The sequence below is a fragment of the Sander lucioperca genome, chromosome 13 (genome assembly GCF_008315115.2).
Source record: "Sander lucioperca isolate FBNREF2018 chromosome 13, SLUC_FBN_1.2, whole genome shotgun sequence".
Classification (NCBI taxonomy): Eukaryota; Metazoa; Chordata; class Actinopteri; order Perciformes; family Percidae; genus Sander; species Sander lucioperca.
This window is the reverse complement of record NC_050185.1, coordinates 21,871,315-22,448,030: the sequence shown is the minus strand read 5'-3', so window position 1 is coordinate 22,448,030 and position 576,716 is coordinate 21,871,315. Positions and strand designations below refer to the sequence as shown.

The 576,716-nt window shown below is 40.1% G+C and overlaps 9 protein-coding genes and 1 long non-coding RNA gene across 23 annotated transcripts; 5 read left to right on the top strand and 5 right to left on the bottom strand.

The window, feature by feature from the left end:
- Positions 1 to 131,426: 131,426 nt before the first annotated feature.
- Positions 131,427 to 145,074, top strand: LOC116052767. The gene is made up of 3 exons (XR_004105642.1): positions 131,427 to 131,437; positions 133,611 to 133,614; positions 144,993 to 145,074. It is a non-coding gene; the product is annotated as an uncharacterized LOC116052767 (long non-coding RNA).
- A 21,950-nt stretch (positions 145,075 to 167,024) lies between these two features.
- On the top strand, positions 167,025 to 185,863 carry LOC116052749. Its single transcript, XM_035991015.1, has 7 exons — positions 167,025 to 167,066; positions 178,611 to 178,747; positions 179,022 to 179,092; positions 181,858 to 182,169; positions 182,608 to 182,698; positions 183,172 to 183,317; positions 185,344 to 185,863. Exons 1-7 carry the CDS (start codon positions 167,025 to 167,027, stop codon positions 185,508 to 185,510), a joined length of 966 nt encoding a protein of 321 aa, XP_035846908.1. The 3' UTR covers positions 185,511 to 185,863.
- A 1,252-nt stretch (positions 185,864 to 187,115) lies between these two features.
- On the top strand, positions 187,116 to 231,662 carry sh3pxd2b (SH3 and PX domains 2B). Of its 4 annotated transcripts, XM_031303560.2 has the most exons (15): positions 187,116 to 187,515; positions 191,193 to 191,273; positions 201,227 to 201,302; positions 207,466 to 207,542; positions 216,902 to 216,993; positions 221,733 to 221,758; positions 222,360 to 222,395; positions 224,216 to 224,347; positions 225,026 to 225,127; positions 226,177 to 226,260; positions 226,894 to 227,011; positions 227,238 to 227,446; positions 227,796 to 227,842; positions 227,974 to 228,099; positions 228,242 to 231,662. In XM_031303560.2, the coding sequence occupies exons 1-15, from the start codon at positions 187,444 to 187,446 to the stop codon at positions 229,784 to 229,786; spliced, it is 2,823 nt and encodes a 940-aa protein (XP_031159420.1). In that variant the 5' UTR covers positions 187,116 to 187,443; the 3' UTR covers positions 229,787 to 231,662. The 4 variants fall into 4 exon arrangements, with proteins under 4 accessions (XP_031159420.1, XP_031159421.1, XP_031159422.1 ...); XM_031303561.2 differs by lacking the exon at positions 222,360 to 222,395 and having other exon boundaries at positions 187,117 to 187,515; XM_031303562.2 differs by lacking the exon at positions 226,177 to 226,260 and having other exon boundaries at positions 187,119 to 187,515.
- Positions 231,663 to 242,339: 10,677 nt separating this feature from the next.
- stk10 (serine/threonine kinase 10) lies at positions 242,340 to 287,559 on the bottom strand. The gene is made up of 20 exons (XM_031303572.2): positions 287,401 to 287,559; positions 274,177 to 274,341; positions 266,084 to 266,132; positions 264,708 to 264,857; positions 261,953 to 262,025; positions 260,676 to 260,870; positions 259,888 to 259,969; positions 254,475 to 254,609; positions 251,521 to 251,868; positions 251,008 to 251,436; positions 248,456 to 248,580; positions 247,608 to 247,731; positions 246,735 to 246,914; positions 246,537 to 246,629; positions 246,131 to 246,260; positions 245,881 to 246,005; positions 245,437 to 245,625; positions 243,816 to 243,941; positions 243,551 to 243,664; positions 242,340 to 242,861 (listed from the first exon to the last, which is right to left on the bottom strand). Exons 1-20 carry the CDS (start codon positions 287,557 to 287,559, stop codon positions 242,721 to 242,723), a joined length of 3,132 nt encoding a protein of 1,043 aa, XP_031159432.1. The 3' UTR covers positions 242,340 to 242,720.
- A 2,702-nt stretch (positions 287,560 to 290,261) lies between these two features.
- Positions 290,262 to 293,328, bottom strand: zmp:0000001268 (CYTL1 domain-containing protein). Its single transcript, XM_031303589.2, has 4 exons — positions 293,085 to 293,328; positions 292,666 to 292,710; positions 292,257 to 292,403; positions 290,262 to 290,572 (listed from the first exon to the last, which is right to left on the bottom strand). The coding sequence occupies exons 1-4, from the start codon at positions 293,235 to 293,237 to the stop codon at positions 290,516 to 290,518; spliced, it is 402 nt and encodes a 133-aa protein (XP_031159449.1). The 5' UTR covers positions 293,238 to 293,328; the 3' UTR covers positions 290,262 to 290,515.
- Positions 293,329 to 296,503: 3,175 nt separating this feature from the next.
- Positions 296,504 to 366,146, top strand: stk32a (serine/threonine kinase 32A). Of its 2 annotated transcripts, none has more exons than XM_036008857.1 (14): positions 296,504 to 296,610; positions 296,697 to 296,916; positions 298,079 to 298,643; positions 303,895 to 303,950; positions 307,380 to 307,531; positions 321,282 to 321,455; positions 338,890 to 338,927; positions 344,958 to 345,047; positions 347,221 to 347,324; positions 349,565 to 349,681; positions 352,518 to 352,643; positions 355,515 to 355,643; positions 362,095 to 362,159; positions 363,193 to 366,146. In XM_036008857.1, exons 3-14 carry the CDS (start codon positions 298,592 to 298,594, stop codon positions 363,302 to 363,304), a joined length of 1,215 nt encoding a protein of 404 aa, XP_035864750.1. In that variant the 5' UTR covers positions 296,504 to 296,610; positions 296,697 to 296,916; positions 298,079 to 298,591; the 3' UTR covers positions 363,305 to 366,146. The 2 variants fall into 2 exon arrangements, 1 of the variants encoding a protein (XP_035864750.1); XR_004105639.2 differs by having other exon boundaries at positions 296,506 to 296,916; positions 363,193 to 363,471; positions 363,513 to 366,146.
- A 3,045-nt stretch (positions 366,147 to 369,191) lies between these two features.
- Positions 369,192 to 419,254, bottom strand: dpysl3 (dihydropyrimidinase like 3). Of its 3 annotated transcripts, none has more exons than XM_031303565.2 (14): positions 418,874 to 419,254; positions 393,465 to 393,553; positions 391,090 to 391,274; positions 387,993 to 388,157; positions 387,828 to 387,889; positions 386,918 to 386,998; positions 385,234 to 385,302; positions 383,931 to 384,051; positions 381,612 to 381,768; positions 379,957 to 380,098; positions 378,362 to 378,532; positions 374,769 to 374,948; positions 373,196 to 373,367; positions 369,192 to 371,063 (listed from the first exon to the last, which is right to left on the bottom strand). In XM_031303565.2, the coding sequence occupies exons 1-14, from the start codon at positions 419,237 to 419,239 to the stop codon at positions 370,969 to 370,971; spliced, it is 2,055 nt and encodes a 684-aa protein (XP_031159425.1). In that variant the 5' UTR covers positions 419,240 to 419,254; the 3' UTR covers positions 369,192 to 370,968. The 3 variants fall into 3 exon arrangements, with proteins under 3 accessions (XP_031159425.1, XP_031159426.1, XP_031159427.1); XM_031303566.2 differs by having other exon boundaries at positions 373,214 to 373,367; positions 418,874 to 419,247; XM_031303567.2 differs by lacking the exon at positions 418,874 to 419,254 and adding an exon at positions 407,580 to 407,836.
- A 5,097-nt stretch (positions 419,255 to 424,351) lies between these two features.
- Positions 424,352 to 454,816, bottom strand: jakmip2 (janus kinase and microtubule interacting protein 2). Of its 2 annotated transcripts, none has more exons than XM_036008852.1 (24): positions 454,661 to 454,816; positions 446,162 to 446,408; positions 444,329 to 444,583; positions 443,554 to 443,796; positions 442,838 to 443,047; positions 441,835 to 441,933; positions 441,035 to 441,181; positions 440,797 to 440,937; positions 440,076 to 440,132; positions 439,403 to 439,525; positions 439,144 to 439,272; positions 436,893 to 436,976; positions 436,448 to 436,510; positions 433,309 to 433,407; positions 432,560 to 432,661; positions 430,875 to 430,928; positions 430,723 to 430,788; positions 430,548 to 430,616; positions 430,121 to 430,198; positions 429,742 to 429,792; positions 428,804 to 428,956; positions 428,543 to 428,608; positions 428,073 to 428,149; positions 424,352 to 426,644 (listed from the first exon to the last, which is right to left on the bottom strand). In XM_036008852.1, the coding sequence occupies exons 2-23, from the start codon at positions 446,288 to 446,290 to the stop codon at positions 428,099 to 428,101; spliced, it is 2,469 nt and encodes an 822-aa protein (XP_035864745.1). In that variant the 5' UTR covers positions 446,291 to 446,408; positions 454,661 to 454,816; the 3' UTR covers positions 424,352 to 426,644; positions 428,073 to 428,098. The 2 variants fall into 2 exon arrangements, with proteins under 2 accessions (XP_035864745.1, XP_031159444.1); XM_031303584.2 differs by having other exon boundaries at positions 454,666 to 454,814.
- A 5,053-nt stretch (positions 454,817 to 459,869) lies between these two features.
- LOC116052757 (prolyl 4-hydroxylase subunit alpha-2) lies at positions 459,870 to 492,889 on the bottom strand. Of its 7 annotated transcripts, XM_031303580.2 has the most exons (17): positions 492,570 to 492,646; positions 489,690 to 489,761; positions 482,365 to 482,470; positions 480,451 to 480,547; positions 477,887 to 478,038; positions 475,709 to 475,846; positions 472,451 to 472,690; positions 470,521 to 470,717; positions 469,509 to 469,685; positions 468,907 to 468,977; positions 468,039 to 468,138; positions 467,192 to 467,245; positions 466,105 to 466,164; positions 465,968 to 466,033; positions 463,533 to 463,601; positions 462,468 to 462,564; positions 459,870 to 460,207 (listed from the first exon to the last, which is right to left on the bottom strand). In XM_031303580.2, the coding sequence occupies exons 3-17, from the start codon at positions 482,450 to 482,452 to the stop codon at positions 460,137 to 460,139; spliced, it is 1,677 nt and encodes a 558-aa protein (XP_031159440.1). In that variant the 5' UTR covers positions 482,453 to 482,470; positions 489,690 to 489,761; positions 492,570 to 492,646; the 3' UTR covers positions 459,870 to 460,136. The 7 variants fall into 7 exon arrangements, with proteins under 7 accessions (XP_031159440.1, XP_031159438.1, XP_031159434.1 ...); XM_031303578.2 differs by lacking the exons at positions 489,690 to 489,761; positions 492,570 to 492,646 and adding an exon at positions 492,736 to 492,889; XM_031303574.2 differs by lacking the exon at positions 489,690 to 489,761 and having other exon boundaries at positions 492,570 to 492,877.
- Positions 492,890 to 519,878: 26,989 nt separating this feature from the next.
- Positions 519,879 to 569,565, top strand: pdlim4 (PDZ and LIM domain 4). Its single transcript, XM_031303559.2, has 7 exons — positions 519,879 to 520,153; positions 536,971 to 537,122; positions 547,626 to 547,707; positions 557,283 to 557,644; positions 559,149 to 559,306; positions 566,277 to 566,415; positions 569,064 to 569,565. The coding sequence occupies exons 1-7, from the start codon at positions 520,061 to 520,063 to the stop codon at positions 569,266 to 569,268; spliced, it is 1,191 nt and encodes a 396-aa protein (XP_031159419.1). The 5' UTR covers positions 519,879 to 520,060; the 3' UTR covers positions 569,269 to 569,565.
- Positions 569,566 to 576,716: the final 7,151 nt, after the last annotated feature.

Here is a 576,716-nt window from a genome sequence, read left to right as displayed (position 1 = left end):
GGTCTTTTCAATTATATCAGTATACCACAGCCAAAGGTTGACTATATTGACTTCAAAGATAAGACGTTTTCAACTGTATTACTCATGCTTGGGCATCCTCCCTCCTAGTCATGTGGACATGATCAAAGATTCCCAGTATGACAAATGGGAATGCTGCATCACCATAAACTGACTGTTTTGGCCTGAAGAAGTGCCATGTCTGATCTGTACCCCTGGTGGTTTTATGGTGCTTCAAATCCTGCTACTGATATTGAGCTGTTAATAAGAGAATGTGGTTTCAGGAAGACAGCTGTCACTATGGATTAATGATATGAAGCAGCGCCACATTACTGCACAAATTAAAATATTTAACACAATTCTGCATCTAAAGAAATGGGAATGAATTAGATGCCACAAAACAAAAACTGCAGTGCCTTTGGGCAAAGCACTGAATCAGTCCAAAGTTCCTGTGGAAGCTGTTTGTTTGCTGATCTCCAGCTTATAATGTGCATGTTCAAAAAGCATGCGTAGCACAGTGTAAGCCAGCTTAATCAAAAGAATCTGCATCTCATGGCAACTAAGATCTATTTTCAAATTTGCGTTGCCTTTTTCATACAATGAATTTAAAACCGAGCCACGGTGGTGTAGAAATAGAGCTCTGGTGGCTCTGGATAGGACATGAGTCATGACTCAGAACTGTAGGCAGGCCTGACATTACAACAAAGACATTAGAGTTTAATGCAAAATACTCCTTTTCATCTTTCACCCACAACACCCTTTTTGGTCATCCCCCACAGTGTGTGTGTGTCATTTTTCTAAATCATCCGGTGTTTCAGATTAAACTAACAAAGGAAAGCAGTGTTTGTTCAGCCAAGATATCATACCAGCTTTACTGTGAAGGGTGACTCACCTATGAGGGATACTTGTAATATAAAAGCATGACATTGTGAGAAATTGCATCTGATTACAATTTAAGAAGCTGAGACACTGGAAGTGTGCTCAAGTGTGTGTGAATGTGCTTGCCCATATATAAGCCGGCTTTCCACTTTTGTAAATGACTTGTGTGAATCATGTTTGACGCATGCAAGTCTTGCTCTAACAACACTGACCAATCAGTGAGTACGTTTACATGCACACCAATATTCCACGATTACTCCAAATATGACAATATTCTGAATTTGATACAGGTCATGTAAGCAGCAAATTCCAGTTGGATATTCCGAATAAGGTCTTTGTCCGAATATAGCATTTTCCAATTAAGACGTGGGATATTCCGGTATTATTCGGGTTTTAGAAGCATTCTTTGGACATATACAATGCATTTGGAATATGCGTCTCAATCAAGGTTTTTACCGCAGTTTACGCCCAGTTAACGGCCTCTTGCCCGTTCACGGCTTATGGTCTACTCTGTGCGTTGCTATGGTTGCTGTACACAAACCACCTAGCCAACAGTTTGCAAGGCTGCAGACCCGATAAGAAGGAGAAACACAGCTACGTTTAAACATTATCAAAGACTTGGATATCAACAGGTTTTTAGATATGCGCCCACATCGCTTTGCAACTTTTTCAAGAAGCTGGTTGAAGGAATGAAAGAGGGAGGCTGTGTTCGCACGGTCCAACAAGTCCGCCACCGCTGGTAAACTTTGAAAATATCGTATTTTGCACGGGAACATCAGTGGAATTTCCACTTTCTTTAGCCATGTAAACAGCTTAGTCGGAATATCTTCTTTTTCAGAACAAGGGCAAAAACCAGAATATTATGTGCATGTAAACATAGTCACTGTCTTTAATTGCAGATAAACATTAAGAGTCAAAAAGTTTCCTATAGCCACAAAATGTAGTTTGAAGCCCATTTCTCTGGGAAAAATGGGCTTCTTGTCTTCTCTTAGAAGACTGCTCCACCAGTTTCTTAGTTTCTTTACTACCTGTAATCAATATATATATATATAATCAAATTGTCTTATGAAAATGACTCATTGACAGTTTCGTATCTAACCATTTAATCTCAGTTGATAAAAATAGACCTGGTTTACTTCAAAGACTTGTCAATCAGTTTGACGTGATGCCAGGTTCCAATCCAAAGTTCTACATTTTCACGACCGGGCAATACTTTTGTTTACATTGGATCATAAACTGTGCCTTTACATTCCCACATGGATAATTGAGCCCACAACAAACGTGTTTATGTCCAATAAATCTATACTGTATTTATCATTCATTTTGTGACATTAATGGTTGTATGGATTTATTATTTTCATCTTTTTGTTCAAACTTCAGGTGAAGTTGAGCAGGACCCTTGCTATTGCTTGTGCAAAAGTCAAACTTCTTCTCATTGTGTTTAGCGAGCAATACATTTTTGCATGCCTTGACACCTACATCTGTTAGACACAAGCATAAAAGCACTGATAATTGGATATTGTTTTACAGCACAAAAGAGACAAACAATGCTTTTCTTCAACCGCAAATATAGCTTCTCTTGATTTCACATTGATAATCAAAGAAAGAAAATCACTGAAAAGTCATTGTTTGACAGACAACAATCCAGGCCAGAGAACAAAGCACTGTAACACTAATGGCACCATTGGGTCAGAGGCATGGTATTGGTCGGTTTTCATTCCATCTTTTGTCCAGTGAAAATATGCAGACACAGAAAATAGGTAACATGGCTGATTTGTCAAGGCCAGAAACATTACTCCGTAAAGAGTGCTATAATGATAAAACTTAATTTCTGTTGGCTTTGGTTGGCAAGGTCTTTGTCCACCGAAGCTATTAAGCTGAGATAAGCTATTTTTCTGTCAGCAAAGCAGTACGAGGGTGACAGTTTAAAGCTTTACTTTTGTTATTCTGCTTTGTTCATTTATTTTCTCATCTTACAAGACTTCAAGAAACATCTTTAATTTCTCTGTCTCAGCCCCTCTCCCTCTGTATGTGTGTGTTCCTAGTTAATTAGGAGGAATATATGTTAATGGGACGCTGCTAGCAGACTAATTAGGATTCTGATTAGAGCGAAGATACTGTCAGCCAGTCCCAATGTGTGATTGTGTGCGCTTATGTGTGTGTCTTGCTGCTGGCTCACTTGTCGAAGAAATCACCCCAGCTCTAACATGCACGGGATACAAGAAATTACACAATGTACTGTATCTGTTTCTTCTCTGGTTGAAACAGATTCTTAGATCATTGACCATTTTATTACAGTAAAAAAACAACAACAAAAAAACAACATAGAGCTTGATTAACTTACTCAGCCAGATAATGTATAGTTGGATTTGTTGAGTAGGAGATAGAGTGCAAACCCTTGATTTGGGCTTGCAGAAGACCACAGGCTTTAAGTCAGGAACACAATTATCTGTAAAAAATGGTTTATTTATGTGTGTGTGTGTGTGTGTGTGTGTGTGTGTGTGCGTGTGTGTGCATCTCTCTCTCTCTCTCTTTTGCCACTTTGTTGTGTTGCATGGTGTCACTTTGTACCAATGTGGAGGCGGGCTATGTTTCTTCCTGCTAGAAGAAAATCCAAGATCCCTCATGTTCTACATCCACCATAGCAACAGAGTATTGACAAGAGCCAAAAAAAGAGTCATATTAACAATTCCTTTTGTCTGTCTCCGTCTTGCCTTCTCTCTCTCACTTTCCTTTTATGTGAGTCACTTTCTCTTTCTTTCTCTGTTTCTTCCCCTCTATTTATTTATCTTTAATGCTTAATCTCCCTCTTCCAGCTTCCTGTTTCTTTTATCACATTTCTTTTCTATTTTCCCCAGTGATCTATCTACAGCATTGCTCACATGCTGTGCCATGTGCATTCCAAAGATGAAGCGAGAATCCAGCATCTGTAGGTTGTAAAAAGAGTGACATTCTTCTGGTGCAGGGAGCTCCTCTGCATAGAAAAAGAAGTCACTATGTGCCTTCACAAATGACTTACTCATGAAGTGTGCACACCATGACTGATGTGAGCATGAAGAATGAACTGCAAAGATTAGATTAATTTATGACAAAGAGAGATATTTTGCCTCTATGATTGCACATACTGGCTTAACCATTGAAGAAGGTATAAGACATCCATATAGGATATAGCAGTGTGAGATTGCACTGATGTGTTGTGTGACATGACATAAATCATTGTTTGAAGTGAGATTTAATGTTTGTCAAACATCTAAATGCTTTGCTGTGACATTTTGGATGGTTATAAGTTGCATCGTTTTAGGGTTGTTTAAAAAGGTTAGAGGCAAATTATAAGAAATTACAGTAGAATGTTATACACCCACAACCTCAGTCTGAGGATTAATAAAAACTGTAAGGTGCAAAATAGGCACCATGAAGGCCATAACACTTTTAGCATGAAATACGAATTAATGTTTTGACAAGCAGTTATTGTGGCTTTAACACATTAATTAAACCAGAATTAAACCAGGATTTTGTGATGAAGCCTTGTGATGCTGTTGAGCTCAGCAGCAACAAGCGTGAAATGTTTGCTAAATTAGTCATTTGTACCCTACAAAACGAGATTCAATGTGTTTTACAGAAAAGTAAGGGACATGCATACACAAATGCATACATAATATACTAAAAAACACGAAACAAAAAAAGGCAATTTAAAACTCAACAAAACAAAATTAACCAGATAAAGAAGACATAAATATATATTTGTTACTAAACTGGGCCCTAAAAATTACTTAATTTGTTTATAAAAATGTATTTTTTACAAAGTTATTGTAGCAGTGGGAAGTGAAGCTACATAAAATAGTTAGTTCACCTACAAAAAAAAAAAAAAAAAATATATATATATATATATATATATTTATATATATGTATACATAAAATATATATATATAACTTTACCCCTGATTCCATGGTAATATACCTAATTGTTTAGTTGGCTAGTATGACTCAAAGTAAAACACTTATACATAGTAAAGTGAATTATTGCAATTATTCCACTGACAAATGATGAAATGCTGCAAAGCTTCATATGTGAATGTACATTTTAATATACATTCATACATCTGACATTTCAAAAAATGTGCTGTATTAAAAGAAATACAGTACGTTATCAGAAGTTGAGGTGGGGGATGGCATTAGTCATGAGCCATCAGAGCATTCTTACCTTTCTTACTTTTCAAAAAAGTGAAACCAAAGTGCTCTGACAGTTTGGTGGATGAAAGACAACAATTTAGTGCAGACCTGCCATAACTGCTGATGCCCTTGTGTAGGAGGTACAGAATAACAATGAGTGAAAATAAAAAAAAGTTTAGTATGGGAGGAGAAAACACATTTGCTAAATGTATCACTCTGGTCCCAGAATAAGCAGCCCATTCTAAAGAAACAGTTCAGTAATTCTGGGCCAAATAATCCAAAAGCCAAATAAACATTGTTAGTAGCATAGGTTTCCCTGTGAATGTAAAGTATTACTTCCTGGGAATATATAGTATCACTGGACTCCTTACCATTAATCAGTTCTGATTTTAAAAACAGAGCTGCAGATAAATGATCAATGTTTGCTCTAACTTTCTGACTTTCTGTAATTTTTCACATTAGTTAGAAAATGTATGTATGTAATGTATTAATAAAAGGTGTGTCTTTTTCATGAGTTTTCCCCATTTTTTAATTTTCATAATATCAGTTAGAATCATTGCAAATAAAACCTATGGACAATATACATTTGCCACGAGCAGATATACAGTTAAGCTTCCTAGAGCAGTTGTCTAAAAGCCTCTTTGGTGCTGACAGGTGTTGATGTTCTATCTTACAAACAGTTGGACTGTGACATTATCAGCCTTATTGATGCTAGTGAATAATCTGCTGCCACACCTGGCCTTAGTCTTTCCTTACAACTCCACCTGCTCCTGATGATCGTTTTGAAGTAAAACAATGCCTTTGTTTTTGAGTAACTCTTCTTATATTTTCAGTTTTTGTGCTACATGTAAATAATAATGAATAGAGAAACACAACAAACGCAGATGCTTCTATACAGGACACAAAGGCTCAGGTCAGACAACGAGCCTGGTCCTGAAGAAACAATTTTTTATCTCAGGTGTATTTTTTATTTTTGAAATGACAGTCATACTTAAACCTGAACCTACACCTGTGAAACTTGAAATTGAAGGTGGTGTGTTCATGCCACAAAACAACACAGAGCAAATGTGCCTCGCACAAGGCATCATTAACCCGAGTACATGGGCAGATTAAGAGCAAATCTCAGTAATCTTTGACATCAAAATTTCAAAGTTCAATGCACTGCTTGATGGTTACTGACACAATCCCTATTGCACCTCACAGCAAGTGACCGAAATAGAAAAGGGGTGGGGGTGAGAAAAAACAAGGGTTTACGCAAACAGAGCCATCTTACACACTGAGTCAAGCCTTCAAGGGAACATTTTCGATAGCGAAACTAGAAACCTCCCACCGCCTATTCTCTCGTCATCATTATACACCCTCTTCCGACAACACATGCTCACATCACACTGGCAGACGCATCCGGTTCTTTCTAGTTATCCAATAATGGGTTCCTTCCACTCGGGAAAAAGGGTTGAAGCCATGCTGTCTGTCACCAGGTGGCCATCACAGCCATTTGAAATCCTCCGCTCATAGCCATGCCACTCATCTCCTCCTCTCGCCACTTCTCATTTCAGACTGGCAGAAGTATCCTCAATAGAAGATGAAAAAAAGTCTTCTTATGGACTTTAATACCAATGTGAATTTCAAAAAGGGTAAGCTGGTCTGTTCTAAAGATTCAGACTTCAGTAAAAGCCAGGCCATTTTTCTACATGATAAATGTACACATTTGGTATATTCTCTAATGAGTAGATACCAGTTATTAACGCCAAATGCCTATTTGTCAACCAAGAACCAGAAGGATGAGAGGGCAAAGCACAAAAACGGACATATGCACCTGAATACAGACCCACGAGATGGTCTTTCCAGTTCACCGTTTCCACTGTTTCTGCGAAGCGTGTGACCCCCTTTGTTGTCTTTATCATGCATATTAATCACAAGCCCTTTGATGTTTATAGTTTATATATGTGCTGTCAACCATGGAAGATGCTCAGAGTTTATTTAAATAGGTCACCCCTGATGAAGCAAAGAGACGACGAGAGGTGCATATAGAGAAAAAGAGTATAAGGTTTTCTCATGAATGTATCCACAGATGCGATGGTAATGGCAGTATGAAATGTGCAGTACTACAGACACATCAGTCAGGTTCAATATGTCCAGATTTTAGGTTTTGTTCAGTTTTTGATTATTTGCAAAACTATATATTTTTTAGTCTTCGAAGATGTCAAAAAATGAGATCAAAATGTGGATTTATCATCTTTTCTTCTATATGGCCTGGACTAATTATTCTTGAGGCTAAACAGGATCAAGGAACCCAGTAAGGCTAATTACAGGAAAGGTTCGGGTAATAAAGGTCACAGTCTCAATCGTCTTGAATTTTGAAGAGCAAGGAATGGAAATCATTATTATTATCATTTTCTTGCACCAGTTGCTTCAAACAATTAAACTGTAATTTGTAAAATAATTCCAAGAGCAAGGACAATATATATAATCATTTATTGCATGTTCCTTCATTACAATAAATCATTAACATACAATAAGTGATCTCCCTAAGATGGTCAACCAATACAATCAATAATCTTTGAAGGATGTGCACACATCAAAACACACACAACCTGATCAAAACACAAAAATAATCTGCAAATCTTCATGCAATGATGTTGCCTCTATGCAGAACTAATACACTCTTAATTTGAAAATGATAGTCATGGCTTGATAAAGCACTGTTGTCATGTTCCGTCGAATCCACCTTATTTACAAATCTCATTTTTCTTTTCCCATAATGTACATAATGGATTCGTATTAGTTGAATATGTGTTGCCCCACACTTCACACAGTAACCACAATACGGTCAAATAAGTGAAAAAGTAACATTTGGGGAGCTTTATGATCCAACATACTTTGCTTGCTTTGTTAAGAATTGCAATATTGTTGTTTTTATATGAGCTATGTGAGGTTTCCAAGCAAGCTTATGGTCTATGAATACACCTAAAATCTCTAATTATCTGTATAACTGAAGATTTTGAACTGAACATTAAAACATGAACACACAGGACACGAAATATCCATGTGCACACACACACACACACACACACACACACACACACACACACAGAGAAGATAAGGCTGTCCAGATTGTTTCTCCCATCATCTCACCATCTGCTGAATTCACCCACACAAACACACAGGATCAGTGCACCCACATTTTCTCTGGCGTATGCCAGCAAAAGCCATTGGCAAGTTGAAGGTCTATGAGGCATGAGTAAGGCATGTTGGTGTGTTTTATACACCAAGGACTAAAGCATGTCAAACATTTAAACAAACCACTGTGTACATGGAAACTGAGGATAGTAATACTGTTAGGGCCCTCATTCCTACACAATATAAGTTGACATTTTGTTTACAGTATGGTAATATTATGTTAACAATACAATGTGGGTGTTGCAATAAGGTATACATTAATTTGGAGTGGTTAAGAGACAGAATATGATTTTCTTGTATTGCTAAGGTTCTAGGTTAAATTGTTGAAAAATGTCTGCTTTAATTATGTTATTAAGAGATTTATAAAAAAAAAGAGCATTTTACCAAGCAGGACATTTCACTTTGAATTGGTTGATCAAAATACATGTGTACAGTGTGATCATGTATTTATTTATGCAGAAAAGGATTTACTTCTGTTAGTACATGTGTCCTTTTTTCAGCTTATCAGAACATAATTGAAATATGCTTTTATCTGAAGAGTGAACTGTATTTTGGCTTGGGAGTAAAAACCAGACATCTAACCATTGGTGTCAATTATCTGCTCTTTCATTATGAAACCAGAAAAAAAAATACACATTACATCTTTATTGATTTGTTGCTATTTTGGGAGGTGAATGAACAAACAGCCATGTTTATAATGTGTAATAATAGAATTATTTGATAAAGAATAAACACCTTTATGATACCTACAGTAGCTACATTTTAGTTTTTCTATAGACTTTCTGATCTGTATTTTGTATGTTTACATTTTGCATATTACTGTGTAACTCTATGTTGTCTTACATGTTTATGCTTTGTCTTGGCCAGGTCGTCATTGCAAATGAGAATTTGTTCTCAATCGGCTTACTTGGTTAAATAAAGGTTAAATAAAATTAGCTTTGTAGCAACTCATTTGGTAATGGCTTTAATGTAACGGACGTTCATTAATATAAAAAAGTTACGCACTAAAAAACAGAAAAGGCAGGTTAGAAAATATGCATCTACAGTAGACATCTTATTGCTTGCTGCATTATAGCTTCATTATTGGAACTGAAACATAAAATGTATATTCTGTTCACATCCAGGCTGCCACAAACTCCAAAAACTTATCTAGCAACACCTAATATGTGAGTATTATATATATTATATATATATATGTATATATATATATATGTATATATATATATATATATATATATATATATATATATATATATATATATATATATATATATATATATATATATATATATATATTATTTATTTATTTATTTTTTTTATATTTTTTAGAATTAGGTCATGGCACAAACTACAATATAAGCCAGTATATTGTATGACCCATTAAAACTGGATACTGTTTACCACTCTCTGTGACTTATTGAAGGATAATATGTTTGGTTATCCCTAAAGTGGGACCACAACAACAGAGGTCAACCTGTCTTTCACCAGTACGGATTTGAAGGAATGAGATTTTGATTAGTCGACAGTCTTCATAATAATGTCAAGCTTGTCAACTGTAATTGATGGATAGGTTGCACATCTGTTTAATGTATTCAATCAATCATCAATCAATGAATCTTTATTTATAGAGCACCTAAAAAAAACTAAGTTGACCAAAGTGCTGAACAGAAGAATAAATAAGACGTAAAGTACAAACAGAATACAAAAAAAAACAAGTTAAGAGACATAAAACAAGAATAGAGAGACATACAGTTAAACAGAATTCAGAAATAAGTTGCCATCAAAAAGCCTTTCACTACACATGCAGTGTAGTAATGTATGTTTATTCAGCTCCACTGTGGAGAAATAATGGATTGGGGTTACTTCAACAAAGATGCAAAAAAAACTGGGGTATTTGATGCTTATCATCTCTGTATCTATACTCTGGTTATTCCTGTCGAGACATTTATGGGGCATTTTAGAACAGAGTAATATAGTGAACACAAATGCTCAGATGATGGTGTACCGCACCAAGAGCTGCACCACAGACTCTGATGGGATTCAGTAAATGCTCTTGGCCAAAATAACAAAAAAAGACAAAAAAAAAAAAAGAAAGAATGGAAAATTCCCCTCTGCTTTCTAAAACAGGCGTCAATGATGTTATCATCACTTGTGTACAGTATACAGAATAAAAGCCCATGGAGTATGGAGAGGATAAGGTCATCATTCAACACGACTTCCACTTCCTGTGAGTAGCATGTGTAGAGGAAGAGAGGTGCTGTGAAACCCACACCGTGGGCTGCGTATGCCAGGTGGATCCCATAGGGTGCCCTAGCTGTGCACACATGTTGTATAATTACGTGTTAATCTGCCTGTGACGATAGAAAAGACAAGTAAAGGAAGAAGCTAAACCTAACCTGTCTGTCTGTCAAGGCCAAGAAAACTGCACATTAGCCACATTAGCCCTAAATTGTATGGCTTGAGGTGTCCGAAATAGCTCCACTTCCACTTAACAGCATGTGTGCCAGGAAGCCTCATTTAAACAACATTAAAAGCATAGAAGGGGACATTAGTACCCACATTTTGTGGCTTAAGGGCTACACCTATAAATACATCTTTAGAATAGAGTGTTAGTGTGTATGTCAATCTATGCTAGCTCGGAATAAAAATGTTTTTTATTTCTTAGTTTATTCATTTTAGGTTTAGTGAACAAATTAGCTTGAATAGGATCATCGACAAATATAGACATCACACACACACAGGCATTCTTGTTTGTCCCTAATCTTCCGAACCGTTTGATGCCAAGTATTGAACACACCAGCAAGTCTATAATTATGAAATCCTTTTACTCTGCCAGAAATATATTTCAATAAGTCATTCTGTGCCTCTGATTGATTCAATTTTGGAGGGATCCAGGAGAACAAAAAAACTGTACAAATTAGGAACAGTTGTGTGGGAGAACAGATCCACAATCTCTCCGCATTAGCAGGGATTTTAGAATCTGAAGGCATTAAACAAAAAGCACAGTGCAGACAATTATGATTATTTGCAGTTACATTTTGCGGTAATGAAATATAAAATATTGCTGAGCTGCATTGACTTTCTTCTACGAACAAACAAAATTTAAATACGTTAACAAAAATGTAACAGGATATGGCATACAAGTTTGTCAACAGGTGGTGGCAGAACATTTTTTCAGTTTGTGACAAAGCCCTCTAATGCCCATAGTAATTAGGAGGAAGTCAGACGAAAGTATTATAGAGCGACAAGGACCACATAGGGAGGAGCTTAGTGTGTATTGTTGTAACCATGCAGATGATGCTTCCCTTACCTTATAACCCAAACCACAATGTTTCCCAAAACCCAAGTAATTTTTTCTACAATAGATATGTTAACAACCATTTTTTCCTACCTGAATCCAATACCTGAACTTACGTATATAGAATTCCCAACTCGTCCCACACTGGGCGGTCTATTTCCTTCCTCCAGGCTCGGGTTCTCTTCCAGAGGCCTGGGAGCCTGAGGGTTCTGCACAGTATCTTAGCTGTTCCTAGGACTATGCTCTTCTGGACAGACATCTCAGATGTTTGGCCTGGAATTTGCTGGAGCCACTGTCCCAGTTTGGGGGTTATCTCCTCTCCGGGAACCATCACCTTATCGTGGTGGAGAGGTTTGTGTGTCCCTATGAACCTGAGGGCTGTGTTGTCTGGAGCTTTGTGCTCCTGATAGGGTCTCCCAAGGCAAAGTGGTCTCAGGTGAGGGGCCAGACAAAGAATGGTTCAAAAACCCTATGAGTGACCGAGGAAGAGATAGAGTGATCCTGCCCGGAGGAAGCCCGGGGCCCCCGTCTGGAGCCAGGCCCAGATGGAGGGCTCGTCAGCGGGCGTCTGGTGGCCGGGTTTGCCACGGAGCCCGGCCGGGCACAGCCCGAAAAAGCTACGTGGCATCTATCTCTCCATCGCATGGGCCCACCACCTGTGGGAGGAACCGCTGGGGTTGGGTGCGATGCCACACAGGTGGCAGTGAAGGTCAGGGGCCTCGACGGACCAGACCCGGGCAGCAGACGCTGGCTCTGGGGACGTGGAATGTCACCTCTCTGTGGGGGAAGGAGCCGGAACTGGTGCGGGAGGTGGAGCGCTACCGGTTAGATCTGGTGGGGCTTACCTCTACGCACAGTCTCGGTTCTGGAACTATACTCCTGGATAGGGGTTGGACTCTTTTCTTCTCCGGAGTTGCCCAGGGTGTGAGGCGCCGGGCAGGTGTGGGGATACTCACAAGCCTCTGGCTGAGCACCGCTACGTTGCAGTTTACCCCAGTGGACGAGAGGGTCACCTCCCTACGCCTGCGGGTTGTGGGGGGGGAAACTCTGACTGTTGTTTGTGCATATGCACCAAACAAGAGTTCGGAGTATTCGGCCTTCTTGGAGACCTTGAGTGGAGTCCTGCATGGGGCTCCAGTGGGGGACTCCATAGTTCTGCTGGGGGACTTCAACGCGGACGTGGGCAATGATGGAGACACATGGAGAGGCGTGATTGGGAGGAACGGCCTCCCTGATCTAAACCAGAGTGGTTGTTTGTTGTTGGACTTCTGTGCTAGTCATGGCTTGTCTATAACGAACACCATGTTCGAACATAGGGATGCTCATAAGTGTACTTGGTACCAGAGCACCCTAGGCCAAAGGTAAATGATCGATTTTATAATCGTTTCATCTGATCTGAGGCCGTATGTTTTGGACACTCGGATGAAGAGAGGGGCGGAGTTGTCAACCGATCACCATCTGGTGATGAGTTGGGTCAGGGGAAGACTCTGGACAGACCTGGTAAGCCCAAACGGATAGTGTGGGTAAATTGGGAATGTCTGGAGGAGGCCCCTGTCCGACAGACTTTCAACTCACACCTCCGGCAGAGCTTTTCGTGCATCCATGTGGAGGCTGGGGGCATTGAACCCGAGTGGACAATGTTCAAAGTTTCCATTGCTGAAGCTGTGGCGAGGAACTGTGGTCTTAGGGTCTTAGGTGCCTCAAGGGGCAGTAACCCACGAACACCGTGGTGGACACCGGTGGTCAGGGAAGCCGTCCGTCCGGGATATGTTATCCCAGAGGACTCTGGAGGCAGTTGCAGGGTACTGAAGGGCCCGAAGGGCTGCAGCCTCTGCCGTGAAAGAGGCAAAGCAGAGGGTGTGGGAGAAGTTTGGAGAAGACATGGAGAAGGACTTTCAGTCGGCACCAAGGTGCTTCTGGAAAACCGTTCGCCACCTCAGGAGAGGGAAGCGGGGAACCATCCAAGCTGTGTACAGTAAGGATGGGACGCTGTTGACCTCAACTGAGGAGGTAATAGGGCAGTGGAAGGAGCACTTTGAGGAACTCCTGACTCCGACTAATATGCCTTCTATGTTAGAGGCAGAGCTGGAGGATGATGGGGGATTGTTGTCAATTTCCCAGGCGGAAGTCACTGATGTAGTCAAACAACTCCATAGTGGCAAAGCCCCTGGGATTGATGAGATCCGTCCAGAAATGCTCAAGGCTCTGGGTGTGGAGGGGCTGTCTTGGTTGAGACGCCTCTTCAACATTGCGTGGCAGTCTGAGACAGTGCCAAAGGAGTGGCAGACCGGTGTGGTGGTTCCCCTTTTCAAAAAGGGGGACCAGAGGGTGTGTGCCAATTACAGGGGTATCACACTTGTCAGCCTCCCTGGTAAAGTGTACTCCAAGGTGCTGGAAAGGAGGGTTCGGCCGATAGTCGAACCTCAGATTGAAGAGGAACAATGTGGATTCCGTCCTGGTCGTGGAACAATGGACCAGATCTTCACTCCTGGGGAGCCTGGGAGTATGCCCATCCGGTCTATGTGTGTTTCGTGGATTTGGAGAAGGCGTATGACCAGGTCCCCCGGGAGATACTGTGGGAGGTGCTGCGGGAGTATGGGGTGAGGGGGTCTTTTCTCAGGGCCATCCAATCTCTGTACGACTAAAGTGAGAGCTGTGTCCGGGTTCTCGGCAGTAAGTCGGACTCGTTTCAGGTGAGGGTTGGCCTCCACCAGGGCTGCGCTTTGTCACCAATCCTGTTTGTAATATTTATGGACAGGATATCAAGGCGTAGTCGGGGTGGGGAGGGGTTGCAGTTCGGTGGGCTGGGGATCTCATCGCTGCTCTTTGCAGATGATGTGGTCCTGATGGCATCATCGCAGCCGAGTGTGAAGCGGCTGGGATGAGGATCAGCACCTCTAAATCTGAGGCCATGGTTCTCAGCAGGAAACTGATGGAGTGCCTACTCCAGGTAGGGAATGAGTCCTTACCCCAAGTGAAGGAGTTCAAATACTAGTGAGGGGACAATGGAGCGGGAGATTGGTCGGAGAATCGGCACAGTGGGTGCGGTATTACATTCAATTTATCGCACCGTTGTGACGAAAAGAGAGCTGAGCCAGAATGCAAAGCTCTCGATCTACCGGTCAGTTTTCGTTCCTACCCTCACCTATGGTCATGAAGGCTGGGTCATGACCGAAAGAACGAGATCCAGGGTACAAGCGGCCGAAATGGGTTTCCTCAGGAGTGTGGCTGGCGTCTCCCTTAGAGATAGGGTGAGAAGCTCAGTCATCCATGAGGAGCTCGGAGTAGAGCCGCTGCTCCTTCACGTCGAAAGGAGCAAGTTGAGGTGGTTCGGGCATCTGGTAAGGATGCCCCCTGGGCGCCTCCCTGGGGAGTTGTTCCAGGCACGTCCAGCTGGGAGGAGGCCTCGGGGAAGACCCAGGACTAGGTGGATTATATCTCCAACCTGGCCTGGGAACGCCTCGGGATCCCCCAGTCGGAGCTGGTTAGTGTGGCTCGGGAAAGGGAAGTTTGGGGTCCCCTGCTTGGAGCTGCTCCCCCTGCGACCCGACACCGGATAAGCGGACGAAGATGGATGGATGGATGGATGGATATATATACATATATATATATATATATATATATATATATATATATATATATATATATATATATATATATATATAGTATATAGTATATATATATGTATATATAACAGTTGTATACTACTAACCCTGTACAGTATGCACTCTAACAGACTCAATGGTTATTGTGTAAAGCTGGACCAGGACACAGGAAGTAAATCCTCTGCTGAGCCTTTTTTATGATGAAGTCATGGTCGTCAGGTCCTGGGAGATTGTAACTCCCAGAAAGCTGTAGGTTTCCACAGGAGATACAATGCTGTTGAATATGGTAAGGGGTGGCACCTCTGAGCAAAGGATCAAGCTACAAACTTCTAGGATCAACCTGTTAAACCTACAGGGGGTATTTGATCCTCAAAAGATAGATTTTTATTGGGAAAATATTTGAATAAACAAGGTGGGTGGGGTCCTTTCTTTTTGCATGAACAGTAAAATGGGCAATACAGAGGGGAATTTTGTGGCACAGCATGTTGCCTCAGTTTACGTCAACAATGTTCTATCTACAGTATATGCTTTGAAAAATTAAAGAAATATATAAAAACACAAAGTGCTTTAATCAAGAGTAATTAATGTAACAGTTTGTCATGTTGTATTGCATGAGGGTTATATTTTAACAATGTATAGATGAAGGCATCTAAAATTTCCGCTCCCTCTGTGCTGGGTCTACGGCAGGTCCCCCCGCGATGACGTAGTGAGCACGGGGCCGACTGATGGTGCTCCTAAGCGCTGTGTGTGAAAACCAGTTGCAATGGTTTATCTATCCACCAGGGGAAGCAGTGATATGGACACTAAAGCCATTTACTGGCCTGAGAAATCAGCTGTTGTGTTGTGTGTGCTGAATGTGTAATGTTTAAAAACCCTTCACTTCCCCATAGTAAACTAATTTTGGTGAAAGTAGAGTTTAGATTCTCGGCCCAAGCCGTTATTTTCCGCCACAGCCTCGGGCCGGGCCGGGCCCGGGCCGGACCCTTGATCAAGCAATTATTTTTTTTTTTTATCCATTACCTTATTATCCTATTTGGATTATCCTATTAGAATTAACTTTGAGCAAGTGTGGAGGAAAGTCGGAGGTATGGAAGCAGTTTAAACAAGTTGTGGGCAGTGACAACAATATGTTGTTCATCATTGTTTCTTTTTTTTTTACGTTTCTTCATTCGGATCCACTTGCGATCCGTTCCATTCTAAACAAACAGCGCAGTTTACAGGCTTCGTCCTTGTTGTATTATTCTAAACAGATTTCTGCAGTTCAAACAACTCGGAATTGTAGTTGAGAACGTCAGTTATAACGGCCCACGTATTAAAAAATTGTCGGGTTTAAATCGGGTTCGGGCTCATAATTACAGTTAATGTGTCGGGCCGGGGCGGTCTCGGACGCAACGTGCTCGGGCTCGGGCAGGTTCGGGCTTGATTTTTTGGGCCGATCTAAGCTCTAGGTGAAAGTAAAGGATGTTTTTTGTTTTGCTTTCATTCCGTCACTGTGAGACATTTTAAACATGCTGTGTTGATTCTGCATAAAACAGGTATCTCAGTGCTTAAAAAAATAGGCCACATTCCAGATGCCAGTTACAGTGGTATGTTTCTTTAAAACTGCAGCACAGCCACTCCATTATTAAAATACATGCATTGATGTGAACACTTTTGCTTTCATTTCATTTACCTTTTCATGTGGAGTTTTTGCATAATGCATGGCAACAATCAGAACTTGATTGGAATACAATTCAAAGTAAAGCATTTGATTGATATTATACAGTGGATTGGACATTCATCATTTGCAAAATAACAGTTGATATGGCAGCAGTATGGCAGTTTCTTTCAGTCTGCCTGCATTTGCGTTATGAACATTGCTTCTCGCTTTATGTAATATTATTTTTAATCATTACTTTCCAAACGCCCTTACGTACTGCAGCAATTTCTAAATGCAGACAGCACACTTTGACATTATGTTATTGGTTTGGACATGCAATGAAAAGTATAAAGGAGCACTATGAAACAGATTGTTTTCTCCATTGAGAATTCATTCATTATTTTTGATTTCATTGCAATTGTCTCCCTCTGGCTATATTTTGACATCCATGATGATATAGGACGGATCGTGTTTTTCTTCTCTTACACCAAGGTTCTGATAATTCCAACAAACATGACAGATAACAGATGTAACATGCCAACATTTCATCAAATAGACACAGCCACGTGTTCCACCTCTTCCATCCAAGATGAATTAGCAATGCAGTGGGGAAACAAATAGGGTGATCAAACGTATTAAAATGCTGACATCTCATGAGATGTAGAGATTCATGCCCTCTGTAAGCAGTCCTGAATGAAAAGCAAAAAACAAAACACCAATCACTGTTCATTTTATTGTAGATAGTTTGTAAGAATAACAATCATGGAAAAAAGAATGCTGAGTAAAAAAAACAATTAATTTTATTTTTTTTCCCCTTCCTTTTCTTTTCGAGTACAGTGCTCCAGTGTAAGAAATCAATTATCACAAATAAACATCCCTAGTTGCATGTAGATGATTAAAAGTCAGTCAGTGGCTTTTCCTGCAACATTTGTTGTAAATAATTATAATAATATTAATCCTGCTGCTGACATTTTCCTGTAACAGAGTCTTTAACTGCAGGTTGTCGATATGCAGCGAAGACAGTAATGAGATATCTACGATCTTAGCGGTAGTGTGCTAATGCCAGGAATGAAACTGAGATGTTTCATGAAATGAAAAATAACAAAGCCATCTACCCTGTATGCAAAATACAGGAATGTTAAAAAAGGCATTTTCATAATAATACTTTTATTATACTGCTATAACACTTTAAAACTCTAAAAAATATGTTTGATGACTTATCCTGCATGCAATACAATGTGAATTGATCATAGCGTCAGAGGTCATCAAGCCAACCCCTCACATCATATAAAAAGACTGAACTTTATATTTCACAGTTACAGCTTTCCGTCAGATCATTTATAGATTTCAACGTTTCTGACAGCACTTGAAAGCAGCATTCTTTCACAGGAGAGACAGAAAGAAAAAGACAAGCGAGACATAGCGAGTGCTTTGTTGTTGCAGGAAACATTCAACTATTACACAAACTCAGTTTAGTGCTTGTGTTTCGTTTTTACCCTCATAGTGTTTTAAAACTTTCGATAGAGGCTGTGATGTTTCCTGTTTACTGTACGGGACTCTCACACCGCCTCAAAACACACTGACAAGTCTGATCTCCGGTTACATGATTGGCCACTGCAGCGTGACGTGGGGTTGCTTTCTCCAAAAGGTGAGTCGGTCTCAACTTTTTTCCGCAGGCCCGCTGTGTTTTTTTGAGTCGTTATTTCTATAGTCTACTTTTAGTGTCAGAATCTTTACTAATTCAAAAATAGTAAAAATAATTGTGTTTTGTATGTTATTGATACAAAATGATCATTTTAGGTGGCAAAAGTAATTCTCAATAACTAAATGTGAAGCCTGCAACTTGAATGTTTTTCACAATGACCTTTGGTAATGAGCAGAGTAGAGTTACAAGATTCAAAAACTGATTTGTTTGTGGTAAATCGTAGCAAGTCTGAGTATTTTGCCAACCCTGGAGTCACTTGCACCTGTGCACCCACATTATTTGTAAAACTATGTTGGCAATGCTTGCACTGTGGAGTTCTTATACAGTTGCCTAATTAGTTTTTTTCACAATAACTAGCATGTAAATATTTCCCCTACGCTCTGAAATTTCAGTAACTGTCCACTGCCACCCAGTGCATGCTGACTGTCTTACTGAATGTGATGAGTGCAGTCTATCATGGTTATGTGACAAATGATGTGATGTGAGCGTGCTTTGCATCCCCCCACAGCATCTAGCCTCATGTTTGTGTGCTCTTTGATTAAACCATGTGGCTGTGCAGAATGAGTCATTCACTCGGTCAGTTAGCCAGCCCCTCTTAGCTCCTCCTGAAGGCCATTTGGTTACTGGATGCCTGGTCATTTAACTGTCCAATGCTGCAATGGCGCCACAGCACAGATGGTTGCTGCTGAGTGCCTCCTCTTAGCTCATCAGTGGTAGCAGGCTCAGATCAGCCATCGCTGTACTCACTCTCAGCACTCCTGCCTCCAGCAGGCAGAGATTGCATTATGCTGGGTTTCGATTATTGGTTATTGCCTATTTATATAGCGTTTCGGGACTCATTCTGCAGTAAATAAGTCCATCTGGAGAACATAGACATCATCCTCTGGCAGGGACACTAGAATCCTCCTCATACTTGCATAGACTAAAATTGGCTCTATTGCGGTTTATTTATCTCATTCAAATTATTTGTATTATGTTGGAAGAGCTTCTTATGATGCCAAAGAAAAACGATTGTTATTATATATAGGATTGGGTACCGAAACCCGGTTCCACTATACCAAATTTCGGTTCCGAAACAACTCTTTTTTTTCTTTCTCCCTTTTCCGCCGAGTGGTGCACGTGTCCGCTCGCGGTGTGAAGCACGTCTCTGCGCTATTCTCCGACATGCACTCTACAATCACTGGTGATAGATGGCTTTTTGTACACGCTCCGAAACGGACGTAAACATATCATGCTATTGTAAATGTAGGCTACTTTTAAAATGGCATATTTTCCCACGGGGCTCACCGAAATGGACGTAAAAGCATATTAACCATTCACTGCACGTGATTGCTAGTAAACATATTACACTTGGGGGAAGCGGGACAGCCTCCCCAAATTGTCTGCCCTTTCAAACTCCTACCTGTGTGTACAGGCCTCTTGGACACCATCTGAGAGAGTTTTCTCCTGTGCAGGACATGCCATAAGTCAGGAGAGTTGTCTTATATGGTCATTTTTCTGCAAAAGAACTGCTAAAGTTTGAAGCTGGTTGGCATACCAACTCAACATTTATTTTGTTGTTACTTGTTAATAGTGTAACTGTTATTTGTTAAATTATTGTAGTTATGTGTTAGGTGACTTAGGTTTACTAATTATATATTTAAGTACTTTAAAACGTTAATATATTGTTAAATTTAAATAATTTTCAATTTTCCATAAAAGAGCCTTTCTTTGATGTCATTTTTCAGTTTTTCAAGAATCGGTTTAGGAATCGGAATCGTTTCAAAAGTACCGGTTCGGCATCGGAATCGTAAAAATCCAAACGATACCCAACCCTAATTATATATTATTTTTGAAAATAGTATTTTACTAAAATTTGCCTAAAACTGAAAAGGTGTATGTGCATCTAAAATAAGTGAAAATAAAAATGCAATATCAGTGCAGTGTCATCATGTCACACTCAAGAAGCTAATACCACACAACCAGTGGTGGAATGTAACTAAGTACATTTACTCAAGTGCTGCACTTAAATTTGAGGTACTTTTACTTTACTTAAGTATTTTTCTTTTCATGCCAATTTCTACTTCTACTCAACTACATTTCAGAAATAAATATTGTACTTTTTACTCCACTACATTAATCTGACAGTTTTAGTTAGTAGTTACTTTACAAATTAAGATTTTTGCACACAAAACACATAGTTCATAAAATGTGAAGTTTTATTATGAAGTAAACTACCCAACTAAATATAGGCCTACAAGTACAGCTGAAATGATTAGCCGATTAAACACTTAGTTAATTGACAGAACTGTTTGGATCGTTTCCAGTTTCTAAAATCTGAGGATTTTTGGAGGATTTCTGAGGAGTACTTTTACTTTTAATACTTTAAGTACATTTTTCTGATGATACTTACTTTTACATAAGTAACAATTTCAATGCAGGACTTTTACTTGTAACAGAGTATTTTTACAGTGTGGTATTAGTACTTTTACTTAAGTAAAGGATCTGAATACTTCTTCCACCACTGCACAAAACCAAATGGCATGCATGGTTTAAAGTCTAACAAGTAAGCTAGTGAAGTGATTAACCTGCTTCTAGATTATCCAGCTATACTGGAGCATCACAACAGTATCAGCTTCCCATCACTGTCCGATGGCAATGGTGGCTGATGATCTAGACATTGGACCTTCATATGGATCTGTGTGTTGGAAAATGTCAAAGCACCAGGATTGATCACAATAGATTATAGGGGAAACAATTAGGGCTTTAAAGGACAGAGACAATGAGTGCATGATACTGCATGGCTTACTGTAAGACAGATTTTAACAATATGGTGAGGTTTTTGTTCTGACTGTGACTACACTCTGAAGAGACCTTGAAGTTAGATTTTCTTCGTGTATTTGAGATCATTGTTGTAAAAAAATAATAAAAATCTCTATTTTTTTAAGCTAATTTCGGCTATTTTAGGCAGTCTTCCATTCAATTGAGCTCTGAATTTTACTCTGAAATGATTTTGTTGGAGTTTAAGCTATAGTTTCAGTGACATATTTGAAAAATGATTTCCAGAGACATAGAGTAAAATGATACATAGGCATTTTTCACAAGTGTAAATAATAAAAATAATGATTGCTGAAATCTTATTAAGCTGCCTTAGTTTCAGGCAGGCTACTGGTATTATTGTGTATGCTGCTCATAGTCACACTGTCATGACTGGGACATCACTATTGTTATTAGTAACACCTGTGCTTTTCCTGCTGTGACTGTAAAAATGTTTGCTGTCAAAAAGGCCTTTATTGTAAATCCTTTAAGGGTCCACATGCAGGGTGCAGAGGCAAAAGAAGGTTGGATAAAAATGCAGTTTACTTGGTCTTTTTTGAGAAACAAGGTCAACAACAAACAAGTAGTCAGTAAAAATAAACAGCAGCAGTCAGAACAAGGGCTGGAAATAAAAGTGCAGTCGGACCTGATTTCACCAGACAAAACTTGTGTGGTGTGGCAAAAAGCTGGCGGGACAGGAGATAGGGTAATATAGTATGTAAGAGCAGTTCACAAAGCTGTTAATTATACAGTATCTTATTAGACACTTCATTGTCATTACACTTTGGCACTGTCATTGCACTAAGTGCTGCTAAGCAGAAACTTTTCTTCTCTGCTGCTTGTTTATGACAATTCCAGGTCAATTCCATCCCCTTTCTCAAAGTAGCTGCACATCAGAGAACCTCACAATGTCATGTGTCAAAATTCAATTAGACTGAACTCAGATTGAAGTCAAGAGTCAATGTCGATTTGCAACTGGAAGCAAATACACTTAACACTGCTCTTCACAGAAATAAATGGGCTGATTAAGAGGAATAAGGGGCAGGTGTGCAGGCAGGTGCTAATTAGGAATGGCAAGAAAAGCTGAGGACAGGGAGTAAAAGGCAGTGTGTGAAATGACAGAACTTTCAGGCATGGAGAGAAAAGAATACTATATATATATATATATATCAGAATCAGGCAATTTAACCCTTTAAAATGTCCTTATGATCCAAAAGAAATACACCCAGAGTTTTTAACACTCAAGTTTGTGGTACCTCAACGTTGGCACGCTTGTTGGAGCTCATATGAAATCCTCAAGGAGAATATTATCTGTACTTACTGTTCCTCTGTAACTCAGAAAGCTGTTAGTAGCAGGCTTTTCAAACCCGCTGTCCAGCTGGAAGCTCTCTGGAGTCTCTGTTCGTGTGCAAAACTCAGGCTCTTCTGCCATGCAGCAGCAAATCCTGAGCACCTCTACTGCAGCATCACGTGTGGCAGCATCCAATGTACACTATCCAGAAATTCACAAACACTAATGAGCCTACTAAGCTTACCTATAAATGTCCATATCATTGCCATTATCAATGTACATACTCACTCAGAAACTTGGTGGCAAAGTAGGTTTCGGCACACACACAGTCTGTTCTCCCAGCTCATTAGGGTGAAAGTTAACTAGCTAGCTTATTAGCAACTGTCCACACATGGCTATGGCGTTAGCTCCACTTCATTAGCATTACCGTTACCGATTGAAACAGCTACAAAACCTAGTTTACTCTCCCGTTTTAGCAGGGTTACACACTGACATGAATCCCACCGGTCTTAACTTTAATGAACAGTAATTTAACCGATGTACTGAACTTACAACCAACTCGTTTCTCTGACCTTTTCCCGCTTCTCTCCCTCTTAATGTGTCTCTCGTTCCATTAACTCCCACCCCCTCAAAAAACCCAGTAGGTTACAAGACTCCTCTCTGATTGGCACTGATAGGCTAGTAACAAAATTGAAACCTGGCAGCACCCAATACAGAAGAAAAGCACATGAGAGGTTCAAGGGCTACTTACGGCAGAGGACATTTCAGTATATTACCAAACTGTGTTTTAGATATTTATGCAAACGTTATTATATACCAGGGATAATTGAACCAGCCTCTATATTTCTGTTAACAGAAATACATATAGAACAATATATAAACAAATTTAGCAGTTGCTACACCAAGATAGGTATAGAAAACAATTATTGTCTGCTTATACTATTGTATAGTATAGGATATTAACAATAGACTGATTAACAATAAAGGCAATTGCAATCACTGTGACAATAAAAAAATATATGGAGGAGTTAGGACTTGGTGACAGTTTGCATATCAATAATCCAACACTATATCAATATTGATCATTTTCACCGCTACATTATCCGCATTGACTTGGAGTTTTTCCTTATCCGAATCGACGATACAAAGACTGAGGGGGTTGTATAATAAAGCCCATTGAGGCAAACTAGTGATCTGTGATACTGGGCTTTATAAATAAAATTTACTTGCATTTTCCCTCAATAGTAGTAACTCAGTTATACAGAACTGTAATTGCCATACAGTTGATTCAAATGCTGATAACCCTCCAGCACACACTTACACTATAGTTCAAGGGCGTAAATCCCAGGGGGGTCAGGACCCCCCCCCCCATCTGAGGGTTGTCCCCCCCCTAGAAAACCATGCTGTGTATTGTAAATAACTTAAAGATGTATACTTAAAATATCTGTGTAAGTAGTAAAACATTCCAAACCCCAAAAAATGCTTTTTAAGTTTAGGAACATTTTGAGTTCCCCCTCTCTTGCCTCACAGTGGTTTGGTCCACTGCCTGCTGTACGTTAGGAATCGGATCTGCACTCGACTCACAGTCACATCGGTAGTGACAGGAATGTAGCTAGTAAGTAGGCGGTTCAAGGCTATTTTATTCACATTAAACATCAGATGAAGTTGTTCTTTTCTCAAATAGAAATGATGCTGAGTAATTAATTAATTAGTCATGACAAAAAGTTCGCTATGTTAGTAATGTAACGTTACCTAGCTTGTTTAATAGCTTCTTGGATAGAAATGCAACCACTACAACTAACGTTACCACGGCGATAAGCCTAACGTTGTGTGTGAACTGATATTAGGGTTATTATTATAGACTGTATATTGAAGATCTACAGTTGTGTTTTGTTCAATATGATGTTAAGTGGCTGATCAATAGGTTTGCTGCAGACAGTGAGGCTCATGTGGCTGTCAGGGTTAGCAGATGAGCTTTACCAGTGGCTCGCTAATTTACATTATAATCAGCTAATTTAACAAGCGTACAAAAGTATTGTATTTCTTTTATATGGGGACACTTTTTCAAAATAAGTCATTATGTTTTAAGGTATTTTTGTGGCTTGATTGTAAACAACTTAAAATAAATAGGCTACATGGTTTTAAAGAAGAATATTTTGGTCAATTTAGTCAGCTTTTTCATTGAATCAAGAGAACCACTAAAAAGAAGGATAATGGTACAGTCTCCGTGCTACACTAATGATAGTATTAAGGCTTTCCTCTGTGTACACGTCCTCTACGAGTATAATTGTGGCTGTATTATTTGTGTCCCCTTCAGAAATTGCTCTTCAGAAATGTTACGTTTATTGTCCCCCCCTACTGTTAGATCAGATTTACGCCCATGCTATAGTTACCACTTTAAAATATTTTTTTTCCTCATGCACATTGCACATACATTGGCAACAGATACATGATGACTGTTGGCAGTACAGTTTCCCAATGCACAAGGGGACAAGGAAAGGATGCCTACTCTCTCCTTCTGTCTTTGCAATATTCATCAAACCCCTTGCTGCAGAGGTCTGCCAGAGCGACACATCATTAAATATATACAATTTATCAACGCAAACCACAGAATAAATCTATATGCAGATTATATCTTACTTGATTTACAGAACCCAAAGTGTCATTACAAGAAAACATTAACCTTGTCAATAGATTCTCTAAAATCACAAACTACTCCATCAACTGCTCCAAATCAACAGTGTTACCATATTCCAAAAAGAGTTGGAATCGGTCAGTCCTACCATCCACTATTGCTCTTTCTCCTTCTTTTTAGATCCAGTTCCGGCACCATACGAGCGGCAGCCAGCAACAGTTGCTCTTTCAGCAATTTCCTTCAGTATAAATAGTTACTCATCTTACTAAACCCAAAAAGGCTCTTGAGTTTATTGAGGCACCAAATTTCCTTAACTATTTCCCTGCTATCCAATTACAAATTGTTCATAAATGTATATATAATGTACTAATATATACCCACTCTTCTATGTCCTGTGTTGTTCACATCTTTTGTCATATTACAGTAATAGAAGAAGAAACAAAATAAACAGCTTTATGAAAGAATAATTCCTAAATGTTACTTATTGCCTTCTTTTATTCTCAATCAAGGCCCAGAACACGAATATCTATCACAGAAATGCTATTATCAGCCTTGATCACAGTGACAGCATAATATTTTCTATTGAACTCTGAGACACCATGCATAGCAGATGTAGATACAATACATAACACTGAATTACATTAAACTCTTTTATGTTCCACAAAACATGAGGAATATGAGGAAACAGTCTCTTGCCTCGACTCATCTTACAGTTTTAGTATCTATCTTGAAATGTAAAACTATGTTGGCATTATTGTGTTCTTTGGGTTGTCATGGGAGTTTGAAATGAGAAGTTGGATGAAAAGCTTTCAAAAAGACATCTTAACCAGAGTAAATCCCTCACGTGGGTTGTCAGAAAATTGAATCAGAGCCCACATTTATGGGTTTGCACTATTGAAATATTTCTAAAGCATTGTACATTTCTAGCAGCATTTAAAATGCAAAGGGGCCATAGTTGCAGTTCTCTGAGGGTTGAGGTGGAGAACTACTTAAGGGATCTATGGGTTTTAATGGGATCTGTCACATCCATCCCTGGTTGTTTATGTAACCAGTAACAGAACGACCTTATACACAATGACAGCATAACACTTTCTTCATGGAACAGCAGATGTGTAGTACCTCCTTGCTTATACACAAGAGAACCAAAATAGAGATTTTTTTTATTAATCAAATAGAGAAAAATACTCAAATGTTGTGTTAACTCAAGCAGAGTGAACGTTTGTCTTTTACCAAAAAGGTGGACAGAGAATGTATATTAATCATTACTGAGTAAAAAAGACAACTTAAAAATGTAACAGGTAGGGTTAATTAAAAGAATGTGTACATTTAGTATATACACTGCTGTTCCACTTTGATCCACTGAGCATTGAACCTCTGAAAGCTTCTACAGGAAACAAGGCCTTACTGGCTTTGTCACCGCATTGGCTTTACTGAAGGCAAATATTATCTTCTGCTAGCAGTCATGTTAAAAGCCATGCACCAAGCCAAAAGAAGACGTAAAGTCTCTATAAAATAAAAGGCTTTAGATTGTGGTCTGTAGGTGGTCAAATCTCAGTCAAACATCCCAGCCGTTAAGGTATTTTTAATGAACTCATTAGCAAATTGTGTTAATAAAAATGGCTATGTACCAACTCAATGTACTTGGTTAAGGTCAGGGAAAGATTTGAATTCTGTATTGAAAAAATCAACAGTGACAAGAGACAAAATGTGTTTAGAACTATAATTAGTTCCTAATTTAAACCACGATCCCTCCCGTATCATATCCAAAGTGTTTTAATAGCATAAACCTAATCACTCTCCTTCATCACATCCTCCACCCAGAGCACCTCCCTACAACTTCTGTGTGGCACAAAAACACAGCACTTATTGGACTGGATAAAAGTTTCTAGTCAACATAACCTCTGCAGCATTAAACCCATGTTTCATCCAGACATATTAAGCAAAACAATTTTGTAGTATACAAACGTAATTTCTAGGAGAAAATGAATTGGACAAACCCCAATGGTCTACAAACTAGTACAGTTATTTTCAAAGCAAACCAGGCTGTCTTGTTAATTTTGTTGGCTTATTATACCTTAACTATATTACACATTCTATCTATTCTTCTGTCACAAACCGGCTCAATGCATGCGACAAAGAGGGGAGACCAAACAGGTTAAAAATGCCAATAAAGTGTTTATTGTAAAGTAAACAAACTATTATTAACAAAAGAATCAGAACAGGTGTGGAATCAATGTTATCAGTAGTGCATGCAGTGTATGTGTGAGTGAAAGATGTGTGGACAAATGACAACTGCAACAAAGGAGATAAACCAAACCCAAACCAGGAGATGTGGAGCCTAGGAGAAGGAGAATGCAGAGAGAGAACAATCAGACATGCCTTTTATAAATAGCCTTGGTTGAGGCCTACCCAGGTGTCCACCAATTAACTAACGACCCCTACCATACTGCCAGCTCAGCCAGGAGAGCCAGAGAAGCCAACAGCAGGCAGAAATGGGAGGGGTCGTAACAGTTGTCTTTATTGTTTTTTTCCTCTGACAAGTTAATTTAATGCTGGATCTGTACAGTGTGTGCTTCATCTCTTAAACTTCTTTTGAACAGAGTTATATCCTGTCATTTTTGTTTCTCGTAAGTGCTGACTTTAAAAGCAAGACACACAATATCAGTAGAATTGTGAAATCAAAGAATGATCTGTTCTTCCACGCTTTTGAAAACCTTTGACTGAGCAGATCCACTTTGTGTTGTTTTTCTGCTTAAGGAACAAATTAAGCTGATGAATTACAGCAAAATGTTATAATTGATGTTAATGATGAATGATTGATAATGTGAACAAACCCCCTAATTGAGTGAATTTGCATTTCATTGTATGAAGTGGCACTTTTTGAGATTCTTTCTGACCAGCCCTAATGTAAAGAAAATGACTTCAGAACAGATCAGGGCCTGTTCTAATTTCCTATTGTCACAAGGCTTCATGAAACATAAACTGACCTTTAGCTTCCTACACTCTCATCTCTGATTGTATTCCTAATTTCTCTTATAACCAGTTGGTTTGATGACCGCTAAACACAGACTCCTGTGACCCGGCTTACTCCTTTGGGTCTTATAAAACTAAATTGGTAGTCTGGGCAATAAAAGATACCTACCTTCCATCTCTGCACAGTCACAGAGGTCATCAGCACAATTTGCTCTGCTTGAAACAAATTAAAAAGTCATTGCTGGTGTGCACCCTCAAAAGAAACACACCTCAAAAGGATCAATTAAACTTGCACTTCAGTGTTATCTCTCTGAGTTCTTTGTCATATTTTGCTATCTTACAGTTGGAATATTCCATTATTTTTTTCCTTAGAATTCTGCTTCATCACTGATGCGTTTCCATAGACATATTTTGACAGGAAACAAAGTACATTCAGGGACCATCACTCACAGTGCCTTAGCAAACTCTTGTTTTAACCCCACACGGTCGGCAGTGTTGCAGATGACAGAAAAACATGGCATCCACACACCTCATATATCTCCAGATCAATACAGTGTAGAGGCTTACATTTTTTTTGTTTAGAAGCAGAGAAAAGCGCCGTTTCATTAAGGTCCTCTGACAATTGTAGCCCATCCAGAAGCTTTTTTAATCCATCATAGAATGACAGTGTCTTTGTAACATAATGTAGGGACCCTGCAGGACTAATATGGGAGAGACTCTTGGGGTGTTCATTGGGGGAAGATGTTGCCCTAGTTCAGCTGATTGGTCAGGTTCAGAAAGGGGGAGGGAAAAGAGAGGAAAGGGAGGGAGATATAATAATAATAATAATAAATTGAATTTGTATAGCGATTTTCAAGGACTCAACGTCGCTTTACAGGGCAAGGTAGAAAACAAAACAAAACAAGATTCAGGCACAGATGAAAAGGGAGGGGGGCGTGGGACTATAGAGGGGGAGGGAGTTCCAGAGCCTGGGAGCTGCCCTGGAGAAGGCTCTGTCCCCAAAACTGTGGAGGTTGGACTTGTGGATGGAGAGGAGATCGGCTGAGGTGGATCTGAGGGACCATGAGAGAGAAATTGCAAGGGAGAGGAGGTCAGTGAGGTATGAGGGGGCCAGATGGTGGAGGGCTTTGTAGGTGAGGACCAGGATTTTGTAGGTGATCAGGTGGGAGAGCCAGTGGAGTTGTTTTAGGACTGGAGTGATGTGGTGCCAGGATTTGGTGCAGGTGATGAGTCGGGCGGCTGTGTTCTGGACCAGTTGGAGTCGGTTGATGTAGGTAGAGCTGATGCCAAGGAGAAGTGAGTTGCAGTAGTCCAGTCAGGAGGAGATTTAGGTGTGAGTCTTTCAGCAGCGGGGGGTGTGAGAGAGGGTCTGATTTTGGTGATGTTGCGGAGGTGAAAGAAGGAGGTTTTAATGACATGGTGGATGTGGGGCTCAAGCGAAAGGGTGGAATCAAAGATCACACCAAGGTTGTGGGCCTGGGGAGATGGGAGACAATGGTGCCGTCGATGTTGAGAGTGAGGTTATTGATTTTGCTGAGTGTGGATTTGGAGCCTATGAGGAGGACTTCTGCTTTATCGCTGTTGAGTTTGAGGAAGTTGTCTTGCATCCAGGTTTTAATAGCTGACAGACAGGAGTTGATGTGGGAGAGGGGAGAATTGTGGGGGGATTTGGTGCTGAGGTAGATCTGGGTGTCATCGGCGTAACAGTGGAAGTCCATGTTGAAGTGGCGGAATAACTGACCAAGGGGAAGGATGTAGATAATGAAGAGGAGGGGGCCGAGTACGGAGCCCTGAGAGGATAAGTGGGAAGGTAGAGAGAGATGCTTACGTTACGAGAGGAAGCAGTGATTGATGCGCCAGCCGTGCGGTGGAGCCACAAGCGCTACACTGGTGTCAGAACGGGAATCAACCATGTTTCCATTCCCCGCACGATAGCTAGCTACCACTGCTAGCCACCACCAAGGAAACAAGATGACTGAACGTAACGGAAAGTCGGACCGCTATGCCTATACACTCCCCCTGAAACACCAAGGAGGAAGCCGACAGAGGACGACCAAGTTGTATGGAGAAAGGTGGGAAAAATAACTCACTCACCGCTAGCTACATTGCTGACGGACATCCCCGAAGCTATGAGGAAAAGTCCATTTAAAGTTGCCACACCGGCCAGACCATGCCCTGGAGGATTACATTTAATCAATCCGGACGCACGTAGACCTTGCATCAGCCGACCAGTCATCGATGATGTCACTACTCTGGCAGATCCCAAAGGTAAAATGGATGGCCAACCAAGTTCTACCACAGAGTTAGAGAAAGACATTACAGCTAGAATAGAGGATGGCTTTTTGCAGACAATGAGCCTTGCAATGGAGCGTGCTTTTGGACTTTTCCTGAAAAGCTCTGTGACTAAACATCATGAGTCAGAGGCTTATGCTAACGCTTATCAGGCTAACGCTAATAAGGAAAATGTGGGCACCAACAATGCCAGTGCAAAAACGGCCACATCCAAAAATAAGCATGCTGCAGTTGCTGATGTCCATGATGCTAATGTTGTATTCATAACCCACCCACCATTCAGATGAGGGTGCCAGTTCAGATTCTCACCCTGTGGAGAGACTTGAAAAGTGTTGCTCCCTTACTGCCGCCCCAGCTAGTTCACCTGCGGCCGCTAACCTGCTTTGACTGCCGCACTAACCACGGCCCTAATGAGGGTGCAACAACCAGCCCCCAGAGATGGTCGCTTAAAGGTTGGGCGCTATGATGGACTCACTTCTTGGGAAACATACTGGGCCCAGTTTGGTCTTCCAGCAACCGCAAATGGCTGGCCCCAGCCGATAGAGCTGGCCATTTGATCTCAGCACTGGAAGGTGAAGCTAGGAAAGTACTGCTAGATGTGACTGCCTTGTGAACCGCTGACAACCCCACAGCCCCAGTCCCATTGGACAACCAGCCAGTAGAGCCAGCAGCCAGTGCAACTGTCAAGGACTATAGTCGGACTCATCTATCCGCGGCAGTGGATGAGTCTTTCACTGTTTTGTCGTTTAAGGGTCGGAAGTCAACACAAAACCTCCACTTCCCATCCTTCTTAGGAGCCATAACGACAATGACACCCATGGACTTTTGGAAGGCTCAATAATGCCAGAATCTTTCATTTCTTGTAGCATCTGGTTTGCAGCAGCTTGGCGGGCATAGGGGAGACGCCTAGGCTGCTGGCGGATTGGCTGTGCATCCCCAGTACTGATGGAGTGCTGAAGCAAGGACCGGAGCAAGTGTAGGATCACCGCGCCGCAGAAGAGGCCCACCAATGCGGCAGCCGGATGCTCTTCAAGGAGAGATGGTGACACCGCTTGGAGCTGCAGTGCCAAGAAATGCCTCTACCACTCCTAGAACTCTTCTGGAGGATCAGGGAGTTAGGAGGTCGCAGAGGGAACGGAGATTGCCAGGTTGCTTTCAAGACTTTTATCTTCCTCACTGACGAGGAATTAGGGGACTAATATGGGAGAGACTCTTGGGGTGTTCATTGGGGGAAGATGTTGCCCTAGATCAGCTGATTGGTCAGGTTCAGAATGGGGGAGGGAAAAGAAAGGAAAGGGATGAAGGATAAGCGGGAAGGTAGAAAGAGGTGCTTACATTACTAGAGGAAGCTAACTAGCTAGTTACGGCCACCAGCCTTTTTGTTGTTTTGGGCACTCTTCCAACCCTGTTATTAGCCTGTGTTTTAGGGTAATAAAACCCAGTCTATCTAACTTCAGCCACCGTCTACTCGTAATTCAGCTAGCTAGCCAGCCGTGCGGTGGAGCTGTGAGTGCTACAATAAATCCAAAAATCAACTTGCACTTATGTTTCGTTTGCTTCGCGACCTTTGAATCGATCGTCTCGTCATAGTGCTAGCTGAATAGCCGAGAGCCAGCCCTTTCCACATACCTCTGTGTCTTCATAGCCCTTCCAGAAGCTTAGAAATCCAGCCGTGAAGATGGGGCTTTTCGGAGCCTCTGCAGAGACTATGCACGCAATTCAAGAGCGATTAATCCACGATTGAACGGCTGTTTTCTGTGTTTTGTACCAAACAGCGATCTATGTTTTCATTTGCTGGCAGCCATTTTGATTTGGTCATTTAGACTGACAGTCTTTGTTAACCAATCACATGAAGTAATGTGCCCAAAGAGTTTGCTCAGCGAATAGAGAGCCATTAGAGGAGGGCCTTATTCCCTAGGTCTCTGTGTGTGTATTAGGAGAATAAAGAGACCAGGGGGCCCGTTTCAGGAAGGAGGTTTAACAAACTCTGGGTCAACCTCTGAACTCTGAGTTGATTTACCCTGAGATGGGAAACTCTGAGTTTTCGGTTCCAGAACTGCTGATTTGAGTTGGTTCAATCAACTCAGAGTAGGTTGACTCAGAGTAGGTTGACTCAGAGTTAAGCGCGTGCACCACCACAATAAAAAGGCAGCATTAATGGAGCCATGATACTACGATTCACCATGGCAACAACCACAAACAAATTGGTCGGCATACTTTAACCTCTGGAACTGGAACTACTCATGCGCACATACAGCAAGTTTGAATATATATTTTGTTAAAAAAGCAACATGGCTATTGCTGAAAAATAGTGGGAATTGGTGTGGGAGGAAATTGCTGCTCTAGTCAATGTGTAAGCTCTAATATAGTGTATTTATTTCATATTTAATCACAGGTAACCTATAATATTACTGTTGAAAACTGGAATGGTATTACACCTATAATTTCATTTAGGTGCAATCCTGCAGGCAAAAAAGTAAGCTACTACTAATCCCATTCTGAGGTTGCAGCACCATGTCATTAACAGAACTATAATTTATAATCATTTTATTAGTTTTAATGGTTTTCACTGGTTTGTGTTTTTGTAGGGAACACTACAAAAACGTTTAAAAAACATTTCAGAACGAAGCACACTTTTCTGACGGCTCTGCATACAGTGGCTTTACTAGTATGCTCCGCATCACCAATGTTGTAAAGAAAACTGCCGTTTGCAAAAAACATAATGCAACACAAAGAATCTGCTCGGATGTAAGAGCATGTCCACGATGGTTGACGTTAGTGATATGAGGACGGATAAGGTATCTACATATCTGATCGACTGTGAAGAAAAACTATACCTCTCAAATAGGTAGTTATCTGGAAATGAAAATACATCTAGTCAGGCGTCAGTATCATCTCCCGACGTATGTTTAACTCTCTGTGAAGTAATACAGCTTTTTCATTAACGGGATCGTCGACAAAAGGACATGCCATGTTCGAGAAAAAAACGTTTTATAATCTGCCTAACATAAACCAACACATTTTTTTATTCGTGCAGATGACAACACTGCACTAAAATACACCTGATACAGGCTGAATGAATGAATGAGGAAATGAAAGAGCACTGGGTCAGAGGGAGGAGACTGAGAGAAACTCGAGGTTTATTGAAGAAAACCTGCTCCTGACCAGGTTAGGTTCACAGACTCTGTTACCATAGTAACTGACTCTGAGGTTAAGTTACCTCTATTTTTGTTAGATACAGAGTTTATTTCTTTTTCCCCTGATTACCAACACATAGAAGAACAATTTTCAAAGGTGACTTCAATACATTTCTGTGAGTTTTCATTTCCGTTTACTCTTTTCTTTTGTCTTTATAGTCATTTATCAATTTATACATTCATGTGACATCCCTGCAGCTTGCATATCCTGATAGCCCAGGTTCTCCTGAAAGAAATGATTGTACAGGGGTTGAGGTAATACAAGCATTATTACACAAGGAGACCAGGCGAACAAAAGATAAAAAGGGCTTAGACCTCTGAGACTTGGTCTCCAACAAGGTGAAAACATGATGAGTAAAGCTATGAATGATATGTTGACGTGTAGACGCATCAGAAAAATTGTTGTTGTTGTATTCATATTTTCAGTCATACAAATAGTTGTGGTGTAGGAAGACAAACCATCACCATACTTAACTTGTTTAAGTATACATATATTTCAAACAAAGGCGAGCACAAAAACATGGATTAGCAAGGCTTGAATTTATCCTCAGGGGACAATTTGGCCAACATTTAAAAAATAATCTAGAAGCTAATTATAACATGTAATCCATGCACTCCTGTATGACGAGCGGTGGGGGAAGATTCAAGAGATAATGCAACCTTAAAGAAAAAATGTCCTACAGACGGTTTAATTAAGGACATGTGATGGGAAATTCATCAATCTCTTCAAAAAGCATCTAACTTTGATTAATTAGTGAGCTCTTTTCTTTTGCAGTAATTGGATTGTTATAGCCAATGGGGAAATCTTTGCTACATCACAAAGAGAGTAAAACACACAGTAACAGGGATTTTTAAAAAAAATATATATTCAGCATCATAGATCAAGCTACAACCTTGACCAGTCTAAAAATCCTGAAATTCTGCCTCAAAATCTCATGGATTATTGTCAGAATGAGGTAGTGAGGAAAGTGAAACCAAGCAGTCCCTTTCTGTTTCATTTATTTATGAATACCAATTAAATACTAGCATCAGTATAATTAGCTAAGCTGGAACACAGCCAAGGATGCTGTAGTCTATTCCCCACCATCCAGCAACGCTTTGAAATCTCATCGACATGCAAGTGCACACGACTGCACAAACATGTGAGTGCAATGTGTTATATTGGTATATATGTATGTAGCCTATATGTAACTGTTATATATTTTGATACAACAATTTGCATTATTACTGTAGGAAAACTCAAAGCATTCATCATATATACTCATAACTGCTACGGTACCTTAATTGTATTAAAACTGGTCCCTAAATAGCAGCTTGACATTAAAACATGATCAACATTTCTCAAATCTGTGTTAAAGCTATAAGCATCAATTTGACTGGACCATATCTGGGACCAAAGGGATGAACATTTTCACACAAAGTGGAATTACTAAATACCTTTGCACTGCAGTCCTTGTCCTACCTATTTCTGTGACACTGCTTTTCACAAGGCAGGCTGTTCTCATTAACCATTCGTACATACTGTATAGCTACGACAAGTAATGCACTGTAATTCGAATGTATTCCACTTATTTACTACTGTATGCACTGTATACTGTATGTACTGTGCTACCTCATATTAGATCACGAAGATCTGCGTAGAGAGGGATGGGTCATAAAACACAGGGCTTTCAAGCAGGGGAGCGGAGCTCATGTCCCGGAAGACGTTAAGGAAAAAACACTTTCACCCAGGAAACGGATGTTAATGTCCCAGGAGTAATACGTAAGGGGACCGGTGTTTAAACCGAAACCACAAACTTGTTTCTAATCTTAACTAGTCGATTTGGTGCCTAAATTTAACTGTCATCGCCACATGACAGTAAACTTTTGTTGGTTAACCTTAACTATAACGGCAGCTGTCACAACTGTCCCCTCACGGTGCCCTGTGCCAGGCTCACAGTCACCTTTTCTTACGGAAACCTAACTGTAACAACCTCTAAACTTAATTGTCATCTGATCAGTTGGCTGAACTTCACGTTTTCACAAATCTTCGTGCGATATGATACAAACCCTTTCACGAAAATGCATTGCACAAGGAGGGCATAAACTCCCCACAATTTACACTCCACAACCAAACAAATTCCAACCAACCACTCTTAAAATGTTTGATAATGAACTTGGCTACATCCTGTACAGTTTACGGAGTTAATATGAAGCTAATTGCAGTCGAGTCTGAAAGTCACAATCCATTTTCTTTATGCACCACGATCCCCTTTAAGACATGATGTAATCTGCATACCCCAATATAAAAAGTCATTGTAAAAGTTCAGTTGGCCAATATAACTAAAATAGTGTCTGAAAATTCTGGCAAGTGTATGAATAGAGGGGCTTTAAAATTAGATCAATTTAGGTCATTTTCAAAGTATGGCATGAAATTGAGCATGCCAAATTAATCCTGTTAAGTTGGTTTCATGTGGACACAGTTACAAAAATCGGAACATTCTACTACATCTCCTCCCTGCCTTATGGACTGCAAATCCCTCAAGCAATTTGATTTCAATTAGATATGAATATTGACAGTGCTTTGGGCAGCAGCGTGGTGTAGCAAGTTGAAACCCCGCCCATCATCTAGAGGCTGGGCCTTTCTCATCACCAAGTTAGTGTCCTTGAACAAGACACTGAATGTCTGCCAGCCCAAAAAACAAACATTTCTTTGGCTGTTGCCCCGCATTCCAAACTTGTCTAAGAGAGTAACATTGGAAGATTTAATATTTCTCAGGACACAGAGCCCTGTTGGTTTTTATTCTTCAATTAAGGACAATATTACACCTGACACAGCAGATAAATGCAATTAACAGCAAACAACCTTCTCATGGGTAGTTCCTTGTTAATATAATTTCTGGTATACTGTAAAAAGAAGCAGCCACTTGAGAAGAATTCCCCACATGACAAACTACAACCTCAGAAATAGAATCAACAGCTCTAATAAAAGAACAAAGTGTAAATATAACCAGAGCTTGGAGGTCTATTTGTGCTCATTTAAGATGTGCCTTTGCCTGTGAAAACTGAACTCTTCCATTCAGTCTCAGAGGAGGACACAAAGTGTCACCTGACATCCCGTTCTGTTGAATATAACAGGTGAATGTAGATTACAGTACATGTTTACATACAAGATATTTGACATATGTCAGGTTTTAGTAAATGCTTTATGCCAGCGTACAGTAGCGTATGTTGATTTTGTTAAGTTTATAAGATAAGATATAATGTGTTACACATTTTGTGTTGTATGACACTTCAATGAAACATATTCATTCATAAACTCATTTACATTATGGGTCCCAACCGGCAGCGCCAGATTGCCGCCCACCAAGAGGCAGGTTCTGTCCTTGCCACTGTCGGACCAATGCTTGCTCTTGGGGAGAATTGTTGCATCTCTGTAAATTATAGAGTGTGGTCTAGACCTACTCTACCTGTAAAGTGTCCCGAGATAATTTCTGTTATGATTTGACATAATAAATAAAACTTAATTGAATTATTCAATTCTAATGTGTCCCTGCACATCCATAAGGTATTAGCCTGTCCTGAGTTCAGTTGTAATTTTTTTCAGTTGTAAAAGTTTGTGTATAAATGACTGGATGTGGACCAGTCCAATGTGTCATGGACTAAAGGCTAGACAATGTATTCCTATTGCTTACCCTCATTTGATTTGACATTACTGAAATGCAGCAGTATACAACTGATTCAAACCAGGTATGGAAAAAGTAGGCCACTTAAATGTGAAGTAGATGAAGCATTTCCTTTAAGCATGTGTAGCAATTCATGTTTCTTGTTTAAGAGCTATATGACACAAAACGGTAATGTACAGGCTTTTGGCAAAGCGTTGCACAGCCATTTCAGACTCAGCTTTAATTACCTGCCATTATTTATTTTGTTCATAACAAGCAAATACGAGAATCCTGGGGGCAAAACTCTGTGGTACACACATTACAAACACACATATGTTATTATATTAAGACTAATGGATTGAAAGGATTTAGAACATGTTATGTCTTTCACACATTAGCTAATTTGATTTACATAACTCTTAAAAAGTCAATAGTTGGGCCTGAAACCCAATTATCCAACAAACTGCTGTTACCTGATTTCCAATTCAAAAGAAAATTCTTGTCCTGTTGATAGATGAATGTGCAGAAGTTTGGTCCAACTCCCTACCTAGTCTGAATAATGCTGATGCAAAATTAAGAAGAACATTAAGAAGTGAACATTTAATTTTTCCAAGGATAGCTTGGCTTTCCTCTTAGCATTTCTTGTTTAAGGCTACATCTACACTAATACGTTTTCACGTTCAAACGCCCTTTTTATAAAAATAACGATCTCCATCCACACAGGCGTTTAGGCTCCATATTACGTCTGACAACGCATATCACTTGACCATTCGCATACACCAAGCATGTACGTGCCAGTGTAAACAGGAAGCGGAAATAGAATATATACCGTTACTCACGGTTGAAAATCATGGACGTGAGAAAAGGCTGATAAAGTTGCCAAATGTGTTTTAAATGAAGTCTGTTACTAAGGGCAATATATAAAGTGCTGTACATGTGTGTTTCTATAGTGGACCAATGCACCTTAAATTATTTTTGTTGATTCATTTTTTTTTGTATTCTTTAACGACTATAATTGTTGACAATTTTAAGAACATATCCTACTTGTACAATCCTCCCAAAGTATAGTCTTAGTTCACTGAACCAATAAATATATAGTGTAGACTACTGTAGATTCATCTAACAACAGGGAGAGGACACACCTCAATGGTTTTTGACCTTATGTTTAGCTTGTGGGAAATAACTGATGAATATACTATATGTTACATTCATGTTTACAGTGTGCATATTTACGCATCATATTCTAGCATTGTAGAATTTATTTATTTTTTTATTGAAAAGTTTTTTATTGAGCAAATATATATTATACAGTTTTCAATCAACAATATAAAAGAGGCTCAAGTATTTTTGTATAAATGTACATATAAACCAAAACAAAGCAGAGAAAAAGAAACAAAAACAAACGGGTGCGGGAGTAGAATACAATTTTGTAGCAAGAAGTAAAATAAGAGTTTATACAAATAGAATGAAAGAAAGTAAGAATTTATACAGATACTGATTGTAAGAAGTCTATGAAGGGTTGCCAAATATAAAAATCTGAGAGATTATCCTTCAACAAATATCAAATTTTTTCCAAATGTAAGGTATTGGACAGATCCCGGAGCCGCGTTGTAGAAAATTGATCTTCATAGTAAATTTCCTGAGTAACATTATCTTCTGCTTACTTTTAAGGCAAAGAGTACAACTGTTAATTTGTGCAAATGATTTGTAGCCTAATCATTGAATGGTATGATTATGACGGTTTCAATTCAGAGCAGTGGTCAGTTAATCACGTTATCATACTTCCACAAGAAGCTGCTGCTCACTCTGTAAAAAGTATGAACAATGCATATTCTCCATTTTAGCATCCGTAACTTAAAAAGTTACTTCAGCCTGGCTTGACCTAGGCACCCTTCTCAGCCTGGCTTGGCCTTCGTGAAACGCACCAAGCCAGGCTGCACAGATTAGACTAGGTCAAGCCTCGCTTTATCAGTTATCCTGGATTTATAAATTCTGCTTTTGTGAAACAGCCCCTGGGATTGCTTGGACTGACAATGAGGTGGAACTGTTAATGAAAGAAGGTATGTAAGCCTAGCTAACTGACATGCATCATCGTTTCCAATGGCCTCTGTTTCTTCCCGTCCACACTACAATGCAACTCTGGAGCTGTTTAAAAAAAAAAAACATAGTAGTGTGGATAAGGCAATTTCTGCAGCAGTTTTTTTCCCTCCCAATGTGTGTGTGTGTGTGTGTGTGTGTGCGTATGTATGTGTGTGTGCATCCATGTTTGCTCATGCAAGTTGGCTGCTTTTGTGTAAAGCCCTTTCCCAGAATGTAATGGTAACCTCCCACAGGGGGCCACAGTGCCTATTTCCAAACATCCGTGTTGCTCCACTCTGCTTTAACACCAGCAGACGGCTGCTCCCGCGTCCTCCGACACAGCCATCCATTGGCGTGTTTGCCTTATTTATGCACTGCTATTTTTGCCTAATTTGGAGTGAGCGTGGGTAGGTGTGGTGTGTCCAGGGCCTCCATATGCCTTTAGTATATGAGGTAAAGAGAGAGCGACTGTTTTGACATTCCAAGTTTTGAAGCAGTAAGCATGGCACAAATTGTGCTTTGAAAGAGGGTGAAATAACAGTTGACCAGCCAAAGGAATAAGTGAATGAATGGTTCTGAAATACTGTAAATCAAATTAAACGTGATTCCGGAAGTAAATATATTAGGGACTTATTGGCAATTTCCAGACGTTTGTGAAGGACATTTGTTTTTGTGAGTATTGCTTTTTATTATTTAAGAATAGAATTGGTTTTAGTAAAGCGCATGCACCTTTGTTTTTCATTTAATTTTCAAGTCCCATGGTGCCAGTCATTGGAGGTAGAGCTGAATCAATAAACACTGCACTGTGTCAAGTTACATCAGCAGGGTTGCATATCATTTCCAAAGTCACGAATTCTGTTAAAAGTAAGCGAATTGATTACTTCATCATCATTCCTTTCCTTTCTTAATGAGGGTGGTGGAGAGGAAGCAGAAATGGGTTTGGGGAAGACCTCCCTGCAGGAATCAATAAAGTAAAAAATATCTATTGTTGAGACCAGTGAACACTAAATACTAACCAGGTTTGTGTTGTGTCCAGTCACTTGCTGTGCTTGCTGTGATTAGTTCTCTATTGAACAAAGCCATTTGTCATCTTGTCGTCTCTCATGATGTTTGAGATCTTGGCATTGTGAGGTTTGGTGTCTGACTGTCGCACAGGCTACATTTTGTCTGATGTAATTAAATCCTTCTGTTACTCACTGTCAAGGACAAAAGACAAGTGAACTTGTACAGGTCAGTAGGATCCAGCCGGAAGACACATACCTCAGCTCAGTGTATAAATGCCACATTTGCTTATTCACACAAATGTGTAGGTGCAAAGAGGCATGTATCCCCACATACATGCAGTAACACATAGATACCAAGTATAGAAGTAGCAGTACAGAAAAAAAGGAGTTCTGGTTGAGCAGTTTTTATTTCACACCTGACCTGTGTTTGGACAGATGGCCAGCAGGCTGTCAGCAGAGGAACTGCTTCACTTGTTTGAATTCCACTCTTGTAGTCTTGAATTCCTCTCCTATGACTGCAAATGTCAGTTAGAGGGATGGCGAGGACAATGGGGAAAAGGAAGGTGAAGAAGCAGCGGGGGAAGCATGAAGAGCTGAGGGAGAGGGAGATGACACAATGACTACGTTTACATGCACATAATATTCCGGTTTTTGCCATTATTCCGAAAAAGACGATATTCCAAATAAGCTGTTTACATGGCTAATGAAAGTGAATATTCAATTAATATTCCCGTTTACATGTAGCCGTGCAAAATGCGATTCCAGCGTTGGCGGACTTGTTGGACCGTGCGAACACAGCCTCCCTCTTTCATTCCTTCAACCAGCTTCTTGAAAAGGTCGTCGTAGCGATGTGTGCGCATATCCAAAAACCTGTTGATATCCGAGTCTTTGATAATGTTTAAAAGTAGCTGTGTTTCTCCTTCTTATCGGCTCTGCAGCCCTGCAAACTGTTGGCTGGTTGGTTTGTCTATAGCAACCATAGCAATGGACAGAGCAGACCATAAGCCGTAAATAGGCAAGAGGCCGTAAACTGCAGTAAAAAAAACGATTGAGACTCATATTCCAAATGTGCTGTATACATGTCCAAAGAATGCTTATATATCCCACGTCTTAATCGGAAAATGCTAAATTCTGAATAAGGTCTTATTCTGAATATCCAACCGGAATATGCTGTTTACATGACCTGTATCAAATTCGGAATATTGTCATATTCAGAATAATAGTGGAATATTGGTGTGCATGTTAACGTAGTCAATGACGATGCAAGGGCCGATTTTGTGATTTGGAGTCCCTAGGCAAAACCACTCATGCGATCCTCTCTTGTGCCTGATTCTTACACACACACAGAAGCTTAAAGAGCTTTGTGACTGATTAATGCTAGCATGTTACTGGCTTGCTAGCGTGTTAGAGGTTAGATATCCAGCTGAATTAGCTTGCCCCCTTGCCCTGTAAGCTTATCTCTGCTTCAGTGTTTGATGCTGCGTAGAAGACGACATTACCTCTCAAAAACCAGTGATTCAGCGTCCTTAGAGTTGAGAAGCTTCATTGTGAAGAAGAAAGCAATGAAGATGAAACATGTGCAGGAAAGTGAAGGATCCAGGGATTTTTGAAGAGCTTAGAGATGAGAGAAAAAGTTTTTTTTAGGAATGTGATAGGAAGAGGGAAGTGCTGAAGATGCATGCTGAGAGTATTTGTTTGTGGCATGAGCGGGTGTTTTTGGAGCACCAGCTGGAGGAAGAGAGGGGACTTGGTTCTCTCCAGCAGTGCCAGCTGGTGCACCTGTTCCAACTCAGAACTGGTTGAAGTTTGCCCACTTACTGACACATTTATTTATGTCGAGTGAATTTGTGTTTTGCACAAATGGCAAATGCACATACACTTGGAATAGTATGCTTCAAGTCAAGATAGTCAAAACAAATGTGTGCCTGAATAAATGTCACCAAGTAAGAGAATAAATAAATAAAAAATCATCAACACCAAGACAACTCAACAAAGCCAGCAATTTGTTGAAAATGAATCATTAGCCTCGGCTTCCTATACTTTTCACAAAAACAGAACCATGGGGAAAGTGATTTTAATGATTTGACGGTTATAATTATATGCCATGCTTGTCTCCAGTAATAACAGGTTGTCTCGAATATTGTGTTGCCGTATTGGCTTTCGTTGTGTATAATGTTGATTATGAAAGATTACAGAGTTATTGACAACAAAGATGTCAATCAAGGTTAACTCTCATTGTTTGTGTTTTTTGAATCTTTAACTGGCCTATCTAGTTTAGCTTAGTACTATTTTCTGCCTCTCCTTATCACAAGCATGAATTAGTTAACCAATGTAGGAGTGTGTTCCTGTGTAGGAGTGTGCTTATGTGTGTGTGTGTGTGTAGGGGTTTAATATGTTGGAGACAATTATATATATATATATATATAGAAGAGAAGGGTGCCTAGGTCAAGCCTCTTACATACTGTGGGCATACCTCTGGGCTAGAAGAATGATACGCCTACAGTGGAGCATTTGTTTTAAAGCATACATTTGTCCTACAAGTCATTGATTATATTCTTAACTTACAGCATAACCTATTTTAGGCAGGACTACATTTACCATGGTGACCCAATGTGCTGATTTTTCTGTCAGTTCTTTGTTCTCTGCAAACATGCCATGTCTGTAATCTGTAAAGTATGAATCAGCATCTTGCTAGAATATCTTGTTTTCTCTGCACTTTTTTCCTCTTCAAGAGCTGTTGAGGCTGCAGTGGAAATAATGAGTGCTTGGGTGGCTTTTTCGGTGCAAATTCAGTGAGTCAGTCAACACTGAGAAGGAGCATGCTTAAATTTAAAGCATATTCTTGAAAGATAGAGAGAAGAGATGGATGAGATGGACGAGGAAACAATTGAAGTTCAAGTTTCCTTATTTATCATATGCATAACAATTATAGATAAGCAGTCATTGGCAATACAAAGTCTCAACAACGCTAATTAAATTAAAAAAACAAACAAGTATATCTCTGGGCTACTACTGTGTTATGTTTCATTGGATTCATGGATCTTCCATTTCTAAATGTTCAACTTCCTTTATCAGCAACTTATTTGCTGAATATTTGATCGTTTAAATTGCAGAAATATACACCTACTGTACTTTTTCAAAAAATTGAAATTATAGATTATATCAATTTTCAATTAATCATTAAAGGGCAAAGGGACAGAGTTTTCTCCTGTATTTCCAAGAAAATATTGATAACTTAATTTGGAATTAATAACCATGTTCCACATTTGGACTACAAATTGAACATTTAAGAAAAAATATTTACTAAGCATCATTGAGCGTACATGTTTGTGGAACTGAGAATGGTCTCTACAGTGTTTGACAGATGCATGACAGTCCTTGAAAACACATTAATGCTAACCAGGGTGGTCAAAGAAACTCAATCTATACCACTACAGCAGGGACGTCCCCCTAGCTTTGACGCTAATAAGAAATCTATGGAAGTAATTTTGGGGTGGATCCCATGAGAGAGGCAAAAGTCATTTTGACCTGTTTACAGCTTCAGGGATCACGTTCAGCATCAAAGCTGTGGAGTGTTCTCGCGGAGTAATTATTCAACAGCCTCTAAGAAGGGGAACATGACAAGCCAAAACGTGTTTTGCGAGCCAGACCTGGGATTCAGTCATAGGCGGTGCTAGGCTATTTTTGCTGAAGCACCCCTAAAAAATAATTTAAAAATCATCTCAGCACCCCTGATCCCCTTATCATTGTGATTTTGTGAAATCGTTTAGTGCTCAAACCTTTTACTTTTGCAAACCTGATTACGCGATGGAATAGGATAAATGACAACAGGCTCAGCTTTTACTTTAGGGTAATTGAACCCTAAAGTCAACAGGCTATCTGTGATTCCCTGAACGAGGGCGCCTCAGCCTACTGTTCAGTCTGCGCAGATAACTTTGGGGAACGGTCGTCAGAGTATCAGAGTCAGAGTATGGCTACTTTCAACCACTGAAAAGGTAGGCTATGACTAAAGGAGGACATGATTAAAATTCTATTATTTTGCATTTCAGAACAGTTTTTAAGTACATATTAAGAATCGAAAGCAGTTCTTACCAGTGTATCTTGATTTGGAATCAAATGAATGCAAAGAAAGTTACTTTATGAACTTGGTTTTAAGATTTGTAATTATTTATTTACTGTAAACAAAAGAAAAATGTGTGAATCTGTCATTATTTGTACAATTCCTCCAAGTACCCAACTAAAAAACAAAAAATCCCTATCCTTACCAGAATCAATATAGTGTTTAGTAATAAATAATTTTAATTTTTTGATTACTCACTGACGTCCAGTGATCACCGGTTAATGAGACAGCATTTGCAGCACCTTGCAGCTGTTCCAGTGTGGCTGCTTTCTCTGTGTCATACAGGCTGTGCGTGGGGCTGCTGTCCCCCTCGACGGCAATGACACGGGTCAGAACATGCCAACCGTAGTACGTCTTTAAGACCCGAGTCATCTATGATGCTGACAGGTCTGCAGTTAGTTGCCACCCATTTCACAAGAGCTGTAGTAATTTTTTGGGATTTGGTTTCATCCACAGTTCGGCAAGTAGCACTCTCCAAAATAGTGCTTTGCTTGAGTGGGTAGCATGCTAGCGGCTAGCATCAACGTTAACTGTACTACTATGCTTAGCTCGTAGGTGGTAGCTCAAGCTTGACGTGCTTCGGTGATATTTTAATTCGGCTTTACACCATGTGCATATGGCTTTCGACTTGTCTACGAGCCGTCCGGGAGTTTTGGAAAATAAAAAGCGCCATTCAGAGTTGTGTTGCTGCTGTCTTTCTCCATCATGCCTGCAGCTTGCAGCAGGAGGAAGTTTGGCAGCTTGAGTATAAGTAAAGGTGCTGCAAAGGGTCAAAATAGTAGCCTGTTAGGTACGACGCAAAGCCAAGTGAAGTGTAAAATAAATTAATAATAGCCGGCATGTGATCAATGCGATTAATAAAAATGTATGCGTTATGCGTTAATCGCATCGCGATTAACGCGTTAATGTTGACAGCCCTAATATATATATATATATATATGTATTGTATGAGCAAAAACACTTCAAATATTCCATTCACATTATAATTACATTTGCATTTCACGGAGGACTAGTTTCTTCCCTCTAAGTGTTTTTTTGCTAGGCTATATGATACATATTATTCATTGGCCTCTGATTTATTTCCTGTATTGCATAATATTGTTTTGTGGCTCTTCATTAAAGTTGGTCTTCTCAGATTTATTGATGTCTTACTTATCATATAATGCAGTTGTTGTATTATAGTAAATGGTTTTATTATCAGGCCCAGGCTCTTAAGAAAAAGCGATGTTGGATTTTCCCCATCTGGTTCAGAGGCATTATTATATTAGATTATTCATCATTTAGCTGTATAACCATATCAGTTTCTATCAATGATGTAAATGAAAAAGTTTAAAATTAACAGCAGAAAAAAATATGAATAATCCTGTTTAAAAATATGTTAAGGCTTATTTTACCAGTTCAAGGTATGTGCAGGGGCGTAGCATAAAATTCTGGGCCCTGTAGAAAGGCATTCTCTATGGGCCCCTCCCCGTATCCACGCCTATTCATTCTAGCATCTTTTTGGGCCCTCCTCACATGAGGGCCCTGGGTACTCAGTCCCCTTTCCCCCCCCAGTCCGACGCCCCTGGGTATGTGCTGCAATAATCATGCTTTGTAGTTGCCATCTTTTTTCACAGCAGATGCCTTGAATCTGTTGATAGTTTGTCATAATTGCATGTCTCAATCTGTCTAGTTCTTTCTCCAAAACTCAGAAGTCATGATTTAAGGGTTTAAAAAAAAAAAAAATCTTACTGCCCCGGACCCCCCTAGCTTAACTGCTATCAACTGCTCATTAGGGGCTGACCCCCCCCCAAAGGTCAGATCCTTGAATCGCCCCTGGATTTAGTCATCGTACAACCTTGTGTTTTTGTTGTTGGTTAAAAAGTTTCTTGTTCTTGTTTCCCCCATACAATAATTTTCTCCTATCTTTTCTTTTCTATTTATTGTCCTGACTTCCTTGTCATTATTCTTTTATTTTCCTTCTCTCCTCCCCCTCTAACTATGTGAGAGTACAGCGCAATGCAAGTATTTAATATGTAGGGTCTTTTGTTGCCCTGCATGGCATAAACACACACACTTTCATACTGCATTTACTATTCCATAATCAATCGCCTTGTGCCAGAGAGGAAAGCTAAGGCCTTAGCTTAGAGATGAATTGTATTCAGCAGTGTGAGTACGACAGGCATTTGGATCACATAGCCCTTCAGGGCAAACCTTCAAATTGCACATTTCAGGTTGGATTATATGGTGTGCATAAATGTCCAGCTACTGTAGCACATACGTAGCTGCTTTGGCATTTATTTATTTTTGGTGCCCAAGGCAGTGCATAAGCCTAGGGGAGTTGACACTAATTCAGAAGTGTTTTCTATGCAAATTAAAGACCACCGACACAGCTTTCATGTTAAAACTGTGGCATGCAGCACGATAAGTGATTAGTGTTTTAGTGTAATGTGGAGCTAAAACAGGTGCTTCTCAGCACAAGGAATGGGGCACACTGATTTTCAGGCTATAATAGTGCAAACACACCAATATAATAAACTAGACAATATTGATGACTCTGATGAAACAAGTCACAACCATTGTGTCAAATGGTCAGTGTTTTCGTTGTACTACCTTTAGGTCCAGACACAGAACAGACATCAAAGAACTAGCGACGACGAAGGCTGAAAAGGCTGCAGCTGAACACACCACAAAGACTACAGCCAACGGCCAACAAGCATGACATTTTGCACCTGCGTGAGAGGAAAAAGCTCTCCATGCCAGCAGGGTGCGGTAGTCTGTATTCATCTTTCAAAAAGAGAAACCGGAAGACCGACAGGATGCATTTACTATGCTAGTTAGCCAGCAAGTACATTAACAACGCAACCAGATGTTAAAGGAACATTATATTTACCATGTGCTAGCAAACAATAACACACTACAATAGCTCAATTGTTAAAAAGAAAATCTCACCTGATAAAACAAGTTTTTCTTCAATCTCACAACCTTTAGTTAGTTGCTTGCTTTCCTCACTTCTGTTTCTCTTCTAGTGCAATGATTTGCTTAAGCTAAACAGCAAATCAGAGTGGTTTCTTACCGACGTGCTCCGCCACTAAGCCAACATGCTCAGAAGGCAAAAAAGCCACAAACAAGGGCCGACTAGTGCCAACAGTGTGGCACACAGGGACGTCGTTAGGCCTAATTTAGGGGGGCTGAACCTACCCCAAAATGTTCCTAAGCCCCCCAAAATAATAATAATTTTTTTTTTTTTTTTTTTGCAGTGCACTCTGTATCACTCACTACGTGGAATCAATCTTCCTTTACCATTCATCTGTTGGTGGCGTCGTGCACTGCAGTCTGTTTTATTTTTATTTCACGAACTGTCAACTTGTTGAAATGGCAGTGTTTTGGAGAGAGGCTTACGAGCGGCCGCTTGCACGGTAACGGTATGTGGACGAGCGAGGTAGAGAGTTACTGAAGAGAGAGAGCGCCAGGCAGCATTAAAACAAAGCAGTAAATCAGAGAAATAAAATGTTGTTTTCGCCGATTTATCACTCAAAATGCAACTGTAGCAAGTATCTCACTATCATTAACGTTATCCATATTCTATATTAGAAACAACAAATAATATATCCTGCTACAAAAAAGCTGGAAAGTCAAAAGTTAGACAGAAGTACAAAGAGTCAATGGCTATGAAGATGATACACCGTCTTGTCTCTTCTCATTGGTTTAAACTGGCAGCTTTCAGAATGCTGCAGACCGGTGTGTTGCAAGAAGCTGAGAGAGAGAGGCATCAAGGCATAGCCTAAACTAAGGGCGTTTTCACACATGAAAGTCCGAACCAAGGTCCGGACCAAGGTTCATGTTTCTGTTACATTGTATACATTTGATCTGTCCTGCCGTCATCACATACATGAGCTGCGTCTCCAGATACTTATAATTGATTGGTTTGTAGACGGGCTTCCCCGTCCTCTCGTATCTTCTCTCTGTGTCGGAGTTTTTTCAGCTGACTGCTGCTCTCCCATACAGCCGCGGCTCTTTTTGTTTTGTTGTGATGTTGAGAAGCAAGACACTGGAACTTTCTGGAGAATTTATTCAGAGACAAATGGAAACCTACACTGTACATTTACTACCACTTAAATAAAATGCTGATGTATTCTCTGCTCTGATAGCCGACAGCTGTCTGCTCTGAGCGCATTCACCGTCACTTTCACTCTCTCATCTAGCCTACACACTAAGCACCGAGCTATTCCTTAAAGGAGCTATTCCCCGGTCTTGTAACACAACGAGCTTCTTCTATTTGGTCCGAAAGTCCGAACCATCCAAAAAATGCTTTCAGACTGTAAACGAACCGGACCATGGTTCAGTTTGGTCCGGACCGAGACCACCTCTTTTGGTCGGACCAAAATTTGGTCTTTTGATCCGGACCGTGGTCCGGGGGAGGTTTCACACCTGTAATTTTGGTTCGGATCAAACTGAAAAGTCCGAAAGTCCGGACCAAATGAGGTATGTGTGAAAACGCCCTAAATTATTTCATGATATTTATTATATATGCTTGATTCTGACCAACTTAACTTTCTGCATTCCTTTGCTGTAATAAATTAAACAAGTATGTAGATGTTGCCTAAATGTAGATGAGCTAGTTCAGCGTATCATGCCTGACTGGAGTAGTGTGTTTTTCTTTAGGAGTGGGAAGGGCAGACAGCATGTTGCCTGTTTCGTCATTTGGGCTGCCTTGTTGAGTGCAGCGGCACTGAGAACATTATATTTCATATAATTTAAGCTCTTTTTAAAAAATGAAATAGGATTAGTCCAACGAATAGTTCGGTTTGTAATGCGCACCTAACCGAAAGCCTCGTACCGAACGGTTCAATATGAATACGTGTATCGTTACACCCCTAGTAATTAAATCTAAAAACCTAGTCTTATTTTGACCTGCAACTTATCTAATAGAGAGAGGAATTAGGTATGGTATTACTTTACCACACATTTACACAAGCAGATAGATAGCAGTTAAGTCTTAGCCTAAAGAAGATCTCAGCAGGAGCCCAGTCTGGCCTAAGTAAATCCCCCCATGCAGCTTTGATCTATCTAAAAGCTAACTAAGATTTTGCAAGAGAAAGTTTTGCATAGCCTCGGGGCTAAGCCCCCCCTGTCTTTCAATCCTAGTGACATCCCTGGTGGCACACGCCTCAAAATCTAATAAAATATTTTTTTGATGGAAGAGATCGCCCTGCTTCCCAGCATTGGACGCTTGATGGGCTTGTCACTAGCAGTTATCTATTTCTCTTCAATGATCACTGACAAGCAAAAAACAAACTACACCCACCTACAACCACGATGGCTGCACCTGATTGGACGAACGCTTCACTCGTGGGCTGCTCCAGAATTTCAAAACAGACCAACATGGTGGCTCATTTGGAAAACGAAATGTGTTTCTGATGCAGTTGGCGAATCTGTCTTCATTTTAGATTGACAACGGTCACTTTAAAAGATTTGTGTATTTTCAATAGGCTGAGTATATAAAAATGAAGTAGCCTGGATGCAACTAAATGCAATATATATATATATATATATAGATTATCCAAAATATGCTAATACACTATACAGCATTTTCTAGGAACCATCAAAGACCACCTTTATCTAAAGTGAGAAAAACTGACACAGCTTTGGTCAAATAACAATGTAATTTTAGCAGTTTCTGTACGTGCTGAAATGTCAGGCTACTTTGAAAGACGAAGATACAGTAGAAGCATGACTGTACAAACAGAATTGTCATTAAAAATGCAAGGCATGGGCACGAAGAGATAAATGGAGAATACTGCTGCCACTTTAATAAATGGCCCCGGACTGTGCTGGCAGATATTTCACAAGAAGCTGCTGCCCTGACACTGGCTCTAACAATAAACCATCTACAAATGCAGTGTGGTGTTGTTTCTAGATGAATTTACAGCATATTTACTGTACTTAACCATTCAATTCAATCGACCAATTGTTTTACTGATTAACTGATTGAGTGATTGATTTATGGAAGGGTCAGTCAACAACAGCAGAAAATATACAATACAGTTTTACTGCAATTCACACAAACTCTGCATTATAGCAAATTGGGAAGCCCCACTTTAATTCTGCACAGCGCACATACTCGTAACCTATTGGCACCATTCATTAATTTTGGTTTGATCCTGATGAACATTGATTACATACAATAATTTAATCTATAGATATGTTGGCTGAACACTCCATATAGAAGCTAAGAGGAAAGTTGTGGGGATAGACCCACAAATATACTCAAAAATGTATCAAAGGCCGAAGTACCAGAACTGATGATTGGATGATGGACTACACACTGTAAGTTAGCAGATGGATGCAAATTATTTTTAAGGCAAACTCAACATGTCATTTTGTTTTTCTTCTCTCTTCCATTTTTAAGGTACCACATACTAGCAGCTCAGTGGGTTCATATGTGTGACTTAAGATTTACTTTGATCACTGTATCTTGAATGCTGTGTGTCAACATTCTCATGCTGTGCAATCACAGGACACAATTGGACTTAGTGGACTGCAAGAGCATCTTGGTCATCCCATTAATTAATGTGGGCTTGGGAAAGAGTTGCTTGCATGCTGCTAGCTTAAAAGGGAGCAGGATCACAGTTCAGGAAGAGTAAATGTTGGAGCGTTTAAGAATAAGCCCTGTAAGAAGAGCATGAACTGGTTGAAGAACAAATCGATGTACGGTCTTGCTGTCCCTGTATGAGCTTCCCATTAAAAAACGTTTTTGCATTTGTCCGGGGTTTTGTCTTTGACATTTGTGAATGGTGGATGTGTCTGTGCATAATGGTAGTGCTTTTAAATATTTAAATAAAGGGATTCTAAAATCCAACACTGCCTTGTGTCAGGGAGTATTACCTATTTTCAATCTTGAATAAGTCGAGAAATCTTCCAATCACAATCACATTATGTTTCTACCTAACGTTTGGGCTTGACTTCCAGCCACATTTCAGTACATTTAACAATAATCTCACACAAAACACACTCTACAGACAGGTACACCAAAACAGGAAAGATTGATCGCCTTGTGTAAAAACACTGTATTGACCAGTATATTGTAGACCACTTCACGTGTCAAAATGACTTAATAAGTCACATTAATCTTGGCGAATTTCTAAATGGATAGAAGGAGAAGGTGATATCAATCTAATGATGGTGGAACTGTCCCCTGTCAATTAATTTTATCATTCTTAACAATCCATGATGTGAAAATCTATGCAAATTCTCATAGGGAGCCAAAACTCACCTCTCTTACACACACACACACACACACACACACACACACACACACAGACATACACAGCCAAGATAACCTGATCAAACACTATCAGACTTTTTATCCAATAAAGGGCTACGACAGCAACTTTATCTCAGTCTGCTGTGTTTCCTTGCTGATGATCATGGAAGTTTTGTTTTTTCTTGACAGCTGTAATGAGATTAGAAGGAACCCAGAACCAGGGGAGACATGTAACGCCTTTGAATGAGATGGAATGAAACTCTGCTAAACTATTCAACACAGTCTATATGTGTTAAGTGCAAGCATGTGAACAGGCACACACACACACACACACACACACACACACACACACACACACACACACATACACACACACACACACAGAAAGTGCCCTGTTCTTCCCTACCTCCCTTGACTCAGCACGACAGCCTTCCAAATTAAGGAAGTCGTGTCTGAGTGTTGTATGAGTTACCGGAAAACTAGATTGAGCGCTACAGTACTCTGACTTTCCAAGATGAGTGATGCCCGGAGGTGGTTTATCCTACTGGGAAGACAGAAGCTGTAATCTATGCACATGTCTCAGCTTCTGTTGCTTCTTCTTTGCATTACATTATAGTATGTGTTCATCAAACAAGGCTCTATTAAAAATGGCATAAAATATTGCTTTGCTGAATGATGTTGGGTAAGAATCAAGCTTTTCACTGCCTGAATTATCCCCTTTTCCGGCAACAATAGTTGATGGTTGTCCAGCATGTATAAAAGGGATTTTAGAATTTATTTATAATCTATAATGTTTTTAAGGTTCTTGTGGACAAGCTAGCCAAACACAAATGATTTGGTTTTATGCTTCCCAGAAGGTGAAGCATCTGCATGAGCTGATGCTGCCCAGAGTGCGTATGATTTTTATAAGGTCATACTCGACTGTGGTACGAAGAGTGGCATGTACTAACACTTTTAATGGCAGGGAGAAAAGAAAACGGAGGACTACAATTGTTTTGGATTGGCAGGGCACTAGGGAGAGGGAAGGCCAGACAGAGATCATGGTAGATTGGTAGGTTGTTGATCTAACAGCTGACTATAGCTGTTCCTGCTTGGACTATTCCTCCCTGCAGATCAGGCACTGACTCTAAACCAGCATTTAAAATGTCTGATTCCTTCTTGAGGGTTTTTCCCCAGCTGAGGAACATTGGTAAATGGCCTACGGTTAACAAGGGCAGATCTGTGGACACCTACAAATCAGCTCACCAGCTGCCATTTAGACTTGCATTTGTTTTGTTTATTTTTATGTTTCTATTTCATGTCTTACTTTTATAATTTATTCTGAAGCACTTATTTAAGTATATCTTAAAGACACCCTTATCTAGAAAGACAGATGCTTCATATGTACAATTTCTGTACACTTTTTTTTCAATGTTACAATTTGTACATGTAACTGAAAATAACCCACAGTAGTAGCAGCAAGCACTGGCATTCTCCACTTGTGGGCAACTGTGAGTAAGAAGCTAATGACTGAAAGGGTCAATAAGACTGAGAAAGGGACAGATGGAGTGACTGAGTGAGAGAATGGATGATGGCAGATGGAATGACTGAGTGGGACAATGATGGCGATCAAGGCAGGGATTTAGACAGGCAATAGAACGATTGCTGTGGAACCCTCTGTGTGTGTGTGTGTGTGTGTGTGTGTGTGTGTGGAGGTGGGGTGGGTTGTCCTACCTATGTCTAATTGTCTTTGTGTTAAATTGCAATTACGTTGGTCTGCCAGTGGCCCCATTAGGATGACCTTCAGTTGCTAATGGAAGGGGAATGGGAGAAATGTTGCCCATGATGGAGGCATGCAGGAGCTAAAGGGTGCGTGTGTGTGTGTGTGTGTGTGTGTGTGTGTGTGTGTGAGAGAGAGAGAGAGAGAGAGAGAGAGAGAGAGAGAGAGAGAGAGGGAGGAGAAAAGATGAAGAAAGAAGGGTAAATAAAAAGGTTGATGGATTGAAATGGAAAGCCAAGAAAAAAGAGAAAAATAGTTTGAAACTAGTGGTGGGTAACTGAGGAAAGGGGAATGGCTTTTCAATGATGTGAGTGATGGAGGAAGAGGAGAAGGAGTGAGAAGGGCCTGAGGTCATAGGATGACAATCATGGCTTGAGGAAAACACTTCCTAAAGTAGCTCCTAACCATATCCTTGACTATCATAACCTCCTTAAGGAGTTTGAATGTGAAGACTACATTTTTTGTCTATTTTTTTGTCTGTAATCCAGGCAACAGGCTAGCTCACCAGGTAGAGCGCGCACCCAAATGCAGAGGCTCAGGCCTCGACGCAGCGGCCGCGGGTTCAGTACATGTCATTCCACCTCTCTCTCCCCTTTCAAGTCTAAGCTGTCCTGTCTACAATAAAGATGCAAAACATAACCTTTAAAAAATCTGTAATCCAATAAAATATAACCACAGAAACATTGCACACTGTGTCTACTACAACTTCTTTAGTTTTTTTTTTTCATTTGCACTGTCCTGCTGTTGTGAATGCCCACTTGTGCACCAAATCCTTGGCTGAAAATAGTCCCCATCATATATATTTTACAACAGTACCCAGCTGTTTTGGGAATTTTATTTGCTGTTTTTTTATGTAAGTATTTGTGGCTCATTTTTAAAGATCTTCACAAGGGACTAGTGGGCTTAGGGCAAGGGCCATAGACATGGTAAAGAAGTTGGAAAGCATTGAGCCGACTAATACATTGTTTTTCTTTTCAACTTACAATCAAGTGCTATCCCTCAAACAGCCCTTTGAAGAAGTGAGGATCTCACTTTACAAAATGTCCTCACTTACATGGTGTAAAACTCTAATTCCCTCACACAGATGGAAGGATACACAAGCACACACACTCACACAACCAACTTATCCATCCCCCAACCAAATGCACTCATGCAAATGATGAAAGCTGTACATAGGACACATGCACTCATACAATGTTACACACATATATGCATTATACATATATAGCCCACACACACACACCTAATATGTCTCTGCATCCCTTTTAATGAAACACAAATGCATTTTAGTCTCCTGTGGCTTGTCTGCCACTGTAAAGTGTCCTGTTTCTGGAGGGCATTTAAAATCAGCTCACTTTCTGCCTTCAATCGGGTATTTGTGTTGCCCTCATCAGCCATGATGCATTGGTATGGAATGTCTAACAACACTGAGTACCTGAGCAAACCAGGACAAAATTAAACTGACGCATAGGCAAAAGCATGCGCGCGCACACACACGCACACACACACACACACACACACACACACACACACACACACACACACACATCTCAGAGATGCATTATTATTTTTGGAGTCAGTGGGATGTCGTTGTCGATGTATCAATCACGTTAGGAGACAATTGGTGGCCGAGGAAAACACCCACTTTTCTTTTTGTGACTCTCTCCCTCCTTCTCCCCATGCTCCTCTGTCACTGCCTTTCTATCCATGGAATATTTCGTGGAAAAAAACACACTGAAAGTCATACTACAAAGTCAAAGATCTTTACAGAGAACAGTGTCACCTACTGGCTTACCCTGATTTTCGTTAAAACAGTGGACTGATGCAATGATGATGAGTTTCCAAAATACTAACTTAACATTTACAGACAGAATTTAGGGAGTAAAGGTTCACCTGTTGGTTCTCACAGGCATTTAAAAAAAACTTGAGGCATTTTTATCTCTTTGATTGTGCTGTGTTCCCCAACCAATATTTCCTAACAAATGTGGGATTAAATAAAACCTAAAGGTCTGGCAATGTTATATTTTTTAGGTGAATGTACAGTATTTTCATTTGGTGTAGCAGTAATTTCCAATCATCAGATCACATGATTCCACTGCACTAAATAAAGACCTAACAAGTCTGTATTCATTGTGATAGGTGCAATCTGAGTTGGACAAAGGGAAAATGAAAATATAACTCATGAACACATCAGAAAGTACTCTTCACCACTGCTGAGAAAGTGAAACACATTTGAATGATGACTTTTGTTAAGTTATCCCGATATTCAAGTTCTGGCAAAAAAAAAAGGCCTATGGGCTCTCTTTCTACTTCCATCTGTGAGTTGGAAAATTAAATCCCTTATTTTTCCAGTCTCATCTTATTGTTGCCATGGTCTTTGTTTTCTGGAGAAGACCACCATATTGGTTTTGATATTTCTGTCACGTTCCTGTGTTTTTAGCTACCCACCTCTTCCTTATCACACACTTTTCCAGGAGCACGTGCAGTCTGAACACCCACAGCTGGCTGCATGACGAGTCAGATAAGGGAAGATACTGTTCAGAGTTGCAGAGCATGATATTAAATTGCCCATTTCAGTGGTTTGCTTTTTTTGCCAATAACTCTGTGTGATATATGTCTAAATGTGTGTGTGTGTGTGTGTGTGTGTGTGTGTGTGTGTGTGTGTGTGTATGTGTGTGTGTGTGTGTGAGAAAGAGAGTATCTCTTAATGATTTTTGTATTTGTGTCCACCATGTACCCACTAAGTACATGCACACAATTTTGTCTGACACAGCTACACAATGTGTGTCAGTTTTTCCACTATTTCTTCTTAGTGTGCATCACAAACACAAACACACACACGCACGTGCGCACACACACACACACACACACATGCACACACACACACGCACGCACGCACGCACGCACGCACACACACACACACACACACACACACACACACACACACACACACACACACATAAATCTATGCATGTGGTATAACGGTTTTATCAAGTACCAAGTGCCTTGCATTATTGGGCACTGGGGGCAGGCAGCTTGTCCCCTGTGCAGCAGACTGGAAGGCCGAGATCCCAAAGGTCAGCTGCGCTCCGCATAAACAGACATGAACCACTGGCCCGGATGTTTTCAGCAGCACGAGAGGTAGCTCACGGCCAGATAAGCACAAATCAGAAACAGTGCCAGTCAGAACCTTTAAGCCTTAGAGCACCATCTAGTTATGGGCCTATCCAAGAGGAGCAAATCCCACCAGGTTTGGAGGGACAGGACGATAGCCGAGAAGAGAAGGGAAGATGAAGGAGCACAAAGAGTAGCTGGATGGAGAAAAAAGAGAGATACAGAAATATACAAACACATGTGTACATGTGAGCATTTTGCCCACGCCTCAACCACATCTCTAATCATTGACCAGCCTTTATTTTCCAAGCCAACCCACTCAGTGCCATTTGTCTCCACATTCTCGAGGACAGACAGAGCGTGCAACACGGTGATCAAAAATTGAAAACAAAAAGACTCAACTCACCATGGCTTCCGAAACTCTACTTGACTTCCATAATTCGGACGATGACCTGTACGAAGATCTTTTGAAACTGGTTCCCCTCCTGCCACGACACAGCACTCAGACTGCAGTCCAACAGCTTCACAGCAGAGCCGTTTGCACTCCATGGTTAGCGTAACACAGCAAAGTCATCTCCATTAGGATCACTTAGAGCTCTGGGATCCTCTCCGCTGTCGGCGAGGGTTCAACACCAACCCAGGCAAGGAAGCTGCCGGCACCGGTGCTCTACTAGGTACACTCATCATACCATCTCCAGTTATACACCACGGCACACTGCGTCCTCCATTTCCTTTCGGACGTGTCTGCGTTCACAGACGGAGCTGGACATCAGAGAATGGATCGTTGCCCGCCTCCGACGGGTTCTCATAGGGAAAGGCATTCCCTTCCACCGCAATGATAACAAAATAACTTAGTTCCACCTTTATTCCGCCTCCATTACCACTCCACTGCCTCCACTGCCATGGGCCGCATCAGCGTCCCCCCTGGCGGGGGCCAAGTTGTATTACTCCCTGTGCCTGCTCTCTCCGTATCATTTTTATCCCTGTGTCAGCAGGCTACACAAAATTCCTAAGCACATGCATCCTTTCATCCCTTCTTCTACCCTTCCTTCAACCACCTTCAGCAATACCGCTTCTGCTCCTCCCTCTTCTTGACAGCCAGCATATCCGCACAAGGCCCCTCTTCTGAAAACCAAGGGGCTCTGCTACTCCTCTTTCAATTACACCTGATCTATCCTATTCCCCCTCCCTCTCCTCCCTAAACCCGCCCTTATCCACCACCCAAATGTTTTTTCTCCGCATGTCAATAACTATACTTTATCCACAGCAACACATCTCAGAAGGGGGCAAAGGTGACAATCACATCTCCTACGCTTCCGGGTTCCTCGACAGGGTCGAACAGTGGCGTCACAGGGCCTCCGCTGCCTCCTATGCCACATGTCACAGCAGTGCCTCCCCCTGGCGGGGGCTTTGTCATATTACCCCCTGGGGCTGCTCACTCCGTGTCTGACCTATCACAGGTCACCTCTGTGTCCGACCTATCACAGGTCATCTCTGTGTCCGACCTATCACAGGTCATTGACCAACTTTAAACAGGTGGAGGAGCAACTACGCTACATTAATAAGTGGCATTTGAATACCCCAATATGGCACAATGCACACTTAATGTCTGGTAACAAACCCTTTGCTTGTAAGCAGTGGAGTGACAGAGGTATTTATACTTTAGACAAGCTATTCAATGAGAAAGGTATGTTGAGTTTTGAAGACCTGAGAGCTAGTTTTGAGGTCCCCAGGACATCCTTCTACTTTTATCTGCGCTTAAGATTAGCCCTACAATGTTAAGGAGTGCTATGAGGAAACAGTCTTGAGGCGCACCCAGTCAGGTTTCTTGATTTTCCTGTGAGAGTTAGTGTCCAAGATTTATGCTAAACTGATGCAAGTATCCATAGGAGAACTCCCAATAGTAATGCATTGGGAATGAGAGCTGAGCCCTGACGGGAACGCAATTAATTGGGACAACATTCTCCACTGTTCCAAGAACCCAAATCACCAGTATATCCACTTCAACATATGTCATAGGGCATATTGGACTCCTCAGAAAAGATACGTCTCTAAAGTCATTCCCACTCCCTATTGTACTTTCTGTCAACCTGAACAAACTGGAACTTTCCTGCATATGGTCTGGGAGTGTGAACAAGTGCATGAGTTTTTAAATAAAACAACATCAATAATAATCTGATGTGATAGGATGTTGAATTCCTACTGACCCGATTGTTTTGTTACTTAATGACGACTCTAAATTACACCTGCTTGGGAGACAGAAGAAAATTTGGCTAGCCGGCTCAATCGCAACCAAGAAAATCATAGCTCAGCGCTGGCTCCCCCCTGACTCGCTTTGTATAAAACAGCGGTTGGCGTATTTTCTGCACATAGTTATGCTTGAGCTCTCTACAGCAAGGATTACCAAAGCCAAATCATCAACTATCAGCCTATGGGAAAGCACAGCAGCACAAATATCAGACTTAATGACCGCAGCCCCACAAGAACTAGAGGAGAGTGATTAGGCAAGGTGTGGTTTCTGTTTGTTTGTTTGTTTGTTTTGTTTTCCTTGACACCGCAGAGGGTGGGGGGTGGGAGAGGGTCTTTTTTCTTGTTCAATTTGTGTTTCTTTGTTCTGTGCGCCATCTGACATTACCTGTCACCCATTGTAGCATTTGTTTTGTATGTCTGAAGGTACTAATAAAAAATTGATTACAAAAAAAAAAAGAAAATGACATATTGTTGTGGCGTGGTCCTTGCTAGTGAAGTGCTTGAAGATAATTTATTGTATCTACCTAGCAGAGTTCCACATTGATAGAAGGACTTCAATTAGGGACAATAATTCTGGTGAACCTGTCCACAACAGCTTCATATCAAATCCCTCATGAAACAGCTGCATTATTGACAGTTTTTGCTGTTATTTCCTTGAATCTGCCGTCTTTCCACTGCTGCACCATACACACACACACACACACCCACACACACACACACAGTTGCCTGGCATCCCTCAGTCTGCTCTAATGATGTCCACAGAGCTACAGGAGGAGCACGGGGAGAAATGAAGGACTTTGGAAAAACTCACTAATGCTCACTGTGTTCTGAGGATTACCCAATTATCCACTGCAGCCATATTCAGAAACAACACAGCATAACATTTTAAAGGCTTTTATATTTTCAAGTCAGTATTATGAGAAGTCCTCCTGTGTTGTGTCAAAGTTTCACCTGACTCAGTACAGCATATTTGTAAGTTGTTGTAAGTTGTGTATAGAGATACCACAACTTAAGTTTATATTACAGTATTAATCAATCCTAGTCCAAGTGGAGAGTTGTTAAATAATTGTATCATATGTCAGATATATTATTACATTATATTCTTCTAACTTTTCTAGATTCAAAACTCACCCAACACCGTCTGCTTCCGCTTTCATTGTTACAAACTTGGGATACATTGAATTTCTTCAAAATCACCACCCCTCTTCTCCTCATCTTTGGCTCAACAGTGATCCTTGTGACTCTGAGGAGTTTGTTCCATTCCCCTCGTCACAGTGGTAGTAACAGTGATCTATCGTACATTATTTTTTGTTGACATTTTGTGTCCTGGCCAGTAATCTCAACTAGTCCCCAAGAACCTATTATGCCATTATAATTACCTTTGCAAAGACGTAGGGAACTGTTTGTGCCCATGCTAGGTATTCATCATGCCTTCCTATGCCTGTGGGCTGCACGACTCTACCGCTTGATAAATTGTACACTTGAAATAGTGGGATTTTACCTCTGAATAAAGATAAGACAATCTTCTTCTTTATATCAAGTGCAGTCAGACACACCTGTTTGCTCATCCAGGCTACCCTTGACTTGTACAAAATCATATTTCTCACACTGCATTAATATCCTTTAGAACCTCTTCAAGCGATGAAAAGTCATTGGTACTATTTACACCTCCATCTTTGGTCTTAACGTTCTAACTTTATATCACATTGAGGAAGATGATATGTTGTCACACTGATGTGAATGGAATTGGGGAAAATAAGTAAAACAAAAAACAAAAGATTCCCTGTTCTCTGATTGCTTAACTGGCAAAGTATGGGATGGCTTTTATTTTGAAGCAGCCACAATACATGCAATGTATTTGTCACGAGGTTAGCGGCACATTGTTAGCAGTGTAATTTTTCACTAAAATAGCTCAACACAGCAAGATGTGGACAGTTATGGAGAGAACAAAAACAACAGCCACAGTGAGCTGTTAAGGTTAAAAGCTGCAGGCAACAGGCTATTATTGTTTGTGCAAAACAGCACACTTCCAACTCTTCATCAAGATAAACCCCATGCTGTCCCTGTATGAAAAACCACTTGATCTGTGCGTGCAGCATGAGAACTGATCGCGGGTGTTCATGGCATGGCTCAACATGGGTAGATTAGATTGGATTAGATTTGCTTTAATGGCAGATATCTCTGAAATTGTCCTATCGCAAGGCAAACACTGGTTTGCATACATAACAGCACAAAACATACATGACAAAACAAAGTCAAAGTTTTCAATCAAAAGTTTTCATTTGCAGAGCATGACACAATAAATCCTCTTTTTCAATAGTTTGGCTGTGCTGTAAACAGGTGCACGAGTTGTTCTTCTTGCATGGAAGTAAATACAAGAAGAAGGTCCTCCTGTGTTATAATAGTCAATAGTGCATTTTTCTCACATCTCACATCTTAAAATAATTTTCTAGACATTGTTTCGTGATCAACATTCCTACGTTAACTCTGCTCACCGGGACTTTGTTCTGCTCTGCATGCGTCTGTCTCCAACTTTTGCTGCGGCTGGTTTGACCACGGAGATGCACGTAGCTGTGAGTTTGACCGCAGTATATTTCTGTGACAGAAACATTTCAAGTTGTTACAATTTGCATGCTCTGCCGCATCGAAGATTGCATAGCACACCTGACTGCAGGAGCCGTTTAGCTCAAACTTGCGACATACACCTGGTAGTTGGGTCAGATCGAGGTCGGATTACATTCTCACCACAAACGAAGCATACCGAAGTGTACCAGAGCTCAATTGTAACCAGTGGTGGAGGAAGTACTGAATCTCAGGGGCTGTATGGGCAGTATGGGCTGTGGCATTTTAATTAAGTTAGTTTTAGGTTAATGTAATTGTGCTTACCATATGTGGCCCAGTTTACATTCTGACTTACAATTCTGGTTATCTATCAGGGTGATCTGCATGAAGCTCGACTTTGCATTATTTCCCACGGGACAGTGAATGCTGCACACATTTATCTAGTGAGAACACACGGGCTTCTGACAACAAGTACGCGGCTTCACAGCTGAGGAGGACCGGGAGTGTTTTTAAGCTAAATATATGGGTTGAATATTAACCCTATGTGAACGGATGCTTCACATATGACCAAGTAGAGTATCGGGAGCAGCAGCGGTAGTACCGGGAGTACGCACCTGGCCAATAAATGCTATTGAAGGGTGGATCTTGGCATGTATGGAGCTAAATAAGGGCCAAATGTTTTGTTAATTTGAAAAAAATATATATAGTTGAAAAACTAAAGCTTGAAATTTAAAATTTAAGTTTTGGTCTAAAACTTGAAAAATAAAACCATGTATTCAAACTAAAAATAAATGTACCAATTTTTCTTTCAGTTTGAATACAAATTAGATTAAAATTTCATGTTTTCAGATTCAAAACTTATTTTTTTACGGCTTCAAATCTTTTTTTTCAGTTTCAGATCTGTTTTTCCGTTTCCGATCAGTTTTTTTCAGTTTCAGACTTTTGGCCCCGATTTTGCGTAGGGGGCGTGGCTTCAACTCAGAGGGGCGTGGAATTATGAGTGACAGCCTAACAAAGAGGGCAGAAGACTCTCCTCAGTCATGTTGCCTTCAGGAAATTGTGTTACTGCGAGAACTATGACTGAATGCTTTCTATCCACCATATACAAGTGCTTTTTACTAAACAAACTGATGCCAGTGACAAAGTTCCATTTAAAAAACTGTTTTGGACAACACGTGGTACCAATTACACTATAAGAGCAATAAACTGTGCCAGATTGTGCAGTTCAGCAGGAACAATGACTTCTCCCACTTCCACGTACGACTTTGAATGTATGCACCACAGTATTCACTCGGCAGTCAGCATGGCATCCGCACCGCCAAGGCAACCCTGGCACTAGCGCACAGCTAAGACATGTGAAAGATATTAGCATTTTTGAATAGATACTTTGGGACATTATCCCCGCAGTGGCATTTTTTTGTCATTAACACGTAAAGGGAAAATAAGTGGACAGCTGGACAAAGCTGGAAATGAAGCATGAAATGTGGAACTGAAAACAAATATAAAAGTGAAAAATGAAAATTAATAATTTATTCAAAATAATTCCAGAATTTAATCTAAATTTTATTCAAACTGAAAGAAAAATTGGTACACTTATTTTTAGTTTGAATACATGGTTTTATTTTTCAAGTTTTAGACCAAAAAACCTTTAGTTTTTCAACTATATCTATTTTTTTCAAATTAACAAAACATTTGGCCCTGATTTAGCTCCATAGGCGTGGCCATAGTGGGATTTGTAATATCGCGAGTGACACCGGGAGCTGGACAGCCGCTACTGAAGGCTTCCCTGCGGACTGCACGTGTGACGGTCAGGAAGACGTTTTGGCAGGGGAAAAAACTGATCAGAAAATGTAACGAAAATGTAACAGAACGTTGTAGAAACATAGTGGAATAGAAAGTATAGATAATTGCTGCAAAATGTAACAAAGTAAAAGTCAAAAGTATGCACTATTGATTGTACTTAAGTAAAGTACAGATACGTGAAAAATGTACTTAAGTACAGTAACGAAGTATTTGTACTTCGTTACATTCCACCACTGATTGTAACTGTGAGGAGGTGGTCTTGGTTCGGTTGTTTTGGTCCGCACCTGTGTGCGATTGCTGTGTTCACACCTGCCCAAACAAACCACACCAAAGGGGTACAAGCTCCAGGGTTCGATTCAACCAAACTAAACAAGGCAGGTGTGAAAACGCCCTCAAACATGTCCTTTTTTTCCTAATAGAAAAGGAATATAAATCAACAACTATCAACAGCTTTTGGGTGTCTAAGGCTCCAAAAATATTTTTGGGACATAGATAAGCATTAAGAATGTAGTCTTTACAAAGGTCTGCACAACTCTGGTAATGCAGATGTGTGTGTGTGTGTGTGTGTGTATGTGTGTATGTGTGTGTGTGTGTGTGTGTGTGTGTGTGTGTGTGTGTGTGTGTGTGTGTGCACATGTGTCAGGGACAGTAAAAGTAAAAGAAAGACTTTCTGCATTGTATGCTTGGTATATTTGGTTGATGAATGTATGTGCATATATGGATGTGGTAATTTCTGTAAAATGTTGTGTGACTATGCATCACAGACAGATAAAACTAGAGAGAGTTTTAGCATTCAGTAGCATGGCCTTGGTTCACACACTCAAATATTTGCACGAGCAGGCCTGTGTCTGCCTGCAATTGTCTCAGTGTGTGTTTATCAAACGATGTGTGCTCACCCACTTGTAGCGATCTGCACCACCAGTCAACAAGCAGCCGTTCTTGCTGCACCTTCCATTTGACTACTGAGGTCAGCTGTCCTCGTGGCCTGCCGCCGCTGCCCATGAGGCAAATGGAATCTGACGTCAGTAAGTAGTCCTCCCCACAAACCGTGCAGGTGGCGTTGCAATCAGCTGTCCTGGCCTTTAAATGGGACTGACTGTTCCAGCAATTTAAAACAAACAGGGGAACAGAATTCCAATAGCTTTTTATACCGAGATATATTTAGGGATAACTACCCTGTTTTCTTTGATTATCATCCTGTTTTTTTTTTATTTCTCCTTTCAATCTCTGCAGATACAGTTGAAAGGTTATTAATATGAATGACTTTACAAATCCTTCACTCTAGAAATTAGAAACACTTTTTCATCTTTGGGAGGCTAGCAAGAGGAGCAGACGTACAAATCTTATTTTCGGAACCGCCAGGGTTTAAGTTAAAGCAACTCATTGTGTCAGACAGGAAGCCGTGATACTTTGAGCTACTCGCCACCAACTTCAGAGAAAGCTCACTGTATAGCCTACTCTGCACCACAGCAAGGCTAAAACTAGATTGATTGTGGCACAGTCAATGTCATACCCAGTTTCTTTTTCCAGACGCAGCAGTTTTTACTCTGTTGCCAAGTCAGAACCATTTCTGTATACCTGATCAAAATGCCAACACATTTTTGGTTGTTTAAATGGTTGTTGTTGAACTGTATGAGTGGTGAGACTATATCATGTAACATCAAAACAACACCACAAAATGGACCAAAAACTAAACATGTCATATATAGTTCACAACATGTCATATATAGTTCACAGTATAGTCTCTCTCTTATGCTCTGTTCTGTTATTGCCCATAAAATCCGAACTTAAAGCGCTCATGGAGGTGCCCTATGTGCCAAAAAACAGTAAGGAAATCAGCTGGCATGAGGGAACTTGGGTGTGCGAGAGAATAAAAAAGTCAAATTATGAATTAAAATGGGATATGTGGGATGAGATGAGACAAATAAGATGGATTTGCAGGGGGCTGCTTTTGTGTGAAACAACTTTGAATATTTGCTTTAATTAAGGAGATATTTTTTCTCACACAGTAAGAATAATTATGTTGAAAACACTTCACATTTACACTGTAGCTGCCTTATTATCACATCATACTGCCGATCACCTACTCACCTAGAAAGGTAATTGCTTGGGTTTTTCCCAAATGGTCCAGCTCCAACTAACAATGCTTAGCCATGCGCTGATTTTCTTGGGTTTCTGTGAAAGAAAGCCAAGGGTGGAGTAGAAAAGCTTTAAGAGGTACGAAGTTGAAATACAAATACCCCCTTGCTGAAATGCTCAAAATTAACAATGGTATCCTGAAGTGAAGTGGGTGTCTGAGATATGGCAGATGTTGAAAAAGTAATTCTGTAAGTTTCAAGGCATTTGAATAAAATGTTTATTCTTCACTTTTAAAGCACATATAAATTCATTAGGAAGGGGGTTGGGGGCAATATAATTTTACCCTTTTATATAATCTCAGATGAAAAAAGTGCTTTTTGATTATGGGGTGCCGTATGTAATATTTGTCAACTTAGAGATATTTTAAATAGTTAAATCCAAATATTAAATGTTACACCTAAATGTTAAATTTAAATCTAAATCTAAATATTAAATCTAAATCTAAATGCTAAATCTAAATCTAATTGTTAAATCTAAATGCTAAATCTAAATCTAATTGTTAAATCTAAATGTTAAATCTCAATCTAAATTTAAATGTTAAATCTAAATCTAAATTTAAATGTTAAATCTAAATGTTAAATCTAAATCTAAATCTAAATGTTGAATCTAAATGTTAAATGTTAAATCTAAATGTTTCGAGATGCATTTTGAATGTGCATATTAGTTAAATATTTAGTTTCACCCGAAACATTTAGATTTAACATTTAACATTTAGATTCAACATTTAGATTTAGATTTGGGTTGGATTTGGATTTAATTATTTAAAATATCTCTAAGTTGACAAATATTGTTTTAAATGTGCAAAAAAGTAACCCTCAAAAATTAGTTTTTTAAACATTGTTTGAAGCTAAATGTGACAAAATGTTGCTGTTATTTTCAGCGTGAGCCACTTTACAAATGGCACCCCATATTTGAGGCATTGTTTTTCAGTTCAGTATTTAGGTATAAAAATATGGTCAATTTGAAGGATGAACATCTGTGTGGTCTTCTAATGAAATGTTCTGATGTGCCTTCTACTGACCAAAACTGGCCATGGCAAATTAATGGTGCAGAAAAAATAGCACATTTCTTCACTTTAAATTGTCCAACTAAATAATAGGCTACATGGAAAATAGGGACAAAGCGTATAGTAGTGAGAGTGAGGCTGCATGTTATCTGTACATCCCAAGGAGCATTTGTGAAGAATTTACTGTTTTTTCAGGCAGCCTGGCAGCTTTTCTCTTGTAAATACATGTTTCCATTTATTTTGTTATTATATCCACGCAAGTTTCAGATTTAACTACAGAAGTACTACATCTGTCAGTTGTTACATTAACATGTAACATTAATACACACATGCATCTTAGCTCTTGCTCATAAGCACTTATCCTAAGCATCCCCCCTCCCCCTTACTCAAAATATGTGAAATATGTACGCATGTATGAATTTGTTTCTCCTCTAAATACCACACCATGACTGATATCTTTTTAAAAACCCGCAGTTCATCATGTTTGGATGACAACAGTCTAATAAAATGAAAGGAACTAAGGGCACAATAGGAAGTGCTTAGATACAATTACAGGAAATGGAGCTGAATGTGTCTATGTACATAACAATAATAATAATAATAACTTTATTCAGGACACAAATGGTCCATAGTACATTAAAAATGAAGAAAGTGTCCATGTACTTTTGTTCACAAGTCCTGGTCCACATCGGGCAGTGTGACCTACATACAAATAAATACAGATGTGTACCAAAGACTATAATATGGGATGGGATAATATTAGACCCATCTCATCAATGAAATTTGAAAAAAACTAAAAATAAGGAATAGAGGTCTCGTGAATGCTGGACTAAACGGGGCTACAACACCAATGATTATTGGGACAAAGCAGGCAAATGTGTTATGTGAGTCTAAAACGCTTTCAAATTAGAAAACTGACTAATGAAGTATCCTAGATTTTGTGTACATTATTATTTAGAGAGTTTAGACTTCATATTTATGATCATAATTCTGATGGCCTAATCTGAGCTCCATATCTAATCATTCTCTGTGTGAGAGCTGATATAACTCAGAAAGCTGCTCGATCGGGCCAATAATCAGCTTTGGCAACATAGAGGTTGTGATTTTCAATTCAGGCTGAGTCATTTAGTATATAATATCTGCAACTTCATTTTATAAATTACAAATTTACTCTTTAATGTAAGAATAATGAACACTAGTTTTGAGGTAGGTCTTGTTTGCTGGCAACAATGTAATATGCTGTTCAACTAACTTAACGGTAACAAGTCAGTAAAGTAACGTTAAATAAATAATTTTGCTGGGTTAAAACTTTGTCCAATGTTAACATCCGTCATTATCACAACTTAGAAGCAGGGGTTACGGTGGGCCAACACCGATCCAGAACAGTGTTCTGGTACCTTTGATTAATAAGTAAATTAATCTAATTGGCAGTTTCATACATCAGTGTTTCCCGTACGTTTAAAATAAGGCAAAATATCCATTCCAGACTCTTCCCTATTCACTCTCAACAGCGCACAGCTGAACAAGGCTACTGTCTGTGGTGAGTTCACGTGCCTGTAGTCTCGCATTGCCAGACCTATCTCCACAGCACTGCGGAGGAGGGTCTGGCTAGTCCACACAGCATTCTGGGATGGGAAAAAAACATGCTCTGGTTTATTTGCATTTCTTTAAACCAATCACAATCGTCTTAGGTGGCGCTATAAGGGAAAGGACCTTGTTTTGGTAGAACATGTGCATTAGTGTTCATTTCGTCAGACGAGACTAAATATGTTCGTCAACGACCGTTTTTTCCATGACTAAGACGAGACGATGACGAGACTGCGCCAATGTCCAAAAACGCTGACAAAGACTAAATTTACATGCATTATTGTTGACGAAAAAAGACGAGACTAAATGTTTTGCATAAAATAAAAACTAAGATAAAATCTCTCTTCATTTTCGTCTACAATCGTCTACTACTTTTTCATCATGAGATAGAATATTCAGCTGTTACAAGGGTTGGGTACCGAGACCCGGTGCTAATACAGCACCGACCAGTGCCTTAACGACCGTTATCTACCGGACCGAATAGCAACGCGGATTTCGGTGCCACTTATTAAATGCCTGCACTTCTCTCTGATGCTCCTAAACGGACGTTAGAGGCAACCGCCCGCTGCACGGGACGCTAGTTAACACTACACTTGGCAGCAGGTAACATTAGCCTACCGTTAGCTAGCAGCTGGATTAAACACGGTTAAAATGCTGACAGCTAAATGGTGTAAAAGTTTGTCTGTATTTCACTGTGTAGGATTCCAACACCGAGACATACGACAATCTGTAGCTGCCGTTGTCTGAAAAACAACACATATGTTGCGTTCACTTGAAACTCGCCTCGCCAGCCTCGTGCTGCATTCAAAGTTATTGTAAAATACTCTTTTCCCATCCAGTGGTTGTTTTTGTCGTTTAACAGGAATTTACTGGTGAAATAAGGAAGAGGCTCGATATTTATATAACTTTATATAATTTATTTTTACATAACTATTTGACTGAAATGGTTATCAGAAATAATTTGTTATTTAAAAAAAGACTAAAATGTTTTGACTAAAACTTGACTAAGATGTATGAGTTTTTTTTTGACTAAAACTAGATTAAAATGACGAGACTTTTAGTCGACTGAAACTTGACTAAGATACCTTGAGTTCTCTTTTGACTAAAACTAGACTAAAATGACGAGACTTTTAGTCAACTAAAACTTGACTAACAAAAAAAGATATGTGAATGACTAAATATGACTAAAACTAACAAGGACATTTGGCACAAGACTAAGACTAAATTAAAAAATAGGTGACAAAATTAACACTAATGTGCATGTAGGGAGGCGAGCTCTGGAATTAAAATGGCTGTCGAGTGTGTGATGGGAATTTTACTAAAAAAAAAATAAATATAATTTGATTGTCGGTTCTAGCTCTAGGATGTTTCCCGAATCGACCCGAGTTTAGAATCCCAACACAAAGAAAGAGGAAGGTGAGGGACATCCAGCCGAAAATGAGGGACATCCGGTGGAACCTCTAGCAGCACCGGAACAATCCCGTAAATGAAACTTTGTTGATATAGGCTTACATGCCGGTAATAATAGCAGGACAGTCGCGTACTATCTGGTAAAGCGGGTTGAACGGGTGAAGATCACGTCGTCGTGTTACAAACAGGCTCGCTAGTGATCGACATGGTAACGTGCTGCAGATCCGGTGTTTTCAGCTGAGCAAGACAGAGAATGTTCAGTTAAAAGAGATCGGTGATGCTGTTCTGCCCTCATTGTTCACTGTGAAGTTAGCTGTAAGTGAATGTAGCACCAGTGTGTTTTATGTAGAGTGACTTTGTCAGACTCCCTTTAAAAAATAGCGTTTTAAATGCTTGTCAGCAGTCATACGATAACTTAGGAGGCAACCTTGTGTGCTGATTAATTTGGCATTCAGTTAACATACAATTTTGTTTTATTGAAAACTCCTGGCATTTGCTCCTGCTGTTCACCACTGTTTTGGAAGAAGGAAATAATGAGAGTGGTGAACTAGCTTTAAAGGTAAGATGTATTTAAGTGCTGTGTAGTTCATAGAGATTACTTTACTAGTAAGTAGTAAGAAACTTTAAAATGTTAAATTTGAGAGTAGAATTTGGTGTGGTGTTAGCACTCCCCAGATGTTAGGTGCCTGTACCTTCATTTCAGCGGGTTGCTAATGCAGAGGTGTGTATAGATTAGAAGCTTGCAGTTTTCTACGTCACCAAGTTAAAGGTCCAATATGTAATATATTTACTGTAATACATCCAAAAATGACCCCAAATGCATCATCAGATATTAAGGAAACATGCTAAGATGAAATACTATCTTTTCTGACAACAATGCTAATGCCAGTATTTTCTCCTTTTGAAATTTCCATTTTATTTTTTCACGGCTACAAGGGACGGGCATTTTATGTAATTTCAACATTTGTGTACTCACATTGAATTATATAGCTAGAGTACCCGAGTTGGTTACTCGCAAAAACAATTGAGACACAGCCAGTAAAGGGATCCCAACTGGTGCTGGCTAACACCGCCATGCTAACCCTGCTAACTGCTAGCTAACGTTACCGGAGGACCAGGCAAGCGGGCCACCGCTGTTTACAACGTGTAGGCTGTTCAGCGGCTGTAGCCGACAACGGTGAGTTTTTTAAGCCAAGAGAGGGGGGCGGTAAATCGGGAAGAGAGGACAGTGAGTTTGCAATGTGTTTAGCGATTGTGGCAGTAATTCTAAGACAATAAAGTGTGTTCAGTCGGGTGGAAAGGACGGCAAGGTAATGTTATTTTTAGCGGTTCTCACCGTAATTCTAAGCCAAGGAAGTGTGTCTGTCCGTCGAGTGGAGAGGACGGCGAGGTTGTTGTGTTTTTAGCGGTTCCTACCCTAATTCTAAGCTTAGGAAGTGTGTCTGTCCGTCGCGTGGAGAGGACTGCAAGGTTGTTGTGTTCTTAGCAGTTCCTACCGTAATTCTAAGCCAAAAAAGTGTGCCTGTGAGTTGGGTACAGAGCTGAGCGTGAGCATGGGCTTTTATGACATATATATATATTTATGTCAATATAGCCAGCATCTAACGTTAGCTACTCCGCTGTGCTGTTAAGTAATGTCTGGCTATGTGAGACAAGCGTCTAGCAACATTGTTGTGGATGCTGCGGTCTCAGCCTAGTAACCTCCGTGAACTTCGAGTCTGGGGAGGAGGTGGGGAAGACTCTCTCCAGTATTTTGAATTTGTACTGCAGTAACTATTTTAAACACTAGCTGTCAGTATTACATATTGCACCTTTAAATCACAGCTTTTATTTTACTGTTGATAGGATACCTAATTAAACATTTTATTAAAAATAATTAAACTGGATTAAATGCATATTAATTATAAACACAAGATAGGCTAACAGCTTTACAGAAACAATGGAAGTTAATTATATTAAACCATAAAGTCACAGGATTTTACCAATGCAAATTGAATCACTTTGTCTAGGCTATGATTCTCGCTACTCTTGCTGAACATTCGCTAATGTTAACCCTTGCACCTGTGATGGTGAAGCTGGCCTAGGCTCTAGCTGTGGAAAAGTAGCACTGAGTGTAGGAATAAAACTGTCCCACACATCAATTTTCTTCTCAGCGTACACCAGAATGATACATTTAAAAGCTGGTATTTCAAAACATTTGTCACCTTTTTCCCCTCTTTCCCCTCTTATGAGTTTGCAGGATCCCATAATTTCAGGTTCTAGTAGTAGTAAACAAATAGCATGGGACCCCGAGTGCAGACTCCCAACCAACCCACAGCTGTATTCCTGGAGTTGGGTTGTTTTCAAAGAACTGGCAGTAGCATGTTCTGCAGCTCATTTTCCCTCACAATAAATCATTATCAGCTGTGACAGTAAAGGGACACAGTAAGGCAGAGGTGCAAAGCCATAGCAATGATGACAAAATGATAAAATGAAGACATTTGAAACATTTGTGTATAAAAATACACGCCCATATGTGATGCGTGACAAATCCTGTTCCAGGGGCTTTTTCATTTCCATTTTCCATCTGTAAGAATTGCTGATGTGAGGAATTACAAGCCTACAGCCACTGATGTAGCTGTTGTGAGCAGCTGGTCTCTGCCAAGAAAGCAGACACATGGATACACATACAAGCACACAAAAACATGTGCACGTATAGGCATAAATACACGCACACTCACACTATGACAATGGGCCCCACACTCTCATATCTATTACATAATTTCCTGCTCAAGGGCTCTCACTGCCTTTCATCTCACAGCTGCACGACAGAACTTTTCAACTCAGGCAGCACAGTCCAAGGACATGACTAATACTCACTCACTCATTCTGGAGCTCTGGCCAAGAGTAACAATCACTTTACACAGTGATGTGCATAGCTCACATACACTATGCTGGATCAGAGTGTACACAGTGCACTTGGGACAGGTCTAAACAAGGCTAACACATATAGACAGACACAAATATTTACACCTACATGCAATGTGGAGTCTCCAATTTACCCAACCTTGGATTGTGGGAAGAAACTGGAATACCAGAGAAAACCCACACAGACACAGCAAGGAATTTAATGCAATCATGATCTTAAAATGTATTGTAGGCCTACAGTATAAAAAAACGTAAAGGATTTTTAATTAAGAGTCATTCTCAGATGTGGTACAAGGTTCCAGTCCAATCAGAAATCAAAATATACCCAAGGGGACCAATTAAGTGTTTCACCTTTTACTTCAGTGCTCTGTGACAAAGCTATTTTAAAAATGAAGATCACTAAATAGTAAATATTATACCTCTGAGATATAATACTTCATTCAGTATACATCTACTTATACAATGGAATCTATGACGTAGGTGTTTGATAGCAGTTGTAAATGATTGAGTCAGTGGTAAACTGTAAACTGTAAACTGCTGTAAAGACAGCAAAGGTGAAGCTTAGCTAAAGAGCTTTGAGCTAGGCTTATTTGGTGTAACCACCACCAACAACAACACATAAAAAAGACAAATCGCTGCTCAGTTAGATCCATACAAATTACATTTTAAATGTGTTTGATATTATACGTATTGCTTTGAGACCCACAGCAACAAAACAGACCCAAAACTAATTTTACATTGCCAGACCTATCTCTACTGCACTGTGGAGTAAGGTCTGTATACACTACAGATACTGTACATTTTAGGATAGAGAAAAAAAATGTTCTCGGTTGTTTGCATTTCTTTAAACCAATCCCAATTGTCTTGGGCAACGTTAAGCTCTGGACGCAGCGACGGTAGCTGTGCAATATGGTCTCGGGAATTAACTTGTTTTGGAGGAACATTTTCACTCCACAAAAGAAAAGCCACATACAATATTAAATGAAGTTAACTGTTTACACAATACAGTAGCAGGAGCTATTTAAATTAGCTAGATACATGGTTAAACGTAATTTGCTTTCACCAGTGTATTGCCGTGTGTACCTCATCCACAGCAATCCCCACCAATCCCTACCAATCGGTCCCAAAATGTCCCAGATAGATAGTAAATTCCGTAAACATATTCTTCGTAAATCTTTACAATCATTCAACTACTTTTCTATCAAGCAAACACACTCAAACCCACACTAATACTCTGTTCATACCTTTCTACCTCTAAGGGTAATTCAATCCTAAACCATGCACATCACTGAACTGAGCTTTTATTGCAACAGACAGGACACTGCTGGAATTAATTGTTCCAGTCAGTCATGTTGCAAGTACCCAGTAGCCAGAGGGGAGAAAAGAAAAGACTGGGACATTTCTCTTTAGGATTCACAAACAACAACTTGCAACCTCAGGATGAGACACAATCCACAAAAATAAAAATGAAAACCAAAGTCAAAGATTTAAATTCATATTAATCCTAAAACACATTTGAGCATTACAGTTACTCTAGCCTTAGGAATAACAACATTTATTAGTAGGGCTATAAGTATTTCTAATTTTTATTATTGATGAATGAATATAATTTCATTATCGCAAACCCCATTGTTGGCTTTGTTTGGTCCAAGCCCATAGATGCACCAATATTTGATAGGGCTGAACAATAATTGTTAGAAAAAATTATTTCTTTTTTATCAATATCCCAATGTGGCCTACTGCAATTTTCAAATTACAGCAGGCACCATATTGGTCGAATGTGTGTCAAAATACCATTTTAAATTAAATATTGTTCTGCTGCATATATGTCCTGGCCTTTACATCATCCTACAGACTTAAGAAACCACCTTTGTTTGGTACATATCCCCGCAAAAATCACGCCATAATCATTGTTATGTGTTTCAATGAAAAATGAGAATAATGATGTAAAATGTAACACTCCTAATATCGCAAATCATATCGCAATATCAGTCAAAATAATCCCAATTATGTTTTCATAATCGTTCAGCCCTAATATTTCATGTGAGTATGGCTGAGTCTGTTCTAGCTTAGATTAATATTTGATTTTTCAATATCTTCTGACATTTTTCCAATCTCTAAAAGTGTGTTCTGACAGTGAAAGACCAAAGCATCAGCACTCTTTATGGGAGGGAAGAATATAGTTCAAAATGGCGGAGGTTGGGTACATTTTTTGTCATGTAGTAATAATTGTATATTGTCCATGACAGTAAACTTGACAAGCAATTTGTCAAAGAATCTTAAAGCCCTTAAGAAGGACAGGTAGATTTTGACCATGTATGCAGCAGGTAACACCATGAGAAAGGAGACTATGCATCTATATATGTTACTTATCAACTTTATAAAGCTTTAGTCTCTATCTTTCTACAGTATATTTTAGCAACCAAGTTATACTAAAAGGGATGCATCATTTTTGATCGTAGAATATGTCAAGCTGTGTCCCTCAATGGACCGCTTGGCCACCTGACAGAATAATTTACTCTAGCCAGTACTACAGTAGCAATTTGAAAATGGAAGACTTCTACATGTGCTGTACTGCAAACCCTGACCTGGGTCTTTATTTACCAATCTGAGGAACTGAGCGTTACAGCTCACAGTAAATCACACTTAAACGTGGTGAACAGTACTAGCTCTACATTAATAAGCTGCTAGTGTATTAAAGCCAATCGTTTCATTAGTTGACCATCTTAGAGAGGTATTACGCATCAAACCCCTCTAAGGTATGTTTAGTATTTTAGAAATTAAACAGTGTATTTCAGTTATGATGCACTAAACACAGGTAATCACATTGAAAGCTTGTTCCACCTCCGAGTCGTAACCCAATGTCATTTTATGGCTCCATACTAGTGGCCGTAATTGTAATCGTGTCTTCTTTTAAATTGGTTTGCAATGAACAGCATTCTTTTTAATTTGCTGCCATGTACATCACATGCAATTTTCCTTCACTTCCATACATGCCTGCAGGTTCATCTTTTATGCACTTTGCTTGCTAATGAAAATAAATATCTCTGTTTGACTAGCAGTCTTTATCCTAGACATTAAGGCATAGCACACTGATAAGGGCCATGTGTGCATACATATCTGTATATTAAGCTTTTCTCTCTGATTAAGGAGAATGAAAGTGTTTTTTGAATATAGAAAGCCTAATTAACATTTCTACTCGAATGAAACAAAGTCAAATAGATACGAATATATGTTACCACAACGCTTTCTAAAGATTTATCAGACACTGCCTATTCAGCAGTTTGATACCCCATTTCTTTGTGCTTGTTTTGATTGTGTAATCTTATTGCTAAAATCCCACTTTTTATAATATAATGAACACCCAAACACCCTGTAATAATCTAATGACAATAATGAGAACAATACAGCCAAAGGCAGGGTCTCTGTAGACATCGACAGTCTAGTATTGAGTTGGATAATTGTAGAACACATTTAGGTTTTTGTTTATTCTTTGCCTTCAGGATTCCTTTGCTTTCCAAAGTACATTTAAATGTAATTACAATTACAAAATCACATCATATACAAAATAACATCAATTCAGCAGCGTTTTATTCTTTCTTTTTTGGCTATTTGCAGTTTCCATTTCCATATAATATCACATAATTATTCAGAGGTCTGCCTGTATGCCCCATGTGCTCTTGCGGAGTTGAGTGATTCAGAGAATGTGTGATGGTATCAAATCACTTTGCAACAAGTAATACATTTAAATCAATCCTCACCTATTGGCAGGCCTGTACATTATTCATAGCAGCTACCATTTGCAGTCAGAGATGTTTTCTTATTAGATGTGCAATGGCTTTGACATTTGTATGCATGTGTTTGTGTGGATGTGTGTCTATTGAGTGTGTTTAGATGAATGTTCTTGTTTGAGCAGTTCCGCAAAAACCTCACGCCATGGAGAAAAACATTGTGTTCCATTATAAATGCAACAATACTGCATGGTATCCATTTGGAATCAAAATTACTTAGGGAGCTATGTATTGCAGCAGTGCCTCTGAACACTGCATAAGGAAATGAATATTGTGTTCTAGTTATTGGCACACTTCTGAAAAGCAAACTGCCAAGACTAATTTATTGATGTGCTTGGTTTTATTAGGAGATAACTAGGTTAGTCTCGTCTTTAAAAAAGTGTTGCAATGTCTCTGTGACAACAAGAATCTACAGGCTTCATATGTAACAAAGCAGAGACTGGGCAAGATTACCAGAATGAACCCAAGGTAGTTACAGAGGATCACTTGGTTCAAGCTGCAGTTAATTTCCCCGTCATAATGAGGACATCAGTGTACCCCTGCTGCTGGCTAACTTATTTCTTTGGACAAATGTCAATTGCTTGAAATGGCATGTACTGTATATAAGTAATTATCTTCATAAGTCTTCATGTGGACAGCATATAATATCAGTTTTGATAGCTCAAGAAACACCAGACAGACAACAGGTCTGTAAGTAGCTCACGTAAAGTGAGCGACTACAGCTGATTAAAGTAGAGTGTCCTTTGTGTCATGCTAAAAGCAGCATTGATATGACAGTCCAATAAATCAGAATGTATATATGTACAAGGCTTTTAAAATATATACTGTAACAGAATAAAACCATGGAAACTGACTAGAAGTGCTAAGTGCATCTTGGTTGTGGGTGAAATAACTGCTTTCTTCCCATTTTATCTCTCCAATTCTCCAGCTATCTTTTACACCCCTTACAAATTGAATGGCAGAACAAGAAGTTCTGAGGTAGAAAAGTTTCCATCAGGGCCAAAGAAGATTTATTTAAAGTTATTATCCTTAAGAACTTCATCAAACCTTGTGATGAAGATGTGAGTCCTTGTGAATTCACAGTGAATTCATTTTTGTCTTAGAGAAAGTAAAAGAAAAAACATTCAAGATTGTCATGACCAGTAAACTAATAATGTAGTTTTCAAAAAGGTCATTAAAAATTCACTATAAATACCATCATATAAATTGAGAATCTTACTCATGAAGTACACAATGTGTTGTGACCTTTTCCCCCATTTTCCCCCATTTTTATGGAATGTAAATGTCTATACTATCCAGAGACGTCCAGGTGCAGCAAATATCACTCTTGGGTATAAAGTGACATTGCATAGGCAGTTCTGTCCCACTTCTTATTAGTAAGGGTAAGTTGGTATGTTGTTTGTGAGAAACAATCCATGTTATATTTCAGCTAGATGACGACGACAACGATGACGATGACGATGACGATGACGATGATGAGGATTTTTTGATTTATTTATTGGTCGATGAAGCAATCCATAATGTAATAGGAAGTCATTTAGCTAGCCAAAAGTGTCATCTCTGACTGGCATAAATGACTAAGCTACAGGACATCCCCTGTACAGCAGTATCATGCTGGTGCAAAGTGCATAATAAATAAATAAAGCTGCTTTCTTAATAAATAAGCTTTATTATAAGTTAGTTTCCACCACTACTGAACATCCCTCATCCTACATTTGAGAGGCGGATGCTGAACCATTTTAGATTTTAAACTCCCGCTGAGTCTCACCAGAACCCCTGTAATTCTCCAACTGGGTTTGCACTGGAATGGATGATGCAACCTTCCAAGTGCACTACAGAGCCTTTTCAAACTGGATCTGGCTAACAACAAGTCTCTAAGTGCCTTTTGCAACATCCAACAAGCAACAAGCTCAGTAAGATCAGTAAGATAAAAGAGATCAGCCCGAGGAGCCTTTATTCCCACCTCTACCAAGGGAATTGGCATGGAGCTGATGCAGTCATCCTTCAAGAGTTCGGTAATCCACATGGACTGCAATCTGAAATACCTCACTAAGACAGGTGAGGTATTGACAGACAGATATTATTAGCTATTAGAGATGAGCAAGAGCATTCAATATATATATATATATATATATATATATCACACTATTGTGAACAAGTGAGAAAGGAATGCCACTGTGCCTTAAAATACAATATGTACAGGGCAAACAGAAGCAGTTTTTCCAAGGATCAGAGAAAAGGTTACATGGCTGGTACTGGTAACTATAGGCTGTAGATGTCATGACATACCTCAACATATATCACCTAACCTCAGCATATAACCTAAAAGCTGATTTTTTACCAGCCAATTATCTGTACTTTTTTCTGCCTGAAAGACTTACTGAGGCTCCAAGGGAACACCAAGCTCCGTGCCAAGTCAAGTTCCTTATTTGTCATATGCACAACAAATACAGTGGGGTAGTCGTTGGTAGTGGAATTCTTGTTCTCAGGCTCCCCATTAACAATGCTACTACAAACTTTATAAAAAGACAATCATGCAAGTAAAAATGAGAAATCAAGACACAGGACCACGCCCGCCGACGGGGACAAACGGGTCTGTTGTCCCAGGCCCAGGGTAGGGGGGGCCCCAGAACTGGGCCCTCATTAAATTATGGAATAATTAAAAAAAGAAAATTAAAATAGGACTATGGAAAAAATATGTAATATTTGAGTTACATAAAAGCTTTTTATTTGTTTTCTTCCTAATTGTCCTTGAAATAGTGGTCAAGAACCCCCCCCCCACCCATAACACAAAAATGGGTTGGCCACTGATGAAAATTTGATGTTGTCATTTGATTTGAAGTTCAATACGCTGGGCACCCGGATAGCTCAGTTGGTAGAGGGGGCACCCATATATAGAAGTTTACTCCTCGACGCAGCGGGCCAGGGTTCGACTCTGACCTGCGGCCCTTTGCTACATGTCATTCCCCCTCTCTCTCCCATTTCATGTCTTCAGCTGTCCTGTTGAATAAAGGCCTAAAAATGCCCAAGAAATTATCGTAAAAAAGAAGTTCAGTACGCTCAAAATGTCCAGTCACCCCAAGTCCGGTGCTCAGAAAAGAGAAGAAGAAAATAGAGGCCTTAGAGATTTCCTAAACAAATATTTAAAAAAAGGTGTTGACGGTGAAGCTGGAACTAGTAAAGTCAACGTAGAGCAAGGTAAGAAACAGCGCAGCCAACGTTTACGAGCCTTGTAACGTAACCTAACAGGCCAACTCTAATGTTAACGTCCATTAGCTTGTATAAAAGCCTGACACAACACGGTATCTTTGACAGAAACAGTTGAGTTTGGTAGCTCCGTCAGAGAGGATGAGACAGAGAGGAGAGAGATCTAGCTGCAGTCAGGTGACAGAGAGAGTGATGCGGGAGGGGCCCGCTGCCCCGCAATGGAGGGACAGAGTCAGGCTACCGGTGAGAGAGAAGAGAGAGAGAGAGAGTCACAGTGATGCGGGATGGGCCCGCTGCCCCGTCGGAGAGTCTGAGCAGGATGGATCAGAGACTGATCACACACTTAATTAGAGAGGAACAGGAGAAGAAGAGCAGAGGAAAACGAGAGATCTGGGCGCGGGGGGGCCCAATTAAGATTATCTCGTCCCGGGACCAGGCAAGACTTTCAGCTGGCCTGCACAGGACATAAAGCATGTCAGCTAACCGGCATTATGGACCCCTGTCTGAGGTGAAGAAGATTGCTTTCAAATCACACAGCCATCCTGCTGCCACCCTTCACTGCATGCTACCGATACTGTACATATATCACATGTTAATGGAGCATTCCAAGGTCTTATTATGAAAAGATATACTTCTCACCTCTGTATGCCATAGCATTCCTTACCTCAGTTATTATCCAATCAAGTGTTATTATGTACTTCCTCTATAGGAATCTATGTCCACATCTGAAAAGTTGGTCAGTTATTGATCACTCTCTTGCTCTCCCACCATTGTATTTTATTTTTGTCATGACTAAAGAAGCAGACATATGAAAATGGTAATCTATTAATTTCATTATTTCCATGGTTATCATTGTTATACAGTATTCCACATGGGTCACATTTCCATGTCTCTCTCAAGAGTCCATGAAGTTCCCAAGAACTAGAAGGGCCATTTTGTTCTCTGGAAATGTGTCGATGGGCTGTCAGTTACAATATGACAGTGTCATGCTTGATGCTGCTGCCTCAGCTTTGTCACTATGATGGATCTTAGGTCCCTGGAGATAGAAAACAAAATGCCAGAAAAAAATGATGTGGATAGTAGTCCCCATCCACCCTACGCTGAGTTGCACCATGACAATGAAGTGTACAGCTCATATACCCACAGTGAGCCAAAACATGTCTCTGCCACAGTATTATGTAGTTTAAGCTTCAACCAGCTCTCCCTCTGTGGACTAGGCCTGGTAAACTCAATTCCTTTTAAGGATTCAGGTTATTCTGAGTCACTCACTAAACTGATCCGGGTTGTGCGAGTCACTTGAGTCACTTAAGTCAGTATTGCTAGCTTGCAATGTTTCGGACTGTCTGCTCAACCTAATTGCATTTAAACATACTACATTTATACACCAAAACCTACAGTAGGCCTAGCTAGGCTACGTGCAGAACATTGTATGTTATTTCAGAAGTGAAAGAATGGCTTTTGTTGTGGATTTGCTTTACCCTGAGCTCGACGAGAGACCTCGCTCGTCTGCTACAGATCCAGTCATAGCCGGCTGATTTGCGCGATTGACTGACTCACGCGAGAACTCATGAGTCATCGACAACTCATGAGTTCCTGAGTTAGTCCCATGGTCTGCGAGCTTGCAATGTTTCCGGCTCTGAGTCTGCGGGTCGGGAAGTTCCTATAACCTGTCTCGGACTGTCTCTCTGCTCACTCAGTCGCTTGAGTTGACTTGTGGAGTTGTTGTTGCCTACGAAATTGTAAGTTATAAAGCTTTTGGCAGCTAAGATGGCTAGGACTAGTAGTAGCTAATGTTGCAAGAGGTTTGTGTGTGGCGCTGTTATCATTTTAGATTGAATTGTAGTAGGACTCAACTGATCGAAGTTAATGATACTAGAGACTCGCGATTCATGAGTCAATATAAAGACTCGGGTGAAAGATCCGAGTGAATCACGACTCAGACAGGTTTACTGTGGACTATACGGTATTGCAACTGCAACAACAACAATTGTAAGTCAAGTGCCATTTTTCCAGGTTTTGACAAATTAAGTCTATCTTTATTCTAAGTCATATACAGTGTGTTTATAATGCCAGTATTTTCATGAGCCACTATCAAACAATGTCATATTTGTAACAATGTCATAATGTGCAACACTGTTTATAATGCTGTTCATCTCTTTCTTGATTTATGCAATTTATAAGGCAGGAGAGCAAAGAGTTGCTAAGGTGCTAAAAGGAGATTAAGTGTGGGGGTGTACATATCAGTACATACAGTATGTGTCTACATTTAGTGTATACAGTATTACACAGTTTATTTATCTATCTATCTATCTATCTATCTATCTATCTATCTGCAGTCCCTTGTCTTTCAGTTCATTCTTCTTTTCAACTCATCTTCCTCCTCCATATCTTTATTCAACAATATATATTCCCAACCATCTTCACCTTCTCCTCCTCTGACTCAACTAGCTGCACTCTTCCTCCACTACTACTATCTGCTTCCATCAACACATCCACCCCCTTTCCTCTCATCTATAGACCTTTATGTTCTCCTCTTCCTTCATCTCTGACTCTACAGGTGAGCTGCTTTCCAACTCCAGCTTCCACTCTTCTTTTGTGTATCCTTCTTGATCCTTCCCTCCAAACCTCATTTTCTTCCTTCAATACTCTTCACCTCTTTGACCTCCGATAGTATAGTAGTCGAGAATGAGATTGCCAAGTTTGCCTTCAAGGTTCAGATGGAGATGATGGTGAAGCGAGGCATCGTGGAGTAGTAGTAAGCCCTGTCTTTGTTTGACTAGCCTTGTTTAACATAGCTCAGTAGTGGAAGAAGTACTCGTTGCAGATCCTTCACTTAAGTACAGTAGCCTACTTGAGAAAATGTACTTAGTTAATTTCCACCACTTCACCTGCCTCACCGGGCTTCCGTAGATGTGGTTCTTTGAAGGAGAGTTGTTTTTATATTAATTTATTTTTATTGTTATCTACCAGTCAAATCACATCAATTATAAGAAAACAACTGTGTTGCCAGCCAAAGTGCAGTGGTTTGTTATGGTGTGTTGTGTTGTTCTGTTTCCCTCTGTTGCTTTTATCACTCCAGGTGCAATCAACTTCCTAACTGTGAGCTCAAGGTCTAGCCCTCATTGAACAATTTGAAGCTGAGTGGTCTAATCCCAAGCAGGAATGGTCAATATAAGGGGAGTCTTGAAGCAAAAGGAGACCATGGCCTCCATCTAATAAGTAAATGGGTGTTAAAAGGGTGCGCTGAGAACCTCTCGCGCTATTAATAACTGTAGTGTATTATTAGACAAGCATTGCAAGTATTTAATATATAACATGTTCATGAAAAATGCATTTATTTTGACATTAAATGTTTAGATTCAAATGAACTTTTTTTCCCCAAGTCCTACATTTGTTTTGTTTTCTAGATGAGAAAAGAGACAGATTATGTAAGTAGCCAAGCTGGTGTGTTGGATAAGGTGCGTTTGCTTTTCTGATTCAATTGCTGATTCAATGTAATAGTCTTTTATGGTTGGAATCCAATGCACTAGGCTGAATGTCTAGTGTGTAAGCAGAAGCTCTCAGTGCCACCCAAGTAAATAATCAGCATTTTGTTAGAATCAGTAATTTTGTATCTTTCTGAAGGATCTGGTAGGCTAAGGGTCGGAGAAGCCTACGTATCATAGTACCATAAACCCTGTGGTACACTTACATATGATCACTTATTTACAGTGTTCCTTGCATGCAGCAACACAAATTCCTCTCCCTGACATTATATTTGACAAAAAACTGATTGAGATTCTGAATGGATATTGCACATTGCAGTTCCACAGGACAGCCTGTTCTCATGAACCATACATTCGAAAAGCTACGAAAAGATAAACACTGCAATTCGTACAATTTCCACGTTTTATTTTTGCTTTGCACACCACATTGACTGCTGCTGTATAATCAAGGTGGTCGGGGTGATGGGTGGGCACACGGGACTTTCAGTTTTAGGGAGCGGAGTTCGCTTCCCGGGGAAAACAAAAGACTTTCACCGAGGAAATGTGTGTTCCTTGGGATTGTTTTAATACAAACCACAACCTTTTTCCTAAACTTAACTAGTCGTTTCAGTGCCTTAACTTAACTTTCGTCGCCCCATAACACTCACTTTTTCTTGCCTAATCTTAACCGTAATCTCTGCCGAAATGACCGGCAGCTCACGGTGCTCTGTACATGGTGCACAATCACCTATTCTCGGGTAACTGAACCACCAACTACCACTGAGCTGACGGAGCACCATGCGGAGCACCATGCGGAGCACCATGCGGAGCACCATGCGGAGCACCGTTGCCAACTTCGCAGAGCTCTGTAGCAACTAAACACATCTACTAACTGCCGCTGATACAACAAGCTGTGACCGAGGTCTGTAGCCGCGTCATGAAGCTCTGTAGCTGCTTAAACAGCTAGCAACTGTCGCTCTGTACCACGGAGCTCTGTAGCCGATGTCACGTGACCAGCTAGCGGTCTCCTAGTATTCGTATGATATCATACGTTTTAATGTGCATAACTTTTCGTACGACATCATACAAATCTGTTCATGAGAATGCGTTGCACAGGAACATGTTGGCACCTCCTCTTTGATTTAGTGTGGTTTGATGGTCACAGTTTAAAATAGTAAACTGTACTGTGGGTGGTGGGACTGGCTAAGACATATAAAACATTAAGTTCAAGGGTTACACTGTATCATATGGTTGTAAGGAGTCTTTCTCAAAATTAGCTGTAGAACAAATATATGATTTTGTGTGTGTGTGTGTGTGTGTGTGTGTGTGTGTGTGTGTGTGTGTGTGTGTGTGTGTGTGTGTGTGTGTGTGTGTGTGTGTTTTCTGTCACATTTGGCAGAGATCACCACTCCCCTCTGCTGGCTGCTCTGCATATCTGCTGGAATTAAACTTACATTTGAAGCCTCACAAACCCTATACAAACAGAAAGAAAGCTGTATGCAGAAAAACACCAAAAAGTCAAACATTGCAACAAAATATACTAAAACATTCGTTGTTGTAAATATCTATCTATCTATCTATCTATCTATCTATCTATCTATCTATATATATATATATATATATATATATATATATATATATATATATATATATATTAGATTCTATATTAGATTTATTTATTTTACATAATGGTTTCCCATTATGTTCCAGTATTTTCCTGTTGAAATACATCCTGCTGGCTATGTGCAGGCCTCTGTAGTAGATAGAGAGAGTAAGGCTTCATTATTAGAGCAATTACACAGTTTTATATGACTATTACAAAGTGTAGTGCCATGGTAATAATCATAAAGCAAATGCATTAAGGATTTCAATGGCATGCTGTCCTCTACTGAAGACTTATGGAGGGAGAGAAAGACACAGAGAGAGTCTCTTAGTATTCCACTTGAGACACTGTGCCTCCATATTGCAATTTCCTGTTTGAGTCTTATCTAGAGCAACCTGGAACTGCTCTCCAGCGGAGCCTCACGCAGCTCCCTCTGTTCACCTGCCTCTATTCCATCTCTGTTTCTCTCTCTCTCTCTCTCTCTCTCTCTCTCTCTCTCTCTCTCTCTCTCTCTCTCTCTCTCTCTCTCTCTCTCTCTCTCTCTCTCGCTTTCTCTCTCTCTCTCTCCATTCTTACTTTTACCCTACATGCCTGCCTGTGCAATGTCATGATTAGTATGCTAAGAACCAGTAAAGCTTTACTTGGACATCAGTCACTCAGGCAACCAGTCAACTGTCTCACTGTCAGTTTGTCGGTCCATCAGTCTCCCTGCTCACACTCTTGTTGAATTACTCATTCAATTGCTCGATTTATCGCTCAGCCACTTAATCACTCAGTCAGTGTTCTTTTGTTCTTTAATGTGTATTTTTCACTCTCATTTGCCTCTCTATGTTGTACAACATACATGCAAGAGGCATGTGGAAATAGACATAATTAGAGGGAACGGGGCCAAGTTACTCTTCTTTTATTCCTCTCCCAGCACTCACACTGAAAAGCCACAGGTGCTTGTTTGAGCAACTGCAGAATGCTCTCTCGGACAGAAACAACCTCAAGTGATGGTAATATTTCAGCAAATAGACAAGGTGGAAGGCGTTTTCTTCTCCTGATAGTAATATTCCTGCCTAGCTACAAGTGTTTTTTTTTTGTTTTTTTTGTTTCTCTATTGAGCACATCAAAACAATTTCTACACAGTAACCAATCCATCATATAAAAACATGTGCAAGGAAGACTTAGGTTAATACTGTGCAGTGTTGTCTACAAATTTGCATTCACTATAATAAGGCTGACTTGAAGTTATTCTTCTGCCACGTGTGAACAGATCTTTGATTTGATTTAGAGCTAAAAAGATTCAACATCCTCAGCAACAATGGTAGTGTTCTGCCTTTAGAGGAAAATAACATTCTGGCTCTTAAACTCTCCGACATATACCTAGTTTAATGAGCCCTTTAAGGTGGCTTCAGTAATATCAAACATCAGATACATTTATTTAATTGTTGCAGCGAGAGTTAGGAATAGAGAGATACGGGTGGCGGTAGAGCAGAAGACTGATCCCCTGTTCCTCAGATGATTAAATTCTGTTCAGGCAGGCAGGGAGAAGCAGGCAGATCAAGCTTCGGCCACAGAATATGAATTTTATATCTGCAATGCAGCCAAGAGGTACCTTCATGTAACAGCCAACCTGCCTTGCCACAGCTGATTTTTATAGCTCCTCGGTTTGATATTAAATGTCACTGTTGTCATACGGTTTAAATTTGTACTGCTGATCCCACTTCACTGCACTTGAATTAGATCATATTTCTTGGAGACCTTTGTCAATTTGTCATTCTGTAGTCTAAATCATGCTTGGATATTGACTATGATCACTATCATTCTTAAATCAAAGGCTAAGAATTTGTGTGAATCCCAAACAAATGCCTAAATATGTATTCAAGGTCAAAGCAATGGCATGTAAAACAAAGAAAAAAAAGAGAGAAGGCACATGTGTTGGGCTGTACAGTAAATGGCCAAGTTGTAGCTTGTAGTTATGAAATATTCATGGAGTTGTGGACGTTTCAGTCATGGTGGGAAAGAAAGGTTGTTAAAGTCGGCAGTGTGATGGATGAGTGGATAAACGCTGACAGGTGCTTTCTTTTGCCTAATCATCAGTAAGGGTTTCACAAAGTCATATAATGGAGGGACCTGCCTGGTTAATTCATTTAAGTGGTAGATCCTTCATTTAAATAAAGTTTATTATACCAGGCAGGACGAGGAAGAGATTGTGCATGCACATTATGCATTATTTCAAAATCAACTTAAGCCAAAGGCTATTTGCGTCACCTGCACACTTCTTGTCAAATTGAAACAAAAATCACATAGTTCATGAATAGTGATTTTTTTCTGGGGATAACTACAACTAAACTGAAAATACAAATTAGATGGTAATGGTAGGTGCCAACTGATGGGATAAAAACAGTACAGTAGCAACAACAACCTATCAAACTTCAAATGGTTAAAATCAGCCCTAAGGCCAAAACAAGCCTTATACTAATTTATTTTTTTCTGCCTAGACCTGGCTGAAGAGTAAAGTGCTCTCTCTATATAATTATTCAATTCACCACAACCCCAAGGCATGTAAACATCCCATTACATTATACCTGCTTTCTTTTGATTGCAGTGCAGTGTTGTTTCGCTGTTTATTCTCAGTGCTTTCGTGTTTTCCACTACAGCCGGCTCAGGTGGTCTACAGTTTGTCACAACTATGTTTCAGCATTATGTGGTCTGTTTTCTGTAGAGGTTTATAACAGGGGGAAAAAATCACATTTATCATCAATCATATTATGCAAGAATCCTCATACCTAAACATTATAGGTCGATTTCCAAAGACTCTCAAAACGACACATATGACCGCACGCATGCACGATCACATAAGGCTTGTATCATGTTGACGCAGCAACAGTTTTGTTGTCATGACTTAGAATTCCTCATGGGGGCGACAGAAACTACGCACTATAGCTTTAACGTAATGTGCACTGTTTTAAACCCATAGTAAACGTTAAGTTTAGACAACAAAATACTTACCTGTAGTTATGGTTAGTAAAACATCAGGATTGGCTTAAAATGAGTCACGTAAAACTGATAAAATGAGGATCTAACGTGACATCACAGACGTCATTGTGTCACGGACAAAGGTCTGTAAAACTGGGCTTATTTTGATCCGTCCACCATCCCTACTTTCCTCCTAATCTGGAATTTGGCCCTCTTATACTTTGTCACTTCACTTACTCGTTTGCTCTCACAATATTTATTACAGCCACGAGAGGTTGCCGCTAACTAGAAACGTAATTGTGGGTGGTAATGAGCTGCTTGCGTAATCAACCCATATCGTCATTTTCTGGGTGAGCACGGGCTGTTAATACAAGCAATACAATACAGCACCAGTCCAGTGTGCGTGAGTGAGTGAGTGAGTGAGTGAGTGAGTGAGTGAGTGAGTGTGGCTAAAGTGTCCTTAAAGGGTCAGTTAACCCGAATTACAAACCTATATTTTCTTTCTTAACCCTTTGTGTTTTCTAAGCACAGTGTGCATGTGTCCACTTTCTCTGGAAAATCCATAGACGTCATTGTGAACCATTCTCATTGGAACCACTTTCTACTGAAGAAAAGGTCCTTCTCCTGAGCAGTGGTTTTCAACCTGGGGGTCTAAGTATTTGCAAGTGATTATCAGGGTAGAAGGTAAGAAAAATGTGTAACAAATTGTAATTTTTTATTTTTTTGTCGGGCTCTAATCTTTCTTTTTATTTTGTAATACTAGATAGTTATGAGGCAAAATCACTCTTGATTCAACTGCTTACAACTTTTGGACATTAAGGGGTCACAAGACAAAAAAGAAATGCTATGGTCACCACAAAAAAAAATTCTATTCACCTCCATTGTACTGGTGGAGGCACAAATGTCTTCTTCTGACATGAGCATTCTCCATGGAGCATAGGGTGCAGATACACGCACTGATATGTGAGGCACTTTTTTATTTTGGCATACTGTCTCTACATGGAGCTGTATTGACACCCAGACTTGTATAGAATTGGAACTATTGATTAGGATAATTGCTAACCTCGTCCACAATGACAACATATGGTTGTGATCCAATCCCAGAGGCCTGAATGCAACTTTGGTCTTTGAAAAAATGCCTCTCGCCTATAATTTCAAATTGATTTGTATCTATCCTGTCCCATTGGATTGAAAACTGAAAGAAATGGGAATTAAGCTCACCTTTCCCAACCTCCCCTGGACAACATGGCATCAAAGAGATAAAAAAAAATAAGAAATTGCACAATGCCAATATGATATTTTGTTGCTTGAGGCAACACGCCATTGAACAACAGCTTGAAGATAAAGTGTGTGGGGAAAAACCTGGCAAATCCAGACAGCTCAAGGTCATACAATACTAACAAACACACACGAGAAATACACCCATGCACACTGTGATACCAGGAAATACACAGAAATACTGTATCAATGCATAAACCTTTACGCTAATAAACGCACACATACACACTTGTGGCAACCCATCGCTGTTAAGCTTGTTGACACATTTGCCCTTCTTGATGCAAAATCAGATTTCATTGTTACGCAAATCAAATCAAGTTGGTTTTGACTGTGTAAAGTCAATTGCACTTTGCTGATAGGCCTTGAGAGAATGTAAACTGGGGCCGCTTCACAATACAGCACATTATCATCAGGGGGGAAAAAAGGTTCATTATATTGTGTTTGCATAACGTTATCTCTGAAAATGCTCACCCATGCGTGTTCAACATGAGCAGCAACTAGCAAAAACATTGATAATGATCCAGAGGCTAATATCCAAACGTTTTCCATAAATGCTACTCTTGCTTCCCATCTGGCAAGTCCCAAGGAATGAAAACAGGGGGCCTGGGCCTGCATGTACACACTCAGGCTTTCCACCTCAGGTAATTTCTGTAATCTGCATAACAATGTAATTATAATCTGCCTGATTCTCTTCTCTGTTGTTTCCCACTTGAGTAACAATTGAAGCAACACAAAATCTGCCTTTGATAGTTTTGGCAAAGCACTGGCTATTTATTCAGGTAAAGAGATGACTGGGTTGAAGAACAACCCCCCCTTAAAGCATTTATCACAAGATAATTGGATTGAAAATTAGGAAGACGTCTTTGTATTCCATTAGCTTGGAGTGGATTTTTCAAACCTCTCTCTGGCAGTGAGTGATTCTTTCTTCTTTTACATACTTTTCTCTTACACCCCCTGAGGCTCTTAACAGAATATAGAAAAGGTGGAGAGAGAAGAGACAGATAAGGAAAAATAGAGTGCTAGATGGAGAGGAAGACAGGGAGCGCGGGAGAGGGAAGAGAGTAAAAATGAGGAGTTTGGCAAATTTGATTCACTTAATTTTGTATAAAGGGGGCTAGTGTCCTCAAAGAATAAATTGATCTAGACATTGTGATGAAAAGGCTCAATAAATCCTGCCATCGTGGGACAGGGGTGAATATATGTGTTAGGAGACAGCCCCTTGTTGGCTAATTTCTCAGACATCATCTTACATCTCTTCAAGTGAAGAAGTCACTTATTGTCACTTTCTCTTTACCCTGTCTTTGTCCCCTTCACTTTTTTCTAAATCGTCCATACTTCTAAAACAAATATGGACACCATTGATTTGTGTAAGCTCACTCTTTGATTACATGATTTCATTATAAAAGATCCACGGCTAGGGTTAAAATGGGAAAACAAGATTCATACACTGGATCTCTCTATCGGCCGAATCATGGCAAACAATATAACAAAATATGCAGAGCTATAAAATCATATTTTTTCAGTGACTTATGTTACATATATATGACTTAATGAATACTTTGTTCCTTACATCATCTTGAAGTTTCTTTAGCAGGGTCAAGAAATAAACAATGCATAAACAAGAAATAATGCATGTGCCATCTTCCATTCACAACTTAGTATAAAACAGAAAAAGTACGCCTGACTAAACACTCTCAACTCAAAGTCCAGTTATTAACCTTTTCTGAAGCTTTTAACACAAGTCCCGCCAGGCTCTTTAGGGGTACTGTTTCCTCTAAATCCAACGCACAAGAGCGTCTGTATCCTTTTGTCCGCGCTGATGGGCCACTAACCATGTTTACCAGTCTTCATCAGCAGATGGAGTTTGCTCAATTCTCATTAGAGGGCTCTGTCCACATATCAGCTCACTAGCTTATAATTTTATCCATAGTACTTTGAGGACTTCTTGACTGTGTTGGCCTGAAATTGCGTGTTGTAGCATGGTTAGTATGAGTTGAGTTTTTCCTGTAGCCACATGTCAAAAATGTCTTCCATTAAAACAGCCTTTCTATCTATGACCCAGTCTCGAGGCAGTTTGTTAAATAGTCAAGAAATTACAATCTATTGATTCCTCTTCATGTGCACGAATTGTCCTTTTTATAGCACAAATTTAATTTAATTTGTTTCAATTGGAAGAATAGGCCCTGCACAGCCATGATAAATTTCAATTACTGTGGCTGATTAGACCTCTTCTAAGGACTGACAGACTGCACTTGACTGACATCTCCCAGACTGTGTTCTCTATCACACCTGGTAGGGTGGGAGAAATTACACCTTTATCATTCTAATCAGTACAAGAAGTCCACTGACCATCTTCAACCTGAGGTCTAATCATACAGAATAATTGAAAACACCTGTATCCATATGTGCAAGGCCTTTAGGAAGAGCTCTAATCAGGCAGAATAAGTGATAACACCTGTGTGGATGAACAATGAGCGTGTCGGGCATTTGATCTCAACACCTTGTAGTTTTCAGCAGCATTCTAAACATATTTATAAGTTAGGGACCGTTCAGTATTTATGGAATGGACCACCAGAGGAAAATAGGGGAGGGTCATGTGTTTTTATTAGGGCTGTCAAAATAACGCGTTAATTTCGATTAATTAATCTGAGAAAAAATAACGCAGATTAATCCATTCCATATTAACGTTTGACCCGGAGCCGTTCTAGCCACCATTGGACTGTAAAATGAAGGAGGGAGACGAGAATGTTCTGCCTGGATCATTAACTGGAATATTTACTTGTAAAAATCTTCTTCCTGCCAACCCTGGCTACCGAAATCTGGTGCCACTGATATGTCTGCACTTCTCTCTGATGCTCTGAAGACGATACAGGCAACACAAACACCGCTGCATGTGACACTAGTTAACACTATACTCGACAGCAGCTAACGTTAGCCTACCGCTAGCTAGTTAGCACTATACTCGACAGCAGCTAACGTTAGCCTACCGCTAGCTAGTAGCTGGATTAAACACGGTTACAATGCTGACAGCTAACGCTGAACGGTGTAAAGTTTGACTGTGTTTTACTGCAGAAGACTGTGTCTCAACAGCGGGATGTAACAATCTGCAGCTGCCGAGCTGCCGTCGGAAAAACAACACAGACGGTGCGTTCGTGGTGCATTTGAAGTTATTGTAAATGTCCTTGGTGGTTGTTTTTGTCGTTCAACAGCAATTTACTAGTGAAATAAGTTATTGTTATTGTTATACATTATTATTAAATCATTTAATTTTGACCATATGGCCTTAGCAATAAACAAGCCGTTCTTTAATGTCACCAACTGTTGTTTAGTACCCTTTGTTTTCTTTTCTTTTTTTACTTTCTTAAAAAGTATCGGTTCAGGCACCGTTAATTATGTATGCGATTAATTTCGATTAATTAATCACAGAGTCTGTAATTAATTAGATTAATTTTTTTAATCGATTGACAGCCCTAGTTTTTATTCTTTGTTGATGGGAGGCTCATCCAATTGTTTTTAGGCTAGGGGGGAGGGTCACCCAACTTTTTTATTCATGAGACTGACATGAGACAACATCAACATTTCAAAGTGGCTTGTTTGGTGCATATTTATCCATGTAGCTCCATGTAGCTCGCTCAGTCTCGGCCCCTATCGCTTGCAGATGGGTCCCTCCATGTTTAGTCAGCCAGACAATTTTGAGCTGTAGCTTTAGAGACCGTGGGATTTCCCAAACTGAATAAATCCCGCTCGCACATATAAACACAAAACCGCTTTGCTAGCTCCATCGTCTTTTTATTATTTAGCATGATTGCCGTACTGTTTAGTTCAAAAACATCCAAAACACCTATGAAAACATAGCGGACCAGACGCAAGCCGCAGACAGCACCAGCCGGGATGGCATGGAACGGGAGTTCTGCAGGCTGCAGCCATACCCGACTCAAATATCCTTTCGGTCCCAGTATATATATATATATGAAGGAGTGGTAGCATGCAAGCTCCCAAATTGACGCTCGTCTGAGAAATGGAGTTTTGGATAATGTTCAGCTTTGGCAGCTTTACCTATGCTAAAATATACAATGACTGTGGAAGCCTAGTGACGAGTCCATAGCAACCAGTGTTGAATGTCTTATTACCCAGTGTGCTTTGTTGAATGGTCTCAATGTTTTATTGTTTTATTTCATGTGAATTGTTTTCATGTTTACTAGATGAGTAACTTAGTATTTGAAGTAATGCAGTAATGCAGGAAGTGTGCATTTAGTTTCCATGCTTATTGTGTTTCCACAACTATGTTAGTGAGTAAATCTACTGAAATGGCCACCACATCATAACAGAGGAGTGTGATGCGTAAGATGAAAATGCAGAGGTTTAGTCACATATACCATGGCTGTAAAAAAACAATGGGCATCTGTACATCTTTGCCAAGCGCAAACCAGTACAGAAGGCATCAATACATTTTTGGGGAGGGTCATCCTTTTTTTCCCAATCATTTTGGAGGGTCATCCAAAATATATTGCAGGTGAACGGAGGGTCAGGTCTGTTTTGACTAAAGATCCCAAAACTCCTCCAATGGCCTCTGAAATAAATAACGAACAGTCCCTTAATGCCCTATTTGAGCAAGCATGATTTGCCATGAGTAGAAGGGGGCACATGTTATTTATTTGAAGAAATGCAGTTATGTGTATGTAAAATTACTGTGCATCATACATTTCTAAATGTTCATGTGAACATTTCACAGCACTCATGCAGCATTTCCATCTCCCCCAGTTGAACCATATGTTCAGTAAGTTCCAAACAATCATCACTTTATCAAAATATTGCTAACAAATTACTAAATACGCTCACTACGGCAGAGTTGTGAAGCTATATGATTGTGGGACTCGGAAGTTACATATTTAGCTGTGTTGTAGAGAAACTGAGTTGTGGGAGTTGCCATGACGCTTGTGCATGTACAGTACATATATGCAAAATTCCACAGGGACTGAGATGTATGACAATTAACATTTAGAGATTCATAAATTGGCACAGATTCAAAAATGCACAAAAAATGCACAAAAAGCAGAACTATGCATAGTTCTGCTTTTGTGCATTTTTGAATCTGCAATATGGAAAGTGTTATGCATTTGGTCCCAGGAGTCCAGCCAAGGCTTTGAATACTGTGAGCACTTAATAAATTGCACAAAAGTAATTTACACTGGACTAATATGATATTCTGCACATCTCCCCATTCTAAGAAACCCCTTTATATCTCTATTCTCATGTTTCTCATTTTACTCAAGCTTCAGTGTATTACTTTTTCATCACTTTAAATTGGATATCCCAGAATAATAGTGGCCCTGTCTATTATTAATACACCGAATCCATCATGGCAGGAGGAATCAGGGTTTGGAAACCCCATGAAAGATTTTGAGTGCTTAGGACACTTACAATTTCTCTGCACGCACACTTTCCACCTACCTGTGTGAATGTGTCTGATAAGGATTTGAATGTGGAGCATTATACAAGACCACACCGGCAGATCTCTTTTCAGTGACTGCTAATAGGCGTAATCTACCTCACAAGTGGGAAGACAGGCCTAATGTGTCTTCAGTCATCTATTCGATTTTACTTGTTTCATATTTTCTGAGGGATTAGGTCTTGAAAACATATTATTGAACAGAGGTGAGAAAAGTAAATTCATCAAATTGATTTAACATAGTCCTTTTTTATATATTGGCAACTTCATACTGTATTTGCCTTATAGGTTAAAACTATGTTTTTCATGTTAAACCCTATTCATGTATGTAAGGTCTGGAATTTTTATGTGTATGTGTATTCTTACATATTTATTATTATTATTACTGTGTTTAATGCATACATTGAAGGAACTGACAGGAACACATTTTACTGAAATTGAATTTTATGATTTCATGTGACATATAAATTGATTGATTGATAAAAAATACTTAAAGTATTCAAAATAGTTATTTTTGTAAATGCGGTACTTGAGTACATCCATGTCCATTTCAGATATTTATTTACTGTAAGATCTTTTCATGACAACGCCAAGGAAACAAAATATAAAATGTGCATCAATCAAAAACCCCACACTACAACCATTAAACACACACATGAACATCCCACTTAAGTATATATGTTTTTCATAACCTGTAAAAATTTGGGGCTGAAGAATGCTTCAATGTCGAGTTTGACCTTTTAACAAGTTTGGGGCAGCTCTCACAGCTTGACCTTTCATTTCTTTCAGCCGATGGTTGCCTCCCCCTATTACAGAGAAGAGCCTCATTACTAGCTAATTCATGGCTGACAGAGTCTCACCTGTCTGACTCACACTGTGTGTGTGTGTGTGTGTGTGTGTGTGTGTGTGTGTGTGTGTGTGTGTGTGTGTGTGTGTGTGTATACCAAGTATGAGAATGTATACTTACTGATACAATCTTGCAAAGCTGATCAGACAAAGACAAGCACATATGCACAAAGAATCATGCACACACAGTATTCACAATCACATTAAGCACACATACATGAACACTTACACATAAATAGGGTAGAAATGCAAGCGTTCCATTTCAAAGTGATTCAGTCTAAAGTTATAGATACAGTTTTTGAGAAAAATTGACTTTACTACAGTGCTTTATAAAACTTACAAAACATGAAGCATCATACAAGTCATCAATATGCAATATGTGAGTATGCAAAGATGGATTGTTTTTTTTATTTATTTTCACATTATATAAATACACAGGATGTATAGGTTAAGTGTGTATAATCACTCATATATAATCATTCATATTTAAAGAAACTAATTTAAAAATGACAAACTCATTGTTAACAGAGTGAAATATTCCCTACCCATAACTATTGTAGGCATGTGTAACAATACATTAGCATACTGTAAATGTTGGTCATCGTAAGATCGTGTGAGAGACTCTGGACATTTAGAAGCCCAATCCTCCATCCCAAGACTTTTTGCAGTGGTGTAATAATTTCACACAACGTCCTCCTTTGCAATTAAGAGAGGACTGTCATTATTCGTGGGATGTAATGGGTTGCTTGTCAGGAAAATACAAGTTGTTTTAAGTTTAAACAAATGACCAGTGTCTTCAAGTGAGCATGTGTGCTTGTGATCTGCTGGATGTGTGTCGTGTCTATGCATAATGTTCTGTTCATGTGTAGTTTGTTAATATGTGCAAGCATGTTTAGGTACTTCTCAAGGGTTTCCTTAGTTTTGGCTCAAGAGTAGTTCTGTTTTGGAGGTTGATGTTGTTTGTCTTCATTAGCTTTACTTTGTTGCTTCTTCGTGCCAGGCATCAAATTGGATGCCTTGTTAACATTTAATGAAAAAAATAGCCTGAGTTTGTAGCAATGTTCCCAGGAAAAAGTCAGAGCTGCAGTTGCATGCTTGATGTGTATACCTATTTGGCAAACGGCAACCTGTAAGCCGGACAATGCAGAAGGGACCACTTGGGGACTTTGAGGCTCACCAGATTTGTTCATATAGTAGTCAGACAGTAGACTCAGTGCTGTTATCCTGAGGATATTATTCCTGCTGCCTGTGGACTTTGGCGAGACTTGCTGCTGCAGTTTGGTTGCTAATTAAAAGTACTTTAAGTGCCTGTTAGTGTTAATCGTGTTGCATTTAGATTGAACTACTTGAACTACCATCTCCAGATAATTTATTATTTACAATTTGCATACTACAACACATATGAGTTTGTACATTTTTGTTTCATTTACAGACAGAACATGGATGGATGGATGGATGGATGGATGGATGGATGGATGGGTGGGTGGGTGGGTGGGAGGATGGATGGATGGGTGGATGGATGGGTGGATGGGTGGGTGGGAGGATGGATGGATGGATGGATGGATGGATGGATGGATGGATTGAAGTAAATACATTTAACCGATTCCAGGGTCACAAAATATGTAATGTATTTGGAAACCCTGATCCCAACTCTCTGACTGCTAACTCATTGTGCCATACACTAAAATGATAAGCATTACATATTAGTTTATAGAACGTTTCTTTGAACATTATCTACTTGTTTGACAGTTTGATTATCTGGTACGAGCATAGTATGGAAGCAGCTCTGGTGCCTCAAACATTTATTTTGTGTTTATCTAAAGAAGCTATCTTTAACACACTTGGGAGAGACATAATTACAGTGTTCCTGAAAATATTAACAAGGTCTGTAGACAAGATGCAGTGTGAAACATTGTACTGTATTGCTTGCAATAAACCCAACCCTATATCCAGGATTTGGAGAAAGAATAAAGCCTCTCTTTGCAGTAAGAATGTGGAACATTCTGTTTGTCGTGCATGTGTGTCTTCTGCACCATTTGTTGCATTGTGTTTTCATGTTCTCTCACTATTTACACAAGGCCCAGTGGGGACCTGATGACCTAGAAACTCAAATTCTGTCAATTGGCTTCAAAGCAATTTCAGCTGGGTTTTAGTGATCTCAGTCTACTCTCTGTTACATTACAGTCCAGGTGCAAGTGTAACACATTGTCACTGTGTGTGTGAGTGGACTAATGGCATTACTGACATCAGTACAGAGAGCCCCATTATGAGGATCGGTCCACACAAAGTTAAGCATTTATTTTAGGATTAAAGTCTTTTTTTTTTGTTCAAGATAGAAATAAGCGTAGCTTAAGGGGAGAGTTTTATGTTTTGGATTTAGAAATGTGAGAAATGTGAGTTTAGGCCTTCCAGGAAATCAAAGTAGGTCCATTTAAAGTGCCCATATTATGAAAAAATCACTTTTTCTGGGATTTAGGGTGTTATGTTAAAGTGCCCATATTATGAAAAAATCACTTTTTCTGGGATTTGGGGTGTTATGTTGTGTCTCTGGTGCTTCCACACACATACAAACTTTGAAAAAAATCCATCCATGCTGTTTAGAGTGAGATACGGTTTCTGAATGTGTCCTGCCTTCAGTCTCTAGGTGAGCTGTTCAAAATCGGCATGGCTTGTGACGTCACAAGCCGAAACGAGCAGGCTAACCGCAACCATTAGCTCGTAGCGTTAGCATGCTAACGCTAATGCTAACGCTAGCATGCTACCTCGTTCTCAGTAGCAAAGCACTGCTACAACACACACAAGTTCACCATAATCTACAAAAGAACTACTTACATGTGTGCCCTCATTTAGAAGTCTCCCAACTAATCCTGCCTTGTAACTGACCGAAGTCAGCCTTTCTTTTACTGTCTATGGAGCTAGCTAGCTGACATGATCTACATCTGAGCTACTGGGCATGTGCAGTGCAATCAAAGATAGTACAGAAGAAGAAGAAGAAAAGAGGTCTCACTCTGTAGCTAAAACAGAGACCAGCTGAAAAGAGGATCTGCAGCAGTGAGAGAGAGCGGTGCAGTACAACAAAAAGATGGTGTTTTTTGAAAATTAAACCATGTAAACCTATTCTGGTACAACCTTAAAATACAATTATGAACCTGAAAATGAGCATAATATGGCTGCTTTAATGTTCCCACAAAAAAACAGTTTGTGTTAATATAAATGTGAAGGTACTAATTTATATAAACTGCAAACAAAACCAACACCTGCAATATAAAATACTTATATTGGTCACTTCTTACAGTTCCATGTAAATTCAAAGAGATTTGTTTGTGTCTGTTAGCTAAAACTATTACGTGTCATCTCTAGCAGGATACAAGTTGTGCGGTAACTTCTCAATGTTGTAACTATACTTTTTTAACCCTCTCCCAAACATACTTTGTTTTCCACTATTAAAATGTCATATGGCAGAATGTGCTTTTAAATGAAACAGCTCTTGGTTGGTTGGCTTCCCTGTGTGAATCCAAAGGGAGGACCCTCAAGGGAACCGTATGTGCTGGCAAACCCCTAAGAGGACACAGTATGCAAATGCTCATGAGAATTAAAGATGACAGGCTTTCCAGTTCCACAGCCTTGAAAAGAGGGACTCCATAGACACAGTTCCTGAAGAAGATGAACCTCTGTGTATTACTGTACGGTGAATATAACACCCTGGGATCCTTCTTCTGTTACAGTAGAAGCATAATGTGAATAGAATACAGCCTGCTTTCTGGAGAGCCTGGGTTTTGCTTTTCTAAAATATATATTTTAATAATATATAATGTCATTATATACTTACTATATTATATGAACAATATCTAATATGATTATGATATACACTATTAAGTATTTCCATTTAAAACTGGAAAATGATAAACAGTGTTTAATATTTTGTAAATAAAAAAGTTATAATAATGTAAGACTATAGGTTTCAGTTAGCAGTCAGTAAACAGTTTCCCCACGACATTGTTTTGTGGTACCAACTGAGATTATTAACAATGTTAACAACAAAAAACATCACAACAATGTTTTTACCACTAGCTGAAATCCAATAACTTAAAATAAAATAACTTTATATAATACTTAAAATAATAATATTAAGACTTGATATAATACTTATATAATAATACTTTTTATAACATTTGCAATTATTAGATTTCACCCAGTGTCCAAAAATGTGGAAAATATAGTTTGGATGCCCAATATAACGAAAGACTAGAAAGATTAAGAAATATAAATGTTGTTTAGGTTTAGGTGTTTGTACTCTGTTTAGCAAAATGCACAAGCATGTTTTTATATACAATATGATACACAGGACCCTGTGTTTTTCATTAGTAAATGCCTTAGAAGAGGGACAACGCAAGATGGAAATCAGTAATGCAATAACAAAATAAATCGAAAAGCACGTTGATCCCCCAGTATAGCATGTTGACATGTATGGATGATTGAGCATACACCATAACACTAACTGGTGTTTTATGCTCTGGCAATACGGTGCATACGTGTCATAGTTTGGAGCTGTGCACACAAATAAATGCTTTTTTATGATATTTCTCCAGCATTCAAATGAGTCAGCCTGTAATCTCAACTACTCTTCACTGCTATAACATCATCAAAGATCTAAAACATCATAGCTGCTACCGGTTCTCTCTCACACTACATTTGTCTTTCATCAACAGATCTCAATCTACGAATCCAGTTAATGTTTCCAGGAGATGACCATATCCCAGTGGGTTTCACAAGAAGAGCATGCTATGTCCCTTCTTCTGTGCCTCATTAGAGATAATTGCATACACTTAATGCAAATTATAGAAATGTGTTGTTCTCTGGAGGTTTGATATATCTCCTCCTCACCAACAAATGTGTCCTTTCTGTGTAGCTTAATGGTTGAATCATCTCACTCAGACAAGTATAATCATTTTAAAAACTGCGATCTAAACATCACATGGCATAAAAGCTCCTCCACAAGGCTTCTATCCAAAAGAGATGAAGGGAGGCATATTCACAGCCATCAGCTTTAGAAACAAAGCAACATGAGTGCACGCTAATAAAGCCATACACACACACATACGCACACGCACACACACACACACACACACACACACACACACACACACACACACACACACACACACACACACACACACACACACTTGTAACTAGCAGTTGGGCATGTAGGTTAAGAACTGTTTGAAAGCTTTGCTGTTCCGGTCAGTCCATCTACTGTGTGTGTGTGTGTGTGTGTGTGTGTGAGAGAGGGTGGGGGGGGCTTCTATGACACATTGTATATACAACTTTTATTGCTTGCACATAAAAGGAGAATTACAGAATTATACTCAAATTACATTGTTACAGTCTGCATCTATGTAAACAGCTAATCACATGATCCGTGATGTATTTGGCTCATTCTGTGTCTGTGATTAAGATTGATTTGATGAGGTGCAAATTAATAAAACATTTACCATATCCATGTATGTGTGAGTCACAGTAATCATGTAACAAACTAAACCAGAGCTGGATGGGTACGAAACAGACTTTGCTGCCTTCGGCGTGCCTTTCAAATGTGTCTATGTTTGTTCTATATATGGCAGCTGCACTAAGGCCTGTGGCAAAACTGTGCTCCCATGTGTCATATGTCCTGACAAGCCTTCAAACATCTTTCGCTTGAAATGACAACCATTCTTATACACCACCAACCCCACAATGTCATTCCTTCCCGGTGTGACACACGTCATATCTGGCTGTTTCATATATGCCACATATGAACCTTTTTTTTTATGTATTTTTCTTTAAAAATTAGATGAACATGCTGGTCCATGTGTTAATAAGTGTAAAAAATATCACTCTTAATGCCTGCAATCCAAATGCATGTCTAAATTTAAAGCAGCCATATTATGCTCATTTTCAGGTTCATAATTGTATTTTAAGGTTGTACCAGAATAGGTTTACATGATTTAATTTTCAAAAAACACCATCTTTTTGTTGTACTGCACCGCTCTCTCTCACTGCTGCAGATCCTCTTTTCACCTGGTCTCTGTTTTAGCTACAGAGTGAGACCTCTTTTCTTCTTCTGTACTATCTTTGATTGCACTTGCACATGCGCAGTAGCTCAGATGTAGCTCATGTCAGCTAGCTAGCTCCATAGACAGTAAAAGAAAGGCTGTTTCTACAACTTTGGTCAGTTACAAGGCAGGATTAGCTGGGAGACTTCTAAATGAGGGCGCACATGTAAGTAGTTCTTTTGTAGATTATGGTGAACTTGTGTGTGTTGTAGCAGTGCTTTGCTATTGAGAACGAGGTAGCATGCTAGCGTTAGCATTAGCATGCTAACGCTACGAGCTAATGGTTGCGGTTAGCCTGCTCGTTTCGGCTTGTGACGTCACAAGCCGTGCTGATTTTGAACAGCTCACCCAGAGACTGAAGGCAGGACACATTCAGAAACTGTATCTCACTCTAAACAGCATGGATGGATTTTTTTCAAAGTTTGTATGTGTGTGGAAGCACCAGAGACACAACATAACACCCCAAATCCCAGAAAAAGTGATTTTTTCATAATATGGGCACTTTAAAGGGGGGTTGACTACACTGATACACAGCTGTGATAAGGTTGTGTGTAAAGCTCCTTTTGTATGAAAACATGCAACCGATTAGGACAGAGACATAAAAAATATAAAAAATAAAAAAAAAAAATAGCTTCTTATTGCGTAAGTGGTGCAGGGGGGGGAGAAGATCAATTGAAAGTTGTTTGGAGCATGTGCTCGCGTGTCACTCCAGCAGTCTGCAGCTGGCCCCAGGTGACAAGAAGCAGAGCGCACAGTGCAAAAGTCTGCTGTCCTGCTGCGCGCTCTCGACTTCTTTTACAATCCTCTTGTCAAAAAATGTTTCTGCCACAAACACAACCGTTTGCCTGGGCTTAACCCAGCATATAACGCAGCGGCATGCTGGTCTAGTGTGCAGGATTTGGTGACTGTCGGGGCGGACGGATCATGCCGGGGGCTGCACACTGGATCACAGCTGTGCTTCCGTTTTTGGCGGTGGCACACAACTTACATTTAACTTTGGATAATCTTTTACTATTTTAAAGTGCACCTACGCTTTAGATTATCTTTTCCCAGACATGTTCAGTTAAATATTTAAATGCCTGCAGCCAAGATGATGGAAAGTCAAACTTAAATCTGTCATGGGGCGGTTGGATTTATTCACACACTTTAGAAAGATTTATTAAAAGCTTCTTTCTTTTCACATTTTTATTTACAGCATTATTTTTTAATAGTTAAATCATAATAGGCTGTAAGTCAAAATGGCATGATACTCGTTTTATAACGCTTCTACGAAGATTCGACTGTGAGATTGGCAGTTGAATCAGGCTCCTTCTATCGAAGCATCTAATATTCGACTACTTGGGGTCACCCCTACTGCATTCATTTATCTTTTTTTGGTCACCTGGGGGCAGAAGAACTCCAAAGCGAGCTGCCTTATAATGTTGTTATGGCCCACATGTTAGCAAACAATTGCCTGCTTAGACACCCAGCAAACACGGAGCAACCGTAGCATTCATTTGGACTGTCCTGTGTACATGTAGCTCTGTTTTGGTCTCCACTAACTGGGTCTTTAGTTTGCTAGATTTTGTGACTTTTTCTGCTACTGTTTGGTGTTCCGTAGAGCTGCAAACCCATTAGAGTACACCTTTACACCAATTATTATTACACAGTAATTATAATTTTTGGGTGATATTCTATATATTTCTTAATGTCAACAAATCCCATTAAAGACCAAATCCAAAGCCTGATATATCTTAGTCCTCTGTTAAAGCTATTAAAAACTTACCAATAAGCCACACTGTTGCTCTGGGTAAAATGTTCCTTTATTACCATGAACATAGCCACTATAGTTTATTTTGAGCTGAACAATTACAACTGTTACCTAATGTCTGCATATTAATCCGGATCAGACATTAGACAGCATGGGATCATATTTAGGACTTTTGGTTATGTGTATTCTCACATAGTATTGCACCTCTTTGCTAATTCCCAACTATAGCTGTGCTCTATGGTGGGATGTTTACACTTGTCATGCTGAAATAATACTGCATGTATTCCACCAGGAGCAATAACAGTCGCAAACAAAAGCTCACACACATATCTGAGCACAAATACAGATATAGATCAAAACAACAATGTCTTTTTCCTCTTTGCTCATACAAAGCATGTTTTATACAAGACGCACGGAAAGGTTTTTTTTTTCTTAAAGGGTAACTACCATTTTTTCAACATAATGGAAAGGATTTCTAAGGACGTCAACCTTTCTGTTAAAGGGTAAGATCCTTTTTTTAAACATAAAAACATCTGCGAAATCGCGTTTGCTAAACCCACCAGAGTCAGTGTAAATAAACAGTAATTTTAGCATCGTAAAATACACTTACACTCAAAGTCGACAGAAACAAAATAAAACTATGAAAAGCTGTTTTGGGTAGTCTGTCCACTTTTCCAATCATCACAACTCTCGTTTTGGTTAAAATAAACACATAGTTTACTCATTTACATGTGAAAATACGTTAGCTCTATCGCTAAAAGTAATGCTTTTTTAAATGGAGCCTGGTTGGTTTAGCGCTAGCTACTTCAGAGCTGTTACTGGTTAAACAAAAAAGGTCTCAAAGAGGTTTTAAAGGTCTATCTCTGAAGGGATCCTTTCCATAATGTTGTCAGACACTTAGAATATCAATCTGAGCCTGTCAGTGGCAAAATGAGCACTTTTGTGAAGGTAACTACAAGCTGACAATTGCCCTATTAACTAATATTGTAGCCTGTTTCACTGCTGCCGACTGCAACTTTCTTTCTTAATACTAGACCAATGTCAAAGATTGTTGTTACCATCAGTCACTTAGACACAAAAACATAGGAAAATAGGGTCCAGGTTGAAAAAAACAGTAGTTACCCTTTAAGTTGTGATTTTTCCAGGAGTCTCTTTCATCCGCAGACATGCTGATTTAAGAATTTCACAATTTTTGCTTGAGGCAGACGCTCAGGGGATTTCTAGATTGGATTTATTTGAGTTGTTTTTTTTCATGGTTAAGGATGGGACAAAAACATTTGTCAAAAGCAATTATAAGACTTGCTAGACAGACCGTTGGTTTATTCACAGCTCACTAGGGTGCAGAAGTGTTGAATATTATATTGTGGTTACCATTTGGAAATGTCGAGGGAGGTTGTGTTTTCTGTAAGTACTGCTCAAAAGCAGCAGGACACCTTTCAAAGTTTCCCTTCAGGACTCCAACTCCTCTTAGGACATGCTTTCCAGTTATACTGTCAGCCAAATGTTAGAGCTCTAGAGGTTATCAGCATGATTATTACTATTAATAGGGACTGTTTTACAGTAGCAGCTTTGATGAATGCTTTCTGTAATTTTAACACATTCCCCTTTAAATAGAATGATAGTGTTTTATCAGACAAGGGCTTTAGGAACAAAACTATAAAATGAAGATCTATTTGTTATGTCCTATTTACGGTCTGTGCTATTCTAGATTTATTGTAGGTGTTAAGAAAAAGAGAATTTTCGTAGAACAATTTTACATGTTATTGAATGTCAAAAGGCGACTATCAGGCCCTAAGCCAAATATTTCATATTTCGCGTCCATATACAGAGGTCAAGCCCAAGCACATGTGAGTGTGGAGCTATAAGGCTGCTCTGCTCTGTGTGGCCATCTTATCTACACACACAAGACTGTACCTACCTCGTTGCATTTCATAGAATGGACGATGTTGCTCCGACTGTGTTTTATATTGTTGTCCTTTGGATAAACCAAGCTTTGTCTCAGTTTGTTGCCAGGTTTGAAAACAGGGGGATATTGTGTTGACAATATTAGGTGTGATAAAATGGCTCTCTGGTGGAACAAGTCCCAGACCACATGCCATGGCTTGTGACAGTTACTCATTTTCCCCACATAGATTTTTTTCCATGCTGAACTAGGATTCACATCCTTGACACTCCTGTCACACACTCTCCAACACTCCAATGTAGTCTTAGAAACATGTTGAGCTGAGTACATGCATTGTAAGAAAATTGGAAATGAAACCATAGAATGAAACTGCTTTTTACTGAAAATAAAAAAGAGCATGTTTTGGGGTAAAGCCATCAGTAAAATGGGTACATAATTAATGCTGTAAAATAGATTTTGGAACAGCAGTGGGGTTTACAGTGAGATAGATGATTACCTCTTTTCAGTGCTGCATGTGAGAGGTCACAACACAACATGCTTCATAGCACAGCAATCAGTATGGGGACAATGGTGCCGACTCTGCAATGATGGTCAGTAATGTTATGTAAATATGAAGGCAAACCATTATGCTCACAGATGGGAGGGAAGTCAGTCGATTTCAGCTGTCTAATGAGTGCGAGTGTACGCATGCGAAGCGGGTGTTAGCCACTGAAGCTGATGTAGGATGGCAGTTGAAATTAAACATGAGGCAGTCATTGACATTTGTTTTTCTATCCAGTCACAGCTGGCAGTTTCCTATTATTTTATGATCTTAATATTGACAGCATTACATTGTGGTTATGTGCTGCCAGAAACCACTTTCCTCTTGTGAATATCATTTATAATGCAAAATGCACTGATTTAACTTTTGGGAGGGAAATACAGTCACATTTTATCTGACTGCAAAGGACACATCCATATTAATAAGTGTAAGTTACATTGAGATACACCTGATCTGTGCAGTATCGGGACTGCATTTGTGTATTAATGATAGGTGTTACAGTAGGGTCTGTTAGAGACAGTGCTCTTCATTGCATCTGCACTTTTTGATTGGAAATGATTGGTAATTTATTTCATTAAACACTTTCTTTTTTGGCTGTAGAGATAATTTCAAGTGAATTAAAGAGGAGTGGACATGTGTCAATGTAAAGAGAACAGCAAGTACTTCATGCTTATCTTCATTCCTACAAATTACAATGGTAAGTGATTGCTCTAGAGTTGGAGAGTCACTCCACGATGGTTCAGTGCATGGCAGAGAACATTTTACCAGGTTGGTGCAGGGAGAAAGGTTGGTGACACCGCCAGAACAGAAAGCTCGCCTTTAGACCAAGTCCAGTAAATTACTTTTGAATGTAGGGTTACACTTTACTTGAAGGTATCTACATAAGAGTGACATGACACTGTCATGAACGTGTCATAAACATTATAAACAAGTCATAAACGTTTATGACATAATGCTTCTTTTAGTAAGTGTCATTCGATTTTTGTCATGACAAGTTAGGGTTAGGGTTAGAGTTAGAGTTAGGGTTAGGGTTAGGGTTCATGTGTCATGACTGTGTCATGACAGTGTCATGTGTTCATGACAGTGTGGGCATTCCGGTTGACATAAATGTGATTGGAGGAAGTCTTTCAGGTGGCCAGGAAACAGATTCAGTGGTTCTGAAAGGAGATGCTTACTGAATATTAACAAGATGAGAATGTTTTCTGTATTTAGTCAGTATCATTCAAGAATACTGTATGCCATTCTGCTGTAACATTCTTCATTTTATAGCTGAAATGAATAGGAGCACATGTCTTGTGTTTTGTCATTCAAAGGGACAGCCTGATAATTGAACTTGTGGAGAGAGTGGGTACAATGTAGAGAAAGGACAGGGTAAGAGAGAGTGAAGCAGGATGAGGGAGAGAGCCAGTCTATAGGCTACTTTATATTTTGGTTCATTTTCTATTAATGAAGATGGATCATCACTAGGTCAAACCTCAATTTGTTAAATGGCAATAGTGAGCCCCAATCAATCCACTAAAATGTTGTGAGTGGTTTCATTTTAGAAACAATGGATCTTGGGAGGAGGAGAAGGATAGTGAGAGTGCAGTGATGGAGATTAATGTTAAAGTGGACTAAAGGACTGTCTGTCTAAGCACACACCATGGACAAACTCTGTAATCAGCACATGGAAGCGGCTCGGGTTTGCAGGGAGGCAGCACGCTGCAATGGGGTTGCACATAGAATTTATTAAAGTGTGTCTTGGCAAAATGCCTCATTTCCCAAAGCCTCACAGTCCTGTGATCTGCATTTTAATTGTTACTGCATTCACATACTGATCTGAAAAAGCACAGCTCTCTGATTGAAACATTATGACCTTGATGATGGCCCTGTTTTTTTCTTTCCCTTCATCCTTTGTCACTGCTCTCCACCACATTGCTCATTCTATTCACTGCTTACCGTCTCGTTCTCTGTTTTCACACTTCTTCTGCTTTCAGTTTACTCAGCCGTACGTCACTTCCCATTCCATCAGTGTTTGGGCCTGATGAAAACACAGGTATGAAACTGTGTGATTGACATAGGGAAACGTCATGTATAGTGTAAGCAAGAGGTCAGCCTAGACGTTAACACACTTTCAAGCCAGGGAGCGGAGTTTGCATCCCAGGGAAAACAAATTATTTTCACCCAGGAAATGCGTGTTCCTTGTGTTTTAATACAAACCACGATCTTTTTCCTAAACTTAACTAGTCGTTTCGGTGCCCACACTTAACTTTTACTGCCGCATAACGCTCACTTTTTCTTGCCTAAACGTAACCGTAATCTCCGCCGAAATGACCGGCACCAACTATCGCTGACCTGACGGAGCACCATGCGGAGCACCATGCGGAGAACCATGCGGAGCACCATAGCCGGTGTCGCAGAGCTCTGTAGCGGCTAAACACATATACTAACTGCCACTGATAAGACGAGCTGTGACGCAGGTCTGTAGCCTCGTCATGAAGCTCTGTAGCGGCTTAAACAGCTAGCACGGAGCTCTGTAGCCGATGTCATGTGACCAGTCGGCTGTCTCCTAGTTTTCATGTGATACCATACTTTGAGTGTGCATAACGTTTCGTACGATATCCTACGAACCCGTTCATGGAAATGCATTGAAGAGGTACAAAACACAAAAACTAGGGCTGATATTTCAAGTTTACTGTACGTGAGTCTGTGCAATTCTACTTTACTACATTTATTACATATCCAACCTGTAACTTTATGTAATTGCTGAGTTTAATTTTTTACTTTCTTTTGTAAAAATTTGCCGATTTGTAGCGGAGAATAAGCCCCACTATGTAGGAATGATGTATGATTAGTAAATTTCTGCTCTGGACGACTGGAAGAGTACAAGATCTGGGTCTGTACGTCACAGCACAATTGGCCCCAGTACCTAATTCAGTAAGTATATTGTCACCTATCTGGCTGATCTCCCTGATCAACGTAGGGCAATGAAGGTATGGTAGAATAGGCTTCAGGACTCATATCTCTAACACAGTGACTACCTGAAGTGTGATGTGCACCTAAACCGAACTGAAGGTCTGCACATGCAGGTGGGACGCCCCTACTCCAGAGCAATATAAACTCAATATAATTTGCAATAACTTTGAGTAAATATTTTAACAAATGATTTATTAATTGACCCTTTAAAATGTTGTAAGTCAAACCTAGTATAGTGAAACTTGACCAGTTTCAACTGTACTATTACAGGAATTAGTCCCAAAAAAAATAAATAAAATACTGTTCAATGTGACAGAACAAAGTATACTTCAAAAAATTGTCTCATTGTAGACAATCCCTAAACATTTTTAAACATATATTCCACAGAGAAAAACAAACACAAGCTTGCAGTCAACAAAAACCAAAGCAAAGTAGGTAGACCCCTTTCAATTCACATTCAGGTAACACCTCGACCCACTCCCACTTTCAGTAAATTCTTGACAGTATAACAGAGAGCAAATTATCCTTAAATGTCCAGCAATCAATATGTTCAACCAGAATCACATTTGTTTACACTCACTGTCCCTCCAAAGGTACAACTTCGAGTCTGCTGAAAATTGTTCCCAGAGTCTATCCTGACAGCGGAAGTCTATTGTCCATTATCGTGAACAGTATTACAGTCTTAGCTGCTGACGCTTCCAGTCCACGTTCGAAATAGGGAAAAATAAACCATACCTCAGTCTCTGGTGTGAAGTAATGAACAAAAATCCGTGACGACAGAATATTCAGAACGGTGTGCAGCAGGTTAAACCAGGGAGAATCGCTGAGATGGCAGGGAATCCTAACTTTAATATTCACTCTCAGGATAATGTTCTATAAAGGTGTGGACACACACGTTGGACAGTCTGGCGAGGTCAGTGACTCAAGTCTGTTCGGTGTGTTCCGTGCCGTCGTCCGTCCGAGGGGCCGTCGGCCTTCATTGTGGCTTATTTGACATGTATAATCGGCGGGGCGGGCACTGCCGGCAGTCAGACTCAAATGACCCATCTGATTGGTGGAGTGCTAACCCAGAAACGGAGAATGAGCGTGACTAGAGTCTCTCAAAATCTGACGAAAATCTTTTAAACTGACCTTTGTTGATCTGAAATGAAGACAGATTCAGTGAACTATTTTAGTACAATATGAGATCGTATTCTGAACAAGCCGCCAGTCTGTCTTTGAATTTCCGGAGAAGTCAGACCCATGTGACGCGTTCGTCCAATCAGCTGCCGGTTTTCATTTTTGGGCGACAATACAGATTAGCGCCGCCTGCTGTTATGGAGACGTATTACGTCTTGTCGCTTTGGTGTGTTCCGAGGCACTTTTTTGACCAATTTGGGGAGACTGATCAGCCCAACTGCCTTTTCTGCCGACGTTTGGCCGTCGGCTCTGTGTGTCCACAATTTTAGTTGCAGGTGCGGGTCTGTGTTAAGGCGAGGTTACTCTCCAACTCCTGCCAGTCGCGACAAATCTCTTTTAGAGCTTAACTGGCCACTGAGTAGGATTAGACAACGCTCCTTTCCCGACTCTAACCTTTTACCATCACAGCCACACGGATGGCGGCTAACATCAAGACTCATCGCTATTGCTAATAGCTTCACCGACCTTCGTTCAGCTGAGGAAATGTGTCCTAGTCCACGCGAACAGACTCGGCCCTTACTTAAAGCTTGTAACCGACTTGTTTTCCGTCCCTCACACAATAGTTTGGTTCCTTTTTTATTCCTTTCAAGTGAGAGTGGGGTTCCAGTAACTTCGGCGTACCTTCTTTTCCGCCCCCCCTACTGCACACTCTTTTTTCACCCCACCTCCCTCACACCGGATAGGTTATCTTGACCTTAAATCTTTACTCCTGATAGGGTGATACACCTATCACAAATGATATGGGGCCCAGACATCATATTAACTATCTGCACCAAATGGTTTCAACTTCATTTGACTGAGAAATAGACATTTGAATGCACCACATATATTTTATGTAAAATGGCACTGATACTACTGCTTTGTAGCTAATGTTTCTCATTCTTCAGGAAAACATAACTGGAAGTTGAAAGTGGTATTCTTTCATTTTTAAATGTATGATAAGCTGCTTTTGAAACATAAAAAAAATGCAAATTGCCGAATTAAGTTCCTGTCTTTTAGCCTTTTTCTTTCTACTTTTTCATTATGCTCTCATCATGTGCTTACATATTTAAAGCAATGAACTTCAATCAGTACCCTGCATATCTTAGTTAAATATGTTTTACACATCCTAGACACCCTGCAGTTGAAGTACTTATACAATAACATTTACACAACAAAGAGGACAGCTGTGTAATACATACTGTATCATTCATGTAAAGGCAAACATGCCTGATGGCATGTGAATTACATGACTTCAGCACTGCAGACATGAAAAGCATTATTAAAATTACAGTATCTCAGAACAAAGAAAGTTTTGATTGAATTATTGTTTTATTAAAGTTTTAAATATCAAAAGTATGTCAACATGGCCCACCATTCAAAAACTGGCAGTATTTAATTCAGAAAAGATATTTGGGAGAAGACTTTTCTGATGAAAACAGAGATTTTACAGAGGAAGAAGGGCATTCCATGTCACATTATCTCACATTCATCTGGTCTAATCTCTCTGTATGTCATGTTGCCATGGGGATCATAGCTGAGCTCTGTGGGTCTCCTGTCAGGTAATGGAAACATCTCTGGCACAAACACGATGTGAGCGTGTTCTGAATGCAAAACAACCCATCTCAGTGTCCAGCTGTCAAACCGAGGGAGGCTTCGAAACAGTAGCTGGCAAGCATCCACAAACTAACAAAGCAAATCCGAGCAGACCTCCTGACATCCCAGAGACGCCATGAAAGTGACATTTTGATTTGGTTGATCGCAGAGTCAAACTGCTGTGGATGTGAGCACGTGGTCACACAACTATTGAGAAACCTCAAATGACATCACTTTAGGATGAGCGCCAGCGATGTTTGCCACAGAATTAGAAGGGTCTCAGTAAACACATCAATACAATTTGGGAATGTGTATGACAACATAGCTTCTTTCTGTCCACATTTTAATTCCACACTTTAACAAACTATACTAAAAAATAAATGGAAGGCAACTTGAATAAATTACAACTATACATACCTATAATATATCAAATCAAACTTGTAGGTTACTAGTCCCTGGGCATATTTTCTTGTTTTTGCATTATTGTTTTGGATTTTTTATATGATTCTGGCTGTGATTACTCCTCCCATCTGCAGATGCATGCTGTGTTTATTGGTGGCAAGATCCAACATTTTACCCGTTTACAAATAGGAAAAATACGTTTTCTCTATCATATAAGCTCTCATGTTGGAGCCATTTAGGCAGGATTTGTACACAGCACAAGAAGTGCAATGGGTATGTCAGTGAAATATAACATTTTTTAAGAGAAAACCATGGTGACAGAGCTTGTGACAAATTTTCAATAACACCACAAATGGTAATTATGGTAATGGCAGTAGAAGAAAATGTCTGACACACTTATCAAGGGCTTGTAGTTTGAAGCATTGATCATGACAGGATGCATCTCAAGCTATATATTCACCTACTGAGTCGGTGTGCAATACTAGACATTCAAATATCAATTTTATTTTTGCCAAGACAAATGAGCCAATAGTTTACCTTGAGCTGATGTTGATAGTTGTTTGACTTTATTGAGAGTGACCCAAGGAGGTATATCCCTTGGTTAGGGATATGGCGTAATAATCGATAGTAAACAATACTGTTTTAATTGGAAGGCTCATGAAAGTCAGAAGAAAAATCATTCAAGTGTAACCAGGTTATTGTCTAAAAAATATGAATCTAAAGGTATTTGTAAAATATATGTGACTAAAAACCAACACTAGGAATTGTTATAAATATGGTTAAGAAGTTCTTTCAAATAAGAGTTAAAAAGTACAGTGTAATAAATAAGTTTAAAAGACACAGATATATGGTTATATTCATAGATATAGAACATGTTCTATATCTATGGTTATATTTATCTTGTCATACATTGTCAACATATCTTGTTTTATTTTGAAGAGTTCATGGTTGTCAGAGGTAGTGGATAAGACTAATACTCGTTGCCCATTGGTTAAGGTAGGTGGGATCACAGGTTAACAGGAAGTGAAAGTGGAGCACGTGTGTTCACAGTTCTTTTAATACATCCATGGTTAACAGTAATGGCTTGGCTGACAGTTGGAACGCGAGTCGGAACGCGAGAAATGTAAAAGTTTGTACAAAAAAGCATGTAGTTGTTGTCTTAGACTATTTAATCGACAATCTTCACTTGGATATTCAGTCTAAATATTTTCTGTGAGCAGCTAGATATATTTATACTCAGTGAATGGAATAGAGAGACCACACTAGCTTTGGACACCTGCTTGCCATTCCGTTCTTCACCTCTCACGCTCTCCGTCTCTGCAAGATTGGGAATGATTGAGATTTCTCGTGGCACAGCTACCAGAAGACTTACAACTTTCAGACAGCTTGCTCACGTCATATTTATGTCGTCTCTCAGTTGGAGGCTGCGCAGTAATGCTCAGCGCTCACCGGAAAAGTGCTTCTAATATCCTTCACTGGTCTCCGTCCAGAGCAACGGGATTACATTACATTACATGTCATTTAGCTGACGCTTTTATCCAAAGCGACTTACAATTGCTATATATGTCAGAGTTTGCACACCTCTGGAGCAACTATGGGTTAAGTGTCTTGCTCAGGGGCACATTGGTTGATGGATCACAATGGGAATTGAACCCGGATCTCCCACACCAAAGGTATGTGTCATATCCACTGCGCCATCACCACCCATCTGTTGGTCCAGTTTACATACTGTCTATGGAAAGTACATAAGCTAGCTGTTGTTTGTTTTCCTCATTAACTTTTCATTCCTAGATATTAAGCTTCAAGCTGTTTAGTTATTTTGTACAGTAATGTAATGCAAACATAAAATATGTTACAGCAGTAACAGTGTTTTAGCTAACACCAATTGCTTGGTTAAAGTGCCCATATTATGAAAAAATCCCTTTTTCTGGGATGTGAGCAGTCTGTGATGATTGCCTTAGCTCTGCTGAGGCAGCGGGATGAATGGATGTCCTTCAGGGAGGGGAGGGGGCAGCCGATGATCCTCTGTGCGGTGTTGACCACTCTCTGGAGCTTCTTCCGTTCTGCCTCAGTGCAGTGGGAGAACCACACCGTGATGCAGTACATCAGGATGCTCTCGGCGGTGGAGCGGTAGAAGGTCACTAGCAGCTCCTTGCCAATGTTGTTCTTCCTGAGCACTCTCAGGAAGTGCAGGCGTTGCAGTGCCTTTTTAATGACAGCTGTGGTGTTTGTCGTCCAGGAGAGGTCAGCAGAGATCATGGTGCCCAGGAAGGTGAAGGTGTGGACCCTCTCTACGCAGTCTCTGTTGATGTAGAGGGGGCGCAGATCTGCCCTGTGCTTTCTGAAGTCCAGAATGATCTCCTTGGTCTTAGCTGTGTTCAGAGCCGGGTTGTTAGCCAAGCACCACTTGGACAATTTCAGGACCTCGTCTCTGTAAGCTGACTCGTCTCCCTCAGAGATCAGCCCCACCACCGTCGTCAGCAAACTTCAGTATGCTGTTGCTGGTGTGGACGGGTCTGCAGTCGGCGGTGTAGAGGGTGTAGAGCAGTGGGCTCAGCACACACCCTTGTAGGGAGCCCGTGCTCAAAGATCGGGTGGAGGAGAGGTTAGGTCCGAGTTTTACTGTCTGGGGTCTGTTAGAGAGAAAGTCCTTGATCCAGGAGCAGGTGAGTGGGTGGAGTCCTAGATCAGACAGTTTGCTGACCAGGATGTCGGGGATGATTGTCTTGAAGGCTGAGCTGTAGTCGATGAAGAGTATCCTGACATAGCTCTCTCTGTGCTCCAGGTGGCTCAGCGCGGTGTGTAGGGTGATGGCTATGGTGTCCTCAGTCGATCTATTTACTCTGTAAGCGAATTGGTGGGGGTCGAAGGAGGGAGGAAGGCATTGATGTGACCCAAGACCAGCCGTTCCAGGCACTTGGTGATGATGGGTGTTAGTGCGGAGGAGGGGTATGTCTCTTCATCAGGACTGAGTTATCATTTATCCCATGCCCGGAAATAGAGATAGAGACATTGGAAGCTGCCTGGGTCGAAATTCGACTGCCTAAAACAAAGGCTATTGTTGTAGGCGTGTGTTACAGACCCCCCAAACAAAATGACTTTTATGAATTATTAGAATCAGTATGTATTGACAGTAATGTGTTGATAGAGAGAGAATGCATTGTTTTAGGTGATTTTAATACGAATTTGCTGATGACCACTAAAAATGGGCTGTTAAAAAAGTTTTTACATTACTGCAAAGTGCTTGGTTTGGAGCAACTCATAATGGAGCCAACCAGAGTAGATATGTACTCTAAATCTATTCTGGATCTGGTGTTGGTTACTGACAGAAACAATATCAGCTGCTCTGGGGTCTTGGATATTGGTCTCAGTGATCATAAAGTTATTTTCTGTACTCGCAAAATTTCAAAAATTAAAATAGGATCAGGGTCTCATCATTCCTTAAAAATAAGATGTACAAGACAATATTCTAAGGAGCTATTGGCTGAACAGGATTGGAGTACAGTTACTGACAGTAATGATGCATTGGGAATTGTTTAAGGGGAAGTTTTTAACAGTACTGGATATGGTTGCACCAATGAGAGAAATTAGAGTGAAACAGAAGAGAGCCAAATGGATGACAACTGAAATTATTGATTTAATTAGACAGAGAGACCACTATTTCAGGAAATACAAGAAGTCAAATATGCAACCTAATTTTGATAAATATGTGTATAACCGAAACCAAGCAAGATATCATATACAGAAGGCTAAGGCTGACTACTATGCTGAAGCAGTGACAGAGAATATTCACCAACCAAAGACATTATGGAAAATCCTTAAAAATTTAGGTGCAGGGAAAATAAATAGTAACAGCTGTAACACTGGGATTGGCATTGATAATGCTATTTGCTTTGACAAAAAGGTGATATCAAATCATTTCAATATGTTTTTTACTACTGTTGCTGCCAACTTGGCTTCACATTTACCAACAGGAGCTGGAAAGTTTGGGGTATCCTTCCTGAACTCCTTTTATCAAGACGTGTCACCAGATACATTCGATCTGAGTCCAGTATCTAAGGAGAGGATTATAGAAATGTTAGCTTCTTTATCTACTAACAAAGCTACTGGCATGAATCACATTCCAGCCAGATTCCTAAAGGATAGTGCTAATGTTATTGGTGAGGTTATTGCACATATTATAAATTTGTCCATACAACTAGGTAAGGTTCCAATTGAGATGAAAAGGGCCAGATTACTCCCCCTGTTTAAGAAGAACAGTAGGACAGATATGAAAAACTATAGACCAGTGTCAATACTACCAAGTGTATCCAAAATACTGGAGAGAGTGGTTTTTGATCAAGTGGAGAGGTATTTGATCCAGAATAATTTGTTATATGACCTCCAATCTGGATTCAGATCTGCTTACTCCACTGACACATGCCTCACTTATCTTTGAGATTACATCAGACAAGAAAGTGAAAAAGGTAACTATACTGGCATGGTGTTACTGGACTTACAAAAAGCATTTGACACAGTGGACCACTCTATTCTTTTATCCAAATTGAAATGCATGGGTTTGGGGAAGGCTTCTTTAAAATGGTTTAAATCATACTTATCAGAAAGAAATCAAACTTGTGATTTTGATGGAGTCCTGTCTGAACCCATGAAAATAACTTGTGGTGTACCCCAAGGCTCGATGTTAGGCCCTTTGTTATTCCTTATATATGTAAACGACATGCCAGCTGCAGTCAAATGTAAGTTGTTATTATATGCCGATGACTCCTCACTACTAGTGTCTGGAAAAGACATTCACCGAATTGAAGACACTCTTAGTGAAGAGCTGAAAAATGTAAGAGAGTGGCTGATTGACAACAGACTGTCATTGCACCTAGGGAAATCTGAGTGCATCCTATTTGGCACCAAACGTAAGCTACAAAAGGCACCTGCACTAAAAGTCACATGTAACGACAATGAAATTGAAGCAAATAATTCTGTTACATATCTAGGTATTACACTGGATCAGACACTGTCAGGATATTCCATTGTAGAGAAATTACTGAACAAGAGTGCCTGCAAATTGAAATTCTTATACCGTAATACAAGGCAGTTTGACTCCAAAATAAAAAAATTTCTCGTCTCAGCACTCATTCAATGTCATTTTGACTATGCATGCTCAGCATGGTACAGTGGTCTGACGATGAAAATGAAAAACAAGATGCAGATTATGCAAAATAATATGATCCGCTTCATACTGTGTAAACCTTCTAGGTATCATGTGGGAAGAAATGAGTTTAAGAGGGTTGAGTTCTTGCCTGTCAAGCTTAGGGTTGAACAACTTAAACTCAATCATATGTACAGTATTATTAATGGTATAGCCCCAAAGTTTTTGGGTTTTCAGATTTTGATGGTGCACACTCAACATGCCCATGAGACTAGGGCCAGTGTCCGTTCATGTAAGGTGCCATGTGTGAATAGTGAAGCAAGAAAATCCTTTTTTTATACAGGAATTATTTTATGGAATAGTCTTCCACTTCATATCAAAATGGCAACAATAAAAAGGGATTTTAGATATAAAGTTAGGGTCTACTTGTGGAATAAAATAGACGATTAAGGGAAAATAAAATTTAGACTGGGGACAGGGTAATTTATTGCTTTGTAGTTCATGGTGTTTTATCTGGTATTTTGATGTGTAGTTTTTATTTTTTAATTGTTTTAACCTCAGAAGGACTGTATGTGTTTGCATGTGTTGTATGTCCTGTTTCTCTTACATCAGGGACCATGTTGGAAAAAAGTGTTTCTCGCTTTTACATGTTATCCCTTGGATACCCCCCCCCCCCTTGTTGTCTTTCTATATCCATAAATAAAACCAAACCAAACCAAACCAGTGCCACTGGGCGGTAGTCATTAAGGCTGTCCGTATTGGATTGTTTGGGTACAGGGATGATGGTGGCCGACTTCAGACAGGCTGGGATGGTAGCCTGTGTTAGCGAGATGTTGAAAATGTTGGTGAAGACCTGTGAAAGCTGGTCAGCACAGGCCTGAGTACTTTCCCAAGAACACCGTCGGGTCCTGCTGCTTTCTTGGGATTCACCCTGCTGAGCATCACTTTTACATCCTGTGCCTGCACAATCAGTGGTTGGGATTTGGGGGCTGGTTGGGGCTTAGGTGGTGTGACTGCAGACTGTTGGAGTGGGGTCTCAAAGCGTGCAAAGAAGGTGTTCAGCTCTTCCACCAGTGTGATGGATGAGCTGGATGCCCTGCCATACCTGCCGAGGGTTGTTATTGGAGAGGTGGCTTTCTATTTTTCTTCTGTAGTCGGCCTTGTCTTTCCTGATTCCTCTCTTCATGTCAGCTCTGGCAGCGCTGTATAGTACTTTGTTTCCTGACCTGCAGGCGGTATTGCTATTTTTGAGTAGTGACTTGACTTGGCTGGTCATCCAGGGCTTCTGATTGGGGAATACCCGGATATGCACCGTGACATTCCCTGTGCAGTACTTGATGTACGATAGTACAGCCTCTGTGTATACCACCAGGTCCTGATGTTCAAAAACACTCCAATTGGTGTGTCTGAAACATTCTTTTAGCTGAGGAAGTGCATCCTCTGGCCAGGTGGTGATCGTCTTTGTAAGTGGGGTTGTGCTTCTTATGAGAGGTATGTATGCGGGGGTGAGGAGCAGAGAGAGGTGGTCTGAGTGGCCTAAGTGTGGAAGCTGTTTGGCTTTGTATGCATGTTTAATGTTTGTGTAAACATGGTCTAAAGTGTTTTCCTCTCTGGTCGGACACTTTACATGCTGGTAAAATTTAGGCAGGATAGACTTTAAGTTTGCCTGATTAAAATCACCCGCAATAATGTGTATGCCTTCGGGGTGAGACTTCTGGAGTTTGTTAATACTGTTTGACAACAGCGAGAGAGCTGTGCTAACGTTAGCATCGGGCGGTATGTACACAGCCGTGATTAGCACAACTGTTAGCTCTCTGGGCAAGAAATATGGGCGGCATTTAACAGAAATGGACTCGAGGTCCGGTGAATAGTGTTCATGTATGGGTAAGTTATCTCTGGACCATTTGTCGTGCACATAAATACACAGACCACCACCTCTGTTCTTACCGGAGTCTTTGTTTCGGTCATAGCGGTACACAGTGAGCCCAGCTAGCTGCATGGCTGCGTCATGAATCCGCGGGTGAAGCCAGGTCTCTGATATTATTGAAACGCAGCAGTCACGGATGTAGCGATTTCCTTCGATGAGTAGATTCAACTCGTCCATTTTGTTGGCCAGGGATCTTGCGTTGGGGAGGAACATACTCGGAAGAGGAGGCTTGTGGGGATCTTTCCTCAGCCTCGCTAGGAGGCCGGACCGGCATCCCAGCTTTTGCTTCCTCTCCTTCCGCCGTCTTCGCCGCCTGCCAGCACCGACAACAAACCATGGAGCACCCACTGGTCTCGCTATCTCAGTTAGAATGTTGTAGGAGCAGCGAGACTCGACTGTAATTTCTAGCTGTAAGTTAAAACCAATGTCCAGTAGCTCCCGTCGACTGTAGCAGTGTGCGGAAGAGCACAGAAAACATAGAAAACACAGAAATAACACTAGGATCGAAGAGCTGCGAGCCGCCGCGTCCGAACGCGCCACCATCTTATTATTATGAGGTGCTGCAGCAATGTGCAGTACAACAAAATATGGTGTTTTTTGAAAATTAAACCATGTAAATTATTACTATTCTAGTACAACCTCAAAATACATTATAAACCTGAAAATGAGCATAATATGAGTACTTTAAGTGAAATGCTGAACTGTTGTTGACACATAGCATTGCGTTGTAAATATATTATGTTTACTGCTTTATTATTTATTTGTATTGTTTCAGTAAACATCCAGAACTGAGAGACCTGCTTCCTGGGTGTTTATTGGAGGTACCTGTTAGCTAGCTGTCAAGTTAATAGTCATACACCAAACTAGCAAGGGCAGAATAACATCAAAATATATTTTTAATCAATGCAACAGCAGAGAATTTCTTGCATTTCCCTTCTCAATTTGTCTTTGTTAACGTCACACTACCAAACCAATATATCACACGAAAGTCCACACAAGTTCTTTATGTCCTCCTTTCACATCTATTGGAGCTAGAGATGAGATTGACTGTGCCAATGGATTCAAAGTGGAAAGTGTGCAATGCCCTCCTTTAGGTGGTGCTAATTCACACTTCTTTGGCCATCATCAAGTTGTCAGAGATGGCATGCATGAGCACGCACACATACACACATTGTCCATCAGTGACCACTTTCTAGCACCCCTGGCCTTGCAGCTGTCTGTGGCCTGGTCTTAATCACTCTCTCCTGGGGTGGAGACATGTCACTTTATTCTCAGTGGTAAGTCACACTGACCTTTCATATCTCTGATGCAGACCTGTACATGACCTTTTATGAGCAGTGCAGGATGTGTCTCTCACTTGGCAGCCACTTCTGGCAAGTATAAGCAAAGGCAGGTCACACCAACAAGATGGCTTTCAAACCTTTAAACATTGCAGAATGGCCAATTTTCCTATTGTACCGTAGTGTAATTATCTCACCCAAAGGTATTCCATTGACAATGATGTACAGGTCAGAAAAACAGCAAATTCCCACATTTAAGAAACTGATATGAAGATTAACTGGTTGTCAAAATTGCTGTGCACACTGACTTTGCATTGTAGTTTGTCACTTCAAACAGCAGTGCAATAAGGACTGTCCTAAATTAATAGAATTTTTTTTTAACTGGCCCACTCCACTTTGACAAGCTCAGTGCACTATTTAATAAAGATTACAAACCTTGCCTACCTCAACCGGTACAAATTTTAAATGATTTAAATTTTCACACATATAACTGCTGGGCATACACACCGAATCACAGAAGACTCAGGTGTGTCATACCTTATTACCTTGAACAAGGCATGCATATGGATGCTGAGAAACGTAATACAAAACTGAAAGGAGCCCTGCAAAGACTGAGACGTGGGAATCTGACAATGACGCACAGCTAGTAATGGGCAAGAGAAGCTTTAGAAAAATGATCTCTGCAAATCTCCTTGTTCCTGTGACAACTCTTCTCATTCATGACCAATGATGGCGTTTACCTTCACTCCATTGAGATGAACAATAACAGCATTTTTGGGATGTTGTCGTTGATTGACTCTGACAAGGAGCTGTTATAGTAGCGAGCAATGATAGGGAGACAAACACAGCAGGAGAAGATAGAGAAAAGGAAGATTACGTCTGCCACTCCCTGCATACATAACTCATTGCAATTTTCCTTAAATGTAATTGGGTTGTGTATTTGCAGGCCACAAACACATGAACACAAAAGTGTTGAGATAGATTAATTTAAACCTAGAGAAAGAAAATATTCAAGATGAAAACAGCTATGATATATGGCTGGAGGAGTTCTATGCCTTTTACTTTTTACAACCCATGCACATAGACTGACAAACACATGGATGGTCAGAGTGTTAGAGAAAGAGCTACACTACTTACAGGGTGCCAAATGAAAATCATCTGCCAGCAGGCCTCATGTCTGCCTGTCTCTTTTACTCAGAGGTATTATTTATGAATGCCAGAGTTGTTTATGCACTGCAAAATAACACTGAGTGGGTCCAAATGAAACCGGTGCAGGAGACTGTGATGGTTACCGTATTACTGTCATTACATCTGCTGAAGCCTGAGCTGTAGCTGGCAAAGAAAGCGAGACAAACCCTGTCAGCGATTCACATTAAACTGTAACTTTGTCTCTCTGGTCATAGTAATTATACGACTGCAGAACTGTGGCTATATAGTTTTGAGTTCTCACATAAATGGCAATAAAATTATATTACTTCTTTGATTTCTGGGAAACCATTCTCCCCTGGTTTTCTCGCCTTTCCGGGCAAACCAGGCCTGGGCCAGCTGCTGACTCATCTTGTTTTAGCCACACCTCTATATTAAATGATCCATGTCTGCAGAAATTACTTTCAGAAAACATGCAATAAAGAGATACTGCCAAGCCAAAGGCAGAATACTGACAGGCTGTGAGTTTGAAATATAGGATTCTTTCAATCGCCCCTGGAAATGGCAGTTATGTTTGGTTATTTTCCCAGACAAATACGCTCCTACAATACAAAGAAATACACGCTAGCGCCAATGCTTGTATTTGCACTTTCATGAATAATGGCTTGAATCCTCTCCATCTCACTGACAATCCAATTCCATTTTATTTAAAATGCTGTGACATTTGACACTTGTCTTTGCAATCCATTGCTTTAAATGATAATTCTGACTTTTTTTCTGCTGGCTTGGACTGAACTATTTGGACTCATGTTTCTATTTATTCTGAGCTCTGACAAGGCCCATTTTATGGCGGTCACGTTGAATTATGTTGTTTCTGTCATTGTAAGGGGTACAGGTGTCTGGATTTTGTCAGGGTTTTCTCAGCCGTCTCTTGCTTGTAGACATACAGCCCTAACACAAATACACACACACACACACACACACACACACACACACACACACACACACACACACACAGATAAACACACATACACAATATAAAATATAAAAGTAGACATGCTCTGAAAGCATTTGCACAGAGCTACTTCCAAACACCATAGTACACATCTTAATGCAGTTTAACACCCACTGTAGACAGATGTGGTAAACATTTCTCATGAAATTACTAAAAACAAAGCTACTAATATGTTTTTCACAGTCTTGGAGTTCATGTTTTGTGCAATTTCTACAAATATGTAATACATGTAATTACAACACAGAAACAACCAGATATCTAATCTTAACTAAAGGTGTGAGGTCCAAATGGTGCCCCAATCAGGGGATGGCAATTCTATTTATTCAGCCACACACATATTTGCACACACACAGATGAGCATCTTATTCAGAATAGCCTATTTCCCAGTGCAGCAAAGCTTCCATTACTGCCGGAGCGGGCGTCTTGATTATTCAGTCTGTCACAGCAGCACAGCGTGGTACCTCCCGCCAATGCTCCTAATGGGCTACTTATTATCATGCAGTATTCTAACACCAGTTTAACTGGCCTGCGAAAAATAATTTCTGTGCTGTTGTTTTTCTTTTTGATAAATGGGCAGTTATGAAACAGGACAATTTTCAATCAATTTCAGTCAATTTTCAGTCACATTATGAGATTAATTCATCAGAATGTATTTAACCAGTAACTATTTTCACTCATGTCCATGCATCTGCTTGTGATGCAATGCTTTCTGCAATGTCAGATGTCAGAGCTGCTTGAGCCGGTGGCAGATCTTGCACTGCGTGGGTCTGTCGCACAAATAAATGTCACAATGTACGCATTGTAATTACTGACATATTTCTTTGCAGAGAGGGCTGGCCTGGTTAAAAGCGTTACTTTAGTTTTTCCAAACTGTAAAATGCAGCATTTACTGGATATACACAAAAATCTTGGTTTGAGCTCAGTAGACAATTTGGATTTTGTAAAGCCCGATGACCTTGATGGTGTCCTGAAGAAGGTTGACTGAAGGAAGCTTCTTGCTAATTTCAGAATCAAGTTAAGCAGCCAGGGTTTGTCGGATGGAGAATAGATTTGAAAATCTCCTCCCCCCACACCTTTCTGGCATCAGATTATGGGGTGCTATCTATGTTCTGACTATTTTGTAACTTTCTGAAACAGACAATCGGACATTCACAACTACTTCCCGCCGACTACTTCACTCTAACTCTTGTTTCAGAGATAAGTCATATATAATATTGTTTGAGCTCAATGGGATTTTTTTGGATCGTGCCATAACTTTCATCCTCTCTATAGCATCACTGTTACATCTTGATGAGGTGAGATTACAGTCCTGCAACAGAATTCAAAGTCAAGTTATCAATTCTTGTTAACATGCCACAATGCCAAGGGAGTCCAGAGTTCCTTTCAAAAAACACACATTATTCATCTCCATATGGTGTGGCAGTTTGGCCCAAGCAGATGACCACAGGACCAGGGTTCTGTGGCTCAGCCCCCCTCAGTCTACACATATGGCCTCGTTGGCTCCACTGGACTCAGATGATACGCTAGCCGCTGCTGCCATCCTACTCACTGCCAGGTAACACCCACCCACAGACGCACTATCACTGGGGTTTGTGAGAGCATGGAAACTGTGGTTGTTTTTGAGCAGTTTTGGCTCACACAGGTTCTGTCATGTTTTCGTTTATTTGCCTCAGGCGTCAGCCCCGCAGCAGGTTGTGCAATTGGTGTGAAACAGTGTATGACGGAGACACACTGTATGAAGCACTTGACAGCAACAGACACATTTGTGTTCTTTTTAGGTCAAGTCATTCTGCCTTTGAGTTAAATAAATCAATGTTTTTTCAACAAACGGCAAACAATTTTATCACATTATTGCAAAATATATATATAATAATATATAACAAAATTCCTCTACTGGCTTTGAAATCAGTCTCACACATGAATTATACTGTCCCTGACTTAAATAGGCTGATTGTGTAACTCCATTAGTCAGTCAAGTACTAAAAATAGTAATTTTCCATCAACAAAGGGAAAAATGAAATGTTCTGATGTTTAGCATTCAAACAGAGATTTATGTGGCATAGAGCATCTGTTAAAATAGCATAACCATACAAAAACAAAATACTAGATGTGTTTTTGATGCATGAATGTATAATGACGTTGATGTTACCCCTATTCTGAAGGGGATCTGCAAGATTCTCATGCTAATTTGAATATTGACACAGCACAGTGAGAGGAAAGGCGGAAAGGGTCAATACAGCGTGCTGCAGTATGCCCAAGTTTAAACAAACATTGTATATTCAGAGAAGAAAGCTAAGGTAAAAGCATCACATCAGCTATCTATGAAATCAGCGCATGCTGTGAGATGAAGTCCCAAGCTGTTCTCCTTGTGTCAGTCATTGTTTCTAATTAGTGCACATTTACAGAATGTCCTGAAATACCTTGGCTGAGCCCCCACTGTGCCTTTTGATTCCAAACAGCCAGTGTTGATAGTGATGATAAAAAGAGACTTGACCCATAAGTGCTATTTTCGCGACCGAGCTCGCTCACACCTTGCCAGACTTTCTGTGGCTGTTAGTGGAGGTAATGAGGAGGCATCACCAGAGGCAATTAGTGAGACTAAAATAACAAGCACTGTCTCTGCCACTGCTAAGGCTTCTATTGCTTCTAATTCAGTTAATTGGTGTAAACTTGAATGAGTAATACCCAATTAACTCCTGAGCAGGATCAATAGAGCCAATGAGTTTTCAATATAATTAGCTCTTAACCTTTCAGTTTAGAGGTTGGGAATGGCTTAGGGAAGGATCAATGAGAGCACACGTGTGAGGTTTGGGTTTTTAGAAAGTAATACATGAAATGCAGCAGTTTATTTCAGTTTATTTTGAAAGACTAACAAGTGCCCAAATGTCTTTTTGAGTTTGGCAACAACCGCAGTGTTGAGCAGCTGTACTTAGGCGATTTTAACTCAATGTATGCAATCACCCAAACAGCACCTTTGCACCTTTGTTTTTTTATCTTTTTCTGCTGTTGCCATAAAACACATCACTTCCTAAACCACAAAGAAATAAAACTTCAATATTACTTAAAGAAAATGAATTTATATATATATATATATATATATATATATATATATATATAACAATACAATACAGTATACATATTATAAAATGTATTGTGTTGGGTTTTAGAATCAAACATTGTATCGTTGTTTCCTTGGCTTAGGGTGGCACCTAAATCATGGTTGCAGCTGTCCCGGTGCTCCTGCTCCACGCTCTGCTATGCCCTGTTACACCCTGCTACGCTCAGGACACTGCCTACCAAGAGCCTGGGTCTGTCTGAGGTTTCTCCCTAAAAGAAGTTTTTCTCATCACCAAGGTTTCTTCCTAAAAGGGAGTTTTTCCTCGCCACTGTCGCACTAGATGCTTGCTCTTGGGGGAATTACTGAAATTGTTGGGTCTTTGTAAATTATAGAGTGTGGTCTAGACCTACTCTATCTGTAAAGTGTCTTGAGATAACTCTTGTTATGATTTGATACTATAAATAAAATTGAATTGAATTGAATTGAATCGTTATGTAGCAGTGCCGGAGTGGGACTCATTTTCAGCCCTTGAGTTTCATGCATTAGACCGGCCCACTTTACTTCATGACTGACTATATTAAAATAATGTAATTAAAACCTTAATATATAAGTCTGCAATAGTGCACTGTTCTCTACAGCCTTGCAGTTTTATAAAACAATTTCCAATTCAGTGCAATACAGTAGCCTGAATTGTTGCTTCACAATGTAGATTTAGAAAGTGGTTATATTGTAACTAATCTGATCATGTTTGCCTGTGGTGCAACAGCTTACCTGTGCCTTCCACACTACTAGCACACTGGTCAGCTTCTGACACTAAATCCAATTTTTAAAATTGTCATACTTCTCAGCACAAATCACCCTTTTTTACAAAGCTTTCTGATCAAGTTAAGTCAGTTTCATTAATGTAATTATGTCAGGGCATTTTTCATATAGAGCAGGTCTACACCATACTCTTCATTAATATTTATCCTAGTTCTTATAATATTCACTCAATGAGCTATCCTACCTGCCCACTCAGCAAACTGGACCAGTGGCTATTGCTGAGGAGCTATAAGATAAAGTTTGATTCATAAACATGAACGCTGGTTCAGGCAACGTTGTATTACGTTTTGCACGCCCGGTAGCATCCTGCACTGCTCGTAACTAGTTTACCCTTCTCATCGTCTTCATTAAGCGTTTCACTCTCAAAATGCGAGCTGGTTTTAATGAAAAAAGTTGCTCAGTTCAGCACATCTCACCGCATCACTTTCTAGACCTTTTCAGCGCCGTTTTTGCACTTAATATTATCTATTTTTTAGGGCTGTCAAACGATTATTTTTTTCTTAATCGCGATTAATTGCTGAATTTCAATAGTTCTTCACAATTAATTGAATGTTTTATCACATGATTAAAATGTAATTATTTTTCATTTCATAACTGTTTTTAAGTCTGTATTATCTATGTAAACCAATTATTACCAGTCAATTGAATGCAAAGAAAGTTACTTTATGAACTTGACCTTTAGATTTATTTGATTATTTCAAATCAAAAGATTGAGAACAAGACTGAGGTAACACAATCAATGTCTTCAGAAATATAGCTTGCCTTAAGCTTGCTTTTTAAAAATGTAAAATTAAATTATACAGCAAAAGTGCATGCACAAGATGTCAAGATGGTCTGCAGTTAGTTGCCACCCATTTCACAAGTGCTTCAGTTAATTTTTTTGAATTGGTTTCATATACAGGTCTGTGGCAACTTGCACTTTCCAAATTAGTGCTTTGCCTGAGTCCGCTAGCATCAAGCTGATTAGCTGTACTAGCTGCATGCTCAGCTCGTAGATGGTAGCTTAAACTTGAAGTGCTTCTGTTATATTTTAGTTCCATTTCACACGTGGTGCATATTGCTTTTGACTTGTCGACGGAGCCGTCTGGGAGTTTTTTAAAGTAAAACGCACCATTTAGAACTGTGGTGTTCATCTCCATGGCTGCAGCAGTAGGGAGGAAGTGTCTGTGGCAGCTTGACAACAAGTAAAGGTGCCTCAAAGGGTCAAACTATTAGCAGCCAAAGATTCTAGAGCAGAGCGATTCTTCGTAGCAAAGATTATTTGGTAACAGCACCAGTGACGGTGTAAAATACAGAATCTTTTGTGCACGCGATTAACTTGATGAACACAATTATAACGGGTTATGCTCTGTCTTTAATCTCATCGCGATTAACTTGTTAATGCTGACAGCCCTACTGTTTTTATTGCATTCACATAATTACGTCATAATAACCAGACTGCACTCTGCGAGTGGGTTGCATGAATGTAAAGAACGATGGACTGCAAGAAAAAATAAATATGTAATAAAATACTGTAAATTAAAAGAGTGGGCTGCGAGTGCAGGCAGCCTAGAGACAGCATCCATGAAATATTTTGGCTATGATTTCAACCGGTTCTCCTGATACCCAATCCGGGCCTGTTAAGTAGTAACCTAATTGTTTGGAGGGCCGATAGAATGCACTTCTAAAAATACAAAACTACAAATCCTTGTTTTGAGAAAGAGCAAAGAGAAATAGTCTATTTGCTGGATACTAATTTTGGTCTCCATTTTGACTTAATTTTAGAGGTATAGTCTCTGTGAGAGTGAAAAACACACACCATTGCTCTCCAACAACTTCATGACAGAGTTGAAACATCTGGAACAATTCTCTGGAGGTAGATGAGTATGTATCTTGCATGAGTCATTCAAGTAATGATTAAATCATCTAAAGGGGATTATTTAGTCTGTACATGTTACTGATGTTTGTCATCAACTCGTAGAAGATGACTGCCACTGTGATGAATGTCCTATGTAAAAGATAATTCTCTGAATTCCTCTCCTCTCTTTCAATTCAGGGCTATCAAGAGAGAGACCAAATAATCTAAAAATCCAACTCAATTAATTAAATGAGAGCATCACTGTTTGTTTATTTCTTTCTCCATCTAATCATATGGATTCATTGAAAGGAAGTACCCAAACTACTGTGTGCACATATGCACACACAGAAACCAATGTATTGATTTCTCCATCTGTAGCTATCTTCAGTCAGTCTGTAAATATGCACTATGTCCACTTTCAGACAAGGCAAATACTCATGTATATACAGATTTACAGAGTTATTATTTGCGCTGACTAAATTAAAATATAATTTTGATAGGAATAGAGAACATTGAGGTTCAGCATGATGGGAACTGCATAGTACTGTAGCATTATTGTTCAATAGCATACGTTTTATCTTGATGTGGGAAGGGCAAAGTAATTTCATGTCAAAATGCAAGTGAGGTCACAAGTCACTGGACTTAAACTGATTATTTAGGTATTTTGGAGCCAGAGATGACCATATTTGGACAAGAGGGTGGGGAGGATAACTTTGCTGAGCCGGTGTTGTGAATGGTTTAAATGGCTGATGCGAGTCATCCAACAGAGTTTTGAGCAAGATATTTTTAGGTGAATAAAATGTTACAATTAACTTTCATGACGTGAAAACACACAGTGAGAGGGTCAAAGTTTTAAGGCAAAAACATGGACAGCCCAAAAAGAAGTTCACATTGTTAATGTACACAGTGCCAAGGTTAGCATTACTAAGACTCTGTCCTGATTGAAAGGTTGGCATGTAGCATCCCCTGCTTTATCTTAAAATAAATGGGGCCATAATTTACAAAATGAATATCATGCTGTATTGAAGAAGACTTGGAACTAGCGAATGAAACCATAAACTTGTTAGAAAAATGTTTACTGAGGTAATAAATCAAGTGAGAAGCAGGGTCATTTTCTTATAGACTTCTATACAATCAGACTTCTTTTTGGAGCCAGTGGAGTCGCCCCCTGCTGGACATTAGATAAAATGCAGGTTTAAGGCACTTCAGCATTGGCTTTACTTTTCAGCCCCGCTGAAGTTGCCGCTTGGTTGCAACTTATCAGATTTGTGACTCGAGTCTGACTGGTGTCAATATCACATGACCCCAATCCACACCTCTGGATACAAACACACACAGATGTGTGTGTAGAATTTGGCAGAGATGGAGTCTGGTCACGTCCTGCAGTGGCTGCAGTTCAAAGAGATGGAACTGGCTTTGCTTGCTGTGCATGTCTCACTTCATGCTCCACCTGTTCCTTTGCCCTAACACCACATTACGTTGGCACAGGATCCACAAATACAAACACACACAAACATGCACTTACAAGCGTGCACACACACACACACACACACACACACACACACACACACACACACACACACACACACACACACACACACACACACATGCATGCCTCCATATGCTAACATAGACCATACAGATGAACAGTATACACACACAAGCACACTCCCAGTCACACACACACAAAGCTCCCCTTCCCAACCTCCAACAGCTGCGACAACAGGAGGTTAGAGAAGTGAAATAAATTAACAACATCTGCAGACTGCAGATTAATGGGATAAATCATCTGTAAATTAGGCATGGAGCTTATTCATCTGCTCATCCATGCATTGGAGAGAGAGAGAGAGAGAGAGAGAGAGAGAGAGAGAGAGAGAGAGAGAGAGAGAGATGCAAAGTCACAACATGTAACAAGGCAGCCAGCTCATCTTCTGGAATATTTTGAGTGTGTTAATTTTGCAGAAGCATTTTTAATGGTTTTAATGTGTTATAAATTCTGATTTGTTTTCCCATTAAGTGTTATACGTCTGTGGATAAATGTTATTTGTCAATGTGCAAGAAAGGATGATTTTTTGTCTCATTCAAAAGTGTGATCTGATTTACTTGAGGATATGCTAAAATGGATAGCAAGATATCGATATTTAACTTTGATCCAACATTACCTACCCTGAGGATGTACATTCATTACCACAACTTCATTAAGCTTTAAATATCAATAACCGCAAACAGACACAATTTTGTATATATTTTTTTAAACTTTTACTTAGTAGCTTATCAATGACACATGTTCATGACATTGGTTATGCTCTATATATCTAGTTCTGTGAATATACTCAGGGCACAGTGCTTGGGCTCTTTAGGCTCGACTGCTCATTCTTCATTCATCTGCACACAGAATCATTTGCCAACAATCATCTCAGACCTAAACAACAAATCAGTTATTTATCAGTTCCTTTCAAAACAACCAATATTAGTGTTGCTGTTCTGCCACCGCTGTGGTCAAGGTCTGATAAATGTTTGGCAACTAAAGCTATCTCATGGCTAAAAGAAGCTACAGTAGCATTGAAAATAGATGCACACACTTTGTTGACCTGTTTCCTCACGTACTTACGTACAGTAACGGCTTACTTATAGTTGAAGTTGAGGTACTTTACTTATTTCCATTTTATGTTATTTTATACTCATACTCCACTACATTTCAGATTATAATATTGTAGGCTATCTTTTATAGACACAAAACATCTGATCAACTTCTAAGTTATTAGTATGCTGCATTTAGACTGAACTGCTCCACAGTACATCTTCTAGTTATAAACATCTCCAACTCAACCAGCTAAAACATTAAAATACTGCTTACAGTGTGGCCTCTAGTTCACCTGGTAGAGCGTGCTCGACCAACCAGCAGCCCTTTGCTGCGTGTCATCCCCTCTCTCTATCCCCCTTTCCTGTCTATGTGTACTATTTAATAAAAAGGCACAAAACCTCCAAACCAAATCTTAAAAGAAAATAATGCTCACACAGTAATAATAATCCAATAATGTAATATAACAGATTTGCAGAGGGGCATTCTGAAACTGCTAATAGTCTTTTACTTAAGTAAAATTATGAATGCAGGACTTGTAATGGTCTATTTTTATAGTGCGGAATTGCTACTTCTTGTGTTGGCTGGTATATCCAGCTCTATCCACAAAGCCTTCTGCAACTAGTGTGTAACTTCCATTACACACTGTATTGTTGCACTTAGACTTTATTTCTCTCAGACGTTACTCTTTTTATGCTTTAGAGCAGAGATCTTCAACAGGGGGGGTCCTCAGAGTTACTGCAGGGGGGGCCGCCAAATTATTGTTTGATATATATTATTTGAAAGTTTTTTTTTTTATTATTAAAAACTGCCTGAAAATATACATGACCATGAATCCAACATATTATAAGCAAAACGGCCTATTCGTACAAAAAAAACACATTTAATTTTCACAACATTGATGATACGCTTGGCTAAAGTAGCCATTATGGTAAGGCCACAACCTTAAAGCTTTGCTTACCTTAAAGCATAAGGACTTCCTTTGCCTTCCACATGTATGTTTAACATTAAAACATAATGTTTAAATAATACAATATCCATACATTCATTTTCATCCATATATGTAGTAGGGGGTCCCTGCATGGTCTCTCTTTCAGCTAAGGGGTCCTTGGCCTAAAAAAGACCCCTGCTTTAGAGGAACACCCCTGCCATTACATAGACACAACAACTGAGACTAATATAACTGGAGCAAGCTGTCACTCAGGAAAGGAACCGGAATAAAATTCTTCAGATGGTCCCCAAAAGTGATCTATCACACTGAGAAATGCACCTTAAGTAGATAAAGTATTTGAAATACATTTATCCTAAAATCAATGCCTACAATGCTCTATTTCTTCCTGCTGTGTGATAACAAGCCACGCTTTTTGGCGGTGTGGCTGGTCCCTGTCACCTTTCTAGCCCTCCGGCAGTAGATAGCATCCTCCGAATGCATTGTGTAAGAAAAATACAATCAATCAATTAAACTTGACAGGTGACTGACAAACTACAGTAAAAAAATAAATGACCAATAATAAGACAGTACAAATATAGAAGACTGTGGGAGACTAATGCAGACAAAAGAAATACAGTATAGATGTTAGACTAAAATGTGAATAAAAATGTTTAAAAGTGAAATCAAATAAATAAAATAGATAAAGACAACTAACTAGAAAAAAATCTAATAATGGCCATAAAATATTATAAGCAGAAGCCAGGTATCACAACCAGGCTCAAGGCTGGACAAAGGAGGGATGACCACACATGAGTTGTAATTAAAGATATGTTTATTTTACATAACTAAAAGAGAAAAGAACTAGAGAAGACAAACTCAGCTGAACAAAACCAAATGGGGTGAAAGCAGGCTTCTCTCAACAGGCCTGGACCAGGTCCTAATCTGGGCTATAAACCCACATCAGAAAAAAGCTGTGTGAAAAACATGTATGATTCTCAGACTGGTTCTGTTCAGAGAACACACATTTGTTTACAATTGCCATGTTTTAATATTCACTGCAAAAACATTACAGCTGATTATTCAAATATGGTTTCAGTGTGACAAACAGTCATGTTTCATTACAGGGCAGTAATCAGAGGGAGGGAAAGAATGGTATACTGTTGCTATTTCACCTTGAACTGAAAAGGAACTTCTGTCAACAAGATCCATTAGATGTCTGTCACAGTTTTAACCCAGAGGCTTAAAATAACAGGAGCCTGTATCTCAACCCACAGACATACACACAAACCTTTCCAGGGACAGAAACCAGTTTTTCACTTCAGTGTTTTTTTTTAAATTTCAGAGCAACATATTATTAATTGAAATATGGACCAACTATTAATTCATACATATTGTCAAATGAAAAATGTGTATTGAGGTTTATTTGGATGAATGTGAACTAAAGTTCACAGAGAAAGTTGTAACAGGAAACAAAAAAAGAACATAGCTGTGTTGTTTCTCTTTTGATTAAAAGTTGCTGGGCAAAGAAGCAAAGGGGATCGTCATCCATGAGGAAACAATAATTGTTTCAATATTGGAGGTCAAAAGAACTGACCCGAATAGTGGAAAATAAAATAAGTTACTTATAGGACAGGGAAAAGATTGGAATCTGTTTGAGTCTAACTTAACGTACTGTCATGCCACTTCCAGTTTGTTTAGATAGGTTCACCAAAAAATAACCTCTTCCTGCCATCATGCCTTTGTTTTAATTATTATCTGAAAAACCAGAATGTCTATGGATACTTTTTCAAGGAGACAACTGGATGAAATCATACATTTGCACATTTTACTGTTTATCTATCCAGCGTAATTCCCTTTGGAGTTAGACTACAATGTGAATGTGACACTAATGAGCATTAATTAAAATTTCACACAAGGAGATTGTACGTGACAAAAGAAAATAACGATGCAGAAAGCAGTTTTGAAATTGTACTAACAGGGGAAGAAATCATTCCCCTTCTTTGGTTTTGCTCTCCAACTTGTCAAAAGAAAAAACATACTTATTTAGAGTCATCACTGCAGATCTTTAAGTTGAGCATATTATTTGGTCTTAATTCACACTATATTAAATCAGTGAAGTATTTGTGTTTATGATATAGCAAACACCTGGACATCAATGTCCTGTAAGGTAAATTATCCAATTATGTGTGTACAAGATACAATATTGATTATTGTAATTGAATCTAATACTGGGGAGGGAAACTCAAGAGCTTGTTGGGTGGCTGAGTGCACATTTGTATGAATAGGACAACGGGATACCTTACACACAGGAAATGATTGCCGTAAAGTGAAGGACATTGTGGACTAGCCAGTCATCTACAGGAAATTGTTAAGTAATGTGAATAAGGCACTGCTGTGTTCTGAATCCAGGATCTCCTGTTGCTAGACAGGCGCTTTAACCAACTAACCCACAGAACTACTGATGCTCACGATATTTCAGAAGAGTTGTTTTTTTGTGTTTAAAAAATGAAAAAAACAATGCCTCATTACCTTTCTCTGTTTTGACAAAATGTTATTTTGTTTTTTGTGTTAATTATTTGTGGAGAAAAGTAGTTCTGAACATCGGCTATGATTGTGTGTGCTAACTTCATGGTGTATTGGTCTCTCATTAAAATACTGCACAATTGTTCCCCAGCTATCTTGCTACCCAGTTTAACAACCATGTCCAGTTTCTTTTTGTTTTGTACAGACAATGGCCAATGTTCATGTTTTTTTTTTTATGTTTTGTGTTTTTATGTTATACAATGTGCTGTCCTGTAAGTATGCTTTTTGTGCAAAGCAAATTCCCCTAGGGGCAATAAAGGTTGAAACTAGAATAGTGCAGTGACTCAGCCTCTATATTAAACTTTCACATGAAAGAATTGAAATCTGCTGAGCAAATCTGACATATTAGCAAAGACCCTTGAACAACACAATTGTTAGGCTTATATTAGGAAATTCCCCATCATATGTCTGCAAATCCATCAGTACGTTTGGAAAACTTGATTGAGGTTGCAATCAGTGCAACCTCAATGTGTCAGTGTAATGCATATCCAAATGCAGCCAGTTGTCCAGTTTTATTGATTCTGCTGCGGCACCTAGAGTCTTTATTAGTTGGCATATGATTTCCCCCCTGGCTTGGCCTGTGAAAATGAGTTACAAGCTTAGCAATGGCCTGTGGCCAGCCACCACCTTCATGAGGAATAGGCAAGTAGCAAGGGGCCAAGCCATTACCATAGCACAAATTGACTTTGCTTGACAAAACAAACACCTTTTAATGGCAATATTGTATTTATAACATGCATCCTCATCAGCGGGCCATGCAGGGTCAATTATATCTACGTGACAGGTGGTCAACACCATCATTGTATTGTATTGTAACTTGTTCATCTACCCAAACCATATTAGTCAATGTCCATTTTGAGGGTTTCAAAGCATGCCATCACAGGCCATAATTACTGCTGTAGGCTTCCTGAATAAAAAAGGTAACGGCCAACCTAATTATATGGAGCCTGAGCATATTGATCCAGTGGGACAAGCTTTCTAATCATTGCCCTCATGCTGATAAAGTGTACATGGCGGTTGAAGTCAATCTGTCAATTTCATTTCAGTCAATATGTTGTACTTGCACTGATGACTTCTCCTTTGGTTTGCTCCTGCAGCATTTTAAAGGACATGTTCTGTGTATGCTTTGCACAAACTTGAGCTGGACCATGTTCTGAAAAATGTCATCTTGATTTAAATCTGTTCTTTTTCAATGTAATGAAGAATGGTTTTCAACTCCCCCTTGTTCCAATGGCTAATGAGAATAGATGGGCGAAGTAACAGAAAACTTTTGTCCTTCAAGGAAGCTGAAAAGATTCATATTAATTCATATGAAAATGCATTTAAGGAATGTTCCGGCTTCTAACTCTGTCTTGCTGACCTTTATTAAATTCTGTCTGCTATTGCTTTCTCTCTCTCTTGCTTTGTCAGTGCTGTTCGTTATTTGTCTTGCCTTGCTTTACCCTCGTTTTTCACTGCTGTGCACTTTCGAATCAAGTTCATTAGAATGAATTGTTTGATGCTAATAAGCCAACATAAGATTTAAATGAAAAAGAGGAACCTGAGAAACTTTGTAATCCCACTGAGCTCAGAACTAATTGCCTTTTAATTGACAACTTTCAGCTTGAATGCAACTTGTTTCATAGTCTCTTTTGTGTTTGTGTTATTCTGAAACACCCTGGCTTGGTGGGTTTTGGTATTTCATGGCATTTCTGCTATTGACAGTGGATACATTTGGGTGAAATGGTACAACTTGGTTCATGTTTCATGCTTTAGTTTTCATTTCCCATTATCATCCATTTCAAAAATATACTGGTACAGTGTTGTCAAGTTAGAGTTCACGCTTTCAACCTGTAATATTTTATCATCTGGCTGTTGACAGTAAGTGGTTCAAGATTTTTTATTTTGCTATTTTAGGTACATCTTACATTACATCTTTTCATATACGTAATTTTATCCATCCTTAAACATCTGAGAGTTAAACAGCAGTCAGAATGTGTTGGTCCATGACAGTTACATCAAAGCTTGCAAAGCCAACATTAGCTAAGTACAACTAAAGCAACAAAGATTACTGTTGTATCTAAATCTGTATAGAAGAGAGACTCTGAAGAGACCACTACGACTTGCAAGACAAGGGTCTGGCCAATGGAGGTAGCTGAGCTAGCGCTTCTGCTAGCATCCTGAAGGCTGGTCACCATTGATATTTACATCAATCATCAGTGACTGTGGGTACTGTTTATTCAATGAAAAAAGTATTGGGTAAGGAAAGGAATAATTATTAAAAATGATGTTTGCTTAATGACACTTAAACTTTTGGACAGGAGGAGCCAGGGATCAAAGCACCAACCCTGTGATTAATGGAAAACTAGCAGTTATGGTTCTCTATTTTATGTCAGAAAGTAAAGGATTTTAGTAACTTTCAAAGATACTTTGTGTTTACTACTTACTAGAAAAGTAGTCTCGCTTTGCCAGACCTTCCTCCACAGCGCTGCAAAGGAGGGTCTGGCTAGTTCACACAGCATTCCGGGAAAAACGTGCTCAGATTTATTGTCATTTCTTTAAACCAATCCCAATCATCTTGGGCGGCGCTAAGCACCGGACAGAGCCCGGTGCTGCTGAATAATTGCCTCGGGAAGGAACTTATTTTGGTGGAACACATGTACGTTCAAAAGTTGTTTTAGTCGTGCAACAGAAAACTCTGATTGGACAGTTAGCTAGCTGTCTCGATTCACTCTGCAGACATCTGAAGAGCAGAAAACCATAGTCCTCATCAATCCACCGGTGTTTAAAATTCCAACACAAAGAAAGCGGAAGGTAACGGACATCCGGCCAAAAAGAATGACATCCGGCGGAATTTCCGTCGGCAACGGAGCAATCCCGGAAGTGGAAGGTTGTGAATATAGACTATTGTAAAAGTAACCAAGCAGCCTAGCAAATGAAACCCTACCAATGCTTTCTGCATATGCCTCCATGGGTGACTCTTGCCTTTCACATGGCAGTCCCTCATCATTCATATGAAGTGTGAGTAAATTATGAGAGTAAATTTTGCACGGGTAATACAATTTAAAATTTCTGTCTGCTTCATTTTTTGTTTGTTTGTGTTTTTAATAGGGCTGTCAAAATAACGCGTTAATTTCGATTAATTAATCTGAGAAAAAATAAATAAAATAACGCCGATTAATCCATTCCATATTGACCATTCCGTTTGACCCGGAGCCATTCTAGCCACCATTGGACTGTAAAATGAAGGAGGGAGACAACAATGTGCTGCCTGGATCATTGATTGGAACATTTACTTATACAAATCTTCTTCCTGAATAGGGTTGGCTACTGAAATCTGGTGCCACTGATATGTCTGCACTTCTCTCTGATGCTCTGAAACAGAGATACAGGCAAAACAAACACCGCTGCAAGTGACGCTAGTTAACACTATACTCAACAGCAGCTAACGTTAGCCTACCGCTAGCTAGTTAACACTATACTCAACAGCAGCTAACTTTAGCCTACCGCTAGCTAGTAGCTGGATTAAAAACGGTTAAAATGCTGACAGCTAACGCTAAACGGTGTAAAGTTTGTCTGTATTTCACTGTAGAGGATTCAACACCGGGGTGTAACAATCTGCAGCTGCCGACGTCGGAAAAACACAGACGGTGCGTTCAATGAAACTGGTAATTTACAGCCTCGTGGTGCATTCGAAGTTGTTGTTAAATGTCCTTTTCCCATCTGGTGGTTGTTTTTGTCGTTCAACAGCAATTTACTAGTGAAATAAGTTATTGTTATAGTTTTTACATTATTATTAAATCATTTAATTTTGACCATATGGCCTTAGCAATAAACAAGTTCTTTAATGTCGCCAACTGTTGTTTAGTACCTTTCTTTTTTTTCTTTTTTTTAACTTTATTAAAAAGTATCGGTTCAGGCACCATTAATTATGTATGCGATTAATTTAGATTAATTAATTACAGAGTATGTAATTAATTCGATTACATTTTTTAATCGATTGACAGCCCTAGTTTTTAACAATAAAGACAACTGTTGCAAGTTCCTTGTTGTTTCTACAGTGATAAAGAAGTGAGCATGTGCTATGCTGCGCCCTCTTTATTTAAATTATGACAACATCCTCTAATGTCGCTATCCTGCTTTCTGTTGGTGTGGCGATATGGCTACACTGACTTAGCACGGAGCAAACTTTTTCTGAATGAATAAACAACTTTACATCATTGTCACTAAACATCAATGAGAGCCTAGTGTCATGCAAACATGGCATGCATAGCATTCTGTACAATTGTGCAATTAGACAATCAGACAATTAGCTTTTCTTCTCTTGCTTTAATCTCACAATTGTATTCAATCTGTCTATGCATGCTGCTCATACTGCTCATACTTGCATTAGTAATGCATCCTTCCCTTTCCTGTGTGCCTGTATCTGTCTATGGTTGTTACCTGTTTGACATACACGATTAGGCATGTCTTAGCATGCTGTAGTGTGTGCCATGTGGGAGCTTGTTGGAAATAATATGCATATGTGCGTGTCTAGGAGGCCCCTGCCCTTTGCCTCAGCAGGCTGCTGGTACACTGGCTCCAGTATCTGGTGGCAGCTGTCTCTCTGTGTGTCCCTGTTTCAGGTGATAGGGTAGTGCCTCATGTTATATCATTGTTCTGCCTCAGCACTCAGAAACAAGTCTGCTGGCTCAGCTGCTCACCGTTAGACCGGGAAGCTCTCCCCAAAGAACAAAGGTGCTCCAGAGATAAAAGCAAGAATGCAGATTCACACAGCAAGCCCAGGATATGTTCTATGTGTGTGTTTGTTGATGTGCATGTGCGCGAATTTGCATGCCTGAGTGTGTGTGCTCTCTCCTGTATCCCACCAGTATTTTTTGCAAAAGCTGTCTCCAAAGCGCCCAGCTCACAGTGGGATGAGCCAGAACAAAGAGGCATTCACTTCTATTTCTATATTATCGTACCCAAGGGCATGCTGATATAATGAATACATCATTCTGTTATCTGGAGTGAGCAGTACACTTGCTGATACTTTTTGCCAAGTGGAATTAAATGATATCCGGTAAGTTTCACATTCAAAAACATGTGCAGTCCTCACTTTGTACATTTAAGTAGTTTATCTGTGGCCCTCTGAATTTCTTCTGAGGAGTAAAACTATGTCAAGGTGATCTCAGTTGATATCCTTCTCAGAATGTAAGTTTGTGTGTGTGTGTCTGTGTGTCTGTGTGTGTGTGTGTGTGTGTGTGTGTGTGTGTGTGTGTGTGTGTGTGTGTGTGTGTGAGATGAGACCAAGAAAAAAAGTGAGAGACTTTCAAAATCTTTAGAATACAAAGTCTTATCAATGCCCATTCACAGATTAAAATGAGGCTTATTTCCATGCACAGGCAAAGTTTTGAATTGGGTCGTCTCCATCAAATTCCTATTAAAGTGGATTTGGAGAGGAGGGCACTGGAGATTAAAAAGGGCACTGCATTTGCATCTGCAGGTGATGTCCTTGACACACATTAAAGTTTACACAGCCCTCTAGAAAGAAAAATATCCATGATCCCTCCCCACACCCGACCCTGCTTTTCAGTTTATATTCAGTTACCACACTTAAATTGCTCAATGGCCCACACAGTCTCTTCTTTACACGGTCACTTTACTTTTAAAATTATTTATATTTCCGCCTTTCCTAACTTTTCTACAAAATGCAGACTTTATCTTGGGACACAGAATGTCTATTTCCATACAAATTAAAGTTTGACAAAGGCATTTCAAAACAAAATAGTGGTATGCTTGGGGGAGGCGGTTGGGGAGGGGGCTAAGCCTGTGAGAAACTGGCCCTCTGGGAGGGAGAGGACTAGAGACTGGGACACCAGGCAATTCATCAGCGACTGAGAACGCTGTGATCCATAACAGCCACCAGCATGCTAATGTTCTTCTCCTGACTGGATATGTCACTCTTCTTCTTGATGTCAGTGCATTAGGGTGCCAGTTTAATCTCACATGACAGATGTTTAGAGGAAGACAATCAAATTTAACTTTCCTTGTGGCGTCGATGAACAATCCGTTCTGACAGTTTTATTCCACATCAGTAAAAGCAGTCGCATATTTGTACTCTTGATGCAGAAAGCACATAAATGTAGAGGCCAATGTTTCGACAGGGCTCTCTGAAGAAGACTCTGTTGGTTCTCATTCTCAAGGTCTTGGGGTTTTGCTTTAGTCTGTATTTTTGTAACATCACTTTCCTCATATGTCATGTCTTGTTTTACTTCCAGTCTTTGTGTTTTCACGCCTGTTTACCACCACACCTGTGTTCATGTACTATCTCCACATTCCCTTCACCTGAGTTTCTCCACCCATATCTGCACTTTATCCCCTTGTTAGATTAGTTTTGTATTTAAGTCATGGTTTTCAGTTTAGTCTCTGTTGGACCCTTGGTTTTGTTAGGAGAGACCAGTTTTGTTTTGCCTGCACAAAACCTGTAATAAAGAGATGTCTTCAAGTTCCTGTTGTCTGCAGTCTTCTGTGTTTGGGTTCACCTGCTCTACTCAACCGTAACACTTATTGATCAATCACAACCTCTGTCTGGACTTTTTCGCACTTGCAGTCTCACATGCTTAACAGGCGTCTGTCTACCTGTGAAGTCTGGAGTGCCTATTGAGTATTGACTTTGACATCAAAGTCTCAAACAGCTGCAACACTGCCTGACAGGCATACTGTAAAATACAGTAATGCCATTTAGTTTCCTGTTTTATGTTCATTCATTCCCTGTGCTAATGTTTCCCTTTTTTGCTCTTGGTTATGTTTTACCCATGTTATTTCAGTGTTCTCTGTGTGGTTTTCCTAGTTTCCTTGTGTATGTTTCATGCTTCAGTTTCCTGTTTAATTTTGTAGTCTCTCTGTTTCTCCTGTGTCATGTCTTGTTTTACTTCCTGCCTTGTGTGTTTTCCCGCCTTTGTGATTGTCTGCCCTGCCCTGATGTGTTTCACCTGTTCCTCAGCCCTCATGCCACCTGTCCCTCGTTACTACCCTCATTACCTTGTGTATTTACTCTGTTTGCTTTCTGTTGCAGTTGTGGCTTGTCGTCCTTCGTTGTCAGTCCATTGTTGAGAAATCACTGCCTTTGCTAGCTGGATTTCTGTGTTCCTGGACTTCTCTGTGCTTCCGGGCTTCTCCTATGTTTGCATTGTTCCTTAATTTACGTGGATTGTTAATTCTCTTTGTGTTTCATTGAATTATTCATACAAACTGCTGCTCCCTCCTCGCCTTTCTGCATTTGGATCCAAGCCTGAACCAAGTTGTGACAGTTCCAGTGTAAGAAATGAATAATTATCTGATTTGAGAGGTTCTAGGGACAGGTTTGGGGAAGGAGAGGGAGGGGTTTTATTTTGTGTGGAGTGTTAAATGTTCTATATAAATAACAAAATGTTGTAAGTAAATAGGATAAATAGGTTTGGAATTATTTTTACAACTGAAATTAATATTTTGTTATTATTAAAGGTACCAGAAAGGTGAATGGTACCCAACCCTAGTAGTAGTAGTAGTAGTAGTAGTAGTTCAACTTGTGCCTCACATGACTATAGAGACAGTAGCAAACCTCCACACATGGCAGCATCAACGTAATAAACACCATATTTTGAGAATAATAAACACTTTCTCTACTTGACATCCACCCCCCTCCTATTGTGTCACGGCCTTGTCTCCCAGATTAGTGAAAAAAGTAATCAAAACTTGCAATACACATTTACAAAACACCTATCAACCCCCTAGAGCTCCTTGTCAGCACGCGTCATGATTGGATGTAGAAAACAAACAGTCAGAATGTTATTTTACGCTTTGAATTGTTGGTGCTTTATTGTTTCTCCATGTCTCCTCATCCAGTTCCACTGATGGTACTTGAAGTTTTTTTTTTCCTTTTGATCAAAAGGCCTTTCTTCCCCCTCATTCATCTCTCAGGATCTTCTGCCAGGCAGATGCAGTTCAAATCTCCAAGGTAAAAGTTTTGTGCATTTCCATGTCAAACGAAGAGTTAAGCGCAGACGTTTTTCCTCTCAAGACTATCTTCAACCAAAGCTGTTAACTAGATCATTGATTCAGATTGCACTATAGTGCATACATATATATTGCACATTACAATAATCCATCTGCAGATTGATTTTTGAGCCCTAAGATCCAGTGTTTTTATTCTTAGGTGATTGATTGGGACTGGAAATGCTTTTATGTAGGGTTTCACCGAAGCTCTTTCATCACTGCATTTTCCACATTGGTATTCTGTCTAGTCTAGGTGAGGTATTCAGGATGCAGAGAGCATCAAGACACAAGACAGGATTTATGAGAATTTACCACATTTTGCATCACTTGTTTACTCAACTGCTCTCCAATTATGCAACATGTAGGAGCTTTAGAACACAGTGTCAGTGTTTTGGCATAGAGTAACAAATCAGAGAAAAGAAGTGCCGGTCATTGACATTCTGCAGATGATTGCTGTTAGCATGTTTTGCTTCATACTGATCACGGTAAAGAGAACAACACAGAACACAGCATGCAGACAAATGTTTGCAGAAAAAAGATGCGTCACTAACTAAAAAAATATTGGCAGACAGGATAACTGATAATAGAGACATTTTACTAAAAACAGTAAATGTGAACCTAATGGTGGCATTAGAAGTAATGTCAGGGGATGACCAAAATCATTGGGGTTCATCCCCTGAGAACCATGAACATCTGTACAAAATGTTGTACCAGTCAATGTCGTAGATGTTGAGATATGTCTCTTGATAAGTAAAAACTTGACTTTGACATTACATATTTTCTGTTCTTATTAGGTTAAGACTTTTTTTTTAAATCGATCATTCTTAAAAGCAGCATTTGTTGCCTGTGGTGTCTGCCTCTAGCTCTCTGGCTTGTTTGTGTTTTTGTTTTCTGGCATTTGTGTTTTTTGTACATAGTTAATGCATTTATGTACTGCTTTTGTCTCTTCTATTTGTAATGGCTGCTGTAAGCCAAATTTCCTTTGAAGGAACAATAAAGAAAAGTTGTGACATGTAGTCTTTTGCTCAAAGACAAATACAGATTTTAAGACTCAATGCGAGATTAAATCACATCAGAAGATGTATAGCATTGTGGTGTATATCTGATGCTTAAATGAGCTATGATCATGTGTTATTCCTGCCCACACTTGCGCTAACCGAGATTTTCACTTTGTTCAGTTCTGGGGTAAATGAGGAGGGGGAGTAATCAAATGGTTCAAGCTTTCCTATTAAATGATAAGAGGGCCTTCTGCTGACAGGTCTGCATGTTAAGAGGCTTGCCACTGACAAATACAAGACACATTTCTCTCTTCTGCATTGTTCTTCATTAAAGGCAGCCCAAGGGTGAAGGTTATATGGGAGAACATCTAATGATGTGTGGACCAAATCAATCTATTTCCCTTCCTCAGTGGCTTTTCTCAACACAATAAATGAAGGGGGCTGCCTTTGCCCCATCTGTACTCCACGTGTTGTCTTAATGTGTCAAGCAAGGTTTGAAATCGAATACATATCAGAACAGAATTTGCATCACGTTTAAAATGCATACAGCCACATGTATAGAACAATATAATTGACATACAACTCAACAGTTATTTTTAAAGAATGAATTATGAGTCAGTATAAAAAACAGAAAGTGAGACTTGCATCTTGTTTAAACGCTGGTACTCACGCTTTATGCTCATAACTGTACAAAGAACCTTACAGCAAAATGAATACATTTTAACATGAGTGATTTGATGAGTAGGGAAACTGCATTTGTATTGATATGTCTACTTTTTTCACTATGCATGCCTATCATGTGGCCTTTAATCAATCAATCGTAGGTGCAGTTAATATGTTCTCAGCATATAGACAGCAATTTATTTGTGTGATATGAACAGCTGCTTATGGAGATTATATCACTAAGCGTAAAGTAAACATGCCTAAATAGCAGAGATGGGGACTCGAGTCTGAGACTCGGACTCGAGTTGCACTTAAGTCGCACAAACAGCTGACTTCAGACTTGACTTGCAACTCGACCCAAAAGACTTCAGACTTGACTCGGACTCGAGCTTCGAGACTCATCAACAACCTGTTTTCATGCAATTATTGCTTTTTAAATCTAAATTCATTCATATATTTCTATTTTCTTTTATTAGCGCATATACGTTGGGGAAACGTATGACGAACTGCATGACACCTGCCCTTTGCCATAATGTGGAACGTAACGCATGCGCTATGCCTATGTGTGCGCACTCATAAATGCATTGACGATGGCGACACCAAGTCCTCCCGGAGTTGTGCCTTTTGTCATTAGTTTTGCTTTCAATAACTTGGTAAACAGTGGCAGTAAGCGAACAGCTACATGCGAGGTGTGTGGCACCAAGATAAATGATGCCAGATCAACAACGTCAAACTTCATCAGGCATCTCAAAACGCACCCAGATAGGTCAGTCACTTGCTAAGGTGAAAGAGACGTTACATTTAGCATATATCGTCACAGGTAACAAGCTAACCATCGCAAAGTCTGTGCTAATGCTGGGAACAGGCAAATTGTATCTTTATAGTTGTATACAACTGATTTTGATACTGTACTGTATGGATGGTAGCTACGGGACATGTTTTAAATTTATAAGATTTAACAATACAGTGTTAGGGACAGATCAGATGACCAGAGACTTGAGACTTGAAGTTGCCCCTCAGAGACTTGAGATTTGACTTGGACTCGAGTTCAAAGACTTGAGACTCGACTTGGACTTCCAAAAAATGACTTGTGAACATCTCTGGTAAAAAGCCAACAACTACTTTGGTATGTTTAGCAATATTTATGTTGCTTTATATATATATATATATATATATATATATATATATATATATATATATATATATATATATATATATATCCAAGGCATCCCATGAAAAGACTAAAACCAACAATGAGTACGTTTACATGCACACTTACAGTATATTCCACTATTATTCCGAATATGACAATATTCCGAATTTGAAACAGGTCATGTAAACAGCATATTCCAGTTGGATATTCAGAATAAGGCCTTTTTCCGAATATAGCATTTTCCAATAAAGACATGGGATATTCCGGTATTATTCAGGTTTTAGAGGCATCTTTGGACATGTATACAGCGCATTCGGAATATGCGTCTCAATAGGGGTTTTAACCGCAGGTTTACAGTCAGCTCTGTGCGTTTCTATGGTTAATGTACACAAACCAACCAGCCAACAGTTTGCAAGGCTGCAGACCCGATAAGAAGGAGAAACACAGCTACTTTTAAACATTATCAAAGATTATCAACAGGTTTTTGGATATGCGCAAACATCACATATCACACATTTAACAAGTGATGTCTCTGTAAGCAAAGCCTGATATAGTTTATTCTCCTGTGCCATAGAGCTCCAATGTTGTCCAAAAACTATTAGAAGCACATTAATGAGCCACAGTGTTACACAAGGTGACATGTTCTTTCATTACCATGAAAAATGGGCAGTTTAGCATGTGTAGTCCCACCGAAAATACCCTCTAGAGCACCAACTGTATTAATCAGCCAGTGAAAATAGTCTTCAACAAATGCACTATTTACTTCTTTTGAGTAATGTTTGCTGAAAGCTGTTTTAGGGGAATTACTTAGCCTTTCTTTAATGTAAGCTCTTAGTGAGCTTTTGTATGAACGGCACAAGGTTACTTTCCTTTTTTTTCCAGTACTAGCTTGTGGCTCATTGAAAATCGTATGTATATAAATTCCGCAATATATATCTAGATGTTTGTTGGGCTATAGTACAGGTTCAGAGGTTTAGGTGACCAGCCCTGAGAATCTTTTAAAAGTGCATTTTCAAAAAGGACTAATGTATTTAACACCTCTGGCACATGAGTTTCTGGCTCTGCAGGCAGCAGATGTGGCTTGGCTCTGGGACAGATCCTTGGTTTTAAGGTCAGCAGCACTGTTTGTCTGTCGTCCTTAATCACCTTTCAAATTAGTATGTTGGCACTGCTGGGGATCGATTGCCTGCCCCCAAAATCTCTGTGTTCTGGCCTTTGTTCAATCACACTTCGAACCAACTATAATTTATTTATTTTACAAGTGAAGGAGATGCATACCAACCCAACTTAATCAGTTTTGGAAAGGAGATGGTTGGTAATGGATCGATCCCTTATTCTCCCATTACAGGCTTGCCTACGTGGGAGGCACTACACCATCCAGAGATACAAATATAACAACTATGCTTTATTTGTTATTCCCCTAATTGCAATTTCCAACAAAATAATAACTTATGGCAGACTTTCTAATATTGCGGTGCTTGTTTAAAATCCAACCATATTGTCTATGGAGAGGATTTTTGTTCTGATGGATGAACAGGTCATTTGTCATAAAGTAAATGACATCTTTGCACAGAAGAAGTACATTTTTTTTTCTGTAGACTCAAGTGTGACTTTGTGTAATAGTATTCAACAAGGGCACCCAACAGATTGTAATTAGTATTTGTGCAATCCTATTGAGACACTTTAAGGTCCTGGTATTTTAAAAACATGGAACTTATTTTGAGAGTTCCTTGAGAATTAATTTACAAAGTACTCTTTTATACCTCCACATATTCCTTGGCTTTAATTTTGACAGTCTCTGTATCTTTGAGTCCCTATATGGATGTCTCACCATCTGCTGTCTCAGCTCTGTAACTCAGCCTACAGATGTCCACCTGAAACCTGCACAGTGTTTTGAAAAGCTGCCCAATATATTCTTAAATGGCTTTAGTCATAGAAAATTGCTTTGAAGTTACTACAGAGAAATGGGTCACACAGTTGAAGGAGTTATGTTAAATGTTTTTATATGCATGTTGTGTGAGAACCTATTATGGGTGTGTGAATGTACCAAAGAGATTCTCCACACAGCATTCCCTTTCCTCCTGAATTTACATATCTATGTATGGTGCATGTTACCACGTTTTTATCTTCATGTTTTTATCTGAACGCTTTACATAATTATGTGTCCTTGTGTAGTGTTTTGCTTTGCACGTCATGTCTCTGACAAGGAATTAGAGAGCCACAAAGCTTCCAGCAGAATTTATTGTTTCCCACAAAATGATCAATTTACATTTCTCATTTCCTTAATTTCTTTGTGTACACGTGTACTGTTGCAGGGCTCTAGATTAACATTTTTCATCTGTGCCGCCAAAGGTACAGCTCTACACAAGCACCATAAAAATAAGTTCTTACAGCACTTTTACCATCTAGATGCTTCACATGCAAATTAATCAGAATATTGTGCAACTAAGGATTTTTTTCAACACTTCATATTTTGTGAGTAATTGGCTGAGTAGCCAATCAAGAGCCGACACAAGTTTAGGCAGTACTTGTTTGTATTTCTCTCACTATCAATAATTACAGCTTAGTATAGCAGCAGCAGCAATGTGCAAGAGTGAATGTACATTTAACATTTATGTTGAATTTAAATTTTTAAATTTAAATACATTTTTAAGTTACGTTTGTTTTTTGTCGTTTTCTATGAGATCCTTTTGCTTAGTGAGAAATGAGACAGTTGGATCAAGCAGCCAAGCTGCTTTCCAAAATGTTATCACAGAGGATGCTGTCATGGCAGAAAGAGAGCGGATCCCTTGAGCAGGCACAGCAGAGACATCATTTGAATGTAAACTAGTCCAGTTAAATATCAGATTCACTGAAAATGCGACACTGAAACCTAACTGGCCAATACAAATGTTCATTGGGACTGAATATGGAAACAAAATAGGGTCAAACACATTTTAGTATGTATCACCAAATCTGAATGTGTAAAAACATTTTGTATGAATCCATTTAAATGTGTGAAAACGTTTGCAACCAAGCTTGGAAAATAGCAATATGGGACACTGAGTTTGATGAATTTACTGTTTGTCAGACCACAAACAAGACAAGAATTAGCTAGCTAGTGCACCCTGCGGTCCCTCACTCCCTGCCGCTAGGAGACTACTTCACGGGAAAGAGAGCGGACAGCAGTGCAGGGGTCTGATCCCAGACCGCCCCGTCTCCCCGCCAGGTCAGCCATTTGTTTCCATGACTGAGCTGCATTTTACTATGAATGCATACCGCATGTATACATTTAAATTAGTTTGATTTTAGTGAGCATATTAGTGTGTGTGTGTGTGTGTGTGTGTGTGTGTGTGTGTGTGTGTGTTTGTGTGTGTAATTAAGATTAACTGACATGCTTGGATGTAACAAGTGAGTGCAATATGGGAAGCATGAAAGCAGCAATGTTCCCTGTAGAGAACCAATTAGATGGAAGCCTTGGGAACACTCAGAGCCATACGTTAGCTTGCCAGCATGTAACAAGCCAAACATTGGGAGGGAGCCTTACTTTCCACACACATACACATACAGAGCAAATAGACATACACACACTCTCGTCTCTTTATATTTAGATGTTTGAGGGGTGCTTAAAATGTCAAAAGCGCTCAAGAATACAAAGTGTTCACTACTCCAAAGTTGTGTTAGAAGAAGTGGATCTAAAAGAAGTGAAACGTTATTTCCTCTTGTAGAAAGACAAGTCTGTGCTATATAATTGTTTTGTGTGCACTAAGTGTTAAGTAATATGTATCCATGCATGGCTGTGCGTACTACAAGTAGACATCCATCTAGCATTTGCTTTTACAGATTGATCTGGAGATCACTTCTATTTTACACTGTTTGATTGAATATGTTCCCGGCTATCAATGCTGGTTTCATGTCCACTAATCCACAGAAACTCCCACCATTCTGTGCTTCAGGCGATCTATTCAAATGATCAATATCGCAGAGGTGCTCTGTTTTAGCAAGCATCTGCCATGCTGTGTATAGGATTTTCGGTAACACTTTACTTGAAGGTATCTAAATAAGACTGACATGACACAGTCATGACACATGAACCCTAATCCTAACTCTAACCCTAACCATAACTTGTCATGACAAAAACAAGTCATAAACATTTATGACTTGTTTATAATGTTTATGACACGTTCATGTCACTCTTATGTAGATACCTTCAAGTAAAGTGTAACCGGATTTTCTCTTAAATCCCTCATCCCACATCACTTGAAAAAGTTCTGTAGATGTACACACACATACATATTCAAGATAAAAAAAAAAAAATCAGTTAACTAATTGTACATGTGACATTTCATAGAAAGCAACCCTCTCCCCTCTCTGTCTTTCATGCATGCACAGTTGATTTGTAGTGGGCTGGTAATTAGTCAAGCAGGTGGGAAGTCATTAAGGAACAGACGCTATGTTCTAAGCAGAGGAGAAACCTGAGCAACAGAGAAAGAATTACTGTTGTGTGGAAGATGTGTATAGATTGTAGTCATAATGTGTAGTATCCATTTGTTTTATGGACTGTGTTTATTATGCAGAATCATAAAAAAAACTCTAGCAAGTGCTATCTGTAATCCAAAAATAAACATAGCTGTTTGAGCCAAAACGAATTTGGAGAGAATCAGCTCATGCAATAGAATTCAGTTAGCACTGGGGCCACTCTTGCTTTTTAATAGTTTTACTTTACTAGGAATGGGCTTTTAATGGAATGTATGATACAATTATGCTTTCCAAATATAATGCATCTTATTCTCTGCTTTTAATTCAGTATTAATAGATTATTTGGCCATTTGATGAACAAGCTGTCATGGGCGTAAATCTGATCTAACAGTAGGGGGGGACAATAAACATAAAATTTCTGAAGGGCAATTTTTGAAGGGGACACACGGCTTATCGCCGTGGTAACGTTAGTTGTAGTGATTGCATTTCTATCCAACAAGCTATTAAACAAGCTAGCTAACATTACATTATATTACACTAACATAGTGAACTTTTTGTCATAACTAATTCATTAATTACTTAGCATCATTTCTATTTGAGAAAAGAACAACTTCATCTGATGTTTAATGTGAATAAAATAGCCTTGAACCGCCTACTTACTAGCTACATTCCTGTCACTACCGATGTGACTGTGAGTCGAGTGCAGATCCGATTCCTAACATATAGCATGCAGTGGACCAAACCACTGTGAGGCAAGGGAGGGGGGACTCAAAATGTTTCTAAACTTAAAAAGCATTTTTTGGGATTGGTATTGTTTTACTACTTACACAGATATTTTAAGTATACATCATTATGTTATTTACAATACACAGCATTGCTTTAATGATATTTCTAGGGGGGGGACAACCTTTAGAAGGGGGGGGGGGGGGGTCCTGACCCCCCCGACCCCCCTGGGATTTACGCCCTTGCAAGCTGTAAACACAACACCTTTTAAAATTGTTATGTTGGACATGGTTGTAACAATTAATTTGTATTACATTAGGTGAACAAGAGCAATGTTGTCATTCATTCAGAGTTAAATTTAAGCCCAATATTCACTCTCCTTTAACCTCTGGTTTGATCTCCACCAGTTCCTGAGAAAACATATCTGGCTCTTCAGCTGCTTAATGCTCCAATATGTTCACCAGTTTAGTGGTCTGTCTGCTGTTTGGTGCTGGACAGGCTGTGTGCAGTGGGTGAATCACAACTTTTTCCTGCTGAAAACTGCTGCATGCTGCTGCTGGAAACAAGGTTGATGAGAGTCATACTTGAACATACCTGCCAACTGCTATACACCCAGCAGCAAAATGCCCCAGTGTGTGCTGTTGTTCACAATTCAGGCCTGCAATTATGCATCCTAAATTATGCATTCAAGACATAAGTGCTTCCTGAATGCCTCTCAGTGGAGGTATTGCAGGAGCGCCCAATGACCATAGGATAGACCCACAGCACTAGTGAGGGATTACATATTCTGCCTGGTCTGGGAATACCTCAGGATCCAGGAAGAGAAGGACATCTGAATTACCTTGCTAAGCCTTAGACCGATAACATATTAACATAACCGAACACCATTTATATGTTGATTACGCTTATTAAGCCAAGCAGAAGAAGTTTCATACCAAAAAAAATACTTTTAACTATTTCTATTTTTATTTTTTAACTTTAAAATGGGTCAGTTTGACCCGCAACATAACAGGAGGGTTAAAGGAGAGTCAAGTATATATCATAAATTAATTCTTTATGGAGGCTAACCCATTCATGCCATACTTTTACAACTGATAAACAACTGGAATGTTTGGTGGTCATATATAGCACCTGGCAGCTCAAGGTCAGTATGTGTTCCAGGCAAGATTTTGAATACTACTTTGAGGAGTTTAAGAATGGTAGCACAGTACCTGTTGATAATGACTTCATACAGATACTCCTTTCTGGACCACACTCTTGTTTTCACTCATGACTGTGATTGGTTGAACCTCCGCAGCATCAACACTGAATTCTTCTAAGAGCAGGATGTACTGTGGAGTCTCCAGCACACAGCCATGATCCAACACTGAATGTGAATCAGTTTACCTCACTGACATTTTCTCCCTGTGTAACATGCTGCAGGCAGTAAGGGAGATAACACTAACTCACATTGATCCTCCATTTCAGCTCTTTTGTTAGCTGATTACTGGGGAGGCTTGTGACCATGGGGTGTTACATTGCAGAGACCTCAATGTCAGTTCTAACTTAAGGCAAGGCAACCAAACTGTATTATGTAGAGTGGTTCTGATATGCCCCTGAGTGCAGTTAATCTCTGATGTTGCGCTGGATTTGAAGGACGCGGAAGGTAAATTGCCTTTGAGGTGATATGAATCAACATTTTACACAGAAAATTGCATCAGTATTGTCAGATGCCATCTGATCTCTTGGAATTTTACAAATGTGGCCAACAGGATCTTACAGTGGAACGCAACAGAATGAAAAGCACACAAAACCATGCACAAAGCTTACACATGGCATATTCATACTTTAGTAAAGAAAAACTGCTATATTTGGCTTGGAACATAACAGCATCCATAGTGACACAAACAGTAACCTGCAATTTCCACCAACTGCGGAACGGCTGCGGATCCGCTCCGGAACGACGGCGGAGTCAATAGGTTTCCATTAAAGTCAATGTGTTTATTTCCACTGACTGCGGAACGGCTGCATTCCGACTCCGTCCCAGCTCCAGCGATCCGCAGCCCTCCGGAGCAGATACGTAGAGCTTCTATTTTTGCCGGATGCCGGAGAGCTCCGTAGCAATTCAGCACAGGGCAGATTGTGCGGGACAGGAAGTCGAGCACAGAAACAAAATAAAACATCCGGTTAATTTTCAAAATGAAATACACCGTGCTCACGGCAGATCATATTTCAGCAGGTCAGCATAGAGTTGTTTCCCCTCTATTCCTCTGGATGGAAACAAACTGTTGTTGGTTTTGTGGTTCTGTTTATAGAAACTACATCCTGTTATATCGTGCAATCATACATGAATTTGCGTGATCTCGTGGGTCCTCGTGACTTCAGCTGTCAGTCATGGCCGCAGCCATTCCACAACAAATCCGGACCTGGTGGGTATTGAAGGACGGCGGAGCATGGAGCCGACCGCGGCCATTCAGCAGTTGGTGGAAATTGCGGGTAAGCGCAAGCCTGTTTGTGCAGATGGTACAACATTCTCTATTGCTGCTAAAAGAAATATTTTACTCCTTGCAAAACCATCTCTTGATGTTGTCAGACACTTAGAATATTAATCAGAGCCTGTCGGTGGCAAAACGAGCACTTTTGTGAAGGTAAATACAAGCTGGACAATTGCCCTATTAACTTACATTGTAGCTTGTTTCCCCCCTGCCGATTGCAGCGATCTTGCTTAATACTGGACAAATGTCAAAGATTGTTCTTCTCATCAGTCACTTAGACACAAAAACCAGGTTGAAAAAATACGGTGATTTTGTGTTTACAGCTTGTTGTGCTGCCCCTAAATAGCCAAAAAATCTGTAGAGTTGTTTGCCGCATCCCAAAAAAATGCTAATTTTTGGGAGGTGATTCAAAAAGGGGTAAAAAAACAAACAACTTCATTGTGAATTCAGTCATAAATATCTTATTTGCCCCTGCAATCAAATGGGACACAAGTAGATTTAGCTAGAGGGGAATTTAATCTTCCAAGTAATGCTCTGTAACTATCGCTTAACTCGCTTTAATGGTCAGATGAGAGGATAGAACCTGTGAATGAAATTCATTCATAATTTGTTTTTCCAGGCAGGACAGTTGAATGTCATTGTGCTCGGAGAAGTGTTTCCACTTCATCTCCAGGGCTTTTAGGAAAACACTTTGCTGACAAAGCAGTTGAAACTCTCTGATACCTCAAAGCAAATCTGACAGTTTTCCATTACACTGAATAGAATTCATGAATGAAAGTTTGTCAAACTGTTTTTGTAAGGTTTTTCTTTAGTCTATGTCCTTCACACACAGACACAGTATAATGGTAATCACTGTAGCATTTATTGAACGGTAGATTTCTGTTGTTAAGTAATGTGTGAATGAGTCGAATGGGCCACCGTAGTGCATTTAAGTGTATCCGGCTGTGTGATTAACGATTATTTCCAAATGTTTCCAAAACGAGATGTTTCCAAATCTGGTTTTTATTTTGGCTTCGTTCTTTTTAACATCTGATCTTTCATGGGCTGGCAAAAACCTATAATGTGGATGTTTGTTATGAAGACTTTCCTTCCACTTGTATGGAGATATTATTGATGACTGCTTGCTTTTTTGAGATTGTACATCAATCGTATCCATACCAACAAAGGAGTAAAAACTACCTATCCTGTTTGGCCCTTTTATGTAAGCCTCACACCCCTGTGCCCTTTTAAATTCACATTGTCATGCTGAGCAGTCAACTTCAGAACATTCAAAAACACAACCCCCCCCTCTCCCCCACACTGCACACATACGTGCACACATCACATTTCTTGGTTCCAATGCTAGTCAGTTACAGTGGCTCACGAGACTCTCCTTGGGCCTTTGTTAAACCCACTTACCATGTCAGAAGCGGCGCTCATCGCAATCTGTCTCTCAAGATGCATCATGACAGCTTCTTCTGTCTGCTCTGGACAATGTTCCCTGTGATATGAGACTGAAGGAGGTGAAGAGGTGCCAGGGTAAAGGAGCAGAGAGAGAGAGAGAGAGAGATGATGTGAGACAACAGATACAGAGAGACAGAGATGGAGTTTGTGTGCGAGCTCTCAGTTCTCTATCTGTTAAAAACAAATGTGAATGTAAAGAAATGTTGAACATCACAAGGCTATATGTCACACCAGCAATACACGTCGAGGCACAAAGAAGTGTTGGGCAAAAGGACATTTTTCTTTCACTTGGGGAGAAGAAGTTTATGGTCTCTGTTTGAGTGCAGTTTCATTTGAGGAAATTGGTGATATATTGGACTCTCCATCATATAATCAATCTTAATTGGTACTGCTGGTTAAAGCTTCCAGAGAGATGTGACAAAAATACACAAACACACATGCACCCTTAAGACTATTGTGACAATGCACTGTCCTTTTGACTGAGATTATCAGCATAAGTGATGTGACAGAGAATGAAAAAGGATTATTGTGGTTTATTACAACTTTGGTCTTATTTTAGCCCTGATTTCCTTGAAGTTCCACATAGCACAAAAAAATCTAATAAAGAAGAAAAGAACATTCCACAGTGTATTTTGAATAGGCTTAAATTGAATTCAAAGGGCCAATGCACAACAAATTATTCGTATTCCTCCTAATTCCAAATTCAGACTGCACAATAATGCCAGACCTCACAGACATGAGGTGTCTAGAATAAAAATAAATGTTAGGCTCATTTTATCCTGTGCAGTGTGTCATAGTGGAAGACAATCCAGGCAGCATCTGGGACGCCTCTCCTCTGATGTTAAACCACAGGAGCACAGAGTGCTCTTACACAGCTGTAAACGTGGCAAAGCACATTGATGCATAGTTTTACTGTTAGATAATTCATATTTTATGAACATTAGACTTTTTCTTTCTTCCTAATGTACCACACTGCCATTTATTACATTAAGTCGTATCTCTTTACTGGTATTTGGTTACATCTCTTTTCAAAAGTAGTAACTCAGTGCAAACTCAGAAAACGGTCAAAGCCGAGTACCGTGACAGACTGTGGATGATAAATACAGGATTACAGCATACGTAAGATTAAATGGGAACATATTTGTAAATGAGGGATTATAGGGTGAAGAGGAAAGAAAGGGAGAAAGAAGTCGAGCAGATAACAGAAATGAAAAAACAAAAAATCAAAATGAAAAACTAAAGATAGTAAAGGCACATGACTGAGCATTAGGAGCAGAGAAAGGAAAGGAATGGACAAGGTAATTTCAGATGAATTGACTAAAGAAATGGGTAAACTAAGAGACTAGGCAAGGGAGCCAAATCCCTTTGCTTGCCGTCCTCAGCAAGTGATGAAAGTCATTTCAATTTTACAGCCATGATGACATGTCCCCAACGTCCACTGTCAAATCGATCAATGTGTGCGTGGTTGCACAAGTGTGTGTGGTTATGTGTGAACATAACCCATTTACATTCTGTGACCGCCCTTGGATTGAAATATATCCAGTAAATATTTGTGAATATAAGTCTGATCCTTGAGTGTGAACCTGCATGTGTGATTGCTCTTATTGTCATACGTATTTCTACACATACAAGAAAGAGGTGTCCTTGTGAGAAAAAAAAAAAAAAAAGTCATCCAATGTTAGAAAACTTGCCACTTTACACATTGCCAACTGTAGCCCTGAGTATTCCTCATCCCCAGTGGAAGTTATATGTCCTGGTGTTAGGGGTTGGAGTATGAAAGCAGTCAATACAATGAAATTTACTTCTGTGAACAATCTTGGCATACTTGTCTTTGTGTGTATATATATCTGCTTGTCTACCAGTGTATCCCTGTGTGTGTGTGTGTGTGTGTGTGTGTGTGTGTGTGTGTGTGTGTGTGTGTGTGTGTGTGTGTGTGTGTGTGTGTGTGTGTGTGTGTGTGTGTGTGTAAATGTGTATGTGTATGTGTGTGTACCATTCTCTCTTTTTATTCCTTCTAGGACGTGTGAATGGATTTGTCATGCTCCAGGTAGCCTCTAGTGAGCAAGCCAAGGCAGACTTGTCTCTTTGTTTTTTTGCCTTTGATCCGCCCCACTGTCTGGCAAAAGGGGTGACGTGAGCTGTCACACTCTTTCCAATGCTGCACTCCACTCCTCACAGACACCTCAAGGATCACAGAGTCACACAAACGGCCATACACACAACACAGAGATGCGCATTTGTATCTGCAGACATTCACATGTGACGCAATGCAAGGAGACACACTGACATGGGGTACGTGTTAGTGGTGTGTGCAGACATCAGTGTTGCATCAACACACAGATACATGCACATACAAACAGGGCATGGGACAAAATTAGAAGGTATGTTGAAGGTAGACAGTAAGATCTCTGACTAACAGGCTGCCTAATTGACAGCTTGCACCATTCAAGACATTTTTGGCTGGTGAGCATCTGTGGCATATTCACTCACTTGGTTTATGATGAATGTGAAGCAGGGCGTAGTGGGAAAGAGTGAGAGAGCTCAGCTGACTTTTCCTGGGTAAAAGTGACGATCATCCAACCAAGCATCCATTTTCTTGTAAAACCCACATTCTCAGGTATATAATCTTTAGAAAAATAATGTACATGTGTTGCATGTCCAGAAATGATATCTTTCAACCTCCAGTATGTCCTATGACGTACCCTTGCAATCTGACTTGCCCAGGCCACATCTAAAGGGAGGAATCATGCATGAAACTTTAATTCCGTTCGACCGGTCTGATCCAACGCTGAGTCCATCTTGCCTCGACAGTAATGAGTTCAGCGAGGCTCACATGACGTCTGATGACCCAACCTAATATTTATTAGCATTGCGCCGTTTTGTATTATAACCATTGAAAACAATACATCATGTTTATTAAAGTATGTGTTCAATAAAACCAAATCAAAACTTTGTCTCTGAGCTGGCCATTTAATTACACTCTGTGATTCACATTATAATATTTTTTGTGTGTGGAGGGACATTTGGTGTCACAAACTTAGGTTACACTCATAGTCATGAATTACTGTCCAATGCTTTACTCAGGCAGTAGGGACACAGCATAACACAATGGAACACTCAACAATCAACATTTGCATGTGTGCTATGTATATGACAGCATCACACTAAATTATTCCTCAAAGGGAATTGAACTCACTATTTGTCTTTAGTGCCTTGCACCAGATTTGACCCCTTTTATTTGGTGACAAGGATTTCACGGTCAAATAATTTCCATCTAGCATCTCTGAATGTTGAGGTCAGAAAATAAAAAGACTCATAAAGTGCTTTCTGCTATAGTGAGTGTTCTAAGTAAAAAAGGACAATTTGAATATCTAACCTTTGGTGTAGCAACTCCCGGGAGAGACTGTAGCAAGTGAATGGCCTATTACAACACTTTAACTGTCCTCTCCTTTTCACCTCTTCCATCATTCCTCTGCTGTTTCCAGGAATAAATACAGGTATGAGGTGTTCACCTGTCAAGGCTGCCTGTGTTTGCAACAGGGTGCTAAGTTTACTACAAAGGTATCAAACTTTACAACTTTAAAGAGAACAGGCTCTTTTCTCGGCCTCTGATTTTCTAAAAGTATGTATGCACGATGAGGGAAAATACAAATAATAAATATATAAAGGAAAATTTTTCTAAGAATAAACACTGAACATATGCTGTCCTGATTTTATGAATTTGAACTACATAGTGTACCAGCAGCTTATATTGTCTGATAATGTGTGTGTTTTTGTGCTGAGAAGATTTTGTTCCATGCAGGCTGACAGACCTGAGGGAGACTGAGCTCAGAAGGTCTCCACAGAGCCAGATAGGTATCAAAGCTAGATATAGATGCAGCATATAGTTTCACCTCTTGGGACAAAACCTACAAGTTACAGGCCCTATTTCTGACTCATGAAAAAAGCTGATTTATCTAAAAAAGCTCACCTTGTGGCACATGACACAGTCATATGCGGCTCCAGTTTTGCCAGTTAATCACAGTATCTGAACCATTACCCACAGTTATCTTAAAATTAATTATGTCCACATATGTAGACATTGTCAAGTAATATAGGCTCAGAGTCAACTGCTGCATAGATAGTTTACAGCAAACATGAGAGATACCGATTCCATCTATTTTGCCACTGTTAGAATGCAAAGCTGGATCGCTAACCGGGCAACTCCTTCATTACAGTACCTAAAGTTAAAAGTTAAAGCTCTGTTTGATGAGGATCTCTGTGTCAAAATCTAGTTTTATTCCTAAATTATTTCTGTATTCTGTTCACCTTTTGCATTGTATGCCAGCATGGAAAAACTGTACACATTGCCCAGAGAAGGGAGAGGCCCAGTGTTGCTCTTAGCAGGTTAATTCGGCCATGGCAGAATGTATGAAGTCCTTTTCATAAGACAGTGGCAGGTATGTGGTTTACACCTGCAATTTCTAATTTTGCAGGTGCACTGCAAGTAAAATATGTTTCTACACGTACCTGTATTTTATTAACAGTTTTTTTTATCATGCACTTTTTTGCTACCGACCAATCAGGTATCAGACAAGGTGCACAGAACCTGGCACAGAACATCTGCCCTAGTTGTCCCACACTGTCCTAAATGCACTAAAGGTTCTATTTCGTATAGGCTTCGCCCTCTAAGGGCTGTCGCTATTGGGTTAATCCCTTCGTGCATGCGCAGTCGTGAAGATTTCTTTCGTGCTCTATGCCCCGCACGGGCCTCTCTTACGTTCGCAGATACTGTATATTACAGTGGCGCCTCCAGAGATCTGCTCCATTTTTTCTTCAGCGACAAGCAGTTTGAAGACTTTGAAGAACAGCTGTGTCCGCCGTGTACCGACCACCGACCGGCTACATCCTCTCGCCGGCCCTCCACTCGAGCCGCAAGGTGTGCCCACAACCCCGTTCACCGGGCTGGCACCCCGCTGGCAGTTCTGCGGTCATTTACATTTTTTCGAGGAACTGAAGCAGCAGACGATGGCAGCCGAGCGGACAGTCGACTAAGGTAAGGATACCACCAGCGGCAACACCCACACAGCCGGCAAGTGGACGTCTTTGGCGGGCACGAGTCGACATAATCCCCCGAAGACGGTTCCCTTGCCAGCTCTCTCTCCTCCCGGCTGGGAGGACTGGAGCTCATAACGGTGAAAGACTACGGAGCCCCGCTACGGCGACTGTCTCCGTTCCAGGAGAGGAGCACCACACCAGCGGTTTTCTCCTCTTTTTTCTTGTCCGCAGCAGGCAGGCTCCCTGTCCACCGCTAAGGTTCTTGTTCTCGATGTGTGTGAATGCAGAGTATTCAGAGATTCAGAGATGGTCCGGTTGTATGTGAGAGATGGTTCTCTCTCTTTCTCTGGAGACAGATGGTGGAGACTTCATCATGACGAGTCAGATTTCAGATTAAATACAGCTTTATTCAATATTGCACACACACAACATTGAACGAGGTAACGCTGTGTACACACAAAATGCATGTACTCAGAGTGTCTCTCAGATCATACGATTGACATACATTTTATACTTTCTGGGGCCGCCCACCAGGAAACCCCATCTGGAAACCCTTACATGATCTCATCATAACAACTGTGCTATTCACATATTCTGCAAAACACAAATTTCATGTAGGCCTCACCAAAGGGCATAGGTTAACTGTGCCTAAACTTGTTATTCACTATAGAATGAGAGAAAACATAACATATCTTGACAGCTGTTCGATCAGGGCCTCTTCTGTATGTTATTCTCTTATATGTCAACATCTGGAACGGATCCAGCTTCTCACAAAGCTCACGAAGAGCCTCATTTTCATTCTGGCCTTTTACCTAGATCTCAATATACATTACCGAATATGAAATAGGAAATTACATTTGGTTTGATTATATCAATTCAATTCAATTCAATTTTATTTATAGTATCAAATCATAACAAGAGTTATCTCGAGACACTTTACAGATAGAGTAGGTCTAGACCAAACTCTGTAGTTTACGAAGCCCCAACTATTACAGTGGTTGCCTCAAGAGCAAGCATTAGCAGTAGCTATTGCGACAGTGGCAAGGAAAAACTCCCTTTTTTGTTAGGAAGAAACCTCGGACAGACCCAGACTCTTGGTAGGCGGTGTCTGACGGCACCAGTTGGGGGAGTGGTGAATGGTGGCAATAATAGTCATAATAAAGATAGTGAAACAGTGATCACAATGGTAGTCGTAGTAGTTCATGTCATAGTAGGGCACAGCAGGGCGTTACGGGGTGTAGTGTGGCACAGCAGCCTGGGTGGACGCGGTTGGACGCGGCAGGACGCAGTCAGACACTGCGGGGAATCGCAGAGCGTAGCAGGGTGTAGTAAGTCCATAGTGTCAGCTGCACCCAGGACCCCGGTGTAGGTGCCACCCAATTCCAAGGCGATGTTCTGGGTGAAGAAGAAGCAAAGGGACTCCGGGGAGAAAACTCCCCAGAGCTAGGTTAGTAACAGGCATTTCTGGGATTAAGATGCACACAAAAGGAGACAAGTGACAGAGAGAAGAGGGAGCGGCTCATTGTGTCCTTGGAAGGAGCTTCCCACAGCAGTCTAGAGTTATAATAGCATAACTAAGAGAAGCAGGCTAAAGAGAGGGGCCCTGGACTGGGCTCGTACTCTCCCCTGCCGGAACGGGCTTGTACTTCCTGCCTCCCTCTACTCTACTCTACTATGCTGCAACTCCTCACTCCCTAACTATAAGCTTTATCAAAGATGATGGTTTTCAGTTTATTCTTAAATGTGGCGATGGTGTCAGCCCCCCGAACCCAAGTTGGGAGCTGGTTCCACAGGAGAGGAGCCTGATAGCTGAAGGCTCTGGCTCCCATTCTACTTTTAGAGACTCTAGGAACCACAAGTAGCTCTGAGTTCTGGGAACGCAGTGCTCTAGTGGGACAATAAGGTACTAAGAGCTCTTCTATGTATGATGGTGCTTGACCATTTAGTGCTTTGTAGGTCAGGAGAAGGATTTTAAATTCAATCCTGGATTTTACAGGAAGCCAATGCAGAGTAGCTAATACAGGAGAAATGTGATCTCTTTTGTTAGTTCTTGTCAGAACACGTGCTGCAGCATTCTGGATCAGCTGGAGGGTCTTGAGGGACTTATTTGAGCATCCTGACAGTAAAGAATTACAGTAGTCCAGCCGGGAAGTAACGAATGCATGGACTAGTTTTTCTGCATCGTTTTGCGAGAGGATGTTCCTGATTTTGGCAATGTTACGAAGATGGAAAAAGGCTGTTCTTGAGGTTTGTTTTAAGTGGGCGTTAAAGGATAGATCCTGGTCAAAAATGACTCCTAGATTTCTGACAGTAGTGCTGGAGGCCAGGGCAATACCATCTAGGGTAGCTATATCTTTAGATAATGAAGTTCGGTGGTGCTTGGGTCCCAGCACAATAACTTCCGTTTTGTTTGAATTTAACATCAGAAAATTGTGGGTCATCCAGGATTTTATATCTTTAATGCACGCTTGAAGTTTAGCTAACTGACCGCTTTCGTCGGGCTTAATTGACAGATATAATTGGGTGTCGTCTGCGTAACAGTGAAAGTTAATTGAGTGTTTCCTAATAATATTGCCTAGAGGAAGCATATATAAAGAGAATAGAATTGGTCCAAGCACTGAGCCTTGAGGAACGCCATGGCTAACTTTGGCGTATTTGGATGGTTTATCGTTAATATTAACAAATTGGGATCGCTCAGTAAAATAGGACTTAAACCAGCTTAGTGCGATTCCTTTAATGCCAACTAAATGTTCCAGTCTCTGTAAGAGGATGGTATGGTCGATAGTGTCGAATGCAGCACTAAGATCTAATAAGACAAGTATGGAGACAAGTCCTTTGTCAGCAGCAGTTAGAAGGTCGTTAGTGATTTTCACCAGTGCCGTCTCTGTGCTATGATGCATTCTAAATCCTGACTGAAAGTCTTCAAATAGACTATTTCTATGCAGAAAGTCACACAATTGATTAGCGACTACCTTCTCAAGGATTTTGGAGAGAAAGGGAAGGTTAGATATAGGTCTATAGTTGGCTAAGACCTCAGGGTCGAGGGTGGGTTTTTTCAGAATAGGTTTTATCACAGCTACTTTAAAAGACTGCGGTACGTGACCCGTTAATAAGGACATATTGATCGTATCTAGTAATGTGGTATTGACCACGGGTAGTGCTTCTTTAAGTAGCCTCGTTGGGATGGGGTCTAAGAGACAGGTAGTTGGCTTAGCTGAAGAGACCCTTAACATTAATTGTTAGAGGTCTAAAGGATAAAAGCCGTCTAAATAAGTATCAGGTCTTATCATTCTCTCTAGCCCTCCTGCGCCCAATGGTGGGCCGTTAGAAGCTGTGGGCAGAAGGTGATGAATTTTTTCTCTAATTGTTATAATTTTATCATTAAAAAAGGTCATGAAGTCATCACTGCTCAGAGCTATAGGAATAGATGGCTCAACAGAGCTATGACTCTTTGTCAGCCTGGCTACAGTGCTGAAAAGAAACCTTGGGTTGTTCTTATTTTCTTCTATTAGTGTTGAGTAATAGTCTGATCTGGCATTTCTGAGGGCCCTCCTATAATTTTTTAGACTATCTTGCCAATCCACACGAGATTCTTCCAGTTTGGTGAAACGCCATTTACTTTCAAGTTTTCGTGAGATTTGTTTTAATTTGCGAGTTTGGGAGTTATACCAAGGTGCTAGTTTCCTTTCCTTCATCATCTTCTTTTTGAGAGGAGCAACAGAGTCTAAAGTAGTCCGTAGGCAGGCCGTAGCAGCGTCTACAAAGTTATCAAGTTGGGAGGGACTAAAGTTAACATAACGGTCCTCTGTTATATTAAGGCATGACATTGAGTTAAGTGCTGTTGGAATATCTTCCTTAAATTTAGCTATAGCACTGTCAGATAAGCATCTAGTGTAGAAACTTTTATTTAATTTCGTATAGTCTGGTAGTAGGAATTCGAAAGTTATTAAAGAATGGTCTGATAATAAAGGATTCTGCGGAAATACTATTAAATCGTCAATTTTGATGCCATATTCTAGCACAAGGTCGAGGGTGTGGTTAAAACAGTGCGTGGCCTTATGCACCCTCTGACTGAAACCAATAGAATCTAGCAGTGAATTGAAAGCAGTACTAAGGCTATTGCTGTCAACGTCCACATGGATATTAAAATCACCTACAATAAGTACTTTGTCTGATTGAAGGACTACGCATGATAAAAACTCTGAGAATTCAGATAAAAACTCAGAATATGGACCTGGTGCTCGGTAAACAACAACAAATATAATTGGCTGTACTGTTTTCCATGTTGGGTGTTGAAGATTAAGAACAAGGCTTTCAAACGAATTATAATTTAGTTTAGGTTTAGGATTAATTAACAGGCTCGAGTCAAATATGGCTGCAACTCCCCCTCCTCGGCCTGAGCCTCGTGGAATTTGGGTATTATTATGACTGGGAGGAGTGGCTTCATTTAAACTAACATATTCGTCATGGCCCAGCCAGGTTTCGGTGAGGCAGAATAAGTCAATGTGGTTATCTGATATCAATTCGTTTACCAATAATGCTTTTGATGACAGAGATCTAATATTTAATAGTCCACATTTGATTTTCCTGTTCTGTTCTATCGTTGCAGTGGTTGTTTTAATTCCAATTAGGTTGTTTAGTATAGCACCTCTTTTGTTAGTGTTTTGTTTAAACGGTCTCAGTCGGGGGACAGACACGGTGGTTATGGGATTATGAATGGGTGATTGCTCTGAAGGGAGCACAGAGGGGCGTGTAGCGCTGTATCTCTGATTATTGACTTTGGGAGAGTGTGTCTGGTCAGTGTGCTTGTGGGAGTGTTTACGGGATGTAAACAGTCAATCAGAGGTCTGGGTATGCAGGGCGTGGTGCAAATTTCCACGTAGCATCTGGCTTCCGCGTGTATTGGGATGAATCCCATCCCTGCTGAACAGGGAGCCACGTTCCCAAAACAGGTTGAAGTTGTCAATAAAACCTATCCTGTGAATGCTGCATGTGAGCTGGAGCCAGGTGTTAAGGGAGAGTAGTCTACTAAAGAGGCATGATCCGCGACCTAGAGATGGAAGTGGGCCCGAAATAAAAACCGACTTCCCAGTGCTTTTTAAAGCCTCAATGAGAGTGGTAAAGTCTCGCCTTGTGCGCTCACACTCCTGAATCCGAGTGGACATGTCGTTATGTCCACAATGGACCACGATGCGTTTGATAGAGGTCGGAAATGAGGGTATCAGGTCCATAACTTTAGCCAGGATGTCTGCAACTTTGGCTCCGGGAAAACAGTGTGTGACAGCATTATGAAACCGTAGGTCTCTAGTGATGGAGTCCCCAATAATTACTGTGGTTAGGGGGAAGAGCGGACGAGGAGTGGGGGGGTGTGGATAGCCGGTGACGGGAGCAAAACAGTCAGTGTCGGTTTCAGATGGGCAGGGAAAAGAAGAGGAAGATTGCTTACCGTTCGGTTGTGGGGATTGTTTTTGAGGAACGTTGTCATTTGGCCGATCCAGGCAGTGTAGGCCACCGGACCGTCTGACTACCGCATCCCTCAGAAGCTTTCGCCGTGCGGTAGCAATCGTCTTCCGTGACGACGGCTGGTCAGTCTGCTTTGAAGCGGGGCGAGCCCGGTGAGCCGCATTGGCCACCACCGACTCCGACTCCGACAAGGCATTGAAGCGGTTGGAGAGGCTGAGGGCAGGAGGCGATGGAGCCCTACCCGAGGCTCTCTTTCGGCCGCAAACCACCTCAGTCCAGGGTGGCTTGATAACCGGTGTCGAGCAGGACGATGGGCGTGGGCAGGCAGCTGGGTCCCATGGCGCGGTATCCTGGAAGGCCGCCGAGAGAGATGAGATCCGGAGCGACTGATTATGAGCCACGTCCAAGCAGGCGGTTAACAAAGCATCTTTGGTTTTTAAGTCCTCGGAAAGCCGACGAACATCTTCCCTGAGGTCAGCAATTTCTTTGTTTGTATTATTAAACAACGAGGAAATCCTGAGGGGGAGTGGGGACTCGCCAGGTGTAGAGGTTGCCATGAAGCTAGCGTTAGTTTAGCCGGTAGGCCTAGTCTTGATAAATTAGCGTGAGGCTAATACTTACTTACACGTAAAAATGTATCTTTGGTTTTAAAAACACTTTATTAGTATAATAAAAACTAGGCGATAGAGCCGACTGTTAGGTAGGAGGTTGAAGGCAGCTGCCGGCTGCCTCGTCCTGGCCAACTGCTGTCGCTTGTGGATGACGTGAACGTAATGTCCTTCTGCAATGCCTAGAGGCTACATTCGTTAACAAGACAATAGCCCCATGATGAGATGCTGCCACAGTTAGCAACTATTTCGCCTATCAGTATGCACCTAGACCCGATACAGCACAAGCGGCGTATGCTGACCATCCCTCGCTACAGTCGGACTTGGCATATTGGGGAAACCCCCGGACCCTGTCATCCGGTTTTCCCCTGGGGAGAGTGATGTCACACACATTACGGTGTACACAGACGCGTTTCTCACCGGCTGGGGAGGCATGTGCGAATCGCAGGTGGTAGGGGGGAAATGGCCAGTTTCCCCTGTCCCCCACATAAACTGCCTGGAGCTGTCCACGGTGCTGAAAGTGTTGCAACATTTTGCCCAAGTGGTGGCAGAGAGGCATGTAATCGTCAGAACGGACAACATGACTGCGGCGACGTACATAAACCGTCAGAGTGGCGTGCGCTTGGCTCGGCTGTTGGAGACAGCCGGGAGCCTTCTACTGTGGGCAAAGAGTCACCTGCTGTCACTCAGAGTGGTGTACATCCTGGGGGTTTTGAACCGCACAGCAGACCTAATGTCGAGGGGGGGGTCCCTCTCACAGCGAATGGAAATTGAATCCACTCTCATGCAGAGGCTATGGAGCAGGTTCAGGAGAGCGAAGGGGGATCTGTTCGCCTCATGAGAAAATACACAGTGCACACTGTGTTTTTTCTATGAACACACAAGACAACCCACCTCTCGGGGTCGACGTCTTTTCTCACGGACCATGGCAAGGGGACGCACTGTCGCAGCTGATCGGTGTGATATTCCACCCCCTGGTGATAGGCCAGCAGCTATGGGCCTGGCCGCTGAGCAAGAGCGCTTGGAGAGGCTAGGCTTGCCCCCTGCCTTTTTGCGCACTATCCAGGGCGCAAGACCCCCCCAACCCACTATGGCGTGTTACGCAAGGCGGTGGGTCAACTTTCCAGCGCTGGTGTTAACTACCTCCAAACATTGGTGGATAATGATTTGGCTTCGTCTACAGTTAAAGCCTACGTAGTGGCCTTTTCGTCCTGCCACGAGGGCTATGGAGAGAGGTCAGTTGTTGCGCACCCCCTGGTAAAACGTTTTTTTGAAGAGGGTCAGACGACGGAAACCTGCTGTGCACGCTCTCACACCTCAATGGGTTTTAGCCCTGGTGCTCCGAGCTCTGGGGAATCCTCCTTTCGAGCCTCTGGCACAAGCCCCTCTCAGGACGCTGTCACTGACAACAGCGCTCCTCCTCGGCTTTGACGTTGGCTAAGAGGGGGAGTGATTTATGCGCACTGGCGGTTTCATCGTCCTGCCTCTCCATTAGCGGGGACGGGAGCGGGGCCACTTTACCGTCAAATCCATCATTACACTGAAGGTTTTAACGCACATTTTCACAATCCACATGACATGGGCCTCACGATCAGTAGGCCTACTTATGATGATGACAGGGTTTTCTCATCAAAATAATATGTGTTTTGATTCATTAAACCTTGTTCAGTGGGAATAGGAAGACAATTAGTCTATGTTCTGCTTGTGGACCTTGTGTCGCAGTTGGCATTGACTACATCAGCTTCGTCCTAACCCAATAGCAACAGCCCTTAGAGGGCGAAGCCTATACAAAATCGAACAATAGTTACGTATTGTAACTCCAGATTCTATGAGTATAGGCGTAGCCCTCTAAGGTTCAGGCCACCTGCCCCACTAACATTGGCTGAAGAAAAATGTTGATGTTGGGAGAAGATCTCTGGTCGCGCCACTGTAACATACAGTATCTGCGGACTTAAGAGAGGCCCGTGCGGGGCACAGGGCGCGAAAGAAATCTTCACGACTGCGCATGCGCAAGGGATTAATCCAATAGCGACAGCCCTTAGAGGGCTACGCCTATACTTATAGAATCTTGAGTTACAATGCGTAACTATCGGACCTCATTGTTACAAATACTTAATAATGTCCTACCCTGGACAGTCCCTCTGCAATCACAGGTAAGAGGCAGGCCCAGTAGCGCAGAGGATCTTTATAGCCCCAGATCAAGGCAGGACATTAGCAAAACTCCAACAACAAAAAATACAGCAGATAGAGAAGTTGTAGATGGAGTAGTTGTTCCTCATTTGACATAGGGAAAAAGAGGGGGGAAAGAGGAGCAGGAGAAGAAGGAATGTTGCATTTCTGCTATCATGAAGTAGGTCACGTACACAGTGCTGCGTTTGTCAAGTGGCAGCTCTATTAATCATGGAAGGGGCTGTGTCAATGCCCAGTGGCTTTGCTCTGCAGGTGGGTTGTCCCTCTGGATGCCAGGGCTCCAACCTTGGTGTTCTTACCGTGTTCCTTTTCCTCTTATCCCTCAGTGCTTTGTGGCTCTGAAATGGCTCTCTTTTTATGTCCTCTCTGTGCACATCCGACTCTCTCCTCTTTCTTTTTCACACTCCAATCCCCTCTTTCCCTGCCCTTGGAACTTGTCTCTAAATTTTCAACCACTCTCCATCTTTAGAGTCTTCTTACAACATATTTCACTTCCTCCTTTCCCCAGACGATGGCTCTGGTTTTTAAGATACTCAGCAAGATCTGCATCAGCCAGTTAGCACTCCAAGCACTGACATGTTTGGGTTCCCAGGTGTCTTTACCAACCTTGTTCCATTCACACACCTCTCTCTTTATTCCATCTACTCTGTGTAGAGAGTTGTTAGTACAGGCCTTAAGAGAGAAGGGTGTTAAATGGAGATGCCTGTGTAACTGTCTGTTTGATTGTCTGACAGGTTGTCTGTGTGTGAACGAATGCAGGAACATGGGATATGTTAAGATATGACTACAGGAAGAGTGTTGGCACTTCTGAAGTTACTTCATCCTTCACACCCTATAACTGATATGCAGCATATTTGCAATTTAGAATGATTATGAAAAGACTATGTTCTAGGAAAACAGCATATATTGATACACACATTAACACAATATCACATAAATCACAAGGGATAGCAATCTAGAAAGTACTTTTTAGCTAATTTAAATGGCACCTGTATATTGTATTTCATAAATGTTAAATAGACATTGTGTGATCTATTATCTTATTTTGCAAACATTAAAAGTTTTTACATAGATTATCAGCAAAGATGTACTTTTTCCTTAATGCCAAGATATGCTCGCATAAGAATCACTAACGGCCCTAATTCAGTAATTTTATTACAGTCACTAATCACAGTAATGCTACTTCGACACATTAGTGTTACTTCAACTTTTTTTGCAGGGTTGCTTGTTTGCTGTCTTATGGAATTTGATGGATGATTACTATCAGTTTGGTCTCTCTCTGTTTAGTAGAGAGACTAATTTGGTATATGTTACCTCACAGGGACTGGGGGGATGCCTCTACCAAAGAGGAGAAATGTGAGTTCTGGTACTCTAAAGTTATTGCACTTACTGTATAATATATGTTGTTTGCTCTTAGCTGGCTTGCCAAGGTTACACACCGATAAGCCTACAATCAGGAATAATCTTCTTCAGAGTTAGAGGGTGTGTGAGCCCTGCAGCTTCACTGTGAGGTCAGGACTTCTGTGTGAGTGCTGCTTGTGTTACAGTAACCAACTGGGCATAACATTAAGCTAGCTGATGATGATTGGGGAATACTAACTGAAGGCTGGCTGCTTTTTTGACCATTATACATGTCTTGTTAGCTATTTCTTCTTAAACGTGGGGACCGAAGCGGGAAAAGTTCTCTAGTGTTGCTTTAAAGGCCCCTTTGACGGAACTGTGCTAAGTAACAAAAGTAAATGCGTGTGTGTGTGCGTGTGCGTGCGTGTGTGTGTGTGTGTGTGTGTGTGTGTGTGTGTGTGTGTGTGTGTGTTGAGGATGGTTGTGTCCATCACCGCTTCTGATAGTGTTACATATTTCAGTCAGATTCCATGGTCATATATCTGGGTGCATTTGAGACCCGAGATAAGGAGGGATTTATGAAGACAGCCCTCTGCTAAGTCAAGGTGAACACCAGAGATATAATGCTTCTGTGTGCATGTGTAGGAGTGTGCGCACAATTCAATGTTTTTGAAAGGGAGCGCAAACGTCTGATAGAATTGTACTGCATACCCCATAGCCATGCATGTCTGAAAGAGTGTGTGTTTCTGTGTGTGCTCACCACTGATGTAGTAATCTCACCTTAACTATTCCTATTGTGGAATGTCTGTAAAGGATTTTATGTTTTATGGTGCTTGTAATCCATCCATCCTCAATATCTCAATATCATTTTATTCCTTCATTCATTCTATTCTTCCCCCAGCAACTTAATCCTTTTCATGGCCACATGGCCTGAAGCCTTTTTCCAGAATGTCTCCCTGCTTTCCACCCATTGTAGTGTATGTGTAAGCTACTGTTTGCTTAATTTTCCTTTCACCTGATGTTGTCAATAATTTTCTTAGTTTTGGATATTTTCACATGACTGGAAAAAAGATCGATCTAAAGGATCGTTATTCTCCAAACTGTCATTGCATTGAAAGACATTGCTCCTATCACTTAAAATGTGAACTGATTTCTTAATCCTGTGGTCAAAGCTCAAGTGCCAGCTCATGTTTGTGCAGCAGGAATGCCAATACAATTACAACTATTTTTGGGAATGGAAAAGGCATCACATGTTCAGTTGTGGAACACAACTGAAGCAAGCTGTGTGTCACTGGAAAGCCCTTTTTAATTGTTAGTACTTTCTATTTGATGCTTGCTGAGGTAAGATTAATGAAGCATTGCTTTTACATCTGTCATTTCTTATTAGTAGGTGGAGGATCATTAGACAGTGCATTCATTCTAACTTTTTTCTATTTATATGGGTCAGTTGCCAACATTAATTTATTTGCCTTCAAACAAGCTCCACCTTCTCTCACTATGCTCTCCAACAATCATCGATCTGGTTATCTTAACCATGGGAATTGGGCACAAATTCATTAGGGCTCTTACGTACAGACAACTTACTTTGATGGTTTTGGTTGATAATATTAACCACATTCTACATAGTTTGCTCTAATTATATTACATACAGCAGTGAAATATGCTCTACCTGAACCACATGCTTTCATTTGCCTTCTGTAAGTCATCACTCCACTCCAACTCTTCTCATCTCAACCTTTCTTTTCTTAAAGTTTATGCTTTGCTGATCCACTAGGAGTGTGATTTTTCATATTGAAATTGTGGTTAACACTTGACATAAATGTTTTACTTTTACACATTTACCAACTTTGTAAGGTGATAATATGTCTATGTTGTGTTTACAGCTTGTTGCACTACTCCAAGCAGCCAAGTATATCAATTAATGCAGGTTAAGGACAAGGGCCCCATTGCCTCTGCCAATGCAGTCTTATGTGCATCCAGCAGTCCAAAGTTATATATGTTAGAGCATGTCAGCTCCACAGCTCAAAGCTGCTGCAGGCCGCTCCACTCAATATCGCTCCACGCTCAACTCAATCACTTACCACTATCTCAAAAACGTTTAAAAAAAAATGCTGCGTTGTTTTTATCAGGCACCCACTCTCCCTTCATGCCCGGAGCTCTGCCACCAAAAAGTACACCAGATGACAGGCATCGGTGGCACTTCATCTGCATGTACTGTGCTGCATAACACAGAGACGGGCTCAGGCATGCTTCGAACTCACAAAATTGGTACTTGATGGAGCAGGAGATAAGGTGACGCTGCAACATGTTAAAAATCTGCTCTGCGCGCCATCCAAATTCCTCCTTCTCGCACTCCCCGCTCGTTCATGCTCCGCTTCACTCACATGCTCTTTGGTTTCATAGTTTGTCTAAGTGAGGATGGGCGATATTTAACAGGACTTGGAGACTCTAGGTTCGATGTACTGTTGAGTTATGATGCATATTATTGTGCTATGTAGTTTTGGAGAGCTTTTCAATCAATGCTAAAGGAAACCATAGTCTTCAGATTTTGTGAAAGTTACTTTTTTAGGAAAGTTGGATAGGTGATAGCAGAAAAGTAAGTTTTAGAGAATAGGATTGAGACATTTCTGCAGACAAGAGCGGTGTTGGGTGATGTGTGTCACTCCCTATTGGGTGTCTCTCTTACCCCTCCAACCCATCCACTGGCATACTCCTAACTGATGAGGATCGAACTGCACAGCACACAGCGACTCCTGCCCCCTCGCATTTTGTTATTTCTTTGAGGAGTCTTTCTCTTTTTTGACTTTTCTTTCAGGTCTCCCAGATCGCCTTGTCTTCCCTGTCACATAACTTTCTTCTCTGTCTCTTTAAACTTTGTACCCCCTCAAAAAGAACTCTAAAGCCCTTATCTGCTTTATTGAACACTCAATCTTCATCACAAGGCATTCTATGCAGAGAACTGGGACAGAGAAAGACAATAGAAGAGCTCAGACTCAAGGCCATGTGATAATGTGAGCGCTGGACAGACAGAATCTTTATCTTTTATCTGTCACTGTACTTTGTGATTATGTTCAATTATGCATAGTGTCAGTCATGAGAAAAAGTCATAAATGCATCAAAAATCTACAGAGTCTGGAGCATATTAGACAAGGCTTGGGGCTAGCTGCTAATACTAAAACTAAACTGAAAAGCAAAGCATTATTTGTTTACACGTATTAGTCAGAGCATTCACAAAAAAATCACTCAAAATCAGCCGGGGAAGGCGTGTGGATACCAGTTTGCAGCTCTCTTTCTCTTGTTGTCGAGGGGGGTTGGGGGGTGGGTCGCGAACACCAACCTCATTATTCTGGGGGGGTCGCGACTCGAAAAGGTTGAGAACCACTGGACTACAGCAGTTCATGAGAACAATATTGCCCTTCCTGTGTCACACTGCGTGAATTCTAACATCAAGGCGGTGTGTACAGTATATTTGCGTATGACATAATCATACTGTAGTGTCCTAGAAAATATTCAAATCACTGGTGATTCCAGTGACAAAAGACCATTTTCATACATTGGGATAAGGTAAGAACATTGCCACCATGGGAGTACAGCATAATTGGGATACACTCTCGCACACACTGTGCTTCTTTACCAAGTTGGTCAATGCTTTCTGTGCTAAATGGGAAAAAAGGTACCCATGTGCATTCTTTATAGTATCTGTGTCCGACTGTGGTGACACTAATGACTCCTTATGACTGTTAACAATGTCCATGCTTCCCGCCCATATTGACTGTACAGGGTAGGTCCATTAGAACACACTGTAGCACTCTCTTTTCCTAGTTTATTTCCAGTAACGTTGTTCTTTCTTTCTATATATGTATATATGAACACATATTATGCTGTTTGGCTTTTTCCCTTTCCTTTATTGTGTTATATATCTTTTTTGTGCACGTTATAGGTTTACAAAGTGAAAAACTCAAAGTCCACCCCAAAGGGAGTTACCATGTCCAACAGAAAACACTGTTCACAAACTGCTCCAAACAGCTCTATTGTAGTCCAGCCTTTACTTCCGTGACGAACGTGTGTTACAAAGTGACGCACGTTCGTCACGGAAGTAATCTATATATATATATATATATATATATATATATATATATATATAATACTCGCCTAGCTGCTAGCGTGGCACGCCCTCATACTCTGCTTCTGACTGGGTAGTAGAACTTACCTAGGTACTGTGCATGTGCGACTCCCAACAAAGATGGAACAGAAGTGAGATGTCTCACTCTGTAGCTAAAACACAGAGCTCAACACACAGGGTGAAAAGAGGAGCTGCAGCAATGTGCAGTACAAGAAAAATATGGTGTTTTATGAAAATTAAACCATGTAAACCTATTCTGATATAACCTCTAAATACAATTATGAACCTGAAAATGAGCATAATATGAGCACTTTAACACTGTTACGACACTTTGAGATGATGTGTGTAGATTATTAGCAAGCAAACACTGTGACACAATCATTAGCAAGCAAAACAAACAATTTCTCTTTTTTCTCTACTTGCCTCCACTCTCACACACATTTTCTTTTTATCTCTCTCTCCTGATCTCTCTCTGTGCTTCTATCCAGTTAGATACTGTTTGAATGATCACATTCCCTGGCATGAGAGTGCTACGTAATTAACCTATGAGATTCCTGCTGTTGCAACGTGCCACCTGCCTGCCTCAGTGGCCTCCACTGGTGGATTATTACTGCCATCTTCTGGCCAAACTAAAATCTGAGTATCCCCACAGTGAGAGAAAGATGTGACAGACAAAGCAGTTGACATTTTCAATCCCCAAGTATTGCTGAAATAACGGATTACTGCCCAGTCAAGTCATTGACAGGTGACCATGCAAAATGATCTATGTCCCTCTGTTTCTCTCTGTCATCTCTTCAGAGGTGATAAGGGTCTAAAGAGGACCATCTGACGAGGCCCTTCTGAACAAAACAAAAAGGGGAAAAGCCCAGGGTTGTATAAATTACATAAAATGAACACAGCTGTGGGTTTTGTTTAAATAGTTCCGAATAAATCAAATGAATGACTATGTTTAATAATTTATTTATTTTAGCTGCAAAAGAGAAAAAAACATCAATGCAATGAATTCTTGAAATCAGTTATGTGAGTATTCTTTCATTTAAAAAAACAAATAGATCAATAGGTTTGACAGCACAAGCTGGTTTCCCAAGCCTATTGTTCAATTTATTTATGCTGCATGGCTAAAGATATGGCCGGAGAAACTCTGTATTACCCTGAGTAAGCAAAGCCGCTTATATGTGCCATTTTTGTCTAAAATCATTTATTTCCTTATGTAAATGGTCGCTAAAATACATTCTTATCTAGCTAAGTTAGCTTACTTTTTTGCTGTTATTATATTGTAAGAGCAAGCTACCACCCAGTGCTAAATGTCTCATAGTAAAAGAAGAAAAAAACCTGCAAACATTTCATCTTTAGGTTGCTTAGTTGCTGCTCCACCTGCAGCACTATGCTGTTTCTGTTTCCTGCAGTTCTTCCACTTTTTTCTCTTTGTTTTTGTGGCTGCTGGAAGGACAACTTCTCATTTTGCATGTCAGGATTAGAGCTTCCGCTTCAAAACAAACTGAAAGTCACAGTAGGCAGGTGTACCAGAGTGAAACAGGGCCATTTTAGGGAGATTTGCAGGTTTATGCCAATGCAGCAGTAGTTTTAGGGAGGCTATTTTGCTGTGGCTGTCAATACTGTGGAGTCAAATCAGTCATTCCTTGGAAGCCCCCCTCAATTCGTTGGGGTCCCAAGCAGTTTTCTGCCTTGATTGTTCATAAAATGCACATTTTACATACTCCTTTCTTTGGCTATTCTTATTTCACTGATACATAACATGGACACTCTCTTTTTCTGTTTAGCAGAGTATTATCCCAGCAGGGGATCAACTTGTAGTATTCAGTTAGATAATAATCATCCCTGTGAAAAGGTTTATTTTGTGTCTTTGTAGTTGGTACTTTCTTCTTTGCCTGGTAGACAGGTGTATTAGTATCAATTTCTTTCTCATTATGTGTATAGTAGGTGCTTACGAAGGCTAATTATATATTGAAGCTGCATTGAAGGAGTTTTATCTTGGAAGTGTGATGTAAAAACACTATAATTATAGATAATCTGGGTGTAATTAGGTACTTCTTAATGAACAGACTTTAAATGAGATGTTGCCTGGATGAGAGTAAGAGCTAGATAGGACTGAGAGACTTTTTGAACTTACTTCTAATGTATTGTCCTGACTTACAGAGGTCTGTTTCTCCTATATGAGCTTGCAACAACAATCTTTGATGTGATAACGGGGGACATCTGTGTTGTTCACTCATCAATGCAACCTCACCTTGCAGGCTAATCGATCCAGCGGCTGCAGTATGTCTGGGCCTTGCCACATCTAACAACTTGGATGAGCTTCTGCAGATAAATCCTTAACATCAACAACATTATTCTGCACTTGTGTAGCTGAAATGTGTGAGGCTTTTGTGGTACACGTTCCTGCATGGCTATCCAGGCTAAGAAACTAAAGTGGGAATCTTCAGCTTATAAAGTCTCCATTAAAAGGAAAGAACCTGAACTGTTTTTAAACCAGCAGTTTAAAAGGAGATGCCCTCCTATCTTTTGTTTTTGCTCCCCAGCTGGTTTGAGATGCTAGGGAGCTAGGGAATGTAACACAGTTGACTACCATGTTCTTCAGCAGTGACTTTGCTCTCTCTTAATTCATGTATTCCCCTGCTCCACCTCATCTTCCTCTGGGTACCTCTGCCTTCTTCCTCATCAAAGTGAGGGGATGTGATTTAGCCACCCTCCCCGCTGTGTTTGATATTCTCACTCTGCGCTGATCCATCAGTCATGAAACCGCACTTTGATCCATACACGATTGTCCGTGACATGCTTGACATTCATTGTCTTGGCTTATCACATTCACCACTGTCGGTGTGTCCACTCTTGCACAGTTCAAAGGCTTCAATCCTTGAAGCTCTCCCTCGCTCTCGCCCTCGTTCTCTCCAACGATCTAGTATTACTCTTACATATTTTCTCTCCTTCACCCCGGTCTTTGTTGTGTCAGGGGCTCCATTAATTCTCTCAGAACGACGGCTGTGAAGCAACATGAAGAAAAGGTTGAAGTGTCAAAGATACACAGCAGTTACCTTTTTTGCAAAAACTGTTCCAAATGCCAACTTCATTTTCATTCAATTACAGAAAACAACATTATTATAGGATAATAAATGAAGAAAAAATAATGTACGAGTATTCATGTCATATGACTTCTCCCTCTGTACTCAAGCTGTGTAAAATCATTTGGAGAATATCAGATGAAATGCTCTGGAATAGCATTGCAACTGGTCTCTTTCATTTGATGCTCGCCCATGCCTTTGAGGCTGATGGGCCTTAGGATTCCACTCATATTCTGCTTTGTTGTCTCTCTGCTAGTTGCTCAGGTCGGCTTTTAACTTGTACTGTCGTTCAATTCACGAGAGGGATGAAAGACATGGACGAATTTGTATATTTTAAAGGATATGCTCTGACTAAATGTTGTTGTTTTGCTCCCTGCAGACTTGGAGAAAGACAGAGACGTGTGACCAGACTTCAGTCCATCTACTAACGTCCTCTGAAAGCCCTCCCTTGGCAGACATGGAAATGCTTTTAGTAGAATGCATTATTTAGACTTTGGTGCCCCCTGTCTGCTGCCCCCAGCGTTGCAGAGTTCATACCCTGCCCTATGGCACTGTGTTTGGCTGCTTAGGCTAGCTAAACACCTGCTCCCCAAACCCCACCAATATGTTTACAAATCGACAGAGCCAAGTATGTGTGACTGGGCTGAGAAAGTTGGTTCAGACCCACTGAGCAGTTCCAATCCATCAAAAGACCACAGAGCTTTTTCACAAGCCTGTTTTTGTGAGATGCTCCTTTCACCTGAGCCGCAGAAAGACTTGCAGTAATAATGGAATGAAAGAGTAAAATTCAGGCTCATCCCCAGTAACCGCTCAGTTTGTAAAAGGGTGAAATATCGCTGCGTTCTTTCCATATTCTGTCTGCCAATAGTTCTCAGTTACAGTGCCTTCAACCTTCACAGGGGAAAGCCTCGCTGTGTGCTTTTTCTTTCACAGATGACAGGGGCCTGAATGTCATTTGATGCAGGCCTGGCAGTTTGCTGAAGGGAACAGGAGGGAGAGCAAGGGAGAGTCAGGAAAATTAGAATGTATTTCAGGTCTGAGGCAAGTGGTGCATTGCTGCAACTCGTATCTCAGGGAAGGAGGGAGTTTAAAGGATGGGGAGGAGGATTGGGGGGCGGGGGGTTTTGCAGCAAACTGTTGCTAGGAAACACTTGTGGCATCTCTACTCCCTCTTGTTGAATTGCCAGAACTAACTGACAGAGAAGCCGGAGTGAAATGTCAGTCCTATCCTCCTAGGAGTTTGAAGAATGTGCCTTGTGTTTCTATTTAAGTAGCCATGTTTATCAAAGGGTTCTCAAAGAGTCAACACAAGCCTTTCCTCTGCCGGAGCAGAGAGTGTTTAGGATGCAGGCAGGCTGGCTGGAGCTTCTACTGCTTTTTTCTCGTCTTCGGCTGGCTGTCCTTTTTTTATCTTTGTTTTTTTTATCCCCTCTCGTTCTTTTTTTTAAAAGTTTTTTTCTGCCTATTTTTTCACTACCTCATTTCCACTGCCCCTCTTTTTCACTCACTCACTCACTCACTCACTCACTCACTCACTCACTCACAGTTGAGCACTATTACTCCATCTCTCATTATTCTCCCCATATTCTTTGTCTTTTATTGGTCTCCCTCGCCCCCTAATTCCCTCCCTCCTTTTCAAATTCCAAGCCATATGGTTCATCAGTTTAATCCTCCCTGGCCAGATATTTGATTATTAAAGCTGTCTGGCTGCAAAAAAGCTCAACTCTCCACTGGCCACTATTGAGCCCATTCCCCTACACTCAGTACATTCTAATTCAGAGAGAGTAACCAGTGCCAAATCAGAATAAAAGCATTTTAATTCTCCAGTGACCTCATCTGCACCGCAATTCATCAGTAGAGAAAGATACACTTGGACATACAGATGAAGATCAATTTGAATAAGCAACCAAATACAAATAACCATTCATTTCTGAGCTTTATTTCCATGTAGGTGTGGTAATAGAGCAACACTTTTATTCCTGATATTAATAAAAAAAGAAACAAAAGTAGGGTTGTTTGAGTTGCACACCATCTCTAACTTCTACTATGCATGAATCATCTTTATGCTCATGCCAGATAAGACTAGTTTGTTCAGAGGGATTACCTTCACATTGTTTCCTCTTAACATTTGAACTGGATTACCATACACATAACCTTGAAGAAATCAGATTTTCTGTATTTAGCTTTCACCACATATAGGTCAACTGCACCTACGTGCTTTACTGCAGGTGTCCATGTATATCTACTGTACACTCAAAATTCATACCATTGATTGACTTACATCGCATTGTGTGAGGCCTGAAAGCTAATTATCTCTTAATAGATGCCAGGCTCATGCATGGAGAATAATGATTTCTTTTGTCTTGTTAAGGGGGAGAAGCCAGGATCTGACAGCGTGAGGCCACACAGCGGTAAAGCTTGACACAACAGTCTTATGCCTGCTCACTGCACTGCAAATACTAATTGGTTTATATAAAAGGGTGTCATAAAAGCAGTCACAATCTTTATTGCATGTTTACTGTACAGTTGCTGCAGTGAAAATATAACATTTGTAAAAACTCATACTGCCTTTTTGGACTGGCACAAAGAATGGTTACATAATTCCGGATTGCAGCTTTGCAGCAGTTGACATTGTACCAACTGTCTGATATGTCTGTGAACATAATCCAGGCAGTAATTACATTTGCCACCACAATGTAATTGGGGAAACAAATAGGTACTATTTATACGTAATTTCTAGGCGACAGGGTTGCAATATAATAACTTGAGAAACTGTAATAAGATGTCCATCTAATATTATAAATATCATAATTTTGCATTACCTGGTGATTCTTCTACATAATTTACACTGAACTAAAAGTATATAAATCATCCAATAAACTAAATAAGAGTCAGTACAGTTTCTGCATTATAATTTACTGTCTTACAAAGACATGATTAAAAAAGTGTGATTGAGACTTTTCTGAAGCAAAGCAAATCAATAATATGACATATGAGGCTGTGATAGCGCATAATAATTTATTTTTGTGCTGTGAAAAACTTTACAAAGTAAAGAAAAAAGATTAAAATGAAATTCGTCAATGCCTTTGCTCAGTTGGTAATAACTCATTTTAGATGGATATTTGTTCAAGCCTCACTTCCAGGTGCTTTTTCTCAGAGGCCAATAACTAGCCCTGTGTAACTTTCAGTATAGCGACAAAAAGTCAATAAAATGAGCCTTTTCCAGCAAGTAAATGGGTGTGTTTTCCAAAGGCCAATATCAATATTGACAGTGGGGGAACGTCCAGTGGACCCAGGGACTACAGCTTCCACAGCGGGCTGGTTTTCCAACAGTCCCTGCTTTGTGTGCCTACCTACTGTGCCGGCGGCGGCCACACTACAACTTCTCCGTAAGTCTTGTACTTATAGTTACATTTTCTCTCTCTAGAAAGTCTGAGCAGTATTCAGTCAGATATGGGTATTCGATCTGCTTTGATTGACACTTAAGATTTGAGACAGATTTACTACTGTATAAACTGAGTCAGTGTGCAAGAATCCATATTTCAATTTTAGGGTGAAATTTGCATGTATAAATAACCCTAATCTGCATATTAGCCTGCTGCTTTATATGAGAATGACGCAATTACCTGCCTAAGTCTTCTGGTTTTTATCATCATTCTTCAGATTTTTGAATTCTGACCTGATTATGAGACTGCTGGTGAGGGTCTGTCTTATTGCAACTCTGCTAGTATGCTGTAAGTAGCCTGCTGTATGCAAAATGTACAAGTTTTAACATGCATCATAACATGTACAGTATGCTCGGAGTATTTATGTAAAATTACTTAATTACCTGTAAATTGACCGCACACACATAGAGACACATGCACAGGCACAAACATGCATTTGTGGGCACACATACAAACACACACAGCAATTTGCTATTCCAGTGTTCACTAATAAGATTCCTGTTACAGAAACAATGAATGGTGTATAAATATCTGCCTGCCCCTGGAGATTACCATGAACCGAACCCTATTAGGAGACTGTAAACTCCTGTAAATAAAAACCTTGGGGGGTTTTCGGGCCTGTTGCTGGAGTGAATGTGTGTTGGCGCAAGTGGATGAGACATTTAAAGCATGATTGAATGTTTAATGCAACATTACATAATTGCATCTAGCTGCAAAGCTTCAGGCACACTCTAAATCAGAGGGACTGTTGAGCAACATGAAAATGAGACAACCATCTTGTTGCATAGATACTTTTCATGCCACACAGTGGACACAACTCTCACACTGCAGTTCTATTAGAGGTACCCAGAAATCTGTAGCCTATGTGGCATTAATGGACACATGCCAGCCAATCAGAACTGAGAATTATATCTGTCTCTGTTTGCTTTAATCCATTCAGATATACTGTTGATACTCTTTGACTAGATATCCCTTGTTTTGTAACTTTAAAGGTTAACTGTACTGTCTTAAATGATGTGCATGTTTTTTGCTGTACAAGTTTTGGTGGCACAGAAACATGTGTGAAGGAGTTTCTGGTCAAATCAAGATGGAACAATAATAAATATACATATTTTGGCTGTGTTGTGCCATATTGAGCACACTCATTAAGTACGAGGCATAGTTGTGTGTTGCCTGGCAAGCACACTAACTATACACACAATATCATAAGAATATATCACATGTGGTCTTGGTGACAGAGGAAGGAGTTGGGCTTAAAGGTTTCAGCACCTTGGTTCGAGAAGAGTGAGACTGGTTTGAATTTAGTGGGTGTGCCTCAAAATGCCCTAATAACCACGCCAAACACCATAGCAACCATTTAACCAAAACTTGCAGACACTAAGAACATCAAATTCGCCACATTGCAGCAACATGACGACACCCTAACAACCTACCTAAACAGTGATAAAGTAGCACCCTAGCAGCCCCATAATATAGTAATCACCTAGTTATGCACTAACAACCATTTAGCAAAACACCATAAAAGTCTTACTCCAAGGTAATGTTACTCAGGCAACAGGCACACTTACATTTTTGTCACAACATTTTTGCCATTTCTAATTTTAGTTCACATGCTGAGGAAAATTACTTTTCTATGCCACAGCCAGCTATCCGGCCCGACTGTCTCTCAGTCATTAAGGCCTTCTGATAAGCAGCTTCTTTCAATCACTGAGCCCAGCATGTGTTCCTGTGCCAGGGCAGCGTGATTGAAATACTTTCTGTGCCTCTGAGGTTAATAGAGTTAATGAAGATCAAAGACTCATGTCTGGGCAGGGTTATTAGTATTCTATCAGAATGAAAACACACTATGAATAACTGAACTATGACTCTGTCTGTCTATATTGACAAGAAACACAGTTCTTAACAAGTGTGTCCAGGCAGTGAGCTAAGACCAAAAGACTGTGAAAAAATGTTTAAGAATAACCTCTACAAAAGTATTTCATGGAGATGATCAAAAGCCAGTTCCAGGAACTCATGTCATTGAAGTCTGTCTGTTGTTGAAGTCTAGAGGGTGTGCTTTTAGCTTTCTTTATCATATCACAGGGTTTTAATGGCATTTTCAAAGCAATCAGCATTGTCGTATGACTTAGAAATGTATCAAATCTGCTTCAGCATCAGGACGTTTTGGGGACTAGTAATTCAGTTTTTGTTGTGGTTCGGTTTTTAAGTCCTAAAGTGAATCAACTTAACTATATAACCCACCTCAACACTCACTATTTAAAATGACTTATGATTACTAATAATAAATAGGTAAGTAGGTAGATAGATGTGTGTAAATTAGATACATACACTAAGTTGCCACCTAGCTAAAACTAACTGCAGTTTCATATGGCTCTTTGCAGTTTGGCTTATTTGAAGCTAATGTACTTGCACTTACTACTTGTTGTCCGGAGTTTGTACCTTCAAGGTTGAAAGAAGTCACTTTGGATAAAAGCGTCAGCTAAATGACATGTAATATAAAAAATGTAATGTAATACGACAGTCCTCCAATAAATCCTATTTTCGTGAACGTTATAAAGTTTAGAGAGGTTTGATTCAACTGTACAATCATTCTGGCTGCAGTTTGTGGTGCTGCAGGTGTTTCTATTATATTGTCCACCCCATTTATATCAACAATGGAAGGCTAACTAAATAACAGAAATTAACAGAAACACCTCTCTGTATGATGCAACACAGTTCAACAGCACCACAATTTAAACTACTTGGTGTAGATTGGTCATTTTAATACAGACAGTAAAATCATCTTAGTACATTTTAGGTCTTAACTCAGATTCTCTGTAATAGTTATTTACCATACACTATTTTGAGCGATGACTCCCATAGAAATCATTGCTTTCATCGCATTCTCTCATGAGTGAACATTAAAATACTGAGCATACAAAATACAAAATTGAAGATAATCCTAAAAACAATCTCACAAAATAGTTTGATGTAATCGTTAAGAAAGTTGTCATATTCTCATTTTTAATCCTTCCTCCTTAACTTGCTGAGTATACCTTTTATCTCTCCTTAAGATGTCCTGTTAAGTTGTGCTTTAGAACATGAAAAGAGGAAGAGCGAAGAATTCCAAAGCCATGATAAGAACGCTGAGAGTAACATCAAGGTGATGAGAAATTACACAACGGCAAATGACGGGAGACATAAGGCAGCGGCTCCAAAGAAAAAGGTCAAGAAGACAGGAAGTAAGAGAGTTTCCATGGGACCAAAAAGTGACATTACCTGCACCAGAATGGGAGGCATCTGCCAGTCTGGCCGATACATCTGCCAAGGCAGATACCTAAAGGACAAGTGTTCAGGGGCCCAGACGCGGCAGTGTTGTATGCCAGGTATAGTTACACGTGACTGCAAACACATACCACATATGCATAGATCACAAACGCTAACACTAGGTTAGAATTGGCTACTTCAGACACTTCTTTCACAGACAGTGACAAAAACACACTGCTATTTGTTTGCCAAGTAGGGATTAAAAAGGTTGTGTACTGTTTTTTCCTGTCTGAGTCATGAACATGTGTCATAGTGGGTGTGAGGCTGTATCAATGTCTGACACACCAGTGATATAAAGGACATGAATAAATGGCATTGAATAGTGACTTTCTGCTGTAATTGGCCTTATTTCCACATGAATAGAACATGAGGTGTCTCAGATGTTTAAATATATTTTTATGCTTGGCCTTTTGGAATGAAATGCAGCAACCTTTAAATATGGTGTATTTGGAGAAGAACAGTATTGGACTTTTTTTTTTTTTTACCTTTCTCTGTAGTTGCAGCCTGGAGTGTCCTTTGTGCTGGTCACCACAACAACAGAGTGAGGGCGTGCGATGCGCATGGCTGTGGAGCTTTCAACTCCAACAGGTCCTGATCTAATTTTTAATCCTCAAAAGATTGCTAATGCTGCAACATGAGAGCTTCCAAGTGCAGATGAGTTGGTAATGCAGCACTTCTGGTGTTGCATATTCTCTCAAACTGTTCACTATGTGGCTTCTGACATTTCCTTCTGTGTGGTCAACCTGTCTATGATGTCAACCTATCTAGACATGACAACAGCTCCACATCAAAGAGAGAAAATAGATTATTTCATTTTAGTAATCATTCAATGGTTGATGTCATTTCAGGGCACAACTCACTCACAACCAAATGTCTATATTAACATGACAAGAGAGACCAAAGTTTTATAGGTGATTAGTCCAGCTTTCTCTGGCATGTAGACATGTAGGCTACTGCACCCATAGAGAGACAAGAAGTTCCTTCCTTGAAATATGACTAATTGAAACAGGCCTTTTACGATATCTGTGTAATTCCAATCTTTCCTGTCGCTCCTCTTACAGAGGTAATTACCTACATAAAGCAGTGGACCTGGTGTGTGATGACTATGGCATTGTCAGCGCTCCATTCTCAGGCTCTTTGGCGGGTCCAGTGAGTCGGAAAGAACCCACTGGGAATCAGTTTGATGGGGTCAAACTTGTCAATGATGGTAAGAAGGACAAGATGTCAATACAGTACTTGAAAGTGAGTGCAGCAAGGGAGATACATTTCTGGAGATTATTAATAACCATTTAAAATTATAAGATCAAGTCTTTAAAACTGTTCAAATATATTTCAGATATAATATCAACCAACATGTTAAAGTCAAGACTTTTGAGTGCATCTGTCTACTAAGTAAAAGAAAAGTAAACAGCTTATTCTACAAACTTAATGATGACTGTATAATAAATCAACAAGACTAAGGAGTGTACAGCCACATTAGCTCTGTTTGGCTATAATGCTCATAGTAAAGAAAACCAAACTGTTAGAAAACCCATGATGCTACTTGATGAAAAGTCAGGATCGCCAACTGAAAGTGGTGGACCAACCAAATGGGTGACCGTCAGTGCCTACTAGCGTGGCTAACAATGGATGTTGCTGGGCACATCCGCCCTGTTTTCTGGAAATTACTTTTAGAAGTCATCCTGATATTTGCTATAATAGCAAATAATGAAAAAAAATAGGTTTTATTAAGCCACTGTAATCCCGTTACTGTTACCTCTGCAAGTAAATTCCTATAATCTATAGTGTATGGGACCATGGCTAGGGCAAAGGCGATGTTAGTTTATTATGGTGGAGGCGTTAGGTGGGGATGAAAATAAGGAGTGATTTAGAGGGATTAGTCAAGGTGTTGGAGAGAAGGGGCTGAGACTCCATTGAACTCTTGGTTGCCATTAACACCAGGACCCAGCTGCATGTCAAACCCCATCAAAGGCTGTTCATGAGTAATGACCCCCGCTATAACCCATCATTACAGAACAAAGCAGTGCATCAGTGTTTGTGTGTTTGTGTCGATGGAGCCTGGCAGAAGAGTGCACACATGCCATTGCAATGTAAAGTATATTTGTGCCTGTGTATATGTGAGCGTGTGTGTATTTTGAGAGCATCCTGAGCTGATAAGGTGCTGGAGTGATGAGTAAACATCATTAGTCCTCATTCTGCCTCTACCTCTAATTGAACTGTATTATCAGAAGAACACCGTCAGCTCCTTTCATCTCAGGGTAAAGCACAGACATGATTAGACATCACAGAGACACATTACCTCGCTATGATACCCACATTAATGCTGAAACACTGATCATTAGGAGCTTGTAGGTTTTAATGATGATGTTGCGCTGCAGACTAGCCTACTTTTAGGTTGCTTGTTTCTGAGTTGGCAGCCGGCTTGTTTTTGACTGCAGACTGATGAAAGGGAGCTGGTCAGACCTGAGTCTGCGTTAATCCATTTGAATTTATAAATGAGCAATTATGAGCCAGCTATCTCCACATTTCAAATTTGTTGGGTGGCCTAAGAATATGTTTATCGACACATGTACAGTATGTTATACATTTGTACAAACAGTATACAGTGCATGGGAGATTTATAGCAAGGATTTATAGCTATTAAGAAGCAGTTGTCCAAGGTAAGGAGATGCCACATTTTAAGGGGAAAGTCCTTTACTTTTCTCTTATTATTATAATTTTTAATTATTGATCAGCCATTGATTCCTATGCCTATTTTAGACATGGAGTTGAAAAGCTTTTTATGTAGACGTTCTTTTAACTCATTTCACACAAATGTACCCCATAAAGGTAAAGTAAGAGAAACATCAACCTGTTTTCACTGGTACACACACACACACACACACACACACACACACACACACACACACACATATATACATTATATATATATATATATATATATATATATATATAAGAATATATATAAGAATATATATATATATATATATATATATATATATATATATATATATATATATATATATATATATATATATATTCTTAATTGTGTCAGTAAGCTGAATTAAGTCACTTTTGGCTTTAGCACCATCTCTTTCTATTACATTGGAAATGTCATTTATATACTAAAATTGTTGAAGTAAAAGTGTATGCACAAAAAAAACAACTTTTCAACACGTCCAAGCTGGAGATAACAAGGCAATGATATCCACAAAACTATATTTTTTATCCAGTGCACTGTGTGAAGATCTTCAACATCCGTCCTTACCGTTACATGGGCCCAGTGGTTCAGGGAGAAGCCTTGGGCTATCTGTTGCCACTGCAGGATCGCTTCTCCGGCATCACATCACACCTGGAGCTGCAAATGTGTGACGGCACTGACCCTTCACCTTTCATATGACCTATATCCTCTCATCTTTTATATGGCGTCTGAGTCTTTACCTTTGTGACATTTCATAATGCCCTATACTCATTCAAATGACTTTGAATTTTTTTATTCAACACTTATCACACTTTTATATCACATTTAAAATATGGCCTATGATGCAATGTATGATTTTTGGGGGATATTTTGGTACGAGCATTTTTCCACTAAATATCATGTTTAATTTTATAAAGTTCAGAAGAAAAAAAAAAAATTCCATTCCTCAACATGGACTCATATAACCCCTTTGACGTAACTTCTTTATATTTGAATGATGCAGTACATCCTTACTTTCATTTCTGCTTTTGATTAAAATGGTTTGGGGAATCACATGATGTCATGACTTGTCATAAAATAATAAATTGTTCAATTTTCTCAATAATTATAACTTGCTATGATAATTTTGACTCCTGACATTTTCTTCGTAATGCAGCCATCATTTTATATCAATCTGCTGTCATTATATAGCGAGGGCTGTGCTTTTACAGATAGAGGAGAACTGCCACATATACAGTATTAATGTAATGAGTACAACACACCAAAAGATGGAGCTGTTTTGCTGTCTTTTAAAACCTATATATATTGAAAATATCGACTTAGCATTTCTTTTAGTTACTTACAAAATAATTACAGTTAAATCTTAAACAACAATTACCAGCATAAAACTGGGATATTAATAGGTAGGAAACAATGCCAACTTTATATTTACAAAGCACTTTTCTGGAACCTAATTAGCACATTTCCAGTTTAACCCATCCCAGCTTTAATCATCTCATAACTGAGAGACATTAACCGCATACACACATAATGATATCATGGGTTGCAGTCTCAGTGAGTCATTTAGGTTGAAAAGCAGATCATGTTGCTGTCCATATGCACAAGCAATAGTGCAACTACAAGTGCACATGTGAGCAAATTTCAAAATTAGCCATAATTCCCATAACTACCTATAATACATGTTTATCCAGTTATCATGAAACTGGGAACATAGCTTAGCTGTATGTTGTTTCCTTTCAGACATTTTCAAATCGACAAATAGTTGATGAAATTATTCTATTTTATATTACTATTTCTTTGAAAAATTCATGATGTTTTCTCAATAACTTTCATGTAATGTGTCCAAGCGACTCAAAGGATCAAAATGTAGGCTATCACTACACTGGACACCTGGCAAAACAAGTGATGTGCTCCTTAAGAATGCAATAGATGTCATAGCTACAGAGTAGACCGAAATAACTATGGGAAAATTAGGCTGCAGTATAGAGATAGAATGAGAATATAAGGTAAGAAGACTGCAACACATATGCTTTGCTTAAGTGCCCTTGAGCATGATGCTGCGTTTGAGTGCTGCCTCAAAGCTTTGTAATAATAATGTTCTATTCAGTCTAAAATAGCCTACTTCACTCTCCACTCCCATTTTTAAATCTGTGGATTATTGACATTAAGAGTGTTTGCTATATGTGGATCATAATGTTCACACCCAGTAACGTTGATACAGCTTTAAGTGCATGGATTGAACCTGTGGCTGAGTGATCCTGCAGCCTGTGGTCTGCTCTGACGCTTGAGCACAGTTGATCAAATGGGAGTGGGCGAGCTGGGATAGGCTGGGAGTTTGGTTGGAGCCGTCAGCGGGACGGTACAAGGCACAAGAAGGAGGTGGGGTGGGGGGGCGAAGAACCGACCGACTTTAACTTCTGGCTTCCGAGCGGCTGATTGTTGGACAGGAAATTTGACGTAGACAGCTTTACGGAAAATAGCATTTGTTGCATTCAGAGGTCACGGATCTGAGCGGCGCGGATGACAAAGAAGCGCCGCCGTGCAAACTTTCTCAACCGGGTTTGATCGCTCGTAAAAACCCAACCGGGAATTCTGTTTTTCTTTGTAACGGAGGCGTAAAGAAGAAGACATCATGCCACGGCGCACCGTGCAAGAAGTGACAGTGCAAGATGTCCAGAAACGAAGAAATCCGAACAAACACTACGTAAGCCTAATTTAATTATCACAACAACACCGCCTTTGCTACTTAAAATGAGCAACAGATCGAGGCTATTTTGCAGTGCTTCACCCTTTCCTGTCGAGTAAAGTAAAAACAAAGAGAGTATCAGATTACAGTTTACCAAGCCAGCCGATAAGGGACTGTTCAGACTCTTAGACCAATCAGGTATTTATAATGAAGACTGTGCACCACAATCAGTTGAAAAACCAATGTATTAGATCCCAACAGCCTATACACTGAAATTAAGACAACATACAGTGACGTTTGGCAGCCTTAAATAGTAACAAAGTCTGGTTTAAGTTGTTCCTGAGTGTTTTTCAGGTTGACATTATCTTACTATTCAATCAGAGTGGAGGGAATAATGTTGGGTTTATTAGTTCTTTGTTTGGGTCTGAGATTTAAACAGCAACTCGTGTCCTTAACGCAAAGGAATTTCAGTCAGTATTGTTGTTTTGCGCATTTTAAATGGATCTGGCTCATGTGACCTATGACCCTCTCTGGGTCTTCATACATTCAACTATCAGCTATTCAGTATGTGAATATAGGCATTGTACTAATTCTACCAGAGTCTGCAGTCTAACGATCATTTCTAGTGCTTCTCATATGCCTGCTGGTGCCACGTGTATGCCATCAGAAAACATTTTAATAGGCAATTCAATCCAGTCTACAAAACATATAGACTAATCCCCAACATTTCAAATTGAACATCCCAGTTTTGTCATGCCTCAGGTTCTCCAATTTACTCAGAAAAAAAACGCATACCTACAGGCACTGGTAACCAGGAAGTATGACTAACAGAGTTTCTAAAGTTATCCCAGTGAACAGCAGGCAATGTTTGAACAAAGGAACGGCCTAAACAGTACAGACCATATGTCATGTGGCATTTGTCGTTTTGTTTTTTTCAGTTTTTTATTATAATGTGTTTGTTTTAAAAGTCGCCAAAAATCGGGAATTACACGGCCAAATGCAGGGCACAGAGTACATTGTGCTATGTTTTCATTTATGCCTCTGTTAGGGCTTTACTTTAATTGGACAGGTCTTTTAGGTAGGGTTGGGTATCATTTAAAAATGTTCGGTACCGATACCAATACCGTGACTTTGAAACCGGTTCCTAAACGATACTTTTTTTGATACCAGTTTTATAAAACAAAAAGAAACATTACACGTTCTGACACAAAACTTTTTCTTTATTTTTCAGCTCCTACTACGTGAGCCCCATCTCTGTGCATTACGTAAATTTTTTCTTTACTGTCTCAACAACATGTAACGTTAGACAGCCAGTCACCAACATTATTAGATCTTGGTAGAAGCATGCTGCATCACTGACGCTGATGAGATTTACTCCTCTAGGTATTGAAATTTGGTATTGAATGACGAGGCATTTTTCTATACTCGATACTTTTAGAGGCAATTCGGTCGGTGCCTAAAAAAGTATTGAATTCGGTACCCAGCCCTACTTTTAGCCACATTTACTGATAATTAGACACAGGAGAGCTCTAGTTCTACAGTGTTAAGTTGATGGAGACCTTAAAAGTGATAATATTGCATTTCATTCATTTAGCTGATGCTTTTATTCAAAGCAAATTACAATAAGGGCATTCAACGATGAAGGTACTACCCAAAAATTGCTAGGATCATGCGAGTACATGCAATTCATCAAATAAGCAAAGCTGCTACGAGTGCTAAATATGTCCTGATGTCCAGTGATAATGCTAGGATTATCTCATTAACAGTGTCTCTCTATTGGCATGTACTATCTGGGCCAGTTCAGGGAATCTGTTCCACTCCCATTACTCTATGTGGGGGCAGGAGAAGAAGAATCAATGTGTGGATATTTTTTACTGTTTCAACAATCATTCCCCACTGGTACTGCAATGTTGCGTGGGAGACAAAAATGTCAAAAAGGACAAAGACCCATTGCTCATTTTTCTGCAATTTTTAAACAATGGAACTTTCATCATTCTGGGGCGTACATGTGGGCAAATTTGTCTGCACAAGTGCACAGAATCAATGCAACACATATGACATCATATTATCTAGAGGGCCAACAGTGAGAGCTACTGCCAAGGCCTTAGCAGGTGTCCGTGTTAGTTCCGTGTACATGGTGTGTGCCTGTGTGTGCGCTCGTCTGCATATTGGTTTGCATCCAATCATGTGTAATAAATGATGCCTGGGTTGAAGGACCAACAGACCTTATACCGCTGTGAGTGTTAGTGGTCAAGGACATAGAGTTCTCAAGGTCCCGTGTCCTCTCCATCTGTCTGTTTGCTCTCTGGTGCAGCCCATGTTGTTTTGTGCCTCTGGTACTCACTCTGTATGCTGGCTGGATACTGCAAATCTTCCAGAACCCTGGGGGTGTGGTTAAGTGTACAAAAGCAGCTTATAGCTCTTCTGCTCATCAGAGTTGAACCTCTCCTAAAGACAGAAAAAACACCTGAAAAACCACATTCCTAAGAGACTTACAGATATGACAGCATTTTATTGCCAGGATTAGTGTTTAATTGCAGCTTTTTATAGCTAAAGTTATAGCCTTTCTTTTTTTCCTCAGAGCTATGGCTTCAGCCTCATTTGCCATTGTAGGTATTGTACTTAGACTATAGACTAGCAAGGAAAAGACCTTTTGACTACAACGGTTATTCCTCTTAATTGTTGAGAGTTTAGCACATACTCGTTGGCCACAGACAATACCCTGAAAATAGTCACTATGCTCATGTTATTGTATAGATGACCTTCCATTGATAACTGTTTTTATTTAATGAAGACAGCCTTCCTGCTGATATACATTGCTCCTGTAGTTGGTCCATCCATAGCCATATCTGACTGTAGTACCCTGAAAGAGAGCGCGAGGCCAGAGAAGGTCTGGGAGTTGGGCCAACAGCATTCAGCCTAACACCGCGAGCCACCAGGGAGTTTCCAATCACCTCCCTGCCTCTTCTTCTTTAGAGAACAAAATAAAGAATTGTGTATGTTGTCTGTAGACTGCAATTATTAGGCTAGATGGTTTTGGTTAGATGCTATGTGCTGTTTCACTGTTGTTAATATGAGGCTAATGGAATTTGCAGTTGTACATGTACAATAGGTCATTTTCTTTTATTTAGTGCCACAAAGGCAACAACAAGTTATTGTGTTCTTTGTATACATTTTAAGTATGATATTGAAGGCTTCACATCAAACTCATGAACTGATGTTTGTGTTTATTTCACACACATAAATACAAATCACAGTGAAGAAATATAAAATACATGTGAGTGAGAGAGTGTGGTAGAAACAAATTTTTCCATTTGGCTGGTTTTGCTGCTCAGGTCATTATGACAGTAGCTGCCACAACAATGTTTCTCAAAGAGCTGCAATATTTAAAAGACAGCATTGTCAAGGCTGCTGCATCTACTGTATATACAGGATAATGACTTCCTCTTCAATAGGAAGTGATGCAAATGGACTGGGAAATGAAATAACCGGATATTCCTTATTGTGTTCATGTGAATGGATGATGACAGTGTCTGCTGCCCAATGTTGCATGACAAGCGTGCGTCTGCCTTTCCTCTCACTGGCACCATGAGTCAGGAGTGATGCCCCAGGCCGTTGAGATTATGAAGTAGTTGACACTAATGTTTGTTTGTCAGTTTAAACGTTCCACTTAGTTTTGCCTTTTGTTTTTCCAGGTTTACATCATCAAAGTGTCCTGGAGCGATGGCAGTACAGAAATCATTTACAGACGCTACAGCAAGTTCTTTGACCTCCAGGTGAGTAAGTGGGTTAGTGTGTATGTATGTCACTGTGCCTTGGTATGTGATTGTCTTTTTATACTGAAGTTGTGTGTGCATTTGCAAGTTTCAGGGTGCAGGGTGTGTGACAAGTTCTAACTTTTCCACCAGCGAAGGCTAGCATAAGTCAGGAAGTGAATGGAAGTACTCTCTCCATACAACCCTGTCCCCCTAGTGCCTGTAGAAAAGCTCTCCCTGCTCCACCCATTTGACACTGGTAATTATATTGTGCGAGAGGAGTCGGAAAATGTCCCAATGAATTTAATGGAGGACAGTGATGAATGCGACGACCACACTGATGACCACAGAAATGTCTGAATCATTCTCGAACGTCACGTTGGCAGTGTGCGTTGCACAAGGAGGGAATCTCATTAGTATCCTAGTTTCCCTTCCTCTTTCGAATGTAATGGATCTTGCGCCCTGCACACATCTGAGCTTAAAGAGCACGGACTCCAGGAAACCCAGAAAGGCAACTGCTTTTAATGAGCATATAGTCAATTTAGGCGAAGCATACTCTCAACTCATATTTGATTACATTCCTTTTAATTGATTAGGATGGTCAAAGCATGAGCAATGAATTAGAATGTTCCACCAAGGTTTTTCTGAGGCTGTAAGTGTCATGTTAACCAGAAGAATATAAAGTATTCCATTACTAATATCATTAGTTTGACCTAAGGCTTCAAAAGCTGCCAACAGTCTTACTTATAAATCAGCTCATATCACATTCATGATTGTTTTTTAATCATAGAACCTTTCTGTTGTTGAGGACATGCCAAAGTAAAAGTCCATGCGTAGCTATGAACAGTAATCTTTGTAGTGTAATGAACACAGATTTGCTAAAACATTAAGGGTTGTTATCTGCTCTTTATTGATAACATTTAATGGAGCATTAAATCATGCCCACTGTTGAACTATTGTCAATCAATAAGACCTGCAACAACAGGTAAAGAACTTGACTCCTCTTACACAAGCGCAGACCCCATCCCTCATTTTCATTAGTGTTTGTGCCAATGTAGACCCTCGTAATCAAAGTTGCATTTTCATCATCCAGCCTTAGCACTGCTTTGTTTTTTTAAAGTTTTTTGCTCAAGATGAAGGCTTTTTAGACTTTGTGAGTGGCGTGACAAAGTGAGAGCAGATAGGTAAAACTTCAAATATCAATAAGAATGGAGTTTTCTCTCCAGAAAGGGCTGGATAGTGAGTTTTGAAAGCCAGAAATAGTAGCAGTGCCAGTGGATGAGGAATTGCTGTATGTGTATTGCTGTATTTGAATTGCTATAATGAATCAATGACCGTACATTACTTTACTTCATCCATACTTCAGCATATTACTCCACACATTACTAGTTACATTTCTAAAGCCCTACAGTGTTGGATCAATGGCACTGAACCAGATAAGCATATGTGAGATATTTTCCGCAGGGGCATTCCCCGCTGGTGTTCGCCATGCCATGCAGCTGCTTCCTGCTGTGTTGACAGCCTGTGGGTGGGCTCTCAACGGTGAGGGAGATGTAGATACCCATCCGGAAAGCTCACAAGCCAATCTCTTATCTCCTGTTAGATTTGGCATTGACATATTATAAGCCATCTTGAGGCTATGGTATTTCTTACAGAAAAGTGGCGAGTTGGAATGTTTAAAATCTCACCAGCTTCACTATGATAAAGGGATTATACATTTTTTATGTGCCAGCATTGTTTGTGGAATTTATTTGAAGTTTTTTTTTAAATCTTTTTACCATGTTATTTTATCATTGTTGACCTGTTACATTGTGGACTGTGAATAAGGCAGTGGTTTGACATCATAATGCGTCATCCCAGCTGCCTGGCCAGGATAGTGACGTAGAGCTAAGTCATTCAGCACCACCCGTTACCATTTCTTAATTTCCTGCCATCCTTCTTTGCTTTTTTTCCCATCTTATCCTGCCTTTTCCCATCAGCTCTGGTCATCTTTCATTCTGTAGCTTGATGCAATTGTTTTGCCTTCCGATTCAGGAGTTTATACGAACAGAGAAAAGATGATACTGTTAAAAAAAATGACACATGCTAGACAGGAAGTGTTATTCACCACATCTCATCAACACAGCTGCCCCAGCCTTTAGTTCTTTTTCATGATCACTGACCACAGACTGTGTTTATTCACTCAGTCTGACTTTACTATGATTTCTACATTTCTTATGGGGGTTTGTATTCTTCCAGATCTGTTTTGGATGACACATAATCACAATACCAAGCTCGGTTGAGCAGACAGTGTTCCTAATGATGAGAGGGAAAAAACACCAAGGGTGTCATTAGATAATTATATACTTCATACTAATTTGCATTTCTTTTTAAAATATAGTCTTACAGCTTTCACTTCCTGAGAATACTTGAAGTGAGTCAGATGCTTTTCTCACCGAAGATATTTATGCCACTTCTCACCCACCTTTTTCATGCAGCACCCACACCAGAGTCTCTATGTAGCTGCTACCCCTAAATAGCATCAGGTAGTTTTGTATCAATTTCTGTATACTGGTAAATTACTCCATAGTGTGACAGAATTATTGCCCACACTTATGCATAAATGTACGCATTGCAAAGTATGTGTATGTCTTGCAATCTGTTGAATACTGAGAGAACAAATTGAGCAATTAGCATCTTAACATAAAACCTGTGGGGTTTTTCCTCTATTTTTCAGTGTTTAACTGTGAATTAAAATAGACTGGGCTGTTGCTTCAGAGAGATGGAAAGTGCAGCGATTTTGGCCATGGGGTCATCCATTTTATTTCCATGTCACTAAGAACAGTTTCCATGCTGCACACGTGTTCACTTAACTTCACAAGCTTAGTCTTCCAGCATTCCCAGTCGCTTTGGATACAGGGTAGACTTTTACTCTAAAGCTGTAGGAAAAATATCCAATATATCGCTATTTGCTTCAGAGCTGCACAGCTGTTACATATTTTCCATCTGCAGTAATCAAGTAACGAAACATTTTTAAAAAGGGGCAGGTTATTTAGCTTAGAGCAATGTGGCTGCCTGTTGTGCTCATTCCACCAAGGAGCAGCAATGTGCTCATTTCCGTCTTGTACACAGTAATATTCAGCCATTTTCAGAATAAAATGTACCGTATGTATCCTTAAACAGTGCACTTTGTTCCTGGAACACTAACCCACAGCATGTGTTTTTACTGAGGGTACACGTTACTGAAGTTCTGTTAACATTATTGGTGATCTAGATGGTTTGGACTGAATATTGTGAAAGAAAACGACGACAATCTAAATGAATCAGTCGGCAAATATTAAGTGTGCTTTAAAAAACTATTAAATGCACTGAAATTGTCTTTTATAGATTAAGATTAAATACGTGGCTGTAGTCTCGCATTGCCAGACCTACTGTATCTCTGCAGCGCTGTGTCAGTGCTGGAGTAATGTCTGGCTACACCACACATACATCCTGGGATAGGAGATAACACTCTGGCATGTTTGCATTTCTTTAAACCAATCACAATCATCTTTGGTGATGCTAAGCTCCGGATGGAGTGATGGTGCCTCTGAAAAATAGTCTTGGAAGGAACTTGTTTTGGTGGAACATTTGCACGTTGGGAGGCAAGCTCTGGAATTCCCCATGAAAGAGAACACCACATAACATTCTATCAATATATGTCATGCTGAAATATACAATTACATATACCACGATAGAAGATTTTATTCATATTGCCCACCCCTATTAAGTGATCAGGGAAGAAAATCCTTAAATTGAATATCCAGGTTCAAGCTACTTTATTTACTGAAATGTACTTTGAGCCACAACCAGACCCTTGGGTGCTGTTGTTAAGATGACCTTCTGCTGTGACCTCTTTTGAAGTGGATCTGTAAAAAGAGAATGACCCAACAGGGACTTATATATTTTTGATAAATTTTGTTCATATCTACACTTAACATACTAGGCCATTATCATCCATGAGTCACCAGAAATTGGCCTTGGTGTTTACTATATGCTAACATCAGCATATAGTATTAACCAAAGTAAGAACCTGTGTGTTAGTATTAAAACAGGGACACTGACTCCATCCATCCATTATCTATACCTGCTTATGGATGACTTCTTTCTTTTCACTACTTTATAAGTGGACTAACAGCTCAGCCTTCCACACATGTGGGGTGTTGCGGTAACAGTATGGTTGTCTGTAAAGGGTTAAAATGACCTCAAGCATGAATGTACAATGGTCTGAGTGAAAGAACTGCAGAGATAGGCATGTTGTAAAGAGAGCAGCTATTGTTCTCTGGCCTTTTTATACCCTCATTCAAGAGAGTTCTTGTGCGTCTCAGATCTTCTTTATTATGCCTTTATTTCAAGGCTTATGATGTGGTTACAGCGGATATGGACTAGACAAATTATACATTACATACATACATTTGTCTAAATCAGCAAGAAGTTTGGTAAATTAAATAATGGTGTTTAACAGTTTACAGCATTACTGGGCATGTTAAGACTAGTAATGTGATATGTTGACAATGGAAAGGTTTTTTTTTTTTTTCTTGCTTACATCCCTGCACCTCATCTGTTGGTCTAACTGTAGTCAATCAATTGGTACAATGTGTCAAACTATTTAACATTACAGTTTAGGTTTTGAATTTAACTTTTGACAGAGTTTTGAATATTCTGACAGCATTGGCATAACTACAGATATACTGTATAGTACATATACAGAGCTGATGAGTTCATAGACTGAAATTATCATTTTTGTGGGCTATTGTCATCAGCGCGTGATGTTCACAAATAACTATAGCACCAATGTGGCGCGCATATCCTTTTGAAATGAACTCGGCAGGATATAATTTACAATAACATACTTCAGAACAGCCTTGAAAAGTCATGTGGAGCTTGACAGTGCTCCACCTTGGACTGTCATCCTACTGCCTGTAGAGCATGAATATTTGATGTTGGGTGCATGATGTAACTGGTATTTTGAAGAGGCATCTTTACTCTCTCCAGATGCCTTTTCTTGTTTGAGTGGCTCTGATTACAGAGTAGATACAAGGTTTAGAGTAGACACAGAGACTGGGTGTGCCTGCAGTCAGACACATGGGAACAATTACAGTGTGTGGGGTATTGGATCTTCTGTGTTCGTCTCTCTCTCTCTCTCTCTCTCTTGGTCTGCCTGTCTTTTTGCTTATGCTGTCTCTCTTAAGGTGTACTGTGTCAATGATGAAGCATCTGACTCATAAGCCAAGCAGATTGTTACTTTGAGAGTTGCCTGCTGTTTTTTGGTCCTTCTCCTTGTTTCCTTCTGCTGTATCTTAAGAAACAACAAGACAAAAAAACTAAGTAGACTGACCTCTTTATTTGTCTTGATTTTGTAGACAAAGAGGGTGCATGGGTCACTTTTCTGCCCTCTTTCTTTTCATTGTTTTTGTCTAAAAGGGGAAATTATGGCTTTAACTTTATAGCTCTGCGCTTTAACAGTCATAGCCAAAGAGTAGTACTTCAAGTGCAACCGTATATGGCTTGATATTCAAGCCTGAAGGCTGGTTGCTGCCTTCCACTCTCCATGTGTTGCTTTCTCAAACTCTGTTCGCTACGGGAAACAACAAACTTTGAGCTAACAAGCTAAACTCTGAAAATGGCAAGTTTTGAAGAAAATTTGAATCGTGCAACAAGGCAGGCCTGCTTGGTTATTTCGGGGAATGATTGTAAGGCTTTACAAAGAATATGTTTACGGCATTTACTATCTTATCTGGGACGTTTTGGGACAGATTGGTGGGTAATGCTGTGAAAGAAGTAGCGTTACACATGGCGATACACTGGTAAGAGCAAATTATGTTTTACCATTAATTTATTAATTTAAATAGCTCACGTTAGTGTATTGTGTGAACAGTTAGCTTCATTTAATATTGTATGTGGCGTTTTCTTTTGAGGGGTGCAAATGTTCCACCATGACAAGCCAGAGCCACAGTCACTGCATCCAGAGCTTGGCGCCATCCAAGAAGATTGTGATTGGTTTAAAGAAATGCAAACAACGCAGAGCATTTTTTTTCTCTGATCCCAGAATTTTTTTTTATTTAAAGTGCCCATATTATGAAAAAAACACTTTTTCTGGGATTTGGGGTGTTATGTTGTGTCTCTGGTGCTTCCACACACATACAAACTTTGAAAAAAATCCACCCATGCTCTTTAGAGTGAGATACAGTTTCTGAATGTGTCCTGCCTTCAGTCTCTGGGTGAGCTGTTCAAAATCGGCACGGCTTGTGACGTCACAAGCCGAAACGAGCAGGCTAACCGCAACCATTAGCTCGTAGCGTTAGCTGCTAGCTAACGCATGCTAACGCTAGCATGCTACCTTGTTCTCAATAGCAAAGTACTGCTACAACACACACAAGTTCACCATAATCTACAAAAGAACTACTTACATGTGCGCCCTCATTTAGAAGTCTCCCAGCTAATCCTGCCTTGTAACTGACCGAAGTTGTAGAAAGAGCCTTTCTTTTACTGTCTATGGAGCTAGCTAGCTGACATGATCTACATCTGAGCTACTGAGCATGTGCAGTGCAATCAGAGATAGTACAGAAGAAGAAGAAGAACAGAGGTCTCACTCTGTAGCTAAAACAGAGACCAGCTGAAAAGAGGCTCTGCAGCAGTGAGAGAGAGTGGTGCAGTACAACAAAAAGATGGTGTTTTTTGAAAATTAAACCATGTAAACCTATTCTGGTACAACCTTAAAATACAATTATGAACCTGAAAATGAGCATAATATGGCTGCTTTAACATTTATTTTACCAGGGAAAAAATCACATTGAGATTAAAATCTCTTTTACAAGTGAGCCCTGGCCAAGAAGGCAGCACATAAAAATACACTTTAACATACAATAAATAACAGACAGACAGGGATGGACAGCAATAATAAATAAGAAAATAAAAACAGAAAATCACAATCAGAATAGAATCTATGTGTGGAGTGGCCAGACCTTACTCCACTATGAGCACTGTGGAGATCTGGCAATGCGAGACTACTGTGATACATGGGGGACATCTAATGAAGTTTTGCATTCACCCTTTAATCTATTCTTCTGGCTGTCTATTCCATCTGACCTCAAAATAGAACAGTATAAAACCCTATCTACTTAAGTAATGTGAGGCTGTTTTTTGTTTATGCCACTCATTGTTATATGGCAGCAACACCTCTTTGGCACCTGACCAGACAATGACAGTCCATAAAAAGTAATGGAAAATACTATTTGGCACAGCTTTTTGCCTTTCCCAAAACCTCTCCATCACCTCACCCTTATATTCCACCTCCCCCTGTCTCTGAGTTAGTTTTGGCATAATGCAACTTATTGATTCTTTCCAATTCACCAGAAGACATTTAGTGACCGCTTTAGTCATTTATATTGCTAGAAAACTTCTTGTATAAACCACATGATTACACTGGAAAAAAAGCAGCAATATCAAATTAGTATCAGGGCAATATTGTATTACAGAAGTCCCAACGATGAATTTGAATGAATAACCAAAGCCCATATCAAAAATAATGTCAGGTGAGTAGATAAAATGCAGCACCCTACAACTTGCATCCTTTACCCAGTGATGCACACGGTTTAGGTTACACCCACATGTGTAAAATTAGATTCATCTTGATAGCAAGCTGGGTGCTTCTTATTGTCAAATATGGGATGAGTGGGATCACCAAACCAAATACAAAATCTGCCATACATAACACATCAAAAGTCTATATTTTTGTTGAAAACAACTTAGCCCAGAAAAGACAAATTGTGGATACATAGACATATACACTCACTGTGGGATCTGAAATTCAGCCATTGAGGGTAAACGTACCAAAGCACCAACTCTAGAACATTCCTGTTGGGTATTGCCAGTGCTGCATATTCTATAAATGAGTCTCATACTAGTCAAGGTACAGGGATAGATAACGGTGGAGGGGAATGAAAAGCATCCCTGGTTTAGATATCCGGAAAGCTAAATTGTTTTGACCCTTAAATGCCTCTATGGAGCACAGCCTTGATAGATAACATTTTATCAGGTTGACATTGAACAGACCAGTCAGACATGGTATAAATCTCATTATGTGATTAGCCTTGTCATAGTAGCCTACACGTGGGCCAGCTCTTAACTACATCTGCAGACATTCTTAAACCTTAACAATGTTGTTTTTCTTAGTTTAGAGTAGAAGATCATACATTGTGGTATCGACCTGATTTCAGTTAAGGCTTTGACCGACCTCAACTGAGGAAGTCTACATATACATTTGCCCATATGTCACTCATTCACTAACAATGGCAAAATTGACAATAAAGTCTTCTGTGTGTTCACAGTAAGTAATTTGACCCAGTACTCCATGCTAATATTTTAGTTCAGAAGCATTAGCTCAAAAGTAAGAAAATGAGAACTTGTTGCGCCTCCATTGGTGAATAGTCAGTATTTTTAAAGCGTGTGAGACCTGTCTGCCAGTTTTGTGTCAAATCAAAACCTGGTACCAAAACCAAACACTGGATTGAAGTAACTGTATGACCTGTTTTGATAAGGATGTGGTTTGATGATAGGAAACTATACAGCAATAAAAATCACTACAGGGTGGCCTGATTAGTTTTGAGAATGCCCTGGTGGTGTCCTTTGTTTGAACAAAAACAGCTTATTGAAAACAGTGATCAAATAAACTGGCCAATAATTAAAGAAATTGTCCCTTTATATAATTCAGACAAACTTTGGCTGCGTCTGTAGAGCCATGAAACACTTACTTGAAACCCCTTAACAATGGTTTTCTGTAGTCAAATAAAATTTACCTTGGAATATGAGAGTCTGGGTGCAATATCCAAGAAATGTCCAAACATTTCTCTCTCAAACATTCAATTTAGTCAAGTATTTTTTTTCTCACCCTAAAAAAGAAAGAGAGAGTGTACTTTGAGTTCATTGGTCAGTATGTCCAGGTGTCATTTTATTGGCTTTAGCTGCATGGAGGACGGATGACGTGCAGAGACACGCACTCATGAACAAACACACATATTATACACATATATATATATATATATATATATATATATATATATATATATATATATATATATATATATATATATATATATATATATATGTATGTGTGTATATATATGTATGTGTGTATATATATATATGTGTGTATATATATATATATATATGTATATATGTGTATATATATATATATATATATATGTGTATATATATATATATATATGTATATATATATATATATATATGTATATATATATATATGTATGTGTATATATATGTATGTGTATATATATGTATATATATGTATATATATGTGTATATATATGTATATATGTATATATATGTATAATTGTTTTTTTTTTTGTTTTTTTTTTTTTTTTTTAGGCAACCATATACGTGGAAGCACACAGATTTCATTAAGAGTCATAAACAAAGGAGTCATTAGTGGCCAAAGTGATGGACCATAACCTATAGTTGTGACTATGTGACAGAGGGAGAAAGGCACAAACTATTAGTAGAAGTAGAAACAAAAGATTGACGCTTAAAGACAGAGTGAGTGAGTTTTAAAGAGAGAGAGAGAGAAGGATGATAAAGAGAAGTGGTGATCATCGAATCTAAGGAACAACTGCTCTCTGGCCTTTGAAAATTATGGAAACAGAAATGTTCCACTATGTCAGCTGTGCCTTGCTGCTAACAGCCCCATTGCTGCAACAACATATGAAGTAGAGGGGAAAAACCATACCATCTGCTCAGGACATTCCTAATCATTGGCAGACCTTCCTTTATTGGCCGAATTCCTTGTAGGAACTGCTGATTTGTAAAAATGTGAACCCTTTCTCTCTAACCTCTGCTATCCTGTTGTGTATAATGTAAAGGGCATGTTTATGTATATAGTATGTGTGAGTGTAAATGCTTTGTGTGCTAATAAGTCCTAATTAATTGTGGTGTTTCAGATGGAATTGCTGGACAAATTCCCGGTGGAAGGAGGCCAGAAAGACCCTAAGCGCAGGATCATTCCATTTCTACCAGGTAAGAGTGAAACACAGTTTCCCCCAAGGCCCTTTCACACACATATACATAGCATGCACACAACTGTGGCTTGTTTGGAGTAAACAGTGGAAGAGCTATTTTGATATTAAATCAAGAAAAATGCCAAACATTCCAGCTTTTAAAATTTGAGGATTTGCTGCTTTCTCCTATTCATATCAGTACTTTTTGGGTTTTGGAGTGTTGGTTGGACAAAGATTAAGTGATTCATAACTAATCTAGATAACGTATAATGGAAATAATTGTTTGTGGCAGCAGTACTTATGATAACATGTTGCCAAAATAAGCACATGACAATACTCAAAGAACAGTCTACTCCTGGATTATCACTGAAATCACTCTTTATTTCCCAATCGCTGTATTGTTGAGCCTTTGCCTCATTCTTGGTCCCTTTTAACTTGTCTATCGCACACACTTGCACGCATTGGCTTAAATGTGTTTCATGTGTGAAATACAATGACTCACTGATAGGCTGTGAATGAACCCGAGAGAAGCAGAATATTTTGCACACAAAAGAACCAACCAGAACAATCTGCTGCAACCATAATTGGTCATAACCTCACTGTTTTGCGAATTAAGAACTCCTTATACATTCAGCTGACTCAGCTGATCTCTAACCACATAGCCCATAGACATACTAGACAATTGAATAGAGTAGTGTTGGAGCCTTTGGGTGAAACATTAAATATCTGCCATTTTCACATAAGAACACTATACCTCTTATCATAAAACTAAATGGTTACAATGCATAACCTTCATTATGAGCTGTTTTCTTAGCTTAGCTGCACCGTTGTCCTGGCTGAATCCTCATCTTGTGTAAAACCTGACTGGCCAAAATAATGGTTTCTTCTGTTTAGTTTCCATCACTCTATTACAGGTACAAGTGGCAATTACGTTTTTTTTTTGTTTTTTTTTAAATAAGGGCTTTTGGTGTGCACAAGCAACTTTTGAAATAGTTTGAGATTTAGATCCTGCTGAAAGTAATCCTTTATGAGATTTTGGAAGAAAGCCTCACCCAAAGACCCCACCCACATCTCCCCTACCAGGCAAGTGGAGGATTTTTTTTTTTTTGTGGCCATGCAGGTCTGGAACTCATTGAAAGAATATACACACATACACACACACTCAGACTGTTCAGTGAACTCTAAGTAGGAGGAGGGGAAGAGGAAATAGAGATAGAAAAACACTGCTTTTCATAACATCCCCTGCTATCCCCTTATATAGTCAGGTAAAGCACACTGATGGATACTATTATAAGTTATTATCTACATTAAACTCTGTCTACTTCTGTCCTGCTTTTACCTTTTTTAGACTGTGAAATTCTAGATTTTCTCCAAAGTTTCTGTCTACTTCCATTGAAGCTCTGAGTTGTTGGTAGAGGCTTTCACTTCTCCTGTTTTTTGTGGAAGAAAATGACCATTGAAGTGCCTCCCAAAAAGGCACCAAATCCCCAACTGCTCTTTTGGAGCTGCTCAGACATCAAAAGTTAAAAACTTTACATGGCACCCTCTAGGAATGCCACTGTGAGCTCTTTGCTTTTGTTGAAAAATATACTGACAAACATTATTTATGTCCAGTGGCACATGAATTAAGTTTAAGAACTAAATCCTAGATCAAGTCATACAGCTCTCTTGAGATGGATCTCAAGCTAACATTTGCCTGATTTGCAAAATAGTTTTCCGGACAGCCAAGAAAATCCTTTACTTACTTAGAAGGGACGGAAGTGGTTATTCCCTTCTCGGTTTGGTTTGTTCAAAGCCCTGAGCTGTTTTTACTCCTTTGGTATCTCCACATCAGCAAAGTGGCTTGTCTGCATGTGTGGATAGTGCAGAATTTCTGCTGCGTTTAGTGCCAGGTGTACACACCAAAAACTAGGGTGCGCCATTTTCATCTTTTCCTGTAGAAACTACACTGAAAAAAAACAAAAAAAAAAAAATATCAAGATAACTTTTAATAGCAGTATCAGGGCATTATATCATTTACCTCTAAGGGGAAGTAAGAAAAAAAAGTAAACTTGGCCATTTAAACACATAATTTATTATTGTTTTCATACAGAAGGTCGACTCTTTAGTTATCTCAAGATTGCATGATATGTCCAGAGTATCTTATCAGAGGCCATTTGTAATCGGAATACCTCTCAGGGTGCTAAACTCCTTTTGATAGGTTCATATATGACATTTAGATAAAAGTGATACATTTGATTCATTTACCCAAGAGCCCTGAGCGATGCTCTTTAAGTGTCAGCAGGTCAGCCTTTGAAAAAGAGCTGATACCAATTATCTAAAGTTGGGGTTGTTAAACTATGAGTCAAAACCCAAGATGGAATGTGGGTCTGTTTTTGTAGGGCCCCTGTATGATACAAGAGGTTATATTCTTTCATGAACTCTGATCCCTACAAGTATACCCCCCTTTTCCTCTTAATTACCGATCTATGGTACATACTTTTTTCAACTGCTCTTTGGCTTGGGATCTCTCTGCCTGCCACAGTAGGAGGCCCAGTATGTTGGTCAGGTCAGATATGTTTCTGTGGATCTGAATAACACACACAATCAGTCGGTCCTCGATGGAAGGCAGAAAATAACCGAAAAGTTACAATGACCCGATTGCTTATGCCTCATCCATATCCCATTTATCTCTTGTCTGCAGGGGAAAGCAATCGCTGCTCTTGTCTACTCGAATGTGGTGTACCAGTAGCAGACTTTTCTTTTACAGCAGCTTATGGAGTTGTGTCTGCCCTTAGTCAGCAACTTGCCTAAGAACACAGTAATTACAACACACACACACACACACACACACACACACACGGTTCATTCTTGGAAACTCCACACACGCCTTGTTCCAGTGTTATGCAGAGCCTTTTGGGGCAAGCCCAAGTTATTTTGTATAACAAGTTTTGACTCAGATTCAAATGCTATACTAGCAAATTAGTCAAATGTAAAGTTTTGTAACAGCAAGTCTCAAGTCGTGTCTCAGGTCTTGTCTCAAATTACGTGAGAGTTGATTTGAGACTTGCTGGTACAAAGCTTGGCATTGACTCCAAGTCAAATCCTCAAGTTTTGTAATAGCAGGTTTCAAGTTGTCTCATCTTATTCAAGACAACTCCTATGTTTATAATGTGACCTTACAAGGTCTTCTTGTCATTGTTTGATTTTTTTTTTTTATTTTCTTTAAAAAAAAGTCTCAAGTGAAGTATTTAGGGAATCAAGTATCAGAGCAGCAAAGACAATAGGTCCTCAGTTCTGATCTGTAGTCGTGACTTATGTCTGACTACAGATCATGTTTTAAGTCCACAGCTTTGGTGTTATGTAAAGGTTTTAGCTGCTTAAAATTCCTCTGAATAGCCAATATTGGGTGAATAAACAGGAGGAATTCATGTGTGGTGAATCCACTGATTAAGAAGTGAGTGCTGAGAACAGCTTTTTTGTATGTAAGGTGTGTAACAAAGACCCTCTCTGTGTTCCCATCTCTGTCTGTCTCTTCTCTCCATCTAACTCCCTCACTCTCCCCAGGAAACAAAAAAGTTGGTTCCCTTGGTCACTGCTTGCTCTGAGATTTTCCATAAAATCTACCCGGCCTCAGCCATGGCTCCAAGGCAGCAGCTTTCCTTTTCCCTCCCTCATCCCTCCCCAAACAAGCCCTTTTCTCTGCTGCACCCATGAGCTGCCCTGCATACAGAGTGGGCAGTGTTGAGTCAATGCTTCCCTCCTGACCCCTGAGAGTTTTGGAAAACTGTCAAGAAAGCTTTCTGTCTGAGGAGTGAGGGGAGGAGAAGAAGAAAGAGACTAGAGTGAGAGACGAGAAGTATTGTAGGCGTTGAGGGGTTGACTTTCAAATCTCCTTTAGTTTTCGTGAGCTGTCCAGACTTTGTGTCCTTTCGCTGCTCTGGCAAGATGTTACAGTACCAACACCGTAGTTATCTGGAATGTCTTTTCTAATTATTTATCTAGTTAATCGATTTTTTTAAAGTCTCCCTTGTGTAGTACTAAACCGTTCTCCTCTGTACAAATGCAGTGAGAAATTAGGCTAGACCATGCAGACCATGTTGTCAAGAACATAATAGTCTACAGCCATGCTAGCGGCTCCGTGGAGGCTGTAATGCTTGTCATATACCACATTGTAAAGTGGATAAATGTTGAGGTCCCTGTTTGTTTTGGATCCTTAGTGTGAGTGTTATAGTGTAGAAATTGGCCCGTGGGTAGTGGCAGAGTAAAGGTTGTGAGCGGTCCATCCGATAATTGTTGACATTTCTCAAATGCACACAAAAATTTCAACCTGCTAATGGTGCTAAATGAAGGGGCAGGGAATCACTCAAGTCATTATGACACATTGTGTAGGAACCATACATGTCTGTACCAAATGACATGCCAATCCAAGTAGATGTCAGGATATTTCACTGTATAAGTGGAAACTTTGACCTAACTGATAAACAAAGTCATTAGGATCCATAGTATGGGGACATTGAATACCTGTACCAAGTTTCATGACAATCCATATAATAGTTGTCCACTCAAATTAAAAATGGTCAACCTCATGGTGGCGCGAATGGAAAAGTTAGGGGTTCACATACTGTAAGTTGGTAGGATTCATCCTCAGGGGACCATGATGGTTAGTGCTAAATCCATCCAATAGCTGTACAGATATTTACTGTGGAAAAATAGAAGTTCCTAAATAATAGCCACAAGAACAGGAGGAACACCCAATATTTTAAAGATCTGACTTTCCTCACAAAATTGACCCACCTATTCATAGCAGCCAGCAGTAATCCCAAAACCAATAAGGTTATTTAACTCACTGACAGCATTAACAGTCTGGTTCTTTGATAGCGTAGTAAGCTGCCCTCAACAAATATTAGGTATGTAAATAAGTGTATGAATATGATTTCCTGGCTTTTGCCTTTGTTTTTTGTCACACACCTGAGCCAACTAGTAGGTTGCAGTCAGAGATGGGTGGTTGGAGAAAGTAAAGAGGTGGGGTTTTTGAAAGTTTGGTGTTTTGGTTTTTTTGTAAAAGTACTTTTGAGGAAGTCCCCACACATCCATCCACTCAGCAGTCTAAACTCATTACACATTCTCTCTTCTTTTCTTTATTTAGTCTTTCCCTTCATGTGTCTCTATTTTCTTTAGTCTTGATTTAAAAGCAGTAAATCAAGGCTACAAATATTCATAATCAGACACTAGGATGATCCCAGTCTCTGTGTTCCCATTTTTCCTCAATATGCCATTCACTTACTCACACACACAAACAAAACAAGCATGGTTTTGAAGTGGGTCAAGGAAGCACAAAGGCTTTTTTAGTAACATGGGTTAAACAGTGAAGCTGAATGCCGGTTTACTGCTCAGCGGCTATCTTTTGTGAGATAGATTCATGTTTCAGCAAGTCTGCTTTAAGTATTCTCAAAACGAATACCATAACCCCTTGATGATGGTGATACAGTAACTTCTCAAAACATTTCCCTTTTTGTGTTCAGGGTCTTGTTACAGCCTTGACTTCCTGCCAAGTTTATATGCTTGCATTAGAGCTGTCTCAGTGAATTTATTGGAGAAACTTCAGCAGCTCAAACAGGGAGAAAATAGATGCTGGCTCTGAAATTTCCTGCATAACGTTAAGCTAGAAGAGTGTTTTTAAAAGACCTATTTGTAGCCATTTCTTGTTTCTTACGACGACCCCACTCGTCTGTGCCTGCGGTTATTTGGCCTGGAGATAAGAGCAGGGGAATAGCATTTAAGCTGTCATACTCACATGATTTGCTTTCCCAAAATCATTTATTCATGACTTGGAAGGGCCAGCTATTCACCTAGCTCCTTACCCACCTCATTGTGCTGTCAGTGTTATTGATGACACGACTGTATTGTGTCTGCATGCTAATTCACTAACCATGTTTTGTGAAAGCCACTGTTTCGTTATTGTCCCTTAGTGGATTCCTAACTTTTTAAAGTTGCTCTTGACAAGAGCATCATGCAAAATCCAAAATATAATTTGGTAATATTATTTGTATTTATGTTACAGACAAATACTGTACATGCTAATTGTAAAGAATAATGATTAGTTGTATAATTTTGCTGTGGAATACTGGTAGCAACACTGATATTGGATTATAAATGTGGCTTTTCTAAATCCTAAATCTGTTTGTTTTGCTTTGTTACAGGAAAGATCCTGTTTAGGAGGAGCCATATAAGAGATGTGGCCATGAAAAGGCTAAGGCCCATCAACGAGTACTGCAGGGTGAGTATATTAACCAATTGTTGACTTTAACCTAGAAATCTGGGATGGTCATATTTTGTTGTAGGTCATGAAAGCTTTACTGACCAGTGAGCATTTCATTATCAGCACAAAGTACTAAAATCAAGGTAGAAAGTACAGTAGTCAGGGGGAAAAAAATAACAAGTATCCAACACATAATGTCATCTTAGTCATGATTATATTTGTGAATATATGAGAAACACCAGTCACAGTTTATTTCAGCACATTCAGGATTACACTGAGTAACCTGAACATCTGATTTCAGTAGAGCTTTTCTATGGTTTAATACATGGATGGATTACAATTTTTGAGATTTTGAAATCACAAAATCACAAACCCTTTGTCTGTCAGATATTCCAATTCAAATCCATGGTTATATTCATTAAAGTTAAGCTCATAGCCACACTGCAAGATTTGCATAACAACCAGATTTATAGGATTTAGGGCTGTCAATCAATTAAAATTGTGATTAATCACATCAGTATCCTAGTTAACTCACAATTAATTGAAAATGAATCACACATTTTTTTTATCTGGTCTAAATGTACTTTAAAATGGATAATAACTTTTTAATGCTCAAGTGGTATTTGAGATGTACTTCTCCATTGGTTACTCAATTCACATTGACAGTACTGTACATGCAAATAACTTTAGTCTTGTAGAGAAACCACCTGGAAGGGCTTTGAAATTCAACTTGTCATTCAAAATGTCCACAACGTTACAGCTGCAGCTTCCTGATTTCCCAAACTATGGAGCGAAATCCCAGAACATGCGTACATTAATCGTGCATTTAAAAAATAGTCAACAATGAATGTCGTGCTTGAGCTATGTTACTGGTTACTGGTTGCACAGCATTCGTCGTTCGACTGATAGTGACTGTTTTCCCAAGATGGCGCCTGCCTGTATACTGAACGGTGCAGTCTTTATAAACTATCTTTTTAATAAGCTGTCTGTACACTTACAAAGTTCTCAATGCTTCGGTTTACATGTAGTAACCCTCATTATGCTACCTTGGAAGTGTAGTGCTATTTTGAGCCTTGTTAGTGGTATAGAAATTGCGATTTCTTTTTACTTCTGCGTGCCCCGACGACTAGCGTTATAAGCTAATTAGCGGTTTGCTCTAAAACTGGTCACATTCGATTAGTATGAAAACATATCCCAGAGAACGGTCATCCACACTGCTGAGGTGTCCTAAAAGCTCCACAGGTGCTCTGTAGCTGACTCTGACCTCCCTGCTAAAGGAGATGAACTAAAGGAGAATTTCTCCCAAGGGATCGATTGTGTATGGGCAAAAATCTGTTACTGTGTAGCAAAATGTGAATAAGATGTCCTTGTACCTTCCGAATGTACAGTAAACCCTCATGATCCCTCTGGACAATATATTTATACATGTACTTTATATGTTTATGCTGTTAGGTTGCTGTCAGGGATAAGGGAAAGACATGATGAACTCCACTTTTATAGCGTATAGAAGTGTATTGTAATGTGTTAGGGGTTTTACCATTTAAAATACTTCAACTCTTTTCAACAGTTAAAACAGAGATCATGTAAAACATGTGCATTTTCCAGCCCATAACATGGCTTTTTACCAAAGAGATTAATCACTTGGCCTCACGAGAAACAACATGCAACTGTACATTCTCCAGCTCCACTGTAGCAGAACTACAACCATAAAACTGCCAATAGCTTGCAACTAATTGCTACAATTTGACAGAAATGTAACCACAGCAACCTAAATGAATACACTAGGATTGATGTTCAGCTTCTTAGCAACAAGACAAAGTTTTGTGCCCTTGAAATAAATTCAAAGCAATCGTTTTAAAATTTCCATTTTTTTAAATTAGGTTGCCAACTGTTTGTCTGCAGTAACTAAGGAGTGAGTATGCTTTGCCACCCGGGGTCATTACTTTTTTATGATCAGACATCTCCAAATGGATATCTTGGCCACAAAGTCACATGATTGAGGTGTGAAACAGTTGCTCTGGTATTCAGGGAGGATGGGCTGTTGTATGCCATGTTGTTGTGGTAACTATCAGCAGAGAGTTGTGCCAAAGGCAAAGAGCTTGTGATGCTGAGCTTGCTCCAGTCAGCACATCCACAACCCATAGGTTGTGTTTTTGTTAGATTTTACAGGCTTGCCTTAGGGCCTCCAAACCATACACACCTCTGTCTGTCTGAGAGAGAAAATTTGAGGATGTTTTTACAAGTTGGTTCTGACTTAGCACTTACTCATGCCTTCTTGTATTTTCAACTGTATTCTCTTCTCCATAAAGAGCCTCATTAACTGTATGTGTTTGCATGTGTTGTATGTCCTGTTTCTCTTACATCAGGGATCATGTTGGAAAAAAGTGTTTCTCGCTTTTACATGTTATCCCTTGAATACCCCCCCCCCCTGTTGTCTTTCTATATCCATAAATAAAACCAAACCAAATAAGTTGTACAGTGAATCATCAGTTTTTGATTAGAAAATAACAATTCACAAGACCTTAGAGTGAAGAGAAAAGTTGTATATATGATAAAAAATGTTGAGGACTGGAGGGGCTGGTGAAAATACAGCTCTACTCCACCAAGTGTCGTCTGGGGTTAAAGGAATGTACAGCTGGTGTAGGCAACATCTTTAAACACTTCTGTGAAAAATAAGAGTTTGGGGGAGGAATGGGTGAAGTTGCTTGTTCGTGTCTATGGGTGTGGATGTTTATGGAAATAGCTGAGAAACTTTTACACCAGTGGTGTTGCTGTAGTCAAAGTTGTAATTGTGGAAAAAAGTCTAAAAAAAGTTATAAAGATTCTATTTTGAAGATTGTTATTTTACTTTTGGAGTTGAACGATCTTGATTTGACATCCACATTTTGTCTAAATTATTTAGGGTTTAGGGCTGAGATTTTACTGAATAGTAAAAAATAATTTTAAAAAATCCATCAAGATGTATGAATCGGATTCATGAATCTTGAATCATGAATCCACCGAGTAAAACATTGTGACCAACAGTGTGCAGGATTACTTATCAATTTTTGTACAGAAGCACTTGTCTTTTAAAGGTTCTGACACACCAACCCGATGGCTGACCGTCGGCAGAAAAGGCAGTCGGACTGATCAGTCGGCTCCCGTCTCTCAAAAAAGTGCCTCGGAACACATCGAAGCGACGCTGACTTGAGCGTACGTTCTGCGCGTGCACAAGACGTAATACATCTCCATAACAGCAGACGGCGCTAATCTGTATTGTCGCCCAAAAAAATGAAAACCGTAAATGACGGAACATCTCTCTAGACCTAGTAAACACAGAGCACGCTGTCGTCAGTAGAGGTCGACCGATTAATCGGCCGGCCGATTAATCGGCCGTTTGTTGGCATTTTTTTTACATAATCGGCATCGGCCAATATCCCAGTATATCAAGTCTATTAATAGGCAGCGCATCTGCAGGCAGCCTAGTGTTAAAAACATGAATAGGCGACATTTTTTACAGCGCACCCAGACCAGCTGCCTCCAGCCCCTCCCCTCGTGAATTCTTGCGGCGTGTGTCTCGCACAGTCACTTCAGGCTCAGACGCTACCGTTAGTAGTAGCATATTGCTGGTGTTCTTGCCTTGGGATTAACTGTACTAATAAAACCGTACAAAACACCGCGGCCACACCGCTGTGGAAGCTCCCCGAATGTCATTTATCAGAGTCTGGTTGTTACCCCTGTCCGTGGCAGTCTCAACCACTCCTATAACGGAGCTAACTGGAGCTAACCGCTAACGGAGCAAACCGCTAACGGAGCTAATCGTTGCTAACAGAGCCTTCAGTTCTCCGTGCCTGTATCCATTAACTGCATCTATGGACTCGAGCACGAATAAAACCCTTAATTTTATTAAATTGGCTGGACGAGTTTTAAATTACAACTAAGAGTTGTTTGAATGACAGAAATCTGCTCAGATAAGATCCTAATGAGGTCAACAGGACATGTAACAGTAGGGTCCCCAAAACACAGATAAAACACTTCAACAAATGAACAATGATCTAACAAAAAAGGTGAACAAGAATTGACTTTAGATAGCCCTAGTCTTATGTGATTCAACAGGAGTTAGGAGGAAATAGTGTTGAGGTTAATAATAACATGTCACTTTCTGTGAAGCTTGCAGATTTGTATTCTCAGAAGTTTAATAAATGCTGCTAAGTGCACTAAACTTTATTTTTTCATTGAAAGGTTTATTTGACAAAGTTTATTTTCTTCTTACCTGTTTCGTTTATTTAATATATTTTTCATACATTATTTATACAATATACAGTATGTTTTTACATTATACATTTTTAATTGAAGTATACAAGTGTAGATTGGTGAAGTGTTCAATAAATGTTTTTGTTGAGAAATTCTGTGTATATTAGTGTTACATTTTATCTTTCAAATAGAGGTTTAAAAACACGCACATATCGGCCAAATATCGGCCAAAATAAATTGGCAGCATTTATCGGCCATCAGCTGACCCTGATTTCTATAGATCGGCAGCAGCATCGGCCAGAGAAAACCCATATCGTTCGACCTCTATGTGTCAGTCGTTGTTTTCATCAGTGTTGATACTAGTAGTCAAGAAGGATCATTGTTGTCATTACTCGCTGAACTGAAGAAAATACGATGGCTTGTAATAAAAAGATACTGCCGTTGTCAGCTCTCGGGCTTCTTCTTGTGGAAGAAGCACTGATTCGCTAGTCAAGGGCTAGCACTCAACCAATCAGATTGGTCATTGAGTCCGACTGCCCACTGGCCGATTCAACAAGTGAAATCGGCCAACATGATCGCTGACGGCCCCTACGACTGACAACGGCACGGAACACACCGACAAGACTCGAGTCACCGACCTCGCCAGACTGTCCGCTGGCCGATAATTGGGTTGGTGTGTCAGATCCTTAAGATGTTATGGTGTGCAAGAACGTTGAGGTATTCTGTCCTCAAATATTACTTTCACAGAGTATGTGAGAGCATTATTTCAGGTGGAAAATGAATACTAGAACTGCAAGCAGTTATGACGGGGTCCAAGCCTCCCGGCGCCGGTCGCCCCTGACGCGAGTCGCCCTGGACAACCTGGGTGAGCGTGCCAAAGCGGGACCCAAAGCGGGACCCAAAGCGGGACCCAAAGCGGGACGGTGGCGAGGCAAACGTCGGGAAATATCGAGTATATGAGCATCACAAGTTCTGTGTTATTAGCAATTACTACGGCAGAGAAATTACAATCAAAGTGTCCCATTTAAATGCATTGAGTTATTTGCCAAAACGCGTCTACGTTCATTATAGCGCCCCCTAATGGCTGATCCTTACCAAATTTGGTTCAGAGGCTCGGAGTGGGATGTCGAACAATATTACCACCTACTCTAATGTGGGATGTGAAATGTGGGAGTTATAGGCAAAAGCACGTTTTATGTCATTATAGCGCCACCTAGTGGTCCATATGTGTAATTTTTGGTATGTGAGGTCCATGAGCCATTGTACATCTACGCTGTAAATTTTAAGTTGCTCACATTAGTGTAAGTTGTGAATCCAAACCTGGGTCCCGTAGGCCACACCCACTTTGACCAATCAGTACCCCACTGTAGGTTTGGCCTCAGGAGTGGTACCTTCAAAATTTCGTAAAAATCGGATGAGCCGTTCATGAGATATAAACTTTTTGCACTTGTAGCGCCACCTAGTGGCCAATTTTCGTAAAATTGGTTGGGGATCCTGGAGGGTCATGGCAAACAACGATCGAAAGTTTTGCGATGATAGCATTTATTTTGGCTGAGATATGGCAAAGTTTGTGATTTGTTTGTGCGTAATTTGCGCAATTTTCATCCGATAAAAATTCTTTTGATAACTTTTTCAGGTCAGTCTGGAGATGCTAGGTACCAAGTTTCGTGCAGATCGGTCGCACGGTCTAGAAAGTAGGTTTACGATAAATTACGTAAAGAGAGTGGAGGTTTTCAATTTGCAAGACTTCTGAAAATCTGGGTCATTGAAGTGAGAGACTATCCCTGCGTCCAACTCCCTTACCTAATACTATACAACTATACTGCACTGAAAACTTTAATATAACATAACATAATGTACCGCTGGTTCTTCCAGACTTGGACCCCTAATAATCCTGTCACCCTGATTTTAAATCCAGCAGTGGGAAGTCACAACTCGCCAGCCTTTGAGCCAAATGCTATCTCACACATCTAACCCATCTCACAACAGTGTCTGTCACAGGTGATAATGGTTTAAAAAAAAAACAATCAGCCCTATGATAGCGTCATGGCAGGTCGGTTCTCATAATGCAGCACATTCTGGGTATTCCAGTAACTTTTGAATATGAACTTGACTGTAAGCACAGAACTGGCATTTTCATCCACCCCCACATGCACCCAGGATGACAAGGTGAAGCTTCATGTTTTTCTTAGGGAAGAGCCGAGTCAGCGCTTCTGGTGTACAGCTGAAGCTTTACCCTGACTCATATGCAATTTCCCCAGTTGTAAAGTCTTATGTTTTTTTATTCAAGTCGGGAAACGCTGTCGGAGAAAAGAAAGAAGGAATAAAAAAAAAAAAAATGGAATCAGGGATTGTTTGCATAAACCAAGAGTAAGACTGCTGAGCTAGGATTACTAGCAAGGTCAAAAAGGTTGATAAAATGCATCACGTCAAAGTCTTTAAAGTAATAAAGCAATTTCCACTCAACCTTCATTTGTCAGTTTTCAAAATATTTGAAAAAAAGAATGTGTTTTGTAAGTAAAAGAAACATGATGTTTGCTTAAATAATACCTCAAAATTTCCTTTTCTCATTTTTATGGGTTTAAATAAAAATGTAACATTGTAAACCTCCGTTGTTGGTGTGTGTCAAGATTGAGGATAGCCATATGCTGTATTTGCCTACATATGAAAAGTTATTGTGCACAGATACAGTCACAATGTACTGTACCTTATGGACGTACACAAGTAGATCTCTCATTTCCATTACCCATTTTTCCTTGGAGAAAACAGACATGCGCACACACCCACATGCAGGCACACACAATTACCTTAATGCTGCCTGCTGTAAAGAACACCCATAAAGTCCATTTTCTGTAATGTACCCTAAGCCTCCCTCCCGTCTCCTCTCTGGGGAGAATTGTAATGAGTAGACAGGCCACAGGCTGACACGAGGAGAGGAATAAATCTAAGGAGAGTATAGCCTGTTCAGAATGAACTCTGACCTCAGGCACAGTGCAGCTTTCTGGGCTGGGGGGGGGGGGGGGGGCTTGAGGTCACCAGTAAAGAAACTCTTAAATTGGCTACTTAGCTTCAGAGTCTCAACATATGGATTAAGCTACTGTAAAAAAGGAGATTTTGAGGTCATGTTGGTGCATAATAATCTAGTAATATTGTATGAACCATGAATCAACAAACGTGAGCACACTTTTTATGACTTTGCGGCTAATGGAAAACACTAGTTATGCTTTGTCCATGGCAGTAGTCCCACTCCTTTCCTTCAACACAAACTGTTGGCATGGATTTATGGTCATAAGTATGACAAGGCAAATGTGGCACATGGGACAAGGGCACCTTGGGTGGGTCTTTGGCTTTGTCAGCCCTGACGTTATATTAGTGTGTCAGAGAGTGCAAGAGGTAGACAGAGACTGCTCCCTTTTAAAGGACAGAACTGAAACACTTAGGAGTATTAAAATCAGAGGTATAGGCCGGCAGAGGAAGGTTGATGGATAGCATTGAGCTTTGCCTGCCAGCAAAGAGAAGTATAAGCATAGCTCCCTAAGGTATTGAAGCTGTTGGGGTGATTATCTGTTTCACTGCTGCCCGATGTGAGTCGAGTGCAGATGCGCATGCATCGCTTTGCGACTTTGTGACAATTGCTGTTAGCCACAGAATAACCTGCTAACGAGAGACAATAAAAATGGACCTACATAACGAAGTTTGTTCACAGCTGGCTACAAGTTAGCAATCAAACACAACAAAGGCTGTTACTTGAATGCCGTTTTGAGCTAACGTTAGTTATCAAACAATCATAGATAGCTAAAACGTTTTTGAAATTATTTCCATCTTCTGTTATTGTTTGTTTGAAAGTTTATTATTTTAAGGATTTCACAAATTTCAGTATGACACAGACGCTTGAATGGCTTTTTGAGTTAACGTTAGCAATCAAACAATCAGATAGCTAACACATTTTTGAAATGACTGCTGGCTACATGTTAGCAATCAAACACAAAACAGGCTGTCACTTGAATGGCGTTTTGAGCTAATGTTAGCAATCAAACAATCATAGATAGCTAAAACTTTTTTGAAATGATTTCCATCTATTGTTATTGTTTGTAATGAGAAAAGGTGTTATGCTGTAAACCGTTTAAATCTGAGCATGCGCAACTCACATCTGCACTCGACTCACATCGGGTAGTGACAGAGTGAAAGAGTAGGAGAAGCAGATAAAACACAGACTAAGGAGAGAACAAAAAAGAAAAGGCTAGAAACAGAGACCAGAGACTATGCAATAACATGACCAGACGTGTGCAAGAGAGAGATCACACCAATAAAGAGAAAACTGAATGTGGCTGTTTGTCCTTCATCTCTAGCCTCGTTGTCAGGGCCCATCTCTCTACCGCTACTGATCCTCCACAGAGGCATACGATGAGAGAGGAAGGCAGGCGAGACAGATCAATGAACTGAAACCAGAGAAGAACCAGCTGGTGTGGCAACTGAAAATTACTAGTTTTACTTATTATTGGTGCACTTTTATTCTGAAATTGTTATATAGGCCACACCTACAAAATGTGCAATTAAAAAAACAGTGGAAAAAAGGTTTAGGTCATCCAAATATGTCATGTATCAAATATGGAGAGGATTGGATTAAATGCACAGTGTTGAAACAAGAATATTTGTTGAGGCAGAAATGTCCGAGGCCTATACTGAAGTTTTGCCTTTTGCTCTGTATTTTTAAAATTACTTTAATGCATCACTGTTTTATGAGATAAGAGCATGAAAGCAAAATGTTTATTAAAAGGTTACATTAACTGTCAATAAACATAATCTTCCTGTAAAGAGAAGACCATTTTTAAATGTATAACTTCCATTTCTGTGAAAGAAAATTGTACAGAGGTACTTGTGGGGACAGACCGGTATATTTGTTTGAAAGACTTATGACAAATGAACAGTAGATAAAACAAGTTGCTCCATGTCTTTTGTACACTCTAACATGTGTCCCTCGTCTACAAATCCCCTTAAATACTGTTTGTAGTAATCGCTTGCTCTGTGAATTTATGGAGGCCAGACACCAAATTAACACTATATTTAACCTCTGGTTGATTTCTGGTTGGGGTACTGAAGAGTATATGATTATCTAAGTCTCTTGCTATCTTTTGTGCCTGCAGGCCCTCATTCAGCTGCCAGTCTACATCTCCCAGTGCGAGGAGGTCAGAGTGTTTTTTGAGACCAGACCTGAAGACCTCAACCCACCCAAGGAGTAAGTCTCTTTCAGTAGTAATTTGTTTCTTTGTCCTCCTCTTTATCCAGCGCTCGGTTGCGCGTTTGTCTTGTGTTTTTGGCCATTTGAGACTGTTGTTTAACAATGTATCTTCCCCAAGTGATGAATTAGATGTAACCCTGGTTTGTTTGCTGTATTTTCGTTTGAGATACTCGGTAAATCAAAAGTTTGTCAAAAGTTTATCAGAGACATGTGTCTACGTCTAGCATCTGGCGGCCATCTTCAGTAAGTACCACACGTGGGCACACACATAAACAAACACATCTCCTCAACTATTAGAAACCCTCAGGCTCACATACAATGGAAAACACCCGTCATTTCCCTGACTGATGTCATGTCACGTCATGCCAGCATTTATTTTCAGCCTGCCAGTAATTGGCAATTATTACACCCTCTAATGGATGCGATTTCATACTGTTGCACTACTTCCTGTTTGATTTTTTTTTTTTCAAGCACAAACAAACTAAATGGGTCCTTTTTTAAAATGCTGAGTTAGCATTTAAGCATGTAGCTGCAGCTCAGTTGAGCCACCCGGCTCGAGACAGCTGAGGCTGCATGGTTACTGTGAAGGCGTGCAGACCTGCTCTGTTGTCTCTTGTAAATCTCACTCAACACATTAGCGTCATATCCAGCTCTGACAGTTACTATGTGGCAAAACTAAAACATCAGTGGGCAATGAATGCCAGTGTCCAACACACACAAGCCATGTTAACATGCACATAACTTCACACACGGGCCTCAGTTACAAATGTGTTAGTAAGGTTACCAGCACCGGGCAGTGGGGTTACGGGGGGTTAGGGTTACCTAACCCGTTAATGTCAAGTTCACATTTTGACCCTGGAGATGGTTTTTACACCAACAGCTGTCTGCTCAGTTATTAGTTTTAACGTCTCTGTCATCACATACTCATGTGTGGCACCGGGCATTGAGAAGTTGCCTCAGCCGGCAGGAAATTGAGTTAATAAGTCCTGTGATATACGCTGGGATTGAATGTGGGACCAGCAGTAGCTGGCACGTAAAGAGAGTGGGGGTTTTCAATTTGCAAGACTTCTGAAAATCTGGGTCATTGAAGTGAGAGACTATCCCTGCATCCGACTCCCTTATCTAATACTATACAACTGTACCGCACTGAAAACTTTAATATAACATAACATACGGTAACTGTGCACTATTTTCGGTTACCATAGAGAAATTAATTAACTTAATAATTTTGTACTACTACTAGGAAAATGTCTAAAAGTATCTATTTCTTAATTTTCTGTTTTCAGAGATGTCCCTTGAGCTGTCCCATCAGTATTATGTTGTTTGCATTATGGCTGTCCTTTACTAAAGAAATTCTTACTTGACTAACACTCGATGATTTTGTCGACTAATCGATTAGTTGATTTAATCGGCAGATCTGTGCGCTTTGACTGGTCGTGAAGACTAGAAAAGCGCAGTATAATTGCAGTCCATTTACCATCTGTAAAACTCAGTTTCTCTTACAAAGAATCATGCAAAAGCACCACTTTAAATGTTTTGTTTACCATAAATGTGCTCATAAGTTTCTTGGAAATAAATCATTCAGCATGAGTCTGAGTCATCTTAGTCGACTAAGACCAAAACGACCAAATAGTCGACTAATCGACTTAGAAGGGGCAGCCCTAGTGTGCATTGTGGGAAAATAGTGTCCATTAAAACCACATTCAAAAAATCTAGTGACTTCAGTATACTACAGTAATATAATAATATACCAGTTGTCCCCTACAGTCACCTTGACATTTAAACTCAGTAAAACTGCTGTGCCAGTGAAATTGCAAAATGTTGCTCCACTTTTGGATTTATTTTTAATACTGTAGCTCCTGGTGCATTTGACACAAAAGTGTGTAGAATTTCTGTGATTATAGCATCTTTCAAATTTTCTGAATGCCACAGTATGCTTTTGATACTACACAGCGCAAATTTAGCAATTGTATACATTGTGGCTTCACATTTTATTTAGATAGCGAATGGCATTATGTAATGTAATTATTAATACATCTTGTGGAAGGCGGCACGATATTTCCATTCATATTGTTAGTAATTAGGTAATGTCTATCAGGAGTGACATACACTGAGCAAGCAGCTGGGGGTTCTTGCTCAAGGACAATTAAACAGGACACATTGCTGTTATGGGGATCCGATATGAGATTGGTGCTTGCACCAGCCTGCCATATTTTCATCTATAATGTGAATGGATGTAATGTCACTTTGAAGTGTGCTGTCTGTTGCAGACAGGTGGGTAACTGAGTTTGGTGTATTGCTCAGACCTTTATGTCTAATTGAGTTGTTTTACATTATGGGGTTTGTGCTACTTCATTAAATAATCTGAATTCCTCTTCCACCACTGGTATTATAAAACATCGCAAAGACAATTTTATTTCCATGTCTTCCAGTCAGTGCACAGCAAAAAAGACATATCTCTTTTTATGAAGGAAACTTTTCACTCTCTAGTATCTGTCTACCAGTTGTATGATTCCAATCAGAGGTGGTTGCCAAGGACACTTAGCTTCTTACTCCTACAAAACCCCAAGCATGTTTTGGAAGTGGCAGGAAGAGAGGAGACATTTGCTTGAGGCGAATGAATATAGGAAAGACCTTGGTTTGTCTGCATTGATTTGGATTACTGATTTCTGCTGGTGTAGCCTGTTGTTTGGCTAGCTGACAACAGGGCTGGTGTACAGACACAGCAGCCACTGTGGGAGAAGATTTATCATGACCTATAAATCTGCTGCACTGATAGGGAGATCTTAGACTTTCTCCTTAAGAGCAGCAAAGGAAGACGAGAGGAGAAGCTGGAGAGGAATTTGGAGTCCTCAAATGTAAAGAGGAAGTAGAGGGTCAGAGAAATTGATACAATGGGTGAGAAGGCAAAGAGTCTAGAAAAAAAGGAAGTGTTGTAACAAGGAAAGGGAAGTAGGGACGATCATAGGGGGAGACAATAGAACTAGATGGTGGATCTAAATGGAATAAGAGCATGAATGAAGAGGAGGTCATATACAACAAGGACAGCAGGAGAAGAAGGGACTGGTTGAGATGAAGCAAGGAAGGATAGGGATGAAGGGAGAGGGACTATGAGAGGAGGCGTTTCATTCACCATTTAAATCAATATTGTATGAGTGCCACCAATTTACTGTATTAAGGTTTGGCTCCAGGTGTAGAACTGTATAGCTTTTATTTTAATTTGTCTGCAAGAATTAGAGTCAATACGTCACATTGCCTCTTTTCTGTAACAGCAATCCTGGAAAGTGTGTTGTCACGATTCCTCTGTAGTTATAATTTGGTTTCCCATTCTTCATGTGGCCGCCATGACTCAATCATGGCTGCCTGATGTGAATGTTCACATGAAAGTTGAAATTGAAATTGGGCCCATGTTTTTGTTTTTTCTATAACTAGCTTCAGAGTAACATGAACACATATGAGTGGGAGATTTGATTTGAGACTCTAAACTAGTTACTGTCATAATACAGTCATAAAATAATCATATTAGGCCAAGGATCCAGGTTATTGGCTACGTCCGGTGCATTATGTGACCCTGGTTTCACCTCGGTTCAAAACAAGCAAACAAAGCTCACACATACTGTACAAACACATTCTTGCTTCATTATAATCCAGATCATTGCTACTGATTTGGTTGGCCCGAACGGGGTTTTTCTTTTTATAGTGCATTAATGGACACGCTTATGGGTATAGATTTATTAAGACTTAAGCCTCCGCAATTAACAGCTCTGCTGATCGAACAATGCTTCATGTGGCTGAGAGCATTCATGTTGACGCAGGGAAATGAAGAGGCAGTAGTTGCCAAGGAAAATGATCAAGGGAGATGAAGGAGGGAGTTAAGTAGACATGGAAGATGTGAGATGGAAAAAAGAAGGCGATGGAAGGCCATTAAGTAAGAGAGTTATATTGAGAGAGAGACAGAGAGAGAGACAGAGACAGAGAGAGAGACTAAGCCTTAGCCACCATTGACTTTCAGGGCATCTGGACATTGAATCCTGACTGCTGCTGTGGAGTGATGGTCTATTTATCCGGCTAATGTCTAAAGCAGACACAGCAGATGCTGCATTGAATTTAAAATAAGATGAAATTTCAGAGATCAGCTATCGAGAGGCTCTTTATTCACAAAGGCCTGCATTGGAGAAAGAGACAAGGTAACAATAATGTTAGCAATTATTGTTTAAGCTTTGCTGGAGTAATCAGTGTAAGTGTTGTGCTTTGGCACCATGACAAATTAAAAAATCAAATGAAACAATTCAAAATCTGATTAAATTAGATTATTAAAATTGCCTAATGAGTGCCAGTTTGGCATGCAAAATTGATAACCGAAAACATCAATAGCAACAGAGATGGTACTGGTAGCAATAGCAGTAGTATAATGTAGTAAATGCATAAATACAATAACCAAACATCTTGGAACACAAGACTAAACCTTTTCTTTCTTTAAAAGGGCCATTCATGCTGCAATGTAATGTTAAAAGATACAGAATCACTGAAAGTAATGAGTCTGATTCGATAATTAGGGCTGCTGTCTTATCTTTTTTCAAGTTGTTAGACGTGACATCCATGAGATGATGTGAATTTTTATGCATATTGATAATAGTTAATAGATAATAGAGTTTTAAGTCAGGAATATCTCTTCAGCTCAGAAAACTGATTTGATATTTCCTGGTAGTAATGTGATGATTTCCTCTTTTTAACAGGGAACCCATTGGAAAGAAGAAATCGGGTAAGACAAGGCATTATTTGTGTATTTGAAATGAAAATGGGGTTAAGCGGGCTCGAAAGTTGGTGTTCTTTGTCGTTGGAAAAAAAGGGGGGGGGGTTAGAATCAGTTTTAATGCTTTTAATAATAATAATAATATTAATAATAATAACTTTATTTATATAGCACCTTTAAAACAGGGTTTACAAAGTGTTTTTACTGACAAAGCAAGGCAAAAGCAGGATATCCAGAGGTCAATAAAACAACAGAGAGCTAAACAGTGGGGCCACACAATAGCAAGACAAAAGACGCAAGTCTTCTGCAATTCATCTGTACTATATAATATGACATTATCGCCATCTAGGGGCCACAGAGTTTTACACAGGTAAAAAAACATTTTTTTTTCCACCAGCCTAAATAGTTTTGTTTCATGAACAAAGACACATTCTGTCTATACTCAGCTGTTTTCCTGGAGTTGACTGTTAAAGAAACCACCTTTGCCATTGTTTGACTGTTTCTTTTTATATTCTCTCTCTTCTCTCCATTCATCTAATATTCTTAAGTTGCATCCATGTCATCCATTTTTTTTTCAGTTTTCTTTTCCATTCATTTTCCTCTCCAATAGGGATTGTGGAGAGAGCGACTACTTTCCTAAAGCGAGGTAGTAAACTCTTGGTCGTGATGCTGTGTGTGTGACCCAGCAGGTTGCTAGTGGTCTGTCCCCCCCCTCTCCTCCCCTGGGCAGGTGGGATGTGGCTCTGTTGAAGGCATGGGGCTTGAATTGTTTCGTAAAGGAAGCATATTATATACAGTAGTTTGAGATCTTCAGACCCTGTGTGGCTCATTTATTGGTTGTATTTAGGTATGTTGCATCGGGACACAGTAGCAAAGACTGAAGATAATGGCCTTTTAACTGTGCGCCTACATGAGAGGGATTTACCGTGTATCGTTGCAATTCAGCATCAGGCAAAATCGGGGAGATTGAGGTCATGTGAAATAGTCTTCAGTGCAAAGCCCTATAGGCAAAAGTGTTGTCACAGAGTTAGATGTAAATAGTTGAAACTAAAGAGCCCTTTTGTGTATTAGGAAAGTTAACCAGTTATTCAAAAGTTAACCTGAGTAACTTGGGTTAGTTTGTTAGTCCAGCCAATCTTCCAAGTTCAAACTCACCTCAGTAAACTGGCGCATCCATCTGCTTTTGGCAAGAATTATTTTCATGACATAAGTTTCATCCCATTTGTCAATTAGTATTAATATTTGAGCTAACTGTGGTTATTTGTTTAAAATGAAACTCAACCTGAAATTGCAATACTAATCTTAAAATTTCTCAACTTAAGAAATTGTTGCAGGTGAATAAAAAAATAAATATGGCTGTTTAATTAAACCCATTTGCCTAGCTTGCAGCTGCTCACTGAAGGATGTGCATGGAAAGACGAGCTGTGTTTTTTATGCCGTTTTTAAGAACCATACAATTAGAATTTGACCACATCTGTACTTGTTCAGATATTCTGTCTGCCTGTGTGATACAAAGATGTTTGTTTAATATGTGTCCAATCAGCACCTTCAGTGATTTGCATGCTGAGGCAGATTTTAATGTCCCTTAACCATTCCTGCACTTGCAAAGGTCGTTAAAGTTGCTTATCTTACACTATGTATCAACCAAAAGGTAATTTGTTTTCATTTCATTTTTACATGTAAAGTAAATTGCATCTCATGGTTGGTTGTGGACATGTTTTTAAAGAACGTAAACCAAGAGAAATGAGCCATAGTGATATCAATTTGTGCTACTAGTTGTATTGTGAGCCATCACGTGGGGTAAAGTAGATTTTCTCAGGCTTCCTTGGTGCTAACATTGGTGGCAGGCAAAGTGGTGCTGGTTTGTTTCTGTGTGAAAGTCACAGCCATGTTGATGATTGACTTAACCATCTACACTAAACCCCTACCTTTCACTCCCATTCTTTAAATCTCCCATTATTCATCTGTCAGTTTCCCTAATGCCATCTCTCCAATCACATCCGCTACCTCCTCTGCTTCATGTCTGGGTGAATCTCCATACTCTAAATAAGCCTCCTCTCACTTAAACCTTTTAACTCAAAAGCTTTGCACACATTTGGACCTTTGAATTATTCATGGCATTTCATCAAACATGAGTAGTTCACTTATTATATGCGTTTTGGCTCTTTTGTAAAGACACTGCTTTTATTGGCTTTTTTCAATAAAGTTCCTTCAAGTGTGTATAAAATCTGACATTTTAAAGGTCAATTTCTCAAATCCACACAGATGCAATCTTACGATTTCAAGTGCATGGACATTTATTTAATATCACATTAACACATATTAACAAATGTCACTGAAAAGCAGAGGTTAATGAGTGGAGGCTTATTTTTTTACATTATTGAGATTTCATCCTAAGCCTGCTTAACAATGAGCAGAAAGGAAAAAAAGAGCTAAATGAGCCTTTTGATTCGTTCCTCTTAATAGGAGATTCCACCTCAGCAGACCCTCTCCTCCTCGACCAGTATGTGGCAGTAACAGACTATGAGAAGCAGGAGAGCTCTGAGGTCAGCTTGCATGTGGGTCAGGTGGTGGAAGTCATTGAGAAAAATGAGTCTGGTAAGTTCTTTATATCCAGTTTACTTTTTCATTATTTTCCAAGTCTTTCAGATTGTGCAAAGATTGCTCGAAAAAGATCGAAAAACAGCTTGGGATATTTTGCACGGTGGTGACATCAGTAGCTTCAGTTGACAACTGTGCCTTTGACTAAAATGCTAAACTCGATGATGTCGACCGATAAGGAGATTGTAACGTTCCTCAAATTAATACATGAAATGAATTCCTTCATGTTTTCCACACAGTCCTCCGTTGTGTGAGGTTTGACTGGCACTCTTTAAATTATGCCATCTTGTTGTGCCCTCTTCTTCTGCAATGGTTTAATTGCACCAGACTGGAGAATTAGCACCACCATCTGTTTCTCTATGTGCCCAACATCTAATATTTGCACAACATTAGTGGATGGAAAGCTGATTTGGTAACCATTTTCTTTTGCTGGAAAGTTGTTTAAAAATTTGAGCTACAGTTTGATGAAAATTTGACTTGTGTGTAACAAGTATGTGGGTACTATTTCATTGTTCAGCTTCCCTCTTAAATGGAATTGAAATAATACACAGTCTCTATTCATATCAACCATGGATTCTCAATTAACAATGGCATACTTAAATTTAATAGAACTCTCTCTAGATATCAATGCGTTATGTGTCAATATGTCAATGCGTTTATATTCTTCTCGTTTAGGGTGGTGGTTTGTTAGCTCAGAAGATGCCCAGGGCTGGGTCCCTGCCACCTGCCTGGAAGCACAGGATGACCCTGATGACTTTAGTCTTCCAGGGGAAGAAGGTACATAAAGCTTTCTATCTTGAGTGTTGTTTCAGATTTCCCTAAAGGAAAATGTAAGATGCAAAGAGGCAATTTAGCATTTACTCTCAAACCCAACTCTATGTAAGTTATTTTGAACCCTTTGAGTAATGAATTCTAATTTGTATGCAATTTTGACAAAATTGTTTTGTACTGTTGTCTTCCTGTTGCGGTTGAGATTCCATAAAAAAGCCCAATGTAGATGTTAAAAGAATGATACTGTAATGTACTGTAATGATACAGTGCAACATATGGTAGGAGCCCTACGAAGTAAAGAAGGGTACCCAGTCTATATGCAAATTACAGACCATATTTCAAGTCTTGGCAAGCCTAAGAAGTATATGGTTTAACAGTGGACATTGAGCTGGCTGCCCTGTCTTTGTTGGGCAGGTCACCCCTCTGAGCCGTGGAAGTAGAGATTCATTGACATTATCGCAGACCTATAGAAATATAATACAAAAACAGAAGCAAATAAATGACCAATTAAACGTGTATGTGCATCATAAAGCATGGTCAACTTGTCCCTATGCTAGTCAGCATTAGGTCTGCAGGTCTTCCAGTTATGAGAAAGATTTAATTACATAGTCCCAAGACAATGCTCAGAGCCAACATCACCCCACAGATCATAATTAACCGTGAACTATAGTGTCTATAACCCTACTATTAAAAGAACGAGTTATAAAGTAAGCTACCCTCTGTGGCAGTAGCATGGTACAGTAGTATCACCAACATCCTGGTAAGGTCAGCACATGGGGTTTAAGACTGGAATGGGGATCCAAATGGAAATAAATATACCATCTAGCATGGATTGAATCTGTTACACTATGATTAAAAAAAAAAAAAAGAAGCATAAAATGTGCACAGACGTAGAGGGATTATTTGTCAGTAAATAGGTAAAACAGTATCAGACCTACCAGGAGTAGAGCTTTTATTTGTGCTAGGCCTACCAATACTGAAAATGCTTTCATTTAGGATCGGCACATGTAATATTCTCTTCCTATTTTGCCCCACTTACTGTGCTGGGATGTCAGTGCCTCGGAGATTCTGGTCACTGCCAAGGCACGTGAGTCGTCGCAGAACTTTAGGGGATCTATTCAGCACAGGTTTTGGGCAAGGTGGAGCGCACGCCTTTCTTCTCCCCCTATTCTATTTGTGTGTGTGCACATGCATACACAACTGTGTGCATGTGTGTTTGTCCATGCGTATGCATGACATGTTTGTTGCATGAGAGATCCAAGCATGTGAATTAAGTCCTTGCATGAGAAGTGGATTGTGTATATTTTTTTTTTTTTATCTGATATAAATAAAAAACAATAAGAATAGTAGAAATGGCTGCCTTTCTAGTACAGTAACAAGTTTGTCCTGTTTGTGGTCAACATTTGTGTTTTGTGTGTTGCACATGTGTGTATCTCACATCTTCTCACTCCACAAGATGCTGCTCAAGCCTTGCTCCATTCAAATCAGTTAGCTAATGTGTAAAACCAGTGCACTTATGTACCGATAACAGTATATCATCCTGAATTACATAGGGAGAGTTTTGTGAAAGGATTTTGAACCTTTTCATTAAAAGGTTGCAGATATTTTCACTGCACAGCAATAAACAAGTTTAAGCGATTTCATAAATGCAAACCCTACGCTACACACAGTTAGTTTATTTGTGTTCCCCTATTTGTGAACCAGTAAACAGTAAACTTCAAAACGGACAATATGTTCTTATATTTAACAATATTGTCTTTTTATGACGCCAGAGGAGAAGTATTCAGTGATTTACCCGTACTCGGCCAGGGACCAGGATGAGATCGACCTGGAGAGAGGCATGATTGTTGAGGTGATTCAGAAGAACCTGGAGGGCTGGTGGAAGATCAGGTAATAATATCAATGACATTAACTCTGGAAAAGTAAATACCATGAGCAAAAAAAAAAAATCTGTATTTACTAAAGAGACAAGTAAATGTGTTCAAAAACATGAATTGACATCAGATTCTATATAATAATGAGAGGGGGGTGGAACCCAACTCATGTCATTGTACGGACTCTGTTTTTTCAGTGTTCTCACCTTAAGCCACTGATTGTACATTTCTTCTCCACTCAGGTACCAGGGCCGTGAGGGCTGGGCCCCAGCCTCCTACCTGAAGAAGACTGACATCCAAGGCCAGAAGCAGTCAACGGGCGCTGCTGCTCATGCCAGCACCAATGACCTAGATGGGTTTTCTAAACAGAACCAGCAAAACAATGCAGCCAAAGAGAACCGAGACAACGGCCAAAAAGAAAACAGACTCTCATTTTTTTCTGACAAAAGTAGTAAGTGAATTCTAAAGTCTTTTAACCGTCAGGCAAAATAAATGTACATACTGTAATGCCAATCTACTCAACACACTCTAAAAGTAAACAAAAATGTCCTCGTGGATGTAGTGATAAAGCCTCTTATCATTTGATAATGTAGTGATTTGTGTTAGGCTACAGTCTAATTGCCCAGCCATAGTCAGCTGAACCAGTATTCTACACCAAATCCAAATGAAAACCTGCGTGAAATGAATAAACAAAGATAATTAAATGAAATTAAAAAAAAATGTCTAAGATGTTATAACTGCTTTGCAAATGTACACCTCAGCAAAAATGATTGATTTCTTAATGTCTTTCCCCTCCACAGAAGTGGGAGCAAGACACAGACCTCCTCCACGCAGAGATCTGACCCTTGTAAGAGATCCAGTTCAAATCTATGTTTGACACAGTGGGGATTCCTATTGTAATGGAGAATAGCTTAGTTTTTCTTAACAAAAGGTTTTTAATTGAGTTAACCTTTTATGTGTCTCTCTCACATTCCACAGCCACGTGGTACAAACCTACCCAAGCCACCCATTCCTCCTCAGGTTGAGGAAGAGTTCTACACCATAGCAGACTTCCAGACCATCATCCCTGATGGTATTAGCTTCCAAGCCGGAGTCAAAGTTGAGGTGGGTCAGGCACTTCCTAAAGTTGTATTAAGATAGGTAATAATATAGTGAAACATTTGGTAAATTTTGTCTTTTCATTTATTTCCGTCATAAATTTTAAAGTGATATAGTAAAATAAAATGACTCATTTTTTACCTACCAGGTGATTGAGAAGAATAATGGTGGTTGGTGGTACATCCAGATAGATGACAAAGAGGGCTGGGCCCCTGCCACCTATATTGACAAGTACAAGAAGACCAGTAATGCAGTGCGACCTAATTTCCTTGCACCTCTGCCCAATGAGATGGAGAAGCTGAGACTGGAAGATGGTGGTTCTTCAAATGTTTCAGGCGCAGATGACAGCTGGTCCAAGCCTTTACCAGATGAGCCAACCACAGCCCCTGACTCCATTGCTCGGCCCAAGCTGAGAGATTGGAAGTCCAGTGCCAGCAAGGGGGCCCTTCCCTTCAGTGGACCTTTACCTCCGGCCCCAGCCACCCCTCCAGTCGAGGAAAAACCAGCTCTGCCACCTCGAAGGGAGTCCATTAATAAGAGCTTTGAATTGGAAATATCAGAAAAACCAAGGGCTGATCATTCCAAACCTTTGCCTCCAAAACCCCCGGCTCCTGGGGTCATCATGCCGCTGGTTCCACCCAAAGCAGCCCCCTTCAAACAGGACAAACCACCAGAGCCCAAGAAGGAAGATAAGAGCAAAGCTCTTCACCTTAGGAATGAGATGGGTCTTGAATGTGGCCACAAGATCTCTGCCAAAGAGGTGAAGAAGTTTAATCTGAAACCTGTACCCAAACAGCCACCAAAACCCAAATCAGAAGCGCAGGAGGAGAAACCAGAGGCAGCTGGCCCAGCTGTGTTTATGAAGCCTAAGCCAGTGCTCCGACCTAAACCTGTTCCTGCTGCCAAGCCAGATCCTCCGGCAGAGAACAAACTAGACATCACCAACCTGCGAAGCAAGCTGAGGCCGTCAAAACCTGCGGATCCCGGCTCTGCATCAGCTGAGGTGAACCATCAGAATGACACCTCAGCAGCAGTAAATAGTTCCTGTCCCAGTCTACCTCCTAGCTCTCCCCCCATCCATATCCCTACTCTCAACAATGGTAAGCACTGCGATGAGCCAAAACTCCCCCCAAAACACATTAATGGTCATAGCCAGGAGAGCTCATCACCCCCTGCAAAACCAGCAGTGCCTCCCCACAAGGAACCCCCACAGAGACCCCCCACCATGGCTCCAAGGAGACCTCCTCCTCCAAAGAAGACCGACCCATCCAGCCCGGTTGAGCTCAAACCTCCACCTGCTCTCAGAGAAATCCAGGACATTTCCAAGAGCCCCCCAACCCAACTTAGCAGACCCCCTCCCCCTAAACCCAAAGGTTTTGTTCAGGCACCTCCAAACAAAGAGAAAGAAGAGCCCAAAGTTAATAAAGTCCCGGTTCCTCCCAAGCCCCAGTTGAAGAGTGAGAAGCCCGGCCCGCCCAAGGACAAGCTTCCACCTTTACTCATGGAGCCCAGTAAAGATGAGCTGTATCTAGCTGTGGCAGACTTTGAAGGGGATGACCAAACATCCAGCTTTAAGGTGGGCACGGTGTTTGAGGTGATGGAAAAAAACAGCAGCGGCTGGTGGTTCTGTAAGAAAGCAGGACAAGAAGTTGAGAGCTGGATCCCCTCGAATTACCTGAGCAAGAAACCTTAGTGTGAATGTGCTCTCACTACCATCGCCATATGAATAAAGAAACAAAGTAATGATTTAAATGAACAAAACATATGTACTTTGTAGCTAATTAGCATTTTTTTTTTTTATTTATAGGTACCTTTTTTTTTTATTTTTTATTTTTTTTTTATTTTAAAGTGACACATTTTTGTTATGTTGCATTTCTACCTAAACTGAACCAGCAATAACACATGACCTTGTTGGGTCTTGTGATGTTTACGTTTTTTTCTTTTTATCTTAATTTTACATGAAAGTAGTTCTTTGCTTTCATTGCCATATGTTACAGTAGTCGCAGCCTGTGTCAGTTCTGCCATTACTTGGGGTAGACGCTAGAACAGTAGTAAATGTATCTCCACCCATGCCTTCTATGATATGGTGCCTCTATATTATATGCAAAGTGTTTCAGTGATTAATGTACTGTGCAACTGTAGACATAGTACTTGTTGGAATCTTAAAAAAACGTTGACTAAAAATCAAAACTCGACATTAAAGGAGAAAACACTTGATGTTCAAATCCAACAGTAGACAAAGTCTGCAAATGAACTCACCAGGGGAGTTCAATGTCTACATCTGGGCTTTCAAGTGCTATTAGAAATTACTAAAAGAGAGTTCTTTGCCAAAAAGAAGTGCTGTTTGTTATACAGGAAACATGCACATTCGTCTTTGTGCTCTTGTAATGCTTTTCTTCGTCGACTGCATAATTATTGTTGCAGTGACTTGTAACAAATGTGCACTTTTTCAGTTATTTTATATTAAATCAATGTAAGGTTTGCGCACGCTGAAGAAAGTGAAAGAATGCCACAGTGCTTTTAATTTCTTAGTGTCATTAGCTATATTTTTTTTTATACTCACTGTAACAACTATCCACCAATGTAAAGATGAGGCTAGAACATCGAAACTGACAAGTTGAAAAGAAGCTCTCTGTCAAAGTATTTTTAACATAATCTTATCTCACACCCTAAAATAAGAAGTGTGAAATTTGACTTGCAGAGCACATCTGCATATCTGTACCAGATGTCTGACCTAAGAAATTAGTAATCTACAGTAAATTGTGCAATGATTTACAGTATTGTAAGTGTACAGTCTGTCCTTAACCAAGGTTTGGTGCTCAAATAACAGCAAAGTATGACCATTGTATAAACATAATCTTTGACATTAATGCTTGACTGGTTTCAAGCATGGTCAGTATAGCTAATTATTTTTTATTGTACAGAAATGAGAGGCATATCTTAGCTGTTGTCACTTTTTCTTTGATGGTCCATCTGTCCGGTATTTTACTCTGTGCTGATAATAGGGATTAGAGGAACTAAGGTTAGTTGATTTATGGGATTATCTAATTAGAGAAAATATAGAGGGTTGCCATTTTTTGTTTTGTTTTGCTGTCAAAAGATAACAAAAAAGTCACTTAAAACAATTTAAAGTATTTAAAACAAGTGGCTGCTAATTTCACACCAAGCGGTCCACAAATGATTGTCTACTATACATTTGTCATTGAAGTGTTAGGTTTACTTAATAAATAAGCAAAGTTAGAATAAAAAATGTACGTTTGTGGTTCTCTAAACAATCAGACAAGGCTACAAGTTAACACTGCTTCTAGTCGCTACAATGGTATTCCACCTTCCACCCATGTTTTATAGAAAAAAGACAGTATGTTACCAACTAGAAAGAAGAAATTGTATTGTTGGGGTTTATTTTATGACAAAAGGCAGGAAGGTACAGTACAGTGTAAGGCAAATGTATGGGTTCATGGTGTCATCATTTCAGTATTGTAATCTTATTTACTTTTTTGCTATGTATTTTTCATTACATTGAATCTCCTTTTACTTAAGTCAATAAAAGTTTCAGATTTTTCAGTTCAGCCGTCATACTGTGTTTGAATTGGTATTTCAAAGATCCCTGGACAAATGTTCATTGCTGTAATGTTTTGTGGTTATTTATCTATTACTGTTTTTGAAGAAGTGAAAAGCTGGTTAAATATTGTTTATTGTTGCATTAATCAATATTTTTATATTAAAAGGTACCTTGTAGAGTTTTTGACCACTAGTAGCACTATAGAGCTACTTACCTGGCCAGTGCCTTTGAGGTGTGAATCTTATTTTAACTATACTACAAGTTTTTATGACATTTTTATGGCATACTATACTATTGCTTTTTTTATGGCAAACTATTATCTACTATGCATTTTTCATTACAAATATACTACTATACTTTTTTATGACATTTGTTAAGCAAACTATAGTTTGACTTTTTTATGGCATTTTTGACTTGACTTTTTGGACATTTTTCATGACATACTATCATACTATATGACTTTTTATAACATATTATACTTTGACTTGTTATGACTTTTATTGGCATACTATACTATGTCATTTTTTATGACATTTGTATGACATACTATACTATGACTTTTTTACAGCATACTATAATATGGTCTATTTATGGCAAACTATAGTATGACTTTTTATAACATTTCGTATGACATTTTTTAAGTATACTATAGTTTGACTTTTTACGGCATACTATAGTATGGCTTATTTGTGACAAAATATACTATGACTTTTTTATAGAATTTCTCAACATTTTTAAGCAGTTTTGACTTTTTATGACGTACTATACGTTTACTTTTAATGACTTTTTATGACACACTATACTTTGACTTTTTGTTTTTTGGCATACTATGCCTTTTTGACATTTTTCATGACCTACTATACTATGACATTTTATGGCCTATTTGTGGCAAACTACTATGACTTTTTTATAACCTTTCTTATGACATTTTTGAGCATACTATAGTTTTACTTTTTATGGCATACTATACTATGATTTTTATGACTATTTTTGACATACTATGACTTTTTTGATATACTACACACCATGACTTTTTTATGATGGTTTTCGACATACTACACTAGGCCTTTTTTCATTTTTTTCAAACATACCATGGCTTTTTAATGGCTCTTTCAACATACCATGCTAGAACTGTTTTCAACATATATTCTTTGGTGGCACAGTGGCTTGGTGGTTAGCACTGCTCCAACAGACAAGTACTGCAGACTCTGACCCACGTTAGATTCCCAGTCCGGGTTGGCCCTTTTCATGATGTTTTTTTTATAGTATACAATATATACATATACTATGACTATTTTGACATACTATGCTATGACTTTTTCATTATACTATATACTATGACTTTTTTATCATTTTTTTCGACATACTATGTTAGTTAGTTAGTTAGTTCTATTTTATTTCTGTCATGCCAAACATTTTGGCCCATCCCACATGGGATTACAAGACACCACAAACTTACTTATTTAACAAACGTCTTCCTGTCGCATATACAAATCATTCGGAGAAATACGTGAATACAAATATATATATATATATATATATATATATACACACACACATTATATACAAACAACAAATCCTCATCTACAGTTCATCTCAATAAAGAGCTTTTTTCCTCTTCTCCCAAGCTTTCTCAAGATAACTGGCTAATTTATATATTTCATATGTGAACAGCCATCTCAGTCTTTGAGCATCATCCATATTTACCAAATCAATCTCTGCTTTTATCTTACGAAACAAGGACAGTAAAAAACTAAATGGAACTCATTTTCTATATCATTCAAACACATGCTATGCTTTGACTGTTTGGTAGACCGTTTGGTAGCATGTATGCCCGTACGTTGAGTTTCGTTCCTTGAAGCAGAGGTCCAGGATTCAACTCTGATCAGCAGTGATTCTCTGCTTTCTTTGACATACTATACCAAGACTTTTTTTTATCACTTTTTTCAACATACTATGCTATGACTTTTTTGATATACTACATTTTATGACTTTTTTCGACATACTGTACCATGACTTTTTTTTCGACATGCTATACCATGACTTTTGAATTACTTTTTTTAACATACTATACCCTGACTTTTTTTTTTAATCTCCCTTTGACATACCATATTATGGTTTATTCGACACAAAATGCTATGTTTGTTTGGTAGCTCAGTTGGTGTGCTACCATGCATGCCAAATCTGATCTGCAGTCTGACTATTTTCAATATACTACATAGTATGACTTTTTCGACACATGAAATCATGACTTTTTTATCACTTTTTTTTTGACATACTATACTATTACTTTCTCATCACTTTTTTTGAAATGCTATACTATGACTTTTTTCGACATACTATGCCATGACTTTATTCAACATACTATACTATTACTATTTTCGATATACTACATACTATGACTTTTTTATCACTTTTTTCTACATATTATACTATGACTTTTTTATCACTTTCTTTCAACATATTACACAATTACTTTTTTTGACATACTATACAATTACTTTTTCAATATACTACATACTATGACTTTTTATGACTTTTTAGACATACTATACCATTACTTTTTTTCACTTTTTCGACATACTATACTATGACCTTTTTTGACATACTATATTATGACTATTATTGACGTACTATACTATGACTTTTTCAATAAACTACATACTATAACTTTTTATGACTTTTTTAGACATACGATACCATGACTTTTTTATCACTTTTTTCAACATACTATACTACGACAATGCTGTAATTGTTTGGTAGCTCAGTTGGTAGAGTGCATGCCAAGGTTATGATGTTCTTTATGTGGCGCAGAGGTTGAAGGTTCAACTCCAATGACTTATTTATGACTTTTTTCGACACATGAAATCATGACTTTTTTAGCACTTTTCAGACATTCTATACTATGACTTTTTCTTCACTTTTTTTCGACGTACTATAATATGACTATTTTTGACGTACTATACTTGACTTTTTCGATAAACTACATACTATGACTTTTTTATCACTTTTTTCGACATATACAATGACTTTTTTTTAAATCACTTTTTTCAACCTACCATACTATGGCTTTTTTCGACATTCTGTACACTGCCTGTTTGGTAGCTTAGTTGATAGTGTGCATGCCCATATGTTAAGGTTCATTCCTTGTTACAGAAGTCTAGGGTTCAACTCTGACCTGCACCAATTTACTGCTTTTTTCAACATACTATGTTATGACTTTTTTGATATACTACATACTATGACTTTTTATGACTTTTTTCCGACATACTATACCATGACTTTTATATTACTTGTTTTGACATACTATACCCTGACTTTTTTTAAATTCGACATACTATATTATGACTTTTTTTTTAATCTCCCTTTGACATACCATATTATGGTTTATTCCACACAAAATGCTATGATTGTTTGGTAGCTCAGTTGGTAGAGTGCATGCCAAAAGGATGAGGTTCATTATGTGTTGCAGAGGTCGAAGGTTCAACTCCAATTTCCTGCATGTCTTCCCCCTCTCTCTCTCTCTCCTTTCATGTCTAAGCTGTATTAAAGGCAGAAATGTCCAAAAAATAAATAAAAGTCATTGTAGACTCTGACTCAGGTTCAATTCCCAGTCTAGGTTGGACACTTTTTTATGACTTATTTATGACTTTTATTATATATATATATATATATATATGACATACTATACTATTACTTTTTTATCACTTTTTTCGACATACTATACTATGACTATTTTCGACATGCTATACTATGACTATTTCCGATATACTACGTAGTATGAGTTATTTATGACTTTTTTCGACACATGAAATCATGACTTTTTTTATCACTTTTTTTTGACATACTATACTATTACTTTTTCATCACTTTTTTTGAAATGCTATATTATGTCTTTTTTCAACATACTATACTATGGTTTATTCGACATGCTATGCTTTGACTGTTTGGTAGACCATTTGGTAGAGGTTATGCCCGTGCGTTGAGTTTCGTTCCTTGAAGCAGAGGTCCAGGCTTCAACTCTGATCAGCAGTGATTCGCTGCTTTTTTTGACATACTATACCATGACTTTTTTATCACTTTTTTCAACATACTATGCTATGACTTTTTCAATATACTACATACTATGACTTTTTATGACTTTTTTTGACATACTATACCATGACTTTTTTTTCTCACTTTTTTCGACATACTATACTATGACTTTTATATTACTTTTTTTGACATACTATACCCTGACTTTTTTTTTTCTTTTATTCGACATACTATATTATGACTTTTTTTTTCTGCATGTCTTCCCTCTCTCTCTCTCTCTCTCTCTCTCTCTCTCTCTCTCTCTCTCTCTCTCTCTCTCTCTCTCTCTCTCTCTTTCCTCTTTCATGTCTAAGCTGTATTAAAGGCAGAAATGCCCAAAAAATAAATAAAAGTCACTGTAGACCCTGACCCAGATTCAATTCCCAGTCCAGGTTGGACGTTTTTTTCGACATACTATACTATGACTATTTTCAATATACTACATAGTATGACTTATTTATGACTTTTTTCGACACATGAAATCATGACTTTTTTTATCACTTTTTTTTGACATACTATACTATGAATTTTTTATCACTTTTTTCGACATACTACATAATTACTTTTTTGACATACTATACTATTACTTTTTCATCACTTTTTTTGAAATGCTATACTATGACTTTTTTCGACATACTATACCATGACTTTATTCAATATACTATACAATTACTATTTTCGATATACTACATACTATGAATTTTTTATCACTTTTTTCTACATATTATACTATGACTTTTTTATCACTTTCTTTCAACATATTACACAATTACTTTTTTTGACATACTATACAATTACTTTTTCAATATACTACATACTATGACTTTTTATGACTTTTTAGGCATACTATACCATTACTTTTTTTCACTTTTTCGACATACTATACTATGACCTTTTTCGACATACTATATTATGACTATTATTGACATACTATACTATGACTTTTTCAATAAAGTACATACTATAACTTTTTATGACTTTTTTAGACATACTATACCATGACTTTTTTTATCACTTTTTTCAACATACTATATTGACAATGCTGTAATTGTTTGGTAGCTCAGTTGGTAGAGTGCATGCCAAGGTGATGATGTTCTTTATGTGGCGCAGAGGTCGAAGGTTCAACTCCGATCTGCAGCAATTCCCCCCCCCTCTCTCTCTCTCTCTCTCTCTCTCCTTTCATGTTTAAGCTGTATTAAAGGCAAAAATACCCAAAAAATAAATAAAAGTCACTGTAGACTCTGACCCAGGTTCAATTCCCAGTCCAGGTTGGACTTTTTTTTCGACATACTATACTATTACTTTTTTATCACTTTTTTCATATGCTATACGATGATTTTTTTATGACTTTTTTCAACATACTATACTATTACTTTTTCATCACTTTTTTTGAAATGCTATATTATGTCTTTTTTCAACATACTATACCATGACTTTATTCGACATACTATACTATGACTATTTTCGATATACTACATACTATGACTTTTTATCACTTTTTTCTACATATTATACTATGACTTTTTCAACAAACTACATACTATAACTTTTTATCACTTTTTTCAACATACTATACTATGAAAATGCTATGATTGTTTGGTAGTTCAGTCGGTAGAGTGCATGCCAAGGTGATGAGGTTCATTGTATTGTGCAGAGGTTGAAGGTTCAACTCCGATCTGCAGCAATTTTCTGCATGTCTTCCATCTCTCTCTCTCTCTCTCTCTCTCTCTCTCTCTCTCTCTCTCTCTCTCTCCCCTTTCATGTCTAAGCTGTATTAAAGGCGGAAATGCCCAAAAAATAATCTTAAAAAAATAAATAAAAGTCACTGTAGACTCTGACCCAGGTTCAATTCCCAGTCCAAGTTAGACGTTTTTTTATGACATATTTATGACTTTTTTCGACACATTATACCATGACTTTTTTATCACTTTTTTTTGACATACCATACTATGACTTTTTTTTGACATACTATACTATGACTTTTTCAATAAACTACATACTATAACTTTTTATCACTTTTTTCAACATACTATACCATGACTTTTTTCACTTTTTTCGACATACTATACTATGGTTTATTCGACATGCTATGCTTTGACTGTTTGGTAGACCATTTGGTAGAGGTTATGCCCGTACATTGAGTTTCGTTCCTTGAAGCAGAGGTCCAGGCTTCAACTCTGATCAGCAGTGATTCGCTGCTTTTTTTTGACATACTATACCATGACTTTTTTATCACTTTTTTCAACATACTATGCTATGACTTTTTCAATATACTACATACTATGACTTTTATATTACTTTTTTTGACATACTATACCCTGACTTTTTTTTTTCTTTTATTCGACATACTATATTATGACTTCCCCCTCTCTCTCTCTCTCTCTCTCTCTCTCTCTCTCTCTCTCTCTCTCTCTCTCTCTCTCTCTCTCTCTCTCTCTCTCTCTCCCTCCTCTTTCATGTCTAAGCTGTATTAAAAGCAGAAATGCCCAAAAAATAAATAAAAGTCACTGTAGACTCTGACCCAGGTTCAATTCCCAGTCCAGGTTGGACGTTTTTTTCAACATACTATACTATTACTTTTATATCACTTTTTTGATATGCTATACTATGACTTTTTATGACTTTATTCAACATACTATACCATGACCTTTTTATCACTTTTTTCAACATACTATACTATGACTTTTTTCGACATACTATACTATGACTATTTTCGATATACTACATACTATGACTTATTTATGACTTTTTTCGACACATGAAACCATGACTTTTTTATCACTTTTTTTCGACATACTATACTATGATTTTTTTATCACTATTTTCGACATACTACACAATTACTTTTTTCGACATACTATACTATGACTTTTTTATCACTTTTTTCTATATATTACACTATGACTTTTTCATCACTTTTTTTGAAATGCTATACCATGACTTTTTTATCACTTTTTTCTATATATTACACTATGACTTTTTCATCACTTTTTTTGAAATGCTATACTATGACTTTTTTCGACATACTATACCATGACTTTTTTATCACTTTTTTTGACATACTATACTATGACTTTATTCGACATACTATACTATGACTATTTTCGATATACTACATGCTATGACTTTTTTAATCACTTTTTTCTACATATTATACTATGACTTTTTTATCACTTTCTTTCAACATAATACACAATTACTTTTTCAATATACTATATACTATGACTTTTTATGACGTTTTTAGACATACTATACCATTACTTTTTTTTCACTTTTTCGACATACTATACTATGACCTTTTTCGACATATTATATTATGACTATTATTGACATACTATACTATGACTTTTTCAATAAACTACATACTATAACTTTGTATGACTTTTTTAGACATACTATACCATGACATTTCTATCACTTTTTTCAACATACTATACTATGACAATGCTATGATTGTTTGGTAGTTCAGTTGGTAGAGTGCATGCCAAAATAATCTTAAAAAAATAAATAAAAGTCACTGTAGACTCTGACCCAGGTTCAATTCCCAGTCCAGTTTGGACATTTTTTTTGACATACTATACTATTACTTTTTTTAATGACTTATTTATGACTTTTTTCGACACATTATACCATGACTTTTTTTATCACTTTTATTCAACATACTATACTATGACTATTTTCGATATACTACATACTATGACTTATTTATGACTTTTTTCGACACATTATTCCATGACTTTTTTATCACTTTTTTTCGACATACTATACTATGACTTTTTTTAATCACTTTTTTCGAAATATATACTATTACTTTTTCATCAAATTTTTTGACATACTATACTATGACTCTTTTGGTAGAGCACACGCCCATATGTTGAGGTTCATTCCTCGTCGCAGATGTCCTGGTTTCAATTCCGACCTACAGCAATTTTCTGCATGTGTTCCCCCTCTCTCTCCCCTTTCATGTCTAAGCTGTATTAAAGGCGGAAATGCCCAAAAAATAACCTTTAAAAAAACGACGTACAATACTATGATTTTGTTATCACTTTTTCGACATGCCATACTATGGCTTTTTTCGACATATTATGCTATGACTGTTTGATAACATAGTTGGTAGAGTGCACACTCTTATGTTGATGTCCATTCCTTGCCGCAGAGGTCCAGGGTTCTGACCTGCATCAATTTTCTGCGTGTCTTCTCCGTCTCCTCCTTTCATGTCTAAACTGTATTAAAGGCGGAAATGCCCCCCCAAAAAATCTTTCACTGTCACTGTAGACTCTGATCCAGTCCGGGTTGGCCCTTTTTTATGACTTTTTTTCGACATACTATACTATGACTTTATCACTTTTTTCGACATACTATACTAGGTCTATTTTTGACATACTATACTATGACTTTTTCATCACTTTTTTATGACTTTCATGACATACCAATACTTTGACTTTTTATGACTTTTATGACATACCATACTTTGACTTTTTTTTTACTTTTTTCATGGCATACTCTACTATGACTTTTTTGACTTTTTTTATGACAAACTATACTATGACTTTTTTTATGGTATACTACACTATGGCATTTTTTTCATGACCTTTTTATGACATACTATACTATGAATTTTGTATGGCATTTTATAGTATAATTTCTTTGGCATTTTGATGACACACTATACTTTAACTTTTTATGGCCTATTTTATGGCATACTATACTGACTTTTTGACATGTTTCATGATATACTATGACCTTTTTTGACATACTGTACTATGGCATTTTTATGACATGACATACTATGACTTTTTTATGGCGTGCTATAGTATGACTTTTCATGACTTACTAGATTAGGATTTTTCGACATACTATACTATTTCTTTTTTGGGATATACCGTACTATTACTTAATGGCCTTTCATTACAGTGGTCCAATAAATTATCACAAACTAAGACCGTTGAGTTGGGTTAGTATAGTTTAACTTACACTTACTATACATTGATTAGAAGATAAAGTGTATCGGTGACGTAACCAGTTCAAACTCAAAGTGCCAATAAGGTCTTGGAAAGTGTCTTGAAAAAGATTATACATTTATCTTTAGGATTCCTGCATATACCCTGACAGATGATCCTCCTTCTGCCTTTTGTTCAATGTCCTGCTCTTCTCTCTGTGTAGTCCTTCACTTTCAGAAGGACCATGTTGATGGTGTTACAGCCACTGCTATAAGAAAGAGCCTACACCAAAATCCACTAATTAGAAAATCTGCCTTTATTAAGAGTTATTTACAACAGTGGTTCCTTCTAATAGTTTCATTCACACTCACAAACCCTCCATACAAACAATATCATGTAAACTGAGGCAGAGAGGAAGGAAAGACACAGAGCCAATAAACACGACAGAAAAGATCAGTTTTACAACAAATGTAAATACTTTTGAGAGATTGAGTGAGAGGGAGAGAGCCGTACCTGATTGCTGGCCTAGTTCAATGTAAATCTGTTGGCCAAACTGCTCTAAAAACACTTTCTCACTCAACGAGGCAACAGTTCCTCAGCTGCAAACCTTAGGTTCCAGGTTTTAAGATTAAACATCTAGAGGCATCTAACAGCATGCTGAATTGTTGCACTCCCTTAAAAATAACATTAAGAGTTATGTTCCAAAAATCAGCATTTGAAAATTTTTATTATTGCTTCCCAAGTACTTAAAATGATGACGATGGAATAATTTTTAAGCAATGCGGTTTCTTTCAAAAGGGTGTTATATCTATTTTTGGAGTTAAACTCTATATATTATTTCCCCTCTCAGTGCAAAGGAAGGCAAATATTAAGAAAAATAAAACCTCTTTAAGCTTAGCAAAAACATACATGTAATATTGCACTTTGGTTAGCAGGCAGTGCATTTACTGCACACGGTATAACAATTATACATTGATACATTTTCTTAAATCCCCTATCTAACGTCCTTCAAAGAACAGTATTTTGCTTTGGCTTCGTTAGTTTCCATCCAGTGACTGAATTTACAGTAAAAATACAACAGAAAAAACAAACAAAGGTCATAGTAGCAATGCTATGTGAATAACAAAGAGCCTTGCCTTGTCTGTTAAAATCTCATTCCTAAGTAATCATTAAAAAAAAACATAACATTCTGATCTGGATTTAGCATCATCCCTCATTTCAAACAAGACACAAAATAATAAGCACATCATTCATACCAGGGGTGTTAAAAAAGAGAAAATATATAAATTAGCATTTACAGTGATGATTCTGGATAAGGTCATTTTTTTGTCAGTAAAAATAAATAACAGCAGACTTTACTGCTATATGACATGCATCTGATTTATGGACAAAACAGGTCAATGAGCCAAGGCATACAGAAATGGAAAAAATCAGAAAAAGGTAAGTCAATTATTACATTTTGTGTGTGCTTTTTGGGCATGATATTTGGAAGATGGCACTGATAATTTAACAAAAGTGCTTATGTGCTGGCTCACCAGCTTTCATAGAAACACATTCTTCCTCCTCATGCAAAATTAAATTCCTCTCAGCCAAATAGTATTCTTTATTCAATACTTTTTTACTCATTAGTGGGAACGCTGTTCAACAGTTCAACAGTTTGGTACTGCATGTTCTGCTTACAGCCACGTATCATATTACCCTCATGTATTATCAGTGAGCAATACGAAGCAGACTTGAAAAGAAAAAGGTTAAAACACTGTATAGAAGCAGATGCTATGTAATCGAGTCATGTGAAGCACATGGTGAGTTTTACATCCATCAAATACTACAGCATTTTTGTTTTTTAAAGAAAAATCTTAGAACCTTAGTTAAAACATAAATATTCACTAAAACATTAAAGGAACCTAAAGGAGGGATAAGTATGCTGCCATCACAGGCAAAGCAAATTAAAACTGAGGCAGCAGGCTATTGTAACGCCTGTGGGTGTACGGGTGAGTGTGTGTTGGTGCTAACAGTTGGCAGAAGATATTCCAACGTCACAACGGCTGTTTTTATGTGGTTGAAGAGTCTTGGTAAGGCACAAACTTGGAGAGTTTGTTCGGGGAACTTGGGTTTGGGCAATCAGAACTCTCACTCATCCTGAAGAAAGCCTCCTGCTCCCTTTTCTTCAGGTTTAGCTCCTCTTCAAGGGCCTAGGAGGGTTGGAAACCAAAATATGCATAAAACTACCTAACCAAGCTTACATAGAGTGACATATTTAAATACACTTGTATTATGCTGTACGTGTGAAATATTCCCATATCAAGATAAGAAATCTCTTTTTTTTATCTATATAAAAATATAGTGTGTTCTGCAGCCTTTATTAAATTTGGTAACTAGGTAGACTATTTATACTCAGGGTATGAGTTGTTTTATGGAAAACATAATGCATGCAGTTCAAAAATGTTTTGTTTCGATCCTTTGTGCTCAAGTCCTTTTCCAAATTAAAGGAATAGTTTGACATTTTTGAAAATATGCTTTATTATCTTTCTTGACAAAAGGATGAGGTGATTGATACCACTCACAGGTATCACTGGTATCGATCTTCTCAACCCAGTTTCAGCTATAGAACACGTGAGCATGTTCTATAGCTGCTCAAAATGTTAAATTACTTGTCTAACTCCTTAGCCATTTTGTTTCAAGATCAGCTGTGTTTTTAGATATACATGTGTATATAAAACATCCTACCATGTTCTCACCTGTCATAAGCATTTTAATAATTCCAGTACATGTATGATGTATATTTATATGGTATGTGAACCATAAACCTAATGAGTGTAGTTGTTATGTCTGAGAAGCATGCATTGAATTCATTTTGATAAAATTATGACAGGAAACATACCTTTTTTCTGGGCTTTAGCTGATCCCTCCAGTCCTTCAGCAGCTGGTTGTGTTGTTCATCCAACTGCTTGAGCCTCTGAGTCTCATTCTCAACCAACAGGTGACATTTTTCATTCTGAGGCAGAAAACATGCTCTTGTTAACAATTGGAGGCCATTTATTGCGCTCATCTAGAGCAGCACATCATTTAGACTGGACAAAAACTCAACTAGAGTGGCATAGAAAAGTGATAGTGTAAAAGATTAGAAAGTGTTGCCCCTCATTCACCTGTAGCTGCTGCAGCTCTCTGATATTGCTGTCACACTGGCCAATCATCTCCCTCATCTGGTTCTCGTGTTTCTGCTGCTGATGCAGCCTCTCTGCCTTCTGCCGCTTATCCTCCTGCTGAGAAAACTACAGAGAGACAAAGGGGAGTGAGGTACTAAATAATCAACTTAATGCTTAACACTAGAACCACATTTCATCATTTTTACCTGCCTGGCATTTTTAAATGCATGCAACTATTATAAAACCTCTTTATCTCTCAGTTCATGATTTTCTAAAATGGGTTTATTAATCATCTAGTAAGTTATGGGGGTGTGATATAAACAGAAAACAAATATGATCGTTTATACCTCATAACGCCAAGGGGTCCATTTTATGCCCCTCATCTACCAACCCTTATAGAGCTGGCTCAGGTTTGCCTTGCACCAGCTCTTAATTATGCTGTTATAGTTTTAGACTGCCAGGGGACTTCCTTTAACACACTGAGCTCCTCTCTCTTTCCATCTGTAAGCATCCATGTCCCAGAAATGCTTGTTACTAACTTTCCCCAGAGTCCTTATTTTTTTTCGCCCAGCAGTTTTCCTTGGATTAGCGTGGCACCTAAATCATGGTTGCAGCTGTCGCCGTGGTCCTGCTCTGCTATGCTCTGCTACACCCTGCTACGCTCTGCAGTGCCCTGCTACGTCCTGCTACGCCCTGCTACGTGCTGCTATGCCCTGTAATGCCCTGCAGTGCCCTGCTATGCCATGAACTACTACAACTACTATTTCTAGTCATAGTTCCATTATCTTTTTTGTGACTATTATTGCCACTGTTCATCACACCCCCAACCGGCACCATCAGACACCGCCTACTAAGAGCCTGGATCTGTCCGAGGTTTCTCCCTAAAAGGAAGTTTTTCCTCGCCACTGTCACACTAAATGCTTGCTCTTGGGGGAATTACTGGAATTGTTGGGTCTTTGCAAATTATAGAGTGTGGTCTAGACCTACTCTATCTGTAAAGTGTCTTGAGGTATGTTATGATTTGATACTATAAATAAAATTGAATTAAAATGACATGAGTGAGGGAGAATCGGATGGGAGAGAGATCAATGACCCGTCATTTTCATCGGATGAGGAATCTTTGAGGACGAGGAGCAACCACCTCGCCCGTATCACCGCAGCACAGCTGGCCTCAGATGCTGTGACAGGTGCCTACAGTTAGTCAAGCGATACACCCCCTTCAAGATAGTCCTAACTCATGTAGCAGTTTCTAGCTTAACTGCACTGGCAAAACTATTTATAAATATTTATATTCTTTAATGTTGCCTCAACCATTACAGGACGGAACTGTCTACAACCTGGAGCATGCACTAGGTCACAAAACATATTGTGTATGTGTGTGTGTGTGTGTGTGTGTGTGTGAGAGAGAGAGTACTAACCAACATTTGTTTTCTTCTAAAATGTAATTATTTATATGCGTTAGTTATTATGTTGTTGTTTGTTGCAACTGCTTCAAGAAATTTGCGAGTGCTGACGCTGTTGCGACAGGAGCTAAAAATAACCCGTTTGGCGGTTCTAGGGGGAAATGGAATGTAGAGTTAGAGTTAAACATGGGATTGAGAAAACCCTTGCTAGCCCCTACCTGTTTGATTTTCTCTCTGTCCTCTGAGGAGCTGCCCGTTGAGTTGATACGGAGGCTCTTCTTGAACATGGCCATGCGGGTCTTGGCCTCGCTACGCTGGATCTTAGGCAGCCGGTTCTTCTCCTGCTGCTGCCGACCTTTCAGAATCTCAATCATCCGCTGATTGTAGCATTGCATCTGTTCCTGCTCCTGTAGTGACACAGGAAATAGACACATTGTCACATTCATTTCATGTGTATGTGCTGAAGGCCACGTGAAAAAGCACAACTGAAACAAATGGAAGCTCTGAATAACATTCAGCTTGATTGCTAAACATAAAACGTAAAGTTAATTCCTGATTCAAGACTTGATTTTGACATGTACTTGCTACCCAAATTTAAGTGGGTGTAGAATGGTGGGTGTAAACATATTGTGGTGAGAGGAGTTGTAAATCCACTGATTTACCTTCTCGTGTTTTTTGAGAAGCTGATGCCTCTGCAGGAAGTACTGGTCTTTCAGCTGCTGCTTCAGTAACTGGTGCCTCTCATAAAGATTCTTCTCCTCGATGTCCCATATCGTAGCTTCACGCTCTAATCAAAGCAAGGAGGGGACACACAAAATTACCAAGAGTTATTGGAATGTCAATACTGTAACATCCTACTATACCAGGAGTGGCTAAATAACAGTAAGACCCTATGCCTAACAGAAATTGTACCTCGGACTAGTTGGTGTTTCTTGTTAAGGCATTCCCTCTCCATCTCTGCAATCTCTCTTTTGTTGTTGGAGATGATTCTTTTCAGCGTTGTGTCCAGGTGGTTTTTCTGAGCGGCCAAGAATTTCTCCTCCTAAAACACAGAAAAGACAAAGACATGGACGGAGGGAAGGAAATAAATTGCTAAAAAGGCTCTAAGACTGTGGTAGTCAAATACTTACTCAACAAGAGAACTTTTTTTTGTTTTGATTGGACTAAGAGGTTGATTTATTATGTGCGTTTATTGTGTCTTTTTCAGCAACGTTTCATGTTTTTTTTTTTTTTAGTATTTAACATTTTTCAAAACCAGTCCAGTTAAGTATGCATGACAATACAGTGAGCCCAAATGACTGTTGACCAAACAACTTACCTCTCTTATCTTAGTTTCTTGGAAGGAATTTATCATCTGCTTCAAGGATTCTTTACGCTGACTTCTGGGCAGTTTATCGGCAGATTGTTTTACCTAAATATATATAAAGAAGGCACATTTCAGCAACGTGTTTCAAAAATAAAAAGCTTTCTTTGACCGGTTTTCATTTCCTTCTCCACATCCTTATCTTCAATGTACCTCCTTTTTCTTGTGTTTTATCTGATCCTGGAACCTGCTGTAGTCACGTTCCTGCTCTGCTTTGATGCGTTTGGTCTCTTCTTTGAGTTTAACATGGTGGTCTCCCTCCATCTTCTCAATAGTCTGCTTCTGGTGCTTCTCTAGGTTCTCCAGCTCCACATCGTAGTGCTTCTTCTTGGCCTGGGTAACAAGGTAAACAAGCACACTACTGTATCAGCCCTACAACGTTGTGTATCACACCACTAAAGTTTAGCAATCAGATTACATGGTGTCCGCCAGGTCTTGCTTAGCTTCTCGCCAGGTCTTAGTAAGTATTAAATGTTGAAAGTTTGCACTGTGTAGACGTGTTATGTGATTTTGTGTACTTAATATGTATAATTTATTTATAGTACTAGATTTTACATCATCTGAAAGGAAACCTTTAAACCAATCACAGTCGTCTGGGGCAGAGCTACGTGCTGAACAGAGCCACGGTGCCGCTGCAAAATAGCCTCAGGAAGTAACTTGTTTTGGTGGAACGTGTACGTTCAAAGGTTGTTTTAGTCGTGCAACAGAAAACTGATTGGACAGATAGTCTAGCTAGCTGTCTCGATTCACCCTGCAGAGATCTGAGGAGCAGTTAACCATAGTCCTCATAAATCGACCAGAGTTTAAAATTACAACACAAAGAAAGCGGAAGGTAACGAACATCCGGCCGAAAAAGAGGGACATCCGTGCAATCCCGGAAGTGGAATGTCATGGATATAGATTACTGACTGACTGACCTCCACGTGTATTCAAAAAATCCCCCCAAAAAATGATCACAAGTCTGCCCTGCTTCTGCCAATCTTCCTGTGAACAAAAAAATATATAATAAGATAAACTGTGACTCACATTCAGCTCCTGGTCAAAACGTCTCTGCATTTGTTCTTTCTGTGTTTCCAGTTTGGCGTTTAGGCCAGCCTGAGCGCGGTGCTCTTCCTTCTGCATCAAACGGAGCTCACGCAGCTCTTGACGTCTAAACGCACACAAACACACACAATCATTTATTTACAACATGTATACTACTTTAGTTTATGAGTTTAATATTGTCGCAGACACGCATATATAATATTTAAGTGAATGGAGTTACTCTATTAATTATTTTAAAAGCAGTAAATGGGGTAATATCAGAAATATTCCTTTTGCTCTCAGCCTCTGAAGGGGCATGTCTGTGTTGTGTTCTTGTAAAAATATGACCAAAGTTTGTTGGTATTACTGTAGTCACACATGCAATGTCATATTCCTACCACTAGATGGTAGCAGAGGGCCATGCAAAGTGTTTAAGACTGTAACTGTACAAATTGTTCATTTAAAAAAAAAAACATCAAGTAATGTATGTAATTGGACAACAAATATAAAACTGTATCAATCATTCTATCTTAACATTTAGACTACCAACACCCTTATCTAAAAGTAACTTTTTTTTTTTTATTTTAAACTATAGACCGTATAGACAGGTCTTTTTCCATAACAGTTTGAGTATTTGTAAACTCAAATCGCAAGGGGCTAAAGACCCAGAGCGCAGGATGCCTGAAATAGTATGTGTAGTAAAAGCAACATCCAACAGGCCACTTATCACTGTACAGACTTCACTGTGAGCTGAGGAATAAACAGGCAGCTGAGTTCATGGCTCTCATCATCAGAGAATGAAAACAGAAACAGAATGTGTGTTGTGTTGAAAGATCAAGTCATTCACATACCTCAGGAATCTCATCTCCTCATCTTTCTTCTCATCATCCCTGATGATCTTGGAGGTGGTCACGCTCACCTCCACCCCGTCAATAATAAACTTCCTGGTTCGCTTCAGAGTCTTACTCGAGAAGTCCTGAGAGGCAGACAGGGAGGAACAAAGGTCAAACACAAAAAGTAGAACATTGGATTAAATCAGAACTTAAGTACAAGACAAATATTCCCTTGCACTTGAGTAACATGTGGCAATGCACTTGAGTGCATTGCCACTCTGCCAGGTTGGTTATTGCGGTAGTATAGTTGTTAGTTTAGTAGTTTATAGACAGAATGGGGGGCAAAGAGTATTGCTGTGGAACTACTTTCTAACTCCAGAGTTTTTTTAATTTTTAAACTTCAGCCCCAACCGATGTTGACTTAAGTGACATCACCTGAGGCAATTTATCAAATTTCAAGCAGCTCCCTCTAGAGCCACAAAAAGCATTTATACACCTTTTTCATAGTAGTACTCCTGTAGACCTGTAAAGAGACTTTGATGTGTAAAATCTGTAGTTTCCCTTTAAATATGCGTGTTTGTGACTCCCAATGTTTTCATCTGGCGAAAAGAGAGGCTGGCGTGTGTGTACGTGTGTTGACAAAGGCATTGATATTCCTGTTAATCTGGTTCTACGGTTACAAGCAGCATGGTGCTCCATCTGTTATTGTAATGGAGTGCGTCATGCAGGAAGTAACCTCGTTTGCATAGTTAATATGACACAATGTGACTTGGCTTCTTTAACTCTTTATATACAGTAATTTGGTTTGGTCACTGTTTAAAACAAACACAAACAGTCTATTTCTGTCATGGGCCTACCAAGAACTGGCCTGTGACCTTTTTTCTTTGCTCCCAAAGTTGAACAAACTCTGTTGGCTTGACCTGCGCTGTCTCGCTCATACCTCTTAAATTAGACAATGTCCAGGGAAGTCATGATACATTAAATGTTTAATAGGAGTCAGAGCGTGACCTCACCTTATAACTGAACGGAAACAATTGTTATTGCTATCAAAGCACGTGTCCTAACTAAATCAGCCTCCACGGATAATATTTATTTACAAGACTGATAGGGGAGGGTTTACCTTGCAAACACTGGGTAGATCAAACCCTGGATGTCGTCATTTCCTGGTTTATAAATAGTTTGTATAAGAGGAGAGGAGAGGAGTAAACTGAACCAAAAAGTGGGAATTCATTTGGTTTGTGCAAACTGCTGTCCACTCTGACAAAGCTTCCTTATTAACCCTCTACAGCTGCGCAAACAGACTACATATGAGGCTATTGCCATTGCTGACAGCTACTAGATGTCTAATACTGTTGATTCCCTTTCTACATAACTGACACATTTACAATAGCAATAAATCTATGTGATTGTGTGTTTGAGTGTGTTATTAAGAACACACTGGCACTAAAATCAGAGGACATGTGGGTCATGCTGTAGCTCAGCTTCATTGTTTGTGTTTGAAGTTCTAACTTCCCATGACTCGTCATTCACAAAAACACACGCGGCTCTACTGTGCAAACAAATTAATTCATGAGCACATGCACACACTGATGCTCACAATCATACACACTCCGTACAGAAACACACACTCGCACAAATCCTAGTGTCCTCCTGTCCAAAAAAACAAAGATAACCCATTCACTCTCACTGCAGGCTTCTGCTGCTGAATAATCTGTTCTGGAAAAACTTAACATGCCACAAACAGACACGACTCCACGCGCAGTCAATAGGATTTCAATCATGGTCGGTCCATAAGCCTCCAGAAGCAGCAGAGTAACAATGAGCTGCATAGAAACTTCCAATTGACACTGGTGAATACTGAACTGTTCCCACACAAAGGGCACTATTTGTCCCAATGAATGGGAAATGTTGCATATTTTGCTTCAGAAAGACTTGGTGATAAATGATAAAATGGTCTCTCTCTTCTCTCCCTTCAGCTTCCTAACTACCCTCCCTTACTGGGACTGTCAATCTAAAACACAAATCTGATGATTGTAAAGTCCTCTATGGATTACGGGAATTCTCCTTTTGTGTTGGATGATGTTTAAAAAACTGCATTGTAATGATATTAGAAAGTTTGTTTATATTTACAATGCCAGAGGTATTTTAATATACTAATAGTATGTCCATATTCACCATGAATCACAACCAATTTAAAAGACAAATGTAAGCTTTAAGAGCATTAACTAGTATCATTCGCCATATCTTCCCTAAATGCAATGTGTAGTGCAAGCCTAATGGAAGACAGGCTATTCTCTGTTTCAGACGGTTAACACCCACACCCCAAAACACAACACAATGCGGTTTCAGTTCCTCTGTGGGTGCCGAGAAATCGTTTTTTCCAATGAGTTTTTCTTCCTACATTTCACCTCAAAGACATGCTCTCTGCTGAAACACTGTAGTGAATAAAGGATATACATATATCCCGGTTTCATTCATCTTTGCATTTAAATAAGGAGACTGAAGGATTACTCATACATGGCAGATCAGGCTGCTTCAAGTAGAGACAGTTTTGCTTCATGCTGACTCACCCTTGCAGACATTGAGATGGTCTCCTTGTGGATCGACATGTCCATGCTCTCTGATGCCATGCTGGATGAATAAGAGTACCGTTTGTTGATAATCCCTCCATTGATATAAGGTGAGACAGCATCTGCGTTTCCTCCTGTCGATGTCTGCTCTGGGGTACCCTTGGGTAGGCTACCATTCAGCTCAGTACGGGGGGAAGGTACTGGGGTAGGAGCAGAAGAGGGAGCGGGAGTGGGTGTAGGAGTGACAGGGGGACTTTGGCTCGGAGTTTGAAGGCCTCCATTAGCCGCAACGTTGCTCTTCTTCTCGGTCACCTGGACCTTGGGCACCTCTGGGTCTGTTGAGTCTATGATGATGTTAACAGGTTGCTCAGATACCTCGGGCTGAGTGGGAGATGGTGGCTGTTCCATCTCTGGGGTCTCCACAGCAACCTTAAAATTAAATTTTGTTATTATTACTAAACACATCACAGTCAATACTATTTCATTTTCTCAATCTAAAACTTCAAAGAGCACCTTTTCCTCCGATGTGGGGGTACTCTTCCCATCCTCAATGCCCGAATCTGAGCTGGAGGTCCTAGTTGAGGCTTCACTTTCAGACTTCTCAGACTCAAGAACGACTTCATCGGCCAGTTTGTCATCCAACCCCTCTGGACCCTTTGGAGGGAGATTCTGCCGTGGTAGAGGAACAGGGACCACCATGACGGCGCCTGGCTGCTCCTCTGTTGGTGTACCTGGCTCGACCTCCTTCGTGGGTGGAGGTATACATGTGGTTGGGGAGGGTGTGGTGGGGCTCGGGGTGTCCGGAGACTGGTCTGCTTCCAAACTGGTCTGACTGGTCTGGCATGGCTCCTTTCCTGGAGACTTAAGGAATAATGGGGAGGGAGAAGAGAATTGTTGTTATGCGGTGATGAGACAAAACATTTGATGTGTCAACACTTTAGTCATTAGTGGTCTCCCAAATGTTGAAGTACAACAGAAATCACATTTTGTCATCCTTTTCTGTATTCTAAAAAATAATGTCAACATGTTTTTGAATGTATTGTTAATAGTTTTTATTCAAAAGGAAGAAAAGGGTATTTGGGGAAATATAAGAAATGCTCCTTTCCTTAGCAGGAAAGTGGGTTGTTGGCCCTTGTGTTGGGTAGCAGGCTGCGGGCAGTGTGACCGACTACTTAACTGAATGCAAAACCGTGGGGCGCCATCATGAAACAAAAACATTTAAAATACAAATTTCCCAATTTTGGTTTCTGATTTTTTTATCAAAAGGGAAACAAAAGACAAGTGATTTTCAGAGCAGATATGTATGCTGTAGCAGACAATTTCATTTCAGTTGGATTGAATACTAATGTTTCTGAGGCCGACTGCTAAAGTCCTTTAAACGTCCCACCTTCAGTGAAGTAACCTTTACCTTTGCTTCAGTAGGAATGCAGTCATTCCTGCTTAGCCTGCTACTTCTCACTGTGGCTGAGATGGCTATCTAATCTGTAATAAGTACAATAATAATTACATAGGCTTATCATGGCTGACAACCATGAGTTATATGTGATTCTTGACGATCACACAGCTAAATAAAGCAGTGGGTAGTCCTCTTGTAAATTGTAAAATCCTGAAGAAAAATGCCAATAAAAATCAAATAAAAGACACAGCCTAAATAAAACTTAAAAGCACTCTAAAACCATCAATAAAAATATAAATAATCTTAAAATATATTAAAAAAAAATAATTAATAACAATCACTAAATGATTGACTAATGTGCCCGAAAACATCAGTAACCAGAAGGAAAAGTATAGAGTTTCTGCAGCAATTATATAAATTCTCAGAAAGACACAATTTTCACAATTTAAAATCTAATTACAGAAGGTTACAGACGCGCGTTAGACATGGGAATCCTATGGTCTATAATTTTAAAAGACCACTGAAAATGTATTTTCAGAATTATGTGCACAGCCATCTGTCAAACGGAGCAATTTGGCTTCTTGAAATACCTCTCCACTGTCTGCCACTAGTGGTAAACAATGCCATCGGACATCTTTATGATCTGCTTCAGCCTTTCTAATGTCTCAGCAAACATCTCTGTCTGGCTGTGTGTGATATAAAGGAAGAGATAAACGGTCAGATAACTGCTTGGTTGGCTTTTCAGGGCCTAGTAACGGTATGTTAATGTCAAAATGTGTCAAAGAGTGTCCTTGCTGGAAGAGATAAGGAAACAACTAGAATTATATCATAGTTAACTAAACACAGGGATGATAAATAGGTTTGGTCTCAGTTATGTACTGTAGAACATGTTTTGACATTAACATTCTTTTTAATATTTTCCTATTAATAAATCCAGACTGAAATAGCTCAGCAATTAACACAATTTGTGATAAATCTAATATTTTGTGTTTAAAACCCTCCTGATCTATCAGGGGGAAACTCTTAACACACACACTAAATGATGAGTTTCAAGTCTTCTTTTCAGTAAACAGAGCAGGACCAAGCAGAACGGGATACATAAAGAAAATAGCACCACCTATAGAAACTCAAACTTAATCACGAATACGAATCAAACACCTATACTGTTTGATTTGTAAGATGTCTGGAAAGAGGAGTCATTTTCTAATGTCACTACAATTGTGCCAAGTTATTCCCCTAAATCAATTTGAATGTCATCACACTAACTGTTCACGTTAGGGGAGGAAGAGATACGTGGCAAACATTCATTTTCGTAGAGAGAAAAACATCCACGTTCAACACATTGGTCTGGTCACAGCTTCCTGTTGGCAAGGGTATTTTTAGTGTCTTCTTCTATCCCTATGAGTCCCTGGTGTTCAGTAAACCGACTGCCTTTAGTTAAGGTTCACAGTATAGCAACAGAACAATGTGCTACCTTAAATAATTTACTCCATCAGGGGTTGTGAGGTGACAGCATTTCTATACAGGAGCGAGGATGAAGGCAGCACCTATATTTAACCATGTGTGGGTGAATGCCAGTATTCCGGTTTCTGTTCCTTTGTTTGTGCTGAGGGCAGGAGGTAAACTGCACTCTCATACTGTATGTCACTTTCTAATCTTATGCCTACTGTGGATGTATTTGGCCTCTGCAGAATGGACCTTCAGTCCTTTGGCAGGAAGGCCATGTTTACAAAAACTGCAGTTCAAAGGGGTCAACAAGCAGAGACTTCAAAAGCAGGGGAAGTGTACAGTTAAGGCAGAACAAGTGTGCTTTTCGGGGTAGAGGTGCATGTGCAAGTAAGTGCACGACTTTGTGTGATAATGTGCATGAGCTGCGGTGACACTAAAACGAAGGCTCTTTTCTAATTCTAACTTGTCTCGACAGTTACTGTCCCATTACTGACCTTGCAAATCCGAATCACGTGTACTTAGAACCCAACCCATGGACTGCCCAGTCTCCTTTTGGAAACAAACAATGACAGAGAAGAAAAAGAAGGGATAGAAAAGAAAAGAAAAAAAAAAGGTTTGGTACCACAGTTAGCTCCATAACGTCGTCCTCCTCTCCTTCCTCTCTATTGTCCTCTATTTCCTCCATGACTTCAGCCTTGGCCTCGGCCACCAGCTCCCGCAGCGGGCGGTTAGATGTTACTGATCTCACAAAAGGGTGCTGTGGACAGATGGGGCAGAGGAGAGATGGTTAATTAATTATCAGTTAAAATACACAGAGTGACTGATGCTTAAATAGCAAGACAATGGTCTTACAACTTGTAAGTCTAGTTTTTTTTGCCCTTGGATTTCATTTTAGGCATCATATTCTAAGCATAAATGAGCTTATAAACACCACAAAGAGGGAGAGAAGCTAAAAGGCTTGACTCGACCACAGGATAAACACCCTTACAACCATAAAACAATATTTCCTGGAGGGCAACAGAAGACATTATGCATGGATCTGAGTATCATTTGACCATGAGACTATTGCTAAAGGGGTTGCTGCAAGTACTAGACTGACAATGAAAAGATAGGAATTAGACAAGGAATAGATGAAGGTAATGAATAAAATCAAATAGAATTCTGCTGAAAATAAATTGCATTTAAATACATTAACTTGCCCATGGGCTGCAAGAAACAACTTGACATAAGAGGTAAGGCTACAGGAGACTTTCACTGCAGGGGGAACTCTATCTGCCACCTGCCAGTTCCTGAACAGCTACAACAAAAGTGGCTCTACAATACAACTCTACCTTTAATGGCACACTGATGTAGCGATATTTAATCCAACATCATGTCCCTGAAATTGCAAGCCCATCTTTAGTTCTACAGCTGCTAAAAAGTAAAATGTGTTTCGCCATAGTGCAAACAGGGCAGTAAAATTGTTGCGTGCAAGGCGAATAAAAAGCTAAATTAAAAGTTGAGTGCATCTGAGTGCATCTATTATTCAGATGCTTTGCACTACCTTGTAATTTAATTGGAACAGCTGACAAAGGGAAAAGGCTACAAGAGGTGCTGGACCATTAAGTGTGTGTGCACATTTGTTGATCACAGTTGTTTGTGTGCAAGAGGCTTGTCCTCGAGGACTGCATTAGGCTTCAGCTTTTAACGTCTCGAAATGACTAACAACAGTCAGCTCTTGTCTGATGAGTTAGGTAGTGTAAAGTGCCATCTAACTTTTTATTATACCACAGTGGATATAAGAATGCATGCATAAGAGTATGAAAAATTTAATTTTTTTTAAACATATACACACACACCAATTGAAATTCAAGATCCAAAGGGTCTTAGTACTGTTAATGTGTCTGTCTACATTGGGGCATCTTGTATTTGTCCTCACCAAAAACAGCATGGAATTGGAATTTAAAGATAGATATATATATATAAAAAAAATTAAATAAATAAGCTCCACTCAGCCAAACTTATTTGATACAGCAGAGTAACGTTATGATAGAGTATTTCAACACAAGCTTAGCAACTGACGTAAAGGAGAGCGACACATTTCATTCAAGACACACAATTCAACAGATTCTGACTTCAACAACCACACTACCACTTCCTGTGTGCGCACCAACATCCTGAGAGATCAGTGATCCGACTGTTAAAGCCATACAAACCTGCGGTGGTATGGAGTGAGACGAACAAATGCTCGGATTTCAACATGTGCAGCTACACTGAATGCTCCAATAATACTTTACAAGCTTGAGATGCTTGGAAGACGGTGAGAAAGTTTAGCTAGTGTTGCTGTAGGTACATGCATCTAAGGGCAAAGTAAATTAAAAATGTGTAGGCAGTCTACTCTTCAACCATACCAACAGTAAAATTGTGTCTTTAAGGACTTTAAGGCTTGAATTTTAGACAGATTTTCTCCAAAGTTTAACAAAAATCAAGCAGAACTATTAGATGAGAACAAGATCTATTGAATGAGTGATGCAGTTAAAAAATAAAATGAGGTAGTCTACCATACCTCATTTTAGAAAAGTAACATCATTATACAGCAGACGTCAGAATCAAAGTTAGTGATGCTGGTCACTACACACTGATGCAAGAGCTACTAATACTACTAATCGATTCATCGTTGCAACTTTAGTTCTATCCTTTATTCAATATAAAAGCCTAGAATAGTAATATATCCCCCAGATTATGAAATATTTTTTTTGTCCAGTTGTCACTACTGATCTAAGCCTACACTGCTTAGTAAAATTACTGAAACAAAATATTATCTTTGCTTCTCTTTTCCTTTCCCCTCAGTCCCCATTAGCAACCCTACAGTAGTAACATCTGAGATTTCAGCTTCCAACTGCTTGTTGTAACAACTCAGACCTCCCATGCTCAAGCTAAACCCAGTTTCCTTGAGGCACATCAAAGGAGAGAAAAGGCAAATAGTGTAGTATTGTTGCTCTGTTAAATCTGGCTATGTTTCTTTGTACTGCCATTATGGCTCAAGATGTGGATCAGTGCCGCTTATGTCCTAGGTTTCACATTGCTTTAGACCCAAAGAGACTAGTGATTTTGGGTCTTATGTGCATGGCTGGGCGTGAAAAGGTTAAATGTGAACAACATGGCCCATTAGGGGACTAGAGGAGGGAGGTGCATCGTATGAGGGCAGAGTTACTTCTGTAGCAGTGACAGTGGAGTGTGTGTATTTGTACTTCTTTCTTTGTGAGGGTTACATTTGAGTTTTAGACCTTGAGTAAGCACATTTTTTGGGAAAGTGTGCTTGTGAAAGGCATTATGGTCAGTCCTCACTTCTTCAATGGGTGGTTGGAGGTTAAGGTTACATTTGGGGTAATGGTTGGTGTTAGGCAAGTAGTAGTTTTGGTCTACATGAATACAATTGACTTGACTTTTATGTGTCCAAACTTTGAAATATCAGTCTGAGACAAATCCCTTACTCAGTATAAAGTAGTTCCTGTGAGGTCTGTGAATATATACAGACAAATAGTTCCTGTGAAAACTGTTGATAGCTTCTTTTGAGGTTCATCTAGAGAAACGGGGACATATTTTCAACAAAATATAATTTCCCTCCATGACATTTGGGTGGTGGCAGAAATGGTAGGGATAAATATCTCAGAAGCTGGACAAATTAAACCACAACAGGGGTCTTAAAGTGTGACAAAAACCAAGCCTGTGCCATTAAAAGCATGCCAAATTAGCCATTAGCAGTTCCTGTTTGCAATGTAACCATGAATTTCCAGAAAACTATCACAGGACTGCTTTGATACTGTAGAAAACCTAAAAATGTGGTGTTTCTCAGGCAAGTTCTGGAGTTACAATAGTCTTTTTTCTAAGCAGAGTAAAATATGTATATGATGTCTTTTCCGTTTCGATTTGACCAACTTATGACTTCAAGAAGAAGTACAAATTTAAACTGCCGAAATCTTAAGTACCTTAACTGCCTCCATGAGCTGTGTATCACAGCCGCTTCTGCGACTGTTGACTGAGCGGGCCAAATTACAATAACTAACTTCCTGTTTTTTTTAAAGGAAACACCGTTATTCACAGGTCTCTCTGCCTCAGACCTTCCATGACCCCCTACAACTCTCCTGCACCCTACTGGGGAAGCTTGCCTCCTAGCCTCTGAACTAGAACAATCGGCGAGAAAAAAAAATATCTTGGAATTAAGGGTGAACTGACTCTTTAATATTAGAATTAGGTTTTGAGTAAAGTCAGGGTAATAGTTCGGCTTAGGCCTATAGTTGATAGTGTTATGGTTCAGGGCTAAGGAATGCATGATGTCAATGAGGGCTCTCACAAGTAAAGAAGTATAAATACTGCATGTGTGTGTTTGTGTCTGCACATGTCAGTGATGAGAACCACTACAAAGCCCTGGCTCAGAGATAAAATAGCCAAATACTCCCATGGTAAAATTACCTGACCAGATGATCAGAAACAGAAAAACTAACACTATGATACATGAATGGAAGCTACACCCAAAACACTGTAGAAAATCCTGACCATGAGAAACTATGTGGGAGGAGAACTATATTCAGTGTAATGAGTACAAGTCATCCAGATGGTCTCCCGCCAGCCACACAGCCACAATGACTGATACTGTGTCATGTTGTTTTGTATACATTCTTCACAAGCACACATGTGGCACAAACACAGGGCAAGAGGTTCAAATCTGTCTAAAACTAATGCCATGTTAGAATTGCATGATGACAAAGACTATGATTTGTCCTTTTATTTCCTCTTTTGAAATAGTCACACAGACACATCATACAGTTTAGCACCTACACCCCAGACACTCTTATCTATGATTCATTATAATCTTCATGTTCACTTCCTGTGCTACATCTGTTTTCCAAATCCATACACCCCAATGAATAACTGCAAGGCTGACCTAGAACTTACACTGATGGTAACTTTCTCACTTCATTCAACATCCACTGCACAGCAGAATGTAATGCCATCATTGCACAACTATCTACAGTAAATACTATCTGACAGCCGTATAGGAGCAGCAGGCATGATAAACATCTAAAACCTCCAGCACGGCACCAAAAACCGGACCACGCCCGTCTCTTTCCCCCCCCACTGGGGAGCACATGCAGAAATCCCAGCAGGCCCGGGTCTAGGATTTTCCTCCCTCCCTCTCTCTCTCTCTCTAATTGGACAGAGGTGGCGAGCTCAGGGTAATCCAGATATACCATTGGCTTAGGGTGGGAATGTAAATAGCTGGAATTCCCTCAGCTGTGGGATACAGACAGGAAACTGTGGCTCTGAATTTTAATAGACGCTGCGCTTGTGCTTTAATCCACACCCTGTTACTTTTTCTCTCTTTTTTTTTGCTCGGGACTTTGAGAAACAGCTTTAAGTTCATCCTCAGATATTAAGGTTTTACTGCTAGACTGTCATCAGCCTCTTTAAGAATATTTCAGCTGTGCCAAAGTGGCCTTACATGTAAATACTTGTCCTTTCCTATAATTGTCACTTGTCTGGATTTATATGCATTTACTGTTGTTGGAAAACAAAGGGGATTTGTGATACCTATTTGTGATCATTCTAAAGTATTTGGCACAAAAACTTCCATTGTCCTTGAGATTTAAATGTTTTAAAAGCCCCCAGAGGGTGCTTCAAAAGTGAACAATTCTGAAATTCCTAAATGTTTACTCGCCTTTCTTCACCTTTATTTTTTAGCATTGTTCTTTCACTTAACTTTTTCACTTTTGATGCTGTCCTACTCCTTCTCTGCCTGCTCCATTTCTTGCCCTCTTTTGTACACATTCTAGACCTCTCCCACTGACATGCTAGTGTTGTAGTACCTTCTACAGGGGCACGGCTCACTTTCCTGGCATTGATCACTCCATTCAGGTCTTAAAATAGAAGAAGAAATGGCAAATGGCCCTGTACTTTTTATGTGTGTTGGTGCAAGATAAGGACAGAGCGAGGATAATGTTCCATCATGTATCAAAGTGCAGCATTGTGTAACATCTGCAAGGGTCAGGGCCTACCTCGGTGAGTTGGGCTACAGTCGGACGAGTCTCTGGATTTTTGTCCAAAGCTTTCTTCAGGAAATCTTTAAACTCTTGTGACCTTGAGTGAACACAAGAAAACAACATTAATCAAAAACAAGAGGTATCAAGATAGGAGGGAGCGAGGGAAAGGTTAAAGGAATAGTTAACCAACATAAAAAAAACATTTGAACACAACATTTCCAGATGTGTGTGATGTTGGCACACGTGGGTCATCTTTGTGCACAGCTGTGCTTTGTAAAATAAAGCTTTCAACAGGAATGATGAGTGGGCTCCCCATCCCAAATGCCCTTTCAGCACCTGATAACTTCCCTTTTGCAGAACTAGATGTGCTGCTATGGAACATTCAGACTCATAAAATTGATAGGGAAAAAGTTATAGTTTGGCACTCGCTAAAGTCCTTAGTTGTTGCTATAGTTTATTGATAAGGGTTAAATGGGCTGCAGGCAGAGAGGGGGAGGACAATGTGATACATTGAGAGTCTACAGTAAATTCCAGGACACTGAGTGTGCAAAAATCTGGTAATAGAATGAAATTAGATGACCCAGTGAAATCTAGACAGGAAGATATAAGCCCCTGTCCTCCTATCATATTCTATGTCCAAACTAATGAATCATGGACTGTGCAAAATAGTTGTAAATACTAGGGTTTAATTGTAATTTTCTGGCTAACATATCCCTGCTTTCTCTTCACAACTTGCAGATGCACATATTATATGATACAATTACTGACCAGTGAATTTAGAGTAATCTCTAATGCATTCTCACCATTTGTGCGGCTGCTCCAGGGTGGGAGGCTCTGACTTGGCGATCTTCAACAGCACCCTCATGGGGTTGAGCTCATGGTGCGGGGGTTCAATCTGGGCGAGCTCAATCAGAGTGATTCCCAGAGACCAGACATCAGCCTTGTAGTCGTACGGAGCATCTTTCATTGTCTCACACATTACCACTTCTGGGGCCATCCTGAGACAGAGTAAACAAAAGGTTGAATAGTCATTACCATGACATATGGCACACATATTTGTTTTAAGTAAAAAAAGAAATTGTGCCAATATCACTATCACATGACCATGTGGGAATACTGAACTTTAGAGGCAGTTCACAGGTCTTACATATATAGAGTAGTTGCCAAGCGTCAAGTGACAGAGCTAATAAGTAACTAAATTTGTAAAGATGGTAACCATCATGTTGTAAAAATCTGATTCTGATCAGTCCCAGCATGATTTAATAGTTTCAGATATCATAAAAATACACCTGCAGTATTTACAACACTGTTGTCTGAGCAACGCAGCAATGACTAACTGATGATTACTGTAGATAACAGTAAGAGTGTTTCTCCTCTCGCTTACTCACAATTTTGCAGATGTCAACATCAAGCACACTCGCGTTGTCTCATGACTTTTCGGATTGTTGACTTTGCTAACCAGTGCATTTAAAGCTATAGTGCATAGTTTCTGTCGCCCCCATGAGGAATTCTAAGTAATGACAACAAAACTGTCTGCGTGTCCACATGATACAGCCTTCCGTGATCGCGCACACCGCCCACCCCTCCTCCACGCAGTTGCAAATAGCCAAGGAGGACATGGAGGATTAAAAAAAAAAAATGGTGGACTCTTCAGAAGAGGTAATTATCTTTACTTGAGTTTCTGCGTGCGAAAGTCGCCGGACGACACAATCTTCTGAACATAGCCATACTGAGAAATACAGAGAGAGCTGTGTGGAGCTGATAGTCTTAATTAGAATTGTAGCAACTCATTTGGCAATGGCTTGAATGTAATGGACGTTCATTAATAATCCAAATCAGTGAACAGGATTGTTTTGTATTGGATTTAAATAATGTTGCATCAGTGTGATGAAATATATTGATTTGCCAGGCATTTCATTCACTGTATTAAGCAAAAGAGACAGCATTTCTAGTCTTTGAATGGTTTCTCAATTGAATTTCTTTTATTTCTAGAAAAGAAAAAAAAGCTTTTATCTATCGTAAGCTCATGGATAGCTCTTTTCCTTAATAGTGCTCCAATGTAGAGTAATATCTTACTCACCAGTATGGCGTTCCAATGAAAGAATCTCTTCTTTGTAAGGTTTTGGTGTTTTTTGCAGACACACCAAAATCAGCTACAAGAATGAAGAGACAAAAACAACAAAACGTGACGTGAGATAGTTAAAAGACGTTCCTCAGAAGCATTTAAGAGAGAGTTATGCCAGTTTAAAAACTTCATGTAGTAGACAAATAGTTTGTAGGTTGTAAAACTGTCATGACACTGAGCACAAAGCCAGAATCAGTGAATTTATAGCAGTTCAGTTTCCCAAACAAGCTGCCCCCATTTCCTGAAATGACCCTCAGATTACAGGGGTGTTGTTTTCACTTTGAACAGGTTTTTTTCTCTGCAAGTAAGAATATTACGTGTGGCATGACCAGGGTTGAGCACTTGGCAGAAGCCATTTACTCACAAGGCAGTAGGCTGGCTGTTTCAATTACAAACGGGCATGTTCTATTACGGGGACTTAAATGAATGTCTTGGTTTTGTAGACTACAATTCAAATATGTATATTTGATCTTCCAGTGAAATATATAATTTTAGACTCTTGCAGTCTAAACTTTTGCAGAAAGAATGTTTACCTCATACAAAGACAATAAATAGTACTTCTGCTTTTATTGTACATGGAATAAGAGTTTACACATTAACATGGTAACATTATTAACCTTATAAACCTAGAAGCCAAATACACTTCAGTACATTCTGGCAAAGCTTTTGTAGAATGTGCTGCATCACTGGGTTTAACCTACAATATGTTCTCTTAAATAATCACCAAGGGTGTGTCTCTCAAGAAGCATTATGATGATTATACGCAAATATTTCTACCCTACACACCTAAAGGTTAGGGTTAGAGTGCACAGTCATAGGTGTTTCAGCGGGGAATCCCAACAAACTCCAAAAATAGAATAGTTAGATTTAACCCTTGTGTTGTCTTCCTGTCCACCATGAACTTGTTGTCCTTCCGGATCAAAATTGAAAATGAACTATTTCTTGCGCTTTTTCTGACATTTTATTCGCTTTTTTTTAAATTTTTTTTATTCACAGTCAATAAACCTAATTTAACCTAATTATTTAGTTAAAAAAAGCAGAAATTATGAATTATTTTGACTAATCGTTAAGATCAGAAGATGTTGAGTGAATCACAGACTGGTATATTTCAAAGATTGATCAGGATACTGTTTTTAAACCATTTTTTTTTCAACACCCAAAATTCAATGAAAGTAATCATGAATTTTACCTGCGAAGACATACATTCATGCATCCATGTTATTTTTGGTCAATTTGGTTAAAAGAATATCCCATATTTCTAAAAAACTAATTTGACCCGAGGACAACACAAGGGTTAATTTAGATTTAGTGATTTGATCTTAAGAATTTTAAGTGAAAAACTTCAGATAACGTATTAAATTGTTAGTATAAATAACAATATTGTGTTGTTACATAATGTTACATACATAATGTTTAATCCCACGTGTCATAGGTGGATATAATGCATTTGCATGACCTCAGAGACAGATAATTGCTGCCTTGTTTGAATTAACACGTGGTTAAACAAGTTTGGAGACTGTAAATGAGTCAGTGTCATGACTTAATGAGTTTAAAGAGGCAACTCCCAGTGATTATATCTAACTGTGGTGTCTTAGGGACGAATGTAAGGCAATGGAAAATGACTTAAAAAAGAAGTACAAGTCCAGCCCAGTGAACAATGTGTCATTTGAAATTGCAAAAAGAGAGAGAGCAAAATAAATTGTAATGATACCATGGACCAATAAACCGTTTGGAATCAAATTCAAGTTAGAAAAAAGTGCAGTAAGTTGCGCGAAGAATCAGCACCAGACTTTGAAGCCCTATGCAGCTTATAGTTACTCTCTGAGTGTTTTGGTTTGTTGGTCTGAGTGCAAAACAACAAAGAGTTAGTCAAAGAGTACCGAAAGTAAAACATCATGCATGCAAAACACACCCAGATATTTTTGTTCAAAGTTTAGAAATTCAGCCATTTAGAAAGAAAATCTGCACTTCCTTAACTTGCACTTACTGTACATAAAGCACATAGATCATTTTTTTCTACTACACTTTAATCCAAAACATGCTGGCGAATGGGTTGGATCCACAGCTTCAGCTGTGCAATGTGAAGAATGTGGAGAACTCCTCAAAAAGCCAGTAAATGAAAATATGCAAAACTTCTGAGAATGCAGTTTTCCCACACAATGCTCACTTATGATCCTCCTAAAGCACCACAGGAGGGGTACAGGGCCCCTAACTGTGTGTGTATTTGTGACAGCATATATGTGGCCACGTGTGTGTTCAGCCCATACGACAGCATATGTAAGACTAAGAAACAACGGACCATAGTTCCAGAGATAACCTGTAATATGCAATTGTAACACGGGGTCAATCTGAGAATTAGTACCACTTGCAGCATTTTGCTAGTGACATGGTTTTCTCGGTGAATGATGGGGCGTAAAGAGAGACAGATTACTACTGGCCTTATCAATTTGAACAAAATCCAACTCACAAATTTCAAATATGTTTTTAAACACTTCATATTGTTACTCTCTGAACATACCATATTGCATTTTTCAGACTTTGTACACCTACTTGTGTGAGCTTGAACAAAATGGACACCATGATGCCTAATCAATGACTAATGGTAAATGCAATAAACCTTGCTTTCTAGGAATGCTAGAGTTAAATGTCAACGTTGTACAAGCACCTACAACTAGCAATATTCTAAAGTATAAATATATAAACCCCTCACCCAGTTTGATGTCCCCATCCAGCATGAGGAGGATGTTACCGGCCTTCAGGTCTCTGTGGATGATCTTCATGCTGTGGAGGTAGCTCAGAGCTTCCAGCATCTGGCGACAAACCACCTTAATCTGCGGCTCCGTCAGCCCCCGATCCAACTCTGATAAAGGCAAGAGAGGTGGACACAGGACACAAGAGATGGAGGGTTAACCGTCACAGTAGGGGAGAGGGTTGAGAACAAGAGCCGAATCGAAGTGAAAGTTGAGACAACTAGCTGAGAGGGTTCAAAAGCCATTATGCACACCTCGCAGATTCCATATTCAGTGTACATACAATCATGGCAAAACAAAGTTTGAAGACTGATGTAGTGTGTGAACGCCGCGAGAGAAAAGAGAAAAAGGTAAACCTGTGATGATATCAATGGAAGTCTCTCAGATAGAGTTGCTGGATAAGTAATCCCAGATCAGAAAAGCTTTCACACATCCAAGCTAGTCCTGCCCTGCAGACTTTATTCTACTGTGTCTGTTTGGTTAGCTGCAGTGGGGGTACAGACAGATATGAGGATGTGGATTACCCAGCAAAAACAGACCAGGGGATTTTCCCACACAGGAGGATTCCACCATGTCTGACTGCTTTCTAAAGCATTCAAGGCCCTACTGGCAAAGCTGCAGTACATGATCAGCAAAAGTTCGGAGCAAATCAACCGTATTGTGATAAACGCTGGTGTTCTAGACTTCTCCTATAGAAAATAAACATGCCGTGATTCTTCAGTAGTATAGACTGGAGCTTTAAGACAATAGCGTGGATTGAAAGCACATATCTGACCTTTTATCATGTTTCTACACTTCCTCAAACAGGGTTTCTGCAGGTTTCAACAAGTCAAATTTAGGTCTTTTTAAGACCTTTAAGAATAAAATTTAAGAACTTTATCACGACAAAAGTACAACAAAATGCAGAGTCACAAAAGTACTTGCAAATTAAATCAAATTATTAAAATTGAATTAAAGTGACAGGGTAATAAAAATCTGTACATATACAGCAAATTATATTTGGACTAGCAAAAGAAAGAACCACAACACCACGAAAAAAAAGAAGGAAAAAAAAAACATTTCAATGAGCATTAGAGGTGGCATTGCATGGACGTAGGGAAATTTAAGACTTGTTTAAAATTATTTAAGACCTAGAACACAATACTTTTACGAATTTAAGACTTTTTAAGGCCTAAAATTTTGACTTTTTATGACCCCGCGGAAACCCTGTTAAAAGTCGGTGCTGAAGGGACAGGTGTAGTCACAGCACTGCTGCAGGTTTGGAACTCGACTCTTGTGACGAGGAGGAAGGTGGAGTGCTTATATAACACACAGAGTGCCAAGAGGAGAAGCCTACCTAGCATTGTGGCATCCACGGCACCTCCGGGGCAGAACTCGATCATGATCTGGGGAATGAAGGGGAGGGGAGAATGGGTGAGGTTAAACTTGACAGAGCTTTATACAGAATAAACATACAATTGACAGCTGTTCCTTTTTCAGGGATTTATATGTAAGCGACAGGAAGTACAGATTACTTTTCATCAGAAGCACATGCACAACTAGTATTTTTACAACGATCACATGGGTATCTTGTAAATTGTTTCTTGTAATATTCTAATACATCTCAACTCATCACTTTCACTAGCATGTAAACTAGTGCATTTTTTGAAATACTGGGTGATGAATTGTTTTTGGTTCTCTGGCTGAGAAACATTCAGCACTGACGGTCCATAAAGGTTTGGCTCTTCAACTTGAGAGTAATTTAGTAAAACCGGAAATTAAGTGTGGCAGTAAAATGAGCTAAGATAATTAATAACATAGGCATAACAGTCCACCAATGACAAATTGGGAGTGCAACATTCTCAGCCATTCTTATTCACATTACTTTGTCATCGGCCAAAAGAAGGGTGAAAAATACATATTTGTTGTGTTATTTTTTGGTAAGGCAAACCAAAGCAAAGTGTGGAAAGGAAAGAAGACGAGATGTTAATGTTATGTCATCGCTACCTGGAGAGCTCCCCCTGCTCTACATCAGTCACAACACTCTTTGACATCTGTGGGGAAAGTACTAGAATACACACACTTTGCAAAGTTGACAGTTGGATTCAGACTGAAGTGTGTGATGAAGTGTCGGGCCAACTGTACACTTCCCGGGACACACACTTCCTGGGACACACTGCCAAAACGTATAATACCAGTTCAGAGGGGAAGTAAAAACACACAGAGAGAGAGGGAGAGAGGGAGAGAGGGACGGGGAGAAAAAAAGATTCTGAGTGCACATTCCCTAAATGGTGCCTTGTTGGCCAACAGCAACTTCCAACAATTTAATTTCCTCTCCTTACATAGTCAGTCTCTCTCTTACACACACAGCACACACGCCTGTCAGAAAACCTCTAAATGTTTTGTTCAAGTAAAGTGGGACCAAAAAAATAAAAACACCACAAGACGTCATAATAATCCTATGCAGAGCAGTTGATCTTGATCTATTGATTCAAAATGGTTAAAGATCAACCCCAGGTGGTGTGCAGCATGCGTATTTATGAATCCTACTATGGGCATGCCAAGACCCGCCCTTCAATAGCATTCACACACACCATTATTGGCCAGGCGTCCATGCTTACGCAAGGCAACGTAACCCGATTTGTACAGGTCTATCCCCTGACCAATCGGCTATCCTAACCTTAACCACTTGAGGTCAATGCCTAACCCCAACCAATCGAGCTGCTTCGTATGGCGTGGCCATAGTAGGATTCGTAAAAAAGCGTGCAGCATACCTTGTGCTGTGTGATGTCACTTATTTAATCGAGTCCTGCTTGCTCTGACAACACTGTCAAAGCATCAACCTGGTATTTGACAGGGAGTGGAGTTTCAGTCCAGAGAACAGAGAATCAAGTACAAAAGGAGCAAACACCCCAGGTACAGATGAATGCAGGAAACAATGCATACCTCTGTGCACACGCAGTTGCATGAAGACACACACGCTTTAAGGAAAACTCAAAGATGAGGAATGTCAAGCCTCGTTTGGATTGACAAACCCCATTAGTTTGGGTTTTATCACGCGTTATCAGGATCTTTCACTTCGTCGGTCTCTTTAAATGACAGACGCAAAGAGACAGTCTGCGTGTTACATGCTCTGCTGCTTCCATCTTTTATATCTCTAAATAATCACAGAAAATATCACAAAGAATTGACCTCTGTTTGACTCAAGTTCTATTAAAGCACTCACAACTTGGTTTAAAACTGTAACATTTTATATATATTTTTTTCCTGAATCAGAAACAATTGAAGTTATAGATATAAAACTAGAACTGCAAGCAGTTATGATGGGGTCCAAGCCTCCCCGGCACAAGTCGCCCCTGATGACTGGGCGGAGCCCACGAAAGCGGAACCCACGACAGCGGAGCCCGCGAAAGGAGAACCCAAAGCACGATGGCGGCGAGGCACAAGTCAGAAAATTTCACTAAGTGCGAGCTCCAAAGTCTGTAGTGACATGCAATAGCAAATTTCCCATTTGTTGAGTAAAAGGCCAAAACGCTTCTACCTCAATTATAGCGCCTCCTAAAGGCAGCTCATCACCAAATCTGGGATAGAGCTGCAGAGTGGCATGTAGAACAAATAATCTCAAGTTTTGATCTGATACCTATTAATTTGGCCAAGATATGCTAAAGTTTGTGTTTTGTGGCTAGCTACGAAAATTGGTTTGGTTGTAAATTGCACATACTTTAACATAGCAACATTCTTTTGATAGCTTTTTATCAGGTCCATCTGGAGATGTTATGTACCAGGTTTCGTGGAGATTGATCACACGGCCTAGGAGGAGTTCGAAAAAGTTGGTTTGCACATTGCGCAATATTGCAAAAAAACTTCTTAGCAGGAATGGGCGTGGCCTATATCCTGTGATTCAGCTTGATTCAAGGAACACGTGGATGTAAGGTTTTCTAATGTGTAATGTGGGAGTTGTAGGCAAAAACACGTTCGACATTATAGTGCCACCTAGTGGTCCATGTGTGTAATATTTGGTTGGAGATGCTACAGATCGGTCGCACGTCTAAGCAGACTTAGAAAAAATAGGTTTACGATAAATCGTGATTTTTCGTGCATAAAAGTCTAGGCATAAATGGGCGTGGCCTATATCAGGAGATTCAGCTGAATTCAGGAACGCGTGTATTTTTACAATTTTTTTTGTCTGAGGACCTTGCAGGGATCTGGACCTGTCCTGAAAACGCCTTGCAAACGCGGTTCCCTGCCCCCTCGGGCTTGGACCCCTAATAAATACATTGTAATTTGCAAATTAATCAACGTTTAACACTCAAAACTCTGCTGATCTGCTTTATCTGGTTATTGTTTGTGTTTGGTTCAAGATTCTGCTTTCTTATGTTGTTAAGTTTTGATTGGTCTAGAAATCCGGAAGGTGACATCACCTTTTTCCAGTATAGCCACGCCCACCTCAAACCAGCACAGAAAAAAAACACAAATCAAAGTTGTTCAAGATTGCAGGTACACGTAAACAAATAAGATAATTATTTGTTTATGTTTTAAAAAAAATACTATTGGCTGATAAATCGTCATATTTTTCGAACAAATAATATCATTATCGACCTCAAAATCCATTATTGGTAGGGCTTTACTTCATATGGTACCCCATCACTTACAGTAAGAAGAACATTTCAGAGGCATTTTAAAATGAACATTTCCGGGTCCAATTTACTTTGTACTTTGGATTTGGATAGATTGTTAAAATGTGTTTTTAACTATATGTCCATGCAGTGTTGAGTAAATGCTGATAAAATAATCTAGTTTTAAAGCGCTCCCCAGAGGGATGTTCATTACACATTTCAGTACGAACCATTTCCCTATTCCTGCTCACCGCAAAGCAAAACACACATTATTTCTATTTCTCCTCTGTTTAAAAACCAACCCCCTGAATTAAATGAGCTGCCCTTCAGTAGTAACACATTGTACTGCCCAACCTAAACAGCTGTAGATTACACTACTGTGTCACAAGCAACTGGTTTGTGTTTGCGTCAGGGTCTCTGCAACCACATTTGCTCTCCCTGCCTGAAATAATTCTGGATGACTTGTTGTGTTGCGGTGAAGAATGTGCTCCGACTGGTCAAGCTACTGTACGTGCAACGCATACCTACTAAGGGCTGAACACACGCAGACACAAGCTTTACCTATCCCTCTCACTTACAAACACACACGGGAACACCCAAAAGTCAATCACTTTTTTTCTTTTGAGTCACAGCTCTAAGATTTCCCACCTCATTTTGTCCCAAGTCTAAAAGATGTAAAAGGCTATTTGCCAACAATGATCTGCTTAGAAACTGCAATGCCGAATAAAGAAAGAAATATGAGCATAAAAAACCTCAATCACAGACACACTGTTATACTTTGTCACACTGTGAACATGACTAATGCTTCAGTGATGTGTGTATATGAGGTGGTGCCAAAAAATACAGCAAACGGACTCCTACCGATTTGCTTTCCAGTGTCATCACAAATCTCCTAGCAACCACAGCAGGTAACATTATGTAGACCTCACTGTATGCAAATATGGCAAACATATAATATTTAAAAAAAAAAATGTCCTTGTCTCAGTGCGTCTAAAAACACCAAGCAAAATTATTTTACAGCGAGAGCCCAATCGTCTCTGCCTTCTTTGTCAAACTGAAGGCACTTGAAAATAACTGACTCTGGGACCACAAACACACACAGAAGTGGAAAAACTCAAACACGTTAAACACTTTCGAACATGTTCACAGTGCATTAAATGGGTTAAACCCATAGGTTAAACCACGAGATATTGAATCTAGAAACTGTCATGTCTATATTCTCACGTTTGGTGTAGAAAAGCTGCTCCTATCATACTATATTTATGGTAGGTTCAGATGAATAGATATTGGGCTTTCACAACTCTGATTTGAAACTTGGCTAAAAGCACCTATTATGATACTTTACCTCCTTCATTAGACATTTTCTGCTGGATTTCTACACTGATTCCCCAAAATGACAAAAAAAACATTTTGTCACTTACCTCTACTGCCCTACAAAGGCAAAAGACCTTAACTCGCCAGAGTGTGGAACTGAGAAAAATGACTTTAAAGTTTTTTAGTTGTGCAGCCAAATGAATTATAGGTAGGACACTGGAAATCTGGCAATTAAATCCAATGTATCTACATAAAAAAATCTTGAGCTCAAACTTGACTTTTGACCTCTATTTTGAAGTTACTGTACTCTGCCTTTGTATTGTCTGCAAAAAGTGAAAGGTCACGCCAAGGCTAAAGGCAGTAACTTCCAAATTATCAATATTTTGTTGCTGATCACCATATACAAAATCATTATAGTAACACATCTATAAAAATGTAGTGATCATGGCCTATATGTCTGATGATTTACAATTACTTATAGCCATTTACTGTACTTATTGCTATCCTGTACCGTAACTCAAATTGAGCATTCCAAAACAAAGTCAAAGAGCAGTTACTGGTGTTATGGTGTTCTGCCTTGGTTTTCTCCTGGGCTTTTATAAGTTACTGTTACGACAACCCATTATTTTCTCGAAAAAACAACGAAACTGACTCAAGATACTTATCCACATTATAAAGGATGTCTTGAATGTTCCAAAAATATCAGTAACTTTCGACCAAAAACAAAGTTACTGCCTTTTGCAGGGCAGTTTAGTGGTATCTAACCATTGAGACATGCGGGTTTTGCCCAGATGATGAGATACAAGTCTCTCAGATTTCTGCTTTCACCCAATACAATATAGGCAGGAATGGAATGTGGCATGGAATTTTGTTTATGGTGTTTATGGGGCTCCAAGCACCAAAAAGTCGAGAAGCAAAATTGTCTCTTTAGAAACAGTGTCCCCATTACTCTGGATAATGCAGCAAGAGTTTTTATTTTAGAAGAAATAGTCCCTATGGATTCCATTAGTATTTGGGTGGCAGCGTAAATCTCAGGGAGGTATATCTCAAAATAAAACAGAGGTAAGCAAGGCAATGTGTTTTTTTTGTCGTGTGGGTGAACAAACCATTTAATCAGGAACACTTAACTATGCTTCTAAATGATGCGTGCAAGTTATTTTGTGCGTTTATCGTCTCTCTTTGTCATCTGTTTAACCTCCCTTCTCTCCCTCGTTGTTCGTTCTTCTCAGTGTGCTGATGTCAGCAGTCCCTTCCCCATGTTAAAGGCCCTCTTTTTCTCACGCCGTGGGCCTGGCTGCCCCTCCAGCCTCAAGACCAGATTGTTCCTGAACGGGAACAAACAGCCCTTTTCTCACCGTCTCTCTCTCTCTCTCTTCCTCTATTCCTCTCTAACTCAGTAGAAAGCAGAACGGGTGGGTCATCTCACCCCTGCCCAGTCCACCCAGCTAGAGGTTACTGAGGCCTGACCGCCAACCACTGGTCAAATTGTTGAGATCCTGAGGCTAGCTTGTTCACTTTGTCATGTTGTATATAATTATTCTACTGCCGGTCAGATGCTCGTATGTGCATTTTGGTGGTGAGTTTGTACACTAACCCAGAAAAGTCGGTTGCTCTTAAAACACAAGCTGAATAAGAGATTGTCAAGAGATTAGAGAATATCTAAAAGAATAGAAAACTATCTGAGCACAGCTTGGAAGTGAGACAGTAAAGCAAAATGTGACACTGAAGCAACAAACACAGACAGGAAGCATGTGGTCTGAATGCTGCAGGAAGGGATCTTTGTACATGTGAATTATCAGCACAAACTAACCCAGTCTCACAGTCCAGCTTTGACTGATGGAGGACGTTCACCTTTCACACTCAGGAATTCCAGCTGAGGACAAAACAACCATGACTAGCTCTGCTCTGGGGCTATGTAGAGGCAGAGACCGGTCATATCTAGATGGTTAGTCAGGTTTGAGGTGTGTAATATTTGCGTTGTACTCAAAACTTTTAATCAATCCTGGGGTTTGTCAGTGTCGGTCATTTTTTGCTAGACTTAAAGTTATATAATCCTTAAGATTTTCATGAAATCAAACCCCATTGTTGATACTATTTATGGTCAACATTTTTCTCTACAATAGCCAATGTGTGATGTATTTACATCCAGTAAATATCTCTCTATATAGTAGTTCTCTTTGGTAGTGTCGGAGTGAACAAACTGAACATCATACTGCCGCCACTTCACATTAAAAGCGCTCAACTGGTGAATATGGCGGTTGCTTTTATTTTGAAGCAGCCACAGGAAACTATTGATTGTTCATAAAAAAATTGAGTCTACAAAACAAGAAAATGGTCATTTTGGGCATTTTCCATCAGCGGATCACTTTTCATTTTTGAAAGGGAGTAATGGAAGAAGAAATAGCCTCCACAGAAAGCCATTAGATACCTCCACTGCCCTGCTTCTCAGTTCTACTTGCTGTAGTAGCAAACCACACTTGCTGTTACCACAGTAACCACGGGTGTTGCCCAATCCAAAAGGACTAAAATCTGGTACTTAACAATTACTATTGTTTTAATAACTTAAGAAGGGAGCTTAAGGAAAGAACAGTTACATCTAAATTCTAAATCTTACATTCATAATAATACCACAAGTAGAGGGGTAAAAAAAATAGTTATAAATAAATAAATAAATAAATAACTATCTTTAGTCTTACGACTGCCTTGTAATTCCTCAGATATTCAAGGTTGTGCCCCAGCATGAGGTCACTATTATTTTCTTGGCCAGATACACTGGGAGATTACAGGGGGAGTTGAACACTTGACCCAGTGAGCGAATGTGGAGAGGGAAAATAACTTGAGAGCAGAAAACACTGAACTGAAATCCATCTTCATTCTTGCTTTAACATCAGGGTGAGGATTGGGTCATTTCTGATGCATTATGTCACCCTTGGGGGGGGTCTTCTGTCATCCCCATTTAGGCAATCCACTTTTCTTATCTTTATTATTCAGCAGAGCTTTCATATATAGAAGAAATATACTCTGGATGAGATAGTGTTGCAATAAAACAACAAGGCAGTCACAGATTGAAATGAAACATCCCATGAGCCTGCCAACATACAAGGTTAAAAATGTCTGTTTTTCCACTTCCCTGTTGATCGTTCAAGTTTCTGTGTTGTGGCTCTGTTTGGAAAGGCAACAGAAACTCCTCAAAAAGAATACATCTTGTGAAGAGGGTAACAGTGTAGACAGAAGATAAGGTCCCTTTGGTACATTATGCACCAGTTTAATACAACAGCAGCCTTGACCACAGTGTTCTCACACAGCAGCACAACACAGCCTGTTCAAGTACAATTTTTTCAAAAATCAGTCCATTTTTTCTTTGTTCAGTTTAAGTGCTTAAATGTGCAAACACAATAATATGGGCGATTCATATTTTTACTAGGAGCATGTGTGAGTGTTCAGTGAAGGAAAGGTAAAACAAAAAAAGAGAGGGGTTACGTCAAGCTGGATGTCTCAACCAGATTCCTCTGTTACCTACCCAGAGTTTGTTGTCATGGTAAAATGCGTCAAGCAGCTTGACAATGTAGCGGTGATCACATTTAGCCAGGATGTCAATCTCAACGATGTAGTCCTCCAGCTCCTCCTCACATTTAGTCTCGATCACTTTGGCTGCAGCCAGAACTCCTGTCTCCTTGTTCCTGGCCTGAAGAGACAGAGAAACAGCACATTGAATTCAACATGCTTGAGTAATGGCAGGCCTGTTTCATGGGTTCTTGCATTTTACTTCCTCTCTTTTAGGGCTAAAACTCTTTATACAGAAAATGTGAATACAAGTGTCATGTTTTTAAGTGTAAATAATCCTATGATCACTTCTCCAGAGAGAGCATTTTTTAAAATCACAAACTTCCCCAGAAAATATTAATAGTGGTGGAAATACAGGGTGTGGCTGTGTGATATATAGGGGGTGTGAAGAAAATGGATCACACTGTTGCTAAACATTTCTGCCTGCATTTTTTTTTTTTTAAGTAATACTACTATACTAATAAAAAAATACAGACATCCAGCTTCTTGCATGTGCCTATCACTCTGCGAAACACAAAAGCCGTCAAGTGTCAGTGTGGCTTAAGTAAGATGCACACACAGACATTGAATTCCAAGTAATTCTGAGTAATAAAGTGGTACACGAACGTAAACATGAGTAGATTGTTCACCTTTCTGGAAAGCATCAAAACACTCAAATCAGAGGGTGACTCAGAGTGAGGCACAAGGCACCAAACACATGATGTACATCCAGATTGTCGTGAATGCTGACTGATGGGATTTTGTGGCTAAACGTGACATTAATGTTTGACTGCAGACAGAACCACATGTTCAGTGTCGTGATTGCAAAAGCACGACCGGGGACAATTCAAAACTGAAAATAAGAGTCAAAAACAGAGGTGGTGATCCATGATGCACCATTGTTAGGAACCTCCAACACTGTCAAATTATATGCGATTGAAGACAATTCCACAAAAGATCTATACTGTAATTTTTAGACAATTACACACTTGAACCTCTCTAGCTAGAAACACCTGAAGGATAAAACAGCAGGCTGTGAGTGCTCAAGAGGAACACTACTGACTATGGGAGTGTAAAAGTTGGTGCATGAATGACAAAATATGTCTTGACAGTGATATATCATGGTGAGAAATGGAGGATGCATGTACATGTGCACGTGTCCACCCAGTGACCTGTAGAAACATGACAGACTAAACAGCCTGTGGGGCTCTGATGCATCCACGCTTTTACAGGAGCTGTGGGAAAACATCTGAAAAAACAGAACAGGCTTGCAGCAACACACACTCGCTGTGACTGTGTGTGTGTGTGTGTGTGTGTGTGTGTGTGTGTGTGTGTGTATGTGTGTGTGTGTGTGTGTGTGTGTGTGTTTGTCAAATAGAGTTCCGGAGAAGCCAGACTGGCCCCACACCAGGGCAACCCACAGTGCGAGTCACCAGGACGTCTCCTCCTGCCATTAAACCATCAGTCAGTTAACAAGTAAACACGGAGACACCAGACACTTTCACTCCTCCGCTAACATCTCAGCTCTCTGCTATTTGCTCCCCTCCTGCACCAACACTGTCAGCCTTGACAAACTTACTGCCTGGGGTCTGATTTCCAGTAGAAGTGGCTCCAGACATACTGGTACTGTATATGCGCCTAGGGTACGTTTGTTGGTGTTCCGCCACCACTCTGTAAAAGAAAAAGCTCTACATACTTTAAATGCATCTTTAGAAGACATTTAATATAATATTGCCATGTTTAAGTCACGGTTTCAGAAATGCACACAATGTAAACTACAACATTTATTGTAACAAGAGAGGCTATATTTAAGCTGCTATGTTTTATGTCATGTTATCTGTCCTAGAACTATATCTACTGCCTGTCCACGAAACAAATGCCATCCTCATTCTTTCCTCCTCTTTTATTTCTCATTGTGTGTCAGATTCACAGACCAATATAATGATAGCTGACTTACTGTACTGTATATCTGAACAAGTAGGAGTATTGTAATGTGTCCACACACACACACACACACACGCACGCAGAGGAATGTGCCTCTGGCCTTCAGATGGTTGGGGAAGTGGACAAAGAGGGTAGACTGAGAAAAATGAGCATTACGTATTTATGTGGTGGCTCTCTGCATGGCACAGGGAATGTGTTAAGTCAAGGGTCCTCAAGTATAATATGCAAACATGTGTGTATGTTTATGTGTGCACCTTACCAAGTATATACACTGCGCAGAGAGGAAATTACACTGAAACGCCTCATTGTATCTCACAAGGGACCTCCTCACTTCCTACAAGTTAGCGTGACATCAAAGCACAAGTGTATGTTTGTGCGTCTTTTGATGTACACAAGAGAAAAATAATTGCAGGAGGAGCCATCATCCTTCTTAACTCCATTTAAATCTGAACAACCTTGACAATTACCAGCAGCAGATTCTCCCAACAAACACAAAATCTCGTCTATGAGGAACGCGTCAGATCACTCTAATGTAAGGTTAATTTTGTCAAAATGTACACATTCTGTTTGTTTAAAGTCTGCTGACCATACTTCACATCCTGACATAGTATCTTCACCTTTCAGGAGCTTATTGCATCTTGTATGATTCATTTCTGAAAAAAAAAGAAAAAAAAAAAAAAAAAGCCAATGATCCAAAGAACACTGGATACACAAATGCATAATTAAAACCAAATATATAAGCATTCTTGCCTGACTTTCAAACCTGTACTGATGATGATGCATCTTTACACCGCCTTTGAGCGATCACAGGAGTAGTAAAATAAAGTTTTAAATTAAACATGATATATCATACAACCGTCAGATTTTAGCAACATGTGGGAGAAATAATACGTTTTTTGTGCTTTTAATACTAGGATGCAAAAGCAAAATTTCACACTTTTAACAACTATTATTGGCACACAAGTGGTCTGAGTAAAGCTAACATTATGCTTTTCCGAAGATACATGTAATCGTGTCTGCAAACCTACACATAGAAGGGTGTTATGGGTAACCGTAGAGGGGCTGATGTGTAGTCACACCTTCAAAATGTCAACGCCATGTTGATTGGTTCAACTCCAGTGGGGGGTTCAAAATGAAAACAAAACACAAGTCAAAGTCATACAAGTTGTACAAAACAAAAGGTCTCAGAGCGGCACAATCGCCTACATGCCACCCTTAATTTTTTCAGCTTTATAGGGATGACACAAGTTGTTACCAGTTGGCACAGAAGGCTAGACTGGGTAAACCCAGCCCGATCTGCCGGCGTTTTGATTTCGCCCTGCAGCTCAGGCTGAAAACCTGTATGTTTATCTATTCTGCTTCCGTTTTACTACAATTTTGGGGGACCAATCACAAACTGGCTTATCCACCTGGCACACTATTGGCGGGTTTAACACGATGACGATAGAGAAGCGACCAAGCAGCTTCTTGTTTACATTCAACATAACGGCCACCAAAGCACAGCAACCCGTTGATGCCGCTGTCGCTGCTACGTCACCTGGATCGTTGGTCTGATTGGTTGAAGGACTATCCAATTGCGTAGAGTCATTTGAACTATGCCCGTTGATCACGCCTCTTGTGCAGTAGAAAATATAGAGCAGACTCCCCAGACTAATGTTCAATCTTAAAAGATTGAGCTTGGTCTAGTGATCGCAAGACTAACAGAAGGCACCTATTCTCAGTTTATCTACATGTGACAAAATAAAGTGTCAAGAAAACAAAAGAACGCAGAAATGGCAGATGTCAGCAAGTTATACAGAAAAACACTGAATTATTACCTAATAACCATTCACAACTAGCCTGACAAGCCAGACCCACATCAAGATAATGACCCTGGCTGCAAATTACATTTGCTGCTGCTAGGGTGCGTCGAGATTTCTAGGCTAGTTCACAACCACAGCACTGAAGAAGTAGGAATACAGTCCACTACACACTGTAGCTGCTGTAGCCATCCCAAGAGAAAACAACGCTTCACTGCTTCTAACCCACTGACTCTTCTCTCTCTAACTCTCCTCCAGAGGACAACAACAGTCTTCAGCTTTGTTTGGGGTCTGGTTTCCATGGAGATGAGGAGGACTTGTTTCTGCTCCGTCATGCAGTTTGTCTCACTCGCTCTCTGCCTGGCCATTTTCCTGTTCATTAGTGACTTGGCTTTCATGTAGGTTAAGTGCAAAAGGATTACTTAGAGGACCCAACCTGGCAGAAGAACAGGCACACTCTTCAACACATTGCCTAAAAAGACGAAAATGTAGTGCCATTGTACGTTTCAAGCATCTGCAAGTCCTCTTCTAATTTAGTAAATGACTCCACATAGTATTATTTTACCACATATAAGCTGTGGCACAGACCACCGGGAACTAAATAAAAGACCTAGAGACTAACACAGCAAAATGCTAGAGACTGTAAAAACAGAAAAGTACAAGTACGTATCAACTGACTAACACCTAAATACAATAATATTTTATATTGCGGTGTGAAAAGGACATATGTAACTATCTAAATAAATACAACGGAAAGACAAATGAAGATTATAGCTCAAGTGGTCATCGACGCTTACCAAATCCCATTATAAAAACACACATAATTTTCATTTCATTGCAATTTCGATAGAAAAGGACAAAACCTACGTTTGGGCATCCGTTTTCTCTAGTTTCCTTATGTTTTTCTATCAGTCATCCATCAGTTGATCTGCATGCATTTTATCCATCTCCCAGAGTATGATCTAACTTTTTTAACACCTTACATAGTTTTTTTCTGTTTTTAATCCTCTTATTGCGGCATATGTACAGCACACCTCTCTCCCATCCTGCCTCATCATTCATCGTCTGCTACACTGCACATCTTTTGTCTCCCTCACTAAATTTGTCTGTCATCTCTGCCTGTATATCTCTTCCCCCCCCCATCTGTCATGTATATTTATCCATCTGTTTTCAGTAACAGTCTGTCTGAAGGCCACAATCCATGACCGATAAGCACACCGGCTGCTGCTCAACAAGAGCTTTAGAAAAAGCAGATGTTACTGACCCTTGTGTTGGCATACAAACATACTGTATGTACTGGCAGACTAAGCAAACACACGCACATAAAACCACACGCTTCCAGTCTTTTGTGTGTGTGTGTGTGTGTGTGTGTGTGTGTGTGTGTGTGTGTGTGTGTCATTTGGTATTCAGAAACAGTCTTTTCAAAATGAATCAAGTTGTGAATAATAATGTTTAATACTGTATCTGTGTTGACTGATGGTGAGGCATTAATGATTATTGTAGGTATGTTGACCTAAAAGCACTGCTTTGGATCACACTCAAAATGGAAATGAAGCCTGTGACAAGTTATGACTTTAAAACCTAAAAATAACCAGAAATATAAAAAAATATAAAAAAATTACCATCAGCTTCTCATTTCATTTTTTTTTATTTTTTATTTTTTATAACCGGGACAATGTTCATTAATCAACAGCAAAGCCACTGTAAATGACCCAGATTTAGCTCAGCCAGTTTGAAAATGGTGACCTAAAAAATTTAAAAATAAAAAAATATATTCTCAACATCTATTTTTAATGAGTCCTTACCTATTTAGACTGTAGCCTGAAAAGAATGATGTATAGTTAACCATAAGACTGAATGGGCCAGATGACCTCCTGTAACCAATAACGCAGAACTTACTCTGGGGTCAGTCACCTCCAGGTTGAATAAGCATACCACATGCTGACATGTATTTTTGGCTTGTATACAGCGTTATAGTTTCTCCCAACACACACTCACAAGCCCCTTCTGGGGAATGTGTGTATATGTTAGACCTTTGCCCCGTCATAAACCTGGAAACCGCCCCTCCTCTGTAGGCGTGTGTCTGCTAACAGGAATGAGGTTCTCAGCTCCTCATAATGACAGCAGCTAATAAAACCTCACCTCTGACAGCAGACGCCTGTGGAAGTGATGATCTCTCATTCAGATCAACAAGGTGCACAAGTCCAGTACGCTAAACAGCAACATGTAGGCCACTGATTTGTTGGACAAAGTAGGCTATCTAAACAGCTTTTTTTGTCTTGTTCTATTACATTGTCTCAGAGAAGTGACATGCTGTGAACACTTGAGAAAATAGGAGTAAATATTTGTCAAGTTTCTATAGTAATAACCACAAGAGTAATTTCCACTGTGGATGGGGGGGAAATGTCTCCATCACTTTTACAGTTTCAGTTTGATTCATTCACTAAATCGACTTCTTGGTGGAGATTGTTGGGGATGTATGCAGCTTGCGAGGGACATCTGTAGACAAACATTTGTGAATTAAATTAGTTTAATAATTCTCCTAAAAAGACCCTAGAACTGATAATCAATCAAAACATAATGCAGTAAAAGACAGTGTTCTTTGTAGTAAAGACATTATGAGTTTAAAAGTCGATATGAATATTTTTTAAATAACATAGTAAGTAGGGCTGCAACTAATGATTATTTTCATAGTCGATTAATCTGTTGAATATTAAATATTAGTTGTTTGGTCTATAAAATGTCAGAAAATGGTGAAAACTGTGGATCAGTGTTTCCCAAAAGCCCAAGATGACATCCTCAAAATGTCTTGTTTTGTCCACAACTCAAAGATATTCAGTTTACTGTCACAGAGGAGAGTAGAAACTCGAAATTATTCACATTTAAGAAGCTGGAATCAAAGAATTTTTTACTTTTGTCTTAAAAAATGACTCAAACCGACTAATCGATTATCAAAATAGTTGGCGATTAATTTAAAAGTTGACAACTAATCGATTAATCTTTGCAGCTCTAATAATATGAATAATTATCAAAAGATATCAAGTCTATCAAGGAAATTAGAAGTGATTATTCGGATAGTGTATTATAATGCAATTTATGTGACTCTTGGAACATGATTATGGAAAGCATGATAACCTGTTTAATCATAGTTTATTATGTGCTAGATTATATAAATTTGTATAAGAAAACAACATTTATACTAGATTACTTTGAAACAAAACCTTCGCCTTGCTAATACCGAAACAACAACTTGTTAATTAGAAGACGATAAGATAGGCCCATTTACCTCTATGTGTTCAAGCCCAAAAATTGTTTTACAAGACATGCCACTTCTTTTTGATTTTTTTTCTAAAATACAAACGTTACAGTGTAAAATGTATCATGAAAAAGTATTATACCAGCAGCAAAAAGTAAAAATGTCAACATGGGGTTCTGGGGAGGGAGTGACAAAACCAAAAAAGCAACCAGAATACCATGTTGGGTCTGTTGTGAGAAGAAAAAGGTACCCTAAAGTAGATTTAAACTTGACTGAGCAGTCATGCATAGGCCTAATCAGTGGTCTGTTTTTGAGGGTAAGGGTTGAATTTGTCGGTGCTACTAACTACAACTAAAAGAGTTAAGTTATTCATCTTGGTTTACTTACAACCTACTGTGCAATAAAGTGACTAAAACTAAATACTACATAGAGATTTGCATAGAAATGTGAACTTCACACCTGATCTTATGGCTAATAGTAACCCCAACCTTAAAAAGAGAGAGTGACAGAGTGTTCGCCCCATGTAGGCTGAGTCCTGCAGCGGCGCAGGGTTCGAATCCGACCTGCTGCCCTTTGCTGTGCGTCATCCCCCATCTCTCTCCCCCTTTCCTGTCTATCCACTGTCTCTGTACAATAAAAAAGGGAAAAGCCCCAAAAAACTAATCTTAAAAAAAAAAATAAAAAAAAAAAAGAGACAAAGAAAGCATTGCATCCGTCTGTGGCTTCTGTGACTCATTGCTCTATCCCCAAGATAGAGCAATGAGTCTTTTCAGGATGTGAAAGTTTTGATTAGCACTGCAAAATGTCCCATATTCAAAAACTTGAAGTGAAGGTCCCAAGTACAGAGCAGGTCAGTGAGGTAGGAAATCATGATATGCCACAAAGAGCCTTGAAAGAAAATAACCCCCGTTTACACTACTTTCTTTAATCACTCATGCAAGACCTTGTACAATATTTCAAAAGCATGAATCTCAAGATAGATGAGATCCATATCCTGACTACAGTTTACAGTATACAAAACAAGTAACAACAGATTGGAGGGTTTGCACGCTCCTGGTTTGAGTGTGCTGCTAAAACCAAGCTCAGACAGGTATTGCAAGATGCAAGATTATTCAGTGCAACTGTCTAGAAGTGATCCACAGGCCCATGACTACGAGCCAATAATAAGTCATCACAAGGACTCCCAGCATGTTGAGCCCACGCCCGCTCAACAGGGCTGCTATCAGTTGCTGTGGGCCCAGCTGGTCCCTGAGATTAGACCCAGTCTGACGGTGATCACACTAAAGGCACTTCAACATACGTCTTCTTCGTGGCACTGCCGTATTCTAAAGTAAGTCTGTGGCATTTCACATAAACATTGTGGCTTTCCTTTGCAAAGAGGATGTTACAACCTGTGCCCCTCCCCCTCACTGATGACACCCAAGTGTGTTTCTCTTTCACTTGTCTGAAGAGGGTAATCATGTTAGTCCTGTAGCCTTTCCCTCATTCCCCATCTGTCATTGCAAGTCAACTAATTATTAAGCAATCCAGGTTGACAACAACATCTGGCCTGGTAGTAAATATCTTTAGAGGCCCGAGAAACTGAACCGGTTCTGAAATGACCCATTATTCAAACCGAATGTGCATGAATTATTTTTCAAAAAACTAACTTGGGTTTCAAAATAGACCTATGGATTACATCCTGTCTATAACGGACCAAGGGATGAATCTGATTGTATACACAATTGTTGTTCATCTTGATCAAGAGTAATGCAATACTTTTACAGTATGTGGCTTATTACACAAACAAGTCCTCTGCTGCAGTTTAAGTCCACTGTCTTTTACATCACAGTCCAACAGAGATAAGATGCACCGTGGTTTAATCCCTCAATGGTAATTTGACAGAGCATAAATTTACAACCTGCTTGTATCTGGAAACCTTAGCCTTAACCATCGGCAGCAGGGCAATGTGCTAAGCGGCACGTGGCCCATTAATTAGTGAGGGGAACAATGCAACTCCTCTGTTTACATGCTTCAGTTGCAGCCAAACGCCACACACATTCACACTTTCCAACAAGTGCAAGCATGCACAGACAGATGCGTAGAAAACAAAGAAAACATCCTTTGACACAGTGGGTGAACAGGAAGTTAGACATTCTCTTGTTATGACTTTAAGTACGAGAGAGACTCAAGTAGTTATGATGGCAATGAAGACCCTACAGGGAGAATGGTTCACCACAGTATTGTGTGTGGAGTCTGCACAACGTGGCATTTCGAGCAGTATGTCAAGGAAACTTGACTGCATTTCTCAAATGTACGTAGGTCCTGGGCTGAAGCAATCATAGAATATCAGCTTGTAGTCAAAACTGCAAACAATGTACAGTTAACAACACTGCATTCATGTTTTTTCTGTACTGTATGTAACCACCACACTAATGGTCGACAGTGATACTGTAACCCGGTGACAGCTTGTTTACATGCTTTTTCTTCTGCGAGGCTCTAACACCATGTAGCGGCATTTAAAAATGAATATGAATATAAATTTGGTTGGTTTATTTTGTCGAATTATGTCCTACGGCACTTAGGGAAAATCATTTGTACCAAGGTTGTTTTTTTTATTAAGTGAACATATATTAAAGTGACTATATGTAACTTTTAAATGTCTCTGAAACTGTGTTCCATCTGATGATCATAAATGACCTGTAACAGCAAACAAGACTAACAGTGAAAAGAACGCTAGTTATATATATATATATATATATATATATATAAAACACCGGACAAGCCTGTGTAATTGTATCCAGCCAGGTAAAGGGTAGCAGGAGATTTCTTTATATAGTCCTAATTGTATTTTAATTGTATTTAGAAGTTACATATATGTTAAACGAAGAACAACTAAAAGCTAAAAGGGAAAAGTGAAAGACAATGGGCAAAACCCAGAGTCACACTTGGTCGGTCTTTCAAGAGATGGAGACAATTATGGGATTGCAGATGATTCAAAAATGTCCCCGAAGTGGCCCTCAGGTATGTAATATGTGTATTTCATTCATAAAATAACTTTAGTCTGTGCGATGTGGTTGTACGTCAATAGCCGAAATGAAATTACATTTCCCTTCCCCATTTTAGTAAAATATGAGATCGTATTCCTGAACGAGCCGCCATTATGTTCTGGCTTTAAAATTCGGGAGAAGCCAGACCCACGTGACGCGTTCGTCCAATCAGCTGCCGGTTTTCTTTTTTTGGGCAACAATACAGATTAGCGCCGCCTGATGTTATGGAGACATATTACATCTCGCACATGCACAGAACGTACGCTCAAGTCGGCGTCGCTTCGGTGTGTTCCGAGACACTTTTTTGACCAACTTGGGGAGGCAGTCGGCCTTTTCTGCTGAAGGTCGGCCGTCGGGTTGGTGTGTCAGAGCCTTTAGTCCGTGTTTGTGTTGGCCTACTATTTTCTTTTCCATTGTCCCCCTGTATTTGTATAAAGTGTCCTTGGGTTTAATTAAATGCGCTATATAAATCAAAGTTACCATTACGTTGGTTGCTACAACAAACTCTTAATGCTTTGGCTCGTGACACAGTGACGTTATCTGGTTTAGCTCACGATACATCCAAAGTAGGCTAAGTTACAGTATGCAACACTTGAAATGCAACGATGCATTTGTAACGTATTCTCTTATTGTAAATGAATGATTTTCTGGTTGAGCAAAAAATTAATCACGACTATATGACCTCCCAGTAATGCTAACTTAGTAATATACAGTGGGCAATAAAGCACCGTAAAGAAAGACCTTTGCGACAGCAGGTGTGGTAAAAACACTACCGCTTTTGTCCAAAGCGGCCGCTAAAATCAACACAAACTGAAAGTTACATATAGACACTTTAAGTTTTCATTTGAAATTCTTAGTGAATAATGCTCCAAAAACTATTTAAATCAAAAGCATGCACAATAAAAATCATTTTCATTTGTTGTCACTCCTTCATACAAATAAAGACTCAGAAGTCTTTGAGTTTCAGGATGTGAACTAGTCACGCAGTAAACCAGCGGTTCTTCAGCTTTCTGGCATGTGACCATTTAAAAATCAAAACAATGTCCAGCAGTTTAAGAGCAATTTTACATTGTGTCTATCTTTTAGAAGTCTGAGGAGATAAAAGGGCAAAGTTCCCCCTGTCACAGTGTTACTGTGATATAAACACGCACACGGCTTGATTTGTCCTTAACACTCCCCTTACGCAACAAAGTGAGTTGTTGTTCTCCCAATGGTGACATTAACCTTTAGAGAGTCAATTTGACAGGAGTACTCTGTGCTCTCAACCAACACTGTACAATTAAAGAGGCCTGTGCCCCCCCTCCCTCTCTCAGGCCTGCTCTATCAAAGACTTTAACAACGGAAAACATATGTGATACACCACTTGAAGCTCTCCCTCCCACAGACGAACTGATTTTGGAGGTTCGGGAGCTGTTAGAGGAAGTCGTCCCCTGATGCCGTCCCACAATTTCCTCTCTTGGCCATTATCTGCTCCCACTCTGCCTCCCTTCCCTCCATCTGACAGATGCAGGTGTGGAGCTGTCCTCCTCCAACCCACTCAAGGAGAGGACATTTGTATAAGAAAGGGAAAAACATAGTGGGGGCACATAACATGTCAGAAAGCTTGCCAATTATTCAAGTGGAACGATATTCAACACGACAATAAGCCGCAAATCATCTGTGCCTTTTAGTTTGTCCTTGGTTTGAACAGTGTATGCCTCTGCACAGTAAAATTCAAGGAATCTGTGTATTTACAAACTAACTTCTAAAGGCTTCTTCAAACTTAAAGCACTTCATGTTCAGTCAGCCCCTCAGCTTGTTAGAAGCAAACTGAAAGCATTGTTTGTGTTCATGGTATATACTGACTGCTTCACTTTGTGTTTTTGTGTTATTTTCTCTGTGTAGTCAAAAGGCTAGCCACATGACTCCTCACATGCTCGCTCTGCTCAAAAGATACATTATAGGACAAATTACATAAGGTTTAATTCACCTGTGGCTACATAAGCAAGATTGAACAAGTTTATTTTCATTTCAGTGCTTTCAACTGAGACTCATCTTCCAATGTCTGTGGTCTTCTTTCATTCCCCAATCTCCCCCCCTTGCATGTAGGCCTATACTGTCCAGTAAAAACAAAATACCTATATAAGGTGGAGTCCTTTTAAAAAAAAAAAAAAAAAACAGACTACATTTTCTGTTCCACGCAGACCTCTGGTAAGGCATCACTTCTTCCACTGAGGCCCCTGCTGTGTCAAAGACTTTCACTGTGCTCCGCTGGGCAGTGCACACACAGAGCGCCTGTCCCATGCTTCACAGAGGGGACTGACCAGCCAACAGATCCTGATTAAATAACGCCTTTGAGCCAAAAGTGCTACTGCTGCTGCTAAAGTTGGAGAGGAGTGGACAGAACTAATGAAGAGTGCTTTCACTGTCACTGTGACTGCTTCACACTGGATTCACAGCGAGGAGTGGGGGAGTCGGGTGGGTGTTTGAAGATTTTTCTATAAAACCTTCTGTACAGCAGAGGTAATTTGCAGGAAATCACAAGATAAGTCAGTGGTCTCTTTTACGAAAACTATGAAGATTTTAAGAGAGAAAACAAGTAACTTCAACAAGGCACTCACAAAAGGAATACAACTGAAGATGAAATGGATCTCAGGAGGAGAATGTGAATCATCAGTATAATGAATTATTATTTGTCTAAACAGGTCAAACCTTTCACCCACAAAACACGTTTGCCTGATACCCAAAGCTACAGTATGGTGACTGTCTGAGTGGACCAACCACATAGTTGACATATTAGTCATAATCTCAGCAATGCTGGGAAGGTGAAGCATCCGCCATAGATCGGAAGATGTTCACACCTATAGCCTGTAGGCATAGGCTATATTCTAAGAATGTGGGCTACGTGATATATAGTGTTGTTTCTATCGTGATGCACAAAACTTAAAAAAGGAAAGTGATGTATGAACTGCAGTATATAATTTACAATATTTCACACACAAACTGATAACCTTTCTGAAGGAACACGAAAGTGACTTTGGGAAGACATGGCAGAGCACTTTAACTATTCAATAAGCTTTTCTAACACAACAGAGTGTAACTGAAGTTGGCGACAGGTGGGCAACTTATGAATAAAGTTTAAGAACTACAAACAGGGTGTATCACAGGTGCCTCGTGTCTTTAAAAGCACTCACCTTGTAGACCTTTCCAAACGCACCGTCGCCCAGCTCGCCAATAATTTCCCATAAGTCATTAGGATTGATGTCCCGATGAACGTGCTCGTACTGCTTCACTTTCTTTTTGATCTCAATCGTGGGCAGACGGAGTATTCTGCTGAATCTAGCGAAAGCCATTATTTATAATGCAACAACATTCAGCTTGAAAAAAAAAAATCAGAAGGCTCTATGCACGCGGAGACGCGCAGCTCGCCCGTCAAAAACACAATACCAAATTGTCAATCTTTACTTTCCGCGTTCAAGAGAAAATAAAAAGAGAGCTGAGCAAGTTCAAAAAGTTACTGTACTCCGTCCATCACAACCAGGTGCTCTGAAGGCTCTGCGTTTATAATCCCATTCACAAAGTGCGCTTAGGCTATATATGCTGGACGCGCGGTGACCACCTGCCGCTTGAAACACGATGGAGTAAACGCCTGCCTGACAGCCTGCCGCCTGGGCAACTTGTTGCGAAAACGCCCCACCTTGTTTCTCAACAACCCTCCCACTGCCCTCATGGAAATGTAGTTTCTTTCAAAGAACAAGTCGTCGTCACTTTCGCACTGATGAGGTATAAGGACTTCATGTCCTGGTCGGTGCTGGGCGTGTCCTCTGGCAATTTAAACAGCTGTGCCATTAACTAAACTTCTAGTAGAGCTCTGTGGAATTATTAACGTATTGGGATCCCAGTTTACTGTGCTTTTACATCATACTGCGTAGGGTCTAATAATATTGGTTATGGGTTTGCTTTTTATTAAACCGCAAACAAGAGACTCAGACTTTGGGTGATACTTTATTAAGTTTATAAGTTTAGTTTTCTGAAAATCTTAAATTCCTTAATCAGCAGTATCAAAATCATACTTTTCCTACACTGTTATTCTCTTTTCATTTAAACTACATGCTGGTTCAACTAACCTGCTCTTCACCTGTACAGGCAGTGTTATATCGCCCTCTGGTGGCACATTCTGCTCAATAAACTGGTACCTGTTGAGAACATGCAGAAAACCACATGAGTGAGACAAGGCAGTCAGACGATGAATATATTATTTGTGCTGAAATGATTGACAGGAAATGAGTTGACAGACATAACGGAGTAATCGTTTAAGTGATTAGTCAAGCAAAAATGCCAAACATTCTTCGTTCTTAACTTCTTAGAAGTGATGTTTTGCTGCTTCCATGGTTGATATCATTTCAAATGAAATATGATTGGGTATTATACTGTTTGTCAGAAGAAGAAAAAACAAGCAATTTGAAGACATCACCTTGGGCTGTGGGGAAATAGAAACATTTTTAGAATCAACAATGAATTAATGAAAAAGCATATTAATCAATTTTGAAAATAATAACTTGCGGCCCTATGTGAGAGGGAATTGACAGGGGATTGACCTAGAATTGAACTAAATTGAATTCACCTAGAATTGTGTTTGTTGGTCTAATGCTTTTAAACTATGCGTAGCATGACCTGTTTGAATAAAGGATTAACAAGCGCAGATAACTAGGCTAAATATGATCATGGGGTGTATGATTTATCCACTTTCATTTAGTGTATTAGGTATTACAAGTTGTGCTCTGTGCTGCTGTGACCTTTAACAGTTTATTTTATGTCTGATGTTTTTATAACCTTTTGGCCATTAGGCTGACCATCTGAGAAACTTCAACTACAACTACAACTCGGCAACGGCATCTGAACAAGTCTAAATAATCAGTGTGAGGGATTCTGCACTTTCTGAAGAGTGACTGATCCATTGTACTCGGTATAAATGATTGTTGCCATTAAAATTAAACTCAAATCAATACTGAAATTTAAGGAGGATGTCATATTTGTCAATAAACTTCAGATAACATTTTCCTTCAGAGTGCATAAAGCACTCTAGAATGAAACTCACTGACCTTCATTCACCTACTAATTTGCACGAGTAATTTTCTCTCAGAGTTCTATAGATAGATTAGCCAAACAATGAACTGCCAAATTACCAATTATTGAGAGGCCCATTGGTGACTGTGAGCTATTTAAATGAGTTGGAAAACACAGCGGCTTTATTACTGTTTCAGGATATTTTTCACTTTAATTAGAGGTGATTTAATTTCATATGTATCAATTTTAGGCAAATATGTCATGTTATCTAAGTTCCAACTTATTGGAAAACCAACCACTTTGTTAAACGTTCTGTTATGTTACTTTGAATTTTTGACACAAAGTGAAAGAGAGACTTCATCACAACTCCTGTAAATCCCTAAAGAACCTACAGTGAAGAGACAAGCTCATGCAAGTCCATACAAGCCCACAGAGGTTCCTACTAATCCCCTCACACTAATGATTTGTCACCACTGTACTGTATATGTGTGTACTTTGTACAGTTCTTATGACTACAAAACTGTCCCACTTAATTAAGCTCCAGCATGTCAACTTAATGCACTTTCTCTCCCTCTGAGATCGCCGAAGTGCCTGTTGACTTAAGTCATTTTGATCCATTCGCACAACAATAAATGATGGATGATGACGATTAAGAAGTACCCAGAATTTCACAACAAAATATTGTTTGTCACTGAAAACCTTTTGACATTTCACAGGAGGAAAATCCCAGGTGGAAATAATACATTTATATATATATAATATTTAAGTAATAAAATCAAGTAAATTAAATATCTTGTTAGAAGAAGAAAGGTAGACATTGTGTGTATTTGCGTTTATAATTTTTTGGATGCTATGAATTACATTGTTGTGTTTTGTAGAGCCCTACTTGTGCCCAAAATATTGTTTATCATGGGTAGTTAATGAGCAAAGATCTTGAAGTACACTTGTATGTGTACATCCTATTAAATGAGAATAACAAAAGGCGTTTTAATAAAGTTTATTACATGAAATGTTTACTCAGTCAGATTCCATAAGATGTGATAATTAGTGGCAATAAACCTCATTATAGTCAGAAAACAGATGATTAAAGTACAGTTTTAGTAACACAAGCCATAGTTACCATAGATTTAAACTTTACGTCACTCTTGTTTCTTTCAGTCATTGCACATGTTTGAAGAATGCACATAGAAGGACTGTATTGCCATCAGACAGTTATATATATATATATATATATATATCATCTCAGAATCCAGGATAGCGCTCCAGTGCAGCACAGTCATAGATCGTGAACACCAAGTCCTATAAAAAAAATGAAGATAATATGGACATTTTTAGGTAAAGCATGTGTGATTGAATGAGACCTTTTTTTCAGGATTGATATTTCCCATGTTGTTAGCAGCTCAGTTCCGTGTGCATTCATATTAAATGCATTGTTATCTGAATTGAAACTGCAGGTACAAATAAAAATCCTCAAAAGAAAATCATCACATGACATGTGTATTCTTACACTTACACTGTACTTCCAGTATAATTGACCTTAATTAGAGGTCAAAAATGATTCTGTTATTTAAGCTTACAGAAATGACCGTAATTAAAATGATTTAACCCTAACCCTTTGTCGAGACATTGTGGCCTGGTCTGCACAGACAGGTCATGTCGGTCTGTTATGGAAAACCAAGCGCAGACCAACACAGTTCTGACTTACAGTAACATTTCAGGAGAGAAGGCTCAAGCATCCACAGTGAACTGAATGTTGTTTTATAATCTGCATCATAAACCCTGTTTAATCCTGTGGAACTGATCCATTAACCGACAGTCACTTTGAACGCATCTCATCAGCTTTCCCTTTTCTGTTTCATGTGGATATACAGTAGATATAGATAGCTGATCAGTAAAACATGACTTAAAAATATGCATTAATGGACAGTTCTTTGATTTATCTGAAATACCAATAAAATAAATACCGGTTACTGGTACTTAAATAAAACAAGATGGGGAACAAAGGAATAACAACTGGGCATTTTAGAGGAACTCATACAACTTTTACTTTCTCTATTCACAGAAACACCACATTTTGTACTCCATTATAGGTTTATATAATGTACAAAAAAATAATTTCTGTGCAAACTGATTTAATGTACAGTGTGTTTTAACATAAATTAATCTTTAACATATTCATTTTGAGACATTAGCATACTTTCCAATGCACAAATGAGGCAATGCCTATAAGGGCCTTTAAAGGTCCCATGGCATGAAAAATTCACTTTATGAGGTTTTTCAACATTAATATGAGTTCCCCCAGCCTGCCTATGGTCCCCAAGTGGCTAGAAATGGTGATAGGTGTAAACCGAGCCCTGGGTATCCTGCTCCACCTTTGAGAAAAAGTAAGCTCAGATGGGCCAATCTGGAATCTCCTCCTTAAGACGTCATAAGGAGGAAGGTTACCTCCCCTTTCTCTGCTTTGCCCGCCCAGAGAATTTGGCTCACCCATGAGAAAGAGAGAGACATCATGGCTTGAAAACAAGCGAAGCATGGCAGTTGGTCAAGGCCACACCCCAACCCTCCACCTTGCCCCCCCTCTCTCCTCCTCAATAGCATTTAAAGCTACAAACACAGAAATGGCACATCCTAAGTAAAGCTCATTGTGGGACTGGCTCTAGTGGCTGTAATTCTGCACCAAGGCTGAATTTCGGGAAAGAGACTTCAGATACAGTATTAGGGGACCACTAAGGCCTATATAAAAACATCCAAAAAGCACCATGTCATAGGACCTTTAACGTCTGCAGCCACTGCAAGAATGGTACAGTCCCAATGACAAAAGACAAATCCCTGTATTTTCCACCAGATGTTTCACTGGGCTTTACTTTGTGTCCTACCAGATTTAATTTGACTTAATTGCTTTATGGCACAAATAGATACAACTCTGTGACACTATTTGAGTCTCACTGTGTTACATTTATCTAGACCTTTGGTCTCGTCTTACCCCGTGACATTTCTCTGACATGATGATGAAGAGCTGTCTAAGAGTGACACCCAGCTTTCTCACTTCTCTGGTGTAAGCGCAGCGGCGATCTCGCAGGCCTTCCACCAGGGAGATGTAGGTCCTCATTTTGTACATCACACAGGCATTCTGCATTCGGCATGAGTAGCAATTAGTGTGCCTTTGCTTGATTTACAGCTGAGGTTTTCAGTCAAAATTCCACAGATGTTAGTGTAGAAAATAGAGTGTGAAAGATAAACATTGAAGAAAAGTTTCTGGAATTTAAACCCTGGTTACTTTTCAAATATGTAAATTTCCATATGCCAATTATGTACAATAATAACAAATCCAATCTAGTGTAAATTAAGTAGCTTTTTTGTTACAATCGTGGGGAATTTGAAGTCATACTTACATGGACATCAAGGTAGAGATCCGGCATGTGTGCCATGCAGTAACTCTGGATGAAAAGAACAAAATGAAGTTTTAAAAATGCAACATTGGCAGGACAATCTAATGTTTTAACACCAATCCCTACTCTGAGAAATCCCAGGTGTCTCACATTACTAAATTAAACCTTACTAAAATGTGTTTACATTTAACCCACAATGTTTTGATTTGATGGGATTAAACTAAATTGCTGCATATCTGGAATAAAATAACTATTATCTCCAATGTGGACCTTAGTACAATATATAAAAACACACTAGATAAACAACAAACAAGTACACATACTATATGGCAACAAGACCATTTAAGAATATATGCAAAATACAACTTTAGTGTTAAAGCAAAAAAAAATCTATAATAGTCGCAACACAGCAGCTAACTTACAGTTTCAGGGTCCCTCTTCAAATCTGCAGCCCACTGGGTGAGCTCTCGTGCCATGCTCAGCACCTTGGTGTAGCATGTTGGTGGGTAGAAAGAGTAGCTTAGTGCCAGCGGCACCAAAGATGAAACAAGCAACAAGTGGTTAAAGATGAACATGACTCACTTACACCTACTGCACTAACTGAACCTTTGTTTGTCTGTGTCACCGATGCACACATGCAGCCACGTATGCATGTGGACAGATTTTAACACACCCTCTGTTTACTCCAAAATAATTATGCAACTCCAGAAGAATGACAGGCGACAACCCACTGTGTCAGATAAGATAGCACTGATCTTTATGGAGGAATCAAAGCAGGCTCGAGAAGATTGGCGATTTTAGACCCTTTTTAGGGGGGCTCAAGCCCCACTAAATTTCATCTCAGCCCCCCTAAACATTATAATAATAAAATTATTATTATTATTTTGATTGTATTTCTTTTTTTTAATTAACTAAAGTTAGAGTTTGCAAACATGTCTTTTAGTGACAGAGGACAAACAATTACAGGTTCAAAGGGCTTGAAACAGGTTTAATATCCTGTGTCGTAGTCACCAAAGCTATGCACCTGTTACCCACACAAGGAACAGAAACTTAGTTTTGGCTAATCGGAGGTGGCTGTGACAGACTCTTGCCTTTGGCTGAGTCTCTATCTAATCTGTCAGAGGGAGAGCAGGACTGCGGTTGTGAAGTTTAACGTTGGTAGTCCCCAGAGAAGAAATTGGTAATTTCATGGCGCAGATTAGAACCCAAATTAAAACGTAAGAAACTAAAATTGCTGAATGTTAGAACATTCAAATTGGTCATTATCACTGTGACTTATGAAGTGTCTGGTTTAGTTCCATCATAGTGTTAATAGTGTCAAAAAATGTTAGCTGATGTCTTTGTTCAGTAGCTGGCTCAGAGATTATCGGCTAATGAAATTACTGATTTAGCAGGGGGGGGTTAACACTTTTGCAAGGCACCGTGTCACCTGCTCGAAAAGATAGTGAGCTGTGATTTTTGTCCAAAAATTCAAATACTGGGAAGACATAAATTAGTAATTTGCATGAGAAAATGAGGAATATTCAGCATGGTATTTCTTAAATCAGTTTTGCAGTGATGGTGGTCAGAACGTTTACATAGGTGAAAGTAGAAATACCACAATGTAGAAATACTCTGCTACAAGTGTACCATATATTTTATATTCTTCTGTACATGTTATTTGCTGCTGTGTGCATTCTAATTTAAAGCACATTCAGTTTTTGCTTGTAATGAAATGTGCTGAAAACTGCCTTGCCTGTGGCCGGGTTAGCTCAGTTGGTAGAGTAGGCGCACATATATAGAGGTTCACTCCTCGACGCAGTGGCCCTTTGCTGCATGTCATTCCCCCTCTCTCTCCCCTTTCATGTCTTCATCTGTCCTGTGGTAATAAAGGCCTCAAAAAATAATCTTAAAAAACAAACAAAAAAACTGCCTTGCCTGGAAGAATCCATGGAAATCCCTAGGACCGAAAAGGGACCAGCTCATAAATAGCAAAGCTTTAATAGCCTGTACCCTGATACGTGTTTCCATAATGAAGAATTTCTGCATTAGGGAGGAGGGTGGTGTTGATTGAACTTGACTGTATTGATCATGAAAGTGATATATGTTGTAAATTATATCTCCATAACACCCCAGCTGTATTAACATCAGCCACTGTCATATGTCTTTCTTATCCACTAGATGTGGCTAATTTCACACATTTATACTCCTTACATCTTCCTGAGCAGTCTTAAAGTCCAGCATCCTTATGCATCATGTTGAAGTATAGCAAATCATTTTCATTCATTAATTAAAATCTGAATCAAATATAACCAGGACTTATCTATGACTGATTCTCTTTACAAGCAAATAAATAAATATCCTCACTGACAAATCTAGGACTAACATTGGCACATGCTGAGGCCTCCTGCGTGTTCAGTAGCTGCACTCCGTTTCTGTCCAGGTGTGATATGACAATGTCATCACTCATCTTATCACAAAAAAAAAAGAAAAAGTAGACCTCCTGATGCTGCCAAACGCCCGATAAGGGAATGGCCTGCTTTAGAGTTATGCTTGCCACCTGTCATACCCTGTGTTGAGAGCTGGAGGTCTGTCCCCTATACCTCCGTATGAAGACGGATGGCCCACACTGAGTGTGTGTCTTGGCATGACGGAGAGGCATAAAGAAAAAGTGCAGTGTTCGCTGTATAAGCTATATCTCTGTTCCCACAGTCCCATCACTCAGCCATTCTCCTCTCGACCTTGGCCTGCTCAATCAACAGTAGCCACTGGTGATAGTCCTTAAAATGGACGGATGTGTTTTACAGTTTGTAGTTAATGACCAAAGAAGTTAATGCATGATGAGAAATTGGACTACAGAAATCTGCCAAAAAGACAGCAAATTCCAATGCGGCAATCACATATTCTGGTTTTAAAGCCCTGGATATTCATTGCATATGAATCATAGAGCTGGCACACAATGTGAATAATGTGAAGGCCACTGTAAAAACAACTTTATAGAAGTGAAGGTCATAATGATATACTCCAGACCTTTATGACAAGATAAGTGAAGTAACAGTCACTATATATCATGCTCACTGGCCTACACAGAGTATACAGAACATTACATTGAAGCCAAAGGAGATTAAAAAAAAGAAAGAAATACCATAACGCACAATAAGGTCAGTACAGACTCCCAATCGAACACCAGAGAGACATTAGTGTCCATTGTTCCCCTTGTATAATTACTATTTCCATATAAGTTTAAAGGCTATTATGAGACAGCAATCTCAGCTCCTCTATAAAGAGACTGCCTCTCGCCTGGGGGGCACCAGGTTGAAACAGCATTGTCGACAATCTGCCTTGCTGAAGTGCCAAGCAGAGCAGTATCAGCTCTGGGGGGCGCTGTGTTAAAGCTGATCATGGCCTCTGGCTCCATGGTGGCAACATGAGAGACAATAATTCCCTACATATGTAAATAAAGTACAGTGTTATGAGGTAATGCGAAATTTAACGTGATACTGATATTTGTAATAGCCTACTAGACACGCGCATACATTCCATGGGAATAGGAAACTAATTTGATTGGCTGTTGATATTCTGATATCACCTCCTAATTTTAGGATACAACCCAGAAGAAAATCACTAAAGGGGCTATGGTGACTCTGCGATGAATAACTGATTGTAGGCTTGTAGGCTACTGTCAATTTATAGTCTGTAAATGTAGTTTGTAACTATGACAGGCACAATGGTTTCTTTGTAATATTTTTGAAAATATAATTGTAATCTATTTAGTATCTTTCAAAGAAATGCATCAGTGTATACAACTTTTTTTTTTATTAAGAGAGAGAGATTAATGAGTGAATGCTAACGATAGGGAAACCTCAGTCCCGCAGCTACAGCAGATCAGCCTGACCAGCCTACGAAACGTGCCTCTCCAGACGCACGGTGGTGGCCAGGCCAGCGCATTACACAGGCGGCTATGTGGAGGTCAGTCTCTCATCAGTGCAACGCACCGAGCAGTTTCCCCCCCCTAAACCCCATCTCTGCTGCCTTTGTCCTCTTCTGTCCTGCAGAATCAAGGGATTTCGCATTGCACTCGGTCGGCGCATTCCCGCAAGTCACTTCTCGCTGTGTGATTCCATTCTTTGGGTGGCAGGTGTCCCGGTGCGTCGACGTCCTAACACCAGACAAGTGATGCTCTGAGCTGTACTATTGCTCTCCTGTCGCCTCACATCTCTGCAGCAAACCGGGCTGGAAATGGTCCCATGCTCAACTAACCGGCGGCGTTCAGAGGTAGGTGCCCACAGCTGGATGCAGGGGGTGCTTTCTATTCAGCGCATGTTTGGCCCATTTGATCAGATAAGGAGCTCCGAGCACAATGTCCTCTGCGGGGAGTTTAGCACTGCAGCTCTCCGCACTAGTTTTTTAATATTTCGTTTAACCCAAAAGGGATACTCAGCTATGCTGTGGTGGCACTATCATAGTGTGGGAATGACATTCATGAAAGGGTTTCCCCTAGCGGATTGAATGTTGCCACGATGACTTGAAGTTTGTCTATTTAACCCTAAAATGCATCTCAGTTACTCAGTTCAGTTATTCATTTTCCTTTGATATAATGTAATGGGACAAGCTGTCAAAATAATACCATAGCAAACCACATAATGCAGCTGTGATATGAATATTGTAGCCTATTAATATCACAGGAGATTCTAAAGCTATTAAATTTAAAATAAACTTACTTAATGGCAGTCCAACTCCTTAAAGGATGATGATACAGGAATAGAACATTGTAAGATGCACACATGATTTATTTATTCTGTGATGTGAATTTATTTCATGAGTTGATTTCTCGGCTTAACCTACATGTTTCATGAGGCAGCAGAGCTTCGTTTTTTTTTTTTCTACTTCTGGAACAAAACGTAGTAACTCATAAAATCTCCTGTCCTGAAGAGGGCAGCCTGAGCGATTCCATTTACAGCTCACAACACCAGCAAACTATAAATCAAAAGCCTCCAATTTTGTGCTCTTAATGGGAAAAACGATCATACCATTCATCACGCATGCACTGCAGACGGTGCTCCACTGGGATGAGTATGATTAAAATATAAAAATGAAATAATTGATAAATGACGGATGAAGGAAAGAAGGATGAAAGGAACTAGGAAGGAGACCCGCAAATATTTAAAGTCATTTTCCCTCCTGTCCAATCAAGTCCTTAACATTGTTACTGCTGACCTGCTATGATAGGACATATTTAACTTTGTCAGCAAGGTTGTTTTTTTTCCTTTTTGTATCTTAAGATCTAAGAAAATTCAGTGTCAGTCTTTCCATTCATCATTAGATGCTGTGTCGAGCCGTTCATGTCTCAGAGGCTCTACCTTTACTTTTTTCCTCCCTCCCTCCCTCCCTTCCTCATTATGCTGGTGGTGTCATGTTTTTCTGCCTCCCCTCACAGGTTAGACTCTCAGTCAACAGAGGGTCACAGCTACAAACACATCACCCACCCTCTTCCTCCTGCCTGGCGAAAGTCGTACGTCTGCTGCCTGCATTCATCTAAACAGCAGTGAAGACAGACAGGAAACTTACACTGTAGTAGTACAGTACTGCCTGGAGTGTGTGTGTGTGTGTGTGTGTGTGTGTGTGTGTGTGTGTGTGTGCTTAAGTGGCTTTACTGTTCCCCAAGCCCTCCACTCTGTGTGTGCAATGATGTGTGGTTGTGTCAAGGTGGAGAGTTAAGAGGAAAACAGGACCCGTTCAAGTCAGCAAAACCAAGCCAGCTGCTGCGTATGTGTGTGTGTCAGGGTTGAGCAGTCCAGCACGTGAGACAGTGTGTGTGTGTGTGTGTGTGTGTGTGTTTGTGTGAGGGGCTAGGGTTGACCAGGCTATGAGTGCGTCTCAGAGGGAGAGGCCGTTCGATGCTGAGTCGAGCTAAGGGAGCAGAACAGGAGAATCTGAAAGAGGAGCAGCCATGGGGCTCGGACAGTCCAGCAAGGCTCCAGTCACCGAGGACACAGACGAGGGTGAGTAATAAATTATATGACTTTTCCCCTTTTAGTTTCTATACTTTTGAGGGCTCAAATGGAGTGATGATAAACAGGGAAAGTGGGTAAAACAAAATGACAAAAGTTGTGAGTAGGATTCACTGTGTGACTGCCTTATCCCAGGCTGTCCATCTTTTCTGCAGCCTTATCACTGTGTTAAGCTATTCCTGTTAGCTAACTAAATTAAGAGCACTTACAGTAAATGTTGTGACTGATGTACTGCTGATTAGGTCTGCCACACTAGTCTTCCTCAGCAAACAGAAAAGAGTGATTACCCCTTGTTGCTGTAGTTTGATTTTCCTTTGATATGGCCACAGCATTGTATATTTATGCAAATATACATATAGATCGCATAGAATAGAATACAAAGTTGTTAAAGATATCCATGAAACTCTTGGACATTTTTCTCTAATGTTGCCTTTGGTTTGGATGTCTTCATATTCATGATTATTCAAAATTGCTTGAGTCTGGCCAGGTTATTATCTTATATTTCTTTGCCATCAAAAAGGAGTTATAACTTGGATTGGCAAAGTTCTTGGTTTTCAAATTTATTTCCTTTTTCTTTGTGACCTGAGTAGGTAATACAATGTGAATTTATCGGTTCAAGGCAGTCTCTGAAATGAATTCCATTCTGGCTTCACCCCAAGGACTTCAATTAAGTCAGTGTTACATGAGTCAGTGATTTAGTCAGAAGTGAGGTGGCTTCCCCAGGTGTTTCCTTACTGTAGATTTTTTTTTTCTGTGTATATCGTATCCTAGATGAAAATGATGATACATGGTTTTTCTTTTATAAAGTTGTAAACCATAATATCTGTTTTCAGTTTAACCCATTTGACGGGTTCATATTTCCATTTATTTGTCTGCTGAAATACGTATTTCATTATTGTGTGACAAACCAAATTTTTTCACCCTAAGTCTGTCAAATGACTGCATCACACCCTAATGAAATCTGTGGCTTTCTCTTTTTCACTGGAGGCAACCTCTATCAAAGAGGAAATCATTATTCACAGTTAACCTTGCTGCTTAGTCATCTAGCGTGCTGTTCTGGAAATGTCACTCATAACAGAGAGTCTCTGAACTCTCTGAGAAGTCTCTGAGTTAATGCAACAGTGCACCGTCCTGACTTCTCTCTTGCAAACAGCGTGGGCGATTTCACCGAGGGCAGGAGAATAATAAACAGAGAAACACATCGTTTGGAATTAGAAAAAGACCCGCTCACTGGAAACAAAGTAATCCCCCTCACTGATGAGACTCCCGTCAGACACAGACAGGGTTCTCCTGTTGAGGTCAGAGGAACCAGGCGGGTCACTGCGTGTTGAGTATACATCATGCGCTCTCCGTCGGAGTAGCAATAAAGATGCAAATTGAGTTTTCACTTTACACTTCAGAAACGTTAAAGGTTGCTTCAAGGTGATATTGGCCACAGAGGTGGAATTTATGTTTGTTTGTTAATTCAACAGTAAACATTAATAAATGCTGACAATGAAAAAATATATTGTTAGTGAACGTTAATGCTCTGAGGTTAGCTAATGGTGATTTTTATCTATAGTTCCTGTGCAGCTGAAAAACTGTGAATAAAGTTATGAAGAACATGTTATTTTTTTCCCTTTATTTGAAAGTGGATAGACAGGAAAGGGGGAGAGAGATGGGGGATGTCACGCAGCAAAGGGCAGCAGGTCGGATTCAAACCCTACGCCGTTGCAGGACTCAGCCAACATGGGGCGAACGCTCTTACTGGGGGAGCTAGAGGCCGCCCCAAGAACATGTTATTTAAATAAATGGTTGAGCCCTTTTCGGTTTAGATCGTTGTTGCACAGAGTAGCACCACCATCAGGCCACGTTTGCAAAAATGTGTCTCTCTCCCATATTGTACACACAAAATATTAATATTACAACATATTTAGACACAAATGAATGTAAGATTGGGGATGCCCCTAAATATTTAATGCCACTCTTGTGGCATATTGTAATTTGCTGTGTCAAAGACTACTTTTGTACAGTTATAGCTACATTTTAGTTTACATTTTTAAACCTCATTGTTTATTTTTGTAGTCTTTATTGTAAATGCATGTTAAAAAAAGGCAAATTAACCCAACAGCCTAGACATAAATATTTCACATCAAAATACTCAACTCAACCCATATTAGTTGATTTACAGAAAGGCGTGTGCATGAAGGTGGACTCTGTCAAGACATGTTTTTCTCCTCTGAGAATGATGTGCGCACCACATGTGCTCCCTTATGTGTCACATGTGTTTTCCACCTTGTGTAGCCAGGAGACTCTGGTTAATGGACAGACCCTGTTTACTGCTGATCATGCTTTATTCATATCAGTGGCACATGGACCCATGGGTTCTGTTTCAGTTGTCAGAGCAACAGCCTGAGCTCTGATGTTCCCACCTTGGTGGGTCCTTACGTGATTTACAGGCTTCTGTGAGAGGCAGAGAGAGAGAGGGGGAGACAGAGTGAGACAGTGCGTCCACAAAGAGACGGCTAATTTTGAAAACGTCAAAAGGTTTTCCCACACAGAAACAAATCTGTTTTTCTTTTTTTCTATATAACAAAACTGTGCATGAAAACACCAGAATCTGGTAAGGAGATGGTTAAACTCTGCTTAAATACCGTCTGCTTACTGTAATCACCTTTTTATACAACCAAACTTGTGATTTATTTGCCCATTCATTTACATTATTGTTCTGTTCATGTACAACTGAATGATAAACATGTAATTAGAGGGTCATAAATGCTACCTGTTGAGCAGGTGAACACATTGCTGCATCGAGTGAGACGTCAATCAAATAACTATTTTATGATTGTGAGAGAAAAAACACACCAATGAGCCACAGTATTGCACTGTCTGACACATTCCTTCATTATGATGAAGATAAACACTGTAGTATATATAAATTCAATCCCACATACACCATCCCGCTGCTGTAAAAAACTCCCAAGAGCACCAAATGTGTGTTAATCCACCACGGAAAATAGTCCCCCAACAAAAGTACAATTTACTCCTGTTTGAGATTTACTAAAAACTAAAGTGCCGCTGTTTTAGGAAATTACTGACCTTTTAAAAAATATATGTCATTTGTATAGGAGTATATTATTGTTATGCTATACACCCTGCATGTTTTTTAAGATGTATGCCCTACTGTAGGTATGAATGTGCTTGGGGCTGAGTGCAACAGTGTAGGGAAGTTGGAAAGTGTTGAGAGATGGACTAACACATTGTTGTTGTTTTTCATGGGGTTTGTTGACAATAAGAAAAATAAAGAATGACACCAGCCTCATACTTCTGTCAGAGCTGACAGAAAGTTGTCTTCTTAACTTTACTGCCACACAAACCTAAACCTGGCTCATACCATAATTTACCAAAAGAACAGCTTTCCTTGTCCACATGAAAACTTTTTTTGGTTTTCTGGTTCATCCACTCTGCAGACCATTTCCGGGTTTCACAAACACCGGCTTAAGCTCAAATTAGAGTAGACGTCAATTTTGCACACAAGGGCCAGTGTGGATGTCTCTGCAGAGATTTACATGCACCCCAAAATGAGCAGTACGGGTATAAAGAAAACCACCTATGTGGCCGTTTTGGAGAGCCTTTAGTGTGGACGGAGGGCCAAAACGGACAGCATTTATTAAATGTTGTTGGCTTAGTGTGGATATTCAGAGACTGGTGACAGACAGAGAAAGAAAGGTATAGACATACTGTACAGCGCAGTAATACAGAGGGCGCGAGAGACTGTGTTAGACTCAAACTGAACAAGCGTGATTACTTCAATCCAAACTGATTAGCATGTGTCAGTCAAATATAAATTGACTAGCAGATGAGTTCCTCAGTCAGATGGCTTCCTCAGTTAGCTTAGGCCTTGGAAAGGCTGTAAATGTGTCAATTCCACTCATGTGCAGATTTCAATCATTACACGCTGTGTTACTCATGTGTCCATCATCTATACTGCACATTAAACCATTCAGAGTTCTGCTTGTAAAATATGACAGTCTCCATATCACTCTCTCACTCTCTCTCTCTCTCTCTCTGATCACTGCCCTCTCATCCACGACCACAGCTCTCTCTCTCTCCATCAGAGCCGAATCTCCAAGTAGCTCAGCAGGAAAATGACCATGTTTATCTGGAGTGTGTGTCTGTGTGTATGTGTGTGTGTGTTTGGTATACATCACATGTAAGTCTATGCATGTTTGTGTGTGCATTATAAAGCGGGCCTCATATGGTCCATTGCAGAGTTGCTTGTGTAAACACTCCAACACAGATAGTGTGAGAGGAGGAGGTGCCAATGATACGTGACTAACAGAGCATAACATTAACTGTCACATCCAATAGATTGAGTGACTGCAGACAGAATGAGAGTGTGTGTGTGTGTGAGCCGTTAATGTTTATGTCCAATATAAGTGTGTATTTTTGGGAATGATTGTGAACACAAGTGTGTGCTGTGTGTGTGATCAGATGAGTGCAGAGAGTGGGCAGCAGCTGTTTCATCCTCGGGGAAATGGCATGGATGGAAAACCTTCAGTCCTGGTTGTCATAGAAGCATGAAACAAACAGCCCCATCCGGTTTCAATTGGCGATAAATGATGCCTATAGATGGAGGACAGTGAGAGGGAGTTAAGCTCTGGTTTAGGTTGTGTGTGTCTGTGTGTGTGAGTGAGTGATATAATGTTTAATAAGTGTGCAGAGGAGAGAATAATACAAAGACTGAGAGGATATCGAGCTACTCAAAAAGAGAGCTAAAAACCGGTCTTTTGTTCAGTCGGTAAACAACAACAAGCAACGATCATAAAGGCGTCTTTGTGCAGAAGCTATTTTAATTCTCAGCTATAATGTCAGTGACCTGTGGTTGCCCTGGAGACTTCCATCTGCTTCAGTTTGACTTCTCTGCATTGTTCAAATGAGCTCAAAGCAAACCTTACAGTGAACCTACTGGTAACATTCATCTATTTCCATTTATAGTGATCAAATGACCTAGTTTTCATTTTAATGAGATTGAAGTGTAATTTCAGCTAGCATATACAGTTTATGTATTTAAAGCTGAAATCCAAAAGTCAAAAGTTTAAACTACAGCAAATATGTGTAGAGTTGATCTTGCAAAGTTTTATCAACTTATTGTAAAAGTGGAGGAGAAATAAAACTGTAATTTAAAGATTTAAAGAAATTTAAATTCATGTTTTGTATTTAATATAAATTTACAGAGATGTTCCACTCTTCTTTTTCACAGTGAATTTCGACCACTTCCAGATCCTGAGGGCAATAGGAAAAGGAAGCTTCGGAAAAGTAAGTACATGTTTGCCAAAGTGTACCCATGTTACTCAGAAATGTGTTTAGTTGGAATCAGCTTAATGATACATATATTTATTAATATCAAAATGGGAATATAGCTTAGTATCCTATGGTAAACAATTTAGAAAAGTACAAACAAACAAGCCAAAGGATATATGAAAGACAGCACTGACACTAAGAAACTAACCCACATTCCAGGAGCACATTAGTGTTGCTCAGGAGCCTGCCTATCCAATAAATTAAAACACAAAACACTATATGCACAACTAATCCAATAACAAAAGGAACATTACAAGAGATGCACTTAAAAACAAGACTAATGCAAATATGCAATACATATGAAACAATACCTTAAAATATATATATCAAATATATATCACATAAGGGATGAGGCGCAACGTTACCAACAATATATAATGACCCTCTCTGTCAGTACAATATTATCATTGTCTCGTAAAGCCTTACGGTTCAATTTGCTCAACACCAACCAACAGCTTTACGGACATAAATCTGAGGTGATAGCAGCCATGTTTCCTGTTGTTGTTAGTCTTAATAGTGTAGAGTAATTCACATCGGCACTTAGAGTACGTGCAAGCACATATAGCGACGCACATGCACACTCACATGTGCATGTAAACTGAACACAGACTCGCAAAGCATCTATCTAGCACTCTGTCCAACAACAGATAAGCAGTCTAATCACAGTAGATGGCAAGCTGTTCAATGGGAGGAGTGATGTGATCAGGGTTTGGCTGATTAACTGTGCCAGCTGGTCCACAGATCACTCTCTTAGATAGCAGTAATCACTGGCTTATTGATGCTTCGACACAGACAAGGACCACTACAAATACATACGGGGTATTTTCTCCTCTGCATATTCAAAATAGTGTCAATTCTCAGACACATTGTCAAAAGGGTGTATTACGTAGGCTACATTTTGATATATACATGCAATGACAGCTACCCAGATTGCACCAGGTGTTATATTCTGATTTTTGTTGCATCACATCCGAGGCATGCTATTTATTTCCACCGATACATAAATGCTGTTAGAAAGCATTTGTATGCAATTTTGAAAGAAATATCTAGTTTCCTAGCTGACACGCACCCAGCAATTCTAATGAATGGCAACGTTAACTTTCCCATCTCTGAAATGCAAAACATACTGGTGTGAAAAGTTTAACGTCTTAAGTGAGGATTAAATGCATGATCACAGAGATTATAGAGAAATCCTGAAGTTTCCATTCAGCCTTGTTGGATAGACAACATTTCTGGTTATTGCACTATATAACACTTCATGTGTCACAAGCAATAAAGCTTTAGATAAATATGGGGGAATGATGGAAAACACACTTTTGTATTGCAACATCCTTCAAAAGTACATAGAGTTTTCCAATGTGCTAAACAAAATTTCATCATTTTATAATGTTTATTTTATTAAAGGGATACTTCACCGATTTAGCATTAAGCTTTGTATCAGTAGAAACCCGGTAGTATTTTTGAATGACCGTGCTTCCCTCCCTCATGTCCCCTGAGAGGAGAGATCTCTGTATTGAGGGTCTGGAAAAAAGCCTCAGATGACGCAAAATGACGATTTTTGCGTCATCTGAGGCTTTTTTGCCCAGAGGCTATGGACTACAGCCAGTAATAGGACCTACTTCCGCATGTTGTCAACCCGCCCATAGGGGGTTGGACTGCCGACATTCTACGAAATTTCACGAAACAAAACAAGTGTCAGCCATCTTGAATCCTCGCGTAGCGTGGCTTCTCAGCATCAACACTTTAGATAGATAGATAGATTTATTCATCCCAAAGGAAATTTTAGAACAACAATTATGTGAATTCAAACTACCGCACACGTGTACCACCGGGATAAATTGGTACAGATCGGAGAATATGCTGGAAACTTTATTACAGACGGAATACTCGACACAGCTTCGCCCGCTGGCTATGGAGACCAGCGGTGTTGCTCGAAGCCTCTGGCCGGTAAAGGGACATCATCAGCGGGGGACGTTGAACGAGTTTGCGGGTGGCAAAATCGTTTGTTGTCCGCTCATTAGACAACAAACTGGACTACATCCAACCAACGAAACTCACACTTACAAACGTACAGCCTACCAAGTGGCATGACAAAATTCAAATTGTAGCTAAATATACTCAAATTACGCCGAAAATTAAGCTAACTAGCCGCTACCTGTACACATAAGATTGGAGGGACAGTCGCAGCTAACGAAACCCCTAATGTTCACAAAAATTCATTAAATTGAAATTGGACACCATAGTTAGCTTTATAAGACCTTGGGGTATATGTTATGTAAGTGGCGTGACGAAATTCAAACTGTAAATATACGAAAGTTATGCCGAAAATGAAGCTACCTAGTTGCTAACTGTACACATAGGATTGGAGGGGCAGTCGCAGCTAACGAAACCCCTAATGCTCACAAAAATTCATTAAATTGAAATCGGACACCATTGTTAGCTTTATAAGACCTAGGGGTATATGTTACGTAAGTGGCGTGACGAAATTCAAACTGTAAATATACAAAAGTTATGCCGAAAGTGTAGCAACTATCTTTTCCCATAGGATTAAACGGACACATAGCCTAGCTTGCAGCTCCGGAGTTCCGCGGAGCCACGAGACCTGGTAGTCCAGTAGCCGAGAAACGGTGCCTTTCACTGGGTATGTGTTTCGTATGTCGTTTTTATATATTTGAAATGTGTAACAACACTTGAGCCACGGTGAAACGTTGTTTCGTGTATATGGTTGAAATGAAAATAAACACAGTTGAATTGAGTTGACCGTCTCACTGTCTGTCTGTAAACGGTAGGCGTGGCTTGGGAGTGTACTCAGAGAAGCGAAGCAAGTGCATTCTGGGATTTGGTGTCTTTCATCCAAATGAGCCAAAAACACATTTCCTGGCTTTTCTCGGCCTAGAAGGCACCAATTTCAATTTTTTTTTCACATTTATACTACATAAGTGACCCAATTTAAAGATATATTCAGCTTTCCAGCGGTGAACTATCCCTTTAAATCTGGTGAAATTATACATCTCACAAATCTGTTGAGGCATTTTAAAGGGATGCTGAATAGCAAACAGTTTTCTACTATAACTAACCACTGATCATATACTGATAAAACAAAGCTTTACTTTGTGGCTACATTTTTTAAATTATATAATTTTGCCCAAGAGAAATGGCAATGTTTAACATGTTATCATATTGGCAGTGAGGACTGTGTTATCATTTTCTATGAATATGTTAGCTGTTTACAGTTTGCAGAAAGCAATATACGAGTCACTTTTAACAGCCTTGAAAGTACTGAAGCAAAAGACAGAGATGCACAAGCAGAACACCAATGAAGTATTCAGAACATTTTTGTCCACTTTTGCGAAAGAATCAACCTTTATGTGATCTTATCACCAGGTCTGCATTGTACAGAAGAAGGACACTAAGAAGATGTACGCCATGAAGTACATGAACAAGCTGAAATGCGTGGAGCGGAACGAAGTGAGGAATGTCCTGAAAGAGCTGCAGATAATGCAGAACCTTGAACATCCTTTCCTGGTCAACTTCTGGTAAGCAAATGTGCTACACATTTGAATGTGTGTACAGTCATTAGTACAGTACAGTCATTGTCTGTGTATCAATTAGGCCTACATCCTGTGAATGGCAAATAACCCTGGATCACTTCTTACAGAGTGTTTATGTAATTGCTTTAGCTACTTTTTGGATTCAAACTGACTTCTGACTGCCATGAATTTAGCATTGACTGACTTTGACAGAATATACTCCTCCATCCTTTAAATATGCACAGAGAATGCTGCTGTTAAAACTTTAAGCACACTATGAATTATTTCCACTTCAGCAGATTGTCTCCACAAAGGCTTGTGTTTCACACTGGTTATTACCATCAGCCATAGCAGTCATTTGAATGATTTTGTAGTGCACTCTTTGTCACCCATTTGATTTGTATGGTGATTGTATCCTCATTATTAAATCAGTGAATGCAGACACACAAAGGGACCATGAGCCATTAAAGATTGGTCTGAATTGAGTCTGTAGATGCATTCAGAAAGGGAGTTGCCTACTGAAGAACACTCTCAAGCCTCCATCTGCATCATCTCACCCTTTGAAATTGCTAAAAGGAAAATGTAGTTTGCTCACTGATCCGAGTTCAACTTTTATGGGCACAACTCTCGTTTCTTGGCAGCTTCTCGTTTGCCTCACCACATTTGGGGGTCGAGGAAGTGTTTGCCTTAACACTGTACAAGCTCACTCAAACTGCGAAAGCTAATCTAAGATGACTCATCAGGTACTTTCAGCAACTTATTCATCACAATTTGAAAGGCCCGTGCTCATTGAGCACCAGGAATCGTACTTTTGCGATGCCTGATAAGTATGGCTTGTTAAGTTTCTGTTTGAAAGGCGTCATTAATTCTTGATAAGCACTCACACTCTGCAACGTTTTGAGAGAAAGCCACACTGGTTTTCTTTCTGTCAAGTAGCAAGGCAGAGGGGAGGGAATGTACGTGTAAGGATGATGAATATCTTCCGCAGTCATGCAGTCCAGTTTTAAAAAAAAAAAAATATTTATTTATTTGTAGTATTATTTATCTTTCCTCCTTTTGATTTATAGGTCCGCTAGTTGCCCTTTTGGGGGGTAGGCAGCTGCCTATAAAAATAAACTCTGGAAATGTTAACGATTAAATGATGAAAATACTAAGAGACTTGTGGCACCAATGCTCTCCAAGTAGCTTCCCCCCCTCCCCCCGTCTACCCTTTGTCCTCTGTCCCACTTTTCTATCCTCTCTTCACCTACTTGCCTTTTCTCCCATGTTAATTCCATATATTTTTTTAAAGCTACTCGGACAGAATTAATAGCTATCTTTTAATTATTAATTTGATGGAAACAAAACTAAACCCTCCCGTGGTAGGAATGAACGAGACAAGACTATAAAATCACAGTAAAAAGAGGAGGAAAGACAGCAGGAAAAGGGAGACTAGCCACAGAGCAGAGAGAGGAGGTAGAGAGGGAAAACAACAGAGGAGGTGAACAAAGGATAGAGATATGTGGTGTACAGACTCATCAGACAAACACTGCCAGGGCTTGCTTTCTTGCTTGATTGCATGCTGCGTTGGACAAAAAAACCGTTGGAAGTTAATGCTTTTGGCAGCGTAAACCCCCCTGGGTGGAGGTGATTTCCTCCAGAGATGTGCTTGGGTCAGCGCTGTGCCCACTCTCTCTCCCTCTCTTCCTGTCTCTCTCACTGTGTTGAGTTGGCGTACGTTATGATTGGCCTGAGGTAAGCGCTCAAGGTCAGAGACGGGGAGAGATTACCTGCAGGCAGCGTATGAGCCACACTGAGCCAGACACATGCAAAAAAACATTATTTCTCATCTGTTCTCTGGCCTGTCCTCTCATCCTTCTCCTCTGTCCTTATTTCTTTCTCCTCTTCCTCTCTTCACTCACCTTCCTCCTTTTCTTCCTCCTCCTCGCCTATTTTCCTCCTTCACCATCTGCTTCTCTTCCTTTTCTTTCCTCTTGCTGTCACTGCACTTGCGACTGGGCATGACCTCGGGTGTCTGTGTGTGTAGCCAAGCAACAGTGTACTTCAAAGACACAGGACGAAAAAACACAAACCTATGAACTTCCAAATAAGTTATTTTTCCCTCCATGCAAACTATTAAGTACAGTGTTTCCTTTAGGCTTTTGTTTAGCAGTGGGGACAGGTCTGTCCGAACAGCAAACTAAGATAAACAGTTAAGATTACAAACCGACAGCTTTTGTTTTAGCTTGTTTGTCAAAATTCGCTATTTAGAGTAGAGTAGAGCTGTGTCTGTGTAAACAGCGCGGTGGACGAGAGTGGACTGCCCTTTTTCTAGTCTCCCGTTTCACTCTCCACAATGCTGTCTTCGGGCAAAAAGTCACGTCGTGAGATCGATAACAGTTAGCTAGCTAGCCTGTTTATGTTTCTTGTAATGTTAGCCGGTGGGTGCATTATGTCGGCAGGATCATTTAAAAGGCAACCGCGACTACATTGTGCCTCTGCCCTATTTCTGATAGCGTGGCGGAAGAAATTTTGCCATGGCGCACCACCACAATAAAATCAACATAGAGGAAACACTGAAGTATGATATGGAATACTGATTTTGAAGAATCTTATCCTCTGGCATAGGAATAGACCGATTATCAGCCCTGGCCGTATATCTGTCCGTTTTTTGGCAGTTTGCAGATTATCTGTATGGCCATTTTATTTGCCTGATAACCGATAAAGTGAATTAATTAAAAAGTGCGCTACTTTGGCTCGGCTACAGCTCTGTGTCTGTCCCTCTGCTTCGGTTTCCCTCACCACTGAGTCTGACTTAATGTCCCGCCCACAACACTATCTGACTCTCTTTTAATGTGTTATGTTGAAAGTTTCTAATGTATTACATAATTGCTTAAATCATTTAAACAAAGTTTTGTGTTGGAGTTTGTAAAACTCCAAAATCTTAATTTTGACCTAAAGATTTTAATTTTCACTGTAAATGCATATCGGTTCCAAACATCAGTTATCGGTTTCATTAACTACTGATAATCGGTATCAGCCTTGAAAAACCAGTATCGGTCGATCCCTATACTAGCATTAAGTGTGTGATACGGTCAGTGTATTGATGTGCCAGCAGTGGTGGGGCAGCCCTTTGTGCCTGTGCTGCACTAAGTCCCACTGTGTAAGGGGAGCGTTTATGGGCACTGCCAGAGATACACTCACACTATATCAGAGATGGACACAGAGAGTGAGATATGGCAACCAGCATCAGATGCTGCTGTATTCAGCTTCCAGTCTTGCTGCCTCTTTAACTGCGGATTTTGCAGTTCATTTTTTTTTGTTGATGGAGGAAATGTCACGGAGGAGGAACTTCTTGAAACTACCTGCTTGCTGTTTGTTGTGATGGATGTGTTGAGCGCAGGCTGTGTAATGTGTTCTATCGAGTAGCACATTTGTTTTCAAGGAGAAGGAAAAGCGTAGTGCAGTAATATTTAACAGCATTGCAAAAAAATTGAATTGAATTGAATTATTTTTATATTCCAGAAATGCCATCTGGTAAAACTGTTGAATATTGAGAGCAACTAGAATTTTATACATTGTCATACTGTTAACAAATAAAGAACTTTTACTGTTACTTTTTCCATGAATCTGCCCATTGAGCTAGGAGTTGAGATGGGATTTATCCAAACCTGTAGAGATTTAAAACAGTGAATGTTCAAAAGGGCAGCTTGATAGAATAGAGTTAGAATAATTTCATGCTAACATAATAAAAACCAAAAACCCAGCTGTCCTCAATTTAGGTCATTGTGTCGTCTCATCTCCTTTTTTTCCTGCATCCACTGTGTGTGTTGTTTGTGTGTGTGTCTGTGTGTGTGTGTGTGTGTGTGTGTGTGTGTTTTTTTTTGTGTGTGTGCAAGCGTCAGTTGCGGGGGGAACTGAGCTGCAGCCCCACCCGCTGCAGATAGCGGACAGGATTAAAACGGCAGCGACTTTAGAGTGAAAAATCGTTACAGCGTACATTGATGTTAAAATGTATACAGGTTGGCAGGACGGTCTGAAATGGTTTGCACGGTCTTTCGCTGTACGTTTTGTTGGTAAATGTGAGATGTTCGAGTCACATACGTCTCGTCTTCATATCACAAACAAGGAAATGATCAACCCGTTCTCACTTCCACTTGGTCATTGGCTCTCAGAGTGCACGTGGGACTGCTGTGGGAAACTTCAGGTTATTGGTCAAATTTGCGGAAAAGTGGTGATTGGTCAAAAAAAGTCGCACCAAATTCGCGGTGATTGGTTGAATTTGCATGAATTGGCGCGATCGCGAAATCCTGGAGGGACCTATAATATTATCTGCCAACTTTTGTCAATATATTGCTAAGAATTCACAACCTGCTTTTAACAAAGTCTACACTTCATTCCATGACATCTTCCACGTCTAACCCTCTGTGACAAATACTGCTATGATGCAACATGCTATTGTAAAGAAAAAAGTCATTGCGTAACTGTCAAAGGGAAAAAAAGAAGTACATTAACAAAAGTCTGAAACCTTGTGGAGTAAAAGCTTATCTTGCTTCAGGGAGTCCCTCATTTGTTATTATGCAATTGCACTAATGATGTTCATTTCTATGCAGAGCAAGACATAATTCAGTTATTCCCCATTCGTGTGCATTTTTTCCTCAGAAAACCAAACAGAAATGACATAATGTCTAACAAAAGCAACTAATAAAAGAATTCCTCCAAGCATCCTGACATAAAAGGTCTAGTACACCAGATATGTTGTATGGTACAGGCCCTAGTATAGGGTACATTTTGAATGAATGGTGTGAACTAGGATAAGCTTAATTTCAAATTCCAATATTACAAGCAATAGTAAGATGTGCTTGTACCTAAGGTACAAACTGTATCCTTGTGTATCTGCAAAATGTGCACGTCACAGCTTATTTTACATTAAACGCTGCAGGCATTACCGAACACTAGAAAGCAGCATGTCAAGTATTTGGCGTGATGTCAAGGTGACCTGCTGCTGGTGAAATGGAAGATAGAATAGAATCAGTGGTGGTATAAATAATAAGAAAACATCCTGATTAAGTACTGTTACTAAGCCTAAATGTTACCTTGATTAAAGTAAAAACATAGCAAAAAGTAGCCTCACTTGTTAACTATAGGCAGAGTTTTCATGTACAGTATATTTCACATGCAAAATCATTAATTTCCCGATTTGTCTGTAAGGGATGTGTGTATGTATTTTTGGATGAGCGTGTGTGTTGTCATGGAGCTTTAGACACGGACTGATGGGAGCTGTCAGTCAAGCGAGTTGTTGGAAGATGGGGTGGGAGGAAGGTCGGAAGGCTGTCGGCATTGATCCAACATGTCACAGTCTGAGCGCTTGGCAGGCTGTGTCCGTTTCAGCAAGGGGCTTTGGTCGGAGTGTGTGTGTGTGTGTGTGTGTGTGTGTGTGTGTGTGGAAACGCGTGCGTGCACGTATGGATAGTATGCATGTCTTATCACTGTAATTGCAATACCTTGTGATGAACAACAAAGTCTTGATTAGCCGTTTTATTACTAAGATTTACTGATGTGGAGTTTCTGCTCAATAGATCAATGGCAATTAACAATGGCAATTAACAAAAAAAACCTACAGCTTATACTGAGGTTTGGTTCATTTACCTTATATAGGTATTTAGGTTTAATGAATGGGGGCAAGTGATAGTCCAATAGTGCTATTACTTTTAAAGAAGGGAAACATTTCTTTATTCAGATACTTAATGAAAAATCTGCTTATGGTATGAAGACATGTCTTTCCTGATTTAAGGACAAAATAGAATCATTTGTGTATCTGAAAAAGAGCAAATCCTTATATTTTATTAAATTCTTAGAATTTGAAATTGCAGCAATCTATTTGAATTAACTGTGGCCTTACTGTACATGTCACAATTTTACCTTTGAAAGAGAGAACGTTTTTCTGTAAGGGCATGTTTTCTGAGCCCCTGTAGTTTCTGGTGACTACTGAGATTACTGAAGTGGCCTGGGGTGCCTTTGCCTCTAAAAGCACACAGGATGCTCTCCCATCAGACTGACCAAGAGGGCACATTGAAATGCATGTGTGGCGCAGCAGATGCACACACTGAAGGAACGACAGAACGAGACAGAGCGAGAGAGGGGACAAAAAGAGGAACAACTAAAGGACGAGAGAGGCAGAGAAAGAGGACAAGAGAGAACAAGTCGGCTAAAGAGAAACCAGATGCCAGCAAGGCTAATAAAAAGTCTGCACCATTTCAACATAATGTACAGGTGCTAATCTGCAGTCTGACTGCTGCTCTCTACTCTCTACCCAAAATGCTCGTTGAGGCATCAGCTGTTAATGATGCTTGAGCACTTTTTCTGTCACTGTCTGTCTTTTTCAACCCATTGCAGCTGCAAAATACAAATGAAGACAGTCACCATATAACATAACACATAACACCATCATCTACAGAAGAGGTGTAGCCTGAGCAGCAGCAGCAGCTTCAGTGCTCTGTCTGTGTCTACACAGGTTGCATTAAGGCACAGTATTGAGTGTAGGTGTAATGCACAGCTGATGACATGAAACAGGCTCTTTCAAATCACATTAGCCATACATGTAGTCATATTAATGGTAACTTGGGTACTGTAACTTATGTGATTTCTAAATCAATTTGACAGCAGTGGCAGCAGGCCAATGGCGACTTCATTCATATTCAAACACCTTCTAAATACTGTCGCCATGTCAGAAAGAAAGAGAGGGAGAGATAGAGAGCACACTTGTTTTGAGAAGAAATGGAGCTTTTATTGTCATGGGAGACCAATTTACACTCTAAGTAAAGTGGTGATATTGCTGAAATAGCATAGAATAGAAAGCTGAATTAGCACCAGGTCAGTAGGTCCCAGAAGGATGATGTTGATTTGCAGCTATAATATCTAAAATACAGTATGTATGGCACGATAAATGATTAATAAGTGCAATAATGTGCATATATGCAGATAGTCAAGTGCTGAAGTAGTAACAAAAAACACTTAAGAGTTGTTGATTTGTGTAGGTATCTACCGGGTACAAATTCCAACTATGTACTGTGTGTGTGTGTGTGTGTGTGTGTGTATGTGTGTGTGTGTGTGTATATGTGTGTGTGTGTGTGTGTGTGTGTGTGTGTGTGTGTGTGTGTGTGTGTGTGTGTGTGTGTGTGTGTGTGCGGGCGTGTGTGCTTGCGTGCTCTACTTGTGTAGATGTCTGCTTGCATGTGCGAAGGCCTAGGGACTTTTTAAGACTTCTAAAACAAAGTTTCATTGGCTCTTAAGTAAAAGGTAGCTGGCTTAAAACAACAGGTAGTTGGATGGCAGAACAGTAAGTATGTCTGGGTACACATGCTTGCGTTCCTATGTGTGTGCACATAACATTAATCAGAGTATACTGTACATGCCTCACCATGCCAGGCTGTTGACCCTCTGTATGGCAGCTCTGCTCCTGAGCAACCGTGTGAGAGATTGCAGTGAGTCAGTCAGTCTTGTTTGCTCAGTAGACAGAACAACTTCACCCGACAATGAAGCCCTTTCAGTTTTTACCACCTTGGCTTCCCGATGTAATGTCTTGTGGGACAGAAAACACAGAAACCTCAGCCAAGCATGAGAGCTGGTTTTCTACTTGATTAAACTGGTTTCACAGAGGACTCAAGTGTGCTATCGATTGACTTGATGGACTTGCAGTCCCTCCGATAACACTGACCCAACCAATTACCCAGTAGGATGTATGATAAAGTAATAATACATTGCATTTTTAGATTAATATCTATTTTGGCTTTTTCTGTAAGTGAATATCACACTAAGCATTTGATAAAAAGCTGTTACATTACATTTAGAAATGATTATTCATCAGTGCAGAACAACAATGAGCATCTGGCACATATTACAAAAATGATCAAAAAGAAGTTTGTTTGAAGAAGAAGAAGAAAGTTTGGTAGACAGAAAGATTACAGTTTTCAACACAAATAGAAATAAATTAAAAGGTATAGATTAGGGATGCCCTCATCCAGTTTTTTATTTGGCCCTGATCTGGAGTATTGTAGCAGATATATACTGTATATATATATATATATATATATATATATATATATATATATATATATATATATATAGGTAATACTAATGATTAACAACATATTTCACTAATCAAAAATAAGTAAGTAATGATTAGGAAGATTAGGTTGAACATGATCAAATTAAAGATCACTGAACTCACTACACTAGCATAAATTGTCTCATTGTATCCCATATTACATACTGTAGTAATTGAATAAATAAACAGCAGTTTTCCTGGAAGAAGCCAGTGTTTAACTACCAAGAAAAAGAGCAATTAAAGTCCAGTTTGTGTCCACTAAATGCTTGTGACAGCAGCTTCTTCAATTCCTTACCACCTTAACTACTTTTGCTGGGTTAGAGGTATTTACACTGTGTGTGTGTGTGTGTGTGTGTGTGTGTGTGTGTGTGTGTGTGTGTGTGTGTGTGTGTGTGTCAGAGAGAAGAGGGAGAATGAACCAGAGCAGGGGCACTGTGGATAATCAGGGGGGAATGTTTTGACTAGGGTTGAACAATTAATCGCATTTGCAATAATATCGCGATATGTTAAAACGCAAAGGCTGCGATTTGGTCACATGACTTGCGAGAGCAAATCAGTCTGCACTCCGCAGAGAAAGCATCAACTTAGCACGCTAACGCTACACTGTACCTTGAGCTGATTTCTGTAATTCAAACAACTCTGAGTGGTAATTTAAAACTTTTACATTCATTTAAATAAAATGAAGGGTTTTATTCGGGCTCGATTCCATACATGCAGTTAATGGATACAGGCACGCAGAACTGAAGGCTCAGTTGGCAATGATTAGCGCTGATTAGCGGTTAGCTCCGGTTAGCGGTTAGCTCCGTTATAAAGATATGGAGTGGAGGAGCTGCCACTGAGAGGGGTAACAAGCAGACTCTGATAAATGACGTTCGGGGAGCTTTCACAGCAGCGTGGCCGCGGTGTTTCAATGGTTTTATTAGTACAGTTAATCCCACAGCAAGAACACCAGCAACTAACGTAACGATAGCCTCTCTGAGCAAGTGCAACGTTGACGCTGTCATGCATACGGCACACAACTTCATGAGGAGGAGGGGCTGAAGGTAGCTCCTCTCTGTGCGCTGTAAAAAAAATACACCGTTGTATGTGTGTATATATATACACTATATTTTTACTTATTTAAAGGGATATTTCACCGTTGATGAATATATCTTTAAATTGGGTCACTTATGTAGTAGAAATGTGAAAAAAATTTAGAAATTGGTGGCTTCTAGGCCGAGAAAAGCCAGAAAATGTGTTTTTGGCTCATGTGGATGAAAGACACCAAATCCCAGAATGCACTTGCTTCGCTGCTTTAGCTTCTACTCCCAAGCCGCGCCTACCGTTTACAGACACAGTGAGACAGTCAACTCAACTTTAGTGTGTTTTATTGTCATTGCAAACATATACACATCACGTGGCTCAATTGGTTACACAATTAAAATATATAAAAACGACATTTTATAAAAACGACATGCGAAACAGGCTACATTTAGTGCACACACATTATATGCTCCGTAAAGTTCAGCTAACACATAGCTACTAGCATTAGCGCTTGGTGGGCTGTATCACTGAGTATAAAAATGTGCGTGGAATGTAGAATGGTCGGCATTTAACAGTCACAAACTCCACCAGCAGTTAGCAGTTAGTTGGATACAAGCACCCCCATTTCTGCACCAGGCAGTCCATGTTAACACAGCCCACCTCCACTAGCTAGTCTTACCCGGCAACAGAGCAGCCGGCCTGGTAGCTGGATAGTCCGATACAGCAATTGTTTCCACAATAACAAAAACACAGCAGTCTCTGAACTCGTGTTGGGAGTTTTGTTGAAGTTGGATGTAGTCCAGTTTGTTGTCTAATGAGCGGACACTTGCAAGCTGGATTGATGGAACAGGTGGCCGACTAGCGTTAACTCGTTCAACGTTCCCCGCTGATGATGTACCTTTACCGGCCAGAGGCATTGAGCAACACCGCCGGTCACCATAGCAGGCGGGCGAAGCTGTGTCGAGTATTCCGTCTGTAATAAAGTGTCCTGTGTATTCTCCGATCTGTACCAATGTATTCCGGTGGTACACGTGTGCGGTAGTTTGAATGCACATAATTGTTGTTCTAAAATTTCCTTCGGGATGAATAAATCTATCTATCTAAAGTTTTGATGCTGAGAAGCCACTAAGCTACGCGAGGATTCAAGATGGCTGACACTCGTTTTGGTTTGTGAAATTTCGGAGAATACCGACAGTCCAACCCCCTATGGGCGGTTTGGAAACATGCGGAAGTAGGGCTGTAGTCCACAGCCTCTGGGAAATAAATCTTCCGATGACGCAAAAATCGTCGTTTTTTTTTCCAGACCCACAATACAGAGATCTCCCCTCTCAGGGGGACATGAGTGAGGGAAGCACAGTCATTCAAAAATACTACCGTGTTTCTACTGAGAAAAAGCTTAATGCTAAATCGGTGAAGTATCCCTTTAACTGTATAGTAAAGTTCAAAGACAGTGTTTAAAAAGTGCAATCCACATGTTTACATATGTTTATTACAGTAAATAATAATTAAACAATCTAAATACTACTAAGTGTGGTTAAGCCACATATTTGTTTTTATATTTCTGCATTCTGCACTTTCGTTTGTGTGATTTGTTTCTGACTTTCATATGAATGTTTACACCAGGCTTGGTCAGTGCTCAATATACTACTGTGATTGAAGTAGTTAAATAAAAGATGTCATTCATATAAATTCATGCATCACCTAATTTCAACATCACATACAGGCCTGGCCTCCAGGAAAGAACAGTTTGTTTAATCTATCTAATCTTGTGTTGTTCATACTATACAATGACTTATTGTTTGTCTTTGTTGAATAATACAGAAGACAAAGAGCTTAAAAAATAATCGCATATTAAATCTCAATCGGAATATTTGTGAAAAAAATCGCAATTAGATTATTTTCAAAAATCGTTCAGCCCTAGTTTTGACCATCTGTGAACTCAGTCAGAGTCAGAGTTATGTTTGTCCCAAAAACTACAAATCCTGTATCAAAGTGGAGCATTGCTTTGATATTAAAGAGAATGTGATGTTAATATGAGGCCGGCGGATGGAGTGACTTATTCAAATTCAACATGCCGTGTTGATTTTTGCCAGTTTATTTTATAATAATACAATAGAACAGAATGCCTTTTATTGTCACTATACTGTACACATGTACAATGAGATTAAAAGCAACTCAATTTCCAGTGCCAACATGTACGTAAAATAAATATAACATGGAATAAGTAGTGCAAAAAAAGGGGGGTAAGGTGCACAGTTCTGAGGTTTTATATACAGTGTGGGTTATTGCACATTATTTGAATATTGCCCAATAGTGATGATTATATTCAATGAGTAATAGATATTGGACAATGAAAGTAATGATAGTGCACAGTAAACAGATATTTTAGTTTAGCACAGTATTATATTATATATTATAATACATCATTCAAATAATTAATGCATGTTTTAACTGAAACAGAGTTGAGAAGGACAGTACTGTATGCGTGTGCGCACGTGTATGTTCATGCACCTCTTTGTGACTTTGCCAAATGTGTGTGTATTTTCAGGACGGCTATCTAACAGATAGTCATTCCACACTCTGAGGCCATTGGCAATCAGATGTTAAGTGGTCTCAGCATTATTTGAGCCTTAGCAGACAGTTTTGAGTCAGCTCAATCAATCCCCATCCATCCAGTGTAGAGAAAACCCCCACCTCCAGTTTATTGGAGAAGGGCCCTGAGGAAGGTAGTTCACCAACATGGCAAAAAACTACCCTCGCTCATTGAGAACTGAGTTTGAGCCAAGATGATGGCCCTTACAGTGAAGAATCCTACTCAACGTTGAACCCTCTCTGTTTTCAGTGAAATTATAGCCTATTTATTTCAGATCAGGAACATGTTAAAGAACACGAGAGGGGAGGTAGTGAAGTATCTTATGGAAGATCTGAACTTTGCAGATGTAGCAAACAGACACAACGCTTTAGGCCAGCCAGGAAATGTTGGGTGCTGCAGTTTATTAAAAATATAATTTTTGCATGGATTAGTTTCTTAGGGAAAGGAAACTAATTAGCTCGTCGTTTAGAGGGGACAAAAAAACGTATGGCCCCAGTGGGACGCTCAGCATGTAAAAATCAATGACGATTTGTGCAACAGCTTCACAAATGATGAGGGAATGGACCGCATGCTGATAAAGGCTTGCTGTGCATGACAGTGCTTGATGGATGGCTGAATAGATGGATGACCACAAGTAGCATTACCACCGAGAACATCCCTCACACACTAATACTGTAGAGAACTGAGGCATATTCAAGCAAATACTACCTACAGTATGCACTAAAAATATGTTTAAGAAAACGTTTCAGCAGAGAAAGTAACCCCATAAAATGTATTTTACCATTTACATTGGATGTTATTTCATTCATGAATAAAGGAAGTGACATGTTGTGTCACTTTGCCACTTTCCCTGTCTAAACAGACAGCTCAGTTTCCCCTGCCAAATTTTTACACCACAAGCTGACATAAGGAATATGTAGTGTTCTGCTTTAATGAAATGGCAATACACTGACAAAAAGCCTGTTAACCCTAAATAGATAAAGAAGCAGGGCAGGGAGCCATTTGAGCAGACAATGTTGCTGAGTCAATGCAGAATTTTGCTGAAGAAATGAGCTTGAAAATTCCCATACCGCCAATGTTGACAGAATAGAAAAGGAAGTAAATTCTCAATACCACTGTGCACATCACTTCATGTAATGTAAAAAACGAGAAGAAAAAAAAGATATGATAATCTGTTTGCTGATCACTAATGTAATCACAACAGAGATTATGTTTTCTCTAACTGTCCTCATTTGCTTTTTGCTGTAGAAACCAGAAAGCAACTAAACCAGAGGATGCAACTTTGATGATGAATGTCTCTTGAATGTATTTTTTTAGTTACGCAGATTATGTATAGGATTTTATTTTTCATGTTACTGTTTAAGGCTATGCACTACAAACACACTACACTACAAAATATAATACAATAAAAATTATAACCTAAACATATAATACAAATATTTATAGTTGGAATTAAAAAAGGAGAGGGAAGAAAAAGAAGACAGAGAAGAATAAAAATAGTCTTCATCCCCCCCCACCGACACACTGTCTTAAAGGTAAAAATAATGGTTAATAATAAATAATAAAGGTTGATTTGCCTGAGCATAAGTGTTGCATCTTCAACGACAAAAAGTCAGAAAGTCAGCCTTCTGCTCATTTAGACATTCTTCCAGTATGGGTTTCCCCTTCTCAAAGTAAAAAGGGTTTATGCTATTTTAATCTTTTGGAAACTTCTTGTGCAGTTTTATGGTAAATATATGACACCATATTCTTCCACTTCTCACCCCTTATTTCTCTCCTTCTCTTTCCCCCTGCAACATCTCCATATTTACCTTCCCTTCAAACCTCTCTCCGCTGACAATGTCTTTCCTCATTTCCCATTATTTCTATCACCACTGTTATTTTCACTTCTCCTCTGAATGCATGTCTCTCTTCCTTTTAACCCACCCTGCTATGCATCTTTCCATTTCATCCTCTTTTCCAAATCTCGTTTGTCTCCACCCCTTGTTCTTGACACTACATGGCGTCCCTCGGTATTTTTTTTTCCACACCTGACCGCCTGCCTTGTCCTGCAGGTATTCCTTCCAGGATGAGGAGGACATGTTTATGGTGGTGGACTTGCTCTTGGGAGGAGACCTGCGCTATCACCTCCAGCAGAACGTCCACTTCTCAGAGAGCACGGTCAAACTCTACATCTGTGAACTGTCCCTGGCCCTGGGATACCTACGTACCAAGCGCATCATACACAGGTGAGATGTTTTCTCTTAATCTCCTTTTTTTGTAGTTTCTTACATTGCAGTTCGGTCAATAACCTTTAATAATGCAGAGAACGGTTTGCACCCTCTATACAAATAACATTACAGAACTAGTCTTTGACTGGTTGCCCCATTATTTCTCCTCCTGCTATAGTACATGCCCCCCTTCTGTCTCTCTCCCTTGTTTTTCCCTACCAAGTTTGAGCCTTATCTACCCCGGTGTTCTTAGCTCGCTGGCCGTCCACTTCTATATTATTTTCTGATATGACTGCTCCACCACTGTGCAGAAAGGTCAAGCTGTCTTGACATGGAGGTCACACATGACACAACAGTTTACCCTGAGCTGCAGACTATATACCAATCATGAAATGCACCAGTTCTGTCCCTGCTGCTGTGTCAATGCCGTATTTAATTTGTAAAATGCAAGTTAAGTGCTTTTTAGGCAGAAATATCTGCTGCTATGGCAGAGCCACCGACTCGCAAGGCCAAGAAGGACATGGCTACAGCCCAATATTATTATCTTAAGTTGTTGAAGTGACTCAAGAGATTGGGATATCCTGTTACAGCCAATGATGCTGCCAAAATACTTATATTAAGTACATTAATGAAAAGTTACAAACTTTCCCAATGCAGATAAGATAAAAAAAAAAAAGAAAAAAAAACTACAGCAACAGTCTCATACTACCATTTTCTAATTTGCTTTGGCAATTTTATTTGGTGGAAACATGTTTGCTACTGTTTTTTGTGTGTCATTGTTAAATTGCACACAAGTCAAACAGAGGTTGGCCACTCAGGTGGTTGCACAATGTAGAGCTGTACCCGACTCTTCAACTCTCTTGAATTTTGTCAGTCGAATCAGACTTTTATAAACTCCCATATTGACAATGGCAGCGCATAGCGCTACAGCTATACGTCTTCCGCTATTACCCTTCATAATAAAAGACTATCTCAAATTCATTCAGAGCATTTGTCTAACTCCGTTCGCTTCAGGAAACAACAACAAACGTCGAGAGCAAGCTACACGCTGAAAATGGCAAGTTTCGAAGAGAATTTAGATCGTGCAACAAGGCAGGCCTGATGATTTTTTTGGGCAATGATTGTAAAAATTGAAAAAGAATATGTTTATGGTATTTCACATTTAACTGGCTTTACGTTTTGGGACCGATTGGCTGTGATTTGCTATGAACAAAATACACACGGCGATAAGAGCAAATTACGCTTAATCATGTATCCAGCTAATTTAAATAGCTCACGTTACAGTACTGTGTGAACAGTTAACTTCTTTTATAGTTTATGTGGCGTTTTCTTTTGTTTTGCGTGGTGCAAATGTTCCACCAGAAAAAGAAAAAAAAAAACCAGACTACTTGACTTAAAGAATCTTAGTCGACTGATGATTACAGTGGATTTATGTACCTCAGTACAGTCTTTTAGTCCCAATTTCCTCTGTCTCTCTGTTAACACAAACTCAAAACCATTTCCATATTTACCTTTATGAATTCAGCATAATGTACATTCCACAATACTAATTCCAGCTGTTATTTCAGTTATTTCATTCTCACCACCTTGTTGATCTCATTAATTTCAGTCTTCCCACTTGGAAGATTTTCTCAACGTTAAGCTACTGTCAATGAAAGTCGACAATTTCTGCAGATTGTTCACATTAAAAGTCTTTTAGCCTTCCTTTTATTGGTAGCTTTTGATGAGTATAACTGTATTTATTGGTATAATGTACATATGGAATTCTGGCAGTGGAAATGTACATAATACTTGACATACTTAGACTTCTGCAGGCTACCAAAGCACAACATAATGTATACTTTCTGCCTTTTAATGACTCTTATGGTACTGTAAGTGCATACATTTTTAGCATCGACGACCTGAGTAGTGCACAAGTAGTGCTTTGCTCCAATCACTGTGACCATCATCCACACAGTATTCCATCCACTCCTTTGACTTACTCCTCCACTCCGGGGACTGAGCAAAGAGGTAAACATAGAGAGAGAGGCCTTCTCAGATCATGACTAATAGGAAACATCACTGCAACAGAGAACACTAATTTATCAACACCCCCAGATAACAAATTACGCCATTTATAACGTAATGCAGACCACTTGCTCTTGTCCACGCTCTTAAACTTCCACAGGAAAAAAAGAGAGAAATAAATGCGACAGATTATTAATTTGCTTATTCATTGAGTCTGCTGAGGGATATGAATATTTAAATTATGTTTTCTACTTTAGTGCTGGAGAGGGCAGACTTGATGTGCAGGTGTTGGGGGCGTATTTGTTTAGACGGAATCAATATCTTTTCAATCTGCATTCATTAGCTTCAAATAGGAAGAGGAGCTGAACTTTCAGCTCATCTCCATGGAAATTTAATATATAACTCCCTCCCTCAGATGTGGACGTGCTGACTTCGGTGCGGCGAGTGAAAGCACTTAAAGCCTTCAGAATGTGTGTGTGTGTGTGTGTGTGTGTGTGTGTGTGTGTGTGTGTGTGTGTGTGTGTGTGTGTGTGTGCACCTGTATATATGTGTATATGTGTGTAATTGCAGGATGTACAAATCCTCCTTCCATTGGTCTTTGATTATAATGAGGGGAGTAATGATGATAATGACATTAATTGCATGCAATATGACGATATGGTAATTATGTTATTTACAAGTTTGGTCACGACTAGGGCTATCAACGAATATTCTAAATTCAAATATATATTTGAATACTAAAAAGAAACGGACATTCGAATTTGAAAATGTATATCCGAATATTGTAAGAGAGTAAATTACGGCACTACCGCGGCTATCTGCCTCCGCCACAGGGCGTGTTGATGACATGCGGCTGCCGGGACTGGAAGTAAACAAACAACGAGGGCGAAGAAGAAGACGGCACAAAGACGCTAACGTAAATCTTTATCTGCAGAGACAACAAGAAATTTCTTTTAGGTAAGAGCCGACACCAATATCGTCGGACAAATTCAAGGAACGGCAAGAGACTCGGTTGTTTATGACCAAATTACGAACGGCTCCGTGACTGCTGCGTGGACTAACGTTACACAAGTAGTTATGTCTCCCGTTGTATTGGTTTGCCCTCTTATGGACATAATGCACAAAATAGATATTCGAATAATATTCAAACCTCTGTTTTTTTTAAAGCTAATATTCAAACACCATTTTTGGACAATTTTGACAGCCCTAATCATGACTACGACAGAATATGCTTGGCAGTAGTTTGGTTCAGTGTGATGGCTAGATGTCCACATTAGTTCAGCTAAGCTTTATTCACAACAAGATGAATCAATCACACAAAGCAGTCATCACACACACACACACACACACACACACACACACACACAGTGTAAATACCTCTAACCCAGCAAAAGTAGTTAAGGTGGTAAGGAATTCAAGAAGCTGCTGTCACAAGCATTTAGTGGACACAAACTGGACTTTAATTGCTCTTTTTCTTGGTAGTTAAACACTGGCTTCTTCCAGGAAAACTGCTGTTTATTTATTCAATTACTACACTATGTAATATGGGATACAATGACACAATTTATGCTAGGGTAGTGAGTTCAGTGATCTTTAATTTGATCATGTTCAACCTAATCTTCCTAATCATTACTTACTTATTTTTGATTAGTGAAATATTCTGTTAATCATTAGTATTACCTGTTTATTTATTTATGTAATTATGTGTGTTTGTTTGCAGTGTGATGGCTAGATGTCCACATTAGATCAGCTAAGCTTTATTTACAAGATGAATCAATCACACAAAGCAGACATCGCACACACACACACACACACACACACACACACACACACACACACACACACACACACACACACACACAGTGTAAATACCTCTAACCCAGAAAACGTAGTTAGTCCCTCAGAGTGTATCCAACTTCAATTTGTGTCACTGTTAAATATCTTGGAGACTTAAGATAGCATGGCCTTAAATTTAAACACAGGTATTCTAATGCCTTCTAGATGTCAGTGAAGACCATCCAAACTTTTCATACAACTTTCAGTGGTGAGTACGATGGCTGTCTTGAAGAACAAATTAAATGGCATCCAGTGGTTTAAGGGGAGGGCCAGCAGCATGTGCACACAGAATATCTTCATATTCCAGGGTAGATTGCATAGATTGTAGAATGTCCTTTATGTTTTGAAATGGGAAAAGTTTGGTTCCAGTATAAGAATCTAATTTGAATTTTAGTTTTTTTAGCAAGATGTTCAACCTGAGCTTTGTAGCACAATCGGCACCATTTCAAAATAAGTGTTTTATAATGCAGTACTGAATTGATTAGATTTCCATTGAGGTCATGGATTAGGTTTGCAGGAACATTGAAAGAATGTTTATAGAGACGTTTTCTCACATCTCCAACTCAATTCTCACGTCTCGAGTTGCTAATCGGACCCGGCGCACGGGTCTTGGCCCAGATATCTGCTGGCTACACCTGAACCCCCAAAATATTTCCTGTGCCCCCAGAAGCTAAATTCTCATCAGACTGATAGCCGATAGGTTCCGAGATTGCTGCAGCACTGACAGCAACAGACTCTTTGTCTGTTGCTGTACCTCTGTGTTTGGTATTGCCAATTATTTTCAATAATAAGCTATTGCACTGCATGCCACTGTCTGGCAAATCTCAAGAGAGAGGGGACAGAGAAGCAATGAGGTTAACAACAGCAATTCAGCTCATCTTGATAGAGCCTGGATGGAAAATCAAAGAGACAGCAGCGTCATCATGGGACATGCAGGAGCCTCTGAGCATTAAGTATGATGCACGGTGGAAGTTAATTTAATTCCACTGTTATTAAGTGGAAATGGATTTTACTTGAAGTGTAAATAGTAGGAGAAATCTTAGAAGCTTTTATAATACTTATACTGAAAATTAAACTTTCATTATCAAGCATTTAAAATGAAGGACAAAACTAAGAAAGTTGTTGGAATAACCGAGGCTTCATCATGATTAAATAAGAAATAAAAAAAAGTTCACTCAGTGTTAAACTTCTTACTATAAGTTGAAAACTGAACCCTTTTTTTATAGACGCACATTACATTCATACAAATTTATGTGTCATACTACAGTCTTCTTGTCTAAATAATCATTTTTTGATGGAAAACATATTTTGGAATGATCAATCTCATGGGTGTCATATATCTTAAAGTGCCCATATTATGAAAAAATCACTTTTTCTGGGATTTGGGGTGTTATGTTGTGTCTCTGGTGCTTCCACACACATACAAACTTTGAAAAAAATCCATCCATGCTGTTTAGAGTGAGATATGGTTTCTGAATGTGTCCTGCCTTCAGTCTCTGGGTGAGCTGTTCAAAATCGGCACGGCTTGTGACGTCACAAGCCGAAACGAGCAGGCTAACCGCAACCATTAGCTCGTAGCGTTAGCATGCTAACGCTAATGCTAACGCTAGCATGCTAACGCTAGCATGCTACCTCGTTCTCAGTAGCAAAGCACTGCTACAACACACACAAGTTCACCATAATCTACAAAAGAACTACTTACATGTGCGCCCTCATTTAGAAGTCTCCCAGCTAATCCTGCCTTGTAACTGACCGAAGTCAGCCTTTCTTTTACTGTCTATGGAGCTAGCTAGCTGACATGATCTACATCTGAGCTACTGGGCATGTGCAGTGCAATCAAAGATAGTACAGAAGAAGAAGAAGAAGAAAAGAGGTCTCACTCTGTAGCTAAAACAGAGACCAGCTGAAAAGAGGATCTGCAGCAGTGAGAGAGAGAGCGGTGCAGTACAACAAAAATATGGTGTTTTTTGAAAATTAAACCATGTAAACCTATTCTGGTACAACCTTAAAATACAATTATGAACCTGAAAATGAGCATAATATGGCTGCTTTAAGGTTTAACTAAAACCAGGGTTGGTTAGTCAGTGGTTTTAACCCTAAACTCTCGGAGGGGTTTGAATTATTTACAACAGAACGAGTCTCAATTAGATGACATCTTCAGAGACTTCATGAGACTCTCCAAACAAGTGGAAAGGATACATGGAAAGTGTGTGACAGGGGAAGGGATGTATGTGTGTGCGTACGTGTACTTCACCACAGCCTCTTTGACATCAACAACAACTATCTCAGGCTGAATCCTCAGGTGCATTTTATTGCCTCCTGGATTGCTCATAATGGAAAGACTTGCGTGTTGTTAGCCAGCAGATGCTCTTAACAAGTCAATATTCCTAACTTTCATTTAGGAAACACACTGCCCATTAAGGTGGTTAAGGGACTAATCCATGGGTCTTATCAAACTGACAGCGATGAATAGAGATCCTGCAGACAGACCTCAGTGTAGACAGTTAAGATGGAAGTTCATTTTGTGAATCTCACAGTGAAATATCTACACACATTGATGTAGTAGTACACTGGTTTAAACATCAATGTGTCGCATAAAGATTAAACTGTCTTGACTACACCCTGAGGAAGACTCAAGCCGACACGCGTTGGTGTATTTTTAATGTCTTGACCTATTTATTAAAGGCCTCTTATCACTTTTTGTAACCAACGTTGAGTGCCTGGACTTAATGTTTTATGACTTCTTTGGTCATAATTTTTCTTTTTTGTGAATTGCATTCCCTTCCATGAGCACCGGTAGTTAAAGGGATACCAGTAGCGCTCCTGCCACTTCTTTCTTCCTGTCTTTATAACAGTTTTCAAACATGATGAAAATGGACTAATTGAAAAAAAACAAGTGTTTTTTTTTTTACAAGATGGTTCTTCATAAAGCTAGGTATTACACTTGGTTGTTATTGCAAAGTGCGCTCTTTTATGAATTATTTTATACAGTAGCTTTGTCTGTGCCATGCATTTTGCATTTGCAGTTGTATTGGTTCAAAGGGGAATAGCAGTTATTTGTACAATGATCTTTTATTTTTCATTATGTGTGGATAGGTGGCTTTGACTATTTCAAGTATTTGTTGAATTCTAAAAAATAACGTCAATGTTTCACATTTTTCTGATTGTCAACAAAACCCATGAAAAGACTTAAACCGTAACAAAAGTACTGTCTGTGTAGCGAAAGCCTGATATAGAGTAGTTTTATTCTCTGTGTGATAGTCAAGTAGAACTTTGTTTGTCCTCAGAGACATCGATTGTTGTCAAAAGATTTTTTTTTAAATACACCAATGAGCCACACCTTTGCCCTGGGTGACATGTTCTTTCATGACCATAATGATAGGCAATGTAGTTTATTTTGACTTAATCCCACATGCACCGTCTTGCTGCTGTAAATACTAAATAGTGCGCAAAATCTGTATTAATCCACGGCTAAAAAACAGTTCCCAACATGCGACCATCGCCACACTTGCGGTGATATTCTAGGGTTGACAATTGGTGCTTTAACAAAATATCTTCACACTTAGATTTTAGATAAATAATCATCAGTTATGTGGACATAATGTCTAAGTGGGGAAAAGGCAAATAATAGAACAGCTAGAACAGTCTGGTAAGTTCTGAAAAGTACACCACTTTACTGTAATGCAGCCTTTTAAACCAGGAAAAGACAACACTTATCTCATATCACGATATCAATATAATATCGATATACTGCCCAGCCCAACTATGCTTGTGACACATTTTTAAATATTTGTATCTGTAGCAGGAACAAACAGGCTTGGGGCTGAGTGCCCCTGGAAGTTGGAAAGTGTTGAGAGACGGACTATTGTTGGTTTTGGTTGGTCCATGGAAATTGTCCAATCTATTCAGTTTCCTGAAGCCAACTGTTGCAGCAGCAAGGGTCTCAGCCAAGGAAGATTGTTTTTTGCAAGCAATGATATCTTTTTTCCCATCTCTCACTTTTTCTTTCTCTCTCTCTTTCTATCTCTCTCAATATTGCTCCTGCTTTTGCCCCTCTTGTGCTATTTTCTCTACCTACTTTTATTTATTTTCCATGCTCTTCTCTCCCTCATCCTCATTTCTTCGTCCCAGTTGTGCACGTTTTATTTTTTCTCTGAGGGAGTGGCACAAGGAATACTCTGCTTCAAATAATCATCATTCATCATTTGCTCCTCTATCCACTTCTCATCTGAGGCCTATTGCCCAGCTGTCAAAAGGGAATATGGTCTTAATTCACCTATCTGGTTAATTGAAGGTGAAAGGGAGAAGAAAAAAAAACAGTCTCAGTGGGTCTTTCATGGATGGTTCTTAAAAGATAATATACAGCACTGCAGATTGCATAGAGGCATACTAAGACATTACTCTTACTCTTATTCTCCATCAGCTGCTCGAAATGGGGAGCGTTTGTCATGTCTTAAAGTGAAGTATTCTTTATTCATGGAGTGTGTTAATGTTTCATTTCCCTGCAGAGAGGGAAAAAAAAGAACCAGGAGGGATGGTAGGGAGAGTAGGGAGAAATTATACACTCATATTTCATAAATGCAGATTAAGGAGCCAGCTGGTGCCAGCTCTCCAATTTTCACCACAAAATGTTGAATTAAGCGTTATCGTTGTCGAAAAATCTCCCTCAGCTCAACCTGGCTCGCAACAGCAGATTAGCCGATTGGGAAAAGGTTTGCGCTCGGAACACGATAGAATGTTTACTAGCTAGTCTGCTCCAAAAAAGATCACAAATTGCCTGCTTGTGCATCTTACTCACGTGTCTGCCTGCAGAAGAAAGAAGCAGAGAGATTTTTGGCAGTCAGAAAGACAGACATGGAGACAGAGCTACAGACAGAGTCAAAGAGGGTGGAGAGAGCTGACACTTTTTGTAACACTCCCTGAATGTTTCTGACTCTGTGAATTATTCATCACTGGTAATTGTGATGTGAGTTTCGGCCTTGGCTTTTTTTTCAGTGTCTGCTCGGCGCTCTCAGTCTCCCCAAAAAAAACAGCTCCAAATTAGACGGGGGACTTGTCAAGCACGACTTTCGTCAACCAGATGCACTTAGTATCTGGTACTGAATAAGGAATGAACATCTCTCAGCTCAAGAGTTGCTTCTGTCATACACACACATGCAATGTTTACCCATGTGCATAAACACGGCAACAGACACACATGCATGCACACCTGTGCCGTTCTCACACTTGTCAGAGCTGCTAAACTTTAACAGAAAGAAGAAAGGCCGAGCGAGAGATGCAGCAGTTTGCTGGGTTGGAGCTGTTAGCCTCTGTGGGTCTGGTTGGGCTTTCAATTCACATTCAAAGGCAGCGGCTGTCTGACTTGCTCTTCAATGGCTGGTGGGTGTGGGTACTTAGAACTGAGGGATTCTGGCACTGTGTGTATCTATGAGCGTGTACATATTTCTATGCACAAACTGTGTATTACTGTGTTCATGTGTATTTATGTGCATATTGCTTGTTTTAAATGTGTGTGATGTAGCTAAGCTGTGGGCTTCCAGAGCTCCTCCACACTCCTTTGTAAAATAGTAGGAGAGGCACAATCCTGCAGCTCCCCGCTTTTATTCTGAAAGGGGAGAAGAGAGCTTCTAAAGCAGCAGAGCCATGGAACAAGGCAGGCCTGCTTGGTTCGTTCGGGGAATGATTGTAAAGATTTACAAAGAATATGTTTACGGCATTGACTCTCGACCTGGGACGTTTTGGGACCTATAGGATCTGCTATGGACAAAATACACTCGGTGATACACTGGTATGAGCAAATTACGTTTAATTATGTATCCAGCAAATTTTTATAGTTCACGTTACTGTATTGTGTGAACAGTTCAGTCCAGACTTCCTCCGCAGCGCTGTGGAGATAGGTCTGGCAATGCAAGACTACTTTACAGGTGTATGTGTGTGTTTTCTGTGTGTTTGTGTGTGTTCTTATTTGGCCTCAGCATAAGTATGTGGACATGCCTTTGTCAGCTCTGTGAATGATCAGAGGGTGTGGCTGTGTGGTTGCATGACCTGTGTGTGTGTGTGTGTGTGTGTGTGTGTGTGTGTGTGTGTGTGTGTGTGTGTGTGTGTGTGTGTGTGTGTGTGTGCGTGCGTGCGTGTGTGTGTTTAAGCCTCCGTTCTCAGTTGTGTTTGCCTGCTCCAGTATCAGTGCAGTATTATATGACCAGGTACAGGCTTCGGTTCCACCTCTACCTCTGATAGAAGGCTGTAATGAGGCCATTAGATCCTGCTAATAGCTTGTAAGGTCAGTCATCCGAGAGCAAAGCCGAGGGGATCAGCTTGCACCAAGCTCTTCTGGCCTTTTGCCTCACTCCTCACTCAGAAGAGCCCCACATGTCTACCGCCGTTATTCCCATTTTCTGTTTTTCACTTCATTCCTTTTACCGAATTTGCTCAATTTCTACTCTCTGCCTTTCTCTCTTAATTCACCCTTAGCTCTCTATATCTCCACCCCTCTCTCTCTTTCTAGTCCAAGTCGTCTCTCTGTCTTTCCACTTCATTCTTTCAATTTATCCAAACAGAAGAGCACTATACATTATTGTTTTCTCTTAAATCGTCACTATTCATCCTTTATCTCCCAATGAATTCCTACAGCTCTTTATCTCTCTCACTCAATAAATGTATAGCTGTCTGACATACATTACTCACTCCACCTGCTCCCTCTCACTCTGCCCTGTATGTTACAAAGTATTTTCTCCCATTCCATCCTTTTTACCTTTCCCCCTATCTCAGTTTATCAGTGTCTTTATATATTTTATACATTTACTTTATATCTCCTTTCTTGTCTTTCTGTTTCCATTTTATTTATTTGTGGCACAGTGATTCATACATAGCTGTCAATTCATATGTGAAGTGCTTTTGATTATCCTAATATTTTCTTGTTATTCTGAGACAGAAAACAGAAAATCAGACTGGAAGATGTGCACCTGAAAAAAGCTGAAATTTCGAGTTTCACTGCAGTGACAAAGAATGACTGATGATTACAAATTGCTACCTCATAGTTTGGAGATTGTCAGCACACGGTGCAGGATCTCAGTTTAGAAGCTAAATGAAAGTATGCCCCAAATTATTTTTTTCATTACATTTCCTCTGATACAACATTGTAACACTTTCATTTCATATGCCTTTTTGATGCGTCACCTCTCAAAGCATCCTGAACAAAGTGGTAAACGCTTGCAGATGGTTGAGGTGTCACCTAGCCAAGCAGCCCCGTCTTCACACACAGCACAGTTGTGACCCGGGCTGCGACAGACCCATCTGTTTTCTCAGCACTAATAGATTCTGCGTAGCAGTTATCCAGGCTAATAAACACAGGACAAAACGGCCAGCTGAAATGAGCAGGTGACACCTTCAAGTGCTTTAATTTAAACACATTCAAATCAGTAGTATTGTGTTCGGTAACATGGTACGAAACCAACCTACCAAGCAACATCCAATAGGGTCTGCATGGAAATCAACTGAAATGATATCAATGGGAAAATGCACAATGGGACTAGGAACAGGTTAACTATTATCAATAGCATGGCACGACAAACATCACATGAATATTAGCACTGCTCTTACCCTAGACAGCATCATTACAGAGCCGTCTGACCTACTTTTCATTATGACTTTAGTTATACCGTAGAAAGACATTCGGTGGTAATTCATGGGTAATTCTTTTATGTCAGCTTCTATGAAAGGAAAATGGAATTTAAATTAATGGATCATTAAACTGAATGCAACTGAGAGTGTGCAATTGGAGTATTGATTGTGACTGTTAGAATAGGCTTCATAAGTCTGACGTTTATAAAATATTGACTATTTTAGTGCAAAACCACTATTTAAACAAGGCTGAGCACATTGAGTGTGTCTGAGACTATTCTGTTATTTGTTCTGTTTAGTATGAAATATATCTCCTTATTTTGCATCATGTAACAGATCCTGCATCCCTATGCAGTTAGCAATGATGGTCATTTTAGGCAGCTTATTTTTGTGTTTACTCTCAGTCAGACTTGCGGAATATTCATGTAAAAAACATGTTTATTTAGAAAGCAGTAGGAGGTTTGCGAAATTTGTCCTGTTATATGTTGTTTTGCTTAGTCTTCATTTTCCTAAATCCGAATCTCAATGGAGATGGCATGTGCAAAGTTAGCACAAGCTATAGAGCCACGATAGCCGCATTTATGGTAAATAAGCCAGGTTGAAATAAAAAGGAATTGCGCTACTTTGGCTCGGCTACAGCTCTGTGTCTGTTCCTCTGCTTCGGTTTCACTCACCACTGAGTCTAACTTAATGTCCCGCCCACAACACTATCTGTGACAAAGGCCCTGTCACTTTTGGATGGCACATGGTAAACCTACTCAGGTCACCAAGAACTCGGACAATTAATTTGCAGTCACACTTTTATACATATCATTTAATAAATCTGTTACCAAAAATACCACATTACATTGGTTTAGTTTAGTCAGTTCAGTTTATTCATTTCAGTCATTTCTATTTTTCAACAAACTTACTTAACCATTATTTCGACCTCTTTCTCCTCTCCAGTCCCTGGGTCTGAACCAGAGCTGAGGCAAAGTGCTGCTTCATATAGGGCCTACAGCAATCACACACAGGTGCGCTGATGGTGGAAGATACCATGTATCTGGGTCATAGGTGAGGGTAGATTTTCTAGTTGAAAATATGTGCAAGTTTCTGTGTTTTCTAAAGTAAGATGAGTGGAAAATGATTTTTTTCAAGAGTCTGTTATTTGTTTATTGTAGAAACTAGCAGTGAAATTCTAAATCTGTAAATGGTAACATAAGTGAGAGATAATTGAAACAATTAAGAGTTGGTTGGTCTAGTAGGAGGGGCTTAACATATATAAGCCTCTGGCCACCTAAGCATGGGGGCTCAGTCGGAGGGTGACGACAATCCAGACAGGTGATGTGAATTTTGCTAGTGGAAACCTTGTGTAAAAAGGATAGTTTTTTTGGTTTGTTTTTTTTTTTTGCTGTGGACGTCCTGCGTCCTGCCCTCACCACTGTTTTTTTTTTTTTGTAAATAAAAGCACCTTCATGTTTTGCAACTTAAGCCATCGTGTTAGCGACTTTTTTTGTCCAGATTTCCAATGCTCTCTGTAACACTAGCTGACTATATTTTACTGTGTGTTATGTTTTTTTTTAAATGATTGCTTAAAGCATTTAAACAAAGTTTTGTGTTGGAGTTTGTAACACTCAAATCTTAATTTTGACCTAAAGATTTTCATTTTCACTGTAAATGCATATCAGTCCCAAATATGGGTTATCTGTTTCATTAGCTACTAATAATCGGTATTGGCCTTGAAAAATCCCCAGTTAGAAGAACAGGCCGTGGCCATCATCACCTCTACCTCAGCAGCTTGGCTTTTACCACTTCCTGCTGAGCCTCGCTGCTTTGCTTTATCTCTTGAGCCAGTTGTCTCAGCCCCTCCTTGTCCTGCGGCTTCACAATGGCAGCATGGCCTTTAGCTATAAAAGAGGCTTCCTTGTTCTGCTTCTTTAGCAGCGACGTGTGCCCCTCCTCCGGTCCCTCGTGCCAGCTATGAGGCAAATGTCAGCTAATTAAGAGTTACATGGTCGACCTTTCTCGCCCCCACCTGGGCCTACGCCACTTGATCTGCCAAAGCAGCCCAGAGCCGAGCTCCATGCTACAGGTGCTACAGCAACACACATATGCACACAAAGGAGCGCACAGGACTCAGGTCAGCGTGGCCTTTGATATGCTAAATACTGCTGGGCTCCTACAGGGCAGTGGACTCAATTAGAGAGACACTTGCTGTCTAACAGTAAGAATGCACAATGAGTCTGCCAAAAAGATGTGTGTCTGTTACAGTGCTACCGTCTCCATACTGTTGTGATTCACTATGAATGTCCTCCTGAATGTCCCAATTGTCCTATTGCTGCTACTTTTGCTCATTTTGTTCCCTTTAAAATCTGCATTGTGTATTATTATTTTGTTCCAATAAATGTACTGTAGATGTAGTTTAAAACTTTGAAGTCTAAATATCTGAACAAATATCTCTACAAATCAAGTCATATTAAAAACACAAACTTGAGAATAGCACATTGACTTGATAATCCCTGCTAATGTACTCACAATAGGTACTTCTCAAATGTTTCAATTCATTCTGTAAAATTGATGTCAATTTCAATGTGTGGTGATTCTCAAAATGAGTACTGCATTCGACCATCATGCACAGGGGCAACAATTAAGGACGCTGAATACTGAATATCGTCTTTCCAGTTCAAAGCATCATTAGAGCTGTGGGATACGTTCCAGAGATGAGAGAACAGCTGAGAACACGCTGTGCCCTTCCACTCTCATGCATCAGGAAACAGTCTGTAAAAAAAAAAAAAAAAAAAACTCATACGCATCTTAGGAGAGGATGGTACTTTTCAGAATCTGAAATTGTCCAATACTTAAAGTGTGTGTGTATATGCATGCTTGTCTTTGTGTGTGACCGCGATTTTCCAGCGGGCAGGTCTGTGCTGCGTTCCGTCTGCGCCGCGGATTTGTTCCGTCCTCCGCCACGCGCCATACCACACTGGGAGCGTCTCAGAAGCTGAGCGTTTTGCTGACATATTTGATTGTCTCTATAAGTACTTTACAGAACAATCACATTTATTAAGCTAGTAGTATCTACCTTCCACTCTAGCACTCTTGCAAATAAACTCTGTGCCTCCTCTTTTCTGGCGTTGTGCTTATTTTCCACCTCCGAGATGAATCTCTCGTCATCTGTGGTGTTGTAGAGGAGACGTATACGATATTGGGGGTGGTGTTTTTGTAAATTGACTGGATACTGTCACTGTTTCACCTCCTGCCCAGTGGCTCGCGTGACAATAGACCTGGTGCATATATTTAGCGGAGCGCTGCTTCACGCACGCTTCTGGGATGCAGCGCTGCTGGTAGATTATCAAGCATTGACTCGCGGGGGTTGCGACGTGCTTGGAACGCAGCGCAGACGCGCCGGGTGGAAAATAGGGGTAAGAGTCTATGTTTTTGTGTGTGAGAGGGCAGTGGGGGGGACCAAAAAGGTGAAATGCAAAAACAATATAAGCACATATATGTTATTTGGAATAGTCTGAGTGGCAAGACACTGTTAGGTTATAGATACAGATCAGTGACAATGAAGAAGAAAGAAGATATGTTTGCTTTGAATTAACATAAATGGCCAGGAGGGATATCATTGTCACTGTTCTTTGAAGTGGCTGATTGTCATCAGGGACCTTGGTATAATTATGGTGCCTTTATGTCACTGTGTAACAATTTGGGAACCCACAGTGTGTGTAGCTCTGACATCTGTTGTTAAAATGTATTCTCTCTTTTAATTCACTTTCTATGGATCCGGTACAAAGCAGAATATTTAATAAACCGTCCCTAGAGCATTTCTTTCATACAATTTAAAACCAATTAACACCAACACTGTTGTGTAATAAAGTATCTAAGTATGAGAAGAAAGAGTGATTCAGAAAGGAGAGCAATTATCAACAAAGATGTGTCATCAAAAAACAAAAAGACACAAGTAGCAATACGTAAAACGGTATGCAAAAAAAATACAGATATGCGGTGCATCAAAACACAATCAGGGTTTACGAATGGCTCATTCTCCTGGCTTAAACGACTTGAAAAGACATTGATTTGGTGTTTGTAAAGAAACTCTTTTCTAGGAAAGCAAATTAATGCCATGTCTATGAAAGTATAAAATTGCAGTAACAGGACAATATAGCCTGCATTCTCTGTACACAGTATTACAGTGATTTATGTGGTGTCAAAGCAACAAAAAAAAAGTTAAGTGCCGAGAAAGAAACATCTGCTTGAAAATTGGAGAAAAACTGAAAAAAAGCTGATGAGAAACAAGCAGAGGCTGTGACTTTAGTATGAGCCTCAGTCTACACCTGTTCCTCTTCTCGGGTGTCTCAGCTACTCTCACAGCTTAGCCTGCTGTTCAATCTTATTTTCCATTTGTTTTCGTCACACACCTGGTACACGGCGGTGCAATGGAGTGCCATTTTAAAGTTTCGATCTGGGGTATTATATGTCAATTTTTGCCATTTACTGAAGTGAAATGACTCAACACAATAGTGAGTCAGCCTAGTACTTCACCTCCTGGAAGCTTTCATATTTTGATGATCTGTGCATTCAGTTTTGTGTAATATTACTGTGACACAGAGGAAGTGTTTTGTTTTAACACTTTAGCAGCAGAAAAAAAGTGGTTTGTTTAGAATGAATAGAAGAAGACCTGGGTACGTGATATGAGCAATGTAACCTCCCTGGCAGGACAGACTAAGAGGAGAGTGCCACCTACAGAAACTAAAGCGTAATCAGCAGTAAATAAGACACCCACACGTTTTTATTTACAAACCTAGTCTCGCATTGCCAGAGCTTCCTCCACAGCACTGCGGTGGAGGGTCTGGCGAGTCCACACAGCATTCTGGGATGGGAGAAAAACGTGCTCTGGTTTATTGGCATGTCTTTAAACCAATAACAATCGTCTTGGGCGGCGCTAGGAGCTGCACGGAGCAACTGCGCCTCTGCAAATTAGCCTCGGGAAGGAACATGTGTACGTTCAAAAGTTGTTTTAGTCGTGCAACAGAAAACTCAGATTGGACAGATAGTCTAGCTAGCTGTCTGGATTTACCCTGCAGAGATCTGAGGAGTAGTTAACCATATTCTTCATAAATCAACCGGAGTTTAAAATGCCAACACAAAGAAAGCGGAAGGTATCGGACATCCGGCCAAAATGAAAGACATCTGGCAGAATTTCCGCCGACACCTGAACAATCCCGGAAGTGGAACGTCGTGGATATAGACTACAACAAACCAAAATCAAGGATCTCGTACCTTACTACTTTAAAGCACATGTTTAATAATGTATATCATGGGACCAAATGTGTGATGATGTGATGAGACTTGGGAGACTAATGGTGAAATCTCAGTGTGACACCACTGGTCTGATTTTGATACATTTTGTTGCTGTGTTACATAATTCCTCTGACTGGTCTAATTGGGTCACTATAAGTTATCATAACTAAGCAACCAAGCAGGTTGTTTGACAGTGCATTCAAAGTATTCAAAAAACTCCTGGGACTGCCACGCCTGGTCTCCAGTGTCAAAACCAATTTGTAAATAACCAATCTCATTATTTCATGCCCCCTGCGATGTAGCCTCTTACTAAATAGTCTATAATCTGTTTTGAGTGATGAAAAAATTTATAAAAGATTACACTGGGCTTCTTCGCTTTGGATTACCAAAGTTTAAACTTGGTATACTGTATATCAGGAACGCTTAGGTGTTTAAGGTATAAACAAATTAGACTAAACTGGCCTTTTCATATTCTTACTTTACATATTTTATTTAACTATTGTTGTCTAAATTCTCTGGCACTGACTGTATCCTCCTTAAAGCCAGATTTTGCAAATCCCACTACTGCTTATTCTCCAAACAATACTGCAAATTACAATTTTAAATATATGCACAGAAATGTACATGCAAATACAATCTGATTCTGATTTTACTCACTACACAAAAACCCATACTAATCCCACTGTACTGTTTGTGTTTTCCCTTCCAGAGACATCAAACCTGACAACATACTACTGGATGAAAATGGTAAGCACAATAAGATTTGCACTCAGAGAGTGCAGACCTCTATCTTACAATGTTAATGCAGTGTGAACTTTCCCAGTCGGAAGCAAATGTTTACCAATTATTCCGACACCACATGAATGCAGCACAAATGCCCTATACAGTATTATCTTACAATGTTAACGGAAGTGAAACATAATTTGTCTATCTGCCCCATGATTACACTCCATAATGTAATGGGTTCTTCCTTGGTCCATGCTACACCCGTCCACCAAGTTTCAAGTAAATCTGGCCAGTAGTTTGTCTGTAATTCTGCTGACAGACAAACAGACAAACAAACTAAAACATGACCTCCTTGGTTGAGGTCACATTTGAGTGACTCACATGGTGACCTGACTTGACTTAGCGTCCCAAATTCAAGACTGAATAGCTTCTGACTCAGGAGTTTACCAAACCTCCAACCTCTGGGATCACTTACTATCAAAAGGAGTTGCAGTGCTTAGAGGCAGGTTTCACCATTTTTGCTTAAATAGGCCTTGCAGCATAAAGAAGGAAAACACCTCACCAAAAACCTTATTTTCACAAATGCAACATAGAGATCAAGTACACGCATGCATTTTTATTTTATGTCCACATTGTCAGTCTTTGTTGGCTAAAGCACTGTGACATTTACATGGTGTTCCTTTTCTCTGAAATATGGGATGAAATAAGACGGAGTGATGTCATATTGATGCCTCTTTCTCTGCTGTGAGAGAAAATCCTGTTCTGAATGACTGATTAACTTAAGTCTCATCATAGGCTTTAGTGTCAGTTTCAGAGAAATACACACACGCACACACATAAAATGACAAAAAAGACAGATAGAGCAGTGTGTGTGTGTGTGTGTGTGTGTGTGTGTGTGTGTGTGTGTGTGTGTGTGTGTGTGTGTGTGTGTGTACATGTCAGAGGGAGGGGTACAATTGTAAATCAAGGTGACATAAAAAGAGACCGTTAATTCCTTCATCAATATGTTAATCTAGGGGAATATTAAAGTACTTCATGTTATGATCCATCCTCGAGAAACACATCCTAGACATAGACGAGATGGTACAGTATGCATGTGTACACTACATGCCCAAAAGTATGTATAAAAAATAAATAGTTTCAACCACATTAAAACTCTTTCTATGGCTCGGAGTGAGGACCTCCACACACAACTTGACCTGTTAATTAAAGGAGTTGTTGATTGCCTGGCAACCTCACAGAGATGAAAAGTTCCTGCGCCTGGCTAAGAAGTAGTCCGGCATGTAACCCCACCACCCATAAAACCACAATTCCGTCAGTTTTTGCTCAATATATATCATGTGAATTAGTGAGCCTTAGGTGCTGGTAGGCAGATTGTGTTACCTTTGGACAGAGCGAGAGACGTGACAATCTTTTCATCTAACAAGAAAGCGAATAACCGTATTTCACAAAATGTTAAACTATTCCCATAACTACATACTCTACTAAGAACAAAAAGTTCTTACATAGCATCACCTCTATATGCCTGATAATCTATTGGGTTATGAATAAAAAAAACACTCTGAGCTGTCTCAGTTGTATTGCAAGAAGGTACTTTATTACAGTACCGGCACCAGGAAGCTGACCCCACACTTCAAAGTATCGCACATCAAGTATAGTGTCTGTTTGACAACACTTCCAATAGCCCTGTTATACCCACTCTGCCAAGGTCAAAAAGAGAGGTGTGTTTGGCTCTTCTATCAGCTATAGCTCAGCTATCTTGTCTTCTTCTCCACACACCAAAATCCAGCCAGAACCAGTTGCCAACAAACGCATCTCAAGAAATTTAAACACCCCAAGGGCTTCTCTCTTTACGACTGGACAGCCTAAACCTTCTCTCACGTCAAAAGGTACTGTTGAGTCACTCAACAGATGGTTTAACAGTGATTCAGCAATTTATATTTCAGTCATTGTCTCCCACAGCTTATGTACTCAAATTGCCAAACATAAGAATCATGTCATGAACTCACACCTGGTTCAAGTGATGGAGAGGACAGATTATAACAGTCAGTAATACAGTCCGATTGTGTCCTAAACCCTGAATCAACTGTTCATCTGCTGTAAACAGACAGTAGACCCTTTGCAAAAGATTCTTTGAGAAATTAAGTTATTTGTTTATTCACTATACAGGTTGAGCATTGAACTAGGAGGATATGCTACACCACCTGAACAACACCAGTGCCCCTCCTGGCACTAGCATATAGAATGAAAGACACTTTGTTCTCAGACTCAAGAGATTGGAGTATAATTTGAGCATAATGGAAATGATCGCAAATCTATATTTACAGGCACAGACAAGAGAGACTCGGTTATGTTGCAAACTTTCCTGAAAATGTTGGAACACGATCATTGTTGTATAGTAATATTATTTATGAGCTGATGAAATTGTAATGTATATACAACACTGTGATATTTAGGTCCATGAATAATTAACTATCTAAATAACTATACTTTCACTTAGATTCAGTTGGAACTAAGCACTTTAGACCTAACCACGAAAAACAGCCCAAGACCAAAAGTGTTCAGAATCTTTTGGCCATATAAGTGTACACACATACTGTACAAAGGCACACACCCACACAAGTCCTCAGATCTTGGAGGGCACTGGGCAGCTGCTCAGTGGATATATGGGATGGCAGCCCTGCTGTCACTGCATACTGGAAGCAGAGCGAGAGAGAGAGAGAGAGAGAGAGAGAGAGAGAGAGATGGAAGACGCAGCAAGACAAACAGGGAGCCGCAAGGATACGACAAGAAAGAGGAAAGTGATGAGCAAACATTTCTGGAAAGAAAGATTTGTCAAAGGAAGAAAAATAAAATGTTTAGACAAAGAGAGAAGGAGATATGCGAAGAAGAGAGACAGAGGGAGATGAGACAGAGGGAGATGAAAGATAAAGGCTGCTTTGTCAGCCTCATCCTGATTTCCACAGGACAAAAGGCGTTCACCTGTGCTTTCTCTCTCTCTGTGTATGAGTGTGTGTCCTTTCAAACTCAATAAGCACTTCCCTCCTCCCCATGCATTCTATCCACACTCTGTTTTCCTGCGCAGTTTATTTCTGCACGCAAGTCTAAAACAATGGGGGGCAGGCTGTTTGATTCTGCACACCACGTCAATTCTGCAAGCTGGAATTGACCCGTTCCTCATGTGTTCCCCTGGGAGCTGCTTCATAAAGAGAAAAACAATTTACTCACGCACGTGCAATGTCGCTGTGGTACATGACATAGCACCAGGATGCTTAGAGAAGCTCCAAGAGGGCCGTTGTAGGTAGAGTTTTCAGGAACAAAATCAGTAAAGTCATATTGGAAATTCATAGGAACAACACTATCATGGTGATAATGGTGGTAATATGCTGAGCTTCGGCTTCGTTACTCCTGCTTCGTAAAACTGGTTGTTTGAGTCATGTTACATGAAGCTCTATGTGTAACAGTGTATGTTACGCAGTTGTCATCAGTGGAGGGGGTGTTTTAAGGTAGCGCTATCAAGTAATTAAAAATAGAAGAAACATGCTGCATGCAGCAGCGTGACATAACCTAGGGATCAAACCCCGACAGTTGTGGAGGTAATCCCAGTAAAAAACATTAGATAACTAAGCCACCAGGACACCTGCTTATATAAACCTGCCTGCATAGCCACCACACAGTTCAACACTCACAGGCAGGGAACAGTTTGACTGGAGACAAACGGGTTAAACTCATGTCCTGACTAGATATTAGAGCAGGATTTTTTTTTTTATTTAAGGGAATGCTACTGGCCTAGTTAAAAATAGTGCATAGCGGCTTAAAATCTAACGGAAAAAAATGCAACAAAGAACTGCAATTAAGGCTTAAAAACAATAACATTAAAAGCATAGTTAATTCAGTCATATCCAGGCCACCCCGAGCATAACATGTCAATGTGTCCGTAACAGAAACAGGGCATGAAAACAATTACTTTGTTGAAAATAAAAAAATAATTTTCTAGCTAGCCTTAGATTTAATATATTACGTCACAGAGGCTGATTAGCTTCCTCTATGTCTCTGCAACAGGCAGACCTCTGCTAGTCACTTTACAGCAGAAGATGGTACTTTAAAATAAAAGCACTCTGCCAGAAATAAGTTCACTTCTTTCTCTCCCTGGAATCCACTTTTGATTCACTGACAATGGGCCCCACCAGTCAGGAAATACTGTCTATTCCATCCATCCAATGTACCCAGCAAGTAGCCTATTCCACAGAAGCCACTGTGGTGAAGAAGTTCAGTTACCCAAAAGCAATATACTGTACATTTTCCATAAAGCAGATTTGAAAACTATGTCATAGCTCATCTCTTAATATCTATCCTCCTAATGCTATTTCTCTATGACTATGCAATGTTTGTGTCCTGATAGTTTTACCACCATATTAATGTTAATATTAAAACAAGAACAATTACTTATACAAGAGTAAACCTATGAGTATAAAAAGCCTCTGTTATTGGTCACCAGAGGCTGTATGACTCCACACCTACCTGGAACAAAGAGGTTTGGACTGATTTTAGAATGACACTTACAATTAAAACTTTCAACATATTTTGCTACTAGATACTTGTGGCGAAGCAGCCCAACATTTTTATTATGGTTGTCCATTTCCACTGTGTAAAACTCCCGTCCTAAATCGGTCTTCTGCAAAACTAAGAAAGATGAAAACAGAAAAGGGATAAAAGGGAGATACGTATGTGACAGAGACAGTAGACCTAATTACAAAAACATGAAAGAAGCTCTACTCTTACTCAAGCTCCACTTAAAAGTCTGACGTTTCGGTCCTGCTGCACCTTTGTCACAGTCATCAGACTGCATTAACATTTGTCCTTTTCTATCTGCAAAGCACCACCCAATCTCCCTTCTGTGCATCACTACACAGCTACACTCATATACCCCAGCTTTAAATACAGTATGTAAGCATAAGTCAACCGATAAAAGGACATAAGGGGGTGAAAAAGTATGAGCATAAAGTAACAGAAAAAAGGGGGTTTATAGAGGAACAAAAAATGAAAACCTAATAATGAAGAGGGCATATGAAATTAAAAAAAAGGTACACAGAAAGAAAAGCTGTGATGATGGAGATTGATTGAGGGAGGAGGGAATGAAAGGGGGGGGAAAGAGGAGAAGAGATTTATGTGCAGTTCTCTTATCGCTAAAGCTCAGGGTGTTCGTGTAAATAAACACTATAGCTGGCCAGCTTGTGTCTGCTTTATGTCCACACACAGTTCACAGTTCACATTCATTTGTGTGTGACAAAATATTCTGTCATAAAAAAAAAAAAAAAGTGCAACAGTATGGCTATGCAGATTTTGCGTGTGGACTTACTGTATGTGTTTGTGGGGTTATTTGGGGACATCCATTCATCCTTCATTCACTCACTCTGCGGCAAAAACTATGGGGCTCTGTCTCACTCAGTATGACACACACACACACACACACACACACACACACACACACACACACACACACACACACACACACACACACACACACACACACACACACACACACACACACACACACACACACGAGATTCAGCTCATTAGTGTGTGTGCATGTCAGACTCTGGGCCATCTTGCAGCACAGTGAGTCATAGGTCAATGATTTGACTTTGAAAAACTCTGGACACTCTTTCAGCTCAGTCACAATATAATCACATGCATATTTTATTCCATCAATAAAGCTGCAGTTAATTTGCATTTGATGCCTTTTAATGATATCAATGTTAAGAGCATTATGATTGTTATGTTATGTTGCATATTAGAATTCCTTTGATCCTCATTTTTTGCATATTTAACACTCGCATTAAGCAGCATACTACATGGGATATGTGTAAGCTGTGGTTACATTTAATTCCAAAAGATAAAGCTTAAACGTTAAGAGGAAACACAGTTGATGCTGATGGTGTAAACAGAGCTCTGTGATCTTATAGCTCCGTTTCACCTTAGGATTTAAAAGGTTTACACAACTGAGCATGCTCTCTGTCCCTTTGAAGTAAAATAATCTCTGTTCTACAGGGCATGTCCATCTAACAGACTTCAACATCGCAGCCATTGTAAAAGAAGACCTAAAAGCAACGTCCATTGCTGGGACCAAGCCGTACATGGGTAAGAAAACACATTCATCAACAATGCTTCACAAGGGAACTTTAAAACTATGGGCAATCAAACAGAAGCTAAAGGAAACAGACTTGAAACTATGATCTTTAATCTACAGAAATAATGGAATGTTATCTGACTCTTCTCCATTTTTGTTGATTCATCACTCGATGTGAGGAGACGAGGGCCAACACCCAACAGATAGAAACAAACAGAACAAATGGAGATTCAGGCTTTAACCCTTACATAAAACCCTGTCTTGAGTAAGTTTACAAAACTAAATGATTAATTTAAGAGTAATTAAATGACTGATGAAAGAATGAATGACGATTGAGGGACATGCAGAAAAGAAATAAAACGAGAAATAATTTCGAGATTTGAGAAGAAACAATTAAGCATTACATCTTTTCTTGATCAATACATGTTAGTACTTTGTTGTGAGGTACATAGTGAAGCATATGGAGCTTAATGAATCATTTCAGTTTAGGAAGCATGTTAAGTTACAAATAGTTAGCATACATGTGGAGACATTCCCCCCACTTTTATGTCTTTCTTGTGTCTGAATAAAAAAGAAAACATATTCTTCTTTGGTTGATTTTGTTGCATGAGTCCAAAGCCTGAGAGTAGTGTTAACATTTGAAAGAAAGTAATATTGCCTTTAGAAACCAGCATGTATCGTTTTCAGCACCGCTGCAATCGCCCGCCTCATGAATCTACAGTAGTGATCAGGCCGGTGTGGATTCAGCTCCTGAGAGATCAGATAGGAGCTCAACAGGATTTCTGGGGAACATGAATGACGAGACAGCGCGTTTGTGTGTGTGTGCGTGCGCGCGCCTGTATTTATCCTTAATAAAGTGTGTGCTCATAATGGAGACTGATCTTGTAACCATGTGTGATTTTGGGTGAATACTCTGTGGTGTAATAGATAATTCATGGGTACACTGGAAAGAAGAAAACATGTCCATTTCACAGGCTTCAGTAGACAAACTACACTTTCTCCTCTTCAGCAAGAGAGCAGAGAAAACCATGACGGCGTGTGTCTGTGTGTGTGTGTGTGTGTGTGTGTGTGTGTGTGTTTCCGAGTGTACAGTATGTTTCTCACACTCCAGATTTTGTGTAATTCAGATAAAGAACAAAGAAGTGATGAGTGATGGAAATTCATCTTGACCATTTGAAACAACATTCCAGCTGAACAACCAGAACAGATTATTCACTTCCGCAGGAGGGAGGAAAAAAACGTAACTAACCAATTTAAGGGTGTTGAAAGCTCGTCCCCACCCAGAAAGCATGTTTATTCAATTATTGTTCATTACAGTACAAGTACATTGTGATGCTATATTGGCGCCAAATTAGATCCCAATAAGTAATGCTTGCTTGTGGCAAAAAGAGTGGAATTTATGCTCTTCATGCCAGATGTTTTCTGTTCTATAACCAGTGTCATAACACTCTCTCTTCTGTCAGTTTCGGGCAGTTCAGAAGTTACAACAAATCTTACGTGTATAAGCAACCTTTACTGTACAGCATGCGCTATTCTGTTTCACAAACCCCTTTTAGACACGCAACTTGTTGCGTAAATGTGACTGCAATTTCACATGTCGGTCTCTTGTCTGAATAAGCATCCAAGTCACTTTTTACATAAAAGTTACGACGGCAGTCTGACTGGCTCAGACCTGGTAACATTTCTGTAACACTTCCAACATCCACAGTACTGCCTCGCTATTATTTCAGTTTTTATCCACGCCATTTGCTTTGATTAAGTGAGAAAACTGATGAGAAAATTCATAAGGGGATTCTCTGTGAGAAGAGGGAATGAGTGTCCTGTGTAGTGATGATGGTCATTAATTAAGGCTTTAAGTGCAAATTAGGTTTTATTTAAGATCCATCACAATTCAGCTCTTTCTGCAACAGTCTATGTCACCATAAAGTCGTTATGGAACATGTACGACCTATGTCTGAATTACATAAAAAGACATGACTTTAATAGATAGATCAAGCAAGTTATGTAATGCATTCCATGTCTAGAAAGGGCTATCGTTCAAATAAACTGTCCCTGACTAAAATATCTCCAAAAATATATCAAAATACACAAACACACAATTGATTTCTAACCTAGGAAAGATCCTGTGTCATCACACACCATACTTCCATTTAATTTTGTTGTACAACATTTTCTGTCTATCAGCTCCTGAGCTGTTCCAAACCTTCGAGGGGTTCCACCCTGGCTACTCCTTCTCAGTCGACTGGTGGTCACTGGGCATCACAGCCTATGAGCTACTAAGAGGACAGGTAAGTTAAACACACACACACACAGTACCATGACCATGTCAACTCCACATGTCAACTCACTTCAGTGTGGCCTGGCACAATTTTTTACTGCAATAAATAATACATTTGACACTAATCACAAGAGTGTGCTAGAAGAGTCCTGGCAGTAGGAAAGCAGAAATACAGCAAGTCCTCAGCCTTCACAAAACAAAAATTGTGTGTGTGTGTGTGTTTATAATTGCATTTTACATTTAAGCTGACCTTACTAAGGGCAATGTTTAAATGTTTAGTCACGGTGTGAGGCGAATCGCAGCAGGAGAATGAGAACATTTAATTTGAGTTATTTCAAGAGCCATATAATTGGAATTGATTTTTTTTAAATATTATTTATTTCATTTTATGCTGGTCCCATCTGACAAAGTTTAGTTCTGATGGAATGGTGATCATGGAAACAAACGCAGACCATAATGCTTTCACTCAATGTCTTCGCTGTATCAGGCCAAGTCTTAGAGCCGACAGCAGTCTGTTCATTGTGGACTCGGCTCAGACTGCAGCTGCAGATTTTTCTCTCATATTTCAGGGTGATGATTACACAAACTACAGTAACCTCTGTCCACACTGACAAGGAGCCAGAACACCTGAAACTGATCTGGACCTGTCATTAGGTGTTCCTGAAATCAATTCCTCCATTTAGACATCTCAGTGCTCTCCCTTTCACCGTTCTCCATTAAACTATTGACAGTTATTTTACCAAATAACTTTCCATTACCGATAGAATATGTTCTGTCCTCTTTCTGACCTCAAAGCTACATTTTACCTGCTCCATTTACGTTAGGTCTTCTCTCTCAACTCAAAGTTGTGTCCTGTGATTTGAACCGTCACTTATTCAGAAGAGAATTGCTGGGCACACACGTACACACCCAGAAATTACTTAGTGACTAATCTGCATCATCTGCAGAACATAACACCTCTCCAAAAACGTTTTTCACCCCTCTCTCTGCACACATTCTCCCAGAGAATTCATTTTCACTTCATCCCTCTGTCTCCAAGGGACTTTCTTTGACACCTTTCTCTGACTGCCACATTGCAACACCTATAAAGCACAAATCAGTCTCAGGGTGTTAAAAACCGGCCTGTTGGATGTGTAGAATTATTTAGGTGATGAAAATGGAGAGCTAGCTCACTTTTATCTAGCTCCAGGCACCTTTCGATCCCTTTTCGGCCTTGACTTCATCTTATCTCTCTCCAACCACATCTTCCTTCATTCGTGCTCCGCTCAGACCATGTCACTCCTCTCTCACTAACCGGGCTCCCATGCTGGGCCTGACCACCAGTTGATCAAAGGAACTCAGCAACTCTTCCGAACAGCAAATCACTGTCACTTAGTTTCTCCACCTCCAGCCTTGTTTTTGTTTTCTAAATTAGACAAACACTTAATCAACCTCAGAGAGGGAACACAGAGACCTTATGGTACATTTCCAAAAGAATGCAAATATATTGTAATACATGAGCCAATCTTTACCTTTTGACATCTGAACATCTGATTCTAAAAGAATATATTACAGGTTATCTGGCACCTTATGTGTGACCCATATGGGGGGGGGGCATCTGCAGAATTAGAATATAACTGAGATCATGAATCTAAAAGAGCCTGTAATTAAAAAAAAAAAAGAATATCCAAGCATCCAGCTGGTCTGCATGTTGCTATTTCTCTTTTATTTGTAATGTTTTTCTTCACTCTGAACCATCTGACAAAGCCAAAATGCCATAAAAAGTGTGTGCATTTGCTCTTTTACAAACTAACAATGTGGGAGACACAGGCAAAGGGGAAGGATTGTCCAACTCCAGCCAGCCTGTTCTAGCTGTGTCTTGTTACCTTGTCATCATCCAACTCGAGTGAAAGGAGTCTTTCTGTCCCAGACGAAGACCAGAAGGCGGAAATGGACTAGTGTGAAGAACTCTCAACAGGCTTTTCTTTGTTTTCTGACCCACAGAAAGCCCGGTCACACTGAAAGGCAGAGAGTTGCAGTTGTGTTTTGAGAATAGTCCCCTTATTCTCTGTTTCCTTCTATAATCTCTTCTCATCAGTGCAGGAAATGGGTTCACAGAAGGTGAGAACAAGGAGGAGAGGAAGAGAGTGTAGAGAGAGCCAAGTGCAGAACAAACTTTGAGACACATACTTTATCAAAGAAAGTCCTCCAGGCAGTGCATGACTATGAATACAAGTTGTCTGTAACAGATTGTCTCCTCTCCTCTTTCAGAGACCATATGTAATGAGATCCAGTACACCAGCTAATGAGATCCTTCAGACCTTCCACAAGGTCTATCCCAGCTACCCAGCAGCCTGGTCTCTGGAGATGAAGTCTCTACTCAGAAAGGTAAATGAGTGGCACATATGCATAATGCATAGTATACTGTGGAGCAGAGGTGTTCAGGGTATGCATTTATCTCACCTGTAAACATGACAAAACAAACCAAAAGACTGTAAACACGTCTGCCTTTTAGTGCCGTTGTTAATATGTTTTCCCCAAGTGAACTGACAATGGCAGATGCTGACTGTTTCTTATATGCCTCTATTCCATAATGAACGCGGCATGTTTGGTGTCTATATCCACGACGTTCCACTTCTGGGATTGCTCCGCTGCCACCGGATTTCACTCTTTTCGGCCGAATGTCTGTTACCTTCCGCTTTCTTTGTGTTGGGATTTTAAACTCCAGTGGATTTATGAGGACTATGGTTAACTGCTCCTCAGATCTCTGCAGGGTAAATCCAGACAGCTAGCTGGACTATCTGTCCAATCTGAGTTTTCTGTTGCATGACTAAAACAACTTTTGAACATACACGTTCCACCAAAAGTTCCTGCCCGAGGCTATTTTGCAGAGGCACCGTGGCTCTGCCTGGAGCTTAGCGCCGCCCATGGCGATTGTAATTGGTTAAAAGAAATGCCAATAAACCAGAGCATGTTTTTCTCCCATCCCGGAATGCTGTGTGGACTAGCCAGACCCTCCTCCGCAGTGCTGCCAGGAAGGTCTGGCAAAGCGAGACTAAGTGTAAGATAAGGTAAGATAAGATAGACTTTATTAATCCCACAGTGGGGAAATTCCTGTGCTACAGCAGCTCAAAAGAAAATGTACACACATCAGAACAACACAAATACACATTAATTAGACACAGGAGAAAAAATATACATGAAGTATAGGGAAAGGAAAAATAGAATAGAATTAGTTAAAAACAACTGTATGTTTCTGTGTGTTTACACAATAAACAACCTTATCTAAACAGACAGTATATAAACACAGATATACAGAAGAGTAAGGTGCAAATGAGTAGAGATGACATATTGCACAGTTGGAGGTGACACAGAGTAATAAATAGATAAATGTGCATAGTGCAGAATATTGTCCATTGATGGCTCATATTGCAGAAACAGCTAGCAGTGCTACATTATGATGTTGTATTGTATTGAGTCTGACTGCTGCTGGAATGAAGGACCTGCGGTAGCGCTCCTTCTTGCACTGAGGGGGCAGCAGTCTACTGCTAAAGGAGCTGCTCAGGGAACTCACAGTCTCACAGTAGAGGGTGAGAGGGGTTTCCCATGATTGATGCCAGCCTGCCTAACATCCTCCTGTCTCCCACCTCTATGGTGTCCAGAGGGCAGACCACAACAGAGCTGGCCCTCTTCACCAGTTTGTTGAGTCTTTTCCTGTCCCTCTCTGTGCTCCCAGCTCCCCAGCAGGCTACTGCATAAAAGATTGCAGACGCAACCACAGAGTCATAGAATGTTTTTAACAGAGGCCTGCACACACCAAAGCAGTGATATTATGTGCATTCCGTCTGAGAATCAGGACCTGCAGTACTGTAACTATCCCCTGTGAACTTGTAGTGTATGCCAAACCTCTCTCAAATGGGGTGGGTCAGAGTGTCACATGGTACAACAAATGGTTCTGTAAATTAGGTCCACCACACCTCTAGAACCCACTGTGGTCATTTATTTAAACCTGCACTTGCCAACTTCTTACACTGATGATGCATGTTGGCAAAACTCCAATACTCCAGAGTAAAAGGACCAGTAAACTGTAAACATGACCAATTTGACTGGTGTGGTAATAAGTGTAGCTTTTCTGGGCGGCCCCCTTGCTACTTTGTAGGAGATCTTGCTCCTTGGTCTGAATTCTTTATTTCTTGTGGGAAGACTATTATCCATACCTGACACCAGCACATACAGATTCTTAATTAGGGCGTCACTTCCATTGTTGCAGCCCTACTTTGTATACTAGCGGTTTATTTGCACATGCAAGTCTTGCAGCGTGGCTTTAGAATTCTAATCATCAATCAATATTGAAAAGCAGAAATTGCTGGTGAAGAACGGTGACTCATAGTGTTGAAGTGCATAGTTCTTACTGTAGGTAATAAATCTAAGGTACAGCACAAAGTTAACACAAGCTCACAAACAGTGCAAACACAGGGCAGCACATACCTTGGCACTGGAAAAATAAGACTATTTATGTCAATCCCTAATTACAATTGTGGAATTACAATCAATTTAATTGAATTAGCATATTCCTGGATCTTAACAGTCTACCCATAATTAGCTGTCAAAAGTCTATTCTTCTTGTTGCAATTAAGCCACTTGCAAAGCTAACAGATACATTGATGCTGTAGCATTTGGGTTTTGTCTTGGCAGCGATCCACTGCAGTTAAACTGTTGCATTGCTTCGTGCTCAGAATCCTCGTACTTCATTGGCATTCCAGTCGCATGTGTAAATGTGTGTGTATGTGGGAGTGAAAGGGAGTGTGTGTGTGTGTGTGTGTGTGTGTGTGTGTGTGTGTGAGAGAGAGAGAGAGAGAGAGAGAGCGAGAGAGAGAGATATGTAAAGAAAGTAAGAATGTAAGGGGGGAATTCCATGCTCAATATATTTTTTACCTTTATCCTTAACAACCCCTTGAATCTTCCTCATTACAATTTGCTTCATATGTAGCCTCTCTTATTTTCTTTTCCTCTCTTTCGGCCCCCTTCCTCTCTATCCATTTTCTCCTGTCCTTTCCTCAATATCTTCCACCCCTAACCCCTTTGTCCCTGTATCCTCATTCCCAGAGAAACATCCTTAAGGGCAAACATGTGCTCTTGTCTCAGTGGGACTAAGCCTCCAACTTTTCAGCCATGCCTCCCCCATGGACAATTGTTCTTACTTTAATCCGTTTGTCTCCCTCAGTTGTTGTGCATAGATGTCAAGCAGCGCATTTCCTGTCTAGCAGAGCTACAGGAGCTGGACTACATGTCAGATGTCAACGTGGACGCTGTGCTCAGCAAACAGATTCCTCCAGGCTTTATTCCTAATGTGAGTATCAGAAATAAACTGAGTGCTGCTTCAGTATGCTAAACAACAACATGCTCACATCTAAATAGAGTGTTTTTTCTGACATGGGCAAATACAGCACGGCCCAAAGCTTTAAAAACGAGTCACAAAAAATTTAAAAAATATGCCATCTGTGGATGCCTTAATCCAAACTATACTCTCACTCTCTTTGAGTATGATAGCATGATTTTACTCTTTTTTTTTAACATTTCAGAAAAAAAATGCCATCTGTCCCTAAAACCCACTTCCTTCTAATGTTCTCTCATACCTATTCCAACACCAGTATTTCTCATGAAGGAGACAGAGAAGATGTAGCCAGAACTAACCACTCTTCACCTAATCTTTTCTAGTTGGGCTGTAGACAGCACCCCCTGCTGGGCTAAGCTGGATCTCCCACTGAGTGTTTAGACACCCAGACGCAGAGACAAAGACAAAGCAGCACAAGTGTATACTTGCCTCAGAGAAAAGCTCTGCATGTCTACAGCTCTACAGGTGGTCTCCGGATCATTATGACAACTTAGGTGAAGATAGTGCTTGCATGTTATACTATCAGTAGGCAAGAAGTGTAGCTGCTTGGCTGGCAAACTAATAAGCTGTGCTTTCTCTGTCAGGTTTTAGCAATAGCTGCACTGATTTACTGTGCCCAGTTCCAAAGCTGGTAACTGTGCAGGGTCTGACGGTGTGACACAAGATCTAAATGAGAGCCTACAACAGTCAAGAGTACATTTTATTTGACTCAGTCTCATACAACTGCCATTAGAAAAAAAGACCAATAGCTGTCAATGGAGTACTGTAATGAAACTGCATCTAAAACTCCTTTGAAAATACTATAACCACAGAGCTAACCTGTTTTTATGTTTTTATGGGCACACATATAGCTACACTAGTGACAGCTATAATTAGGGCTTCAACTGAAGGTTGTTATTATAATCTGCTAATTATTTATGACTAATCCGATTGTTGATTAATTAAACTCTGATAACAGTGAAAAGTGCCAATCACAATTTCCTTAAGCCAAACCGATGCAATGATCAAGTAATACAAAAACTACCCTGTATTGTTTTAGTGAAGCAGCAAGGTGACAATAACTGCCGGGCCTTAGTGCCAGGGCTGAATACATGCACAATAATGACTGCTGCAAGTGAATGGATGACTAAATGACTTTATCTAATTCTAAGTCTATTGCGACTGCAGAGCAGCAGGTATTCCCAGCGGCCAGGCTGGAACACCAGAGGAAAAACACAGGGGATCGATGGGGAATTGATAGTGTCTCTCTATCTAATTATAGGCCTATCCTCTGTCTTTAGTCCCTTATAGACTATTAATGTCCGAACAGGAAGGGAGAACTTAGCCCTTGTATCCTAACTTCCCAGCATTCTGCTACTTTGTCTTTATTAGCTTGCTGCTGTTTGAGCCTTGATCTTCTCTGTAGAAGTGTGCATTGCGCATTATGTATTGTATCACATCCACATGGTACAATATTATATTGTATTTGATGTGTATTGTAACACATCAAATTTAACCTTATTTTTGGGGATTTTTTTTATCCCCCCCGTTTTGATCTTAAAGTTTCTACTATTGGCAAAGACACATTCTTAAAGGGGTGATAGAATAATTATATAGGGTATTTCACACTGTTCCTTAAGGTCTACTAATAGGGTATGTGACATTGATTGGGCTGAAAATTGCCCGGTTGCTATTTTATGGGCCCTTATGCATCTCTGTATTTTGGCCCTATTTGGAATGACAGCTTTTCTTCCAAATATGGTATGCTCATGAATATTTAGATGAGCTGCACGCTGATTGGTTGAGGAACCACATACAGATACATTGGAGACGAGACAGCAGGTCTCATGTTTCAGACACTGCAATGTCTCGTTACTAAATTCACTTCTGAGACTTCTTTATGCGAGAAATCAACTATATAAAGCTCAAATATGGGCCGTTTTACGAAAATGTATGGCTAATTGCAAATTTGGGAAGACGTGTCGGACTTCAGGAGGTCCACACAGTCTGACAAGACAGCGGCAGCCCTGCTGCACTCCACACCCAGGAGAAAGTCACCGTTTCTGGGTTACTGGACAACCGGGGCTCGGGGCTCCTCGGAGCTGGCCGGCTGCCGGCATTAGATTCAGAAGACTAAACTGACCTCAGGTCAGTGGTGTAGCCTATGCAAATGTTGGGGCGTGACTATGACTAGGAGTTGAGGAGTTGACGTCAACTTTTAGCTTTGTTGAGAGTCGCCCGTTTTCAGCAGCAGTTTCAAATTGTGAGATTTGCAGAGGAAAGAGGTGTCAATGGGATTTTGAGGTTCTATGTATGTCCTATTTACCCTCCAAACTGTTGTTTTTCAACTATGACAAGGTAAAATCGGTTTTGCATTCTATCACCCCTTTAAGCATACCACCACTGTAAGACAAAAGGAAGCGATACACAGTTCATGAAAGCAGTGAAATTTGCTTTTGCTGTTGTCAAAGGCAAAAGTTCTGTGGAGCACAACAATATTCAATGTTTGTATTTTCTGAAGCAATGACAAAGTTGGCTTGCAAGAAATACATAAAGAGAAAAGTGACACCTAGAGACCATCTTGCTTCAACAGAAATACACATTACTGTAACCTAAAGTCCATACTATCTCATTTACAAGTAATCTCAAGTACAATAACTGTCAGTAAAATCAAACCATTAGACACAAACCACAAACTGCTATAACTACATTACTATATTTGGCATTTAGGTTATGTCTCAAGAGTTTAAATATTAATACAATTCAATATTTGAACTCATGGATCTGTTGTTGGTTTGTTTGTTTGTTTTAAATGTGTGCCTGCTGCGTGTGTCTGTGTCTCTATAGAGGCGGAGACTAAACTGTGATCCTACGTTTGAGCTGGAGGAAATGATCCTGGAGTCCAAACCGCTTCACAAGAAGAAGAAAAGGCTTGCTAGAAAAACCAAGGACCAGGGATCTGATGGCTCCCCACAGGTAAGGCTTTCAACTAGAAACAATAAATATAGTAATACAGCTGAAAAACGTTTGTTCCAAAATGAAACATCTACCACTTGAAAGCATTAGCAAAGAAAGACTGTTCAAGAGACAGCAAAAAACTTTGTTTAGCCTATATAAGGTAATTCAATATAAATTTAAACTCAATTTTAGGTTGGTTCATCCTGTCCTCCGTGGATCACACATACCTCTGAAAGGTGTCTCTGCCTCTCAGTGCTCATCATTATTCATTAAAGAAAGCTGACCGCTGGTTCCATTTGGCCCAGTTACAGCAGGTGATAAGTTGCTCCTTAGTTTGTCTTTTAAATGTGTCTGGAGTGCTATTAAGAATGTTGACGACCCATTTTAGAGCTTTGTCCTCCCTCACCTTCATCAGAATAAATGGGCCGCCTGCCTGATGCCTGTATGGGGAAGGCAACGAATGCAATCACCTCGCTCTAGTCTTTTAGTCTTTCACTCCATCCACATAAATCAGTGGCTGTCCTCTGGGTGTTTATACAAAACAGAGAGGAAATCACTGAAAGGTTAATTTGATCACCCGGTCAAGTGAAACGTGGGAGGAACACACACATATACACACACTCATAAACACTGTGATAGTGAATGTGGTTAGGCAGCAGTTATTGCATTGTTTGGCCTAGTGCAGCAGTGGGACCTGATCAGTGCTGTACTTTTTGTTTCAAGGATAACTGCAGCTTAAAAGACCTCAAGTCATTTGTGTTTACATTCATCTAAGTCCGAATAGGACCTACAGTACAGTGTTGAAAAGCTTGGAGGATACCTTAAAAACGTTGTGTGTGGCAAGAAATGTCGGGTTGACATGTTATTATACAAGGGCTTCTTCTGGGGCTATATACAAAACCGGTATTCTAAAAAGAAATATTTTAGTTGGCAGATTTTGTGGTTAATATTTTCTTTCAATATCTGACGTTTTTCATAACCATCTGGGGCTTTGGTCTGCTAATCATAGACCTTTTTTTTCCATTTTTGTGATATGATTTGGATAATAAAATATGTGTTGAGATTTTCATTTGTCACAACTGACAATGCTACTGTTTTTGACCATTGCCACATTACTCCTCTTTCTAACTTCTATGCATATACTTTTGAACGTTTTCTAATGGGACATGACTTTGTCACACAGTATTCAATAAATATGTTGCTATATGTGACCCTAGAGGTGTCATTATCTGTCCTGTATCCATAGTCATTCTACACTGATAGGGCTGGGCTATACCAAAATCTTCAATATAGGTAATTTTATATCTCAATAATGATATATATCACGATAGAGCATGGTAAAGCTGAATTAATTAATGAAGAAAATCCTGCCACAATCTATTTTAACCAACATTTGGGTTCCAAATGGACCATTATTCTCCACTATTATTATGCAGAGAGAAGCCAGTTCTGAACTGTGTTCACTATTGTATTCTGGGGTAATGGAGCTCAAATGTTGGAGAAGTTTGTGACTGGAAGGTTGCCAGTTGGAGTCCATTTTGTTAACTGCATTGAACTAAGTGGTAATGTAAAGTGTGATGTAAAAACAAAATAGCAATATTCAAATGATATTCCCCTCAAAATTTTTCACATCAGCTTTCCTCAAAAAAATGAGTTAGTATGTGCTTGTTAATATAAATTTAGACGTAAATGTGTATCATGATTAGGGTTAGGTACCTTTCGCATCTCAACCAATACCACTACCGATACTGGTACCTGGAATTCAGTTCCTGGTACCCAACGGTACTTTTTTCATTACTTTCCCTCTATAATTACAAAAAAATAATTTCAGTTGTAAAAATAATTCCAAACCTATTTACTTAGAACAGTATGTTATTTACTTGGAATATTTTACACTGACAGAAATTAAACAAAAACAAAAATAAAACCCCTCCCTCTCTCCTCCCAAACCCGTCCCTACAACCTATTAAATTGAATAATTATTCATGTCTTACTCACTGTAACTTTTATTCTTGTATTTGTATATTAATCTTTTTTTTCTTTTGTTTTATTTTCATCATGACCGTTTTTAATTGCTTTTTAATGTTTCATGTAAAGCACTTTGAATTGCCTTGTTGCTGAAAGGTGCTGCAGAAATAAAGTTGCCTTGCAAACTCAGCCGGTCAGTCAGTCCCCAGGGCACACAACCACCGTTGTGCCTGCTCGTCTCAGAGGAAGTGTAATGTCAACAGCACCGCGACCGCTTTCGGCTTGCCATTAATATATCAGAGTGAAAGGTGTCTGCGTGAAGTTTTGAAAAACTATAACCACACTTGAAACCACTTTATCGGCATTGCCGTGACTCACTGTGACTTCAACAAAACTTCAGAGCTGACGTAGTTTGCTCCGTCCACACCTCTGCTCTCTGTCAACATGCAGAGAGGACAGATAAGCTTGCATTTACTCTCAGATACTGAAATTTGGCACCGTTTGATTTTACCTGAACCAATACTCGGTAGTACCGACGTGATTCGGTCGGTACCAGTAAAAGTACCGGGTTCGGTACCCAACCCTAATCATGATATCTTCATACATGATTTCATCACAATACGATTCCAATGAAAGAGGATAAACTATAATTTTGAATTATTGCCCAGGCCTATCCACTGATATCAGTGTGTATGAGATACACTAAAAAAGGTAGCATTTCTATTCCTACATTGAACACCAGCCAGTTTCCCTGCCACAAGAGAGATTTTAGTAATTCACCTTTAAAAACAGATGGCCAGGTCTGTTTATCAAAAGAAATGTATTTAGAGTACAGGAGTCAATCGATTGGTACAATGGGGAAGTGCCACACTGAATTCTAGGCTTCTGTCCAATTTTTAATCTTTAGATTTTTTCCATTGAGACAGTAAAAGCTCAGAGAGATCCAGCAGTAACTAGAATAAGAATAGGTCATGGTTTCATTGTGTGCTTTCACCAGTAATAGTGCAGTAGGGTGTGTTGGGTCATTTCCCACTTCAATAAAACCTGCCTTCACATTCAGTATGCACACACACTCATACAACTTATGTCATTACAAAGTCAATATGTTTGGACCCTCTCACACATTTTGCACATTAGAGCAGTTTATGGGACTCTTTTCTAATAGAAGTGAAGCGATTTGTGTGGTCTAGGCTTTAGAGTACATACCTTGCCAGCTTGCAACGAGAAGTCAGCATTGGCCCAAAGTGCGCCATGTTTTACGAAAGCTGACAGCTGCTTGTGGAGACCTGCCTATGTGTATACATCAGTGATATCTCACTGTGCAGCCGGGCAATATTCGTTATCCCTTGGCCCATTCAGACAAAGAGAAAGTCTCCTATTCTAATGAAATAATGATAGTAGCCGTTCACAGGGAAACATTTGTTATGTTTATGGACACAGATGAAGTAACAGCGTATGGTCGGACTAAGGGAATCTAACATTAAATCAATTAAATGGTTTTGTTCTCTTGTGGCTTGCATTTCCTAATTGAATCACCTTATTCATTGTGGTATCATATAGGCAATATTTGACTATACAGCTCGACTGAAACCAGGGTTAATAACATTCAGCTGTATTTGCTTGACAGATATTTCACATGAAAATGGAGAAAGCATTCTAAAATAATTTTAATCAATAAATGACTGAGTATCATATATTAAAAGTACTTAGTAAAATGTACTTCAGATTGCTTCTGATTGTTTCTCTGATCTTGTGGTTCTTTTCGTATCCCATTGTTTTGCTAAGAAATTTGTTGCATTGGTATGCTTGATTAAATCACTGTTAACAGTGAATGGCGCCCAGCTAATCAGCTAAATACCAACCCTTTGCTTGTAAGAGGGACCATGAACTCGATTATATTATACTGTGTAAAATGCAATACTGAAACTTCTCACCTTTCTTTCTAAATGATTTGTTTAACATGCATATTATTAATTTCAAGTAGTCATATTTTGCAGCGTGTGGTCTGTCCATCAATCAGGGAGAATATTTGCTTTACTGTCTATAAATATCAGTTTGGCAATTTGTAGGCAGATTGTATTTGTGCAATGCACAAGGGACCTGTGAGGACACACGTAAGAGAGAGACTAAGAAGGAAAGTGAGTGTGAATGAGTGAGTGAGTGAGTGTGTATGTATGTGTGTCTGTATGCATTTGTTTGAAAGAGAGAGGGGGTAGTCTGTGCAGCATTTCTGAAGCATAGTAGATCAATATAGAATAAAGTATGCTAGTTCCCTAATGCCTGCCCCCCCATACAGTTCCGTACCCCTTATATTATCATTTTTCTAGCTCTTCTTTTTTTCTCCCTGCCTCTACCTTCCTGTCACCGCTATGCTCATAATGTAGCTATAATTAACTCAATTAAATCACTGATAATATAGCCTACATATTCATACTGGGTCCATTATTTTGCATGCACATTCGGCTTTTTACCAGGGATTCTTTAAATTATTGGGATATTAATTAATGCATAACAGATTGTTTAAATAAGACATAATCCTTACTTCACAGTGCATATTAGCAGTCACATTACAAACAAACGCTGGCCCCAGCTTCAGACAGAAATATAGTAAACCTAGATGAGGACGTTGAGAAATGTAGTTTAAGGCTCTCGTGCAGCAGAGCACTCCCTGTTGGTTTGTCTCATTAAATGGAAAGTTTAATCTAGCAGATGAAGCAATTAGCTTCTGAACTGCCTTTAAAAAAAATAAAAATAAAGAGAGAGAGAGGAAGAGACGGACAGAGTGAAACAAGCGGTGAATTGCCTTCAGTTAACTGTTCTCTCTGCAAGGCCATAGGGCGTCTTTTGGCATTGTGCATGAATGCCATTTACAGCAAGCTTTCCGTCTATCCTTCCTTCCTTTTGTCCTTCTTTCTTTCCTTAATAAAGCAAAGGAAATAATGAAGGAAGTACAGAAATAAAGATCAGGAAAGAAGGCCCTTCCTTCCTTCATTTTCTTCCTTATCCTTAAAAATGCCTGTAAATCACAGCAAAAGTACCTCAAAAGTTTAGCTTTGCATGAGGGTTTCAGCAGTGCAGCTTGTGTTCAACCTCCTTCTGCAACAGCCATTGCTGTAAATAGCCCTAAAGTCTTTTCCTGGTTATTTGAATCAAGTTAAAAAAAAAAAAAAAAAAAAAAAAGAGTGACAAGAGACACCAGAGATCTGCTTTGTAAATTAACCGGTATACAGAGAAAGGTTATACGAAGGTGGTGGTTTCATTGTTAGGTTCTGTCATGCCTTTAGACCCAAGAATATGTCATTATGACCGCATCAGAGAGACACTACATCATACCTTGCGTCACATCTGTCATATCCCTCTCTTGTGTATCACATCTATCACTGATGTTTGACAAATTATATACAGTATTTCTCCTCTGTCTGCCTATTTGTTTCGTTGTCCTTTTCGTTAGTCTGCATCAGCCGCACACAAGCACACCCTGTCTCTGGCTGGATGTTTGGGGGTTCTGTGTCCACGTGAATTTGCCATTTTCCTCTGAGATACTGCTGTGAAAGGGTCTCTTGACCAGAAACCCACAGGAAAAGACACTGACTGTCACTGCACGCATGAAAATGCATTACACAATGCATACTCTACACCACCTGTTCTTTTCGTTCACTTATGTACGTACACAGCTCCCTCTCCGCTCTATTTTCCTGCCCTAATTTAGTTGATGGCTTTTGGTCTGCCAGTGGCTGCTTCCCAACTGTGACAGCACCTGTACAGAGCCTCTCTGCTGGGCTGATTGACTGTGTGACTGACTGCTCCGTTTTTTTTCCTGAAGAGGCATCCAGGAAGTTGGAAGTTGGGATGGATATGTAGGGAAGCAGCATGTAATCATACTTGTGTATCAGTTGTGCGTGTGATCTTTTTCTTGAGGATAAGGAACCTTAAAAAGGTTGAGGAAATCCCCCCAAAGTGAAGACATTTTGGATGTCCCAAATATAATTTAGAGTATCATAATGATCTCTATAATTTCTCTCCTCACTGCCTCCTTGGGAGAGAAAGCACCTGCCTACTTGTCTTGGCAGTGCAGGAGTGTGAGGAGAGCCTGGCATGACAGAGCCGGATGTTCTTGCATGATTAAGTGGGCCACACATGTATAAGTGCATGGAGCAGTTGGAGACAACAGAGTGTCCTCTAAAATCAATTTCCCCTTCTGGCATCTTAGAATCTGTCTTAGAATCAAGAAACTGATGAGGAAAGTAGTGTGTACAGTCTACTGCCTGTTAAAACTATACTGTGTGTTAGGGTGTGAGTCAGCAGGTACGACAAAACTATGTGTTTATGTCTCTGACCAGTCCCACCAAAACAAATGTATGTGCATTCAATGTAATAGATTCAGATTCTGTGGCTGGGACCAAAAATGACTAATGATCGGCACAGATTTAGTTATTACTTTTTCAGAATTTGCATCAGTGATCATTGAGTTGCTGATGTTCTGTGTTTGTCTCTCCTCCAGAACGGTCAGTTGCAGCAGAGATTGGATAATGTCCAGAGAGACTTCATTGTCTTCAACAGAGAAAAGTAAGGAACCTCCATTACCTGCCCAACATGTTCTCCACAACCAATACTGTACATCTCATTGTGAAATAACTGGTTTACTTTCAGGAAACATCACAACTGCCATTGTTTAAAGAACTAGAAATAAAGCTTATTTTTCAAATTAAAGACTATATAAAATAAATATTTAATGAATACTTTGTTTGGTATGGTTAATAAATGTTCTGTAGTTTTTAGACTGTAGCCAGGCCTAGATTTAAAGTATAAAAAACAGGTTTTGCTTGCTGGCTCAAGCATGTAAAATGGTCTAAAAGTACAATAATGTGGCTGATTGTGGCAGAATGTATGTGGGCGTGTGATTAAGGCAGAAACACAGCAACTGGTAGACAGCCGGGTCCCCCATAATGGAAATGAGATGTTTCTTGAAGTAAATCTAAAAACGGACTAAGCTCGACAAGCTCACATTACGTCCCCCACCAGCAGGAGCGATCATTGGTCCGTTGTGGCGCAGTGCATTCTGGTAGTTGGGTTTCTACCTTTTGAGCAAAAGGGATATCACATCTTCTTTTCTCTGGTCACGTAGCACCAATTCTTTAAATGTTTGCACCATTCTACTGCATAGACAGCACAGATTTATGAAAAAAGTCCCTCCCCAGCGGTGAAATACTTTTTTAACAATACACAGATAGGCTAAAAAGCCATTGTCAATTGATAAAACGTCATGAAAAATGGCTAACTTTGGCTATCACAAGTCTATGGGAAAGGTAAAATAATAAAATGTAATTTTAGCCACTATCTTTGACCATCACAGGCCAAAGGTTAAGGTAAACTGATAAATTGTCAATAACGTGTTCTAATGGGGCGGCCGGATAGCTCAGTTGGTAGAGCAGGCGCCCACACATAGAAGTATACTCCTCGACGCAGCGGGCCGGGGTTCGACTCCGACCTGCGGCCCTTTGCTGCATGTCATTCCCCCTCTCTCTCCCCTTTCATGTCTTCAGCTGTCCTGTCAATAAAGGTCTACAAACGTGTTCTGATGATGTTCTTTACTCAACAGGTCAAAGAAAGAAGTGGTGGAGTCCTCTGAGCTGTCCATGAGTGAGAAGAACAAGGCAATAGAGGATGGACAGAACAACAATGTTGAACAGGCGGCTTACTTATCAGGATAGGTCTCATGATCGCAGATCCTTACCTAGTCCCTTATCACTTGCCCCTGCCCACAGCTTGTAGATCAGCAATTTACACCCAGACACCTATTGTTCTATCTGCACCTTCCTATCCTGCACCACTACATCGCCTATACAAACACAAAAGCAGTATGCCCTTGTGCTTCACTGTTCACTTACAAAAACAACATCAAGAGCTCCATAACTGCAGGAGTGAACTCGACTCTGAGAGCAGCAGCCATGCCAGACTGAGGCTTTTGCTTTCTTGTCACAAGAAGAAGGACTCTCAGCAGAGTGTCATTCATATCATGCTCCCTTACATCACTCTGGTGCTCTAAGGTCTGCTCAACCTCTACTCTGGGCAGCGTGCTGAAGTGAAAAGGAAGTCTGCCAAAAAGGAGACAATGCCACACCTGCTCAGCTGTAATAGGAAATAAAGTGACGTGGTCAGCTATGGCTCAAAGCTTTATGTACTGCTGCTGTTTTGGGCAGGACACTCAGATTTTTAATCTCAGCGATGCATTTTCTGGTTGATTAGTTATTTAAATATAACAATGGTTCACCAGTGCTACATGGGAATGGACTTAACAAGAATTGGCATAATGAGTTGGGTTAGCAACACATATTGAAAAACAAACACTTGGGTGGACAGCTTGAGATTCGAGCATGACACTAAGAGTACAACACATTAAAACAGAGGTTAGTAAGGCAAAATGAGACCTTTGTTTTTAAGACAGCAACCACAGATTCCTCTAAGATAGAAAATGAAGAGCTGAACTGTAGGCTTGAGCGTGAATGGGTCACTTTATCATAGCAGCAAAAACATTGTTGTAGTGGTCATTATGCTTAGCTTTGATAGTCAAGCTAACAAAGATGGTAGGATTGCAACATTTGGTACAATGCCCCAGCTCCATCAGCTGCAGATATAGGCAAAACGTGTTTTCTTCACTTGCGTATGCTTTAAGTTACTATTGAAAAAAACAATTTGAAAATTTAAAATGCACTTAAACAATTGTTTTAAGGTTAACCTTTAATGTCCATTCATGACCGTGGAAGCTTATATGAAGTTGCTTAGTTAAGGCCAACGGGAGCGGTTGAACGCTCCGGGCACAACAAGTAAGTGGACCTTCTGATGATTTTTTGTCAAACTAGTTTTCCTTTAAAACACTGACACTGGCTAACCTTTCCCTCAATCTGCAAATGACCTACAGGGTCTTCAAAAAAAGGTTTATAGCTATGAAAACTTAGAAAAGGGTAGATGTTATAGGTTTTGCACTGAACCTTGCTTTGCACATGCTTCTTCATCAACTGTAGCATTTATACACAGAGACATAAAAAATCTAAAGCTGTGAGTGACTACTTATTCCCTTAGGGGTGGTTTAATAGACAAGGATTAATAGGCTGAGTCCTATATAAGATTTATTTTTCAGTTACTGTCTGCATTGGAACTTATTTTTGTCAAATATTTTATGTCCTTCCTCTATTGTGTTGAATACAACCAATTACGTGTGCCACCAGATAAGTCTGTAAATTTGTATTCGCAATGAATTGCTCCCATAGAAGAATACGTTCTGCAACAACATTCTTATACAGATGGTATTCAACAGTAATTTAGCACCAGCTGGATAACACATTGGGAAAAACAAAACAAAACAAACAATGACGGAAACAAATAAACAACCACAGGCCATGCAATACTCCTTGTTCATTCGATTTAAGATTTACTGTAAGAAACCACACCTGCCTCTGAAGATGCAGAGGGATGCCTTACACCAGGGGTCAGCAACCTTAGACATGCGTGCCACCATTAGCATGCGGTAGCTCAACCAATGGCACACTTATTGCAAGTGTGCCATTGGTTGAGCTACCGCAAGAGTGTGTTTTGGAAATGTTCCAATCCACATCCTAAATGACCATCACAGCCATTGGCATGCAGGAGCACATCCTGGTATTTACAGTAGTTTATTTGACTTTTTCCCCATCCGCATTCCGCGAAGACCCGGCCCTCTGATTGGCTAGTACTCATTGCCTTCTTCACAGAATGCGGCACAAAGGGGAAAAAAAACTGCCTGAGCGAGCTCGGTTAATGACGGCAGGCTTAATGCTGATATGGCACTAAGAAGAACATTTTAAAATGACACCTCATAATAAAAAGGTTGCCGAGCCCTGCCTTACACCAGAATTATGGCACACAGCTGGTCCATTTAAACTATAAATGTAGGTAGTACAAACCTAAGCTTTTTTTCAAAATCATTAAGTAAATGTGTAGTCATTCTATTGACCTTGATCTTATCTATCTGCAATACAATTACTGTTGGCACTTTTCTATTGAAAATTGGTACAATATTTTGACTCAACTTTGTGTTGTTGTTGTTGTTGTTGTTATTGTTGTTATGATGTAATTTTACAGATCCAAAAGTGGTTTCCTGTATAAGTTGTAAGATATAGTGGGATAGTTAAACAGATGGAGTGATCCTGGGTATAACCGGGGTGAATTATATTTGTGTATGATTATCTTACTTTGTTCATACAATAGGAGTACCAGATGGGTTGGGTTAATTGCGATAATTATCTGTTATGGCAGATTCAACCATTCCAAAAAGTTAACATACAAAATAATAATTGACAAATAATATTTGACCCAGGTAATACCACTTTTCAACAAAACGTATCTGCCTAAAAGAAATGATTTAGTCTGGAAAAAGATTTGTTCCACAGCTGTTAATTTCATTCATATTAAGGTTTTGTTGTCCTTCAGTAGTCACTGTGTGTATATTGTATTTAAATGTGATGGAGTTGCAAACTATTAAGGTGTGCCTTAAATGACTTTCTTTTTCTGAACAAATCTGACTATGCCTTGTGCTTTATTTCACTTTGTGTCTTTCCGAATCGCCATATTTCATTGAATAAGGATTGTAAGTAAAATGGGACAGAGAATGACATTGGTAATAAAAGCTTTTTTTTCAAAATCAAGAATAGTGAAGGGATTTAAAGGGGAAAGGGCATCAATCATGCTAAAAGGTCTTTGGATGTAGATATGTATGTGTAGGTTGCTCTCCACTATTCTACAGTAATGCTGCCCCCCAATGTTAACTGACGAGTGGTACAGTTACTAACCTGGAGGGGTGGAGGGACTTTAATAGATATAACTGAGCCACAAGGACAAGCATTGCAGATATTTTAAATACAAGAGAAGAAATGGAAACAAAAAGTATTCTTTATTTCTAACTTCAGTGGCTTCTTTTTATCTTTACATGAACAGGGTCTAATTTGGCAAAGTGTTAGAATTCTCTCTTTACTCTATCCCCCTCTCCCTCTCTCTCTTTTCCAATGTGTCTCAGGGCTTTCCTACATAATGCACCATCATCATCAGACATGCACCATTTGCTTTCCCTATTCTCTCTCTCATCCACACACATCCACAGTTACCAGATTTGTGTTGACCACTCTCTTAGGTCATCTAGAAAGCACTGTTCCTTCTCTCCCCCACAGTGGGCTGAGCTGAGGCAGCACATTCCCACACTAATGGCTGATCTGAGAGGGGTTTTCAGTTGATAAGTGCTTCCCCAATCTGTTCGGAATCACCACAGATAGAAGCAGCAAACCTCGGTATATTACATAAATGTTGAAAATATACTGTACCTATTCGCTGTGTACACACACCCACACACACAAAAACACTAACTCTGGCTTATTTAAAAAAGGAAAGGACTGGAAAACAACTAATCTACATTATCCTCTCCAGAAATGTCTTTGTCTTTGTCTATGCATTACAGTCATACACTTTCTCATTTTGTAAGCTACAACACCAACAAGCAACCACCACACACACACACACACACAAACCCTGTTTAGATTGAGGTTGCTGAGTCATCTCTTGTTCCAGACCTCTGCATTATACTCTGTCGTCTGACATGTTACTATGATGTCACGAGACATTGACTCACCATTAAACAATGCACGAGGGACTTTGCAGCAGTTTTATTGCTTGACCTCACAGTGATGGCGAGTGTAGGCCTAGGAAACACAATGGAACTGAGTGGATACTTTAGTCATCCTGTCAGTTAGACAACACAGTGAGAGTCATAATGGTGTGGTTTTGTTCAATTATTCATCATAACTTTATGCCAAATTTACACCGTTTGGATACACCATAGCGTCCAATTACAAATATGATCAGAGACAGTGATGCAGGTACAGCTCTGATTACTGTAAATGACAGAAAATAAAAGGTAGATATGCGACTTACGTTTGTAAACTGCTGGAGTTTTGACGTAATGTTGCCCCAGAATGTGTGGCAAAAACAGGCTCATCTTGTAGGCTAGGTTCACTGTATACTTCTTTTTACAGTTTCTTCTTTTACAATTCCTCGCTGCAATATTGACAAAAAACATCTAAATGTCAATATGTTTATGTAAAGCTACTGTACTTTACGCCCCAAGGAAATTAGCATGATACTGTTGTTAACTAAGGCTACAGTAAACTGTAGCTGCTTCACAATGCCTTACAAAGCTAGTGCATGCATTAACCACACACTTAACTGCTATTCGATATTTAGAGTTGAAAACATTATCTACAATTACTGTTCAGCTAGTTAGCTAGAACTACAGCAATCAAACATTATATCATATTAACTGTGAATGGCTGTCGAATATCTAACTTAAAACTAACTTCAGCAGCCAGCCAAACTATCTCCCTCTGTCGCCCACTAAACAGTTGTTAAAGGTTTCCTCATTGTTTGCCATATATACTGACAGTCTATATATCTATGATTGTTTGCTTGAATATTTCCGTCGCCAACTAAAAACAATAATAATCGCGCAATATGAATGACACGTTACCTTAAAATGGAACTCCTCTATTGGTGGGAATTCCGTTGGCTCGTTTATAAGCAGGTGTGTGCTAGCTAAATGTTAGTGGTGCCACCATGTTGCCATAGCTAATATGTATTAGCTAGCTAGCTAACACTTGCAAAAACAAGCTAACGTGTTAGCTTTTTATCAGGATTGTCGTAGGCTGTGTATCACAATCCTGCAGGGCTAACCCTAGGAGAAGCCCCCAGGCGCTAATTAAGTTGCTTATTGAACAAACAGTCGGGAAGGTGAAAATGTCAGCATCAGTTAGAACCATTTTCGCAGGTAACTTGAGTGCAGATGCTCTACTTCTACACTCTAGATTAGTTTAGGCTGCTCAGTGCTGCCCCTGGTGGTCATAAGATGATTGCATCAAAATAGGAGCATTCACGACATGTCATGGGCCTTGAGTTGTTAGTCCAGTGATAAGAAATAGTTTATTTTCCATAGGCCTAAAGACTCAATATTTGTCTTAGCATGAAGTATTTTATTTTTTTAAGTGTTGATGCTGGTGTTAATCAAACGTCATCCAATGTTGCTTATATTATGCATGTTGCTTATTTAACTTTTAACCTCTTAACTCTGTCTGAATTGTTCACACAATCAGACACAGCCATGGCTCACTGTCATGGCAGTATACACTATTAAAGGAGAATAGTGCCCAATAAAGTGAAAAATATAGGCTCATAAGAACATAAAATGTTGATACAGAAACAGTATATAGTGCATTATGGTTTTAAGTAATTTTGGTCTATTGAGAAATCAGTAGTAATTATTTGTATACAAACTATAGGAGACTCAGCATGTAAAGTTCATCTGCATTAATGTTGTCAAAAATACATGGTGTATGCACTTTAATTTACAGTGCAAATTCTATAAAAAAATAATCTTAAATGTAATGCTAATGCCTGTAAGTTTAGTTCTCTTTCTATTCATTGATACAGACTATTCATATAAACCGTAATTTTCTTATGTCCACCCTGAGTGCATACTTATTGTTGTTAAATTGAATAATGTAAATAAGACATTTCAGGCAGTCAGTTGCAACTCATGTTTATTCAGGAAACAAATCATACCTCCACGACACACCTTATTTTTGACCTGCCATTTCTGGGTTTTGATACAACAGTAAAAAAGAAACAACATAAAAACAATACCAAAGGTTGTCAAACTAACATAAATACAACAAACCACCACTTGTGCCTGCCTCAGCGTCTGCCCTACCACTGCCAAATAAAAAAATCTCCTTCCCACCCTCCCCCACAGTGGGACAGTGACAAAATAAAAGCTTCCCTTACTGCACCACAATCCTCTGCCTTATCAGAAAACAGCAGACGTAAAAAAAAAAAAAAAAGTGCTCAAAGGCGCCCCAACACAATCAGTTCTATCAGAGTGTCTCAGGTAAACTAACTTAGGCCCATAGTTATATTCAGGCTTATGTTGAATTAGTATTGGTCAAGATTGCATTAGAGCTAGGGCTATGTTAAAAATGACAAGAGAATGATGGTCTTCCTCTTGTCCTAAACTGAGAGCCCAGTCTGTCAGGAATGAAAAAGTAAAGCAGGAGGTGAAGTGCTGTTATCTGAAAGCAGGTGTTTGTTACTTATTCATTTAATTGCATCTGGTTCTCTTTGTTGCCCTCAATTGCAAAGAGCATCATTACAAGTTATGGTTGAGCTACAAGGGACAGTTAAGTATATTCGTAGTACTTCGTGTGAACAGGATTTTTTTTTTTTATCTTATTTCCTCCGTTTTCCTTTTCAAGATTATTTCAGGGTGACAGAAGCAGCCAATAAGCTAGAAGCAAATGCAAAGGACAGTTTCTTTTCAAATGTTTTTTTTTTCTATACAGACAAGATGGAGCGCAGGAAATAAAAACTCATATAAACCGTTTGGTGATAGAATTGCAAAAACCCTTTCTAAAATTAAAATTATTTATTCTTTTGTCTTCGCAAAATCTTTTCTTAAGCAGGTGTGTCTGTCTTCCTGTTTTTTAACATCAGTAATTATTCAGTCAATACATCACGACGGATGGTATTCATCAAGCATTTTAGAGGAGGGTGGGCAAGAGGATCATGGATCACATCACCCATGTTATTGTGGCCCATGTAGCTCCATGTCCAACAGCACTCCTGCTCTGAGACTTGATGAATACCTTTTACTTGGTCCAGTAAACCCAAACACGCTGCAACATCATTCACAAAGCTACATTACATCTAACTTATATACAATGCCACCTAGAGCTAATCAACGGTACTGCATGATAATACATGGCTAATGTGGGATCTAGTGTTATGTTTTGCTGACTATGGAGAAAGCAGGCTACTGAAAAGGGGGTGACATTGAAAGCCAAACAGGATGAAAGAACCATTGCATCATACTGAGAAAAGCGGACTCCATTTTCCTTTGAGAACACGGTTTGTTTACTTTCTTGGTTGAATGTGATGGTATGCTGTTTTACTCCAAAGCACAAAGTGAACATGTTTTCACTGTATTTGTGGTGTATTCTATACTGACATGAAGTGAAGTTAAAGACTGGTCATGTGTATTGTGCTTGGGTGGTAACTTTATCTTCTAGTAGCAATGCCAAACCACTTCAATACAACTTCAACAGGAAAATGGATACTGTTCTCATCTGAGCAAGGTAGCATTGTGACAGGTAAGGCATGAGGATTCAGTGTTTTGCTCTTTTAACTTTTAACTAATCATGGTCCTCTGCATCTGCTCCTCCCTCCCTCCCCCCTCCCTCCCACCCTCTATCCTGCACTCTGGCTGCTGTCGTTTTCTGGTCGCATCCCCTCGTCTTCCTGCTGTTTAACTGAGGGTTGTGATGTTGGAACGACCACCAGGGGGCACTACAATACGCCGGCCAGCAGGCCTGATGGGGATGTCATCTGGGGTGGGGGGACCTGAACAGAGAGAAAAGGAGAAAAAGATAAAGCAAGGTACATGTAAAAAGAGCAAACAGCATGTACTGTAAGGCAATAGGGAGAAATAACAAGTAGGGGAAAAGAAAAAGAACGACAAATTGAAAACCAGGGCAAAAACAGAATTATAGAGAAGTTTAAAAGACTGGTTTATACTCACGCTGGTCTGAGGACAAATGAACACAAAGAAAATCTGTAAAAATGGCCTGTAACAATATGATTTAAAATTCAAGTAAATTCAAATAAATAAGTGCTAATAGTGCAGTGTAGCACACTTCATGTGTGAACCCTCCACTGGACAAATTAAGTGAATGTAATATTTGTGAATGTGTGAAGCACATGCATAAAAGTGTTGAGCTTAAAAAATGGTCTAGCATTTACTTTACTTTAAGTTATCCCTGCTCCTAAAACCAGAATCTGTCCCATCGGTCAATCTTTTTAGACTTACTTTACACAGTACAGTCATCGCACACAAATAATTGTTGTCATACACTCACATTATTACTTTCCAAGCACTAGAGGTTTCTCAAGACACATTGTTATTGTCTATGATGTATGGTATGTGTCACTGAGATGACAGGGGAATTCAAATTTCAGCATGTGAAACGTTAACAAAAGAAGCTAAAGTCTGACATAAAACATGGTGTTTCCAAAGGATGAGCCAGGGCGTCTGCTGCAACATATTATCAGCATTATCACATTATCAAGTGTATACTATAGATGGAAAGTACAATGATGTCAGACTATGATACATTGTATCTAAGCAAACAATCCTTCCCATCTCATTCCAGACGAAGTAAATCAACTCTGCAGGTGGTGGCCCTGGAAAAACTAAAATAGATTGGCTCATTCTAATAGGACGCACACGTATGCACACATACAAGAAAACAAAGCCTGGGAAACCAGGAGCAGCCTTACTCCCCTCTAAATTCATGTACTCAAATGTGGAAATTCTTTCCAGCGGAGGTCATCGTCTTTTTTCATCGATGAGGTATCATACATAGCTTGTAAAAGTTCCTCAATACAGCCAAAGGCTAAACATCAGTATGTGGACTTTCAAAATGAGTCATCCACCATTAAAATATTCTACATGCATTCACAAAGACAGCCAACACCACGGTGAGTCCAGCTGTGTTCTGTCCAGGTGAAAAGGGGTTGCTCTCATTGATTTACTGTACGTGGGCACATTCTGTCTGTCAGGGAGGACAGAATGACTGGCTACAATAATAGCTATGGTTGCTATCGGTTTGATTATAAAACAGTGGAAACACTGACGATCTGGTTCACAATTTGACCATGTGTAGAATATGTCACTGTTTGGTAGTCTGACAAAAACAATTTCTCACCATTTGTTTTCTGAATCAGAGCTAATCCTATGCTGACTTTACATATGGGCACAATCAGACTGTCAACTCTGATCCTGATACTGCATAATGGAACAGATGTTTAATGTGAATACATAGTGTTGTGATCTCTCACATTAGATAGGCTTTCTTAATAGACCATGTCCAGATGTCTGGACTGAAATATTGTGCGTTTTAGGCCTTGAGCCAAAATTCATATCCAGCATGACTTACAGGAAGTGTAACTGTGGAAAACACTTAATTTCTGAATGTAGCTTGACATTACAAAAAGGCAGCAGTCAGAGGTCACAATGTCCTAAAGAGCAATAAGTGTTCAGTGGGAGAAGGGGATTAAAGAGACACCTTTGTTAGAGATGAGTCATTGAAACTAAAAGGAGCTAAAGCCTAACATCATGCATTAACATACAAATTGCCATCTAAACACAGTGAAATACTTTGCACATCATAAAGTATGAAAAAGGATAATGAGAGATTATGAGGTTACTCTGTAGGCTTGTGGCTTATCGCCAAGGGATGTGAATGCATCATTCAGAGCAACAACATGCTAAAAATCACATGACTGTTGTCCTTCACAGCATGAAGTAGTAGCTGAGTTTAGATAAAAGTGGGGCGTGATGGTGGCTCGACTGATGCACATGAATATCACTTTGATGTTTCTACATACAGTATGAATCAATCTAGACTATGAACACATGAAAGGAAGGACTGGGTGATACAGGGGAGGGGTTCGTAATAAGAAGCTGGGCTCACCACATGGAGCAGGGTTACCTGCTAGACTAAATGCAGACTGGTGCAGGTTTCTGACGGGCTGTTTGGTGGGAGAGTTACGTGCCGAGGCCGAGGGGGTGCCACCACGGGACATGGAGAATTCAGACACCGGGCCGTCGTACATTCCCCTTGGTACAGCCCTCAGGACCGCCAGCTATAAGATAAACAATAAGAGCAGAGATGGAGGAGAGAAATAAGGAGGCAGGGATGGGTAAGAACACAGAGAGACATTATGGTGTTTAGTATCACAAAAGATTGAATGTAACCAAGTCCACACCTGTTTTGCATTATATGGTTGTTGTGTAACTAGTTGTGTCTGAATTATATATGCATTTTTCAAAGAGCCCTTTTCCTGCCGAGAACCAGTTCCAGATTTACGCAGACAAACACACACACACAAGTAAGCGCAGCATACAGTATTTGTATCTTTGCAAAGCAAGTTCAAACTCTATGCTGGTAGTGAACAAGCCATTGTCTGTCAGTCTGTCTTTTAGTGGCGTGACTCAGAGGTTGGAACTTGAAAGCTCCGTCAAGAGTTAAAAAGAGACATCTGTAAATGGAGAAAGCAAAACAGTGACTGCTACCAAGATCAACAGCACACTGTTACTACAGCTCCATGTTCTCATCACCAGCCAGCTGCAAATTAGGAAATTGTTAAACAATGAGATTTTTGGCCCATAAGATAAGGCAAGAGAGCAGACAGCAGAGTCTGCTTTGAGTTTCAGTTGTTATCAAAAAGTTAAATGTGGTTAACTCTTAATACTTTGAAGGAGAATAGGATAGTGTTTTAAAGAGGCTTTTGTGGTTAACAGGAATATGAGTGCAATGAATATGTGCACTCATATTGTAATGGCACATGTCACATTTACAATGTTATTTCTCTTATCATAATATAACATTTCTACTGTAGGAGAGTCTTTCCTAACCCTTTGGCTACATTGTGGCTTTTCCTGTTATAGAGGCAACATTCCTAAATACCTTTATTGAATCATATCATTCTTGTGAGACTACAGTAAATTGTAAATGTGGGACTTATTTTAACTGTAGACCTTAACTGTATGTGGGAGATCTCTCTGGAAAGTTATCCAAATCCAAACTCACTGTATCCTTTTTAAAACCATGATGACAAAGCCTCGACCACCCTCACTGCATAGACATTTTGCACTACGGTGTAAAAGCGCAGCCAGCGCCCTGTGGCTGAACCTTGGAGGCTGATGTCAGACTTACTGTATCTCCCCCACATCCCATTTCAATGCCTTCATCCTCCTTCATCCTTCCCACCCTTTTTTTTTCTCTCCACCATTGTAACTTCTATTTCAGCCCACACTCCCATACTTCCTCACTTACTATCCATAACATCTTGACTCTCCTCTTACTTAGGGTGATTATCGAAAGCAACAAATATTCTTTCTCTAAACATTGTACGGTTCATATTGTGCAATTTACAGAGCTTTCTTTCACAAAGGACATACCGTGGTATGACAACTGCCACGACAAACTGATTGCTGTATCAAGTGTAAATAGTCGGCTGGACAGAAGGTGAATCTGGATTTACCTGCTTCCTGGCTTTAATACGCTTGTAAGCAAAGTCAGGGAAGGGAGAGCAGGGAATGAAGCGACCCACGCCGGAGGTGACATGCAGATTCCCATCTTCCAGAACAATCTTCCCCTGGCAAATCACCACTTGTGGGGCTCCACGCAGCTCCATGCCCTCAAAGACATTGTACTCAGTAGCCTAAAGCACAGATAGAAAAGTATTAGGTACTTGAAACAAAAGCTATGAAATAGAATAGAAACAAGTGTGGGGTCAATAAATATATTAATCACATAGCAGTACCCACTGTAACTTAGGAGAAATTATGCAAAATATACTATACATAATTTAAATTTAAACAATTTAAATATGTAAAATGATCATGCAAAAACTACAAAAGCAGATACATTGACAGTAATAAATATATGTTGTGTAAATGTGAACCATATTTATAATTTAATAAGAGACATATTCATACACTGTATGCTCTCACAAATCCATACAAACACATAAAGATAAGAAGAAGAGGAAGATGAAGAGCAAAAAAAACAACATATCATGTTAAGCCCTCAATAGAGCATTCTGTCAAACAAACCTAACTTTTTAAATGAGTCATATAAAAGGTCAACATACTGTTTAAAATGAACAGGACGAGGAACAAAGCTCTAAGAATTGATAAATGTGTTTGCAAAAGCAACACTGAAGCAAAAGTTTAGACAAATAACTCCATTGATAGTAAGAATTAACAAGGGGGAGTTTTCAATTAATCTGTCATGGGGCTTTAGGGTCATTTGGGTTTTGAAAATTAAATCAAATTAAATTCCATTAATTGAATTTGAGAAAAAAACAACCAAAACAACACAATAAAACCTCCTGTAACCTTCTGTTGAAGGACTGATGAAGGGATTGAGGAGATGAGAAAGACAACAACAGGGGGAGCTGTGAGAGGATGGATGAAGAGACAGGAAGTGGATGCATACTGTAAACTATCTTTCTCCTCTACTCTCTCTTAATCCCTCGCTTCCCCGCCATTCTTTATCATTCATCACCTTGATCTTACACTTGTCTGTTTGGCATGTAAAAACAGCTGCCATCTTCCAGCTGGTGTTTAATGCCTCACTCTCTCTCCCTTCCTCTCACTCTCTACCTCATTCTCTCACTTTCTCTCTTTCCAGTTGTCTTTCCCCCCTTATTCATTTATCCCTATTTCTGTCTGGTTTTTACCCTCTGTCTTTCTCTCCCTCACCCATTTTTGCTTGATTTATGTTTTTTTCAACCTTGTGCAGTATTCATCCTTGTCCAATTTTCCTTGTGCCAACTTTCTTTTGTCGACATGTTTGTGATCTGTGATGGTCTACTCCCCTGATTCCATTGTTGCTTATTTCCTCTGCACACGGCCCTGTTTTCTATTGCCGTCCAAATTCAGGCCAGAACAGGACATAACTAAGACTTACTGCATGCCAAACATTATGTCATGACTGAGCCGAGTGTGTCTCAGAGTGTGTGTGTTACTGCCTGTTCTTGTCCATGTGTCAGAATATACTTTTATGCATCTACAGCATGTCTTCTTATGACAACCAATCCAGACCAAATATGGACTTACTGATAACAAACTAAGACACAGCACAGTCTAAGTCATATTTACTCTACAGGGCAAAGCATTCCCCAACACTGTGTGCTGGTAAACAGAGCCGCTCCTGTTTGGCCTGTCGTCAGACTATCCATTAAGGTAGATTTATTGGAACTGGGAGCTGCCGTGCTCTGCTCTTCTGCTCTCTTCTTTTTTATCTGGAAGGACGACCAGCAGGAAATGAAAGGGTGACATCATTATGTAAGAACCCACGGATCCTCAGTGGATGTACTCCACATTTGGAGAAGGCGTATTATTAATCCAGTTCTCTCTGTCTCTTTCCATTCCTCCATCTGGAGACAGAGCAATGTTCTTTCTCTCCTACTAAATAGCCACCATCAGGCCTTTAAGCAAAGCAAATCTACAAACTTCACTTCATCATTCCTAAAAACCCAACCCACACACATTGTTAGTATGTGCATTCTTTCCTCACTCTCTCTTTTCCTCACTCACTGTATTTCTGTAAAAGCAGGATTCGTGCTATGCTCGTAAAGCCTTTATTTCCTGTGCGGACACTTCCTCTGCTGCTGAGTGGCCTGTCTGGGATCCTCTGATGTTTGTGTAATGGTTGAAACTTCATTATGTAAATGTGTAAAATGTGTCTAAGAGAGAATGTGTGTGTGTGTGTGTGTGTGTGTGTGTGTGTGTGTGTGTGTGTGTGTGTGTGTGTGTGTGTGTGTGTGTGTGTGTGTGTGTGTGTGTGTGTGTGTGTGTTTGTGAGGCCCTTGTCTTAGACCCTCAGCGTGAATACAAACAATATCTGCATAATACAGTTTCACGTTTCTAATGTAGTTTCTCTTGTTTCAGAAATTGCACTACAGAAGGATTCATTTATTTTATGATGTATTTTGTTAAAGGAAAGCAGCACTATCAGGCAATAGATTGTCTGTTACTAACGTTGTTAAATTGTTGCTAGGTAAATAGATTTTTCCAAAGTCTTTCAGCTGTGATTCATAGTCGGCACCTTAAACGACTAAGTCACCGGAGCACTCCAATCTGAGTTAAAGAAAAGCAAAGTGGATTGAAAAAGTGGGTGATGGAGGAATTGGTGGTCACGCTACACTACCAGTTCTGATTCAGTTTGCATGAGATGTTTCCCATGACATCAAATGTCTCATGACCAGAGCTGATTTCTACTTATGAGCAATGTGTACAGATGTTCCAAATATCTGTGGTTTGTAAAAGTATTTGAAATATCAATGTTGGCCTACATAATCCTGTGCAATGAATGACATTCTTTAAACCCACTCTATGGCTGTCCAATCATGAAAATATTTTGGATGATCTGTTCAAGCGAATTATATGTAGAGGAAGGAAATACCTCTTGATTATACAGCACATAGATTCCCTGTTCATTTACTGGAGTTAGACTGTACAGGGAATTTTGGACAATGTTTGCATCACTGACATAATGTTTGTCATATTTGGATAAACCCATGCATTTAAATAATCCACATTTTTTCCTAATCATTACTTTGGTCATTGCTGAGGGTTTATGGATTTAGTGAGGCTGAACTTTACATTGGGGGCTGGTCATGTGGCAATGCAGTGCGAGCTGTATTACTAGTGAACATCCTCTGAGACTTCATTTCCGTTCAGAGGATCTGCGAGCTCTCTGGAAACTGTTCAAAAATGCTCTCTCTCTCTCTCTCTCTCCCGTTTTTCCCCATCTGTCTCATCATGTTTTTTTTTTTTCACCCATGCTTTTATACACAGCCAATAATATGTCTGCACTAGAGAACATATGGATTGATGCCACCAGGGTTACTGTAACAATAACAGCATTAACATTACTCAATAAAAAGTCCCCTCAAAGTTGGTGTACTACCCTCTGCATTCATCCACTCTAGCCAAGTAAGATTGACTGAGAGGGTGTGAGACCACATAGTTTCACTAGTTCAAATGCTGAGATTTCTGTTAAAGTATAAATAAAATAATAAATAAATACAAAGTACGACCTTTGACCGGTGCACTCCGTACGTACCGAGTTGTGTGTCTTGGCGGTGATGGTGCGGATGGAGTCTGTGTCCCAGATGACCAGGTCGGCATCAGAGCCCACGGCAATCCGACCCTTACGAGGGTACAGGTTCAGGATCTTAGCTGCGTTGGTGCTGGTGACTGCCACAAACATGTTCTCGTCCATTTTACCTGTAGTCTGGGAGGGAAACAAGCAAAAACAGGGAATAGTTAGCATTTATCATTTGGTTACTGGATACAATTAGCCTGACAAGCCAGACCCACATCAAGATGTTGGGTCTGGGAACTCACCATTGGCAGGGCTCAATCCGAGGGACGGGATAAACGGTTGTCTTTCAAATTCCCTCTGCACTCATAGCCAACCAGAGCAACGCTAGTTGATAGATTAAACTTTTGCTGTATCCGGTCGGCAAAACTCCAAACACATCTTGCTTTTTAAGAATGACTTCAGTGCTTAACTCCAAGTCTTCCAGAGTCGCGGCAAAAGCCGATTCGAAAGACTGCTGTTCGCCAACAGCAGCAGCCATCTTCTTTGTTTTCAAGTAGCAGGGAATTCACGCGGAACCGTCGCAACTCTGCTGTCCTAATGTTAAGCCTGCCTACCGACTCTATACACGATGTGATTGGCCTGACCAGAATTTGTTTTTTCCAGCTCGCAAGCCAACGGAGAGTTGCTAGACTGACCCTGGCTGCAAATTACATTTGCTGCCGCTAGGGTGCATCTAGATTTCTAGGCTAGGATACAATCATACCCCTTTTATCTTGCATGGCTAAAATTGCATTTTGCTTCTAGATATAAATGGATTAGATATATGGATATATGTAGTTCTAGCTGGATTACATTTGAATGATATTCCCTTTCAACATGTTGCATCATCAATAGAATTGTCAACTGACAACAAGACATTAAAGGAATATTTTATCTTTAGTTTCTTGCAAAGAGTTAGATAAGAACATCCATACCATTTTTCATAGGCTTTGTGTTATGTATGGAGCTGTCATCAGGAGGCAATTAGCTTAGCTTAGCATAAAGACTAGAAACAGATAGCAAATAGCTACCCTGGCTCTGTACATTTTTAAACATGCCGACCAGCAGCTCAAAAGGTTGCTTTCAGGCCAAGTTTAGTGCAAGCTTATATTTTAAGGGACTACGTCCAGGAAATAGGTTCAGTCTAACATTTTAAAATCCCATTCCTATTTTACATGCAGCACAGCACAGACGTCCAAAGCCACATGCGGAGTGTCTGTTAGCAGTACACTGATGCAGTGATAAGGAAGAAGGAAGAGAAAAATGAGGGCAGTGTGCTGCAAGGAAGGGTGAAGGAAAGGACAGATGTGGAGATAGAAAAGGAAATGATAAAGCAAGGCAGAGAAGGTGACAACAAGACAGTGAAATAAAGCTGGAGAGAGGAGGGAGTTAGAGAGAGAGTAATAGCCGAGGAGAACAATGGTAGGGAAAATAGCGAAAGCCAGATATAAGGAGGGAGACAGAGAACAGGAATAAATCTGCATGTCACTAATTGTTTGCTTTTTGTCTTTTTCCTTCTTCAGAAGTTTGAAAAGGTAAAAAGAAAAAAGCTATTGAAGAAAACTAGTTCTCACCACAGCTTTATCCCAGATGAGGGTCATCCTCTCCTCCACTCCGTTAACACCTTCTGGGATCTGAGTGAAGTCATCCTTGCCAATGGCCTTCTGGGCCACGCTGAAGGTACAGTGAGCACTGCCAGTCACGCTCAGGTCCCCACTGCACGACAAAGAAACATGAAAATACAGAGTTAAGATGGAATTATACCAGCACAGCATCTTTTTCTCTGCATCTGTTTATTCACTTTAGCAGGAAAGGCGCAACAAAACAGAACAAGGACGGTGAGTTATTCAAATAAGCCTCGTGCCAAAGTTTGTTCTTTGAGCACAAACCGTTACTAATGTTTCCTGTTTCCATATGACGCTCCAGCTCACTTGCCAGACAAAGCCCACCAGAATGCATTGACTTAACTTATACTAAATGCAGAATTCTTATTTTCAGGCAAAAATAATCTTTGCACATATATATATATATATATATATATATATATATATATATATATATATATATATATATATATACATATATATATATATATATATATATATATATATATATATATATATATATATATGCTACATTTTCACTGCATGGTACACCAGGGCTATTCTCAACTCAACTCGCTTGGAACTTGGAACCATTCTTTTTTGGTTTTTCTATTAGCAAAAGTTGTGGATAGTACCTTTTTTTTTGGTACCACCTCAGTCGAGGTTCCAATCAAGCTAAGCCTATACTAAAAGGTGGAGATAAAACACTGCAGACCACTGATTGGTCAGAGAGAACTGTCACTAGTGCAAAACAGGACTTAGTGCACAAACCAAAACATTTTTTAAATAGCCAAGTCAATAGCGACCATAATTTTTTTAATTCACTCAGCATGCAAAACTACGCCGCACACTACGCCACACACTACGCCGCACACTACGCTGTACAACTGACGAAGTGCAGACGGTCCTCTGTTTGCTTGAATGGATCCAGCGAGTGTCGCATTGAAGATGTGAAGTCACTGCAGTTTCACGCAGCGTTGCTATGGCAATCAGATGAGAATCCTGCCTACACTGAGGGGGTACTCTCTGCATTGGAAAACGAAATAGAGAAAAGTACTGGTACCAAAAGTGATTTGAGTTGAGTCGAGCCAAACCATGCAGTGGAAATAAGGCAATAGTCAAAAATGTGCTCCTATACACTGTCAACACTTATGGTCCATTTCTAACAAACTACATTTCGATTCCAACAATGTCATCAGTCATAGTGCCTGTGTGTGGGAGCTTATTTGTGACTTATTTCTTCTTCCTTAAGATTCCTAACAATAATTGCCTTCTGATAAACGAAGGGTTGGAAAGTGTCCTGCTTTATCTGCTGCTATACCACTACATATGGTAACCATGGTGCTAAGCAGTGTTCTATCTAATTGAATGTTTAAATGTAGTTCACTAACAACCAGGGTGAGATTTGAATAGGAATTTATGAATATGAAACAAGTAGCTACAGTACACCCTTCAAATGTACTGTATCCTGCTTTGCCTTGTCTTATGCTATCTATGCACACTATATTAATACCAGGTGATATCATATCATGTGAAATACTTAATAAAAATGGGTCGCATCATGTCTCAGCCGAGATGATAAATTGGCCAACAACCTAACCAGAGGGAGGTGCTGTGATAGATACCTGGACAGCAGTGTGTTCAGATAATCAGGAGTGGTGGGATCAGGGCTAAGAGGAGGGGATGTTACGAAAGAAGCCGCCTTGGCCCAATTCTTGCTCCAGTAATGTGTCCCATCAGTCCCCAGGCTGGCCGTGATTGGCTCCCCAAACACAACATGTCCTGCGAAAGAAATAACGTTAAAAAGTCTAAAATGTACAGCGTATCAAACTGATTTATTTGAGTGATTCTTGGCCATTCAAAATCATCAGTTGCAGATCAATGAATCCTGATTAATTTGTCAGCAGTTTAATCTCACTAAAAGCTTTCGTAATTCATCTGAGTCTTTGCAGAAAATGAACCATGCCTAGTCTCTGAAAAGCCAAACCGTTGGCAATGTTCAAATTTCACTTTGGCTTTATAGTAGTTTAGCTTGTTCTTTCATGCACAATAAGGTTTGATTCCTGTCACTAACACTTGTCTGCTCTTGTGTTCCCGCATGTTCCTTTGCTGTTACACATCATTGTTTAATGTCCTTTCTGGTTTAAGGCCCCTAAAAGGTGTACATGACTGCAAGAAGCATGTTAAAACCTCATGTGGCCTTTCGCCGAAGACATCCAAACACACATTCTTCTTCTCTGCCCTCTCCCATTTTCCTGTTCCATTCTCAAAAATTGTATATTTCCCAATCCATAACAGCCAGGCAGCCCCTCGGTTCACCTCTGCTCTTTCTTGGGACTGTGAGGAATGGTTGTGTGACAGCTAAACCACAGAAAAAGGGCTGAATGACAAATCTTAAAATTCCTCTGAGAATAGCATCTTTTTTCATAATGTCAAGCACAGCCAAGGTCTGTGTACATCAGCAGCTTCAGGAAAGACAGTAAAATCATCTTATAAGGGCATAGGTGCAGTGATGCTGGTATGTGCATTCCAAATGCCTCCGAAATCCAAGAGAAAGATGGCAAACAATGAGTAAGAGTGAAATACCAAAGTACAATATTCAGAGTAAAAAATGGAATGCAAATTTCTTAAATTGACATCATGAATCATCATGTTCTTTTCCTAGACCAGTGGTTCCCAACCTTTTTTCCTTGGCGCCCCCCCTACTTATGTCTAAGAAAAGCTGAGCCCGCCCTGCCGTGGCGGCAGGAAAAACGAGGATGATAGCAGCTAGCAGCTGACCTGATGACAGCAAGGGTCCCAGGTTAAGAGGTCCCAGAGGTTTGACCTACTAAGTAGCCTGCCTACAAGTTTAAGCGAGAACAAAAATATATAGTTTTTATACAAACTTTTGTATACATTATATATTCTAGTGTATTATCATAATTTCTTTAACATGTGCAAATTTTTTTTTTTTTACCTCAACCTCAAACCAGATAAAGAGTTGCGCCCCCCCTGTGATCTTTGCCGTCCTCCTTAGGGGTCCCCAGACCCCAGGTTGGGAACCACTGTCCTAGACTATACATTGTTTTAATGACGTCTTGTTTGTAATGATTTGAGCACCACGATTTCACAAAATAAGCTTAACGAGAAAAACATGTAAATGTTGTAAACAATAGTATAAGATGAAATCAACACAGTGTTTTGTCTTATTTTAGTGTGTTTTTTAATCAAATTTCCAATTTCTTTCTGACCTTTATGTAAATATCATGTAAAATAAAACCTGTAGAATATACAACATACCATCATGTACCTTTAGGTGTGCAGGCAGTTTCATTTCATACAATCAGTTTTTTTTTTTTTTTTTTTTTATGAACTTAATGATGGATTGGATATAAACACATAGTTTAAAGGGGAACTGTGCAGTTTTTTTTAGCTTAATTTATCTCAACTGAACAGCTTCGGAGTCATTGGAATGGTTATATGACTTTTTTGGGTTGAATGGTGGTCGTCTCGCTTCCCCCTAGCGCCTGTGAGTGGAAAAAACCACCCTTGCAACTTTTGGCCGGCGAGCCTAAGCATCAGGAAGTATCGCGTGATATCAGGTCTCACGATGTAACGAATTGCTTTAGGCACTGCACACATAAACGCCCCCATCCAGGAACCGGCTAGCAAGAACAAGGTAGCGATGGAGTTTTTCACACTATCGTCATGGCTGAGCCGGCAAAAAAGAAGCAGAACGCTAGGAAAGCATTGTCGGAGGAACAGAGAAAGAGGAAACGGCAGACTGACCGAGCGAGTTTTTACACAGTGTTGCCAAATATCTATTCCAAAGCTGTGGAGGGAGCTCTACAGAGAAACCTGTGAGCAAAAAGCGAGAAAACAGCGAAGAAATTGCCAAAACTGCATAGCGCAGCTTTAAAAGATTCTGCCTTGTGCAGTGAAATCCAAATGCTGCTCTTTACCTTTTTTCCGGGCCTGTGAGATGATGTCAGCAGCACTCTTGCTCATGACCCGGGTCACATAGAGAGGACAGTTGGTTTGGCTGGCGATGGTGATGGCACGAAACACGGCCTCTGCCTCCAGCTACAGAAGGGACAGCACATTGTGGTTGACTTGGACATGTTTTTCCCATTAGGATTTTCTCAAATAAACTTAAAAAATATGTTAACCACAGCAAACTATGTATTTATGGAGCCGTCTTATTTGAATAATTCATTTTTATCCAAAATGACAAGTACAAGCTTGTAATTTTAACATAACAAACTGGAGAGGTTAGGGATTTATTCAGTTACATAGAGTTAGGGTAGTAAAAAGTAAATTCATGAGATTAATTCAGGAGAGTAAATTTATAAAATTCATGAGAGCAAACAAATGTTAAAATAAACTTTAGCGAGGTCAGACGAGAGCGCCACATGCTCATTCACCTAATTATGTTTTGTTTTTTTTACCTTATTGTGATATGTGACATGTGACATTTATAAAATGTCCATGTCTATATTTTCATGTTTGTGATAGTCAGCGAGCAAGAACAAAAAAACAACTTTCAATGCAAAATGGAAACATAATTCCAGTAGAGGGCCAATGTATGCCTCCAGACGGCTGTCTCCTTTATGCACAAACACTTGATTATTGTGTTGTAGTCCACAAGCCTAACATGGGTCGAATAACCAAGAACTTAAAACCAAACAGGACAGCAGACACTAATAAAAAACCACTAATCTAACTAGGTCTCTGCTCAATTAAAGTATGTTACTGGCTTTTGATTCTTAAGACTCCACTTACAACAACTGCATGACACTATGTGACTGGTGGGACAAGTTCACCCTGCTGAACCACAGAGTGGAAAATCCCAGTCAAGCTAAAGGCAGACAAGTTTCTGAGTTGAGAGCGTGGCTTTCATTTCAATGTTTGTCGAAGGATCATTAGCGGCAACAATTGGGGGAACCAGAGCATTTTCACCCAACACCTCTAATGTGTCTGAAACCACATGTGTGTAACAAGAACAATGTGTGTGAAGACCAGTCCAAGAACGTCATTGCGGACAATGTGAGTGTGTACGATCTTTGGAAAAACATAAAAGGTATCAAAAAACATTAAAACACTCAATATCTCAATAAAAAGTATCAAAACAAATAGACTTGGCTATTTCAGTCTTCAAAATGTTCATGACTACATGTTTATAATAATTGAATGTAATGTGTATAGGTGCATAGTATATATATATATATATATGTGTGTGTGTGTGTGTGTGTGTGTGTTTTATACCTCTTCTGGCCTGCTCAGCACGTGTCCCTCTGGTCCAGTGATACCCATCTGCAGCATGCGGGTCTGCTCCTGTTGAACAAACATGCAGAAAGTAGACTACTTAGCTCATAGGTATACTGTATGTGGGACTATTTTTTAGTGTTCAGTGGTTTGAGTGCTCGGGCTAATGTAAAGTTTTGGTCAAACTCCAAAATGATATTCTGTTTCTGCTTCTCTCTGCCTGTGTGGAGTATATGAGCAGAAGTTTTGTCTTCTGGGTCAGGCATCACATAGAGGACTGTGGGAATCTGTTCGGACTGTTGAGGGTCTTTGTATACATGTAGACCTATCTCCCAAATCTGGCTGCTCTTTTGTGTCATAGTAGGTGCAGAAGTTACTTATGCATGGAGACACTTAGACTTAGCGTCTGTCACGTCACCATGGATGCTTTATGATGACATGCTACTTTTTAAGTGTTAAGAGATATTACAGTATTTTTTAACCTGGGTATTATTCACATAATTTGACTATTTTCACTTTGCGTCATGCTTACTACTGACATCGTAAAAGATACAGGAAAATTCCCGCAAGACAACCTGTAACTCAAGAAACTGGTGGTGTGCCTGCGGCCACTGCTGCTTGGACAGGACAGTTTGCTCTCCATATGGTAAGCAACAGAAATTACAACACTTAAGCAGCATTAAGGGTCATATAAGGACATTTTGTATTACCTATGTTGGCCTCTGTTGAAATTAATCACGCAATTTATGAAACATTTAGTAAAAGATGTTTGGTTATGTTAGCCAGAAGGTTTTCCCGCAAGTAGATGCCTATGCAGGTAGCTACTGTAGCTAATCCATGAGGTTCATTTCTGTTTACTTTTAGGTCGGACTTGGAGACAAGCGTTTATTTGAAAAGCTTGAGGAGGTTGCGCTCTTTGCCCCCTTTGACTGTTTATTTCCACTAATGAGACTTAAATTCTGTGGAGAAATTCTCTTTATTGAATTTTGTATTTATATTTCTGAAAGGAAAATTAAAGTTAAAGACAGAATGTTCCTCAAGCAAGCATCTAGTGGTCCAAAGAGCTACAGCAGCTTTACACACTTTGGCAATGGTTTCAGCACATAGCCATGGTTTGTCACTTGTTGTCCTCTGTACCAGCACTAACATGTGTATCACAAACAGATCTAAACAAGAACTCTCTATCTCAGGAGCTCTAAAGTAAAATAAGGGCATGACATAATCTGGCGGTTTAGACGTTTTTGGTCTTAAAGTTGATGGAAATCAGACTCCCTCAAAGTCCTAGTTTAAGACTAGACAGGAGATCTGGGATTTGCTTATGCACATACACACCCAGTGACAGGATCCAGGCATGGTCTGGAGCTTTGACTAATACCAACCCTCTCAATCCACCGACTATTACAGTTCACATTCACTTTCATTTGGGTAAACTACACCCACACATTAGTGTCCTACAGGAAACACATCCACCCTCTCATCGGTGACAGTGTGTTTAGTCTGTAGGTAGTGAAGATGCACTGTGATAAGGCTCAAGCAGAAAGGTGAACTAAACTGACATAAATCACATTAAACCAAAACAGATCACAGAGTTGGACATGAGACAAGTCATTAAAGAGACGGTATGAGGCGGGGGAGAAATGGGAAGAAAAGCTGTAACTGTCAGTTTATCTATCTTTATCTTTACCTCAGCGATGATCTCGCCATTTTCAGCATGGACCTCAGCAATGCCTCCCCTCTCCGCCAAGAAGGTAAATATATCATAGAGCTGGAGAAAAAAAAAAACAGAAACACAGAAACAGTGAACAATTACAGTGGCACTGTATTTATATTTAAAAACCCTGCCGGGCTGTTTACACAAGAATCAGACACTCCTTTTTATTCTGGGGGTCACCCTCAAGCCACAATTTAAAAGAAGCCCACAATTTACATGATGTCTACCACGACACGCTGCAATTATTGTGTGTGGTCTCCAGAAAAGGTTAAACTCATGTGGGATGAGCTGCAGTTGCTGTTATGTTGCTGCACCACAGTTCCTTGGTGAGCTGCATGACATCAGTTTTTCAAGCTGGACTATTTCAGTTGCCTCATGTGCTCCCCTGAGCAACCAAATTAGCTATGGCTGCATGAGAAACACAAAGGCATGCCTCACACCATCTGGACTTACACTTTTCTACATTTACCAGCAAGAATTACAGTATGAACTCACACTATGCATCACTGGCTACAAGTTACATGAGGTGTTTCAAGGGAGATAAAAAGATTAAATTTAAGGAATGGGGGGGAAATGCCACAGTCCTCGTTCTGCGTAAAGCTAATATTAGGTATTCACTAGTCTGACATAGTGAAATTAAGCAGAAATCATCAAAAGTTACAGTGTTGTAGTACAAAAATTCAAGCTTTGTGACACAATTCTATTTTCTGAGCTGCAGTGGAAGGATAAAAGGGAACATAAAGTTAGACTGCAGAAGCCTCATATTAGCTTGTGCCTTTATTCACAAAGGGAATGTGGATTTTGCCTTCCCTCTCTTTACTGCCAGTATGGACAAAGAAAAATGACATCCTTTAAAGTGTACACTAAGTTCAAGTTATTGTACCTCACTGTTACTCATCTGGTAGTAGTCCTTGTAAGCCATGTAGACCTGGAACGAGTTCACACCTGTAACAAAGAAAATTTTTAAAATGCTACTTAAACCCCCCTAAAAAGGTCAAAGGTGGATATAAAAATGTAGTAGATGCTATGTTACGCCATCACAGCCTACCTTTCTCCTTGATGAGGTTTTCCACCTCCTGCTTTACGCTGTCGTTCCAGTGGGTGATGTCCACGTGGAGGGAGTAGTCGCAGCAGCTCTTCTCATCGGCCCACTGCCTCCACTGGTCATAGGCCGCCATCAGGCTGCAGCCGGGATCTGGGATCACATGGTCCACTGGAGGAGGTGGATGGTAGAGGAGAGAGGACATTTTTTTTAACCTTTATTTATTCAGGGAAGGTTCACTGTGAGGAAGCCTCTCTTTTGCAGGAACGCCCTGATCACATTCACACAGTTGCACACATTCATACCTGGAAGCTGCCCAGTACAACCACAGCTGGCCACTGAGTAGCTCCACTGGAGCGATTGGAGGTTAAGGTTAGGTTAAGGGCCTTCCTCAAGGGCTCAGTGGTGGTAATGAGAGAGGGACAAGCGCTGCTCTTTCACTTTCCCCACCCAGATTTTATCCTGTCGGTCTGGGGATTGAACCGACAACCTCCCAGTCACAAGCGCTCTTCTCTAACCTTTAGGCCACCACTGCCAATGAAGGGACATGAAGGGAGGAGGGGAGGAGAAGGGAAGTTTGTAGGGAGAAAAGGGTTTTAGGAGAGGATGAATGTGATGGATGCAGACAGGAAAGGTGGCAGGTGAAATAAATAGACAGACAAAGAAGTGACAGAGTGGGTTGGGGATAGTCACACGTAGGGAGAAGAAGACAGGGTCATATCAGGATTTGTCTGCTGGTGTTTCTATGTTCTCCCTGTATTGTTTATCTTGCACGATCAGCTGTCTGTCTGAGTGCCTGCAGTGCTCAGCCAGTGGGGACCAACCTTGTCAGATGTCACATTACATTTTGAACATCTTTGTCCAGGAGCCAGTGTCCTTGATGAATATGGGGCCACTTCAACTGCGGATATTTTCCGAGTCACTTTTGCTTTTGGTTATGTAACCACGATCAATTATTTGGATTAAAGTTTGGCACACAAGGCAAGTGGATTGTTCCTGATGGGATCACCCACGCTTTTAGTGACTGAAACAATTGGAAGTTCTTGTGTTACATCATGTTATTTAGAAACATACATTTCAATATTTAATTAATAGACCAAGAACTTAGATGTCCAAAAGCTATGGTCACCATTAGCTCAAACAAATATGAAAATAAGCATATAACAATTATGCTTAAAGCGTAACTCTCGCCAAAATGCAACCTAGGGTCTTTTTGTGAATGTACCCGAGTCAAACTTTCATTTAAAAGCATATTTAGGACAGAATCGCCACTTTTAAGATTTACCGTATTTTCTTTTCGGTCAAATGGCTTTTTGAATGGGAGTCCTTGGGGCACTTTTATGCTAGCCTCAAAATAGCTGTTTTTAAAACACTAAGAAGGCTCGACATGAACAACATGAAACTTTGCTCTAAGTATCACCAGGGGCTCTACACCTTAACGAAAGCATTGACAACATTGTTTGTGTACCCAGAGTTTACTAAAAAGAAAGGTTTTGAACAACTCACCATAGGTCTTGTTGTTTCCGGCCGCAGCCATTTTATCAGTCAAAAACAATCGATTTCCGAATGCATCGTCACAGGGAGGAGAGTAAAGATGGAAAGCTCCTAAAGCTTAGTTCCATATAAATGCACGGATTATTTCTTGTTTTGTCGTTATTGAAAAACAATATTGACCTCGTAGTTGAAAAAGGAGCCTCATATGGAGTCCGTTCATTCGCATTCGGATATCAATTCATTTTGACTGCCGAGGTGGTAGCAGCCGGAAACAACAAGAGCTACGGTGAGTTGTTCAAAACCTTTCTTTCTTTTTAGTAAACTCTGGGTACACAGACAATGTTGTCAATGCTTTCGTTAAGGTGTAGAGCCCCTGGTGATACTTCGAGCAAAGTTTCATGTTGTGTTGAGCCTTCTTAGTGTTTTAAAAATAGCTATTTTGAGGCTAGCATAAAAGTGCCCCTAGCACTCCCATTCAAAAGGCCATTTGACCGAAAAACGAAAATACGGTCAATCTTAAAAGTGGCGATTCCGTCCTAAATATGCTTTTAAATGAAAGTTTGACTCAGGTACATTCACAAAAAGACCCTAGGTTGCATTTTGCCGAGAGTTACGCTTTAAGCACATAAAATATGAATATAATACATAGACAAGGTTTCTAATGTATGAATTTGCATTATTTACTGTTTTAAAATTTGTGGATGCTTGTAAGAATATTTGGGGAATATCTTTTGTGTCTGTTTTCACTGAAATTATTCATGGAGAGGCAGTACACAATAGTATCACCATGCACAAAATATCCCGCTTTATCTTACTCAGCTGTAATGTAAAATAAGACCGCCTGCTGGCTCAGCAGCTGACAGGCATCTTTATCTCATTAAAGATGAGCCAATCTGCTTATCTGGTCTCTGCATGTTAATAGGATAGAGCTGAAAATGGCAGTCACAAAAAAACAACACTGTTGTTTACTATGTCAACCATCTGAACTACTTTTCTGTCCACCGCCACCCAAACACAACATCATCTGTTAGCAAAGACTGACATATAGTATACCATACACAGAGGCAGATACAAAACATAGTATGTTTTCACTTTCTCTCTCACTCATCACCCACTGGAATATAATCCCTCTATGAATGCAGCCCATGAAAAGAGCTTACTACAGTAGGACGTCTGTTAGTGAATGTGTCGGGTTAAACACAGTGCAAGACAGCAGCACCCAGCCTAAAAATGGTATTAATGAGACTGTGGTGCCTACCAGCTGTTAGCTGTGATAGGGCCTGGTCTGTCAGCTACATGAAGCACACATGCTGTACATAGACAAGGAGCATGAAGACAGACACTGGTGCTGTATTTCCCTGGGAGCAGTGTTTCACTCTATGCCCACCAGTCCCCCCTCCCGATCCTCCCCCCTTACACTCAGTCTTTTGTATGGCCCTCTTTTGGAGAGCTGCCCCAAAACAGACCAAAACCGTTTCCCATCGCTTTCTCTTTTCCTTTGTTCGGGTCTCAGCTCTCCTTCCCCTCCTCTCCCCCCCCCTCTTTTTAGCTTCAGTCTCCATCTTAAATTCAACTTTACTGTGTGGACAACCTTTCCTACAGCCCTTACCAATCATGGTCGTGCCCCCGGCAAGAGCAGCCTTTGATCCCTGAGCAAAGTCGTCCACAGTTGTGGTCCCACGGTATGGCATCTGGAAGTGGGTGTGGATGTCAATGCCACCGGGGATCACCATCTTCCCGTTGGCCTCGATGGTCTTCACCCCACCGGGAACGATCAGGTTGTCGCCGATCTGCCTGTTGAGGGAAGAGGTTATTGTTATAATTGTATGAAGATGTGATGTTGCATCCACAAAGATGTTTGGACAGCAGAAAAAAACAATTCTATTACTATTTGTGCTATGCAATGCCAATGAATTGAATCTGAATCTTGGATGTCACTACATTCAAAATACGCTGATATAATTTCAAGTAAATTAAGATCACAACAAATGATTAAAGCAAGCAATTCCTAAACACTGATGTGCAGAACATTGCCGATTTCTAAATATGTGGTTGTCAAAATCTGATATCAGCAGACATCTTTCTAATACATTTAAATCATAAGCAAACATTTGTAACTTTAGACTGAGCCCAAATCAACATCAGCCACGCTTGAAGCAGCCCAATGTCACCATGCCAACACATCAACATTTCAACCCTGCTAAACAAAATCCTGTTGTTCAGACTTTATAGAGGAGACAAGCCAGCCAGACAGACAGAAAGGCCGGCAGAAGCCAGTGTCTCTGTGAGTTTGCCAGCAGCCCAATGGTCCAGCAGGCATCTGGGTGTTTATTATGCAACACCAGGCCTTTCATGGGTGCCTCTCTCTGAAGTGCCTCACTAAGGGGCAGTGGGGACAAAGGGCCTATAACTGGAAAAGCAAGAGAGAACAGGACAGGGGGAAACGAGAGTGACAGAGAGGACAGACTGATTCAGGAGGACACAGAGAGAGGAACTCACCCAAACTACCCTCACCTTGTCTGGTGGGACAAAGACATGCTTATACTGGCACATTAAATTGGGGCCTAGACTGGCTGTTACCACCATACCTTGTCCTTGACCCAATGGAACAATAAATTTGTTTTTGGCTCAGGTCAGCTGGCAGGACAAAGTGTGCATGATCAAGCAGCTTGTGCTTATGCATTTATTCATTGAAGTTTCCATATCACTCATTCTGGGTCGGAGTCAATTAGACGGATATATTTAGTTTGGTTTAATAAAGACTGCAATATTTGACTTAAAGTTTCCCCGTGTAACTGAGAGTGATGCAACCAAGCTTGTGTCACCTGTCTCAAGTCAAAACGTTTTCTTTAACCTGTCGCATGACCCTTCTTCTACACATTCTTATCAGAATTAGATACATTCATACATTAAAGGTCCTATGACATGCTGCTTTTTGGATGCTTTTATATAGGCATTAGTGGTCCCCTAATACTGTATCTGAAGTCTCTTTCCCATAATTCAGCCTTGGTGCAGAATTACAGCCACTAGAGCCAGTCCCACAATGAGCTTTACTTAGTATGTGCCATTTCTGTGTCTGTAGCTATTGAGGAGGAGAGAGATGGAGGTGGGGATGTGGCCTTGACCAACTGCCACTTTGCTTGTTTGAAAGCCATGATGTCTCTCTCTTTCTCATGGGCAGGCCAAATTCTCTGGGCGGGCAAAGCAGAAAAAGGGGAGGTAACCTTGCTCCTTATGATTCCAGATCGGCCCATCTGAGCTTTCATTTTCTCAAAGGCTATCGCCATTTCTAGCTACTGGGGGACCATAGACAGGCTGGGGGAATGCATATTAATGTTAAAAATGACATGACATTCATGACATGTGACCTTTAATAATGAATCTAATCTTCACATTTGAGGTCATTGAGATTTGTTAACCTGTTAGTCTCCTAGTTCTGTCTATTGCAACTACTGGTCATGATAAAAAGAATCCTATTTGAGAAACATGGACTATATACAGTAGGGATTTCAAGGGGACTACTTTCTGCATTTCCTTTTACTTTCAGTCAGACAGATTAAGATTATCTCTGTGACATTGAAGTTTATGGAACAGCTGTAGGCTCGTGCTCCTTGCCCCACTTGATGTAATTCTTGCAGGTGTCCCAAATCGATTGGGAGAAAAGTCCAAATGGATAAAGATATGACAATAAGGAAGCAGAATTTGCCATTAACATTTACACCAATTCACCTGGCCAACCCATCTGATGGAGTGATCAAGATGTCTGACTTAACATTTTGCACACATCATGAAAAATATGTAAATTTCTGCAACAGCGATCTGCACTCTCATAAGAGAGATGCAGTTTAACATGAGGGAGAGGGAACAGATGATATACAAACTGAAAGACAGCAAATGGATGATGAGCCTGAGAGCGAGTGGGGGGATGAAAGCCAATGGGAATGAATAAAAGCAGAGCAGAAAGAAGGACAGCGAAGGACTTACTTAATGAGGCCATCCTCCATGTAGATATCAGCATGGAAGGACTGGTCATCATTCACAATCCTCCCGCCTTTGATCAGAAGCCTATCGCTCTGTAGAGAAAGGGATGGGAAGAGAGGAGGGCCAAGAAAAATGTTATGATTCAATGTTATTTGCTTCCAAAAAAGACCCACTTTGGCTTGAAACATTGTCAAGTAAGCAAGCTTAATTCGAGGACAATCTACTGAGCTAGATCATTTCTGTTGTATATTTAGAGCTTTTTCTACTCCTCTGTGGTTTGAATATGTCCTTCTTTTTTTCACCCAGAGGAGATGAACAATGTCTCATTTATTCATTCATTCATGGCTAGGTCTTGTCTCATGTAACCATGATGTACACCACATACAGTTTAGCTTTTGTCATACATGTGTCCCCGAGAGGCCACACCAAATGTTAGGATGTTGTTCTTGTAGCACTCAACAAAAATTTGTTGAATTTGAAACTGATGTGCTGCTTTTCTGTATTGCTTGTCTGCTCTGTGGTCAGTCTGCACATTTAAATCTGACCTAATGCAGTGACTAATCATCATCACTGTCAGCAGCATTATGGTATCGGCAAAAGGCATAATACTGACCGGGAAAATTTGGGAGTGCCGGTTTGATCACTTGTATGCTTCACAAAATCAGCAACTACTTCTGAGGTTCACATTTCTCAAGTAATGATACGATTATGAATAAGAAATCTAATTTCAGAAGAAGGTATTCATAGAGATAGACGTTCAGCTTTCACTGTAATTTATATTCCCTGGCATTAAGATAACCTGGACCAGGCATGGTGATAACCTTTGGGAGGATGACATTTTGAAGTTGGAAGCAGAACTGAAGCTGCTTTTAACTGATCACAGATTAACATCTTAACCACGTTATCCAGATTTTGTTTTGCAACAACTGTGGATGTTATTTTCTCAGTACAATCCATTTATCTAAAAGACCAAACGCCATCGGCAATATTCACGAGGCAGGATATTTTTTAGTCTGCATGAGAAAACAGCAATCCCTATCACTAAATGTGATTGGTGCTCTAAAATGAAACTATAAAGGATTGTCACATCTGAGGAACCCTTCAACCTTGCATTCCGTAATGTGGTCTGATGTGGGCGTTGCCAAGACGCCACACAGTAAGACATCAAATCTGCTGCTGCCGCTGCACCATGGACTGACTCTAGCAGGGCGTTGTCATGGCGACAAGTTGACTGCAGGGAGACAGACTAGAGAGGAGAGGAGACTGGGCGCCTGGTTTTGCTGACTTGTTGGATAGCTACCTCAGTGAACAACTGGCTGTCGAACACGGTGGAGGGCTACATGGAAAGAGGGGAGTTGTTCGTTGGTAGATGGGTAACTGCAGGTGGTTGGGCAAACTGGTTAAGATGGTGGTTAATCGACTGGCCACATGACGATTGGATGAATCGTAGTCTGATATGCAGCAGTTCTCTGCTACGGCATTTCAAGTCGAATGTTTTGGGGGTCTGACTGTTGGGACAAAACAAGCAATACATATATATCAAATATAGTAAATGAATCAAAAGTTACAGCCCATCATGAACAGTATATATCTTCTGTGTGGGAAAAAGAAGTAAGTTCTTGAATTTCTGGAGAAACAAATGTCTGTTTGTAGTTAAAGTCAACCTTTATGACTTATGAAAAATGACAATATTGTCGTACCTTTAACAAGTGCAGATTCAGTAATACATTCACACTCTATGGCCGGACTCAGTTCTTTGCCCTGCTAAGAGGGACATACTTCCATATTTTCCCAACAGCACATGTGTGCAGTGATTTACACCCCTGGCTTTAGACCCAGTGTTTCATCATTATAATGAACTGCAGCCACACCCTCCCACAACAGAAAAAAAGAGGAAAAGCACAGTATGGTTTTGTATAATGTAGCTCAAATAATACAAGCACTATCTGCTGAGCTCATAATTACACGCAATGTGTGTTTTATTGTGTCTTTGTGTGTATGTGATGCAGATGGAGTAGTGTAAAACAGAGCCCAGAGCTTTCTCTGGAAACCACACCCTAAGCAACCTATTACAACACACAGTCATCAGTGGCTGGAGAACAGCACCAGCATAGATCTTTCTGTAGAGCAATAACACTGTCGTTCATTAGCTCAGAGATTATTCCTTCATTCTTCTAGTTATGAACTTGAAGGAGTGCATACTGCTGACTTCATTTCATCTTATTCTCTAATATGATTCTAAGTCTGATATGGATACAATGGATGCTTTAGATATAATCATATATAAAGTCAGCACGTTAAAATCCATAAACTGCCAGCACTGACAACACTTACAAAAGACTGCATCAGACGAGTAAAGATTTTTTATCTGATTTATAATACTGCAGCGAGGGGTGTGTCCTCATGCATGGGTGCCTTACTCAAGTGCTTCAGCAGTCTCTCACACACACACACACACACACACACACACACACACACACACACACACACACACACACACACACACACACACACACACACACACTCTCCCCTTTGTTGGTTTCTGCCCACTCTCCCCACTGGCCTATAGCAGCATGCACAAGACCACAATCATTTGACAATCAATAGCTTTCCATTTCCATTACAACCCAGCCACTATCAGTCTGCTGATTTCAGTATTCCTCAGTTAGTGCAGCTGCCTATGACATACATAATGTATGCCTGCCTGTGGACTGTATTTGATACAAGACTTGAGTTATTTCCAGTCAGTGGATATTAACAGTCAAACAATTTCAAGAACACATATATCTAAATGGCAGGACTGTTTGGCAAGGCCGTATGGGTGACCAAACTTTCACCCATAGCTTTTTCAAAGACACATTATTTTAATGGGGATTTTTGTCGTTAACACTTTTTAATCTGACATTATAAATCTAAATGCATTGTGGCATTTTCCTGGACTCTATGACAAACAGACCACCACATTTACAACATTTAATAGAAAATTTACTACAAAGTGACAGAATGCTGATTCCCAATGTCGCCACGATTATGTGGTTAATATGTGTCATAGGACTGTTTATTGTTTCAGAATGTTTCCAGGATTCTGTCGTTTTTCAAAAAAATGATTTCTCAGCTTTTCTGCATTATTTCGACTATAAATTAAAGGAATTTAGTTAATTACGGTTTAACGATTTCCATTTGCAGTACATTTCTTCACTGTGTAACAGAACTCAAACTTTTGTGATGTTGCTTGAGTTAAACCATCTGTTCTATTATGTTGTTATGGGACCTTAACCTAATCATTTGTAACATTAACAAGACAGCACCATCCACGTAATGAACGGATACCGCTCTCATAATGCTGTGAATTTTTGTTGCAGCCCTGACTTTGGCAAGGACGGTTAAATGGCAAGCATGAAATTCATGCATGTTGTGGCAAATGTATGATCTGACTATAGATGACTACTGCTTTCTCTATCGATGCTGTTTCCACCATAATGGATATTGAATTCAGTTGATTCTTGCCCACACTTCCCTCCTGAATCCTTGTTGGACATTGATTTTCACCAGTTCATATAACCTACCTTATTTTAAAACTCCCACAATAAAATCAGGAAAAGGGATATGCATTGGTCACTGTCTGCCTGTTCGAGACATACGTAATATTTCATATACCACTGATCAGAATATTTGAATAGAACTTTAGATAACAATGCATCTCTGTTCTTGTACTTTGAAGCATTCGATCCGGTGAAAAGAACTTGCTTTACACAGCTCTGCCCTAACCTACCTGAGCAATAGCATGTTGTGAAAAATATCTTGATGCATTCAGAGATTGAATCATTCTGATTTGGACTGGAAGGGGCACGAACCCACTGACTAGACATTGAACAAAAATAGTGATTTTCTGAGCATCCCAGAATAAGCAGCTAGAGCAGCCGCAGAGCAAGGCAAGGTACAACCAGACTAAAGACCATGTCTATCTCTTTCTGAAGAGATTCATTTAAATAGTTTGTACACTGTGTAGCATTCTTTAATTTCAGGCATCATGACTAAATGTACATGAAAATCCAACAAAAGAAAGTCTTTGCTACAATTTGTTTGGTTCAAAGCTTATATTCTGTTAAAAAAATATTTAAAACTAGGACACAACATGCTTAAATCGCCCCTTTTTCCCATCTCATCTAATACCCAACCGGGTTTCCTCAGAGTGCCTTGAGACATTTTTAATCTACTTTAAACATATTGCAACTTTAATCTTAGACCACAAATATTCATATTATCTTAAAGGGTTAGAATATATTAACACAAGACAGCAATGATTGTGTGTTAATGTTGCGATGTTGATCCTGATTTGCTGTGGCCTTCCAGGGTCACTGACCATGTCCTCGTTTGTCAATTATGTCACTGTTCAATCGCCCAGATTTTGGAAAGGAAAAATAATCTCACTGGATAAACTGCTCACCGTAGTCATTGTAGTTTGTTCAGTCTGTCTTTATTCGCCATAAACTGCCAATATACCAGGGGTGCAAGATATATCGACTCAATATCGTTATCGCAATATATCGAAAGTGTCGCAATAACTATGCAATATTTTGTTTATTTTGTGGAGCGATGCATCACATCCGTTGGCTGTGTGGCTTAGTTGTGTTTGATTTAGAGCCCCCTTGAAACGTTATAATGATCATGTTTCATTGGCCAGTTACCGTGCCACTTGCACGTTAGTCCACGTCAGCACACGGGTTCACTACGTGACAAACCCTATGGAGCGTACCACGTGTGTGCATATTTCGGCAGAGTGACAGTGTAAGTGAAGAAATAGATAGAGACAACGGAACGAATCAGAGAAGCAAAAGAAAAGTTGTGTCCTGTTCTCTTTATTTATTTTATACTGTCCAACCAGTAAAACATGTCCTGTTCTGTAGACATGGTTGTTATTTATTTATTCATGTTGTACCAGTCCAATATGACCATCAGTTGAAATAACGTTAGCGTTTTCCTATAACTTTTGTAATTTTACATAAGTTTACAAATATCAAAATTAATATCGATATCACAATATTCATAATTGATATCGCAATAAAATATTTTGTCAATATCGTGCAACCCTACAATATACAGACTATACAGACATCAGCTGTAGGTAACTAGCTAGGTGGCTAACTAGCAACGTATGCGCCATCATATGGAAGTGTGTTGTTGGGTGTGTGATAGCAGACTCTCAGAACTCACAAGGAACTCCAATTCTTTATTTTATTTTCCTCCAGTCTCTCTCTGTTTTCTTCTAGTCTCCATATGCTTATGTAGCCTTTTGTTTGCATCTTTCAATTGACTTTGAACCTTGCCTTGTGCCCTCTGTTGAAATAACACATAGCAAGGATGAGTTCACTAAGATTAGTGCACTAAGCTTAGCTGTTACTGGCCTATAAACAAACAGCACAAAGTCTGCAGTACAAATTGAGGTGCTAAAAAAAAGATAGTCATGTTTCACCAAATATAAACCCTAAATGGTGGAAACATGGACAGAATATGGAGCATTGAGAAGGTTTGAAAGTTTAGAAAGGTGTTCTTTGTATTGTTTTATGGATAATAAATGCTAATCTGACTAGTGTGTGTGTGTTTAGGTCAAACAATTTAAACAAATAACTATTAGCAGAGACTTTTACTGCTCTAACCACCACAAATGGTTCTTACTCATCTTTATTTGTGTGTACTTGTTTATGTGTGTGTGTGTGACTGTGACCTAGTCTTGGCGCTGGTTAAATAGTAGAGGATTTGGTGTTTCGACAAATTCGGAGAATTGGAGGAGGATTAGCTTTAACACACACATCACGCAATCATCACAACTGAGGTCGATCACAAATGTGCATAAAAAAAGGTCTGTTCTAAGTTGCTGAAATCAAACAAATAAGTCCGTCATTAATCTAAACTGAAACTAAAAATCTGCATGGTTTGGGGAACTGTGTGCAATTTGAAGTCATTGGGAAAGAAATAATTAAGCTATTTTTACCTCACACAACTGCATCCTCCCTCTAGTGCTGACAGTCTCATCTATTCAATGTAGAGTGAACTCTTAAGAGAAACAAAGAACCAAACATGAAGCACCTCTCGCTGCACAGGAAAAAGCCATTTTCTCCTCCACAAGTCAGCAGCAGTAATCAAAAATAGACGACAGGATGTTATTCTTGTACTACTACGCTGATTTGCAATGACAGCTTTTTTCCACTTCCACCAGACTGGAGGGAGAAGCTCATAAATGGGGATGCAAATTACTAGTAGCCGCTTCTCCGTGCTTAATAAGTGGGAATGGTCCTGGAAAACTCCATGTCTATACAAAACAGGCCAAAGGGGCTGAGAGGACATTTGAGGAGGCCTCCATTAGCTGTGACAGAGACCCTTGTGTGGGCGGAGAGAGCAGCAGGGAGGCAGGCAGGGACCAGTGGAAGAGGGAAGTCATCCTGAATGTGCACCAGTTCCTCTGCTTCAGCCCTGTTGCCTAGCAAGCAAAAATATTTACTCTTTACCCAAAACTGCACAGGATTTTTTTCACATTCTGGATAAGTGAAAACAATGAGACATATCAATCATAGAAAGATCCTGCTCGTCTGGAATGTTGATTTTGTGATAGGCTGGAGTAGTGTAATGTATTGTAACCATGGCGACAAAAGAAAGAAAGAAAAAAAAAAGAAACTCAACATGGATCTGATTAATCCAGACAGGTTGAATTATAAACCCTCTTAGTCAAGAAATCTGAGAAGTGTTGGTGTGTGACTGAAGTGTGTGTCAAATCACATCTCCACACGACAAACCAAACAGGGGTTGTATTTCCCTGCCATCACAACTGTATATTGGTTGCCATGGTGAGTCGCATAGCAACGCCTGGGCGGCCACAGGGTATTTTGTTTGCACTCAAGCCCACTTTGCTGCAGGCTGCGTGGTGATGGCACACTCTGGTGTGGCGGGGCCCTGTTTTGTGGTGCGTCAACAGGGGGAATGGGTTTCGTTCCCTGGGCAGAGACGCCGTCTGCCGGCCCCGTTTCATGCCCACAGATGCTCATTCCAGCTGGAGAGGATTACTGATGACATGTACTAGCCTGGAACAACACTGGGGCTGCTGTGTATGAAGGAAGGGAAGAACCACACCTAGAAATCTGACAGAGCCACTGTGGCAGAGAGCAGATGCAAGGAAACAGCTGGAATAGAATGGGCAGGCATGGAAATACAGAAGGAAAGTCTGGGCGCGAGGAGGGTTATACATTAAGCAGATAGAAGGTTGTTGGTGGTACTATGTGCCTGTAGACTCTGAATGATTTATGACATCAGCACTTACTGGGGAGTTGTTTGTCCACTCACAGAGCTGATATTGTTCTAAATTAATTGAGTATGGATTTTTTTATTTACTGATATAGTGTTGATTTTCACTAAGTTAAATACATATTATAGTTGCTGTCCAGTGATGGAGCAAGCTGCAGCTTTTTCAGAACCACCTTTAAAACCTACATGTGCTACGCTTTTTATGGTCAAAAGACTAGTGAAGTATTACCTGCTCTAACTGATGATAGTTTTATCTCAGGCCAATGTACCAACATTATACCATCAGTGGTAATGTTTTCAGGATTGCAGTATCACAGTTTCTAATCAGTTTAAGTTCTAATACTTAAAGCTATAGTGCATAGTTTCTGTCGCCCCCATGAGGAATTCTAAGTAATGACAATAATACTGTCGGCGCATCCACATGATACAAGCCTTACGTGATCGCGCATGCGCCCCCACCCCTCCTCGATGCAGTTGCTAGCAGCTAAGGAGGACGCGGAGGATTAAAAAACATGGACGCTTCAGAATCTTCATTCGAGATTCTGCGCGAGAAAGTCACCAGACGACACAATCTTCTCAACATAGCCATACTGAGACATACAGAGAGAGCTGTGTGGAGCTGATAGTCTGAATTAGCTTTGTAGCAACTCATTTGGCAATGGCTTGAATGTAACAGAGGTTTATTAATATCAAAAAGTTACGCACTAAAGCTTTAACTGAGAGTAAGAGAGCAGGGACCCCCTACTACATATGGTATAAAATGATGTTGCATCTAGCCTACAATAATGTAAAGGGCGGACTAAGGTCTTTGTACATACCTTTTTTTGCATGGAATACTAAGCTATCAAAATAATAATTTTTGGCATGATTTTATAATTCAGGAGTTATTATGCTGCGTTGAAGCGAGCTGTCCCGTCACTGTTCCCGTGGTCAGAGCCAGAACCAGAGGCGGTACGGACAACATCTGTGTCCCAACAGGTGACGGTATGTCAGCGTGGACAGCAGTTTGTCCGAGCTGCTGACAGATATAAACATGTCGGATGCAAAAATAAACACATGATACAGCATTATATATCGGCCATCAGCCGCCCTGCTGTCTAAATATTAGCATTGGCCATTGAAAAACCCATATTGGTCGAACACTAGTAAACATTTGTTTTCGTTTAGAGACATTTGCTGAAAAGACTGATGCTGTTGTTTATCCTGGGGGGCCAGTTTAAACAAATATGTGCATTATATGCATTGTTCTGTTGTATTCCTGAGTAGCCAGGTAGACACTCAAAGCATGTTTGCTGCCCCCTGTGGTTCACATAGGTATCATTTTGAACTGAATACTGTGACCTGTATTATTCAAGTATATCTCGCTGCAGTCTGCGGGAAGGCGGGGCTTGACATCAAGCCCCGCCCAAATCCAAGTCAGCCATTTTTTTTTTGCTTACGTCATTCCCCATACGCTCGAACGGACCAAGACAGCCTGGTAGAATTTTTTTACTATGAAGAAAATTATTTGGATTGTTTTTTATTTTGAATCTTTTAATTTTATTTGAAAATGTTATATCTATAAATGTAAATGATCTGAAAGAAAACCGAATAGGCTAGTCACCAATTTAAAAATGACATGAAATTATATTTTAAAACTTTAAAAAAGGACTGACAAATAAGAAAGCCATCCAGACTCTGAACATTTACAATGCCTTACAACCTCTTTAATGTAAATTTAATGCGCCCCTTTTTCGTGTATGTATGTATGCATTTAATGTTTTCAATGTGTTTATGGATCTCCATCCATCCATCCATCTTCTTCCGCTTATCCGGTAACGGGTTGCGGGGGTAGCAGCTCCAGCAGGGGACCCCAAACTTCCCTTTCCCGAGCCACATTAACCAGCTCCGACTGGGGGATCCCGAGGCGTTCCCAGGTCAGGTTGGAGATATAATCCCTCCACCTAGTCCTGGGTCTTCCCCGAGGCCTCCTCCCAGCTGGACGTGCCTGGAAAACCTCCCTAGGGAGGCGCCCAGGGGGCATCCTTACCAGATGCCCGAACCACCTCAACTGGCTCCTTTCGACGCGAAGGAGCAGCGGCTCTACTCCGAGCTCCTCACGGATGACTGAGCTTCTCACCCTATCTCTAAGGGAGACGCCAGCCACCCTCCTGAGGAAACCCATTTCGGCCGCTTGTACCCTGGATCTCGTTCTTTCGGTCATGACCCAGCCTTCATGACCATAGGTGAGGGTAGGAACGAAAACTGACCGGTAGATTGAGAGCTTTGCCTTCTGGCTCAGCTCTCTTTTCGTCACAACGGTGCGATAAATTGAGTGTAATACCGCACCCGCTGCGCCGATTCTCCGACCAATCTCCCGCTCCATTGTTCCCTCACTCGCGAACAAGACTCCAAGGTACTTAAACTCCTTCACTTGGGGTAAAGACTCATTCCCTACCTGGAGAAGGCACTCCATCGGTTTCCTGCTGAGAACCATGGCCTCAGATTTAGAGGTGCTGATCCTCATCCCAGCCGCTTCACACTCGGCTGCGAACCGATCCAGTGAGTGCTGAAGGTCACAGGCCGACGATGCCATCAGGACCACATCATCTGCAAAAAGCAGCGATGAGATCCCCAGCTCACCAAACTGCAACCCCTCTCCACCCCGACTACGCCTCGATATCCTGTCCATAAATACTACAAACAGGATTGGTGACAAAGCGCAGCCCTGGCGGAGGCCAACTCTCACCTGAAACGAGTCCGACTTACTGCCGAGAACCCGGACACAGCTCTCGCTTTGGTCGTACAGAGATTGGATGGCCCTGAGAAGGGACCCCCTCACCCCGTACTCCCGCAGCACCTCCCACAGTGTCTCCCGGGGGACCCGGTCATACGCCTTCTCCAGATCCACAAAGCACATGTAGACCGGTTGGGCATACTCCCAGGCTCCCTCCAGGATCCTTGCGAGAGTAAAGACCAACCACTCTGGTTTAGATCAGGGAGGCCGTTCCTCCCAATCACGCCTCTCCATGTGTCTCCATCATTGCCCACGTGCGCGTTGAAGTCCCCCAGCAGAACTATGGAGTCCCCTACTGGAGCCCCATACAGGACTCCATTCAGGGTCTCCAAGAAGGCCGAATACTCCGAGCTCTTGTTTGGTGCATACGCACAAACAACAGTCAGAGTTTTCCCCCCCACAACCCGCAGGCGTAGGGAGGCGACCCTCTCGTCCACCGGGGTAAACTCCAACGTAGCGGCGCTCAGCCGGGGACTTGTGAGTATCCCCACACCCGCCCGGCGCCTCACACCCTGGGCAACTCCGGAGAAGAAAAGAGTCCAACCCCTATCCAGGAGTATGGTTCCAGAACCGAGACTGTGCGTAGAGGTAAGCCCCACCAGATCCAACTGGTAGCGCTCCACCTCCCGCACAAGTTCCGGTTCCTTCCCCCACAGAGAGGTGACGTTCCACGTCCCCAGAGCCAGCGTCTGCTGCCCGGGTCTGGTCCGTCGAGGCCCCTGACCTTCACTGCCACCCATGTGGCAGCGCACCCGACCCCAGCGGTTCCTCCCACAGGTGGTGGGCCCATGGGTTGGAGAGAGAGGTGCCACGTAGCTTTTTCGGGCTGTGCCCGGCCGGGCTCCGTGGCAAACCCGGCCACCAGGCGCTCGCTGACGGGCCCTCCATCTGGGCCTGGCTCCAGACGGGGGCCCCGGGCTTCTTCCGGGCAGGGTCACATCATCTCTACCTCGTTTTTTCATGGGGTTTTTGAACCATTCTTTGTCTGGCCCCTCACCTGAGACCACTTTGCCTTGGGAGACCCTACCAGGAGCACAAAGCTCCAGACAACACAGCCCTCAGGTTCATAGGGACACACAAACCTCTCCACCACGATAAGGTGATGGTTCCCGGAGAAGCGTTTATGGATCTGTACTTGAATAATAAAGGTTTTTGAAGACAAAAAAAAAAAGACAGCCTGGTAGAAGCTCATATAGCCTCTTGATTCACATTAGATAGAAATTGATGATTTAGGCTAAACACAAACGATATTTCATGCAACAGTGAAGTTTTCATGTAGTTACTACTGATTTCTGATTTTGAAATGATATCCAAATTTGAAAAATGGGTCATTTTAAACCTTGTTAATATTGATGACAATGTGTTCAAACGGAAAACGAGCCATATTTCATTTAATTTAGCCCTCAAAAGTAGAATGGTGTGTTGTTTCGTTATGGACTTTCATATTAACAGCAAGAATTCAGTCACAACCAAATGTACAAAGGGGCGATTTTGCTTTAACAATTAACAGGTGAACCAGAAGCATACAGGTGAAACTCGAAAAATTAGAATATTGTGCAAAAGTTAATTTATTTCAGTAATTCAACTTAAAAGATAAAACTAATTATATAGACTTATTACATGCAAAGCGAGATATTTCAAGCCTGTATTTGTTATAATTTTCACTGTTGTTGCATGAAATGTCATTTGTGTTTAGCTTACATCAGTTTCTGTCATCTAATGTGAAACAAGAGGATATCAGCTTTGCTACCGTCTTGGTCTGTTCGAGCGTATGGGGAGACGACGTAGGTAAAAAAAAAAAAAAAAAAAAATGACTGACTTGGATGTGGGCGGGGCTTGATGTCAAGCCCCGCCTTCCCGCAGACTGCAGCGAGATGCTCCTCGTATTATTAAAACACACTTGCCATTACCACCAGTTACCACAGGTGTCACCAAATCAACAAGATCAACAGAAACGGGAGAATTACTTCAATCTGATGGAAAAAGACTGGACTACCATAAGAGCAAATACTAATTTAAGCAGTAAAGCAGTGTGAAAACGGTGCTTCTTTAATACATTATGGTAGAAAGCCAATGAATAAGTCCCCTGTGAACTGAAATGGTGTGAAACTACGTTATCTCTGCTCTTGGTCAAAGACATCAATGAGATACTTTGTACTGTGTTGGAACAGCTGAATGTCAGTCTAGTTAACATGTTGGTTACAAGTGAATGGAGCTTGTCTTTGAGGATAACAACAATCTCCCAAGTGAAAACTTTAACTTTAGTACCCAGATAGCATGTATCTTGAGGCCATCAAACTGCACAAAACACACTCATGTTACGATTATTTCCAGTCTGTGATTTCTTGCCTCAGTACCAAACTATGCAGAGAGGAGACAGATCTTATCTTGGTGAGCTAGTACTGTTTGATGCAGCATCACTTACTGGTTTGATATGTGTGTGTTTTGACATAAAAAGTACACCTTTTTCAGGTTTAACACCCCACAATGTTACCATAAAGAAAGGCTAAAGAAAGGAACACACCCAATGTCTCTTTGGGGGGTTGGTATCATTGAAATTTCCATCTCTATAATGCCGTGGAAAATTCTAGCCCACTTTAGCATATTAGAGACATGCCCTACTTTAAGAGTAATGACATCAAGAGACTGTGCTCAGATGCAGAATACAAGACCTCTACGGCTACAGGCCAAAGCTACTCCAGTCTTCCTAACCCCCCCCCTTTGGTGTAATATCAGCTAAGGAGACGAAACAAAGGCTGTCACCCACAGCCAAGCAACACACCCCTGACTGCAGCCTGAGCTGCAACAATGAAAACTGGAAGGCAGGCATTTCAGACTCTCACACACACACACACACACACACACACACAGACACAGAAGGAGAGGGAGAGGGTGAGCTTTCTCTGCAGTTGTAACAAACACCAGCACCCAGCTGGCTGTGTAACACCAGCCTGCCCTGAATTCAACCTCCACCACTCAATGCTTTGACTGGAGTCTGATTCTTTCTCCTTCCCATGATGCAGGAATACAAGTGCCCCATTACAAGGCCAGCTTATCACAGCTCATCAGAAATGGGCGTGTATTTCCCCCCATCTCTCTTTTTTTCTCCTCTCACTCTCCTCTGCACCAGCCTGCAACATGAACAGTACTAGATCATGTCTGCAGTCTGCAAGGGACACATTTAATTCTTATTAGCTTAAATAAATAAAGACCCTGTGTGGAAATAATGAGGTGATGCACAAGGATTGCAAATTATTTTACACTACTCACTTTTGTTCAATGATTGCCAACCACATAACCACAGGAGGACAATATAAGTAGGCTATGGTATCAGGATACTTTGAAGGAGGCCTATGTCACTTCAAACATTGTGTATCAAAATGGTGAGAGAAACTGATTGAAAACAATCAATTAAACCCAAAATAATCTCATTAAGAGAGAAAGGGCCGGACACATTCTTGTCAAAATGGCTAAAATGTGATTTTAATCGCTTCATGTGCATGGAAAAAAAAAATATGTATTCATTGTTTGCTAAATGTAAACGGGGTGTAGGGGGGAATAGATAGCATCTAAAGCACATTAATGCCATACGGTATATATTTATAATAGTATATGCCACTAAACTACATTTTAAAATGTTCATTAAATACGACGGGGTCACCATAAACTCACAGTTATGCACTGCAAGCAGCAGAAATACCTGCAGAAACATGACAGTGGTTTTATTGGGCGAGCCGGCTCGCCACACGCATGGAGCCCCTCAACAAAGAAGATGCAGGACACCTTTAAGAAAACGCCTCATCTCTCTGCCTGGCTGTCACTATGGCAGCCAGTCATGCCATTTCATAGCTCGTATTTTTTTCAGCGGCTTCCTGCGGTTAAGTCTGACAATAAAAAGAAACATTCACACGCCCCGAGTCGTGCTGGTGGCCGCATTTATGTTTATAATGCATCGCTGTGAAACGGCACACACTAACGCAGTGATTTGCAACAGCAGGCATCAAAGTTACCACAGCCAATGAAGCATAAATAACTCTTTTACTTACTGTGATCTTTGGGATGTTCTTTTTTCCTTGGTAAGACATTTTTCGTTCAATTCCACCTTTAGAAGCAAGCTTTGAAAAACGGTATTCCCTCTTTACGGATGCTGCAGCGGCCCTCGCCTTGATGGGAGCTTCAGGGAATGGTCGCCACTCTGTCAGCGCGATGTAAAGTGCTTCGCGGAGCGCCTGTGGTTCAGTCACCCGGCCCCTCCCTCAATCGGCTCAATTGGAAAGAAGCGGTGACACAATCTTCCCACCGGAGGGCGCAGTGGAGCAGCTGCTAAACAGCCTGCATCCAGTTGTCTGCATTACTGGGCTGCCTGTCGCACATTTTTCTTGCACAGCACATATATGTGACATTAGTCATTATGGATTATTGAGAGATGGTTCTTGCCTCAAAAACAGCAAATCGTTCTGAACTAGTTGGTTTATTAGAAGAGAATGTGTGGCACTATATAATAGTTAAGCAGCAACAGCATGACATAATCCCTGCAGGGTATAAATTACTATCATACTCATACTTGTCATCCTCACTATCAACATTAGGTAGTAAAATGATGTGGCTACTTTAAAATCCTATTGCACGTTTGCAATACTGTTCACCATATAGACATAGACATACACTGAATGGACTATTCAAATTAATTAATTAATTGGGCTGTTGATAGAAAAAAATTTTGAAGGGAATTTTAATAAATAAATTCAGGATCACATGTTTAAATAGAAACAGTATATAAGATTCAAGTAGGTTAAGAGTGTAAATCTTTACCAAAAATTACCTACAGATTATGTTTTTCTGAACACAAAGGAGGGGCAACATGGTGTAGCAGCTGTCACAGAGCCTGCCCACCACATTACACACCCCACATGTCTACTCACCACCACACACACACACACACACACACACACACACACACACACACACACACACACACACACGTCCCCCACCCAGCCATGTGTCTCTCTATTGTTTGAACCTAAAGTGGATCCCCCTTCACTCCACCGGTCATTTTCTCCACCACTCCCATTCTCAGCACAACTGCACCCATAAGGAGGTTCTGGGACATGCACATGACTGAGGGCGTGCCTGTGTGTGTGTGTGTGTGTGTGTGTGTGTGTGTGTGTGTGTGTGTGTGTGTGTGTGTGTGTGTGAGTGTGTGTGAGTGTGTGTGTGTGTGTGTGTGTGTGTGTGTGTGTGTGTGTGTGTATGTGTGTATACACATTTTGTAATGACATTTCTTTGTTTTTAAGAAATAGATTATTACAACATAAAAGATACAGTTTTAGATAAATATTTACTTTTGTTTTATGTGTGAGCTATATTAAAAAAGCATTAGCCCTGTGATTAATATACTGTAATATGCTGACTATCTCACAACAAACACTTGTCAGACACTACATGTAATTTCCTCTGTTACTTGCATACTGCAGAATTTCAAAAAAAGTTTCATTATCAAATATCTTTTTGTGTCAATGCTTTAAGTGTGGGTTTCCTACACCTTCTCACCCTGAACTATTATCGACAATCACAAATTTTACATATTGAGAGGAGATGTGCTTTGAAATTTTATATAATTTTTCAAGTAAATCAATAGCCACTGATTGTTTTCTTCCTGCCTTTGGCTGCAAGAGGATGCAGTGCCTACATGCTGACATGTCCTTTCATGGCAGTGAGGCAGTAAGGCATTACCTCAGCATTCCCAGGCCTTGGAGAACGCATTAACAACACACTTCCAGTTTGCAGGCCTGCTACCTCTACAGACCACATTAACGTAAGTTATGACTATAACTATGGATCTATGAGACCGAACGAAGACCATCACCACGGTCTTACCTTGAATGATGCAATCCTTTAACCTATCCTCGAGACATTATGTCAACAAAGACCTGTGACTGACCTTAGGAGGCTTGGCCGCTGTCCATAAGAGCATCCAGGTGGCCACGCCTCTTCCTCTTGCCTGGAGCCCGTTCTGAGCGACAAGAGATGGTGACGGTCATCGTTCGGTCTCATAGATCCATACATGCATCCATGCACAAATCAGCCAGTCATCAAAATAAGGAAGGACTTTCATCCCTGACAGTAGAAGAGAAGACAAGGTGGCCCCTACCACCTGGGTAAACACCCTTGGTGAGAGGGACAGGCCAAATGGCAGGACCTTGAACTGGTACACTTGTCCCTGGAAGGCAAACCGAAGGAAAGGCCCATGGTCTGGGCAGATGGGCACGTGAAAGTATGCATCTTTTAGATCTATGGAGGTGAACCACTCTCCATTTTCTATGGATTCCAAGACCTGATTTGTGTTCAGCATTTTGAAAGGCAGAACCTTTATGAAGGCGTTTAACCGCCTTATGTCCGAGATGGGGCGCAACCCACCATCGTTCTTCGGAAATAGGAAATACGTTGAATAAAAGCCAGCGAGCTATTCGTTGGGATCGACTTTCATGATCGCATCCTTCTGCAGAAGGATCAAAATCTCCTCTGTTAAAAACCGAGCCTGGACCGGGTCTCTGACGATGGTCATGCTGACCCGCGAGAAAGGAGGGGGACGGCGCCGAAACTGAATTCTGTGCCCGTTTGATACCGTAGCCAGTACCCACGGGTCTGAAACTTTTCTCACCCAGCTGTCCAGGCAAAGCTGGGGATGAGTTCCCCATACCCCTAAGGGTCACCCCCATGAGGCCCTGAACCTCTGGGGGGGCGTTTTCTCTGAGTCGCACCTCTGGCCGGGGGGCGGGGCCAATACCCTTGCCAGCGTTGGGATGGCTGTCTGTTACCACCACCAGGGGGCGAGAATGCCACATTCTGCTGCCTGCCATACCCCCAAGCAGGTTGGTGCGGAGGCTGGGAGCCCCTGAGCTTATATCTGGCAACAGCAGCTCTGCCGAATGTGCGTTGGACACAATCCCAACAATCCCTTTAACCAGACAGCAAGGAGTAGCCATCACACGCTCCGGACCCAGAGACGTCAAAGCTGCCATTTCCCATTTAACGGGAGGCATATCCCCCATACCAATGCCGGGAGCATATTGTACTTTAGCCAATCTCCGGCAGTCTGCATTGAATTGAGAAGCCCCACTAGGGGTGCTCCACGCCTTTCTGAGCATCTGCAAATAATCCCCAGCTACAGGAACCGACACCGATTGCTGAGACTGGGAGATGCCTGCCCACACTCCATCCACCAGAGCAGGGGGCACAGTCGGGACATCAAGACCCACAATTTTTGCCGAACTCATGACCTTGGAGATAATATGGGTGAGGGCTCACCGTCACCCGTGTTGGTCAAAGTGGACAGCCCACCAAACCATGAGGAGTCAAACTGATCAGACTCAGCTGCATCCTCAGCCTGCCCACCACTCGCAAAAGGGGAGGCCAGGGCATAAAGGGAGAGGGCGTCAGGGTGATCACCATCATCCCGCTGATAGGAAGGCAACCCGTCAGGGGATTCCCTGTGGGTCCCGGCTCCGATGCGGTTCTCGCCACAGAATGCTGAGGCTCAATATTACCTAACCTATCAGCCAAACCACGTATGGCAGCCAGGATCCGTGACTGAGAGTTCAGTTGTTGACACTGGTCACCCAGAACCCTCGTGGACCGAACCGGGCTATGAGAAGGTTGGGGAACATGTTGTGTACCCGAGCCCCGCACCCTGTCTATGGTCAGGAGAGTGCTCACATCTGTGCTTCCGGGAGCGTTTCCTAGAAACGTGTCCCACGTCATCCGATGAAGGCTGCACTACTGAAGCCCGAAGAGATTTCTCTGCACATCTGGCTCTCAGGATGCGCTCCTCCGCAGGCAGCTCCAGCGCAGTTCTCAATGTCTTCCAATAAATGTGCCACACCCAAACAAGAGGGGCATTCACGATGACCATCGCGGGTATCCATGACCCCCTGGCAAAAACGGCACGAGTGTAATGCCATCACTTTGTTATTCGTAGTTTTTGCGAACAAAAAACAAACAAATATCAGAGCCCAACAGCTACGGATAACTAGAAAAAAGGGTAACAATGTCTATAGCCACAACGTTCCCCTTCCAGGATTGCTCCGGTGCCGCAGGAAATTCCGCCGGATGATTGTCTTTTCGCCAATATGCGTTTCCTTTCGCTTTCTTTGTGTTGGAATTCAAAACTCCGGTAGATTTATGAGGACTATGGTTAACTGCTCCGCAGATCTCTGCAAAGTAAATTGAGACAGCTAGCTAGACTATCTGTCCAATCTGAGTTTTCTCTCACACAACTAAAACAACTTTAGAACGTACATGTTCCACCAAAACAGCTCCGTGCTGAGCTTAATGCCGCCCGAGACAATTGTGATTGGTTTGAAGAAATGCCAATAAACCAGAGCACGTTTTTCTCCAATCCCGGAATGCTGTGTGGACAAAGCGAGACTACAGAAGACATAATAACAACTGTTTTACAGGCTGAGTACTCCCCATGACCATGACCATTAATTGTAAAATTGGTGGATTACCCCTTTAACTACTGGGCATTGATGCTCTCTTTGCTGAGACTTTCTTTGAATCAGGATTATAAGAAAATCTTTAACATACTGCAGATTCAATCCGAAGGATATCTTCATAATTTAATAATTATACTTGTGGCTCACATGACTATATGTGCATGGATAAGCTCAAATGTGTCAATGCGTATGTGGGCCTGTATGTTTACTGTGTGTGTGTGTGTGTGTGTGTGTGTGTGTGTGTGTGTGTGTGTGTGTGTGTGTGTGTGTGTGCCAGCGTGAATGTGTGTATAAAGAGGTACTTCCTGTCTGACTGCCACCCTGCAGGATAAGAATGAGGGGAGTGGGGGGGGGGGACATCTGGCTAACCACTCCCCATTATTCACTCCATTACTGCAGCTGATTGCATTAATTAGCTCACCAGACAGGAGAAAAATCAATCAAATCTCTAGTTATGATCATTTTTGTTTACTACTACAACATCAACACAAGATTATTAAATATCAAAAATATTTCACCAAAGCCAAAAAAATAACCACACACAAACCCTAACAATTAACAGACTATAATGTGACTATAACTCAACGTGAAACTGATGCACTTGAACAAAGATGTCAGACCTCATGATCAGTCAGCTTTTCTGCTTGTCATTAGTTTGCATGAAAAGGTTCATGTTAGGCCAGACAGTACTTGAGAATGTCAGAGGAGTAAGCATGGCCTGACTCTGTTGTCAGTCTGATGTCCTCAAACAGTTTTCAAACAAAGCAAAACATTTCACTCAGCCTTACTCTCTGTCTGTTGAATCTGCTGAATCATCTTGTCCCTCAGGAGGTGCAATACTGCAGTTCAGTATGAGGCCACAAGGAGGGGGGGAGTTGGATGTCTACTGTACATAAACACTTAAAGGAAAAAAGATAATTGTATTTGATCATGGTCATCCATCATGATGGACTGTGGTAGTAAGTGTAGTTACATTTAGAATTCAGGAGAGAGAAAGTAAATTTTATTATTTATTAGTGGGATAATGGGAGGATTCAAATAGATAAGTAAGGGTGTGTGCACCGGCCAGGTCCCAAACTGTCTGCTGTAAGGCTGTGAATCATAGCACATGAATCACTGAGGTATTATTGATAAGAATAAACCTTTCAAACTAAATAAAAATAGTTTATCAATATTGGTGTCTTCAATCAGTCCCTGTAGGAGCCACATATTGTATGTTGTTTATGGTCTCATATATTATTATTATATTGTGCACTTATATTGTAGGTGGTGGCCGTTTTCATTGCAGTTTGAGCAGAAGTGATAGCATATTAGTTTGCTTCACCTGGGTTTTTTTGGGCTTTGACAGAGAGGGGGTGAGCCTGGGAACACACACTTTCTGTTGACCGCTGCACTAACGCACTTATTTCGACTCACAAAGTAACTTTACATTTGGTAACTGCCAGAGATGTATAATAACGAAGTATAACTACTTCACTACTGTATTTAAGTACTAAAAGGCTGTATCTGTACTCTACTGGAGTATAATCTTTTTACTTCAGTACATACTGTATTTTCAATGAGTTTAATACTTTTACTCCGATACATTTTTTATGTGCTGCATCGTTACTCATTACTAGGGCTGCACAATATTTTGTTACATTATCTACATCGCCATGTGCGCATGCGCGATAGTCACATCGCAGGACGTTGCGATGTTGGCGCTTACGCCGGCTACATACTGGATGCGTGGCGTGAGCATGGCGTTTCTGTTGTGTGTCAGTTGCGTGCCACGGCAGTTGCCAAGGGGGCCCTGCAAGTAGTTGAACTAGAGTCGGGAACCAGGATGCGCATGTGCGCTCTGGTGCCACCAGAATGACCGACTGGATGCGAGCCAGGAGGCGAGGGATCAGAGGGACCGGGGGGAAAGCGTATAGGCGGGCTCTGGGCCATGGTTGGTGGGAAAAGGCGTGAGGCGAACAGATCCACTTTCGCTCTCCTGAACCTGCTCCACAGCATCTGAACGATAGTGGGATTCAATTTCCATTCATTGTGAGAAGCCCCCTCCCTCGACATTAGGTCTGCCGCCCGGTTCAAAACCCCGGGGATGTAGACCGCTCTGAGAGGCAAAAGGTGTCTGTGGGCCCACTCCTGGCTATCTCTAACAGCCGAGCTGAGCGCACGCCCCTCTGACGGTTTATGTAAGCTGCTGCTGTGATGTTGTCTGTCCGCACGACGACATGTCTCCCTGCTACCACTTGGACGAAGTGCTTTAACACTTTCAGCACCGTAGTTTATGGCGAAGCCCAGTGTCTGTAGGTGCTGCACGACTTCCATAGTGTGGAGCGCAGCCTTCTCCTGAGAGGGAGCCATAATGATCAGATCGTCTCCAGGATGCCTTTCCTGCGTAACGAAGCGCCGTCTCCATGCATTTGGAGAATGTGAGGGGGCGACTAAAGAGCCGGCGAATGGCAGCCGGTTGTACTAGAAATGAGCCCCCTGAAAAGAGAAGCGCAGGAATTTCCTATGTTTGGGGATAGCCGAGATGTGAAAATATGCATCTCTCAGATCCACGGAAGTGAACCACTCGTGGTGGCGCACACATCCCAATACGTGTCTGATCATCAGCATGTGGAATGGGTGCTCCATGACCCGCTGGTTGAATTGAGACAGGTCGAGAATGGGACGCATTCTGCCCGTCTTTTTCAGTGTGAGAAATAGCGGGAATAGAAGCCGCCATTCTCCTCCCTTGGAGGGACATGGTAAAAAGGCATCCTTTGCCAGCAGCTCCTCTAGCTCTGTTTATTTAGCTCTCAGAGCAGCTATCTCCACCTGAGATGACACAGTTAAAAAGAAGCGAGGTAGGGGGGGAGGCATACTGGAGCGTGTAGCCCTTTGTGATCAGCTTTCACATCCATGGGTCCATGTGTGTCAAGCTTCCCACGCCAGTAAGAACTGGGGGAGGGCTAGCGAATTGAAGCGTATAGCCGTTTGTATGCTTCTCCACACACATCACAGCGTCTCAGAGGGGGCTATAAACACACACTGTGAGTGGGTGTGTGAGCCTGTTAATTCTGACACAGTGTGGCTGGCTCCAACCGTGTACTGCACATGGGCAGTTAAAAAAACTGCTTTTTAAGGGAACTGTGTGGCCCTTCAAAGCACCGTTATGTTTCCAACTCTAGCTGGAGTGAGACACACGTTCCCGACACCAGTCACTGCCGCCGCCGTTTGCGGATCGGCGAGTGGATTGGACCAGGTGGGTGCTGCCTGCCGGGTCTCATGGCCGCGCCGCCGGTAGGTGGAGCGGGAGCCGGGGCTTGGAGAGGTGCAGACTGCAGCCCGCGGGGTGCGTTCTCCTTGAGCCGACATCACGGAGCCACCGTTGTGGCCGAAGCACCGCTCTCTAGGGGGTGTGTTATCGCATCCCCTCCACTGCCTACAACTCGTGGCTGCCCAAGCCTCAGCGGGGAACAGCCAAAGCTTAGCGGTCATGGCGGAGACAGCAGAGCTAGCGGTATGCTAGCAAAGCGGTATTGTTCAGCGCCGCGGCCACCTAGGCGGTACACGGGTACGCGCGGAGGACCTGGTTTCAGGGAGATGGCGGTGTAGGCTTTCGTCAACCGAAAAAAGGGGCTGTCGGAAGCGGAATGGAAGCCAAGCTCTGCCGCCGTGGCGGGACCGCCATCCATCTCCCGGGAGAGGGGAATGCTACTCGGCATTCACACAGGTCAAGAACAAAAACCTAGCGGTGGGCAGGGAGCCCACCCGCTGTGGAAGAGAAATAAAGGAGAAAGCCGCAGTGTGGTGCTCCCCTCCTGGAATGGAGACAGTCGCCGTGGCGGGGATTCCGTAATCCTCCGCCGTTATGAGTTCCAGTCCTTCCAACGGGGAGGAGGGAGAGCCGGCAAGGGAACTGTCTTCGGGGGATTGAGTCAGCGGACTTGTGCCCACCAAATCCCCTCCCCGGCTGGTGGTATCCTTACCTTACCCGACTGTCTGCTCGGCTGCCATCGTCTGCCGCTTCAGTTCCTCCGGCGGTAAGCGGCTGCAGAACTGCTGGTGAGAGGCGGGATGCTAGCCCGGGGAACGGGGTCGAGGGACACTTTGCTTTGTGGAGGGCGGCAGGATATAGCCGGTCCGTGGTCGGCGGACACCGCTGTTCTTTGAAGTCTTCAAACTGCTTGTCGCTGAAGAAAAATAGGGAGCAGTTCTATGGTCGCGCAACTGTGATATACAGTAACTGCGGACATATTAGAGGCCCGTGCAGGGGTGCGAAAGAAATCTTCACGACTGCGCGAAGGGATTAACCCAATAGCGACGGCTCTTAGAGGGCGAAGCCTATACGAAATAGAACCTAGAGACTTTCAAACATCAACAACATCGTCATTTATGAAATGTATTTGTGTCAAAATGACATATAAACATCTTTTCCTATTCTATTTTGAATTGAAACGCTTCCAACAAGCTTGCGGGTCGCGTGAAAAATAGGCGTCAGTCCTATTTCTAGCATGCATGCATTTTCGGCACGGCTCGAGCCGCGCCTGAGACGTGCATGTCACGCAGGCAGTGTGCAAGCTCTAACCTGTTAACATGGCAGCCGAAATAAAAATGGACACGCCACGCAGCTGACACGTTCATGCCTTAGGATTAACTCTATCTGTGGATGGCATTTTTCACAAATAGGATGATTTATATTTGCTAATAATATGGTGGATTCATGTTAAGACATTTTACATTTTTGAAAAGACTTTAAAAAAAATTAACAATAATTTGGTGTAACTCTGTATCTATATCTGCTCTAAAGCAATACACACCATGTAGTGGCATTCTAAACATGATTACATCAAACAATCACTGCTGCGGCTGCTGCTGCTGCTGATGATTTCAGACCGGAGTTGACGTCAGGCTGATGAAACCTTTATGCATTTAAGCAGACAATTAAATTTAATAGATTCTATTTGACTGTAATACATGGCATATTGTATTACATCAGATCATTCCATAATATTTAACTCTTTCCTGCTTCTTATAAAATCAATTTGCTCCATTCATGGGTTATATGATGTGTATGTGGCCAGCCCTGCAATGACTAACTAGTAATCATCCTCACTTTGTCTAATGCCATCTTCTCTCTCTGAGCCAAAATTGTAAGTGTGTGTGTGTGTGTGTGTGTGTGTGTGTGTCGGAGCCAGAGAGAAAGAGAGAGACATGAATCATCATTTTTTTAGTGTGTGCCTGCTTGATGGCACTTGCAAATATTATCAGCCAATTCTTCTTTTTCTTCCATACACCTTTTTGCCAAAAAAACTCTGCCCATACTTTTGTAGTCAGATACAAATATAATTCTTCAAAACAGGTGACATGATGAGAAAAGGTGATGTGGTATGGTTTTGTGGTACTTTAAACAACATTTTGAACTTGAACATTTTTAAAACAAATGCACTCTTGATGTCATCAAGAATGGATTGAAAAATATGTTTTCTGCAGGAATAATGCAAAAGACAGACATAGACTTGCACTCTATGGTGCTGAAAAATTCAAACCCTGCCTCTATAAGAAGACATTTTGGCATGTCACAGCAGTAAACTCACAGGTGTAAATAATACACTTAATGATTCCACAGTCAGTACAACAATCCTGCAGCTTCATTGTTTTAACCTGTATCTAGTGTGCCTATCCGCTGTGTTAAGTTTAATTAGATTATTCGGCAGCCGGATGCACTAGGTGAATATAAGCTGTTCAGATTTCTTTTTGACAAACATACACCACTAAGATGCACACACTATACAGTAGAAGTGGTTTTGTTCTTTTTTTACTGCACACGTACTGCAGATTTTAAAGAAAGGACCATGCTCATATTTCTCAGTTGCATTTGGTGTTACATTTCTAACCTGTGTGAATCACTTTGTCTATGCATGCATATTGCAACGAACTACAAAGCTGGATATAGTTGTTATACTACTATGATTTCTCTCAGTACCATGTCTTGTTATGTCACTGGCTTACATTGTAATTGCTCTAATGGACCTACAGGTGTCACACAAAATAGCAGGTCAGCATGTTGCTAAATGTGTGGGCAACACTTGTTGCATTACGACCCCCTCTCCCCCCAGTATAATATTTAGCATCATGGTCCCCAACTCCATGGTTTAAACTAAAACAGAACTGATGTCTGCAGTGGACCAGACTTGTAGCCATGACAGACATTTTCATTTGTCCAGCCTTGAGGCTTTCCAGTCATAGTCAGTGTGGCCTTGGTTGCTTGACTCTTTTTTCTCTTAATGTTATTGTCTTGACACATTGGATGGATTTTCCTGCAGAATTCTGCTGATGAATGTTGGCAGTGGATGGTAAGTCTGTCTAATTTCCCAATTATTTTGGCAAGCACTGTGTATTCCCCCCACATATACCTTAAAAACTAATTTTGTTAGCTGAGATATGTCCTCCACTCCAACTCCACTCGTGGCTGTTTGACCATTTCTTTCATGCTGCATGGGGTTCTATGACATGCATTATACACTGATTACTTGTTAATGTGCTGTATCTATTCTGCAATGCTGTTAAATAATCTGTATAATTTATTTAGGTAGATTGATATTCTTTAGTGAATAATTTGATATGTCATATAGTGATGTGGCAGTGTGACGCATCCAATCAACAATTAAGGGTCTCATCCCTATTTTAGTTCACAAATGCATTGGACATAAGTTTATATGCTTTGAATAAAAACAAACAACAAAGGTTGCTACCAGAAGAGAAAAGCTAAAACTAACAGTCAGCAGTGACACACACTGTAGAAAACACTCCTTCATTTACACATGCTGCTGCCATTCACGCAAAAGTTACAGTCTTCTTCTGACCTTTTCATGTTCCAGGTTCTGCAACACTTCTTTACCGCCGCTGGTTGTGATCTCAACCCGATTTGAGTCTTTCCCTCCTCGCCTGTTTGCTGCGGGACTTTCCACACCAGGGGAGATCTTGTTGTCACTCGCCGAGCTCTTCGCCTGTTGACCGGTCTCTCGTTTGGCGGTCCTCGGGGTGCGGGAGCCCCTCTGGCCGACGCTCAGGGCATCAAAGTCTATGGATTTACTCTCAAATGCGCCCTCGACGCTGCTAAACAAGCCGCCGTATTTCTGCCGGGGCACCTGGTCAGCTGTGCCGGGTCGGGCGAGATAAACCGGCAGGTCGTCCTCTGCCTTGTCCCAGTTTCCCCTGCGCTCTGCCATGGTGGAGCCCTGCACAAGTGACCAAGAAAGACGGATAAACTGGTGCTGAAGTGGGGGTGGGGGTGTGTGTGTGTGTGTGTGTGTGTGTGTGTGTGTGTGTGTGTGTGTGTGTGTGTGTGTGTGTGTGTGTGTGTGTGGTGCTGTGAGGTAGCCTGAGCAGACAGGCAATCAGGAGTTGAGTTAAAGCCGGAGGTGGCATAATGCATAGCTAGCACATGGTTTCTGTCAGAGTTTAGAATGAGTTTATTGAAATAGTATTGGAACCCTACCTTTATTGCGAATACCGAGACAAATAGCACCCAATTATCATATATGATGTAGTTTAATTTAGCCGTATACAGGAGTCAAAATATTGTATTCGTAGGTCGCCAGTGTTCAGCAGTTCCGATGGTCTGCGAGCTTATATCGAAATGAACTAATTGGACACACGTGTGCACTCTGGTGTGCAAGGTGCGGCCGGAGCTTTCCACTGTGTCGCTGTCCTTTCAGCACCACTTAAGACAATTAATATGGAACTATAGCTACACCTGCGCTCTCCGTGTAAACCTCTTGGCTAAAGAGGAAACAACTCAAAGTAGGCTAGAGCTGATGTTTCTTTCTAGTGCTTGTCTGGGCCTTCAACGGCGACACCTCCGTGGTGATTACTCACGCCAGCATAAATGAGGCAGGATCGTGTCAGCAGCGCAGAGAGACAAGCATCTTTCAGGCAGCAGGTCTCAAACTGAGAGACTGTTGAGTCGAGAGGGCAACAGGAGTCAACACCGTCACTCAGTTACCAGGGATGCAATTATATAATGGCCGTATATCAGCACGTTTCACAAGTTTGAGTGGGGTCAAAATAGTCTCACTGGGTCTTTTTTTTGTCGTCATTTTCCCTCCATAAACTCTTTCCAAATAGCCTAAAGTTAAGAACAAGGATTTTGTACTTCTGTACTAACCACTTAAAAATAAAAACAACTACATAATACATATATATGTGCCTCATGTTATTAAGTAGGAATACTGTTTTGCTGTCATTAGTAGAATCACATTACACTTCTAATTCATCACCTTATGTACTGTTAAAATTTCACTTAGAATTGTTGAAATGGGTTGAAAGTTGAAAGAATAATGGTAGTTCTGTCTGGTGCAGTATGAGGATGGCTTTGGTTTCACTGGTGAAGGTTGAGGCTTGGTGGACATTTTCATCAGCTGGATTAGAAACAGCAAGTCCACTGCCTCTCAGATCCCATTGAAGTGCTGAGTGTGTGTGCCTGTGTGAGTCCACAGAGATGTGAAAGAGTTTCAAGGTCAGTCGGCTATAGTGAAATAAAAGAGGCCACATCCTCAGGTCTCACCTAACAGGTTGTCATCAACTGACATGAAGCCTTGGATGTTTTTCAGACAGGGAGCCACTTCATGGGGCACGGCAGTCGAGCCAGCATCCAGTATTTCCTATGGTGCTCCTGCAGAAGAAACTAATTCAGCCATGGCAACCAAACTTAAACTTTCAAAAAAAGTATTGGTATATTTGTAAGCCAGAGGAGAACATCTACATTTCACTGGCAAAATGTCTGGCTGCAGTGAGGAAATTATTGCAAGAAATAAATATAGTATCGGGCAACATTTCCCCTTTAGTTCAAATGCTGGTTGCTCTCAAGATGTCATTGTTCTTCTGATAGTAACTGTGCATTACATGTGTTGTTGTTATTTTGTTTCATAGTGGCTGACATTACCTGTTTGACAGATTTTCTTTCACTGACATTCATAGAAATCCTATGAGTTAAAATACCTGGGAGCAAAAAAAAGAATGGTTGAGCACTATATTTTGAAAATATGGCTTGGTGGAGTATTTTTCAGGGGAATAAAGCTGAGTAAAATATGATAAGTAACTCTATTTCCACAAATTCTTTGCTGAATATCACTGTCGCAGTTCCTGTGGCTCTGTTGGGATCTAGTGCAGCAACTTTCCAGGCCAGCAGAAACCTTCCCCTTAATGAATGTGATTAAAGCATCAAGGTTTGTGGAGATGCCAAGATCCCACTAAAATTCCCGGCCTCTGTAATTCTATGGTGACTTACTGAGTCTCTGTGTTTTATGGCTGTCCTGTCCCCCTTTCCCACAGTGTGTGTGTGTGTGTGTGTGTGTGTGTGTGTGTGTGTGTGTGTGTGTGTGTGTTTATACAGTAAATAATGCTGATAGAAAATGGACAAAACTAAATAATTGACAGCGTTTTTTAAATTTTTACCCGTGCAGCCTCTTTGTGTTTTGGCTGGCTACACAGTCACACACTAACACCAACCAGTTCAGATGACTTTAAAATAATTGAATATGATATGAGAGAACAAGGACAGTGCTTAAAGGCTAGTGCAGATGTTTGTTTTTAAAACTGCACCCTGTTTTTTACTGTGGTCTGGACAGAGCAGACTGACTGGGAGGCAGTGGAGCCATCAGCTCACACTGTCTGGCTTTCAATGTCGGTGATGTCATGATAGCTGCAAACAATAAAAACAAAACATTCTGTCAGTTGTTTATTTCATTTGGGTGGATTTTTCTGTGGTTCACTGTCAAAGTAAATCGTAAAGAAAGACAACTCATTCAGAGTTCATAATGGGTTGTCTGGTATTTTCCAGCTAATAATGACCAAAGATTTGCCATTGCACCTTTTGAATGACATCCTCTGACAAGGCTGTTGTGAAGAAGCTCACTAAAAGGATATTGCCTAGACTTAATGATGCTTTTAAAACAATGACGGCAGCAATGCTGGAAAAAGCAGGAGACTATCCCCCATCTTCATATTAAAAATGGATGTAAGGTAGGTCAGCTAGTAAAGTGAATGTCCCCCATATAACAGCTCTAATATTGCCACCAGCTTTAGTGCATGTTCATCCAGGCATGATGGAATGACAGTAGATAGGACAGAGTTTGGCAAATGCACACTTAGTGGTCTTCATGAATTTGGCACAAAAGGCTTAACGGCTAGTGAGACCTTCCAAAAAGTGGGTAAGTGGGCCACTGTTCTACAGGCAAGTCAATAGGAGTTATGTGCCATCTAAGCCAGTCTACCAGTTGAATTATAGGATACAACTACGTACATGCATCAGACCCACTGTATCTTTGGTGGTTTTGGTTGGCTCATCTTCATTTGTACTTTCTTTCTGGCCTCTGCATGACATTTTTTTAGAAACTGAGAAACGGCGACTATACACTTTTCCGTTTATATTTCACATCAGCACAGAGCAGTGGAAGCGCAGTAGCACACAGTCACCAGCAGTGGTGAACCTTTGGCAACATGCACAAGATGATCAGGAGAGAGCAAAGACAATGGCTTACACTAAAGACTCTTATTTTGGATGCTTGGATGAAGCCAAATTAGAAAGAAATGGCAAACTGAGGTCAAAGCTGCGGAAGAAAAAACATACCTTTGCTTTGTTCTTCATAGCCTAATGCTGGAAGTTTATCCTTACTCTCACTATAAGATGAAAAAGCAAGCGAGTTGCCAGTCTCACATGTTTAATCGGTGTATGAGCCATGAAGTCAGTGTTGCTAAGCAGCTGAACAGAGCAGACTGGGCAGCTGCATCCGCCTGGGATGGTTTGGCTGCTAACCAGCTGCTGCTGAAATGAGGTTAAAGAGCCGCCAAGGATGTACTGCCAGACATTTGAATCTTGTATCTCTTACAGCAAGGCGGGCTTTCTAACACACACTTACACATGGGGGTTTCATGTCATCCAGAATGGCTCATAATTAGAATAGAAGTTTGAAACCGTCCCTGTTTCTGAGTTGTGTCAAATCGTTGTAGCTGAAGCTCTGTGCTGAAACAGCATCTAAAGTAGATGTTCTGACAAGGAAGCACATTTATTTGCACATAAAAAAGGTCTTTTCGAATGTGTTCAGTAACTGAGAAAATGCATAATTTAATATAGATCGCAGAAACAAATGGCACTCTTACTCTTTTCACTGGACGTTTTTTCATTTAAGACTTGATGTTCATTTATAAAAAAAAAAAAAAAAAGGCAGTTATTCAGTCAGTGCATACTATAACTTCTGAGAGTGACCTCTGTGTGGGTGCTGAAAGGAGGACAGATAGAAGTTCTTTTATGACAGACATCCCTCGGCATGACTGATGTACAACGCAAAACCTGGCTCGACCCCTGTTCTCTTCCAGCTTGGCAAGGACAGTCAGGACTACAGTGAAAAGACAGACTGTTATCCTGGACTGACCCTGCTCTGTATCCAGCATTACCACCAAAAAGAAAAAACAACAAACAGAGCTTGTGAGACTACTGAATCCTTTACTGCTTCAGTGTAGGAAGGTTTTACGATTCTCATAATATACCACAAGTCATAAAACTGTCTCATAACACTGAGCACTTGTGTGTTTGTTTTATGAATGAATTTAGAAAAACCTTTTCAAATATCACGGAAAATAATGACATTTGCATTGACCTGTATCAGCAAAGGATGTACTAGCAGTAGCTATACTATTGCTATTTCTGTCCACGTGCAGCGCACATCAAATGGAAGAACCAGCCACAGCTCATAGCCTACAGTATTTCCCAATTCCTGACTTGAACAAAGCAGAACCCCATTAGCAGGGACAACTAATGACAGCTATTAATATACCCTGACAGGAGTCAGCAATAAGGTGCAACACAAACGATAAAATTGTGCATGTTGTAAAATGAAATCATTTAAACAAAGATACCACAGAATATCGAGATTGATAAATGATGAGAGTTGAACGTTCATCCTAGACCTAGATACAGTGGATGACAAAACAAATCCATGTCTCTGAGCACATTAAATCAATACAAAGCCTCCTATTAAATGGACCTTTCGCGGCAGACGATTGTGTGATACAATTGAAAGCTCCAGAAAAGTTATTAAGAACTTTGTTTTGTCAATCAAGATTATGATTATTCCACTTGCTAACTAATGAATGCCAAAAAATAATATACTGAGACGTGGATAACAAACACGGCACAGATAATAAGTACACGCTTAAATAAAAAAAATCTTCATACTGTAATCTAATCATTTCAAACAGAATGTTAAAAATGAGTTTCTTCACAGCAATGCTTCAATGCTCACCTTCAACATACCTGTAATAATGATGTGAAAAGAAGACAATTCATTCGTTAAGGTCAAAGGCCATGTTTGTTTTTTTTTTTTTATTTTTTACAGCATTACTCCTTTTTCGGTTTCTGTAATAATCTAGACGCAAGTAGGAGGGGTTAAATTCTCGTTGGAAGACAGACAGGGTAAAGATAAAAAAAAATCCTCTGTGAAATAAAGAAAAAAATATATACATATTACATAATATCAACCGCTTGATAAAAAAAAAGTTAAAAAGAACATCCACGGGAGGGGGAGGGGAGAAAGGGGAAAGTGCATTTAAGGCAACTGCTAGTTAGCTGAGTTTGCACAAAAATAGTCTCAGTCATTCCCCTTGGTAAAGTGAATGGAGGGGGCCATAGTTACTGTCCTCTATGTAATGAGATGCCTAGATACCCTACACCTGTGAATGGAGCCAGAGGGGCGATATGATGGCAGATACACTAGCTCAGGTACATAGGGAACAAGCACAGTCAACTAGTAAATATTGCAGGGACTGGGCAGTTCACTTGACAGGAGAAAAGTGGAGCAGGTGTCGTGTTGCATTCACTTTCTCCTGTTTCAATTTGGGGAAGTGGCAAGAATTGTTTCTTAAAAGCGGGTTGTTAGTATCAAAGACGTTATTGTTAGTAAAAAACAGCAGTAGAGAGAGAACCTGCAGTGATCTTGGGACAGAGAAGAAGGAAGTACTGATGACATAACTATTAGATTTGAATTTTAACCGACCAATCATATGACCAGAGTTGATAAAGACATTTTGCAAAGTAGTCTGAAAATATTTACAAGTTTGTTAAAAGAGCAAGATGTTACTTTAAAGGGCGAATTGAACGTTGCTCAGGTGAAACCAGCACCCACAGCTGGTCAACCACAGCAACTCATGTTTAGAGAGTAGATGAATAAATACAGTATGTGTGACAGAGGAAGGAAAAATAAAAAGGGAGGCAAATATTTCATTATACCACATTCATATTCCAACGATTATTCTGTTATAATTTTCAGGGCAATAAAGTTAATCTTTGCAGCCGTCAACACAATAAAACAGAGCATCGTATACCCTTATGAGTCATTTATAAACTACATCAACTGTTCAAGCTGCTTCAGAGATTAAAATAAAAGTGCATCTATTCACAGAAATAAAAGGGGATACTACATTAAATAATTCAGACACATGTACATATCAACAAATGTATATATTACAGTACAGAATATTGATGTTTTCTCAGTGGGTATCTTGGGACACAGTATCCGAGTGGTAGGAGCTGTAAAAAAGAAAGACAACCAGAGAGTAAAGCTCTTACAGTCTGCTGGTTTTTTGGGAAAAAAATGAAGAAGCAGTTTCTATGGAGATCCAGGTTGAGTGGAGCTGGATCAGAGTGTCATATCCACTGTGATCTTTTTCTTTTCTCTTTTTACCTCTCTTTGCTCACGGCTGTTATGTGTGTCCGGTGAAGACGTGTCAACCTTAGTGTCCTGTATCCCACTTTTAGTGTCTGTACACACCAGTCTCTGCAGTGCAGTTCTCTTTTTTTTTTCCAGGTATAACCGAAGACAGGCCAGCCAGTGTCACACCATGTCCTACAGTGTTCCTTATATATAATCTGACCTGAGACCAGTTACTGGCCTCTGCACTCATGGGCCCTGAGTTAGCTCGCTTCTATATCACCAAGAGGTTGCATTCGTGAAGAACGTCCTTTCGGGTTTGGAGAGGAAAGGAAAGAAGAGAAAAAGAAGAGAAGTTGTGGTCCGGCGGTTTGTTTGCCTCATTGTCTACGAGTGTCTCAGTCTGCTTATATTTCCACTGTGGCTAAATATTGATGAAAGACATATTATTACTCTGCATGGCAGAGAGAACATTTCCCAGGCTTTGGTTTGGATTTGTCAAAGCACGTGTGTGTATGCGCGTGTTTGCATCTGCATGCATCTGTATATGCATGCGTGTCCGTAAACTGTGTGTATATAGGTGTATGTGTGTGTGTGTCTGCTTCTACAAGTGTCTCTCTAATTGTGTGTCATTCTTGCAGCCTTTTACAGTAATCCCAGTTGTTTGGAGAGACGTTTAACACCGCTGTAAAAAACAAACAAAAAACGTCTTCCTTTGGGCAGTATCCTGAGAACCCTACCCCACTTAAAAAAAGAAGAAGAAGAAAATCTTAAGTGTCCATGGCCAACACACAACACATTCACCTATACTGACAGCAGTTACTGATGTTATGACACTAGCAGCCACTGGTGCGCACATTGTTCCACACTTGTCCAGAAAATAAATAACACTGCAGTCACAAACAAGATCTTCAAGCTGAAACGCCACCTGAGAGAGAGAGAGAGAGAGAGAGAGAGAGAGAGAGAGAGAGAGAGAGAGAGAGAGAGGATTAACACAGAATTAGAGCAGTCAGAAGCACTGTGTCAAGCAAATTTAATACACACTGCACATTTTATTTTATTTTACATTTGCAAAGCCCAAAAACGGTTTGCATAATTTTAAAACACTTATAGAAACATAGGTTAAAAGCCAAGAGGTTACAAACAAAGACACATGAGAGGGAGAGATGGCACTGTTGGCTTTCTGAGTTGTCTGCTACCTGGAAACCTTTCAATAAGTAAAACTGATATGCTGTTGTAATTTGGGGGGGGGGGGACATGAACATTAGAAATGGCGGTTACACTTTACTTGACGGTATCTACATAAGAGTGACATGACACTGTCATGAACATGTCATAAACATTATGAACAAGTCATAAACGTTTATGACATAACGCTTCTTTTAGTAAGTGTCATTCGGTTTTATCATGACAAGTTATGGTTAGGTTTGGGTTAAAACGCAACGCCCAGGATGGGCGCTGTGAGGGGCACGGGCACAAGAGGACCACTGGTGTGAATAAAACACTTAAAAATCTCCTTAAAAAAGCCGGATTCAGTTATACAAAAATGCTGTTTAAAAGATGGCCAGATATTAAATATGGGTAAAGAACAATAGATGGGGGAATAGATGGATAAGGGTTAGGGTTCATGTGTCATGACTGTGTCATGTCACTCTTATGTAGAAAACTTCAAGTAAAGTGTTACCGAAATGGCTAAGTGGAAAGATGTCAAGAGTGCAAAGAGAAAGATGGAATGACAAGTGAATATTTCTAAGTGAAGGCAAGGTGAAGCAAGTAAGACCAGGGCCAAATAAGTTTTGCTTCTGGAGAGTACTGAGCCTCCCAGTGGTCACATTGTGGGGAAAAACACATACCGTCTCAAAATGTGACCATGTACAGTTTGCAGTTGGTCTGTAGTTTTCTTTTTGAAACATTAAATGCTACCGTGAAGATTAAGTACAGGCCAAGAGAAGTATTTGTGTAGATTTTATTGTACAATGTACATTTTGATCTCACTGGCTGATTTGCAGTATCAGTTCAATTATTGATTTATATTTAATAGGGTTATGGGTAAATACCAATTTAGATAACTTAAAAACCTTTTTTTTTTAAATAATAAATCCCCTGCTTTTATTTTGAAGGTCAGAAGCCGTTATCAGAAAGTCTCAATAATAATACAGAAATGCATCTTGACTGAGCGCTTGTGAAGGCCAACTCCGGCTCTGTGGCCTGAGTATTCCCAACTTTTACTTTGGAGACTACGCAAAGCCAAAACACTTGCTGTGCAGGTTCTGCTTTAATGGAAAAGTATTTGACCGAGGTCCAGAAGAGAGACAGCCGTGGTCTGAACTTTCTACTCAAAGCCCTTAGGACTCACCTCTGCTACAGGACACGCCAAAGACTTCAAGGCCAAAGGATGAAGGCAAGAGAAAAGAACAAGAACAGAAACAAAAACTAGGGGAAAGAAAGAAAGAAAGAAATGAAGAAGGGACAAAGAAAGTGAGAGAATTAGAGGAACACTCAAGATATGTTAGTAACAGCAGAGACAGAAACAGAGGTTCAGTGTACAGGGAAACTAGATAATAATATTTATTAAAACCATTCACACTTCTGAATATTACTTATGTAAGAATCTAATGTGATATTTTACTGTATCTTTTTGAGCTTTCATGAAAGTGGTCTCAATGTGAAAAGGGAGAGAATAGAAATACTGAAAACACTGAAAATTCAATTTATTTTTGATTCCACAAGCTTTAGGCTGAACAATCCCATAATCTTGTCTACCTATAATGTATGCATTGCTTTTTTTTTTTTTTTTTTTACAGAAAGACATAAAACATGGCCTACCTTTTCCTCCAGGTCTTTAATCTGCCTCCTCTGGATTTCTGTCTTGTCTTCAAGGTCCCGAATTCTCTGCAAATATTCAGAGAAAAAAAACAGTAGTGAGCGGTCAATTCTCTCTAGCCAAGAGAGATTCCAAACGTACAAATGAAACATAAAAACCTATTTCCACACAGGGCCCTATTATCACACACACACACACACACACACACACACACACACACACACACACACACACACACACACACAGGTACAGCGTAGACGGACCTGGTGTGCCTGGTGCAGCAGCTCCATCCTCTCCTGGAGGATCTGGCAGTCGTACTCTCGACTCTTCCTCAGCATCTGCCTCCTTAGCTTCTCCACCGCCGTCCGCAGCTCGTCCTTCTGATGCTCATCCAGAGGCTCACCATACTTTATCACCTGGAGGAAGAAGACAGGCATCAGGCACCGTGGATACCATGATCGATAAAAACACAAACACAAATAAAAACACTTCTCAACGCACATATCTTTGGTCCTACTGTTATGTGAACACTTTGTTGTGGCAGTGTAACAACAGTGACATATACAAGGTAAATAACACATACAATACATAGACAATACATACACATATGTATAGACACTGACAAACAGTGAAGACAATAACATACAGCATACCACAGTTATGATGATGTGGTAAGAGGCAGAGAGAATGGTGTGTGAGAATGGAGTTTGTATGTACATGTCATGTGTAAGTGTATAAATGTTGGGGTGTACACTTCTTGTAACATCAGCTGCTTCAAGGAAATAAGATTCCTGGAAGATTTCTAGAAACCATATAGGAATCTTATGTTTCCTGGAAGCCCCTGTTTTCTTAATTTGTGTTCACAATTGCAGAAGTCATAGTCATTAGTCAATTTATTTGCAATAAACCTTGCAAATTGGTCATGTGGTCTCCATGTACATAGCACAGATGTTCCAGATTAGTGGGATGTGCATGATCACAAGGATGTATGTCAAAAGCACATCAATAATAATCTTTTGTGACGCATTTCTTGAAGTTTTAATTTGATAAACCTTGCCCCTCCAGTATCTCAGATGACATAAATGTATCTGATGTTTTACAAGAGGTTGACATATTACTAGATAACAACTGATTTTCTTTATGTGAAATATACAGTAGTTGTCATAACAATAAGTCTGTAATAGGTTGAGACATGAAGCACCTTGTCCTGCTGCAGGGCGTTGTATAATGTTGCTTCCAACTCCTGGATTTGCTGTCGGGAGGAGAAAACATGGCTGTTGTTACTTTTGATGTCATACACACAACAATGTATACAACGCTGCATTAATGTACCTACATTCATTGCAGGCTTACCCTGACCATAACTACTACATGCATAACCCCAACCCTCTACCTAACCCTGAAGCCAAGTCCTAACCCTGGGAAATAAATTATAAACCTTGGGAATTGAGTCCCAAGAGTCTGAGACTGTGAACGGATTCTGGCCCCACAAAGTGATGTATACATTACAACACAAAACATACAAAACACACACACACACACACACACACACACACACACACACACACACACACACGTACCAAGTAAGCCTGGTCCAAGGCTTGTTTTCTGTAGTCCAGCTCCTCTTCTAGATATCCTTTCTGTTTACAGAACATATCCTGTACAGAATAAGCAGGTCAGAGACAGTAATTAGGGGTTATACTTTTTTGCAACTCAATTATAATATAATTCTTTATTTAAACCAATATTTTGCGACTAGGGTCTAAGTGCTATGGTTTACTGGCAGCTTCAATCACATCACTCAGGACTAGAGCTGCTGTGTGAGCCATGAAAAGTAAGAAAGCATATACACGTGTATATATATATATATATATATATATATATATATATATATATATATATATATATATATATGTGTGTATGTATATTCAAGCAGAAAGTCACTGAGGGAATCAGAGAGGTAAAGACAAACAAATGATTGTCCTGTACAGGACTGCTTTGACTCACCATCTCTATCTCCAGGTCCACCATCTTCTGGTGCAGCGCTGCCTCCGTCCCCTCAATCTGTTGAATCCACTAGAGGGCAACAAACCGCAAAACATGAGCCAGCACAGCACAAACGATTCTGTGCGTTGGTTTTTTCATGTTATCAGAGGGACCATGATGTGGTTTCCAAACTTACCTTTTCTGCAAGTGACAAAACAGTGCTAGCCTGAATAATGGCCACTTGCTCTTCATTTCTTAAGTTCTGTACAGGAGGAAAAATCAAACTTGTATTAATAATGTGTTTCTTTTAGCATCATATGCTGATGTGTTGAATTCCATATGAATTACCCCGTTGTCTCCCAGGATATCTAAAAGTTTGATGAGATCTGGTATGCACACGTCCTGTAAGGAAAAAAAGAAGAAAGGTACTTTTATTGTCACATACATGTAGCGAAATTCATTCTCTGCTCTTTAAAGGTGCTCTAAGCGATGTTGGGTGACGGCACTTCTTGTTGATGTTCGAAGTATTTTCAAACAAAACGAAGGTAGCTCGCCCCTCCCTCCTCCTCATCCTGTCCCCTCTCCCTACCTTCCGTGTTTCCGCACACTAACCCCCTAACCCCCAAATCCTTCTTGTCGGTTATTGGCCGGAACGCTGGAAGACTGTTTGTTATGTTTCGTGGCGCAGGTTGGCGCAGTTTGTTTTTGTTGCCGTTTGTGGAGCCTGGGCTGTCTACAGAGACGCATTTTTTTACAGTGTGTTCAGGGGACAGGCAGCTCGCGGATATTGAGGAGATGTTTGCTGTATGCAGTGTTGGGGAAGCTACTTTTAAAAAGTAGTGTTTGCTCGTTACTCGTTACTTCTTAAAAAAGTAATCGGTTACTTTACTTATGGAAAGTAACTTTTTACTTTACTCGTTACTTTTACGTTACTTTTAAAAGCAGGCGTCTCTGGCAGAGACTGAAGTTAATTATACAAAAACTATCTTTGACCTAAAGCCAATCTATGGTTTATCAGTGAAGTGTCTGAACTACACTGAAGACTGGATTCTCTACTCACAGAGTGACAGCTGAGTCCAGCGCGGGTTGAATTCACATCAGCAGGTCATCGGCGTTACACGGTGTTAGCGTATACTATGTAATGTCTGTATCATAGACTGTATACAGTCTATGGTCTGTATCGACTTGTACCGGGGTCCGTGCATTTTTGTAGACACATGCAGCCTCTTTTCTGGAAATCCTTGTGTGTCCCTGCAACCGACACAAGTCCACAGCGGTCCGCTGCGTGTATGTATGAGGCCATCTCCACCGCATCCATCTGTGAGGTTGCTAGCTTTGTGTCTGCCTGGCTCAGAGCGCCGTCCAGCAAAAAGCCACGAAGCTTAAAAAGCTCTCAAAAGTTAGCTTTGGCTGCTTCTCGCTTGCCATGATTACTCTGCTACCAGCCTCTGTCACGTCCCGTGTGGAGCTTGTGAGCGCGAAGGCTGTCGCTGTCAAATCTGTCCCAGGGAAAAGTAACGTTGCGCCGAATTGAAAAAGGAACTACGTTTCACTACCACATTTTCAGTAGTAGCACGTTACATTACTTTTTACCCGAAACCGTAGTTACGTTACAACAGATCCGCGTTACTTTTGTAACGCGTTACACCCAACACTGGCTGTATGTGACAAAAAATGTTGTAGCCTAAAAAACGTGTGACATTGCTTAGTAAACCTTTTAGCCATCCCTCAAGGGAGCAGTTCGCAGCCACTTGCAGTAAAGACACAATTAAAACCTATCAGGAGCATACAACAAATGCATTTGCCTTTAATTTTTTTTTTTTTTACTTTAAATCAAGATTTACACTATAAAATGTTCAGTCAATTGATATTTGCTTGTAAAACTTCAGTCCACAAAAGATGCTGCATGCTCTTACAACAAGGGAATTCAAAAGCATGGGTCTTCACAGATCCTGTCACAGCGGGATCTGTTGCTTTTATCCTTTATGATGAATTGCTATAATAAAAGCAGAGGAGTCCTTCTCATTGCGTACCTTGACCCCCTCCTTCATACAGTAGATCTGCAGTGCACTGACTCCCTCAGAGAAGGGATGCATCCTCAGGTGGTTGAATGGAGGGGACTTCCTCTCACGCTCCTTCAACAAGAGAACATGCATTTTATTATAGAAAGGATTTACTGTAAACAAAACTCTCATCAGGAGTCCTTCTTGACTCCATATTAGACCTGGATGAAACAGTATTTTCACTCTTAATGGCTTGTTTTAGACTGTCCGTTTCAAACAGAATAACACAAATGCTGACATTCAGAGCTAAACAGAATTCCCTGAATCAATCATTGTTTCCACTTATGTGACTTTTTATTTCCAATGATGATGTTTAAGTTTCAGTAGGTGGTGCTCTTTGCTTTGTTTAGCGATGAAAATGCTGACTACCTATATCTGAGACAAATTGTTACTGCTGTTTCCATCTGAAGAAGCATCAGACAAACGCCTGATCGCAATTATATATGCCTTTAACTAAAATCAAGGTTAAATCACTGTGATCAGTTCATTGCAACACTGTACTAAGCACATCTGAGCGACCTGTTCTCCTCTCTGCTCACTAGGTGGCAGCTTAGGCCCTCACAAGCTGCCGTCAGTGTCTGCACTGCAGAACAGAAGGAACACAAAGGCCACTGTCAGCTAGTTATCATGGTCTGTCTGCATGGCTGAATGGCTATCTTTACAGGATTTCAACATAGCTACTTCAACAAATTCATGGTAGGGAATTCTTTGTGACTCACCTCTAGCTCCAGTATCCTAAACTCTAACAGTTCATTTTGGTCTTTGGAGTCTTGTAGCTCCTGCTGTAGCCGACTGCACTCTGAATCCATCTTTTCCACCTAGACACCATAGAGAGTTAGAATAAATAAGGAGTAAGGGAGAGGTAATTGTCCACAAATGTCAACTAGAGCTACAATATGCTATGTAATATGATGGAGATAAAGTGGAAAGTAGGTAAGTCATAACTGTAGGACCTCAAGGCTTTAAACAAAGCTAATTACCAAATGTACTACAGTGTTTCCCATACATTGATATATTTGTGGCGGCCCGCCACACAATCAATGTTGACCGCCACATACTGCTGTATTCTCTCTCTCTCTCTCTCTCTCTCTCTCTCTCTCTCTCTCTCTCTCTCTCTCTCTCTCTCTCTCTCTCTCTCTCTCTCTCTCTCTCTCTCTCTCTCTCTCTCTCTCTCTCTCTCTCTCTCTCTCTCTCTCTCTCTCTCTCTCTCTCTCTCTCTCTCTCTCTCTCTCTCAGACACAACAGACCCTACTCGTGCAGATTAATTAATGCCATTGATTATTCTACACACTCCAATACAGTAGGCCTAATGTAGGTGGCGGTATGAGCCTTAAACTTGGTTTGCGATCCGCTAATTAACACACAGAAGAAGAAGTTGCTTTTTCCCACATCAATCTTTTTCCCTGCAGAGAAGACGGCTGGAGTCGATCCAGAGTTCAATGGTTAGTATTATGAAGTTATTACCGGTATTTATTCTGGGTTTTTACTGTACTGAGCGCCTCCTAAAGAGGTTTTAGCCAACGCCAGAGGAATATCACGAGCGCCAAAACGTCTGATTTTCAGCTGCCAGCGTTTGCAGAGTCACAGTGCAGATCCACTTTCGCAACACGACTGAAGTGTGGTGTCGCGACGTAATACATCCATGGTTGATGCTCCAAGCCCTTGACCGGCAGCTGACTGGACGAATGCGTTATGTGGGTCTGGCTACTCCTGAATTTCAAAACGACCCATCATGGCGGCTCATTCAGAATACGATCTTGTATTTTACGAAAATAGTTCACCGAAACGTGTTTCTGAAAACATTTTAAGCGAGAAATAGGCCATACAGTTGCTGAATCTGTCATCATGGATCATGGATCAGCACTGTGACGGTACAGATCCATATGTCCAACACGACTGAAGCGTGGTGTCGTGACGTCATAGATCAATGGTTGATGCTCCACGCCCCTGACCGGCAGCTGATTGGACGAACGCGTGTCGTGGGTTTGGCTTCTCGAGAATTTCAACAGAGTGTCATGGCGGCTCGTTGAGAATACAATCTCGTATTTTACAAAAATAGTTCACCGAAACGTGTTTCTGAAAACATTTTAAGCGAGAAATAGGCCGTGCAGTTGCTGAATCTGTCTTTATTTCAGATCGACAAAGGTCAGTTTAAAAGATTTCCGTCTACTTCTACTGGGTAGTCGCATCGCATTCACCGGATTCATTTGCATAAAGATGGGCATCGGCGAGCTTCTTGATGCGCAACATTTTCTCAAATGCAGTGCCGCCTTCCCGGAATGCTTTGCGTGCACGTTGAAGTCGCTTAACGTCACCCATAGGAATAGAGTGGAGCGCGGCGCGACAGAAGCATCGCACGGCCAGGTGGATCTGCACCATGACGGTGCAGATCCACCTGGCCGATCTGACTTGACTTGTCGATCTGAAATAAAGACAGATTCTGCAACTGCACGGCCTATTTCTCGCTTAAAATGTTTTCAGAAACATGTTTCGGTGAACTATTTTTGTAAAATACGAGATCGTATTCTCAACGAGCTGCCATGACACTCTGTTGAAATTCTCGAGAAGCCAAACCCACGACACGCGTTCGTCCAATCAGCTGCCGGTCAGGGGCGTGGAGCATCAACCATTGATCTATGACGTCGCGACACCACGCTTCAGTCGTGTCGGACATATGGATCTGTACCGTCAGACAGTACCGGACTCTCCAGGTGACCATGCTGCTCTGGGGACCGGCGGCGCAGGCGAGAAACCGCTGCTGACGGACGCAGAGCTCGCTGCGCGTCCAAAAGCTTGCCGATGCCCATCTTTATGCAAATGAATCCGTTGAACGTGACGCGACTATCCAGTAGAAGTAGACGAAAATCTTTTAAACTGACCTTTGTCGATCTGGAATGAAGACAGATTCAGCAACTGTATGGCCTATTTCTCACTTAAAATGTTTTCAGAAACACGTTTCGTATTTTCGTAAAATACTAGATCGTATTCTCAACGAGCCGCCATGACACTCTGTTGAAATTCTCGAGAAGCCAAACCCACGTCAGGCGTTCGTCCAATCAGCTGCCGGTCAAGGGCGTGGAGCATCAACCATGGATGTATGACGTCGCGACACCACGCTTCAGTCGTGTCGGTCAAATGGATCTCTACCTTCACGGCCCGTTCACGTAACAGCAGCAGTTAAACTGTATTTCACACTATGATGTTTGCAATGATCTGCAGTTCACATGCATGCCGAACTGTAGGGGCAGTCTGTTACTCTACATCACGGAAAATTTATTTATTATCAAATTAGCTGCAACAGTAATAGCAGTTATCTTATGTAAGTCACTACTACATTTTTCAACTGAGGAGCAAAACATGCTCCTGACTTTGTTGTCAAGTGTAGTCAGATGCAAAAGCCCCCTTCCCTTACTGCATTATAGTATTAAATAAAAAAAAAAAAAATTGAATTGTTACCTGCAGAATTTTGTATACAAATATTTGCAGTTCAATCAATATAAGAAGTCTGCACCTCTTTCCGCGCGTGTACCCCCCACCCCGGGTCAGCTACCACCGCAAATAGAATTTAATTCTGTGGGAAACACTGTACCATCTGTAACAGGCGCCATCAAACTGATTAAAAAAAAAAAGGATTCAAGCAATTATAATCATATTTTTTTAAATCAAACCAGTGCTGTGCATAGAAGAAGGTAACTTAATCACAAGACAAAACATTGACTATCTGCACAACATATACGTTTTGACAAATCGGATTCCTTGAATAACACTAAACACACTCAACAGCGCAATCCACACAATCACCTTAAGAGATACTGTAACTGTTTCATTATTGTAAAACAAACTAAGTTGAGGTCCAACCTTATTATATAGCTCCTGATTCCTTCGTAGGAAGAGCTGCTTCTCCTCAACCCATTTGGAGTCCTAATAGAGGACATAGACAGTTAATGCATTAAATCAAAGCTAAAGTAAATACAAATATGATTTAACACATTTCATTTCAAAAGGTATCTCCTGTTAAGCAAAAAAACAAAGACAAACTCCAAATTTAGAAATGGCATGAGAGTGAAACAACTTGTTAAGATGATGAGAGGACAGTAGGAATCCTAAACCAGTGAAAGAGGGAAGTCATTGGTACGTCTAACAATAGGTGGATTTGTTATCTTTTAATTCAATATTGTTAAAATGTTGTATATTTTTCCCTTAACGAGATATAAATTGGGCTTTTAAAATTTAAATACAGCATATACAACATATACAAGTACATTAATCTGCCTTGGTTCATGCGTGCGTTTGTGTGTCCTACCTGTCCCTTCAGGGTCACTTCCTTCTCCAAGTCCTCTATTTTGGCCTTATACCTGAGAACGTCTGCTTGGAGCTGCTCCTGGGCCTGAAACATGAGCAAAACGGACATGCATTAACCATTAGAGCACCGTTTTTTCAACTGGTGGTCTGTGCCAGTATTGCCGGGAGTACATGGACGGTTTTTTTCCTCTGCCTAGAAGGTAATGTTTTCGGTTGCGTTGGTTTGTCTGTTTGTCAGCGTTGTCAAAAATGTGTTTCATTATCAGATCACAAAGACACCCAATTTTGTGTCTAGCATTCATTACTCGCTGTTACACAAGCCTGGTTCTGAGCCTACACCTTGTCTACACAGGCTATGTCAGGAAAGCTACATTTCCATACAGGTCACTGCATGTGAACTATTTATCCAAGAAATTAGCATTTAAAAAAAACTTAACATAAATTACTATGACCAGACACACCCTAACACGTCCGGTATACTCGCTGCAGCCGACCTGTCGTACGCAAATGTGACGTCATGGGAGCGCCGTAACTATTTATACTTGCGCGTGGTGGTCGTGACGCTAGTTGCAGTCTTCTCCTGAACAGAGGTGTCGCTAATGAGCAAAGGCTACCGACTTTGCTATTTCTACGGAATAGAAGAAGAAGAAAAAGGTAAACAATGGCAGAACTGGCAGCAGCACTGACATCAATGTTTCGATTTGATTTGATGAGCTACTTCGTCGGATCAAGCCTTTCATTCACCATAAAAGAACTCATCTTAACCCACTAAGTTTACAAGAGAGACTTGCAGTCACTCTGAGAGTACTGGCATCTGGTTGTCCTCGAACTCGTCCATGCTTCCTGTTTCCGCTTTGTCGCGCACTTAAAATCCTGGCGCGCCAGCGAGATCTACGTCATTTTGACATCACATTGGAGCGTGCCAGGTTGGCTGCGGCGACTGTAAAAAGGTTTTAAGGCAGACTGAGATATTGCATTGTCTTGGGTGCTGCAGGCACTAGCCAAATCGGCCACTAGCAGATTAAATCAGTTTGTATTGTTAAATAGCCTGTCACTTCACCTTTTGTTGTCACAAGGACCCCTTGATTAGCCCAGCTCACAACCTTTAGTTACAATCCAGCCTTGTTGCTAAAAAGTATTTTCTTCAAAATAGACCTGTGATAATTTGTCTCTTCTGCAAAGTCTGAAAGGATGCTTTGTAAAGTGTGGGCCGTTATCTGACCACTGTATACATGTATGCAGCTACATTATGTTTGGGCTATGCTGTAACTCTGTCACGCCTCTTCACGGTCCCAAAGTGCACAGGCAGCTTGTAGCTCTTGTAGTATTTTGATAATTATTTTTGGGCTGCAAATATACCTTTTTACTGAACTGCATCTCTCTCTCTTCAATAATTCACTTCTAAACTAGGCCCTGTAAGACCCTCAGTTGCAAAATGACAACAAAACTTGAAGACTAAAAGTGTAAAAAGTTTTTTAAAGACATCATTCACATCATAGTCATTGGATCCTACTGCCCTTTTAGTATCATTATTAAGGAGCATAATAGACTAACCAGAAAAGTATTGTGTGAATTTAGTGGAATGTGTAAATAGGATTAGGAAGTAGCTTGTTGAGTTTGCAGGGGATGCGTCCTCTTCCCTCTCTCAGCACTTCCATTCTCTTACAGGAAAAACCACAACTGGCTTGACTTGAATGAGGCTTTGTATTATATACTTTTCATGTACAGGTGGAGCCCCAAATGAACAGCAGGGGGGTTGCAAGTAGTTTCCCTTGGTGAGGGGGTCATTGAGGCATGTCAGTCAATTACAAAGGGTTCAGTACTCAAAAATGGTTGAGAATCACTGCACAACTTAAAGTACTTGACCCTTGGTAAGGTTTTTTAATATAATAATCCACTCTGGTGGCAGCCATATGACACAACCATGAATGTTACCATCAACCTACCAAAAACATAAGTACTTTTATACATTTGCTTTCACTGAAAGTGATCAAATGCCTCAATGATTGGCTATTTTAAATGTGTTTGTGATGGTAACTTAACCGTTTCTTAAGCAGCTTCATGAAAAACGGTATTTGGAAGAAACTGAAGATCGGAAAAGCATAGATCCAATTCCAATCAAGTTTACTTAATCATTTGACAACTGTATCTAAGAACAAAACACAAGGTAAGAATATTTGGGTGCACAAAGAGATTGAACAGGGTTAACATAAAATAAACAGTGATTTGTGATTTTCTCACTGTGTATGTACCTTGGCTTCCATCTCAGCGTCCAGAATGCCTCCTTTCTGTTCCTGCAGCAGGGCATAGGCTCGCTGTAAGGCCTGATACTCCCTGGTCAGCTGACGGAAACGCAGCTCCGACTCCTCGTTGGCTAGACCCTTGTTTGACACACACAGGTTAGAGGCCAAAGTCTATGGCTGAATTGGACTTAGAGTATATCTCTTTTCAGATGTAAAACATTCAGGATATTGGTGTGATTGTAAATGTAGTCACTGTGACTGTTCTCACCTCCTCCAGGTCTTCATCAGGAGTAGCAGGAGTTCTGTCCATCCGGAACGAAGCCACTGAAGATGTCTCAGAGTCCATAGACTCCTCATCATACCCAAAATACGTGTCTACTACGATGTGCCTCTGCAAAGGAGGAAGACAACAAAAACAGTTACTGTACAGACCTAAACAACTCTGATGTCTAACAATTAATATGCCTTTTTAACATGGCCTCAGATTAAAATCATCACTCATCGGTGTCCCCGAAAGCTTTTTCCTTTCCATTTACATTGCTGCATTCAGCTAAATATGCCTCTATGGCATTATCATTTACTCCAGCAACAGATGTGAATGCAGGTTTAAACCATCTGACAGTTTTGACATACTTGAGTATCAGAGGGTGAAGTTGAATGTTTGAATTTAGATTTTTCTGTTATTAGATGACTCTCTAAATGTTTTGCTTCCACAAGACTCACTTTACTATATGCAGAGCCTAGACGTCACATCAACATTTAACAAAGTTTGGAATTAAGTTGACAAATATTGTTGGAAAGGATTTTTACAAAACATGCCCATTGGCTTATCAATAATTCTAATTTGTTAAAAGTGTTTTTCAAGAAATACACTATATACTAGTAACCAAACTAAGTACACATTAAGATAAATAGCTAGAAACAAACATAATTATCTCTACCTTTATTGGCCTCGAACTTCTTTTATGCCTTTTCTTTCGTAATAGTTTTTCCCGGTCCTGGAAAAAAAACAGACAAATGGAAAGAAGATAACACACCATGGTAAGATGATCCGTTTTTCTTTCTTCTCTTTTCAAGTTAAATAAAAGAAAACAAAACTATTGACAACACAACAGTGAAACAAGCTCTTTCACACAGTTCACTGAAGATGTCAGGAATCATAGGATGTTGATAGAGTTTCACATGTTAATTGTCTTGTGGTGATCAGTCTGCTTATTAAGGGCACAACTATATTATATTTATAAAATAAGCTGCACAGAGTGCCTGGTTACAAATACAATGTACATTAAGTTGGTGCAGCGACAGTGGTGGAAATCTATACTGCAGGTATCCTTGACTGAAGAATATTGCTGGTATGCAAATAACAACCACATGAATGAATGTAATGATGTGAATTATAATATGACTATTAATGATCTGAAAATCTTAAATTCTTACATTTTTGAATATATTTATCAAACACAAAAGATGCAAAAAGGAAGGTGTCTTACACTATACTGTGTATGTTTTACTAGGTTTTTTTTAGAATGAGGGTACAGGAGCATCCAGCTTCCACATGAGCACGGGATCAACCCCCATGACCCCAACTGCCTACTGTGCACAATTACTGAAAAGAGCAAAAACCTGCTCATTTGCACCCTTAAGAAATAGAAAAATACATACTCTTGTCAGCTCATCAATCATGGTTTGTTGCTCCAGGACTTGAAGCTTGAGAAAGGCTATTTCCTGGTCATCATGTGCTTGGTCCAGGTCATTCAGAGACTTCAGCTTCTTCAGCGGAGGATGAGAGCTGATCTTCTCCTTCTGCAGACACACAGCACACACAGAGGAAAGGGTCCTCTAGGGTCAAACTATCATCTGTAAATCAGTCTGTCTCTTTTGCAAATGACTTTGTACTGACCATCTCATGGTTCTCCTTGGCCAGGATCTTGAGTTTCTCCTCCAGCTTCTGGATAGTCTGAGTCAAATCATCATTCCTCTTACTCAGCAGCTTGTTCTTGTCCAGCAGTGGCTTACACTGCTTCTCTGACTCTCGAACTCGCTTCAGCTGGTGGGGAGCGACACAAGGATATGTTCAATTGTGACTGGTGTGAGGAAGGTGGACAGTAGGCCTGCACGATAAATCGTTATAAAATCGCGATCTTGATTCACCCCTGTTCGCGATTTAATTTTTAAATGACTTCGATTTTTAAATTTTTTTCTCCTTCAATTAATGTATTGAAAGCATTTGACATTGACATTAACATGTTTTAATGATGTAAAGACATGTTCAAGGAGTTCAGATAGAGCCCGTATCAGGGCCATATTTAGTTCAATGTGTTATATGTCACTATTTTTGGTAGCCTACTGTACTTAAATGGCCAGTATGTACTTTATTTTCTTTATTCATTGATGTTTACAGGCTTGTGGTGATAGGTGCCAAAAAAAATCTATGTTTGGTACTGCCAATTTGTTTTGTTTTGTCATGGTTCATGTATGCAATAAACATTACACTTTGTGAGAAAGAAATCGTGGCAGAGAATCGTGATATCAATTCTAAGCTAAAAAATCGTGATTCATATTTTTCCCCGAATCGTGCAGGCCTAGTGGACAGCGTGAGATAGAAGCTGGGAGATGTGAAGGAAAGACAGAAAGATAAAGATAAGTGATAGAAGGAAGAGAGAGCAGGTCTTTTCTTTAACTAAGTTATTTTGGTCCTACCAGTTCATTCCTCTCATCGACCAGCAGTGAGTTGCGGTCTTCTAATTTGCGGATAGTCGAGTTGAGGTCAGCAATGCGCCTCTGGTTTCTCCTCAAGTCCTGAAACACACAAACAAACCAAAAACAACAATTTATCATTTTACTAATCCAATCACTAGCCAGGTGTAGAGAAAAACTTAGTATTATTTGGTAGTATTATTATTTTATATTTTTATAATACCAGGAGGTTATTATTGTTATACTTTAAATTCTTATGTGCTCGCATCTCATTGACATTAAATCTAAATGTCATGAATTCACATTAACACGTTAACAGTGGGTCAGCTCATGAGTTGACACGTTTGAATTGTGACGATTGATTGGTTTCTGCTTGTCATGGGACAGAAAAATCACAATGAAACGCTGTCTCACATCTCTTATGTTTCTGGCAAGTTTGAGGGTGCACAAAACAAATTCTGAGTGCCACTCGGTCTGCAAGTCAACATTTGATCAGCAGAATGAGATTTGAGCGTGCAATCCCGATCATGCGTGCGCTGCAGTCTGCTCTTTCCATTATCTCCAGCTGTTTGAGCACTTGAGATCGTAACCCCTTTTGACTAACAAAGTCATCTCTCTAACAAAGTTGAAGTCCACACAACGAAAAAAAAAAGTACATTGCTTCTCTCTAAGGAGCGGTTGCCGACAATATGACTTTAGATGACGCTATTCTCTCAGTTTGAGTTTAAGTCTGTCAAAAGTGAGCGCGAGCAACTTTGATCATCACGAGCATGAGAATCCCTGTTGCTGGCACGCATGTAGTTACACAAGTCCTTGTGCATGCTCAAATCATGTGTTACAAAACCGGGCATGGCACATTGGCACCAAATAGTGGTATTCAAGGGCTAAAGCAAAGAGGGACAAATGGGGTTCAAGAGACAGGAAGGCTCCCATGGATAGGTTGATATAATGTTTGATATGAATGAGCAGAGCATGGGACTTCTCCTTGCCATTCCTCTCTACTTACTGGGCTACCACAGTGCTCTGCTCCATCTCCAGCCCTGCCTGGAATCTCTCTCTTTGGACTTCCCAGGCCGCACTCAGCCTCCTTGACGAGGAACAGTTGTTCGTCCAGGGCGTCCTTCTGAAGCTGCAGCTTCTGTAAGAAACCCACCGTTGACTCCAGTTCCTTCTCCAGACCAAAGATGGTCCGGTCTTTAGATTTGATTTCATCCACCTATAGTGAAGGAGAAGGAAATAATGGTGTGTTTCAGAAATTGCTGAAAGGACATTACTTGCTTCTGTTGAAGAGTGTTTTTATTTATTTATTTCCAGTGTCACTCTGCTGTAGCTAACTTTTGTCATCCACCTTGTAAAAACAAAAGGACAGTTATGTTGAAAATCAAGTGACTCAAGAGAGTAAAAATAAGCTGCTCTGCCTTTTTCAGTTTTTTTGTTATTGTAAAGTACTTTACAAGCAGACATTTCGAGCTTCGAAATCGTACCTCAGGAACCCAACAAAGTCACCAATGTCATTTAGTATGTTAAAAATTAAATAAAAGGTTATCCTGTAGCTCTACAACAAACCCTTTCACACAGTTCACATGAAACAGAAATGTAACAGGAACAACTATCTACTGCACTCATAGACTGTATGCACTATGCTTCGCCCCTCTTCCCATGCTGCATAGATAATATAATAATGTCAGTCGTTTAGTGTTTCGTAGCAGTGACTGTGCATACCAGTCTGCGGATGTCCTTCTCACAGTCCCACTTGATCTTGGAGATCTGCTCCTGGTGCTGCTGGTGCTCCACCCGCAGGTCGCCAGCCTTCATCTTGTCGGACTGGATCATGTTGCTGAGAGCCTCGTCGGTCTGCTTCTTAGCAGACTTCAGCTCCACTATCTCCTGCAGGAGCTTCACTCTCTCCTGGTCAAAGAAGCGACGTGCATCCTCCTTGGCTTCCAGGGTCAGTGCTGTGCGCACCTGAAGAAGCAGGGGGAGAAAGAGGAAGGGTTTTGATGTGGCTTGGCAGGATTTACACAGAACACTTATCGGGAGTTTTTTTTAGATTATCTGGGGAAAACGAAGGTGAGTAGTGAGTATTTATTTTAAGTGCTTCCCGCATCTGGAGCTTTTTTCTCAGAAGTGAAAGTGATTTTCCTGTGCCAAGCCCCTCTGTCCTGGTTTAGTTCCACCGCTGCTGCGTTTGGATTTTTGTTTTGGGTGAAATGTATTACCGGTAAATAAATAATAAATTTTATACCGGTTTTATCTGCTTCACAACAGCAAAATCAAAACAATAGCTTCACTGCCCTTTTCTTTTTTTTTTATTTTAGGCCCTTAATTTACAGGACAGCTGAAGACATGAAAGGGGAGAGAGAGGGGGAAAGACATGCAGCAAAGGGCCACAGGTCGGAGTTGAACCCAGGCCCACTGCGTCGAGGAGTAAACCTCTATATACGGTTCTACCAACTGAGCTATCTGGGCGCCCTTCACTGCCCTTTCTTAACCTCACCTTCTCTCCGCTGCCATCGCGCATGGCGCTCAGTGCCGCTTTGAGTCTCTGGTTCTCCTGGTCTTTGATTTTGGCGTGGCGGGCCAGCTCCTGCTCATGCTGCCGTGTCAGGTTTTCCCTTAGAGCCTGGAGCTCCTTTTGCTTTTCCTCGTGCCACTTGGCCCGCTGTTCCGTCAACATGGCAGTGTGGCGGTGCTGCTCCTGCTCTCGCACCCGCTTCACCTCCTGAAGCTTGTCGCGCTCCAGTTTGCTCACCTGTGAGAAGATATAGTGGAAGTTTTTCTTGTTAGCAGTAGGAGTGCGTATCAAAAACACCAGATGAAACAAATAAGGACGATTTGAGGATTAAACCAAAGTTTGGTCTTTGAGTATTTATTTACATTTGCAAATGCAGGAAGCACACGGTTCACAAAAGGCACGCAGCTCTGGTGTGAAAGGTCTCTTCAACGAATAACAAAAAGCACACAGTATATATGTATCTCCAGTGAGATAGAAAGACATGCCCCCCCTTTCTAAACATGACTCAACATTTCTTACAATCAAACATAGTCAGACATTCAGGAGCCACTTCACTTCTTCCCCTCTGTACCACTTTCTACCCCAAGGTTTAGACATCCCGTTTATCTCAACTATGTGAGAAGTATCAACTATTCAGGGAGAAATGACCTTGTAGTCCCTATCTGTTCAGCGTACACATTACGTTCCCAGACTTTGTGGCTCTTACTTTCAACATGTGAGAATAAGAAAAACTCACTTTCAGCATTGTGAGACAAAGTAAAACAGAAATAAGACAAGAATATAAAGAATCATGCTTAAATATAATTTTGCCATTACAAAGAAGAGGAGAGAGGATTTAGGTTATTTTACATAGCGGGCATTCCTACTGTTATACTCCAAGTGGGCATCAGTCATTGTTTTTTTTTACATTTGACTCTCTGGTCTTACTTGATCCAATTGTAATTGATTTTGTTAAGGTTAAAAGGTTATTAATAATCTTTTGTTTTTGATAACCAACTTTAACATGAATTCAAGTTCGTAGCAATGGTTTAAGACGTGGTGGGGACAAAAGGAAGTTAGAGGTTATTCAACCCAAAAAAAAGTGAATGCTATTTCCTGCAATTATATACATTTATATGAATCTCGGAAATATCTAATTACTAGTATAATTAAATTGGTCATCGTTCTTTCCATAATAATGGTAGTGTAACAAAAAAACATTAGACATGCTGTGTACATTGCAGCATTGCTAATGCACTAACCTTATAATCCCACTTAGTTTTCTTGTTAGAGATCTGATACTTCATCATAAATGATATGGTACCTTTACTACAAAGAGCACTGCCCTTTACTACCATATATTTGAGTGATGTTCAATTGTAATTGTAATTTTTAGGACATTGACTGCAACTAAAACACAGACCAAATGATTTTTTTGACACAAAACACATTCTGCTGTTTCCTTCTCAGGCTGTGTAGTGAAGACAGGACTTCAGAAATCAATTGTTGCTATTGATGTACAGTATAAATGATTAATGTTATTATTCCTCTCTTTTGCATCGTGATATACATACTGGTAGGAACTATGGGTAATCTTCCAAGCAAAGTATAGTAAAGTCTGTACTCAAACAGGTCTCTCTAGAAGTCTGTAGAAAGTTCGCTTGGGGCCCCTCAGCTCTCGCAGACTTCCCAGTGCGGCCAGGTCCAAATATTTGGATTCAGCCTAGAGGGGCTTTCACACTGTCGCGCGCTACATTGACTAAGCTTGCATTGAATGTGAGCTACAATATTTGAAATATTCAGAGGAAATTTATATATTTTGATGTTTTACAGTACCTTGCATTTTTCTTGGTGTAGCTCTATCTGAATGTCAGTCAGCTTGGACCTGAGTTCTTCATTGGCTGCCTGTAGGGCAGAGATGAGCGCTTCAGGCTTCTCGCTCTTCGTACGCCCTTTCTTGGCCATTGAGTCAAATACTAGAGAGGCTCTTCTAATGCATTCATTTAGACTTCACAGAAACTTTCCAAGGCACTGCGAAGGTTTCCAGTTCCTCCTCTTTCTCATTATCCTATCAGAAAAAGGGCTTGGGTGTGGAGGAGAGACAAAGACAGAGAGAATGAGACATAGTAGCAGAGGTGACATAATTGCGACTTTGTGTTTGTGCGGACTAGTCTGCGCTTGTTTGTGCGAGCAGTGTGAGTTGAGAAGTGGCGAAGTGAAGGATTGTAGATGCAGGCCAATGACAAGAGGATGGCTGGTTCTCATTTTCAAATTTTTATGTAAACAAAACAAAGAGCTGGCTCCGGAAGACTGTTCTTCACATACCAGAAGAAATTAGTTACTGGTTGGCTAAACTAATGTGGTTAGACACAGTGTGACATTACTATTGATTAATTACAAAATGACAAATCAGTCTCTACTGATACTTGGCATAAGAGTTGTGCTTTACCACAGCCTATGGTACCAATCAGCCCATTGTTAATATCTGCATGAACTGTAATCATCTCTGAATTACAAGTTGTGGCTCGGTTTGTGAAGAGATTTACAGAACATACACGGGAGCAACTTACAACTTATTACAATAAATATGTGTTTACAGTAAAACTATTTTACATGTCGCATAGTATCCTTCAAAGTTTCCAAGAAATGAACTAATATGAAACTGTAATGTCCAGGAAAGGATTCCTGGAAAGGAATGTGTAATTTGATACGGAATTCTTCTGGAAATCAACAACTGCTTCTAAACTCTACCCAGCTATGGAACTACTATAAAATATTTCTTAATTAATTCTTAAAAACTTAAATTAATGAGTGGATACTTACTATGTGTACCGTCTCTACAGTATATATCATAACCTACAAAATTCTATGGATAAAACATTACCATGGTTGCAATCTTATTTCTTAAAGAAATACTGTACTATAAAACTGTGCATATGGCAGTTGCACACCACATGTTTTGCACATTATGACATGCATTAAGCTTAGGGATTATTGACTGTGATGCTGTAAGTGCTGCTGGCAGACTCTTATGTCATTTCTAAATTACTTTTTTTGTAATAAAACTGTCAACATTCAACCACTTGAAGCACTGTTAAAATATCACTAGTTCAGCACATTTGTTTAAAGAATCTACAGACACACTTTATTTAAGCTGCTTACTTAATTGTCTGTATAATATACCTTTCTTAAGTGCCAACTTAAAACTGCTGTATTATTTAAAATAAGATGTTATTTTGTGGTACAGAAATTATTGCCCATGCTAATCTTATATTGTAGTATATAGTTTTGCCAAAGTTTGGTTCTTTTATCAGTATCTCAAGTATGTTGATGGGTTTCCTTACTGTACACTTCTTAATGACTTTCCACAAAAGTGCACGTGCAAATGAACGTGCACACCATCCTGCACAGCCATGATGACTCAGGAGGAGTTGGATGGTGTCCGTCATAATCAGAGGAGGGATGACATAACATCGCTTAGAAGATTTTGAGATGCAGATTAGAGATGAAGCAGTCGTGATCGTCACATTAGGTCAACATGGGCTCATCACACTGCAGGGTTATGGTGCCTTTTTAAAAGTGCTGCCACTCTTTTTACTGTAAGTATCACTTATGGACTTCATCCAAGGAAACATTGATGATAATCACTGGACCAGTAACTGTACACAGATTAATGTATATGTCAGCACATTGTACGGAAAAAAACAAAGCAACATTGTCGGACATGATTTACACTGTGAGAGGTTCAAACACTTTGGTAATGTAACAGGCGAAAACCTATGCTTGCAATCCATAGCTACATGATGAATATGCAATGTTTTGAGGGAACTTCAGGTTAACTTGATTTAGTGTCATTAAAAATGTCCATTTTTTTTAACATACATAACATAACATAACAAGGCATTGATATACCTTGGATGTTTTCTCAAATTTAAGCATAACATTTTGGCACAGTATAGCTGGACATTTTTAAACACTGAAATGTGCAGTATTTTGACAGCAACTAATAATTTATAGTCTTTCAAATAATTAATTAATCATCTACCCTGCTGCACACTTATACTGTCAGCAGATCTTTGAGATCCTCTGATCAGGGCTTACTGTGACAGAGCTTTTTAAACAATCGCTCCACTTTACCAGATATTTTGAAGAATGACTGCATCTGTTGAAATCTTTAAAAAAAAACAGCTCAAGATGCATCTTTTTAGTCAGGCGTTCATCTAGCCAAATTGCAGACTGTATTATTTTGTATTTATGATTTTGTGTTTTACTACGATTTATTGTGGTTTATTGTGCTTTTATGACTATTGATCTGTTTTAATGTATGTATTTATTTGGCCTGTGAAGCACTTTGTGACTTTGTCTATGAAAAGTGATAAACAAATAAACTTTACTTACTTACTTACTTGAGTCCAAAGTGAAGTGTTAGGCTAAACTTGCTCATCTGGCAGTCGAAAAAAACGAAACTGTAAATTAACATTAATATTAAAGAGCAAGAAAGTTTGAGTTTGAACAGCTTTTACCAGTAAATATTATAATAGGTGTCACTGATTAAAGGTTCAGTAGGTAACTTTTATAAATAAATAAAAACATGTCATATTTGCTGAAACTGTCACTAGATAAGCAAAATATAATTGTCATATTCTGACAGAAGTACATGAGCCAGATGATCTGTGGTAAAAAAAACAAAAAAAACATGTACCTTTGCATCCTCCTTGTGCTCCTAATGGCATTTGCAAGCTTCCACCACGACTGAAGGAAAACAACCAATCAGAGCCAAAGAGTCTCTCACACAGTGTCAATCACTGCTCCGATCAAACTGTCAATAGGAAGCACTCATCAAATATGAATCAAGATTCTGTTACTGCATAGCCTATTACTCACTTTAAATGTTTCCAGAAACATATTTTAGTGTACTATTTAGCTGTGAAATTAGAAATTTTGCTCCAGCTGATGGGATGTGCTTGGTTTTGAACATAGCGGCCAAAGCAAACTCTGCTGGCTTTCTCCCATACAGGATAGTTATTTCAGTTAGGCTACTCTTCCAATCAATATAGCCTACTGGTGCTGATGTAGTACCATAATCCAGTTTAACAAAATGTTTTAGTTCTTCCAACTGTATCTAATTTGTATACACAAAACATACTAATTATACTAATTTTAATTCTAAAAATACATCTGATTAGTTTGTACATATTATTATGATATTAGTACAACTTTTTAATGTAAGGCTCCTTTTATAAAGAGTATAAAATAATGGCTTTGAGGTTTTCTACAGCACTTAACGTGAGGGTTTGTGGTAGATACAATCAGTCAGAAGGACATGGCAACCCAAATGTTGTTCTTGTCAATAAAGCTTTAATAAAGCCAATACTTACAATTTATTAAACCACTACATGGGTGCCTTATCAAAAAATGGTACAATATATTTTAGAGCTGCAATGATCAGTCGATTAACTGTTTGATTAAAAAAAAACTTTTTTAATCTGGTCAAGCTAAGCAACATGTACAAAACTAGTGATCAGGGTAAATGATGATGATACAACTATAACCATCTTAGTCCAGCTGAATACACCAGCATCATGAAAAGCTAACCACAACTCACCATACTACTAATACTGTATTAACCTACAAACCATCCACAGCAGCCAGGTAATGTTTGGGGGGAGACTAGATCAAGTCAATCTGATTACTGTCATATTGCATTTCCAGACTGCACTGTGAAATAATCTGCTGGCTCTATTATGTACATACGTAAATCATAATAGTTACTAGTTGGATATGAACTATAACCATCCCTACAACAAGTAGGCTACATAGAGTGGCTAAAGCAGGATGCTTTTACTATAGGGCTAAACAACATACTGGGCACATGGTGTATTTGTGTAGCCTAGAAATCTAGATGCAGCCTAGTGGCAGCAAATTGCAGCCAGGGGGGTCTAGGCGCACTCTCGTTGGCTTGTGAGCTGGAAAAACCAAACTCTGGTCAGGCCAATCACATCGTCTATAGAGTCGGTAGGCGGGCTTATGGCTGCTGCTGCTGCTGAGAACAGCGGTCTTCTGGAAGACTTGGAGTTAAGCTTTTCTTTGAGAAAAGAACAAAGAACGGCACTGAAATCATTCTTTAAAAAGGAAGATGTGTTCGGAGTTTTGCCGACCGGATACAGCAAAAGTTGAATCTATCAACTAGCTCCGCTACCTTCTTCGTTGCTCTGCCTGGTTGTAGCGCTATCCTATTGCGTGCCGTGGTAATTTGAAAGACAACCGTTTATCCCGCCCCTCGGATTGAGCTCCGTCAATGGTGAGTTCCCAGACTCAACATCTTGATGTCTCGCTTGTCAGGCTAGTATTTGTGTACACTTATTTTCCTATAACGTTGTCTATGCAGCAGTGGCTTTATTGCTATTGTTATCGTCTGCCAGAGCTCAATGGTATTTGTTTTGTGTCACACAAGTGGTCAAAAAAATACAGTTAAAAAAAATATGTCTTTCCAGTTATGCTGAAAAAGCAGTCCAACAAAGGGCTTACCGGTACAAAACATGCTGCTTACTTTCCAAGCACCACTTTATCTGAACAGAACACTGGGTCAAATCAATACAAAAAAATTAAACCACATTTATTATTTTACTGTGGTCACTGGGAACATGCTTCTAACACAACGTTGACATATTTTTATCTGCTATGATTGACAAATGTGTCAGTAAATAGTACATCATTCAGACACGTCGCAACATTAGCATACTTTTGGAGTTATGTTACTGCTGTACACCAAATAAAAGTCCAATATTATTCTGTTTTGGTTTCAAGCAACTTCCGGGGAAAATATCTCGCTAACTCTGTCCATCTTGGTGCTGAGGAGGTAGCGTACAGTGGGTTTATCACAACGTTTTCACTGAAAACATTCGCCTGCTGCTGCTGGAAAGCAGGTTGATTAGAGCAGTGAGACCAAACCATACAGTGCGATCTGTAAAATCAAAACAATTAGCTAGAAAGATGTTCAAATGCACAATGGAGCTGCAGAGTCGAATAATAATTCTTTTTCACATGAAGCACACTGGCACCATGACCCACTTTTAACTCCTCAGACATCAATTTTGGGTGTTGGCACTGGGTTTTCCAGACGGAGTGTACCAGGATACTCACAGAAACGCAAGTCTTGCTGCTGCCTGTCAGCTTGAGTCTGAAGGCCCTCTGGGGTCTTACGGTAAAAGCCATGTAGACATTTATGTTAGGTTTTAAGGACAGACCTTTTTTTAAGTCTTCCAATCATTTTCATGATAATTTGGCCTGCATGCTAATGCTGCATTTAGCTAAATCAGTTTTGCCAAATATGGCTCGTTCACTACCATTTTACATGTCATAAGATAAGTAAAATGAAAGAGCCAGTGTTGTGTAAAGTTGCAATGCCCATCAATATTAGGCAACTAACATTTAGAAATGACCACTTCAGCATGTAAGAGCTGAGATTAGACATAAATAGGCATCGTCCTTGCTGCTCATAAACTGAGGCTGTGGGTTCTGTAGTTTTTCATTTCCAAAATAAATCTTTCTACCTTTTGCCAACATTTTCTATATCAGGACCTACCATCTGTCATCCCCTTCCACTCAAATTATCGTACAAGCCATACTTTGCCTTGGGTTACTGTTAGTACTAAATAATAAGATAAGCTTTGGTTGCTTTTGGGGATCATATTTGGAGCTTCCATAAGCCCTCTTAGTGTGTTGAGGATACCAGCCAGGCAATACATAGCCTAAGGAGCTGTGTAGTGAAGCAGTTCATAAAACGCTGGTCAGAATTGAGCTACAGCTACTGGTGGTAAACATAAAGGAAACCTGCAACTTCCATATAGTATTTTTGATTGGCATTGCACATATTATATATCCTGAACTTTTGCACACTCCTTGATCAACATTTTTGCACATCCTGCACAAAACCATACTGCTTTCTTTTCTTATTCTAAACCAGTAATAGTATAGGTTATTGTGCCTTTTAAATACTTTTGTATTGTAATATTTCTATTCTTTATTCATGTTCTTGTCTGTTACAGTACAGTACTTTATTGTTTATTTCCTTTAAATATGTTTATGTATGCACCAATCACCAAGGCTTTGACACTTTGTAAGTGTTATTTACGTGGCAATGAATCCTATTCTGACTCTGATTTCTTAATACTGAGATAATGTTTACCGAAGACAAACTATCGTACATTTAAAGTCATTTTGACTTCAACAAATGTGCAGAGCATTTTTAGGAAAGTGAGGGTTGGTTTCTACCTGGTCAAATTCCAAATGTTGGGAAAAAAAAGCCCAAAGGCAAAGCCTCCCTTAATATGTAATCTGGTTATGATTGATGCATTTGATGTATTACATAACAACTGAAAACTGACAGATACTACATAAAAATAATACATTCTACTGTTTTTGAAGAGGACTTTAAATTATGCTAGATGACAGATTACATTTTTGCTTTACACCAACCTTTTACTTTATCAAAACCTGCATCAAAAATATATAGTATGATCATATTAACACATTTAGATGTGGGGCAGGAATCCAAACTTCCCCTACTATCGAACAGATCTCATAACTGCTCTGTGGTGGTGGTGTGTGTGTGTGTGTGTGTGTGTGTGTGTGTCACGTGTCGTGCAACGTGTCGAATATTATTTTTATTATTATTATTACATTAAATAAAATGTTCCAGCAGCATTTAGGCTATAGCCTATGTTGTGTTGTCAACATTTACACAATGACTGCAACATTAACATGTTTTATTTTCTAATGATTTACATTTCCAGGCTATTTTTCATTTTACTAATCCTAGGTTATGCAAGTTGGCAAACGTTAGTCAGGCTGATACCAGCACTGCCCCAATGGCAATAAGAATCTTAGGTTTAATCAGTCAGGGGTCTGCTGTGACATAAGTTGGTTCAAAGTGTCAATGCATCAGTTGGAGTCAATCATCACTCTCCTGCTTGTTTTTTTGTTTTTTTTTTTAAATATGTTGGTCTGCTTCTTAGTTCAAGCCAAAACAGACTTCTAATATAGCTGCCCGGGGTCAAAATACCAACACAGTGTATAAACAGAGCTCTCATAATGCTGGGGGGAAAAATACAGGGAAGTGCATCAAATGTAAATCATGTAACAGCTGGTTACACAAATAAGATTGTCCACTAATGGTAGATGAGCAGTAACACATGGAGGGCAATATATCTCGGAAATAATGTGACAATATACAGAAATCTAATCAGATTGTGACAAATTTGTAGAGCAATATTAATATGACAGCTCCAACCAAAAGGCCGGGAAACATCATTGCCACATATGAATCATATTGCTTGACGGTGTCAAGTTTATTATTGTGAAAACTGAGCTCACATTTCCTTCAAAAGGGATTCATCAAAACTTATTTTGCTCATTTTTATTTTATCTTCTTGCTTCATTTTTGCTTCATCAATGTGTGCTATCGAACTGCCCCTCTTTTGCAAGTCAATCCATAAACTATTAACTTGTGAGCGGTCACTAGCACTGGCCTACATCTGTGCTGACCCTAAAACTAGTGTGACAAATGCCTTCCCAGCAGGGGTGATGTGTGTTAAATCAGGCCAGTGTAACACCCTCTGGCAGTTGCAGGCTGCAGACCCTGTGCCTCACTCTGGAGGCCCTGCCAGCCCACTGTGGACTAGCATCCTCTTGCAACATCACTGCAGCATCCTTTCAAAACATAGCCAGTAATGTGTGATGTACCTGTCAAGCACAAAAATTCACATACTGCAAACCATACGTGTGTAATTATGTAGCCTATTGAAGCCAATGCGCATCTGGCTGGCTACTTGAGGCACAATCACGAACAGCTGGGAGCTTCACTGCACAACAAGTACGGCTACCAATAGCCTACCAGTCGCAGAAATACACACACACACACACACACACACACACACACACACACAAATACACAGATGATGCTCGATGCAGCGTGAGCATCCGTCGTGTAAAGAGGGCCCTGCATGGCGATGAAAATCCCCACATCTCCTATTCTCGTCATCCTAGAAGGGCTTGATACTGTAGGCCAAGCTCTGCCACTTCCGACAGCCTGCAGCTGAGCCGATGCTACACGCTCAAACGTTTTCCGTGTTCATGTTATTTTACACGATGCTGGTATTTATTGTTGCATTGTTACCTCTTTGCTTCAGTGCAATCAAAACGAGTCCAATATGTATCTCGCACCGCAGCTGAGATGATCAACCTGACTCAAACCAACAGGCCCGCTAGTCCCAGTAACTCATTCAGACGATGTTAAACCGAACAACGGCTGTATTTACAGACAGCTTTCCTTACCTTACCTCGTAATCGATTCACATCATGCGTTGAGTCTTAATCTGCATGAAACCGTGCCCACGACATGCTACTTTTTGGGGGGGAAATCGCCCCGTCCGCTATGGTCTCAGCATCAGCAGCAGCCCGTACAATGAAGCAGAGATGGCCGGTGGTGATGATGCTGGGAGCCCCGCCCTCCTCCCCATGCAGCCACAATGAGCTCACTGGTTTCCAGCTCAGCCACCGGCTCCAGTGCCTCCGCAGTCCGCCAGCACAGAGCACAGACCCATTGGAAATAACGCTCTGTTAGACTAACTGTCCATACCGTTCCTGTAACAGTCCACATAACGTCCCTTAGAAGTTCTGCAAAGGTTAGGGAAACGTGCAACGTGGATATTATTATTACATTAAATAAAATGTTCCAGCAGCGTTGTAGGCTATAGCCTATGTTGTGTTGTCAACATTTACACAATGACTGCAACGTTAACATGTTTTATTTTCTAATGATTTGTTTGCAACAATTATTTTCCACACAAGCGTACACAACCATTCAACATTTTGTTATCACCTATTATGGTAATGTTTATTTCTTCTTTCCTTTACTATAATGGCAATAATTACACTCTAGTCCTTATGCTTTGCCAATGTATTATGGTCATATGTCAATAAAGCAACTTTGTCAAAACGTAGAGCAACGGTCTTCAACGTTTTTTAAGCCAAGGACCCCTTAACTGAAAGAGAGACGGAGCAGGGACCCCCTACTACATATATTGTATGACATGAAGTTGCATATTAAACTGGGTCTACAATAACATGTAGGGCGGCCTAAAGCCTTTATACCTTTTTGCATAGAATACTAAGCTTTTAAAATAATAATTGTTGGCATGGTTTTATAAATCATCTTTTAATGTGTGCACAGTGAATCTTTACAATTTACTGTATATGTGTGTGGCTATCTTAGTGACTACCTTAAAGCAGCCATATTATGCTCATTTTCAGGTTCATAATTGTATTTTAAGGTTGTACCAGAATAGGTTTACATGGTTTAATTTTCAAAAAACACCATATTTTTGTTGTACTGCACCGCTCTCTCTCACTGCTGCAGATCCTCTTTTCAGCTGGTCTCTGTTTTAGCTACAGAGTGAGACCTCTTTTCTTCTTCTTCTTCTGTACTATCTTTGATTGCACTGCACATGCTCAGTAGCTCAGATGTAGATCATGTCAGCTAGCTAGCTCCATAGACAGTAAAAGAAAGGCTGTTTCTACAACTTTGGTCAGTTACAAGGCAGGATTAGCTGGGAGACTTCTAAATGAGGGCGCACATGTAAGTAGTTCTTTTGTAGATTATGGTGAACTTGTGTGTGTTGTAGCAGTGCTTTGCTATTGAACACGAGGTAGCATGCTAGCGTTAGCGTTAGTATGCTAACGCTACGAGCTAATGGTTGCGGTTTGCCTGCTCATTTCGGCTTGTGACGTCACAAGCCGTGCCGATTTTGAACAGCTCACCCAGAGACTGAAGGCAGGACACATTCAGAAACCATATCTCACTCTAAACAGCATGGATGGATTTTTTTCAAAGTTTGTATGTTTGGAAGCACCAGAGACACAACATAACACCCCAAATCCCAGAAAAAGTGATTTTTTCATAATATGGGCACTTTAATATAGGCCAGTAAGCCGATCATCAGTGGGGATTTATATTTGCTAATAATATTAGGTTAAGACATTTTAATTTTTGAAAAAACTTTAAAATATTGACAATAATTTGGTGCCCCCCACCCCCCTGCAGTGACTCTGAGGACCTGGACCCGGACCCCCTGTTGAAGATCTCTGACGTAGAGGATTGTTACTGTAATATTCTCAAACTGTTTCTGCAGCGTATATTAACAAACTTAAACTTAAACTTACTTACAGTTGTTTTTTTTACAATTGGTATTTTCATGATCACAATGTCTATAGTGTTTGTTACCATGTGTAAAACCGCAAACCTTGAGGTAGATAAAGAAAAAACAATTTCAAGTGATGCAATTTTTGCTGTGTACTATGTAGGAAAGTCAGTATACGTAATCAATAGCTTTCAGGATAAACCTCCAAATACACCATTTCAAATACTTCTGTGGAGTTACAATCTTTTCCCATTGCTTATTGCAACATGATTTCCAACATAACAAAATAGTTTAATTTAATTCATTATATGCCATTTGTTTAAAAAGTTCATCTGAAAAAAAACAACATTAACAATTGTTAATATGTGCTTCATACAAAGCAGTGACCTGTGTGGTTGATGCAGGACTAACCGAGTGAGAGGCAGCGCCACCCAACGGTCGGTCACAGAATTGCGAGTGATTGTCCGTTCTGTGGCTAAACTCCGATTCCTCACACAAAAAAAGAAAAACATGAATAAATACTACAATGAGCTGATGTAGAATATTAAGACGATACATAGCCTACTTACTGATGCAGGGGTCATCAATTGTAGCCTACATAGGCTAGAATATTGCGTGAACACTCCCAAGTTGGAATAAGAAGTGATATTTCCTGCTCTTCCCATTCTGCCGACATTGCATGAAATATTATTAATATAATACTTTGGTTTATTAAAATTTTTACATTTAACATTTTCTTTTGCCTTTAGTTTATGTTTTTCATTCTGTGTGTGTGTGTGTGTGTGTGTGTGGGTCCAGGGTAAGCATGTATTGTCTACCCACGTGCTGTAGCCATGATGCCCATGCCTCAGGTGTGGTCAGTGTGTTTCTACATCATGATCATTCTGCTTGGATTGGACAGTCAGGTACAACCTCTCTGAAAGAAAAAGATGGAGAATTGATTGAATGAATGAATCAACATAGCCCTTACTCTCCTTCCTGCCACTGGTTCCTTCTAGTTTGAGTGTCTGATGACGTCACTGACTGATTTGTTCTCTATACTTACCTGCAGCTGCTTCTGCTGGCTCTCTGCACTACCTGCTGTTTGCTGGGACTCTCCCTGGGCCTGGTCACCGAGGTTGGTACAGTACCAGTACATTGTTCCGAGCTACACAGTTAGCAAAACACTTCCTCAATGTTTTCTACCATATTATTTATGTTACACTTAATGTGCTTTAGATACTGGTAAAACATTAAAGAGAGCAAAGCAGAGAAAGCAGTGTATAAAAGTGAGTAAAAACTAACAACGTAAGTCAATCTAAATAACACATAAGGTGATTCAAAAGATGATACAAATAAAGACTGGAAACAGGAAAAACAGCTAGCCTGGCTCTGTCTGACAGTAACAACAAATACACACCAAATCTAATCTGTACAAACTATTTTGTGTAAAAACATCAATTTGTAGTTTATATGGGGGGGTTATGTGCTGGATTATTTCTTGGTCCCAAGCAGTGGCTCCAGTCTATGCTAAGCTAACCAGCTGCTGACCTCTGGTCGCGCACTCAAAATCCTGGCGCACCAGTGAGATCCAACGTCATTTTGACGTCACATTGGCGCGCGACAGGTCGGCTGAGGCGACTGTAAAAAGGCCTTAATCCACTTTGTCTCCTCTAATCTCAGGGCACCTTCATCTTCTCTCTCTCTTCTCTCCCTCTCTCTCATCCCAGTTTTTAGGTTATATAAAATAATGCAGGGAAAAGGCACTCTTTGACAGGTGAGCACGATCCTCATTTCCCTCTGAATTGTAAAAGTAGCCTATTGTTTAGTAAATTTAGCTAAAAAAAAAACTCAGAAAGTTACGTTGGAAAGCTAAGCATCTGGAATCACTGACTCACTGTTGTTGACTAGTAAAACTTTAAAATGTCACCAATACGCAAATGAGCATATGACGTCATCTAGCTACTTTTAGCGACTTTTGGAGCTAGTGCTAGCTACTTTCATTGGAAAAGAGTTGGGGTGGTGGATGGGTAAAAACACACAGGACTTTTACAGAGGAAAGCGGGGTTCCTTTCCCGTAAAAAAACAAAAGTAACATGTTTTATCCTCAGCTACTTACTGTAACTGAATTTTACTCTTGAATCGCTTTTTTTCTTTAGCAATTAATGGCTAATGTAAGTAATGGCTTCTAGCAAATCACACTGGAGATTCTAGACCCATACTTCACTCTATCAATCAATCAATCAATCAATCGTACATGTACAATTCCAGTGAAATGTAAATGTTTTACTGTAAGAAACCATGTAAAATAGTGAAGACACAAAACATTTTAATAAAAGACACTGTTTATTGACTTGCTTGTTTGCCATCTTGTAGAAAGAGCACAACATGTAACAGTGTAATAATTTAAAAACTACATATAAATAAAAACATCAAGGAAATGATTTGGGGCAAATATGTTTCTTTGTCAGGTTTGAAGGAAAATAAAACCCTGTGGATGCAAATGATAAAGCATGGAGTGACAGGAGTATTGATTAATCAAGCAAAGGTGTTTACAATTAAGATACATTGAAGCCAATTTGTGTCAAGCGACTGATGGTAACCAACAGCATAAAGTTGTTTTGCCAAAATTAACCTCTAAATAGAGCCAATACCAGCCCATAGTCTTAACTTTGCATCCCAGGTGTTTTTGTAATGTGTAACATTATCATGTATCTGAAAGTGATACCGAGTCAACAGTTGGGCCCACAAGTCTGAGTCAATTACCAAAAAAAAGTCAAAAGTAATTTTTCATTATCAAAAACTGATACAACTTTTCCCAACTTATTTGCTGCTTCTTATTCAGAAATATGTTAAATGTGTGATTTTTCTCTTTAAGAAACATGCCTATGACATTGAAATAACTGAATGACCAGCTCTGACACCATTTGCAAGGTTTTTGTACACCTCCTGTATATTTTGGTGTTTTCAACAGCTAAAATATAAATATTAACTAAATGAATAAGGGCTTCTTTGTATCACCACCGATGCTAATTCTTTACTTTGAAAAGTTAAAAGTTGCTTCTAATTGTGCAGATAAAAAGCTTAGTGGAACAGTCTGGGGGACTGAGAACAAAAACAAGTTTTAGTTTTTGGTATTAGTTGGGAAAAAAAAGATTTGGAGAGGACTCACACATTTGGATTTACCACTAACTTCATTTTAAATTAGAGTTGACTGTAAAATGGATGTACATTGGCAAACCAATATTGTACTGATATAGCTTTGTGTGTGTGTGTGTGTGTGTGTGTGTGTGTGTGTGTGTGTGTGTGTGTGTGTGTGTTTAATGTTCATTAGTTATTTCTAATAACAGTACAGCACAGTACAGTCATTTTTTTTTCTTAATTAAGTGGGGGTGGTATGTGGATGCATGATAGAGAACTGAGTTCTGTATCTTCTGGTGAAAGAGCAAAGAAATTATCCTGCCAGATCTCACATAACAGTATCATAATTTCCTCATGAAACATTTCATTATCATGCTGAGGGAAAGCACACTAAGTGTTGAATAATTTGTCTCTGAGTTGCATCATTGCCAAAATGAAGGCACTACTGAAGGTGTGTGTCTTTTGCATGTTCCTTAGGTGAGGGTCAAACTTCAGTCCACTTCTGTCAGACCACAGGGTCTCCTGAACTCTTGTCCTCGCTCGTGAAACCACTTGTTTGACACTGACAAAACAGAAAAAAAACATGTGAGGACCAAAAATATGCCTTTGTAATTGAATACAAAAAACATACTAAGCCTTCACTACCCCAATTTTCCTTGTCAGCATGTGGTAAAAGCTTTGTCCCCGAAAAATATTTTGTGCATTTCTAATAGAACAAGACGTGAAGATCTTGTATCAACACTGTTTTTAGGATTAGGATGCAAAAATTTGACTAATATCGATGTCCTCTTCACCCAATGAGGAGTATTCCTAAATTAAACGTATTTTAAATCACACAATATCTCAAGTATACGTTTATTAGGAGAATTTCGTCAATAGAAAAGAGCTGTACCTTAAACTGATCATAGTAAAGTCTAGAGTTGGGAAAAACGAATGACCATATCGAAAACCGTATGTATCGTGACTTTTTTGCAACGATTTTTTAAAATCACCTAAAGATCTTCTGTTTACACGGTACCGCTGATGGTGACTACATCATATATGTTTCCAGCAAGACAGAACGAAAACAGAAAATGCAGAAAATCCATGTTATGTTGTTCTTTACAAATGAAATAAATGTCAGACTGACTGACTGACATATGATGTGCATTCTTTTTAGAAAACAATTAGTTTTTAAAAATGTCTCATGATAGATTGTCTCTAGAAGTTGTTTTTGTTAAAGAAGGAAAAGTACATCGCAATACTCAATCCATCGAAACACAATACTTATCGAATCGCAATACAAAATGGAATTGGCACCCATGTATTGTGAAAAAATCTAGTCGAGACAAAAGCATATTGTCCCAGCCCTAGTGGAGTCTTGGATCATCCAGTAGGCCCGTAGTCTATATACTCAACGTTCGTGTGTTGGATATTTTAAACTCCGGTGGATTTATGAGGACTATGGTTAACTGCTCCTCAGATCTCTGCAGGGTAAATTGAGACAGCTAGCTAGACTATCTGTCCAATCAGAATTTTCTCTCGCACGACTAAAACAACTTTTGAATGTAAATGTTCCACCAAAACAAGTTCCTTCCCAAGGCTTGCTAAGCCCATGACGATTGTGATCGTTTTAAAGAAATGCCAATAAACCAGAGCCCGTTTTTCTCCCATCACAGAATGCTGTGGACTAGCCAGACCCTCCTCCGCAGCGCTGTGGAGGAAGGTCTGGCAACAAAAAGTATCTGGGATTAACAGGTATGTTGTGGTGACGGAATCTCAGGGGCTGAAAATATTTTTTAACAAAAAACACTGTTTTTCAAACAACTAGATATGCTGAAAGCACACCAAAATGCACACACAAACTCGTTACATTTTCTGCTCCAAGAACACAAGTTACACAGCAGCTCAGAAAATGGTTCTGGTATGAAAACATGGCTCCTTGTCAGTAGACTACATTACTAAGACAGGTAAAATATAAAATGAGAATATCTTTAATGCTAAACATTTTGTAAAATGGTAACAAATATGAACCTTGTATTTCCAGTAAAACATCTTGGCTGTTGTACTATGGCATTTGTATCTCCAGAAAATGTATCAATACATGTCATGTTGTTATATTAGGACTTGTAAGCTTGTAAAAAAAAAAAAAAAAAAAAAAAAAAAAAAATCTAAATAAACCTTATAAATCCTATTCTCCACATCACAACGTGAAATTTGTATTTGTCCGTGTTCAAACGTACAACTCAACATACAAATAGAAAAGCATAGTTTGAGCTAATCGTCCCTTACAACCCAATCATCTAAGGTCATTCTAAAGGTGCTAAAATCATTTTGCTTTGTGTAAATGTATTTTTGTTAAAATATCCTCTCTGCATCAAAGATCAAAAGGTGAACAAGGACACCATGGATGCCAGATATGTGCCGCCATTGCCATACCATAACCTAATCATACTGGGAGCATTTATTTCTTGCAACGCAGGGAAAAACCCAGATAAGCAACATCGTCCTGTCTGGACTGGCAAGACTGATAACGACAGTAACTTAAGCAGAAGTTTGCCTCCCCATTCTGTTTTCCATTCCATTCCATTCTGATTTCCCTCTTAAATTTCTATATCTGCAACAAGCTTACGTTAAGCTGAACTCATTCATGTGTGAACATTACCAGGCAACTTTGTCTGATGTAACACATGATAACAGTGGAACACATTATCATGACTTTTCAGCCATCTACTTACCAAATAACACATTTTATAAACTCAATTTTAGTCAGAATGTAGCCGTTTTCTAATCCTATTCAATGTATTAATACTTGGTTGTGATCAATCTGGACTTTGACTCACCCCATTTACTTCCTACTAAGACAGGACAGGCTGCATGCCTGGTCCTGTAGTCTCCCTCCCCGCTCTTGAACAGGTTGTACCAGAACACTGCCGTCCCCTGTAAAGAAATAGAACAAATGAAGAAATGATGGTAACACCCAATGTGCACAAGAGAGAAGGAAAATATAAAAAGTTAAAAAGACTGATGCTTGGTTTAAAGAAGACCTGCCGCACAAGTGGCTTTTTGCTGAGTGTGGTTCATTTTGGTTGCTTGACAATGTTATTGATTGCCTCTTGATCCCTGTCAGACTGAAAATATTCAGGAAGGATGGGAAAAGTAAGATGTTCGACAAGCGCAAGCTGCAGACGATGAATGGAGTTTAAAGTCAACATAGAGATTCCAGTGAAGGAAAGATAAGGAAGAATAGAGGCCTTAAGTTGTTAAGGTTAAGAACAAAGCATTGGCAGACCATATGTGGTCGACTTTCCCCCTTTCGGTCATTGAATGTGTATAATATTGACTGAGATTGTAGCTTTTATTTTGTGTAAAATGTTGTGTTGGAGTGTGTGTTTAGTGTACACTGAAGTGGTTGAAAAAAAAGGAAATGAAAAGACACTTTAATAAGCACTGCATAAATAAATAAGCATTGCATAAAAAAGACAACTGCACACATGCGGGGGGAAAAGTCAGTTAAAAGTAAGCTATTGCTTGACAATCTTTGGGCCTATGTTGCCACAGCTTTGTTGATTTGCCAATACAAAATATATATAAGTCTGACCACATCAACATGTTATGCCTAGGGCAAAAAGGGTTAGGGTCTGATTCACTGCAAAAGTCTATTTAATCGTCCACCAATTTTCATTGGATTGAATGGATTGGGCAAATTGCCATGCAACACAGAATAATACAGGCAACCTCCTGTGAGATCCTCAATCATTCAGTTAGGAGTTACAGGGACTGTGTCTCGACACATCAATCATTAAACTGACAGAAACACTGGATCGGTTTCCCACTGGGGACACTAGCAGTATAGAGTAAACACACTCAACACACACAGAAACACACTCCGAGTCTGTTGTCATCACCTTTCTAGGCCAGATTGCTGCTCCAAAGTCAGGGAAGACCGTGGCACCTCCTGCCTCAACATCACTCATCTGAGAAAAGACAAAAATCTCGTTAGAAACGTTCTCTGTATTTTACTCAAAGGGAGACACTACAGGTGAATTGGGTGAAAACAATGGAACTAATGGATATCACTATGAGACTTCCCTAGTTGATTACTTACATTAAGATTGTATTGTATTACAAGTATTCTAAACTTGTATGTTTTAATATGCAAATGATTCATTATCTCATTAAATATGCGCTTATTTTCATAACTTTCCAGAACTGTAATCTAAACATGGGATAAAGCCTGGGCTCTAAATTATTGTTTCATTTGCTGACAGATTAGAGTCTAAGGTTTTTACAGAGTCAACTTTGGATATCTCTTTTTCTCACTCCATAAATCAGAAAATAGCCATAACTCAATACATTTTCCCAATGTTTTAGGTCTAAAATGTTCTATAAATCAGGCAATGAATGACATATGAACAAATCTCTCTGTAAAAACCTTCAGAAAATGGATTGGAATAAAACTGGAAAGTTCAGTGTATGTAAGTGCTACTGAAGTGGAGAAAAAAACTCAGCGTTATGTATTGTAAAATGCCATACATTTTGCAAGACAATACAGCTGAATAGGGTTAGCATTTATATAACAACCTATGGCTTGGATATCACCATGAAATTGTTATTTTTTAAATATGTAAATGAGAAATATAGAAATATACAGGTGCTAATGCTAAAACCCCTACTGTAAATGTGTATTTTCGATGTTTTTTTTTGCCCACTAGTCTAAAAGGTAGACATGTTATGGACGCAAAGTAGCCCAAAACGCTTCAAATATAAAAATTACATTTATCCCTGTAGTGTCTCCCTTTAAAGAATACACTATATTTAAAAATCCTCAAAGGATGCATTAAAAAACACACACACACAGACATCTGCATTTGTGGCTTATCAAAATACTGTACACATTTGTTTTACTTTTCAGAGCAACTTATAACATGTCAATACTACACATACACATGTTGCTATTAAGATATATTTTATAGTAAGTAAGTAACACAAAGTTGATAATGATTCAAATAATATCCTTTTTGAGTATGTGTCCAGAAATCTGGATCCTTATTAACTGACAAATGAAATGCTTTTATTGTATGTCATTACATTAGAAATAAATGTACAAATAATTGCTTGAGTGGTATGTGATAAAAAAAAAAAAACAAGGTCCTTCGAAGGTCTTGCAAGAAATAAGGTGCAAAAATGACAAGTCACAAATTTGTACATAACAATGAAGTGTAAGAAAGTTGCTATATGCACTACAGTGAGGGAAGAGTAGAAAGACTAAAGAAATACTTTTTACAGAGCAAAGGAAAAGGGAATATGGTCTTCCTTTAAACTAACCAACTGTTTCATCACCAAGTTCATCCCATTGTTTGATAAGAAAATCTACATCATGCTACCTAGCTGTGATGATCAGTAGTGTCCCACTATACATCTATTTCTTCACGAGTCAAACATGCTTGATCTATTATCTAAAATATGTACTGTAACTTTGTAAGATGCTCTCCTTGTACCATATGTTTCAGTGTCATACAACATGTTCTTTGGATCATTTGTGAACAGTTATAACAATTGAACTGGTTTCTAATTCGTACTGCAATGTTTTGATACAAGAATTTAACCACTTTATTTTATTTCTGTAGCATTTGCTGCTACAATACCTTGCTATAATTTAATCTGCAGTAATCAATGGTTTCATTGTTTTCTGTCCATATCTTATAATCAACATGTATGTTTAGAGAAGTTACATTTTACGATATAATAGATCAATAATAATATATTAATAAAAGCACTTCCACATCATGTATCAAGGTGAACAGTGAACTTCAACCAATCACTGGTTATATAGAAAAATAAAAACAATTCACATGCATACCTCATTCAAAAACTAAATGTTTACCTATTTTTGGGTATAATTGTATTTTGTGCAACCCAGTGTTAGCAATAGTTAAATAAAGAGTGGCTTCTACATCAGTGTGTTAATAGGGGATGGCCAACAAAACTCTCCACAATATGTACTGGAACTGATTGACAGACAAACTTGAATCTTAGATATTTGTCTACAAAGTTTCTCAGTCATCGAGGCGATAGGATATTTATCCGGCACCATTTTTAGTATTATATCCCCAGAATCTGTAGAACTATTACAGAATCTTTCCCCATGACATCAAGTAACTCTAGATTTTGAACTATATCCCTGTAATGCCACACTACAGGCCAAGTGAAAGTCAATCAATCCAAGTCCAAGATTGAACCAGAGCTTATGCATATGCTCATGAAGCTAAAAACAAGACGACGGAGCGTAGATTTCAGGGGACTGCCACGACCGCCCTTCAATTATCAGCGACATACTTACGTAGTTCAAAAAAGTTGCCACACGATTTCCAGTGCCTAATCTTTTGAAAGCATCAGGCTCATCTTTCTACAAAGATAAAATTCAAGAGTGAAAATACATGATGAAAACGCTGCTCACTAGCACGCACGTGTACTTACGTAGTTTAGGAAGGTGGCAAGTCTATTTCCGTCGCCATTGTAGTTGCTGTCAAAAGGACGCTGCAACAGATTGTTAGAACATTTAACCCATCACCAAACAGACTCGCAGTAGGAGCCCCGCCACTAAGGAAACTAACTAGACTCACATCAAATACAATCTACTCTATTATCTGTCACAAACATAACAGAATCACAACTGAATTACATTTTTCACCTAAGGTAAAAAAAAAATTGTTTCAAATGATATGCAACTTACGGCTGTGGGCCAGATTTGGCCCGTGATAGGGAGCCGGGTGGCCCGCACACCATTTTCTAATTCACCATGAAAATAAATTGATTCATACTGGGAATTTTGTTTTGTACTTTGTATGTAAGCAAGGTGCCAGAGTGCATAAAAAGAGCATCAAAGTAGAGCATGTTTATAATAATTCCACCATACATCACAAACATGTGTTTGCTGCTATATTAATGTGCTTAATAACGAGTACAGCCCCTTTAACATCATGCAGTAACAAAAGATTTGTTTGTTTGTAATGACCAGTTGTATTGTATATAACCAAATCTGTCATTATGTAGCAAAGAGAGGATGCACAGATGCACATAGTACATACAGTTATAGATCATGTGAAATTCAGAGATTAACACACAGAGGGAACATAGCTCACATCTCCAGAATATAAAAGTCAGGGAGATTTACAGCAGAGAAATGCAAGCAAGAGATACAGCTGTTCAGCAAGCAGACCAAATATTGTGATTATTGCATTGTAAAACAGACATTTTACAGAATTCAAATGAACCGAGTATATTTCTATGGATAGCAGCAGTATTAGAATCGAAGGACACTATTCAGCGTATACATTTTCAAAAGCAGCCACAAAAAAAAAAATTGAAAAAAATGTATTTTGAGTTACAGTGAGATGGTATAATCATAATGTACTCTTCAATGTAAAGAGTACTAGACACTGGACTTGAACTTAAACAAAAGCTAGCATTAATTTACAGTGATCTTGATAAAATTGACAATGTGTGACCTCCTAAAATTTCCACACCAACTTACAAACTAATTTTCAACCACAAATGAACTCACCCTTGAGAAGTCATAATGTGGCTCGTACTGTCCTCCAACTCCATAGTTAGCGACCTGGTGAGCCATTGACAAAGGTAATTTATATTTAAAATAAAAATAATTAAATTCTAAAATCATTGGCAAACAATGCATGTGCATGTAGGCCTGTCTTTGATATATATATATATATATAATATATTTTTTTTATAGATTTAGATCTCTATAGAGCTCCCCCTACAGCTTCGGAATAGATATTTGGCAGCTCCTATGTTTACTTGTGTCTAAGTCCTCGCTCGGTCAGTCTGCCGTTTCCTCTTTCTCTGTTCCTCCGACAATGCTTTCCTAGCTTTCTGCTTCTTTTTTGCCGGCTCAGCCATGACGACAGTGTGAAAAACTCCATCGCTACCTTGTTAGCCGGTTCCTGAATGGGCGTATGTGTGCAGTGCCGTGAAGCAATTCGCTACATCGCGAGACCTGATATCACGCGATACTTCCTGACGCTGAGGCCGACGGCCAAAAGTTGCAAGGGTGGTTTTTCCTCTCACGGGAAGCGAGACGACCACCATTCAACCCGAAAAAAGTCATATAACCATTCCAATGACTCCGAAGCTGTTCAGTTGAGGTAAATTAAGCTAAAAAAACTGCATAGTTCCCCTTTAAGATAATAATATTTTTCACGTGATTAAATTAAGCAATAGTTTACTGTATTTGACACATTGTTCTTAGATACACTGTATATATCATTATTACTAGTGTGAATAGTATTAAATTTAGTAAAAATAGAAGAATGGATAGCAGATTTCTGTGTAATATGACATGACATGAAGATGTAGTAATTAATGTAATTCTGTAGTATGCATAACATTACCTGTAGTAACTCTGCAGTGTCTACTGTAAGTCCTGTGATGTCTTCTATTCTCTGGTTGACTATGTCAATGACAGGGTCATCCTCTTTATCCAACCATGCACTGAAACAAAAAAGTGTACATGTATAAGCACATAGTACAGTACACACGCGCACACACACACACACACACACACACACACACACACACACACACACACACACACACACACACACACACACACACACACACACACACACACACACACACACACATACACACACCTAGTTTCTGTCAGTCCTCGCCTGCTCCTCATCAGCAATCAGTCCTAGTATAACACATTTTGGCCAGATTGTCTCATTGCTTTACTGTCTTAGTGGTGCAATTGATTGTCAGAAGCCTGTTGCCACTAATAGTCAACTTGTTCTTGTCCTACTGCTACTGTCCTACTGTAATTTGATAAGAGGTCTATGTGCTGCATAAGCCCCATCATTTCCAATGTTTACAATTTTTAACGAAAAATACATTTTTTGAAACAACTATATATGCTGAAAGCACACCAAATGCCCACACAAAATGGTTACATTTCTGCTCCAACAACACAAGTTACACAGCAGTTTACAGTAAACAGAGTGTCCTTGTTGCAAAGGCAGCCCAGAAAATGGTTCTGGTATGAAAGAGTGAATAAATAATTGGATAAAAAGGAAAAGGCTGTATCCTTAAAAAAATAATTAAAAAAAGCTGTACAGTAATGATTGGAGTACCTTGGTTAACACTGCAAATGATATCAACAATAAATAATAAAACATTATAATAATGAGGTCTAACCATGTATTATTGACTGAAATCCACAAGACGGCTCCCGAAGAGCCTTTATTCTGACTGAGTTACCTTTTTGATACTCTGTAGTTGGCTGTGGTCAAGACGCCTGTTTTGGGGTCACGGACAGTAGCTCTGGCAAGCTTAAAAAGCAAAAACAACACACAGAAATAAGTGTTTGTCATCATAAACATGACAGATCAGAGTTTGTCCACTTATTCCATGTTTAACGTGTACGTACAGTATATATATGTAGTGCCACCAAAGTCTTTTCATTTAGTCTTACCCATTATATATTTTACTATAAATATTATATACTGAATATCTTTTTCCTATTTCATTTACAGATTCAGAAGATACATTTTAAAGCCAATCAGCCACCTTCACAAACACAGAAAACCTAGTGGTAAAAGAATCTGGTGAAAAAAGAAAAGAGAGTATTAATTTGTAACTGAACTCCACTTGTTGAAGGTAGGCTATGTTTGTCGCAGTACTACAGATTAATAATGACCCTTTATCTATCACTGTAAAGAAAACAACGTCATCAATAAGCATAGTATCGGTAATGATAAACTTTATCAGCACTATCGTCACTGTCTCTGATTTTGTTTTGTTTTGTGTTGAGCGCAGAATTTTTCGATGTATTATTTCTTATTTATTGCTGCTTGTCTCACCCTGGGTTTAGCCAGCTCCTTAATCTTCTCAATCTCCTTGTGTGACAGCACGTTCAGGTAGCGTACAATGTGGGGGCTGTCCCACTCATCTTCCTCTTTCATGGGCTTCAGCAGGAGACGAGGGTTCCTCTTACCATCCTGATAGCGACAGAACAACCGGCTGCGCCTCACGTCGTTCTGGTTAAACATACAAGATAAACAGAAAATAATAATATCATATTAAGAGAGGCTTGATATAGAGGGACTGAAATAAGATTTTTTTTTTTTTTGACTGACCCCTGCTGTCAAGTCAAATCCAATTTCACAAGATGATGGGTTGCCATAGAAGCTCATGCACACTCATGGTGCACCCATACAGGTTTTTACATCATTTTGCATGTATAGACAGCAACATTTCTCCTCGTCCTTTATAGTTTTGTTGCACCTGTTAAGAGAGGACAGTTTACATCTGCATAATTTCTCAGTACAGTTGGGTAACCTTACATGATTCCCAGAATAACTCATCTCGACTTCAAATTGAACAGAGCTCTAATCAGCTTGAATATGTGAAAACACATCTGTGGGTCTGCAGAGCTTTAATAAACAAGCCACATACAAGATAGCTGTAAATATGTGTTTTTAAGCCTGTTTTTTTCATGATTGTTTGACTTAAGTAAAACAGATACAGCTCTGGGAAGATGTCTTTGTGTCTGCAGTCATTGCAAGCTTGCTGTTTTATGTGCAGGTTATTGTACAATGCTCTTTAAAATTAAACACATTATTTGATTTATGTTGAAGCTGTACTCTAATATCAAAATTATGTATCTACCCAATTTAAATGAATTGATACCGAAAGCGTTTTGCTATGAAACATCATTTACAGCAGAAGATCAAACATCAGGTACATAAATTTAACAAAACGTTAACACTTAAGATTATACGTAAATAAAAAGTTTTTTGATTGCCTCTCTGCTACAGGTCTTTACATTACAGACTTGTCAATATGCCTTTATTTTTCTCCTTCATGTCTCACCATTTGGAGCCCCTCCCCTCTGCAGAGAGCCTCATAGGCCTCTCTCTCTGGGAGATGGTCTTTAGGTCTGATGTAGGTTCCCAGCTTGATGGGCTCCTCAGAGGCAGGCTGGTAGTCCTGGTTCAGCTCATTGAGCTGCTTGAACAGTAACCGCTCAAAATACCGCAGGTTTCCTCCTGCCCTCTGGTGGCTGGGGTCTGTCAGTATAAGAAAATAATGATTGCTTGTGGAGAAGTGGAATAAGAAGTCTCATTTAAAAAAAGTTTTGTCCCTTTAATATCGGTTGACATCACATGTGCAAAGAAGTCATTACTCCTAGTCAACATAAATTAATAAAAAACAAAAGGTTTTTTCAGTGATCTTGATGTGTCTTACTTTTTTTTCAAGCTTTAGTCATGTATTTACTTTAACCAAGAACTGTATGGTTTATTTCAAGACAAAACCATGAACGATCATTGTGGACGTCACCTTTCAACTCAGCTTCAAATAACTCCACAGTGGTGGTAACTTAGTACATTTACTTACGTTCTGCACTACCAGTACAATTTAATCTTTTTAATTTACAGCTAATACTGATCAGGAATACTCTCAAATTCTTTGGTACTGAAGGAATTACAAAGCAGATAGTTGAACGAGCACACACCCTTGTGGAGTTTTGAGGCAATACACTGAATCTTCAGTAAGCAGAGGCATTACAGCAACATACCGGGCCTCTTGGTCATTTTCATGTAGGAGCAAAGCTGCCACGTGTACCAAGATTACAGGAACCTCAACAGTAAACAAAGTGTATCCGAAGTATTGACTTAGTTAAGGTTCTTCTTGCAGGGAGAAAATGTGCAGTTCGCTGGAGGGATTTAAACTCCTTAACAGGGGGTCAGACTGCTGAGACGGGTCACAATAAGCATAAATGAGTATGTATGCTCTTTTCCAACAGTGCTGTAGTACACTGATTTAGTTGCACAAATTCAGCCCTGGCAGTATAAATCCTACCGTTTCCTAATAATGGAGACCTGCTAGAGAAAAAAAATCAAGAACGTTGACTGGTGGATTTAACTGGCACTTGATGTAACACTATTCATGTGGGTGATGAGACATTGATTCCTTCCATCATCTACCCTAGTACAGTACTGTCCCATTGATGTGTTTATACATGTGCCTTTTACATGCATTTGTCTTTGTATGTTCTTTGTTGCTATTTATTTGACTATTACTATTGTAGCTCTTTTAAACAAATGCAATTAACTGTATCACATTTCCCTATGAAAACAGAATATGTGATTGCTTGCTTTGCTCTTCCTTGGTCCTGTATTTCCAGTTAGAGTTGATTTGCGTAATGTTGGACTATATATTGTTTCTTTTCTATATCCTTCACAGGTTTTTTTTTGGTTTGTGTATGAGCTATTATATGTACATTTTAAATGTTCATTGTGTTACCTTTGTAGCACTTGATAGCATAAAGTAGGTCTAAGTATGCTACATCTGCTCTACCTCAATTCTTTTCACTTGACATGTAAACAAGCATACCACAGCTGTAAAAAGATGGCCTGCAGCTGTCAACACAGCCCTTGATGCAGAGACTAAAATAACAGTTAGAAACCACAGGCTCTTACTTTGGATGGACAACACCCTGCTCTGGCAAGCACAGAGCACCACTGCAGTGAGAGAGGAGGTGTGTACTGTGGTGATTAGTGAAACAGCAAGACAACCCATCAATTACCTCATAGCAGAGGACTGCGGTCTTAAATACAAGTGCTATTTTAGATTTCTAAAATTTGAGACCATGAACCCATTCACCTATCCTTTATGGTTGCAAGAAAAACTGACTCAGGCGAGGATAAATGAATGAGAGAGTTTGTGTAATTTGTATTAGTGTACACACTGATTTGAGCTCATATCTTTTGTCTGTACACTTGTGTATGTTGCACCTTACCAATAGCCACCAGCCGGCGTGTAAGCTCAATGGCCCGTGGTAGGTCTCCCATTTGGTAAACTGAGTAGCTGAGGTAGTCCAAAATGTCCTCCTTGGAAACCACAGTTTCCTCCCCGCCATCCAGCTGCTTCAAGGACTGCTGCATCCACAGCACAGCGTGGTAATAGTCCGCGTCATTATAAGCCGTCTTTCCCATATCAAAGCAGTCGTCCACTGTCAGTATGGCATTGGAGTGTATACCTGGGGCAGGATTCAATAGATGTAAATACTGACCATATCGTACAGTGATTTTACCAACAACAAAAAAACATGTTTTTTTTCCTTTTCGTATTTGCTGTATTCTGGGTCTCAATCCACTTTGTAGTTACTATTTTTTTATGATGTACCTATTAATTCGTTCTGGATATAATTTGGATGCTAATAATATATTTAGTATTCTAATTTAGGTTATTTACCTAATATACCTACCTGTATATACGTATGTTTACACTTACAGCTACACTTACACTTTTCCCTGCATGGGATGACAAATATATCATTTTTTTATGATCAACGCATGAAACAAAGTGCATTTTTTGTACCTACTTCAGCTTTTTAAGTTTCTGTAGAATTGAGCATCATACAAAATGTGAAAATGTAAAACTATTTCTACCTTAGTAGGCTTTTGATGTTTCCATTATAAATTTGTTTTAAGTGGTTTGCTGGCGGGCAGGTTGAGATATGCAGAGTCTGTCAACTAAGTTTACTGGATCCTTGCTCAGCATAAAAAGCAAAGTCAACTAGCACATACACATCCAAAAGGTGTGAGCCTTATTAATAAACACAAACACATACCTGCAGAAGTATGCACAAGTACACACAAGTACACCCTTTCATACCCGAGTTGTTTCCAAATTGCGGCTAGAATGCCACTGAAATGGGACTGCAGTTCAAAACCTAGCAACTATGTTTCAACTGCATCTCAAGCAAACACTTAATGATCAGTTAGGATTTTAAAAGCAAATATGTGTAAAATTTGAGGATTTCTGACTTTTTGCAACTCCTGGTAGTTGTATAAAACACTTTTCTTACTCTTATTTTTACCTTGAATTTGACTGTAAGCAACTGCAACTAAATCATTTCCCTGAGGGGATCAATAAAGTATTCTGATTCTGAATTATGGTGCAGACAGCAGTGCATTATGCTAGGTCTGGGTGACTATGCAACTGTGAAGGCCTTTGAATTGTTATTGTGATGAAGGGCTGTATAACCAACAAGGGATTCATCATCTGTCTGTGTATGATCGATGCAGCTTTGATTGTGTCATTCGTTTCCTTACCCAATCATGACCCAGAACCAATGTATTAACTCTAAAATAACCTTACACTTAACTCAACCCCACCTTTAACTTAACAGTAACTTTACCTAAAGCCATAACCCTTAAAGAAGTGAGGGCTGGTCAACATGACCTAATTTCACAAAAACATAACTTGACAGGAGGTCCAAAACTCACACCGCTTTTCACAAAGACAGTAGTATAAACACACACAAACTTTTGGGTGGGTACATTTTGCCTTCCTCTCTTTCTTTCGTAAAAGGTACACAATACTCTACCCCTCTTAAAGTGCTCATATTATGCTCATTTTCAGGTTCATAATTGTATTTAGAGGTTGTACCAAAATAGTTTTATGTGGTTTAATTTTCAAAAAACACTATATTTTTGTTGTACTGCACATTGCTGCAGCTCCTCTTTTCACCCTGTGTGTTGAGCTCTCTGTTTTAGCTACAGAGTGAGACATCGCGCTTCTGTTCCATCTTTGTTGGGAGTCGCACATGCGCATTACCTAGGTAAGCACTGCTACCCAGTCAGAAGCAGAGTATGAGGGCATGCCACACTAGCAGCTAGGCAAGCATTATAACGTGTGTTACAAAGTGACGCACGTTTGTTACGGAAATAAAGGCTGGACTACAATAGAGCTGTTTGGAGCAGTTTGTGAACAGAGTTTTCTGCTGGAGATGGTAAGTCCCTTTGGGGTGGACTTTTGGCTTTTTCACTTTGTAAACCTATAATGTGCACAATATATATATATAATATGAGCACTAGAGTTGAGCCGGATACTCGGCTGAAACGAGTATCCGGTACGGATAAAGCACTTTTGCGGAGTACGAGTATTATACGAGTAATACGAGTCAATATCTGTGCTCGGATTGAATAAAAATCCTCATTGGATAGTTGACTGTGTCTGCGTTCTGTGATAGGCTAGTCGTCACAGCGCCCCTCCCCTACACACACACACAGATGTATTGCGTTGTTGTGTCCCGCTCTGCTCACTCACACACACACACACACACACAGAACATCTCTCTCTCTCTCTCTCTCTCTCTCTCTCTCTCTCTCTCTCTCTGTCTCTGTCTCTCTGTCTCTCTCTCTCTCAGGTTCGCCGGTCTTTTCCGTTAACGTTTAGGGTTTCTTCAGCTTCAGGTTTGGTTTTTACTTCGGTTTGTAGTGCTTCCTTATTAACCAGTAGAGTTCTGGTAAACATGGGGTTTGTTCAGACGTGGTGCTTGGTAGAATGCGACTCGCGTTGCGTCTCTGCCTGTCGGAGATTTTTTTTCTTTTTTAAACCGTCAGGTGGCTCTAAACAGATCTGAAAAACAGCGTCGGACTATTTGATCCGTAGAACACAGTCCCCTCCGCCCCCCTCTCTCTCTCTCTCTCTCTCTTACTCTCTCTCTCACACACACACACACACACACACACACACACACACACACACACACACACACACACATACCTGGTGTGGAAAATCACACTGATCATAAAAAAATTAAAAGTTAAAAAAAGAAAGTTATGTTGAGTATGAAAACTCTTGTTCATTACATTGTACTTCATAATTGCAACCGCATGTGTTGTATTCATTGTTCTTGTTCTGTATATAGTTTGTTATCGTGATCAAAACCATTGATCTGAAGCTCAGTGCTGATGCTGTCATGTAAATAGTTTTCTAATCAGCAATAAATATAACAATTTCTGATCAACCCATATCAATTGCATGCTTAAAATAACAAACCGGTTAAAGCCCCGCCCATTTCAAGACAAACCGACCCACTTCCGGGTTAAATCCCGCCCACTTCCGGGTTAGGCCCCGCCCAGTCCGAGTACAGATACAGATACAGATAATTCATATGGTTAACAGATACAGATACAGATACAGATAATGCTGTACTCGCTCATCCCTAATGAGCACTTTAATATATTCATGTTTACTCCTTGGTTACCTGGCAGCTTTCCTTTGGAGAAGGCCTCGGAATCCAGTTGGTACGTGTCCTGAAGACGCATCAATGCCTTGGCTGCACCCGTCTCATCCTCTGCATCTGGGAAGTACTGTCTGTGTATGGACATGTTGGAAATGAATCCTGGAAAGAAAGTAAGAAATAGTTATGTTGGGAAGGTCAGGATGGAAGTCAATTAATGACCAAATTAATCCAAGGATGACACCCATAATGTTAATGATCTACTTTGCAATACCTCAGCAACGTAAAGCTAAAACTATTTACAGTATAGTAAACTACTGGCCCTAAATACAAAACACTCAAATGTTCATACTTTTTAAATCATCAAAAGTCAGTTTTGCTACTTTGTATCACCCACTGATACAAAACAACAGTGATTACATGCACAGCCAGGCTTGAGTCTCAAATCTTGAGTTAAGCACCCGATGCCACGTTTAAATATAATGCACGCACCCAAAAGGGTCTTGGAAGGTGTGATTGTTCTTAATGGAAACACACATGATGGGCGAACATGCACACCAACATTAAACTCCTTTGACGGATTTTATTTAAAACTGTTAGCTGTCAACTGAGTTCATTTTCCTTTTACATCAAAGTGAAATATAACTAGTATTGATTTACAATAAAACTGCAAATCACAACCTTCTTCTGAACGGCTTTTGCGTTTTATCTTTCTTTTCCTCCTCTCTCTTTTTCTGTCTCAATGTGTTAGCAGCAAAAGTTAGTAATGAAAACAAAAGTAACTGTGGCTATTGCCAATGTCTTTGATGTATTTAGGCTTATAATCCACAGTCAGTTCAAACATTCCTGACTTTCTGTAAATACTTTCTTTCAATCAGAGCCCCTGTCTTCAGTCAGATGCCCCAATATTAACCTTCTCATACTGCCTATACCACTCAACCAAATTTAGTTTAGTGTCTTCACGGTCTTGTGTGGGGCTATTGGCGACTATTAACAAGTACTATGTATTGGAGAAATATTATAATTTGTGGTCCTCCATATTCCCTTTATTTCCTCTACATTTCTGATATCTCCATCTGCTGCTTAGCAAATTGTGAGAAATGATAAAAGAAACTCTGATGAGGGCTGATGTGACGTTTTCATTAAATGTTCTATGATTTGTACGAGCTCTGTAGTATTCAGCAGAGGCACCTGTAATCTAGATGTATGAGCCTATATCATAAATCATGTATGATTGCCTAAGGTCCAAATTTTATCTCTCTTTTTTTTCAGTGTCAATGTTTCTTTTAACATGCTTTATTGACATTGCATGTGAACACATCTGTGTTGCCAAAGCATAAAGAATAAAAGTACATTAAAAACTAAATCAAAATACTGTATGTCTTCTATCTCTTACTGACTAATGGCCACATATACAGATTCCCAGGTATGACACACAATTCATGCTCATGCTATCTGCCTCACACACGCACAGACTTTCAGGTCCAGACACACACCCACACAAAGGGAGAACATGGCCAAAATATGCAGAGATGAGGAACAGCTGTACATAGCAAAACATGTCTCTGTTCTCTCTCTGTTCATTGGGGGAGCAGAGTAGTTGACCAGAGCAGTTAAGCAGAAATTTCCACACTGCAGTCCAAGGTGTAATCACTCTGCTCACATCCGCTCTTGATTTTATATTTGCTGCTTGCTCTCTGCATGTGCTGAGAGAAGCCCCATAGAAAAGTGGTAAATGCTGCCCTTCAGGTAGAGATACATGTATGAATGCAATGCCTACAATGTCAATGTAAAAAGCAGGAATGAACAAATGCAGATTTGGCCAAGGCAGCATAAAAGACATATCTGATCTGTTAAAAATAGTTTTTACTAAAGCAAAATCTACAATTATTTCCAGATATATCACTAGTTATTGCAGAGAGAAAGGACAAACAGGAACTTGTCTGGATGAAAATAATATAACTTTCTTGGTACGCTTTGGTCTGAGCTGTCACACACAGCACAACAGCTTGTTATCGCAGTGAATGTCTGTATACTCTTGGTCAGGCAACAGGCCCATAGTTGTATGTGGCCAAAAAACAGACTCCAGATGGAATTGTTCTATAACCAATCACACAGAGAACATCAATGCTCCACAGTCACACCACACTTTCCCAGCTCAACTCCTCCTCCCTTCCTTTCTTCCATTTTCCTTTGCCTTACCATCAGAGGGATTCTGAAGCACCAGAGTCTCCAGTTCAGCCCACTCTGTGTTGAGTCTCTTCATCAGTTTGTAGGCGTTTACTGGGTGGGCCAGGTAGCCCTCTGGGTCAGAGGTGGACACTTTGGTCAGAGCATCAAGTTTGTTGGCCCAGCTAAGAGACAGACAGACAGACAGACAGACAAAGTGTTGTTACTACTCTAAAAGCTCCAATACAGCTACATTTTAAAATACATTGTACTCATTCTACACATTACCTCATATTGACTTAACCTGCAAAAGCGAGTGCCAATGTTCTTTTCTGTTCTGTTGCTCTTTTTCAGTCACATGGAAAACTCTGGTGAAAATGTGTTGACAAAAAAGACTAAAGTTGTGTTACACTATGTTTTCCATGTACTGTACAAATTAAACAAAAACATTATGAACACGGTAGGGTAATATGAGCTAGGAAACACTGAGCACAGCCTCCACAGTTCTAACCACTAAATGGTTAAAGTTCCCATATTATGAAAAAATCACTTTTTCTGGGATTTGGGGTGTTATGTTGTGTCTCTGGTGCTTCCACACACATACAAACTTTGAAATAAATCCATCCATGCTGTTTTGAGTGAGATACAGTTTCTGAATGTGTCCTGCCTTCAGTCTCTGGGTGAGCTGTTCAAAATCGGCACGGCTTGTGATGTCACAAGCCGAAACGAGCAGGCTAACCGCAACCATTAGCTCGTAGCGTTAGCATGCTAACGCTAGCATGCTACCTCATTCTCAATAGCAAAGCACTGCTACAACACACACAAGTTCACCATAATCTACAAAAGAACTACTTCCATGTGCGCCCTCATTTAGAAGCTAATCCTGCCTTGTAACTGACCGAAGTTGTAGAAACAGCCTTTCTTTTACTGTCTATGGAGCTAGCTAGCTGACATGATCTACATCTGAGCTACTGCACATGTGCGAGTGCAATCAAAGATAGTACAGAAGAAGAAGAAGAAAAGAGGTCTCACTCTGTAGCTAAAACAGAGACCAGCTGAAAAGAGGATATGCAGCAGTGAGAGAGAGCGGTGCAGTACAACAAAAATATGGTGTTTTTTGAAAATTAAACCATGTAAACCTATTCTGGTACAACCTTAAAATACAATTATGAACCTGAAAATGAGCATAATATGGCTGCTTTAAAGGCTGTTAATATTAACACATCTCTTTGTTGATAGAACAGATATAAATGTTTTCTTTACTTTTTGAGTGCTGTTGACCGTTGCTCAAACAGATATTATTAATATTTATAATATGTGTCAGTACTATTAGTATGATTTTGACACATTAATCCACAAAGAGGGATATTATTCATGATCATTACCATGGTATCTCTGTTTAAAGACATAACACAAATGAAGCCTAAAATGAACAGCAGTGAGGAGCAGCCTGTCAACGCCACAGAGACACTAACAAGTCATTATTATGGTCAGTGGTGGAAGAAGTACTCAGTACCAATCCAGGATTATAAAAATACTCCATTACAAGTTAAAAGTCTAAATTGACATTTACACACAGTAGGATAGTTTAGTCCAGTGGTTCCCAATCGTGGGGTTGGGCCCCTCCAGAAGGTCACAAGATAAATCTGAGGGGTCGGGAGATAAGTGTATGGATTAAGAAAGAAGAAGCTTATTAGCTGTATTTGACTTTTTCTGACTTTCCTCTAATCTTTGCTTTTTTTGTGATATAATGGATAATTTTACCCCTTTGGGCTTCAAACAGTTACTTCAAGCTATAGTGCGTATAGTTTCTGTCGCCGCCAATGGGAATTCTCAGTAATGACAACAACACTGTCGGAGCGTCCACATGACGCAAGCCTTCGGTGATCGCACCCCCCACCCCTCCTCGACGCAGTTGCTAACACGGAGGATTAATTAATTAACATGATGGACTCTTCAGAAGAGGTAATTATCTTATCATTTGTATGTCCTCTTTGGCTCCAAAGCTGAATGCTGCTGTTGTCCTTTTTCAGCGGTGACATAAAACGCAGCTTCTGCTCACGAAACTCAAAGGACGGCACTATTTTGCAAACCTAGCCATACTGAGAAATACAGAGAGAGTTTTGTAGAGCTGGTAGGCTTAATTAGCTTTGTACCAACTCATTTGACAATGGCTTGAATGGAACGGACATTTATTAATATAAAATAGTTGTGCACTATAGCTTTAAATTAAAAAATCTGAGAAGTCTACTAGGGAAAGGTTTCTTTGGCAGAACTGCTAACAACTCATTGTTTGTAAGGGGTCACAAACGAAAAAGTTTGGAAACCACTGGTTAAATCTTTGACAATGTATTGTGTTTATCATATATTTTTTACATGAAATCGTAGTATGAAAAGTAACTAGTTATTGTATCGTAAGATAACTGTAGTAGAGTAAAAAGTACAATATTTCCCTCTGAAATGTAGTAGTGATGTAGAAGCATAAAAGAGCATACAATGATTATACAATTTAAAAAAAAAGTACAACTATCTCAAAATTGTACCCATGTACTTATTACACAGTTGGATTGTTATTAAGTCACAAGGTTCGAATGTACCTTTTGACAGCAGCAAGCTTGGACTCTTCTGCTTGAATGTATTCCCTCAGAGACTGGACCAACTCTTTTTCTGTGTAGATCAGGTCCGTCATTTGGCCTGCAGAGAGAGACGGATGCTGAATATGAGTGAGAGGTGTCTCTAAAGATAAAATCAGCATCACCTTTCTTCCTTAAAAGATGTGTCGCCTATTCATTTCCTAAGTCAAAGTGTCAAAAAATGATTTATTTAATTGTATTTATTTTGTATTTCCTAGATGAATGTTCTCTTTTTCTAATTTAAAAACTCCATCAAGCAACATTTAATAACATTTAACATTTCATAACATTCATCAAAAAACTTCCTGTAATGTGAGAGAGTTGCTTCTACTAACAATCCCACTGAGAACCTTTAGGTCGGTTGTGATTTTCTGGTGGACCGATAAAATGTATTTCTTGTAACACTGCTCAGACTCACACTGAGGTAAAAAGAGTCCTCAGCCACAAACTGTGGGGCTTTGATTGTGTAGAATTACTCAGCAAACTACAGCGTGGCGTTCATCCATGAGTCTTTTAGAGGATAGTTGGGGTGTAGCGTGCATCTTAAAAGATTCCATGGAAACATTCAGCCATGATAAAATCACATTGGTTACCAGGGAAGATGAATACCGGTAATCAAACACTTTCATTGTTTCTGCATGCAACCAGCACAACTGACCAGCCAAGTGCAGTAAATCAAAGTGATTTAAGTGACTGTTTAACTCCTCCGGAGTGCTATGATGCATACTGTGATCTTCTTCTCACATATTAGATGAAGAAGGGTAAATTGCACAAAGGAAAAAGTTTATGGGGGATTTTTTGCAGAGAATTTGTAGTTGTTTCTTTTAAAGTGGGGTCAGGAGATCTTAATTTCATCTGCATAAATCATGCTGACTGTGACACTGTGCAGAAAACCTTTTTTTTTTTTTTTTTTCAATTTCTATTTAAGTAATAGGTGGACCACAATTATTTCTCTTACAAGTTATTCAGGCTGCCTCAAAAAAACTGATTTAACTGGCCTGATTTAACCACTTCCTCCATCTAAAACCTTTTTTTAATGGCAAAGAAAAGCATTCCTGAGTGCAAACTCTGCTCCCTTCTATATGTGGCACTCTGCTGATGTTCCTATTTAGGGGAATTACCACGGATTGTAACAGTAAAAATAGCTTTAATTTTCTGATTATGAATATTAGAAAGCCTAGTTAAAGGTACCCTGTGGAGTTTAAGACCTCTAGTAGCATTATGGAGCAATTTTTTTCATCTGTGCACAGGCCAAGGACGAATGTGACGCGATACACAGTCCTGCCAATGGTAATGCACCAAGAAACGCTGCAATGCGCCAAAAAAGCAAGCTAGTAAACATGGCTGTAAACAATGCTGGATTTAAAATACCATTTTGCAACATTTGCAAATGTTTAAGAGGAAATAAATGCATTCAAGGTATGTGTTAGACCTCAAGGATACTCAGTTAGTTTTGGTCAATGAAAATACAACTTTTGTTTGTTTACAAGAAACTTTCACATGGCACCTTTAAGTAGTGCGAGGGATAGATCAATAATGCCATGCTGACAGATGCTCTGTTTTATTGTGGCCAGAGGTGCAATGTTTGGATTATGAGTAAAGCACAGTCAGTCAAGTCACAAATCAGTAGACGGGCCTGCCTTCAATCAGGAATAATATTCTTTCCGAAAATAGCACTAAGCTCTTTGTCCTGAGGTGTATTACATATAAAATGCGACGTGTGAGCTGCAAGGTCTGCGGTAAATTGCAATTGCAAATTCCCCATTTAAATTCATTCAGTTATAGGCCAAAATGTGTCTACCTTGATTACAGCGACCCCTAAGGGATCTCAAGTTTCGCGTTGATGGAAAAAAAGTTCACCTAGCTCTTTAAACCTACTTATGGAAGTGAAGATCTCTGCCTGTGTTGTCCAGCAGCAGCAGCAGCAGAGCAGAGCCCAGAGGATGAAAGACAGGATCTTCCTCATTCTGTCTCTTTCAATAACCTGCAAGGACAAACAGAATCACATCATGTCACATTAGATTTACAAAATCTAAGCCTATTTTCATGCAATGCCTGCAAAACATTTTTTTTTTTTACCCTTTGCTGTCTGTATAAATCTATGGATACAGTTTTGCATGTTGTCCTACTATTCTCCATCACCATTTAACACAAGCTGTGGAAAATCCAGCTGTTCCCCTCCTCTCCGCTTTGTTTTCATATTGGCCATGAAAAACTGACAAACTGTATTTTGATTACAAAATGACCTTCTTATTCTTGAACCACAAATATAAATATCCTTGCAGTTTGCATTACCCTTAGTCAACAGTTTATGCAGTGATGGTGTGTTTCCGTACTTAATTAGATGATGGTCTAACAATATTCAAAGTTTCCATTATGTTTCCTATAAATGAGTCACTAATCCTGCTGGGAGGCATCATGTCATAATAGCCTCTATGCCCAGTTCTCATTAGGAGAGAATAAGGAAGGAAAATGTGGAAAAAGAATAGTGTTTCTAACATTGTTTCTACAAAATAAGCACACACAGCCATAGGAACTAAATATTATTATATAAAGTCCAGGTAAGGTCTTGTGTACGTTAAAGTCAATTTTCCTTTTCTTTGTTTTACTCTGTTCAACACGGCCATTGGCCACCAGATGGCTAATGAAAAATGTTGATGACTAGGGCCATGACTAAATAAAGCTCAGACAACGTCCTTTGTAATAGAATTATAAACCAAAGCTTGCACTGCAGAAACTCACAAGTAACTCACTTTCAAAATGGTAACATCAAATCAAGTACAACATGGTATGTCCTTCACATGCTTAACAGGAATTTTAAGATTTATTTTAATAGAGCTACAATGAATACATTGCCAATAAATATTTTTTTGGGGCCACATGATGGGGCAGTGGAAACAAGTGTGAACACAACATTGACATATTGTCACTTTTTAAGTTGATATAGTGAATCTGTTAGTTACCTATTTACACATCCAGTATTTACGGGGCAACATTATCGTTCAACTGGAGTCGTGTTTCTGGCCACCTGACAAATCTAAGTCCAATATTCACTCTTCTTTTAGCTCTGTTTTTGGTCTCTACAAACTCCTGGGGAAAATATTTGTCTCTTCAGCTACTAAAGTGCTCCACTATGTTAACCAGGTAGTCATTAACTGTGTCTGTCTGCTGTTTGGTGCTGGGCAGGTGGTGTAAAATACCAAGCAAACACTAAAAATTAGGTTAGATTGTTTTTTTTTAAACCAGACAATTCCAGTACAAACAGCTGTGTGAAGCCTATTGTTTCAAGGTGTATTATGGTTTTCTTGACAGAAGTTGCCACATTTCCTTCAGTATTATTTGAAAATATATAGTAGTGATATCTTGGGCCAAAGCAAGCAACATGAACTGTGTGGACTTTCAGCTGCTGTAGAGCCAACAACAGAGCTGAATTGACAAGTAGAACTAAACAATGATATATCACCTAGCTAGGCCTGTAACAATTATTACATAGCACATAGACATTGTCCAATCGCAATTTTTTTTACATAATCGTTGTTTCTTTGTTTAACCACAATTAATTTCTAACATTAGCTAAGGTCCTAAGGGGTATGATTGTTGATGATAATTGTCAGTTTTATGTTCATTTAAGAAAAAAAATACAATGTTTTTTAATGATAATAAAAGAGGCGTGGTTTACTTCATAGGCTGTGTATTTGTGATACATTATGTGGGTCACATAACAGTGATATAACCAAAAGATGTATCCTGAAATTCATTCAAAATTTGTTTGCAAAAGTAATACATAGATAAATATTTTTAAATTTGACTGAAAGGGACGATTATATTGTTGATCGCAATTATTTCTGACACAATTAACCCTTGTGTTGACTTCAATTTTTGTTTTATATCAGAAAATATGGGACGTAGAAATAAGCGCTGAAAATGTGTCGAAGAAAAATTTAACAATTTAAAACGTTGAAAAAAAAAAAACGTAAAAAAACCCCCCTTTTTTTCAAGATTGACAGGAAGACAACACAAGGGTTAATTGTACAGCAAAATTTGGAATTGTTACAGCTCTATGCCTAGCACAAAGTCTCTGTTCACTGTCCAGCACTGAGATGCTTGTTTGTGATCTTAGGTGAAAAGTGACACTACTCCACTTTCTCCTCATGGATTTAGTCTAATTCGGCTTTACCACATCACTTCTCAGTGATGACTGTTTACTGTTGTCTGTGTAAAACATGCACGTGCACATACATCCATACTTCCAAATGTAAGCAGCACACACACACACACACACACACACACACACACACATATTTCCATCTGCACTACTATCTAATCAAAGGCTTAGAGAGACAAAGGTTCTGAAGCATGGCACCTTAATAGTTATTGTGGTGATAACTTGAAGAGAAATCTCCTCGAGGTGAAAAAGAAATCATTTCACTTACATGACTAGTGCAATATCCAAATCGCAAGGGGGCGCAATATTTGTTAATGGCAAAATATGTGTCAAACCATTCTGAATGAAGTATTGTGGTGCTACAGAGACGTCCTGGCCTACACATTGTATCCTACAGACTAAAGAAAAAAATCTTTGTTTGGTACAGATCCTCGCAAAAATCACACTGTAAGCATTTTAATTTCTTTCATTGTTAATAATTTCCAGTGAAAATGAGAATAATGATACAAAAATGATCATTCCCTCCAATATCGTGAATCATATCGCAATCGCAATATTAGATATTTTCCTCATATCGTGCAGCCCTAATGAGCAGCTGACAAGACAGTGAGTCAAGGAGGGCAGGTCTGGATGTGAGAGAGAGAGAGAGAGAGAGAGAGAGAGAGAGAGAGAGAGAGAGAGAGAGAGAGAGAGAGAGATTATGATCGGTTGTTACACAGATGACTAAAATGCAATGAAAGGTTAAATTAATTTAAATTGCAGGCTAAATGCACTGTGATTTGGGTTGGGTCCTATATTTGGGTAGGATCGTGTTCTCACCTAAAGTGACCCAGACTCTAGTGCACTGAACTGAAACCCCCGTTTTTAACCAGACCAAAGTGTGTTTGTTTGGTCCTCACCAGGGTTCGCATGAGCTTTCACACCACCCCAAACAAACAAATTGCTCCAGGGTTCAGTTAATAGGAACCAAACAGCTCAGGTGTGAAAGCACCCAAAGGCACCAGTATAATGTCCATGAGGGAGTAAGCCATCAACACCTACAACATATTTTCAGGACAAAATGTCCAAGAAAACACTGATAATGGCACAATCAGTGTTCGATGGATCCTTTGTAAAGTTCTTTGTAAAACAAACATTATGGAAGGTAGAATTTGGCTTACTTGAGACAAATGGATCCTCTTAATGAGGCAGACATCAAGACAGTCATGCCATATGGTACTGACCAACAGTAGGTGTTATTGGTGAAGGGCTGTAAAACGGCTTTAAAACATAATACAAGTCACTGAATTCTAATTTCGCTTTCACAAATGTTTCAACCCTGCATGCCTCAAAATGAACTGATAAGAGAGTCCTTAGCTTAAGTTATGTTTGTAATAACTGCCTGATAAATCTTAAGAAGGAATAGAAAAAGGCTGATAACTTCACCAACATTTTGATCAACTTGCTGATGAAAACGATTTTGGTAAAAATAAAAAGGACTTTTACGCTTTTACCCAGTTTTAGCATTTATAATTACAGTTATTTGGCTGAAATGTACCACACTGGGTGTAAGTGTATAGGTCAGCGTCTGTATAACAAACATTTCAGAGAGGACTGGACCAAAGTATATTACTTTTATCGACATAGATAAGCCTGTCTGTGTTATGTAAAAGAGCTGCAGAGCTGTCCTAACTTGTTGGGAGTTGCAAGCAGGTGGGGAACGATAGGACAGACAGGCTTACATACTCCTCAAATGTGGAAATAAAGAATGCTACATTTAAAATAAAATAAAGCTTCTTTAAACATATTGAATGGATTTAAGCTTTTCTTTGACTGATAATGTCTGGGATAATCCTTGTATGTACAAAACTATGCCTGCTTCTCAAAATCTTTGCATATTACACAGAATTTAAGAAAAGCACAGTATAATGATGTAAGACAATACAGCTACAAAATGGAACATGATTATTTAAAAGACTAAACACATATTGGTTATGCATGGTCCTTGTGGTCAGTTGGCTTGGGTGCAGTGGTGGAATGTAACTAAGTACATTTACTCAAGTACTGTACTTAGCTACAAATTTGAGGTACTTCAGTATTTTCTTTTCATGTCACTTTCTACTTCTACTCCGCTACATTTCAGAGAGAAATATTGTACTTTTAACTCCACTACAATAATCGGACAGCTTTAGTTACCAGTTACTTTACACATTAAGGTTTTTGCACAAAAAAACATGCTGTTTTATTGTTTATTATAAATTAAACTACTGTAGGATATATTTTCGTGAGAATAAAGTGAGAGGCTTTAGAGTGAGCTGACCTTGTCGTTTCTGCTTCTCTGGGTTATGAGAGGCCAGCTGGTCCTTTAAAGTGATAAGATATTATAAAGGGAGTGCGGGATATTGGCACTACCCAGGGAAATGATTAGAAACTGAGAAAGGCCTCCTCTGATCAGGGGAGCAGAGACAACAATGGAGCTATGTCTAAGATGTGTTTCGCAATAAGCAAGAAGTAAGACTCAGGCATGAAATGACCTTGTTATGCCCCCTTTTCTGCTCTGCAGAAGATTAGAACATGTACATATCTCAGGCAGAATACACACTGTAAAACATTGATGAAACAGAGTATACAATTTGAGATACCTGTCTAGTTAACAATAACAGAACTGTCTTCTTGCACGTCATCCTTTAACAATTCCCATGAGAAAGCCGGACCAACTACATCCAGCTGATAAGCGAAGACACCACCAAGAAGAAGGCAGAACCTAAGATGTATAAGAGTATGAGGTTTTTAGTTAGCAGCATCAGATGCTAGACGGGGCTATGTCTGTTTGCTAGGAGAGAGGAATAGACTTGTCTTGAAGGTATTTTGATCCTTGTGCACAAGTTTGTATTCTGCAATATCATTCACTAAAGTTTTCTAAAGCGAATCCTGTGTCTTGATTTGATTCTGGTCTACCATTTAAACGAACACTTACATTGTGTAGTGACCTTAGAATTGGAGTCAGATAGTATCTGGCCTTTTGGCCAGACCAGAACTGGTCAACGGTCACACTTTTTTCTACACTACCCAACAATATAACGGCCTACAAGTCCAGCTGAAATGATCAGCCGGTTAAACTTTTTTCTGCATTGAGTACTTTTACTTTTAATACTTTCAGTACATTTTCCTGTTGATACTTGCATACTTTTACTTAAGTCACATTTCCAATGCAGAGTACAGAGTATTTTTACAGTGTGGTATTAGTACTTTTACTTTAAGTAACTTTAACTTACTTACTTTAACCTTTAAACACTGTTTAAACCCCCCTTAATTTACTGTTCGTGGTGAAATTTGACCAAACAGTTTTAACTGCTCTTATTTTAACATAAATACCAATAAAAATGACAAAAAGTATTTTCAATAGAACATTTATTGTAAAAAGAACCCTATTAGAACATTAACATCTACATCATGTTTGTGTCTCCAGAATATAGTCCCGAGCCTCTAACGCTGTCATTCGCCTCTTCATGTTGTTTGCAGAGTAAAATGAGGGCAAAGCAACATGAAAACTGCTTATATAGTGTCTGTCAGTAGATATGATGTTGTTCTCGTGAAGGGAGGGGCACATAGCACGAGAAAGAAGTAGCTATTGATACGTTGTTTGATTTGGAATGTTCTTCTCATGGGGGGAGGGGCACACAAGCACGGGAAAGAAGTGGGTTCCCATGATTTACACTAAACTGCTTTAGGAAAGGTGTGTTCCATGTGAGGGAAGGACATGTGAAGAGGAGTAGTAGAAGGAGTATGTAAAAGAGATGGGTTCCTATAATTTAGACAAGATTGATTTGTTTGGCAGGTGTGGTTCATGTTGGGGGAGAAGTACATTAGTTCAAGAAAACACTGGGCTCCCATAATTTACTTTAAGCTCTCTTGTGGAAAGTAGGATTCATGTGTAGAATGGGCACACAAGCACAGGAAAGTTGTAGGAGTGTGTGTATGGAGATGTCTTTCATCTCCTGGTTGAAAATTATACTCTTTCCCATTCATTTCCTATGGTGGTCATTTTTGACCGTAAACAAAAACAGTGTGACCAAGTTGAATAAATCACTCAAAATTCAAAGAAAGTAGTCACAATGAATTGTATGTGTTCAAATGCCTTTTGTGAAGGATATCATAAGGTATTGAGGCAATCTGATGAAAAATGCCATATTTATGGTACAGGGAATGTGTAAATCGGTCATTTTTGACCGGAACAGTGTTAGAAGGTTAAGTAAAAGATCAGAATACTTCTTCCACCACTTCTGCCCCAATTATTTGGGCTGCAAAAACACTATTTTCAGCCTTCACCTCTATGCAAGTGATGCTTATTACTACAGACCTAAACTACAAATGAAAGGACCAAATCTCTCTCCTTGTAATCTACAGCCTGTGCCATTGCTCAGCCCAAACACAGGCTTGCCTGTTGTTGCAGGCTGTAACACCCATGTCACATTCCTGGAAAGAGGCCTGTTAGATTCATTACCCTACGTTCCCGGCTCCTCCTGACCCTCGTCTGGCATTTCTGGCAAATGTAGGGAATAGCACTGAGGGCAGGACAGGATGTGATACGACAGGTCATGAGAGGACAGGACCAGGAGCTGTATTTTGAATATAGACCCACAGTGCACCATGTCTTGCTCTGCTGCAGACCTGTGTTCTATGTATTGTATAAAGATGTCAGGCTACAATAATCCATCTACCCTTTCCTAAAAATAAAAATAAAACAATGGAGGTCAGCAAAAAGTATCAAAATTTAAGATAACACAAACTGCTGGATGAAAAACAGTGTTCTTGCTCATCCAATCTCCAATCTTGGTGCGTAATGAAACACTGGAAATCAAACTTTTGCTGTTTTACATGGAAGTGTGGCTCCAGATGAGAGATAAGAAACCACAGTTACACTCTCTCTGGCAAAGCAGGCAGGAGGATTCAAGGTCTGCAATGGGGCAGGGGTTACTTAGGAGGAAACATTTCCTAAGACAGTAACATTCCCAACATCTGTAGTTGTTCTGTTCTTCTTTCCTGCTTCGTTCCTTACTTGACATCAAATCCACGGAGAAAAAACCTGGCTGGAACGAGCAGCAGCTGTCTTGGGTCACACAAGTGCCAACTGAGGAAGTTATTAAAATACTCTTATTCCGTTTTGAGGGGAAGCACATTAAAGCATAGATCAAGAGGAATCATCCTTATTTCCTGGAGAGTATAAAAAATATAATTTCCTAGCAAATGCAAACAAGAGTAAAGCCAAAAAGCAGAAAGTACTGGGGCTGATGTGAGTAAGAGCGTGTTGTCATGACAACTGAGGAAAATTGTTCAATACTGTTGCAAAATACCTATTTAAGACTTTTTAAAGCCTTGAATAATTGTAGGAAATGTGTTCTACAAACATTACTTGGCTTTCAAAGTCATATCTACAGAATATATTTGCTTGCAGAGGTATCATCATAGCAGTTTACACTACATTACATTTTGGCAGTGAAGACCAAATTCCAGTATTTTGATAAAACTAGCCAGGAGTAAGAAAGCAGTCATCTGTGTGACTAAAGAATGGGAGTTGTATGCCGGAAAACTGATAAGCTAGACAAGATGCTTGCCAACTCTCTCCACTGTGTAGACTGTAAATGGTGTATTGAGATAAACAACAAATGGTAGATGCTTAACACGTTTTTCTGACTGTTGTTAATCAGTAAATAGGACTGGCATGTACCCCCCACTCACAGGCATAGACAAAAGATGGGCATGCTAACACACGTGCAGACTACTGAAACATGCATATTATATAATATGCCCCATAGGTGCACACACAGTATCCACAGCCTGTGAACATGCTCAAACAATCCTTGCCTGTCAGACTCAGGGAGATTTAACTTGCTTGTCATTGGTGTTGCTCCGGGCATTTCAATTTACAGTGGGTAGAACAAGAACAGCTCCTCTTCAATTAGACTATACTTAACTTAGATTAACATAAATCTGTTACAGATAATGTGACATTCAAGATCTTATTTGCTAAGACAACAGCTGTCCTGGATGGTCGGTCTCTGCTGAGTATCAGTATTAACCACCAGATGCATTCTAAGCACAGTCCACTCTCTGTTTAGGCAGAGTCAAACTAAGTGCACAACTTCGACTTTCACTTCCACTAAACATCACAAAGGATGAATAATGAACATCATTTCTAGTTTTGTAGCAATTTCGCAACTTTACACAGCCAGCCAAACAAAAGAAAGGCTGCTTACATTGGCATTTTAGTCTCAGAGACAATGGAAGTGAGCATTCCCAACATAGTTTAGCTGACCTGTGAGCTACACATCTAGTTTCGCTTTGGACAAAAGCATCAGCCAAATGAATGTAATGCAATGCAATATCAGGGAATGTAGAACATTTCTGAATAAAGCAAAGGGTTAAAAAGTGTTCCTCATGCAAGTCTGAAGCAAGACTGCTGCTAACCATATGTGGTTTACTTTAAAGCAAATTTGTTTCAGATGCAATGAGAGCTTAAAAAAAACGTCTGCATCCATATTGCAACTAAAAACAGGCTAGATCTATTTTACTTTAAGGGACAACCATTTCTTAATGTTCTTCCGTGCCCCAGAACGTGACTAAACACCCCAACGTGGCAGCTAGACGGTGTAGCACCAGTAATCTATTTCCTGATGCTGTGTTGTTTACAGACTCACATATTAGGGAATATGTCAGTTTACATAAGCAACACACAGTTTTTTATGTTCAAGAGTACACTAAAACACTGTTCACTTCTAAAAGCTTTTTCTGGTATGAAAACACTGAACGCTCATATCATATAAATAATGTTTAATAAACAAAGACACCAATGTTGTAATCAATATAAATCACCCAGGCAATAAGATAAGCATCGCTTAAATATTTATGGTAAAAAAACACAACCAGACTTGGACACTGGCTGCTGCTTACTTAAGTAAAAGAAAATAGACATACTAGAATAGAGGAGACCATCAGATAGAGACTCACATAACTTAATAAAACAGTTCTCTTGTTTCAGCTGTATCTAGCAAGACATCATCATAAATTTACATGTCACCTGCCTTTCACTCCAATTACTGCTGACAGATTAATGGCCTCCTTCCATTTGTTGCCTTCCATTTATACCAAATCTAATGGCTGCAACATCCAAGTATTGCCATTGTACTAGGCTATAAATAAAGCACTACAGGGCATCATCAACCTGGCATGCATATAACCCTTTATCCTGGGACTGCGAACAGTGATACTTTGTGCCAGACATTTGTAGCCAATGTCTTTCCTTTTGGAGCATTTTTTTTAATCCACATAGTTACCTTAGTGTACTCAATATCACCAGCAACATCTCTTTCCAAAGACCCCCATTAACTATGGATAATCCACAGTTCTCACTGTTGACACCCTTTTTATTTTGTAGAAAGTAGTTCCAATACTTTTTTATTTTTGTTATGAGTGAACCGACTCTTTAGGGAAAACAATACAGACTACACCTGGCTTTTTATGAATTGTAGTTGGGTTCTAGTTGTCGAAAATGACTTTTCCAGCTGCATCTCGCCTTCAGAGCCAGGGTCTGCTCATCTTCAACTGGATGCTAGCCGTCCCTGTGACGTCAGCCAGTTGTTTCTAGAAATTCCCAACATTTGAGCTCTTTCGGGTCTGTGGATGTCCTTGCAGCCTGTGAAGTATGCTACACGTGCAGACATTTATGTTTACTGCGCCAACGGTGTGTCACCGTCTGCTTTAAAGTGTGCGTAATAAACAACGAGATGCACCGCCACAAAGTTCTCGCAAAGTTTCAAAACGTTCTCCCCTTTCCTTTCGTAACATTGTAACACGACTGCTTCGCGGAGTCTTACAATGTAACAAACATGTCGGAAATAAACACATACCTAACGAAACGAATGAGCCGTTGTTACTTTACCTTGTCGGTACCACAAGGTCTGAAGTGTCTGGTATCACGAAAAAACCTGTTGGACCCAGTTATTGACAACCATCCCAGCATGTTCGCTAGGCACGCGAGTTAAACGATCAGCCCCCTTCCGATGATGTAAAGAAGGGCTAATATACAATATTTAACGTTATCTTACCTTTATTCTCTAATGTCTTAAAGAGTAACGTCACACGTCTTTGGTATGTGGACGCAATTTCACTTGGCACCCCGGGGTTATGAGTAGTACAGAGAGGGGTAGCTACAGAGAGCCGCTGCCACGTACAGAACCTCCTGGAGGGGTTGACCTTAATACTGCAATTAGACGCGCAGGGACATTCTTCTTCGAGTGTTATTGTGTTGCCCTTACGAACGCCTCGTAAAATCTGATTTCTGAGCTTTTTTACACAGTATAGGGGGTTAAAGTTCCATTAGGTTTGTGCTATGCTGTAATTAAGAATTCACAATAACAGGATACCAAGGCCCATTAAGGTTTTACAAGCCAGTGGTGAAAGAAGTAGGCTACTCGCAACCTTTAAAAATGCCACAGTGTAAAAATCCATTACAAGTCCTGCATTAAATGTTACTTAAGCAACAGTAGGCCTACAGCATTAAGCTATTGGAAGTTGTATCAAAAGTAAAAGTACTCATTACACAGATTTACCCCTTTCAGAGTGTAAGGCTATATCACATAGGTTATCATATTATTGGATTATTTTTAATGTTTTACCTGGTTGTGGTGGGGCTAATTTGAACTACTTAATATGCTATTGGGCAGTTCATTCTATTAAAATGCACATTATTTGATTTGTTTTGCATGTACAATCTGAACCTGCAAAATAGCTAGTAAATAAAGCTGTCACATAAATTGTGGAGAAAAAGGTTAAACATATTTCCCTCTGATAGGGAACTATTTAAACTTGTATTTAAGGTAGGCTAATCATCATTCAGGCTCCAAAAGTATTTATGGACTGACAAAAACCATAGTAAAAACATTGTGAATATATTGAATTCAGAAAACAAAAGAATGGTAAGAGGACATTCAAACGAATTTGTGCATGTAGTACAATCTATGAGTACAATTCCATCTTTTAGGATAATTACGGTAATGTAATCCATGCAATCCGTCACGTTTACAGTTTGGTTCTGGGCTTGTTCTCTGGATGTGCTGAACACCATCTGGAGAAAAAAAAACATTTGGACAAGGCTTGTTCTTGAAGTTTCTGTTATGTGTCTGTGCCTCCCCTGTCTCTGATGTTCCTGTATAATGTGCAAGTGGGATCATAATAGGAATTTATTAACATTGAATAAGATTGAGGACACCGTAATTAAAGTAAGTAGGATTGCAAGGAGACCAAATGCCTTTGCTTTGAAAGAGCAATTTACTACACATGTGGCATATCGCACATCTGATTAAACACTTTGTAAATGCAGCACACACGTAGTAGCCTACGTCATTTCAACAACAAGTAACATAGTATATTTTGGCTGATAATATTTGGGGAAAACAACAGTTTAGTTTGTTTTCTTTGAAAGAAAAATTAATTCTTCATCAGGGAGAGATTGCCATTATTAGGTTGTCATGTCATTATAAGCATATTAGTGCACATTTCTGACACATTGTACTTTATATTCGAGATTTAAAAACATTTTAAAATGTAGTGTATGCCTACTATTATATAATGTAGGCCTATAAGGTTTATTTATGTGATTTCTGATAAGCAACGTAATCCATAGATTTATATTGCCGAAAATCTTGTGCACACCTGGAGTTTGACCAGCAGGTGTCGCTGTGGGTCAACACAAGATAAACTTATACAGAGAAGCATTTTGATTTTATTTAACCTTTATTTAACCAGGTAGGCCGTTGAGAACAGGTTCTCATTTGTAACGACGACCTGGCTATTAACGTCATCTCTCTCCGATCTCCAACCTTTATATTTTTGCACTTAAACTGACCCTTCAATAATGTCAAGTTACAATCACTTTCTTACAATTCATTTCTTCTGCTTCATCTCTTCTTCTACATCATGACTCATCTTCACTCATCAGGAGAGGAGGCAAATTATTGAGAAAGAAAAGACACTGCTAATATGTTGTGCATGTAGGCCCACAAATATGGATCCCAGCTATTTTCATATGCTCTAAATCTGTGATATGTAGCACTAATCCTCCCAAATCCCAAATAAGTCTATTTGGATCTATCTATCTATCTATCTATCTATCTATCTATCTATCTATCTATCTATCTATCTATCTATCTATCTATCTATCTATCTATCTGTCTAGTGTGGATTGGACTATGAATTGTGATCATTGATACTGACTTACTAACATGAAATACATTTGTGTTGATGTTGTTGTCATGTCTTAAAATAGATTACTGTGCATATACTGTAATATTTGCCTCATGGATTACAAATTACATAGAACAAATGTGAGACTGAAAAGAAATTGCCAGTTTGATTGGTCAGATAATTGAAGAAATGATTCCAGACATAAATCAAGACATTTTAAAAGTGTTTTCATATTTACATTTAATATACTTTCTGGACAGTGTTGGAAACAGAGTGAGCAGAAAAAAAACCCTTTACTTATGTTTCACACTCTCTTTTGATCTTTGCTTTTTTTTTTCTTTTTAATTACTGGATCATTTTATCTAGTCAGCTTTTCTTTTTAGAGAGTCAAAAGCCAAAAAGTTTGGGAAACCCCTGGCTAACAATATAAGAGAGTGACCCACAAACTGTTTTCATGCGGTTTTTGCTTTAGTCACCAGGTGTCCCTCTTTGTCCATTGCACATGTGTGATGCACACTGTGATGGTTACTAGTACATTGAATGCTATCACAAACCTTATCACATTTAATACATTACATCCAATACAATACAGATAAAACAGGTTTGCTTGTAGCGTATCTGCAGTTGTAGAAAGCCACATTTCCCACACATACCACAATGAAGCCATATAATGAATCCTATCATAAATCTTTGTTGACACAACAGGGCGTCTCTGTTCTTAGCTAAACACAAAGTTATTTTGCTTGCCATGCTGTCAAGGTTGAGGAATAACACACAAGCAACCGGGTAATTTTCACACCTGAGCAGAGTTTAAAAAAAGGCTGTGAAACTGTGATTAAGTAACTACACGTAGAGAACTGAATGTCTGGCATGTCACACATCCTGACTCACAGAAACCAATGAGAGTAGAAAATTCAATTCAATTTTATTTATAGTATCAAATCATAACAAGAGTTATCTCAAGACACTTAGAGTAGGTCTAGACCACAATCTATAATTTACAAAGACCCAACAATTCCAGTAATTCCCCCAAGAGCAAGCATTTAGTGCGACCGTGGTGTTGAAAAACTGTCAGGGTTTTGGTATTTGGTTTCCTGTTTTATTTTGTAGTCTGTCTTGTCTGTCTTGTCTTGTCTAGTTTACTTCCTGTTTTCTGTTTTCCCGCCTGTTTGATTGTTCTGCCCCGCCCTGATGTGTTCCACCTGTTTGTATCACCTGTCCGTTGTTAGTGTTCATTACCTGGTGTATTTAGTTCCTGTGCTGTTCTTTGTCTGGTGTCGGATCATTGTTTGATGTTGCGTGTTTTGTGTCTGGTTTTGTTTCTGTCAGCACGTCATAGCCTGTTCAGTTTTATCTGCCTGCTCCATTTTTGGACCGCCTTTGGTTTGTTCTGCTTTTTGTGTTTAATAAATCCTCGTGCTCATTACTCCTCGCCTGCTCTCTGCATTTGGGTCCACCAGTCTCTCTCTGCACGTGACAGAATGATCCGACACAAATATGGACCCAGCAGAATTCAAGCCAGTTTTCCATCCACTGGATTCGGATGGAGAACTTTTGACGGAGTTTCTCCGCTCCCTGCACGAGGAGGACCCTGCCTTCGCCAGGCACCTTATGGAGGTGCGTTGGCAGGCCACAGCCCAGGGGTTTCGCTTCCCCGTCTCCATGCCTGTGTTTTGTCCTGATCCCGGGCGGACGTGCAGCTCTCCTGATCCCGGGCGGACTAGCAGCTCCTCGGATGCAGCCCGGCCAGCGTGCGCCCCCGCCCGCCAACAGTCCTATAAAGGAACCCGCCTGGCTGTGTTTTCTGGGACTCGTGGAGGCCGAAGACGGGGGAGGGGAAGACATGGCTCCCAGCGCCATGCCCTGCATCAACCTCTTGTCGAGCCTGAGCTAACCTGTGTACCTGAGCCTGAGCTAACCTGTGTTCCTGAGCCTGAGCTGACCTGTGTACCTGAGCCTGAGCTAACCTGTGTTCCTGAGCCTGAGCTAACCTGTGTTCCTGAGCCTGAGCTGACCTGTGTACCTGAGCCTGAGCTGACCTGTGTACCTGAGCCTGAGCTAACCTGTGTACCTGAGCCTGAGCTAACCTGTGTACCTGAGCCTGAGCTGACCTGTGTACCTGAGCCTGAGCAAACCGGTGTTTCTGAGCCTGAGCTGACCTGTGTTTCTGAGCTTAAGCTGACCTGTGTATCTGAGCCTGAGCTGACCGGTGTTCCCGAGCTGACGTACAACCCTTCTGTTCCCGGGCTGGCGTGCAGCTCTCCTGACCCTGGGCTGGCGTGCAGCTCTCCTGACCCTGGGCTGACGTGCAGCTCTCCTGACCCTGGGCTGACGTGCAGCTCTCCTGACCCTGGGCTGACGTGCAGCTCTCCTGATCCTGGGCTGACGTGCAGCTCTCCTGACCCTGGGCTGACGTGCAGCTCTCCTGACCCTGGGCTGACGTGCAGCTCTCCTGACCCTGGGCTGACGTGCAGCTCTCCTGACCCTGGGCTGACGTGCAGCTCTCCTGACCCTGGGCTGACGTGCAGCTCTCCTGACCCTGGGCTGACGTGCAGCTCTCCTGACCCTGGGCTGACGTGCAGCTCTCCTGACCCTGGGCTGACGTGCAGCTCTCCTGACCCTGGGCTGACGTGCAGCTCTCCTGACTCTGGGCTAGCTAGCAACTTTCCTGATTCCTGGCTAGCTAGCAACTTCCCTGAACCCCGGCTAGCTAGCAACTCCCCTCATTCCCTGCTAGCTAGCATCTCTCCTGACTCTGGGCTAGCTAGCAACTTTCCTGATTCCTGGCTAGCTAGCAACTTCCCTGAACCCCGGCTAGCTAGCAATTCCCCTCATTCCCTGCTAGCTAGCATCTCTCCTGACTCTGGGCTAGCTAGCAACTTTCCTGATTCCTGGCTAGCTAGCAACTTCCCTGAACCCCGGCTAGCTAGCAACTCCCCTCATTCCCTGCTAGCTAGCATCTCTCCTGACTCTGGGCTAGGTAGCAACTTTCCTGATTCCTGGCTAGCTAGCAACTTCCCTGAACCCCGGCTAGCTAGCAATTCCCCTCATTCCCTGCTAGCTAGCATCTCTCCTGACTCTGGGCTAGCTAGCAACTTTCCTGATTCCTGGCTAGCTAGCAACTTCCCTGAACCCCGGCTAGCTAGCAACTCCCCTTATTCCCTGCTAGCTAGCAGCTCTCCTGACTCCAGGCTAGCTAGCAACTTCCCTGACTCCTGGCTCGCTAGCAACATCCCTGAACTCCGGCTAGCAAGCAACCGTCCGGAGCCCCGGCTAGTTAGCAACCTCCCTGAGCCACAGCTAGCTAGCAACTCCCCTCATTCCCTGCTAGCTAGCATCTCTCCTGACTCTGGGCTAGCTAGCAACTTTCCTGATTCCTGGCTAGCTAGCAACTTCCCTGAACCCCGGCTAGCTAGCAACTCCCCTCATTCCCTGCTAGCTAGCATCTCTCCTGACTCTGGGCTAGCTAGCAACTTTCCTGATTCCTGGCTAGCTAGCAACTTCCCTGAACCCCGGCTAGCTAGCAACTCCCCTTATTCCCTGCTAGCTAGCAGCTCTCCTGACTCCAGGCTAGCTAGCAACTTCCCTGACTCCTGGCTCGCTAGCAACATCCCTGAACTCCGGCTAGCAAGCAACCGTCCGGAGCCCCGGCTAGTTAGCAACCTCCCTGAGCCACAGCTAGCTAGCAACTCCCCTCATTCCCTGCTAGCTAGCATCTCTCCTGACTCTGGGCTAGCTAGCAACTTTCCTGATTCCTGGCTAGCTAGCAACTTCCCTGAACCCCGGCTAGCTAGCAACTCCCCTCATTCCCTGCTAGCTAGCATCTCTCCTGACTCTGGGCTAGCTAGCAACTTTCCTGATTCCTGGCTAGCTAGCAACTTCCCTGAACCCCGGCTAGCTAGCAACTCCCCTTATCCCCTGCTAGCTAGCAGCTCTCCTGACTCCAGGCTAGCTAGCAACTTCCCTGACTCCTGGCTCGCTAGCAACATCCCTGAACTCCGGCTAGCAAGCAACCGTCCTGAGCCCCGGCTAGTTAGCAACCTCCCTGAGCCACAGCTAGCTAGCAACTCCCCTCATTCCCTGCTAGCTAGCATCTCTCCTGACTCTGGGCTAGCTAGCAACTTTCCTGATTCCTGGCTAGCTAGCAACTTCCCTGATCCCCGGCTAGCTAGTAGCCTTCCTGAGCCCCAGCTAGCTAGCAGCCTTCCTGAGCCCCGGCTGGCTAGCAGCCTCTCTGAACCCCGGCTAGCTAGTAGCCTTCCTGAGCCCAGGCTAGTTAGCAACCCCCCTGAGTCCAGGCTAGCTAGCACTCTCCCAGATCCCAGACTAGCTAGCAGCCCCCCTGAATTTAGGATGGCTAGCAGCCTTCCTAGTGTCCCCGAGCTTCCTAGCGTTCCCGAGAGTTTCCTAGAGTTTCCTAGTGTCCCCGAGTTTCCTAGTGTCCCCGAGTTTCCTAGAGTTCCCGAGTTTCCTAGTGTCCCTAGGCGGGCCGTTATCCTTGATCCCTGGCTGACTAGCAGCTTTCCAGAATCCCGGCTGGCTAGCAGCCGCCCCAAGCTTCGGTTGGCTAGCAGCTTCTCCGAACCCCGGCTGGCTAGCAGCCTCTTAGATCCCCAGCTGGTTAGCAGCATCCCTGATCCCCGGCTGGCTAGCAGCTTCCCTGAACCCCGACTGGCTAGCAGCCTTTTTGATCCCCAGCTGGTTAGCAGCACCCCTGATTCCCGGCTGGCTAGCAGCTTCCCTGAGTCCCGGCTGGCTAGCAGCCGCCCTGAGCTTCGGCTGGCTAGCAGCATCTCTGAACTCCGGCTGGCTAGCAGCCTCTTAGATCCCCAGCTGGTTCGCAGCATCCCTAATTCCCGGCTGGCTAGCAGCCTCATAGATCCCCTGCTGGTTAGCAGCCTTCCAGAATCTCCGCTGACGTTCAGCCTCCCAGAATCTCCGCTGACGTGCAGCCTCCCAGAATCTCCGCTGACGTGCTGCCTCCCAGAATCTCCGCTGACGTGCAGCCTCCCAGAATCTCCGCTGACGTGCAGCCTCTCAGAATCTCCGCTGACGTGCAGCCTCTCAGAATCTCCGCTGACGTGCAGCCTCTCAGAATCTCCGCTGACGTGCAGCCTTCTAGAACCTCCGCTGACGTGCAGCCTTCTAGAACCTCCGCTGACGTGCAGCCGCCCAGAACCGCCGCTGACGTGCAGTCGTCCAGAGTCTACGTCGTCGACAGACCTCCCAGAGTCTACGTCGTCGACAGACCTCCCAGAGTCTACGTCGTCGACAGACCTCCCAGAGTCTACGTCGTCGACAGACCTCCCAGAGTCTACGTCGTCGACAGACCTCCCAGAGTCTACGTCGTCGACAGACCTCCCAGAGTCTACGTCGTCGACAGACCTCCCAGAGTCTACGTTGTCGACAGCTCTCCCAGAGTCTACGTCTACGGGCAAGCCAGAGGCCTTGCCGGTCTCCGGCGCCCCAGAGACTGCCCCTGAGACTTTGCCGGTCCCCGGCACCCCTGTGACCTTCCCTGAGACCGCCCTTGAGACCACCCCTAGGACTTTGCCTTCGTTCTGCCCCCCTGAGACTTTGCCCGTGGTGGTCAGGCCCACTCCTGCCGCTCGTGTCTTGTCGGCGGTCAGACCCACTCCTGCCCCTCGTGTCCTGTCGGCGGTCAGGCCCACTCCTGCCCCTCGTGCCCTGTCGGCGGTCAGGCCCACTCCTGCCCCTCGTGCCCTGTCGGCGGTCAGGCCCACTCCTGCCCCTCGTGCCCTGTTGGCACCCCAGTCAACCTCTGCCCCGGTTGCCTGGCCACCAGACTCCAGTCCAGCTGACTCGCCGCCAGACTCCAGTCCAGCTGACCCGCCGCCACTCCAGTCCAGCTGACCCGCCGCCAGACTCCAGTCCAGCTGACCCGCCGCCAGACTCCAGTCCAGCTGACCCGCCGCCTGACTCCGGCCCAGCTGCCCCTTCACCTGCGCAGCCTCCCAAGGGGCTCCGCCTCGGCCGACCTGCAAGGCCCCCGGAGGGGCGCTGCCCTCGACGTCCAGCCTGGCCGCCTGAGTGCCCTCGACGTCCAGTACGGCCACCTGAAAGATTCTGCCTTCGTCGCCGGTGGCCAGAAGGTTTCTGCCTCCGTCGCAGGCCGCCAGAGGGATTCTGCCTTCGTCGCCGGTGGCCAGAGGGATTCCGCCTTCGTCGCCGGTGGCCAGAAGGTTTCTGCCTCCGCCGCAGGCCGCCAGAGGGATTCTGCCTTCGTCGCCGGTGGCCAGAGGGATTCTGCCTTCGTCGCAGGCCGCCTGAAGGTTTCTGCCTTCGTTGCGGCTCTCAGTTCCCTGTTGCCGAGGCCTCTCTGCCCCCTGTTGCCGAGGCCTCTCTGTTTCCTGTGCCCCAGTGACTCTCTGTTTCCTGTGCCCCAGTGACTCTCTGCCCCCTGTTGCCGAGGCCTCTCTGTTTCCTGTGCCCCAGTGACTCTCTGTTTCCTGTGCCCCAGTGACTCTCTGTCCCCTGTTGCCGAGGCCTCTCTGTCCCTGTCCCGGGGCCATCCTGTTCCCTGTCCCGAGTGGCCCCTTCTGTTCCCTGTCCCGAGTGGCCTCTCCATTCCCTAGCCCCGCTTGACTGGTTTGTTAACCTGTTTTGCCCTCCTCCGGTCCCCCTCCGCCCTCCCTGGGTTGTCTTTTTGTTCTGTTTTTGGGACATCTGGGATCTGTCCCTTGGGGGGGGGGTACTGTCAGGGTTTTGGTATTTGGTTTCCTGTTTTATTTTGTAGTCTGTCTTGTCTGTCTTGTCTTGTCTAGTTTACTTCCTGTTTTCTGTTTTCCCGCCTGTTTGATTGTTCTGCCCCGCCCTGATGTGTTCCACCTGTTTGTATCACCTGTCCGTTGTTAGTGTTCATTACCTGGTGTATTTAGTTCCTGTGCTGTTCTTTGTCTGGTGTCGGATCATTGTTTGATGTTGCGTGTTTTGTGTCTGGTTTTGTTTCTGTCAGCACGTCATAGCCTGTTCAGTTTTATCTGCCTGCTCCATTTTTGGACCGCCTTTGGTTTGTTCTGCTTTTTGTGTTTAATAAATCCTCGTGCTCATTACTCCTCGCCTGCTCTCTGCATTTGGGTCCACCAGTCTCTCTCTGCACGTGACAAAAACTCCCTTTTAGGGGGAAACCCTGAGTGGTGAGGAAAACTTCCTTTTAGGGAGAAACCTCAGACAGACCCAGGCTCTTGGTAGGCGGTGTCTGACGGTGCCGGTTGGGGGTGTGATAAACAGTGGCAATTATAGTCACAGTAAAGATAATGGAACTATGACTAGAAATAGTAGTTGTAGTAGTTAATGGCGTAGCAGGGCACTGCAGGGCAATGCAGGGTGTAGCAGGGCATAGCAGGGTACTGCATGGCATAGCAGGATATAGCAGGGCATATCAGGGTACTGCAGGGCGTAGCAAGGCACTGCAGGGTGTAGCAGTGCCTAGCAGGGCACAGAGCAGGACCAGAAGTGACAGTGAGCAGTGACAGCTGCAACCATGATTTAGGTGCCACCCTAATCCAAGGAAAACTGCGGGGCGAAAAAACATAAGGACTCCGGGGAATAAGCTCCCCAGAGCTAGGTTAGTAACAAGCATTTCTGGGACATGGATGCATACAGATGGAAAGAGAGGAGAGAGGAGCTCAGTGTGTCAAAGGAAGTCCCCCGGCAGTCTAAAACTATAACAATATAACTAAGTGTTGGAGGCCAAGGCAATGCCATCCAGAGTAGCTATATTTTTGGATAATGAGGTTCAGAAGTGTTTAGGGCCCAGCACAATAACCTTGATTTTGTCTGAGTTTAACATCAGGAAATTGTAGGTCATCCAGGAATTTATGTCCTTAATGCATGCTTAAAACAACACTAAATATTATTTTGTACCATAAAATAATGTTTCCAAAATCGTTTCAGTGGTTCATCAACTCGTAACAGGGTGAACGACACTTCTGCATTCGCTTTGCGGCCCTCTATCTGCTAAAACCGCACTATGCAAGTTTGCCAGATTGGGTAGTGGATCTGTAGTTCGAATGAGAACGGTAATGGACAATTCCGCTTCCAACCTGTAGGGGGACCGAAGAGGAAAAGTGCTTTGGTGTTGCTTTAAAGTTTAACTAACTGACTGGTTTCTTCTGGCTTGATTGATAGGTATAATTGGGTATCATCCGCATAACAGAGAACGTCAATGGAGTGTTTCCCAATAATATTGCCTAGAGAAAGCAGATATAAGGTGAATAGAACTGGTCCAAGCACTGAGCCTTGCGGAACGCCATGGCTAACTTTAGCGTGCCTCGAGGATTCATCGTTAACATTAACAAACTGAGATCGATCTGATAAAAAAATCATAAAGCAAGGTTGAAGAATACAGTATGTCATCCATCTTTAATGTATAGTGTCTGTGAAGTTGTTTTGTTAATTTGAAAGTCCACAAAAATATGTATTGTGGCTCCGTCTGGAATCACATTTTGGAGTGTCACATGATGACAAAAATGACTACAGAAAACCAAGCATCTATTTCCACCCATTCATTAAGTTAATGTTAAGGTTTTCCAGATGTTACAAGTGCGTCCTAACGTTAAGCTTCATCCTGTGCGCTTGGCTCAGGCTCGTAAATCGGAAAGATCACAAGGTCAAAGATGCTCCCTTGTTTTGCGGAGATGATTTAGAGACGACACACACAGAAGAGACAATGTAGTACATGTGTATGTAAGCTGGTGTACTATCTGACCTTTTGTGCATAAGCCTGAGTGATTGAAAGCGAACACACACGGAGCAGGTTTGGGGTTACAGCCACTTTAATCAAACCTCATCAGCTGAGCTCAGGGGCTTGACAGTTGATTCCAGTCTAAGAGCCATTTATTCCACCCTGGTGGAAGTTTAAACAACACAGTAAGACATAAAGACACAAAGACAGCAATTCAGTGTGTGTGTGTGTGTGTCTGGGTGTGTGACTGGTCCAGCGACTTCAACCAGGTAATGAAGCAGAACAAAGACACTAAAAGCACAAAGGACGGAACATGCAGTCTGCTGTGTAAGAGGAAGCATTCCCATGAGTTTGTGTTTCAAAATCATCAGGTAAATACACAGCTTTTTGTTCCAACCTGCATGTCCTTAAACCGTTAGTGGAGTCAAATAAAGCATTAACATTTTTGTAGATGTTGTAGACATGTTTTTCTTGTGGTGTGTGTGTGTGTGTGTGTGTGTGTGTGTATGTGTGTGTGTGTGTGTGTGTGTGTGTGTGTGTGTGTGTGTGTGTGTGTGTGTGTGTGTGCGTGTGTGTGTGTGTGTGTGTGTGTGTGTGTGTGTGTGTGTGTGACATAGTAATGACTAGGGCTGCAGTACCTGAGGATTGGGTTACATGAGTTCTCTTTCAGCACAGACAAAATGAGTCCCCTCGGGACAGAAGAAACAAAGTGTTGTTCACACTGCACCGATGTCAAATACTATTTAGAAGTAATCCTTCACATTATTTTTTTAGGGAGGCTGGCCTCCCAAATGGGTGGTGTTGAACACCAGATACCTTTAGAAATCACAGGAATGTATTGTAAAGTTAGCCTGATTGGTGTGTTATTGACCACTTTACTGACAGCATGTGAATCCATCCATTTTCTATACCCACTTGTCGCGTTCAGGGTCGCAGGAGGCTCATTTGGGCGAGAGTTACACCCTGGACAGATCAGTCTATCACAGGGCTGACACACACAAACATACAACCATTCACACTCACATTTACAGCTATGGGCAATTAAGAGTCACCAATTCATCTAACCGCTGCCTGTCTGTGGACTGTGCTTACCACTGATTCACCATGCCTCTCAGCCTTAGAATGATAGAAATCCGACATTAAACTTTAGCCAATGATTGATAAAGAAATTATATTTGCTGAGAAAAGTAAGCATGAAAAGTCTGGAGAAAGACCAAAAAATCGGAGAATATCGCTTAAAGTGGAATGACAATGAAAAGCTGGTAATACCTCTGAAAAGTCAGAAATAACTTGTACATTCGGAAAAGTACTTAAACTACAAAAGTCAGGAATAACATATATAACAAGTCAGATAGATCAGTAACTTAAAACCACCTCTTAAAGTCTGGAAAATAAGTATTTTTAGGATAATGCCTTCATTTTCTACATTATCTCTGATTACTTGGGGTTACTGTAATTTAAAACTCTAATAAATAATATATAAATATTTGCATTTCTGTACACTTCTCCTGCTGTGTTTCTTTTAATTTCAGCCTTTACCCTTCTTTTATAATGGTGTACAAGCATGTAAGTACATGTGTGTTTGTGAGTGATTACGCGGAAGTGTATCTGTTTGCACACACCTTTTGACTAAAGGCTCCTGTCACCGAAGCATTATCTAACCATTCAGCATATCTGTGAGCTACGGCTTCACCATTGTTGACACAGCTCTTTCTAGTGAAAGAGCGGGCAGCTTGAGCAGATGCACAAGCAGGTCACAGCCTATTATGGTTGTGAAATACAGAAGGAAGGACGTATGGGTGAGGCTCGTCCCTGACCTGCCAGGCCCGAGCTGCTCATTTGTCTTAAAGAAAGTAACATATACTCCCTTGATGATGCATGTGATGCCATACAAATGTTTTGAACCCCAAAATAGAACTGAATGTTTCAAAAGCAATGCTAAACAAATAAAAAACGGGGACAAATTGTGTTTGATCAGAAGAGAGAATAGTTGTTTTTTTGTTTCTCAACCACTGCATGTAAGCAGAATAGAATCATGCTATAGCCTCATTCTTTCATGTGTTTTTGCCCATGACCACATTTTACAAGGTTTCGAGATGCATAAAGGCAAGAACTATGTTTATGAGCTTTTATGAAAACTTTGAATTTCAATATTATCAACCTCATGAGATCTTTTACCAGGTGACAATACACTAAAAGCACATTTGATGTTGCTCTGTAGAATATTTGTAGAGCTGAAATTAATTTAAAAGAAATCAGTAATTCACTGGTTCCTGATTCTCATTTGAGAGGATTGTGTTGCTTTTCTTTTTTTTCATGTGAGAGTTAATTGAATATCTTTAGGTTTTGGACTGTTCGTCCACCCATTTTGAATGTTATCACTCCATTGAATAGTTATCAATGATAAAAATAATCGCTTGTTGCAGCGCTAAACATTTGTAATACATACAATAGAAAAGGGGTAAAAGGACATTTGCCACTTCAGCTTTCAGAGTTAATTTTCACCTGAAGAACCTCAGAAGAGTTCTCAGCCCAGGATCACTGACAAGATCACCTCCACCTATACTACATCATCTATAATGATCTGAAAGTCACTGGAACCAACAACGCCCTTTTCTCCAAGAACTGGCCCTAAGTTGGTTTATGACAAAAACAAGGAAGCTGTCCTTCGAGGGGAAGACCGAGCGAGTACAAGAACCTTTACAAACACGACCCTGGAGGTTGTGTCTCCAGAGAGAGCTAGTCCCGGTCCAGAGAGGGCCATGGTGCTTGTGGACTTCATACCACACAAGGACTGGAAACCTCCCTCCTGTCTGCTGTTCCAGTGGTTCCCACAGCAATGTGAATGAGAAAGGCAGATTAGCAGACGCTGGCTGGCTAAGTCCTTTACTTTCCCCTCTTCTCCTGGTAGTGAGGGATGAATGGATGGTGTTCCATGACTCAGTTGGCTTTGTTGCATGGCTGTTTTACTTGTGCATTATTAATGTATTTATTCGGTTTATTTTAGACATCTTGCACATCTTCTATTTAATAGTTTCATAATGTGAGAACTATAAAGTCCTATGAGATCACTTAGGTGATTTCAGGCTACACAACTAGACCTGACTCACAGCTTGGCAGTGATGGTGTTTCCAGTCAGGAAGGAGGTCAAATCAGCTTCGCTGTGAAAATTATGAGCCCACCAAATCCACAAAAACATAGTTTTGTGTGACCCTGGGTTTGTAGTACTGCCGCTCGCTGTCAAATTACATTGACATCCAGAGCACTTTGTTCTCATTTGGAAAGGGTGGTTGACTGGTAACAGCACAGGGAGGCATAGAAAAATACACTCCCTTTAGACATGTGCTGAAGCAATCATGGAGCCCAGGGAGGATGGTAACCTAGACGGAGGGAGAGAGTGCCGGCCACCTTGTCTTCTTTCCATTCCATACTGAATCACACTTGATCACTTCAGGCCAAAAACTGTATCTCAAAACCACAGCCTGTTAAAGGAAGCGAGGCCGATTCCTGGGAGAATTCCACGGACAGAGAAAGAGAAAGCAAAACTAAAAAACTTAGAAACGTGCCAATCAGATATGGTGGTGTACATTCATGTAGTTATATTCCAGGTACTTTCCATTGATCTTATTCTGTTCATCTGAAAATATAACGTTTTCCAGGCAATGAGTTGACATGATGTCACTGACATAAGCAGTCATCTAAAGTAGCTAAAAAATAACTCCCCAAATAGCAAACATTAGTGCACCTGTAATCGCATTAGGTCTTCAAGGTAGAAGGAGCGGAGATTCAATTACGTGGTTATGTCTCAGCAGCAGCCTGGTTAGTGACTGTAATGGGCCCACAGTGGCCCGATTGTTGAAGTTCAGCTACTGAGAGGTTTCCTGTATATTTTCTGTCTGTCAGCCAAACTGCTTGCTGCCCCCTCACAGCGAGGGAGAACTAATCAATCAAAGAAATCCCGACTGTTCACTGTCCTGGCTCCCAAATGGTGGAACGAGCTCCCCATTGATATCAGGATGGCCGAAAGCCTACACATCTTCCGCCGAAGGCTAAAAACACATCTCTTCCGACTACACCTCGGATAAAAAAAAAAAAAAAAAAAAAAGAATTCTTGAACCTGCACTTTCATATGTCTCTTTGTAGCTTTGCCTATTTAAGGCTAATGTTTTTGCACTTACTACTTGTTGTCTGGAGTTTGAACCTTCACAGTTGAAAGCACTTAATTGTAAGTCGCTTTGGATAAAAGCGTCAGCTAAATGACATGTAATGTAATGTAATGTAATGTAATGTGTGGGCCTTTTTGTTTAATATGTCTATTTGTGTCCTTCTTGTATGGAGTACTTTTGCAATTAACCCCTGGATTCATAGCATTGAAATGTTTTAATCTGAAAACCATCCATCCATAACTTAATGGCACAGAAAGCTAATCAATTCAGTGGCTTAACCTTTCTTTTTTAAATGTTTGTGTCTGAATGAATCACACAACAGCCAATTGAATTTGAGCAATGTGAATGTAGTTTTGTTGACTATTGGACGCAACTTCCTATCTAAATTCTATCACAATCAGTTGCATTTTATTTTCAATTAGGTTTCACAATTAGGTAATAATTTCCCTTTTTTCTTCCATAACTCTGAACTCCATCACATTTTCATTGACATCTTTGTCTTTGTTTTCTTGATTCATAGTGGAAGCAAATATCACCAATAACAGTTGTATGAATGTCTCATTTTGGCCCAGTACCTTTTTTGTCTGAGATATAAATCAGTCAAACCCTTAATCCATGTCATAAAAAGTTAGTTTCACAGAGGGATAAACTCAATGATGGACCCTGACAGGGGTATGCAGCAAAAGAGAGGCAATGCCAATAGTCTGTAAGTCATCATGCAAAGAAGGTTACATTTTCCTTCTTTGAGTCCCCCTAAAGCCACTGAAGTCCCTGAAAGGCTCTAAACAGGTTCTAAAAGCATTCTTTAGGGATGTCTCAGAAATTTCCAGCTCCTATCATTCAAAACAATTCGCATGCACACACACACACACACACACACACACACACACACACACACACACACACACACACACACACACACACACACACACACACACACACACACACACACACACACACACACACACACACAAACATACAATACATCCTGCATCAGTGCATCAATGAATCAAAGACAGCTGGTAATAGTAAAAAGGTAACGGATTGAAGCCAATCTGTTTTTCATTGTATTTGATGGCTTTAATTGTACTCATCACACAATAATTGCAGCTTGAAAACACATCTTTTCTGCATGATGAAAAGAAAGTTCTAGACAGTGAATTTTCCAAAGTAGATTTAATCCAAACACATTTTGGAGCAGGGAAACAATAGTTGGAGTAAAGATTTTCTAGGTATTTCATCAAATGCACTACTTTTATTTGTGTATGTGTTTATGCATTTCTAGTGATGACAGGATGCCACTATGCTCCCCTGCAAATGTAAAAAAAAAGTGTCTTTTTCCACCAACAGGGCCTGGCAGAAATGATTGTCATTCCTGTTGTCTCACCTTGCCAGACCCTCCTCCACAGCGCTGCGGAGGAGGGTCTGGCTAGTCCACACAGCATTCCTGGATTGGAGAAAAACATGCTCTGGTTTATTGGCATTTCTTTAAACCAATCACAATTGTCTTGTCTTGGACAGAGCCACTGCGCCGCTGCTAAAAAGCCTCGGGAAGGAACATGTTTTGGTGGAACGTGTACGTTCAAAAATTGTTTTAGTCGTGCAACAGAAAACTCAGATTGGTCAGATAGTCTAGCTAGCTGTCTCGATTCACCCTGCAGAGATCTGAGGAGCAGTTAACCATAGTCCTCATAAATCGCCCGGAGTTTAAAATTCCAACTCAAAGAAAGCAGAAAGTAACGGACATCTGGCCAAAAAAAGGGACATCCGGCGGAATTTCCAGCAGCACCGGAGCAATCACGGAAGTGGAACGTCGTGGATATGGACTAACATTCCTGCAACAGGCAATACTAAACACTGAAGCCACTGATTCCACTGCAAGGTGTGTATGACATTGTTTACGTTGTTGGTGAAGCCATTGTAGGGGTTAACTGTGCATACCGCAGCCTGGTTTAGTTCAGCTAATGCTTGTGGTGCAAAGAGAGGAGAGCAGATAAACAAGCTTTCAAGAAATAAAATGAAACAAAAGCCAGACACCAGGTAATTTCCTGAGTGTGTGAGTGGGTGGCTGTAGAAGTTTGTGTGTGTGTGTGTGTGTGTGTGTGTGTGTGTGTGTGTGTGTGTGTGTATACACTGTTTGGTAGTCCCTTTTACTGTATTATACTTTCTCACAAGTACTGTTTGACATTCCTGTACAGGGTTGGACCAAAGTGTTTAGAAAGGTTGAAGACATAAACAGAGGGGGGCAACAGGAGGGATAAGAATAGAAGATGAAAAAAAATGTAATTGTTTATGCAATCATATTTATATAAACCTTAGATTCAACGTGTGTCTTCCAAAACCTCACAAAAAAAGTCTTAACTGTGACATCACACTCTATCTAAGCAAGGACTCCCACATTGTTTTAATTGGTCTGCTTGTCAGTGTGTGTTGTCTCCTTGTTAGTATGTGTGTATACGTGTGTGTGTGTGTGTGTGTGTGTGTGTGTGTGTGAGTGAAGGTAGTGTTTAACAGCAGCTGCTGACCAGTAGCTGTAATTCATGCCATGTTCCAGCTCTCCTCATAGAGGAACACTGGGATCCTAAAATGTGGACACTGCCCCTGCTAAACGTACCAGTGACTGCACATATGTTAAAATCAGAGTAATTTACGAGTCTTCTGGGAAACACAGCCTCGTACTCTAGCCTGGTTTCTACTACAGGCCCAAAAAAGGTTAAGCCAGAGTTCAGTTTCAGACACACAGATATGGACACGTTGTCTTTGTCTGTGAAAAGGAGGAGAAAAACAACCAATAAACCTCCAATGGCATACAATAAAAGTGTAAGCCCAGATCATTTAAACAGTCAAGCAAAAATAATGACCAACTTTTCTTGGCCACCAGAGATTGTCGCTCATGTTTTCACAATTGCCTCGTATGGCTGAAATAAACTCACATGGACTTACCTATCAGGGAAATCCCCTTTGATTTATATTTCACAACACCTGTTCCCCGTGTAAGGCCTCCGAGTCAAAGATAGTGATGTCTAATGGTTTGTGATTGCCCTTTGAAGCAAGACAAAGTGAAACAATGATGTGGTTTTGACTAAGACTACACACTTTTTCACAGTAGAAACAAACCCTACACCTTGTCTTGATTTTGAGGTAAACACTGCACTACACTGTGTACTTATTTAGAATTCAACTGTTTTACTAGTAAATGAGAATACCCAGTATGCAGTACAGCGTGAGCCTTGTAACATTCCCATAACTAACAAAGAAGTTTCCAATTACTTACCACACTTAACAGACAGAGGGATCACAGAGCATTGAGCTTGTTAAAGACCCACCAAGGAGTGCGAGCACACAGCTAATGTTAAATACCTACCTACTGTATTTGGGTGGATGCACACATTTGAGACTGACATCCTAAAAACTGGACGAATTAAACCTTTACTATGTGCATGGCTGGATACCACTGGGGGTGTTTTTGTGGGTAAAAGTATGGAAGTGTTAGCAGCGCTGATTTAGATGCATCAATGTTGTATTTGGTAAGGTACCTCAAATTTGTACGTAAGTACAGTAGAGTACTTCTAGTATCTGTATACAACTGCATGATTTGTTTGGTAAATATTGCATCAAAACAGCCCAGGATTTGATTTCTACTAAGTACCTCTTTGGTTGGGTTTACACCTGTGGCTTGTGAAGAAATGAACACGTTTATGTGCTTTGCTTTATTAACATGAAAACTTTCTATTAAAATGTATGCAACATAACGCAGTTGGGTTATTGATTTTACTTTATTTATTCATGTTTTTGCTGTAAATTTCTTATAGAAATATAGCTTTGTTGAATGTGTGTTATATGTGTTTTGTACTATGTGTATCAACAAGAGAAGAATTACCAAATGTGGATATAGACAGACAAGCAATCACAGATGTAGTCCAGCCAGCTGGCATGAATAGCTGTGGCCTTCCATTCTATGGTATTGTACATCAACTGTAAACACAAACGAAGCAGTGAATGTGCTGAACTCAGTTGTCAACAGCTGGCATGTGTACTATACACGTGGGAGACATTTGTTTGTCTTTCCCAGGTCAGAAACATCCAGCACATCAGGACAAAGAATGCACTGTTACAGTGTTGATCTGGTGTAATAAAAGTGTGTGGGGCATTTAGTAATGATTAAATTAGATCTAAATCAAGATCAGATGCAAACTCGAGGCCTGGAGCATAATTTCAATTATATTTATTCTCACTAGAAAGATTCAGTTCCTGGTATTGGTGAATTGGTGAAGCAAATGAGGATCAGTGCTTACAGTTGTTTGGCTCAGGCAGGCACAGTCGTTTGATAGTCTATATCGACAACGTTCCACTTCCGGGATTGTTCAGATGCTGCTGATTGGTTTAAAGAAATGCCAATAAACCAGAGCACGTTTTTCTCCAATCCCAGAATGCTGTGTGGACTAGCCAACCTTCCTCGGCAGCGCTGTGGAGGAAGGTCTGGCAATGCAAGACTAGTCATTTAACAACCAGCTAAAACCTGACATCAAGATGCAAAGTGCCACAGTCTGGCTGGTTTGTCACCACAAAGCCATTTCAGTACTACACCGGTGAAATAAGTTAACGCAAATTCCTTTTAAATCTACAATTTTTTTTGACGTTCTGGGATTTGGGCCTCGAGCTGCTCTGTAGTTTGGGAAATCAGTTAGTGGTGCAGCAGTAACGTTGTGGATGGCTAGCAGAAACAAACCTCTTTTCTGTCCTTTGAATGGCAAGTTCAGTTTAAAAGCCCATCCAGATGGTTCTCTCGACAAGAATAAAGTTATTTGCATGTACTGTTGATGTGAATTGATTAACCACCGGAGTACATTGAGTCTCAAATACCACTTGCTGGCCAAGCATCCTCGGTAGTACCAACATAATTCGGTCGGTACCCAAAATAGTTCAGAGTTCGGCACCCAACCCTACATATGGCTGATGCAGAGAACCCTCCTCCCCCTCGCCAAATGCAGGCCATGCTGGATAGTTTTCAACAGAGATGTAACAAGTACAAAAAAGTAATAAGTACAAGTGTACATTGTGTCAGTATTACCAAGTAATGTTACATTCAGGTCAATATGTCTGTTGCTTGATGGGCTAAAATTTGCGATTACATATTTCACTCAATTGACAGCCCTAATTCAGACATATCTGACCTAAGACTGGTTGTCTAAACATATACTTTTACCTTGGCTCATATCTACTAAATAACCAAACTAATACAGTATACAGTATGTGTAGCTTCATCAGATGCACAGCACTGCATGCTCTTGACAATTTCAGCAGCACTAACTTGCTTCTGGTAAATTAAGACAAAAACGACTCCTTCCAGGCACTCAGCCAAGATAACTCCTGCAAAAAAAAAAACAACAGGACTAAAGTAAACTTAAAAATGATGTAATTCAGACTAAAATATTGTAGAAAATGTAGAGTGGTGATGTAGAGTCAGTCATGTTTAATAACCATAATTCTGATTAATGTTATTATGGTTTCCTCTGATCTCAATATACATGGATTCACTGTGTGAGAGCTCTTTGTAGTTTGGTAAAATGAGAAGTTGTGTGTTTCCATCCTTTCTAGATTTTTTATATATAACTTGTTTAATACAAAAAGACATTCTTCTGATTTGGAGTCCAACCAAAAAATGTGCATGTTCTCATGTAAATCTGGAGTCATCATAAACGGTAACTGTAATTGGGACTATGATTGTAGTGGTTTGGGAAGATGTCTCCCACAGAGACAAAAAAATGACATAAGTCTAAGTTGTTCAACCAGCCCATGGATATTGAATCTAATTTAAATAGTGCCCACATTCATCACGCCACTCCTGTTGCTGTGGGCTTGTCCAATGATTGCTCTTGTTACCTGGATTGTTTACAAGAGAGTGCCTCTGCCTGAATACTGGTTTAAAGCCTTGGTCACAGCATCAGATTCTCAGTATAATGAGGGGGCTTTGTGTCAATTAGGTTTTTTTTGTGACTCTGGAGAGGAGTTCTCTATAGCTTGTTTAGGTTTAAATGGATGGTTTGGTAGAAATGGTTTGATGATTCATCCTGGTGAGCTTAATTACACTGTGTGAGAGAAGGAATTAGAAAGAGAGAGTGGGTGTAAGAGAGAGAGTAAGAAGTGGAAGAAAAGTGTGAGAAAATAAGGAAGAAGTCATAGTTTCTCGACAGATAAAAAATCAAATAAGTAGCATTTAAACAAGTAAAACAGTATGTATTTGTCACAGGTGAAACTGTAATCTGTGATTGGTTGAATCATATAAAGACACGACAAGACTTTTGTCCAAGCCAAATCTGACCTTTCTGTCCTAATTCAATGATAAAACTCAATGAATGATACAAACCTTTATTTTGGTATAATAAGCATAATCCAGAAGCCTTTGCCTTTCATATAAACCATTTCTGATTCCAATTGATCAACTACAAGTCAAGTTATTATTTGTTGTTCCTACAACTTAGATAAGCGACAAGACTTTTGTCAGGCACTGTAGTTGTAAAATATGATCACAAGGACCCAATATGCATTTAAGCTGCATTAAGGTTCATAATGTGACCCCCAAACTGTCTCACTGCATAACAGTCTGTAAGTGTTGGGTTAGGGTTAAGGACTATGTATAAAAAGCAAAAAGTCCTCCTTAAAGCACAAAATACATTGTTTGTCCAGCACTGTTCACCCAATATGGATGTAAACACCCTCAAACATCCTTAAAGCTGAAGGTCAGCACCTAATGCTCATTTTATTGTAAAAACAATGTGGTGGAATAGAGAGCCAACACAATAGAAAATGTATGGTCTGGATACAATTCAGATTGATTTAGGTCTGGATACAAAACACTTTCTCCAAATCGGGCCTATATTCAGGCTGATAATGGTTGATTATTACATTAGAGTTTGTTATACTATATGATTATGAACTGCCTTTTGAAGTTCTTATTCAGGTCTTTCTGATGAGGTGTGACACATTGCAAAAACTACATAATGGCACATTTTAGACACATGCAAACACACTGAGAACACATCTCCACATACCACTTACCGTACTATACATATTTATGCTCCTAAAATCCAATCTTAATGAGCAGATCTTGTTCCTGTTCTTCTGGCCAAACACTAAGAGAGATCAATATGTCTGTGCTTGTTTTGTAATTTCATTTGTGACTGTGATCATTGTACCCAGTAAATACTCAGCTGCAATTATGACAATGTTCCAATCAGTTGTCAGATGCTGACTAAAAAAAGATATTATTCACAATTGAAAAGTGAGTGAAAGCATTATTCTTGTGAGATTGTGTCTCCTATTTATGGACTGCATTTGAAGATCCATTCACATCTGTTTGTTATTCCAATAACAGTAATGCTTCAGCACCACATTAAATATTCATTGCCAGCATCTGGTCAGTGTGCATGTGTGTGGTCAGGAAACAGAGACATTCAATTACCAGTCCGATGATGGATAACTGTGTTAAAGCGTAACTCTCGCCAAAATGCAACCTAGGGTGTTTTTGTAAATGGACCCGAGTCAGACTTTTGTTTAAACGCATAATTAGGACGGAAACGCCACTTTTAAGATTTACTGTATTCTTGTTTGCGGTCAAATGGCCTTTTGAATGGGAGTGCTAGGGGCACTACTATGATTGCATCAAAATAGCTATTTTTAAAACACTAAGAAGGCTCGACACAACATGAAACGTTGCTCGAAGTATCACCAGGGGCTCTACACATGAACTCGAGCATTGAGAACATTGTTTGTGTACCCAGAGTTTACTAAAACGAAAGTTTTTCAACATCTCACTTTAGCAGTTGGGTTTTCTGGTCGCAGGCATTTTGCCGGGCAAAAAGAGTCTCTTTAAGGATGATTTTTAGTAGGGCTGTCAGCATTAACACGTTAATCGCGATGCAATTAAGGGCCGAGTATAAGGCATTCATTTTTTTTTTATCGCATTAATCGCATGCCGCCATTTATTAATTTATTTTACACTAGACACGCAATTCTGAATGGCGCTTTTTATTTTCCAAAACTCCCGGACGGCTCAGTAAACAAGTCGAAAGCAATATGCACATTGTGTAAAGCCGAATTAAAATATCACCAAAGCACGTCAAGCTTGAGCTACCACCTATGAGCTAAGCATAGTAGTACAGTTAACGTGACTCAGGTTGATGCTAGTGGGCTCAGGCAAAGCACTATTTTGGAGAGTGCTACTTGCCGACCTGTGGATGAAACCAAATCCAAAAAAATTACTACAGCTCTTGCAAAATGGGTGGCAACTAACTGCAGACCTGTCAGCATCCTAGAAGTCTCCGGTCTTAAAGACGTACTACGGCTGGCATGTTCTGAATTGTGTAATAATAACAGATTCACAAATTTTTCTTTTGTTTACAGTAAATAAATAAACAAATACAAATCTTAAAGTCAAGTTCATAAAGCAACTTTCTTTGCATTAATTTGATTCCCAATCAAGATACACTGGTAAAAATTGCTTTCCATTGTTAATATGTACTTAAAACAGTTCTAAAATGCTAAATAATACAATTTTAATCATGTGATAAAACATGCGATTAACTATAGAAATTCAGCAATTAATCGCGATTAAGAAAAATTTAATCGTTTGACAGCCCTAATTTTTAGGCTTGTAAAACTAAAACTTTGGCTATTATGAAGCAATTATTTTGGGCTGAAAAGACTGATATGTGAAATGAATAAAGGTGTGTGCATTTATTCATGCTTTCATTCTGACATTTACTAAGCATACAGAAACATTTTAACCACAGTGCTTGTATATTCAAACACTACCTGGGGTTCATATGTATGAGCTGCTCAATAAAAACACATTAAACTAGTTGCCTATAGCAGTTTGACTGAAATATTTGGGGACTTATGTTCTGATTTAGGGATAACTGAAAGAAGTGGACACATACTCTTCGGATAAAGATAAGTATTTCCTCCCGTATCTTCTCTATGAATCATTTATAATCACATCAACTTGCAGATGATTAGTGTGTAATTCTGCAGCATTCTTATGAGATAGCTTTGGGCCTGTGGTGGTCTTATGCTATGAAATCATCTGTTTTTCATTTCTAACTCAGCAATATTGCAACCACATAAATTAAGCTTCATGATTTCCCTACAACGATGTGCCTCCCCATGGGGTGCTCCAGGCACAGCACTGTAAGTGGCACCATTGTTTCCAGCCTGTGCCATTTACAAACAACTAACCATTTTCAATGCAGGGGACAACAGCTAATATGGTGTGTGAGCTGAAAAACAGGATATAGAAGCTACATTTTTTTGGTAATGCGGCAAAGATGTTACCAATCGGGAGTTCCATCTGCTGCTAGATTTGCCTGCAGCAGACTTTTGGACCTCACTCAAAATCATGGTAATGATGTTAAACCCTGCACCTAATGGGACTCTGGTACTAAAATATTGACATATTATCACTTGTTTTGGCAAAAGTGTTATTTATTTATTTACACATCTGTCAGACACATTCAAATTAATTTTGAGTTGTGTTTCTGGCCACCTGTTGCATTTAAGTCCACTATTAATGGGTATTGTGTGACGACATTAATAATTATTAGACGCTATTCACTACCAGCGACAAAGCTGAGCAATCAACAATTGTGCAACCGTTTAGATGACATCACTTTTCCAGACAGCAGAGATAATCCAGACGGAGGCAGACAGCTCATGATTACAACACCGCTCCTCTTACCTGCTTCCGCTCGTGTTCTTCTCAACACAGAGGCGAAATCAGAGAGTAAATAGATTTGTAGGCATTTAAAACTACTTTTAGACGCTGCCGAGGCTATGTCGAATGATGACTGTCCGGGGAAAAAGAACAGAGGGATGGAAGTTCTCTGTAGTTAGACTCAGATTTACTGCACAGGCTTTGAAGAAGACGCATATCCGAAATGTCAGCCTGTTCATCTGCTCAATAAATCTCCAGAGCAGACTACAGCCCTCTCATCCTTTCTCGTTCTTTGGTTAGTCATCCTTTGATGTACCCTGGGTAACAAGTAAAGGAGCAGTCTGTAAATACTGATTAGTGACACCTTCTAAAACATGATTATTGGCTTTGCTTTACACACAGATTACTGTATGGACATTGTGTTGTTGTCGTGTAAATGGAACTTGTAAATTAAGTTTGACTCACATAAAGGAATCATGATAGAATAATAGAGACACAGAATGTGATTATTTGCGTATGTCTGCATCTAAAGTCCCGAGAGGAGGTTTCATGGTTTGTGTACACTGAATTGATCTAACTACTACTCAGTGACTTTGGAGAGAAATCATCTGATTGTTTTCTTCCATTAAAGTGATCACACAGTTTGCGTCATTACATGCATCAACTCAAACTTTCTAAACGTGCTCTGTTGCGTCATAGGAGCTCATTGTCCAAGTTGATACAGGACTTCAAAAACACTGTCACTCATGATGCACTGATGATGATATCTGTGCCACTGTTTTTACACAGTAACTGGGATAGGTTGGTGTCTGACTCAAATTGTCTCAGAGCTTCAGACAGCTCCACATGCATTGTCTGAAAGGCAGATTCCCAGGAATGTCTATGAGATCATTCCCTCAGCAGTAGAAAAATCGTACTCCAGCTCAGTGACTCACTCTGCAATTGGCTGGGGAAATGAAAGAATCAAGAAGTGGGGCAGAGAGGATATACTAGGATTTCCACTGACAAATGGGAGAGGTAATTTCTGGCAGTGAGGCGTCCAAATAACAGCACAATGTCTTCATTGTTGAAGATGATACCCAGGTCTTAACGGCTTTTTGCTTAAGAACGTGATCAGTGAGTTATTGAGTGACCAGAGTTTTAAGTGCATTTCCAGATTATTTTACAAGCCCCAAAGGCCAGGATATTTATGTTTTCATTTATTTTTAGTCACGCTAGCGGCATGGTTCTATGGATAGCAATGTTGTTTTTTTTTTGGATAAATGTCTCGATAACTGGTGGAAGGATGAAATTTGGTACCTGCAAGCACCTGCAAAATGACATTCCAATCAGCCTCACCTGCACATTGAGGTTAGCGCTAATTAGCCAATGTTAGCGTGCTAATGTCATGTTATGAGGTCAGAGTTTAAGATTCAGATTCAGAAAACTTTATTGTCTGTCATGACAGAAAATCGTCTTAGACGTGGTCTCAACATACCGTGCAAAAACAAACTCGGACAGTAAACATACAATTGCTTATGAAAATAACTTACCCTAAGCCTAACTTCACAGAGGCACATGGCTTCAAACTCTTAGTCTAGTCTTGTTTTAAAGGTATCATTTTTCATTCAAATGTAGGACAAAGAATAGCCCATAACCAGAACTCAAAGCACTTCCCAATTAATTGGCATGCCAAATGTAGTCACAACACTTTAGTTAATCACACATGATGCACTGATTATGGTAGGCCTATAATAAAAACTATGGGTATGTGTCTTATTCATAGGAGGATTAAAATACTGACCAGTATGTATACTCATCAGGATTTAAAGCCATCAGTTTGACCTTTTTAAGTGATAGTTTTAATACTCAGACTAACCAACAACTAATTGCAAATGTTTTCTTGTGCTGCTTAAGGTTTGCTTAGCTTTTAGCTTTTGTATACAATCTGCCTATATTTTTTGCTTATTTTCATTTACAAGTTAGAGTTTTAAATTAAATGAATATGCTAATATAAGTGATTTACTTTTATAACAAAATAGCTCAGTGATTAACAAGGGAAGTCAGCGAGCAATAAACCTACCTGTTTGGACACTGATGGTGCACAGCATGAGGAGGATTCTGAAAGAAAGTCACAAGCAAAGTCTATATACTCACAAGAAGAGGAAAATAACTAGGAACCACAGAAATACATACACCACCCATCTAATCATCTGATAATAGAATATTTGGTGAATCTAGTTGCCTCCATTATTACCTGCAGACTGCAGTGTTGAACAACGAGCTACTTTTTGTGACTCACAGTTGATGTTGATGTCACAGCACACTGTCGGCTGTGTTCCCCCCAGTGCTCTGTGCTCCGTCCCCTCCCACTCTGTATCACCGGGTGAAGGCGGGCGGGACAACACGTCAACCACGTCAGAGGCGGCTTCGTTATTTAAACTTGAATCAAGAGAAGGGAAAAGTTTTCACAGACGGGACAGCGTTGCCTAGCAGCCAGGCAGAGGACTCTTGTTACTTCACGTTGCCTTTTTGTTACCCGTATATCGAGGGACCGCGGATATTTCCCCTCTCTATCTGCCTGTCATCTGTCTGCTTCCCTCTCGCAGTCTATATTGCCAAACATGACCCAGACCGTGACACTAAAGGGACCCTCTCCTTGGGGTTTTCGACTGGTGGGTGGACGAGATTTCAGCACACCGTTAACCATCTCCAGGGTAGGTAGAAACTTTGCTCTCTGTTGCTTCGGTGTGTAGGCTATCATCCACGGTGTGTATCCATTCATTGAGCCGTGCGCAAAGTGGAGCTTGGCAAGAGTTTCTACATTAGAAAGCGTTTTATCATCCTGATTACAACCATTATACTGAATGACAGTAATTCGTCGGCGCAAGAGATGTAGGGAAAGTTTGAGCAATTAGCTGCCTTAATATTAAATAACAGGTCGCCAAGGTCTATTATCCCTTTTAGCAGTAGCCCCAACGCTAAGTGCTTTAACAGAAGCTTGTCTCTAAAAGCTGACAGACGCTGCCGTCTAATTCCTGGCAGCTAAAGTTAGTGAGTCATTGCAATTGCCCGACCATAAATTATTATCTATAAACTAGCCTAAATGACTATCAGCGTCAATAGACGCCAGAAAAAAACACAATATGGTGCCATTTTCTTAAGTTATTCATCATAGTATCAATCAAATCAATGATACCCAATAGCCATTTAATGTTATTTTTCCAAAGTTTGACAATGTGTCAGTAAGTGACCTCAGGTGGTAATCAGACTTTTTTTTATTTAAAGATGCAGAAAATGGCATTATGATCATGATTACTGTATTATTGCATGCTGTTTAATTAATCATTATAAATTGGTGGAAGTAGTAGCTAGAAGTAAAAGTAGTGTTAGTAGTATTCATGAACTTTCCTGACCTTCAGAATATGGGTCAAGAGTCATTGTGCTGGCAGTGCATCTGGCAGTAGCCACTAGTTCATCCCGGGCGGCCAGGGTAAACACAGCCTGGTCCTGCTGCAGGGCTTGCAGTATGAGGGAGGGGGGGACGGGTGCTGACATTTGTTTTTCATCAGAGCTCATTGGTGCTGCAGAGGGATTCCAGGTGTTGTGCTCAGCTGTATCACCAACCCCAAACCGACCGTTTAACTACAGTGCCCTATAGCACTTCAAACTAGAGGTGTAATTTTTAGATTTACAGCATACAATTAACAACTTTGAGAGAAGCAGACGAATCCCTGGAGGTCACCTGAAGTGCTCTCTTAAACCTACCACTATATCCTTAAAATGATTCGTGATGCAATGGCGAGGCATACTTTGACTCAGTGTGTGCAAAGTTAAAAGGCTTGACAGTTGCATGTCTGTAGGTTTTTGGTTTCAACATTAAAGAGTCACATGCTTGCTTGGCACCTTTGCTTCTCCAAATCACAGTTAAGGGTAACTGAATTTTGCAATTTGAAAAATGTCTGTGGATAAATAGAGTTCTCACTTCGTGCTCGATCTTCATGTTTGCGTTTGTCTCTATGTGCACGGAGTAGAGTTTTCAACAGAGACCATGCCCAAGATCAGAATTAATTTGGAAATAAGGAAAAATCTACACTACCAGGTATTGCAGCATTTGTGTTTCATGCTGAATTTAAAGTCCAAATGTTGCTTAGTGCTGCAGCTTTAGGGCAGCTCGGGGTTTGTGCTGCATACCTTCCTAATTTCTTTAATCATTTGGGTTTCAATATTAGTGATTTAACAATTTCTGAATTTTGCCCTTTTCAGTCTGTGCATACTTGCATGACTGCCAATGTGGGAACCATGACATGCACAAGGAAGTCTTTGCATTGTGAAGATTGCGTAACTTAATGATGCAACAAGTCCTCCAAGCCAACGATATAGGTCCTTTATTCCTACCCTCTAATATGACCCACAGGCGCATTCTATAAAATTAGCGCCCCTAATGGTGGCAGAGAATGTAAAGGTCAAGGTTTTAAAACTTTGTTAACGTTGTGAAACTGCCGCAGTGTGGTTAGGTTAAGGCACAAAAACTACTTGCTCATGTTTAGGCACCAAAACTACTTAGTTGAGTCTAGAAAAAACATTGTAGTTTGGGTTAAAGTCATCTGTTACGTTAATTAACTTGCTGTTACGCAAGTGACACAGAACATGACATAGTTCGTTTTTTCCATAAAGTTAAAAAAACTTGCTGTTTACTTTTATTTTCAAATGCGACATGAACTCCTACAGAAGGCCACTAGAGGGCGCCACCACTATAAACGTAAATATGAGTCACAATTACTGCTTGAACAAACGGCTTATGGGAGCCTTTTTTTTTTAGGGGGAAGACAGTCTCCAGTGATGATTGCATCAGTGAAAATTAGGGCTGTAACGATATGCGATATGAAACCTAAATGGCAACACAGGGCAGGGAGGAGATTTTCGGCACGAACACCGGTAACGCTAATGGAGGTGTAACGTTACGAATGGCCGCTGTTCTGACTCGGGTGCCTGGGTCTGTTGCCCAATGGTTCAGTAAACTGCCGTTAGCGTCCTTAGCACCGGAGTTAAGTGCTGACCGGGTTTGGATTGCTGTAATGATAGTGGTTGGCTGCAAGCTGGCTGGGGGCTGACTGTGGATTAGAGTTTAGATTCTCAGCCCAAGCCCGAGCCCGACCCAAGCCCGAGCCCGACCCGAGCCCGACCGGAGCTCGGGTTGGGCTCGGCCCGTTATTTTCTGCTGCATCCTCGGGCCGGGCTGGGCCCGGGCCGGACCCTTGATCAAGCAATTTTTTTTTTTTTTTTATCCATTACCTTATTATCCTATTTGGGTGGGGAGATAGCTATGCCATAATCAGAAATATTATAAATATATATATATAGGCTATATAAAACTAACAAATGTGTACAAAAGTTAGGCTGCAGTTACAAAATGCAGCACGTGTCATGCGCGGAGTCTCCTCCTCTCGCACGCATCACACCGGGAGCTTGAAGATGTAAAGAAAAACAGGAGAATTACCTTTGAGCAAGTGTGGAGGAAAGTCGGAGGTATGGAAGTGGGTAGTGACAACAATATGTTGTTCATCATTGTTTCTTTTTTTTTTAACGTTTCTTCATTCGGATCCACTTGTGATCCGTTCCATTCTAAACAAACAGCGCCGTTTACATGCTTCGTCCTTGTTGTATTATTCTAAACAGATTTCTGTAGTTCAAACAACTCTGAATTGTAGTTGAGAACGTCAGTTATAACGGCCCACGTATTAAAAAATTGTCGGGTTTAAATCGGGCTCGGGCTCATAATTACAGTTAATGTGTCGGGCCGGGCCGGGCTCGGACGCAACGTGCTTGGGCTCGGGCAGGTTCGGGCTTGATTTTTTGGGCCGATCTAAGCTCTACTGTGGATGTGTCCCCGGGCCGGGGCTGTTGTCAGCTCTCATCCCCACTGAAGCCTTGCAGCACCGGGAGAGTAAGGCAGGCAGACAGACAGGGGTGGGCTAGCTGGCTAAATTACCATTAGATTAGTCGTCTATCTATACAGTTAACATTACTGATGAATTTGTGGGTTAGCCCAGAGTTGTTAACCGTGGTTAAAAAAAACATACTAAAAATAACTGAGCTTGTTGAACAATGTCGTAATCTTATGTTACCCACCAAGAATTAGCTAACGTTATAGACCAAGCATTAGCATTAGCTACTTGTCAACCAGCACCTTTATAGTAGGCTAACCTTAAAGGAACACGCCGACTTATTGGGACTTTAGCTTATTCACCGTAACCCCCAGAGTTAGACAAGTCGATACATACCCTTCTCATCTCTGTGTGTGTTGTAACTCTGTATGACGCCCCCAGCGCTAGCTAAGCCTAGCACAGATCCTGGAGGTAACCGGTTCCAACTAGCCTACTGCTCCGAATAAGTGACAAAATAACGTTTAATGTTCCTGTTTACATGTTGTGATTTGTATAGTCACAGGGTGTACAAATAACAAGGTCACTATGCTTTTACTATCTAGTAATTGTTGACTCTATTACTCCAACTCTGAGTGAACTCCAGGCAAACTCTCTGCTCATCACCACAGGGCTTCAGGTGCTGCTAGCAAATCACTCCGCCCAAGTAGTAGCAGAAGTAGCAGCGCTTTGCCTTTCTGAGAATATAGTTCCCAGTTTGTATACGGTTAGAAGACGGCTGTGTCTCATATGACCTTGTTATTTGTACACCCTGTGACTATACAAATCACAACATGTAAATAGGAACATGTTGCCGTTGTTTTGTCACTTATTCGGAGCAGTAGGCTAGTTGGAACCGGTTACCTCCAGGATCTGTGCTAGGCTTAGCTAGCGCTGGGGGCGTCAGACAGAGTTACAACACGCACGGAGATGAGAAGGGTATGTATTGACTTGTCTAACTCTGGGGGTTACTGTGAATAAGCTAAAGTCCAGATAAGTCGGCGTGTTCCTTTAAAGTAATACCAAAGCACTTTTCCTCTTCGGTCCCCCTACAGGTTGGAAGTGGAATTGTCCATTACCGTTACCATTACCGTTATTCTTATGTCTCATTCGAACTACAGATCCGCTACCAAATCTGGCAAACTTGCATAGTGCGGTTATAGCAGATAGAGAGCCGCAAAGCGAATGCAGAAGTGCCGTTCACCCTGTTACAAGTTAATGAACCACTGAAACGATTTTGGAAACATTATTTTAAGGTAAAGAATCTTTGGTGTTGGATCGATTGATATTGAAATCAATCAGTATCAATAAATAAGGTGTCTATTGTATTACTGTGTTGCAAAATGGCATGTAATCAATGACAAAATGATGCCATGTGGCAGAAAAAAAGTTGTATTACGTTTACTGAGTATAAAAAAAAAGAATCAACGTTTGTATCGAATCATGGGTCAAAAATCGTGATATGAACCGAATCGTGGGTTTGGTGTATCGTTACATCCCTAATGAAAATTATTACAGGTTACACTTTACAGGCAGTTGCATAACGTAGATGGCAATAAAAACCAACGCTGACATGGAATAGCTGCTTGGAAGAGTAAATAGGGGAGTTTCGGCTTAGTCCTAAATCTTGGCTATAAAATTAGAGAAGTAAGCAGCTGGTGAGATGCAAGCATATTTATCAAAATATGTAATTGTAGAGGCATAAATACACACAGTGTTTTGGCAGCAAGATCCAGCATTACACTACCTCCTGAAGACTTGCTTTCTACCAGTCATTACAGAGCAGTTCAGTGTCCAATTGACATCATATGCTCTAATACATCAGCTGACAACACAAAATGCGTTTTATTGGCAGAACTCAATAATTGTTTTATCCTGGTGTCTAATATGTTGGTGTACACAAGTGCATAAATCACAATTAAATTCAGGGAGAAGTGATTAAAAAAAACAAAAATGGCGGGAAAGGAATCCTCTTGACTCACCTCATGGGATGTGGTCGCATTCTGAGTTTGAAGCCAGTGTGATTCATTGCTGCTGATATACTGGAGAATCTAGTAAACTTGCTATTTATCACATGCTTGCAACATTCTTGCCGTACAGTGCATGCCCAAGACGGCAATTACAATGTGTTGAATGGTGACGCAGAAAGAGATACATGGAGGGAGAGAGTGTGTTTGTGAGAGTGTTTCAGAGAAGGATAGTTTATGTCGTACAGTATCCAAAATGTCTCTTTGGGGGCCTTTTAGTATCATGTAAAACTCATACAAGCCAGAACTCTCTGAAGGTCTTAACATTGTCTGTGGGCTCTGTATAACTAGAGAAAATCAGGTTTAAGACAAGCTAGACATGCTAGACCTCATAGTTGTTTTTTAAGTTTTATAGTATTTTACATAATAATTCCAATCATACTTCTACTTTTCACAATTGACAGATATCCTCCCTTCTTCCTCCACGTCCTTCTGCACTTATAAAAGTGAACGCCATGAAACACCTGCACTTGGAGACAGTGAAAGTTGTAAATACCAGAAAACAAGTTCTGATGGCAGCAGCTGCGTTTTTCCCTTAAGGTGATAATGTACCAGGATAAGCTCATTAGTCCCCTGCCAGCCCATTAAGACTCTAGCCAGTTAATGACGTGTCTACTTGACTCAAAATGGAAACATTTGTTTGCCGTTTGTGTGTGTGTGTGTGTGTGTGTGTGTGTGTGTGTGTGTATGCGTGCAGTGGTAGGTTGTTAAATGGCTTTGTGTGCATGAGAAAGAACGAGTGGCAGCGAAACCAAAACATAATAAAATCACTGATGTAACTGCTGAAGCATTTAGAGAGGATATGTTGAATATGGCAGCTGTGGTATAAGCCCTTTTGTAAATCTGTGTCAAACCGACGTCTAGGCAGAAGGTGACGCAGGACGCTTGTCAGTCCTGCCACCTGGCAAACAGTGGTCTTCTGGAGGGGAATTCACAACTGAGTGTTGTGTAAATAATGACCCGAGCACTGTCCAGCTTCCCTTCCGACACCTTTATACAGAGCATGCTGCTGTGTGGTCTGTTTTGTCTGTCCATGCATGATGGAGAATTGTCTGTGCTAACTACTGTTAGTGCATTTAGATGGTTGTTTTGCACAGGGCACATTCTTAAAATTGTAATTTAGATATAGTATATTAATTATATATTATATATAGTTTATTATATTTGATCATAACATTTTCGCCTGGTTATGGAACTTCCTGGAATTTGATAGTAAGGAGAAAAAAACATTTCTCATATCAAGTCATATCATTTCATGTTTGTTAAGCTGATTTTACAAGGGCATTGGAGTCACAGGGCAGGAATTAAGACAAAATATAACTTAGATTACATCAGCAGTTTTACATCCAGTGAACTCAGTGTCCTTTATACCGTTTAATCTCTCAGTCTGTCCAACTCCCCCACATACCAGAGACAGGACATGTGATCTAAAGCCACATGGGTTGTTTCTCTGATACTGCTGGTTATAATAGTCATCTTTAGGCTGCTCTTTTCTCCAGGCTAGAATTATAGATGCTATGAGCTGCATCTCCACAACAAACTGAGCAAAAGATAACAGATGGTACTCTCGAGGAATTTCCTGTTGTCAGTGAAGCTGTAGAATTCCTGAAACGGTATGGGCAGGAGAACAGTGCCTGTCCTTGGGTTGTTGCTGAGCTTTTCCTGCTCATCTGGTTATCTGATGTATGAAACTGAGTCTCTGTGATTAATGTGGGCAGTGCTAAGTTAGAGCTGGGCAATATATTGATATTATATCAATATCATGATATGAGACTAGATATGGTCTTAGATTTTGGATATCGTAATATAATATGGCATATGTGTTGTCTTTTCCTGGTTTTAAAGGCTGCATTACAGTAAAGTTATGTCATTTTCTGAACTTACCAGACTGTTGTAACTGTTCTATTATTTGCCTTTACCCACTTAGACATTATATCCACATTACTGATGATTATCTATCAAAAAACTCATTGTGTAAATATTTTGTGAAAGCACCAATAGTCAACACTAAAATGTCGTTGCGGTATCGATATCGAGGTATTTGGTAAAAAAATATCGTGATATATGATTTTCTCCATATCGCCTAGCCCTATGCTAAGTATTAAGTATAGAAATTAGGGCTGGGCAATATATCAATATTATATTGACATCTATATATTAGGGCTGTCAAAATTGCTCAAAAATGACGTTTGAATATTCCCTCTAAAAAAACACATAATATTCTAACTATTCGAACATCTGGTTGCGCATGCGCATTTTGTCAATGAGGCGCATTTTGTCAATGACGCGCATTACGTCAATAACAGGACAAATTAATACAAAGAGACATAACTAGACTAACAGACCTCACGCTCGCTCGCTCATTCGAGGACTTTCTCTCTCTCGCCCTCACGCTCTCTGCGAAATGTGCGATTGTGCGCATAACGGTTTAAAATGAACAACAATAAACACATTTTGAGTGCTGATCAAGAGTTTTGTGCAAGCAATTTAAGGTTGCGACTATTGTCCCAAATATAGCAGGCTTCATTCAGTGATTGAAACAAATATTATTAACATTAATTGAAGTTTCACAGTAGCCTATATAGAACCGACATTGAACACTCTGAGCGAGCTGTGCTGTGGTAAACATGGAGCTTTTCCTTGACATGAAACGGTAAATTATCAAACCAGTGGAAGCAGTGCATTTAACCTTTATTCATGCATATCTATTCAGTCGTAGCATAAGGATACGGTACCTCGGTTCCATTGCTTGACAGAACTCCCTGAAGCCTGCCCCATCCATGACACTGATTGGTCTCATGTCCTTACAAATGAACGAAATTAATTTCTCTGTTATGGCCCCTTGTCATGTTGCAGACAAAGAGCTTGTGGCAGGCGGTGCAAAATACGTGTCAAGACGTGACTGTTTAGCTGGAGTTCCACACATTATGCCGTGCTCATTTGGGTGCACATTTTCGAGATGTGACCTCATGTTGCTAGTGGTCGAATGGTATGCTAACTGTATTTTACAAAGCTTGCATACAACTTTATCTCGCGGCTCAACTATTTTACCTCCTACTAGGGCTGGGCGATATGACCTAAAAATAAAATCCCCGATTTTTTCCAAAAAAATCCGATTTAAGATTTAAATCGATTTTTTTCTCCCCCTACTTAAAATCAATCTGCAGATGACAAAGAAATTGTTCAAAACAAGTTTTAACTTTATTTTGTTTTGACTCACACACACGCACACACATGGGGCATGTATACCATTATGATTATTCATGCCAATTTTGTGGAAATATAAATTGGTTTGAGTGTTTTCCCTTTTTATGGATGGGGGGGTGCTATATATTCAACAAACAAACGGATGCGTGAGATAAAGCTGTTTTCACACATACAGGTAATTCACTTCTCGTTCCTCGCTAAAAGTTCAAATCATTTTAACGTTATTGCGCAACCTTGCCCCTATTTCCACCTGTTGCTGAGTAACGTACATTAACATCCCATGGTCTCTTGAATGTAGCATACCTGTAGCAAGCGCCTTCGTAGTAACTAGCGGTAGAAACAAACGTCGAAGAGGAGCTCCGTGCTACAGAGCGGCGATTGCTAGTTGTTTAAGCCGCTACAGACCTCCGTCACAGCTCGGTCGTATCAGCGGCATTTAGTAGATGTGTTGAGCCGCAAAAGAGTTCCTCAACACCGCCTCTGGTGCCCCGCATGGTGGTCCTTTAGGTCAGCGGTAGCTGGTGGTTCAGTTATCCGAGAATAGGTGACTCTCAGCCGGGGACAGAGCACCGCGAGCTGCCGGTCATTTCGGCGGAGATTACGGATAAGTAAGTAATGAAACTACTAGTTAAGAAAAGAATTAATATTAGTCCCTGTCGCTGCCATGCTGTTTGTGTATCTCTATGGCAAACGCGCGGGGCGAGGGCTGAGCCCGTTCGGAGCTATGGGAGCCCAGAGGGGAGCGTTGGCGGATGTTAAGGAGAAAATCGATTTTCATTTTAACAAATCGACGTTAACTACACATTCGAGTTAATCGATAAAATCGATTTTTCGCCCAGCCCTACCTCCTACCGACCAAATCCAAAGTACTTCCAGACATGGCTTTTTAGATTTTGGGGGGTTAAAATTGCTTTCTCTGATGCGGTCGAGTTGGGCTCTGCACTTTCTGCCATCTTCCATGCAAGACAAATCAACTTTCAGCAGTGACGCTGTGCCAGACAGTGCGACTCCTGTGACCTGTCCCTGAACCCTCAGGCGCGCTAGTGCGCCCACTCGCAAAGCAGACAGCCAGACAGCCTCTGCTACCGCGAGCGTTTTTTTCCACATTTTTTTTTTAAATTTGAATATTAATTTTCACCTTCGAAATTCGTTTTTTAAAAACTATTCGAAAATATATTCGAATTTAGAATATTCGTTGACAGCCCTACTATATATGAGGCGTGATATCGTTTTCAATTTTGGATATCATAATATCGTGATATCGTCTTTTCCTGGTTTAAAGGGTGCATTACAGTAAAGTGTTGTAGTTTTCTGAACTTACCACTTACTAGCTGTTTTATTATATGCCTTTACTTACTTAGTCATTGTGTCCACATTATTGGTGATTATTTATCTAAACTCTCATTGTGTTAATATTTTTTGAAAGCACCAATAGTCAACCCTACAATATCGCCGCAATATCAACATCGATGTATTGGGTCAAAAATATCGTGATACTTGATTTTTTCCATATCGCCCAGCTCTAATAGAAATTACAGTTTTACAGATGAACTTGCCTCATTATGAAGATCATGTTGAAAACAGCAAGTTCTTATTCTTTGTGTATTTATTACACTTAATTAAGCACCTTGCAGTTTGACTCTATATCTTCTCTCACGGTATGAAGTGAGTTTTGAATGATGTGCTTTTCCTTGTAAGCTTAATGTCATCTTTGTCAACTTGTTGACACGCGCGTTTGTTTCGATGTGTTTGATGCAGGGACTGGGAACTATCTAAAACGGGATTCTGGGGACGCTCTTACGATCATGCCTAACATATTGAAGCATGCCATGATGAGAAGGACATACAGGAAACTCTTGATCCCACATGCAAGAAACAGCCAGAATTATTACTAATCGGATTACAAATCAGAAAGGGATCGCTACACACTTTTTGATGAGTAATATTGATGAGAAATATCATGCTCATTCTAGACATACACATGCATTACAGACTGTAATTCAGTTCAAGTAACTCTCCAATTTCCTTGTGTTCTCATTAACCCCCACATATTTAATCAAAAGCTGCAGTATTTCCTATTAGTCTTGGCAAGTTCAGTCTCTTTGTTTCAGTGTGATAATCACACACCAGTCAGAACCTCACACCCCTAGCTATGTAATGGCTTTCCAGAGCGTCACCAAGGTCATATCCATGGTTATGGATATCGCAGGTCCAACAAGCAAACAAAGGCTTTTGACACGTTGCCAGCTATTATTCTCTGTGTTGCTAAGACATGCGACTCACTGCTCCCACCCAGCACAAAGCTTCTCTGTGGGATTTCACACATGAGGAAAAACATTTATAAGTGACAAGTTCTTCCTGCATAAAGCTTATAAATAACCAACCCAAGTGTTGATTTGGTGGTTTGATGGTTAGATGTCATAACTGTTGTTTCGGCTGTATTTCTTTTTTTTACAATATTTATTTTTCAGATTTCAATTTTACAACACAAACAAAACAGAACATGTCACCACCATACAATACAATACTTTACGGCTGCCAGTTTACAAAGTAACATTAGTCTCTCAGACAATATGTGATAATATTTAACATATCATGAGTGAGGTAGACTAGTGTATAGGTAGAAAGTATATACACATCTCTTACTCATCTATACAGACAAGTACTGGTTTCTATGGGGATGGATTAATTTGGCACTGAGCCAAAAAAGGGCCCCAAATTCTCAAGAAGAGTTTGTTCTTCATATTAACAGGCGCAGCCTTTCCATCTGTATAAAATGCACCATTTCCTTATGGCATTTTTTAAAACAGGGTGGATGGGTAGACTTCCAAGACAGGAGAATGAGCTTCCTGGCAACCAGCATTGCTAGGTGCAGAGCGGCTTGTAAATCACGTGACAACTCAAATGTTTCTGTAGAGAAACCAAAGATAGCAAGCGTATGATCAGGCAGAAGGTCTCTGGAATAGGCTTTAGAGAGCCTCCTGAAGATCTCTGTCCAGTAATTATGTAGTGTAGGGCAGAACCAGAGAAGGTGTGCTAGTGATCCTTTAGCAGAAAGGCATTTGTCACTAAATAGCTATAATTTGATGTGAGTCAGATATAGTTGTTTAAAAGTTCTCAAAACAAAGGTATAAAAAAACCTATGTAATATACTTATGGAGGATGCTGTATGCGTGTGTGTCTACATCCAGGAGAGATAGGCAGGATGAAATTATCGTGAATTAAATTAATGCTGCCTTATTCTACAACTACAACAGTTTCTTCTAATCTAATATTAAAGTTACTCTTATACAGAGATATCTATGCAGACCAGAAGCTGGGAGTATTAGATAGCCATCCTGCATTAAATATATGCTGTATACCACTGTTAAAGGAAAAAACCTCAAGAGGGTAGATTTTTCAGGAACAAAAATCAAAAAGAAAGTCACTTAATTTTATGGCTTAGATATCAGACACAAACAACGATGACATAACAGAATACTTTGCCCTGAAGTGGAAGTGTCAATGCAACTTTATTACATACAGTACACTTACACAAACATTCACATACATTTTGTTTTTGCTGTCTATGATTCACGCTCAAATGCACAGAAAAACCCACCATGCCCACAGTGAAACCACACTCCAGCACATATTCATCAGGCCTCAGCGTACCACATGATGACACAGTGTGACATGAGTCTGTCATTTTGCTAACCGCTCTATCTGTTAGCAATTAACTATGTCACTGTTTGTGGAGCGGCCCCCTATGGAAACAGTGTTTAGATTGCCCAACAACCAGTAAAGCTGCTTTCTGCTCTATCACTATCAAAACCATCGTGGTCACATCTTACATGACCTTATCGCTATTGGGTACATTTAAGTGATTGATTTTTCTGTTTGCAGCAAGATTCATTTATATAATTTGAACTCTCATTTAGTCAAAGTAACAAAAACATCAATTTTTGTTGCTGTTTTTTTAACAAATGAAAATAGGTTTATTGGGTGAAAATGGAATTGAATTCATACCATATGGTTTTAAGTTATTACTAGCACAATTTGATAATTTTATCGAGTTTATCGTCTTTTTTATTCCCTTCCATAGTGGCCTAGAAACCACTTTTGCATAATTTACAACAACTTTGGATCCATTCTCTGTCTTGGCAGACTCCTTTTTGTCTGCAGTCACACACACGTTTGATTTCAGATGACCGTTATTTCTCATTTTTTTGTTTTATTCTTATTTTGGCAAACAACATGAAGCCAGTAGAGATAGATCACTCGGATGCAGTTACTACCAGTGGTTTCATGTGAGTGAGAAGACAAAAATCAAACGTTAAGGATAAAAAAAAAAAGAAGTTTGTATGGTCTTCAAAGCGACATGCCCATCCCATAGACTAAAAACACAAATTAGAAAATGACATTCATCTGTAAAGCTCTGTAGAATTAAGCCATTACATTACATCAGCAGTGTAAATATAGCAGATGATTAAGCCATGTTTTTACCAACTTGTTTCCCTCCTTACATTTCCTTGCAAACTCTGTGTGTGTGTGTGTGTGTGTGTGTGTGTGTGTGTGTGTGTGTGTGTGTGTGTGATTCATGCACTGCTATTCATGGCCTGACCCCAAGGTGATATAACCATAACTCTTTCTATGTGTGTGTTTGGGGGGGTGCACGGACTTCGGTCCACTATGACACAGCCCAGGCACAAACCCAAGACACACACACACACACACACACACACACACACACACACACACACACACACACACACACACAAACAAATGCATTCTCAGTTAGGTTGTGCTGAATGGTATGGGTGAACTATAACCTCCACTTAGTGACTGTCAACAAATGCACAGACAGATAAGAAATAGTTACACTTCCCACCCTTCAAAAAAACTTTATTCATGATGTTGCCTCTTTCAAAGACTCAATATTTAACTAACCTTAGATTATAACTGCTTAGTTGTGTAGTTTATGTCAGGTTTCCACATGAATAAAGTGAGTTTGCGTCCCTGATACGCATGCATGCACGCACGCACGCACGCACGCGTGCACGCACACACACACACACACACACACACACACACACACACACACACACACACACACACACACACACACACACACACACACACACACATTTCCCACAATGCCCCTGACCTCTCAGTTTACCGGAACTGAGTCAGGGACATTGGGGTCAGAGGCTGTAAATTAGGAATTCCACATCTGAACCACACGACTCAGCTATTAGTGCTTCATGGAGCGTGAACTTGTGTGCCTTTGCTCTTAAAACGCTCTTCCCAGTTAGCGAGGCTGTGTCTCTGACACAAGCAGATCCTCTCTCTGTACCTGGGTTCTGTTCATTATTCCAGACAATCATATCTTCATTTAATTTGGAATAGATTACTAATATCTGTTGGTTAAAGGTTTCACCCTTCCAAAAAAAACAATACATCTTAATGTGCAGATGTCAAGTTATTAGGCTTTACAAGATGTTGTCGGGTCAGGCAGTGGGAGCTCAAAGAGAGACCTGTATTCATTTAAAAACTTGGATGACAGGACAAAGATTAATCACAAACACTTGGCATGCAAGGGGTTTCATTAACAGGAAAATCATCCTAAATCTTCTGTTCCCTGTGTATTTATGGATATAGGTAGTCGTTTTAGCCTTTTAGCTCTCAGGCATGTTACAAAGTGCTTGAATCTAAACAACTAACCGGGTCAGATTTGTGATAAAGGCTGATCATTTTCATTTTTTTCTCATTCATTTATTTACTTGTGTATGGTTAGGGCTGAACGATTTTTGAAAATAATCTAATTGCGATTTTTTTCCCAAATATTGCGATTTCGATTCGATTATTTTTTACGCTCTTTGTCTTCTGTATTATTCAACAAAGACAAACAATAAATCATTTTATAGTATGGACAACACAAAATTACACACTAGACAGTTAAAAAAGTAAAAATATAGTATATACACACACACACACACAACAGTGTATTTTTTTTTACAGTGCACAGAGAGGAGCTGCCTACAGCCCCTCCCCCTCGTGAAGTTGCGTGCTGCCGTGTGCACTTGCTCAGAGAGGCTATCGTTGCGTTAGCTAGTTGCTGGTGTTCTTGCCGTGGGATTAACTGTACTAATAAAACCGTTGAAACACCGCGGCCACGCTGCTGTGAAAGCTCCCCGAACGTCATTTATCAGAGTCTGGTTGTTACCCCTCTCAGTGGCAGCTCCTCCACTCCATATCTTTATAACGGAGCTAACCGCTAACCGGAGCTAACCGCTAATCAGAGCTAGTTGCCAACCGAGCCTTCAGTTCTGTGTGCCTGTATCCATTAACTGCACGTATGGACTCGAACCAGAATAAAACCCTTCATTTTATTAAAATGGCTGTAAAAGTTTTAAACTACAACTCAGAGTTGTTTGAATGACAGAAATCAGCTCAAGGTACAGTGTAGCGTTAGCATGCTAAGTTGATGCTTTCTCTGCGGAGTGCAGACTGATTTGCTCTCGCGAGTCATGTGACCAAATCGCAGCCTTTGCGATTAGGAAATCGCGTTTTAACATATCGCGATATTATCGCAAATGCAATTAATCGTTCAGCCCTATGTATGGTGTATATGTTTGTTATAGATGGAACAATAGGCTATGTGAATAATAATAATCTGTTGATTAACAGAAAATTAATCTGCAACTATAACAATCAAATGAACGTTTAGGTAATTTTTTAAAGTCAAAATGTCAAACATTTTATGCTTTTCTTTGTTTTATGTAGGCTAATTGAAAATGTAATGTCTTTGGGTGTTGGACTGTTGGTCAGAAAAAACAAACAAGCAGTCAGAAGACGTCAATTTTGGCTCTGGGAAATTGTTATGGACATTTTTCACCATTTTATAGACAAAATGATTAATCGAGAAAATACTCAGCACAATAATACATAATGAAAATAATTGTTGCAGCTCTAGTTGGTGCTTCTCCTGTCTTTTCACTCTCAACCAGCTGCTGTTTTCCAGCAGCTGTTGCTGCTGCTAGATTTATAAACCTCACTCAAGGCTACGTGTTTAGAACAGTAAATGAATATCGAGTCACTATTGTGCTTTTTCAGTATTTAACAGAGACTAGCAAATCCAACTTTTAGTTAAACAATATGAAAATGTCACAGATTATTGCTGAAAATTCCTTCAAAAACAGCGTGACTATAGCAATTGCATCCAGCTGCCGAAACTCTTCTTACATTTAATGATTGGAAAATTACAGTCAAACTAATACTCATACATGTCATAGCCTGACAGCACATGGAGCACACAAAAGACCAGAGACATGATGACAATTGTTCGCATTTCATTACATTTTTCTTTTCATGCTAGTATTTTTCCTCTGCAGCTTGCTGCCATATGATAGTAACTGTTTTGCTGTGGATGTCTTGGTTTGATGATGGAGGATTTGATTGGTAGTTTCTTCCTATTTATGTCAGCCAAAACCATACGACCAGTGTGTGTGTGTGTGTGTGTGTGTGTGTGTGTGTGTGTGTGTGTGTGTGTGTGTGTGTGTGTGTGTGTGTGTGTGTGTGTGTGTGTGTGTGTGTGTGTGTGTGTGTGTGTGTGTGTGTGTGTGTGTGTGTGTTTGAGAATGGAAAATTGTTATCATATGTTACTTAGTATGTGAAGGTGAAACATAACCATTGGGACTCCCACCTCCCCCTTCCTCTGCCTCCCTGTGGGGCTAAAATGTCCACAGGCCGGTGTGTAGAGGAACCTGCTCACTGTCCAGCAGCTCAAAGATAATTTTCAAAATGAAAGCGAGGTGGACATGTGTTTTACAAGATCAAAAACGGTCCAAGTGACAAATCAGAAAAAGCTACAACAACATATTGAGCTGATGTTTGCAAATGAATCTAACATTACACAGAGACCGCTGTTTAGGTTTAAGGTTCATATGCAAACTCTGTACAAAGTAGCATACTTCTGCAATAGAAATTATCCACCGAGGCTTGAGTCTGATGCAATTACTTAGTGATCATAAAATTGCACATTGTTAGTTTTTTACTGAATTTCAAAAGGCCTGGCGTGTAAAAGTGTTCCAGTTCTTCCCGAATATTTCACCACCTCCAAAACTCTGAGTGGCCTCCCAGTGTCGTTGTTGCTGGCTTTTGAAAATGTAAACCTAGAGTGCTGCCCAAGGCAATATTACTTAAATCAAAAGAGAGCTGCTTTTGTTGAATTTGGCCTCCGTGTTGACACTCCCAGGCTAATACTCTTTTTCTTTCTTTATTTCTTTCTTTCTTTTTTCCTCAGTGACAGTGACACCACTTATAACAGCTCTTTCTTTTCTTTTCGTGTGTGTGTGTGTGTGTGTGTGTGTGTGTGTGTGTGTGTGTTTTCTACAGGTAACACCAGGCAGCAAGGCGGCCCAAGGTGACCTGTGTCCAGGCGACACCATCTTGGCTATAAATGGCGACAGCACAGAGCTCATGACACACATGGAGGCTCAGAACAGGATCAAAACCTGCACTCAGCAGCTCACACTCGACATCAGCAGGTATTGGAACACAAGACCTGTCTTTACTGGAAAAACTAATAGCATTGGTCATGTGATTAAACACCGGCCCTACAGTGTGTTTTAGATTTTGGCAGATCAGAAAATAAATCATGCAGACAATTTTTATAATGATCATATGGAAAGTTTTGGAACTGAGGCGGGACTCACTCACAGACACAAAAAGTCCAAATTCTCTGAACAATTGTGTATTTCAGATATACTAGCAGCTACCATGCATGATTTATTTCATTTACTAATAAAGTTTACTGTATGTTCACTATAATTGGTTTCAGACTTATAATTTATGAGTGCCTGTTGCTTCAGAATATGTGACAAACTGTCTATTCTGTCCATTCTCCACAGAGGATGACTGATGGGAATAATGACCTTTAGAATAATTGAATATCAGGAAATGTTGCAAACATTAGTCACTTGCTAATCAGTCGTCACTGCTGTGACAATCAGCAGAGGCTGCTTATGTTCTTTTAGGCTTATTACGTGAATTGAGTTGAAAGAATTGACATATTTTTTTATGACTAAGGTCATTTACTGCCTCTTGTCCAGGAACACATATTGTTCCTATTTCTGGTGGGTCTGTTCAGCTTGGCACAGTCAAGTCATACGGACAGATGACAGGTTTACGACAGTTGAAATGATCGACTCTCTGTTCCTATAGTGCGCTGTCAAAGTCAATGAGGCTTGTACATACAGTGAGTCAGACAGTGACCTTTTGAAATGGACTTCACAGGTTAATACTGTGCAATTTATCAGTTCACGAGGTGAAAAATCAGTTCCTACTCCTCAGCATCATTTAGTATGTGAGGAAATATGATTTGGCCTTCAGGAGAGAGAGAGAGAGAGAGAGAGAGAGAGAGAGAGAGAGAATGTCAGTCGCTTCCCACATTTCTATTAGATGGTTACTTAGGGTTGCCAGAGTACTGGAAAGTGCAGAGCGAATCTGGCAACCTTTGAATCCCGTCCTCTAAGATGAAGAACACTGTGTGGTTTCAGCCTCAGTTACAAGTGACAACTGCCAACTGGGGCTTCAGCTTTCTCCTTTTAGGGCAGCACGCAACACAGTCTCTCTTCTGTAATGGTTTGGAGCATGAAGTTGACTTGCAGATGCAGTGGAAATAAGAATCACTCTCTTGAGTAATCAGAGTCGTCAGATAAGCAAAGATTCACACACGCAGGAACTCCAAATTCAGACAGAGAAGCACTTTTTTCTCTCTCTCTTCGCGCTGTTTGTGTTTTATAGTATGCACTCTTGCATGCAACAGCCCTCCATTTCCCCACAGCCTGGAGTAAAAGCCATCCATCCATATATCAAGCTGGGCAGCTGAGCCTTAAGTGGTTTGTCCACAAAGGGATAGTAAATTTATTTAAGGATTCATGAAGTAGTATTCAACGCAAAGACCGGGGCAGCTCCTCTGCAGCTGGAAGGAGCACAAGTAAGGACACTTTCACACTTAAACACTTGCACCCTAATGTACCCAAATTCAGATTAAATGTCCTTTTAAGTAGTCAAAGTTGTTGAACACCTTAGAGAATGAAAGTTAGTGTGACGACAAGCAGGAGCGCTTTAGACTGATGAATATGTGGTTCCATTAGTTGATGTTTTGCTTCACATGAATTCTTTACCTGCATGTTCTATCACATTTATACTGACTGATATTCAAACCTAAGATGCCATTTTATATAGCTACATCCAAGTGGAAAATGCTTCTTATGCATCATTTTCCACACATTTTCCATGTAGTTTTAGGTCGACATATTTAGTGTTTTGGGAAACTCTTGGATGGTGGCATAATTTCAACTGATGTAAAGGCGTTGAAGAGGTTAAAACGATGTTGGTGATTAACATAGTGTCCCTATTTGCATAAGGTCGAGTAAACATTCTTGATGTTTTAATCCAAGAAAACCATTTTGTAAAGACATGAAGGTAAAATGTAGGTAGACAAAATGTAAAGCAATCTAAAACTGACTCTACCATGATCTCACTATAGATGTTTCCCACAACTACCTTTTATATAGTTGAAATTGATTCCTCCTAATCATAACCACAAGTAAACCACCAGGCATAGTCTAGCTGTTCATTAACCCCTTTAGTTATCTATTTTAACTGACAAGATAGCAACACAGCAGAGGCAGAACAAAGCAAGCTGCCGGTATGTGACCTTTCCACATTATATTGCTTAAATAATTGCAGTCTGAACTGCCCTGCTGCTGGACAGGAGGAGGGTAAGGCATGCACCTTTGGCTCAAGAGCAAAAATGAACTGCTGGTAAAGGGCAGGGAAGACAGAACAACAGGGGTTCAAGCTGAAGACAAAAGATCATTTAAAGATAGTTATGAAGGTTTAGGATTATTTGGTCAAAAAGACAAGACAACAGACAAATAAAAATGTTATATAAAGGGGGAGGCTAAAAGAAGTTGGAGAATATGAGAAAAAGACAAAGATAACCATAGTTGACAGAGAGAAAGACAGAGACCAAGGCAGAGAGAGGGAAGTTGAAGCCAAGTAGAGGAGCAGTGAATCAGAGAGACCAAGTGAGAAATGCACATGGGTTCTTCTCTGCCTCGAAGTCGGTTTCACAGCCAACATTTTCTGCTTGGTTCATTGCTGGAAATTCAATTACACAGACAACACAACAGTGAAGCTCAGAGTTGAGTTTCTCTCCCTGAGATGGAGGACATGCGTCACCACAAGTTAATCTTTGAAAATTCCTGCTTGACATTATGAAAAAACACACACCCTTCCTTGTCACATAAATGGAAAAATGGAAATCAAGGCTAGGTATGGGTAAAGTCTCATACCCATTTTTCCAATTATTTTCAATCTATAGGCAGGTGATTAAAAGCCTTACATTTGGTTTCCTTTTTTTCCAGGAAAAATGCTGCACAGGGAGTTGTTAATAAGCAGCAACGGTCACTATGATTGAGCAGACAAACAAAATGAAGCCATGCACATAAGCTCAAGGTCACATTTTTGGCTGCTACTGTTTAATCCCCCTAATAAAATACAAATAGTGAAATGCATAAATAAAAAAGGCATATATATAGACAATACAAAGCAACTGTTGGGCAGTCTTCAACAAAAGCTGGAAAAAGTTCTCTCAGAAATCAAATGGTAGTCTGTTCTCTGGTTGGTGAATAGGGTCCAAACCCTATGTTATTAATTATCCAGACAATGGGGAGGTCATGTTTATATATAAAAGATGATTGATCCTGTTTTTTACTTAAAAGGATTTGAAATATGGGATTTTTTGTTTATTGGAGACACTCTTCAGTTGTGGGCTACAGGAATAATTGAGGATTATTTAATAAAAAATAAAAAAATTGGGAGGGACCTTAAGAACTCACGCTGACTCATGAGAAAATAATATTTTAGAGGACACAAGTTCTCAGCCCTCATTAAAAGACTACGCCATAAAATACTCCAAACAGAGTCATAGAGGGAGAAACAGGAGACCTGTAATTTTGTGTTGCTGCTGATGGACAAATATATGAGTCTACACGTCTGCTGTGAACCAAAATTACAGTACACTGGATGCATCTGAGCTTGAGGTTGTGTAACACAAGAATGTTTCTTTGTAATGTCTCCGCATTTATTACTTTCATAACCCCCATTTTTCATAAATCCTATTATGGAGCATGTTGAAGAGTGCTCTGCATCGGGGGGTTTCTGGTAAGGTGCCCCAGGAAGCTCGTGAAAGCTGAGTAAGAAATAAAGAGGCTTAATGAAAATTTAGGTCGGCAGCTGTAGTTGTTTTTTCCTCAAAGAATACTGTTTTTAAAGGAAAATTCAACCTTTAAATGCTCAGATATTTTTTAGATGGCATTAATCGGTACTTAGCAGAATTCATTTGTGTTGTGATTAACTGCGTTGTCTACTTTTACTGCACATTGTTGTAATAGTTCCAAACATATCTTTGAGTAACCCCAGGAAAATCTGTCTGAGCTACCTGAATCCAGTTTTATGTCATACACTTAATCAAAACACATGTTGTAGCTGCATTACATTCTGGGGAACTTACAATAAGGACAGTACAGTACTCTTACAGATGACGTTATTTCTTTCTGTATAATTTTATAAGCTATTGATCTTTTATTTTGATTCCAAAACATAACATTTGTTGTAAATAGTTGAGCTAGTTTTATCTATGCCAGTGGCATGGCTCTAGCAGTGGCAGGGTCAGAATGCTGTCCACCACAATAGTCCTGACTCAGATATCTCAACAGTCCTTGCATGGATTATCACCAGATTTTGTACAGACATACTGTACATCATTTCCAGACAATGATTCTGACTGACTTTGGTGATCCCCTGACCTTTCCCTCTGGTCTAGTGCCACCATGAGGTTGACATTTGTGGTTTTGAGTTAAATATTTTGACAACGATTGAATGGATTGCATTGAAATTTGGCATAGACATTTGGGAATTGAGGTAACTTTGGTGATCCTCTGAATTTTCAGTTAGCGTCACCATCAGGTCAGATTTCATTTCATTTGTCCAATACTTTAGATTATGACCATATACCTGCATAACTAATGACAATTAGTTTGTGTTGTTGAGATCTGATGACTATAAAGGCCATAGAAAATGATTCACATAATTTAATACTTATCAAACCATTCAGTGAGCCCTCATGCCCTGGAGGCATCTTCATTCATTGTGTGTTCTACAGTAATCTATCCAGATTCATTAATGTATCCCCCATATACAGTATATACCATCATAGAAGAAAATTGATGCAGAAATGGAACATGGGGTACATCAACAATAATGGCATGCTTCTCTGTTCTTGGTGGATTTATGGTTTTAGGAAAGATCAGAGAATAAAGGAAGCAAATTAATTGGTGAGAAAGAATGAAAGAACCAAAGAGAAAATACAGAAAGCAAGAGCAGGACAAGGAAACAAGGAAATAAAAGTGGTCTTAGGTCACCAATGGATCACAGCTTTCCATTTTCCATCAGACCTCCTGACTGATGCAGGCCTGTCAGCGCTCAACTGTGAGGTGAAACACCCTCGCTCATTTCTGTTAGTTCCTGGCATCAGTGATCATGTGGCACTGTCTTCACGCTGGGGAGGAAACATGGCGGCCACCCCCGCCACACACACGTACACTGTCCAAGTTCAGTCTAATGTCAGAGGACCTGGACAGACACACAAGGCCCATATTGGAGTGTGTCATGTCTGCTTTGCTTGGCTTTATATCCTCAGACCTAAACAGAATCTTTGAATACATGAACCAGCTGCAGGGGAAACTTCTCGCCTCCATTTTCTCCTCCTTCTTTTCATTCTCTATCTTTTAACCACTTCATCGTCCCTGACCTCCATGTACCATTCTGCCATCTCTCTCTCCAAGCCTAATTCCCACTCCACTCATCCACTATTTCTTCTTTTTATATCTCCTCTTCATCTCTCTCTTTCACCCTGCCTTCACCTCACTGCAGTTCCCTCCTTGTGCCAGAGCTTATTGAAGAAAGCCATGTGGTCGCAGAGGCCTGAGAGACAGATGATGATGGTGGTGGTTTGAATGTGTGTTTCCACCACTGTTCAGGCTGTTCGGAAAGAGTCCTGCTGGGGTGGCAATCTAAATGGGCTGAGAAATGAGTCATGATGCCTGAGCTGTGTGTTACTTTGACTGTCTTGGTCTTGTATTCTTGTGAAGTAAGGACACCCTGCTGTACTAAATTAATTTTACTTACTGTCGAAAAGAAGATTTAAGATTATGTCCATGCTGGAACGAAGCTTGTGCTGCGGCCAGTTCACCCAAAATAACCCACAAAACATGTTTAAACAAACATATAGTTTCCGTTTTGCTCGCTCTGGTTTTTTTTCTTCAAATCCAATAAAATGCTAGTGAATGGAATTGTATTTGTGCTGCTCAAAACAATTATACTTTATACTGAAGAAAGAATGCATCATAAATTATATATACATTAACATCCATTTTGATGGGGTCACAGAAGAAGAAGAAGAAGAAGAAGAAGAAGTAAATAGCACATAGAAAACAAAAATATCTGGTTAACCACTAGCCATAACCTTACAAGAAAATGTTTTTGTGATATTGGTGAACTGAACCTTTAAAGACTTGGACTGAATGATGTCAGTGGAAGGTCCACAAAGGGGAATAACAAAAGCTGTGGTTTATCAAAGCAGCAAGTAGGTCCAAAGGTTCACATACTAGCTGTTTCGGAGCTTTCAACTGCATCTCACAGTCTTCATCAGTGAAACTGGCTGAGTAGTGTGAAAAGTTGGTTGAGTGATATCAGCTGGTCGTATGAGATCAAAAGTCCTGTGTCAGTTCAAAGATGGTATATTTGGCGTTGAATGGGAATGACCTCTTGAGCTTTCTCTGGCCATCCCCTGACTCATCAAAAGCTCTGAAAAGCTAGTAAGTGGACCTTTTGAGTTAGGACTATTGTGTCACACATTATAAATGTAGACGATAATGTACAGATTGAGGATACAAGCAGTTTTTGCTTGTTTGCTTGCTGCTTTCAGTAGTTAGGGGTAAGGCTAGGATGAGAGGTTTAGGTGATGTGTAATGCATGTAATATGAGTGCATGTCGGAGCCCTGCAGAGGAACAAATACAATCTAATCATGATCTGGATATTAAAATCAAAGCAAAACACAGGGCAGAGCATTCAGGATGAATCAGAGAAAACAGGCAGAAAAAAGACAGAGTCAGACCGCTCCACTGGAGCATTTGCCCATGCTGCCTCATTTTGACTCAAGGACCCTTGACTCACAGTTGAAGAATTATGCACGAGGCTGCATGGGACCAAAGGAACACAGGACGCCTGCTCACACAAGAGACTCTCACACATGGCCATTCACTACCAGCACTGCAGCATACTTCATCCCTTCATTGCATCATTCCTCTCAGACTCTCCCAAGGTCTCTTTTTTGTGGTGGTTATAAACGCAACATCAATGGAATTTGAGAGGCTGTGTAGCAGAAAGGAAGGAAGGGGGAGACCACAAACCTCCCTCCCTTTTGCTCTCTTGTATTGATCTTGTCATCACCCAGATGCAGATCTTTACAAGTGACCCCCCTCAGGTCTGCAGATGAGACCCTTATAACTCCTCTTTTAAAGGTGATCATCTGCCTTTACTCTCTGAGGAGAAAGCATTTAAACTTTTCTCACGTTACAAAATAACAGAGGAACTGCTTCAGTGGCGTCTGGCTATTTTTAGGTCTGAAAATCTTATGGGTTTGACACATCGACTGTATATAAAAATGGATGGCCTGAGAGCTCCCCAAAAGTGAAGCCAAAACATGTACATTGCCCCCCGGTGGCTGGCTGCAGTATAGGTCATAAATCCCGCCCCCTCCATGTTAGCGGATGAGACATGGACCAAACTAAAAAGTCAAATAATTTTTTTCCCAAAGATGGTTCCTGTCATTTTAGGTAGTTCTTATCATGCTGATGTTTGTTCAAGTTTTCATCATTCTGATAAGTTTGGTTTAAATGAGTAATTTAATACCATAAAAACAGGGTTAAACGCCATGATTGACAGCTGTGATTGGTCGGGCACGTGTATGGGTAACTTTGATACCACGGCTCCACCCACCGAACACTACTGCGCAGACTCTGGCTCCAAAATTACAAGATGGCAGCCCCCGTATTTGGCTTCACTTTTGTACAGTCGTCCATCTTTATATACAGTCTATGGTTTAACAGATCGAGGCTATGAGACAAGACTCTTCAGTGAACCCTGAAATGTTCCGTGATCAGCCGCATCTTAATTTGAGGGCACTTGGTTTTCAACTGTCTGTCTCGTGCTCCTCCTCGAACATGGTGATCGTGTGGAGCCAAAGTAAACGCGTCCACCACTTCAAAAACCAGATCTCCCCAATGAGGAAAATTAAACCTGGCAGGGGAAAGTCAGGCCAGGGAAAATATGACCAAGGGAAAGAATAGGAAAGTTGTCGTGATGACCTGAGCTGACCTTCTGCATGTGTTGTCCTTTCTTTTTTCCCTTTACTTTTGTCTTTTACCCATTCGTATTCAGTCTTCTGTGGCTGACTTGTGTTTTTCTTTTCCTTGTGCTTTTCTATTATTCTAACAGTACTTTCATGGCCTTTGCTGTGAATAGTATGTGTTTTTATAATTCTCTTGCTTTTTAAAGTTCCTTGTGAATTCATAAATTGTGAAAAACAACAACTAAGTAACTCAACATATTGGTTACCAAAATGAGAACACATGGATCCTCTCTTTTCATAAATGAACGAGTCATGTGTTGTCTCTGGCTTTTCTTTTTCTGTGTCTGTATTCAATCGTGTTGGACATTGATTCATACAGTTAAGGGCAGAAGGGGAGCTGGTGGGTGAAAATCAAAGAGGACACTTAAAGAATGAGCTTGGAACTATTAACCCCTATCCTATTTATCATTGTGAATCTGTATAAGAAAGAGTGCACGGATCTGTTCTCTCAGAGCACTCCTGGCAGAGCAGCTAGACAGAGGAGGTAGAAGTAAAGACGAGATAAAGCCATTCAGTCTGCAGCTAGATGATCTGGTTAATATATCTTCAAATTTGAAAAGGTATTTCCAGGCTAGGAGGGAGTTTTACAGCTCAGGCTAGATTTTATCTTGGATCAGGCAGAAAAAACAAACGGACGAAATAGGAAAGTCAAAAAAGGAAAGAAAGAAAAGGTAGAGAAAAGAAAAAATGTACAGGGATGATCAACAGGTTGATGAATGTGTAGCAGCAGCAAATACTGACTCAGTACTGGAGAAAAATAATACAGTTCATTGTCCCTGACCAAACTAGTGTGCAGCAGATTGTTTCTGTCTGCTGCTACTTATGTTACATTACATTTAAGATACTTCAAAACTGTTTCCAAGATTATGTCCATTGCTCAATATTTGAAGTGTGAGATTACATCCAGTTGTAAGCATGTAGCCTAATAACTAAAAATAACAGTCATGAGTCCTAACAGTCATGTTTCAAGTACATAACTGACATCCCTCTTCAGACTGACTTACAGTATGAGTGCAACAGTGCTGGTCTGTCTCTCGCAGCTTCCACTCACGCCTCGGCATTCACATCTCACTTATTATGGATGGATGCTAAAATGCTGTGTTTTTGTCTTGCACTTCCAAAATGTCAATTCAAATAGGCCACTTCAGACTGAACTTTCACTCGCTTCAATAGGCTGTTTGTGCAGTAACCATTGAAACCAAACAATCTGAAAACATGAACACGTTTTGTCCCAGAATCGTGGAGGAATTGGCAGAGGATGAGGGTATCATCCTACGCAGTAGCTGTTGCCCATCCACCAGACACTCGCCGCCTCATAAGAGCGTCCTTGATAGCAACACCTCCGTGGTTCATAGCTGAAGCATTGCTCAGCCAATGCCGTGCCAGCTGCAGCCTGATGACCTCACCTCTTCAGACGTTAACTCTCCCTCACTGCGGGGTTGACAAATGCATGCACACACTTGCAGTTTTATGTCTCTGTGGATGGAGGTTTTAAAGAGAACCTTTAGTTACTCAGATGCCAGATGTCCTGGTGCTACCCTTTTGGAGGCTATATGCTTTCCCACTGAACAGCCAACGCCATGGCAACAAAAACCTCCCAACCCAAAGAACCAAATAATTCTTCAGATCTTTCTTTTTTTATATGGCATGTAAACTGCTACTGCTTCAACACATAACTTCAAACTGTGAACCATTGTGTGAGTGATGTCATTGGAGATGAAGTTGCACACCATTAATTTCACCATACATGTAATTCTCTGGAAATATATGATGTGGACCCCTGCTTATGCATACACAGTAGGCCCATTCAGCTGTAAATAATGTGTTTTATCATTGCTGCCAGTCAGTTAAGTCGTGTCGTTTTTTGTAAGGAAATCCAACTGGAGTCAATTACTGTTAATCTGAGGAGGAGGGTAGGGAGCCTTAGATACCAGTTCAGCTATCACTACTTTTGAAAAATCCATGGTCCAAAATGCAATAGGTTTTTCCACTGGATAGTTCATACAGTGGTGTTATGCTGTGATGGTGGTTTTATCTTTGTACCAGTGGGAGGAGGCTGGAATGTAGCTGTATCCCATGCCTGATGTGAATACCTGCCAAATCCACATCCTCCCATATACATACTGGACATGCATACACTTACAAAGCTACCCGTGCAGTATATGATTTGTTAAATGCAGCTATGTGAGGGTTTTGGCACATAAAGGAGATGTCAGTTATTGGGATATCCTGTGACGCTAAAGGTGTCATCTTTCCCAGCTTACAGTAATTCTAAAAGGGTTCGAGTGACTAGTGTCTTTGCTTTCACTTTTTTCAGTTTCTTTTTAAACATTTCCACTCTGAAATAAATATACTTTATACATTGGCTCTTCTGTGGAAAACCTGTCAGCAAAAACATTGTTTATACTTCTCAGCAGAAAAAACTGCATGCTTTAATGCTTGGGTGTTCGATGGCACAAGATTTATCTGACTCTCTCTCTTTCTCTCATGGGTATTGTCTTTCAGGTCGGGATCAGGAGAGAGAGTGTGGTCGCCAACTGTTAGTGACGATGGCAAGACAAGCCCTTACATGGAGCCTGACTCACAGGTAACCACTGTTTAATTTGGATTTACCAAAGCACAAGTAACAAGTTTTTTTTTTTTTTTTTTTTTTAAATTCACACCCACTGATCTGCTTGAATTTAAAAAGGTTTCTTTAACTGATAATCTTAGAGTTACTTAACATATGGACATGTGGCTCTGATGGATGTTGTAATGATCCTATAGAACCTATGGAATATCAGTTTGGCATGGCAGACGTGTCTTAATACTACAATACCCATAATCCTTAGCCTGCATTGCTATGGAGAAGAAGCCAGTCAGAGTGGTAGCAAATTCAAAAATGTGTGAACACATTTGTAAACAAAACTCAGTGCCATCTTTGTATTAATCCAAAATTGAATCAAGCTGCAGATGCTAATCGTTTTTTTCAACACTGTAAACTTTAGCTTCCATCCGCAGCTCCACTAGCAATGCACATGGCAGAATCTTAAGATTGTGATTGGATGATTCTTGCAGAAACGCACAGCACATTCTTGGCTTTAAATCTAGGTTTTTGACTTGCTATAGCTACACATTTAATGTTGTAGACAAGCACTTCTACAAGCAAGGCGGCTGCTGGTGGTGACTCAGCAGCACATTTCTCTGGTCTGATTAATTTAAACTCTGTTTGTACTTTGAAATCTACTGCTTTGGATTAGGGTCCTTTGCTACCTACCGCATTAGCCACAAAAGAGGATAATTCACATCTGGGGTCATAACTTAAAAATACAGTTCTCTGGGTGTTAGACCCAAGTCTTCTCACTCTGTTTATATCATAAACAGAAACCATGGAAACAGACACAACATTTGATCCGTAACTTGCATGTACACTATCATTCACATGGTAATAAATGAGATAATGCATCCCACTGTTCACTGGAATGGTTTTGAAATAGTATCTTGATTGTTCTCCAAGCGTACGAGTTGCCAATCGGACATTCAAGGCGTGATGAACTCTAGCAGATGATCTTTTCCAAGTTTTCCAGTGCTGGCAAGCCAACAGGTTTCTGAGCACAAAGAGAATAGGAGGTGTGTGTGTTGTGTGTGTGCGCGCACATATGCTGTGAGTATGAAGACTATGCAACTGAAACAGACAGACAAAGAGCATATTGTGGCTCAGACATGTGAGTGTCCATTTGTCAAGTATTGTCTTGGGGTAGTTGTGAAGTCAGGACTGATCTGTGTCCCTCAGCCCTCACTGTGTCAGGGTTTCCTTTTCTAAGAAAAAGGGTGGAACAGACACACAAAGAGCTGGAGTGAAATATATCTGTCGACCCATCAATGGGAGTTGTTGATGCCTTACAGTGTATTGTATTGTATTCAGCGGCAGAGACAAAAGTGAAAGAGGCTTTTGCGTATGTAATTCATCTGGGTTTTTTTTGGTCATGGGATCAGAATTATCATCAAATGATTTATCTCTCTGACATTAAGGATATCAGCAGCTTCCCAGGGGACATTTAATCTATGTCCAAAAATGTTAAAGAAAAAGTGATGAGCAGAAGATATTAGTGTGATATGATGTATACGAGATGAACAGCCTCTAAGCAAGCCTTCCATGTCCAGCAAATGGGCAGAACTCTGCTGCAACAGTCTTCAATACCAGCTCAGGTCTTGCTTTGATTAACATAAGGAAATACCAAACCTGAGTGAGAGAGGAACCGTCAGCAACAACTGTTTATACAAACACAGACGTGCATGACAGGGGGGCTTTGCGTGTGGGTAATACGAGAGGAGCAAATCTGTCTCTCTCATGCTCTTTTCTCTCAAAGTCTCCCCTTTTCCCTTCTCTGTATCTCTGTAACATCTTATCCAGTCCTTCCTCTCTCCCTTACTGAAGTCTAAAAATGTTCCCTGGTGTCTCTTTTAATGAAGCGAACCTGGACGGCTGGAAACCGCCAAGTCAGGGCCACTTTATCGTCACGCTCAGGTGGATCCTTCTGAGCATGAAAAGAGGAAACATCCGCTCCCTGGGGTCAAATAAAAGACCAAGGCTCTCTCTCTTTTTTTGTCTATTCTGACACCATAATGCCAATTGTTCCTCAATGGAAACAATATATGCACCGGGGCCTCTCTCACACCATTTGAGCCACATCCAAACTGAGCTATGTGATACTGTTGGCCCACGGTTATTTCAATTATGAGCCAGTTTGAACAGCATGAGCAAAAATTAACTGAATCAAATCGCTGGATGAGGATGACAAAACCATTTTTGATTGTGCTGGCAAATATTTGAAGCAATGTGTCTGTCATCCACAACTTAACCTGCGGCTAAGACCTGCAACATTAGTACTCTTGCTGAAGCAGTACGCTTTGGCTAGCAGGGGGAAAACTGAGGCATACCAGGACACTTCAGCTTATGTATAAAGAAAACAATTCCTCTGGAAATGACCGCAAATTTTTTCTGGCCTACACATGCATTCATTGCTGTTTTTACTCTGCAGAGTGACTCCGTTAACTTAGAATATTGCAATTTTTTCCCCTGCACAAATGCTTCTACTTGAGTAAAATAAAAACAGCTCCCAAACAGTTAGCCCCCCGATGACGCCATTCTTCAGGATATTCTTTATTTAACATATCACTTCTTATTCATGGCCTCTCTGGCTACGTTGGGAAATTCCAGTCTTGCTTGTGGGAATTAGCTACTGAGCAGGAAGTGACACATGGAAGCTATGAGGTGTTTCTTTTCACCTTGGGAACACGGAAGACTCTTGTAAAAGTCGATGAGGAAATGCTGTATTGTTGGATATAATCGAGTGTATGACTCGATACTGTGGATGTTACTGTTTTTGCAGCGGCTTTTGTAGCCGCTGGGGAATTCATTCAAACTGTATTATGTATTTTCCAAAGAACTGTCTTCATGTCTTTGGGAAGACGGTACACAGAGGACTGGATGTCACACACAACTTCCTGAAATAGAAATAATTTGATAACAATGGGTGAAATAATCTTGAGGTGTCATACAGTAAGTAAAACAGCAAGTGCATTTGTATGTTTGACAACCAAATTTAACTTAAGCTCCACCGTGTAGTTCTGGGAAGACTAATGAGTTATAATCAGATGCTTCGCACAGCTTCCAAATTTCATGCAAATAATAGGGTGCCCTTGAGAGAGAGAGGATGTCAAGGCGATCTCAGTCAAACCCCATCATTGGAGACTGCAATGAATGACCTACTGTACTGCATTGGTCCTGCCCACCTTTGGAAGCAGAAAAAAACAATCCCCCTTGTGTATACTGATTACTGTATTTGGGAAACATGTGACAAAAGCCTGCAGTTGAACTTCTGTGGCATTTATGCTAAATCACAATCACCTTTTTTTCCATCAGAAGCCTGTCCATCTTGCCATGATGTGTGCACTTATTTGCATTTGAACAGTGATGTGATGCTCATGTTTTCAGAATAGCACGCCAGCAGGGTCATTCCAGAGCTGCATCACTCCCTTTACTGTGAGAGGTTTGTCATGACCTGACCTCATCTGATCCACATTGTTTATCTGATATTTTCATCAGCGGTCTTAAAGTGTTAGCGGTCAAATAAGCAAATTATCACTTCAAGATGGAAACTACATCAGGTTCTGCGAGACGTCCTTCGATGAAATAATGTCTAGTGGCTTCAGCCTACATACTGTTGAAACATAATCTAATGCAAAAACAACTTCAAAACCTCATCACATATCTTAAATCTGAACCTTTTTTCCAATGAGAAAGACAGAAAGAAAGAAATGCCTCTGCCTTGTAAATGGATATCTCATTGTACATCTGCCGGTACTACTTTTGGAACAGTTTTATGCAGAATTCAAGCATTATACGACCAGTTACTGACATTTCAGGTTTTCAAAATTCCTTCCCTTAAATTAGACAGTGGCAGCTTTAAGTAGGTGGGAATGGCCTATTGGTCGATGTTAAAGCCAAACAGTATTTTTTTGGCAAATAATATCAGAATGCCATTCATGGCGGCTACCCTATTATTAAAGTGATAGCTATTGTGGCTGAGCACTATGGCCTTGTGGAAAGAATGAGGCCTCATAATGCGGAAGCTGAGAGGTCTGGATCACACGTCACCAAGGCTTCCAGGAGCTGGCAGCTGAAGGCAAATTCTCCAAGCTCACATTAATAGGAGCTGACAGATGGAGTCCTTGCATGACTTACAGACCCTAATTCTTTCACTGCTTGGAATTAAATTACTTAATCAAAAAATGTGTGCATGATACAAATTTGTTTTATCAATGGAATAAGGCAGTTGCTTTTCAGTATCTGTCATTTGCCTTCTAAAAACACAAAATAGGAATAAGTTGAAAACTTGAAAGAGTTCAACAGTTGTAAACTTAATTTGTCAAAGATGCATATTTACGCCGAGGAATGATGGATTAGAATGATAGAATTCGTGCAAAAACTGGATAAACATTAACACCACAAAGACCCTGAATATAAAACAATTTGGTGCCATTTAAGGGTTCTGAGTATTCTCATATGTTGCCAAAATATATTTACTGGATTCACTGCTACGTAATCCCCAGGGAATCTTGGACCAGTTTAGCATTGCTGGGAAGTCTTTTGAGCAGCTCCACATTCATTCAAACAGCAGGCCTTTTAGATCACAGACCTCTGACCCCATTTATTTGGTTGTTTGTGTTCACTAATCAGCCAGTAATCCACAGAAATGTCCAAATCAGTCTTTGGGTTTTCCTAATGGAGCCCTCCCTGCTCCGGTTGGCTGTCAGTGTGCTGGGGCATGGATGGGGTCATTGAGAGCACTCTCTGCTGGGGTAAGAGACAGAGACACTGCAGCCGTCCAGGCTCATTCAGATTCCGTACGTCTTTCTCAGAGAGAGAAAGTCCAACATGGATAAAGTTATCGTAGCTTATTTGCTGTGTTGCACCATCCACTTTTATTTAACCCTCCTCTGCAATTATTATGACAGGTGCCAAAGCTACAAATATGTCTTTTGAATAAACTGTGTGAAATGATTGGCCTTAGCGACCAAACTAATTGCTTTCTTTCACCTGAAACATTCAGTCTATATTATAATTCTCTAATTGACTACATCACAGAGAATTGAATATAAGCCCAGTGGTAACTTGGCACGGTCGGTATGGAAGTAAAGGTTCTGATTGAGAAAATGCATTTTATTTTAAATGGATCCTACTGCTACATCCATCTTCCCTAGAGCATTTCTTCCCTCTCAGACAGGCTCATTGCCAGAAGCCCTAAAAACTCTACTATTTTCCGGTCTTTCTTCCCCCCCACCTCAGCTCTCTGCTACCTCCTCTCTAGCCCGTCTGTCTTCCTCCCAGAGAGGCACCCAGGACTAGGCCCAGGGAGCCATAAAGGGCTGGTTTGTGTTTGGTTAGTGGTGCAGAGCGCCATGTGAAAAGCTTAATTTCGAAGGTCCAGGGGGATTAAACCATGCAGGAGGCAGGAGAAAAGGAGGCTGTGTGTGTGTGTGTGTGTGTGTGTGTGTGTGTGTGTGTGTGTGTGTGTGTGTGTGTGTGTGTGTGTGTGTGTGTGTGTGTGTGTGTGTGTGTGTGTGTTGTCATGAATTTGTGTATGTGTGTCTGTTAAGGAAGGCAGGCTGAGGTCTTGGCCCTCAGTTAAAGACAGGCATATGATTTCAATTAAGGTCCTCCACCTTTTTCTCCTCCTCCACCCCTCCTCCTCTCCTCTCCTCTGTCTACCCCTCCCTGACCAAACTGTGGTTGTGGACAGAGTTACCAAAGCTGAAACTGCAGTCTTCTCCCATTCAAGCCCTTATTAATCATGGTAACTTTTAGTCAGGTTGATGAATGAAAGAGCTGCATGCTAAAGCAAACTTTCTTTTTTCTGTCTTTCTTTGTGTCTTTTTTTCCTTCTTTGGCACCCTGTCCTTCTTGAGCCATTAGCCATGCTTGGTTACCATTGTAAAACAGGTCACTGAAAGCAGATTGCAGCCTGAAGTTATGTGCATATAAGTAGACAATGCTGGTTCTCATAAATAGTTACTGAGTTTGGATCTCTTCTCTCGTCTTTTTTCCCCTTTTGAAGTTTTTCTTTCTCCGAGCCAGGAGGAATGCAGGCCAGATTTTGGAGAAAATGAAAGAGTAGCCATGCTCAAGAGAGAGAAATTAGGAAATAGATGATCTCACAGATGGCCTTTTTCAACAATCTTGTTATGTTGAGTTTCTGTTTGAGATAAAACTGATGCTGCTCATATTAACTTTAAACTGTTTTGACTACATTGGGAAAACAAGATAAGGCTGCCAGGGGAATTAGGATGATATTGCAATCCCCAGATTAACTGTCACTTTAAAACAAAATCTCTATTAAACCTAAATGTAGTCCCGACGTGAAAAGGTAGAATGAATCTTTTTAATGAGACAGTTGGCTTACAGCTGATTTTTTTTCGTAATAAAAGGAAACCAAGCCACCATACCTTCAGAGCAACTTGAAAGCACTTACAGGTCCTGAATGTTACCAAACTGGCATTTTTATAAGGCAAGCACCAGATGTGCTGCCTTATAAATCTGCCATCCACTCAAAGTAAATATCTTTGCAACAGGCATGTGAGGCCAGAGAGGAAAGAGTGTTATGAGAAAGACAAAAGGAATAGTTGGGGAGGGGGGTTCAGTTAAGCTGAAACAGAAGGAGTCACAGTCAGGAGTGTGGGGGTGAAAATGGGTAAACATGTACTTGCTGCTGACAACAGGGAAATATACTTAAACAAGAGTTTTTTAAGGGCTACATTGGCCTTCCAGGTATGCACACACATAACTCTTCTCTGGTTTCTCCCTTTTTTTCCTGTTAAATTGTTTTTTTCTGTACAGTAAATCTGGGAGGGGTTATGAGTTGCCCAGATTGCCAAGCACATCTGTCAAATTTATGATTTGGGCCTATGTAAATAACATAGATTTGATATCTTCTTTAGGACAATTTCCCCTCCAGTCAATGAAGCAAGACAGGAATGTTTTTTTTTTCTTCTAGTCCTTATATCACCATAAATGTTAGCGTGTGATTACCTGTCCTCCTTTGCATTTTATGTTTGTACAGATTAGGAGTCATACATGTAATGTCTTTACTGTCATGTCACTGCAGGAGCATGTAGCATAATACACTCTCAGGGATTTTCCTCCACTTGCCTCCTTTATTCTCTGAACACAGACATGAATAAGCTTGCCTGACAGTCATACAGTTATTGTACGGATTGTTATCTGCAGATTTAGCCCTTGTCTAAATCTGACAAATGAATAATGGGTTCTTATTAAAACTAAATACGTGTTGCAACAGTGATTTGTTCTGAAGATCTTCACCCTTCCAGCTCTGGGTACGTTCTCAGGAAATGAAAGACGTAAGATGAATCGAGCTATGAAATAAAAAAGAGCTAGGTTCAAAAGGGCACTTTAAAGAAAGCAGGCTGCAAAACATTAAAATTCATCCATTATCTTTTCCTGTTCAAATGCATTCAGAAATGTTCTTTTAAAGGAAGGGTGGAGAGGGTTCGGGCAGTAGCGAGGTACAGAAAGTAGTGAGATAATCATTAAGTGTGTATGTCCCAGGCCCAAACAAACATGCATCTAATCCAGCACCAGGGCCCCATCTTCAGTTGACTTTTCACTCTACCGTAGTGTGGACAGAAAGAGGGACACATCAGTACTATATCAATATTATTAATCAGAAGATTTTAATCTCCTAAGAAGCATTTTGCCACTGCCGAATCTAAAGGAAGTTTTGAAAGCGCTGTCAATGCTACATCAGGAAATGCTCAGTAATATCAATGTGGCTCTATAAAAATGGATTTGAGGCATCAGTGATTTTATCAAATGTCATTATTCCTTCCATATTCACAAAACGTGGTTGAGGTTGAGGGAAGGGGTTGAGGGAACCTTTGATTAAAATCACATGAGGTCCACCATCTGTGCAAATAGGGCTAAAGATAACGAGTAGGATCTGGTTTGGCTTGTTTGGCCCTGCGGTGAGCACCAGGCTTCAGAGTGTCTGGTTTACTTGGAGAGGGAGCCACAGAAAGCTGGGTGTTTCTGACATCCTGCCCAAACAGGGTTTGGCTCTGGGAGAGAAACTGCATTAAGCTCTGACTCCCCTGCCTGCTTCTCCGAACTTTAACCATGAATGGCTATCTGCTAGCATTATGTTCAGAGGGTTTCTGGATACATCCATCTTCACTGTCCGAGGTTTTGGGGGAGAGTAGGAAGAGGTGGTTTTAAATTTCTCGAAAGCCATCTGTCTTAACTACAGGAGGCGGTACAATGACAGAGCCGCTTTACCAATTTGTGGGCTTGTTGGTGTAGAGGAGAGGAGGACTAAAAAAGGGCTGTTTACAGAAGACCTGTGTGTTTTTGTGTGTCAGTGTGTGTGTGTGTGTGTGTGTGTGTGTGGTCCAGGTGGGGGCCGAGGACAGGATGACATCCAGCAGACCCATCTGTTGAAATGACAGGGGTCCAGTCTGGAGAAGCTGTGAACCTCTACCTCCTGTGGCTAAGGCACTTTAAACTAGCCCAAAACTCACACAGTCACACACACTCCTTCCAGTGGCTCATAGTTACAACAGTCTGACTGTCTCCCATCCTACTGCATTGCTTAACTTGTAAACAAGTCACTTTGTTTCAGCTATAATGTTTATAGTCTGAAGTTATGACAATTTGCAACCCTCTTTAGTCTTTCAAAACTGCTGGCTATCTCTGAAATGCAAAGCACTTCTAGAGGTGGTGACATCATTGCAAGCAGTGCAATAAAACTTTATCTGTAAAGTTCAGTCTCTGAGACGGACGAGCCATGCTGGCAGTAAGCGTTATCGCTGATAGCTGTGGTAAACACTGAGAGGCTCAGTGATGTCACTGTGGAGTGTGTGCAAAGGCATGAAAAGGGCGTTGACCTCAGCATAAACACACAGAGTATACAGTGATGTGAGTGTAGGTGTCTGTGCATCTGTCCTGCATTTAGTCCAAAAGATTCTTGCAAACAGCTCCAGCAGAGCATATATGTGGCAAGAGTGTAGAAAGTCTGCTACAGCATGTCAAAACTAATAACTTAATCTTCTACAGTATCTCAGCTCTGTCAGCTTTTATAAACTCCTCAATCCATAGAAGAAGCAGCCAGGAAAAAAAAAACTTTTTTTTTTTTTGAAATATTTACACCACACAAGTTAATTTGTTTTGACAGAAACATCTGCAGGAAATCTAATGCAAGCTTCTTCTCAATAAGCATTGCTATTTAAGAGGGAAAAGCTGTTTTTCCTTAATCCTCACCGCTGCAAAGCCTCATTTGGGAACAACCACTCGTTTTGCCTTTGAAGAATTATGGTTTTCTACTCAGGGCACCACTGGGCTTGTTTTCTCTTTTTACTCTCATTTCCTGAACGAAAACATAATGGTGCATACTGTAATGGGTCCATTACACTTTTTTCTTCCTCCTAACATTATTAATTATTTCTCTGATGTAACATGCTCTTTCTCCTTTACCGTTGTATACATGTTTGTCTGGCTTTACAGATTTTCCAGACTATTAACAATTAATATCTTGTGATGTTTTCTTTTGCTTTTTTCGTTATTTTTAGATGTGTTTAAATGTGTGTTGTTGTTTTTTTTCTTTGTAGAATTTCCGTCCCATCACCAGCGGATATGGCGGTTCCAGTCGCAAACCTTCGTATACCCCTGAACCCCAGTACCCGCAGGCTCCCCAGTACCCACAGTACCCACAGGCTCCGCAGTACCCGCAGGCTCCGCAGTACCCGCAGGCTCCGCAGTACCCGCAGGCTCTTCAGTCCCCACAGGCACCCCAGCCCACTCACCTGAATAACGGACACTCCAGACCCAACAACGGCCACAGCTATGGATACGGGAACGGAACCGGGCACGCTCAGTACAACAACCCAGCAGGACTTTATCATAATGGCAGCAATGGAGACAGATCTCTGCCAAGCAAGATGGGAGGCCTTAGCCTCAGCGCCACACATAGGTGAGGTTATCAAAGTGTGTGCTGCAATGGAGTGCAGAGAGAGTAAAATATAAACAGTACACTTTACAGTTTTGACAGTATTAGTAGATCAGTAGTTTATATTTACTGTAGAAAATCTGGAAATGTGTGCGTTTAAACTGATTATTAAAAACGCCATTGAATTGTATTTAAAAAATAGTATCAAACTACAGATGAAAATTTACAAAATACAATTTGGCTTGTTTTCTGGGCTTGTTTTATGACATTTTTCTGAGCTGTCAACATCACAAAAAGATCTCATTTACTCTGGTGACGACTGTCTTATTAACTTTACAATTAGTAACTTTTAAAAAATCTTCATATTTTCTTCTGTGAAAATCTGTAAAAATGGAAGGAAGGAAAGGAAATGATTCACCTTTCCTCATTTTGTAAAAATGACAGTGTATTTTGATACTTCACAGATGCATGTGTTTATGTGCTGACTCCCCTTACAGATGTAAACACAGACACATACAGTAGACACACTTGTCTCTTGACACATGTGCACAGATGGCCATGTTGACTGGAGAACCAATTTGTTGTGGTGCATTCCCTCGAGCGGGCAATACATGTGTGTGTTTAGTCTCCCAGTTAACATCCTCTCCAACACTCCCAGAGTTCCCCATTACTGGTCTGTTAATTTTGACTTGGCCCACACACACACACATAGTTAAACACCATTTTAACACAGCTCAATGCCCACTGTCAGTCACTTTCCCTAATTCCTTCATTACACAATTTCTTCATACTCTCCTGTCTTTCTTTCTTCCTGTCTCTTGCTCAGTCTAACTTTCACCAGCTCAGGCTTTCTCTCTCACAGACACTCACACAAAAACACAGACGCACGCACACACACACACACACGTACACTCAGACTGCAGTGAAGCGCTTCCTTCAGTCGCCTGGAAGAGAGTCTGGAGACAAACATGCAGTAAAGTGTGTCAGGATTTGAACACATCTGTCAGCAGCCCTGCTCATCTCCCAGAGGTTTGAGTGAATGTATCAAATGAACGGGATCCATCCTGTTAGCTTTGGGAATAACTTGATGGATGAATGAACATGCAGATCCATAACACAAAGCTGTTGTGATTAAGACATCATGCTTGTGGAATCACATGTAGACGTCCATTTCTGCTGTCTCAGTTTGTCAAGTTTAAATCTTTTTTTTCCTTTGGTGGTCTGGCAACTGTCTGTTCTTTTGTCTTATTTGTTTAGGCTACTTCAGCTCCTTTCATTCCTCCCTTGGTCAAACATCACTTTAGGACAGCACCTGATAAAAGACAAAAACACAGTGGCCATATTTGATACCAAAAAAAGGACAAAACCAAATGACCACGTTAGCACATTTACTTGTATTCAGAACATTAGCTCCTTCGTTGTCTTGATGTTTGATGATGTTTTTGTCATCTGTCATCTGTCACCTAATCCTTATTAAATTAGATTGCAGTAGAATAATACTGTATCTGCCCTCCCTTGTCTCCTTCAGCCCAGAGCCTCCCACACCATCCCCTACGGGCCGTAATGGTTTCGACCCCCAGTCAGATGTCTACAAGATGCTGCAGGACTACGAGGAGCCCGTCTCTGCACCCAAACAGTCCGGCTCCTTCAAATACCTCCAGGGAATACTGGAGGCTGAGGATGGAGGTAGGAACACATGTTTAAATGTGTGGAGAGGAAAAAAAGCATGTGCACTGCAACCTACATTTTTAGTGTTGTGCTACTTTTGCCAGAAGGAAGAGTTGACAATATTAAACTAATTGACCTGATTGTGAAAGCAGAAGATTACAAGGACATACATTAGCTTTAGAGCTGCAAATAACGATTACTTTCATTCACTTCATCTGCCAGTTATTTTCTCAGTTAATCAATTAAACATTTCATCTATGAAATGTCAGAATGTCAAAATGACTAACACAATTTCCCAAAGTCCAGGCTGAAAATACAAATTGCTCTATTGGCCAACCAACAGTCCAAACGCTAAATGTTTCTTTAAATAGAAGACATAAAAAACAGCAAATACTCACGTTTTAGAAGCTGGAAGCTGTTAATCATTAGCATTTTTGCTCATAGAATTACTTTAAAATGAGTTACTCGATTTTGAAAATATTAGTTTTTTCTCAACACATAGCTATACCACCATATTCTTTTTGATGAGATTCAGAGGGATGGGCAAGGCTGCATCTTGTTACTGATTCATCTGGGTATGCCTGTGTGCATCTATGCAATTCTCACAAAAACATTTTCTAAACTTTCTGTAATATTTTACAAATACGGTGGATGTTTCTGAGTAAATATTGTAAATCCTCCTATGATTCCAGCCGGAGGAACATCTTGCCTTGCTCAGGCAGCTCCTCTCTCACTGTTTGTAGCTGCTCTGTCTTACTGGCATAGTTTTCCTTTTATAGAAAGACACAGACAGCGAGGTTACGGGACAGAGAGGAAGAATACGAGAGAGAGAGAGAGAGAGAGAGAGAGAGACAAAACGAAAGAAAAAACAAGAGACGGAGGGAGCACGAGACAGATGAAGTGCTTTAAATAGCTCACACATGGATGAACAGGGGAGAAATGTTTTGGTTTGGCAATTTACTGCAAAAACAACTCCACAAAGGACAATAAAGTGAGAAATATGGTTTTCCTGTTTGCCTTCTGACCGCTCAGCATTCCAGCTTTGAGGACTCATGTGATGCTGACAGCAGCAGAGGAGGGCTAATTCTCTGAACTGAAAAAAGAAAAAGAAAAAAATCAGCTTCTGTGTTTGCCACTAAAGCAGGGCAAAAGTTGTGAAAGTCGTAGTTATAAGCCAAGTGTTGGTATGGTAAAGCGGAAATAGCCTGGACCTCGGAGAAGTGGGCTTGTGACCTGTTAGCACGGATTGATGAATGTTTTTCTCAGTCTTAGCAACTAACACTGAGGCGTTCTTGAGAAAAGTCCCTTAATCCTTATTACTTAGTGGAGTGTTACCAGCTGTGAATGTATGAATGTCCTGCAGTGTCAGAGTCAGCATGTATGGTCAGTAAACATTTCCGTAGGTAAATACTGGTTTTAATATGTATTGTGTCATACAGTCTTAATGTAGCTCTTAATTCTCAGTTAAACTAGAGAACCCCCCCCTCTAAAGATTTACACTGAGTGACCATCCTATGTTGGTTGGATGCCAATACTGATACAGATGTTTCGTGTTAGAGAACCTAATCATGGCTAATTCTTTGATAATTTTTGATGTAATAAAGCAACAGCAACTTGTAGTTAATGTGTCCTCCTGATATTTACTTTTTACAGTGGAGAATATATAGAACATATTGTTATGTGAATACAAGACGGCCCCTTCTCTCTCTGACTGTCTCTTCATAAATACTGTACAGTAGTTTGAAACATTATTTAGAAAATGAACCTAAACCGCTCCTCTGAAACCCACAATGGTGTATTACATCCTTGATATTGGTGATATAACCAAGACTTTTTCGAAAATTGATAACATTGTTTTCATCAAAAGTCAATATATAATGAACACTGGACTGGAATGATGAACTACTATTGGTAAACTATATCATTATCTTCGGCCAAAACAAACCCATTCAGATGGAAAAGCCTCATATTTTAGAATAAATCAATCACTGTTTTCATTAATAATATATGTATTATTATCTCACGGCAAGAGTAGAAACTTTCCACTCACTTATCACATCTCTGGGTCTACCTTTGATGTAAGAGCTGACCTGATAATCCACAGCACAAGCAACAACGCTGACGGCGCCTGCATTGAGGCCGGAAGCATAGCCGGAATATACGGTTTCCTTTATTTTTGCACTTAACATTACACTCAAAGCAATTAGAGAGAGGGAGAGAAAAGGAAAGAGAGAGATTGTAATGACAGACAAAGGGGGTTGGAGGCAGAGAGACACTGCTGATGGATTAAAGAGATTTAAAGGGGACTCTTTTTGTCTTCTCTTTTTGTCTGCTGTCAGTGGTCTTTCAGCTTGGGAGACTGACAGGTTGATTGACAGGCTAAGACCTCGATGAAACAGGGAGACACCTCAGGTTGACATTGGGATCATTTTAAAAGCGACCTGTCTCTCTGTTGATGTTTGGTGGTGTCATTTAATCTGTGTGAGAGTATGAAATCCTGCCACATGTGTTGCTGTCTGTCCCTGTCTGTTATTGTTTTTATAAGCCCAATAAAGAAGAAACAAGTCAAATTAACAATTAAACACATTTGACAGTCAGGCTAAAGTCAAATCATCCTGTTTTCGAATGCATGCCTAGCTGTCAGGCTTTTAAATCACAGTAGTTGGTCCCTTTTTGATGGTGAAAGCCCTTGCAGAGGCCATGTTGACTTTCAGGGGCTTTTAAAGTTAAAGCAAACAAGAGTGTCAGTTTACCCAGAATTCCTCGGACTCTGCCATGATTGGAGAATGTGGATGGAAAAGGGGGGGGGGGGGGGTGAAAGTCAAAATACTGTTGTTAAGTTGGGGTGTTTGAAGCAATATTACATAAGGTTGATATTGTACCAATATGAGGGTCTTTTTTAACTTTTTTCCAGAAACATTTTAAAGTATTACTCAGTTAAATGTTTTTTAAGCAGAACAGTTTTTGTATGTTTAAAATAAATGCAGAGACATTTAAATAGTTTACTATTGAATGTGAAGACTTGGGATTGCTCGTTTCCGATGAGATTTTATTATTCCCAAACTTATTAATGAGGTGAATTTAAGGGGACGACTTTATGGGGGAATGTTTCTCTAACAGAAAAAGAAATAAACAAAATTCCAATGAACTCTCTGAAACCTCATCCATTCCTTGAACTCCAAGGTTATTTGTTTGGAAAATCCTAAAAAATATATCACATTTTCTGCTGGGGTTATTTTTTCAGCGGATATTTCGTCATAACAGTGATGAATGATGGCTGCAAAACCCAGTTTTAGTACATGGAAAGTGCTCAGGTGGGAAGCAGGCTGTGTTCTTTCTCAGAATAAGACATTGGCATACTAAGACATCCATCAGCATCACTGCTGTGCAGAGAAGGACATTATTTACTTTCTAAATCCAATTATTGATTGCCTCCTGGATTATACATTGCCATGTAAACTTGGAATGTTCACATCCAGTAATATTTGTCATTTCCTTTGCCTCAAAAGTTGTATGAGATGTTAAATGAATCTATCCCAGTGGACCAACTTGGATTTGATTTGAACATCGTGATTAGAATTATCTGTATTTGTGACCATTAACTCAGATTGGTAAAGATCACACATCACATCAGTCACATCCCCCATCAAACACACTGCAGAGCAATTCAATTATGGATGGGTTTCAAGGAAAAGGAGAGGGAGCATTCCAGTCAGATTGTTATTCCACAGGGATCAAGATCAAGATTTAAAGCCCGACCAAGATTTGGAGTCCAGTGGGGGTAAACATGTGATGCCAGTGGTGAGGGGCTTAACCCTTTGACTGACTGTTGGAACAGGAGCATTGCTCTTTTGACAGCACTATAGACTAGCAACCATTATAGTTTTTGTTGAATATTCTTTCATTTGCTTACTCTACAAAATACGCCCATTATTAGCTCCCAGTGCCCAAAGTGAAGTCATTGTTTTATTTGTCTGAACTACAGTGGAAAAACTTTAAAGTTTGACAGTGGTAGCAATAAACAAAAAACCTAAAAAGAAATCCTTAGTTTTACTTCATAATTAGTCTTAAATGACTTATCAGATTTGTCATTGAATCATTTTTTCTTGTCAATGTCAGCACTTTGTCAGCACAATGTCAGCATGTTTTCCAACTTTTTTTCCCCCTCTCTGATGCAGTCAGAGAGGCCCCAGAGATAAAGTGTTTGTCTTTCCGACACATTTAAGCTGAACATTGTGCCCATTTTTCAATGATCTCATGTTATAGTCAGGAAAAAAATCAAGGTTGTTATTTTAGTTTTTTTTTTACTTGCTGTCTAAAATTATATTATTACAGTTGTTTATTTATCTTCCGACACTGTGATTCCCTTTTGCCTAAAGTTCCCTGAGGTTTCACACTCTGCACCTGACAGGTTTGAGTTAGGATGGGGGCTGTTTTACAGTATGTGTGGTTGATATTAGTCACAGTGTAATACACACATTGTGCCGTGAATGTTACATGGGGTGAGATATGTGATCGGCCAACTTGTCACTGTCTGTCAAATAAAAAATGGTGTCTGTCTGCTTTTGGCAACAAATAATATGGGGCCTAAGTAGTCTGGCTATTTAAAAATATAGAAGCAAGACTAAACAAGCACTCATTCATTCGTATCTATTCCTGACTGTGGTCTGAAGACTTTTATATGTCAACCTTCCCCTTTGTGAGAAAGTCATGAGAGTGCTGCACATAAAAGGTTTTCCATTAAAGTTCATCATTAGGTAATAGAGACATTAATCCCAGGAATAACATACCCAGCTCATGTCAGCTCTTAAACACACCATGGAGCAGTCAGAGGCTAACTGTTACTGAGGGATGGAAAGTGCTCTGAGTCAGGTGCCAGTTGCGAGGTAATTATACTGTGGTTAGTGGCAGCGATAGGTGGCCTCTGCTGGCACATCATCAGTAAATGGACTTCATAGTGCAGTTCACGGCTGTGCCCCACTGATCTACAATGGTGCACTTGTAACCACTGGAGTGGCTCCAGATATCCAGTATTAAGTATGCCCCTTTCATGCATTCCAGTCAGGCATAACTAAAACTCTAATGATTGGATTTGATCACTTTGATTTAAAAAATGTTATCTGTGGGAAGGAGGCAACCCTTATCTACCACCAGACTTACCAGCCTCAATCACTTATTATAGGGTCTTTTTAAAATAGCCTTTTGTTGGTGGAACTGTAGCATTATTGTAACATAAATGAGCATTATATATACTGTTGGTGTAGCTGGCTGAGTTGGTGTTTTTAGTACATGTGTTCTGTGTAGAACTTTATTCTCAACAGCTTATTGTAGCTAAATATATTTGAAAGATATGTGTTCAATTTGAAAGAAAATCCCCTCGAGGTGTTGTAATTTTCATTTTAGCAGATATTTACATTTAACAAAGACGATGCGTCTAACCGTTCTTTCTATTAAGTTGACGTCATCGTAACTCCTGTGTCGTTCACAGATTTTGTGTGATTGTAGCATATTGGTGTGATGGTTAAAGATTGACTCTGTAATATTGGATGTTTTCTCTGCCGGGTGTCTAACCAGGTTGACTGATGAATTCCTACAAGGAAATGCCTCTCTCCAGACTCTTGAATGGAGCACACAGGATGGAGCGAGAGACACAAGAGGTCAAAGACAGGGGGAGGCGTACAAAAGAGAGAACAACAAAAAGAAATGCAGTGGCTGTGTGAGAGTAAGCACAGACGAAGAAAGTTGAGGACAGGGAGTACCTTCTTATGAGTTAACAAAGAAGTGTAACTTCAATGAATCATTATTACATTCATTTGGAGACCACCATTAGTTTTGATGGCCTACAGTATTTTGCCCTTGGATTTTACATAGCATTCCACTGGGTTGTATTTAATGATATCTGAAAGTGAAAGCATAAATCACTTGTAGACAAACCTATTAGAGGGGCTGAGGAAGAGGACAAGTGGCAACATCCTGTTTGTGAAAGCAGTCAACAAGGGAAATGGGATCTTCACTTACAGAAACACTCCCGCTAACCATGCCATGATGGTTGGCAGGAGATGGACTATCATTTTTCTTGAGCATGATACAGAATTGTAAGCAAAGTAATAGTAATAAAAACAACAATAGAAGTTGTGTGAAGTACAGTGTTTACTGCTGAACCAAAACCAGCTTGAACATGCTTGAAGGTTACTGTATAGCCTCAAGTGGTTGCTAGGACATTTTGTAAATGATTTATGTGTGGCTGTTAGGGTGTTACTTGATAACTACTTATCTCATTGTGTCCCATTAGGTTGCTAGAGTGTTACTAGGTGACCATGGTTATCACAGTGTTTGGCAGGGTGTTCATAGTTGCTAGTGCGGCTATGATTGTGAAGGCATTTTCAGGTGTTTACTAGGATGTTCTGCAAGGTCACTAAGGTGGGATTAAGTGGTTGCTAGGGTGTTCTCTGTGTGGCTGCTAGGATGTTTCTAGATACTGTCCTTGTGTTCTGATAGGTTGCTAGAGTGTTACTACTGTATGTTGTTGCTAGATGGTGATTATGTATATATATATATATATATATATATATATATATATATATATATATATTAAGATATATATATATTAAGATCTTAATACAGTATATAGTATATACAACCCCCATGCTTTTGTCTTCCTACCTGGAACTCAAAGGGAATTTCCTGCAGAGTGCAAACACAAATACAGATTGGCACTACCTGGAATCTAGTGGCCCCTAAACGCATACGCAAACACACACACACCCACACACACACGTGTGTGTGTATATATATATATATATATATATATATATATATATATATATATGCTGTATATAAACAGGGTTCTCTGGGTTACCAGAGGTCAACATTGGAGATGTTCAAATAATGTCAGCACCTGGAATTCTGTTGTACATTTTTATAGTATGCTTACAGTATTTGTAAGATCTGCCCTATGAATGGTTTATGGTTTGTTGTTTTTTTTTAGGTGTGTCCCCAACAGACAGAATGAGAAACTTAAAGTCTCCAGTCAGGTCTCCAATCCCCAAACTGGGAAGCCCCATCCCCAGCCCCATGTCTGGTCTTCAGAAGCTACCCCAGTGCACACGCTGCTGTAATGGCATTGTGTAAGTATTGTACAGAGCCTGGTTTCCTTTTTTAATAAAAACAAAGTAGTGGACCATGTAAAATCATAGTACATATAAATAGTATGTGATTATATCTTGGCATTTTTTGGCTTTTAAGTGTAAAAACCACTCAATACATCCAAAATGTTTATTTTACCTTGTATAAACGCTTGAATTTGCTTTTTATTTCAACACCAAGGTATAGTTTTTTTTCAATTTGAGGTATTACATATCACAGCATAAAATGTAATGGTTTTAAAATTATAGTTACTGTGGTCTACAATTACAGACTACTGAAGATGCAGTGAATAAGTACATACAAATATGAATGATTTATTATCAGATTTCCTGTTAAAACTATTTTAATTACCATCTGGAAATTACATGTCTCTGTCTGGTTTTATCCCGCCTCCTGTGGTCATAAAGTTTAAAAGTTGAATGTGAGGTGAGTGAAGGTTCTTCCCTGACTCTGAAACAAAGAGGTTAACTCGTGCAAGTCTACCTGCACCAGCATGCCTTTCACAAGTCCTCAGGAAAGCCTATTCCCATTTATCATTTTAATGATTAAACCATCCTCCACACCCTATCCCACACACATGCACATAGGTGCATATACACAAACCTAAACTAAACATTAAGCGCAAGAACATGCGCATACACAGACACACACACACACACACACCTTTCTGCCAAAGTAACCACATGCACCGGTAATCCCCCCCCCCCCTCTATAAAAGCAGCTGCAGGTAAGCAGTGATGTCATCAGCTTACTTTCCTCATTAACAAGAGGGCATTGTAGGAAAAAGAAGAAGAAAAAAAGAGGGTATTGTAGGAGCTTGCAGGCCACAATAAGGCTGTTATGACCTGGGAGCATTTTACAGCGTTTCAAATGAGTGTAGAACACTGTGTCAAGAGTTTATCCTGCATGTCATGTGGTTTGATGGGAAGGCGGTTAAAAAAAGAAACAGCCTTATGACTGGTCGTTGGCCCGAATCCCCAGTCCAGAAAGGAAAATCTTATTGGGAACAGTGAATGAACAACGCCCTGAACAACTGCCGTCCCTGTGTGACTGAGTGAAGCAGTGAACTTCCAAATGCACACATGTCAGCAGTATATACATGTACTATTCAGGTCCCTTACATACAGTATGGTGTGTGTGTGTGTGTGTGTGTGTGTGTGTGTGTGTGTGTGTGTGTGTGTGTGCGCGCATGTGCGTGTGTGTGTGAGACCTTCCACCTATAACTCCTCTCAGAAAGCCTCCCTGAAATATGACATATGATTAAATATATTCAAATACCTGCATGGTTACAGTCGTTATAACCTATGCTAATTGCTGATTAGCATAGATAATGGGAGGTTCGATAAACAACTGTGAGTCACTCATTAGCAATGTACTGTATCACACTTACTTCCTTAAAAAGTGTTCTGCTGAATGTTTTGTCCTCTGCAATAATGGCACCTCCCTAAAAACTGCTTGCAGTTATCCTTTTAAGGCAGTTTGCGCTTCGATTGCGATTTTTCCAATCATGCATTTCCATCCTTCTCAGCAGTACAACCCTATAGTGTTCCATTGTAAGGCTTCTGCCACTCTGCTTTTATGCATACAGGAAACATTTAGAGTCAACTATCTTTGGTCTTTTTTCCCCCTTACACTATATATAAGGCTGTGTTCTTCCTGTACAATGTCAATAAAAAACAAATTCCTGATTTTGACTCAGGCTCTGTTTTACTTTCAGCATCCTTAGGCTAGACATGGGATTAAGAACAGGAACACTGTCACTCAATAGCATTAAAAGGATTATTCAAAACCATGATATGGCTTAAAATGTATTTATTTTAAGCTAAAGTATCATTGTCAAAAAGAGATTGATAAGCCTCACTTAAATCTTTGAAATTTGAAACGTAAATAACTCAGGCAATATATGCTTATCTGTCAAAAGCATTATACTTGATTAAGCTATGTGAAATAATAATTGGAAAAGTGTCGTACAGCACATTGAGCAACCTAGTTAAATCTTTAAGTCTTTAGATCACGGTCAATGGCAAGCAAAACTCTTTAGGCTAAGCAGTGTCTGGGAAAGGCTAAATACATATATAACATTACTGGACTAACCTACACTAGCGCCAAACCAGTCTGTTTCATGTGTCTCTGTTTATCTCACTGGATTATTTTTCATGTTACAGTCATCCTCTGCTGCATCTCTGTCTTTTCTTAATGTGTTAAAGGTGCTGTAGGTAGGATTGCGAAGATCCAGGACTTAGCCAAAAAATTTGAACATCGACAACTTCTCAGTCCCTCCCCCCTTTCTGCTAAAGCCCAAAACGGTCTCCTAAGCCCCTCCCCCCACAAGGGAGAATGAATGCGTGTGCATGAGCAGTGATTGACACGCAGTTAGACACCCCCCCTGGCCCTGATTGGTGCATCTGAACAGGGAGCGGTGGATTTTTGCAAATCACACTACAGGCTGTAGGTGGTGCCAGAGGAGCCGGATTCTTTTTTAAATGACCTGTTTCATGTAGTTCTACTCGAACATAGGGTCAGTTTCAGCAAATATGACAGAAAGTTAGTTTTATAAGTCTTACTTACTACACCTTTAAAACCTTCATAAGTCGTAACACTCTCTATCTCCCTTCATCTCTCCATCCAGTGGCACCATTGTGAAGGCCCGGGACAAGCTCTACCACCCTGAATGCTTCATTTGCGATGACTGCAGTGTCAACCTTAAGCAGAGAGGCTACTTCTTCATCGAGGACAGTCTGTACTGTGAGACCCACGCCAAGGCACGCGTCCAGCCCCCAGAAGGCTACGACGTTGTTGCCGTTTACCCCAACTCCAAGGTGGAACTAGTCTGAGATGGAGATGGAGCTGGCTAAACTGTAAAATAACTGGGAAACTAAAATCTGAGAGAATGGGGCTACTGAGTATCAGAGCCTACATTTATCAGGCTCTGTCAAGCAGGAATGCCGATCTTGGATTCAGTTTTGCCTTTGGGAGAGTCCTATAAAATGTATGTTTCAGTGATCCAAGATCAGCATTTCTACACTGACACTCTTGATAAATGCTATGTATTATTGAGCATATTGAAATATGTTGACAGAATAAGCCTTAGATCTGATGAGAATCCCAAAACTCAAACCCATTAAAAAAAAGTTGTCGGTGTTTACATTAAAATCTACATGCAAGAAAAATATTGAACCACTAAAGGTCATATTCAGAAAAGATGTTCATATCCACATCACAAGCACACCATATTACCAGAACATTCCAAGTAATAACCCAGAAACAACAAATGCAAAGAGGGCAGAAGTCTGCAGATAATGAGATGTTTATGCAGTTTGAAATTTCTAGACCAGTATACTCTAACAATCAGCACGAGTTTATTACCAGCAAAATATTAACTCACTTATAAAATAGCCTTAAAATATCTACACTAGTGTGTGTGTGTGATATGGGTTATCACATATGAATTTTGAGTTGATTGAAGCCTTTGCTGAGATGAAATGTGCAGAGGAGTTGGTGGTTTTTCTGCCTTCTGACTAATTTTGGATTTAGGTTTTATAATGACAGTTTCCCATGCTGCACAGCACACTACAAAATGTCAGTCTGTGTTTTGCAAAGTCATTTAAGATATATTGAGCTTCGGTTAAGGTGTTTAAAGGTTTCATTGTCTTTATTTTATTATACTCCTGTTGAGAATGTACTTTTGCATTTTGTAACATACATCTATGCAGTTTATTTTTCAGACTTTCTATGTTACAAAACTGGGGAACTGGGAATCTGATGGTCACTTTTTTTCTGCTTACTTTTCAGTTATGTGAAACAATGAGCAATAATTCATTAGAAGCAAATATTTACAAGTAAAATTGTGAGTGTCTGGAATGTGTTTCAGTATGCTTTGATGAAGGAGTTTACCAAACTATAAACTATGATCTATCGTTATAATTTGGTAGTTATACTAAATGCCTCAATATTCAGCTATCCAAGCACCACTACCATCTAACATGTAAATAAAACCCTGCAGGAGACATCCTCAGAGGTCTGTGAGGAAGTTGAAAGAATTTCTCCCAGATGGGATTACAGCAACCTCAATTTATAAACATCAAATTGCAAGAAATTAGACTTTAATGATGAAGTAACTTAGCCTAATGTAGTGCTTGCATGCCTGCATTGATGACATTTTGAGCAAGCATGACACACATTCACAGAAGATTGTAACTTAAGTGCTGTTAAGCAACTGGCTGAGAGAGGAATTTCAACTCACTGAATTTCAACTCACAGTTCACTGGGTCTGTTTATTAAAAACACTCCATTTTGACACCAAGATGCTCTCCGCCTCTCGTGACAACTTTTTTAAATAGTCATGTTTGAGAAGGGAGACACGGCCATAGAAAACTGTCCACGACCTACAACATGTGGGAGTAAAATTCACCTTGTTTAGTTTTTGGACCCACGACATAATAGATACATGACAGTTCCTCTTCGGAAGAGAGAAAAACACAGTTGGAAAGTTTGAAATATGCATACTTGTATTCCCTTCCTACTATGAACTCAAATTTCTACTCACAGCCAATGCAAATGAAATATACTCCAACATTTCCTCTGAGAGGGGAAACAAGGGAGGGACGGAGATGAGAAAGAGAAATGAGAGGTCAGCATGGATTTTCTTTTATTGACAGAAGTTCTCTCTGCAAGAGGAAAGAAGCGTGTCATTATGACTTCAATATGGGGCCATCAGTCTTGGCTTATTGTGAATAGTGAAGTAAACTGGGTGGGGAAGAGTGTACTTATTCTTAATTTTAGAAATGTTTCTAACAAAACTACTTTTTTTTAATTTGAAATGAGAAAAATGAATTTTGCAGTGCTCATGTCTATGTCTCTTTATTTTTTCTAGATGTCAACAGTGATGCGTAGCTGCTGGTATGCCATCAATACTAGTTATCTTGTACATTATGTGAAAATTATATTGCTACCACATTGTTTCTTTGGTATTGTACATATTTGTTTTATTGTAATTGCTTTAACATGTCACTCACATGCCTTTTGCATACCCAGTGTCTTTAAGTGATTTCTTTGACACAAATCCTCTTCTTGTGTTTAACTTATTGTTTTACCAACACATGGTTTTTGTTCTGGAGCTTCTCTTCTCTTCTTTTCAAGGATCTAAATAAAATGAGAAGTGCATTACCATGACATGATCGTTTACATTCTTCACTGGTCTTAACTGCAGGATTATCCACAAAAATGTCATGAGCTTCACTGATAAACACAAAGGATTCAGTTTATTTTGTAATGGCAGTTTTTCCATAACATAACATTGTAAGACCACCAGGCTGCAATATGCGTGTCTTGCAACCTAAAACCCTAAGACATCCACTTCACAGTGCCCTTAAATCTGAGCAAAAAATTGTCTGGATACAAAAGCTGCTCTCATGTTTTCATAGTGTTGCATTTCATACAACTTTATTGCCCACGAGAACAACACATCTGAAACCCATTGTTTTACGAGTAGTAACTTCTTTATTGTGGAGTCCTGGACTAAGTTAAATGCGATTGATTTCAACCATCTATTTTAGTGCTCATTTGTGAGAGTATGTGCAGACAACACTGGCCTAATGAAGCTCAGAAAATCTGGATGGCATCATAAAAAGCCCAAGACATAAGTAATAGTAATAGTAAAAGTGGAATTTAAAAGATTTTTTTACGAACACCAGAATCTTTATAGTGACTTGGAGAAAACAGTGTCAGTAGGCTTTGCACGTATGACAACAGTGCGTGTCTGAGCTACAGTTGTGAAATGATTACTGCATTTTCTTTGTAAAAAGAAGTCATGCAAACTACCTTAAATCTAAATGAAGTGGATTGCTCCCATCAATAAGTACTTGTACAGTAAGGAGTTCTTGTAGGTCTTGAATGGAAGTTAAACTGCATTATTGGATGTTTGATTAAGCCCTCATTTAGTCCTGGAGTACCTAAAGTCTTCCCTCAGGAACATTAATTTATTATAGACCCAATTTGATGTGATACGATTACAAGCCATATCAGAAAAAGACAATTTGAGCTTATGGTTTAAAAGGGGCACTTTAACCAAGCAGTAGGCTTAATGCCTGTCTGGGAAATGGGCCAATGGTGCTTATGTAATCTCATACTTTGTAGCGATGCTTTATGGCACTGTAAATGTGTTGAATTTCATCACATTTGTGGCTTCTCATGTTGCTGTATGTGTATCAGCACCATAGCAGAATGTCAAATCTGTGAGACATGCAGTTGCAGAACGTGGCATGGATTCAAGGGAATTCTTGTAACCAAAACCCGAGGCGAGAGGCCACCTCATACCTCATTAAATGACTTTGCACCTTCAGTAATAACTCATTCAAGAACTGTTGTGTATGCCTGCAGATTTTAAGTAAACAAAGTGCTGGTGTCTCGGCAGACAGGTTCTTCTCAGAAGTGTTTTGTGTAATCAGCATTACTCACATTTGCTAATGTTTCCCATGTGCATTCGTATTGTGCTGTCAGTCCCAAACTTAACGTAATGTGGTGAGACAATCCTTGTGAGGATTATTGAAATTTTAAACCCATGTGACATGTGTGCAATCTTTATAATTGTGCTACAGGCAAAATCTAGAAATTACAAAATTACAAAAGTGAATCATTATTGGTGTCAGTGCTATGGTTTGGATTAGTTTACGGCGAGGAGTTTTATTCACATTTCCTTCATGAAAAAAATGGTAGTCTGCATTCTTCCTTTACAGTCTTTAAAGTAAATATGAAATGACCTAAAAAATCTGGTGTGGAGGAACTTCGCTTAGCAGTCCAGGCAAATGAGAGATACAGAGGGAAAGCGATACTTGGCTGCATGGAAAGAATTCTGCTTCTGTCACATCTATAAACATTCAGTCCACTTTAAAGATAAACACTTCAAGTTGTTCAGAAACAGAGATCGCTTTGCTCAGCAGACTACAGTGACTAGTGCAGTGTCCATTGCATCTATGAGCAATGACAAAGCAGGTTCCTTCAACTTACTTCCAAATCCACTAACCAAGCTAACTCAAATTCTTCACCTAGGCCTGTATGGAGAAATGCATAGGTTAACTGTCTCACATGCTCTCTTTGATTTATCTCAGCATATACACACACAAACAACCATCCGTTTTTGTCATACATGCATGTCAATAACAAAACGGTATTCTAATTTGACTAGAGTATAAACAAATCATGATGCACAAACATCACTTGGCCAGGCCTGCAACTAAAGAAAACAATCATTTTGCAGACACATTAGATCAGACTCAATGGTTTTATGAGTCTAAGTGCAAAAATACCTTGTGAAAAAAATAGATAAGGAATCCTAATAAATATGACTTATTTTTATTTAATCAAGTCAGTTGTATTCAATATTACTTTATACTTCACACATAGTTGTTATTAAGTCCATTTCCACAAAAAAAAAACATTTAAAGCAGCCATATTATGCTCATTTTCAGGTTCATAATTGTATTTTAAGGTTGTACCAGAATAGGTTTACATGGTTTAATTTTCAAAAAACACCATATTTTTGTTGTACTGCAGTGCTCTCTCTCACTGCTGCAGATCCTCTGCCCAGTAGCTCAGATGTAGATCATGTCAGCTAGCTAGCTCCATAGACAGTAAAAGAAAGGCTGTTTCTACAACTTCGGTCAGTTACAAGGCAGGATTAGCTGGGAGACTTCTAAATGAGGGCACACATGTAAGTAGTTCTTTTGTAGATTATGGTGAACTTGTGTGTGTTGTAGCAGTGCTTTGCTACTGAGAACGAGGTAGCATGCTAGCGTTAGCATGCTAGCGTTAGCATGCTAACGCTACGAGCTAATGGTTGCGGTTAGCCTGCTCGTTTCGGCTTGTGACGTCACAAGCCGTGCCGATTTGGAACAGCTCACCCAGAGACTGAAGGCAGGACACATTCAGAAACCGGATCTCACTCTAAACAGCATGGGTGGATTTTTTTCAAAGTTTGTATGTGTGTGGAAGCACCAGAGACACAACATAACACCCCAAATCCCAGAAAAAGTGATTTTTTCATAATATGGGCACTTTAAAACAAAATTGAGTCACCTTGCAGCACCAGCTGTCTGGTTATTTGCTTGCTACTTCTGCATTCTCTTTGGTGAGAATGCTGACACTGTGTATGCTGCTCCAGGACTTCCTAGGTGTCTGACAGCTCTTTCTGCTGATATAGCTAACCATCATGGTGTCATGGAAGGCTGGAGAAATGCAGACCCAAAATGCAGAGGCGGAAACTGAGGATAGTTTTGATGATTTAATAATAACTCAAAAAATGCACAAAAACCTAAGGAGTCCTGGAAACAAGTAGGCAAAATGGGAATCCAAAAATAAAGTCCAAGTAAAACAGAAAGCGCAGGAACTCTAACATGAACCTGGAAGACAAACAAACTGAAATACAAACTAGAGACGAAACACAATGATCTGACACAGGACAAGGGGAAACACAAACACTAAATACACAGGGTAACAAGGTAACACGAGACAGGTGACACAAGGACTGGGAAACAGGTGAAAAACATTAGGGCTGGGCAGAACACTCAAAAAAGGCGGGAAAACACAAGACAGGAAGTAAAGCCAGACAAGACAAGACAGAAAACCAGACTATTAAAATAAAACAGAAACAAACACAACCATAACACATGGGGGATATACTGCTTATAATTTTTTATTCTCATCACTTTCTTTCACACTTTCCTTATCTGTCATTTATCTTTCTCCTGTCTTATTGTACTTTCCTACATCTTTCTTGCAATTAACAATATTTGAAAATCAAAAAACTATAATAATGCATTACCTCCTTTAATGACAACCATACCTGATCTCTCTATTTTCTCTGTTTTTAATGTGCTCCTCTTATCTTTATGGAGCATGCTGTTCATTCCTGATCTGTGGGCCCATGCGGTACCAACCTGTTGTATGTGACAGTCATGATTTGTAGAGTTTCACTAGAAGAGTGCCGGCATGCCTTGCTATAAGAGACTTTACATACAGCAGAGCAGCATTCTAGCCATTCCTGCTCAGATGTAAATTGAAGACATATACTATAACTCAAAAGACCCATACACAGAAGCAACACACATAACCTGAATTTATCACAGTAAAGGTTCTTAGAGGGTATACTATGGAGTGTTTGGTCAGTGATTGAAAGGGTCTGGAGATAACCGTCTTGTTTAGATTTACAATAACACTGGCAATGTAGTGTATATTAAAGGGATGACAGCTTTGTAACCAAGTTCCATTATAGTGGCCGCGGTGTAACTGAAGCAGTAATGCAAGCAATTTTGTTTTGATGACCTCCCATGTTACAAAATGTTGTTGTGCATGTAGTGCACAGCAGGAGGGAGAAACTATAACCCGGCTGCATAATATGAACCATGGAGAGCCTGTGAGTGTAGCTCCTCTTAGATATGGAGTGTGTAACATTGCTAGGTTTGTTTATCTCTTATTAAAGACGGTCAGTTTCCACATTGTTATGGAAAAGGTTAATGTTGACTCCCTTCATGTGTGACAAGACACAGACTGAGCCACAAGACTAGGCTACACATTAGAACATTTGTCTTATTTTGATGGTTGACCAATTTCTGTACGTTTTAATACATGTACTGTGTTTGTGTATAGCCTGCAAGTGTTTCTTCGGCGTGAAATCTGCTGCTTCCAAATATTTTTTGGGATTAAAAAGCAGCATTTAGAGCTTAATTTCCTTGCCTCTTGTGATTGGTTGGTCCGCACACTATACGCCAATTCATCACATTAAATAACCTTGTAAAGTTGATGGAACGTGGCTGCTTTTACTCACCCCATGAACTATGTAGAAAATGTAGGTGAAATGTAACTAGGCCCCGACCATGATAGCCAGAGCTATCATGGACTTAAGTCTGAAGGGGGTTGTGTTTTGTCTTTATTACTGGATGCATGTGTGTGTGTATTCTCGTATATCTTCAATGAGGACAAAATCTAAATGAAAAGGTGCACAGTTTGTGTATATAAAGTGCCCTTGTGGTTTGATGTGTATATCACTGAAAGCCTCTTGATCCTCCTAATGTTTTGTTTGGCCTTGTGAAGGGATGACTCTTTGATTGAGCTTTGCTTTGATTCTCATTAAAAGTGGATTTAGAAAGACTAATCTTAAGACACCCACAGGATGACCTCAGACTTGCTGATGCACTGATGCTGCCACAATGTGGGGATCACTGTCTCTGGGGCTGTATGTACTGCACTCTCTAAATCATTTCTAGTTTAGGTTAGCTGCCTCTCCCTG

Excerpts from the sequence above, each read along its gene's own strand:
- LOC116052749 (XM_035991015.1), top strand. The coding sequence starts at position 167,025 with ATGGAAGGGGCTGTGTCAATGCCCAGTGGCTTTGCTCTGCAG. Across the intron at positions 179,093-181,857 it reads TGCAACTCTGCTAGTATGCT|ATGTCCTGTTAAGTTGTGCT; the intron begins GTAAGTAGCCTG and ends TCTCTCCTTAAG. Across the intron at positions 182,170-182,607 it reads GCGGCAGTGTTGTATGCCAG|TTGCAGCCTGGAGTGTCCTT; the intron begins GTATAGTTACAC and ends CTTTCTCTGTAG.
- stk10 (XM_031303572.2), bottom strand. The coding sequence starts at position 287,559 with ATGGCTTTCGCTAGATTCAGCAGAATACTCCGTCTGCCCACGATTGAG. Across the intron at positions 251,437-251,520 it reads CCCCCACATCGGAGGAAAAG|GTTGCTGTGGAGACCCCAGA; the intron begins GTGCTCTTTGAA and ends TTTAATTTTAAG. Across the intron at positions 246,261-246,536 it reads AAGAAACTAAGATAAGAGAG|GAGGAGAAATTCTTGGCCGC; the intron begins GTAAGTTGTTTG and ends TCTGTGTTTTAG.
- jakmip2 (XM_036008852.1), bottom strand. The coding sequence starts at position 446,290 with ATGGCCAAGAAAGGGCGTACGAAGAGCGAGAAGCCTGAAGCGCTCATC. Across the intron at positions 440,938-441,034 it reads CCAAGGAGAACCATGAGATG|AAGGAGAAGATCAGCTCTCA; the intron begins GTCAGTACAAAG and ends GTGTGTCTGCAG. Across the intron at positions 439,273-439,402 it reads CTGATGAAGACCTGGAGGAG|GGTCTAGCCAACGAGGAGTC; the intron begins GTGAGAACAGTC and ends GTGTCAAACAAG.
- LOC116052757 (XM_031303574.2), bottom strand. The coding sequence starts at position 492,650 with ATGCTGGGATGGTTGTCAATAACTGGGTCCAACAGGTTTTTTCGTGAT. Across the intron at positions 466,034-466,104 it reads TTGCCACCTTCCTAAACTAC|AAAGATGAGCCTGATGCTTT; the intron begins GTAAGTACACGT and ends TTATCTTTGTAG. Across the intron at positions 460,208-462,467 it reads CTTAGTAGGAAGTAAATGGG|TGTCAAACAAGTGGTTTCAC; the intron begins GTGAGTCAAAGT and ends CTGTTTTGTCAG.
- sh3pxd2b (XM_031303560.2), top strand. The coding sequence starts at position 187,444 with ATGCCACGGCGCACCGTGCAAGAAGTGACAGTGCAAGATGTCCAGAAA. Across the intron at positions 226,261-226,893 it reads CAGCACAGGTTTTGGGCAAG|AGGAGAAGTATTCAGTGATT; the intron begins GTGGAGCGCACG and ends TTATGACGCCAG. Across the intron at positions 228,100-228,241 it reads AAGCCGGAGTCAAAGTTGAG|GTGATTGAGAAGAATAATGG; the intron begins GTGGGTCAGGCA and ends TTTACCTACCAG.
- dpysl3 (XM_031303565.2), bottom strand. The coding sequence starts at position 419,239 with ATGGCAGAGCGCAGGGGAAACTGGGACAAGGCAGAGGACGACCTGCCG. Across the intron at positions 393,554-418,873 it reads AGAACCTGGAACATGAAAAG|AGCGATAGGCTTCTGATCAA; the intron begins GTCAGAAGAAGA and ends CTTTCTCTACAG. Across the intron at positions 386,999-387,827 it reads ACCAGATGAGTAACAGTGAG|CTCTATGATATATTTACCTT; the intron begins GTACAATAACTT and ends TTTTTTCTCCAG.
- stk32a (XM_036008857.1), top strand. The coding sequence starts at position 298,592 with ATGGGGCTCGGACAGTCCAGCAAGGCTCCAGTCACCGAGGACACAGAC. Across the intron at positions 347,325-349,564 it reads ATGAGCTACTAAGAGGACAG|AGACCATATGTAATGAGATC; the intron begins GTAAGTTAAACA and ends CTCCTCTTTCAG. Across the intron at positions 362,160-363,192 it reads ATTGTCTTCAACAGAGAAAA|GTCAAAGAAAGAAGTGGTGG; the intron begins GTAAGGAACCTC and ends TTTACTCAACAG.
- pdlim4 (XM_031303559.2), top strand. The coding sequence starts at position 520,061 with ATGACCCAGACCGTGACACTAAAGGGACCCTCTCCTTGGGGTTTTCGA. Across the intron at positions 537,123-547,625 it reads CTCACACTCGACATCAGCAG|GTCGGGATCAGGAGAGAGAG; the intron begins GTATTGGAACAC and ends ATTGTCTTTCAG. Across the intron at positions 559,307-566,276 it reads ACTGGAGGCTGAGGATGGAG|GTGTGTCCCCAACAGACAGA; the intron begins GTAGGAACACAT and ends GTTTTTTTTTAG.
- zmp:0000001268 (XM_031303589.2), bottom strand. The coding sequence starts at position 293,237 with ATGTTCATCTTTAACCACTTGTTGCTTGTTTCATCTTTGGTGCCGCTG. Across the intron at positions 292,404-292,665 it reads ATCTCTACCTTGATGTCCAT|AATGCCTGTGTGATGTACAA; the intron begins GTAAGTATGACT and ends TGCCGAATGCAG. Across the intron at positions 290,573-292,256 it reads TGTCAGAGAAATGTCACGGG|GACTTGGTGTTCACGATCTA; the intron begins GTAAGACGAGAC and ends TTTTTTTTATAG.